At 36.6% G+C, this 551735-nt stretch overlaps 1 protein-coding gene and 1 pseudogene across 4 annotated transcripts; one reads left to right on the plus strand and one right to left on the minus strand.

Annotated features, from left to right (window-relative positions):
* The first annotated feature begins 65933 nt into the window (after positions 1 to 65933).
* Positions 65934 to 468388, plus strand: NOL4 (nucleolar protein 4). 4 transcript variants are annotated; one of them, XM_044243197.1, is made up of 11 exons: positions 65934 to 66245; positions 160407 to 160556; positions 180701 to 180812; positions 181678 to 181790; positions 187714 to 187846; positions 273112 to 273395; positions 356187 to 356366; positions 357108 to 357299; positions 374935 to 375048; positions 412895 to 413075; positions 467750 to 468388. In XM_044243197.1, the coding sequence occupies exons 1-11, from the start codon at positions 65982 to 65984 to the stop codon at positions 467941 to 467943; spliced, it is 1917 nt and encodes a 638-aa protein (XP_044099132.1). In that variant the 5' UTR covers positions 65934 to 65981; the 3' UTR covers positions 467944 to 468388. The 4 variants fall into 4 exon arrangements, with proteins under 4 accessions (XP_044099132.1, XP_044099133.1, XP_044099134.1 ...); XM_044243199.1 differs by lacking the exon at positions 65934 to 66245 and adding an exon at positions 67123 to 67226; XM_044243201.1 differs by lacking the exon at positions 65934 to 66245 and adding an exon at positions 67386 to 67433.
* On the minus strand, positions 214124 to 214281 carry LOC122903739 (annotated as a pseudogene).
* Positions 468389 to 551735: the final 83347 nt, after the last annotated feature.

Raw genomic sequence — 551735 nt, forward strand, 5'->3', positions numbered from 1 at the left:
AGATATTAGCACACTTTACACAAAAGCAGAAACAACAGTATTATTGCTGCCTTAATCTCCTTATGAGAGGGGAAAAAAATCATTTCACTGAGGTGTCAAGTGGGTCTCAGGTCCTTTTTGAGTATTTTCCTGATGTTTCCCATTGAAGTAGGAGGAAACTGAGACTTAAGCAATGTGTATTAAAAATTAAACAAACAGAAATGTCCTTGGGTTAGAAAATGCCCCTCAGATATTGTATCTTTTCTGGGGGACTTCTAATCAAGTGGCAGGCAACCTCAGTGACTTTGATGATGGAACGTAACTGGGGAAGCCACACGGGCAGATGTCCATTGACCAGAAGACTTAAGACAGATCAGAAGGAGCTCTGGATCATTCAGCAGTGATCTCAGTCCATAGACGCTGGACCTTGTGCCCCATGTGCCACACCTTACGTCCAGTGAGGGACTAGCCCTTGGAATGGCACAAAACATGTTTGTCGTCTGCTGGTTTTCTGCCTGTTCCCTTGCTATAATGAGACCAGTTTTCCTTTTGGGAGCTGCTTCTTCATTGCATATAGTCTTGATGAGACTGTAAGTCAGGATTCCTGGATAAAGCTGATCAGAATATCAAGCAAAGCTAATTAAACTCTCTCTTTCAGAATTTAAATTTAGGGCAGAGGGTTATGAGGACACAGAATAACTGGAACTGGTCATTCAAATCGGAGCAGGTGATATATTTTTCTACCTGCTCAACAACAACAAGACTGCAATCAGACAACTAATATTAAAATTTACCAACCCCACCGTCATCGGCAAATTCCAGTATTCCTGATAGCCATGATGAATTTGCATAAAGGCGATCATACGTGAGCCAGAACAAATGTGGTTCAGTCCTGTGATGGACACTAACGCTTGTCTCACTTTCTTTTAGAAAATAAGGCAACAAAATAAAAAATAACTTAACTTTGAAATCACATCGATGATAACTTCGTATTGTTAACTAAGAGAGTCCTTGTCACACCTTCCGGGAATATGATGGTTTAAAAAAAATAATAAATCAAGCCTATTGCCCAGTTTTCGAAGACATGCGTGATCTTTAGCGTTCGGAGTTCTGGCTTTTATCCCAACGTGTAAACCCATTCTTAACAAGTTTTCTTCTCGGGCCATATGGCCTCAGCCTGCAAACCCCGCGCAAGACCGCGTCGGTTCCGAAAGGCTCTGCCACATGGTGGCGCTCTGGTTGTGCCTTTCGTGAAATCGCGGGCGTTTTCTTCTTCAGGGAAAGGTCTGATCAAAACATGAAGCAAAACAAAACAAAACAAATAAAGCCTATTCACGCCTCAACTTTCGATTGTCTTAGTAAAAAGTGTTCTTTTTAAAGTGTTTTCTCGACAGCCTCCCTGGGTCCTCCTCCTGTTCCTGAAGACGGCAGGTGCCCTTGACTCCGCGCTCAGGCAATTGTAGCCCGGGGCAACCCCAAGTGGAAGACTTGGCGGAAGCTGCCTGATTGGAAACAATGGGAGGCTGGTTTAAAGATACTCCTGATCCCTTCCTGTGACTGTTCCTCTCTTTGCCCAGGCAGAGCCCCTGCCATCCTCTCCATAAATGAATCACCGGGAGATTTCCAGCACACCGCTTCCTGACCAACGGCTTGCTCACTCATTCCCGCCAACCTGAAATAGAATGTACTAACGCTGGAAAGGAAAACAAGGTCTAATGGATGGAGTCCTGGGATGAAATCATTCAAATTTAAACTCTGAATGTACACAAAGCGCATTGTCTCAGGGTAGGGGACACTGGGGAATAGCAGTGCCTTTGCCACCTCCCCTACCCCCTCCAGGGAGCCTGTGTTTTCTCTCTCTCTCTTTTTTGTAGGTCCTTCACATTAGACATTTATTGAATATCTAGTTTGCATCCATGGGAGATGCTGGCCTATGTGCCAAAATATGTTTTTGTAAACCCAAAGATGGTTTGTTGAAGTGATTAGTTGTTATTCAAAGGAGCTGTGTTTTGACGAGGATGAATGCCATGAATGTTTTCAAATATATACTGCAATTAACACTATAGTAAGATAGTAGACATCATTATTATTTTTATTAGATTTATGCATTTATAGCTAGTTCATGGCAGAGCCAGGAGTAGATAGACTTCAAGACTTCCTACTGTGTTTTCTCTTGAGGGAAAGTGGCCTTAAGGCAGAGGAAGGTTTAGTTCTGCATAACTGGAGGAAGCCTGATGTTAGTGATTTCTAATAGAAAATTCACAGGAAGCAGAATAAAATTTTAGCTGAGCAATATGAAAAGAAAATTATAAGTTCGTTGTTAAAGAAGGATTTTTTTTTTTTGCTAAAAGAGAAAGCTCAATTTTAAGTTATTTTCTATTGCTGTCTAACAAACGTCTATGAACCAAGCGGCATAACAGTTCACCGTTCTGTAGGTAAAAAATCTGGCCATGGCATGGCTGGGTTCTGTGTTCAAGAGTAGCAAAATTTGAAATCAATATGCTGAGTGGATTGGGTTATCTTCTGGAGACTCGGTGGGGAAGAAACCTCTTTCCAAGCTCAGCGGTTGCTGGCTGGATCCATTTCCTTGTGGTCGATCGTCTGATTGACGTCCGCATTCTCCTGTTAGCTCTCAGTCAGAGGCTACTCATAGCTCCTCACTGCGCGGCCCCCATTGGAAATTCACAACATGTTTTTTGCTTCTTCTAGGCCAGGAAGAAATGTCTTTCTGACTTCTTCTAAGACTAGCCAGAGGGCGGGGTGGGGGGTGGGGGGGATAAAATCTCTCTACTTATAAGGGCTCATGTGATTGATTAGGTCAAACCCATCCAAATTATCTTCCTTTCTTAAGATTGACCGATAACGGGTTCTTAATGACATCTGCAAAATATTTTCAAGGCAAGGTCTAGATTAGTGTTTGAATATCTGGGAACTATGTGTATACCAGGGGTTGGCATACTATCTCCAAAGATCTCACAACTCCACTCCCTTGTCTCTGCTCTGATCTCAGCATATAGGAGGCTTGCGGAAGTCTCCCCAGTGTCCTCTGCCTTAGGAAGAGTTGTTTTTAATCCTAGGTACCTTCCTGGGCTGAGTCAGAGATACAAAAATTAGATCTGGAAAAAGGTCTTAGAGATGCAGCCGGATCTACCTGAAACCAGGAGAGAGAGGGTCCGGAACCACTCAGGGTCAAACAGAGGGTGGCCAGTCTGGCTCTGCCCAATGTCCTCTGATCTCCAGTCCTAACCGCCAGCTACTTCCCATCAGACAGTGCAGCTCCACAGTGGGGCTTCCCCCAGGCAGAGAGGAGAAGAGAATAACAATTTCGTAAGCTTTTAGTAATACTAAGTATTTAAAAAATAAAACTAAATATTTTTTTACCTAAATAACTATCCTTTATTATGAGATTATGCTGCCCCTTTTTATTTTCCTTTTTCTTTTTATAGTGGCGGCGAGAGATAAGCTAGTTGGAGTGCAGAGAAATGATTGGTATGGTTATTCCATAATTCACTTTTTAGCCATGAGTACAATGCAGGTCTTTCAGTTCCCAGATCAGGATATAAGAATGGCATCAGGCTCTTCAGAGTATCAGATAGATCCTTTAAAAGAAGAAAGAAGAAAACCACATAAATAATGAACATACTATGATCCAACCGTTTCAAGTACTTCATCTGCTTTTCAGTTATTATTTGCTATTGTTTAGAAAGTTCATTGCCTTTCAAATCTTCAAATTATATTATAACCACTGCCCCTGGCCCCCGCATCCTACATATGCTGTAGTGGCGAAGAAATTTAGACCTAGAGGAATCAATTATCATTATTATGATCATTGACATTCCAGTGACCATCAGGAGGAAGCCCCAAAGTCCCTGAATTTCTAATCTATTCCATCACCTTAGTTTCTGACGTGTTTGCAATACGCTCTAGGCATGATAATTATGTTTCCTGCCAGATTGGTAAGTGTATCTATAGGGATTATTAAGAATTAGCAATAGGATAAAGAAAATGGCTAAATACTTACAAGCTACTATCATTTAGTGACTGCTGGTATGTAGTCCTCTTCACTCCACATGCAAATGACAACTCAAAGGGATGGCGTAACTTGGGCACCGTTAGAATTTTAGGAAATGGCCGAGCTGTCGACGATTCTCGGACTCCATAGCCCAGGTTCATGCTGCTCCCACACGTGACCATCAGCCACCTCCGAGCATGGGCATACCCTTTTACCACCACTTAAGAATAATGATTATTTTCATAGCTGAGTGACTAGACTGAAGCCTTGAAGCCCTAGCCCTGAAACCAGGAGTGGGGTCTAGACATGGCCTGCTTGCAAGCTCTGATGGACTCAGTTGAATTGCTTTGTTCAGTTCTCAAAGCTTCAGTTTCCTTGTCTACAGAACAAAGTGATAGGTTAAAGGGATTCCCACGGATGGCTGCCTTCCTGAATGGCGGACCTCCATTTGGGTGACCTGGTCTTAGTTTATTTGCTTATTCAATCGCTTCCTCCCTTCCCTCCATCCCTCCTTCGCGCTAGCCTTCTGCTCTTTACTTCAGTGTCTGTTTCAACTGCCCCTGCTAATATCAGCATCACTGGGACTATTAGAAGCATTACTACATCTCGGCTGTCATATTTCTTCGTATGGCTTCTGCCTCCAATGTCATTATTCACTTCCATTGGATACATCCTCTTACTTGAGTTTCAAAATCTCTGTGAGACAGTTATTATGACCTCCATTTTATAGCCAAGAACTAAGATATTCGGAGAAGTAGGAAAAATTTATTAGAGGTCACATTACTAATCTGTGGGAAGTATAGGATTTAAAACCATCTTTAAAACACAAGATCTTTATCATAATGACCAAAATGACATTTATTAGATTCTCTTTATCTGATGTTTGCTTTCATAGAAAAATAATCTTTTAAATACAACCCATTAAACATAAAATGGACTTTCCAGGAAGATGTACTAGGTTTATCCTGGGACCTCTGGTGCTGCCTGGCTCCCGGGCACACACACACACACACTCCTGTGCATATATATTTCAGGGTTTGAGAAACTCCTGGAAAAGGATCTAATACTGGGGTTCATTTGTTTAGATCTTTACTGGATTCTGTTTTGTGACAGGCACTGTGTTAGGCACTGCAGATAGATGAGTAAGGCAGGGTCTCTGCTCAGGCGCACTGAGGAAATCAGCCTTGTTTTGCAGTAGCCACTCCACAGGCTTTTGGGGTGGGAGAAGTGGGGGTGAAGATTCCCACTTAGCCAGCTTCTGGAAAGGAAGGCTGTGAGAACTCTGGGTCCTATCCTTATATCTCAGTGAAAGATTTGCAAAATGCAGTCCTCAGACGGGGCTACCTGTAGATGCTGCCCAGTTTAGGGGCAGTGATTTTTCTTTGAAATAAAAGGATTTGGCTCTGGGGCCCAATGTGGGAAGGGGATATAGAGGAAGCAATAGGAAAGAACTTTCCCTGAGGCCCTGAGGAGAATTTGGCTGCAGATGATTATTTTCAGCGATAAAATGAGCATGAGCTCAGAAAGCCAGAGGCCTGAAACAGAGCAGGGCAAGACAGATGCTGTTTCTCAGTGACCAGCCAGGGGCGTGTGTGTGTGCACGTGCGCGTGTGTGAGTGTGTCCCCATGGCTGCTTGTCTGTGCACGTGTGCACCTGGTCACACAAGTGTGACAGATGCGTATGTTTGCATATGTGAGAGTGCATGTATGTCTGTGTGCATTCTCTATGCATATCTGCGTGCTGTGTTCGTGTTGTGTGTGCATGTCTGTGAATGTGTGTTTGGGAGTGTGCACACATGCACCCTGGTAGGAAATCGAGCAGGGTTTATTTCCACTGATGCTGTAGTCAGATGCCTCTTTGCTCTTAGTCCAGAATGGATAGATACTGGAAAATCTATGAACGGATGCGGCTAGAACCCATATGGTTAGAAGCGATGCAAATTTTTTAGACTCACAATATTTTTGATGTTTAACAATTCCCCAAACAACTTACAAAGGATCGACCCCAAGATCGACAAGGTACATGAGGGAGCCCGGCAGAGATTCGCAGGCGTTTACTTTCTGTTATAACAGACGCATCTCTATAATGCTGTCCTCTGCATCTCTCCTCGTGCCCCCTACTTGCTGGAGAAATCGCTTCCTTTGTCTGAACTTGTTTACAGCAGATGCCTTATTACAGCCAGGGTTTTAATTCTCATGAATACTGAAAACAAAACGAAGGGAGGAAAAAAAACAACAATAAACAGCATCTATCTACAGACCTTTTTAAGCAGAGCTGGAGGAGATGACAAATATATTTCAAAATGATTTTCATTTGGTAAGGAGGCTGGAAGCCTGGCCTTCCCCCGAAGGAGTTAAGTCCCTGGGGCAGGGATAATTATGACTATTTGTGTTTGTTACACACATAGAGCTGTAAGGATCTGTTGTCTTTCTCTGTGGCATAGAATTTCTATTCAGTGGGCTTCTGCGAAAACACAGATTTTATATTTACTTCTGAAGCTGATTTTTGTCCTTTTTCTTTCATCCAAAACTGAAATATTGTATTTCAGTGACTGGCTAGATAATAGTGAAATTCCAGACCTAGAATGCAACCTATTTGTTTGTTAAGATTAAGAGTTTATTTCCCTCTGCGTGGATGAATGTGATGTTGTATTAAGAAGGCAAGCAGTACCTTTCTTCCCTCATTGACAACTGATTAAAAACAAAAATGCCGAATGTAAATCTAAAATAGGAAATGATCAAGCTCTGATGTCTAATTATTGAAAAAGCCTCTGGTTCTCAGAAGGCTGTCTTTGTATACAGCTGCGACAGGCCCTCTCCAAGCCCCACGGCAACAGTGCGTAGGCCCTGGCCAGCCGAGGTGTGTGATCCAGCTTTGGGGGCAGAAGTGCCTCTCTTAGCTCATTAATCAGTAAGTTGGAGAACCCACTCATCAGAAAGAGCCCCAAACCCTGCCCGCATTCCCTTCACCTTTGCGGTGGAGTGGTCTAATGTAGCTTGGAATCACGGAGCATCTAGCATTTGGTAAACAAAACATTGTTTGCCTGGGAAACTGGGGAAAGGGAGAGATGCTGTCTATCTAGGCACCCCTGGCTACTCAGAGCCACACCTTGTCCCTTGGGAAATCCATAAGACATTGGAATTAGCGGTGAACTTCATGTACAGCACACAAGTGTCCTGGCCGACTGGGACAGCGCTGGAGAGTGACAGCGTGTGCTTGAGGACCAGGAGCTCAGAGAATAGGACGTTTGAATCCCATTGAGTGCCTCCCTGAGAGGGAGGGAGTGGGAAGAATTGAGGTTAAGAAGGCTCTGATGGAGGCCAAAAGACTGCTTTTTCAGAACATGGTGCAGGGAAATTTTGTGTAGACAAGCATGAAGAGAGGAACAAGTTAAATTTCAAAAAGGTAACCGAAGGACAACAAGCTGGGGTGACTTCCACAGTAAGGAAGCTAGCACAAAGACAGGGGTGGGAATGAGTCACTGAAAATTATCGACCATCAGCAAAACCATGGGCAATTCATGGCAGTCCAGGCTGGATGAAATATTCCCTAAAAGGGTGTTGATTTATAGTTACAGGTGAATTATAAATAGGGAGCATGGGAGGGAATAGAACATTCAGGGAAAATAGGAAGAAGACAGTGGTCTGGTTCAAGCAAGCAGGAAAGAGCCTTTCAAATGGGAGACAGGACCCAGGTTTTCCTTTGGATCCCCCTATCAGAGTAACGGTTGCCCTGAATTGTTTGGGGTCCTGAGTCACATGGTTAATCTCTCCAACTACATTCCTGGTGGGCGCGCATGAGGTTATATGAGCATGAGGTAGGGAGTTGCCGTGTTCCTGAAGCTGGAATGTGTTGGGGCTAGAGGGAACTTTGTATGTCATCTCACTGAACGCTTCAGTCACAGATGTGGAAACTGAGTCTTGGCAAGATGAAAAGACATGGCTACAATACACTCAACTGGGTGGAGTTGGTGTGGTAGCAGATCTCTTGGAGCTTTTTCCATTCTGTCTCCTTTCAAGTTTGCTCTGTTCCCTTGGGACAAAGTCTACATCTCTTTTATTGATCTAAAAGACTGATTCCTTTAGGAAAAAGAGTTAACACACCTGTGTAAACACCAAAAGAAAATGCCTGACCCCGTTTTGTTCTGTTCGTAGGTCCCACACATCACACCATCCGCCAGTGGGAGGCAGCGTTTTCAATCCCTACACTATGGTTTTTATACAATGCCAAACAAATGGCAGTCAAGTTGAAGCAAACCTGATCCAACAGGGGCTCATCCTATCTCCAAACTTATTTACTTAAGCCTTACTTTAAGGCATGAAACCATGACTTCTCATCAGTGAATTTATTTGTTCATTACTCATTTGAGAACATCTGAGCAGCCACCATATGCCAAGCAGTGTGTCTGAGCAAACCACAGAGATGCAGTTCCCATCCGGGACATGGGATGTGGAGCACGTGGTGTCTCAGGGAGAAAGCCCTTCACCTAAACCACTAGCACGCAGCAGGCACACATGGAGGTCAGTGCTATGGGCTGATCATTTGTGTCTGCTGTAGTAGTTTTATTCGTCTTAACCTATTCATCGTATTCATCTATGATTCAGTCTTAACCTATTCACAAGCCTAGGGCTTGTTGAAAACCAGCGAGAAGCCCTTGGTCCAAATAAGCAAGCTACCCATAGCACAGGTAGAAGAAAGATCTCATTTATAGCCTCTGGTTTATTGTCTCTACTTATTTAGTGGTTTGACTTGAGTCTGCCATATATGTTTTCCCCCAAAGGCTCTCAAAGCACTTACAGAAGCCAGTCAACTCCACAGTCCTTATAGTCACCATTGTCCTTGTTTTGTTCAAGCACCCCCACTGTTCCAAAAGCTAGTGATTCCTCTTCCTTTCACTCAACCCAGTCTACCACCCAGGGAAATCTTGGTAATTCTGACAGTGCTTCAGGTCCAGGCCTGACACCACAAAGTTACAGATCTTAGCCATCTATCCAAGGTGGAGGCAGGGTCCTCTTGAAGTAGAACTCTGCAATGCTACTGCAAAGATATTCAACGCTCATCCCCAGTCTTCCCCAAAGGGACCTTCAGCCTTTACTTGGGGAAGAGGAAATACTTAGAAATTTGAGTGGTTTTAGACACCAAGTCTGAGCTGAAATTCAGAAACTCAACAGTCCAATATGATTCCGTGGTTAGAGTAATTAGAAACCAGGAGTTTAAAGGCCTGCCCTGAGTTCCTCTGGTATTGGATTTGTTGGGTTCATGGATCCACTCTGTGGTTATTTTACTCATTCCCTGAGTTCATAATTGGTGTGGACGCACGTAGCAGCTGGAAGAGCCCTCATACTGGTCCCTTGACCTATAAGGGAATAGCCATTATCATAGGAAAGACTAAGTGGAAATCCCTGGAACTGTTCTACTGCTCCCTATTTCTGACCCCAACCAAGATTCCTCCTAGTTCCACCCTAGGAGGAACTGCAGGACTTAGAGCCAATATTAAATACTTAAGGGGTGGTAGTTCCTATTGTGTTCTTATACAATTTACTTGTAAGGCCGCCATGAGACCTCCATGAGTGCAGTGCATAAGTGGGTCATAAACTTAATCAAATGGCAGTCTCAGCTGCAGCTGTTGTGCTGGATGTGGAATCTTCACTAGAACAGTCTCTCGCCAAACATACGTGATTACTGAACTGGCATCTTCCCTAGTCCCATTAGTAAAGAAGAACCAGTGCAATGTTGTTATGTGGGGAGACCGTCAACTCTCCAGCCCTGGAACTCCATTAACTCCCTTGTTTTGTGTCACAGATCATTCTCATGGACCCTGATCAACTGGTGGGCTATATTGGTCAACTCTACTGATGACAGTATGCTACATGATCAGGTGGTGGCAAGTATTGTGTATTCCCTAGTGAGACACGTGGGCCAGAAAGGGGGAGAATAACACCATGGAGATTTGGGGACCTGCAACACTGGTGAAGGTGTTAGGGGTTTAATGGTCTGGGGAACGTTGCCATTTCGTCTGAGGTGAAGGACAGCTTGCTGCCCATGCACTCCTACCAAAGAAGAGACACAGCTCTTGGTGAGTTTTATTTTGTTTTGTTCGGATCTTGGAGACCACATATACTGCACTTAGGATTACTGCTGTAATGGACTTATTGAGTATCTTGCGAGGTTGGTGGTTTGAGGTCCAGAGGAAGAGAGGACGTTGCAATTGGCTCATGTGACTAACAGATCTCATGTTGTCTCTGTGTGATCTGAAGAACAGAATCAAAGCACAGGTGCCTGGTATCCTTAGGCCACACCATATAGGCCACACCTTGTGGGTCAGAGAAATACTTACCATTTGCAAGAGCAGCTTCTGGCTGGGCTGTAGTATCAAGTGAGTACCTGGTTGTGGGACATCAAGTTATTGTGTGACCAAGGCTTCCTGTCATAAGCTAGGTATTATCACACCACTAAGCATAAAGTTTGAACGAGTGCCATAGCAATCAGCTCAGTAAGTCCAGAGAGATACCAGAAACCTGAACAAGTAGGTCAGATTCTTGTATCACTTACTTCTGTTGCACTACCTCCTTTCTCTTTCAAATTACATTTAGGACCTCATGCAAAGGGTGGAGGTTCTCCATCACCAGCTAGCAGAGAAGGAAAAGCCAAACATGCTCAGAAATGGATTGGCTCTATATGGGACTGCTAGCTGAAAATGGGCTGCCACCACACCACTACCCCTCGGGAAAGCACAAGAATCTCTGCACTTTATACAATTTACTTGTAAGGCCGCCATGAGACCTAGAACGCATCCATGGTAAAGAAGACACTAACCTCAGACACACAATAACTTGTCCAGTGACTATCAACTAGCCTCCGTCCATGGCCATCCCAGGGTTTTGTCAATATCATACACTTGGCATCACCCAAGTGGCAGGGGTGGGGTCTAAGCACAGGTTACAGAGTTGGGCCCCTCACTAAGACTGATCTTGTTGTAGCCACTGCGGATTGCTCAAGCAACCAAAGGCAGAGACTGACACTGGACCCTAGTAAGGCACCATTCCTTGATCACAAGTTGATTACATCAAAATCCTTCAACTCCAAGGAGCAACAATATCCTTTTTAAGTTGAAAGTATGTGTTTGCTTTTACCAGCATCATCCTCTGAATATTCACATGGGATACAGCAAAACATCTTAGACAAAGGGACACCTGTCACAATTAATGAAGGTAACAATGAATGGATAACCATAAGTTCCACCAGTCCTAACAGACGCTGCATGACCTGGAAGTAGACAGCCTACTAGAATGATGGAATGGTTTATTAAATATTACTAAAGATTCCACAAAAGTATCAATTTGGGGCCAATGCCTACAGGGCTAGAGCACTAATCTCTAGGATGTGGTGTAGACAGTGAACCACCAACTAGGCATTGTGTTCCCAATACCAAGCATGGACAGATCTGAGAACCAAGGTGTGGAGGGAAGCTTGGCCTCTCTCCCATCTTCCAGCTATGCACCTATGAAATTTGTGCTTTCTATCCTAGCTGCTTTAAGCCCTGTTGAAAAAGAAATCTTGTTTCTCTGACAGAGGAAGATGCTTTAGGGGACACAATAAAGATTCCACTCAGCCTTAAATCTCTGTCTATCCTTGGACCATTTTTGGACCCTCATGCCAGTGGGTCATTAGGCAAAGAAAGGAGTTACCATATTGATAAGGGTACTTGAACCTGATTACTATGGAAAGGCAGGATTATTGCTAGGCAATTGTTGCTAGGATGACTTTTGAAACCCAGAGAATTCCCTGAGGTGTATCCTGGTTCTTCCAAACTGGTAATAAAAATAAATGGCCAGTGTCAATAACCATGGTCCAATAGGGGTAAAGCAACTAAGGATTTGGGTCCCCTGGGAATAAAGTTCTGAGTATTTCCATCAGTCAGCAATCCAATCTCAAGGAAAATTCCAAATGGGGGTGGAGGGGAAAGATATAAATATCTTAACAGCATTGGGATCAATCACAGCAGTTGGGGCTGTCGTTTGTTCCATTATCATTGTGTAGTAAGGATTCTGTAGAATCGCAGGCGACCACCATCTAGAAGGTTTCATGACAGACTGGACTTCCTGTAAGGAGCAAGTGAGTTTTAACAGTGCAAGGAATGAATGACTCTCCTGGACACCTCTCGTGTCCTGCCCCAGGTCCCCTCTGCCCATCCTTTTATTCCAGTTGTTATCATGATGCCTCTTAGGCACAAGTGTAACCTTACTGCGCCCTCCTTTAGCTGAACGGTCTCTCACTTTCGGCCATGGGGTTCTTTACTGCTGCTACCTGGCTGTCAGTGGAACCCACTCAGCCATTCCGTTGCCTGTGCGAGCCTGAGTGTGCAATGGGCAACCTTGAGCCATGGATGCAGGAGACAGTGAACAAACATTTCTTTTTTCCCTTGAGCAGAAAATGCTGACTCTCGCTCTGTCGTTCTTTGGAAGGTTCCTGACAGGATCCAGCCCAGGTGCCCACAACAGGGAGCAGGTAGATACAGTCGCTTGGGCTGTCTGTCCTTCTTTCCTCCCTCACGTCACCCTTGTCCCCGCTGTACTGTTGTTCCTTGGGACTGGCTTTTAATGTAACTACCCAAATGTAGACTTTTGCTCAGGCTTAACACTGGGGAGAGACTCCAGCCAGGACAGCAGATGTCCACTAATTTAAATTTTTTCCTGTCTGAAAATGTGGGAGTATCCAGAATGTGGGAGTGGGCGTGTGTTTTCAGGATTGTATCCACTTGTCATTACTGTGTTCACAATCTCCTGCTCTGGCTATACTCTGTAGTTTATTCCTGGGTTTTACTTTGCCTTGTGTGCTGTTTCCTTCCCTTATTCTAGATATTTCCCCTCTGAGAATGTATTCTCTTTTTCACTTCCCCAAATACTCAGCTCTCAGATCTGTGTAAAAAGGACCATTTGTGAAGGTATATATGAGATGAAATTCTTATCCTTTTCCACCACTAAAAGTGACTAGAAATCATGTACCATTTGAAAGGGAAAAATTATTTGTGGTATATCCAGAGGATTTTAGGATTTATTAATGTACAATATTCACATAGACTTTGTGGCAATCCTAATTTAAATAACCAGCTTACCCATGCTGTAGTATGATTACTTAAGTTTTAGAGACACAGCCTGATTCTTTATAAATAATTGTGCTGAATTGATTATTCAGGAAGGTTTTATTTTATTCTAGAAGGATTTGCATCTGTTCTAAATCAGTGAGCATCAATGCAAAAGGACTACTACTTGATTTTCAGTATCAATCAGAATTCAGGAAACCAAAGCCCTGCATTCCACATAGCTCCTGTACTGATTAGTAAGTTAATAGTGTTATTTAAATAGTATGGTGAAGAGAGGAAGGCATGTCCCCATTTCTCCATTAGCTGTAAACACATATCTATAGCTTGTGTAATGGTGTGTGTGGGGGGGAATCCATCTCATTCAATTAAGTTTCCCTTCAATAGTATCTTCCAAGTGAGGAACACCAGAGTGTGTTATGAGTGCCTGATAAAACTAATGCTGAAAAAATTCTACAAGAACGTAAGTCAAATAGAGTAACTCAAGATCAGATTTGGAATATAAAATTGAAAAATGTAGCACAAAAAGAGCCCCAAAGAGACAGCTCCAAGAGGAAGGTGAGTGCAAAGATCCTATCTCAGATATGTTTTTGCTATTACAATCAAAGTTGCAACCATTATCAGTAGACTTCAAGATATGTTGTAGAATAGAAAACTTGAGAGAGACTCAGCGTTTTTTCCAGTATGTCAATTTTAGAGCAAAATATAAAAATGTTTATTAAAATATTTTAACCTTCTAAGATACTTATAGGGTACCAAAACCTTGCTCCTTCAAGGTATCTGCTAAATATTAATCTATTTTCCAAAGAGAATGATAATGCAAACTAGACCTAAGATATATAGTCCATGTTTTTACTTGTTTGTTAAATTTCATGTTCTGTCAGGTATTTGAAATATCCATTTTTTTCATCTCCCTCATAGACACACATACACACAAGCCCTACACACACATAAACACACACACACACGCACACACACACACCCATAGTATTTTATAAAAAACAATTATGGCTTCATATTCATCCCAGTATTAGATTGCTGTTTTCCATGATTTATACCTTTAGACAAAGGCAGAGTTTTTTATAAGCAGTGTAAAAAAAAAATCAATGAAAATAAATTAAACTTTTCTATCACAATGTAAAACATTTCCTACCACTTAGTAATGTTGTCAAAAGACTAAAACATTCTCCACTGATCTCAAATGTCATTTTGATTCTTTTTATGAGTGACAGTAATTGTAAATATCCTATATTATTTACATATTAAATAATACTTAAAAGACACCTAAGTAATGTCTATTTGTTAAAGGGATGGTGTTAATTCGGACATATCTGAAGTTTCTGTTAAAATCAAAGCTTTTAAAATTTGAGTTTCTCAAGTGAAGAGAGACTTGAGAAAATCAAATCTCAGTTGTCTGTAGGTCTGGCATGCAGGTGAGCTTGATGTTTCATTGAGAACTTCAACCACAGCCTTTCATCTTGGCGTTCCTAACATCCAACCCACTGCCTGACAGAAAACCATGTTTCAGAAACGCACGTGGAAGAAAAGAAAACCTAAGAGGGATCATCTGCAAGGGAGCCTCACTATGCCCCCTGTTATTTCTGCCTATGGATCAGTATTTATTTTTGGAGTCTTCGCCCAAAATAGAGAACTTTTTCCTTGGCTCAGACAGGCAGTTCATTGTCTAGATGCCAAACTTCGTAGAACTTGAGAGCATATGGAAAGCCTGAGCCAGAAAAACAGACACTGGCTGCAAGAGGTGACTCCTGCGGAAACAGCGTCGAAGAGCGAAGAGCGTGTGGGCGCTCCAGAGCTTTTGTCGGTCCTCAAGTGTCTGACCGGTCAGTTCACCGACCAGAGGGAAAACATGTTTGCTTTTAAAGGCAAGATGCTGGGGTACAAGGAAAGACAGTATAGGAAATGGAAGGGAAAGGAAGGAAAAAGAAACAAGATACAGAAGGGGAACTGATCAGCCCAGAGCAGAAGCAATGAGCAGTGAGACGCGTGGTAAGGTGCACGAGGTAGGAGGCGGGCTCTAAGGCCCTAATGGCGTTCCCGGGCTCCCTCCTGTTGTTCTCTGGGGTCTCCCTGGACTACAGCAAAGGCGGTGAGCTGAGAGTCATGGAGGTATGCAGCTGGCTTTATAGATAACCTCAGTGGAAAACATTTAGAGAAAGGTACACTAAATTCCATTCATTTGGATTGTGTCAAAGGACATCAATATTCAATGTCATGCTTAAGGCCACCTAACAGCTGTCTGGGACCCAGGGGCTATTATTCAGAGGAGAGCTGACCTTTACAGGGTAGGGAGTGGAGGGTACCTGAGCTGGGATCAGGTGTTGCATAGAAGCTGTCCTAACACGACGATTCAAAAACTTTCCCCTGTTGCCAGCAAACTGGGACTCAGTGCAAACCGAAAAAGCAGATGATTTTATATAAGCAAATGCTGCTGACTGAGTTGTGTGAGACAAGACATTAGAAGGCTAGGTGTAGCTAGTTACAAACAAAGTAAAAACAGAAAGCCGTGAAGTTACGGAACAGTTTTGCAGCTTCCCCTCCCCCCAAAAAGAGCTTATCCCCTTAAATAGCACCCCCCCCCAGTGCTGATGAAATTGGCCTATTTTGGCAATGCTTGCTAAATTCTAGCCTACCAGGGACCAGTGAATCAAGTGCCTGAGGGTATAAGAAGAATAAGAAACGGCTGACTGCTGTTATATGTGCAAATATTTCAGGCTTCAACAAAATAAAACCCCTGATGATGGAAAAATTCCACTCTTCTTGAGTTTTCATAGGTGTCACCATTCCTGTACTGTTTATGGACTGTAAACTCTTGCATTAAAGGGACATAAAATTGTTAATCCCCTTTACAAATTTGTTCACTTTATTTCTTGATCCCAGACCCCATGGAGTGGACCTGAGTAAGCCGTCCTCCCGGAGAAAGGGCAGAAGAGAGTGTTCTGGTAGGGTTTTAATTTTGGAAATCTCACATCCTGGGAAGCTGCCAGTTCCCGGCAAACCAGGATTTTGCTCACCCTAATTTCTGATTTATGTGTGCACCCTCCCCACCATTTTTTCCAGGAACTATTTGCAGATTTCATAAGAAACCTGAGAAATGGGGACATGCATTTGATCCAACCTAAAGAGCATATCCAAAGGAAGGACTAGGTAGCATCTTGGATGATAGAGGGAGGTGGTTCTCAACCTTGGCTGTGGGCTAGAATCACCCAAGACCTTGAAAACCACTAATCCCTATGTCCCTCCCCCAGGAGTCTCAATACCATTGCTCTGGGGGGTGGCCCAAGTTGTACCCCAGGTCAGTTTAAATGTTCTCCTCGCATACTATGTTAAACTTCAACATGAATATATTTTAAGTTCATGAGCGTGATTCCTATTTAACATGAATTACTGGTAAAGGAATATTTAAAATTCACCTTATATGATACCAGCCATCACACAAAATAACCTGTAAGAAAGACAATATGAACTAATTGAACAAACTTCCATTCTATCTTTAACAAATGAAAACATAATCTATTCAGTTAGTAATCTGATTCATCACAACTGATAGTTTCAATTATGCATTTTCATGATTAAGCCTTTTAAGCATATGACTTTTACATTTCACATCTAATAGTTACCTTAATTTTTTGATGGATAGCTTCTGTTCCAACTGACTAATTACTCCCTTCAGAATGAATTTTAATCTCGACTTAGCCCACTTATGACTTAATAGTTATTAGGTAGGGTGATACTCACAATATTTAGCAACCAGGAAGATAGACGCACAGACCAATTGTAACTACTTGGGGATTGTCTGAGGAATCCCTAATGGGGAAGAATGAACCCTTTAATTGCTGAATCAAAATGCAGTCTTGGAGGTCCTCAACCATGTCTAAAAGGGATAGTTTAGTTGGTGGGGATAAGGGAAGGAAGCTTTGTTTAAGGTTATTTACCAAACGGAACAAAAGTTTTAATTTAGCAATATTTTGCCAATTGACATTTGCCAAATCCTGGCCCTAATCAAGAGTTAATTGAAGCTGCTAATTTAAAATGTTTATAATCTAAGAATCTTGGTGAAGCCGATGTAAGAGGATATCAATCCAACACCTCACTTTGAATGGACTTTAAATGGACTAGGATATAAATTCCAACTTTGTAACTAACTGCTGTTTAATCCTGGGTAAAGTGCATCTCTGAGCCATAGTTTTCATCATTGCTTAGGTTTTTTGTTTTTTTAAATATTTATTTATTTATTTGACAGAGAGAGATACAGCAAGAGAGGGAACACAAGCAGGGGGAGTGGGGGAGGGAGAAGCAGGATTTCCGCTGGGTAGGGAGCCCAATGTGGGGCTCGATCCCAGGACCCTGGGATCATGACCTGAGCCGAAGGCAGACGCTTAACGACTGAGCCACCCAGGCATCCCAGCTTAGGTTTTATGAAGAGTAAATGGAAGCAGGGGTCTAGGATATTATTACCTACTTTATAAATGATAGCTATATTAATCATGATGGTACAGATTTTTCAGCTTCTGTTCAGAAGCTAATTGCTCAGCTCGCTGATACTCAGCTCTAATTGCTGGAAGTTACACCTTATTATAGTTGACTGTATTTTTGGTTAAAAACATTCAATGTCCATGGAAGGAACATTTATTTCCAACCAACTGACATCAAGCTTAACCATGGGACTTGCCTATGAAGTATGAACAAAGTGCCATGTGTGACTTTCAGAGAATAGCTTACCACAAGGTTATCAGCATTTGCCACAGGGACTTCTCAACGGTCTCCATACCAGAATGAGGAACACATAGAGAAAACTGACTCACAGTAGACATATACCATAAGATGCATAATTTTGTTGTCTGTTTTTTAAACCACTAAGATTTAGAGTTTAAGGTTAGTACAACATAACATCCATACTCTCCTATGAAAAAATTGTTACCTAAAAGTGAGGGGCTGCCAAAATAAAACACCAAAATTTTGTGATTTTGGTTGTAGGATCTGGCAGTGGGTGGTGAGGTAATTGTGTTTAGAGAATACAAAGATGTCAACTCACACTATTTTTTGTCAAACAATCCACTGGTGTAACTTCGAAAACAGATACCAAAGGAGTTTGTGACTTTAGGTGTGAGAGGAAAAGACTATTGATATTCATAGTGTGTTTTGTTTGCTATTTGCTAGAACCTATAAGACAGAAATGATCTGTAAAATGAATTTGCTGCATTGAATGTGAGGAAGAAGGGCATAAGAAGAGGCCCTAAATTCTGGGACATCACTTTGTTAGAAGAGTAAACTTTTGGGAGCACCTGGGTGGCTCAGTTCTTAAGTGTCTGCCTTCTGTTCAGGTCATGATCCCAGGCTCTGGGATGGAGTCCCTCATCGAGCTCCCTGCTCAGCAGGAGGTCTGTTTCTCTCTTTTTCACTCCCCCTGCTGTGTTCCCTCTCTAGCTATCTCTCTCTCTATCATATAAATAAATAAAGTCTTTTTTAAAAAAAAGTAAACATTTTTTCATCTTTAACAGGTGAACTAAAACCATGGGTATGGCTGCCGTGCCCTTTGTGAGAATCTTTAAAGTGATGAAGGTAACAATCGGTTAATCCTTTCAGTTGGACAAGATGTCTCAGGGCAAAGAGACAAAGGAATTAGCTCCCCCAGGAGCTACTAAACTTATAATTAAGCCTAGAGCCATGTATTAAAAAGACTGTGGGTGCCGCTATTGGTTTATGGAAGGAAATCAAATAGATTAAAAAGTATGTATTTGAAAGAACTTTCCTGCCAAAGAAACACCAGGACAAATATTGACATGACCATTTGAATCATAAACTACCCTCAGACCCCAGATTTTTGAGAATCATCAGGCTTAGAAAACTGCTTCTAACTGTGGCCAAGGAGGAAGAGGCAAGGGAGCATCATGGAAAACTACGGAAAACGGTGCACTGGGGAGCTACCAAACCCAAACTAGTCTAATCAAAGACTATTCCCCACCCTTAGATAATAAGGGTGGAGACACCGCATCCCAGGATTTCAGAATTACTCTTTTTTTTTTTTTTTTTTTACCATGGCACATACCCTCCCCAATGTCCATTACCCAGCCACCCCATCTTCCCCCCTCCCCCCACCCGTGGCACTTCCGCAAGTCTCAGTTTGTTTCTTGACCTTAAGAGTCTCTTATGATTTGTCTCTCTCCTGGTTTCATCTTGTTTCATTTTTCCCTCCCTTCCCCTATGATCCTCTGTCTTGTTTCTCAAATTCCTCATATCAATGAGATCATATGATAATTGTCTTTCTCTGATTGATTTATTTTGCTTAGAATAATACCCTCTAGTTTCATTCATGTTGTTGCAAATTACTCTTAACCAGACTCCTGTGCGCCTTCCATTTTCCTGCTTTCAAAAAGGAGTGCTGACTGTGGTATAATCCCATCCTTTGCTGCATGGCAGAGGAAGAAGAGGAAAATGGGGCAGATGATATATGTCTTGCTAGTTACAGACTGTTAGCTTAAATAGAATGGTTAAAGAGAATACAACATAAGTTGTAGTACATTTATTAAAAGGGATCTTTTACAGCAATGGAAAAGAACTATTGCTAAACCTAACCACATAGGTAACTCTCGTGGAAATATTGTTGTGGCTAGCAAAACCCTGAAACTAGATGCTATATGATTTAATTTATCTGAAATTTCAAAAACAGGTAAAACTGACACACAGCAATTGAATTCAAAATGTTTGGAGGACTGTTGACTTGTGGAGGAAGCACGGGAGAGTCACCTGGGTATTAGGAACATTCCATATATTGATTTGGGTGTGATTACTAAATATAGTCATATGTATAGTTTATCAAGCTGTATATTTAATCTGTCTCCATTTTACCATATGCAAAGCAAACTCAAAGTTTTTTTTAAGACATGTACATTTTTCTTGTCTTTCTCTCCCCTAAGTCTCATGTCATTTTGGGCTTTAACCTTTCTAAAACTCTTCTTGTAAGTTCTTAAAAATTCTGGTTTTACTTTAGCTTTTTTGGTGACATTTCCATGTTATGTTCTTGTCTTTCGAGTATAAGAGTTTATCTTAATGTTCCCAATGCAGTCGCTCAGGTTTCCTTTACCACGTGAGGCTTATTTTTTGTCTACTGGCACCGGTCCTTCAGTCAGTTTCATCTTAGAGATTCTCTTCCTTCTTGAGCCTTTGAGTCTTTCTCTGTGGTTATGAGATATTGTTTTTATTGTTTCAAATTTTGAACTCTACTTTCCCAAAACCAGTTTCAGTGAACCCACAGCCAATGTTGTTTCTCTATATCCTCATAAATTCCAATGTGATACTGGAATTTTCCCCAAGAATCTTCCTCTTTCCCATTAACAGTTAATCCACTCCCATTGGCTTAACTGTAGTTCAGTTAACTGGGGTCTGTTCTAACAGGGCATCCTCACAGGTGGTAGGCTTATGCCCTGGGGAAACCCTTTGTGGGTGAATAGAAGGAACTGTGATACAGGGCATCATACCCAATTTTGCACTGATCACCACATGCTTGAATGAGCATAGTACAGAAATGAGGATCCTCCTTGATCTCACCTTAAAGAAACAATTGGCTTTGCCCCACCCTGATATCTGAGGTCAAAAGGAGTCATGATATTCCAACAGGGGGGTGGTGGCAGCAACCTTGTAACACAGGACTCTGTCCTACCTTTGGTAGTAGAGAAAGCAGGTTTGTGGGACCATGTTCTGGGGTAACCAGATCCTGGCAGTGATTAAGGAACTCCCCTTCCCCCACTGACCTGCTGAAGGGTTAGATTTGAGTTTCATTTCCAGGAATGAAGTGAGAGCAAATTGAATTGATCTTTTGAGTAGAAGTAAGAGTCCCGAGGGGATTCTGGACATACATGGAGAATTTTAAGCAAAGGGCATAAAAAAGGTGAGGCTGCAATTTTCTGCTAAACTTTTAAATTGAACCATCTGAGTGACTTAAATGATTTGGGGTATATAAGTCTTATTTCAGATACTCTTACTTGTTACTTCTCCATTGAATTATGAATACCACTCTTCACAATGAAAGTAGTGTGTAATGGTTATAAACCCATACGTTGGTATTAAACAGACCTAGAATCCACCCTTGGTTCTATTACAAGCTGGATAATCTTAGATGGATTGTCTAATTATCTAATTATCTAATCTTAGATGGAATATCTAATTATCTAATGTCTCAGATTCTCAGTGCTCTCAATTATAAAATAAGATGAATATAGTAAATGAGATAATTTATGTGAAGTGTTTAGAAGAGTGCCTGGTATATAGTAAGTGATCATTATCAGTGAGTGATCATTATTATTCTTATTATTCCATGAAATATCTGTTGTCTTCACTATATTTTTTCTTGACTTTTACATGTACATCTCTATTTTCTCGCCCTCAAATTTCAATTTTCACATATCTTAATAATATTGATAAATGTCTTTCCAGTTTTTGTGGAATACTTGTTGGCTCTTGACATAAAATAGTCTTAACATTTCATACATTATATGTAGAACATACTTAATTTAAAAAAAACTTGAAGTCAGAGAAAATTACTTAGATTTAAGTTATGTTAAAAGCTATTTGATAATAAAAAAAATTACTCCTAATAAAAAATAAGACGAGTTCACCAAACCAATTTAAATTGTTTAAAGTGGCAATAAAAATGAGGCAGACCCACTTTCTAAAGAAAGTGGCATGCTTTTTATACTTTTTCATATATTTAAACAAATATCCTTAGAAAATTTTGGTGCAATTTGATTTTTAATAATGTTTTAAAATAAAATATATTCTTAAAATATTTTATTTATTTATTTGACAGAGATCACAAGTAGGCAGAGAAGCAGGCAGAGAGAGAGGGGAGGAAGCAGGCTCCCTACTGAGCAGGGAGACCGAAGCAGGGCTCAATCCCAGGTCCCTAGGATCATGACCTGAGCCGAAGGCAGAGGCTTTAAACCACTGAGCCACCAAGGCGCCCCTGTTTTAAAATAAAATATTTGTAAGTGAAATGAAAAGGAGCCATTGTCTCAATGTAGTAGATATTTAACACATTGATAAATTAATAAATAAGAGAGTTCATAAATACACAAGTTTTTGTTTAGTAGGTGAAACTTACAGATATGAAATAAAAAAGCCCATAAATCAATGTATGTAACCAAGTACTAATAATGAAACTTGGCAGTTGTTTAAAATTTATAAATACCACTCTTTTAAAGGACAAACCATATCTGTAAAATGAAGTTGCCTTTCTGATTTTAGTTAAAAGCGATAACAAACCCATGCTAATCCATGATTTGAGTAACACTCAGGACCATGTATCTCAAGAAATCTATTTGCTAAGTTTACTGAGATTCGGTAAGATTCAGGTACCATCTCGAGAACTAAAATCTGAGTGAAAAATTAGAAAACAAAGATAATAATGAGTGGCAATGTTTCCAGTTAAGGTGTGATGGCTGGTGGTATGAGTTTTGTGCCCTACCTTATATAACAGCTGTCTTAATTATGGAGGGAGCAGCCAGCATGTTAAATTTGAGGACGAGTCTAAAATAGGAGATACTACAAATACCACTGGAACCAAGAAGTAATGTTCAAATAAAAGGAATTCATGAACAAAACTACCATCAAGTAATACTGAAGGATAATAAATCAGTAAAGTGAAGATTTCAGCTCCGTTGCTTTTACTGTCTGATTTTCTGAGGCAAAAACTAGGTATAGGTCTTAAGTATAAAAATAGTTTTGGAGCTTTTTTTTTTCATTTAACAGAATCTCACAAATTGTTTTATGTTTTAGAGCTCATCACTGTCAAGTGGGTAAAGTTTTTTTTTTTTTTTTTTAAGATTTTATTTATTTATTTGACAGACAGAGAACACAAGTAGGCAGAGAGTCAGGCAGAGAGGGAGAGGGGGAAGCAGGCTCCCAGCTGAGTACAGAGCCTGATGGGGACTTGATCCCAGGACTCTGGGATCATGGCTGGAGCCGAAGGCAGAGGCTTAACCCACTGAGCCACCCAGGGGCCCCAAGGTAAACTATGTTTTGAGGAGAAGTCAGATTAGTGAATTTCACTGTGTTTGATTGGGGAGGATACTAATTTGGATCTTTCTGCTAATTCTGTAACTCTACACACAAGTCCAAGTCCTTATTTGCTGTCTAGATAGTTACTCTAAATTCTCCTAAGTGATGAAACTCTGGTTCTGAACTGCATGCAGTCTTTGGGGACTGGGTTTCTACTAATTTTATCTTCTTAAGCCAACCTGTCTGTCTGAACCTTTGCCTATCTATTGCTTAAGCTCTGACTTGCCTGGTGCTCAAATTATCTTCCTCTCTCCAGCTGGCAGTTGGGCAATTTTTGGCCCTCTCATCCTGCCCCTGGAGGCTCAGTGTAGTCTCAGCATCTTAAAAATAAATAAATAAATAAATAAATAGGAAAAAAAAGTTCTCAAATGGACTAAGGTTTCATTTGATAGCTTACAACTGACCTTGGACACATCTATTTGGAAATTCTATTGTCATTTCACCCTCACTGAATTCTAAAGAGAATTCTCTAAAGAGAATCCATTATCTTTCTTTTTCACCTCTAAAAAGAATCCTCTCTTGATTTTTCTTTCAATATCAGTAGTGACAGATTTCACCCAGGCCAATGGGAATGGAAACTAGAGTTGTCCTTGACTTTTTCATATTCATGATACTCTGTATTCTATTGTTCACCTGATCTCCTTGAGTTCTTTTTCCAAATTCATATTAATATTTCCCCTTTCATTCTCCTTGTCCAGGCCCTGTATCATTTATATTTCTATGATTATAATAGCCTTTTTGGAGGGAGTAAAATAAAAATAATACAAATAGGTTTGATTCTCCTATAATAGTAAGCACACATAATTAAGGAAAACAGATTTGCAGCATATTATCCTTACAAAAAAGAATACTCAAATATTCAATGGCAGGAAGAAAACAGAGCAAATGTAACCAGGTCAGTTTAACACTACTGATACAAGATACAACTGGTTATCTGTAAGCTGTAACTGGAAGTGTAGGTCTGGGTCTTGCATGGGTTTGATGATGCATCATTGTACATTCTTCAGAAAGACAACCAGCATTAAAGTCATCACCAAAGCACAGGGCTGTTTCCACATAGACATATTGTAAAGACATGGCAGTACTAATAGTCCATCTTAGCTAACACCACAGTGGTAATCATCTTATAATAAATGTTAACAAATCAATACATTGTATACCTTAAACTTACGCAGTGTTATATAATTGTCAGTTATATCTCAGTAAAGCTGGGTGGGGAGAGGAGAGGTGAAAACACTGAGAGCCCCCCCCAGGCAATGTGAATGGAGATGAAAGCAGAAACAGGAGAAGCAGTATTTTTATTTTATTTTATTTTCATCATTTAAATAAATAAATAAGTTTAAATAAATAAGTATTTATTTTATTTTCATCATTTAATTTAATTTTAATTTATTTTATTTTCATCATTTAAAATTTCAGTCAACATGTACTGAACATTTATAATATGTTGAATAAAGTTGCAAACTAATTATATACATTCTGTTGCCACAACAACTCCATGACATAGATGTTATCATTAATTCCATTTTCATAGCTGATGGAGTTGAGGATCAAAATATGTCCCAAATATGGCACCTTTCCTCTGTCTACATCTGCTGTACCATCATCTCTCCCATCAAATTCCCATCATCTCTCTTTGCAACATTCTCCTAATGTCTCCCACCCCTACTTTTGCCCTCACCATCCTTCTCTCCAAAGCATCTAGAATGATCTAACAACTTCTGTCAGATCACATTATTCCTCTATTTAAAATCTTTTAGTGATTTCTACTGCAGTTATCAGAAACTCTAAACTCTCAAGTAGCTGGTATAAGACCCTGTATGATTTGGTGCTGTCTCTTTCTCTCACCACATTACACTTCATACTTCCCTTCACCACACTGACCTCAGGTTACTTTCTCTACTATCCAAATTCTCCCTCCCTCCTTAGCAATTTTGTCCAAATGATTCCCTTTGCCTCAAGCATTTTTGCCCCAACCAGTTGGCTCATTTCTACTCACCCTTCATCCCCAGCTTAAACTTTACTTCCTCTGATCATCTTTTTTTGTTTTCTTTTTATAAAATGTCTTCCTTATCTGATTTTCTAAGTCTGTTTTTTTTAAGGTATAATTTAAAATCATGAAAATTCATTCTTGATGAAATTTGACAAATGTAAACAGTCATATAGCTACCAACAATCTGATTAGAGAATATTTCATTTGATTTCAAAATGTTCCCTTGTGCCCCTTTGACATCAGTCCCCTTTCCCTAGATCAGTGGCAACCACTGATTTCTTTCCCTTTAGTTCTGACTTTTCTGGAATGTTATAGAAATGGAATCATTCAGAATATAGCCACTTGAATCTGGCTTCTTTCACTGACACAATTATTTTAAGATTCATCTATGTTGTCACATATGGGTATCATGATTTATTTATCCATTCATCAAGAGGTGTACTTTTAAGGTTCTTTCCAGTTTTCAATGATTATGAATGAAACTTCTATAAATAGTTGGTACAGGTTTTTGTGTGGATGTTCATTTTATTTCTTTTGCATAGATACCTAGAAGCGAAATTATTTGGTGATACGGTAAATATATATTTACCTTTATAAGAACTGCTAAAGTGTTTCCCAAAGACCTATACCACTATTTTTTTTGCATTTACACTAGAAATATATGAGATCCACTTTCTCTTCATATTCACTAGCACCTGATATTGTCAGTCTTAAAATTTTAGTAATTTTAATAGATGTGTGATATGTATATATTTTTGTTTTTTATTTCTTGATGACTAATGTTGAGCATATTTGTATGTACATATTTACTCTTAGTAACTGTTCTTTGGTGATCTGTCTGTTCTAATCGTTTGCCCATTTTTACTGAGTTGTGAAAGTTTTTATATATTCTGAATAAAAGTCCTTTGTCAGATTTATGTTTTGCATATATTTCTTCCCAGGCAGTAACTTGTCTTTTTATTTTCTTAAAAGTGTATTTTGAAGAGCAGAAGTTTTTAATTTTGATAAATGCAATTTATCAATCTTTTGGATTTTTTTTTTTAACCTGTACTCTTGTATCCTTACCTCATCCAAGGTCACAAGCATTTTCTGTTCTGTTTTGTTTTCTGAAGTTTTATGGTCTTGAGATACCTGGCTGGCTCAGTCAGTAGAACATGCGACTCTTGATCTCAAGATCATGAGTTTAAGCCCCATGTTGGGCCTGGAGCTTACTTTAAAAAACTAATAAAAATAAATAAAATGTATTCCGTTAAAAGAAAGTAAAATAAAATAAAAACTTATAGTCTTCAGTTTATTGTCCATTTCTGGTTGATCTTGTATTTTGAGCTATCAGTGTAGATTAATTTTTTTTTGTATATGAATGCTTATGTTTGGCATTTGAGTAACAATATAACATGCGAATTGCCTGTTCAGCAAAGTCTTCACTGAACAACAACCTACGTATTGTTTTTCCACAGCCAGAAAACATCCAGTTACAGCTATACTCTCTGATGCATCTCTTTTTGTCTACCTAAAATGTGACTTTGCCACTTCCTTGCTTGAACCCATTTAGTGAAGTAAATATTCAATAAATGGTATTGGCACAATTAGAGCTTCATTTGATAAGAAAGTTTATACTTCTGCATCTTATCACAAATACATGCACAATTATAGATGGTTTAATGAATATAAAATATGAAACAGAAAAATTAAATTTATTCAAAATTTGTAGGAGAATATTTTGATATTCTTGAAATAGAAAGTATTTTTAAGCAAAATATGAAACTCAGAGACAATGAAATGAAAACGTCAATAATTTGCATAGTGTGAAAAGAACTAGTTTATGAATGACAAAATAAAATTAAGGAGAGAATGAAATATTAAAATGAAATATTAAGAAAGATATTTGCAATATGTATCAGGAATACAGAGTTCTTATCCCATGAAAAAAATGGCTTCTTCTAAATCAGTAAAAAATAAATAAATAAATAAACAAACAAACAAAGGGAGCAGCTATACCTCTGAAGAAAAATGGGCAAAGAGCATACACTGTAATTCACAATAAACAAACATTTAATAGAAATGAAAAGATACATAGCATAATAACCAAAGGATTGTGAATTAAAACAGCAGTTAGATGCTTTAAATCATTAGATGAATGAAGATTAAAATATTTTATAATGTTTGATTTTAGTAAATGTTTTAGGGAAGCAAAAATCTTACACATAATTGGAATGCACATCATTATGTCATTTCTGGAAAGCTATCTGAAAAAATACATCAAAATCTTTAACTATGTCTAGACTGTTCATATCATAAATATGTTCATATAAATTTAATATAGGAAAATCATTGAACAAGCGTGAAATGGTGTGTTTATTACAGACAAAAAGTTGAAAATAGCCTAATCATTTACTAAAAATAAAGGAGGGTGCATCCATTTCAATGAAATAATTAGTAGCTGTTAAAATAGGGTAAGGAATATTTATTTACCTGGTATATATCATACACAACATACAAAAATACATACATACATATATACATATGTACATTTATACACATGCACACCATATCATTGAATGAAAAATCTGGTTACAATATGGTTTATGCAGTATGATTGTGCTATTTTCTAAATTATTTGTGTGTGTCCATATCAAAGAGTTAATAATATTTAGCTTTGGGGAGTAGGATTTGGGATGAAAACAAAATTTATGTTTAAATAACTTTGGTATTATTTAAATTCTTCTTATCATGACTATAGTGATTTTGGTAATATAAATTAAAGTTATCCATATTAATTTCAGAAAAAATCAAAATAAGAAAATTACGCAACACAGGGATAACCACTGTTCCTGTCCTGCTGCATTCCCTGCTACCGTGTTTTTTATGCTTCCATATGTGTCTTTAGACACATTTGAGATCGTATCATACAGGTATTTTATAACTGGTGTTACTGGGTCTCTTATTTATCAACCCATCCATTTGATACTCACCAGCTTTGTATGGAAATCTGTGGTTCATATTGTGGAGAATGCAGGAAAAAGAAAAGAAAATATTGAAAAGAGAAGAAATCTGCTCTTCAAATACTTTTTGTATACCTAATTTATTCATTCAGCAAGTACTTGTTGAGGGCCTTTTATGTGTCAGGCACTGTTCTAGATATTACAGCACATAACAGGCAATCTTCTGTTGTTAATGGAAATAGAAATTGTCAAAATCTGTTTGACATGTGTTAGACTTAGAGTGGATAAAGATATGACTGGTCTTTGGATAATATAACAGACACTTAGCAGACTCTGTTAAAATTCTTTAAATGACTAGGGTTTTTGTTCTCTTGAGTTTAAGGTTACAATCATTTAAATTTCTTCCAGTGAACACATGCTTGCAAATCCACACCAGCTGAATTAATGAGTGGGAGATAAATATGTCCTCTGATGGAAGAGAAGGGACCAATGAAACACCATGTGTAGCCAAGAAATGAACTCCATGATCACTTTTGTCCCAAGCACCAGGAATCAGGATGAAGGCAAAGACCATGTGGAAGAAAATTCAGAAATAAGCATCAGCAATAATATGGTATGATAGGGACGCCTGGGTGGCTCAGTTGGTTGGACGACTGCCTTCGGCTCAGGGCGTGATCCTGGAGTCCCGGGATCGAGTCCCACATCGGGCTCCCAGCTCCATGGGCAGTCTGCTTCGCTCTCTGACCTTCTCCTCGCTCATGCTCTCTCTCACTGTTTCTCTCTCAAATAAATAAATAAAATCTTTAAAAAAAAAAAAAAATAATATGGTATGATAGTCTTTTTCCTGCTCCTTGCTTTGATATTCTCAATTCTTCCTCTTACTTGTGTTGAGGAATTGGCTTCCTTGTGACATCTGCAGGTGCTGACAAGGTAGATGGAATCAGAGATCATGGTGACCAGAGAGAGGACACTGTCCAGAAACCTGGCAGTTCCTAGCAGGGGACTAGGGCCAGGCAATGAGCAAAGTAAGAATCCTGAATTTCAAGGGAGGACCTGAGACATCAAAAAATAGATAGTAGGCAGTCACTGTAGATGAGATACCACTGGATGGGAACTATGTATCCAGAACAAAGCTAGAGTTTAGTCATTAGAACAGAGTATGAGGCTAAGAAGACACTGAGTTCCTGGCTTGACTCCTTTGTTGTTCCTGTTGGCAGTTTAGTTCCAAAGCTACGTATGCTGCTTTACTCTGCAAGTAAAGTTTTAGCTTACTAGGCTTTGGAACTGAGCTTTGGGAGAGACCCATTAAACAGGGTGATCACACCTCTCAATGGTATGATATCCAAGAAATTATAAGAAATTGGAAAATAATAGTCCTTATTATATAAAATAATAGTCTGTATAAAATAATAGTCCTTTCTAGATACTCTGTTTACTTGGGCCAATTGGGCCAATTACCTTAGCTTTTTTTTTCCCTTTTTTTTTTTTTTCAGATTTTATTTATTTATTTGTCAGAGAGAGAGAGCATAATCACGGAGAGCTGCAGACAGAACAGGCAGAGGCAGAGGGAGAAGCAGGCTCCCCACTGAGCAAGGAGCCCAATTCGGGACTTCATTCCAAGACTCTGGGATCATGACCTGAACAGAAGGCAGATGCTTAATCGACAGCCACCCAGGTTTCCCTACCTTAGCTTTTTTTTTTTTTTTTAAAGATTTTATTTATTTATTTGACACAGAGAGAGAGATCACAAGTAGGGAGAGAGGCAGGCAGAGAGAGGGGGAAGCAGGCTCCCCGCTGAGCAGAGAGCCCGATGCGGGGCTTGATCCCAGGACCCTGAGATCATGACCTGAGCCGAGGGCAGGGGCTTACCCCCACTGAGCCACCCAGGCGCCCCAAGTTTAGATGATCTTATGACTATTTACAGGCTTAGGCAGGGTCGATTAACTGGATACATTGGACTTCATAGGAAAGGCATTTTTTCCCTCCCCACTGGGTGTCCCAGTGTCGTACTGTGTGCTACCTGCATGGCTGTGGGGCATGATCTTGCACACCTTCATCATATTATTGGTCAGATTTAATTTCCTAAAGGTCAGAGATGCTTACATTATTCCATGGGTCCCTACCTTATTCTTGAAAAGAGAAGATGGCAGTCGATCTTTTTTTCCATTTACTCAATTTATCCTTTGGAATTTCTCAATGGACAATGAAGAACACTGCATTTGTGATAAGTGGAAGGAGCTTAATTGAGTGTGTTGGTTTTGCTGGAGATGGCTGTTTGTAGGTATGCAGAAGCCAGATGCCACCTGGGAAGCAGACTTCCTTTTTCCAGGGCAGTATTTTTAATTACGTCTTTTCACCTGAGCTCCAGGGCAAAAGTTCCATTTTTCTCCCTGCTCATTATTAACAAAGCCCACAAGGACAGAGGTTTCTAATTTCCTATTTTTAAGTGAATTTAGCTTGCAAAGTATTCTGAAATGACATTAGATATGTAGTTAAGATAATACCTAGGCTCTGGAGTTTCTTCGCTTTATACACATCTATACATCCTACCCACACCGACTGCCCTCTGTTCACAAAGCAGTATTTACTCACACAGTCCACATGTTCCTGAAAGCGTGTTCAGTGGCTTGTTGTGGTTGTTGTTTGTAGGCTACATACATTCGACAGACACATTAGGGAACTATCTTATGGGAACTGTACACATATATCACTTTCTGTGTTTAATTTGTATCGAGGGTGATTTTGTGCAGCAATGCAGACCTGCACCCATTTTGAAATTAATTAACCTGAACAAAATTGGATCCACCAGTCTAGGTTCCTTAATAATATCCTGGCTCACACATTAAATAATACATGAGAGGGAATGGAAGGTGGGGGAAATTCCAAGGAGAGACAATGAGGATTCAGGCCTCTAGAGTTTTTAATCCCCCTCCTGCCAGTGTTTTCCCCTGTGAAGGGGAGTCTTCCTTTCCTTGTTTTTGTTTTCCTGGCTGCAGAAGGAGAGCATGAGCAAAGCCACGCAGAGGTGTAGGGGGAGTGAATAAATGCCGAAAATGTGCTTTGAGAGCCTCAAGTAAAACCCACTATGCTGTGTGTGGAAATTGTTATGGGTTCATTCTTCATGCACTTTTAGTCCTTGCCCTCTAGGCTCAGACTGCCAGCCAAGGCACCAATTACTGGCGATGGGGCTGTTGGTTCTTGTGATGTGAACACCTGTCCTCCAGCAAATGAACTGAGATAATACATCCCCATTTACTATGTGTGTCATATACCCTACAAATTGAATCTCTAAAATACACTCTGAGTTGAATAATAAATGGCACTGGGTTTAAATGACAGGAAATAGACTCCATACAATTGCTTGGGCATCTGTGTCCACCCAAGCCTTTGTCCACCCAGTTTGCTGCTGAAACGCCAAGCCAGACTTCCCTCTGCGTTCTCAGAGCTGACTAAGGGGCCATCTGTATGGGGAAAGTCACCACAGAATTGCTGGCTTCCCTGGGAGAGCCTCGGGCTGATGAATTCAGTCAAGCCAGGGCTTGGGAGACCCAGCCCCAAGTTGCTCAGCAGATAAGACAGAATTGCAACCAGATACAATTCCAGGAGGGAGCCTTCAAATTCATATTTAAAGAAACATTCATTAGGTAGCTGGATGGACCGCCCAATACAATTTGTTGCCCTGAAATTTATAAGAAGGACAATTAAGAAAAATTACCAAATGAAAGAGGGAAAGAGGGCAGTGGGCAGTAGCCAAGGATCCAGGTTGAGGGAATGAGGTTTAAAGGACGTACCAAAGCTGCGGAGAATCTTGGCTCCCCTTCCACTAGCTGTGGGACTTCTGGCAAGTGATGAACTCTGATTTCTCTAAATGTCAGTCTCCTCCCCGGTCTCTAGGCTAGGAGCACACCTCACGCGCCCACCTGTCCACCCTGAGCCCCCCACACTCTTTGGCAGACGCAGGTGCTGAAAATCAGCTGCAGGCAGGAGGGTTTTTCTGACTGGTTCTTGCTGCTCATCCCAGCCACTGCTGTAAGGGCTGTCTGTGTCCACTCACTCCTGGGCTGCCCTTCATTCTTCAGGGCGACAGTCTCTGGGTGAGGGAGAAAAGAGGTTCTTCAGCATTTGGCCTGCTCTACCCAAGCGTCCCGCCAGGAGGTTAAATGTGATGCGTAAGCTGGTTGTGTGCACATGAACCCTCATCCCTCAAAGTAAGAGTGCACGGTCCTAGCTTCCTATCAAGAGATGGTTCACTGATTCATGTTTTGAGACGTTTATGGAACAGGAGTGTTCTCCAGGGCTTCCTTTCAGTTTAATACCACGACCCTCCCATGAATGCAGGCCCTTGTTCCTCTCATGGATGCCTTTTATGTAGGTATTAAGTATGAACAATTTTCCTCCCTTTCCTGTTTTGATGATATGTTAATCAGCTGGAAGGGCACTGATCCAGAAACTACCTATTTTCTACGGCCTTCCCCATGTTTAACATCCTGGTCAAGGGAAAGGGCAGACAGGGGAACAAATGCCCAGGAAAATAGAAGAAAGGCCATGGGAACGGATGGAGTGCTCTGAATCATGCCAGTATTGTGTAAACAGATGTGTACTTATAATTCTATTTTTCTATGATTCTCTTCCTCAACCAATAATGCCTCTGTAACCTAAAGAGACAAAGACTCAGTGGTCTAGTTGCCGTTTCTGTGTAGCCCCACATGGTGCCTTTGCTTTCTTTGGCAAGCTCACCGCCGGTAGTGAGGACCCCTGACACATGTGATGCCAGGGAAAAGTGCCTGTCCTGTAACCAGTGGCCACCACTGAGCTGGTGGAAAGCAGGAAGCCATGAAAGGAGGCTTTTGTAGATCTGCTCCAAAGGTCTCTCCCTGGGACATGAAGCTGGTAGGTCCCCCATCCCAGGAAGACCCCTTGTGAGCATCTGTACAATGCTCCTGTTTCTTGCTTTCTTCTTTAAAAAAAAATTTTTTTTTAATTTTTAAATTAAAAAAATTTTTTTAAGTTTTTAAAGAAATTATTTGAGAGAGTGAGATCTGAGAGCATAGGAGCATGACCCGGGGGAGGGGAAGGGGCAGAGGGAGAAAAAAACCTCCCCTGAGCAAGGAGCCTGATGCAGCGCTGGATCCCAGCACTCCGGGATCATGACCTGAGTCAAACGGAGCAGCTTAACCGACTGAGCCACCCAGGCACCCTTCCTTCTTCTCCTATCTGTCTTCCAGTCCTCTTACCTGTTTCCACCCAGGCTAAGAAGGAAGAAACTTCTGTTTGCCACTTCCTTCTAACTTAGCCATCTTTCCCATTGCTGTCCCTACCTGAATTCCCCTCTTCTTCTTATTCTTTGACTGCCTTTGGACACTGCACAGGAAATCTCATATAGACTTCTTCTCTCTTGCTTCCCACATGTTCTAGGATCTTCTCTATGTCTAGAAATCTCTTTAGAACCTATCTGTCATCTCTCCCTGTTCCACTTCCTCCCAGCTCTGTTAAGTGGCAATGGGTCGTATTAGATTTCTGTGTTCAATATGGGATATTAGGAAAGAGGGCTCTTTATTGTTTAATCCAGGTTTGGAATTCCATGTCTGCCACCTAGTAACTGTGGTATCTTAGCAAGTTATTAATTCTCCATGCCTCAGTTTTCATTTAATTGTTTCATCTGTTTTATGTGCTCCCGATTCTCTAACCTGCACCTCCCTTGGGCTGGATCTAGCAGAGAGCCAGCTAATGGAGCATTCAGACATCTTGCTGGTGGCCCCCTCATTACAGAAGACAGAGAGAGTGGGGCAAGGCTGAGGCAGGTATCAGAAGGCCGACCAGCCCTGGATCAGCACAGCAGCACAGCTCGTGTTCATTTAGGTAAGTGTCTGCCCTCTAAGGTTGTGAGCTACCCAGGGTGGGAAGTGAGTTTTCTTTTACTTTGTATTCCCTAATCCTTGCCTACTGCCTCCAATGGAATGCAAGCTTCATGAATGTCTGTTGGGTGGACTTGCTAGTGGAGGGGAAGCAGTATCCTTCTCAAGAAACATGCTAGCGTTTTTAGTTAGACAGGTCTGGATCTGTAGGGGTCCGTGCTGAGTACAGATGAGTGTGTAGCATGGTGAAGAGGGGATTGGAGAAAGAACCTACTAAGAATGATTCGCAATTCTTCAAAAAGCCCTACTAACCTGGACAAAGGACAGGTTGGTTCTCACAGCAAAAAGAGGCCTGAGATATTGGCTAGCACAGGATGCCAGCGATAAAGGATGATGTACGGTGAGGCTGAGCCGTAGGCCTGGGAAGACAGACAGGGCGTACCATGAGTTCCTGACATTCGAGATTAGTTGGAGGGACTAGTAGGGGCCCCTGCCAGGAAAATTAATATGCAGACCATGAAACTATTTTCAGAGGTAAAACTGCATTTAATTTACTCTGCAACATTACCTTAGATCAACCTCGTGTGCTCCCCTACCCTTTGCTTCATTCTGCTCTGGAGTGAAATGCTTCCATCTCCAGTGTTTAGAACAGTGCCCCACATGTGAGTATGTATTGAGCGAAAATAATGTAGAGGGGAAGAAAGCTGTAAGTCTTTCCATGTCATGTAGGTTTACCTTCATCCTGAAGCTGAAGATGGAAAAAGGTATGGAGCTATGCTTCCATAATGTTTTTGCCTTTGAGAACAGCCAGACTCTTTGAGCAACCATGGAGAACAGTCATCAGAACACCTTATTTTAACCTCACCAGCAGTGGTTAATTTAGCTTAGGAAAAGGTGAACAGGAAAAATCTAGCATCTCCTTGTCTAAATACATTATAATTCATATCCGTGACACACTGTATTATACATGTGTCAATGCCACTTCCCTTTCCTTTCTGCCAAATAAGCCATATGCTTCTCATTCCATTATTTTTAGTTTGGTCATGTGATTGGCTTTGGCCAGTGAATGTGAGCAGGTGTGACATATTCTACATCTGAACGAAATCTTTGAATATGCTTACGTAGTTTTGGTTTTATATATTGTGTGCCCACCCCTACTTGAGAAGAACATGACCCAGATAGTAGTTACGTTCTTGGACTGGGTTCCAAAATGAGAAAAGTCACAGAGTAGAACCAAGTAGAACTTGTGGGAGCTACAGCTGACTTGCTCATCTCAAGTAACTTAAATGATGTTTGTCAGTGTAGGCTAGGAAAGTAGTAAAGTATAAGTTCTCTACTGCTGCTAGAACAAATTACCATCAACAGCAGCTTACACAGATACATAAATGTATCTTATAGTTCAATGTGTGTCCCACTGGGCTAAAATCAAGGTGTTGGCAAGGGTGTGGTCACTTCTGGAGATTCTAGGGTATAATGTGTTTCTTTGCTTTTTCCACCTTCCAGAAGTTGCCCACATTCCTTGGTTTGTGCTCCCTTCCATCCTCTTCAAAGTCAGCAATATTTCATCTCTCCCCATTCTTCCCCAGTTACCTCTCCCTTTGACTGTCTTTGTCTGTCTTCCTCTTCCATCTTTAAGGATCCCTGGGATTTCCCTGGGCTCATCCAGATAATTCAAGATGACCTCCCTGTCTCAATATCCGCTGACTAGCAACCTTACATTCTCTTTGTCATGTATCCTTGACATCTTCAAAAGGTCTAGGGATTAAGACCAGGACATCTTTTATTCTGTAGTATGGGTATTGTAATCAAGGATGATGCTGCTTAAAAGGCAGAGAATTAGCTGCTCCTCTGTAAATGAACATAAAACAGAAACTCTCTGTGGTCATTTGAAGTCACAAGATAAAATAAATACATAGCAGAGTGACATTGCATGTGACAGCCTGGCTCCGTGCCTCCTACTGCCTCTACGTATAGGACTTTGGGCAAATCATTTGGTTCATTTCTCTCTGAGTTTCTTCACCAGTGACATGGAACACTCAAATCTAGTGCAATTTATCTTTCAGGACTATGGAATGGCTATATCATAACTATATCAATAGCTGTTTATCACCATATCTCTACTACTTCATTCTTTTTATCTTTTGGGTCATTAAATGGATCAAGTCAAAACAATGGAGTGTAAGGGCATCTATAGGTATATCTATCTTCATTCTTTTTCTTTGTAAAGGTCTATGCACAATAGGGTGTATGGGTTGATAATAGGGCCACCAGATTTAACTTTGTCCCAAATTTCTCTTTTAAATGAATTGTGCCTTCTCCATCTGTGTATGTATATTTGTGACCTTGTAACAATCCTGCGAATACAGATTAGCTAATGAACTTTTCCATTGAAAAATTAATACAGCGTTGAAAGACAAACGCTTTCTCATTTCTTCAGCCATGGTAACAATGAACCATTATTCAGGAAGAAATGGGTAAAATTAAGATACAGATTTCCATTAGTTTTAAGTCCAGTGTTTGCAGACAGTTATGCATATGCCCACATGCATTTCTGTTCTTCATTGTACAAATTTTCCTCAATTCCCTCTTCCATATCATAGCACAGCATGGATTGAGAACTCAAACTTTTCATTTATGTACATATTTCAGTAAGAAACTCTCTACTGGAATGACACATAAATTGGTTTTTCCTTTTGTTAGAGGTTCACCTTGGTGCTCATTGCCTGACCATTTTGGCCACCTCCTGAGTCATCCCTGGCCAGGTAGTCAGCTGTGTCTCCCAGAAGCATCTGGAAGCTCTTCCTCTTTCAGCCTCTCTGAAATAAAGATTTCATTTTATCCTTCCACATAGGCTTATAAGACATCAGAATATTATAGGTCCCCAAAGAATTAGTATCTTCTTACATCTTTTATTCTTTTTGCCTGCTGTTATGTATATTTTATGATTTCAATGTGGCTAATTAAATGATGCAGTGTGTATGTAATTGGAGTATGTACACACAAATATTGTGCTGTTTTAGATTAAAATATGACTCCTGCACAGTGACAGATCCAAACTGTTAATACGTTATTTTTAAGAGATCACAAATTTGTGGGTTAATTGCTAAACTTCTTTAGCAAAACAATAAAATCAGAGAAAAAAATATCATTTTTAAAGAATGTTTTCCACATTCAAGATAGAAGCCTATGATCATTCTGTGGACTTTGAAATTAGGCTATGCTTTGTTGAAAACAAACAAGAATTCATCTGAAATATGATACAAATTAGGCACAAAATATGATCAAATGTGAAACCAAAAGTCTTATAATACTCAAATTAAAGTGTTAGCAGTGGAATAATAGCTAAACATGTATTACATACAATGTGTCACATTGGTACCCCGTGCCCCACCAAAGTAGAATACCTCTTTGGGAGAGAAGTCATCTTGAAACTTAATGTCTCATAAAATGAAATATCTCTATTTCCTTGACTGGTTTTTTTTCTTTAAAATATTTTAAAATAGTTTTTGTTTTGTAGTTCATTTTGGTGTTAAACATTGTATTAATACTTTTTTGTATTATTATTTTAGCTCTTGATTTATCATATTGAAGAGTAGGTGTCTCAAGTCACAGAATAAGATATCAAACAAAATACCTTTTAAATCATTTAAAATTACAAGCACACACAACAATTTATATTTGATGAAAAACATATAAACAAAAGGATATGCACCCAACACAGTGGAATGGTTGTCTGGTAAAGAATGGAGAGTAAGAGTAGGAGGTGACAATACAGGAATGCATCAATTAAAAAATGAATAAAACAAGGGGGTTTTTTAATAGACTATGAATTAAGGAGCATGATTAACTTAATTTTCTCTGTCAGGGGTTCACAAGATATTAATTTGTTTGCATTTCAGCTTTTGGGGGCAGTGGTTCCCTTTTGCATGCAAATTGTAATGACCAAAGGAGCTTTTAAAAAATGCTCACACTTGGACTCAACCCCTTGATTCTCTGGTTTAGTAAGTTTGGGGTGGAAAATAGGCCTATGTATTTTTTGTGATTAAATATTGCAAAGTGAACACATCCGTGTACTTTACAATCCAAGAAATAGAGTATTACCAGTCTCCCAGATGATCTTCTCATTTGGACAGAGCTCCAGGTGTGGTTGCAGACCATCCTTCTAGTTCATACTCAGGCTGATGCCTTCTTGTCTTATGGTATTATTTCTTTCACATCTTTTTCTTATTTTTTAATATTCCAAGCATCCTTTATTCGTAGTGGGTAGGGATTATTTGTAAACCTTCTTTGTCCTTGTATCTTTAAAATATATTTATTTTGTCAAATTTGATTGATAGTTTAATTATGTATAAAATTATTATTTAAAATCATTTTCCCACTCAAATTTGACAGCATTTTCCACTGTCTTTGAGCATCCAAATTTGCTGTAAAGGTTTGGTTTCATTTGCTGTATATATCTTTTTTATTGTTATCTCTTCCCTGAAAGATTTCTTGATTTCTTCTTTATCCTTGAAGCCCTGAAATTTCACTAGAATTATCAATATGCAGGTTTCTGCTATTATACCCAGCTGAACACCTGATAGACCCTTTTAATTGAAAAGTTTTCTATTATTTTTTTGGTTATAGTTGACCTTTGAACAATATGGGTTTGGACTATGCAGGTCCAAATTTTTTTTTTAAGATTTTATTTATTTATTTGACAGAGAGATCACAAGTAAGCGGAGAGGCAGGCAGAGAGAGAGAGAGGAGGAAGCAGTCTCTCCCCACAGCAGAGAGCCTGATGCGGGGCTTGATCCCAGGACTCTGGGATCATGACCTGAGCTGAAGGCAGAGGCTTTAACCCACCAAGCCACACAGGTATCCCTGCAGGTCCACTTTTATGTGGATTTCTTTCCATAAATACAGTACAATATTATAAATGTTATTTTCTTTTCTTTATGATTTTCTTAATGACATTTTCTAGCTTACTTTAGAAATACAGAATATAATACATATAACATACAAAATATGTGTTCATCAACTATTTAAGTTATCAGTAATGTAGGCAGTAGCCTACAGTAATGTAGGCTATTAGTAGTTAAATTTTTCAGGAGTCAAAAGTTATACACAGATTTTTTTTTTCTTTGAAAAAGCACAGGGTTTATTAAAATAAGGAGCTATTTGAGCGACCTCAAATGATGAACATTGTCAGCAAACAAAACAAAAAATGTCACTGACCCCTTTCTCTCTATACCCTTTTCCAGAAAAATCTGCCTCTTTTCACAGCTGCTAGTGAAGAGGCAGAACATCAGTGTTCAACACGCAGAAGCTGCGGCTTACATTCTGGCTGTATACACAGATTTTTGACCACATAGGGTGTTGGTACCCCTAGCCCCCACATTGTTCAAGGGTCAACAGTATTTCCTTCCCTTCATTAATCATGAACTCTTCCTGGAATGCTTATTATGTTAACACTGGCATTCTGGAATTGAATCTCCATGTTGTTTAAAAAAAAATGTATATATATATGTGTGTGTGTGTGCGTGCGCGTGCATGTGTGTGTGTATAAAACACATACATATATAACATGGTTATTTTTATATAAATTTATATTTAATATTAGTTAAATGTGTGTGTGTGTGTGTATATTTATATTCTACATTATGAAACATTTCTTAAAATAATCTTTCCAGTACTAAGCTTGGTCTTGCTTGATTATTCTCTTATTCAGTGCATTGACTGATTTCTTTTGTAACCACAATTAAAATTGTAATTTCATAAACTCTTAGTCTCTGGTGGTTCCTGTTTTAATAATAGTCTCTTTTTGTTTTACGGATGTAATATCCTCTTAAACTTCTTTGGGGAAACTAATTGAGATAGTTTACCTTTTAGTTCCTCGATTATTTGTTTCCTATAAGGTTAATTATATTCCAATAATAATTGGTTTATTCATTTTGGTTTTTGCCATGGAGGCTATTGGTTTTCCTCCAATATGTGGTGATCTTAGACATTAGTTTGTACTTATTGAATGATTAGAATGATTTATAGAGGTAGGTGTGTTGTGTTTTCCTGACAGACCCTCTATGTTTAGAGGTGTTTTTATGGGGAGCAGGGCAATGTTTCCCTGGGTAGGATGTGTCATTTACATACAGCTCTGCAGGTTACTGAGGGCGGAACAATTTAGCTGTCTGGGGACTTGTGTAATTAGACAAAGTAAAGAAGGCTTTATCATGGGATTAAAACTCTTTAGGGCATATGGCTCCTAGGTGGAGCTGCTTCTCCTCCCCACCCCTCCCCCCCAACCCCCCTCCCCCCTTTTTTAACCTCAGTATCTGCTATGGTTACCTAAATGTCCTCTCTCTGCTTCTTCCTTAGGTTCCTATATGAACCGTAGGTTTCCTCCCGAGGCAGGTCAACTCCCACTTTTAGAAAGTGTCATCTTTAGAAGAACAGAACTTTTATTACTGTTAAGAGCTGGGTCTTTCTCATCCTGTTTTTAACTTCAGTCTGATCCTGTTTATTACCTAGAACCCCTTCAAGCTTTCCAGTATACTGATCACTTTCTTTTTTTAATTTTCAAATGCTGTTGTTTTTCACAGGTATATTATTTGTTGTTGTTTGTGTGTTTTGTTTCGTTTTGTTTTCAGGTCAACTGAAGAGGGAGTAGAGGGAGTTGTTTGCGTGAAATTTAACATCTTCTCCTGAGTGTTTGTTGACTAGGGGTTTAGATCGTTCTCTGTACCTGTGGCTTATTAAAGCCCAAGCTATATGTCAACTTTATGTGTCTAGACACCTTCAAAACACCCATGTATATCATGCTTAGTGAAATAAGTCAATTGGAGAAAGACAACTATCATATGATCTCCCTGATATGAGGAAGTGGAGATGCAATGTGGGGGGTTAGGGGGGTAGGGTAAGAATAAATGATACAAGATGGGATTGGGAGGGAGACAAACCATAAGTGACTCTTAATCTCACAAAACAAACTGAGGGTTGCTGGAGGAAGGGGGGTCGGGAGAGGGGGTGGGGTTATGGACATTGGGGAGGGTATGTGCTATGGTGAGTGCTGTGAAGGGTGTTAACCTGGCGATTCACAGACCTGTACCCCTGGGAATAAAAATACATTATATGTTTATAAAAAAATAAAAAATAAAAAAATAAAGATGAAAAAACAAACAAACAAAAAAACCCCCAAAACACCCATGTATATGTCAGCTCAGCCATGCATTTAAACCTGGTTTAAAAATATCCAGTGAGCACACCTATGACCAGATTGTGGTTTCATATTATTTTGGAAAAATGGCTTCTCAAGGGCTGGCTTAGGGAAAGTACACAGTGAGCCTGATGCAGCCTGTTGTGTCAGAAAACAAGCAAGCTCCCAAAGAATGGGGACACGTCACAAGGACCCAGGAATCAGTTTCAGAACAGTTTGAGCATCAAAAGAAATAATGAATGTAATTGACTGTAACCACGGAATAGATAAAAATCCATTAATTCATTGTTGTGTCAGTGAGCGATAGGTTACCGATGAAGAGATTGTTATACCCCTTATCCTCAAAATTAGTAATTAAAGGGAAAGTTAAGCACTGAGCATAACTCTTAGAGGAAGTATGTTCAGCCCATGGTAATGAGATGAAATTCTCTCTCTCATTTTTTTAAAAAGAAGTTGAAAACCACCAGTTAAAAAGGAAGAGGGAATGATGGAGTTAGAAAATGCCCGTTGTAACCCTGAACAAAATAATTCAGAAAGGCATCATCACTAGAGGATAAAAGCATTAGAGGAAATGTTGAAGAACAAGATATGCACTGAGACCAAATATCACCCCCTCCCCTCACTGGGCAGGGAAAAAAAAAATACCTTTAGCAGGGAGAGATCTGGGAGTTACCATGTGATCAAGTCTCACTAATAGTGGATCATGTGACATTATATGCCTCCGGAGGAAGTACTGCAGGACCTATGAAGTGTTCTTGCCCAAAGTGCTAAATAAAGTGAGTCAAATAAAGCCTAATAGTTAACCTCCTGACTGCAGGTGATCCATGGGGTTAGAAAAACAAGAACAATGCACAGCAAAAAAAATGTAGATCCCAGAAGGTGCGGCCGCATTAGGTTGGCTAAGTCTCTTCAAAATGTCAGATGTCATTGGAAAAAAGCAAAGTAGGGAGCATGACCTTTGAATCAAAGTTAAAAAACAAGAAAGCTAAAGATATATTTTGGAGAAAATTGAGGGAATCTTGACAATTTGAAAATGTGACATTTTTAAAATATAAAAACGAGGTTTGTATTAGAATTCTACAGAGAAAAAGAACTAATAGGATGTGTACACATAGGGAAAGATATTTGTTTTAAGAAATTGGTTCATGTTGGGGTGCTTGGGAAGCTCAGTGGGTTAAGCGTTTGACTCATGATATTGACTCAGGTCATGATCTTAAGGTTGTGGGGTCAAAACCAATACAGTGTGTTGGGTCCACACTGGGCATGGAGCCTGCTTGGGATTCTCTCTTTCCCTCTCTCTGCCTCTCCTCACCCTATGAAAGAGAGAGAGAGAGTTCATGCCTTTTTGAGTACCTCGTAACCATAAAAGCAGACTGGAGACTCAGAAAAGAGTTGCAGCTTGAGTCCAAGGGCAGTCTGCTGGCAAACAGGAAAGAGCTGGGGTTACAGTTCAAGTTCAAAGACCACCTGCTGGTAGAATTCTCTTTGTTCAGGGAGGCCCCCTTTTGGTCTGTTTAGGCCTTCTACTGACTGGGTGAGGCCCACTCACATTATGGAGGGTAATCTTTTTTGAAATCTGATCTTTCTTTCTTTCTTTTAAATGATAGTAGGATGGGAGAAACTTTGGAGATGATTTGGGTCATAAACCGCAGGGGGAGCCTCATGAATGGGATTAGTGTCCTTATAAAAAGATCCCCAGAGAGCTCTCTTATTTTCTTTCCCTCATGTCACACAGTCAGAAGACAGCAATCTGTGACACAGAAGAGGGCCCTCACCCAACCATGCTGGCATCCTGATCTCAGACTTTCAGCCTCCAAAACTGTGAGAAATACATTTCTGCTGTTTATACGTTACCCAGGCTTTGGTACTTGGTGCTAGCAGTCCAGGCAGATTAAGACATTATAATTATCATTGGAAGACAGACTGTGGGATGTAGGAAACTGATTCCAAATATACGCCTCGCGGGCATCAAGTGCATACGTGCCCACAAGCAGACATGCACACCCACACACAGACAGGCAAGGCCATGCGTGGACACGCAGATCCACACATGGATATGCACGCCTGTGGGCACTGAGCACCAACAAGACATGCAGAAAATGCATGGGTATCAGAGAAAGACACATTGGTGGTGCTTTTTGGTTTGGGTTTTGTTTTTGTGTTTTTTTTGTTTTTGTTTTTTAATTTTTACTGACACTGAAAGCACAAATGTGAGAGAAGCCTTAAGGATAAGGAGACAGTAATCACACTTACCGCCAAATTTAAAGTGCCGCATTTTTGAAGAGTAAAAATTCAACTTGCTTATTTTGGTATTCTTGCTGGCATAATTTTTAGCAAATTGAAGCACTGATAAATTTGCAAGACACAAACATAGTTTCCCCTATTTTGTAGACATGATTAAAAAGATTACTACTGTTGGTTCATTCTCAGTAATGTATTCCCCAGAAGAAGGACAGAGAATATGGAAGGAAGATGGGAGACAGCTAGTTGAACCCCTCAGCTCAAGGTTGGCTTAGCAGGGCTATTTCAGCTCGGGGAGACACTGCCTTCACATCGGGACACTCATCCTATTAACATCACTTAAAAATCATCCAGCAAGGAATGCCTGTCCACACAGTTGGACAGTTGGTTAAGCCTCTGCCTTCGGCTCATTCATGATCCCAGGGTCCTGGGATCGAGTCCCACATTGGGCTCCTTGCTCAATGGGGAGCCTGTTTCTCCCTCTGCCTGCTCTGCCTGTAGCTCTCCATACTTCTGCTCTCCCTGACAAATAAATAAATAAAAATCTTTTAAAAAAAAGCATCCAGAAAATTTTGTCTTCTATTTTATTATGTGACTTTTTCGAATCTTACGTTGTTTAATCCAATCTATGCTTCATCTCTATTGCTCTTAGAACTTGTACTTTTTTTTCTTTTTCCCTTTGACCCCCTTCACCCATTTCACCATCAAAGTTTCCTGATTTAAATGTAAATCTCATCCAAAACCACCCTCATAGAAACATCCAGAATATTTGACCAAATATCTGGATATTGTGGCCCAGTCAAATAGACACTTAAAATGAACCAACACAGTGTTATAGAAACGTAGAAGCAACTTCTTCTTTTTAGCAGATGCATGCATAAATATTTAATGATAAAATGTCATGATGCTTGCAGCTTACTTTCAAATGCTTCAGAATATATGCATATATATGTTTGTATGTATATATATATATATGTATATATACACATATATATAGCTACAAATACAAATACACACATGGTAAATTTAAACAATTGTATATTCTAAACATTGATCATAGCAAGTTAAAGCTTTGGGAATTTTTTTTTTTTTTAAAGATTTTATTTATTTATTTGACAGACAGAGATCACAAGTAGGCAGAGAGGCAGGCAGAGAGAGAGAGAGGAGGAAGCAGGCTCCCTGCTGAGCGGAGAGCCTGATGTGGGACTCGATCCCGGGACCCCAGGATCATAACCTGAGCCGAAGGCAGCGGCTTAACCCACTGAGCCACCCAGGCGCCCGGGAATTTTTTTTTAAGCCCAGAATTTTTATTTGTTCAGTTCTATGAAAGGTTTTTCTGTTTACTTTAAGATATACTCACAGCACATTATAGATTAAATATAATTTTATTTTTAATTATTATCAATAAGTAGTCCATGGTTTTATAATTCATGGAATTATTTTAAGTAATTTGCTGTGTTCTTCAGAAAATAAATTGTCAAACCTCGTGTATGAACTTATCTTTTAAAAAAATCGAGTTAATGCTTCCATAATTTAGGCTCTAGTTTGTTGAAATATGTTATAACTATATTATGGAGTACATGATATATGTCAAAGCATGTGTTTATGATTAATTAACATCAATCTTTCAATCATTATGTTTCCATTTATTTGTTACATTTCATTTGTTAGTATGTATGTTATTTTTTTTACATTTTATTTAAAATTACATAATGTTTAATGTACTTATATTTATGTAGCCAGAGATTTAACTCCTTTTATTATAAACAAATAATATTTTATTCCACTTTGGAATATTTTTTCACATAAAAGCCTTTGCCTTCTTTTTCTTTTCTCAATTCCCTACAAAGAGGGATGTGTAATTATTAAAAATGCAGCAATTAATGGGAGAATAATGAGAAAGATTAATTAAGAGTTATACTTAGAGATTTTCCTAATAATCTGTGTCTTTAGGTATTACTCTACTATGTGCTTACAGCTGTCGTTACATGAAAATACTAAGTTCTCTGCTAAAAGTGGAAGATTCAAGTATTTTAAATTCCAAGTACATGATCATTTCAGAAATATGCGAATGACTTTAATGATAATTGAAAAGCTTAGTTAAGACAAACACATTGAGGTTTAATAATAAAGGACCTAAAATAATGAATTTCTGGGTATTTCTACTTCAAATCTTGCCTGACAATTGGTTTTTGACTCTTAGAGATATTTAATTAAAGTCATATTTAATTTGTGAGAGATTGACTTCCTTAAAACAATCAATTTTACTCTCAGAGTGACTAATGGAGCACAAGACATCTAAACAATATATTTCATGTGTCTCATTACTCTTTTTTTTTCTTTTTCGGTAATTTAGCAGATTATACAACATGTTTGAAACCTTCGAAGGAAAGGCATTAAAATACCAGTGAAGTCCTCTCTTTTCTCTAGGAATACCTGGAAAGCAGATTTCGAAATACACTATTCAAATATATCCTGTGTTTCCACTGAAGAAGAATCACTTTGAGGTGAAAGAATGCTTTGGTTTCACCCCCATATTAAATTTCTTATTGAAACAATGACCAGCTGTAAGAGCTCTTATTTATTAAGAGGTGAAATTTTATTATAATTCACATAATCATAAGACAGTCAACATTCTTAGACAAAAAATAATTTCACAAATAATTTTAGATTAAACAAAACCAGCTTCCAGTCTTGTTTACCTAGGAATTTTTAAAAGCTCAATGTTGAGGCAATTTCAGGCACTATTTTAAATTCAACTCCTAAAGGCTTATTCAGTAAGCCTTTAGGAGCAACAAGGTGTTTTAGGTAGTGAGAAAAAGCTTGGATTCTGGAGTCAGATTAGCTGCGTGACATCAGCGAAGCCCTCATCTCCGCTTCCTCATCTCTTAACGAAGAGACGAAACAGTCAACATTCCCCACAGGTTGCTTCACTGTTCATCTTGGCAATGACTTAACTTCAAATCATCTTTGCAGAATCCACATCTTAATACCATCCCCGTGGCCTCAGCAGCATCTGCTTTTCCTGCTACACATCTCTGTCCATTGCTACTGAAGGCAAAGCTCTTGGAAGCCCAATTCATTTTTTTCTTTCTAACAGAGCTACTACTCCTAAAATGCTCATTCTGTTATCACAGATGGGCACTTAGTAGGTTTCAGCTGATTGAATGCTATTTTTACAGATTTTCATAAGTCAAGTGATGTGTATTCAATAGTGACATCTCCACGTTTCCTCTCATGGGCCAACTTGGAACATTTGTTCTTTAGTTAAGGTATAAATGTTATATACTGTCACCTAGTGGTGATTGTTTGTCCACTGACAGCCTAACTTTGGCAGAATTCCCATTGTTGTATAAATGTTTGTATAACGATTGTGAATTCTCTAGTCAACGAATTTTTAACGAGTGGTTAGTATATGTCAAGTTGTGTTCCAGACACTAGGGCTACTGTAGAAAAAGAAAAAGAAAATCCCTGCACTTAAAAAAAAAATATATATATATATATATATATGTATATATATATATAACTGCAAATATATATATATATATGTATATATATATATATATATATAACATTTATTTAACACAGAGAGATATGACGAGAAAGGACACAAGCAGGGGAGTGGGAGAGGGAGAAGCAGGCTTCCCACTACCAAGTAAGGAGCCCAATGCGGGGCTCGATCCCAGGAACCCGAGATCATGACCTGAGCCGAAGGCAGACGCCCAAAGACTGAGCTGCCCAGGCGTCCCAATCCCTGCGTTTTTTGAATTTACTACATACTATTATGACTTGTTCCCTTTTCTAAATAAATATGAGAGGAAAAAATAGAAAAATAAAAAAGATATTTAATAATATGAAATATGGAAGAAATGTAATTTTATAGAATTGAAATTTTATATAATTTTGTATAACTAAGTGCTAAAAGTGGAAAATTTTAGATCTGGATGGGGGCTCACGGGGCTGAAGATGTTCCCCTATAGGCTAAACAACAATACAAAAGTCCAGAATATATAACTAAGTGAAAACCAGTAAGGACTTCACAATACTTTTGTCTTAATGCAATCCACACACATACTCTAGACTAAATTATTGTCGACGGAGGCAAGTGTTAGTAATTCTATGTGTATTCTAGAACTGAGAAAGATAAATATAATGTGGACAATGTGAGCCAGGTTTCTTTTTTTTTTCCACAAGCAATAATTATAAATCAGGAAAGGGTTATGGCTAGAATGAACCCTGTAGTGTTGGGCTGGGAGTGGAGATATGAGTATTAACTATGATTTCATATGTACATATATATAGCTGGATATGCAAACAGACAGAGGTGCGTGTCTTTCTTACCTCTCTCCATGGAGAGGGCCTGGGAGCAAGAACAACTTAGTGGCAACAAGTACATCTCATGCCTAAGTCTTGGCTTCTAAACATTCATCTTTTTAAAAAATGATGGTGATAAGTGTACTTTTTATCGTGATAAGTATACTTTTTAATCCTCAGCCTCCTAAATATTATCCTTTAGTAAAATGTACTAGTGCTTTTTGGAGAAATGCGTGATAACAGGGCTGGGATGGAGAAAGTATGGAATGAACCTAGAATAAGGAGTGGTGTCAGAAAGTGAGCAAGTGCTCAAAAAGTAACGACAGCATTTTAGAAGGACACTGGAGCCAACTTGGAGTTCCCAGTGGCTGCAACAACAAAATAAATAATGATAGTGGTGAAGTATAACCCAAGGAGAAAATAAAACTCCATGAGCTTATACTAGGATAAGTATAGAACTGAATACAAAATTAAAGGAGGTAAGGGATAGCTCTTCATTATAGTAGAGTTGCAATTAATAAATGAAGAAAAAGTGGAATTTAAAAAAATGACTATTTGGTGACTACTTTGGTAATAATTGTTGCAAGCAAGAATCACCAGTGGATCCTAAAATTAACAGGAAAATTATCATGAGAAACAAAATATTTCTATAATTGCAAAGTACTTGTCCCATTAGATACTTAGAAATTTTTAAGGGAAAAAAATAGTGACTTTACATGGATAAACCTGGGAAACATCCTCTTAACCAAGTAATTGAGATAACAGCACCAAGAAGGACATTGATAGGATATACTGCGAACGCATGATACCGTTTCAGTAGTAGTCTCGTCAAAAATGCATAACTCGAGTTTAATCCCAAGAAAATATCAGACAAACCTTATACTGAAGGGGTACTACAAAATATCTGGCTGGCTTTCACACTTCTAAAGTTTCAGGGGTATGAAAAACAAAGAACTGGCCAAAATTAGATGAGATAAGGGGAGATAGAAGAGACAAGGCAACTAAATGCAGTGTATAATCCTGGTTAGATCTTGGATTTGGAAAAGGACATTGACGTAATAATAATTGAAACTTGAATAAGGTTTGCATAATAGTTTTTTCAATTTTTCAGCTTTCTGGTTATGATTATTGCATTATGCATTATGTTTATGTGAAGTGTTAACTAGTGGGCGGCTGGAGGAAGGGTATATGTTGAAATTGTACTATACCAAGTATGAAATTATTTCAAGGTGCAAAGTGTAAAAATTAGAAATGCATCTTGAATGTTTTAATGAATAAATATTTTTATATTATAAAACAAAATTTTCCCTTTCAGTTTTAATAAGATGTAAAACTTATAAATTTGCCACTCGATTTTCACACATTCAAACCTTGTATGATTTAGGAACTAATTTTATGACTGCTTGAGATAACCTCCAGGGTAACAGAATCATTAATAATGACTAACTGAGTAACTTTTTTTTTTTTTACAACAGGTATGAAGCTAACAGACGATTTAATTAGAAAATTGTAACTGTATTCCGATTACAACTGCAGTTATAATTTACTGTTGATCTGTAGTTTTCAAACTTGAGCTAGCACCAGGAGCACCTAGAGGGCTTGTTAAAATGAAGATATTTGGATCCACCTTCTTGAATTTCTGATTCTGTAGGTCTCTCAGGTGGGGGTGAAGAATTTGCAATTTTTTTTTCGAGATTTATGTATCTGTTTGAGAGAGAGAGTGAGGGAGCACAGAGGGGGACGGGCAGAAGGCGAGGGAGAGAGAGAATTCGTTAAGAAGGCTCCCCGCCCTGAGTGTAGCTTGAAACCTGGCTCAAACCACAGGCCCTGAAATCACGACCTGAGCAGAAACCAAGAGTCTGATGCTCAACCCACTTAGCCACCCAGGTCCCCCCCAAATTTGCATTTCTAACAAGTTTTCAAGTGAGGTTGATTTCACAAGTCCTGGAACCAGACTTTGACAAGCAGTGGTCTCCATAATAATTCCAAGTGTAGAATTAATGCATTGCCACATCTCTATTATTTCTAGTGTATATAGTTAAATATAAAAAGGCTCATTTTAGCTTCATGCGAACCCAGTTGCATATAAATATTATAGAATTACAAATGTGATATAAATATTATAGAACTACATACTGTTGTAATATAAATACTGTAGAACTACAAACTATGTTTTTATGGTGTCCTAGAATCTTAATGCCCAATATCATGGTTTCAGTAGGTGGGGCTTTTGGTGTTTCAGTCATAAGAGTGGAACCTTCATGAATGGGGTTAGTGCCATATAAAGCAGGCTCCAGAGAGATCCCTAGCCTCTTCTACCATATAAGGACACTGCAAGAAGGTACCCGCTGTGGACCAGAACTAGGACCCTCATGAGAGGTTGTCTATGCTGGCCCTTTGATCTTGGACTTCTCAGCCTCCAAAACTGTAAGAAATAAAGGTTTATTGTTTCTAAGCCTCTATAGTATTCTGTTATAGTATATAGTCTATAATATTCTGTTATAGCTGCTCATATGGACTGGGACAAGTCTGATATATAAAGAATCTTCCTCCTGTCCTTACAGCAAGAAAAAGCTGGACAAACTGAAAATCAGTAACTTCTTGGACCCATCGGGGAATTGAGGCTGCAGGACAAATTGCCAGCCTAAATCTGGAGAGGCAGTTTGATTCTGACTTAGGCATTGACCTTGTATCATGGTGCTTTAGAAAAACCTTCCTTTATCCTGAAGAGAGCTATTTTAGAATAGGTCATAGGTGTAGAATATTGGTTTTTATGTTCAGTTTGGCTAAGTTTTTTTTTTCTTTTTCTTTTTTTGCTAAATGGTTTTCATTTTTTTTTCACTTTTATATGTTTACAGTGTTCTCAGGTCTCTGTGTGAGTCTAAGATTCTTATGGTGTCCAAAGACAATATAAACAGCATTTATTTTTGAATAACTGTATTGTAATGATGGTGAGCACTGGGAAGAAAGTTATGTTGTTCTATCCCTAGGAGAGCTGCAATTTATTGACAAGTAGAGTGATGGAGGTAATCTAGATTATGCCCTTAGTTTATTAATTCATTCAGAAGGTGCAGAGCATTTTACTCGCCAAAGCACTTTACTGGTCAAATTTTTGCAGTTAGCTGTCATATTCCTTGATATGCTCATCTTTGTTTTATTTTGTTTTGTTTTTCACTTACTTTTTGGCATTACAAAATATTCTAGGCTTATTTTTATATTTCCTGACCCAGTCTAATAGCCATTTCTCCAAGGAGCTCTGGTTCCTTATTTTTAAAAAAGGTATTAAAAATTAGCATGTGGACGTTAGGTATACTCATTGCTACTGAGGTGTTGTTATTCTAGGCCTTATTAGATAATAAAGCAAGGAAATTTATATGTATATATACTAACTTGTATATATACATATGTATAAATATTTCCCTATTGCAGACATATGTATCTATATTAGGTTAAACATGAGTTCATATTGATGTCTTCAACTCTAATTCAACTAATCTTTATAGGTCATTCTAACCCTCTCCCCTCATTTATATGTGAACTCCCACTCCAGCAGTGAGAAATTTGGCTCCAACTACCTGACTTAATAGTTAATGTAATTGGAATTACTTGTTTACTTACTTGTTCAGTTCAAGCATACAGGTACAGAGGTATCAGAATGTTTAGCCCTTGCCCTCAATATGGTTATCAACTGGATAAATGTTTTTTGCCTTTAATTTCATAGAGTCCACTCATTTCCAAGTTTACGTAAGTCAGTATCTCTTTCTCCTTCAGTGAGATTGTACTCATACTTTAGTGGTACAGTTAGATTGTTTTGTGGTCCTCCACAGTTCATCCTGGGATCCCTGGACTTCCGAAATGATTTAAAATTTACCGACACTAAGGTTCGGTCTTTGTTTGGTCTATGAGTTTGAGCAAATGTATAGTGTCTCATATCCACTATTATACTATCCTAGTGAATGGTTTTACCATTCTAAAACAATTCCCTGTTCTTTACTTGTTCAAACCCACCCCACCCCAGATGCCAGGAAACCACTGATCTTTTTCACTGTCTCTATAGTTTTGCCAGTTCTAGAATGTCATATAATTAGGAAGAAACAGCACGTTTTTTAGGCTTTCACTTAGCAATATGCGTTTAGGATTTATGCCTTCCATCTTTATTTCTGAGCAATATTCAATTGTACAGATGTTCATTTGTAAATTAAAAGTTCATCTGTTTTATTTTTTTTTATTTTTATTTTTTTTTAAAGCTTTTATTTATTTATTTGACAGAGAGAGATCACAAGCAGGCAGAGAGGCAGGCAGAGAGAGAGGAAGAAGCAGGCTCCCTGCTGAGCAGAGAGCCCGATGCGGGCCTCGATCCCAGGACCCTGAGATCATGACCTGAGCCCAAGGCAGCGGCTTAACCCACTGAGCCACCCAGGCGCCCCTGTTTTATTTTTGAGTCAAATTCCATTATATGGATGTACCACAGTTTGTTTACAGTCAGGTATATCACCTGTTGACGGGGTTCTTGGTTGTTGCCCGTTTTTGGTGATAAAGCTGGTATAAACTTTTACAAATAGGTTGTGGTGTGGTGTTTTTTTTGTTTTTGTTTTTGGGGTTTTGTTTTTGTTTTTGTTTTTGCATAGACCTAGATTTCCAGATCAGTTGAGTAGAAACCTAAGGGTGTAATAGCTGAATTTTATGGCAAACCTATGCTTTGCTTTGTAAGAAACTGTCAAACTGTCTTTCAAAGTGATTGTGCCATTTTGCAGTCCCACCAGTAATCAATGACCGTTCCTGTTGCTCTACATCTTCCCCAGCAATTCGTGTTGTCAGATTTTTTTTATTTAGCCATTCTAATAGGTGTGTCGTGATCTCTTACTGTAAGTCAATTTACAATGCACTTATGACAAATGATGTTTCATATGCGTATTACTTTCTTGGGTGAGCTATATGGTTAGATTTTTGGTCCATTTTTAATTGGATTGTTTGCAAGTCCTTTATCAAGGACTTGTTTGTAAGTCCTTTATCAGATATGTGTTTTGCAAATCTTTTCTCCTGGTCTGTGGCTACAGTCTCTTAACAGTGTTTTTCATAGAGTTTTTATTTTTAATAAAGTCCAAATTACATTTTTCTTTCATGGATTGTGCTTTTGTGGTTATATCTAAAAACTCATTGCCAAAATGAAGCTCCCATTGATTTCTTCCTATGTTTTTTTTTTCCCCCTAGAGGTTATATGGTTTTAGATTTTACATAAAGTTCTATGATATTTTTTGAGTTAATTTTTAAATGTAAATTTTGTGTCTAGGTTCTTTTTTCCCCCTTGTGTATGAATTTTCAGCTATTCCAGCACCATTTGTTGATAAGAGTATCTTCTTTTCCATTAAATTGCTTTTTAAAAAAAAAAAAGATTTTGTTTATTTATTTGACAGAGAGAGACTCAGTGAGAGAGGGAACACAAGCAGGAAGAGTGGGAGAGGGAGAAGCAGGCCTCCCGCTGAGCAGAGAGCCCAACACAAGGCCCCATCCCAGGTTCCTGGGACCAGGACCCAGACAAGGCAGATGCTCAATGACTGAGCCACCCAGGTGCCCCCTAAATTGTTCTTTCTGTCAGTATATTTTCCTGGGTACGTTTCAAGGGTCTGTATACTGCTTAATTATCTATGTGTCTATTTTTCAGCCAATATAATGCTGTCTTGAATACTGTGGCTTTAAAATGAGAATTGAGATTGTGTCTTGTGTTTCCTACATCTTTTCCTTCTTTTTCCTTTTTACCATACTGTTGGCGGTTCTAGGCCTTTCATCTTTCTACATAAATTTTACAATCAATTTGCTAATTTCTTCAAAATAAACTCAGAGTATTGTGCTTTTCTGTAGATATATCCTGTGTATATTCTGTAAGATTTATACCTACGTATTTAATAGATTTTGGGTGCTATTATAAATGGTACTTTTACATTTTCTAATTAAAAGTGTTCATTGCCACTTTGTAGGAGCAATTGGCTTTTGTGTCTTTCAACCTGTATCTTTGCAGTCTTTTCATAATTGCTTATTTGTTCCAGGATTTTGGACTTGTAGATAACTTAATTTTCAACATAGACAATCTGTTATCTGTGGAAAAGATAGTTTTATTTCTTTTTTCCCAATCTGTGTGCCTTATATTTTTTTCCTTTGAAAAAAAAAATCTTATTGCATTAGATGAGACTTATAATACAATGTCAAATAGGAGTAGTGAGACAGGGCATCTTGCCTTATCTTAAAACTTAGGAGAAAAGTGTCTAATTTTTCACCATTAAATATGATGTTAGCCTTAAGGGGTTTGCAGGTGTGCTTTATCAAGCAGAGAAAGTTCTATTTATTCCAAATTACCTGAGAGTTTTTATTATGAATGGGAGGTGGGTTTTGTTTTATCTCTGTCAATTAATATAGTGATATGATTTTTCTTCTTCAACTTCTTGAAGTGGTGGATAGCCATAACTGATTTTCAAATGTAGGAACAGCCTTCCGTATATGGAATAAATTCTACTTGGTCGCAGTGTATAATTCTTTTACATATTGTTGTATGTAATTTGCTAACATTTCATTAGAGACATTTATATATCTATGTCCACAGATATTATATCTAGTTTTTCATTTCTGAGATGCTTTTATCTAGCTTTGGTACTGAGGTAGTAATAGCCTCCTAGAATGAATTAGGAACAGTTTCTTGTGCTTCTAGTTTTAAAAAGAGACTGTAGAGTTGGGATCATCTCTTCCCCAAATAGAATTCAGTAGAATCCACCAGTGAAACCATCTGGGGCTGATGCTTTCTCTTTTGGAAGATTATTAATTATTGATTCAATTTCTTTAATAGATAATAATAAGATATAAAGGTCAGATGATGATGGTTATAATATTAATTGGTTTACTTAACAGAAATCAGAGTAAAAACTGGAAATCTGGAAAAGGATAATGAGAATTAGGCATTTTTTACATTTACATTGGTCTATTTAGATTATCTATTTTTCTTTGAGTGAGTTTTGGTAGTTTTTATCTTTCAAGGAAGTGATCCATTTTAATTAGGTTATCAAATGTGTGGGCATATCGTTGTTTATAGTATTCCTTTATTATCCTATTAATGCCCATGTGGTAAATATAATGACTTTTCCTTCATATCTGAATTTGGTGATTTGTTTCTTGTATTTTTCCTGATTAGTCTTCTAGAGATTTACTGCTTTTATTCCATTTTTTAAAGAACCAGTGTTTGGTTTTGTTGATTTTCTCTACTGTTTTCCTATTTTCAATTTCAATGATCTTTGCTCTAATTTTGTATTATGTCATTTCCTCTTGTTTTTGTTAAATTTGTTCTTCTTTCTTTGTTTTCTAAGGTGAAAGTGTTACTGGTTTTAGATTTTCCTTCTTTTCTAGCATATGTATTCAATGCTATAAATTTCCCTCTATGCACTGCTTTTGCTGCAGCCCACAAAGTTATAAGACAGAATTTTATTTTCATTTAGTTCAAAATACTTTTAAAATTTTTCTTAGAAATTTTTAACTCACGTATTACTTATGTATTTCATTCAATCTCTAAAACTTGGTTTTCTAGCTATCTTTTCTGTTACTTATTTCTAATTTAATTTCATGTGATTTGAGGAGACATACATTGTATAATTTCTATTCTTATAAATTTGTAAGCTTTGTTATCTGGTCCATAATGTGGTACACCTTGATAACTATTCCATGTGAGCTTAGGAAGAATGTGCATTCTGCTGTTGTTGGATAGAGCATTCTATAAATCTCACTTAGGTCAAGCTGATTGATAATACTATTCAGGCCATCTATATCTTCACTGATTTTATGCTTCTTTTATCTACCAATACTGGCAAAGAGATGTTGAAGTCTCAATGACAACAGCAGTTTTCTTTATTTCTCTCTACAATTCTATCAGTTTTTGCCTGACATATTCTGAGGTTGAGTGTATGTGCATTAAATGTTGTTATGTGTAATTGAAGAACTGATCACTTTATCATTCTATATGCTCTTCTTTATCCCTGATTTTTATTGTTCTGAAGTCTAACATAGTAGATCAGCTTTCTTTTGATTGTGTTAATATGTTATATCTATCTCCATCCCTTTACTTTTAATCAATGTAAATTCTTTACTTAAACTCTGTTTCTTATAGATAACATACAGTTAGGTTTTATTTTGTGATCTACTCTTACAATCTCTATCTTTCAGTTGGCATATCTAGACCATTCACATTTAAAGTGATTATATTGATACCATTGAATTAATATCTATTGTGTTTATATCTTTCTTTTCAAATTTTGTTGTTAGTTTTTGTTTCTTTTTCTCTCTTGTTCTGTCATCTCTGGTTTTAATAAAGCATTTTCTATGGTTCCGTTTTACTTCCTCTCTTAAAATATCAATTGTACTTTAAGAAATATTGTTAGCTATTGCTCTACAAAGTTTGCATGTTTATTTTTTTTTAAAGTACAGTTTTGGGGCACCTCGGTGGCTCAGACGGTTAAGACTCTGCCTTTGGCTCAGGTCATTATCCCAAAGTCCTGGGATTGAGTCCCCCATGGGGCTCCCTGCTTGGCGGGGAGCCTGCTTCTCCCTCTACCTCTGCTGCTCCCCCTGCTTGTGCTCTTTCTCTCTCTGTCAAACAAATAAATAAAATCTTCTTTTAAAAAAAGTACAGTTTTTAATTGAAGTTAACATACATGGGGAAAAGTCCACTAATAACAAGTTCATAATTCAATGGATTTTCATGAAGTGGGCCATCTGTGTAATTAGCACAAAGATTGGGATACAATGTTACTAGCATTTTAAAAGACCTCTTAGTGTCTCTCACCAGACACTAAAATCAAAGTAACTACTATCCTGACTTCTACTGTCATAGATTAATTTTGTTTTTGGATAAAATCTTTGGAACTTTAGTTTTGTTCTTGTTACTTATGCCGCTTTTACTTAATCTGCTTTTTTGAATAATTTATTTATTTGCGAGAGAGATAGGAAGAGTGCAGGGGTAGAGGCAGAGGCAGAGAATCTTTAAGCAGACTCCCCACTGAGTGTGGAGCCAGATTCGGGGCTCAATCCCATGACCCATGAGATCATGATCTGAGCCAAACCAGGTAGGTGTTAGTCATTTAACTGACTAAGCCACTCAAGCCTCCCTATGCTGGCTTTTGAAGATGAAATTTGCTCTTCTTTTATGTGGACATTTCCAATTATATGCTCATATCTGGTTGATCTTAATCTGAGATAAACCTGATTACTCGAATTGTGAATGGTTTTTTCTGCAGAGAATTTATATTTACCTTTACTATGAGCTAGGTGGCAAGGTACCCTTTAGGTGTCTCTGGCTTAATACAGAAGTTTTAGACACAGCTCCAGCACTGTACTGCTGATTTCATGATCAGTCTTCCCACTATAACGTTGCATTTTAGTTTGCTCATAAGGCAATCTAGTCTCTTTGTTGTGTTAACTGGTTTTCAGTGGACCCTTTTTGTGGGAGTGGGGGAGAGTGAGATATTTTCCACACATCCTGTGAATCAAGTCATGCAATCAAAGGTCCCATTATGCACCCTTGAGTTGCTTTCTTGAAGAAGGTTCTCTCAAAGTTTCTAGTTAGCTATAGCACCAGAAGCGGAAATCCACATCAATTTTATTCTTAAAAAAAAAAAAAATATATATATATATATATATATATTTTTTTTAAGAATAAAGGTAAATAATATATATATAATATATATATATTATATATATATATATATATGATGCCTTTACCTTGATGAGTATTAATAGGAAAGTGAGCCAATATGATCACTACATATTTCTTAATTAACAGATCTTACAAATACATAATTTCCTGCTATTTTAGAAAATAATGGTCATATATTTTGAAACAATTTTAAAAAGTATAAGACACGACATCATTTCATTTTACTTGGGATTAGTAAATTTCATACTCTACCAAAATGGGCTGCTCAGATGATTTTACTTGAATCAAAGAAAATAAGATTTCAAAGACTATCACTGTTTCAAAATTCGTGTATATTTGTTCTACAGAACATATGTGCACATAAATATATTCAGTAACATAGCTCTCTTTGTAATCCATTCTCTACTATTGATCCCCATAGAACTGCTCTATCTTCTCCTTGTATGTGAGGGTTTGTTCCAATCACCCATTCAATCAGATTGAATTTATAATTCAATCACTGAATTATAAATTAACAGCTAAAATGACCCTTAAAGGTTTGATTGGCTAATGGCTTTATTATACCTACTGAGGCTGTTCTTAATAAATTATGCTGTATGATATGTTAAGCAATTTGGATGTCATGCACACATGTTTAAAACTGTGCCCTGAAGATGAATTCAAGCTAAAAATCACAATTCACTAATAGATGGCATTGTGTCACCCCCATGCTGGTGCTCTGTTTTTCCAGGCTAGCAGGATGACCAAAGTGGACGATTTTAAATTAAATTACCAAAGAGGTATTTTTGCATATAAGTTGAACACTTCATTTTTTAAAAATTGACTTTCATTTCTAAACTTAATATAAACTATAAAAAGAACTTAAAATTTTAGAAACTCTACATGGTTGCACTGCTTTTTGATCAAGAAACCTAATTAAAGAGTTTTCTAAAAACTTGGGAGATGTTCATTTGAAAAGATAAAAGAAAAGGGAAGCCCAAAACTCTTTTTCTGCCTTGCTTTTTCAGCACCTATTAGTATCGTTCCAGGGAAACTAAAGGTAGCTATTTCTTCAGCTTCTCCTTTTCCAAAGGACAGTATTTTAACATTGTTACAACTCTTTTACAGATTCTGATGTTTGAACTCAGATGTCTCCCCTGTGAGAACTATTTATAGAGTCTGTGGTTTTAGCCAAGAAATCTTTGTGTCTTTTCTTGTCACTTTTATTCTTCAGGTTAAACAAGTGTCCTAGAATGGTTAATAATGTATTATAAATAAGATATAAAGGTCAGATGATGATGGTTATGATATTAATTGGTTTACTTAACAGAAATCAGAGTAAAAACTGGAAATCTGGAAAAGGATAATGGGAATTGGGCAGAAGTGGATTGCTCCCTCTTTCCAAAGGAGTTTTTATTTCCTATGACAAAATAACTATTCTAAAAATAATGTAGAAATTCTACAATAGTACTGTCCACTGAGTTGACGATGAATATGTGGATTACTGTTTTAAGACATATATTTTGGAAGAAAAGATAAGCCATATGGCTAGTGGGAAATAAAGCAATATTTGGGGCCAGGAAAAAAAATGTATTTTCTTCTCTCATACAAGGGACATGAACACCAGACTGTTAACTTTGGACTTTACCATAGTTATAACAGCTAGGTGAAAATGTTGGGTGGATGAATGTTGAATGAATCCATATGTGGCTGTCAAAATGTAAGAACTGGCTGTGCTTGGACTTGTTGGTACAGAGAGGTAAAAGGTAAGAATTAAAGAGAAATTCAGCAAATCCATTAAATTGTCAAATCTAACTTGCTTTTAGTTTGCACTTATAATTCATAGAAATTAACTTCTGCCCAATGCATCATATTTAATGATGATCATATCAGACATAAATATCAGTCAACTTAGAGCTGAACAACAAACATAAAATTTCTAATCTTTTTTCTTTAAGTTATAAAATGTAATAAAGATACTGATACTAACTTACAAATAGAAAGAAAGAAATGTTTTTCAGTATCTTAGTAATTAATGACCACTATGAAGCTCAGGACAGTATTTTAACTCTCTCAAAAACATTTCTTTTCTGAATCAAAGGATAGTTATAGCATTATTAAAAATAGTCTCTTTTCAAAATGATTTGGGAGAAGAGCCAATAGATGGAGATCAACTAATAAAATCAGATTTGTGACACTTTTTGTGTGTAGTCCCAAATTCCTCTATCCACACGAGCTGTACATTTCTGCTTTAACTTTGTTTTTCTGTTTTATTTTGAAAAGTTACCATGCTATATGCTAATCAAGTTGCTGATTGAGTTGTCCATTTGCTTCCTCTACAAATTTCTGTTCCTTGGAAGAGTTATTAATAGACTGTTAAGCATCTGAATGCATAATGATGTTCAGAACTTTCAGGTTTCAAAGTGACAAGTACCATCTATTACAGTCTCTAGTACAGCTAAAGGCCTCACATTGTCTTACTGACACAACTCAGTGGCCATAATCCCTATTCTTATCCCTTCCATGACAGATGTGTTCATGGGCCATCTTCAAATTTTAGTTTCCTCTTTTAGCACACTTTCCTGTCCTGATCTAATCTAGGAGAGATCTAACCCAATGTTTTCAATCTTTTTTTTTTTAATTTTAGAGGATTTTAAAGCCCCATCAAGTGTGGAGCTAATGATTTAGATATAGTCAAGGATTGAGCCAAATGACTTTGCTGTGTTTCTCAGACCTTTCTATAATGTGTTATACCAAAAGAAGCCAGATTCTGTTGTGTAGTGTCTGACATTCTATTTTAGTCATGGGGTATTAGTTTATATCAAATCAATATCTAAAGATGAAGTTTTTTCCTTTTGGGGGATGGAGGAATGTGGGTAGAGGTGATGTCATTCATTCTTATGGCTTTAAAATTCCTGTATTTATATCTTCAGCCCAGACTTTTCTCTGTAGTTCAAGCTTCTATATTCAAATGCCTACATGAACAACTCTCCTGGTATTTCAAATTTAACTTCTCTGAAATTAAATTCTTCCTGCCTCTCCACATCAACCTACTTCTGCTCCTACCTCAGCCTCCAACTCCAATCTGTTCCTCCTCAAACACCCCTCTCTAAGTCAATGGCCTCACAAACAGTACTACAAAAGCCAGAAGGCATATGGTCATCCTTGACTCAATCTTTTCCTTCACCTGCCACATGTAATCCATCAGAGAGCCCTCTTCTACCTTTAAAACATATCTCTCATCCATCAATTTTATCTCCCTCAACCATCACCTTCCTAATCTATAACCATGATATCTCACCTAAACTACTAGAGCTACTGCAAGTTTCCTAACTCATCTTCTTCCTTCTATGTTTGTTCCTTTCCAGTCCTTTCTCCTCAGAATGGCCAGTGAAACATAAAAATGCATATCACATCACATAATTCTCCTGATTTAAATCCTTTATTAATTTTCTGCTGGATCAATATAGTATGTAAACTATTTATCATGGCAAGCACTGTCCTACAAGATCTGGCCACAGAAGACTACTCAGACCTCCATCCCATTCTCTACCTTCCAAGCTCAGTAAGTTCCAGTTGCTCTGGCCTTCCTTCTATTCCTCAAACGTCCCAATAACTCTTGCTGTAGGCCCTTTGCACTGTGCCTGTAGCTTCCCTTCCTGGCTCTTCAGATGGTTGATTCCTTTGCATCCTTCAGATCTTGTGATGAATGTCACGTACTCAGAGAACTTCCTGCATTACCAAGACCATCCACTCTGCCACTGTTTTCTGTTATAGCACCATTTTTTCCCTCCTAGCATTCACTTCAAGTGCTATTTGCTTCCTTGTTTCTTGTGTTTTCCTGAGAAAAATTTAAGCTCCTTTAGATGAGTATAATATATATATACATGTCTTGTTGACTGCTTGAAACTTAAAGCCTATCCAAGTAATTGGTGCTCAGTAAATATTTGTTGAATAAAAGTATAATTATATGATGAAGGCTTTTTTATTCTTTGAACATTTATTTTATGATTACAGATTATATGTTTGGACTATAACATTTTGCTGATGAATATGTGGTGTTGCATAAATATTTGTGATTGATATTAAAATATGTGTTTCCAGGGGCACCTGGGTGGCTCAGTGGGTTAAGCCTCTGCCTGTGGCTCAGGTCAGGATCTCAGGGTCCTGGGATCAGCCCCCCACCCCCCAAGTCAGGCTCTCTGCTCAGCAGGCAGCCTGCTTCCCCCTCCCCCATCGCCTGCCTCTCTGCCTACTTGTGAACTCTGTCTGTCAAATAAACAAATAAAATCTTAAAAAAAATATGTTTCCAGATTTTTCAAAATGTCGTACATAAGCTTACCCTGAGATTAGCAAAGTTTTACTTTCATAACAAAATCATGGTGATTACAGCTGAGAATTTGGATTATCTTTAATTAGAATATTATTTTCTGATCAAACACTTTCTGATTTCCTCTCCCTGTAAATAGCAGGCAGGACCCTGGGCAGGGATTAGGAATTGGTGCTCACATATGAAGGTGAAGAGTCACTTTTTGGGGAGATATGCTCTTAGAGAGGCAAATCTGAAAAAGTGTCTTGGGGGAAATGCCAACTTAAATTCCAGGAAGCCTGTCAAATGAATCATATAGCTGAAGGACAGGGTCGATGTGACCCTCTAGTAGAGTGGGAAGACCTGGCTCTAGAAAAGTAAAAAGGAGAGAAATGAGTCTAGAGTGAGTTGCTGAAGCAGATTTTAGATTTTTATCATGTATTTATAGTTTTAAATAGGAAAGATACGGTTAAAAAAAAGTTGATTTAGATTGCACAGTTAATAAAGACTACAGAGAAGAGAGCACACTTTAGGTTCCATTGGAGGCAAGAGAATGGCTCTAAGAAGCCTGACTGCCAAAGTCCTGGCAATCTATTTGTTTAGTCCAGTGTGAATATTCTTTCAACAGTGAATTATTTACCTTTTCCTTCTAAGAAAATACATCTTTATAATCGCTTAATTTGTGTGTGTGTTTTGTTTTGTTTTGCTTGTATATCAAATCTAGTTAATGCAGCTGGGGGTTGGTGACATATTTGCTTGTATTCTATGAGTTCTTTATGTCTACAATATTTTAATTTCTATATATTAAAATCCCACATATAATCATAACTATAATTAACACAGTAAGGCCTTGGTATGTCCTCAAATGGGAACCACCTTCATTCAAATACCATCCAACAAAAGCCAACAGGAATTGCCAAGGATTGTGCCTCCTGCTTATTTCTTCCCTTCCTCTCTTTCCTTTATTAACTAATTCAGTGTCTATTTACTAAGCCCCTACTGTGGGCATTGTTCATTGTGGCAGAGTTACTTAGAAAACAAGAAAATATAAATTCTCAAGGGTCTTCCAATCAAGATTCTGTTTGAACAAGCGTACTCAAGTGAAACTATAAATACAGTACAAGTAGTGGTATAGTTCATTTAATCTAAAACAATGTTTTCCAGACTATAGGTTGCCAGGCATCCTGTGCGGCTTCATAAATTTACTTTACCAAAGAGTAATGAGAATAATAGGAGAAGATCAGGTAACTACCTGTGTGTATTCCATGTAAGAAAATGTATTTTCCCATGAACATTTTTGGAGGACAGATTTTGAATGCGCTGTGTGTCCATGTAATGTAGATGTCTTACTATGAGACAAGGTTTTAAAAAATGGTTGAAAGACACATATCAAGAGTTTAGAGACAGAGACTATTTTAACTTGAGTAGACAAGGAAAGAAGGCTTTATGGGTCTAAAGTACTTGAATGAGTTTTAGAGGAGATGAGAGGACTCTTCAGATGAAAGAGCGACCAAAAAGAATTCAGAAATCGTAAATTAACTTATAACCGTAAGAGAAAGTGAACTCTATAGAACCAGCTTACTCTCGAAAGAACTGAACTCTCTAGGATCAACTATTCTTCCAGGATCCTCTAGGAAACATTTAACTCATATACAACATGATCTGGATCTCCCAGCTTGGAATTATCCTCTCTCTCTGATGCCACAACGTAAACTTTTAAGTGTTCCTGTGAGGTGTACCACACTAGGGTGATTCAAAATATGCTTCTGTCCAATTCCTTATTCCACATACAGTTCAAGATATTGACATCTTTTTTAAAAATGTGAAAGGCCTAAACAAAAATACCTAATTTAACACATTTAAGGTGTTTTTTGTTTGTTTGTTTGTTTTCCTCTCCTTGCCTCTCCCCATCATCTTTACATTAGATCCACCTGTGACTTCTATTAGCAGACTCTCTGAACTCCACTGGTTTAATATTTACTTGGCAAAAAATTCAAGGACTCAGGACAACTGATTTATTTCAGCACTTTTTTTTTTTCCATACAAAAAGAAATAAAAAGAATAAAAGAAGTCCGGGTGGCCTCTAGAGAAGGGTGGCTGTTGTTGCAGGAATCTTGGAAGTTAATGAGAATTCACCCGGGACTCAAGAGCGACCGAGAGGGGAAAAAGGAGGAGACGGGGTGGGGGTGGGGGGGAGGATAAAAACTCTTCCTTTGCAGCTGGCCCTCTCCCTCATTTGTTGCTCCAATAAGCAGTAATTAGGTCCTGAGCTAATGGTGTCAGCTGATCTGCTGTTTTTAGGCTAGACCCAGAGGAATCTCCATGGAAACCCTGCTGGAGTCGTCCCCCCACCTGGATGCTGAGTGCTCCTTTCCGCCACCTGGCTGCCGCCGCGCCCGCTGCTACCTCCTCCTGCCTCTAACCTGCAGCCTGCAGCATGCGCACTGCCCCCGGGATCCCTAAATGGGACAATTCTGCCCGTGACGTCAGCGCCCAGCCGTCTCCACAGAAACTTTTGTCCCATTGGCCAATCAGAGAGCTTGGAAGGGGCCGGGGAGGGGGGGGGGTGGGAGGAGAGGGGAGTGGGAGGGGTGGGGGTGAGGGGAGAGGCGAGAGGTTTAGTGTGTGGAGCTGCTCGCGCTCCGCCCGGGCTGTCAGTCCCGGCTCCAGCCGCCGCGAGACCTTCCCGGAGACGCGCGCACACACAGCGCACCCCCCGCATACCGAACACCCTCGCTCCCTTGCTCGCACACACGCACACACTCAGCCTGGCCGAGCAGGAGCCACTGACCATTTTGCAAGTGCCGGGACCGGCTGCGGCGCAGAGGGTACAAACACTCCGCGTCCCCATTCGGGGCTTTCGTCTTGGAGACGACGACGAGGGGCGAAGGTGGGCCAGGACGCGGACCAGGCGCGGGCCACTGGTCGGGCCGCCTTCCTGGCACGGCCGCCTCCCGGGACGGGCGCGGGCCTCCGCAGAGAGTAGAATAAAGAGGAGCGGCGGCAATCGCAGCGCGAAGAGGATGGGAACTCCCCTGTTTCCAGCTCTGTAACAAACGGGTGGAAATCCTGAATGGAGGAGCTGCTGATTTCATTTGCTTGAGAAAATCGTCCAGAGGAACTCATATTTGGCTACTCTGAGCAGTGGAGGGGTGTCCATGACGTGGCAGGGGGAAAATAGACATACGAAACCTCCTGTGTGTACTGCAAACTGTAACCAAGCAAGGGGAAAATAATCTCTATTTTAATTTCATGCAAAGGGTTTTAAGCATCTGTATTATAAACTTACTTCTATGCCTTGTACCCAGTTCAGCAGAAACCAGAGGAGTCCTGTCTGGGGACCCCATCATTATCCGGGAGACCCGCTGCCAGCGGCCTGCCTTCGTTTACCCACATCTCCCTGGAACGGATATCTGTTTGGGGTACCACAGTCTCTCCTGTAGAACTATGGCCAAATATCCATGAATGTTTTGCTAATTCTGGGACTTAACTCCTGGAACCTACCTGCAGGGCTGGAATTTAGCCTAAATGCATATGAAGAAATGACATTTTAAACCATTTTAAGAATACCTTAAAAATTTCCCGTGTAGCAGGATTTGATAGACTTAACAACATGACAGGTAAGAACTTTCTCTCTTTCTAGTCCCTGAACGCCCCACGCAGGGAAAGCCGAAGCGGAACGGGACCCTGGAGGAAGGAGAGCCAGGGGACCCGAGTGCCCTTCGGGGCTCGCAGGCACTCGGCCTGGCGGCTGCTTTCGAGACAAGCTCAACCCTCGCTTCCTGGACGGTGGGGCCAGCGGCCGGGAAAGCTTCTGGGGCGCGCGCGCGGGGAGGCGGCGCAGCGCTGCACCTGCCCTGCCCAGGACATAGCCCTGGGGCGAGGCGTCCAGGGACCACCCTCAAGTCAATATTGGGATTTTTAATAAACCAAGGAATGGGATTTTAATTATTTAAAACCCAGCTCCTCTGGGCCAGATGCTGTTGGGATGGTCCTAGTCACACAATATTAAAGAGACCCATCACTAAGAGGACGAGACAAGCGTCCGAGACAAGCGTTGCAATTACGAATGAACCAGAGACTTGGTAGCACAGGGCATTGATTGCTGGTGCCCAGCCGGACCCTCCTCCCCTCTCCAACCCCCCCCCTCCAACCCCCCCCCCCCGCACCCGAGGCAGGCTCCGGCGGCGGCCGGGACCTCGCGTCCCTACATCGTGGCCGGAGCTGCATTTTTCATGAGCCCGGGGTGAACAGGTGCGAAGTGCGCTGGGAGCATCCGGCCGACGGCCGGGAGCGGGGAACATGGAGAGCGAGCGCGACATGTACCGTCAGTTCCAGGACTGGTGCCTCAGGACTTACGGGGACTCAGGCAAGACCAAGACGGTGACCCGTAAAAAATACGAGCGGATCGTCCAGCTCCTCAACGGCTCCGAGTCGAGCTCCACGGACAACGCCAAATTTAAATTCTGGGTCAAATCGAAGGGCTTCCAGCTGGGCCAGCCGGACGAGGTCCGCGGGGGCGGCGGCTGCGCCAAGCAAGTGCTTTACGTGCCGGTCAAGACCACGGTGAGTGACTCGCCTTCCTCAGTTATTTGTCTGCGGGAGCAGCCGGCGGGGAGGGGAGAGAGAGGGGGGAGAAAGGGGGAGCCGTGAGCCACCGTTGGCTCGTGTGCCCCCCCCCACCTTTCTCAACCCCCTCCCCAAGTTGTCCCCACTCGCACTAGCCAGGCGCGTTTCCCCCGCGGTGGAGTCTTTGTGGTCCTTTATTTTAAAGCGGCAGCGCACCTCCAGAGCTCGCCGCCCTCCTAGCCTCCGGGCTCCTGAACCCGCTCCTGGAGCTTCCATCCCCGCGTCGGGCGGCCTCCCGCGTCCTCGGGTTGGGCCATTGTCCCATGTCCTTCGCTGGGCGCCTGGCGCGTGTCCCGCTTTCGCCACCAAGCATAAAGGCCACGCTGGAACCCCAGACGCACGCTCTGATAATAGACGATTCTGATCGATCGTCTACAGTGTCTCCTAATTGGCACAAAGCCCGATTGTGGCGCTAGTCGGAGATGTGGGGTCCCCCCCCCTCCCCCCGCCCCGACACTATCAGGTTTTATTGTTAGACTGCCGCCTGTGAGACACCGGGCTATCCCATCGCCTTGATCACTCCCAGAGATCTTGCCACGACTGTTTAGATTGTAGATAAGGTCCTGGAGATTCCTCCTCCCCGCCCCCCATCCCCTTCCTCACTTCCCCCTTACACAAATAAAGCCGCAGCTACATGATGAACAACAAAGAGACATGGGTTCGGACGCAATCAAATGGTGTATATATTTGTTCCTCGTTCTGGGATAGCTCTAAGTCTCATGGCCACAAAGCTCCAAGCCCAGGCGCAGCAAGGTACTGGGCACTGAGAACCTAGCCTATCTCAGCCTCTCAGGGCAGAAGCCTGTGAGGTTGGGAGGCGGCGGCAGCATCAATTCCCTTTTTAAGAAGATGGGAACTGTGGGCTACAAGTAGGATTGCAGATCAGATCCATAAGACCTCTTTCTTCGTCATGCTACGGTGGGTACTCGCCTGGAGTAGGGGTGGGGGAGGGCATTTGGCATCCTTTGCATTTTCGCCTGGCTTTGGGGTTTCTTGAGCATTTGCTCGTTTTCCTAACCTCCTCCCACACCAACCCCTTACTGACAACTGTTTGCCCGTGCAGTATTCCTGGAGGATGCTAGAAAAGGAGATATCTTGCAAGCTATTATTCTCTCTCCAACGGAGGTATATTAAATTGGAAATATGTGCATGAAAGGTTTTTCAGAGGACTATTTGGAGGACTCTTTCAGGTTTGGAAAATAGTTAATGGTTTCCCAAGATTAATTAGGGATATCTCTTGAAATATATATATATATATATATATATATATCTCTTGATATATATATATATATATATATATCTCTTGAAATATATATATATATATATATATGTATATATATGTCTATATGTATATATGTATGGAATTTATTTGGAAAATGGGAAAAGGAAATAAAGTTGAAATAGAAACACACATAAAAGTTCTGCTTTTTTTTTTTTAAGTACAATTGTTGGAATTTTCTAGGAGGCAGATCTATAAACACAGTCTTCTCTTTTAATGTGGCATTGCTAAAGACAATGGTGAGATTACTGTCTTGCTTTACTAAATAATGAGGACTAGATGCCTAGATGTGTTTGGATTAAAACTGAGGTTTATTTACATCTGGATGAGTCAGAAGTCTGTCGTGGGGAATGAAGTGCTTTGATTCATTTGTACGGGAAGTAACTTATCCTGATTTTTAAAAATGACTTATTGTTAGACAAAGTAGATTTAGATTTCAGAACATAAGGATGTATTTTCCTTTGGGCACCAGTGGGCTAACTGATTAAATAAAAAATTATTTAAGGTTTATTGACCTAAGTAGTATTAGATAATATTTTATATGTTTTTCAAAGCAATTGCTAGGTGGGAAGTTTGTTTTTCATTCCTTTTATATGAAAATCACGTTTCCTCTGTTTATCTGTCAGATAGCTTCACTTGTGTATTGGTCCAGTTTATGCTTACATGGGTTTGGTTACCTCCACTATGTGTATAAACAGATGTGCCCCTTTAAAACATTAATTAAAAATTCTTAACATAAATTGTGTAACAGCCATAGAGACACTAAAAGAAATATGAATGCCTAGTAATTCAAACCAGAGTTCACATGTTCAGATACTCCTACTATTTTCATTGAAAAATTTATGCAGAGTTGTTAAAGAATTATTGCTAAGACATCTAATGTAGAATAACAACTACAGTGTTAATAATAAAGTAACACGTTTCCCTTTTCAATTCAATAAAGATTCCATATTTTTATGGGAGAAAATGTAATTCATCGGGTGATATTCTTAGACAGTGGTTTCCATGTAGTATTTAAGAGATTTGCTCTTCATTCAAGCCTGTTTGGAAATGTTGAAGAGGTTTTTAATTCATGAACTCCTCTATTTCTCTTTATGAAAATTTTATGCTGCTCCTTACATAGAATTATAGGCTCCGCCTTCCCTGAAGGACAGCCAATCATCATTTGAACAAGTTAAAAAATAAATAAAAGTTTCCCCTTTTATCATGTGTTTCTCCGCATCTCAAATTATTTCTTCCTTATAAATAAATTTTTCCTTGTAATAGTGGGAGTACAATCGGCAGAAAGACAAAAAAAATACATTTTTAATTCCAAGGCATATCTTGGTTGAAATAAAGGACAGTGTTTGGTCTTTTCAGGTGGACTGAGAATCTGTTCTCGCTCTCAGAGGTTTGAGGGTTTGCGGCTGGCTCTGCTCTCAGGGAGAGAGATTTGTGCCTGGTGTTGCAGTAACCCGCTGCTGCTGGTCATTAGACATCATTACTACCTTGAAAAAGGACAGAGAGAAGGGAAGAGGACAGGCTGAGGCTAATTAACTGCTGGTGTTTAATGAAAGAAAGGGAGACTGATAGCAGCTGGGAGGTCGTAGCAGAAGAGAGTGGACACAGCACACAGACTTAACTGAAACAGGACTATCTTTCAGTTTGAAAGAAGCTTGTTTCTACCTCTTATTCCTAAAACGATAGCTGTAGCTTTGCAAATACTTTCCCCTAAAATCTAAATTGGTCATAAAATCAAGCAAGTGACCACTGACTTAAAATGTAGAATACTAGAAAAGATAAACATGCCCTTTACTATTTGTCCTGGCCATGCCTAAAGCTGAGGGGACAGACCTGTCACTGTTTAAATTACTCCGTGGCTGAGGAGATACTGTTTGGTCACCAAGCAACAACATCCTGCAACTCAGCCATTTTAGGTCTAGAGTGGGATCGGCGTTGTGTGCCTGCACACACACGCACGCACGTGTATACACACGCACGTGCAGCTTGGCGAGCATCGAATCTAAGTTTTGTTCACACTGCCACCATTGTTTTTAGGTGTTCTCTCATTAGAGATGTCAAAACCTTAAAGGGTGAAGTAATGGATGACTTACAGCAGTTCTGAAAAAGATAACGGCGAATGTCTGACATGGATTATAAGAAATGTTTCATCAGTGGTCATTTTAAATTAACGTCACTATGGTGACTCTATTTTACGTTTTTGGTAGTCCCCATTGAGTTTGTTTTTAGAAGCTTTTTATCCCGATTGTCATTTTGCTTTTGACCACGATTAGTTGACCCGTCACACTTACAATTCAAACCACCCAAACACATTAGATATACCATTTGATATTATGAAAGGTAAACTTAGGAAATAACCAGAAAAATCGTTAAACCTTTTTAGTAGTATTAGATTATTGCATTATTGTGTATTTTTTAAAGGCCCACTGCACTGTAAAAAACATTAGGAAATTTGGCAAACTCCCATTTGTATTTGTTTTTCAGTCTTAAGCAAACAAGGCAATGAATATCCAATTATGTCAGTAAGGCTTTTCTTGACCTGTATATGTAGGAACAGACATTTAGGTCCAATTTTCGCCTTTTGTGTATTTCTTATTTATATGTATTCCACCAGGGAATATAAAATGAATTTTCATCCAGAAAGGAAAATATATTATCTTTAGTTATGTCATTTAAAAATGATGATTTATTCAGTTCTGCAATCTGTAGCTTCAGATTTCATATTGTTCTTGCTGTGTATACTAATTGATTACTATATAGTGATTAGAATGAATATTCATGGACTGGTTTATAAACAGTTACTGTTTTTTTAGTTCTCTGACTATGGTTTTGGTTACAAATTCTCTATGCTATATCAAGAGGGGAGGAAATAATGCCTCATGAAGAGTCTGTATACGTTTCTACCAGGCTGAACTTATGCTTGAGCCACATTCCATGTATATTAGGCCTTGATCTGAAATTTGCTGCAGAAATTCCAGAAAAACAAAACAGGAACATGCTAGCTACACATTAGGATACTTTATATCTCTGACACAGGCAAATCATGATAACATTAGGATACTTTATATCTCTGACACAGGCAAATCATGATAATAGTAATTAAGATGTAAGCACAGTTTTGCTTACCTCCTATACTTAGAAGACAGGCATTGCTATAGATAATGAGTGCATTTTTTCCTCTTTGTTAGGTATTTTGGAGGGCTCTGTAATATAGGTCTTGCGGGGGGGCGTTAAATAGATCCCAAGTATGAGTCTCAGCAACGTGGCTTTATAAGTGGACTTTAGTGGTTCCGAGAGAATTGTGTGGACTGCTTCTTATGGCAAAACCCTAGTACAATGGCAATTATGGCTGTCAAGAATAGCAGGTATACCCTTATAAGAGGCTGGTAAGGCATGAGTATTTAGGGGCAAAGGGCTTGTAGAGATAACTTCCCTGAATTTATGGAAGAAATCAGACCCTGTTAATATATGAAGACTAGCCCACACATATTTCCCAAGACACCAGTTCTTGACTTTTCCATTGATTCTTCCTTTTCTTGTTAATAAGCATAGTTGGGGGCAGGCAAGGAAAGATTCAGCACTCATTTATATTACCTCAATATACCTCCTGAACCAGCTGAGTTCCTGCTTCTCAAGGTCTTACACTCTAGGCTTTGGGCCTAGGACCGAGGAAAGAAGCCGTGACAGAGGATGTAGCAGCAGAACTTCTGAGAGTTTCAATCCCATGTCAGGACTATAAAGATCTTTCATTAATTGTTGTATTTGCTAAGACTTCTTATATCTAACTGCAATGATCAAAGTGAATCTACTCTGTTTTAGGTTACATTCGTTTTGATAATCCTGGTATAACAGGATAAAATAAACTTTGTGTATAGCGTAGATGGCAGGAAACATGGCATAGTGGGCAGGGTATAGATTCTAGAGCAAGATTTAAGTCCTGGATTGGACATTAATGATAACTCTAAGTAAGGGGAAATTTCTTAAAGACACGGTTTCCTTTTCGTAAATGCCATGAGTAATACTTGCCTAACTAGTTTTGGATGAGAATAATAATTCATAAGCATATAGTGTATGTAATATCTGTCTGACATGTAGTAAATGCTAACAAACAATAGAAGCTCTTTTAAGTATTATTAAGAAAGCAAGGACACCGTGATGTAATTAATTAGGTATATCTTATAAATTAGGTATATGTTATAAACTCAAGATCACACTGCCACAAAGAATTAAAATGTATCTTTCTGAATGTGTGTGTTATTCAGATACTTATATTTTTAGAAAATAAAAATGATTTTATTTTGTAAAAGTGATACATTTTCACTATTTAAAAAAATCTAAGAGAAAAGGAAAGAAATTTTAAGTTATATTAAATCCACCATTCAGATTTAATGATCATTAGTTAGTTATGAGCATAATTATAGTTGTCTGTCAAAACATACATACCAAAAGGAAATTAAGTATAGTGATTGATTGATATAATGATTGATATGGACAGGGAGAAATAATTTTCCAGAACTGGGATGGTAATTATATGCTAATTTAAGAAGCATAAAACATAATATCAAAATGAAACAAAAGAAACAAAAAACATGCAATTCAAAAAATTGCTAATAGACAAATACTTCTTCTTGGAGGTTTTTATTCCTGAAGTTAATAGAAAAGATTAAGAAAAACATGAAAAGTTGGAATTTTATTCATTTTTCTTTTCAACTATAGATTTCAATGTCATTCTTATCATTGACTTTCTCCAATGGTAGAAGAGGAGTAAGCCTATTTCACTTCTTCTCACTGTTTTGTTACTCCATGCTTATGTCATATTTATTATAATTATATATTTTATTGTGTTATGTTCATTATATATGCTATAATTGTTTTTATTTTCAAGGTTTCATGATGATATATAATTTGGTGCTCACGACTGTTGTTCTTTTGGCATATTTAAATGCTTATCCATTCCTCTGCTTTTTTTTTGGTTTTGTTTTTTGTTTTTGTTTCTCCCTGAATTCTTTGATTTGATTCATCCCTGGGCTACAATTCCTGGTTATTTCTTTTTCTAAAGAAAGCATTATGTGTTCCATTCTTTGAGGTTTGCATACAATTAAAAATATTTGTCCTCAGCTTTTATAACTAAAGAACAACTTAACTAGGTGTAATTTCTTTAATTCCCTCTTTCTACCAGAACATTGTTGATGATGTGTTTGCCCTGTAAAATTTCAAGGCAAACCTGTTTTTCCAAATTTCATGGATTGTTTGCTCCTTTATCCTTGAAATTAAATAATTTCACTGAGCTATGTTTTGAATTCCTCTTCTCATTGAGTAATTACATTTATGGCCATAGCTTCAGTTGTGTCTATGTTACGGAGACTTGATACATATCTTGTGAGGTTCACAACTATATTTTACAATTTCTGCTGGATATTTCTACCAAGATATCTCAAAGCATCTCAAACTGAACATAATCCCAAATGACTATTTCTTCTCTCCATTTCTTCATCCTGGGTCTTCCCAGCTGACACCTTTTTTCCCTTTGTATTGTCATTTTTAGTAATTATACTGAACTATATCCTAGTATGAGAATGAATCTAGCTAAGCACTAAAACAGTGAGCCAAATGAAATATTTGGTTCTCAGAATAAAAGACAGTTCACAGATCATTCATTATAACTTCAGGGTGGCAAACAGAAATTAAAATGATTTGAAATTATGTAATACTTTGAAAGACTTGGAGGAAGTTATTAACATTATATATTGGAAGAGAAGCAGGAAAAAAAAGTAAATTCAATACAGTTTTATAAGTAGAATTTCCGTAAGCTAATACAGTAAAGTTTTATGAAAAAGGGACATTTACTGATTTACCTATTTTTTTATTGAGTGTAACATTTAACGTTACATTGTGAATTTAGAGGAGAACAGCAGAAAATGACAAATTGTACATTTTCTCCACTTAAAACGATTACCTGTATTTCTCTCCTTTGTTTAGAAATGGAAAGCACTAAAATAATAGCTTGGCCATGAATCATTCAATGGGCACTCTGAAAAATTTAGAGGCTCTTCTTTACAATAATAGGGAATGTATGACTTTGTTTTCCTGTTCCTTTCTACATTTCACAATAGTCATTCTGCCATTTATGTCCATTATTTGGTGTACAGCAAATGCTACTTTACAAAAATAGTATTGAATTTGTAATTCCTATCCTTTAACAATTATCTTTTTTAAAAATTGAATTATAATTGACAGACAATATGATATTAGTTTTGGTACACAATAAAATGATTTGATATTTATATACATTGTAAAATGATTACACCATGTCTAGTTACCATCTGTCAACATACTAAGTTGTTACAATATTGTTGACTGTATCTTCTATGCTATATGTTATATTTCCATGTAGTATTTATTTTATAATTGGAAAATTGTACCTCTTAATCCCCTTGCCCTTTTTGTCCATCTCCCATCTCCCTCTCCTCTGCCTACCATCAGTTTTCTGTATTTGAGTCTATTTCTGTTTTGTTTCTTCACTTGTTTCTTGGGTTCCATACATAAGTAAAGTCATATAGGATTTCTTTTTCTGTCTGATGTATTTCACTTAGCATAATATCTTCTAGGTCCATCCATATAGATGTAAAAGGCAAGATTTATTTTCTGTATATGAGTTTGTTATATTACGCATGTGTGTAGTATATATGCTGCAATGAACATAGTGGGGCATATATCTATTCAAATTCATGTTTGGGTTTTGTTTTGTTTTGATAAAGTGGAATTACTATATTCTATGGTATTTCTATTTTTAACTTTTTGAGGCACCTCCATTCTCTTTTCCATAGTGGTTCTACCAATTGACATTTCTACCAACAGCACATGAGGGTTCCCATTTCTCCGCATCCTTGCCAGTACTTGTTATTTCTCATCTTGTTGATACTAGCCATTCCAACAGGTGATTTGATTTATATTTCCCTGATGATTTTTTTAAAGGATTTTATTTATTTGAGAGACAGAAAGAGAGACAGACTCCAAGTTGGGGGAAGGGCAGAGGGGGAGAGAGAGAGAGAGAGAGAGAGAAATAGATCCTTGCTGACAAGGGAGCCCAAATGCGGGGCTCAATCCCAGGACCCTGAGATCATGATCTTAGCCTAAGACAGATGCTTAATCAATCACCCAGACACCCCTCCCTGATGATTTTTAATTGGATTTTTAAAAAATAATTTAGTTTTGTGAACTTTTTGTCTATTTTAGATGTCAACTCCTTATCAGATATGTCATTTGCAAATATTTTCTCCCATTCAGTAGATTGCTTTTCTGTTTTGTTGTTGGTTTCCTTTAGTATTGAAGGGCTTTTTAGTTTGATATAGTCCCATTTGTTTATTTTTCCATTGTAAAAAATAAATGTCAAAGAGCTTACTGCCTTTGTTTTTCTCCTAGGAGTTTCCTCGTTTCAAGTCTTATATTTAAGTCTTTAATCCATTTTGAGTTTATTTCTGTGTATGGTGTAAGAAAGTGGTCCACTTCCATTCTTTTGCATGTGGCTGTCCAGTTTTTCCAGCACCATTTGTTGAAGAGACTCTTTTTCCCATTGTATATTCTTGTCTCCTTTGTTGTAGATTAACTGACCATATAAGCATGGTCTTATTTCTGGGCTTTCTATCGTGTTCCAATGATCTGTGTGTCTTGTTTTTTGTACCAGTGTCATCTGTTTGGATGACTGTAGTTTTGCAGTAGAGTTTGAAATCCAGGAGAGCGATACCTCCAGCTTGTTTTCTTTTTCTTAAGATCACTTTAGTTCTTCAGTCTTTTCTTGGTTCTGTACAAATTTTAGGGTTATTTATTTGAGTTCTTTGAAAAAGGCCATTGGTATTTTGATAAGGATTGTTTTGAATCTGTGGATTGCTTTGGGCAGTATGGACATCTCAATAATATTGTTTCAATCCACGAGCATGAAATATCCTTTCATTTGTCTGTGTCATCTTCAATTCATTTTACCAATATCCTGTAGTTTTCAGAATACAGATCTTTCACCATCTTGGTTAAATTTATTTGTAGGTATTTTCTTCTTTTTGGTGCAGTTGTAAATGGGTTTTTTTTTTTAAGATTTTATTCGTTTATTTGACACAGGGAGAGAGATCACAAGTAAGCAGAGAGGCAGGCAGAGAGAGAGAGGGGGAAGCAGGCTCCCTGCTGAGCAGAGAGCCCGATGTGGGGCTCGATGTGGGGCTCAATCCCAGGACCCTGGGATCATGACCTGAGCCAAAGGCAGAGGCTTAACCCACTGAGCCACCCGGGAGCCCCTGTAAATGGGATTTTTTATCTTAATCTCTATCCAATAGTTTGTTATTAGTGTATAGAAGCACAACAGATTTCTGTATATGGATTTTTTATCCTGCACTATTCTGAATTCATTTATTAGTCATAAGATTTGGGGCAGAAGCTTTAGGGTTTCTAGTATATAGTATCATGTCATCTGCAAATGTTGACAGTGTTATTTCTTCTTCTTTTTTTTTTTTTTCTCATTTGGATAACTTTTATATTTCTCACCTAATTGCCGTGGCTAGGATTTCCCGTACTATGTTGAATAAAAGTGGTGAGAGTGGACAGTCTTTACTTGCTCCTTACCTGAGAGGAAAAGCTTTTAGTTTTTTACCATTGAGTGTGTTATTAGTTGCATTTGTCAAATATGGGCATTATTATGTTGAGATATATTCCCACCTTACCTACTTTGTTGAGAATTTTTATCATAAATGGATGTTGAATTTTGACAAATGCTTTTTCTGCATCTTTCCGATAATCGAATGATTTTTATCTTTAATTTTGTTCATATAGTGTGAAGCTGTTTGGTCCTGGATTTCTGTTCATTGGGAGTTTTGTGATTACTGATTCAATTTCATTACCAGTAATGAGTCTGTTGAGATTTTCTGTTTCTATTTCTTCTGATTCATCTTGAAGGAGTGTATGTTTCTAGAAATTTATTAATTTCTTCTGGGTTTTCCAACTTTTTGTTGTATAATTATTCATAGTAGTCATTTATAATTCTTTGCATCTCTGTGGTATTTGTTGTAACTTTTCCCTTTTCATTTCTGATTTTATTTGGCTTATTTTCTTGATGACTTTTACTGTAGGTTTATTAGTTTTGTTTATCTTATTTTTTTTTTAATTTCCTTTCTCTATGGATGGCAACACAATTTGCCCAACTATCCAAGGCAAATATCTTTATGACATTTTTTATTTTCCCCTTTTATAGTCAGTACTCTAGGGAATACTGTTGATTCTATGAACTTAGTATGTCTTGAATCCATCATATTCTTACCATACCATACTAAGCAATATGACCATTTTGGGACAATTTTGTAGTTTTCCTGAAAGCTTTGAAGGAGGGGATTTGATTTCCTCTGCTTGAATAATGCGTGATGCATCCTTGGTGCTCAGTATTAATGCCATAAATGAAAAACTTCCCAGCCTGACACCACATGATGGGCCCTTCTTTGTCAGCATACAATAGCTATAACATAATACATAATATTATATTATGTAATATATAATATATACCTAAAATACTTATAACTATAATATAATATAATACCATAGCTATATTGGGAACTGTTTTTCCATAAAATATAGTTAATTCAATTCTTATAAAAAGCATATAATACAAGGTTAACCATCTTAACCATTTAAAATTTATTTTTTAATTTTTTTTAACATATAATGGATTATTAGCCCCAGGGGTACAGGTCTGTGAATCACCATGTTTACACACTTCACAGCACTCACCACAGCACATACCTTCCCCAGCGTCCATAACCCAACCACCCTCTCCCTACTCCCCCCACCCCCCAACCCTCCATTTGTTTTATGAGATCAAGAGTCTCTTATGGTTTGTCTCCCTCCCGATCCCATTTTGCTTCATTTATTCCTTTCCTACCCCCCAAATCCCCCCACTTTGCCTCTCAACTTCCTCATATCAGGGAGATCATATGACAATTGTCTTTCTCCGATTGACTTATTCCGCTAAGCATAATACCCTCTAGCTCCATCCAAGTCGTCGCAATCTCTTAACCGTTTTTCTTAAAAGATTTTATTTATTTATTTGACAGAGAGAGATCACAAGTAGGGAGAGAGGCAGGCAGTAGGGGTGGTGGGAAACAAGCTCCCTGCTGAGTAGAGAGCCCAATGCAGGGCTCGATCCTAGGACCCTGAGATCATGACCTGAGCTGAAGAGAGAGGCTTAACCCACTGAGCCACCCAGGTGCCCCCTCTTAACCATTTTTAAAGGTACAGTTTAATAGTATTAAGTATAAACATCTTGTTATACAATAGATGTCCAGAACCTTTTTATATTGCAAAACTGAAGCTCTGTATCCATTAAAAAACAAATTTCACCCTGTCTCCTTTTCTTCCAGTCTCTAGTAACCACCATTGTACTTTCTGTTTCTATGTATATGACTACGTTAGATATCTCCTATAACTGGAGTCTTATAGTATTTGACTTCTTGTGATTGACTATTTCATTAGCATGATGTCTTCAAGATTCATCCACGGTGTAAGGTATGGTAGAATTTCCCTCCTTTTTAAGGCTAAATAATATGCCATTATATGTATGTACCATATTTTGTTTATCTACTCATCTGTTGATGGATCTTTGGGTTCCTTCAGCCTCCTGTCTATTGTCAATAGTGCTGCTATGAACATGGGTGTGCAAATATTCCTCAAGATCCTTCTTCAATTCTTTGGAGATATCTATCTATACCTATATCTATAACTATATCTCCCCACAAGTAGGATTGCTGGATTCATTCTATTTTTAGTTTTTTTGAGGACCTGCCATGCTATTCTCCATAGAAGTTGCACCATTTTATAGTGCCACCAACTGTACACAAGATTAAGCACTCTTTAAGACTAAGAAACTAGTGATTTTGCTCCTCATCTGGACCTCTTCAATGAACATACTTCTTTCTAAGGCAATTGCAAGTATTGAATATAACATGATTAGTAACAATACTAATGCCTTACATTTATCAAGTTCTTCCTAGAGGTTAAAGATTGGGTTAATCATTTAAAGAAGGCACACGCTTTAATATTTGCAACAGCCTTATGGTTATTAATGCTTTTTATTACACACTTGGGAAAACTATGGTTTAAGTTAAGGTGACTTTCTGAAGTCACAGAGATTCAAAGTGTTAGTGTTCAGAAGGAAATCATTTCAGTTGGATTCTAAAGTCCTTGATTTGATCTCCAGACTTTTAAAATAACATACTCTGATTGTTAAAAAAGTGAACATGAAATTACATATGTAATATATATAGTAAATTAATACACTACTGTATTAATAATTAAGATATTTTAAAAATACTCAAAAATATAAACATACAGAACTGAGATTAAAATACATATAAATTCAAATATTTTCTTCTTCACCTCAGTAGGTCATCTCATACATTCTCTGGGATGTGCATATAGCAGTTGGAGATAATTACTCTAATCCAGTTTTGCCTCACATTGTGTTTAGCTTACACTTCAGCTAAAATAGCACCTTTTTTTTAATTAAGGAGGGTGTACTCTGTACACAACCAACACAACATTAAAATATCTTAGCTTTACAAATCCTTGACATCCATAAAACAATTACATAGGTTTGATGTTGGTATGACAATAGAGGTGGTTTTATCAAAGGCATGTTCAGGGAGTGGTACACAGTCAAGGAAAGCTAAAGTATAGGGTATGGTGAAAGGTGAAGTTGGAAAAGCAGGCTGGGCCGAAAGTATGGGAAGCCTCCACTGCCATGTTAAAATGTTCGGACTTCATTCCATAGGAAAGGACAGCTACCAAAAGTGTTTGAGCAGAAATGTTATAATTTAGGGCTTACAGGTGGAGACTTGATGTCTCATAGTGGTTTATGTTGCAGAATATAAATCAAATGAGTAAAATAGAAGCTAAATAGTTCCTTTGATTCAATAGATTGTTTGAAATTTTATAATTACAGATATTACCCAAGAATTAGATTCAAATTTTCAGGCAGTCAGTCAGTAAAATTCAGCAGCTTGATGTTTTCATTGAGTTATGTATAAATGAATCATATTGTACAAATCTCAAACTTCAAGTCCAGTAAAGTGTTAAAAATAGAATTTATGAAACTTAATAAATGTAAAGTCTCTTAAAAAAGAATAAGAATTTAGTCATCTTATAGTAAACAGCTTTTTTTATTTGTTGTTTTTGGAGTTGAGGAGAAACAATTGTCGATCTTTTAGTTGTTGCTATATCCGCAATGACAGAGACTTGCCAGAGAAATCTTTCTAAAAACCCAAGTGGAGAATTCTATATAGAACACTGATTCAGGGGGCACCTGGTTGGCTCAGTGGATGAAGAGTGTGTTCAAGCCTGATGTTGGATGAGAGGTTACTTAAAAATCTTAAAAAAAAAAAAATACTTATTCAGGTACACGTCTTTTCAAAGTCACGTTAGAGTTTCAAATATTTATTGAAATATGAAGTTTATGTTTTAAAGCAGTATTTTACATCTTGCTCGTACTTCTTTGTTTTATACCCACACATCTCTCTCTACAGTGAGAGTCTTCCCTGTGATCCCTCAATTTTTGAGCACTGTAGTAGGCAGGATTCTAAGATGACTTCCAAATGTCCTTCATACTTGTTTACCCCCCTTCCCCCGTTTTTGAGTGGGACAGAACCTGTGAATATGATGAGTTACCATTCCACAATTTTGTTATGTTATATGGTACTGTTGACTTTAAGAAAGAGGGGATGCCTGGGTGGCTCAGTTGGTTAAGCGGCTGCCTTCAGCTCAGGTCATGATCCCAGCTTCCTGGGATTGAGTCCCACATCGGGCTCCTTCCTCAGCAGGGAGCCTGCTTCTCTCTCTGTCTCTTCCTGCCATTCTGTCTGCATGTGCTTGCGCTCTCTCTCTTTCTCTCTGAGAAATAAATAAATAAAATATTTTTTAAAAAAAAAAGAAAAAAAAAAAAGAAAGAGGCTCTTTCGGCCCTCTTTAATCACATTAGCCTGTTAAAAGCAGAGAGTTTTTTCACTGGCTCATAGCAGAAGACATGAAGAATTTCAAAGCCTTGATGGAGGATGCCCTGTGGTTAAGAACTGACAGCAACTTTGTAGAAGCTGAGAGCATGCTTTGCCAATAGCTAGGAAAACAACAGGGATATAAATCCTATAACCATAAAGGAATGAATTCTGCCAACAACCAAAGAAAGCTTGGAAGTGGATCTTTCCCTGTTGAGCTTCCAAGTGAGATTGTAGCTGGCTGATCCTTGTTTCAGCTTTATGAGGACTTGAGCGGAGGAACCAGTTAAAATGTGTTGAGCTTCTGACCCACAGGAATTGTGAGACAGTAAGTTTGAAGGTTTTAAGCCACCCAATATGCAGTTACACGGCCAAAGAAAACTCATACATAGCTCTTTGGTACAAATTTTTTCAAAAGCATATGCACAATCAAAACAAGTCAATTTTTAATTTTTTAAAATTTATTTATTTGACACAGAGAGAGATCACAAGTTGGCAGAGAAGCAGGCAGCGGGGGGTGGGGGGTGGGGTGGGGGTGTGGGGTGGGAAGCAGGCTCCCTGCCAAGCAGAGAGCCCGATGTGGGGCTCAATCCCAGGACCCTGAGACCATGACCTGAGCTGAAGGCAGAGGCTTAACCCACTGAGCCACCCAGGCGCCCCGTCAATTTTTTAAAAAGCATATTTGACTATTTGTGGTTTAAGATACAGGGAGACATAATGTAAATATCCTTTCCACTAATGCCTAATGTGCTGACTTTTTAGAAGTTTTTGATGGAATGGTCCATAACTTAGTAATTTAGTAAAATACAAAATTTCTAACAGATCATTTGAAATATTTCATGATGGCTTGTATTGGGAATATATATATATATCGCTTCGATTTTTCTCTTAATGTATTTTTAAGTGATTTTTATTTCATTATCTTTCTTCTATTTCCTAAGTAGAATACAAGGTAGCTTACTGTTTTAGGCTTTTTGTGGGAAGATGAAGGCAGAAGAATATACATATCAAGAGATTATTATGATTTACATAATTGTATTAAGGTATGTAGAAGTGTTTTTGAAAACCATATACAGAAGATACAACAAAATACATCATCATCATTTATTAGAAATAATAATTCTATAATTTTATTATTTATTTATTTATTTATTTAAAGATTTTATTTATTTATTTGACAGACAGAGATCACAAGTAGGCAGAGAGGCAGGCAGAAACAGAGAGGGGGAAGCAGGCTCCCTGCTGAGCAGAGAGCCCGATGTGGGGCTTGATGTCGGGCTCAATCCCAGGACCCTGGGATCATGACCTGAGCCAAAGGCAGAGGCTTAACCCACTGAGCCACCCAGGTTCCCCTATAATTTTATTTTTGAATAATTATTTTAATATAATACTCATTTTAAAGAAGACCTGCCTAAACTTTAGGGGCTAGGATATAGAAAATAACATTTATAAGTAGATCTTTTTCTGTTAAAATCTTAGCAGGTGCTGGGAATCATTTTCCCCTCTCTATGTTGAGATGGAAAAATCTTTGTTTTGATTTTCTTCTTGTCTATCTATCTGGCAAATTTATTCAATGGGCTCTTATATTCCACTTTTCCTAATTTTAATCAAGTGCTCATTTGTGGTACTTTTTCTCACAGTTACAGATTTTCCCACTGTTTGGAGCTGTTAGAAAACTGGGAGGTTGAGAAAGAGATTCAGAAGATAAGTTCAGTAACTTGGAAACTTAATTTTGGTAATAAAAAGGAATAACCTGTCTTATAGGCAGAGAGCTGGTCTTATTGTTATGCGTGGCTTTCTTCCTTTTTAAAGGTTATAATGTGTTTTCAGGGAATGTTACTTGAATATTTATGTGTCATCATTATGTAGAAAGGGAGCAGTCATTGAAAGAAGATTGGCAAATATATTTGAAGTTTTCTTCTCTGTGGGGTGCCAAGATAGGGGGCAGTTCAGGGAAGGATGCTTGTATTTGGATCTAACTTCACTTGCCAGATGGCTAGAAAGCTCTAGGGGTTTAATCTAGAGACCTGGGGCAAAGCTAGGTGGCATATATGAGGATCCAGTGTTTAGCTTGGCCATATTAGTATCCTGCTCTAACCAATTGACCTAATTAGATGAGATTTTCAAATCTAATATCGCAGGTTTGTTTGAATTTTAGATGTGGGTCATCGTTCTCTTAGTAGTCTCTCTTTACATGTTCTTTGGTGTTTACCTGAGGTCAAGAAGGAGTTTGCTATATTTGTTTTAATTAATCTTTCTCCATAAAAGCTACCATTATAAAATAATTCATTTGATGATTTGTTTGGTCTCACTAATTTGGAATATGTTAATTTAAAATTAGCATTAATTTGAACAGAAGTAGGATGACATTTACCTTGAACTACCTATTAAAGGAGGATTTATCTACAAATTCATAATTAATAAGATAGCTGAGGGGGTATGATTATCTACTATAATGAGTAAAAACTTTTTCTTAAACCATCTCTATCCTCATATAAACAATTCATAGGTCCATGCCATTATAAATGGATCTCTACTTAATAAAGAAGGTATTACGAATAAGTACCCGTTAGCTAATTTGCATTACTCTGTTGTTGATATATACAGTATAATAGTAATATGTCTCCTAGAATTTTCAAATAAGAGAAATAAGATCACTCTCTAGAATTTAAACTTTAAAATCAACACAGTTAATTAATATGTGAAATTCAAAGTCACTTTAAAGTGACATAATGTCCTCTATACTATGAGTGGATGGAATTTTGCTTCAAAATATAGTAAAACCTTTCTTAATAGAGCCTCACTAACAGTGAATTAACCTAAAAACTCTCTCTTCCCTCTAATACATATTGACTTCCATGATGTGAACAAACTTGTTTATGTAGCTTATCTTGTAGTTATTTGTACTTTGTGCCCATAAAATTGAGTTGTATGCATATTATTGGTTATGTTTTTCTCACATTCTTTTTTGCTGGTTTCATTTTTTTTCCCCAATTTATTTATTTTCAGAAAAACAGTATTCATTATTTTTTCACCACACCCAGTGCTCCATGCAAGCTGTGCCCTCTATAATACCCACCACCTGGTACCCCAACCTCCCACCCCCCCGCCACTTCAAACCCCTCAGATTGTTTTTCAGAGTCCATAGTCTCTCATGGTTCACCTCCCCTTCCAATTTACCCAAAAGCACATACCCTCCCCAATGTCCATAACCCTACCCCCCTTCTCCCAACCCCCCTCCCCCCCAGCAACCCACAGTTTGTTTCGTGAGATTCAGAGTCACTTATGGTTTGTCTCCCTCCCTATCCCATCTTGTTTCATGGATTCTTCTCCTACCCACTTAAGCTCCCATGTTGCATCACCACTTCCTCATATCAGGGAGATCATATGATAGTTGTCTTTCTCCGCTTGACTTATTTCGCTAAGCATGATACGCATTTGTTTTAATTATCCTATTTGAATATTTTGTAAACTGGTAGAGTACAATAACTTAAGTTTGGTGCTGTATAAAGTCTCAAAATATATGTGAACTGCTAAAAACAAGTGGGAAAATAAAAAAATAAGAAAATTTAGGTTTCCATACTGCCTAAATTATAAGTAATGACTAACTTCTCATTCTACTTTAACTGAAACTGAAATCATATTAATTTTTGAGGGCTTATACACTTGGAATGTCAATTAGTAGTCCCATTCTTAAAGAAAAGATCATTGTTCTATCACTAAATCTTAGCAAATAATGAGCATGTATTAAATGAGAAAAAATGATATTTAGGAGTGTATATATCATCTTCTATGTATTTCAAATTTAACATTTTTTGTATACTGAACTTCACAATGGCTAAAGAGCTTTATGTATTATAGAAAGAAAGTTATAAGTTATGTTTGTTTAACCATAGAAATATGATTTAAAGATATACATCTTGGTGGTGCTAATAATATCCTGTAAAGACAGAAGAACTCTGTTTCCTGAAGACATATCCTTATCATGTACAAAAACGTTTCCATCCAGATGAGCCTACTGCCATAACTTAATCACTTGGTATTATATTCTCATTCAGTCCAAGTTTAACAAGCCACTTTTTAATAATTTGGGTTTCCATTGGCTTGACTAAAGGGAGAGAACACAGTGGTCAACTGTTGCCAATGTCAGGAATATTGAAGTTATGTTTCTCAGTATAAGTTATATAGTTTTAGGTTTTATACTAAAATCTCTTGTGAGTTTGGCTTGAATTCAGAGTCTCGATGTCTAATCAGTTTATATACACCAATGAGATCTCCAAAAAAATAATAGAGAGCTTGAGGATGGAAGGGGATAACAGATGCTAGAAAGTCAACAAAATGTTATCCACCATAATCTGACTTGCTTAGAGCGAGTCCTTCTAAGCAGTCATTCCTCTTTGTTCCCAGTTTGCTTGACTTTCTGGTGTTTCTCTTCTGAACTGATTATTTTTCTAAAATTCATTTTAGGAATTATTTTTCTAAAATTTATTAATTTTCTAAAATTTTTTAGAGTTATAACATCAGTCTAATATAACTAGAATCATGGTTTTTCATTTAAAATTACCATCATTAACATTTTCCCAAAGTTACTAGTCTTGCTGATTATTTTTTTTTTAAAGATTTTTATTTATTTATTTGATAGACAGAGATCACAACGAGGCAGAGAGGCAGGCAGAGAGAGAGGGGGAAGCAGGCTCCCCGCCGAGCAGAGAGCCCGATGTGGGGCTCAATCCCAGGACCCTGAGATCATGACCTGAGCCGAAGGCAGAGGCTTAAACCACTGAGCCACCCAGGCGCCCCTTTGCTGATTATTTTTATGGCTTACAGATACATGCTCTAACATCTCTACCATGATTTTCTTTACCATTTCCATATGATATGTCATCTTATTTTATTTTTCTGTTTAAAGCTTCCCTTCCCACTGGATTATGATAATTTTTTATTTTAAAAATATGTTTATGTGTGTGAGGTGTTTGTGTATTAGAATTTATTTTTTGGACCTCACTGAAGGACTTTACATGGATTTCCTTAGATTCTGAGAGCTTTTTGAATCTTATTTCTGTGATCTAGCTCAGACATCTCTTATTTTAATGGGCTTACTAGCTACCTGGGGAGTTTGTTTAAACAAATCAGGTATCTAGGTCAGGGCAGGACTTATGATTTTTTGTTTCTAAAAAGCTACCATATGGGTTTCCAGTGCTGGCCAAAATAATACAAATATTATCATGGACTGTCCCTGCCACAGATTAAACTAAAAACTCTGGAGACAATATGAAGCACAACTACTTGAGAACTCTGAGAAACAAACAGTAAAGCAGATGGAAGTCAACAATAAGCACAGTAGTATAAGGGGTGGGTGTGCTGGTTATTAGTTTTTTCCTGCTGTTTTGGCTCCTGGATTTAAGTGAAGGTTAGTCTCAGTCATGGAACTGCATGATGAGAGCAGACAAATACAAATACAAATTGTGAGGGTAACTTCTGTCCAGAGGATCAGGAAAAAAGGGCCCCTGTCTACTGAAGAATATGGGCGAATCCTTTTTTTTCCCCCTTCTCATTGTCACTGAAAGCCCTACCATTGAGGCAGTGCAATAAGAGAGGGACCTAAAACTCTGAGTGCAAAACTTGTCTCTTTGGCCAGAGGAACAAGGTAAAATGGCCCCTGTGGTATATGAGGGTATATGAGGTCCCCTTACTACTTTCTCTTTCCCGGTTTTCCTGATACATTTTTGTGAAGGTGGCCTGAGTCTCATGGAATTGTGTGAAGTGCAAAAGGCTAGAGGAATCAGAAAAAAAAAAAAAAAAAAGTTGGAGGGGGGTATTTTGGGAAATACAAGAATGTGAGCAAAATACCACAGTGGAGATACCCTACATCTTTGTGTGAGCTGAATTCATTGCCAAGCTGTGAATGTGAAGAACCTATGCAAAGAACCATGACCAAGTCTTTGAAAACTGAGGTATAATATAAACCACTGTCCAAGGCCCAGATGAATCCCCAAGCTGCCCATATTTAGAGAAGACCCAAAGAAGCAGAGCAAAATTTGAAAAATGAACTAATTTTGGCATCACTGTTACAAAGGCAAGACAGAATTTGTGGTCCAAATCTAATGGGGTTTATGCATGCCATAAATATAGAACACTTTCCAGAAGATTTTAATGGGATCTAGTCTCACAACATAATCCTCAAAATGTTCAGGATATAACTTGAACTTATTTGGCATATAAAAAGACTGCAAATGGGATAAATTTTATTTTTAACCTTTTTTGTGTGTAGTTGGCATGCAGTGTTATGTTAGTTTCAGGTGTATAGCATAGTGATTCAACTTTTCTATACATTAGGCATACTTACCACAAGTATAGATACCATCTGTTACCATACAATGCTATTACAGTATTATGACTATATTTTCTATGCTGTACTCCATGACTTATTTCATACTGGAAGCATGGATCTCCCACTCCCCTTCATCTATTTGGCCCATACCCTCATCCTCTTCCCTCTGGCAACCATGAGATTATTTTCTGTATTTATAGGTCTCATTCTGTTTTTTGTATATTCATTTGTTTTGGTGTTCAGATTCTGCACATGAGTGAGATCATATGGTATTTATCTTTTTAGTCTGACTTACTTTACTTGGCATGATACCCTCTAGGTCCATTCATGTTGCTGCAAATGACAAGATCCTATTTTTTTTTAATGTCTGCATAATATTCCTGTGTATGTGTGTGATAACTTCCTTCCTTATCCATTTATCTATCAATGAATGCTTAGGTTGCTTCCTTATTATTATTTTTTAAAGATTTTATTTGACAGAGAGACATACAGTGAGAGAGGGAACACAAGCAGGGGGCATGGGAGAGGGAGAGGCGGGCTTCCTGCTGAGCATGGAGCCAGATGTGGGGCTGGATCCTAGGACCCTGGGATCATGACCTGAGCCAAAGGCAGATGCTGAACAACTGAGCCACCCACGCGCCCCACCCGATCTTCACTATTATAAATAATGCTACAGTAAACATAGGGGTACTTTTATCTTTTCAAATTTGTGTTTTCTTTGGGTAAATACCCAGTGGTAGGATTATTGGATCATATGGTAATTCTATTTTTAATTTTTTGAGGAACCTCCATATTGTTTTCCATAGTGGCTGCACCAATTTACATTCTCAGCAACAGTGCACAAGAGTTCCTTTTTCTCCACATCCTTGCCAACACATGTTACTTTTTGTCTTTTTAACTTCAGCTGTTCTAACAGGTATAAGGTGATATCTTATTGTGGCTTTGATTTACATTTCCCTGGTGGTCAGGGATGTTGAGCATCTTTACATGTGTCTGTTGGCCATCTGTATTTCTTCTTTGGAAAAATGTCTCTTTAGTTCCTTTGTCATTTTAATTGGATTTTTTGGTGTTACACTTTATAAATTATATATATATATATATATATATATAGAGAGAGAGAGAGAGAGAGAGATATTGGATATTAACCCCTATAGGTTTAATCATTTGCAATTATCTCCTCTTACTCAGTAGGTTACTTTCTTGTTTTATTGATGTTTCCTTCACTGTGCAAAGGTTTTTGTTTTGATGTAGTCCCAAGAGTTCATTTTTTCTTTTTTTCAAAAATTCATTTGAGTGAGAGAGAGCAAGTGAGTAAGAGCACAAGCAGGGTACAGGGTCTGAGGGAGAAGGAGAAGTAGACTCCCCACTGAGTGGGGAGCCTGACACAAGGCTGGATCCCAGAACACTAGGATCATAACCTGAGTCCAAGGCAGATGATTGATTGAGCCACCCAGGTGCCCAGCTCATTTTTGCTTTTGATTGTCTTTCCTTAGGAGACCTGTCTGGAAAAATGTTACAATTGACGTCATAGAAATTGCCTGTGCTCTCTTCAAGAATTTTTAAGGTCTCATATTTAGGTGTTTCATCCATTTTGAGTTTATATTTATGTATGGTGTAAGAAAGTGGTTGGTTCATTCTTTTGCATGTAGCTGTCAGTTTTCCCAACACCATTTACCGAAGAGCCTGTCTTTCCCCTGTTGTGTATTCTTGCCTCCTGGACAAATTTTAATAGGAAAAAATAAACAGATGCCAACTCTGAGTTGAGCTAGATGTTGGAATTAAATGTAAAGAACTTTAAAGCAGCTATTCCAACTCTGCTCTGTGCAGGAAATGCAAACAGTCTTGAAATGAATAGAAAAATAGACATTCTGAGCAGAGGAAGAAAAACTACAAAAAATAGAACAAAATACCAAGCTTTGAACTGAAAAAAACTACAATAAGTGATAAAAATTCACTGAGTGGACTCAAGAGTAGAATGAGGAGGGCACATGAAAGAGTCAGTGAATTTAAAGATAGACAAACAGAAATTATCTTGTCTGAAAAACAAAGTAGAAAAAGTTTGAAAAAATAAACACAGCCCTTGAGGGATCTCTGGAACAATGGAAAAAAAAAAAAAAGCTAACATTTGTGCTAATGAAATCATAGAAGAAGAAAAGAAAGAAATTGGTGTAGAGAAAAAAGTTGGAAAAGTATGGCTGAAATTTTCCCAGGTTTGGTGACAGACCAATTCAAGATGCTTTAGTGAAACCCAAACAAGGTAAGCTCAAAAAATTATCATGGAACACATAATAATGCCACTGCTGAGAGTAGACAGTCTTGAAGGCAAGAACAACACATTATATATAGGTAAACTAATTTGAGTGGCTGCAGACTTCTCATCAGAAACCATGAAGGGTTTGAGACAACAATATAAATTTTTAAGTGTTGAGAGAAAAAGATTGTATATCCAGTGAAAATATCCTTCAGAAAAGGTGAAGAGAAGACATTCTCAGATGAAGAAAACTATGAATTATTTTACAGTAGACTTGCTCTAAAATAAATGCTAGCAGATATTCTTGAGGATGAAGAGGATACTAGAAGGAAATTTAAAGTTTCAGGAATAAGGGAAGAATCCCAGGCATAGTAAACACCTATTTTTCATCATATAAATTCTTTAAAATATGTATGACTATTTAAAGCAAAAATTATAGCACTGTCTGATGGGGATTTAAGTCTATGTAGATACAATGCATATAACTATATATAACATACAAAAGATGCTCTCTGACCACAAAGGATTTAAAGTACAAATCACTATGACAACTTCATGTGGTAATTCCTCAAGTATTTAAAGATTAAACAACATACCTTAAATCACCTATGAGTGAAGAAGAAATTCCAAAGGAAATTAGACAATATTTTGAACTGAAGGAAAATGATAATGTAAAATGAAAATTTGTGGGATGGCCCTAAAACAAGGTTTTGGGAAGATTTATGATGGCAAATACTTATATTACAAAAGATGAAATGTCTCAAATCAATAATCTCAGCTTGCACCTGTAGAACTAGAAAAAGAAGAGCTAATGAAACCGGGTGAAGGAGAGGCTTAATTTTAGTCAATTCCTGATGATCTCAGTAGGTCTAAAGTATCCTTTACCAGAGGTTCTAAGGATTAAGGATAATTCATATAGTGTCACAATCTCAGAGAGCAGAGGTAACTCAGCTGGGTCTTGGTCATCAGTTGACAGCAGTGGCCTCTACTGAGATGTACATTTTCTCGTACAATTTGCTCCTACCATTTCTATTGTTAAGTGATACACCTAGCTTCTGAATACATGGGATATGCAAGTATGGGACCCTCCTAACATAGTTGGGTGTCTTTCTTGATGTCATGGCATTCATCCCATGCATTCCCACTAGTATATGTTCAAGGCTACTTCTCAGGAGCTCATGAATATATAGATTATATTTTATTCCTTCCATGTCTTTCTCCACCCAGAGAGAATTTTTATCTCATTGGGAGTGTGAAAACTGTTTATTACTTTATCGGGGTTCATTCAGATCATTCACTTTATATTATGAGCTCTGCAGGCTTTATTTAGGTTCATGAAGCTCAAAAGCTCAAGCTTGTACAACTCCAAGTAAATCTCTGAAACTTAAAATCCAGGGCTTAAATGTTTGTAAACAATATGTGCTATCATAACAGCCTTTCCCTAGGGCAGTGATAATGGAATTTCCTGACAACCTGGTTTGGAAACAAGGACAGAATATACATAGAAATACAAATGAAAGAAATCTGTTAGCACTTCAAAAACTCTCCTAACAGGGGCAACTGGGTGGCTCAGTGGGTTAAAGTCTCTGCCTTAGGTCATGATCTCAGGGTCCTGGGATGGAGCCCCGCATCAGGCTCTCTGCTCAGTGGGGAGTCTGCTTTGTCCTCACTCTGCCTGCCTCTCTGCCTATTTGTGATCTCTGTCTGTCAAATAAATAAATAAAATCTTAAAAAAAAGTTCTCCCAACATACGTGAAATGAGGTGAACAAGTGATATTTATTTTACCTGGGGATTGGAATGATTAAATGAGTCAATACATATGATTCATGTGTCAACTAAGAATTAGTTGGACGACTAAGAATTTAAATATAAATTCCTCCCTTTTTTTAGTCATTGTTGTTTCTTCCTTTTCCTCAATAAATATAACTGGTATAAATGTGTGAATTCTGAAGTATCCTCTATGTGTACAGAGGATGTGAAGCTATCTTAGAATTTATTCAATTATTTATAAAACAATTCAGAAATATAATATGCTTGGAGAGCGACTCAGGCCCACAGTACTAGAGTAGAACACAACTGGCCAAGGGAAAGGTAGGGACTTAATTTTCCTTCACCCATTGTTTTCTTACCCTTATCCAGCATAAGTTTCAACCAAAGCCCATTTTAAAAGTCTCTTCATATAAACCAAATGATTACTTTGAAATACAGTATATTTAAAATTATAAAACTTAAGAATTTTGAAATAAGAAGGAAGGATTTAAGACAAGTATTGTAGAAAGCTTTATTTATTATAAAGATTGTCTTAGGGGCCAGTGGATTAAAAAAAATTGCTTGCAAACTAATTACTGGCTGAGACTATTTGTGATGAACGGTCTAGAACTCACTATCAAAATGTACAGATTCTTCTCTTATTGAAGAGACTAGAACAGTTAGATGGTGGGAGGAATATCATGTGTGCAGTCATGGATCAGTAGGGTGGTGTTGCTGTGTATTTTGTAGGCACATATTCAGGTTTTGTTGAGAACTGTTTTAAAGGCAAATAGCACTTTTAATGAACAGAACTGCACAGGAGACTCAGATGAGTACGTATGGCATGCGTGTGTAGGAGTGTGTGTGTATGAGAGAGAGAGAGAGAAGACAGACTGCTCCAACTCTCTAATCACCCTTTGTTGAGTTGAAATTTTTATTGAGATAATTGTGGATTCACATGCAGTTTATGAAATATCACAGAGTGAGCCTTTGTACCCACCACTTCCTGCCAATGATTTAACATTTGCAGAATTATAGTATAATATCACAGCCAAGGTGACCATATTGATACAATCCTCATTAGATTTCTCCAGTTTTTTCTTGTATTTATTTGTATGTGTGTATTAAGTTCTACACAATTTAATTATGTGTGTGGGTTTGTGTATCCAGTACCATACTCAAGATACTAGAACATTTTAACAACAGGAGAATCCCTCAAACTACCCTTTTATAACTACACCCACCTCTCTTTAATCCTGATCCCCATGACCCCAAATTAACCCTTTTCATTCACTGATCTAAGTTACATTTCTAAAACTTGTAATTTCATGGTGAAATTATATAGTATGGAATGTTTTGGGACTGGCTTTTTTTCCTTGAATGAAATTCCCTGGAGACTTATTCAAGTATATGTATCAATAGTTTGTATTTTTTGTTGTTGAGTAGTACTCTGTGGTATAGATATTCTAATATTTGTTTAATCCTTAATCTCTTGATTAAGGATTAAGGATTAAGGATGTTTGGTCATATTTCACTTTGAAGCTGTTACACATAAGCTGCTATAAGTATTTGTGTACAGGTTTTTGTGTGGACCTAGATTTTCATTTTTCTGGGATAAATATCCAAGTGTGCAACTGATATGTTACAGAGTAATTGCATGTTTGGTTTGTTAAACTGTCAAACTATGTTCCAGGATGTTCCAGGATATCATTTTACTTTCCTACCAGTTGTGTATGTATGACTTTTCTATCCTATCCAACTTCTACTGTTATGGTAATAATAACTCATGTCAATTACAACATAAAGAAAGTCGTACTTTCTCTTTGAACAATTCGTTGGTGTTTGAAAGTAACTGTCACTGATACAACCATAGAGAGGTATCGTTGTGATATTTTCTCAGACAGTTTTTATTTTGGAAAAGTCACTGACATTTTCTTAGTTTATTCCTCTAGAGCATCACTATCTAATACCTGGAAGGCTATAATTCACTTTCTTTGAAAAGTTTCCCAATAGTGCTCTCCTGTGTAGTCAAGGTTCAAGAAATTGACATGTGTGAATAGCCAGAACTATTGTCCTATAGTGGAAGTTGTAGTTTTTAGTGCTAATGTTTATAGACAATGAAAGGAAGGATGCAGTTTTTAAATTAAGAACAAAGATACCGAGGTGATTAATCCATATTGTAATAAATTATGCAGCCATGAAATTTGAGTAAGTGGGATTTACCAAAACTTGACTCTCAAATATATCTTAACAGCACCAACCTTACATTAATCTTAGTATCCCTAGAATTCTGCATGGTATCAACCTCACAGTGGCAACATGATAAATATTTAATTAAATAATAAAATGGTGGATTATTCCTCCATCAGAAAGGACGGATACCCAGCTTTTGTATCAACATGGATGGGACTGGAAGAGATTATGCTGAGTGAAATAAGTCAAATAGAGAGAGTCAATTATCATATGGTTTTACTTACTTGTAGAGCATAAGGAATAACACAGAGGGCATTGGGAGATGGAGAGGAAAAGTGAGTTGAGGGAAATTGGAGGGGGAAACAAACCATGAGAGACTGTGGACTCTGAAAAACAAACTGAGGGTTTTGGAGGGGAGGGGAGTGAGAGGTTGGGTGAGCCTGGTGGTGGGTATTAAGGAGGGCACATATTGCATGGAGCACTGGCTGTGGTGCATAAACAATGAACACTGAGAAAAAAAATTACAATATTAAAAAAAGTAACAAAGCTATTTTTAATAAGTAAAATATGTAAAGATGGGAGAAAATAAAGAATAAAATGGTGGCAAAGGTAGGGTTTCAACTGTTTTTTTAGATCAATACAAGTTGAAATAAACTTTGTTAGTCCTAAATCTCCAATTGATGATTAGATTCAGGAAAAATAGAATTTAATAATATTTTTTACTTTTCTTTTTAATAATTTAATAATATTGTTTACTTTTCTTTTTTTAATGTTCCAAAAAAGTAAGATAAGCAAATATATTTATTGGTAATAAAAAGATATTTGTACAAATTCAGGAAATGAGAAATGTTTTCATGTGGATCAGGTGGAGAACTAGTTGAGAGGAGAGGTAGTTTATTTTTTGACTAGAACAACATTAGTATAGAATGTTGGTATTCTTATGGCACTGAATATAAGATTTGCATTTATGATATAGATATATTTAAATTATAGGTTTAAATTAAAATTTTGCAAGTATTTTTAAAATGTAATTCTGGCCTTGAAAGAATTTTGAAAAATTCCAAAAGACTGTTATTGAACTAAAAACTTAGAAGAAAGTTTTTAAATTCAGAAATTTATTGGACGTGGCCCAATGTTCCCTTGGGGGAGCCAACAGGTACCACTGTGAAAGAAAGGCACAGTATTTTATGTCTGATGGACAAAGGATGCTAAGGAAAATATTAATGCTTTATAATCCTTAGATGTGATTATTTTGCTCTTCTGGTTTTTGGGATATATAATTCCCACCATTAACTCATGGTGACAGTGATGGTAGTGGTTAAGAGCATGAACTCTACAAGTAGGTGACTGCCTGGGTCTGATGTCCAGCTCTTCACAAATTAGCTGTGTGACACTTGGCCAGTTACTTAATGTCTCTGTGTCTCATGTTATTCATCTATAAACTGAAGGTAATACTTACCTCATCGAATTTTTCTGAAGAATAAAGGAGTTAATATTTGTAAAACAGAAATGCCTTATATCCAGTGCGTGTTATCAAATAATGGCTAGGTAAAATTTTGTGGTTAGAAATGATACTGAAAAAGCTGATAGAGTATCATTTTCTTCTGTGTGTGTGTCTATTTCTCTTGTCCTTTCTCTTCCGTCTCTAATCATACAAACATTAACCCTTTAAACTGAAACTTAGAAAGGAAGTGTATTATTAAAGTTAATTTGTTTAAGATAAAATCAACTTTTGTTTTTTATTAAAAACTGATCTGCAGTTCGGAAATTCCCTCAACACCATAAGGAACTCTTCTGTTGATAAAGAACATTCTAGGGGAAAAAAAATTCTCCTATGGAACTTTTCTTGTCACATAGAATTCTCGTATTGAATACTTTCACTGAATTAGTTTATATATTCTCACATTTTAAAAAAAAATTTTCTTCAACAGGTCATTCTCTCCCATTGACAGCTGACTTTTTGTACTGTGGTGGCCTGGCCTAATATCTCACCTGAATGGATTAAGATCCATTGTGTGTAACACATCAATATTTTTCCTTCTCAAAGATGTTCCTAGAGACTTTTTCCTTTCATAGATTAGAAAAATTTTAAACATGACAAACATGTCATGACCATGACAAACTTACCAAATGTTTGTTTTTCCATAAAAGGATATAAGAAGACTAAAACAAACCCTCTGTCACCTATTATACTAACATTTTATAAAATAATAGACATTTTAATCTACAAAACAACACAACAGCAACAAAAAGGAGGCAAGAAGAGATTTAATCTGAGAATCAAAAACATCTTATTAAATTGAATAAATTTAACTTGCTGAAAAACTCACTCAATTTTTTACTTTACTATTTCTCATTGAAGAATGGGAACTATATCACAGATTAGCACCAGAACTGAGACAAGTCCATCTCCTTCTGGACACATATTTTGTTTGATTTGTTTCCAAGGATCTATTATTCATAGAAGGAACGGCAATGAAATGCTATCAAATCAACATGGCTGTATGCTCCAATTTATAAAATGGTGGAAGTCATGACTCAAAATGAAGTTTCTAGAGAGCTCTTCTTCACAGTAGTATTTTTCCCTTTTGTGATGAAAAGTAACAGACTAATTTTCCTGTCAACTCTTATTTTGCTTACTGCTGTGATGACACGTAGTAGATGATGCCAAGGGATGAAAGACAACAATTACTAAAATTGTTAAAAACTGGAGAAAAAAGCAGAGATTATATAAGAAAAGGTAAATATATAACCTTTCCCCCAATTTAAGATGCTGCTTTTCTTATCGCTGGTATCCAGTTATGAGAACAGGCTGGAAGGCGTTAGCTGATACCAGCCACCATTTATGTTTTGTATTTACAGCTGTCTCCCTCCTCCCTCTCCAGCTGGTACCAGTCTGATGTGAAACTATTTTTAAATGCATAGTTAAATGAAAGTTTATTTTTATTTATTGGGGTTTTGGTTGTAGGAAAACTTCTCACCTCCTAGAGTTAACTGGTTTTTTTTTTTTTAACCTTATGACATATTAAAGAATTTTCCAGGGTTGCCTGGGTGGCTTAATCAAGCGTCCAACATTTGATTTTGGCTCAGGTCATGATATCAGGGTCTTGGGATTGAGCCCTGCATTGAGCTCCGTTCTCAGCAGGGAGTCTGCTTAAGGATTCTCTGTCACCCTCTGCCCCTCCCCCTCCACTCTTTCTCTTGCTCTCTCTTTTCCAGAATATTAGAAGACTATAATAGAAGAATATATAAAAGAAGATAATATTAGAATATTAGAAGATTCTCATCCTTCAAATGAAATTTGAAGCTTTCATTTTATTTTAACCAGATTTCATCTACTTAAAGGTAGCTACAGTTAAGCTACAGGTTAGTGACTTGATCAGCTGTCTGTGGGCCAAAAGATAAGAACCTGGGTCCATGTAAGGTTGGAAGTTGGAATCAAAGACCACTCATAAAGCTGAAATCACCAAAGAATTTCATTTTCAGTGAAGGATGTATAAAGATATAACAAGGGAACTTCCTTGTCTTAGGTGTGGCTCTGGAAAGGAAAGAAAGTTTCTCCTGAAATTTTATAACCATAGACCCCCACGTGTGTGTTGTGGGTTCACATCTCCCACAACAATGTGGTCTTGGAGATCCCAAGCAAAGAGGTTATTATAAGTGAATCAGGGTTGCTTGTACCAGGGACTGGCAGAAGACTGGCAGAAGCTTTCTCTGAATGGTGTACTTCCAACTCAGGCTTCCCAGGATTCCAACTGAGAAAACTCAACTGCACCTGAATGGGCCAAAACCGTAGTGTGAAACAAACACCCATAACTTCGAGTCAGCAGAAATCCTAAAGAATGAGACCTCCAAGAACTTAGGATATTAGAATTACTATGTACAGCATAATTGAGGAGTATGTTTTAAATGCCTTTCAAAACACTGAATTGCAATCTAGGAAAGAAATGAGAGATTTATATAAAAGACAGGAGATGTCCAAAAGAAACAGACACTTCTAAAAGAGGGGGAAAAAAAAAAGGTCATCAAAATCTGTACTAGTTTCTGGAGGCTAGATGTCCCAAGCAAAGGTCTCAGGCTAGAAGGGAGACTCTCCCCTCACCCCTGCTGGTTTGCAGAGGACCATTAATCCCTTAGCTCAGCCACTTCACAGAATGGCGGTCTCCCCCTGCCAACAGAGAAGTTAAGCAGCGCATGAGATAGAATTTAATAGTGAATTTATGAATTGAAAGATAAGTTTGGGTAAATTTCTTCAGATTTAAGAGATGACCATAGTGATAAAACATAGGAAAGGCAGGTTAGGACACAGAAGAGAATGGGAAGGTAAAAAATACATTCTATTGGGTTCCATAAGCACAGCATAGAAAATAAGGGAAAGCAGCTTTTCAAATATATATTTGATTAGAAGTACCAAGAGTGTTTGAAAGAGATGAAGCCACAACTCAGAAAGATAGGAAATATCAAATAGGATAAATATAAAAGAAATCCATAACTGGACCTATAATAATGATATATGAAACCGGAGACAAGAAGAAAAACTTTGAAAGCAGATAGAACAAAAATGATTTAAGAACAATTTATCTAGGATTGATTAGATAAACAGATAGCTTTCTTTTCAAAATCAGTGGAAACCCAAATGACTTCAAAATACTGAGAAGAAAAAGGTGTAACAAGACATTTTCATATAAGAGACTTTGCCATTAATAGACCCTCACCCAAGAAATTTTGATATATATTTAAAGACAAAGCAGTACAGAGATCACAAAAGGAATAATCACAATGTCAAAGGAAATGGTGAACATAAAAATGAGAAAACATGAAGGTATAGTAAATATTATTATGAAATGATATTAATAGGTGATTATAGGAAAATAAAAAGTGATAGTAAAATTCTGGACAAAAATAACATTTTAAATGAAACATGACAGAGATTTAAAGCAATTTAAGTTTGTATTGAATAAAAGGAGGGCTGAAATATTACCTAGTTTGGGCTTAATTAGATATGCATATAAAATTATAAATTTAATCACTACAAGAATAGAAATTAATGTTCAATTCATTAGAGAAAAAAGGTGAAATGAAAAATATGAAAAATAACTCCAGTGCATTATAAAAATCATATAAAGGGTGAAAAAGTGTGAAGGAGAAAGAATAGCACAGAATGAACTCATTGAATTAAAATCAAATATATCACTAAATACAGTAAAATAAATGAACTAAACTTTTTGGTTAAAAAATTGGCATGTAAGATTAAAAAAACCTATGCTCATGTAATATCATTTTTACAAGAAGTACATCAAATTATAAAGCTATAGGTTAAAATGAAAAGATGGCAACAAACATTAACATAGCAGGTGGATGTTTATGTATACCAGACTACATGGAATTTCATTATTTATAACAAGGTTACTATGGATAAGAAGGGTCATTAACCATAATTCTAAACTCACATGTTACTGATAGTGAAATCTTTATTATATATAAAGCCAGATTGACAGAATTACATGGAGTAATTGACAAAGCCAAAAGTTGGAAGTTCATCATGTATCTCCCATTTAATTTTTGTCTGGTTTGACTGTCCTTTACTAAAGAATACAGATTTAATTCAACAGTGGACAGACTTGTTCTAATGGAAATATATTCAGCTTCTACCTAGGAGTTACAGCATTCACATCATCCCCAAGAATATACAAATGATTTGTAAAAATTGGTTTTGCTTTATAGTGTAGGGAGAGGTATTAGTAAATTTCTAAAACTCTGATTCATATGTACCATTTTGACAAAAATTAAGCTAAAGATTAAAAGTGAATTACTGTAGAATACAGTTGGAGATTTTAAAACTCCCTTTTAAATAAATCAAAGTTGAAATTAGAAAGTATTTCAAACTAAATGATAAAAAAATTATGTCAGAGATTTTGTGATGCCCCCAAATTGCTGTTTGTCCTCATTAACATTTATCTTTATATAGAATGCAGAAGGTGGAAAATCAATGAGATATCATGTTCAATTTAAGATGTTAAAATGATTTATGGGAAGCAATGAGAGAACAGAAATCTTTTCAGAAATTTTAGAAGATAATTTTCTGCTGACTTTTGGCCTGCATGTTTTTTTTTTTTTAATTTTTAAAGATTTATTTATTTATTTACTATTTATTTGCAAGAGAGAGTGGGAGAGGGGCAGAAGGAGAGGGAGAGAGTGAATCTGGAGCCCACTCCTTGCCAGTGCAGAGCCCCACATGGCGCTCAGTCTCAGGACCCTGAGATCACTGCCTGCGCCAAAACCATGAGTCTGAGGCTTAATATACTCTGCCACCCAGACACCCCTGGCTTGCATGCTTTCTGATGAGAAATTCACAATCATCCAAGTTGTTACTGTTCTGTATGGAATATGCTGTTGCTGTTTTCTGTTTAATTTCTTTGAAGGTGACCTTCCCCCCAACCCCCACCAGAGATTTTATTTATTTGAGAGAGAGAGAGCGCGCTCGCACGCGAACAAGAAGGGGGAGGGTCAGAGGAGAAGCAGAAGCCCTGATAAACAGGGCACACCATTCAGAACTTGATCCCAGTACTTCTGAATTGTGACCTGAGCTGAAGGCAGATGCTTCTAGCCAGACCTGAGCCACCCAGGCAACCAAAGATGACATTTTAATCTTTGTCTTTCAGCAGTTCCACTATGTTATGTCTATGTGGGGCTTTCTTTGTATTTATTCTCTTTGGGGTTTGATAGGCTCTTGACTCTTATAAAAAAAATTTTTTTTAAGATTTTATTTATTTATTTGACAGAGATCACAAGTAGGTAGAGAGGCAGGCAGAGAGAGAGGAGGAAGCAGGCTCCCTGCTGAGCAGAGAGCCTGATGTTGGGCTCCATCCCAGGACCCTGAGATCATGACCTGAGCTGAAGGCAGAGGCTTTAACCCACTGAGCCACCCAGGTGCCCCTTAAAATTTTTTTAAAAATTAATTTAATTTTATTTATTTGAAAAAAATTAATTTTATTTATTACTTTATTTATTTAATTTTATAGAACTATACAGGGAGCACTGGTGGAGGGAGGAACAGAGGGAGAGGGAGAAGAAGGATCCCTGCTGAGCAGAGATCCTGGGGTGGGGCATGATCTCAGGATCCCAAGATCACAAATTGAGCTAAAATCAGACACTTAACTGACTCAGCCATGCAGGCATCCCTTAATTTTTTTTTTTTTTTTTGTGTGTGTGTGTGTGTGTAAGTTTGACTTTCACCAAATATGAGAAGGTTTTGCCCATGATCTCTTCAAATGCTCCAACTTCCTTCTGAGACTCCAATTACCCATATAATAGAACTTTTGCTGTTTCTCCATGAATCTTTGAAGCTGTGTTCATTCTTTTTTTCAATTTTTTCCTGTCTGTCCAGATTAGGTGATACCTGATATTCTGTCTTTATTCATGTCCTTAAACTCCTGATACTCTCTCATCCAGAAAGGCCTTTGCATATGCTGTTCCCCCTGCCAGGAACTCAAACCACCCTCCCATAACCACGTTCACATCTATTCATCCTTCAGGTCTCATCTCCAACAATGCTCTTTTCAGGATTCTGTCTCATTCGTATTCCTTCCTAGCACTAATTTCACTTTAAGATAATACATGTGCTAGTGTGATTAATTAAAGCTTGCTATTCCCATGAGATAAGTTTTATGAAACAGGCAGATTGTAAGTTTCCTCCCACTATCGCATAGCCCCTGGCGCAAAGCAGGCACACAATAAATGTTGAGTGAAAACTTAGGGCTTTGGTCTTTTATAGAATTATCAGCTCCCACACATGTGTGTGTTGTAGACAGGTCAAATACTAATTTGCCTCTTTCAGATCTCACCTTGCTGAACCATAAAACGAGAGGATTGGATTAGATATACCCATGAATCTGTTCAACTCTGAAATGCCATTTGTCAATTACTCTTGGTGAAAGGATAAACTTACAAGAAAAAGGATAAAGATCATAGTTTTCAGGTTTCTTTCCATTTTCTTCATTGTTAAGGTACAATGAAATGGAATAGTATATTGCCTATCCCTGAAATTTGCTCAGTTCCCATGTTATATACTGAAATTTTATATAAGTTTGTACTCTGTCGTATTGTTTTCTCCATCCAAGTAATGGATCTGCACAAATCCATTATTACATTCTCCACTCAAAAAGCCAACAGAACTCAAAACCTTATTAGTTAGTCTCCAAGGACATTTGAGAGACTGCAGGAATCAGAAATCCATCTCCAAAAGCTAAAATATCTGCCTATCAATGTAAAGAATGTTATCAGAAATGTCTGAAGAGTTATAAAATGTTTGTACCATATATAACTAAACTACAGTCATTCAATATAGAGGAAATATCCATTTGTTAAGTATGATTTTCTCTCTTAAACTTTTAAGTGTGGCTTCTCTACATGGAGGAAGGCAAAAGTTAATGGAAAATAAGTTAAACTGTTGAAAGGGAAAAGTCCCTTCCTCTCAGAATCTGGAAATGCCAAATAATCTCTCCATTGCCTGAAAATTTGCTGCAAATTCATACATTTTGCAGTTAACAAAGTGTGAATAAATCTCCTCTGAAATGTTTGCTTGAGGGCCCTCAAATCCCTGCTGTGAGCATCTAATCAAAATTCATGTTCTACAGATCTTCTTCAACTTATATCCTGATAACCCATCGTAAATTGAAAATATCATAAGTCAAAAATGCATTTAATACGCCTAACCTACCCAACATCATAGCTTAGCCTAGCCGACTTGAAATGTGCTGAGAACATTTACATGAGCCTACAGTTGGGCAGAATCATCTAACACAAAGCCTATTTTACAATAAAGGTGTTGAATATCTCATGTCATTTTTTGAACACTGAAAGTGAAAAACAGAATGGTTGTCTGGAAACAGAAGGGTTGTAGAGGTATTGGTTGTTTACCTGGTGATGGCTTGGCTGACTGGGAACCAGAGCTCACTGCCACTGCCCAACCTCACAAGAGAGATCTGAGGGCATGTTGCTAGGCCAGGAAAGGCTTAAAATTCAAAATTTAAAGTCTAGGGATGCCTGGGTGGCGCAGTTGGTTGGACGACTGCCTTCGGCTCAGGGCGTGATCCTGGAGCCCCGGGATCGAGTCCCACATCAGGCTCCCAGCTCCATGGGGAGTCTGCTTCGCTCTCTGACCTTCTCCTCGCTCATGCTCTCTCTCACACTCTCTCTCAAATAAATAAATAAAATCTTTAAAAAAAAAAAAATTTAAAGTCTAGTGTCTACTGATTTTAGATTTTGCACCATTGTGAAGCTGAAAAATTGTAAGTTGAATCTTTGTCAGCTGGGAACCTTCTGTCCTAACCATAGTTCTGTAATGTCAATTTTACTTCTCAGGCCATTTACTTTATTTTTGACAGAATGGTATTGTGGGAGAAAACCACTTTGTGACTGTGATGCTGTACAGCTTAAAATATTGTGAACATGTGTGGTCTTCCAGTCCCAAATGGCTTTGATCAGCAATTTCTGTAAGCTACGGTGATGTCTTCATACTTGGATTAAAATAAGATAATACAGTCTTTGTAATCTAGTTGACTATCCTCAGAACTGCCATGAGGGAAACTGTGTGCACACATTTTAGCAGCCACCTCCTCCTAGCTCAAAGTTTCATAAACCAGATACAATAGTACGGATACCTTTCTCTGTATCCTCAGAGGATATGATGGAAACCGTATCTTCAGCATGGACGTTTCTGAAAAGAGTCTGTTATTTAAAAATTAATTTTTTTTCAAATGTATCAAGAGAAGTACATGCACCTAATGATCTCTCTCTCACTCTCTCTCTCTCTTTTGGTCAGAAAATAAGAATTACCTTTTTCTTAAAAATATATTTTATTACCTTTATTGCATTTTCATGAATGTATCTATTTTCCTGCATGGCCTTCTATAGTTATCTATTTTTTTTTTTTTTCAATGACAAGCTGGGTCAAGTTTAGTTTGGAGAGTGGAATAATGAATTCTTTCTGTACTGGGAGGGATTTTTTTTTTTTTTTTTAATAAAAGATTGACCCACTTGTGCATTGGATGCCGACATTGTGATATTTCTCACCTTATTGAAACAATGCTAGTAAAGACTTCCAGACAAGATGACACTTACTAAGGTCTCAGGTATCATGACCACGACTAGTGGAAGACAAAATGCATATAATCATGTGTGAAACTGGCATAATTGGCCTCAGGGCAAAGGCAAGATGAAAGCAAATGGAGGTGCGGGCTTTATTAGAGTAAAATAGCATTCTTTTTGAGAAAACTAACATTTGTTTTACAAACACTGAGAGTTAAAGAAAAACATGGCAGAATGAATTTAAAAGGTCACCCGCCATCAATATGTACATACAATTCACCCAAACTGAGCTTGGCTTTTTCATTATTTTGCACTGATGGAATCATCAAGATTTGCAACTTCTGTTTAACTTAGCTATTTGGGTTTCTATGTTGAGAAATATTCATTCTGCTATTTGAGACTCATCCTTAGATTATCTTTTATTACTTCCAATTTTGAGAAAGTGATTAGAAAAAGCAAATATAGGTGATGCCACTTGTCAGTAATAAAATCTGTAAAATGCACATTTGAGAAAAATGATGTGGTGGTCATGCTTCAGTGTTTCATGAAAACTATTTCAATAATTTCTGATAAAGTGTCATTTTCAATTTTATTTGTAAATGATTTAACACAAGACTGTAATTACAAGATTCTGGTAAGCCATTTGAAAATCCCTTTTCACTGGAACTTTCATCAATTTGAATTAATTGGGTTGGAGTCCATTAAAGATCTCTATGTTAAATCTTACCTCTTTAAAAGATATTTGCATTTAGGTGAGTAGTTTCTCTATTAATTACATGCAAAAATGCTCTACAATCCCATCATTAAAAACCTGCTGAAGATGAGAAAGCTAACATAGTAGCTCTTGGAAAATAAGGTGAAACAAAATGTGTGACATGTTTTAATGTTTGAACAAAGGGATTTAGGGGTGCTGGAAATGGTTACATTCTTTGACCAACTAACTTATAAGAGAAATACATAAGTCCAATGAAATATATTTGCTGCTTTTTTCTCTTTCCTTTTTTTTTTTTTTTTTACTAAAAACATTTATTTTCAAAGAGCTGCAAACCTGGGGCAGCTCTTTGTTTTTGTAAATGCCAACAAAGACTTCTGAATCCGTTTAGGTAAAAATGTAGCCAAGAGTTAAAAGGTTTAATGTATAATCTAGGTATAGTGGAAAGATGTACATGTGATCCCTTGGCACAATAAAATAAGCAGTATTTCCCTCACACAAGCTAGTAATTGCAGGAGAAAAGTACATATATGGGGGTTGTGTGTGTGTGTGTGTGTGTGTGACTGTGCAAGAAAGGGGGGAATAGGTTGGTAGGTAGATGAATTTTGAACAATATAGGGCAAATCAGACATATCTAGAGATGTGGCAGACTTACTGATAATCTCCCTTACTCCTGTCTCTCCCCACCCCTTCTCTGCCTCCCCATGTGAAGGTTGAATATGCTTAAATCCTTGCTTTCCCAGTTTCCCCTGCGGCTAGGGCACTGGAATATAAACTCTTCTGGCTGGTGGAACCTCAAGGAAAGTCTTTTGGAAGACTTCAAGAAAGTTAATTCTCCATAAATAAGGGATATGAAAAGCATAATACACCCTTCTTTGCTGGATGTGGTGGTGCACACACATGAAGCCTGGAGTTTGTGAGGTCTTCTTGCCGTCACAAGAAAGAGGGAGCTGACATGGGGAGGATGACAGGAGACCAAAGGAAAGTACTTACTTAGGTCACTATGACACTGCTGGCTTAGAACCAAATCTAAAACAACACTGCTTCTGGAAATTTTTGCGTACAAAATATAAAATATATAAGTATTTTTAAGATGGCCATTCCATTGATTTTAGCAAAATCATTTTCATGGACACAAGTGATCCATTATCTCATATGCATGTACATACATATATATGATGTATGTGTGTATGATGTGTGTGTGCATATGTGTATATGTGTGTGTGTGTATGTGTGCGTATTTTTTTTCAGTATCACGTAATTCACTTTTCTAATCACTTGGACAAATCAGGACAAGTAGAGTGAACTTGGCTCCCATTTTTCAACTGACAATATGTTCTGAAACAATGAGGTTACTAGAAGTGGGTGGAGATACCCTTATTTTTGTGGGATTTTCCTACTTTATCATGTATGTCCAGGGCCTTCTGTGGCCTGTGCCACAACTATAGAGCCATCTCATTAAGAGATCAAAGCAAAATTGGGGTCCTGTTTCTTTTTTTTTTTTTTTTTACGATTTTATTTATTTATTTGACAGAAATCACAAGTAGGCAGAGAGGCAGGCAGAGAGAGAGAGGGAAGCAGGCTCCCTGCCGAGCAGAGAGCCCGATGCGGGACTCGATCCCAGGACCCTGAGATCATGACCCGAGCCGAAGGCAGCGGCTTAACCCACTGAGCCACCCAGGCGCCCTGGGGTCCTGTTTCTGTGCTGTGATTTCAAGCTAAAGTTTATTAATATCTTCAGAGATTTTTGAGCATTATCTTTGTAACTTTTAATAACATGGGGGTTCAGGGACCCCAGTGGATTTCTTTGGCTCAGAATAGTTTTGTAATTTCACGTGAAACTGTTTTGAATTGTATACCAGACCTATGGATAGAATACCATTTATAATGGCTTTAAAAGACCAAGTAATTCCTCTAATGTATTGGTCTTAATGATACAAGAGTACTTTTTTTGAGTGAGAAGTATACAATTGTAATACTGTATGAAATAAGCTTAAAATCATTGTCAAATGTAACTTTTTTGTGGGTATTTAAATAAAAATATTCCTTAAATTTTAAGCTATCAGGGCGCCTGGGTGGCTCAGTGGGTTAAGCCTCTGCCTTCGGCTCAGGTCATGATCTCAGGGTCCTGGGATCAAGTCCCGCATCGGGCTCCCTGCTCAGCAGGGAGCCTGCTTCCTCCTCTCTCTCTCTCTGCCTGCCTCTCTGCCTATTTGTGATCTCTCTCTGTCAAATAAATAAATAAGAAATATTTTAAAAAATATTTAAAAAAATTTTAAGCTATCACAACTAAAATTCCATTCAGTACTTTTGTATATTAACACTGTCTTCAGATTTTTTCCTTGACTGTTCCACTCAGTTCCACAAGAAGGATTAAAAGACTGTGATCTCACTATAAACTGATAAATACTAAAATCTTACCAATATTTTGGGATGCCTGGGTGGCTCAGTAGATTAAGCTTCTGCCTTCAGCTCAGGTCACGATCCCAGGGGCCTGGGATGGGTCCCTGCATAGGTCTCTTTGCTCAGCGGGGAGCCTGTTGCTTCTCCTGCTTGTGCTTTCTCTCTCTGATAAATAAATAAAATATTTAAAAAACAAAAAATCTTCCCAGCAATTCAAAGCACACATTTTACTCAAAGTGATTGGGCAATTCTATCTTCATTTACAAAGGACAGAACATTCATTCATATAAATATTGAAGATAGAAACATAATAGAATTTTACTGAATTTATAGTTGACAATTATTTATAGAAAAACATTTGGGAGATACATAAAATCATATATATATAAATCATTTGTCCAGTTTTATTACATATTAAGAAACTATTTTAATTTATTTTGCAAGCTATTATTTGCATATGATCTGTTACAGATGGCCTTTAGCCATCCATATCAAGAGATAAGCATTCTCAGCTCTTGTAAATTATGGTGAATGAATATCAATCAATCTGTTTTGCCTCTTTATATAGACTCTAATTCCAGACGGAAGCTTGCTGCTTATAAATCTGAATTCTTGCCAAAACAGAAATGTTGAAATTCAAATTCATTTGGATATTGTCTGTATGTAATGGATCATATATACATATATATTTTTTCTCTATTTCTTAAATTGTAACTAAAAAACTCCACTCTTGTCCAGTGTGTAGTCAAGACAGGAAAACTGATGAGGTCATAGCAACAAGCAAAAACATGCTTAAAAATGTATCTCTAAGTCCAAATGTGAACACGAGTATTCTGGATTCAAATATCTCACAGCCATTTGAAAATTAAAATATGTATTTATTTTACAAATGAGGAATGGAAAGAAAGTAACTTGAACTTGGTTTAAAGGATTTTTAGCCTTCCTCTCAAGACTGATTTATTTCTAAACTAGAATAACATTAATTTAAAATCTACCAAGTGACATATGATCCAGAAATATTGTATTAGATGTGGGGGGAAAACTTAAATGTTTATATTAAAATTCAAGAACTTTATCATTATTAAAGAACTGATTCTACTCACCAACATATTGTTTTGGAATAGTGCCTAGTATGTCATAAACACTCTAAATATTTGATGAATGAATTAACTTTGAAAGTCAAATTGTCTTTTTTTTTTTTTTAAGATTTTAAATAGAAGAAGGAGAGGGGATTCCATCCCAAGACCCTGGGATCATGACGTGAGACAAAGGCAGATGCTTAAGCATTTGAGCCACACAGGTGCCCCTCAAATTGTCATTATTTAAGATTTTGGGAGATTGTGGATAGGAGTTAGCATATTGGAAATATTGTTCATTTTCTCTTTAATCTTTCTCAGGCTATGCAAGCAAGCAAACAAAGCATCAGTAGTAACACAGCAAGGCCATGTATCCTGGGCTTCCAAACCTATTTTATTATAAGAAAGAATATGATCCGTGAACAAATATACCAATAAATATTCACAAATATACAAAATTACTGCAATTCCAGCAATGACTGATTCTGGCATTATATCTTAGACACCTCTGAGGCTGAATTCATCTTTCCAATCAACTGAGACAATTGTTTTTCATTTCTTTTATTTTCCCTCTGATCCTAGCATTTTATTCAATAATTATTTCAAGGCTTTATATTATGTTCAGTGGATGACAAAAAGATGAATAACTTTGGCTACCCTTAAGAAATCTATAATTAAAATGAAAATGTAGTGTGTACAAAAATAGTTATAATACTCAATATCATATGTTATTCAGGAATTGCAAATTAAAACAATGAGATATCATTATACACTATTAGAATGACAAAAATCCAAAACACTGCCTTTTTTTTTTTTTTTTTCTTTTTAATAGAGAGTGAGAAAGCGCATGAACAGAGCAGGGGAGGGGAGGGGAGAAGGAGAGAGACAATCTCAAGCAGAGAGAGAATCTCAAGAAGCACAGAGTCTGATGCAGAGCTCAATCTCAGGACCCTAAGATCATGACCTGAGGTGAAATCAAGAGTCAGAAGTTTAATCAACTGAGCCACCCAGATGCCCCAAGGAACTTTCATTCATTGTTGGTGGGAATGGAAAGTGATACAATTACTCTGGAAGATAGTCTGGCAGCTTTTTTTTTTTTTTTTAATAAAACTAAACATACTCTTATGTTATGGTCCCAGCAATTGTGCTCCTTGGTGTTTGCCCAAAGGAACTGAAAATTTATGTCTACACAAAAACCTGCATGTAGCTGTTTATAGCAGCTTTTTCAGAATTGCCAAAACTTGGAAGTAACCAAGATGTCATTCAGTAGGCAAATGGTAAATAAACTCTTGTACACCCAAGATGTAGTATTATTCAGTCTGTAAAGAAATGACCTATCAAGCTATGAGATGACCTGAAGCAACCTTAAATAAGGCACATGACTTAAGTGAACGAAGCCTATCTGAAAAGGCTACATAATGTGTAATTCTGACAATCTGGTATTCTGGAAAATGTAAGATTATGGAGATGATGAAGGATCAGTGATTTCTATGGCTTTTAGAATAGGAAGGGGTGAATAGGTAAAGCATAAGGAGTTTTTAAGGCAGCAAAACTATCTATATGATATTACAACGATTTATATATGTCATTATGTATCTGTCAAAACCAATAGAGTATATATTTGTCCAGATCTAAGAGTGAACCCTGATGTAAACTCTGGACTCTGAGTGACAGTATAGTTTCATCAATTGTAACAAATGTACTACTCAGGTGTGGGGTGTTGATAGTGGGTAAAAACTATGTTTTTGTGGGGGCAGGGAGCATAAGGCAAGTAACTCTAACTTCCACTCAATTTTGCTGTGAACCTAAAATGGCTCTAAAATATGAAGATTTGGGGCACCTGGGTGGCTCAGTGGTTTAAGCCTCTGCTTTTGGCTCAGGTCAGGATCTCAGGGTCATGGGATTGAGCCCCACATCGGGCTCTCTGCTCGGTGGGGAGCCTGCTTCCCTTCCTCTCTCTGCCTGCCTCTCTGCCTGCTTGTGATCTCTGTCTGTCAAATAAATAAATAAAATCTTTTTTAAAAATGAAGATTTTTTAAAAAGCTATATTATAAAGACTGGCAGAGTTCCAAACAAAACAAAACAAAACAAAAACAAAAACCCACAAAATCTACATGCTTTGGGGATTTATAGAAAATAATTATTCTGGTTTATAAAAAATTCACGAAAGACTAACCATTATGTATGAATATTATTTTATTAGGAATAAGAGTCAAACATTGCTTGCAGAGAGGAATGGCAAAGGCAAAAACTTTGGCAGGTGTAGTACTTACAAAGTCCTTTCTGTGGAACGACACATAGTTTCATTGTATGGAATATTCTACTTAGTGAAGCAATGGAAGCAAAGATTCAGAAGACTTGCCAGAGTGGTTTTTTGTTTATTTGGTGTACTTTTTTCTCATTATACAGATAAGAGGGCTTAGAGGCATGATTGCACAGTTAGTAATAAGTTCGTTCTAATTCCTAGTCCAAATTTTCATTTTTTATGCTTTAGCAACTAGAAGAGATCCTTAAATGTTACAAGTAGTTTAGACTTCATTCAATTGGCCACTGGTGATTTTATTATTTTTTTTGGTGGTGAGTGGAAAAATAGGACATGATTTTAAGAACAATAGAATAGCCATGAGCAGAATGAATTATGGACAAAGCAGAGAGACTCCAACATAGGAAATACCATCATTTTGGTAGGGTGGAAATGGACAAGCAGGCTTGGCATGATTTGGGGCGTGAAGAAGCAATTTGCAATCACAGTTGTTGTGCCATAGACCAATCTTGAAACACTTGCACAGAAGGAACAGGACAGCGAAGTTGGGGTTTAGAAATATTTAGAGAAGCCAAACTGGGTTGGCAAGTCACACTTCTAGAAGTTGTCTCCTCGGTGTCAAAAGGAAGGTAAAGTGAGCAAAGAAAAGAGAAATATACACATTTAAAGACTGCGAAATTTTACTGGGCATGTATTAGTTCTTAGATGGTCTAGGTAGGTGATGGTCAATGGGTGCACATCTTTGCCTTCAGGGAGGTAAGACTGGTAGGTGTATCTCAAAGCAAAATCTTTGGCCTACTTTATAAACTGTCTGAACATCAGATGGTCTACAAGCAGGTTAACTGTTCCAGAGGAAAAGGGATGAAACATTTGTTGAAATACATTTAATATATATGAAATGCAAGATGAATTGTGATTAATTACCATCAGATTACATTCTCAATACGTTCTCAATGATGGTTCATGACTATTACATACTTGGTTGTTCAGGTGCTACAAAGGAGATATTGGTCACTAGCCTTGGCTAACATTTAGTTAATAGGGAGCAGGTCAGGTTGGCTACAGTGCGTTCATGCTATTGTTTATATTTGTGAAACTTGCATATTTTTCTGTTGTATTATATCCCAAATTCACAGAAGTGGACCAGTAAATAAAATGATTTGTTGACATGTAGAAGTAATATTATTCATAATAAAGTAGACAATAAAGAATACAAGTGTACATATATCAGGGTAAATGGATTTGTAAGTGTAACTTTTCCACGAAGCAGCCCAAGAAGAAAAATTATGTAGAAAATATGATGATGAATATCTGAAAATTAGATTTTGACTGTGTATCTATTTGCCTTCTTGTACATTGGCAATGATGAAACTTTCTAAGTATGAATAATATTCCATTGTATTTATGTAACAAATTTTGTTTACTCAGCCATTAGTTGATGGATACTTTGAGAAATTTTGAGAAGTTTCTACATTTTGTTTATTATGAATGATGTTGCTGTGGACAAAATTTTCATATGTACATTTTTTTTTTTTTTTTGTGGACACATACTTTTAGTTCTCTTGGCTATATACTCAGGGACAGAATTGCTGGGTTATATGGCCACTTTTTAAAAACTATTTTAGTAACTGCCAAACTGTTTCCAAAGTAGCTTACTATTTAAATGCCCACAGCAATGTGTGAGGGTTCCAAATTCTCCCTGTCCTTAACAACAATTTTTTTTTTAGGGTGGGGGGAGGGGCAGAGGAAGCGGGAGAGAGAGAGAATCTTTAAGCAGCCTCTATACTGGGCATGGAGCCCAAGGCAGGGTTCTATCTCATGACCCTGAGATCCATGACCTGAGCTGATGTCAAGAGTTAGATGCTTAACTGACCAAGCCACCTAGGCACCACCGAACATTTTTTATGTTCCATTTTTTATTTTTTTATTGTAGCCATCCTAGGGGATATGGCTTGCATTTCCCTAATGACTAATCTTGTTGAACATCATTTCATGTGCTTATTGGGCATATGTATATGTCTATTCACATTCTTCACACCTTTTTTAAAATTGGGTTGTCTTTTATTGCCGAGCTGAGCTGTAAGATTTCTTTATGTATTCTGGAACTGTACCTTTATCTGATATATTATGAGAAAATATTTTCTTTCACTCTTTGGGTTGGCTTTTCACTTCTTTTCAAAGTGTTCTTTGATGTGTAAATATTTTTAGTTTTGATAAAGTCCAACTTGGTTATTTTTTCTTTGGTTGCTTGTGCTATAGGTGTCATAGGTAAGACACTGTTGCCTAAAGCAAGACCATGAAGTTTTGCACTAACAGTGTAACAGTCTTCGTACCTACATTTAGGTTATTGATCTATTTTGAGTTAAATTTTGGATACTTAATGAGATAAGTATCTAATTCGTTTCTTTTGCATATGCATGTCCAGTTGTCCTTGCACCATTTGTGCATGACTGTTTTTTCCCCAAATGGGCTGGCTTGGCATTCTTGTCAAAAATTATTTGACTATAGATACATGCTTTACTTATGGATATTCAATCCTACACCATTGATGTATGTCAATCTCTAAGCTAGTGCTACACTGTCTTGATTTTTGTACCTTTAGTACGTTTTGACATTGAGAAGTGGGACTTGTTTTCATTTAACTTTCTTTTTTAGATTTGTTTGGCTTTTTGGAGTCCTTTGCATTGCCATATGAAATTTAAGATCAACTTGCCAATTTCTCAAAGAAAAAGGTAGTTGGAATTTCAATATAAATTTTGAACAAGTAGATTAATTTGGGGAGTATTACCACCTTAACAATAATAAGTCTTCCAGTCTAGGAACCCAGAATGACTTTACCAATTATTTATCTCTTTTTTTTTCCTAAAAAGTATTTTAGCTCTATTGAGGTAAATTAACATATACAATTGTAAGATATTTAAAATGTACATCTGGTAATTTGATATATGTGTACATTGTGATAGGATCCTTCCCATCTAATTAGTTAACACATGCATCAGCTCACGTATTTATCTATGTGTGTGTGTAAACATTTAAGTCCTATTCTCTAAGCAAATTCCAAATTATATGCCACAGTATTATCAACTATAGTTACCATGTTTTACATGGGATCCTCTGTCTTTATTCATCTTATACCTGGAAATTTCTACCCGTTAACCAACTTCTTCATTTTCCCTACATCATACCACCTTTATATTTTTCTCTCTGTTTCTATGAATTTGACTTTTTTTTTTTAAAGATTCTGCCTGTAAGTGAAACCTATAGTATTTGTCTTTCTCTCTTTGCCTTATTTCATCAGCTTAATGCCCTCCAGGTATACCTATATAATATAGGTGAAAAATATTCTCGTGTGTGTGTGTGTGTGTGTGTGTGTGTGTGTGTGTGTGTCTTTATGCATTCATCTGTTGATGAACGGTTGTTTCTATTTCTTGGCTATTGTGACTAATGCTGCAGTAAACATGGGATTGCAGATACCTTATTTCATTTCTCTCACGTACATGGAAATGGGATTGCTGGATCATATGGTAGTTCTATTTTTAATTCTGGAGGAATGTCTATTATTTTCCATAGTAGCTGCATCAATTTACATTTCTACTAACAGTGAACAAGGGTTCCCTTTTATCCACATCCTTGTCAACACTTATTTCTTTTCTCTTTGATGGTAGCCATTCTAACGGGTATGAAGTGATTTCTCACTCTAGTTTTGATTTGCATTTTACTCATAACCAGTGATGTTGAGCATCTTTTCATCCACGTCCTGGCCATTTGGAGGTCTTCTTTGGGAAAATGTCTATTCCAATACTTTGCCCCTCTTTAAATTGGACTGTTTGGTTTTTGCTGTTTAGTTGTATGAGTTCTTTATATCTTTTGAGTATTAACACCTTTTGAATTCTTTATGTCTTTTGAGTATTGGGTACAGAATCTACCGTTCTATTGGTTGCCTTCCATTTTGTGGGTAGTTTCCTTTGCTGTTCAGAAACTTTACAGTTTGATGTAGTCACACTTGTTTATTTTTGCTTTATTTGCTTTTACTTTTGGTGTCAAATCCAAAAGATCATTGCAAGGATTAATGTCAGAGATTTTTTTTATTTTGTTTTCTTTTAGGAGTTTTATGGTTTCATGTCTTACGTTAAAGTTTTTAATCCATTTTGAGTTGATATTTGTTTATGGTATAAGACAGAAGTTAAAGTCTTTTTTATTTCAACAATATTTTGGGGGCACCTGGGTGGCTCAGTTGGTTAAGTGTTTGTTTTCAGATTGAGCCCTGTGTCAGGCTCACTGCTCAGTAGGTGTCTGCTTCTCCCTCTCCCTCTGCCTGCCACCCCACCCGCCCCGACTCATGTGTGCTTTCTCTCTCTTAAATAAATAAATCAAATCTTTAAAAAAAAAAATCCAGTGTTTTGAAGTTGATAGTGTACAATAATTTCTTCTGTTTAGTCCTGATTATTTTATTCTTTTTGATAGTATAAAAAGAATTTTTTCTCAATATTTTCATATTTTTCATTGCTATTGTGTAAAAACTCAGCTGACTTTCATATATTGATCTTGTATCCTGCAACCTTGCAAACTCTTTTTTACTCAATAGAGATGATTTTTATTACCTCTATTTTTTTCCCCTCTTAATTTCCTTGGCTAGAGCTTCCACAGCAATATTGAATGGAGTGACAGAAGCATACACCCTTATCCTCCTGAGCATAAGAGAAAATTAACGAAAATCTTAACTTGTTTTTTCATAGATGTCCTTTATCAGCTAAGGAAACTTTCTTCTATCCCTAGTTTATTGAGCTTTTCATTTTTTATAAAAAAAAACTTTTGTCATGAAAGTGTGTTGAACTTCTGTCAAATGTTTTTCCTGCATCTATTTACATGATCATATGTTCTTCCCTTATTTTATTAATATGACGCTTCACATCAATTAGTTTGTATATATGGAATCTGGTTTATATTCCTCTGATAAAGCCCATATGATAATGGCATTTAATTTTTTTTTTTATGCTGTGGTTTGGTTTGCCGATACCACACACAGCTCTTTATTTCTTCATGTGGATGAGAGTTACTGTCTAGTTTCCTCTCATTTCATACAAAAGAATGTGCTTCAGTTTTTCTTTTAGGTTAGATATGCTAGGAACAAAATCTTTGAGTTTTGGTTTATCTAAGAATGTTTTAATGTCTTTGCTTGTTGAAGGATAATTTTGCTGGGTATAGATTCTTTAGCCCTTTTTGGCCTTCATGCTTTGTCTGCTTCATGTTCTTATCTGCTTCTGGACCTGCCTGGTTTCTGATTAGAAATCAATTCCTTGTCTCACAGAGGATCTCTGTGTATGTTGAGTTGCTTCTTATTGCTTTCAATATTCTTTCTTTGTCTTTGCTGCCAGTAGTTTGATGAGGTACCTTGGGGTCTTAGTCTGCTTGGGCTGTTGTGACTATATACCATAGACTTTCTGGCTTAAACTAAAAAAAAAAAAAAAAAAAAAAAAAAAGAATCATTTTCTCGGTACTATGGAAACTAAAATACCAAGATCAAGGTACAAGTATGTCAGTTTCTGGTTAGAATTCCCTTCCTAGCTTGTAGACGGCCACCTTCTTGCATGGTGGGAAAAGGGAGCACAAGCTCTCTGATGTCTCTTCTTACGAAAGCACTAATCTCATAAAGTTCCCACCCTCATGACCACATTTTATTCTTTTTTTTTTCCAATTTATTTATTTTCAGAAAAACAGTATTCATTATTTTTTCACCACACCCAGTGCTCCATGCAAGCCGTGCCCTCTATAATACCCACCACCTGGTACCCCAACCTCCCACCCCCCCCCGCCACTTCAAACCCCTCAATCGGTTAGCGCGCGGTACTTATACGACCACATTTTATTCTAATTGCCTTTTAACCCACTGAGCCACCCAGGCGCCCTTCTAATTGCCTTTTAAAGGCCCCATTTCCAAATACCATCACATGGGTATTAGAGTTTTAGCATATTAATTTTGGGTGGCAGATACAGTTCAGATCCATGAGGTGTGGATCTATCTGAATTTAACCTATTTGGAGTTCAGTAAAATCTCTAAATATATATATATTCATTTTCTTCATCAAATTTGCAAAGCTTTTCCCCCATTATTTCTTCAAATATTCTTTGTGCCCTTTTCTCACTTCTCTTAGTCTGGGATTCCCATTATGATTTTGTTTGCCTGATGATGTCCCACAGGTCTCTAAGGTTTTGTTTATTTTTCTTATTTTTTTTTTACTCAGCTCCTCAGAATGAATAATTTCACAAACTTTATGTTCATATTCATGGATTTTTTTTCTCTGCCTGCTCATATAGCTTCTGTCTTTTCTTCTTTCTTCTGTTGAAATCCTCTACTTATTGTTCATTTCAGTGATTCTGCTTTTCAAATCCAAAATTTCTTTTTACTTTCTAAAAAAAACTTTCTGTCTCATTATTGATATTTCCACCTGATGTGACATTGTTCTAATATTTTCTTTGGTTCTCCATACATGATTTTCTTTGTCTAGCTCTTTGTAATATTTTAAAAAACTAATGTAAAGTTTTATTATTTTTCTAGTTTTCTAGTTTTCTGAGTTTCATCTGAGATAGTTTTTGCTGATTGCTTTATTCTTGTGTATGGACAATACTTTCTTGTTTCTTTGAATGTCAATTTCAATTTCTTACTGAAAAATGAACATATAAAATATGTTGTAATAATATAAAATAATATTGTATGGGAATTCTGGAAATGAGATTCTGTTCTCTTTCTGGGGCTTGTTGTTGATGCTTATTGTAATTATAGATGTTTTTTGTTTAGTGGAATTTTAAAATTAATTCTGTAAAGTCTATATAGTTTGTCTTCTGCAGCCACTACAGTCTTTGCTCAGCCTAATAATCTAATGATAAAACAATGATTCCCTTAAATTCCTAGAACCAATATTTGCTAAGGGGATCTCTGTGTTAGGTCAAACCTTTGACTCTCAGCCAGTCTGCTTACAACTCTTCCATAGCTTTATTTCCTGCTTGTGTAGAGTCTCAAGGTCACTTAGAGGTGAGACCTGAGGGCCTTCTTAGACCTTCTTTGAGTGTGCATATGTGTGCATATGCCTCTATGCAAGAGTATGTTGTTTTGGATTCCAAGGTAATATGCTAGCACCTTTCAAAACCATATGGACGTCGTATTCCCTAGTTTTTACTTTTAGGCTTTTGTTTAGTCTATTGTTTGACTCAAAAGTTATTCACTGTTATAGGCAGCTGTGAAGATAAAAGGTGTTCCTATAATTGTTTTCCATCAACGTTCCTGAGGTGAAGGTTTTTCACAGTGGGTGGGTTCCAAGTCAGGTCAACTTCAGACAGCTTGTTAAGTGGGGTCTTCCAGGGAACCACCTGACGGGTAACATAATGTGACTGTTCTTTGGGACTGAAGCTTTGAAAAAGCCCAGGCTCCATTCTCTTACTTCTGGTGACTAACAGGCTGCTCTAATAATGTGGGCTGTTACTTTTCTAGGCTACAGCAGAGTACCACATTAGGAGATGGAACTACAGCAAGTTAAAACACCATAAATTTCCCTATTGTTTTCAGTATTTAGCCCTTTTCCTTTAATAAACACTTGCTGGGTTTTGTAAGGCTTTGATGAGTTTCCAGTGTTTTGGAAAAGTAGATTCTGACAGTTTTGCCCATTTTTTCATGACTTTTAGGAAGAATAGATTTTCAGAGGTTCTTACTCTGCCATTATAGTTTTGATGTCACTTCTGTACACTGAATTTAAATAGTAAAGTTTAAGCTCCCTGCTGAAATTTTTGGGTATTGGGCTGAAACTTTAGTTCAGGATCACTCTAAAGAGGCAAGCAAGCTGGCAGAACACTATTCACTGAATAATGCAAGGAATTTTCCAAGCATCACTCACTCTCCTCCTTGCTACATGGTGTCGTACCATTCAGTTGCTCACGTGCACTCTGTGAAGTCATGTGTTCCTCAAAGGATTTTTAAACATTGGTTAATAAAAGTATTAATTGACATTAAATTCTGAGATAAGGAAAGAGTGAACAAGTATTATGATTGAAGTTAAAATAAATATTAGCATTCACATTGGGATGTTACATATCAACATGTCATCCATGTTGAGAGGGATACTTTTCCTTAGTAAAAGCACATTCAGACAACACATGGCACTGTTATTATTTGATTTTGATTCATATGCAACATCTGCTGGCACGACAATGATTTGCCATTCAAGAATTCATAAAATACTTTAAAGAGAATAAAGATATATACAGTCCCAGAGCAGGTTTGTAGTATGGTGTCTCTTAAACAGATATCCTTTAAATATTTTTTCAGCATTCATTTGGTGGATATGGAGAGAAACTACATTTACAAAATGTTTACTTCTTTATTTTCACAACAAAGGCTTCTTAAAACAATGTTTTAACTGCTTTTGAAGTAGGATGATTTTTTATTTTAATTAGCTTTTTAAAACTGGATAAATCAAAATTAGATTAACATTTACTATTATATTGATGTCATTATCCAAAAATATCTTGTTCATTTTTAGTTAAAATGCTGGGTGGTGACACAGAACAGATATGTCTTAGTAATTTCAGATATATATAAAAGAACCTCACTTAGGTTATCAAAAGTATACTTTGTAATAACTTGATTATATATGTATATATGTTTGTATAAATCTGTATAAAGAGTGTGTATGTACATATACAAAACAGACACATACAAATTTGTTTTCATAAATGTAAAATTCTAGGTTAGAAATTATTAGAGTTTTACATAAAACATTTGTCTCAAGAAGTGCCTTACCCAGATTGAAACAAAACATGTGTACTTGAATTAACATCAGAACAATAGTAAAGTAATGCATTAATTAAAGAAGTGACAGGTGATACTATATTCTTAAACCCATCAACAGATTGAGGTCTTTGATTCTAAAAGGAAGGTCAGGGTTGAGAGAATCATGATAAACTAATAACTCGAGCATTTTCTAACTAAAAGTTAAAATGCAATGAAACTTCATTCTCTCTCTTTTTTTTTTTTAAGATTTTTTATTTTTATTTATTTGAGAGAGAATGAGTGAGAAAGAGCATGAGAGAAGAGAAGGTCAGAGGGAGAAGCAGACTCCTCAAGGAGCTGGGAGCCTGAGGTGGGACTCGATCCTGGAAGTCCGGGATCAAAACCTGAGCCCAGGCGCCCCCCCTTCATTCTCTTTTTAAGTCCTACCTAAATTGTATTGGCGGCACAATGACTGACAGAGAAAACCTATATGGTTTTGATATGACATGTTTATGATAATTTGCTTCATGGTATTGATATTTCCTCTTAATGGCTTACCCATTTCCTGCATCAGTAACCTGTTTGAATGTTTAAAACTAGTTAAATAGAGGGATGCCTGGGTGGCTCAATGGGTTAAGCATCTGCCTTCAGCCCAGGTCATGATCCCAGAGTCTTAGGATCAAGTCCTGCAGTGGGCTCCTTGCTCAGTGGGGAGCCTGCTTCTCCCCAGGCCTGCTGCTCCCCCTGCTTATGCTCTCTCACTCTTTCTCTGTCTGACAAATAAATAAATTTGGAAAAAAATCTAAAATTAGATAAATAGAATAAGGCATTAGCTGAAAATGTAGCAAGAATAATAACCATTTTCACTGCTACAGAGATGACAGGCTTTATCTCCAGTGGTTATTGACAGTTAATGGGCTCTCAATAATTTTGGAATTTTTCTTTTAATTTTTAGTATGTAGATAACACATTTTTTCATGAAGTTTGTAATGAACAAAAGTTAATTTTACTCTGGTATTTTCCTAGTGAAGTTATTTGATCCCTGAGCCTTAAAAATAGCTTGGAAGGTTAGAAAAATACAAAACCTATCTTCTTTTATTCAACAAAAATATTTGAGCACAGTGGTAGAATAATGGCTTCCAAAAGATGTCCATATCCGGATCTCCAGAACCTGTGAATATGTTACCATGGCAAAAGGAACTTTGAAGATGTGATTAAAGATCACAAGACAGGAAGATTATTGTGGAATTTCCAGGTGGGCCCAATGAATCCCCAGCATTTATAAGAGGGAGAGAGAAGGGCTAGAGGTCAAGAAGGAGATGGGAGGCCTAAAGCAGGGCTTGGAGGGATGCACTTTGAGGATGGAAGAAGAGCCATGCGCTGGGAGAGCAGGTGTCCTCTAAAAGCTGGAAGAGGCAAAGAAATGATTCTCCCTTAGAGATGCCAGATGGGATCTGAAGAAATGGGTGGGGTGGTGGGCGGGGAGTGAAAGAAGCAGCACCTACAAAGGCTAAGAAGCAAAGAAGAAAATTGATAAGAATTGAAAAAGAATGGCATGTCTAGAGAGTAGAATAAGACAGGGAGATGGGTGAAAGACAATGTTCAAGAATTCCTAGGGCCAAACCATGAATGTTTTGGCAGTTTGTATTAATGACCATAGATGTTTGTTAGGTGTGTCTTAAGTATAAAGTGTAGTTAAATGTTGTCCTTTGCTATGGAGTATTATGCCTCCATCAGAAAGGATGAATACCCAACTTTTGTAGCAACATGGACAGGACTGGAAGAGATTATGCTGAGTGAAATAAGTCAAGCAGAGAGAGTCAATTATCATATGGTTTCACTTATTTGTGGAGCATAGCAAATAGCATGGAGGACAAGGGGCGTTAGAGAGTAGTAGGGAATTTGGGTAAATTGGAAGGGGAGGTGAACCATGAGAGACTATGGACTCTGAAAAACAGTCTGAGGGGTTTGAAGTGGCGGGGGGGTGGGAGGTTGGGGTACCAGGTGGTGGGTATTATAGAGGGCACGGCTTGCATGGAGCACTGGGTGTGGTGAAAAAATAATGAATAATGTTTTTCTGAAAATAAATAAATTGGGAAAAAAAATGTTGTCCTTTGTCCTGTTGCAGAAGTTTCCTTTAATTCCTACTTTTCTGAGAATTTTTATTAGGAATGAATGTTGGATTTTTCAGGTACCTTTATTGTGTTATTGGGCTGAACATATGGTTTTTTAGTTTGTCGATATCATGGATGACATTGGTTTTGAAATGTTAAACCAACCTTGCAGTCTTGTCTCCCACAGTGTTGACATGGTATATCTTTCTTCATCCTTTACTTGAAAACTATTTGTGCCTTTAAATATAAAGTGCTTTTCTTATAAGTAGCATATAATTGGGTCTTGTTTTTTAATCCATATCTGCCTTTGAATTAGGTATTCACTAGAACACTTATATTTAATTTGCTTAGAATCATCATGCTATTTATTTTCTATTTATCCAATCTCTTCTTTGTTCTCTTTACCCTTTTCCTGCATTTTTGAAGTAATTACATATTAGCAGTTGCTTTTAGAGTTTATAGTGTACATCTTTAATTTATCAAAGCCAGCCTTCAAGAATTATACCACTTGTATAGTTTGAGATGCTAATAATAGTATATTTTCAATTTCCCCTCCTGACTTTCATGCTATTGTTATATATTTTCCTATAGATATATGATAAATCCAATGATACATTATTATGTATTTGGTTCAGATATCAGTGATCTGTAAAGATACTGACATAGTAAGAAAAATATTCTAATATGTTTACCCATGTGGTTACCATTTGTGGTGATCTTTATTCCTTTTCATAGATCCATAATTCCATCTGGTATTTCCATCTGTCTGAAAGACATTTCTGCCTGGAGGATAGTAACATTTCTTGTAGTATATGTCTGTTAGTATTGAATTCTTTTGGCTTTGTATGTCAGATAATATACTTTGCCTTCATTTAAAAAGATATTATGATTATTCATACAGGTCTATAGATTTCAACATCTCATTAAAAAAAAAAAAGATTTATTTTTGTATTTTAGAGAGAGAAAGCATGAGCCAGGGGGAGGAGTAGAAAGGGAGGGAGAGGGAGAGAGAATCTCAAGCAGTCTCCCTGCTGAACACAGAGCCCAATGTTGGGCTGGATGCCAGGACCCTGAGATCATGACCTTAGCCACAATCAAGAGGCAGACCCTTAACCGACTGAGCCACCTAGGTGCCTCAAAATCTCATTTTTTTGTTTTCTATTTAACTTGCTCTTTAAAAATTTTTATTTTTATTTTTTCATTAACATATAATGTATTATTTGTTTTCAGGGGTACATGTCTGTGAATCCTCAGTCTTACACAATTCACAGCACTCACCATAGCATATACCCTCCCCCATGCCCATCACCCCGCCACGCCATCCCTCCCATCCCGCTCCACTCCAGCCAACACTCAGTTTGTTTCCTGAGACCAAGAGTCTCTTACACTGCTCTTTTGTAATGTTCTCTTTCCTACTGACCTTGACATTTTAAATTATTTTTTTTACACCTTTCCCCTTTAGTGACTCGGAATTTATGCACTAGATTTATCCTAGTTACTGCCATTTACATTTGATCATGCATAATTATTAAATTCTACTTCTGGACCTTCCTGCCTTCCATCTTGGACATGAATTACAATCTTTTGTTATCAAGGGTTTGGTTTATAGTCTTTTTTCTCTTGAACCCTAGAATGTAGACAGTATTATTGTTCTTCTTTTATAAAATTATTTCTTTCATTTATATATTACATATACTGTGTCTTTATTTCATAAATCATTTTGCTTTTACACTCATCTTCAAATTCACTAGTTTCTTTACATGTTTCTTATTCCAGTCTGTTAGGCTTTTACTCTGGACACGTTTTCTTCCTTGAAATTAGTGCTTTAGAAGTTCCTTTAGTTAAAGTTCTGTGAGTGGTTAAGTTTCTTAATTTACCAATTGAAAATATTTTTATTTAGACCTGTTATTTTAACTTGTTAAATTCTTTTTTTTTTTTTTTTTAAGATTTAATTTATTTATTTGACAGAGATCACAAGTAGGCAGAGAGGCAGTTAGAGAGAGGAGGAAGCAGGCTCCCCTCTGAGCAGAGAGCCAGATGCGGGGCTAGATCCCAGGATTCTGGGATCATGACCTGAGCCAAGAGCAGAGGCTTTAGCCCACTGAGCCACCCAGGTGTCCATGTTAAATCCTTTTTAAAAAAGTCTGTTTATTTTCCATGTTACATCATACCATCCTGTTGAGAATTGTGCTGTCACTCCTATTGTCCTTTCTTTGTAGATATCTCTTTTTTGAAGGTGTTTAAATCTTTCTCTTCTGATGGTGTTGTACAGATCCACTATAATGTATCTAAGTGGAGATTTAAAAATAATTAGGCTTGGGCACCTGGGTGGCTTAGTCAGTTAAGCATCTGCCTTCCACTTAGGTCCTGGGATTGAGTCCAGCATGTGGCTCCCTGCTCAGCAGGAAGCCTACTTCTCCCTCTTCCCCTCCCCTGCTAATGCTTGCTCACTTTCTCTTTCTCTCTCACAAAAATAAATAAATAAAATATTTTAAAAATAGGAAAACTAATTAGGGTTTCTAATACACAGTCTTGGATTTCTGAATTAATGACTTTTACCAGTTCTGGATGTGAAGATATTAACCCCACATCGGTATTTTGTTTTGTTTTCTCTATCATTCCTTTCCCTCTAGTTCCTTGCACTCACGAATCAGCTTTATTTACCCTACTTTGCCAGAATCCAAGGTTTAGTTTCTTCCTCTGGCTCCCTTCAATCCCTGGAAGCTGTAGGTTCCAGGTATAGGCAATTGCCTCCAGATAAGCCCAAGCTTACTTTTCTGTTATAACTCACTTCTCTGTTTCTGTTTGCTCTTTCTTTTAAATTTTAATTTTTGGGTCCTTGGGGGTTTCTCATACTTATGTATATGCTCAATAATATATTTATAATGTGTATACATATGAGGGAGAGAAAGAGAATAAGTTGGCTCAGATTTTCATTTTATAAAGATACTTTAGGATACTCTGAGAATAAACCGTAGGTGTCAAAAATGAAACCAGTAGAACAAGTAGTAAATTGAATAGGTAATCCAAGCAAGAGATACAGGTGTCAGCAGATTTAAGAATGGTTTAATAGTTACGCTAAGTAATTGGATATGTGGGAGGTGTAAGAAATCCAAGATGACTTAAAGTGTAGCAGCACTTTATATACAACTGTTCCATAGGTGTTCTATAACAGCTTGCTTGTACAAATGTATAAGCTTTAGTTAATATTGTTCGGTTTCTTTAGTGGATATTATTATACATCTAGATTTTCTCATAGTCCAATTTAGATGAGGTACCTCCAATATTGGGACTGTGGGGAAATGAACATAGACAAAATTTTTGTGTAATCTACTTTCTATTAAAAGACAAACATCTTTCAATGCCTCCTGGCTTGCTTATGACAGACTCTGTTTACTTCAAATCTAGGTATAAGATCCATCTTCTCAACTGTCATGCCCTATTGTAGTGGGAATTATAGGGTGGCTATTTTTATGTTTTTTTATTGTTTTATTAATATCTTTCTGTCAAACACTTTAACTACAACTTGTGAATTAGTTGGTATCTACTGGCCCAGTAAGGTATAATGTAGTTATATTCTGATAGATCAGTGGATAAAAACTGTCAGCTTTCTATCATACGAAGCATTGGAAGTTTGACAGTCTTATAATGAGGTTAATGAATATTTTAAATGTAACAATCTCTTCTAATATAACATTGTTTAGTGAGTAAGCTAGAGATGCACATACAAGTTTCTCTGGCTCTGTATTCTGTGTTAAGAATCTCTGAAACAGGGCGCCTGGGTGGCTCAGTGGGTTAAGCCGCTGCCTTCAGCTCAGGTCATGATCTCAGGGTCCTGGGATCGAGTCCCACATCGGGCTCTCTGCTCAGCAGGGAGCCTGCTTCCTCCTCTCTCTCTCTCTGCTTGCCTCTCTGCCTACTTGTGATCTCTCTCTCTGTCAAATAAATAAATTTAAAAAAAAAAAAAAGAATCTCTGAAACATTCCCAACCCTTGGAAAGACATATTTTGAAAATTTTCATTCAGTCGGCTTCTTTTTTTCCTAGAAAGATTTTAGACGTTGAAAAGATATAGCATTGTTTGTCACAACTAATAGATTTAAAAAAAACTTATGTTTTTAAAAGTGCAGACATTTATCAATTTAAAAATATTTAATGTTTATTATTATTCAATTAATACCTACTTATTATAGATTTCCTTGAAAAGTAAAGCAAAAGAAAGAAAAAATAACCTCGGGTTCTATTATCTTGAGACATCTATTAACAAAAATTACATAGTGAGTATATGATACATGTTTCTTTCAAATCATTTCTTTATATACTTTTTTCCCCAGTTTCCTCAATTCTAATGTACACTAATATTAAATGGTCAGATAAGTATTCATTTTGAAAGCTTTAGTTAGCAGCTCTGTGTTATATTCTATATTTAAATGCCCCAGTATATACTGTACCTTGAGAAAAATGGAACAATACTTGAATATGCAAAGATTGAGACCTAGCTGAAAGCATGCCAGACTTGCTGAGGGCTAATCATGCCATGTGAAATAATAGAGTGAGCAGCTAGGCCTTTTCAGATGACAAAAGCAGCAGTCTACCAGGCCAAAATCTTTTCTATTTGCTTCCTATTCCTTTAAAACTCTACCACTGGACTATGGGATACTCTGATCATGAGCCTTCTTCTGTGAGATCCAGATGACATAAAGTGAGATATTAAACTTTAGTCCATATACATTCTGTGACTTATATAGAACTATATCTCCCAATTGACATATGCATTTGTCATCAATCAATGTGGATAAAAAAGGAGCTAGCACTTGAGAGCATGGATAAAATCCTCAGGGAGATAGAAACATCTCTGCCATTATAGAAATAGCTTTACAGTTTGGAAGATGATTAAAGCTACATTGTCTATATTAACCTCTTACTGTATCACAGTTAAGGTGAACCCTTTTTTAAAAAGATTTTATTTATTCGACAGAGAGAGAGATTACAAGTAGGCAGAGAGAGAGGGGAAAGTAGGCTCCCTGCTGAGCAGAGAGCCTGATACAGGGCTTGATCCCAGGACCCTGAGATCATGACCTGAGCCCAAGGCAGAGGCTTAATTCACTGATACACCCAGGTGCCCCTGAAGTGAACTTCTTTATTAAAAAAAAAAAAACAAAACAACAAAACATTTAAAAAATCATCTTTGGAAATAACTGCTCTATAAAATTGAGTATTTCAGTGCAAATATACCAGTACACACCTGAATTAACAATCAGATAACACTTCAGTTTGCATTGTAAGGTATATATCTAATCTCAAAACCCTAATAAAAAGATCTTCTATGTTTTAGTACTGAATTTATTTAGTATTCAAATATGTATGCATATATACATATCACTTAAAAATTTCTTAAGCAAATTATTAAATCTAATTGACAAATGCTGTTCATTTCCCTATGAATTTACTCCAGTTGCAGATTATCTCTGCCCTAAGTGCTAAGTAACCAACAATTACTGAACAATACACTGATATATCAAGCATCTCCAAAATCAGTGCTACAATGCATATTCAGCGACACATATATTGCTTACAAATTCATTTTTCAAAATTTGTGGATCTTATTTAAAAAGTAATACTAAAGGCTTCTATTATGAAAAGTCCTGGTTATAGCAATAAAATACTATTTTATAGTATTTTATAGCTCAAGAAGAGAACAGGTCCTATTGCAAACTATAGAAAACTATCCTGAAATTTTCAACTAGAAATAAAAATAGCTTCTTTTTTCTACACCTAAGCAATAACTATTTTTCCTTTAAAAATCGTGGCGCCTTTTGAAATCAAGGCAACAGTCCCATTGATTTAGCTACCAGAAAAGCACCCTTCTCCACCTGTGATCGCTTTGCTCCAGTTAATAAACACATGATTTCAGTTCTCTTAGGCTCTGGACAAAAATCAGTTTCTGCATGTAATTTTGAATCATTGGTCACAGGTCCCTCTAATGGACAGTTTACCCAGCAGGAGGTGGCAGCACTCTGCCTGCTGACAGCACCCCTCCCCGGAACCCCTCTCCCATGGGAGGCCCCAGCAAGCGGAGCTGCTGACCTGGGAGAAGGCTGGGGTCCCCTAGGGTCCCTGGCTGCACTAGCCACCTTTTACTGAGTAGCTCCGAAGGAGCCTACCCTTCGCTCCTCCAAAGCCAAGGAAGGGCAGGAGAAAAAGAACGAGGACTCGGTGTCCTAGTCCGTGGGCGTAAAGGGTGGGCGCCGGGTGCTGGGGGTGGGGGCTGGGAAGCAGAGGGAACTGGGGCGGGGGGGGGGGCGACGGCCCACAGCCCGCGGGAGCTCCCCCCGGAGGGCAGCTGGACTCTAGCGTGGGGTGGGGTAAGCTTCTATGGGGCTCTCTCGGACCTTTGGAAGGTGGCCCGCAATCCTAGCGTCTCAGGCTGGGAGGAGAAAGCAGACGCCTCTCCAAAGTGCCGGGAGGGTGGGGGGGGCTAAGCCTCCTCCCCGGCGGTGGTCGGTCCCGGCCGGGTCTCCAGCCCCCCTCGTCTGCTTCACGGGAGCACCCCTGGGCCCAGCCGGCTAGTCGAGATCTCGGATCTCATCCAGTCCTCACGCTCCCAAATTCCGGGGCGGAGAACGCCGGAGGGACACGGGCCATGGCCGTTACCCGGGCAACAGTGCTGCGGGCGGCGGACGCAGTGGAGGCTGGAGCTCGGAGTGAGTGTGGTTGCAGGACCCGCCGGGAGCCGGAGCTAGGTCGGGGGAGGCGCGGCAGGCGCAGGGCGGCTGCGGGGCGCCCCTCTCACCACCACCCCTCCTTGTTGCCATGGAGACTGCCCTGGCCGCCTCACCTGTACCGCGCCGCCTTGGAACAGCAGCTCCCGGAACCCTCCTTTGCCCCAGCGCTCTCTTCCAGGAACTCTGATCCGGCACCTGCCTCTCTGCTCGCCTCCCACAAACAGGAAAGAAGAGGGCTGACTTCCAAAATTCACCCAGGGTTGCTCCACAACGTCTTTCTTTATTCAGTTTTCCACCCAGACTTTTCTGTATCTTGCTGTTAACGGTCTGGAGGATGAAAAGTGATTCCCTTTAAATACCTTATTAGGCAGAACAATGGACAAAATCTAATTATCAACAGAAGGAGATTAAAAAAAAATTTTTTTTTAATTTTTAAATTGCAGTGGCTGTGTAAAATTCCTACTTCTCATTTATAGTATATGGATAATATAAGAACATCCTTTTGTTGAAGTTAACCACTTTTTGACAAATGAGTCCAGTAATTATGTGGGATATCTGGGGACATAATAGAGAAAGAATGAGCTGTTCAGAAGCCCCTTCCCTGTTTTTTCTTTTTTCCCCCAGTCTGTATGCCAATCCAGTGCTAAAATGTCTCAGTTCTGGGCTCCATTCCATCCATGTTTGAGATCAGTTTTTGGGTTTGCACAGGGGGTGGGGTTGGTTATTTTAGCATGGATCTGCCTTTGAACTGGGGTGGGAGGGTAATTAAATACTCTAGAATATTTACACTTAGTTCAGGTTCAAGATTTAGTGCATGGATGCGTCTCTGCTGATGACTGACGTGAATGCACTTAGCAAGAAGGACTTTCCCTGATTAGAGCAAGTTGAGGCATCTGTGATCTTGAATTGCCAACCATACCCTGGCAGGCTCTGTGAACTGCTGTTGGTCTCAACCCCTTGCTTCTCAAATTTCTTTTCTGTTTAATGTGTATATGGTACAGCTTTCATTCTCTGAAAGCACCCTGGTAGCTTTTGCTACTGATAATCATGAGTTTCCTTACATAGTTCTGCAATTTTGAATAGACTAGCCTTTTCAACTGACTTTAATACTACCTCTTTAGAAAATTCCAACAATGCAGGATAACTATTTCTCCCCTAAAGCTGATAGTTGAAGTACTTAATAATTTAGTTTTGTCATACTTTCTGTGTCATGGGGTTTTCAAAGCCACTAGAAAAGATTTTTATATAGCCCAAGCCCTAGGTAAAGCTATTAATTTGAAACACATTTTCTTCAGTTTCCTAATCTACTTGGTTGCATCTTCTCCCAGAGGTCACCAGGATTTCCTAAACACCAACCATGAATTCCCCCTTTCATTTGTCATCCTAATTAACTTCTCCTAAGAATCTGACCCTCTTGATTTAACCTCTCATCTTTCTGGAAAATCTAACCCCATCTTCTCCTGGTATTCTCTGATCTCCTTAAAGGCTTTTTCTCATGCTTTACGTTTGTCCTCCTTTTTTTTTTTTTTTTTTTTTTTTAAGATTTTATTATTTATTTGAGAGAAAGTGAGAGAGCAAAAGCATGAGAGGAGGAGATGGCAGAGGGGAAGAGAGAAGAGGAGAGGGGGAGGGTCAGAGGGAGAAGCAGACTCCCTGCTCAGCAGGAAGCCTGATGGGGGCAGGGCTCCATCCTTGGACACCAGGATCATGACCGGAGCAGAAAGCACAGGCTTAGCCCACTGGGCCACCCAGGTGCCCCGTCTGTCCTCTTTCTTCTTTCATATTGCCTGTCAGTTTTCTGCTTTATCCACTTGGCTTATTTTCTTGGGCCTTCTCTTTCACACCCATAGCTCCATCTGCCTTGTTATTCTCTTGTTTTCCAAATCTACATTATCTTGTCCAGATTGTTCTCTGAATGCCAGACCTACCTACCTCATGGACATTTCCACTGTTCTTTCCTTCAGGCATCTCAAATTCTACCTCTCCCTCATTGAACTATGTTCCTTTTCAAAAGTTGCTTCTCCTTCTGTATTTCATATCTCCATTAGTGACCTTACTGTCCCCCCAGTTTCCCAAGATAAGAAACATGGAGTCATTTATTGGTCTTGCATTCATCTCATCAAATTTCTTATTGGTATCTAGCGTGTACCAGGCACCCTGTCATGAAGGTTCATTCTAGTAGGAAAGATAGATTACTACTTTTATGACTAAGTATCAAATTTCAGCTCTTTAGAAAGTCTGCTACAGAAGTAACCAGGCTGCTCTATGATCTGTATGATAAAGAAAAGTTCTTGTGTTGAGATGAGGATGATAAGAAGCCAAATATTGAAGTTAATGGAGAAAGAACAGGTCAGGCAGAGAGACTAGCAGTCATCAAGATCCTGCAGTATAGAAGGGCTTCTTGTATTCAGGGAATTGACATAAAAAGCAATGTGCATGGGGAGAAGGAAAGTGAGGAGCAGGGTTAGGGTAGAAAGGGAAGGAGGGGTCAAACTTTGTAGGATTTGATGAGCCCTAATAAGGAGTTTTATCCTGTGTCCAGTGGGAAGCCATGAAATGTTTGTAAGAAGAGTGATATGAGCTGTTTTATAATTTAAAAAGATTATTCTGGCTGTGGGATGGAGAATGAATTAGAGGAGGTGACAGTTTAGAGATGGAAAGCAAATTAAAGATAATATAAGTGTTAGTGATGATAGGGAGCTAGGTAGAAGTGGAGAGGGAGATAAGTGAACTGACATGAGGTATTTTCAATAGTCTTTGTCACTCAGATTGGGTCTCAATTTCATGTCTGTCCTTAGAGTGCATCATGCCCTATGGGACTTTCCACATCTAGGTACTCCCTACTAGATCCTAATTGTTATGATTCTTATTCTTTTATGACCTTAACTGTCAATGATTCATGAAGGCTGGCAAGGAGAATGTAGAAAACAAAGAAAGAAGCCCTAGAATCAGGCTGCCCTGGTTTATGTCCAAGGTCCATGACTTATTAGCTCTGTCACTTTGAGCAAACTGCTTAAGCTTTCTGCTATAGAATAGTAATAATAGTGTAATATTTATTTTCAGAACTTACAGGGATCAAATAATGCATACAATATATAGTGTAAGTCAGTGTTCAGTAGATGTTAGATGATGATGTTGGCCCTGATGATAATGACAGAGGACTTGAAGTCTCATTCAAATAAGGGTTTTTTTTAAAAGATTTTATTTATTCCTTTGACAGACAGAGATCACAAGCAGGCAGAGAGGCAGGCAGAGAGAGAGGAAGGGAAGCAGGCTCCCAGCTGAGCAGAGAGCCCCATGCAGGCCTGGATACCAGGACTCTGAGATCATGACTCTAGCCAAAGGCAGAGGCTTTAACCCACTGAGCCACCCAGGCACCCCGAGAATAAGGATTTTAATGAAACCACTTGAGGAAGGTTCCGCAACCTTTACATCTAACTTCTTTATAAGTGGGTTAAGAACCAAGAAAGGAAGGGCATTGTGGCTAATCTTGAGGGTAGGAGGAAATGGGGAATGTTTCAACAATCTTAGAGTTACTGCTCCTCAAATATCCCTTCTGGGGAAGATTCTCCTTGAAGGGTTTTCTGTTCCTTTCTGATTTAAAAAAAAAAAAATATATATATATATATATATATATATATATATAACTTTCCTTAAGCCTGTGTTTTGTCCTAAAAAATTTTTATTTATTTGACAGCGAAAGAGACAGCAAGAGAGGGAATGCAAGCAGGGGGAATGGGAGAGGGACAAGCAGGGAGCCTGATGCAGGACTCAATCCCAGGACTCTGGAATCATGGGATCATGACCTATGCCTAAGGAAGACTCTTAACTGACTGAGCCACCCAGGTGCCCCTGTTTTGTCATTTTATTTTTTCTGGAGTGATCTGAAAAGAAAATGAATATGGAGTTGTTAATCATGGCAAGAATGAAAAAAGCCTCTAAGTTGGGAGAAATTGGGCCTTGCTGCTACTTGATATGGTCATTATAGTAAAAATGAATTCCAAAGTAAACATTCTTCAGTAATTCAAAACTTTCATTTTCCTAAGTTTCCATCTGTCAATATTGACTGCATTTTATCACATATTCATTGTCCTTCATAAATGGCCCGTATCCCATATTTTTCTTAATCTGTTTTCAAGTCTTCTCAGTAGTGAATAGATGAATCAAACCTTTATAAAGTATCTCTCTCATCTTTCTCCTTTTCTTTTTATTATTATTGCCCTCTGTCTAAACTCAGATCTCATTGTATATATACATACATTATCAGGAAATATATACATTATCCTTTTAACATTTCTCTGCTTGACTCTTTCATATTCATGGCAGATGAATTTTCTCAAAGCACGGAACTGTTCTTGCCACTCTCTCATTCAAAAAATTCAAAAGCTGTTCACTGAGAAGAAAGTTACAAACTAGCAAAGGATTCATATTCAGGCAATCTATAGAAGACCTGTAAGTTAAAAAGACCACCCAAGAGAAAGATGATAGGCAGTTAAGAGAGATACTCAACAAGAATAGTTCTCCAAATGACTAATAAATTTAAGAAAGGGTCCTCTACCTGAGTAGTCATCGGAGGAATGAAAATTAAAACTACTAAGTAGTCAGCAGACAAATGAAATTCACAACAGCCGGAACAGCTACAATGAAAAAGAATGATATTCCCATGTGTTGGTGAGAATGTAGCTTGATTGGAATGCTCCTGTACTGCCAGGGGAACAGTAAATGATACAGCTACTTGGGAAGAACTATTTAGCATGAGCTACAGAAGTCAAACATAAGTATATTCTATGAAGAAATTCTACTCCTCTGGTATATAGCCAAAACAAATGAATAATGGATGTACCAAAAAACACAAGGAAGCTGTTATAGCAGAGTTATTTTTAATAGCCAAAAACTGGAAACAACTCTAATGTTTATCTTGAAGACAATGGTTAAATTACGGCATTTTCCCAAGAAAGGGGAACCCTGTCTGTTGGTAGGAATGCAAGGAATGTACAGGCTCTCTGAAGAACTGTATGGAGGCTCCTCAAAAAGTTGAAAATAGAGCTACTCTATGACCAGCAATTGCACTACTAGGTATTTACTCCAAAGATACAAATGTAATGATCCAAAGGGGCACCTGCGCCACAATGTTTACGGCAGCAGTGTCCGCAATTAGCTGAACTATGCAAAGAGTCCAGATGTCCATCACCAGATGAATGGATAAAGAGGGTGTGATATGTGTATACAGTAGAGTATTATGCAGCCATCAAAAAATGAAAGCTTGCCTTTTGCAACGCTGTGGATGGAACTAGAAGGTATTATTCTAGGCGACATAAGTCAATCAGAGAAAGACAATAATCATGTGATTTCATCCATATGTGGAATTTAAGAAACAAAACAGAGGAGCATAGGGGAAGGGAGGAAAAATTAAACAAGATGAAAACAGAGAGGGAGACAAACCATGAGAGACTCTGTTGTAGAACACAAAATGAGGGTTGCTGGAAGGGAGGGAGATGTAGGAATAGGGGACCCGGGTAATGAGCATTAAGGAGAATGTGGGATGTAATTAGCACTGACTGTTATGTAAGACTGATGGATCACTGAACTCTATCTCTAAAACTAATAATATTCTATATATTAATTAGTTAAATTTAAATAAAAAATTATGGCATGTTCTGTAATGGAATACTGTGCAGCAGTAAAACATTAAAAAATCCTGCCACATACCACATATTTGAATCCCACAAACGTAATGGCGTGACAAGATAGGTAACATGGATCTACATAGAAAAGTTAGGTCATGGTTATCTTCAGGGAGGTGACCAAGGTTGGTGATTGGGAAGGGCATGAAAATGCTGGTGGGAGAGCTGAAACTTAAATTTGAGCTGAGTGATTCTGACATGGGTACATTTATACAAATTTAGCAGGCTGTATATTTATGATACGTGCATTTTTATTCTATGCTCTATTTTAAAAAAATATTTATTTTTAAAAAGGCTTCTCATTAGCTACCATATGAGGTCACTCTCCCCAGATGGGTATTCGAGCGTCCCCCAACTGGACTTTACACCACTGCTTTTCTGGCTGTTTCCTTGTTTCATCTTGGTATCTGTCCTGTTTCTGTCAAATTTGACTAGTAAATGAGGCAGAGGTTTCCATTTTTTCATATTCCTTGTTTTTTTTTTCTTTTTCTTTTTAAAAATGGAACCATCTGAATTTCAGCAGGATACCTGACTGTATTTGACCAATTTGCTGACTACATATTCTAGTTTTCTTTGTTGGTGTGGTCCTATGGTGAAGTTTGGACCAATGCTACAGAGGGCAACTTGTTTCTTAGACTGCCTTTCACTTTTACTTCTGGCTGGCAAAGAGAAGTTTAGAGAATCCTTGTCACCTGTTTCTGATGGCAAAACTATTGCGCTGGCCAAACCACTGACTGTTAGGTGGGAGGGAAATGCATTTCTATTTATTTAAGTTACACTATTTTGAGAGCTCTTTATTAGAATATAATGTCTGTCTTAGCACACTTGATATTTTATACACATTGTGATTCATATGTGCCTCTGTGTTTAGTGAGACTAGTTTTTCCAGAGATGCCCTGATCCTAGACTTCTTCTACTGAAAGGATCGCCATTCTGCACGATATTCATTATTTATTCCCTTGCAGTGCATTCCGTGGTCTCTCTACGTGACCTTGGAGAATGTAATAATTTATCTGAGTCCCAAATGCCCCCCTGTGAAATGAGAATGATAGATGACTCTTAAGAAGATTAAAAGGTGTAATACATGTGAAGCATTTAGCACAGTCTGGGATACAATAGGAAGCACTCAACAAATAAAAGCTTATTTTCACATAATGGGTTCAATATACATCATGACATTATAGAATTAAGTAAAGGCATAGCATCAAAGATTAGTGTGTGTTGGAGGTAGATATGCAAGTTAAGGGTCTTTTAAAAATGAGCTCATCTTGCTTTATGATTCCAGGCCTTCTAGAAATTTGTGATGATTTCTTAACTATTGGAAGTCATGCAATGTGAACATAAATATACTCTGTAACTACACATTTCTACTCTTAGTCATATGTCCAAAAGAAATAAATAAATGCATGGATATACTAAAAATATGAAGAGAATATTCACAGCAGCCTTATTTTCATAGACAAATGGAATTATTTTTAATAGACAAAATATCTATGTTCCTAGATACAGAAGCAAAATTCTTAATTTTGGCGTTTATCTTTTAACTATTCCATACTTCTCTTTCCTCTTAAATATTAGGGGTAAAAACTCCTTAGTATTGACACCTTAAGGATCTGACTTATCTATTAGGAAGTGCTAAATTATGCTTATAATTTTAGTATTTCCTTTCTAAAAATCATCTAATAATTTTCTTGAATTTAAAGTACTTCCTTTAAGTTTCCTTAATAAGAGTAGTAAATGCTTTCGGTTTTTGTTCCAAAATTCATTCTTGAATGATAATTTACCTGAGTATACAGTCCTACATTAATATGCATTTACAGTTAAGGCATGAAACTATTATTCTACTGTCTTCTGGTTTTGTGATTACTGAGAACTTTGCAGTTGGACAAATAGCTGGTATTTAAAAATAATCTATTCTGTTTTTCTGGCTACTTGTTAAGGTGGTCAGTCTGTGGATATCAGCAGTTTAACAGAGATGTATTCCAGAGTGGATTTTTAAAAAAGCAAAATTATCCTGTTTGGAATTCATCATATTTATTATTATTATTATTATTTTATTTTATTTTCAGCCATAACAGTATTCTTTGTTTTTGCACCACACCCAGTGCTCCATGCAATCCATGCCCTCTCTAATACCCACCACCTGGGTCCCCTAACCTCCCACCCCCCACCCCTACATAACCCTCAGATTGTTTTTCAGAGTCCATAGTCTCTCATGGCACCTCCTCTTCCAACTTCCCCCAACTCCCTTCTCCTCTCTAACTCCCCTTGTCCTCCATGTTATTTCTTATGCTCCACAAATAAGTGAAACCACATGATAACTGACTCATCTAAATCTATATAGCTTTATCTAAATAGCTCTATCAGTTTTTCTTCTTTGTTTTCTCAAAGGTGAGCCTTTTTTTTCTTTCTCAATAAAGATAAATGAAAATAAGACAAGTCACTTTGTCATCCCTGTTTTCAAATGGGCAGATATTTTCCTATTCCTTTTTTTTTTTTTTTTTGTTTTGAGGTGCTTATTTATTTATTTGACACAGAGATCACAAGTAGGCAGAGAGGCAGGCAGAGAGAGAGGGGAAGCAGGCTCCCTGGGGAGCAGAGAGCCCGATGCGGGGCTCTATTCCAGGACCCTGGGATCATGACCTGAGCTGAAGGCAGAGGCTTAACCCACTGAGCCACCCAGGTGCCCCTAGGGTTTTGTTTTTATGTAAAGTTTTCTGTTTCAAGTCTTAATGGCCCATGGCTCACAGGACCCTAGAAAGTTGCCTTATTTTGAGAGATGTGTATTTATTTTATTTTTATTTTTATTCATTTATAAAGTTTTTACTTTAATTCCAGGTAGTTAACATACAGTGTAATACTAGTTTCAGGTGTACAAGATAGTATTGAGCACTTCCGTACATCATCCACTGCTCATTGTAGCAAGTGACCTCTTTAACCCCATCACCCATCTCACCCATCAGCACACCTGCCTCCCCTCTGGTAACCATCTGTTTGTTCTCTATAGTTAAGAGTCTGTTTTTTGTTTGTCTCTCTCTTTTTCTTTCTTTGTTCATTTGTTTTGCTTCTTAAGTTATACATATGGGTGAACTCATATGGTATTTGTCTTTCTCTGACTGGCTTATTTCTCTTCCCATTATACTCTCTAGTTCCATCCATGTCATTTCAAATGGTAAGATTTCATTCTTTTTTATGGTTAAATAATATTCCTTTGTACGTGAATTTCTGCCACATCTTTATCTATTCAACTATCTATGGATACTTGCACTGCTTCCATATCTTGGCTATTATAAATAATGAAGAAAACATAGTGCATGTATCCTTTTGAATTAGTGTTTTCTTTTCTTTTTTTAAAGATTTTATTTATTTATTTGACAGAGAGAGATCACAAGTAGGCAGAGAGGCAGGCAGAGAGAGAGAGAGGGAAGCAGGCTCCCTGCTGAGCAGAGAGCCCGATGCAGGACTCGATCCCAGAACCCTGAGATCATGACCTGAGGCGAAGGCAGCGGCTTAACCCGCTGAGCCACCCAGGTGCCCCTGAATTAGTGTTTTCATCTTCTATAGTTAAATACCCAGTAGTGCAATTAGTGAATTGTACGGTAGTGCCATCTTTAATTTTCTGAGGAACCTACATTCTGCTTTTCACATTAGCTGCCTCAGTTTGCATTTTAAGAGCTGTGCATTTTTACACTGTGGTTCTTTTAATCCTTTGTAATCCTTTGTAATTGTTTTATGGTGGAAAGTCTTTGTTTTTTAAAAAAAGATTAGTAGATGTGAATGATTTATAGCCTTGGCAAGTTTTTGTTTTCAATGTGAGTTCTAAAATACAAAGAAGTATTTTTAGAAATACACACAATTAAAAGAGACATAAGAGATTTTTTAAATTCTAATTTTTTTGTGTGAACTTTCATTTTTTTTTTTTTTAATTGACCTAGGTTACCTTACAATAAAATGTCTTGAGCTGGTTTTTGGTCCACTTAAATGATTTTCCATAGTGGTTATGCAAGGAAACAAGGCTTTCACTCACTTTAAATTTTTTTTTTTCCTTTTAAATAAACTTTATTTTTAAGATGAATTTTAGGTTTGTGGCGCTATGGAGCAAAAGTACAGATTTTCCATACAGGCCCTGCCCTCACACATGTATAAACCTCCCCCATGATCAAAATCCCACACCAGCTGGTGCGTTTGTTACAACTGGTGAACCTACACTGACATACCATTATCATCCAAAGCCCGTAATTTACATTAAGATTCACTCTTTGTGTACATTCTGTGGGTTTTGACAAATGTATAATGACACATATTACCATTACAATATTATGAAGAATAGTTTTGCTGCTCTAAAAATTCTCTGTATTTCACCTATTCATCCCTCCTCCCTGCCTCCCACCCCTTCTCTCTCCCCCCCTCCTCACCCCTGGCAACTGATCTTCATGACAGTGACTGTCTCCATGATTTTGTCTTTTCTAGAATATTCATATGTCTGTAATCACACAGTGTGTGCCCTTTTCAGATTGTCTTATTTAATCTAATAATATGCACTCAAGGTTCCTCCAGGTCTTTTCATGGCTTGATAGCTCATTCATTTGAACACTGGGTTTACCGCAATTTATGATCCACTCACCTACTGAAGGATATCTTGGTTGCTTCCAAGGTTTGGCTATTTTGAATAAAGCTGCTATAAACTTCCGTGTGCAGGTTTTTGTGTAGACATAAGTTTTCACCTCCTCTGGATAAATACCAAGGATCACAACTGCTGGATCATATGGGAAGAGAATGTTTAGTTTTGTAAGGAACTGCCAAACTGTCTTCCTAAGAAGCTGTACCACTTTGCATTCCTGCCAGCAGTGTGAGAGTTCCTGTTGTTCCACATCCTTGCTAGCATTTGGTGTTGTCAGCATCCTGAATTTCTGCCACTCTACTATGTGTGTAGCGGTATCTTCTTATTTCAATTTGCATTTTCCTAATTGCATATGATATGGAACATTTTTTCATATGCTTGCTTTCTTTCTGTATGTCTTCTTTGATAAGGCATCTGTTTGTAGCTTTTGCCCATTTTTTAATCAGTTTTTTCCTTTTCTTGTTGTTGAGCTTTTAGAGTTCTTTGTATATTTTGGATAATAATATTTTATCAGCTAGGTCTTTTGCAGATATTTTCTTCCCATCTGTGACTTGTCTTCTTAATCTCTCGACAGTATCTCTCACAGGGCAGAAGTTTTTAATTTTAATGAAGTCCAGCTTATCAATTATTTCTTTCATCCATAGTACCTTTGGTTTTATACCAAAAAAATCATCATCATGCCTAAGGTCATCTAGATTTCTTCTTGTATTATCTTCTAAGAGTTTTTATAGTTTTGAGATTTAGGTCTATGATCATAGGTCTTTGATCTATTTTGAGTTAATTTCTGTGAAGAGGGTCTAGTGTCTGTCTAAATTAATTTTTTTTTTTTTTTTGCATTTGGATGTCTAGTTGCTCCAGCAGTATTTGTTGCAAAGATTGTCTTTTCTTTTTTTTCCACTGAGATTTCTTTCTTTCTTTCTTTCTTTTTTTTTAAAGATTTACTTGACAGAGGGTGCACAAGCAGGGGGAGTGGGAGAGGGAGAAGCAGGCTCCCCACTGAGCAGAGAGCCCGATGCAGGGCTCCATCCCAGGACCCTGGGATCATGACCTGAGCCGAAGGCAGATGCTTAACCAACTGAGCCACCCAGGTGCCCCTCCACTGAGATTTCTAAGATTTTATTTATTTATTTGAGAGAGAGCATGTGTGCATGATCTGGGGGAGGGGCAGAGGCTGAGGGAGAGAGAATTTCAAGCAGACTCTGCACTGAATGTACAGTCTGACCTGTGGCTGTATCTCACATCCCTGAGATCCTGACCTTGAGGTGATACCAAGAGTCGGAGGCTCAGCCAACTGAGCTACCCACATACCCTGGCTGTCTTTTCTTTGTTGTATTGCCTTTGGATCTTTGTCAAAGATCAGTTGACTATATTTATGTGAGTCTGTTTCTACACTTCATCTTCTGTTTCACTGATCTATTTATCAATTCTTTAGACATTGTGTCTTGATTACTGTAGCTTCATATTAAGTCTTAAAGTTGGATACTGTCAGTCCTTTGACTTTGTTCTTCATTAAATTGTGTTGGCTCTTCTGGGTGCTTTTTACTCTTTTCCCTTTATTTCTTAGGGAGCCATCTCCAAATTCCAACTTTTAATGAAAGAGACTTAGTCAGATATTTGAAGGATACACATTAGAATAAATTTGCAACTAACCTTTGTTGAGTCTCAGCTTATTAAATTCCATACAAAGTTCAAGGAATACTCACATCAAGCCAAACAGATCAGTACAATAATTATCTTCATGCTATAGATGAGGAAACCAAGTCTTGGAGAAAATGTATGGGAATTGCTCAAGAAACCATAGGAAGTAAATGGAATATAGTAGTTTGCCACAAAGAGGTATAATTTATCATTTCCTGATACCTATATCAGGAGCCAACTGGCAGAGATTCTACAAACGTCCAGGTTGGAGAGACACAAATTATACTCCAATTGGATGATTCCTGATCAAGTATTAAATACCAAGGACTACTCTACATATACAATTTCAAAATAATCATCACCAAGCATCTTCTCTTGATGAGTTCATTGTGCAAAGTAAGGATCTTATAGTGGAGAGATCATTTAAAATACAACACAGTAGCTATCTTCATAAGAGTGCCAAACTAGAATCTACCTAAATCCCCATCAACTGGAAATGGATGCATTATGGCTTAGCCATGCAATAGAATATTACTCAGTAATTTAAAAAAGGGACAATTGCTGCAGACAAAAGCATGAATAAATCTTTAATATAATGCTAAATGAAAGAAATGAGACACAAGTACACGAGTATACATGTGTAATCCCACTCATATAAACATTTGGGACAGGCAAATAGTAACCTCTACTGTCTGAAATCATCAGTCATTTCTTTGAAGGGGTTGACAAAGAAGGAGTATGAAAAAACTATCTAGGGTGATGGAAATATTTGTTGTTTGATGCATTTGCCCAAACTGGCTGAACAGTATACTTAAGATCTGAGCATTTCACAGTATTTAAATTATAAAAAAAGTGAACAAAAGATAGCATATTAAATGCTAAAAACAGGAATGAACAAAGGGATACAGAAGCCAGGGGAATAAGTGGGTAACTTAGCTTTGAGGGGTCAAGGAAATCTTCCTGGAAAGCAGGACATGTGAGATGGGTTTTGAAGTGTGCACAGGACCTTGCCAGTTGAAGAAAGACATTCTAAGGAGAAAGCAGAAAATGTTAATTTATTCATTTCTTAATGTATTTATTTTCTGCTCACAATTATAGCCCAATTATTCTCTGCTTGGTACAAATTTGGGTCTTTATAAAAAGGTAAGTACAGACTTTGCCCACAGAAAGCTTAGGTTCTAATGGAGAAATCATGAGTCATGAGTTTTACAAAATTTTCAGGAAAAGTTGAGAAGTTCAATATCATTAGAATGTGTTGGAATGACAGGAAATAGGTGAGTAGTTTTAAGTCAATTGGAACCAAATGAAGAAATTTAAGTGCCTAATAAAATAAGGAGTTTGAATTTTATCTTATAGGCATGAGAGTCAAGTAGAAATTTATAAATCACAAGTTGATATAGTTAGAGTTTTAAAAGAAAGATATTTAAGCAATTTGAGGACAGATTGGAACAGGGAGAAATTAATGGAAAAATGATAAAAAGAATACTGTTTTTGTAGTTTATGCCAGGGTTGGCAGAAGCTCAGGACATGTGCCGTATCAGATTTTTTGAGCCTGCAGTAGACAATACTGACCCATAAAATCACTCTTTCCCCCAAGCCAAAACAAGGCTTTACATATTAGTAGCCACTAGCAACAATAGATTTGGCACATGTAATGAAACCTATTTGCAATTCCTGGTCTAGGCTCCCGAAGTCATTTCCTGGGCTAGTAGAGCAGGAGTCCAGTCCAGCAGTGGGGGAAGGAGTAGACTGGAGAGCCAAGGTAGAATTATCTGATTACTGGATTAAGAGAATGATTCAGAATATTAGATTGTGAATCTAGGTAACAAGAGCAGTAAGCAAAATCATCGTCATCCTAATAATATTAACGCAGGATATAAAATGTGTTTGGATTCTTGGGGAAGTGTGATACCAACGTTTTGACAAAACATCTCACTTACACATCTCACTAGCTAAATCTTCACATTGACATCTCAGTGGAACTCTTTTGTCACAGTTCTGACCAAGTTAGAAGGGAAGAATCTTTCTTTCTAGGCTCTAATTCCTTTCCTTGCAATTAGGTCAAAACATCTTACTTTCTGTCCATACGTACCTAACTCAGTTACTATTCTTGGAATTTTCCCCAAATGAAGTCTTTCTCTTTTTTCTGAAATTATGACTCACAGGTTCGGCTGCTTCAACTTAAAAGCTTAAATTAATTTTTTGTCATGTTAATATCTCTTTTTTAAAAAAAATATTTATTTTTAAAGATTTTATTTATTTATTTATTTATTTATTTGACACAGAGAGAGACCACAAGTAGGCAGAGAGGCAGGCAGAGAGAGAGAGGAGGAAACAGGCTCCCTGCCAAGCAGAGAGCCCGATGCGGGACTTGATCCCAGGACCTTGAGATTATGACCTGAGCCAAAGGCAGAGGCTTAACCCACTGGGCCACCCAGGCACCCCAACATCTTTTTCTTGAAGTTACTTCTGTATTAGAGGCTACTGGCCATGAACACCATGTATCTTAGATTTATTTATTTTTTTTTATCAAGTTTGTAATGAATATTAGTATCTCTAAAACTCATTTTTATTTGCCATGCTCTGGTTGTTAGTACTAAAGGAACCAAAGGGATTTACCAGTGTTAGGTAAAGATTATGCCTGCTAGTCAAGGGAAAATGTAAGAAGGAGCCGTTGCATTTCCCATTCATGACCAAGTCCTGAATCATCCATGTTGATGACCAGAAAGGCACAAGCGATTCAGCTTTTAGATGAATTCTAAATTTATATGAACAAATTGGTTTTCAAGGGGAGAAATTTAGTTTTTAAGCTTTGTCTTGGTTACTGCATGAACCATTAATGATGTTAGTGCAGTGAAATATTTAAAAGCAGGGAAACGTGCAGCCTAAATAATACTGTTGGTACTGGTTCATCAGTATAGCAGAATCAAAAGTTATTTGTAACAGTGTGTCAGGGAAGTGCTGAAAAGTCACTACTGTAAGACAGTATCTGACAAGGAAAGTTCATTTTGCCAGCATCTGAACATATGGCAAAGAAGTGTTTTTCCAGACTTCTGTGTGCTGGCAGGGATTGGCCTCCTAGTAACTTGGACTTTTGTTTGTGCCGAAGACAGGATGAATATTCTCCATAAATAATTGTAATTATCTTCTCATTGAAGAAACATAAACTTGGAATTCAATACTGTTTTCTTGAATAAATCATCAATTTTGGAAAGAAGTGGAATTACATTTTCTCTGTTTTTGCAAATGAATTGCTTGCCCCAAATTAATAAATTTTGTGTGGATTTGCCTGTCACAAAAACATATTTTTTGGGTGAAGTGCTTTGCGTTGAAATACTACATCTTTCTCTTTATGCTACTTTTACTTTGTGCTATTTCTTCTTCTCTCCCAAACATTATCTGTATGAAATTCTACAAGTTGTCTTTTTTTTCTTTTGAAAAATATGGTCAGTAATATAAACACTTTAGAAGATGTTAAAGAATGCTGCAGGTTAGGGGCACCTGGGTGGCTCAGTGGGTCAAAGCCTCTGCCTTTGGCTCAGGTCATGATCCCAGGATCCTGGGATCAGCTCCACATTGGGCTCTCTGCTCGGCAGGGAGCCTGCTTCCTCCTGCCTCTCTGCCTACTTGTGATCGCTCTGTCAAATAAATAAATAAATTCTTAAAAAAAAAAAAAAGAATGCTGCAGGTTAAGAATTACAATTTGGTTTCCAAGCATATGATTTTACAGTAAATTAGAGTGCTTTTCTTCAATAATAACATAGGATTGAAGATTTTTTTTCCAGCTTAAGATTTCTTCCAAATTATTTACTTTACCAGATATTTGTTGTTGTTTGTTTTTAAATTTATGTGGGAACTGAAGCACTGAGGGCCAAACAGCAAGATCTTCCCTCAAAGGTGAAAAAGGGAGTTTAGAGAGCTGCAGATGGCCACTTTGAAAATTAGCACATTCTACTTGAATGAAAGCGGAAATGTGTATTTTCATGTCTGTTTCTTATTCATAGGGAATACCTGCTTGCACTCTGGAGCCCTGGGTTTGTATCTTGGCACAACCTACCAATGGGAGAAAGTTACAATATCCAGGGCTGGTTTCCACAGGTAAACTGGGAATAGTTACAGTGTCTGGACCTGGAGAAGAGTTGCTAGGAGGGTGAAGGGCTGTTCTTGCACACTAGCGGGGACTGCGTGAGCACAGAGAGAGCCTCATCGGCGGCACCAGCTCATTCCACGCCTGCCTCCCACACCGACTTCAGCCTTGTAGCTTTTCCTTCATACTTCACCTACCCATGATTTTTCCCTTTCATTTTACTTTTTACTTTTCCCTCTTTTGGGGGCGGGGGGTTGGGAGTCTGTGTGTGGAGTCACGTTCATTTGAATTCTCATGTTGAAAAACCCTAGAATGGTTTCCAACTGTGCGTTAAAGAACGCGTTAACTGAGTCTGACACGGACGACCACATTTGGCTACCCCATCATTCTGTATCATTCTTCTCCGTAACTAACCCCTCTCCTGGTTCCTCTACCTTGGCTCAGTATCACTGGGGGAGAGCGAAAAACTCCCATGCCCTATTGCACCCCTGACCTATCCCATCACATTCTCTGGAGAAAGGACCTCAGTATTGAAAATTTGAAGTTCACTGGAAGATTTCAATGTGCAGCCAAGACTGAGAACCATTATTAAGGCATGTTGAAGTTACCGTGCTCTACTTATAACAAGCTCTTTTGCATACTCATCTAAACTCATGGTAGACTACAAGCTCCTTCAGGAAGGGAAACATAAGTTTTTCTTTGTAATTAGCCGAAGTAACCTATTACGGCATCTTGCACATAGTAGAGGTAATTTCTTAAGCTTTGCCATCACCTTATATTTCTTTTTTTTTTTTTTTTAAAGATTTTATTTTATTTATTTGAGAGAGAGAGACAGTGAGAGAGAATGAGCGAGGAGAAGGTCAGAGAGCGAAGCAGACTCCCCATGGAGCTGGGAGCCTGATGTGGGACTCGATCCCGGGACTCCAGGATCACGCCCTGAGCCGGAGGCAGTCGTCCAACCAACTGCGCCACCCAAGCGTCCCACCTTATATTTCTTTATACTGTCTCACTCCTGGGCTTTCTGATTAAATTTCTCTTGCAGAATTATATTCCAAGGCATTGCCCTTAGGTAGTTACAGTAAGATAAACTGGGTTTGGGGTACATTTCCTTCTTCACAGACTGAATCTTCCTCTTCTTCCATCCCCCATTGCTGAATCTCAGCACAAAACAAAGGACTTGCCAATGCCAAGTGAGCTTATGGAGACAAGTGAATAGAGTAGGAGCAAGGGTACCTTTCAGTTTAGGTAGCGCATTGAAAGTATTAGCAAGATTTGATTATTTATAGGTGGGCTCTATAAATTCTTGAGTTTAGGACTCTTGAATATTGAACATTGGAAGTTTATATTTATTTCACTATCCCTTTTTTATTATGTTATTTGTTGTTTATAGGTTGGCAGTCCTTCACACTGCTTTTAATTCTAGATATTTCACTGAAATTGCTATACATCAACTAGTTTATCATGATAATTTTGCCAGTTATCTGTTTGATAACAACTATACTGAGGAAAGAAAGGTGATAACAGTTTTGACTCATTGATTCCTTGAGAGTAAATGTGTCCTATTGGCCTTAGTTTGACTTGTGTAATATAATTCAATTAAAGATTATTTCAGAAGATGTTATATTTGATCAAAAATTTGACTTTCAAATTGCTTTTAATTGAGTAGAAAATTCTCACAGATTATATGACTTTGCTTGAGTAACATTCTAGTGTCAATGACTATCTGTAACTTAGCTTAGTAATGCTGCAAGCAGATACAATCTCCTGGAGAGAATGGGAGTCAGGAAGGATTGCAAGAGAGAGATCTACCCCTCAATGGTTCTGTTTTCATCATTTCTTATTTAGCTTCATAATATAATTGGAAATGAGGAATTTCAGAAGAAGTTGAATTTGAAACTTAGGAATAGTGTATTTTATATAGGTCCTGTATGGCCAAGAAGAAAGATGTAAAACTTTATGATCGTCTTTTAACATAATGACATTTTGATTTCACTATAATAATGTTAGTATCTCTAAGCTTTGTGTCTCTCATTTATCAATTTCACATGTTTGCCTTCAATTTTTATGTGTGTATGTATTGTCTCACCAATAAGCAATTAGTAAGACAGCAGGAAGTGAAGTAAGGGTGATTCATTTTTGAGCTTAATTATTATCTTCCTTCAATATCATTTTAGTGTGTTAATATAATACAGTGAGGGCATTAAATTAACCAATTTTTTTGAGCACGGACTTGTCATCCCATACTCAATTTACAAATTTGATTAGTTTTGCTATCATATTAGCTTTAATATGAAATTTTTCTAATAGTAGCTATGCTTTTTAGCACTCTGAAGTGTTATATGAGGTCAGTTAGTCTTGTGAATTCCTGTTATCTAACACTTTTTATGTCAATGATTGACTACAGGAACAGGAACTACACTATAAAATATTCACTTAATTCATTAAATATGTCATTCACTCATCCGGAATGACATTAAAACAGTAGTATTCTAGGGCTTGTTTTGTAGTAGCTTGAGAGAGCTCACTGTTAAATTTTCAGGAATTTTATAAGCTGTTTGTGAAACAAGTATTATGAAAAATCAAATGATAGAGACTTATTAAGTTATTTATTTAAGGGGTTGTAGATACTCGAAATGTATCACTGCCAAACTATTTTCTTATTATTCATATTCTTGAGATGGTTTTTCTGGTCTATAATATCAATATGGTGAAAATAATCACGTACTGGTACACTGTTGTGCATCTCTTCCTAATTCTGGGCTCAGTGACCTCTCATTGTATCTTGCAGTATGCCTTGATGGGAGAACTTACACCACAAAAATCAGCAGATACCCCAGATCAGACCTGGGTTTATTGTTTTGTTTATTGTCATAGTGCTGAAACTGAATGAAAGTTCAGTTTAATAAAAATATACAAGGGAGAAATAGAACAACAGTAAAATACATACCATATTAAGTTACAAGAAAACTTATTAGGAAGAAGTCTGCAATGAAATTCCATTTGACTTATGCTAGTTCAATTAAAATAAGAGGTTTGTTTGTGGAACAAGAATTCAACACAAGTCAATGAAAGCATTCTGTGAGAATTAGTTGTCTGTATGGAATTTACAATAAAAATATTACCTATTTTATTATTGTTCCTAAGTTGTATGCTACACAACTTTCTAATATTAAAATTTATAAATATCTTATGTCTTTTGGGGGAGACAATTGGTAAACATCCACCAACACATCACTATAAGTCTTGCTGACGGAGCCCCTCCCATTTCCACTTCACGTTTATGAGTTTGTGGACTGTTAGAACTGTATTGTATGAACCCCTTTTTTGTTTTTTGTTTTTTTCATCTTTGACATTAAAATCTCTGTTGTCACGAGTGGTAATAGTTGGTATTATATTAAGTGAAATAAATCAGACTGAGGACAGATATCATATAATTTCACTCATGTGAAATCCATAAAACAAAACAAACGAATCTGAAAACAAAAAGCAGAATCAGACCTATAAATATGGAGAACATACTGGTGGTTGACAAAAGAAAGGGGGTTAGAGAGATGGGAAAAATGGGTAAAGAGTAGGAGATACGCACTTCCAGTTATGGAATGAATAAATCACAGGAATAAAAGGTCCAGCACAGGGAATATTGTGAGGGATACTGTAATAGCATTGTATGGTGACGTGGGAGCTACACTTGTGGTGAGCACAGTGTAATGTGGAGGAGTTGAATCACCATGTTGTCTACCTGAAACTAATGTCATATTGTGTCAGCCATACTCAAAAAATGTTTAACCCTCAACTCTAGGGCCAACTAATCTTTGACAAAGCAGGAAAGAATGTCCAATGGAAAAAAGACAGTCTCTTCAACAAATGGTGTTGGGAAAATTGGACAGCCACATGCACAAGAATGAAACTAGACCATTTCCTCATACCACACACAAAAATAGACTAAAAAATGGATGAGGGACCTCAATGTGAGAAAGGAATCCATCAAAATCCTTGAGGAGAACACAGGTAGCAACCTCTTCGACCCCAGCTGCAGCAAATTCTTCCTAGAAACATCTCCAAAGGCAAGGGAAGCAAGGGCAAAAATGAACTACTGGGACTTCATCAAGATCAAAAGTTTCTGACCAGCAAAGGAAATAGTCAACAAAACCAAAAGACAACTAACAGAATGGGAGAAGATATTTTCAAATGACATATCAGATAAAGGGTTTGAATCAAAAATCTATAAAGAACTTATCAAATTCAACACCCAAAGAACAAATAATCCAATCAAGAAATGGGCAGAGGACATGAACAGACTTTTTTTTTGCAAAGAAGACATCCGGATGGCCAACAGACACATGAAAAAGTGTTCCACATCACTCAGCATCAGGGAAGTACAAATCAAATCAAAACCACAATGATTCTGGAACACTGGAAAGAAATTAAAAAAACAACAACAACTCAATGAGATACCACCTCACACCAATCAGAATGGGTAAAATTAACAAGTCAGGAAATGACAGATGCTGGCGAGGATGCAGAGAAAGGGGAGCCCTTCTGCACTGTTGGTGGGAATGCAAGCTGGTGCAACCACTTTGGAAGACAGTTTGGAGGTTCCTCAAAAAGTTGAAAACAGAGCTACCCTATGGCCCAGCAATTGCACTACTGGGTATTTACCCTAAAGATACAAACGTAGTGATCTGAAGAGGCACATGCACCCGAATGTTTATAGCAGCAATGTCCACAATAGCCGAACTATGGAAAGAACCTAGATGTCCATCAACAGATGAGTAAATAAAGAAGATGTGGTATATATATAAAATGGAATCCTATGCAGCCATCAAAAGAAATGAAATCTTGCCATTTGCAACCACATGGATGGAACTAGAGGGTATTAGCTTAGCGAAATAAGTCAGTCAGAGGAAGACAATTATCATATGATATCCCTGATATGAGAAAGTTGAGAGGCAACATGAGGGGTTTGGGGGGTAAGAAAGGAATAAATGAAACAAGATGTGACCAGGAGGGAGACAAACCATAAGAGACTCAGTCTTACAAAAGAAACCATGGGTTGCTGGGGGGAGGGGGGTAGGGAGAGGGTGGTTGGGTTATGGACATTGGGGAAGGTATGTGCTATGGTGAGTGCTGTGAAGTGTGTAAACCTTGAGATTCACAGATCTGTACCCCTGGGGCTAATAATACATTATATGGTAATAAAAATAAAAAATTATTTAAAAAGTTTAAAAATTCAAAACATGTATATTTAAAAATAATAAAATAAAATGAAAAATAAATTAAAATCCCAAACTATTGGAGACCACTTATTTTAATGGCTTTTTAGAGGTATAACACACATCATGCAATTCATCCCATGTAAAGAGCACAATGTAATGTTTTAGTGTATATACAGGATTTAAAACCATCCCCATCATCTAAGTTTAGAACATTTTTGTCCCTTCTAAAAGCCACTTTGTGTCCATTAGCAGTCAATCACCATACAGCTGTCTCTCTAGTCCAAAACATTCAGTGATGTACTTTACATTCATAAATTTGCCTTTTCTGGACATTTCAAGTAAGAAGAAAGAGTCTGTGGCTTTTTATGTGTTTGACTTCTTTCACTTAGCTTTATGTATTGAAGTTTCATCCATGCAATAGCATGAATCAATACTTTATCCCTTTTTTATGACAGCATAATATTCCTTTGCATGTTATACCATTTTATTTGCATATTCAGCAGGGGCATTTTAATTGTTTTTACTTTTTTGGCTCTAATGATTATGTTGCTGTATTTTGTAAAATTTATTTTATGTAGTTGTATGTTTTAATTTCTCTTGAATATATACATCCTTAGGGCTTATTAAGTCATTTGCTAAGTCTAAGTTGAAATTTCAAGTTACAGTCAAAATTTCCAAAGCCCTTGCGTAATTTTGTATTTCCACCAGCCATGCGTGAATGTTCTAAGTTTTCTATATTTTTGCCCATATTTATTTTTGGTTATAGCAATCCTAGTCAATGTGAAGTAGTATCTCATAGAAATTTAGATTTACATTTCCCTGATTACTAATGATGTTGATCATCTTTCCTTGTTCTTATTTGCCATTTGAAAATTTTCTTCAGAGAAATGTTTACTCAAAATATTTATAATTTCTTTGTTTTAAGTATACAGCATAATGATTACAATGTAGATATGCAATGGTTTTATGATTATAATGATTATGTGTAATGATATATATATATGTTTATATGTATATAAATGATCATCACAATATGTCTAGTTAACATGCACAACCACAGTTACAAATCTTTTTTAGGTTTGTACTTAGACCTTCTAAGATCTTAGCAATTTCAAATATGTAATACAGTATTTTTACCTACAATAGCTATGCCATTTATTACATCCCCAGGATTTATTTATTTTATAACTAGAAGTTTCTAGCTTCACACTTTTGCCAACATTTATCCATTTTATCCTCTCCCTACCTCTTGATTGGCAACCACCAATCTCTTTTCTCTGTGAGTTTTTTCTTTTTATTTGTATACTTGCTTTTTAAGATTCCACGTATAAGTGAAATCTTATCATATTTGTCTTTCTCTGTCTTATTTCTCTTAGCATAATGTCCTCAAGTCCATCCACACTGTTGCAAGTGGGAGGATTTCCTTCCTTTTTGTGGCTGAGTAATATTCCAGTATGTATATGTGTGTGTGTGGACATGTGCACATAATAACACAATTACATGATAACACAAAATGTGACCACATTTTCTTTATCCATCCATTCATCAATAGATACTTAAGTTTCTCTTATGTTTTAGCTATTGTACATAAAGCCACAATGAAAATGGGGGTGCATGTATCTTTTCAAATTACTGTTTTTATTTCCTTTGTATGAGTCCAGGAGTGAAATTGCTGGATCATAAGGTAGTTCTATTTTTAGTTTTTTCAGGAATATCAGTACTGTTTTTCATAATTGTGCACCAGTTTATATTCCCCCCAGCAGTATGCAAGGAACTGTTCCCTTTTCTCCATGTGCTTACCGATGCTTATAATTTCTTGTCCTTTTGATAATAGCCATTCTGACAGGTATGAAGTGATATCTCATTGTGGGTTTTTTTTTTTTTTTCCAATTTATTTATTTTCAGAAAAACAGTATTCATTATTTTTTCACCACACCCAGTGCTCCATGCAAGCCGTGCCCTCTATGATACCCACCACCTGGTACCCCAACCTCCCAACCCCCCGCCACTTCAAACCCCTCAGACTGTTTTTCAGAGTCCATAGTCTCTCATGGTTCAACTCCCCATCCAATTTACCCAAATTCCCTACTCCTCTCTAACGCCCCTTGTCCTCCATGCTATTTGTTATGCTCCACAAATAAGTGAAACCATATGATAATTGACTCTCTCTGCTTGACTTTTTTCACTCAGCATAATCTCTTCCAGTCCCGTCCATGTTGCTACAAAAGTTGGGTATTCATCCTTTCTGATGGAGGCATAATACTCCATAGTGTATATGGACCACATCTTCCTTATCCATTCATCCATTGAAGGGCATCTTGGTTCTTTCCATAGTTTGGCGACTGTGGTCATTGCTGCTATAAACATTGGGGTACAGATGGCCCTTCTTTTCACGACAACTTTATCTTTGTGGTAAATACCCAGGAGTGCAATTTTAGGGTCATAGGGAAGCTCTATTTTTAATTTCTTGAGGAATTTCCCACTGTTCTCCAAAGAGGCTGCACCAACTTGCATTCCCACCAACAGTGTAAGAGGGTTCCCCTTTCTCCACATCCTCTCCAACACATGTTGTTTCCTATTTTGTTCATTTTGGCCATTCTAACTGGTGTAAGGTGATATCTCAATGTGTTTTTTTTTTTCCCAATTTATTTATTTTCAGAAAAACAGTATTCATTATTTTTTCACCACACCCAGTGCTCCATGTAAGCTGTGCCCTCTATAATACCCACCACCTGGTACCCCAACCTCCCAACCCCCCGCCACTTCAAACCCCTCAGACTGTTTTTCAGAGTCCATAGCATTGTGGTTTTGATTTGTATTTACCTGATGGTTAGTGATGTTGAGCACATTTTCATGGGGGTCTCCTTTGGGAAAATACAGATTCAGATCTTTTACCTATTTTTAATTGGATAATTTTTTTTTTTTTTTTTTTTTAGCTATTGAGTAGAGTGTTTCTTTATATATTTTGGATATTAGCCCCTATAATGCATTTTGATGTAATTTATATGTATGGTGGGAGTTAAGGAGTCTGCTTCATTCTTTTGCATGTGGGTATCCAGTTGTCCCAGTACCATTTATTGAAAAGATTGTTTTTTCCCCACTGCATTGTCTTACACTCATGTTGAAAATAAGTGTAAGGGTTTATCTCTGGAATCTCAGTTCTTTGCCATTGATCTATATATCTATTCTCATGCCCAGTACCATGCTGCCTATTATGTAAAATTTATAGTAAGTTTTGAAATCAAGACATATAAGACCTCCAAATTTCTTCTTTTAAAAGATTATTTTGGCTGTTCTGAGCACCTTGCATTTACATATGAATTTTAATTTGTCAATTTCTGCAAAAAAGCTCGCTAGAATTTTTAAATAGGGATTACATTGATTTTGCAAATACGTTTTTGGAATATTACCATCTTAATATTAATCCTCTGGTCTATGAACATAGGGTATCTTTCCATTTATTTAGATCATTAAAAATGTTTTTTTAACAATGTTTTGTAGCTTTCATGTACAAGCCTTGTACTTCTTTTGTTAACTTTATATCTAAATTCATACCTTGTATTCTAATTTATTATATATATGGGGGTGGGGAAGAAAGAGAGCTTGAACAGGGTAAGGAGAGGCAGAGGAAAAGGGAGAGAGAGACTCTTAAGCAGGCTACATGCCCAGCGTGAAGCCCCAAGTGGGGCTTGATTAGATGACCCTGAGATCATGACCTGAGATGAAATCAAGAGTCAGATACTTACCTGACTGACCCACTAGGCGCCCTTGTATTATTGTAAGTGAAATTAATTTTCTAAATTCATTTTTGAATTTTTTTGTTGCTAATGAAAAGAAATACAATTGTTTTTTGTTACTGATTTTGGGCCTTAACTTTGCTGACCGCACTTGTTAGTTCTAATAGTTGTTTGGAGTATTTTAATAGAATTTTCTACATATAAGATCATGTCTTCTACAGAGGTAGTTTTTCTTCCTCCTTTTCAATCTAGGTGTCTTTTCTTCCCTTTTTTTTTTTTTTTTTTTAAATACCCTGACTCCCTTGGCTAGTACTTCCAGTAAAATGTTAAATAGAAGTGGCTAGAGCAGATATTCTTGTTTTGCTCCTGTCCTTAGGGGGAAAGCATTCAGTCTTCCATCATTAAATACTTATTAGTTATGAAGCTTTTGTAGATGCCCTTGATTACATTGATAACATTCTATTTCTAGTTCACTAAGAATTTTCTAAGGAAAGTATGCTGGATTTTGTCTAATGCTTTTTCTGCGACTATTGAGATGATTATATGCTTTCTGTCCATTCTTTAATATGCTGTATTACACAAATTAATTTTTATATTTTAAATCAACCTTGCATACCTGGGATTATGCAATGGTACATAATAATTTGCATATATATATTATTAGATTTGTTTTGCTAGTATATTGTTGAAGTTTTTTACATCTATATTCATAAAATATATTGGTCCATAGTTTTCTTTCTTGTAATATATTTGGTTTTGGTATATGGGTAATTCTGGCTTTATAGAATGATTTGAAAAATGTGTCATTTTTTTTTTTTTTCCTGAAGAGTTAGTGATAAATTGGCCTTCATACTTGCATGTCGGTCCAGTGAAACCCTTTGAGCCCAGACTTTTCTTTGTAAGAATTTTTTTTAAGTTACTAATTTTGTCTCTTTTACTTGTGGTAGACATATTCAAACTTTCCACTTTTTTTCAGTCAATTTCAATAATTTGTATCTTTCTAGAAATTGTTCACTTTATATACTTTTCTAATTTTTTTTATACTTTTCTAATTTATCATAGAGTTGTTTATACTATTTCTTATAACCCTTTTTTTTTATATATAAGATCAGTAGTGATGTTCCTTCTTTCATTCCTGGTTTTAGTAATTTATGTCTTCTCTCTTTTATTTTTCATCAATACATCTGAAGTTTTGTCTTTTAAAAATATATTTTCAAAAATTGCCTTTTGGTTTTGCTGATTTTTGTCCATTATTTCCTATTCTCTCTTTAATTTATTTCTCCTCTTTAAAAATATTTCCCCCCTTCCACTTGGTTTTTGTTTACTTTTTTTCCTACTCATTTAAGGTAGAAAGATAGTTATCTTCTTTTTATAAAAACACATTTGCAGTTATAAATTTTCTTGAAATACTGCTATTGACATTTTGTGCTTCTGTTTCTGTTCATCTCAAAGTATATTTTAATTTTCCTTTTGACTCCTCTGACACATTGGTTTTAAGAAATGTGTTGTTTAATTTCTTCATCTTTGTGATTTCCTATTTTCCTTCTGTCATTGATTTGTAATTTAATTCCATTTTGATCAGAAAACATATAAAACATATTTCAATCCTTTACATTTTATTGAGAACTCTTTTATACTGAGATATGGTCTGTCATGGAGAATGTTCTGTTTCTGTTGTGTAGGATGTCCTATGTATGTCTATTAGGTTTATTTTTTATAGTGTTGTTCAGTCTTCTTTTTCTTGATCATGTTCTCCCTTGTTATCCTATTTTTGAAAATAGAGTTTTGAAATCTCTATTATTCTGATTTCTCCTGTTAATTTTATCAGTATTTGCTTAAACAATATGTGTGTGTGTGCACATGTTACTTAGAATTTTGGTTTTTGGTGCATACATAATTATTATATCTTGCTGGAAAATTAACCTTTTTATTATTATGAAATTTTCCTCCTTGTTTTTAGTAACATTTGTTGTTGGTTTGTGTAAACTCTGCTCTCTAATACTAATATAGCTATTCCAGTTCTTTTTGTTGTTGTTGTTCTTAATTGCATAATGTAGCTTTTCACCTTCATCCTATCTGCATCTTTTTAAAGATTTTAAAAATTAATTAATTAATTAATTAAAGAGTGTGTGAGCCAAGGGAGGTGTGTGGAGGGGAGAGACAGAGCAAGAGGGAGAGAGGAAATCTCAAGCAGACTCATTTCCCATCTCACAACCCTGAGATCATGACCTGAGCCAAAATCAAGAGGTGAACCATGAGAGACTATGGACTCTGTAAAACAATCTGAGGGGTTTGAAGTGGCGGGGGGGTGGGAGGTTGGGGTACCAGGTGGTGGGTATTATAGAGGACATGGCTTGCATGGAGCACTGGGTGTGGTGAAAAAATAATGAATGCTGTTATGCTGAAAATAAATTAAAAAAAAAAAAGAGTTAGATACTTAACTGACTGAGCCACCCTAGCACCCCCTATCTGCATCTTTGAACCACGATTGTGGCTCCTCTAGATAATTTACAGTAGGATGTCTTTTTTAACCAATTCTCTTTGTTTGGATTCCTTAGTCCATTTGTGTTTAGTGTTATTGATGTGATTGGGTTTATATTGGTGATTTTGCTTTATTATCTATATATGTCATGTCTTTTTTCCTTTAATTTTCCTTTATTGGCTTTTTTCCTATTAAGTGCATATTTTCCCTTATAAAATCTTAACTCCTTTAATGATTTAAAATTGTATACTTTTTAATTTGGGGGATTACTTTAGGAATTACAATGTATGTTTTAACTTACCAGAATCTACTTCAGATATATACGGATTTAGTTATAATCCAATATAAAACTTTACTTTTAAGGAGCTCAGTTTTCTCACTTTTTAATTCTATGATTTATACATGTAATATCCAGATAGGTCAATCATCTAACAATATTATAGTGTGATAATTACTTATATAATATTATGTCTTTCAAAGAGCTAAGAGAAGAAAATAGGAAAGCATATATTTATTGAGTTTTTAATGTTAACCTCTTATTTGGTTCTCTCTTTTTCTACCTGTGGATTTGAGTTATCATTCTGTTATTTCATTACTCCAAACTCCAGTATAGCTTTGTTACTGCCTCTTTTGTGCTGTCATTGTCAAATATATTACATTTGTGTATGTTATTATACCAGTAATAGTTATTTAATATTATTTTAGTCAGTTGCCTTTTAAATCAGTCAGTTCCCAAAGAAGCAGTATTCAAGGTGGACATTTAAATAATCTTCAATCTTTCTCGTTCTCTAGTATTATAATTACATATCTTGCTATGTTTCATTGGAAATGTAGATTATTACAGCACCCACTGTGGGTTAGAAAGGATTTTGTGGAATCCTTGGTAAAATAACTGCCAGTTTTATCTGTGTGGGATATGTTCAAGTGTATTCTTAGGATAAATAGGATTTTCTTTCTTTTGAAAAAACTCTATGTTACTCAGCTTTAGTAATCACTGTGAGTCTTTGGGAAGGTTACATAACTTCTGAGTATTTGTGTTCTCACCTCAAAAGATGATGATGGAGATTTAAAGAAAACATTTGAAAATCCCTTAAAGTGTTGCTTGGCAAAAATGACAAACCCATGTTTGAGACGGTTAAATTAATCTTATATAAGTAATAGTAATAGGATATAACTTCTACCATGTATATTTTCTCTTATGGCAGTGTACCTGTTATATGTTCATTTTCTGCCTTCATGATATGGCTCTGGCCCACCTCTTGCAACTCATAGTCTACTATTTTTTGTAACTGAGGAAGGTTCGTTGATTAATAAAGAAAACAGTAAATAAAAATGACTCAATTATTATCTTTAAAAAATAAGCAAATAATTATCTTGTATTTGGCTTGCTTTTCTTTACCTTTTTAGTTGTTTGTTTATTTATTTATTTATCTTTACCTGCCTTTATTGAAGTTCTAAGTATTTGCGTTTGGATTTGGATTACTACTTGATGTCACTTGCCACTTACTTTTATCCTGGAAAACTTCTTTTTACCCTTTATTATAAGGCATTTCTACAAGCATGGAATTGTTATTGGGGTTTCCTCAAAGGTTGATAAGTTATTTATCTCTTGTTGCTTTTGAGATTTTGTCTTTGGCATTCAACAATTCCACTATAATGTGTCTGTTTGTGAATGTCTTTGTTTTTTGGTACCAGAAGTATGTTTTTTAAAGTTTTGTTTTGTTTTCTTTTCTTTTTTTTGAGAGAGAGAGAGAGAGAGAGAGGCATGAGCAGAAGGGGAGAGGCAGGGGGAAAGGGAGGAGAAGCAGACTCCTGCTGAGCAGGGAGTTCCAAGTGGGCCCATCTCAGAACGCTGAGATCATGACCTGATCCAAAGGTAGAGGCTTAACCCGCTGAGCCACCTGGGTGCCCCCATGGTATGTGAAGTTATGTCAAGCTCCAAGCTCATTGAATATATTTCTCCCATGTCTGAAGGGCGTCATTACTCCTTATTATCTTACTACAAATACTTAGCTCACTTACATTGAAGGCCCAACCCCTGAAGGCACTTTGGAGTTTCAATAAGAGTGTGGATGTGAATTGAACTTAATTACAATTGCAAGTAAGCAATTCTATAGGACAGAAGGATAATAGATGAGTTCCCTTCCCCAATGTATATGATTTCAATATTATCTTGATTAACTCTGAACTTATGATTTCTTGAAAGTATATTGACTGTTAACCACCTATAGTGAAGCACTTCCAATGTATGTTCTCATCGCACAATTTGTACCTTCTTTACATAATTCATTACTACGTGTAGTTAAATAATGCCCATCTAACAATGGATTTCAAGTTCTGGGGTGTCTGGGTGGCTTAGTTGTTAAAGAGTCTGACTCTTGATTTCAGCTCGGATCGTGATCTGGATTGTGAGATCGAGCAGTGGTTTGGGCTTTGCTCTGGGTGAGGAGCCTAAGATTCTCTCTCTCTCAAATCCTCCTCTCCTTCCTCAAACCCCACCCCACTTGTGTGCATCTCTCTCTCCCTCCAAGGGGGGAAAAAAAAGATTTCAAGTCCTAATCCCTGGAATTTGTAAATGTTACTTTGTTTAGAAACAGTCTTTGTAGATCTAATTAAGTTAAGGATATTGAGTGAAGAGGTTAGTTTAGATTATCTGGTTGGGGTTTAAATGCTTTCAGAAGGGACGCCTGGGTGGCTCCAGTTGGTTAAGCAGCTGCCTTCGGCTCAGGTCATGATCCCAGCATCCTGGGATCGAGTCCCACATCGGGCTCCTTGCTCGGCAGGGAGCCTGCTTCTTCCTCTGCCTCTGCCTGCCATTCTGTCTGCCTGTGCTCACTCTCTCCCCCACTCTCTCTCTGATAAATAAATAAAATCTTAAAAAAAAAAAAATGCTTTCAGAAAAGATGTGTAGAGAGAGAGAGAGCACATGCATAGGTGTGAGACAGACAGACCCACACACAGAGGAGACACACCCAAGAGGAGAAGGCAGCAGGAGATGGCCTCAAGCTATGCAGTGCTAGCAACCTCCAGAACTGGAAGAGGCAAAGGATGGATTCTCCCTTACAGCTTCCAGGAGTGCGGCTCTGCTCACATCTCTGAATTTCAGCTTCTGGCTTCCAGGGCTATGAGGGAATAAATTTCTCTTGTCTACAATCATTGAATTCTCTATTTTATTTATCTGGGAATGTCTTTACCTCACCTTAATTTTGGAAAAGTCGTTTTTCTGGATATAAAATTCTTTTTTAGCAGTTTTTGTTGTTGTTATTGTTTTTGGTTCTGGGTTTTTTTCTTTTTCTTTTTCTTTTTTTTTTTAGGTTCAACACTTTGAATATATTGTCCTATTTTTTTTCTTTTTCTTTTTTTTTTTTAAGATTTTATTTATTTATTTGACAGAGAGAAATCACAAGTAGATGGAGAGGCAGGCAGAGAGAGAGAGAGGAAAGCAGGCACCCTGCTGAGCAGAGAGCCCGATGCGGGACTCGATCCCAGGACCCTGAGATCATGACCTGAGCCAAAGGCAGCGACCCAACCCACTGAGCCACCCAGGCGCCCCCTATTTTTTTTCTTTTGAGAAGTCAGCTGACCTTGGTAACTTGAGCACCTCAGCTACTAGGGCTTGGCTGTGCTTGGTCTTTCTGGTATACTTGTTGAAGGAATGAATAAATGGGCTGTGATTCCCCCATCACTCATAGTTTATTAACTGTAGGACATTACTATATTTCTGGTTGCCCAGCAAAGGAACTGAGAGGGAACTGTAGAAGTTTTATGAATAGGAAAAAAGAAGCCACAATTTTGTGGGTGATTTTTGCCTGTGGGTCGAGTTAGAATTTGGATTTCTAGGCTAGAGACAGTGGGTACTCTCTGAGGAGTAGGGGGTAGCCGGGATAATGGAGGGGTAGGCATCTGAAATGGTGTTTAATTACTGTACAATAAGATAGAACAGTTTTTCGGGCTAGTCATAGCCATGCTTGATGCAGCTTCTCTGTGGTTTCGCTCCATATTGGTCTTGCATCACAAGGCAATAAGGGATTATCCACGGGGCCCAGTATAGAAGCGATGCTGCAAAATGTTAAAGGAGAGATGTGAGAAAGGTCTAAAATCCAATGATGAAACACATGCATCATAGGTAATTGAGAGGAAGTGCTTCAGATTTAACAGAGGTGAGATACCATATGGTTTGACCTTACGGGCAACTCATAAATATTTGACTATATATATTTATCTGAATATATATGTAGTTATTTAAATATGGATATACATATATATATATGTATATATGGCTATTTGAATATACAGCCTCAGACATTGCTGCTTCTGAGTCCTATTCTACATCAGAAAAGCAAAACAGAACAAAACAAAACAAAACAAAAAAAACAAAGTCAAACTAAGAAAAAGGACCAAGTGATTTGTTTTGAGTTTTGCAGTGAGCTCAGTCGGCTGGAACTACTGTTCAAAGAGGCTTTCGCCATTTGACTCATTGACTGCATAATGATTTTGCTCAGATTAATCACCCTCTTATGCGGTCTGCCAACATTGATGGCTATGTCACGTTACTTCAGCTTGTGCTTCAGGGTCCAAATAAGAACACTGTGTGTGTGTATGCACGTGCGTGCAGGTCTGTGTTTGCAAACAGGAAACCCGTTCCCGAAAGAGTAAATTTCTTTTTCATCCGATTTCCAATTTCCTATTCTTTTCTTATACATTTCTTATTTTCTGTCATCTATGGGAGTGTTTGTTTCTTTGCTACACTTCCCCTCAGCCCACCGTGGCTTAGACCTAGTGTGTATCGCCACCCATGTCAAATTCTATTTCTTCCAAGAAGCTACTTCAGCCGGAGGTGATATCTTTATTCTTTGAACGCCTGTAGTATGTTGCTTTTATGCTTACATTTTTATCATGATGGTCAGAATGACAAGAGTCACCATTCTTCAAGTGTTCACTATATGCCAGCCGTTGGGTCACATCCTTTACCTAAGTTACCGCATTTAATTCTTAAAATTCTGTGAAGTGAGCTCTACTATCTCTGCCAATTGAGAAAACTGAAATTTGAGAAGACTGAAATTTAGGGAAGTTTAAATGACTTGCACAAGACATAGAATTTCTGAGTGGAGAATCCAAGTTCACACCTAGAAAATTTCTATAGCTTTCATTTTTAACCTTGAACAATTATCGTCTCTTAGTCCAACCTGATAGCATAGTAGATGTATTTTCTTTCCCAGATTATATGATGTTTAAGGATAAACATCCTATATTATTTCTTTTCTTTCTCTAATAATGGCTTCGAGTACCTAGCAACTCAATAAATAATGATTGGATGAATCAATAAATATCTAGAATGAAATTATTGTAATAAAAATTACTGAGCCTTAAAATATATTTTGGAATAATTTAAGGAAGTTATGCTGATGGCTACAAATGAGTCATTATAAAACTTAAAAGAGGTTATTTATGGGTAAGCATGATCATTATGCCAAATATCTTTTTTTCATGTTTCTTAAAGTTCTATATGCAAACAGTGTATGAAATAATGCAATACAATATTCACTCACAGTTTTTGTAAGTTTCCTAGCTGGATGATTTGGTTTGGTTTATCAAAATGTTTTCGTTTTATTTTCACTTTATGTGTTAACTTTCTGTCCTTTTTTTTTTTTTTTTGGTTTTGTTTCCAGGATGGTGTAGGGGTGGATGAGAAGCTGTCTTTGCGGCGGGTAGCTGTGGTTGAAGATTTCTTTGACATTATCTATTCGATGCATGTGGAAACAGGGCCAAATGGAGAACAAATTCGGAAACATGCTGGACAAAAGAGAACTTACAAAGCAGTAAGTTAAAAAAAACAAAAAAACAAGAAGCAAAAGGCATGCATTTTGAAATTTGGTATTATATATGTTGATTTTGGGTTAAATATTTATAAATATTCTATCTTCAGTATAAATTAGACTATATCATGGTTACACCCAACATTTAAACTATTATGATTAACTGATTCTGTTTTGGTCAAATATTCGTGAAGTCTATTGCATATAATTGAAATCTGTCTCTTGCACTCTCATTTTGTTTTCTTTAAATATACATAAAATGTGGTAGTCCCAGTCAAATGGCCACAAATGGGAAGATGTATTTGTGTTATACATTCAATATGTATTCAAATCATGATATGTGGATTATGGACTGGGATATATGAGCTTCATACTACCACTTTAATCTTAACCTTTCTTCCCCTTCAAATCATATCAGTATGTTCAGGTATTTCCTATTTAATCTTATATTCCCATGAATAAGGAAATTTGATGTTTTTTTCTTGTGTCATCTTGTATTAAATACATTTATCCTAAAGAGTATGCATTTCTTAATTTTCCAGAATAGAGAATTAAAATATATGTGTTGTTTTCATAGATCCGATGCCCTTGAACATTTTAAAATGAAAATATACAATGTTTTTATCATAAATTATATGGAAAACATTTAATTAACTGTTAAATATTGAAAAATATATATATTCTCAGAATGGAGTTATATATTATTTCTAAAGTTTCTAATTATATTTACAGTTTGACCTAGACACTTTATTCTAGCTTTTATTTAATCAAACATTTTATGAAATCATCTTATAGATCTTTCATCCTTTCTAGGAAAATTGAACAGTAAGTTATTCTTTTCCAGTATGAGCAAAGTATACATCAGAAGTGTTTTATCAGCAACCAGAATAATATCCTTTTTTAGAATTCTTATTGAACTTTGCTTTTGGCTACCTTTTTATTGACTGTTTTCAGCTATATTGATACACAATATCAGTCTGGATCCATTTTTTTTTCAGATACAGAAAAATGTGTGAAATGCTCAAAGTTTCAAATACAGGTACATATGTTTGAAAATTAGCTACTGAGCATAAGAAATAGCTTCTTTTCCATAACTATTTTTTGCTATATTTCCAGGGTCATATTGAACCTTTGTAGTTGCATAATAACCCCTAATACATGTTGTATTTATCTCTCCTCTATGGTTTTGTTTCTTGGCTGTTTCCAAATTGCATGGTTTGTGGGCAGGCACTATTGTAAGTTTCCTTACATAATTCTGCCACATAAACTTTCTTTTGACTTGCATATCCTAGGAGACATTCTTATCATGACTAATGACAATGGCCTAGCTTCTTAAAATAATCTTATATAGACTAATATTACTGAACATACTCATTTTGCTTGTCTCCTGAGCTAAGGTTGTTATATCTTTGGGTATTAACAGGAAACAAATATACATTGATCTACTAATATCACTAACTGTGTACTCTGATAATCATGCATTTTCATGAGCTAGCTGCCTGAACTGGATAGAACTTTGTAAGGTAGGACTGCATAAGTTCAGCTGTGAAATGAGAGCAAACAAACAAACAAACAAACAAAAAGGCTTCACTGTCAGTAGGAGTGTGGCAGCCAAATCTGTTTCAGGGCCAAAAGCAATTTAAAATGATTTAATCTTTGGAGTGCATTTATTGGAGACCTTTAATTCATACCATGACACAGACCCAGGTCTCTCACCCTATTTTCTTAGGTGAAATGTAGGGAATGTGATCCATTGCCATTATGCATGCTAGACACATCCAAGAAATTGGTAAACATGTTCCCGACATACATCATTTTGCATTCACATTATGAAGACATTTTCTGCATTTTGGGGTGGAAATACCAACTGTGGACGTACAAGCAGCACCGAAGCATTCTCCATTCCCTCTTGAGAACATCCTATTTAAAGATCTTTTCCCCAGTTTATTTTTAATTTCCACATCAAAAGTACTTTTCACCTTTTTCTAATATCACGAAGGTTCTTTTTGGCATGATCTTTTTTTGCCTTCCAGTATCTCTTAATTGAATCCCAATTAAGAATGATTTCCATTTTATAGAGTCATAATACATCATAGAAAAAAAAAAAAGAACTGCTCAGTGCCAGGGAAACCATACATACCACTCTACAATAGAGTAAATCTAATGTTAGCATTTCACATAAATATTCAAGTAAATGGGGCATAAGATGAAACGCAATTTGAAATGGAATTGGGTTAGTGGTAATAGGGCCCTAGACTGTTGGATCAATGTTGAGTTCTCAATACTAACACTAGAACTGGCTAGTCTTTGGTAGAATTAGCTCGATACCTACCGCAATTAGAGTGGTTTCAATGAAGTTTAAGATTTTTTTTTCTACTTCTAACACATTAGTCATAGCGCATGCATCATTCTCTTTATTGACCTTTTTCTCCCTTTTCCAACATGGCCAAGAACCCATACTTATACAACTAATCATTAAAGCGTTTCATATTGTTTTAATAATATTATCAATAGATTTAGTGGTCATTTTATTTACTTTGCCTTTTTTTGCAAATCTTTCTATGTTTTCACTCTGCAGGAAATGGTGGTCCTTTAATAATGGATTAACTTTTGAATGCTATTTGTTTTTACCTATCTGCAGTATGTCATTCCTTGAAATATCTAGGCATTATACGACTTAACTATTATTGCAATCTGATCTGACTATAGATAAAATTGGAGGGTATGTATTCTACTACTGATGAGCTCTTTTTAAAAATCCACATAAAATGACACATTTTAGGAATATGTAAAGGCTATCATAATTGTTTTGTTCAGTGATTGGAGGAATTCTAGTGTCTTTTGGGTCATTTTTTCCCCCTGCATTTGTCCTTGTGTATATATGAACTATTACTGCTGCACTGCCTGTGTTTTCTTCAATATATTTGACTACGGTCAACTTTGGATTATGTACATTAACACAGCAGAGAGGAGCGATGGCCCATTCGAATATCACTTATATTTGAATTTAAAATACGTCTTTGTACTGAAAATAGAATGCAAGCAGTCTTAGCCATTTGGAAGGTTACACCAAAATTAATGATGTAGTATTGTACAAAATAACTGTGAGATGTTGTCTGCCAGTACTTAATTCTCAACTTCTGCCTGAGCTCCACCTTTGGGAATATATCACTCTTCTCCAGTTGTCTTTTTTCACGTGTATTTTATCCCAGCCTTAGCACAGTTGCCCTTCCAGTAGCATAAATTAGGGTCCGATTAGAGGATTAAGTTTCAGAGCTTTTTCTTCTACATGTAAAATTAGAGTGACTGGGGGAAATCCAGGAGCTAAGGGGGAAAGTCAGTGTTTTTCATAGTGAGAAGAGTCTGCATATAAATGTATATATGTACACACACGCGCGCGCATGCACACACACAACTTGTAGTGTGGTACCGTAAACCTACATGTATTATTCACATACATTGCTGCCAATAATTACATTCATTTAATTCAGAGTGGAGAACATATGCTAGGGCTAAAAGAAAATAGGCCAGAAGCCAGACAAATTCAGTTTCAGATTTCAAATCTAGCACTTCCTATCTGTGTCAGTTTTGGCAAATTATTTACTTTTTCCTCCTCCTGTTTAGAGGGAGGTAATGAAGTGCACGGTGTGGGGATATAAGTGAGTTCATATACATAAAGTGCTTGGTGTATGGTCAACTTTGGAATGATGTTATGTTGCTTTTATCCAGTCACTGCTCATGTTCCAAGCAGAGGGACAAGCAGGACCATTAACACAGCTCTGCCATCACCCTAGCTCCAGTTATGGATACAATTTCTTCTGCCCACCCTGATGTCTCTGTGTTGGGAGAGAGGAATAATAAACGCCTCATGCGTTCTTTTATGTCAGACTTTAGACGTCAGCCTCCCTGCGAGGTCCACTGTATAAGTTTGATCAGAGGTTTCACCAGGCACTCTGCTTTTTCCCAAGTTTAAGTCTATTAAATTAATTTCAAGTGAACTTTTTGAAAAATTTTAGAATTGTCTCTCTTTGAAGAATGTGTTTTCAATATGAATTGAACACCCCTCTCTAGGGACGTACTCTAGAAAAACAGCTTATCATGTAAAATATCCACATTCCTAATCTGAAAATTTAAAAATGTACGTCTTGTCTTTATCTTATCAGATCTAGAACACTTAACCTCAAGACTTTAGTTAGCATAATTTTTAAAAAAAGATTTTATTTATTTATTTGACAGACAGAGATCACAAGTAGGCAGAGAGGCAGGCAGTGGGGGGGAAGCAGGCTCCCCAGCGAGCAGAGAGCCCGATGCAGGGCTCCATCCCAGGACCCTGAGATCATGACCTGAGCTGAAGGCAGAGGCTTTAACCCACTGAGCCAGTTAGCATAATTTTTGTTCTCTTCTTTTCTTAAATGCTTTATTGGCTTAGTGTTTCCACTGCTAAATAGGATATTTTAACTTGCACTGGTTTCTGCTGATTTGTTACATAAAATTTTCTAGAGTTCTTGTCAACTTGTAATGAGACTAATGAACAAAATTTGTAGCCATTGTGGTGTGAAAAAGTTACACTATATTAAAATTCAAGAGTTCCAAACAATTAATTTAACTTCTTTTTGGCTAGGCTACCTTTCAGTTTTCTTTAAACTCTGAAGGAACAACACCAAAAAAATAAATAAATAAATAAAATAAAAAAGGAGGTGTGTCTGGGTGGCCCAACTCTTGATTTTGGCTGAGGTCATGATCTCATGATCCTGAGATCAAGCCCCACATCAGGCTCCATGCTCAGTGGGGAGTCTGCTCCAGAGTCTCTCTCTTCCTCTTCCTCTGCCCTTCCCCCCACTTGTTCTCCCTCTGTAAAATAAATAAACCTTTAAAAAAAGAAAAAACTCTGAAGGAATAACACCAAAAGTAATGGTGTACATGGGCCATTACTGTGCTGGTGAAACAATGGAGGTAGTAACCAAAGTGCATAAATTAGTTGGCACCAGATATATGGAAACATAGGGAATTATCCTGCTGTTATAGAGGTGCTGAGAAACATAGTGTAGAGATAGAACATTTTGGTTCCACCATTATCTAAAAAATTCTTCCGTAAATAATTATAATGATGATGATAAGAACAATAATGAAAAGGATATGTAGTCATTGGACTTTGTATTTCCAGGAATTTAAAAGAGCCATCAAAGGGAAAGCCCACAAAATACCACCAAGTGTCAGCAGATCTTCACTGCTCTGCTTTTTTGTTAAAAATTTTTTTTGTAATCTGAACCATGTTATGAATAGGCAGCTTCTTAGTTACGATTTTAAGCTGCAGCACAACACATGTGGCTGTCCCACATGTGTTTGTTCTCATCTGGAACCTGATGGCTTTGCTATATATCTCATTTGTTTATTTATGGCTTTTCTTTTGCATCTTGGTTGTAAACAAATATGATCGTGTGACCATCAGCATTGCCTGTCTTGTGGTCCTAGAGTCCGAGACAGCATTTAATAGGATTTGCTAGATCTTACTGTTGAAACAGATCTACCTATCTAGTTCTGTGATTAGTGCCAGGAGGCTTTGCTCTCCAAATATATTCCCTTCCCTATCACAGTGCCTCAAGTTTTACAGTTAGGATTTAATTTATTTGTGTGAAACCATTGACCCCTATATCTTTATTTGGACTTCAGATATCCTTGGGCAGAAAAAGTTGGAGAATAAATTAGGCTGCTAGCTGTCATGGACATTTTGTATGATCATTTCATAAACTTGCTTCTGTCTCCCGTGTTTAGCTGGGTTTAACTCGACCATAAAGGAGTTGACAGAAAGGGAATGGGGAATGAGCTAAGTCAACATTCCTACATCTCACACCCCAGTAGTGTGGGATCTGCCTGGTTTTTGTGTGAATCCCAGTGCAGCATTACATATTATGAAAGGTGTATGGTGTTTGGAAGTTGAGAACTCAGGTCATCAAGACAAGGATAAACAGCGTTTACACACCTCATTTGAAAATCTTCTCCAAAAAGAGGGAACCATTTTTTTTTAATGAAATATTTTTAAAAGATGAGAGTACTGTTCAAAATAGATAGGAGAGCCCTTGTTGCATGAGCTTGCATGAGCACTGGGTAAGTAAGTATGTATGTGATGTAAGTATGTAAGTGATAAATCTCTAAATTCTACACCTAAAACTAATATTGCACTGTATGTTAATTAACTGGAATGTAAATTAAAATTGGGAGGAGAAATAAATAATAAAAGTAGAATGGAAGAATTAGATTTAAAACTATAAAATTTAAATAAGATTTCCTAGTAAAATTTCTATTTAGTCATGATTTACTAAAAGAATATAATGATGCCCTTCCTATTTCCTTTTGCCAATTTGAATTCTTCCTTTCCTGCCACAGATCCAAGTGCATGGATAGGGTGTTACTGAAGATAAGTGTTGGGGAAATATTCTGTGGGACTTAGAAATTAATATTATGTCTGTAAGCCATCTTCTTTGACTTAATGTGCGGAAATATCAATGCAAATTAATATAGAAAATAAATATAGGTTCCTGTCTTTTTATATAGATGACATTTTTATTTCATTATTATGCAAACTACAGTGTCTTAAATAAACAACTGTTCTGGATATCCAAGAAGAGATAAAAAGAAACCTTAAAATTATTCTAAATTCAAATATTTTTGTAGACACTCTTTAATATTGAATTCAGTGATAATATTATACAATAATTCAGTGATTTAGAAGTATGTTTTACAATGAGTTTATCTTTGAGAGTTTATGAGTACAAAATATTACTCAATTATAGATATTTTATGCTACTTTTATGAGGTTCCTTTTGTTCATTTGTTTTTGTATTTTATGACAAGAGTAGATGTTTAAAAAAAAAAATCACACAATTACTGCTGATGGGGGGACCATGTCTCCACTGTATAAGCACAGTTAGCCAAAGGCCTGTCCCACAGGAGGTATTCAATAAGTACTTGTTGAAGGAATAAATTCTTCTGGTCTTTGTGGAAATCCTTGCCTTTTTAATACCAACTAAATAGTATAGAGATGTTACTATAAATAGAAATAATGAAATAAGATTAGTTAACTTGTAAGGTTGTAAGGCTGTAAATCATGGTTGTAAGGAGTGAGCATTGCCCAATCCATGTTTACACTTAACAAAACCCCAGATTTATGCAGTTGGTTCTCAATAAGGTTAAAAAAAGTTATCAAACACGAGGTTTCTCATTTGCTTTTCAGGGAAAACTTCAATGCTCCATTAAATAACGCCACCTTTTTGAGGTAGGATGTAAACACTTTACTTACTTTTCCAGAGATTGGTTTATTTTTATCAGATACACATTCAAACCTACATATTCTGCACATACACATATAGGTTTTATAGAAGTGATTTCTAAATATTGGAAACAGCCATTAAATTCAACATGGTACATATTATATTAGATCCACTTTTATGTTAGAGCAGCCCTATTGTTTTTGATAACTAAAAATAATACTCAGCCTAATAAGTCAGATGTGTAAAACATCTCAGAAGGGGAAAAAAAAATCAATGGCCTGGCAATTAGAGTTATTAAACAACCATTCTGAAATAGAAGACTGGTATACCACCATTCATCAAAATTGATTTATTTCTCATATAGGTATAGTCAGAATTATCACAGGTGGGCAGATTAATAGTGCAAATCCATTATACTCAGGAACTGTCTTTTCGGTAGTGGAGATCATCCAAAGACATAAGAGCTCACTGAAACCGGTTAATCATCAACTTATGTCACAAACCTTGTCATTAATAATTTTTGCATTAAACGATAAGGTCCCAGTGAATAGATACAATCCTGGAAAGGGAATTAACCTTTGAAGAAACCATTAACTCTTTGGGTCCAGCCTAGTAAATTGCTCCTTCGGTGCACCCTTGTGGTGAAAGTGAGCCAATGCAGCTTTCCGACTAGGGATGATTCAGGCCTCCTAGCGGTTGATTCTCACTCAGATCCAGAGGTTTAGGTATTCCTGGGTATGGTCATCGTATGATAAATAAAATCTCCTGAATTTCTTCAAGCATATGCATGTGCATACCTGTATAAATACCTCTGTAGGTATTTAGTTGGGATAAAATATAGTAAGAAAAAGGTATAGGATGTCAATGACTAGTATGAGGTAGTAGAGAGAAAATGGTGCCAGTTTTGATGTCAGCCAGACCTGGTATAAATCCCAGATTAGGTGACTTCTGTAGGTCTGAGTCGGGCATGTATTATTTGAGGGATTTATTTGAGGCTCAGAAATAATATATGTCAAGGTTTTAACAGTAATTGCTTCAAATGTGATTGTAGTGGATGGAAACTTGTTTTTCTTTAAAAAGTGGAGTTGTATGTGGGGTGACAGATGCTATAAACAGCTTCCTATTAACTAGAGTTTGAAAGATCTATGTCTTTCTTTTGTCATCTGCACTCCTCATTGGCCTAGGGATAACATCCAGCCATGTCTTCATTCTCGACTTTCTCAGAATTGAGATTATTAGTCACTAGCTTTATCGGCAGCAGTTTTCATTCATGATGGGTAACAAGAAACAGCCTTTGTCTATTCCTTATCTGTTTACCTGTTCTACTTCTCCCCCCCCCCCCCCCCATTTTTCTGGCAATGTCCTCTTCGGGTCAGCACATAGCACAACAGAGCCCTGACTCTGCAACTTGGTCCCAGTAATGGGAAAAGAGGTGAATCCCAAAAGAAACTGACCTAGCTGCTACTTCTGAGAATTTGGAATGCCCACCGAGAAATTTCTATCTTGGTATGCTTTTTCTCTTTAGTAAAGAACATATAAGCCTGGTATTTTTTGTCCTATGTACCCACTAGTTGTATAATTATTTGTGTAACCTAAGGCGATATTTCTCAGCTGGGCACTGTAGGCTTCTGGGCAAGCAGTTGGCTTTGTTCAAAAGCTCCAAGCCATTTAACATCCTTTGTACCTAATGTGAAGTTCCAGCCACACCAGCCCCGCTTCCTGTGAAAATCAGAACGCAGCCCTGCTCTTGACGTCAGGTCACCCTGACAGCACAGTCAACACCCCAAGTAGAGAGACATTTTCCAAAGGAAACCCGTGGCCAGTTTTCTACTTAGTATCTCGGAATATTGTTTTCATTATCTACCGGTTGTTGAGCAAGTCAAGAATTCACAATGATTTCTGCATCCTGGCACGTGGGTAGCCTCTCCTGATTCTTCGGTTTTCCTGCACAGATCTTTGAGGGTTGTGCAACTTCTCAGACTCCCTCAGAGTGAAGTCTAACCTTCTCCAATTCCTTCCATTTCCCCTCAAATGCCTAATTATTGCCTGCTTTGGGTAACTGCAGTAGCAGTATTTTTAGGTACCTGTTTGAAAAGAAGCTCTGTGTCCTTGCTGACCAGTAGGAAGTAGTCAAGGTAAACTTTAACAGAGGGGGTTAGAGTCGGAGGCAAGGAGAGCTTGAACGTGCTGATGAATTCTACACCAGGAAGGCTGGCCTTCCCTCAGCCCCGGGAAAAAACACTAGTATATCATCTTATACACACACTTCAAAAGAAATTAAGAGAGGAAGTAAATTCCCCCCACCTCCCATGTGTGTAATTGTGTACTTTAATGTAGTTTGTCATGCTGCAAGTAATTGTATAAGCATTTGCTTTGCTGAGTCATTTTATTTACATGCAATATTTAGGGATTCTCTTTATTTTACTATTAGGAAACATGCATGAAGTAAAACTTTTCACTGCCCATCTGCTCATTTTTTTTCATCTAATATAAGAATTCTCTGATGACAATCTGTTCCTTAACAGACAAATATTCTAACATAAGAAGCAACAAAAATAGCATTCACAACTTTAGAGATCTAGTGCCAGTTGATTTGATTATCTCTTTTGATGTCTCATTTGCTCAATTGATGACTATTTTAATTATTCTAAAATACAGCTCCAAATTAAAGATGCACATCATTATAAAAGAGATAAAGTCCTTTTTTGCAAAGCAACACAGCTAAGTTTGAACTGTAGTCAATGAAGCAAAACTGTTTGCAGGAAAATTTAATTAATTATAATTAAATTAACTCTCGTGCTCTTTCTTGTTTGCTTATGCCTTCATCTAGTCATGTATAATGGTATAGGGCTCCATTCATCTATTTTGCCCTGGAATGCTGTTACCTCTCTGCTTACCTCCTCAAATTTCATCACGTGGTAGATTTCTGTGCTTCTGCCCAAGCTGAGTGTCTTTGCCTTCTTCCTCCCACTCTAGCATTTGCCAGTACCCGGAGGACACCAACTTACACCACTGCGCTGCTTTCCAAATCATTCCTTCTTCTCACACTGCGTAGTATTTGATGCCTTTGCTTCACATTTTCAGATTGCTTTGAGCTATCTACAAATTGACCTGAACTGTCTAAAAATATCCCTGCATGCCTTAGACCTTCCTTAGGCCTTCATTTTAAATTTGACCACATACCCAGCATCTCTCAACATCACAACAAAGATCTTTGGATTATAGATAACAGACCATTAGTGAGTTATCAAGTCAATTTTGTGGGTTGTGAACACTTTAAAAAAATGAAATAGAGGGGAACCTGGGTGCCTGGGTGGGTCAGCCAGTTAAGCCTCTGTCTTCTGCTCGTGTCATGATCCCAGGATTCTGGGATGGAGTCCTGTATGAGGCTCCCTGTTCAGTGGGGAGTCTGCTTCTCCCTCTCCCTCTACCTGCCTCTCCTTCTGCTTGTGCTTTCTCTCTCTCTCTCTCTCTCTCTCCCTCTCTCTGACAAGTAAATAAATAAAAATCTTTTAAAAAAAAAAAGAATGGAAGGCAAAAGAAATGATCAGTTTTATTTCATAAATGTGTGTATGTGCTAGCTTATGATGGGAAATCTATTTACACTTGTACTGTTGATCTAAAAAGCTGGAAAACACTGCTTTAAATGGGGACTGTGATTTCAAATTGCCTGCATACTTTCCAATGATAACTTTCATCTACCCTACTTCTCACTCCAGTTTTTGGTACATTCTTAGATTTTCCTGAAAGCTATTTGTTTCAAGTTTAAAATTATGGGGCCCCTGGGTGGTGTAGTTGGTTAAACATTCCACTCTTGGTTTTGGCTCAGGTCATGATCTCACATCTCGAGATCAAGCCCTGCCGGGAGCCCTTCTTCAGGCTCCATGCTCGGTGGAGTCTGCTAGAGTTTCTTTTTCTCCTCCTCCTTCTTCTCACCCCCCTCCCCGTCTCATAAATAAATAAATCTTTAAAAAAATAAAATTATTTTCAGGCTCGAACTCATATGTAGATATTTTTAAAAGATTTTATTTTTTATTTGACAGAGAGACATGTAAGTGAGAGAGGGAACACAAGCAAGGGGAGTAGGAGAGGGAGAAGCAGGCCTCCTGCTGAGTGGGGATCCTGATATGGGACTCGATCCCAGGACTCTAGGATCATGACCTGAGCTAAAGGCAGATGCTTAACAACTGAGCCACCCAGGCACCCATCTAACTCATATTTTCGTTCATCTTAGATAAATGTATTCTGTGAGATTGCCAGATTTAATAAATAAGACACAGGATGCCCAGTTATATTTGAATATCAGATAAACAATAATTTTTAATATGTTTGCCCCAATATTGCGTGTTTATCTGAAATTCATATTTAATTGCCCATGCTGTGTTTTGTCTACTACCATTAATCCTATTTAAAAATCAGCACTAGACCCTCAGGATAGAAAAAACTGTGTGCAAAGTAAACACTGTACTAAGTCTCAAAATAAGTGTAAGGATGATCTGATTTTGCCATGTTATACCCAGTTGCTTTTTTAAAAATTAGAAATCAAATTCCTCCAGTTGTGACAAATAGTACAACGCAGCACTAGATATTCAACCAGGGCAGGTCATCCTCTTAACTAAGTGAGAAAAGCAAGGGGAACTGATGAATAATCCAAGAAGAAGGAAAATGATCAGAAAAGAAAAGGAAAAGTGGACAGTAGTATGGACTGGAAGTAGCAAATGAGAATAGTACCAGAATCCTAGCAGATCAAGCAATAATGCAGGATTCTTAGGAACTCACCCCAAACCTGAGAATCCTAACAGGGAGCAGTGGTGACTTTGGGGTTGAGGTGCAAATGGAGCAGCATCCTGGTTTTGATATTGGTGAGATTATTAAGGTCCAGGAATTCACTTGTTCATATCACAGATGTTTAGAGGTCAGACCGACACAACAGAACACCAGATCTTTCTGAAACAGTAGCTAGGGTTTGAAGCAAAAATTTTCGTGGTCCAGAAGGAATGCAGACTTGATATAGGCAGACCAAATGTCTGACTTTTTGTCTATTGATTATTACTATGCATGGACTTTTTACCTAAGAATATTTATGTTGAGTTCTGATGAAACCAGTTTTCAGATTCACTTTCAGACTCATTTTTCAGATTCACTTACCAATAGGTGATTCCAATAATTTGATGTATCCAGGCACATTTGTGGTGTAGAACCATATCTAGCTGTATTCAGGGATAATTATACTGTCCGTGCATTCAGTAGGTATTTATTGAAGATGTAAATGTTTAGGTGAAAAATGTCTTCATCTTTGAAAGATGGTTTCCATATGCACCTCTGCAAATTAATAATTACCTCTGTAGAAGTACAATGATGCTTACTATGCATCTTTTTCATGCCTGAGATGGGTAAAAGTGAACTTATATAAATACAAGGCAAATCATTGGCTAGACATTTCAATTTTGTAATACACCTAGAAAAATGTCTGAGCAAGGTGTTATAACATTTGCAAACTTTTTTTTTTTTTTTTAGTAGTCCAAATTCCCTCCTTTCAAATATATTCAAAGACATACAATGACTAGAGTAGATAAAGTCAGGGTAGCCCTTGTTGAATAAGAGATGTTACTCTGAACCAAGACTTCCATTCCCCAGATAGAGGTTTCTCTGGACCATGGTGTTGCTATTTCTTTATGAATCTGGACATATAAGGTCTTTAATAGTATTTAGACTTATAGGTTTTTTCAGTGATAGTTAAATTTTATTAGTTTTTAAAAATACGTTTTCTAGAGTTACACAGTAATGTACATTGCAGTAGCACAATGTTAAATATCACAATACTAAATATAACAAGATAAACAAATTTCACTAGGACATTATTTCTAATTTGTTTTTTGTTCAGAATCTCAAGAGTATACGTAAGTGAAAATATCATAAGTTCGGCGTCAAGGGCAAATTCTTCCATAAGTGTACTGCTTAGTGTTCAGCAACAAACATGTTTTTAATGTTATTATTCCAGTAAAATAAAAGTATTATTTTTATTTTCTAAATTCATTTTATAAAGTAAAGGCAAGAATAATTTTAAAATAGTATGATTAGACCAGTTTTATCTGCTCTGAGGCTCAGTATCTGAAACGAAGCCTACTATATCAAGGCAGCAAGGTGAGGAGTATTTTAATTTATAATGAAATTCAGCATTGCCTCCTACTTTTCCAAATTAATGATATTTTGTAACATTGTTTGTTTTTGTTTTGTTTTTGCTAAAATCTTAGTGAACTTAGGACAAAATGGTGCGATAATTTGGTGGGTAAATCTTTTCACTTTAGACATTCTGTTTTGCTTTAAAAAGTGATTTTCAATGCTTATGACTCACCAGTGTCATGTAATATCTCTATTCCAGCTCACGGGTTAGGCTTGCCTCTTAAGCCGAGAATGACTTCTCTACTGGTGAATTTCCTTCAATAATTGGAATTCTTATTCCTTCAGAAATAGGTTACTCATACTCCTTCTTGTACTTTCTATTCAAAGTGGAAGTCCTGGGGCTCCTGGGTGGCTCAGTGGGTTAAAGTCTCTGCCTTTGGCTCAGGTCATGATCCCAGCGTCCTGGAATCGAGTCCCACTTTGGGCGCTCTGCTCAGCAGGGAGCCCGCTTCCCTCTCTCTCTGCCTGTCTCTTTGCCTACTTGTGATCTCTCTCTCTCTCTGTCTGTCAAATAAATAAATAAATAAATAAAATCTTAAAAAAAAAAAAGTGGAAGTCCTCTGCATTGAGTTTCTGGCTGTTAAATATTACAACATTGTTGCAGAGCTCACCACTTCAGCCATCAGTTCTGCGGAACAGCCTCTTGTTAATTTCCTCCAGGTGGCGCTCTCCATTGTTACTGTGGCGTCTGAGGTGTTTCTTGTTGAACTTTGTCACACAAGTGCATATACTGAGAATTTGACTGCCCCTTGTATTCAGAATGTATTCAAACTTGTCAGAGCATCTTAAACTTACAAAGAACCACACACTGGGGAACTTTATAAACATTTCAGGATATTAACTTATGCTGTGAGGTTAATATTCCTACTCTTTATGGATGAGACCGTCTCTCTCTTTTTTAATGTTGATAAACAGGAAAGGCTATGAAATATAGTGATTAAGGTGATAGTCTCTGAAACCAGATTATTACCCAAGTCCTTTCTCTTTACATGTTTGACGAGTCATACAACCTCTCTGAAGCAGAGTTTCCTCACCGGCTAAACCGCGATGAGAGCGGTGATACTAGTAATCTAACCCTGGGATTGTTGGGAGGATCAGAGGATAAAATCCATGTCAAGTCCTTGCTTAGTATAATCCAGTTACTAAGGACTCCATTAATGGAAAACTTAAAGACATATTTATTATGTAGGCAGTATTTCCTTTTGTCTAAAACAGCAACAGTGAGTAATAGTTGTCATATACTAAGTGAGAATTTTGATTTTTGAACAGTCCAGTCTCTACCATATCAGAAACCAGAGTCCTGGAGGTATGTGTGACCGTTGAATACCTTTAGAGCACCTTTCCACAGAAAATGATCAGAAATTAAGCAGTTAAAATTAGAGAAAAGGCTTGGCACTGAGGAAGAAAGATGTAGGGCAAATAGGCCCGTTTTAAAATTCTTCTCTGTTAGCAACATTGCTATCAAAATTTTATGGCTTCAGTGAATGAGATAAACTTCCATCTTGTAACTGAAACACACAGTCTGAGAAAATGCAACAAAGCAATGGTTTATTGTTATATTCTTTTGATTAACTAAGTTCTTCAATTTTTCTAACTTATATTTATTTCATGTATTCAGCTCCAGGTAGGAATGATTTACTTCTTAAGAGAATGCTCTGCTATTCAAAAATAAATGTAAGAAAATTTTAGGAATTATATATTATTGAGTTTACAAGATAAGATTTACAAGAATTTACAAGATAAGATTAACTGTGGTTAAATCAATTTAACCACAGTTGCTCTTTTATTTCATTATTTTATTTCATTTTTATTTTTATTTTTTATTTATTATTTTATTTATTTATTAATTTTTATTTTATTTATTTTATTTTTTATTTCATTATTTATTCATTATTTATTTATTATTTTATTTCATTATTTCATTTTTTACTTTTTATTTTTTTTAGGTCTCTTGCCATTTTTACCCTAACTGAACTGTGTTGAGAGGAAGTTAGAATATGGCTTTATATTTGTAAGGTTTTGAAAAAATACTGTTTCTCCTTTCTTCAGAGTAGCAGGGACATTGGCAGGGTAAACTGCTCATCTTCTTTTCAATCAAAATATGTGCCAGTAACCTTTTCAAAAATGTGTCCCCAATAGTTTGTTGTTGTTGTGTTAACCCACAAGTGGAAGATCAATAACAGTGCCCCTTGTAGGACTTGATCATGAGGCCTTCCTCAGGTGGGTCTGTTTATCATGAGATTACTAATGTTGTACTGTCTTGCTATCGAGACCAATTTCATTGTTTAATCTATCGAAAGATGCCACAGCTCAGTTATTTTTATGTAGACGTATTACCATATTTTTTGATGGGAGAAATTGTTTCTACTTTGAATTTATGATAATAATCTGATTCATGATATTTGGTATTATTGATGAACTCCAGTTTTAATGGATTTAGGATGTAATAGTTTAATTGAAAACAGTTTTAATGATGTCCAAAACAGAGGATTAAAGGTCTTTCAAAATGGTAAGTAATGAAGATATATGTTGTGTGACAACATATATAGCCCTTAACCAGAGCTATTTCAAAGTTAAAAGCAACCCCAACAGATCTTCTGAGGTAGCTCAATTTTCACGTGTGCTGACTTTGTTCTGTGAGGATACTTTGATACATCAGGTGTTTTTGAAATACATAGTTTTTAAAAATCTAGTTTGACATTTCTATTTTCCTTGGACACTACACATTTCTCTCTCTGTTGGATAAGCCCACCATGGTCCATTCAATTTATAGAAATTGACAAGGATTTGGGAGATCCAGGCTTGAGTTCCAGCCCTTTGCTTACCCACTGTTGTGTAACAATGGCAGTTCCTTTCATTTCTTCATACTGGTCACTCCACTTATCAGAAAATTACTAAATCTGTTTAGATACTGTCTAAAATAATGAATGCCAAAAGTCAATGAAAAATAGAAAGCATGGTATGAATCTAAGAAAACAAGTCTAGAGTCACAGAAAAATAAAGCATTTCTATGAAAGAGATACCTCATAATTATTTACATGATAAACAGTGATCATTAGTTTGTAAATTTCAATATGGCTAGGTTCTTGTCCTTCCTTTGGATGTTAAATTTCAATTATAAGCAATATTTGTGGCTTGGCATAAGGCAGTTGTCATTTTAGTGTTTGGCTCAGAGAGACCAAGACTAATATCCATTCGTGTTTTGCTTTGCTTATTACTAACAGGAGGCAGTGTTTCTGCATGGACAAATTCTAAGTAAAAACCCTATCCTTTCAAAATATAAAGATATTTCTAAGAATACATTTTCTAGTGAAGTATTAATCTCATCGTTTTCCAGAAAATGTCCTGTACTCTATATTCAAAGCTCAATTTTTATCCCAAAAACAAATCATTAGATTTGAAGAATGGGTCAAGGAAATAGACATTTATGAATGATTAGAACATTTTATGTAATTAATTATAGTATTAGTGGAATAGGATTTCAAATATCCGAGTCAAAATATTTTTCAATTTTGATTCCTTCTAGGTTTTATTTGCTACTGCTATTACATATGGCATAAAGAATGTCAGGACTTTGATGAATGGACAGCCTAGAAGTGCGCATCCCTGAGTTTTATCATCGTTTATGAATATCTATTTAAAGTTGACTTAGCATTTCAAATGTTCACTCCCAGCAGATGGAAACGGACCTTTCATTAGAGGAGGAACCATAAGGGCATTTAGCCCCTGCCTCAATTTCTAAAGACGCTTCACGTACAGGCTTTCAATGTTATCTCTAAATGGGGTTACCAGAGGATACTGACAGGATCAAAAGACAGGGCTTTAATTATGGAATATACTTATTCAAATGTAGCATAATTTAAGAACTTTTTAAGACTATTTCTTCACTTTTAAAAATACTCTAAGAACTTCAGCAATGAAGGTTGCCTAGGATTCTTAATTTCAAAGAAGACTAGGAGGAAGAATTCTAGATAAGGAAAAAGAAATTATTTTCCGTCTTCACCTGCATGGCAAGAGACACATTATTTCAGGAATGAGTGTGAGATGTGAAGAGGCTGTTCTCGGGGTCTTTCGTCCTTGTGCTTAAGGAGACTCCATGGTCTGTGGGCCCCCGTGAGCACGAGGTGCGAAAGAAAGGATTTAAGGAGAGTGGAATGCCTTGGCAGGTCTCCCTATAAAATGGATTTTGAACACCGAGAAAAGTCCCCCCAAATAAGTGCTTTTATCCACTTACGTAACATGTAGTGACATGCCAAGTGTTGTGCCAGAATAACATTGAGAGAGTAATGTGATAAAATACTTGCTGAAATTTTTTTCTAAGATACCAAGTGGGACTTTTTATTTTTTCCATGTGCACACGAACATGAACATATTTGTGACCATTACAGGTACTCTGTTTTTCAGAGTTAAGCTATAAAAGAAATGTAATGTGATTAATAACAATTATCCAAGCAATAGATTTGGAGCGACATGACGCTAGGACAAGTAATACAGTTGAGTCGGGTCCATGATAAACCTGTCTAGGGGGGATTCCTACACAAGTGCCTTCTTAGCATCGGGCAAAGGGCAGGGTGTCTTCAAGTTCACCGTTTGCCCATCATTTTTCAATGGAAGGTTTCTCTTACATAAGGAGAGAAGGATGTAATAGAAATCCCTTATGAAAATCAATAGGATGTTCTTCTCAAATCCTATTTGTTAAATTTACTGTTTGGCCTCCTAGTTCCAGTGAACTATGACTCTGTGTGAGATAAAATACCATGACCAGGCATGTCTCATGGATTTTTTTTTTTTTTAACTTCTGAATTGTTTTAATATAGGTTTTTAGAGAGTCAGGGGAAAAAAAAAGATCTCCAGTTAGATAAACAAATCAGGCAAAGGTGTGAGTTCCCTCAGTAAAATACATGAATAGGAATCAAATTGTGTGTGTGTGTGTGTGTGTGTGTGTGTGTGTAGTTAGGGGAAATAACATAAGAGAAAGTGAGAATTTAAATTATGTATATATTTCCTTATTCAACAACTAATATAAAATAGTTTGATGAAATACTTCCAAATTGTTCTGTTTATTTTTCTCTCATGATTCTTTGTACAGTATGAGGAGGGATATTTTAAAACTGGACATCAAATTTATTTTACAAATGATAGTTATATTAAAACCTTAGTAGAGGGGCGCCTGGTGGCTCTGTCATTAAGCCTCTGCCTTCGGTTCAGGTCATGATCCTAGGGTCCTGGGATCGAGCCTCGAATCAGGCTTCCTGCATAGTGGGACGCCTACTTCTCCCTCTCCCACTCCTTCTTGCTTGTATTCCCTCTCTCGCTTGCATCTCTCTCTGTCACATAAATAAATAAAATCTTAAAACAAAACCCTAGTAGAGTTGAATTTTAATACCTGTGTAAGGATAATCCATGGGAGATTTTAACTGTGGACTTGTATCTTCTCTTTGGTGTTCTTAAGGCTTTTTTGTCCTGATCTGGGATAAGTGATGCAAACTGATTTTATTATGAAATTCAAGACAAAGTGTGCTTTACAATTTTAGATTTTAGTGTGTGGGGTTTCTTCAGTGTTGCGGTCTTTCTACAGCATAAATAAATAAAAGTTGACCCCATCACTATTAATGGAACTGGTGCAGACTTGTACTTAATTATACACAAGGTGCATCTTTTCTTCCCTTTCTATAAACTTAAAATACAGTAGTGTTCATAACAGCTGTGCATGTACCTGAGAAATTGTCTGTAGCATTTATGTCTAATTCCCAACTTATTTCTTCTTCTTTATCTTGTATTTTGCATACCAACGTTAGTGTTATGGTGGAAGACTAATGCCCAGTATCGTACTTCTTAGTAGCATTGTCCAGGTCTGTGTTCGCTTTATTTAGAGATATTTAACCATCTGTCAGCTTTATTTTTGAAGTTATTTGCTTTGATGACAGAAATACCTTGGTTTTCGAAAAGTTAGTATTTTAAAAATTACTGATGGCAGTATTGATTTCTAATGTGATTCTAGATCATGATTCTGAAAATTGAAACTGTATAGGATATAAGAAGGCTTGCTCTGACAATCAGTGTGAGCTTTGTGGACATAAATTATGAAAGACTGACATAAGATAACAAACGGAAGGAGTGGCCAAAATGCATTTCCAATGTGTCATTTTCTGTGGAAGGGATGATTCACTGCAGTAAATATATATACGAGTTCTCTTAGAATTACCTGTTATTTTCAACTACAATGTTTTGAAAAAGCCGTAATGAAGAAATGTTCGTTAATTCAAATCCAAAGTTTCTTGTTTCGAGTTGGGGCTAAATTATTTAAAAAAATATGTAAAATTGGATCAAGCTATGATGGTGCTAGCAGTAAGTTTAAAGACAACGTTGACAATTTTTAATCAGGAAAATTCACTAGACTCTCTGCACACCGTGATTACTTTTCCTAAAAGAAATGCAGAAATACAAACAGATCTCCACCCAGATGTGGTTGGTTTTTTTTCTCCTCCACATCACATTATTAGCTATTATTAAGAGACACGCAGTCAAGTTGGATAGATATTTCTTGAAATGATGCATGATATGCGGTGCATGCTTTCATTGTGCTTTCTGCCATTATGAAACAATGAGTCTTATTTGGAAATACAGTGATCATTTCTGTTGACTCATGCTCAGTCAGCTTATATAATAACACCTCTATTTTGTGAATCATTTCAGATTTCAGAGAGCTATGCCTTCCTACCAAGAGAAGCGGTGACACGGTTTCTAATGAGCTGCTCAGAGTGCCAGAAAAGAATGCATTTAAACCCAGATGGAACAGATCACAAAGGTAGCCACAGTGTCAAATAGTGAGATTTAAAGTAATTTTATTCATAATGGCAATTTATATCCCACATTTTTATAAGAATGTGGTAGACTGAAACAGTTCAACAAGTCAGATCATCTCATTTATTGGAGTAGGAGGCAGTGAATTTTGAATACCCACTTACAGAGGAAGTCTGTGCCCTTTCTCTGAAGAAAGGCAGTTTGGGCTGTGGCAAATAATTTTTTTCCTATAATAATATTTTAACTTTCACATATTGTGTGTATTGCATGGTATGTTAAATATATTTAGCGAGGAAATTGATGTTCCATCGGTGTCCTTTTAAACCTACCAATTCCTTATTTCTGAAAGTGATGAGTAGCACAGAGCTCCTCCACTGAGTTTTTACGTGCAGGTTATAATTTGTCTTTAGTGCTCTTTAAAAAATGATGTAGATGTTTTTCCTAATCTATCAGTTTCTCTCAGAGTTTAAATTAGTCTCAAAAATAGTCCATTCCCATGTGTTGGGGATGAATAAACAAAAAGAAAAAGATAAAAGAAAAAATACACAAATCTCCTTTTTCACTCAAGTATCACATAGAGAAAGTAGTTATGCAGCTAAGGAGAAAACAACGAAAAAAACAGGTAATTGTGTTTAATCACTATATTGGCTTCGCCCACAGTTACTGGGGTATCAAAAAGCTCTTCTGCAGTTAGAAATAACTAAATCTGTAATGTTAATTTGTCTCATGTACCTTTGTATAGTTATTTTTTCCTACAACTCATTCTTGGTATCTAGAATCCTGTTTCAATGTGAACAAATTGGATCATTCTAAAATTACAGGTAGAATGCGATATCACTTTCATACCCATTAAAAATGCTTTATTACAGATAATGGAAAACCTCCCACTTTGGTGACCAGCATGATTGACTACAACATGCCGATTACCATGGCCTATATGAAGCACATGAAACTGCAGCTGCTAAACTCACAGCAAGATGAGGTAAAATGGAAATATCTACTTCCGAGTCAGAATGAAGTTTGATAACCATGACTATCGTATTAAGCATGACAGCATTTTGAAGACGGTAATTTATTTTTTAATGAAAGGAATGTCACTGGGATTGCACAGATGGAGAAATGAACAAAAACTTCTGGTCCTTGAGAGAGTCCCTGTCTCAACACAGTTACCTTTGTGTTCTGTGGGAATGTGCTCGTTCCCAAGAGAGATTCATTTTTCCTTAATTGACTGCCATCAAGCTGGCCTCTGTAAAGGGCTAGAAAGTTCAGGGGAAGGTATCCCAAATGAGTGAGTATCCAAGGAAAGTATCCAAGCCTTTAGTACGAAGGTGATTTTGCCTGGAATTCAAAAAAAGTCATTTTAATAAGAATTTCAAGTATAATAAATTTTCTACCATTTAACTCTTTCATGTGTTTTAATGCTTTTTTTTTCATTATTCTCTATATTAGTTTATCTACTTCTATGCATTTTCTAGAGATAAGTTATGGTGATCCTTCCTAATTAGAAATATTTTGATGTTTCCAGTTATTCTGTTTGATTTGTACCGTAAAAATCTAGAAATGTGCTTGCTGGCATGTATTAGACACAAGTGCACATTTGTTTACTCTTCTCTAAGATACTAATTAACTGATCAGTTTGGTGGAAATATCTCAAAGGCAGGGGCCAGGTTATATATATATTACCCCCAAAACCTGTAGCAATGGGGGCTTAGGAAATCCCCTTAAACTGGTTAGTGGCCATTAATCAATGGGCACATTCGGATTATCAATATTAGGAATAGTTTCTCAGGCTAATACATACACTCCTTCTTAAAATTTCTCCATAACAGGAAATGTGGTTAAATACCTTTCAAAGATAGCATTATTTGGTATAGTATAAAATTCTTTCAATTTTACTTTGTTGAGCTTACTTTGTTTAATAAAACTCATTCTTTTTTGTTTTCCTCTGTATTTGAATAGGTTTAATCTTAAAACTATATTTGTAAAATTATTTTATCTCAAAAAGAAAGGGTATACTCTATGAGATGATCTGTATCTGTACAGTGGCAGTTCAGATTTTATATTACCAGATGGCTACATATAAATGATTAAACAAATAGTAATAAAATCACTGGGTTAAAGATGTGAGAGACAACTAAAAAAACATTAATGTTCATCCATCCTGGAGAATGGAATAATTATTCCCATCGTTTATTATATAATTGGAAAAAAATTTAAAACCTCATAAACTGGTTAGAGCTGTCAAATTATTTGTAGGAAGCTCATTTAGATGTTGGTACATTTATTTCTAGGCTAAAAAGTAAGAAGATCAACTTTGTGCCAACAGTACAGCCCACATATGCTGAATCCTTCTGGCTTCTAAAACATCATAACTATTTCACACAAAGGAAGTAGATTCTTTTAATTTATAACTGGATTAGGAAAATAACTCTCAATCTTACATTTTGAAGATACCAATTGGTTGTACACTGCCTCAAGAATATTCAGATAAGTGACTAGATCATTTGTAAAATTTTAGAAGTTATGATTATTGAAAGATAGGAAGGTGATTGAGTAAATCACATTAAAAAGGAATTCAAGTGAGATATTTCTTTGTGCTCAGTTATATTTAAAATTTATTGTGTTAATTAATTCAACAATTATTTATTGAGTACCTTTTATGTAACTGGCCCGCTTGTAGATAATGGAGGTAAACAGAGAGTAAATTGACAAAAATTTTTCCTTTATTAAACTTAATTTTAATGAGGGGGAGAAAAGAAAGGAAGTAAGTAATGAAAGTATGTTTATGAGAAGATATGATACGATTAAGAGAAATAAAGACAGGACTGGGAATTCCTTTAGGATTACAAAATGCCTTATCTATGCTGATGTAAGATCAGTTGACCTTCTTATGAATTGTTGATGGAGTTTAAGCCAGAACAAACTTACAGGGAGAGAGTTAGATAATAATTATTAAAGACTTTTAAAAGTTATTCATAGGCTTTGATTAGAAATTCGTACTAAGGGATGTGATGAATGCAATAATTTGTATATTAGGATGTTTGTTGCATTGCTGATCATGAATAATTAGAAGTATCTTCAAGATCCAATGATGAGGAATTGTCAGATCATCACTGCCTGATATGATAGCCACCAGCCCTATGTGGATATTTAAATTTAATTGAAAATTAGTTAAATTAACTAAAGTTGAATTTTCAGTTCTCCAGTTGCACTAACCATGTTTCAAGTGCTCAATAGCCAAGTGTGGCTCGTAGTCACCTGAGTAGGGAATATTCTAGAACCAATTCTATCAGCACAGAATGGTTTTCTGAACATTACTGGCTAAATAACCAGCATTTGAGGCGCCCCCTGGAGCTTATCAGACTTCATGTTGCAGGACCCCTACCCCAAAATTCTGATTCTAGACATAGTGTGTGACACGTGGTGATCTGAATTTTTATCAATATCTACCCTTGTGCTCACTAAGGTCTGAGGTGGTGCATTTCATGGAAAGGCCAGTAACATACGCTTTATGTTGATTTGAGCATAAGGTAACTGACAGACAGAACAAAGTTGAGATTGGTGAGAGTGGTTTTCAAACAATCTTATGGAAACCCCTTAATGGTTGACAGAGCAGCTTCCACATTACGTGGTAGATTTAGATGGCCTTGAATATAGCTGCAAATTTATGAGCATAGAAGAGGACCTCTCTGGAAAGATTAATAGTAGTCAATGAACAGGAATGGTGGGGATAGAAATGGGAGGTGAGTAGATAACTAGGAGACCATTATTAATCATTTGGGAAATGGGAACATGAGATCAGAACAGTAACAATGGAAACCAAGAGTTACATGCTACAGATCCTTTAGAGGTAAAATCTGGAAACTGAAAACTAAAATAGGGTATGGAATAGATCAGGGATCTGAATTTCACACAACAGTTTTAAAAGGACCAGGGATGAAATTATTTATTACAGGAAAATATTTATTCTGATTTTTAAAACTTAAGTTTTAGGGAAGCAAATGCTATGATAATTGGCCATGGTTTTCATTATGATAAGATTTTAGTAACATAAGGAATTAGGCCACACTGTGGGATGTGAAGACTCTTTTTCTGGTTATCATTCAGAGCAAAATACTCACAGAGGAAAGAATTTAGATGAATGGCCTACAGATGATCATGAATAAAATAAAACACTTAACGTCATATCAATCAAGTTTTCTGATTCTTCACTCAGAAATCTTCAGTAATTTCTTTCCAGAGTGATTAACATTGCCTCTATTTGATAATAGAAAAGCTCCACAACATTATATTTTATACACTTTGCCACTTCTTATTAAAAGATAGTAATTTAATCTTTTTTTATCATTTAATAATTATAATAGAACTTACAGGATGAATTCATGCACTTAGTTTCATTAAAGGTCTTTATAAATTAAGCAATTGGATAATTTATATTCTAATAAGCAGTAGAATTGTGAAAAGTGAATTTCATAGAAAATCAAGGAAGAAAATATTTAAGAGAGTCACAGTCATTAAGCCACTCATGATAAATAGAATAGTGATTTTTAAAAAAACTAAAATAACAAGCCCATTTGGTTATATAACCATTTAATTTATTGTCCACATTTTTTAAAAAGCATGCTGATATGAGTGTTATTTATTGCTGGTAAAATGTGTGTTGATTATTCATAATGCCTAATAGCAGTTTATAAAATGATTCTGTAGATCAGAGGTTTTGATCTCTTTGTGTCTAGCTTTTCTTTAAACACACATACATTCTCATAGACACATACATTTTGCACACACACTTATTCACGTGCACACATAATATATATCAGTCGGTATATATTGGAAATGCTATTTTACTGTATTACACATAGTTAGCTATTTGTAGTCTATATAATAAGTGCTGATTCTAAAGACTATGTTTTTATAGAATACACAGCTATTTTATAAACACGTTGGTCATATTTACTATTACATTTAAATTTATTTTTTGTATGTCTTCATAATATATAACCAACATGAATCCTGTTTTATGCTGTAGAATTTCCTATATATTCTACATAAAAATATTAAACAGTTAACACTTATTATATATCTGACCTTGTTCTAACTACTCTAAGTATTATTATATTTCCTTTATATCTTTATATAGCCCTATGAGATTGATGCTATAATTCCCATTTTATAGATGAAGAAATTGAGGCACAGAAAGGTTAGGTAACTTGCTTAAGGTAACACATCTAAGTGTCAGAGCATGGATCTAAATCATTTCTGTCTTGCTCTAGAGAATGTGCTCCAAAATACTATCATATTGTAGACACTATAGTAGTGAATATCTATCACTTACTTATGTGTGCATATATATGCATGTATATGTATATGGTACACACTGATGACATTGATGTGCACATTGAATTCTGTTATTTTTTTCTCTTTTAACATATATATTTATTTCAGATGCTTTGGATTTTCTTAGAATTTAGAATTGGAGAAAACATAATGTACCAAGAGAGAGGGCATGCCGCCGGGAGAAGTCTATGTGGCTGATTGCCCAGAGGCCTCGCAGGGTGGCATTTCCTTGCTGCATTAATGAAGAGCTAGTGCTACTCAGTAGACCCAGACATGATCAGACCTTTCGTAAAGGAAGGACACCAAAATCACCTTGACCTGACCTATGGATCAGAATGCCAATTTGTTAGTCTACTAGAACGTTCCTGCCCCCTAACCATAGCAACTTCTTTGCTGATACCAAGATGTCATTTATGAAGCCAAGGTAACTCTTCCTATTCAAAGAAGCTATTTTCTCAAGCCTGAGTGACTTCATATAAACCCCGGTTCTGGTGTATAATAGTGGGATACATTCTTTAACTGCTCTGTGCCTCGATTTCTCAGTCTATAAAATGGGATGAATCCTGGGACCTGACTCCCAGGTAGTGATGAAACTGAAACGAGTGAACGAATAGAAAGAACAGTTATCTGTAGCATAAATGACATGATCACCACAGCTGTTGTTAATTATTAGATTAACGCTAACCTTTCAGATCAGACACTTACAAATGAAAGTCAAACCTGGTGATTTCGATTCAGTTCTTCCAGTATGTCACCACAGATTTTTCAGGCCCCTCTGCCTACATAAACCCACCATTGGCCAAAAATCAGTTCTCTAGCAGGAGTTTGCTTCAGTGAAATAGCTACAGCAAAATACCTTGAATTGGATTTAGGTTAATTTTTGGCAGGTTTTGATGAATTGGGTGTCTGGAAAACTGGCCTTTTGATAATTTCGCCACTTGGTGAACTTGCTTTTGGGAAATGGAACTTGCACACTTCTACCCAGAATTTCTTTTGGGGGTTGCTGTACAGTGTATGTTCGCTTATAAGGAAAGAAGGGATGTGTTAAAACCTTGCTATCAGTAAATGTAGATTTTCAGTCTATCCGTGTTAAGTTTGTCCATCCTGTTTGCCAATGACAATTTTTTGGTTAAGGTTTACTTAGTGCATCCTAAGATTTTTTACTTATACAATTTTATTGCCCTTTATCTTTGGACTCAAAACATAGACTTCTCTATATGTTATATTTTGTGATTTGTTTCTTCCAGGACTTTTTTTGCTAATTAAAAAAAATTTTTTCATTATTTAGGATCATTCCCCAACTACATCCTTCCCAAACACATTATTTTACTTTTGAAATCTGCCTGTGTGTAGAAACATTGTTTGACTTTTCACAAGTTTTGAAATTCCTTAAAGGGAGACATTATTCCATTATTTGTTATTTTAAGTATCTATTAATAGGTTACATGTTTACGAGTTCTGTAAAAGCTTACTTACTGGCTAAACTCTAATTGACCCTGTAGATAATACGGTCACTATTTGAACGTTATATTTTATGATGTTTGATGATATTTTAAAACCATTTTCAGGATGAAAGTTCCATAGAAAGTGATGAGTTTGATATGAGTGATTCAACACGGATGTCAGCTGTGAACTCTGACCTTAGCTCCAATCTGGAGGAAAGAATGCAAAGTCCTCAAGCTCTTCATGGCCAGCAAGATGGTAAGCCTTTCAAACCGAATAAATACAACAGCAAAAAGCCAAGTTAGAATGTATGAAAACATCTCGTTCTCTTGTGCCAATTTTTTATCTGTTCCTACAGGGACTTTGTCTACATACTCAAGTTCCATTATCCACTTTCATTATTTTTAAATTCAAGTGCTTTGTTCAAAACTAGGGTGATAGACTGATTTATAAACAGATGTTAGTTATAAAAATCCAAGCTTGCCCACATTTTGCTCCACGTTCATATCAGTAGTAGTTTTGGTTTCTGTGATGTTTCCTAGCTTTGGTTTCTTGAGCCATAATAATTAAGAGTTTAAAAATGATCAGAAGAATAATTTGGATGTTTTAATTTTCCTAAATGACAAAATTGTAATTAAAAACAATTTATGTAAAAGGCCAGTTTTACCAAAGTGTTTTTACTGGGTTAGGGGATTTTTGTGGGATTTTGATCTACTTTATTCAGTAGTAAAGGGAAAGAAAAGATCATGATCTTTTATTCCTGGGTCCGCTGGCAATCCCTGAATTATCCATTTGTTCCTGATGGGAAGACAACTGGGAATGTAGAGAAAGTAGCCTAGGCAGTTAACGTTTTAGGTCTCCTATTTGCAGAGATCTTTGTAAATATAGAATAATGTGTGATAGTAAACGTTACCTTGCTAGGGTAATGGTGAATGAAAATGAAGGGGTGTAGATGGCAAATGACCAATTTTATTCAACATTACTTTATGATTCCTGTAATTAACAAGTTTACATGAATTTTTTGGACTGTATAGTTTTGTGCCTACCTCTGTAGATAGGGAAATGGAACATTTTTATTGCTTTCTCTGACAGTTGCTATGAAAATCTTGTTGTAAAAGACTGCTGCATTTCTAGCCGCTACTAGTGATCTGCTTTTGTTGTCAAGGTTTAAGAAATCCCTAGTTTTAAGTACACCAAAGGTTCAAGGAAAAAAAAATTTGGCAAGGGTGTTTCTTTTTCACGGTTTAGATGAGTCCAGAAGATGTTGGTGTCCTTGGCACAAATTACAAGGAAGGAGGAGCATGTTGATCAGTGGCTTTAAAATCACATCTAAGCCACTACAGAGTAGCATAGCTATTGGTATAGAAAGGAAATTTTCTTGGGAAATTTGTAAGAATAAAGTTTTTTGGTTTAGATATAAATTATCTTTTTCCTCTTCTTTTTTTATTTTTCGTTTATTTATTTGAGGGAGAATACAGAGGGTGAGTGAGAGGGAGAAGCAGACTCCCTGCTGAGCAGGGAGCCTGATGCAGGGCTCAATTCCTGGACTCTGGGATCATAACCTCAGCCAAAGGCAGACGCTTAACTGACTGAGCCACCCAGGCACCCCAGTCTTTTTTCTTTTAAAATATGAGTAGACATCTTCAGATTTTGATTTTTTATTGGAAATTGTCTAGCACTGGGATTGTCATATAACAAAACTATGTATCAGTGATATATAACTCTACTAATATTTGTTCATGCATTTCGCCTGTTTACACTATCGTCTTTTTAGTCTATAATTCTAGAGAATGTAAATAATAAGAGGGTGTGTCCCATGATGCAAAATCATGATTTTCTTGTTTGAAGTTGTCAGTTGTGGATCTTTGGCTAGGAAATAGCTGATGTGATATAAATTTATATTGATTTTAATAAAATCCAGTGGAATAACTTCAAATATTATATACTCCGAGGGGAAAGTACTTTCTCATCATATACCAATTTTTGCCTCAAGGATAAAGACATATGTAGTCGTTCCTTCTCCTCCCTAAGCCTAATTCTTCCTTTATATAAGGGCCTTCACACTTCTCACTGAGTTTTCTCTTGCAAGAACTTCCTTGCTTTTCCTACATACAAGACTGGTGTCATAAATGTCCTCTGTAGAAGCCTCCACTGATCCCATTGGGCCCTTCCATTCCATGCCCCGTTCCTCTGTACCATGCCCACAACACTCTTACCAGCAAAACTCATTTAAGGACTTGTCCCATCATCTCCGCTTTCTCCCTTCCACTCTTTCTACTCATCTCAGGTAAACTTTCATCCCTGTCACTCCACATTGGAGAGCCCTCGGGTGCAGCCCTTAACTCTCTCTCCCCCCATGTTCACTCTCTAGATGATCACATTGAATCGTGTAGTTTTAATACCAACTGCACCCTGATAAATCCTAAATTTGCTTCTCCAAGCCCTCATATCTATCCAGAGCACAGGACTGTCTCCCCCAGATGGCTACATTTTAATGTTCTTCAGAAGACTTATCATTGTAGGAAATGATATTTTTTATTTATTAGCTGTTTCACTTCTAAAATGCAAATGCCATATTAAGGAATAGACCTTATGCTTTTGATTTTCCTTTCAGTTGCTCCATTTGAGGTAGTCTTGAATGCCCCATTATTTACAATGAAACTATAACTTTTTACCATTATCATGATTTGCATAAGTTCTACTTTTTTTTTTTTCACCTTTCCCCTTATGGTAGCATTCTCCTAGGGAATCTGTATTGGCCAACTACTGTTATCATTTCATTTTTCTCTGTACTTATACACACGTACACACACATGAACACACCCAGACACACATGCAAACATATGTACATACTCAGAATATTTTCTCACCATTCTTTTATAAAAATAAGTTCATATCATTTACAGTATTCCATATCTTGTTTTTCTCATCCAGTATTACTTTTCTTTTAGAACTTCCTATATATGAATGCCTATGTTATGAAATGCATATTTATATGATGGTGGGCAAAGCATGGTCCCTACCTTCGTGTAACACACAACCTAAAGGAATCAAAGTGTACATGACATCACTCACATTTGATTACTGCTCATCTACCCAGTGTGGGGAAATTCCAGGCTCTATAAAAAGAAGAGTTCATGGTAGTAAAACTTTTGTAGTTCACGTCTATCTTTCTTAAGTTAGTGGGGACTCTGAGTGCTAGACATACATTGGATCTGGGTTGTATTACTTTCTCGTAGATGGTGTACACTGATCTTTGAGAGCAGTCAGAAGCTGGGGATTTGTGATATAACAAATCCAGTTTTGGGTGGGCAGTCCACAGGCGGCTTCAACGTCGAGTAGTCTAGTCCAGAATTTCTCCATTTGGGCACTACTGACATAACCTTCCTTGTTGTGGGGATGTCCTGTGAATTGCGGGGTGTTCAGCTATGTCTCTGGCCTCCACTCGCCATACGTCAGCGTTAAATCCTGTCTCCCAAATTGTGACAACCAGAAATGTCTCAGACATTGTGAATGTCTCATGGGGGGGCATGGTCTCCCCAAGCTGAGAACAACTGGTGGAGGCAGAGAAGGAGGGTCTGAGTAAGAATCAGTAAGATGGAGACTGAAGAGACCTAATGCAGAGCAGTTGAGAAGCAGAGGTTTGAAAAGACTCTAGGAATCGCCTTCAGTCTACTTTCTGAGATCATGGAAGTGTTCTGTATTTGTGCTGCTCATAAGATAGTCACTAGCCATGCTGTGGCCACCGAATGCTTGAAATATTGCTAGTGCAACTGAAGCGCTAATGCTAATTTTAATCTGATTTAACTTTAATCAGTGTTAATTGAAATTTAAATGGTCACATGTGGCTGAGAGCTACTATATTAGATGGGGTAGTCTAGAATATTGTTTTATTCTGACTGGCCGTTAAATGTCTTTCTCTGCAGCCATGGGTTTGATGTTTCTGAAGTCTTTAGAGAAATAATAGTGAAACTCACATTTTAATAGTCAGCTGGAACCCCAGTTTAATATTTGTAGAATATGAATAACATAGCATTTAAAATTTTAAATTAAAAGGTTCTGTTTTCTTTAATACTAAATGATAAATTTATTATTGTAAAGAAATTGAAATATTGTCATTTTTAGACATCTTTCCCTATAATTATAACAGGTAGGTATAGGTATAACAAAGTCCTTATTAGACACCATATAAAATGGAGAATTGAAAATTCTTTTTTTTTTTCCTCACCATGGTTATGAAAGATTTGCAACCTAATCAGTACAAAGGGAGATAATACAAATTTGTTTGGGGGATATATGTATATTATGTGTGTTGGAGAAAGAAAAAGAAGAGAAATGTCTTGCTACTAGGTCAGATACTTAGGTAAAGGTCTAGAGGAGGTAAACTAGAACAAAAATTTAGAAAAAGGAAAATTTATGTATAATATTATTTTTGTTTATTTATTTACTTAAGACTTTATTTACTTATTTGAGAGAGAGAGAGACGCAGCAAGAGAGGGAACACAGCAGGGGGAGTGGGAGAGGGAGAAGCAGGCTTCCCACCAAGCAGGGAGCTCAATGCGGGGGCTTGATCCCGGGACCCTGGGATCATGACCTGAGCAGAAGGCAAATACTTAACAACTGAGCCACCCAGATGCCCCTCTTTTGTTTATTTGAAGCTTATAATGCTTCCCTAAGTCAACAACAACAACAAAAAAGGTAAAAAATGTGTAAAACCCTTAAATCTTATATAATAATTATTCTACCTTTAAGATATTGCAAGATAATTGACATGTAACGTTATATTAGTTTCTGGTTTACAACATAATGGTTCAATATAGGTATTTATTATGAAATGGTTACCACAATAAGTCTCGTTAACATCCATCACCTTATATACTTATAATTTTTTTCTTGTTATGGGAACTTTTAGAATCTCCTCTTTTAGCAACAATGCAGAAATTGGAAATATGCAATACAGAATTATTAACTATAGTGACTAATCCATACATTACATCCCCAGGACTTATTTATTTTATAACTGGAAGCTTGTATTCTTTGGCCTCCTTTACCCAATTTTGAGTAAAACATATTAAGCTATGTAAAACCTTTTTACAGACTTCAAGTAATACCTGGAGGCTAAAATCATTTAGCGATTACCTAATCACTCGAGTTAATCATAAAAGCAGGAGGTCTTTGGAGCTATCATGAAATCTAAGTGGCTGATTATGAAAGAGGTTCCCCTATGCAGTGCAATGGCCATGGTCTACAGAATTCCAAAAGGTTCTATGGATCAAAAAGCTTAAAGATGGGGGCACCTGGGTGGCTCAGTTGACTAAGTAAGCCATGATCCCGGGATTCCAGGATCAGGTCCCACACTGGGCTCCCTGCTCAGCGGGGAGTCTGCTTCTCTCTCTGACCTTCTCCCCTCTCATCCTCTCTCTCTCTCAAATAAACAAATAAAATCTTAAAAATTTTTAAAAAGCTTAAAAATGTTCTGTATTCAATTGTTCATCAATTAGTGTTTTGTTCTACCATCCATTTAAATGGATTATAAATAGAAATGTGCTCATATAGGCTTTTCTCTTTGAATCCTGAGTCTAGAAATTTGTGGGAACATCCCATAGCTCAAAAAACATCCTTTTCCCCTATTTATTTTATTCTTAATTTGTACATTCTGAAAAGAGATGATTTATTTGTTGTTACTATTGTTATCTAAAGTTATTTATTAAAGGATGTCTGGCAAAATAAGAGATTTAGAGACAGACTTAAATGTTTCAGTTCAAAATAAACATTCAACTTCATTTGATAGAAATATACTTTTCTAAGAACCATTTTAATTGTTTTTCTGAGTTAATATTGTATACTATTGATAGTTTTGCAAGGGATTATTTGTATTTTATTAATCTCAAAAACATTATTAGATAATCGGCAAAGGATTTCTATTTTTTAAAATCACAACAAATTGTATTTTTCCCTTTTGCCCTTTTTTTAAGATTATAGGAGTTGAGACACGCCTTTAACTCTGCATATTAGTTCAATCAGCTTTTAAATTTTAAGGGATTGCAGTAGAAAGAATATACATATATTTCCCTTAAGCCCTCCGTTTTTAATGATTTTGGTCATGACATCACAGAACATACTGCTTTCAGGAGAGTGTGTTCCATGTCCCCAGATTGTCTCTCAACTCAGTGGAGTATAATAATAGATATTTTTGTATCATAGTTTTTGTTTTGTTTTGGTTTTTTGGGTAGTATTTGGTACTTCATTCATGTATCAAACATTGACTTCTTTATGCGATGAAGCCTTAACAACCAGCATTCTTTGTGCCAAGTAAAGCATTGTGATATTGTTTAGAAACAAAAAAGAGGGAGAAGGACTTGAGAATTAAGAATTCTCTTAAAGAGTTCACTAATGCTTTAGTGTCTACCCATGATGAATGAAAAAAATATTCAAGGCAACTTTTCATTCAAAGATGTGTTTGATAATTCTATTAGATTGTAGAAATGTATAGTTCATTTGCTAGAATTTAAAAATCTCCCCCTTTCCAAGATGCCTGGATGTCTCAGTAGGTTGGGTGTCTGCCTTCAGCTCAGGTCATGATCCTGGAGTTCTGGGATGGACTCCTGCATTGGGCTCCCTGCTCAGCAGGGAACCTGCTTCTCCCTCTGACCCTCACTGCACTTCTGCTCTCACTCTTTCTCAAATAAATAAATACTACCTTTAAAAAAATTTTTTTAAATGAAAATCTCCCCCTTTCTACATAATATTTGTATCCTAGAAATGTTTTGATATGCTTCAATTTATCAGATCATTTTTGAGAAACAGGAAAAAAATTGAATTAGAACTCAGTGTTTGACCTGCATACAAATATTAAACTAAAACATATATATTATGTATATTACATAGAGTATATACACATACATACACACAATCATGCTTAATTATAAGAAACTTTGAAGAATTCTAGGTTTTATTTCACTGCTAAAAAACAGGGAAACTGTTTACCATAAATATCAGTTTAGTGAAAATAAAATAATTTATTTTATAAATATCTTATAGATTAATTAAGTAACAGGTAAATATTCTGCATTCTAATAATTTGAATTGCATACCTTTGAGTAAAATCTTAATTTTCCTTTGAAAGTGTTATGGCTTTCAGTATCAAAGTTCAGAAGATGGTTTCTAAAAGTCAGAAAAATATCTTGTTTTGAATCTTGTTAGAAAAAAAAAAAATCCCATTGATGTCCACTTAGTTTTTCAAAGCTTAGTTTGATTAAAACAGATGACTAGAACAAATATCCCTCTCTAGAATCTAGGGTTAAATTCCTTTTCCAGGAATGCATAAATGTTTTGTTTGGTAACATAGTAGTCTAGAATACCTTCCTGTTTAATAATCTATAGTGGGGGCGCCTGGGTGGCTCAGAGGGTTAAGTCTCTGCCTTTGACTCAGGTCATAATCTCAGGATCCTGGGATGGAGCCCCGCATTGGGCTCTCTGCTCAGCTGGGAGCCTGCTTCCCCCTCTCTCTCTGCCTGCCTCCCTGCCTACTTGTGATCTTTCTCTCTGTGTGTCAAGTAAATGAATAAAATCTTTAAAAAAAATAATCCATAGTGTACTGACTTCCAAGAGTGTTAGTAAGAAACCCCTCAAAATCACATTTCTATGTGAAATATTTTTCCAAGATTCTTTGAGCCCCTTTGGCTTCTGTAATGGGGATCTTTGTTCTTACTAAGATATATTATATAGCATTATATCCCCACCCACCCACCCACCCAAGGAAGCATATTTAGGATCTAGGTGGCCGAAAAGGAAGCATATGTCCCATTCAGACATAGAATTTTAGTAAGTATCTTACTTGGAACTTTGAGCATACTTAGGCAAGGGTAAGTGTTGAGAGACTCAGTATTTCGTTTACTTAAACAACTATTTACTGAACCCAAGAATGAGCTACATAGTGGCATTAGAAACACAGACATGACATGTAATTTTAACCACATGAAATTGTCATATTGGTTCAGCCTGATCTTCATGTTCTAAACTAACTTACAGTAGAACATGAAGAATAGGAAAAACAAATTGTTTTTAAAATGAGATTTCTGTTTCAGAACAATGTGCAAAGTGTATATATTGATTTCAACATTTGTAAAATGACCATCAATAGCCCTGTTTTGAGTGAAAACAGAGGGAGTAAATTTTTGAAAATAGCAAATTAGCTGTGAGATAAAAAATTTGGGAAAGAGATATGGCAGTGGAAGTTTTTATTTTTCTTCTGTCCTAATTTAGATTATATACTGAATTCCTCCCTGGAATTCATTATATGCAGATTCTCCCCTGGAGAACTTACCTAAAAAACCCTAAAAAACAAAACAAAACAAAACAAAACATCCCACAACAGATTCATGGGACCACCTCAAATGGGATGACTAAGACCATCACATGGGAAAAGTGTGGAGCTGGTGTTCCAGACCATACTTTTATACTCCCCACATTTCTACTGGCAGTGTCGAGACAGCAACAGTCTAAAGGATATTGAGTCCTGTGGGTATGGTCCTCTTCCAGTGCTGGTTTTGGCCAGTGTTATCTTCTGAATTACCTTCTGAGTAAGGATTGATATGCATGGGTTTCAATTAACACCGTTTTCTTAGTTACGACTGAAGTTTTCTAATACTTCTGAAAATGCTCCTCATCTACTAAATTTTACAATCTGTTTGCAGTCTTTTTTATCTGGATATTGCACACATTTGGATCTAATTTTAGAACATACACACACACAAACATACACATAACATTCTTTAACTGCTGTGTATATGTGAATAAAATTTTATTAGAAGTAGGTTTGTGACTAAAATTGCATCTAATTTAGCCAAATGGGATAGTTTCAAGTAATTATTAAAACATATAAACCAATAATAAAAGCAATTACTATTCACCATTTAATTTAGTTGGAAAATCTAATAAAACATGTTTTTAATAAAAATGATGTAAAACAGTATACTTAGTATGAAATTAAATTTAGTGGTTAAATTTTTTATGATGGTAAGTTTTAATTAGAAAATGTATTAAAATTTTTTTAGGCAGAACACCAAATTCCCTACTGACATTATGTTGTCTTATGTAAGTCACTTTCTTTGTTCCAAAACTTTGTTTTCCTTTAATGGCTTCTAATTGTTTAGAAAATGTTGCATAGAGAAAAAAATAATTAGAAAGATTTTTTTTCTACATAAATGTAATAAAATATTTGACTTCCCAAATTGAATCTGTTCTTACGGTGTTAATTCCCAATTTTTAAGTTGCATGCACTTCTGGACTTAAAATACCTAAGAGTGATACAATGATGGCATTTATTCTTAATTCAGATTGTTTTAATGCCAAATTTAAAAACAATTTACGTGATAAACTAATTAATTATTCTGGGTTGAGGCAGTTATGCCAATCAAGTTTTTAGAAAGTTTTCTCTTCATGGCAATTGCTCTATAAGTAATTGTCTCATAATTGTCAGAAATAGAAAGCATCTTTATAAGTGCTATAAAGAAGATAGATAATTAGATGGACTATGTCTATGAACTGGAGGAAATTTTGATTGCTGGATTCTTTTGTAATATTATGTATGCTTGTGTGTGTGTATTTGATCATTTTAAATTGCTTTTAGGCAGTTACTCTGTTTCTAAAAGCAGAAGAAGAAATAGCAATTTGGCTTACATGTCAAACATTAATTATGGCAAAAAGATGCTTAGTTATGCATCTACTTTAAATACTTTCGTAGGGAATATTTTCTTGTCCTCAGGGTGACAATATCTGAAAGTTTACTTTTCTCTTGAATTAAAATTCTGCTTCTTGATATTTTACTCATACACATGGCTTTTCAAATAAGTGAGTGCTTGTTTAGAAATTTAACTTATTGATTTCAGCCTAAAGTTTGCTAACTGCAGACACCAATCCAATCGTAGCTGCCAAGTTCCTGGACCTCTGGAAAATTAAGGGAAATTGGCTAGGTTCCAGTCTTGACTTGGAGAGTCTAACCTGATCAATGTAGGATATCAGATTGATTTGGAATTTTTCTTCTGGGTTAGTTCTTTGTCTTGAAGTATTTGACTTGTGCTTTGTCATGACCTTTAGGACAGTGTTCACTGGTCTGTGAATGATTACATGGATCCAACATGCAATTTTTTTAGTATCTCCAGGAGATGCCAAAATTCATTAGGATGAAGTAGCAAAGACTAGACCTTTTAGTTCTTAAATATTGAGTTTTGTTTGTCTTATAATGAATGCATAAATAAGGTAAGAATACACATGACACCAAAGAGATGTTAGAAAATATATATCTTTTGAGCATTTATTCAAATCAACTTTGAACCTATAAATGTATGTATCCAGCTCTATTATAGAATCAGAACCACTTGAATTTTACCAATTTGAAAGCCTAAGAAGGGTTTTTTTCTAAATTTTTGTTTGTTTTTACTGTCACCTGGCTAACCTTTATAAACCATCACTGTAAAGTCAACACCATGCTGTGTTTCTTTACAACTTTCTTGTGGCTCCTGTGGGTCAGCCAGCTATTACTTAAAAAAACAAAACAAAAGAAACAGCTTTAGTCTTTGGTTAAAAATAATTTCAGGGTTGAATAATTTGGGGGCTTTGAAGCTGGTGTTTCATAAGAGTTGTACAGAGAGAAAAAGCAGTTACAGAATAGTGCTAAATTGACCATAAAAATCATTATTTACTAGGTTTACAAAGGTCATAATTAGATGATAGGTTCATAAAGGGAAAGAATAATCAGAGGATTTTGAAGAAAACAGTTGAAAGGATATTTCCATTGTATCCATTATTTATTTATAGTTTAATTGTTTTCTTATCACTCTCACTTCTTTATTTGACTGAGAAGGCTACAAAACAGGAAACAGTGTATCACCTGCATCCTTGCTCCTGGCCTTTGGAGCCAAGAAAGGGGTTTGACATATCACAGAATGTAGTCTTTGAATTAAAGATGTGTTTGAAATTTCCTCCCCATCTGCTTGCCTCTGAGATGGAAGTGCCCTCAACTCTTGAACTCAGTCTTTCTTGCCAAACATTAGATGGCAGTTGATTTCCTTGCCCATGAATGAATCTTCTGTCCTTTTCACATCTCACTTTGGGGTTTCTGAGGCCTATAGCTGTCTCTGTCATCTACCTCTCAATCCACTGAGGAGCAATGGAACAATAAAGTAGCTTTGAGATCCTAAAGTGAATTCATTAACTGGGGACACCTGATTTCTTTTTTTTTAAATTTTTTAAATTTTTTTTTAAAGATTTTTATTTATTTATTTGATAGACAGAGATCACAAGTAGGCAGAAGGCAGGCAGAGAGAGAGGGGGAGAAGCAGGGTCCCCGCTGAGCAGAGAGCCCGATGTGGGGCTTGATCCCAGGACCCTGAGATCATGACTTGAGCCGAAGGCAGAGGCTTAAACCACTGAGCCACCCAGGCGCCCCTCTTTTTTTTTTTTTTTTTTAAGATTTTTATTTATTTATTTGACAGACAAAGATCATTTGTAGGCAGAGAGGCAGGCAGAAAGAGAGAGGGGGAAGCAGGCTCCCTGCTGAGCAGAGAGCCTGATGTGGGGCTCGATCCCAGGACCCTGGGATCATGACCTGAGCTGAAGACAGAGGCTCAACCCACTGAGCCACCCAGGCGCTCCTTGACACCTGACTTCTTATCCCAGCTCTCCCAGTGACTACTTAAAATTAAAATCTTTGAGCAACCTTTCTATATCTGTAAGTGGGAACCTCAGATAACCTCTAAGATTTACTCTAGCTCTAGAACACTCTGAGTGTTCCCCCTTTGAGATTCCCTTTCTCATCTATAACATTTTCTTTTGTTTTCATCCTGAACCATTTTCTTTCTTTTATTTTTTCTTAAATATTTATTTATTTTAGAGCTAGAGTGTATGAGTGTGTGGTGGGGGCAGAGGAAGAGGGAGAGAGACAATCTCAAGAAGATTCCCCATTAAACACAGAACCTGACTTGGCTCAATCGCACCACCCTGAGATCATGATCTGAAATCCAGAGTCAGATGCTTAACTGACTGAGCCACCCAAGTGCCCCTTCACCATTTTCTTTATGTCCTTAAACTGTTTTAAGTGTTTTCTCAGGCTAGAGGAAGGGATTGAAGAATGATGGAGAAACCCCTGTCCTTCTTCCAGCTGGCCCTTCCTATCTTTAAAGAGCCGTTTCATTTATTGCTTTTTAGTTTTTATTTAAATTCCAGTTAGTTGACATACAGTGTAATATTAGTTTCAGCCATTTTAATTCCAAGGTAGGTAGGTATATATATATATATAGAGAGAGAGAGTGAGAACTTAGGAAACCAGGGTGATTACTGAAGGAGCATACTTCCCACTTCCCCTCCAATCTTGATTGCAAGAATCTTCCAGAGTCATTTTCTGTTTTGTTTTTGCTGCCAATCTTCCATGCTTTTGGTAAGAAACTGCAGTCAACACAAAGGCTGGTCAGTATTACCAATATGTGATATTATTTCTCCCCTTTTTTCTCCCTCTTCTTTATGAACATCATGCTTAAGAACTCTTAGCCCTTATTCCTTCCTGAATATATGTATATAGTATGTACATATGTATGTATGAGTGGCTGTGTGTGTATGTAGAGAGAGAAAGAAGAGGGTGGGGGAAATGTGTGTGTGTGTGTGTGTGTGTGTGGAAAGGAGACAGAGAGGGAGAGATGGAGAGAGGGAAAAGGAGTTCGTTTTAGTACTTTTGACAATTACGATTATCATCTTCCTTCAAGCACTTTTCACAAAATTTATCCTGAGCTCCTGAGGTACTGGAGGGTTTCTTAGGATTTCCTTTAACAGCAACATCATTGAAGCTTTGACAACCTTAAATGTCTATATACATTTCAGAAACGTTGAGATTTTTGGCAGTCAAGGATCAATCAGCACATCTCTCAGTCTGGGGATTTATTTCACTAACATATCATTATTGCTACTGCATAATAACATCTTGGAGAATCCATTCTATCATCATACAGAGTAAAAAATATAACTCATCACTGCTTAGCTCTGTCTTGATTCAAATCTGTGATAAAGCAATCAGGAAAAATCAGATTAGTCTTATAGGTGCAGGGAGGTTAGTGCACTGAACAGTGATGCCATGGTTCTAAATTGGGCTCAGTGAGAACATACTTACTTAATGCATCAGCAGTTTGTTTATCTAAAATGTGATGTGCATAATTCTATTTTTGAATCTGCCCTAAGAATTAACTTTATAGATTTTCACAACAGTCCTATGAGGTACAAACTGTTACTCTTCTTGTCGCATAGATGAGTTCAATGAGGCTAAATAACTAGTCTGTCATCACCCAGCTGCAGAGTGGTGGAAACAGGATTGAAACACAGATGTTCTAGACCTGGAGCCCATGTCTTTAAAGATGAGTTTCTAAGTGGCCACAAGCCCACCACTCCCCCTCCTCCTCCTCCTCCCCCTTCTTCCCCCTCCAAGATTTTATTTATTTATTTGACAGAGATCACATGTAGGCAGAGAGGCAGACAGAGAGAGAGGGGGAAGCAGGCTCTCCGCTGAGCAGAGAGCTCAATGCGGGGCTTGAACCCAGGACCCTGGGATCATGACCCGAGCCTAAGGCAGAACACAAGCCCACTTCTGTAACCTTTGCATTTATTATGTTCTGTAACCTATGCTTGCTTACACACATTATTTTATGTCATACATGCTCAACTATCCCATCAGGTTCTTATTTTCTGAACAGGGAATTAATATTCTGGTTTATATTTTAGTCTCGCCTATGCTTTTTTTCACTGCCTACAATAGCTACTTGTAGGTGTTTTCCCCATACTTTCCTATTTTCATGATGTATCTTGTTTCTGGATTGTATTAAAGAAATTAAAACATTATTTCTAGCCATTGAAATTTCTTGGTTTCATCTAGCTTTCTAAAAGAGAAGTAGCAAACTTAAAATCTGTTTATTTTAATAATACCTCTTGGCAATAATTGCTCTGTGTTTAAAATTCATATTTTCTTTTATCTGTTAAATATGTAACTGACTTTTGACAATTTCTTTCATTTCCCCCTATTCTTCCCTTGTTGGAAATACAATAAGAGATTATGATTGACCTCCTTTACTGCATTCATTATTTCAGAGTTTCTCATTTTACTTTACTGTTCTTTATTCTAAATAATAAGACCTAACTTTGGCAGAAGGGGAAAAAAAACATTACTCATTCATGACCATCCACTCATGCCAATAATGATTTATCTTATAAGCTTTTGGGGGGGTAACATTTCAGTTATGCTTTGTCTGAGCAACAATAAGGTATACACTGTTTAATGAAGAGTACCATTTTCCTACATAAAGCATCTACATGAATAGGCTATTTTGAAATATCAGTCATACAAGGCACATGTCTTAAAATAACACACTTTATAGCAATAATACTAATGTTAATCTAATAAAGACTTAAAAAAAAAAGATTTTATTTATTTATTTATTTGACACAGAGACACAGCGAGAGAGGGAACACAAGGAGGGGGGTGGGAGAGGGAGAAGCAGGATTCCCACTGAACAAGGAGCCTCATGTGGGGCTCAATCCCAGGACCCTGGGATCATGACCTGAGCCAAAGGCAGATGCTTAATGACGAGCCACCTAGGAGCCCCTAATAAAGACATTTTTGAAAGAATGTTAAAGGGTACAAAATGTGGAAATTATCCAGATTCAGTTAGGTAAATTTATATAATGATGGTATATTCAACGGTACCCAAATGTGAATAAACTTTAAAAATAAAACATCAAACTGCAAAAGACCTTTAATATTATAAATTGAAATCACTTGCGTTTGTGAAAATGACACAACTAGACCCATAAAGGTTACTAAATTCTCATGAAATATTGTGGCTTCGAGGACTTATATTGAGTGCACTGAAGGTTAATAATAAAACCAGTTACCACTTGGGTGTATTTTTATAAAGATTTTATTTATTTATTTGACAGAGAGATAGAGATCATAAGCAGGCAGAGAGGCAGGTAGAGAGAGAGGGGGAAGCAGGCCGTCCACTGAGCGGAGAGCCCGATGTGGGACTTGATTCTAGGACCTCAAGACCATGACCTGAGCCAAAGGCAGCAGCCCCACCAACTGAGCCACCCAGGCGCCCCACTTTGGTGTATTTTTTGTCTCGTGATTGTAAATGTCCCTGCATGTTCACAGGGCTTGTCTGCTGGCCAATCTGTAAATGGTCCAGCTTTTGCATTTGTATCTATAGTTAAGGGCCACTTCATATTTTCTTAAAAGGGAGACTATAAAATGTTATTCTGGAAATGAAACTTATATAAATAAGCTCCAGATACACTAGGTATTTTGACTTTCTTTTGAAAATGTTTCTTATCCCATCATAGTGATATTATAATAATGTCATTCAGTTTAATAATCACAGTGGTCTCTTAGGTCATATTTTATTCTCATCAAAATCGAACCCTGTCTTTTGTTTTCTTTCCATTAAATCATGCTGCTTTTTTTTTTTTGTTACTAAAAACAATGTTTTACCTTGTTAAACAAGTGTTTACTAAGAATTCTTTATAAAGCAGATTCCAAGCCATTATGAAAGATGATGGTGGATAAGGGAGTGGTACAATGGGCAGTGGTGGGCCAAGGTTCACAGGACCAAAGCGTAGATCCCAGTTCTATGAGATAATGTGTCTGGATGCATTCTATTTCACATATGTTAACCTAAGGGTCCTCCATTTTAAGGTAGTATTTGCCTTATTATCCTCACGGAATCTATGACAGGAACCAGTAACATAAGATGGCCATTTACAATGAATATTTATTGACTACCTACTATATGCCAGAACTATATATAGTGCCTGGAATTCAGCAGTGTGCAAAACATAAAAAAAGGTCTACGCTATTAACATTGACATATAGTCTAGTAGGGTGGAGACGGAAGACCAAATTTGTGATTACAAATTGTGACTAACGCTATGAATGGAAGGAGACTCATGAGAGAGGATAGCAGTGGCATTTATTTAATCTGGCCGTGGGAGAGCTGGGAATGTCTCTAGGAAAGAGTGATGTAGATCCAGAAGGTGAAAACCTGTTCTAGGTGAAGAAAAGCCCAAGAGCACCTCAGACAGAAGCACTTGTATGTACAAAAGCCATGTGCTTTATAAACTGTTAGGTATAATGGGGCCATATTTTGATGTTAAACTACATGTACTTGGTTTTTCAAATCCTTTTACTTCTGCTCATCACATCTCCTTTCAAGCAGAGTCCAGGTCTTTTCAAATGAACTCCCCTTAGGCTAAGCATGTTATAGAAAGAATAAAGAATCAATTGTTTGGCTTCTGAGTACTTAAGTAGATATTTTAAAACTAATAGCATAGATGTGCCTTTTTAAAACCAGGGCTTTCACTGGCAAGATCCAAGCATGGAATAGAATTCTAAGAAATTGATTTTAAATAGGAGCAAAAGCCTAGAGGTCTGGATGAATAAATTACAGAAAGGACAAGAATGCATAATAAGAACTTTTTTCCTCCCCAAAGAAGTTAGCCTTCCTACTCTATGTGGGGAAGTGCACTTTAGAGAGATGAGCCACATGGTTCTCTGGGAAAAGTCTACTGGCCATGGCCAGGGCTGCAGAGTAATTGGAATATGCTTGAAGGATAAGAGAACTGGGTTCTGTACCCAGGGTATGGTTAGGAAGACCGCAAACCTCAGAGAGAGAGATGCCCTGTGTCCAACATGGCATCTGGAGAGCACAGTAGCCGTAACATGAGGGCTAAGGAAAATCTCACAGACACACTGGCTAGCATAAGGTAAGGTGTCAGACAGGAGCAAGTGTGAGGTCTGATGATCCTGAAAAATCTCCAAGGTTGAGAGGACCAGCCCCGAATCTTCCATTTGGAAGCTGGCAGACTCATGGTCATCATCAGCAGATTCCACAAGGATAGGCATCTGATGAGAAGGTTACTCTTCCATGGAGAACAGTGAAGACACAAGACATTGGTCTCCTTTTCTTTCTCACACTTCCTGAGCTTCCTTCAGGGTCATGTCACTGAGACATGGTCATGATCTCATGATCACTGAGCTCCCTAGGGAGAAGGGGAAGGAGTGCTGATGGTTAGAATCCTGACAAATTTACAAGAGAGGGTAGTTCCACAAGCAAGACTGAGGTTGTTTTTTGTTTTTTGTTTTTAAGATTTTATTTATTTATTTGACAGAGATTGCAAGGAGGCTGAGTGGCAGGCAGAGAGAGAGAGGGGGAAGCAGGCTCCCCGCTGAGCAGAGAGCCCGACGTGGGGCTCGATCCCAGGACTCCGGGATCATGACCTGAGCTGAAGGCAGAGGCTTTAACCCACTGAGCCACCCAGGCGCCCCGCAAGACTGAGGTTTTTTTTTTTTTTTTCCCAATTTATTTATTTTCAGAAAAACAGTATTCATTATTTTTTCACCACACCCAGTGCTCCATGCAAGCTGTGCCCTCTATAATACCCACCACCTGGTACCCCAACCTCCCACCCCCCCGCCACTTCAAACCCCTCAGACTGTTTTTCAGAGTCCATAGTCTCTCATGGTTCACCTCCCCTTCCAATTTACCCAAATTCCCTACTCCTCTCTAACGCCCCTTGTCCTCCATGCTATTGGTTATGCTCCACAAATGAGTGAAACCATATGATAATTGACTCTCTCTGCTTGACTGATTTCACTCAGCATAATCTCTTCCAGTCCCGTCCATGTTGCTACAAAAGTTGGATATTCGTCCTTTCTGATGAAGGCATAATACTCCATAGTGTATATGGACCACATCTTCCTTATCCATTCATCCGTTGAAGGGCATCTTGGTTCTTTCCATAGTTTGGCGACTGTGGCCATTGCTGCTATAAACATTGGGGTACAGATGGCCCTTCTTTTCACGACATCTGTATCTTTGGGGTAAATACCCAGGAGTGTAATTGCAGGGTCGTAGGGAAGCTCTATTTTTAATTTCTTGAGGAATCTCCACACTGTTCTCCAAAGAGGCTGCATCAACTTGCATTCCCACCAACAGTGTAAGAGGGTTCCCCTTTCTCCACATCCTCTCCAACACATGTTGTTTCCTGTTTTGTTAATTTTGGCCATTCTAACTGGTGTAAGGTGATATCTCAATGTGGTTTTAATTTGAATCTCCCTGAGGGCTAATGATGATGAGCATTTTTTCATGTGTCTGATAGCCATTTGTATTTCTTGATTGGAGAAGTGTCTGTTCATATCTTCTGCCCATTTTTTGATGTGTTTGTCTGTTTCGTGTGGGTTGAGTTTGAGGAGTTCATTATAGATCCTGGATATCAACCTTTTGTCTGTACTGTCATTTGCAAATATCTTCTCCCATTCCGTGGGTTGCCTCTTTGTTTTTTTGACTGTTTCCTTTGCTGTGCAGAAGCTTTTGATTTTGATGAAGTCCCAGAAGTCTATTTTCGCTTTTGTTTCCTTTGCCTTTGGAGACGTATCTTGAAAGAAGACTGAGTTTTTAACCGGAAAGGACTGAACATCCTTCGTGTGGCATAAATTTCCCTTCCTGACCAGGAATGGGACAAATAAAGTTAATTCAGTTAAAAAGGAAAATGCCCACTTTTTGTACATTTGAATTGGTGACCATGTTGATTTAAACCAGTTCTCCATAGAATACAGATATCAACAGTAATCATCGTTAAATTTGAGGCAGGGCTTAGAAGTGAACATTTCTAAGGTATTTTCATTTACCTTAAATTTATCATCCTGAGCAACGTCCTTCCTTTTCTAATGCCTTGTAGGAAATTAGAAAGCACGTCTATTTTTACCTACATTCTTTTGTAAGTGATCACTAGGCATTTCAGAAATTCTCCTCCAGATCAAAAGATGCTATCTATTTTGATCCCGTGTGAGTAATTGCTTTCATACTGGCTTGTTATTATGTATGCGTATTTTGCTTGACCACGACTTACTAAATGGTTTATTCTCTCCTACACTTACCTATTTGAAATGAGTTATTTGATAATATGTAGTGAAGGAGCACATTCTTGTGGGAAGTAATTTTTTTGTTAAAGTGATGTCATTGCAGGTGTGTGTCATTGGCTCCTGGGAGTCTTTCTAAAGTTACAACATCTAGTGTCACCTAAAGAATGCTGCTGCTTGAAGACAACCTTTGCATTTTACCAATTGTCCATTAATCAGGGACACACCATTATTAACAAGAATGGCATAATTTGAGAGAAGGAAATTAACTTCACCTGAGACTTTTCAGTTTCGACTAGGATACAGTTTACATCCACCTAATGCGATTTTCTGTGGCCTGACCAATGCTGAGAGGTTTATGTCCACCATCGTTCAAAACTGACACTGATTTCATTTTAAGATAAAGAAAAATCACGTTATTTATTGTCTTCCTTGCAAGTAAAATCATGTGTTCATAGCTCACAGATTTAAATGTAGACTAAAGCACCTTGACTCAAGAAAATGGTAACATTTCAATTATCTGAGATGAAAAGAAATAACACATAGGTGCATTGAATTTCCCTTTTCTTGGAAATTATTTTATAATCAGAAAGGCAAACCTCTGGATTTAAAAACCTATAAAGGCATTTTTCAAGTGTAAAAATAACTATTTTTATGTGATAGTTTGTGGCCAACCTACTTTAGAAGTTAGTTTTTTTTTTTTTTAATTATTTTGCTTTTCTGGAGATATGAACAGACATTTGTTACTGTTTACCATGTTGCCATTAAAGGTAATATCCTGGAACACTTGAACACTCTCTTATGCTGAAAGAGGCAGTAATGGAAAATAGTAAAATCACCAGTTACTCCATTAACCACTAGAGGTCTACTGATATCAAATTTCTGCCAACATCCTTCATTTCTGTAAATAAATTTGATACGAAGTAAAATCAATTTCCTCTTTTTTGTTAAGTATCTTTTTTCTATGGACTTTAATTCCACTTAAAATTGAGGGTATTTGGCAGTTTAGGGGGGTTGTTTTTGTTTGGGTGTTTATTTTTTGTTTTCTGTTTGTTTTCGTATTTAAATACTGTATCATGACTGTTAACTTTTGTGCATTTATCTGTTTATAGATTCCACATGTGTATATATGATAACATTAGCTTAAAAATATATGGCTTGCCTTTCATTCAGTAGATTATATGAACTCCATTTGATTCCAAAGCAAGAATTTACTGCCTGGTGTTCCACATTTTCACATTGACTTGTGGGTACACCTTCAGGGACTTTGCAGCATGCATATACATGAAACGTAAGTGGAGTTCACCTTTCAGGGACTCATGCTGTAGTCAGTCATGTTGCTAAAAATAGATGACTTCTATTTTGTTAGAAACAAATGAGAGTTACTAGCCACCATTTTGTAGAAAATTTGTTCCTAAGAACCCCACGAAGTATTACATGTCATTGTACTCTTCAAATACAGTGCCATTTCACATTCTTTTACATAAAAGAAGGTAGCAATTGAAATCTGTGTGAAAGAACTGAGGAGCTCATCTTTGAGCCCTGGTGCTTAGGAGGAGTTTGGTGGATGCTGTTCAAGTGATTGTGTCTTCCTGCCATGGACCACAGGGGACCTCTGAGGAACTAAGAAACACCCAGTAGCTGGAAAGTCTCCTGGGTCTGCAGTACTTTTAAGAGTCTCAGCTCTCAAAGCTCAGGAGAAAAGTCACTTTCATTATTGACTCATCCAAACCATCGAGCTCCAGCCCCATTCTTTTGCCCAGATGAACAGTGAAATTAGACATGTGGTGTCACCCTGTTGGAACTAGGAGGAAGGACAGTGTGCAAGTTCTGGAATTCCCTTCCTGTTAGTCAAAATAATTATGAATACATCTGCAATAAAGAGAAAACTTCAACTTAGGGAAACATTGCATCTACATTTTTTGGAGCATTTAATGAACTGCTGCTGATTTTATTTTTAGACAGCATTCTATCGTGGAGGCAGGAGCAAGGTTATAAATGCAGCAAAGGGATGACTTCTCTTTAGCCTGATTAGCCGCACTACTTATGTTTTTGCCCTGTGTTGCTGGGAAGTTGTGTTTTACACTATCCAGGATGACGTTTTTTTTTTGAGTACAGAATAGGCGGCTGTTCTGGGAATTGGAAGATGACAGAAATGGCTCCCCTTGCTGCTGTGTGTAGGTATGAAGTGATGAAGTTTGTGCACTCTACAAAGGCTACTGTTGGCTTTGGGGTGAGTGAAAGCTGATCATTGGTCATGTTCTGTTCTGCCAAGCCAAAGGTGCAAGGCTGTATTCACCCAGAGGATTGGGATTCATTGTATAATTCATCTGAGAAGAGAAATCACCTCTTGCAAGTAGCTAGCATTAGTGTAGTTTGCTCAGGGCATCCATATGTGTGCTACCGTCTGCCCCCTACTAATGTATCACCCTCATCCACCTATCAGGAGATATAAAACTTCATCATTATATCATTGGTATCTGAAGTTTCTCATATTTTCTCCCTCATTATAGTTAAAATAATATATACTTTTCAAAAATCTAACCTTTGCAACTATAAATGAACACCTAAGTTTAAATTACCAACTACTTACTGGGAAGACTCAGCAGGAACTTAAATTTTTTTTTAATTTATAGAATATAGATATTATATATAATTATGAAATATATACAAAAATTTCAAACATAAACAAATAGAGGAAAAAATAAAGTGCATATGTACTTTATATGTATATATGTATATGTATTATATATAAATATATGTATTAAATATGTATATTTGTGTACAATAAAGTGCATATGTATTTATAGTACAACATTCTCATCCCTCAGCTTTAAAATTATTTGCTTGTAAATTATTTAAGTTGGGGAATGAAGAGCCCTGAAAGAACGTGCTTTTGACTTTTCAGGATTCTGCCTCCACTTCGGCCATGTTTTTCATGTCAAGATCATAGTGAAACTCCCATGGAGATTAATTCTGTCTCTCCTTTTGTTCAGCTGTGATCTGATAAATGAAAAAAAAAATGTTTCCATTACTAATTCTGGAAGCATTTCAAAGATGATTGAAAAGACATGATGGCTAATATACTGGGTTTAAGAATAATTTGTTCACTCTTCAGTATTAAGCCCTTACTGTGAGGCAGAAATATTTTTATTGTTAGGACCATAGCAGTAAACAAGGCAGAGAAGATATCTGTTATCTTAGAATTATATTCTAATAAAAGAAAGTCCTAATTATATAATATAAACTAAAGCACTGAATCCTGTATACCATGCTTCCATGAGGAAGCATGGACCACTGGGGGAAAAATATATATATATTATATATATATTACATAATATAAACTAAAGCACTGAACCCTGTATACCATGCTTCCATGAGGAAGCATGAACCACTGAAACAGCCTCTTTTTTTTTTTTTTTTTAAGATTTATTTGAGAGAGAGAGAGAGAGAGTGAGCAAGCCTGATGTAGGGAGGGGCAAAGAAAGATGGAGAGAGAGACTTTAGCTGACTTGGTGCTTAGCACTGAGCCGCACAGGGCTCTATCTCATGATGTGGAGATCACGACCTGATCTGAAACCAAGAGTCTGACACTTCTCCAACTGTGCCACCCAGGTACCCCAAAATAGCTTTTTTTAAAAAAAGAAAATTAGAAACTACAAGTTAGTCTTTTAAGAAAAGAGAATTTTGGGGCGCCTAGGTGGCTCAGTCAGTTGAGCATCTGCCTTCGACTCAGGTCGTGATCCTAGGGTCCTGGGATCAAGTCCCACATTGCTTCTCCCTCTCCCTCTGCTTGCTGCTCCCCTTGCTTTCTCTCTCTCTCTCTCTTTGTTAAATGAATAAATAAAAGAATTTTTCAAAAATACTCTTAATGACTTCTTGAATTAGTTTATTAATTTATGAAATATTGCTTATAAAATTAGATAAGCAATGAATGAATGAGCACTGTAAAAACTTGTCATTCAAAATGTTACCAGCTGAGGTAAGTAAAACTATATAAGAACTTGGATTTCTTATGGTTTTGTAGGCTACTTTATTTTCAAAGCTATGAAAAACACCGCACACTTGTGATCAGCAAAAAGAACATGACTACTTGGTATTTTCCTGCTGCAAAAATTAAAATATAAAATGATTTTGCCAGTATTTTTCCTAAAAACTAAATATGAGGCTTTATTTTTTGTTACTTATTTTTTAAAGCTATTTTTTGGAGCAGTTTTAGTTTTACAACAAATTAAGAGGGAGGTACAGTGATTTTTCATAATATCTTGCTCCCACACATACATAGTCTCCACAGTATCAAACCTTCTCACCAGAATGGTACATTTTCTTACCAAGGAAGAGTCTACATTAACTCATCATAACCACCCACAGTCCTTGGGCTCCATTTTTGGTGTTATACATTCTTTGGTTTTGGATAAATGTAAGATGATATCATCATTATAATATCATAGAGTATTTTCAGTCTCCTAAAAGTCCTCTGTGTCGTGCTTTTTTATCTTTCTTCCTACCCATACTGACATCCAGTGATCTTTTTATTGTCTATACAGTTTTGTCTTTTCCAGAACATTATATAGTTAGAATACTACATTAGGGAGCCTTTACAGATTGGCTTCTTTCACTTAGTAATGTCCATTTAAGTTTCCTGCATATCTTTTCCCGACTTGATAGCTCATTGGTTTTTGACAATGAATAATATTTCACTGTTTGAATGTACCACAGTTTATTTATCTATCCACATATTGAAGGTCATCTTGGTTGCTTCCATGTTTTGACAATTATGAACAAAGCTGTTCATAAGTATGTGCATGTTTTGTGTGGACATAAATCTTTAGCTCCTTTGGAGAAATGCTAGGGAGTGTGATGGATGGAATGTATCATAAGGGTATATTTAGCTTTCAAAAAACCACCAAACTGTCTTCCAAAATGGCTATGTTATTTTGCACTCCCACCAGCAATGAATGAGAGTTCGTGTTGCTCCATATCCTTATTAGCACTTGATGTTGTTTGTGTTCTAGATTTTGGCCATTCTAATTGGTATGTAGTTGTATATCATTACTGTTTCAATTTGCATGTTCCTAATGATGTATGATTTGGAGCATCTTTTTATGTACTTATTGCCATCTGTGTATCTTCTTTCCTGAGACAATCAAGTGAAGTGTTTGGCCTGTTTTTTAAAACAGTTTTTTTCATTTTGTTGAGTTTTAAGTGTTCATTGTGTATTTTGAATAACAATCCTCTATCGTTTGTGTCTTTTGCAAATTTTTTCTTCTAGTGTGTGGCTTGTCTTCTCATTACCTCGATATTGTCTTTTGTAGAGAAGATTTTTAGTTTAACAAAGTACAGCTTATCAGTTATTGATCATTTATATAAAAAGTCATTCCCATGGGGTGCCTGGGTGGCTCAGTCAGTTAAGTGTCCAACTGTTGATTTCAGCTCAGGTCATGATCTCAGGGTCATGAAATCAAGCCCTGCATTGGGCTCCACTCACAGCAGAGAGTCTGCTTGAGATTCTCTCTCCCTTACCCTCTGCTTCTGCCCCTCTCCCAGGTCTTTCTCTCTCTAAAATAAATAAATAAATAAATAAATATTCAAATAAATGCTTATCACCAAGCTCAAGGGCATCTAGGTTTTATCCTTGGTTATCTTCTATGAATTTTCTAGTTTTCATTTTATGTTTAGATATATGATCCATTTTGAGTTAATTTTTGTGAAGGATCGGGGCCTAGATTAATATTTTTTTTATATGCAGACATCAGTTGTTCCAGCACCATTTGTTGAAGAAACTGTCTTTGCCTCCTTTTATTGCCTTTGCTCCTTTGTAAAGATCAGATGATTCTATTCATAGGGGTCTATTTCTGGATTCTCTCTTCTCTTCCATTGATCTGTTTATCTGATTGTTGGCCAATACCATATTCTCTAGACTACTGTAAATTTAGCGTAAGTGTTTAAGTCGGGTAATGTTAATCCTCCAACTCTATTCTTCTCCTTCAATACTGTATTGACTATTCTGTGTCTTTTAAGTCTTTATGTAAACCTTAGAATAGTTTTTCAATATCCAAGAAATAACTTGGTGGGATTTTGACTGACATTACATTGAATCTATAGATCAGTTTTAGAAAACTGGCATCTCGACAATAATGTTTCTCTGCCTATTAATGTGGGATATCTCTCCATTTATGTAGTTCTTTTTGATTTTGTTGATCAGAATTTTGCTGTTTTCCTCATATAGATATTCTGCATATTTTATTAGATTTATACCTAAGTATTTCATTTTGGGGGATAGATATTATGTTTTTAATTTCAAATTCCATTTGTTCATTATTGATATGTAGGAAAGCAATTGACTTTTGTACATTAATTTTGTTCTACAACCTTCCTCTAATCACATTATTTCAGGAGGCTTTTGTGGTTCTTCAGATTTTGTACATACACAATCATGTCATTTGTAAACAAAGACAGTTTATGTTTTCCTTCCCAATACACATATAATTTACTTGCTTTTCTTGACTTATTGCATTAACTAGAATTTCCAGTATGATGCTAGGAGGAACTGGTGAGAGTGGACATTCTTGCCTTGTATGTGATCTTACAGGAGAGCTTTGAGTTTCACACCATTAATTATGTTAGCTGTGGGTTTTTTGTAGACAGATTTTATCAAGTTGAGAAAGTGCCCCTCTATTTCTAGTTTACTGAGAGGTTTTTTTTTTTTTTATCATGAATAGCTTTTGGATTTTATCAAGTGCTTTTTCTGCTTCTATTGATATGATCATGTGATTTTTCAGAATCTTTTGATGTGTTGAATTACATTAATTCACTTTGGAATGTAGTATTGGTCTTGCATGCCAGAGATAAATCCCACTCAGTCATGGTATATAATTAATATTATGCTTTTTTAGATTCTATTTGCTAATAATTTTGTTGCATCTGTTTCTTAGAGGTACTGGTAGGTAGTTTTCTTTTCATGTAATGCATTTTTCTGGTTTTGGTGTAAGAATAATGCTGACTTCATAGAATGAATTAAGAAATATCCTCTTTGTTTCTGTCCTCTGAGAGAGATTGTCAAGAATTGGTATAATGTCTTCATTAAATGTTTGGTCAAATTTACCAGTAAACCCACGTGGTCCTCGTGCTTTCTGTTTTAGAATGTTATTAATTACTGATTCAATTTCAATGATAAGTATTGGCCTATTTAGATAGTTTATTTCTTGTTGTATGAGTTTGGGAGCTTGTCTCCTTCTAGGAATTGGTTTATTTTATCTAGATTATCTTATTTGTGGGCAAAGAGTTGTTCATACTATTCCTTTGGTGTCTTTTTTAATGTCAGGATCTGTGGTGATAATATCCTTTTTCATTTCTGTTATTAGTAATATGTGCCCCCCCCCCCACTTTTGGTTAGCCTGCTTAGAGATTCATTGATCTTTACAAAAGCTATTTTCTGTTTTCTCTGATTTTCTCTTTTCAATTTCATTGATCTCTGCTCTAATTTTTATTCTGTTGTTGAATATGGGTTGAATTTTCATTTCTTTTTCTGGTTACATAAAGTGGAAATATTGATTTTAGATCTTTCATCTTTTCTAATACATACATTAAATACTGTAAGTTTCACTCTAAGCTCTGCTTTCATTGTGTTCCACAAATTTTGATGAATTGTGCTTTTTCATTTAGTTCAAAATATTTTAATTAGCAATAATCGCACCTCGGATAAACCTCATTGGCTATGATACTGCCACTGCGCAAAGCTAGTTCAAAATATTTTAAAATTTCTCCTGAAATATCTTCTTTGACCCATGTGTTATTTGGATGTGTATTATTTTGTTTTTTAAGTTTTTATTTAAATTCCAGTTAACATACAGTATAATATTAGTTTCAGGTATACAATTTACTGATTTAACACTTTCGTACAACACCTGGTGCTCATCACAAGTGTACTCCTTAATCCCCATCACATATTTAACCCATCCTCCCACCCACCTGTCTTCTGGTAACCCTCAGTTTATTCTCTATAGTTAAGACCCATAAGTTTGGCTGCAGATTTCCTAACAGAATGTTGGCAAGCCTGAAGAGAGTAGCATGATATATTCAAAGTGCTGAATGGGAAAAATCTGCAGCCAAGAATACTCTATCCAGTATGGCTATCATTCAGAATAGAAGAAAAGACTTTAGAAATAAAAAAAGAAAAGAAAAGATAAAGAGTTTCCCAGAAAAACAAAAGTAAAAGACTTTGTGACCATTAAACCAGCCTGGCAAGAAATATTAAAGGGGACTCTTTGAGTGGAAAGGATAGAAGTATATTGTTTAAACACCACATATTTGGGGACTTTTCCATTGCTCTTTCTGTTATTGATTTCTAGTTTAATTTCATTGTGGTCTAAGAACATACATTGTATAATTTCTATTCCTTCAAATGTGTTAAGGTGTGATTTATGGCAGAATGTAGTGTAACCTGTTGAATGTTCCATGGAAGCTTGAGAAGAGTGTATATTCAGCTGTTGTTGGATCAAATACTCTATAAATGTGAATTAAGTCCAGTTGATTGATGGTGTTGTTGAGGTTAACTATGTCCATACTGATTTTCTGGCTGCTGAATCTCTTCATTCCTGAGAGAGGGATGTTGAAATTTCCAACTATGATAGTAGATTTATCTATTGTCCTTTGTGGTTCTATATGTTTTTGCTTCGCATACTTCGACACTCTGTCCTTAAACACACACCTGTTAAGAATTTTCATGTTTTCAGGCGCCTGGGTGGCTCAGTGGGTTAAGCCGCTGCCTTCGGCTCAGGTCATGATCTCAGGGTCCTGGGATCGAGTCCCGCATCGGGCTCTCTGCTCGGCAGGGAGCCTGCTTCCCTCTCTCTCTCTGCCTGCCTCTCCATCTACTTGTGATTTCTCTCTGTCAAATAAATAAATAAAATCTTTAAAAAAAAAAAAAGAATTTTCATGTTTTCTTGGAGGAGAATTGGACTCTTTATCATTATATAATGCCCTTCTTTATTCCTGATAAATTTCCTTAATTTGAAGTCTACTATGTCTGAAATTAATATAGTCACTCTGCTTGCTTTTGTTTATTATTAGCATGGTAAGTTTTTCTCCATCCATTGACTTTTAATCTATATGTGGTTTCATATTCATGTTTAAAGTAGATTTCTTATAGGCAACATACAGTTGGAATGTGTTTTTTTTTTAAAGATTTTATTTATTTATTTGACAGACAGAGATCACAAGTAGGCAGAGAGGCAGGCAGAGAGAGAGGAGGAAGCAGACTCCCTGCTGAGCAGAGAGCCTGGTGCGGGGCTCGATCCCAGGACCCTGGGATCATGACCTGAGCCGAAGGCAGAGATTTTAACCCACTGAACCACCCAGGAACCCCAGTTTTTTAATTTATTCTTACAACCTCTGTCTTTTAATTGGTGCATTTGTATCACTGACATCCACAGTGATTACTGATACGGTTGGATTAATATCTACCACATTTGTCACTATTTGTTCCCCTCGTTCTTTTTCTCTTTTTGTCTTCCACTCTTTTTCTGCCTTTTCAGCATTGATGGAGCATTTTAAGATTTCATTTTCCTTCCCTTCTTAGTACATCAGTTATACTTGCTTTTTTACATTTTTAAGTAGTTTCATTTGGGTGTGAACATATATTTATAGATAATCTAAGTCCACTTTCAAGTAACACTGTTTACCACCTCACAGGTAGTGTGAATACCTTATGATAAAATCATCCTAATTCTCCCTCCTGCCCCTTGTATCAATTGCACATATGTATGTGTGTGTGTGTGTGTGCGCGTATAATAGATACAAAACCAGACATAAGGTGCGCGTATAATAGATACAAAACCAGACATAATTGATATATTATAGGAATTATTATTGTATAACTAATTGTGTATCTAATTGTATAGACTAATATATGTTGGATCAATTAGGAATAAGAAAATAATTTTTAAAATTTTACCTTTCCTTATTCCTTCTTTGATGTTCTTTCTTTATGTAAATCCTAGTTTCTGACCTATATTATTTACCTTCTCTCCAAAGTACTTTTTTTATATATATATAGCTTTTTTGTAAGGTTAGTCTACTGACAGCATATTCCTTCAATTTTTGTTCATCTGAGAAAATCTTTGTTTCCCCTTCATTTTGAAGGATGTTTACAGGGTACAAAATTCCAGATTGGTAGGTTTTCCCTCTTAATACTTTAAATATTTTACTCCTCTCTCTTCATGCTCTCATGGTTTCTGAGAAGTAGGAGTAATTCTTATTTTAGTTGCTATATAGGTAAGGTGTTTTTTCTCTCTGGCTTCTTTCAAAATTTTATCTTTGAATTTCTATTATTTGAAATTTTGATATTTTGATATATTTTAATATGCCTTGGTGTAGTTTTTCTTTGCCCCTTTAACATTCATCTTACCTGCTTCCTAGCTTTGTGGTTTAGTGTCTGACATAAATTGGGGGAAATTCTCAGGGATTCTTCTTTCAAATATATCTTCTCTTCCTTTCTCTCTCTTCTGCTTCTGGTATTCTCATAATGTGTATATTTTACCTTTTCTAGTTGTCCCACAATGCTGTCTTTTTTTTTTGGTTTTCTCTTTGCCTTTTGGTGTTTGAGGATTCTATTGATATATCTTCTAGCGCAGAGATTCTTTCATCAGCCGTGTCATCTACTAATAAGCCAATGTAATGCATTCTTCATTTCTGTTACTTTTTTTGTTTTAATATGTAACCTGAATTCTTGGTCCTTTCTTAGTATTTCCATCTCTCTGCTTACACTTCTCATCTGTTTTTATACCTGTCTACTTTATTTATTAGAGCCCTTGGCATATTAATCCTCATTGTTTTCCATTCTGGTCTCATATTTCCAACATCCCTACTATGTCTGATTCTCATGTCTGTTCTGTCTCTTAAAATTGTGGGGTTTTTTTGCCTTTTGGTATGCCTTGTAATTTTTTCTTGATAGCTAGATGTGACATAATAAGTAAAAGGAATTGTTGTAAAAGGCCTTTAGTGGTGTGCTGTGAGATGTGGTAGGTGAGAAAAGCCTTCCATAGTCCTATAATTCACTCTCAGTCTTTTACTGGCCTTGTGCTCAAATGTTTCTCAGTTTTGTTCTCCCTGCCCTTGGTAGGACAGGATAGCAAGACTGGACTGGATTTGGGTATTTCCTTTTCTTAGGTCACATAAGCTGCAGAAGATTTTACTCTGGTTCACTTATTTTCCTTGAGTACAGGCTTTGATTAGAAGAGTCCTCGTTTTACTTCAGAATAGTTCCTTTCCCCTCCCAGTGCTAGATACCCAGGGTTTTTCCTCGGTTATTTACTGTAGAATCTGGTTGAGCTCTATGAGGTAAATCTCGCAATATTATGTGGGGGCCTCCCTAGGACTGGATCCAACTGGAGTTATTCACTCTCAGAGTTGTTCACACTGAACCTCCAGCAATTCATCATTCACAGTTCATGCATTCCTACTCAGGCACTGGCTCCCATGGCAGTTGCCTTTTATGTGTCTGTGTTCTGGTAAGCTAAGGCTTCCTGAACTCACCTGACTGTTCAGTCTTGGTGGCTGCTATCTACCCTGTGTCCTTTCCCCTCTAGGGACCCAAAAGATTTGTTGATTTTCAGTCTTTTGACTTTTTACTCATTAAGATACAGTGGTGACTTCCAAACTCCTTCCAGAACTGGAAACCGGAAATGATTTTATTTTGTTTTATTCCCTTACCTAAAAACCAAAAACAAACAAACAAAAAAAAACCCCAAAAAACAAAGCAAAAAACCCCAAATCACCAAATCCCCAAATCCTTCCCAAAAAGTAGTTGTGATATAAAAAGACATAAAGTCAACCCTGCAAAGAATAAAAACAACAGAGGAGATAACTAATATGGGAAAACTTTGCAATCTAATAGATAATTAAAAGAATGGAAACAATAAAAGAATTACTCTCCATCAAACTGAAAAATACTTTTAGAAGATAATGGAACTTTTATTGTGTGATATGATTTTGTAAAGCAAAGAGTACTGATAAAAATGTAAATTGGTACATTTTTCTAGAGACAATTTGCAAGTATGTTTCAAGAAACTGTAAATTATTAATGTCTGAAGTATAATTAAACTTCCAAGAATTACTCTTAGAAATATATACTAAAGAATAATTATAGGTGTAAATAGGTATATATTATCTGGCAACAGAAATGTTTACTGAAGCATTATCATAACAACAATAACAAATAAGTAAACCTAAATGCTCCACAGTAATGGAGTAGTAACAGGCAGCTAATACCTGTTTTTAGACTGCTGTTTCTCAAGTGCCTAGGAAAGTGTCTGGTAATATTAAGTATTCATAAGTGTTTAATGAATATTATTAATAGAAAATTATATCATCATTAAAAATATTAGCTTTGAAGAACAGTCAATAATATGGGAAAATATCTGTGATATAATTTTAATTCACAAAATATCCACGATATAATTTTAATTGACAAAATTTCCAAATTTCATATACAGCACGTTTCCAACGTAGTGAAATATTTATTTTTCTGTTTATGTGTTTATTACATGATACTATACAATACCAAAACAATACGAAGAATGGCTAGTTTTAAGTTATATTACATGTGATTTTTCTTTAGACTTTTTAATGTCTTTTAAGTATAATGAGGTTACATTATTTTAATTTTAATAAATTTAATGTCTTGCATCATAAAGGTAATTGCTTTAAAATATTTTAACTGTTTCTTTTTCATTTCTAACATATTTCTAAATAACTGCTGCTTCTTTCTACTTCTTGATTTTTTTGGTTTATAGTTTGGACATTTTGTATTGGTTTTCTGTAGCACCCACTCATCCTCTCTTACCTGTCTTCCCAATTTTGTTGTATCACACTTTTTAGTTAAAATATATTTAATTATCATGTAAATGGTATTCATGGATTACTGTGTCTCCTTCTTTATAAAACTTTTTCTATTCTTTCTTTCCTGAAGAAAATAGGTGCCTAATTTTGTATTTGATTATATTTCTATATTTCTGTTATTTTGTAGATCCATTATCTAACACATACAGGGATATTTTGATTTATTATTTCTTTCTGTTACATTTGTGGTTTAAAGAAATTTATTTCATCTAATTCACATAATTTTTTGGCTTAACTGTTTAGAATATCATTTTACTGCCCTTTTAATGTTTGTAGAATCTTCATTTGATACCATTTCTCATTTCTGATATTGGTAATTTATGTATTTTGATTTTACTTTCATAAACAGTTATTCCTAGGGTTTATGAATTTTATTATTATTGTCAAAGAACCAACTTCGACTGTGTTGCTTGTTCTCTATATTTTTTCTATTTTCTACTTAAATGATTACCACTCCTAATTTTTAATGCTTTACTTTATTCTTTGTAGTTTTCATTTGTTTTTCTTTTTCTAGCTGCCTAAGTAGTTCTAGCATCCTCACTTGTACATTTTGTTTTCATATTAATTAAAATGAATATATTTTTAAAATTTCCTTGTGATATTCAACTCATGGATTATTTAGAAGTAAGTGTTCATTTCTTTGGGGGTTTCTTAGTGGGTTTTTAAAAAAGATTTTTAATTGTCTTCTAATGATTTACATACATCTAAATTTACTGAGGTTTGTTCCATGGTGCAGGATATGATATGACTTAATGGAAGTTTTGTGTACACCTGAAAATAAGAATATTCTGTAGTTGTGTTGTGAATACTCTATATATGTCAATTAAGTCAATTTGATTGATAGTGTCATTCAACTCTATATCCTTACTGGTTTTTATGTATTTGTTTTATTAATTACTCAGAAATATATATTAAAATCTGCAGCACAATTGTACATTTTTCTGTTTCTCTTTTTAATTCTGTCCATTTTTGCTTCATGTATTTTCAAGCTCTGTTATTAGATGTACACACATTTAGAGCATGTCTTCTTGACAAATTGAACCTTTTGTCTTTATAAAATGTACTTTTATATCTCTTCATTTTTATCTTAAGATCTGTTTTGTCTAATGCTAATATAGTCTCATCATATTTCATACGAATGGTGTGCTCTTTTCTGTCATTTTTCTTTTCACCTGCCTGTTTCTTTACACTTAAAATATAGCTCTGTATGATATATATAGCTGGGTGCCTTTCACCACCTCTCTCTAGAACCACAGATAAATAGATAGATAGGTAGATATATAAGTTAGGTGGATAGATAGACCTAGATCTAGATCTAGGTATATATCTCCAGTCTGACAAACTCTTGTAGGAATATTTTTAGTTCTGACTTATTTCATGGTTATCTAAGAGCTTCAATATGTATCTAACTTACTATAGCACACTTTTTAAAAAAAGTATTTTATTTATTTGACAGCGAGCGAGAGAGAGAGCACAAGCAGGGGGAGCAGCAGAGTGAGAAGGAGAAGCAGGCTCACCCCTGAGCAGAGATTCCAATGAGGGGCTTGATCCCAGGACTCTGGGATCATGAGATGAAGCAGATGCTTAACTGACTGAGCCACCCAGATGCCCCTATGAGACACTTTGAATTAATATTTTACATTGTATTTTTAATGTAAGAATCTTAACATTATAGATTTCCAATTGCTCCCCTTTTTGTACTTTTGTTTTCATGTTTCACTTCAAAATTTATGAACTCCACATTTATAATACCATTTTTGCTTTTAACAACCTTTTAAAGAAAGTAAGAAACATTAAAAAATAGGCTTTCATATTTTTGTATATATTTATAATTTCTTTCACTTTTAAGCTGAGTTTCCATCTGGAATTATTTACTTTTGTACTGAAGGATTTACTTTACCATTTTTGTTGTATGGATTCTGCTAGTGACAGATTCTTTCACTCAGCTGTTGCTTAGTGGATGTATCTTTATTTTGCATTCGTTTCTCAAGGACTTTTTCACTGATTGTGGAATTCTAGGTTATATCACGCTTTAAAGATTGTGTTTTTTTATGTTCTGCGTTGAATTGTTTATTATGTATAGTCAAGCAATCATTGTTGTTCAGTATATTATGTGGAAATAAATGAAGACCAACCAAATGAGAACAGGCAAAGGCTATTTATGTGGAGCTTTCTATAGCAAGAGTCAGCCGCCATTACTTAGGTTTGGCAGGAATTCAAAGACAGGCCGAGGAGTAGGAAAGCTTCATAATGAAAAAAAAGGAAAGTCTTCAAGAATGTCCAGATTGGAAGCTGGTGGCCTGGGGAAGCTGCAAGTGGGCTAATTAGAAGTGATACATTCTATGCCGTTAGGGGCGCATAGGGCTTTCTTTGGTTAGTCATAAGCTGGATGTGGGACAAATTAGCAAAGCTGTCAGTTATTAATCAGGTCCTGGCCATTTTGGACCAATTTTGTGGGGGTTTTTGGTTGGTATTTTTAGGGTGGTTGCTAGAGATAGTCATCTGATTTCCTACATCTGACTTAGAATAAATAGTGTGACTTCCTCGGCTAGTTACCTTAGAAAATGGGTTGGTTTCCTGGGATGGTTGCTGAAGACCGTGGGTCACAGTTCCCTTTTTGAATGTAGTCTGGTTATTATCCATCTGTATATTCATTCTTTCAGCTGTTTGTATTTTGTCTGTCTTCTCAAGATTTTCTTTTATTTTTGGTTTAAGGAGTTTGCTCAGGGGTGTGTGTGTATGTGTGTGTGTGTAAATTCTGATTAGGGTTTGTTGAGCTTTTTAAATCTGTGTGTTGAGATTTCTCATCAGTTTCTTCAATTTTTCAGACTTTTCTTTTCCAAAAACATTTTCAGTCTCATTTCCCCTCTTATCTCCTTTTATTCAGTTGTATAATTAGTTATCTATTATTGATATGTCACAGATTACTAACAATTTTACTGTCATATTTTAAACAATGTTTTTCTTTCTATGCTTTCAGTTTAGGTAATTTCTTTTCACTTGATTTCAAATTCACTTATCCTTTCTTTACCTATATCAAGTCTTCTGTTAAACTCATCTAATAAACTTTAATTTCAGGGGCTATGTTCTCTAACTCCATCATTTCCATTTGCTACTTCTTTTATTTCTTCTAATTTTCTGCTGAAATATGCTATCACTTCACCCAATATATTAATCTTTTGCTGTAAATTATTCAACTTATTAATAATGATTATTGTAAAGCCCAGGCATGCTAACTTCAATAATTGAATTATCTATGGATCTTCTATTTACTTTGTTTTATCTTTATTATGGGTAATACATTCTTTCATGTAACTTGTAAAGTTTGTTTTTCTGAACATTGTTAGAAAGGTTAAAGTATAGTTAATGTTTTGATTTCTTTCCCAGGTAATAGAGCCCTTTCACTTATCTGGTTATTGGGGTAACGAGCTAATCATTCCAAATTCCTCTTATAGCTGGGCCACAGTTTTAATTACATTGAGTTAATCTTTGGTTTTTCAAGCTACTACCCCCTTTTTCATGGTGTTTGTATTTGGATAGAGGGAGTGTTGAATTGCAGTTTTAAGTACGTTTGTTCACTCATTCAAAATGGAAAGTGTTTTGAAATACACTTACTGCAGGAATGCTTAGGAATAAGATAATTTTCCAGGGGATTTGTCTTGCCATCTTTAACTTTGTTATTATTACTATATTATTTTCACAATGGCTTTTATTTTGTATTTTATTTATTTTAATTCAAGTATAATTAACACATAGTATTATATTAGTTGCAGGTATACAGTACAGTGATTCAACAATTCTGTACATTACCCAGTGCTCATCATGATAAGTGTCCTCTTAGTTCCCTTCACCTGTTTCACCTGTCCTTCCACCCACCTCCTCTCTGTCAACTCTCAGTTAGTTTATGATGGCTATTTTTTAAATATCCAAAAAGAAGGTTTAAAATAATAACATAACAGCCTAGTGAATTGGCAGTGTGTTTTTACTCACCAAGGACAACTTTTATGCTTGGAAGGGAACATTTAGAGTTAATTTTTCTTGTTTAATTATTACTCAGTTTATTAAAATATAGTATTCTTAAACCTTTATCTCAACTTGTAGATATTAATTTTTTATAGTACTTTTTATGTTAAAATAATGCTTAGTACTTTTTATGTTAAAATAATGCTTAGGAATAAACAATTTCTCTTTGTGTTGTTTCTTTGCCATGGTTTCTTCCTGTTAACATTTGAGGGGGGGAGGAAGAAGAATTCACAACCTAAGATACTAGCTTTTACATTTGGGGCTGTTTTCAGTTTTTAAGCCATTCTTTTTTTTTTTTTTTTTTTTTTAAGATTTTATTTACTTATTTGACAGTCAGAGATCACAAGTAGGCAGAGAGGCAGGCAGAGAGAGGAAGGGAAGCAGGCTCCCCGCTGAGCAGAGAGCCCTATGCGGGGCTTGATCCCAGGACCCTTGGATCATGACCTGTGGCAAAGGCAGAGGCTTTAACCCACTGAGCCACCCAGGCACCCCAGTTTTTAAGCCATTCTGCAAGACCATACTGTCGTCTAGTCTTGCCTGACTTTTCCTCATCCCTCTGAAGCCTCTCCTGTTGTTGTGAGTCTGTGCCTCTATTGTCCATACGCATTCGTGCCCACTACCAGATGTGGAAGCTGCAGCAACACTTTCCTCACCTCCTGTTTCCTCTTATCTCACTGGCTTTTGCTTCTCATGTTGTTTCTTAACTTTTCATCATGTGTCATATCCCTTAACTTTACAGCACCTTGTGACTCAGTCTTTGAATACTTTCTCTTTTCTATGTACAGCGTTGTGGTGATATCAGACTTGTGTATTTACAGTTCATCTACACAATGATGATTCATAGTGTCATCTCCAAACTAGATTTTTATTATTAACACCAGACTAGTATTCCCAACTGCCCATTTGACATTTCCACTTGGACATAGACATCATTTTAATATTTATTTATTCTAGAGAGAGACCACATAAGTGGGATGGTCACGGGGAGAGGGAGAGAGAGCCTCTCAAGCAGATTCCATGCTGAGCATGGAGCACAACACAGGGCTCGATCCCAGGACCCTGAGATCATGACCTGAGCAGAAACCAAGAGTCAGATGCTTAACTTCCTGTATCATCCAGGCACCCCTATAAACATCTTGATACATCCAAAATTTAACTCTTTACAAAATAATCAATCAGCCTCACTCCACATGCACTTTTGTCCAGCTCATGGCAACTCCCATCCTCTTAGTTACTCAGACCAAAATACCTGGAGTTATCTACGACTTTCTTCTTTCTAATACTCAGCATTCTCTCAATCAGATAATTTTCTGGTTCTTATATCTACAGAGTGTTTCCAGAATCTGGATGTTTATCTCCATTGCCAAACCTATTCTCCTAGTCCAAACTCCCAACATCATTTGCCTAGCTTATTCAAGTGGCCTCATATCTAGTCTTCCTGCTTCCTCTTTGTCTTCTTTTCTGTCTTACAGTCCATTCTCAACCTGGTGATCCTTTGAAGCCTGAGTCAGATCATGTTACTCTTTTGCTCAAAACTAGTCACATGCTTCCCCATCTGTCAGTATAAAGCTTGAAGCCCTTTATATGGGCTGGCTACAGTGAGCTTCTGGCTGCTCTGCAAACATGCCAGGTATACACTGGCCTCCGGGTTCTTTGTGCTTATTGTTAATTGTGCCTGGAATTTTCTTAACTACTACATTTCCTGCCTCGTTGCCTCCATCGAGGGTTTGCTCAAATCTCTTATTCTCAGTGAGTTAAGTGACCAGTTTATTTAAATTGCAAACTTTATACACTTCCCCCACCTTATTTTTCCCTATAACACTATTTTCTTCAACTGCCTCTGTAACTGACTTTAGTATTTTATTTTCTCCCTGCCCCCATGGGAATATAAGTGGGGTGAAAGAGGTGTTCTTTTTTTTTTCCTATTTTGTTCATGCTGTACCCATAGAATAATTCCTGACACATAGAAGCTATTTCAATAATGTTTCTATATATCAGCAGCTGTGCTTTTGTCCCTTGGTTTGTTCCTATTTGTTCATATTCCCACTTTGTGTCCTTTACATTATGGCAATCTAAAGGTGAAGAGGTTTTGTTGTTTTACTGTGACCTCCTGGCCCCTTTTATATATTGTTATATTGATTATATTGAGTTTCGGGATTATTTTTATAGTCAAAAGGAAAAGCAAACACAGATTTCTTGAACAAAGGTTAAATGTTATATTAGAGAAAGGAACATATATTTGTACTCTATCTTTCAAACACTGCTTTGTAAATATTAAAACACTTTTCAAATATAAGGAATTAAAATATTTTGCATAGTAGACAGTTTTGGAATAATTTAGTACTGATTTGACATGCAAGCTCTCTACTACAACTACATGTTGCTTTTAAATATTGTGGAGACTACAGTGTAAGTAAACTTCAAATATTCAAATTCTATGTAAATAATTTAATATTTTTATAAGAGTTCCAAAATACTTTTCCCTTTATAGCATATTGAAGGCTATTTAAATTCATAGCTATAACCTATGTTCAGGTACCATATTTTAATCAGGTAAAAGGACTCTTAAGTAATTGAAAACAATAGAAAATTAAGAGTAGCTGCTCCTGTTAAAGAACAGAATTAAAGAGTGGAGGTGGGTCATGGGGGATGGACAAAATAGGTGAAGGGAATTTGAGTACACTTGTGTATGAACGCTGAGTAATTACAGAATTGTTGAATCACCATATTGTACACCTGAAATAAATATAACACTCTATATTAACTGTACTAGAATTAAAATAAAACATAATTTAAAAAAAGAATGGAACTAAAGAACTTTGTATTTTAATGTAACAAAATGATAAAATCTCTTGAGATTTTGATAATTTTCAAAAGTGAATGAGCCATCCAAAGCTAAGAGATATTCTACCATTATAATTTTGCTGTGACTAAAAAGTATAACCCAAATTTACCTTCTTTTTTTAGATTAATTATTCATGGCCACTATTTTAAAAATTTATACAGACATTACTTTGAATCTCCGTGTAAATATCCCAAGCAAATTTCAAATTGTTATTTTTTTGTTGGAATATATACTGGAGATCAGTTCTTCCTAAGAGATTGTTTATAATTTTTAGAGATTGATAATCCCCAAGTCAAACTCTTTAGAGTTGTGTTTTGAAAGTTGTTAGATACTTAAAACCACTCAAAGTGTTATATATCATTTAATGGAAAAATATTAGAACTTTTTGATTGGAAATTTCTCAAACATTCAAGCAGAGTCCTCAATTAAATCAAAGAAAGCAATGTTCTAAAAATTCCTACAAATTAATTACTTAACATTTTTATATCTCCTAATTTTTTATATCTCCTGTCAGAAATTCTTAGCCCTTAATCCCTATCATCACACTATTTTTTTAAAAAAATTTATTTATTTATTTGACACAGAGAGAGACCACAAGTAGGCAGAGAGGCAGGCAGAGAGAGAGGGAGAAGCAGCCTCCCTGCTGAGCAGAGAGCCTGATGTGGGGCTCGATCCCAGGACCCTGAGATCATGACCTGAGCCAAAGGCAGAAGCTAAACCCACTGAGCCACTCAGATGCCCCTATCATCAAATAGATTTAATAATCTAATTTATATAATTTAATAATCTAAAATTACCTAATTTAATAATCTAATTTAAAAATCTAATTAATAGATTTTTAAGGTTATAAAATAGTTATTGTACTATGTAATAGTCAGGAAACATAGATGTGTATACATCTTCTAATTAAAATATAAAATGAAGAATCATAATTTTAGTGCATTTCATAGTATAATAGTATACCAATCCATTACAGAATATTTTTTAAGGGAAAAACTCATTTGCATGCTGAAATCCTTGTTAGTATCACAAATAAGAAAAATCATGCATTTTAGTCTTTATTTACTTATAATTTTTTGCATTTCAGTCTTTAAAAAAAGAGAAAACTCATTTTTTTAAAAGATTTATTTATTTATTTATTTGACAGACATCACAAATAGAGAGGCAGGCAGAGAGAGAGAGGAGGATCCCAGGACCCTAGGATCATGACCTGAGCTGAAGGGAGAGGCTTTAACCCACTGAGCCACCCAGGCACCCCTGAAAACTCATTTCTTTGATGAAACTATTGGGTATTCAATTTTAGAATGTTTGATATTTAAAATTTGAGCTCTGAATCTTAAAATGCATTGTGACATCATTTTAACATTAGTGGATGTAGGGAAAATGCATTTAACTGAAAGAGTAATAGAAGCCAGCTTATATGAAGATTACTAAATTACTGTTGGCTTTTAGCTGATGATTTAACTTTCAAATAAAATTAATAAATACCAAGTGTCAAGACACATAGTCAAATGGAATTATGAGATATTGGTGATATTTAAGAAAATGAATTAAATTATGTGTGTGTGTTCTCTTTTAAGCACCTGACCTCCCTTCTAACACTTCTTACAACTGCACTAAAGTCAATTTATGAACTAATTTCTTTTTTTTTATTTTGTTACCTTAGTCACCATAAAATCATCATTAGTGTTTGATGCAGTGTTCCAAGACTCATTGTTCATGTACAACACTCACTGCTCCATGCAATACTTGCCCTCCTTAATACCTACCACCAAGCTCACCCATCCCTCCACCCCCTCCCCTCTAAAATCCTCAGATTGTTTCTCAGAGTCCACAGTCTCTCATGGTTCTTTTCCCCCTCCGTTTTGCCCCAGTTCATTTTTCCTTTCCTCCTCCTAATGTCCTCCATGCTCTTTCTTATGTTCCACAAGTAACTGAAACCATGTGATAATTGACTTTATCTGCTTGACTTATGTCACTCAGCATAGTCTCCTCTGGTCCCATCCATGTTGGTGCAGAAGTTGGGTATTCATCCTTTCTGATGGTTGAGTAATATTCCATTGTACATGTGGACCACATCTTTTTTATCCATTCATCTGTTGAAGGGCATCTCGGCTCTTTCCCCAGTTTGGTTATTGTGGCCATTGCTGCCATGAACATTGGGGTACATATAGCCCTTCTTTTCACTACATCGGTATCTTTGGGGCTAATACCCAGTAGTGCAATTGCTGGGTCATAGGATGTCTCTACTTTTAATTTTCTGAGGAATCTCCACACTGTTTTCCAAAGTGGCTGCACCAATTTGCATTCCCATCAACAGTGTAAGAGGGTTCCTCTTTCTCCACATCCCATCAGCTCCAACATTTGTTGTTTCCTGCCTCATTAATCTTTGCCTTCTAACTGGTATAAGGTGGTATCTCAATGTGGTTTGACTTGAAATTTCCTGATGGTCAAAAATGATGAACATTTTTTCATGTGTCTGCTAGCCATTTGTAGGTCTTCATTGGAAAAGTGTCTGTTCTTGTCTTCTACCCATTTTCTGACGTGATTATCAGTTTTTTGGGTGTTGAATTTGAGAAGTTCTTTATAGATCTTGGATATTAGCCCTTTGTCTGTAGTGTCATTTGTGACACAGGATTGCAGACCGAATAAAAAGACTGGACCCATCCATATGCTGTCTACAAGAGGTGCATTTTGAATCTAAAGATACACCCAGACTGAAAGTGAAAGGATGAAGAGCCATCTTTCATGCCAGCAGGCCTCAAAGAAAAGCTGGGGTAGTGATTCTCATATCAGATAAATTAGATTTTAAGTTAAAGACTGTAGTCAAAGATACAGAAGGGCATTACCTCATTCTTAAAAGGTCTATCCACCAAGAAGATCTAACAATTATAAATATTTATGCCCTCAACATAGGAACAACCAACTACATAACACAATTGTTAGCAAAATAAAGTGCTTGTATAAATAAACAAGTCACTCTCAACAGACATCTGTCTATCAACAGAGATCTGTCTCAACAGACAGATCATCTGAGCAGAAAATCAACAAAGAAACAAGAGCTTTGAATGACACATTGGACCAGATGGACCTCATAGATATATACAGAACATTCCACCCTAAAACAACAGAATACTCATTCTTCTCGGGGGCACATGGAACTTTGTCCAGAATCGACCACATCCTAGGTCACAAATCAGGACTCAACCAATACCAAAAGACTGAGATTATTCCCTATGTATTCTCAGGCCACAGTGTTTTGAAACTGGAACTCAATCACAGAAAAAAATTTAGAAGGAATTCCAATACTTGGAAGCTAAAGACCATTCTGCTCAATAATGTTTGGATCAACCAGGAAATCAAAGAACTTAAACAATTCATGGAAACCAATGAGAATGAAGACATAAAACCTATGGGATATGGCAGTGGCGGCCCTGAGGGGGAAATATGTTGCCATCCAAGACTTGTTCAAAAAAATTGAAAAATCCTGAATACACAAACTTTTTACACCTTAAAAAACTGGAGAATCAACAACAAATTAAGTCAACACCACGCACAAGAAGGGAAAATATTAAAAATAGAGCAGAAATCAATGAGTCAGAAACTAGAGATATGGTAGAACACATCTGAGCCAATTTCTACTAAGATTGTACTCCTTTCTGTTGAGAATGTAATTATATCCTTATTTGAATAACTCTTATTATTCAAGTTAATTGCCTGTTTTACTGAGTTGGTTCAATAAAACCAAATAACTTTCCACATAAATTGTGTTATCTAGTACATGAGTAAATATTGTATATTTTAATTTTTTTAGCATAAAACAAGATGTTTATAAATTAAATACATAGTAAGAATGTCATAGGGAATAAAAGTTATAACTTTAGAAAATTTTATGCATTAGGATAATCATAGTAGGATGCTTTGGGCAAACCATCTAGAATATGGTTGGAAGATTTTTAAGACTTGAATGATCATTTTCAGTTGTAGGGAAATCAATGATACATAATGACAAACTACAGAAATTTATATATAATACATTATATCATGATTGATAATACTATTGAATTATATTTCACATTTCACAAGTAAAATATTTATATTACATCTATTATTAATAACACCTATTTGTTTTGCATTTTATAATTTCAAAGACCAATTTTCATAATAATGATCTGGGAATATGGATATTTCATAATTTGGAATGCATGCATGCTAATACACCAGAATAAAATATACCCTAGCACGTGATCCTCAAGAACAGTTCTTCTTATGAGTGATTAGATGTCAGACCCTGACACTGACACTGACTTTCACTGACACTACTTCAGATGAACTTATGAATGGAGGTTATAAGGCTTTTTATGATATTTTTTAATATTTATTTTAAGTGGAAAGAGGGAAATGACATGTGTTGTGGGGCTGTATATAGTCTCTGTAATACAATGAGCCTAACTATAATAATATTTATGTAAGGTGTTGATGACAATTCTATGTTGTAGCCTTTGTTTCTCTTTATCCCTTGACCTTCCTTATTAAAATTTCAATGAATAAGAGAAGCTGGCAAAGGAAACTCTTTAGTCCAATAGTCCCTGCTTTACTTTTCTTGGACTCATTTGATCCTTTATTAATGCTCATCTTGCACCAGTGAAAGAGTAAATATATTGCTGATGGTACTCTGTAAGTTGAACTTCATATGAAGGTCTTTATATCATAATAATTCCTTATAAACACAAGAACCATTCAGCCATGCCAGTCACTATATGGCAAGGAAGAAAAAAAATAGCAGTTTCCAACTATGTAAATAGAATTTATTATTTTCTGTACATTAGTTTAATCCTGATAAAAGCTCTTTTGTAGAATTGCTACAATATTGCTATGTAGCTTTTAAGTAGCAAGGCAATCTCACCTTGAGAGAAAATAATTGAGCTTTAGTGTAACATTCAGTGATATACTATTGATATAACTATGTATTAATTAATTATAACACATAATAATAAAGTAGTATCTAATGTCTGGAAACAATAATATTTCTTTACATTTTTTTTTTGTCTTGGTTTATAGGCTGGTTTTCTGACGTGGCTCACTTAAAATATGTGAAAGCTCAGACTTGAAAGAGATGACTTTTCTAGTGTCCAATAACACTACACATGTAAGAATGAAGGTCTCCATTCAGTTCTTTATTTTAACAGCCAATCTTATTTTCTTTTAAAGCACAATTTTTTTAAAGGTTTTATTTATTTGTTTGTTTGTTTGTTTGACAGAGAGAGAGAGAGTAAGCACAAGCAGGGTGAGTGGTAGAGGGAGAGGAAGAAGGTTTCTGACTCAGCCCCAATATGGGTTGATCCCAGGACCCTGGGATCATGACCTGAGCCCGTGGCAGACACTTATTAAACAACTGAGCCACCCAGGTGCCTCTAAAGCATAATTTCTGTTTTCAATTAGAGATCACCAAATTTTGATATACATAGTTCCACGTGTGGTATCATAAAACATACATTTTTGGGGTAAGGTATACTGCCAATGGGAGAAAAATATGTAAGATAGTTAATTGGTAAAGTTGAGGGCACTGAGTAACAGGATGATAAAGATCGAAAATGCCATTTAACTTATTTTGGGAGAGCAAGCTATTTGCTCAGTGCTTACCCCTGTGAGGGAGGCATTGCACTGAAACTTTGGTATATGGTTTTACACTGCTGATAACGTCAAGGCTGCTGTCTTTTCAGATTGATTTCTCTAAGGTCTGATCATCTCTGTTGGGTCAAATCAAGATACAACTATGGCTTTTCTTCTCTGTTTATTTATTTGGGTTCAATTATTCATCTTTTGCCTGTGTTTTACCCAGCAATACAGTGTTTGAGGAATGAGTGAGAAGGTAAAAACTTACCAAACGTGGATGACCTCTTCAGGGGTAGGGATCGATTACTGATATAAAAGACAATATAGCATCAACAATTAACTTCTCTTTGTAATTTCATGATGTTGGTTGAATGATGAGTGGTGTTTTGCATGACAAATTTTGTGATGACGACTAACCAGTTCTGTAAATTGGCAGTCTCTTTGGCTTGTGATTTACATTCACTTCACATAGTCCGAACATTTCATACTGGATACAGTTAATTTTTCATATGAGTTTGCACTGTTGTTTTCTACTTGCTGCTAACCAAGTCAAAATGACTTCTTTCTATGATAGTTTGTTGATAGATTTTCCATCCACCTGCCTCTTTTAATTTTGATATGTAAAAATGTATGTACCTATATATTGCATGGATATATAAAAATGAATATTTGAATATATTATGACCCTTTTTTAAAACATTAGATCTTCCCTTTGACACATTCTCAAACTTAATTAAACTTGTCTCTTGGACATTTTGAGTATTTCAAATGAGGAACAGAATGGAATAACAGGTATTACTACTCCAGCATATTACATATATCTGAAGAGAGGATACTCTTTATATTTCTAGTTAATTTCTAATATTCTAGCAGAACTTTACTAGAAGGCTTCTTTAGGAAAGAACTCATGCTTGTTGAGTTTCTGCAATGTCTCTTTCTTGCCCCTCAGGTGAGGCACATGTATTTAACTGGGAATTAAGGTCCATCACACAGTGCCGTATTTTTATACCTCTCTAAAGTATTTGGCTCTTATCTTTCATTGTCTATCTTTTAGGAGACTTCTACAGCTGTTTATCTTTTGTTCCTTCAAATGAATCTTCATGTTACTTACTATCATTCTAGGCTTCTATAATGCTATTTCTTATTTTAATTCTTCATTTTCTTCTTTTGACCAGTATCCTTACTTCCCTTTATCCATGTCCCTGCTTTATTTTTTGTCCTATTCTGATAAATCAAATGTCCTTTCTGGTATATATCATTCTAAATAATACATAATTGGTTCTTTGGTAATTGAAGCAAGAGTTAATTTCTAATAATGTAGCTAGAGGAGTTGTAGCAACTATGATAAGCAATATTAACTCTCTAGTAATTGTTCACTCTTTCTAAATACTGTAAGATACAACAGTTTAAATATTTAAGGCCTGGTCCCTTTACCTAATGAATTTATAATATTGCTGGTTAAAAGTAGCACGTTATATATAAATAAAATAAACCATTGATGTTAAAACAAACTGACTATACTTTTTTCCCCTTCATTTATGCATAGTTTTTATGAGTTACTATTCCACCAATGTAGAGCTGATGAAAACAACAAATCTGTCCTCCCTCAACCAACCCAATAGTGTGACTCCAGCAGACCAAGGATATGTGCTTTGAAAGAATACATTTAGCCAGACTGTGGTTGACCTTCTTGAGGGAACATTTTAATATCCTGGTCACCGTTCCATAAGGTCACCTTGTACATATGGCATTCTTCCGAAGAACACTTGAGCTGTCTCTGCTTAAAATCACTGCAATAAACAGTATAAGAGACTGATATGCTCTTCTTTCTCCATACAGCTAGGTCTGTAGGATTAGAATGTTAGTGATAACACCTCATTAAATTTTTCTTATTCACCATATCTTGAAGAGCGCCATTAAGATAATTTATTATCTTAATAATAATGTTATTACTAAAATTGTGTGTAAGATTAATGTTTATTTATTCAACACTAATTCAACACAAACATCTTTTAAACATTTATTATGGGTTACTGACTAAGGTAAACACATGTGAATACTCCTAGTTCTTAATTATATTCTCTCTGAAATTTTTACATCTTATTGTTGACTGCTGCATGATAGTTTAAAACTGTTTTTGTCTTATAACACACCACAGGATTTCTTTCTGTATGAAACTCAGACCACTTAAGCATGTCAGCCTTGTATATTCCTTTAAGTTAACTTGCCATTCTATTTTCTGAAGAAAAAGTACCGACTGAGAAATAGATATTTTTGCAACTTGGAATAGTCATACTGCAAGGCGGAATATGATGTCTTTCCATCTACATAGCACCTTTATTCTGAGGAGGTCAAGGTGTTTCATACACATTTATCTCATTTCCACTCAGATTTTCTTTTTGCACTAATTGCTAAAATCCAGAGAAGTAAAATTTCTTGCCTTGGGTCATGTAGTCGTCTTCCTTAGCCACTGACTATGTACCTTCTTTATGTCCTGGTTGTGTCTACGGTGTGGCTCATGAGTATGCCCAGTTTCCTCCTAAAATAATGAATCAGGCCAACCAGCAAATATTGTGTATCTGCTATTGTTAGGTATTATTCTAGGTACTTGTGATAAATCAACAAACCAAACAGAAAAGAGAAAAGACCTTCCCTTGTCCTCCTGGCACTTATATTTTAATGGGAGGAGCGGGACAGAGTGGGGGACATAGACAATAAATACCATGATGAGAGGAAAAAGCAAAGGCAAAATAAAGTAGGAAAAAGTTAGACAGTGAGGTAGGAACATATAAATCGGTTAATACAATTCTTGCAGAAATAACTTATGTTCCCAGTTATGTACAACAATGTCAATAAAAATTGGTTCAGAACTGAAAATTAAAAGCAGGGTTGTTTGGGAGGTTTTTGCATTTTCAGATTGAGGAGACTTGAATTTGTTAACTCAATTTAGTAAACATTTCTTAGAACCGTTCTGTACAAAGTACTGTTCTAGTTGTTTTGAGTACAAGGGTTGATCTAGTGTGGATTCTGCTCTCAAGCTGCTCAGAGTCTGAAGGACAAGATATGCTGGTTGTCTATCTCTGTATAAAAATACCACCTCAGAGTGTAGCTGTTTGAAATAGTAAACACTCTATTATCTTGTGATTTATTGGGTTGACAGCTTAGCTGGTTGTGCTTCTGCTTCTCCTGATGTTGGCCAGGAATGCAGTGGTCTGAGGGCTTGATTGTCCTGGAGCATCAGAGGGGGCTCATTTCCGTGGTTGATGCTGTGGTGGGGGAGGCTGGAAGGCCCATTTCAGGTAGGACATTGGGTCACCGGGACAGCTGACCCTGCTTCTCTTACTCTGTCAGGACCCTTCACCTCTCAAATAGTTCTGCACAGGGTTTCTCCACATGGTTCTTCCAACAGTTACAAGACTTCTTCTCTGTTGGCTCAAGAATCCATAAGGAGCAAAGGGAGAAGGTGACAGACCTTCTTAAGTGTTCGGTCCAAAACGTATACAAGGTTCCTTTCTCTGCCTACTAATGGTTAAAGTGATTCAGGGAGAGTCTTTCATGAGGGCGAAACTGTGGGATTCACAGATCATCTGGGACCATTTTTGGAGACAAACAGTTTCAGGAGACAGTGCTTACGATATGTGCAGGGTACTGTGGAAACACTGACAAGGGCATTTGCCAATCTAGAGACATTCAAGCAAGGCTTCCAAGAACAAGAGAATGCTGAGCTGGATCTTACAGGAAAATTCCGAATTAGCCAGTGATTGAAGAACAGGATATGCCAGCCAGAGAGAGAGAGTGTGTGTGTGTGAGAAAGTGAGCAAGAGAGAGAGCCTGAGATATTACAAGACATGGTGTCAGAGGAGAGGATGATGTGTTCTGAGAACTTCCAGTTATTCAATATGAGAATAGAGTACAGCCTTTTTTGGTAAATACTGAAGAAGATAGCAAAAGAGGAAGACAGCTTTGACCCAGGGGTATTCATAAAATAAGGACAGCACTGAATCTCAGAAAGTTACTGTGAAGATTAAATTATATCAAATACCCTATATATATAGTCACTATATTAGATAACACTTTTTTAAAGATTTATAATTATTATTTTTTATTGTGTTATGTTAGTCACCATCCAGTGCATCATTTTTTTTTTAAATTTTATTTATTTATTTGACAGAGAGAGAGATCACAAGTAGGCAGAGAGGCAGGTAGAGAGAGAGGAGGAAGCAGGTTCCCTGCTGAGCAGAGAGCCTGATGCGGGGCTTGATCCCAGGACCCTGAGTTCATCACCTGAGCCAAAGGCAGAGGTTTAACCCACTGAGCCACCCAGGCACCCCCATCATTAGTTTTTGATGTAGTGTTTCATGATTCCTTCTTTGCATATAACAACTTCTTTTGGCATGATGAGGGTTTGAAATTCACCCGGAAGCCAAGTATTCTGAAAGAATCATTTCGCTATATGCAATTTACAACAGGCAATATCATATGTTTCATTATTCTTATTATTTATAAAATGTGTGCTAGATATCCTTTATAACAGTGAAATTTAAAATATATGCTCACATTTTTGGAGAACTGGTTGTTAAATATTTACCAGCACATCACAAGTATTAAATAGTTTTTCCATTTCATATATGTTCTGAACACCCTTGCTCTACATTTCATGCATTTAACTCAATGTTTCCACCTGGGTATTTTCTACTCCTCTATATTCCATTTCACTAATCCTCTCTGCTTTTCTCTCCAACTATTATCAACAATAAAGGTTTTCTTAAATGCCTAATTTTAGTGTTCTCATATTTAAAATTCTTGAATTTTCTTTTGATTCTCTTTTGTAAATTCCAGCTCTGGTGAAATTCCCCCCTCTTGTTCCACTTAATGTAATAGTCCCAGTAATTTTAAAATTTACTCTGATAACTCCAGTTACAGCTTGTCTCTTTCTATTGTCTATCTTTCTATAAAATGTCTTTCCTCTCAATCCTGTAGCTGGGTAGGCCTTATAATTTTTTTTTATTATTATAATATAGTCTCTGAAAAATAATGGATGGTCTTGGGATTGTTGTCTGTCTCAGGGAGTTTCCCTTATCTCCTTGTAATCAGATAAGACGGTACAGATCATTTCAATCAAATCAAGGATTGAATTGATTTGATGCTGAGTCTCAGGTCTTATAATAAGCTTCCTTAACCCCATCTGTTTTTCATCAGCTGAAGGCTGTAACCTTCCAGAAGTTCTAAGGATAGCCTGGATTGTTTAAAAAAAACTCTGCCCACTGCGTGGTCCTTGGCCTTTCAGTCCAGAGCGGGACTAAAGCAAACACTGCTATATTTTTTTGTCTGTTTGCTTGTTTAGAGGTTTTTTGCATATCTTCTTGGCCTTTTGCTCTGTACAACTTATAGATAGGCAAAAGTCTCAAGACCAAAACCACAAGTTGTGATCTCATTTCCATGCTGCTACCCTTTCTCCGGAATCTTGACTACCCACAATCTGGCTACCTTTTTCAGTGTGAAATCCATTTTATTTTCTTTACAGCATTAAGAGATTTCCAAAAGTTCTGCTGTCTTCTCTGCCTCTTAACAATGTATGCTCATAGTCTTGGTCTGTCTCTTCACATGAACACCAGCATTCGCCTGGAGTAAAAAAAGCTGCTTAGAGAACGTTGTTGGTTCACAGTTCTCTGATTTCCTTCTCTTAGGGATCTTGGGCTCTCAATCCTGGTTGCCTGCTAGCTGTCTGATATCTTCAAACGGATTTCAGGCATATATTTTTTTAAAATTAGCTTTTCTGGCTATTCTCAGTGATAGCATTGGCGTGCTCAAATCTCTTCCATTCTGGCTGCAGGTACATGCTCTTTTGATGATTTCATATGCCTGTAACAGGACAGAATTCTCTCCTACATCCTCTCATAACATCCTGTGCATAATTTTATGATAATTATCACTCTGTTTTGGTAAAGACTTGTGTATTTGTCTGTCTCTACTGGGCTGGACCATAAACTTATAGAAGGCAGACTGTCTCACTTTTCTTTGAATTCCTAGTGTCTGATATATCATTGCACTGAATAAGTGATCATTTAATAAATAATTTAAAAGTGGGTATGGGTATATATCTGTAGATTTCTGGACTGATCAGGATGTCAATTATCTAACAGAATATTTCAGAATTTGTTTTCCTCCCTCTGTGTGTGTGTGTGTGTTTGTGTGTGTAAATATTTTAAATATTTATTTATTTGACACAGAGAGAAAGAGCAAAAGCAGGGGAGCTGCAGACAGAGGGAGAGGGAGAAGCAGATCCCCAGCTAAACAGGGGAGCCCAATATGGGGCTCATTCCCAGAACCCTAAGATCATGACCCCCGCAGAAGGAAGATGCTTAACTGAATGAGCCACCCAGGCACTCCTATATTTATCTCTCTTCAGTTATGTTTTACCTTAGGAACATAAGTAAGAAGAAAATTACTTTTTCAAAGTAAGGGATAATTACTTTTGTAGATCAATGATATGTTATTTCAGTTGCTAGAATGACATATTTTTAATTGACCATGAAATTTTTGAACATTGTAAATAGTTAATAAATGTATATTTCTCTTTTGTCATATTTTAGTATTTTTAGATGTTATTTATTCACTTTGTTGTGGTAGGTATTAAAATCAAACAGATGATGTGAAAATACTCCTGAATACACAAATAAGAACTTTTCTGTATAGATTTTTGAATGTCTTAGTTGGAATTTGACCGCTCCTTCTATGACGTCTTCCCAGATTACTTAGGGAAGAGTTAGTCCATCCCTTCTGTAGCTGCCCATGGTCCTTTGTTGCTCTTTTATGGCTTTTACCAATTTACATTATGTATATCTGTTTACCATTAGAATTTCGACCCTGTTTCTACCAACCTTCCTATTTCTCAAGCTTGTCTCATTTTCCTCACAAGCAATTACAATCTATTTATATACTCACATTTTCCACCCTAACACACACACATACACACACACACAGCGTGAGTAACTTTGAGAGTAGACATTTCTCTCTGTTTGGTTTACTGTTGTATCTCCAGTACCTAGAACAGTGCCTGGGACACAGAGTATGTGTTGAATTGTGAACTCAGAGAGAACAGAGACCATGATCTAAGTCTTAGTACCCTGGCGTCTAGCATAATATTTACTAAAGCTGGTTTTAAATACTTTTGTAATAAGTGATAACTCATTCTCTTGTAAAACTAAAGGGATTATAGTGCTTGTGTTCAGATAATTCTACTTACTGAATCTGTAGCTATTGTTCAGCAAATAGTTCTTACATAATTAGTATGCAAGAGGGCTACGTATTAAAAACCTACTCCGTTCCTTGAATATGTATTTATTTACTTAATGAAATTTATAAACCCATAATAATTATATATACAGATTTCCTATTTCTCTTCTGTTATATTTTAGAATCCTCAGATATGATTCACTTTGCTTTATAAGATATTAAAATCATATAAGTGATGTGAAAAATACTTTTGCACATTTAATGAGTACATGTCCTATAGCAGATATTATGTTGGGAATAGGAGGAACAAAATGAACAATATTTAGTGTCTGTCTTCAAAATCCTAAATAATACCTAATATTTACATCATATTTTATGTATGCTAGACAGTTATGAGAACGTTATATATGTTTATTCTTTGAATTCTTATGGGAATTCCATGATAGAAGTACTATTATTTTCCCCATTTTGAAAGTGAGAAACTGAGGCACAGACAGATTAGCAATGCACTTTGTCATTAGAATCTGTGCTCAGTGTCCAGCGAAAGTCTAGAGACTGTACCTAAGCCTTTCTACCAAAGGTAGCCTCTTAGAAAAAATGATTCTTGACCCATGCTTTTCTCTCCTTGCCAAGGACTCCAGTATCTCAGTCTCTTTCCTCAGAACTGCTTTGGGGTTCATCTTTGAAGCTGGTTTTGAGAAAAATACTCTTTCTGCTACTCTCCTATCTCTGTTTCCCTAAGACAAACTTATTACGGTGGTTTAACAGACATACTGATTATTACGTTGAAAAATAGAAGCTCAAAAGTAATACAGAGGAGACAATAAAAAAGCTTATAATTTCTAACAGGAGGGATTTCTGGCATTCATATTATTTTAGTTGGTTGTATAACTTGCTTGCAAAATTCGAATTTAAGTTGTGACACTCTAGCATGACCCACTTGAATGCTTTTTAAAAAAATACTAATATCAGTTTTTAATAATACTAATTTAAAAATACTAATATTTAAAAAAATACTAATATCAGTTTTTTTAGAGGGAAGGGGAAGTAGAAAATATATAATATGATTGATCTCCAGGTAGTTAGTCTAAAGGAATAGCAGATGGTAAACATTAGCTATTAGAGCAGGAAATTATTTCTTCAACATATTTTTTTAGCTAAGAGATTCTTTGAAAATGAGTAATTCTGGTTGGTTGATTTTGAAAGTAAACCATATGTTGTTTACATGTTTTGGCATTTATCCAGTTTCCCTGAAGATGAAAGTGAAAATGGGGGGAAAAAAAGCCTTTTACTAATTAGATAATAATGAACATAATGAAAACAGGTGCCATAACTTTTTGAATTATGAGAATGTATCTTCAGAACATGCTCTGGGAATAGGATCATGAGGGAAAAGTGTTCTGTATGTGCCCACGATGTAAGCACATATGAGTCTGGAGGTATAGACCAAGGCACACATTAAACAAATTTAACTGCTAGTTTTTACTATGATAGATATAAAAAAACACAAATCAAAAGGAGTTTCAAAATGCCCTGCTCATTTTACGTGAGTCACTCAATGTAAACGCTTGTATAATTTGCGATCTTGACATTCTAGTTAATATCTTAAAGCTTTTCACACACATTTGAGGGAGAAACAAGAAGTAAATCAAGAAAGCCTGATGATTATCCTAGAAGGCCAGTAGGATACTGAATCCCTCTAACCTATAGAACCCCTTGCTCCTGAGCCCCAGCAATACCCAGGAAGTCATATTCTCCTCCACAATTGGAGATGCAGATGATACTGCTTCAGCCACAAAGGACAGCAATTGCAGCCTAGGATGGGGGAAGGGTGCCGTGGTAAGAGCGGCTCCTGACAGAAAGGATTGAGAAATGGAAGAGGTACTGGGGAAATCAAGAGGAGCAGAAAAGACAGTTTGGATGAGTCCATGGGTAAAAGCCTCTCTCATGGTGGGAAAAGAAACTGAACGTCTCATCTGCTGCTGAGAAGGGAAAACTTTCCCTGCTCTGTGTCTTTCCCTTCTAACGGACAAGATGGACATGTTTTGAATTCACAGGAATGCCTTCTGAAGAAAAATGAATATCCCCAATAGTACAAAGTTAGGACTATTAAAATGGTTGATCAACTTTTAAAAATACGTGATAACGTACGTGTTAATTATTTTCTAAAATATATAACTGCCGTGTTTGAAAATAATATGAGAAATCTGCTCCTATACAATATGACCCATCACTAGCTCTCTTCTGTGGTTGCGAAGGCACTTAAATTCTACTGGTGATTATTTTTCTAAATGATTAACGCTTATTGTGATTATTCTCCAGCTAATATATGTATGCAAAATGTAGCTGCAGGGATTTGCTTTTGTTAGCATATCCCCTCCCCCACCCTGAAACCTCAAGGCTCCAGACGTTGATGCTGGAGAGAGAAAATGGATGTGTGTGTGTGTGTGTGTGTGTGTGTGTGTGTGTCTGTATCCAACCTTCAAGTTGATACATTGGTGATGATATACAAACAAACGAAAAAAGATAAAGCTTTCGCCTTGATAATGCCCTTCTCAACACATCAATATCATTTTCAAAAAACTTCACAGTAAGCAGAATGCTTTACATTTAAGTGAGGCTGTGTTTTAAAACAGCTATACAAAGCAGTTACAACTGGAAATTTAATATAACTGAGAATGGCACTTTTATTAAATAACTCTGTGATCTTCCAGCCATGTTCTTAATCAGTGATCTCCCTGTAGCAAAATGCATAGATAATCAACAACTCAGTCTGTCAGTAAACTTGTTGGGGGATTAAATCCTAAAGGAAGGAGCCCATAGCCCTGGAGGAAAACTGAGTACACGTTTCCCTGAGTCTTTGAAGGCTCATCTCGGTAGTCCCACTGCTAGAATGTGCTCTGTTGTCATAGCAACACCATCTCCTGCTTCATACAGGAAAGATTAGCTCTTACTGTGCAGAGGAGAGAATTTAGGGGAAGTCAGACTAATCCCTGGGTGCACTTGGAGAGAAAGGTTGGACCTCGCCTGAGGGATGCTGCCTCTGCAATGATAGAATTGGCTGCCACAGACACTGGTATTTAAGTTGAAGAGCAGAATTCACAGTAAGTGTCAGCTTCTCCAGAGTAGAATATTGATGAATGAGGTTTGTCTAAGTCTTGTTGAAGACTGTCCCGTGCAGCAGTGGAATGACAGCAGGAGACTCTGATAAGACTGCCAGTGTTTTCCTACTTTAGGTGCTGTTTGAAGGGTTGACCACATCAGAAACTTGAGGGAAAATGTTAGGTACTTTTGAAACATCCATCTAAAATCCTGGGAGCATGTCTAAATTAGATAAGAAAAAAAAATGTATTCTATGTTTTTGGCATTTAATTTATTTACCCTAGATTTTTGTGTACTTAAATTGAAAATTCCATAGAGAGAAAGAAAAGAAAAAACACATGAAAATATTTTTTCTTTCTAAGCAAGTGTGTTTCTTTAACACCAAAAGTAATATGTTTTCATTTTAGGTTTACAAATGTTTGTTTTCAATTATGTATACAGTTTTTGAAAATCCTTTTAGAAGCATAAAAGTGGTATAGTTCTTTTAAGGTAGTTAGAATATGATGGGAAAAAAAGGTATTCTTTGGGGAAGATTAATTTATTTAGGTCTTCTCTTTGGTGCTATTGCTTCAACTTGTCAGCATAAAGTATGTTCAATGTGTAAATCTTTCAGGATTTTCTGTTGCTTGTCTAAAATGGATTTTAATCTAGGCGGCTATGTGGGTTTATTTTGTTTTTTTCCCCATTTGTTTGTATGGGCACAGTTCTTTCTATAATTACTCAGTAGTGCATGGATTTTACTTTAAGAACTGGGAAACCTTGTTATGGGTTTGAAATGTTTGATATTGGTATCTTTTGTTGAGATATCTACTCACTGAAAAACTTAATTACTTCAAAGTACACTTTAGTCCATATCCAAAAATAAAAAGAATATTCCAAGAATATGTAGATTTTATGTACTGTATTACTTATGTGTAAACTGGGGTTTTGAAGATCAGTGTATATTACCCTGAAAGGGTGTATATGTATGTATACATATATACATATATATATTTTTTGAAGTATTCCTGGTGAAAATTATATCATGCTGCATTCATCTTTTTTTTTTATTGCTTTGATCACAGCCATATATTTACAATGTGTATTTGAAAACTGGGTTTTAGTTCCTATGTACAAAATCTCAGGTTACTAATATACTACTACACTACAACGAACATTGCAGTCTATGCTAAATATAGCCAATATCATAGAAAATAGTTGTTATTTGAAGATTACTCCTTTAATTTACCAAAATGAAAGAGATTTGGGTGTGAATGCAGATTACACATAGACTTCTTTTCTCTAAAACTTAATGTTAGAAGAGACCGTAGGTCTTAGACCTGAAGGAGCGATTATATTAAATGGCTACATGAAATGATTCTCTTTATATGTCAGGAAATATACACAAAACCATAAGGGTCACAACTGGCTGAATAGCATTCAAGTTATAACTATGCAGAAGCCTGATGCTCTTAAGAAAATGGAGACAAAGCAGAAAGTCAGGGAGCCTCTTTCAGTAAATGATTGCAAATTATTACAACAACCTCTTTTCTATCAGTAGTTCAGGATAGAGCCCTTAGAAATCACAAACATAAAGAGGCAAATCTGCTATTTCTCCCCAGACTTACCCCCTTCCCCTCTGAAAACAAACAGGAGTAACTTATTTCTCTTCATTTATTGACTTTGGGCAAAAATGGGGAAGCCAATGACTCTATTCCAAAAGGAGAGAAACTTCAAGTCCACTATATGATGCCAGGCTCAAAATTAGTACAACAGAATTGGGGAAAGAGAAGGATGGCTAGGTAAAAATCAGCCACACTGATTGAGATCACAGAATAAAGTATATACACAGATAACTGAATAATAATTGAAAGCTAAGGCAGAAAGGATTTAGCCCATTCACTACCCTAACCAAAGTTTCTCAAGAGGTGGTCCTAACCAGTTTTTTAAAAAAACAATCATATCATATTACTAAGAGTTTTCCATTTCCTGTCTTCTGGGCTCATTTCTTTTGTAAAACAGTAATGATTGAACTGGAGCCAAATGCTGTGAGCTGATGACTTGTGTGGATTTATAAGGTCCCTGAGGCAATTTGATTTGGGCTCCCGCTATTTCAGGGTCTTGCTTGGTGAGGAACAGGTCATACTCCAAAGCCCAATTATCCCTTGAAAGGCATTGCTTCAGGAACCTTCGAAGGGGCAAGCTGTTCTATTCATGAACTGGCCTTAGAGGTTTGGAATATCTTTTGGAAAGTCCAGAATTCAGTTTAAGAATTAAAATCTTTGGGTTGCCAAGGTCTTGGGTTTGGTAAGTGATCTGGAAATGGTCTGAGCTTTTACAAGGGAAGCCAGAGTACAGAAAAGAGAAGGAGGAAGCAGTGGCACAGGAAGATCACAATAGAAGCTTCTGCTAGGGAATAATACTCACAAACACAATACATGGGAGGCATTAATGCGTGATTTTATAATAGTCAGTTATCATGTGCACTAAGGATTGCTTCTAAGACAACCCAGTATGGTTGATGGTTGACATATATGTTAGAGTACATATTGAAGATAAAAATATTTAGCACAAAAGATAATACTGTGATATGAATGCTTTTTGCTTTTAAAAATCAAATTAAGATTCAGTTTTGCCTATATTAGTTTTGATTCTATGACATGTTGTTGGGTTAGAGAACAGTAATACAGCAAGGATTCCTCCTCTCTCTTTTAGATTTTGGGACTTATGTTCATGTTAAAACCTCCTTATATTCTTTAAGTTTGACTTTATTCTATTTCAGGACAAATATGTAAGATGCTAAATTTATCTATCTTCTTAGGATTACATGTAAGCAAATGTGTAGCATCATGTATGGGAAGATGGCTGGAACAGTTCTTGAAACTGGGTTATGTGTAGAAAGGCCAGAATGTTAGTTGGGGCTATGTACTTTTGGTGAGAGACACTTTCGAAGGCAGATGGGGGGCAGTGGGCATTTCTGAGCCGGGCATGAGAAACAGAGCAGGGTTTTGAGAAAATGTATCCTACAAATGTGAAGAGGATAAACAGATGGTATGGGAAGGGTTAAGAGGAGGCTATTAGGACTGAGAACCTAAACTAACATAGGAAAACTGAGAATTAAAGGTAGGGAATAGACTCAAAAGCAATCATAGCCATATACTCTAAGGAATTTCCCTTGTTAATTTATTCAACCAAGGTTTTATTCGGCCACTGCCAAGATGGTTGCTAAGAATTACAAAGCAAAATGCATATGTTCAGACATTAATAAAAATACTGGTGGGAAAGACCAAGAGATAGAAAATCAATATATTTTGTGGGGGCGCCTAGGTGGCTCAGTTGGTTGGAGCCTCTGCCTTCGGCTTGGGTCATGGTCCCGGGGTCCAGGATCAAGCCCTGCATGGGACTCTGCTCGGCGGGGAGCCTGCCTCCTCCTCTCTCTCTGCCTGCCTTTCTGCCTATTTGTGATCTGTGTCTGTCAAATAAATGAATAAAATAGTTCAAAAAATATTTTGTGGTAAGAAATGTGCTAAAACAAGCACAGGGGATAGACTTGGCCCATGACTGGAAAGTGTTAAAGAACTTCCAGACTTGGAAACCCATTGGAAACCCACTGGGTGCCATTACTAGACAGAAGGAAAGTCTATTGGAAGAGGGCGTTTGTGAGCAGATGTGAGGAGAGAATTGACAGTAATGGAGACGGCGATGAATTTGATTTTGGGCATCCTGTTTGATCTTTAAGCCTTAAAAAACAAATACTGCATTTAATTATAAGACTTAACTTACCCATAATTTGTTTATTTGAGTAAGAGAGAGAGAGCAAGCAAGTGAGCAGGGGCAGTGGCAGAGAGAGAAGGGGAGAGAGAATCTTTTTTTTAAGATTTTTATTTATTTGACAGACAGAGATCACAAGTAGGCAAAGAGGCAAGCAGAAAGAAGAGGAAGCAGGCTCCCTGCTGAGCAGAGAGCCCTATTCGGGGCTCAATCCCAGGACCCTGGGATCATGACCTGAGCTGAAGGCAGAGGCTTTAACACGCTGAGCCATCCAGGTGCCCCGGGGAGAGAGAATCTCAAGCATGCTCCACACCCAGTACAGCAAAGTCAGATACAGGGCTTGATCTCATGACCCTGATTTAGGTTCATGATCTGAACCTAAATCAAGAGTTGGATCCTTAACTGACTGAGCTAGCCAGGAACCCCATGATGTATTATATTTTAGAAGGTCATGTTAGTACACAGAATTTCATAGCATCTTATGCAGTTATTTTACTACTCTATTCTATTTCCTCTTTAATATTTGTATATAGCAATTAGAGTATGCAAATCCTGGGTATGTGTTTCATTTTGAAGTTCAACCATTTACTATGACCCCCCAAATTTTATCTTTCATTACTGGGGTCTGACAGTCTAAAATTTAATAATTTTTATCTTTGCATTCTTCTCTTGGCATTAAAATAAAATAAAAATAAGTTCGATAAAAAGAAAAAAAGAATATATTCAGCTGAACTTTTAAGAAAACCACTTTTGGTAGAATTTACCCAATGAGCTAGGGTCAGGAGTATTTTATCATCTTCTTTATCTGGATAATGGCATAATTTTCCATCACCAGAGTTATGAAGTGATGATAATTATAGTAATTACAGGAACAACCTCAACAATTAAGAATTTTTGTCACTTTACAGTTTATAATTGTTGGGGAAATAAAAACAACCCTGCCCCCCAAAAGACCCTTCTGTACCTGTATAGAAGAAAGAGAGAAAACACAGTTCATCTAGTGTAGGGACGTATGGTGACATCAAAGTGACTACAAGGTCTGTACAGAATCGCACACATATTTATACAGTAAAGTAGAATGAAGAACAATGACAACTCCTTATATTCTTGAAAGAAAAATAGATGCACCTGATTGTCTCCTATTTCTCTTCTGAGAGAAAGCTATTTCTGAACTAATTCTGGAGGCTTGCATTTACTGTTTGAAGAGCCAGAAGTCCTAAACTTGCACTAGAAAATCAAAATGGTGATCCTGCTATACCTGACTATTTTCAAGGAGACCCCATAAACGGGATGGTAGGGAAGCAGCTGCCTGTCCCCTCAAAGAAAATCCATCCACTTATCCTTACACGATGAACCCTTTTCTACACATTATCCCATTTAATTATCACAATACTGTCAGACACATATAATTACCATTGGGTCCCAATTTTATGAATAAGGAAACTGATGCTTGGAAAGGTCAGGGAATATTTTTAAAGTCATAGAACTAACAGCAGGAGATTATCCACCTCTCTTTATCTCTCATTCTCATTTCTTAAATGAGGCATTGGAGAAACTCATTTTTGGATGTTACACGGAGAGGTAATGATAAAGAAACAATCATTTTTATTGTTCTTGCCTTAGGTATGTAAGAACACCTATGCCCTATGTTACAAATATGCAGGCCATTGGATACAGTCTGGTCTAATTTTTCTGTGTAATAACCATTTCATGAAATTGTTTGGGGAATTAAAAGAGATAAGTAATGCAAAGGAACTTGCACTGTACCAGGTGCTTAACAACTGAGAACAGTCACAGAAGCTTATTCCACTCCAGGAAGAGGAAAATAATGAAGGCAATTGGAGCTTTATTTATTTTTTATTTTTTTTTAAGATTTTATTTATTTATTTTAGAGAGATAGCAAGAGTGAGAGAGAGAAGAGAGAGAGCAGGGGGAGGAACAGGGGGAGGAACAGACTGATGATGTGGGGGAGCCTGATGTGGGGTTCAGTCTCACAACTCTGACATCATGACCTGAGCTGAAATCAAAGAGTTGGGTACTGAATCGACTGACCACACGGGCGCCCCTGCCATTGGAACTTTAGTAAAAAGAATGCTGTCCTAGGGGTGCCTGGATGGCTCAGTGGGTTAAGCCTCTGTTTTCAGCTCAGGTCATGATCTCAGGGTCCTGGGATGGAGGCAGCTCTCTGCTCAGCAGGGAGCCTACTTCACCCTCCCCCTCTGCCTGTGTCTCTGCCTATTTGTGATCTCTTTCTCTCTGTGAAATAAATAAATAAATAAATAAATAAATAAATCTTTTTTAAAAAAAATGCTGTCCTGATATTCAGAAAATTATTCATCCATCCATCTGTTCATTTCTTTATTCATCATTCATTCAACAAGCATTTAAAACCCTTAGGTGAAATCAGAGAGGGAGACAAACCATAAGAGACTCCAGGGAACAAACTGAGGGTTACTGGAGGGGAGGGGGAGGGGTGGTCGGGGTAGCTGGGTGACAGGCATTCAGGAGGGCACGTGATGTAATGAGCGACAGGTGCTACATGCAACTGATGAGTCCCTGAACTCTACTTCTGAAACCAGTAATAAACGACATGTTAATTAATTGAATTTAAATAAAATCAAATACCTAATAAACCCTTTCCCTGGGCCTCCTTCTGCATAAACACATTGCAGGAAAATGAAGAAAACCAGAAGCTACCCCTCCCTTCAAAGATAATGCTAAACTCATCCTTGTTACGGACCGCGTATGGAGTTAAATACTTTGCAGTCATTAACTCACTTGATCATATCAGTCATCCTGTGATGTAAATGCTACCCCTGCCCCTATTGTTGCTAGGGGGAAGCTACAGTTCAGAGAGAGTGTCCAAACCACCTGACTTACAAGTGACAGACCTGGGTTTGAATCTATGTTTCTCTAGCCACAACACCCATTCTCTCAACCACACTGTTACTCCCTCGGTTGCACACGTGTGAAAGTGCTTTGAGGAGCGTTAGCATGGGATCCAGAGCGGTCACAAAGGAAAGGGGTGACAGGGTGGGGTGGATGGGTGGGAAAGCCTTAGCAGTTACGATTTTCCTTTCTGTATAATAACTATTTCATAGAACTGTTTTGGGGATTAAGGGAGGTAACCAGAAAAAATTTACAGGGCACCAGGTTGCTAATACGTGTTAGCAACCACTTCCTGTCACTCAACTAGCAGGTTAAGTCTCAGTCCCTACTTAGACTTCTTCTCCCTTTCTCTTTCTCTTTCTTATGTCTTTGATGGTCTGTTTCATAGACAATCTGCGACTATAGATGCTACCTCTCCTTCACTTCGCCTAACAGTCTGGGAGGTGATTAGATGTTCACACACTTTCCCGGCATTTTACCTCCCGTGTGTCTCCATTAGGGTTCATAAAAACTGGGATAGGCCATGGTGGACCCGTTCCTCTAAACACCATCATGTTTTCTGTCTGAATGATTTCTTTTGTTGTTGTTGTTGTTGCTTTGTGTTTTGGGTTTTTTTGTTTGTTTAGAGAAAGGGGCTTGGTGGGAGGAATGTCTTAAGAGTTTTTCATGTTTGCAAGTAAGGCTACCATTGCTGGCGATGGAGCTTGTCTCTTTCTGCTTGCGGTCTTCACTCACAGGTGTTACTGAATGTGTAGTAGAGAAGGGTAAGATAATTAGCACCAGAAGAAGGAAAGGAAAGCGTTTATAACCAGGTCTTCAGAGGAGCAAATGGCTCAATATCTGAGTCAACCATCAAAATATACTAAAGGATATTGCAGCTTTGTAACATGTAGAAAAAAGGTTTTCACACATGGGTCCTGAATGCATGCATATGTATTATATGGTCAGCCTTTTAAATCACATGTAGAAATTCATGCACTGGAAAACTCTCTGAAGGCTATTACTTTATCTGTGACGGAATCACTTATATCTCATACTTTTTTGTAAAAACTAACAATATGGTTATAAAGTTTAGCCTGGTATAATAAATATTAAGAACAGCAATTACATAACAATATGGTGACTACAATGATTTGTGGAACAAACCTAAGGTAGATTTTAAAAAGAAAATGAGAAATTAACTTTTTCACTGCTTGTACCTTCCAACCTTATCTAATAATGACCATACCAATTAGTTAAAAAAAAAGGGAAGGAAGAAAGAAAAAAAAAAAAGAAAGAAAGAAAAATCACATATAACACTTCTCTAATGCTTGAAAGGAAGCTTAGAAATTTAGAAAATCCCAGAAGCCATGACTTTATTAGAGAATGCTACACGTGTGTATCTTTGCTCTAGAAATTGCTTTAAGCGAATAGGGAATTTAAGGGTGATAACCAAGTTTTCTTTCTTTTTTTTTCTTCTGTAGCTAATAAGGTCCCGAGGGATGACTCTACCCATATCAGGAAGGAGACATGTGCTTCTCTTAACTCCTGCCAAATAGAGGATATCAGGGATCTTCTTAACCTTTACGTCTTTCCTCTGGTTGCCATTCTACACAGTGGAGAGTAGGGGGCAAGAAAAGGCCCAAGAATGTGATTTTTCTTTTCTGCTCACTTTTTTTGTTACAAATTTTCACAGCATTTTTCTCAAGTTCTTTTGAGATTTCTTTAGAGCTTAAAATTATAACCTGTTAATTTAGCATTGTTTCTTCTCAACATCAAGGCTTGGTTTTTCTCTAGTGGCTTATCCTCTCTTAAATAGTTTTGAGCTGGTCAAGAGGAAAAGCTGTAAGGGGACTAACACGATATTGTTAGTAACTTTCTCATTTTAAATACCTTAAGCATTCTTTCTTTTTTTTTTTTTTTTTTAAGAAATAGTCTGTTGTAAGCAAATTATGTGTTATTGGACCTGTGGTGTAAAATTTAGTTTATAATCTGGCAAATATTTACTTTATGCTTTTTCCCTTCGAAAATGTGTTTGGTTATCAGAAAAAATTATCTTCAGTGTGGTGTGTGACCTTTGTCAACTTAACGTGTTCTTTGTGCTCATCGCCAACCTTGTAGAGACTAAGTGAATTTCTTACTGGTTTTACCAGACCAGGGGAAAAGTTTAGTAGGGTAATTAAAATATAAAATATACTCTGACCAAATGTACAAGTTTGGCTCAGAACTACCTCAAAATTCTGGGTTATTTCACTGTCACAGTGTATGTTTCACATGGGTCTTGTTTGTTGTTTATCTACCCCAGGAGACCCAAGTTAGAAATACAAGGAGATTCCATTAACTGATACAATGTGCTCATTTGTCTTTTCCCTGCAGCATAAGGAAGTGGGAAGCTCACAAATTTGGCATAACACATATTTCCCTTGGAATCTCAGCCCTGGACCAAAGGGCTAAGAACCAGCCTTGCGTATTACTTTATTTCAAAGTTCAGTGGATAAAGTAATAAAATATTACACATTTGTTTTAAATATATATTCATGTTTAAAACATTTAGACTTCCTAGAATCACTTCCATCACCAATATATTATTAATAAAGTATTACATATTCATTTAAATACATATTCATGAGAAAGATTTCTAAAAGTACAGAAATGTACAAAGAAGGAAGGATCCCCTATTTCCTTCCGTCAGTCTGCTGTACTCTCAATAGATCATGACTGTTAACAGTTTGTTTTGTACTTTTGTCCAGAAAAGATAAATAAATAATAGCTTGTTCAACAGATATCTTTTTAAAAAATGGTCCCCAAGATTTTGAATATAGGTTTCATTTTTATCATTTTGAATCAGTTGGTGGAAAGGACATTTTACCAATGATTTGCTGAAGTTGTCATAGTTATTATGTTTTTTTTTTTCTTACTCGTTGTTTTCTCCTAGCCAATACCACAAAAAGGCATAACAATTTACAGACTAAAAGAAAAGTAGAATGTGATTGACCACACACTTATCTTTTGGGAACCATTGATTATTTGTGGCAGGGTCTCTTCTGGAATGACAATTAAATATATATCTTAACATAAAAATACAGTAATGGATGCTAAGCCAAATTAAAGACTAGCTCTCAGAATATTGGTCTGTAAATGTCTGCAGAGCTGAAATGTGTAAATTAGAGATTCACTGGAATCTGCTAGCCAAAAGTGAAAACGAAAAGTGCTTACAGCTCGCTAATTAATGCTGCATGTCCAATTTGATTGCAGGAAAAAAAAAGAGCCACTGAGGCCTATGGGAAAAAGCAGTGGCCTGGGAGTGGAGTGAACCGAGTCCCTTTCTGTTCTGCTGCTCAGTAAGGGACCATCCCCCAACAAGTCTGTCTTTTGTCCTTAGTGTAGCCATTGAAAAATAGGGGTCGGATTCACCACCCTGTTAACTTCTCAGAATTGGCAATAAAATCGGGGGAAAACCCAGAGAGATCAAGTTCCAGGAAAATCATAATCTAATTTATTGCTGAACTGTTAATGTTCTGATGGCTGGATTAGACAGCCTACAAATTTTTAATGAGTTTCTACCAGGTCAGGGTTTTCAAGGAATGGTTAATGGATGGCACAACGGTTACTGGTCCATGACAAGATAAGTGCACAATAACAGCAATTTTATGTCAGAAGAATTTAATAATAAATAAATGGGCTTGTATATTGTATGTTCTGTTACCAGCAGTATTTGTTTTCACAAACTATTTATCCATGACAGAGTGGAAATGAAAAGATCGATTCTTCTTCACAGATTCTTTGAAAAGCACCGTCCTTGGGAATTGGAGCTGTGCTGGATTAATCAAAGAGCAAAAATTGACCTAATCCCTATTCTCTCTGAGCTAAAGGTCCTGGGAGGGACCCAGATATTAATCAAGTAACCATATCTAAGTGATTAAAGTGCTTCTTCTCAACCAGTTTCTTCCTCGCTCCTGTTTTCCCCTCCCCTCTCCTCCTTCCCCTCTCCACACCTGTACCCTGCATCCCCCTCTCCCTTCCCCTGCTATGACTCCCTCTTCCTCCTGTTCCCCTTAATCTTTCATTTGTTTTTACCTACTCTGCCTTATTTATCTGAGAAATTTTATCAGTCTACACAATAGAATAAATAATTACCTTTATTTTATTTTATTTTTTATTTTAATTTTAAAGATTTGATTTATTTATTTGACGGAGAGAAAGGGAATACAAGCAAGGGGTGTGGGGGAGGGAGAAGCAGGCTCTCTGCTGAGCAGGAAGCCCAGGGCGGGACTCAATCCCAAGACCCTGGGACCATGACCTGACCCAAGGCAGGTTCAGTTAGCAGGTGAGCAGCTGAGCAGTGAACCCAGGTGCCCTAATAACCTTGATTTTAATCATAGTCAACAAACAGAAGTCTCAGATACTCCAATTCAGGGGTAGTATGTATATTTTCTTTGATTGCTAAACAGTATGTGTCTCCATCCCTGTGTGTTTCTTTCTCTCTCCTTTTCTTCCTAACTTCCTTCCTTTCATTTTGATTTCGATTATTTAGATTTATTTAGAATTTGTTAAGCCTCTTGTATGTGGCAAGCCTTGTGCTATGCTCCCCATATATCCCTGCCTCCCATTCCCTGTTCCTACCCCTAAAATGAAAAATAAGCAAAAGTAATTAGAACTGGAATTAGGAATCTGTGAATATTTAACCCAAACATGTGCAGTCTTAGGATGCATTCTTGCATGTACCCTTTAAAAAAACAGAGATAAAAAAACCAAAAAAACAAAACAGAGATAACATTAAGACGAAGCATATAGAAGTTGAAATTCTAAGCTTTTATTATTAAGAATATAAAGGGGCACCTGAGTGGCTCAGTTGTTTAAGCCTCTGACTCTTGTCTTCAGCTAAGGTCATGATCTTGTGGGTCCTGAGATCTTCGAGCCCTGATTTGGGCTCCCTACTTGGGGCGGGGGAGTCTCCTTGAAGATTCTCTCTCTCTGCCACACCCCCATGTGTGTGCACACACGTTCTCTCTCTCCCTTTCTCAAGTAAATAAACCTTTAAACAAAAAGATTATAAATACAATTAGAATGATTCCTTTCCAAATGCCGGAATATGTGGGCAAACTAGAATCTCACTTAAGCCATTTCTTTCCTTTGCCTTTAAGATAGGATTCTTACTAAAAAAGGAGAAATAGTTTTGTGTGTGTGTGTGTGTGTGTGTGTGTGTGTGTTTTTCTGAGACATTAAATCACTCGCACTACTTAATAACAGTTGTGAATAATAGCTGAGGTGATTTGTATGTGAATAAATGTGAAATTCTGTCCTGGTTTCATCCATTAACTTATTTTCAGTTATTTTGTCACTATTTACTACAGCAAATTGGTTAGTATACCTTGGTGGTTATAGGAAGAAGGCACATTTTGAGTAAAAATATATTTAAATAGAGTATGATAAAAAATTTCCATGTCTTCAGTATAGTCTAGAAAATAATGCTCAGCCTGTATCTGCAAAGCATCTACGCATTTTGTCAGAAAAATGGAGGACAGTATCTTACAAAAAGTACTTATATGCTTCCAGAGACAATACCTACCATTTTTTTTTCCATAACTGGTGTTTTCAGCATCACCCAAAGAACTGGATGACATGAGACACGTGGGTGAGGGGAAAAGACAGGGGCTCTGGAGTCCACTGCCCTGATCGTGAATTGGGCCCTGGCACCTGTGGTGTTTTAATGGAAGTCATTTGCTCGAGATTCCAGAATATGCCTCTGCGATTTTAGATTAGCTGGGTCTGCTGTGAGGATTAGATATAATGAAATAAGCACCCGGCGTATAATATTAAATTATTTTTAATGGTGAACAGTCAGTACTAATTAAGCAGTATACTTTTTTGCATCAGTTACTTCAAATAATGAGGGCAGGAGGGAGGGGTCTGTGTCTATAAGAATGATGTCATAATAAGGGAGACAGTGACTTAAGGCACCCAAGAATAGGAAGAGTAGAGCAGCCAGCCCACGAATTAGCCTTGGTCTCACTGAATTATACACAGGGTTATCATACAATTTATTGTCCATTTGCAGTCAGAGGGGGCACAGTTAATACTTATGCTGTCACCAGGACTGTGTGAAGCCAGCCTACCACGTATATACCGTCCGTTGTAAACCTTTTCTCTGTCCATCTGTCTCCCAACTCTGGATTTCTCTGATGAATTTAGCTTGTTCATGGTCCCTGGAACCCTTTCTGTCCAAAGGTTCTTATTTTAGCTGCAGTTACTAAGCAAGGTAGGAGTTTGATCTGAGATTTTTATTATGCTAAATAATAACATAGCTGAGGTGATTTGTATGTGATTATGTTATTCAAAGTGAAATAAGTTCTTCTCCTCAACCACTTTCCTCCTGTCTTCTGCTGTCCCCTTCCCTCCCCCACCCCCACCTATCATACAATTATCTGGAAGTCATGTTAAAATGCAAGTTGTGATTCAGTCCGTCTGCAGTAAAGCCTGAAATTTGATATTTTTAACAAGTTCACAGGTGATTTTGATGCTGCTCATCATTAGCCCACACGTTGAAGAGAAAGGTGTTAGTTTAAATTCCAAGAGGTAGAATCTTTTTGAGCAATTTGCTTTTCTGATTTGACCACAGTGATTATGGCTTTGACTTCTTACGGTTTGATGGTCCTTTGGTCAGGTGCCTACCTTGGCAGTTTGGGTCTGGGGAGGTCATATGGCTACAGCAAGGCAGTAGGCAGGTTAATTTGTTCTACAAGAGAGTACGGAGAGGAGATCCATACCCTAGAATGATATGTCAATGTAAATTAGTTGTCCTCTTTCTTTTCCTGGAGAGCCACTGGAGAAGGAGCTTGACAAGGTGCCATTGGCACTGGACACCACCTCTAAACTAGCCAGTCACAACTCAGTAAATGTTTCCTCTCTGCTAAAGCCAAGAAACAGTGTCTTTCAAACCAGAATCTGCTGCGCTTTATCCAAAGAAAGATTTTATGGATGGCCACGGTTGTATAACATTAGTACAGGGGAGGGAGTGTATTTTGAGCAGCTCTTGGCTAATTAGAAATAATCACACTGTAAGAGCTCTTATCTTGGTATTATTCAGAGAGTTTAAGTTGATATAGTCAGGATAGAAACCTTGAGAAATTAGTTTTTTAATGGTCAACCAAGACAGATTTGGTAATTTTGTTTTGAGGGCAATTCAATGATTTATGATAGAAACAGTGTTAATGAAAATGAACATCTATATCACTAACATAAAAAGAATATTCATTACCTGGGAATCCTTTCTTTTTTTTTAAAGATTTTATATTGTTTATTTATTTAGAACAAGAACGAGAGCACGAGTTGGGGTGGGGGACCAAGGGGTAGGGACAGGGAGGGAGAAAGAATCTCAAGCAGATTCCCTGCTGAGCACAGAACCTGCCTCAGAGGTCCATCTCATGACCCTGAGAACATGGCCTGAGCCAAAATCAAGAGTCAGGCGCTCAACCAACTGAGCCACCCAGGTGCCCTTTGTTACCTGGGAATCCTTTCAATTCTTAAGCTTTTTATCTCTCTGTCTCTCTCTTTTTTTTTTTTCTTTTAACCCATGCTGACATTACCTCTTGCCAGTCTTTTCACTACAAAAAATAAAACATCAGCAAAAACCAAAATGTTTTCTCTTCTTCCATTGACTTTTTAAGAAACATATTTCTACTTGTGACTTACTTAAACACTACTTTATACAAAGGAGTACTAAAGTAATGTCCATGTCTCTACAAATATTTGGAAAAAGATGACAAAATGTGTGAAAAGTTAATGTATAATATAAAAAATTTTGAACTGTGAAAAGTAAGACTTTAGCAAATAAGATCAGTGTAAATAGTGTTCCTTGAATGGTGGAAGAGATGGATCTGTGAGAGCCTATTTTGGGGCAAGATGGCTGCCCTGACGTTGCCCAGGTTGCTTGGTTAGAGTCTACCTCATTCCTCAGCCATCCATGATTTAAAAGTTTGCTTGGCTTCAAACTGGATGATAGCTTTGAGAACTTTCATGGTTCTCTTGAACCATAATCCTCCTTTTCCCCCAAATCAGTGCTAGGCCTAATTATTGGTCATTTAATATGGGATTAACAAAATTAAATATTTATATGGACTTAAATGTACCGAATTTGAGAAATGTAAAATGTGGAAACAACTCTTCTATATTTACTGTTTACAATTAATACAACAAAAGCAAGTACTGTTTCTGTTATTGAAAATGTTTCAGCATTTTATCTCAGGCAATAACAAACATCTGAGTGCTATGTGGACTCATGATATGTAATCTAGGATTCTCTTCCCACTTTTTTTTAGGATTCTGCTATTATATTTTTTTAAAGATTTTATTCATTTATTTGACAGAGAGAGAGATCACAAGTAGGCGGGGGGGGGGGGGGAAGCAGGCTCCCCACTGAGCAGAGAGGCTGATGCGGGGCTCAATCCCAAGACCCTGAGATCATGACCTAAGCTAAAGGCAGAGGCCCATCCCACTGTGCCATCCAGGTGCCCATAGGATTCTGCTATTATTAAGACATTTTATTATAAAAGTACCTCTTTATGTTGCAAGCACAGAGCTTGCTATTTTTTATAGAGCACTTTATTTTAGATTTGGGCAAGTAGTTCTTTCTTTCCTTCTGCCCATTTCTTTTGTATTTACTTATAGTCCCTTCAACCTGGCACCTAGAAGTGTATACACACCTTGTGCACTTACTGAATACTCATACATAGAGAAGAAGCCACCCACAGTCATTCAGATTTCATATCCTCTTCCATGAATGTGGAAGTTGGTCTTTGTCTACCTCTCACCTAGGCTCTGGTGATCTGGTGTGATGGGAGAGGAGGAGGTGGGAATGAAAGTGGTATTAGAGTTTTATCCTCTTGGGATGACCATAGGACCACTGGCTTCTTTGTAGTTTGAATCAATTTTAACTCTGCCCTGTACGTAAGCCCTTTTTGATTTTTTTAATATTGAGGTATAATTGATACTTAACGTTGTGCTAATTTCAGGTGTAAACCCAATGATTTGATATACGTGTACATGGTAAAATGGTCACTATGATAAATCCAGTTAATATTCTTTGCCACATGTAGTTACAAATTATTTTTCCTTGTGATGAGATGAAATCATTTTTCAAATAGAAAGTAGCATATGTGTTACTATTCCCTTTCAAGAGTAAAATTAATTTTCTGTATCCTCCAAATACTGATGTTAATGTTGGCTTTCTATCTCATATTTCATAAATTATGTCATATTTTCCTTCTATTTATTTAAAGCTTTAATAAGTTTCTTAAAATGATATCATTTGATGTCATTCAGCCCTGAATGTCAAATATAGTTGTCTTTGGTTATAAATATCATGTAATTGGTCAGCCTGTACTTATAATCATGGTGATATTGAAAGTTCATTTATATTTATAAAAACATCATAGCTACTCAGTTTATGCAAATTGCATGAAGGTTAGGCAAAAGGCCTTTGTTACAATTAGTGGAAGGTGGTAGTAGGCCATTCATTGTGATCCCTGATTTTATGAAGTATTGCAAAAATGGGTAACCTCAGATAAAATCTTTCAATTTGGTGTCTCTAAGAGTTTTCTCCAAAGTTAACTTGGTTCCCCACCCCCCACATAGCACATTATCTGTCTTTTTCAGGCTCTTCTCTTCATAATACCTGGACAAGTGTTTCCTGCTGAGGTATAACTATACAATTTAGACAGAAATTTGATTTAGAATTAAAGGACCAGTTCTTAATCTTATTTTTGTCATTATCAGTGTGTCTTGAGCAAGTTCTTCATTTTATCTTTATCAAGCCCTTTAAATTAGGAAAACTGGTGGTATTTTATTCCTAGATCTGTTGTAAATTTTGTAAAGGTACAATAACTGCCAAAATGATTTGTATAATTACAATGTGTAATGATTCAAATCAATGATATTATTCAGATGAATCTAGAATCATATAGTCTTTGTTAGAAAGATATTAGTACTGTGACAAGTGTCTAAATAATAATGCTTTATAAATTGTCACCAAAACTCTTACTGGCTTAGAATACCACCGTTACTGACAGTGATGGGTTTTTAACACCAGAGGCAGAAATAGTAAAGAAAGTTTGGTGGAGAGCTCCTGGATATCAAATAATGAATTGACATTAACAAGGGAAAAAAATCACAAACTATTGGCTCTAATACCATCAAAGATGACAGAAAACTGAAGTCTTGAAGCCAGAATAAGGTGAATTGTATCAGTTGAGATCAAATCTAGAAAATGGAGCCCATTCCATGTTATTCATTAGAAAAACTCAATATCAGGAACTATTAACAATGGTGTTAGAAGAGCTGAAATGCTAAACAGAAGATGGTAAAGCAATACAGAGATTGATAACAGAAGGAAGCCCCTGCTACAGCTGGAGGTGGAAAAACCAGGGAGCAGTTGCTGTTACTAGAACCCAAGAACCCAAGAGCCAGAGCTGCCCATCTGGTTGTGTGAGATTCATGGAAGATGCTTTCTGGCACGGGCTGGGAATATGGGGAGGAAGAATCTGAGCTTGAGCCCTGAATCAGAGAGGGTGTGTGTGTAAAGTAGAAGTAGAGATACCCATCCATTTTCTCTTTTTCCCATCCTTGGTCTTTGCCAGCATCTCCCATCATTTGAACTAAGCCATAAGAGAGTAGGCAAAGAAATCTGGGAAATGGTTTGCAAAGAATAGATCAAACCAGCAAATGACCAAAGTGTAAGATGGAATGTGTATGGAAGCCTTTCAGAATCCTATTTTAGGATTTGTTTGTTTTTTAGGTCTACAAAGTTTGTAGTGGCTCAGGTTCCTTGCTATCTAAGAATGTTGAGGATGAGATCTTCAGCTTCCTTGTTGAGTAGTTCTGGCTCACTCACTGCGGTAAGGAGAGGAATTTCTGGCAGATGAAGGGCTTAAGAGAAAACATCATAGAGCATGCACTCTAATAATTAACCTCTAAATTACTCTAAATACAGGGGCATTAAATAGGTCTAGTGTGATTACAAGATTTCTCCTTCTACACACATCCCCAAAATACAATACACTTCTTCACCTAGGCTGGAAATACCAAGAGGAAAAGCCTTTCATTCCACAGTTAGAGATGAGATGTTTAAATTACAAGTGCCTAGCTGAAGTAATATTTTTTTATGGGGAATTTCAGTCAAAGGCCAATCAACCAATCAATCAACCAATCTTTCAGTCTCTTCCTTAAGCAATGATTTACATCTGAGCTAGTGGGCACACAGACAGCTGGAAGATTGACCGTTAAGATGGGTAAGAGAACATGAGGGGCCCAAAGCCAAACTTTGGAGGTTTTGACAATGTTTCCTCTTTACCTACTATATGAGCAAAATCCACAGTAATTTCAGTACATGTGAGCACATAGGTGATATGCAGTTCTGCTTTATGGGCAGAGGGAAGATTCTTGCTTTTGCAAACTTACAGTTGACCTTGGTAAAGATCTTCTTCCCCAAGAGTTTGCTAGTCAAGGTAATCAAGGTAATCTTCTTGCCTGAAATTATGCCTTTAGTTACTTAGTCACACATTTACATTCACTCTACGGGAAAAAAATCCTATTCATTCATGAGTCTTTTAAAAGTGGGGCCACACTGGCAATATGTGCTCTTGTTTATTAGTTTTTGTTAAGAGAATATTTGGCTTGCTGACATCTTTTTCTGAAAATTTCCTGAAGATTGATTAAATGGGACTAAAATATCCTCAGATTCAGTCTTTCTAAACTCAGATTTGATGGCTGTCATTTGTGTTTAGTTCTTTTGGTATCAAGAGTTGCTTCCCACAATCACATGTTCAACCAGTTAGTTATTGGATATCATCCACATTAATTTCTCAAATGTGACCCCAAAACTCTTCTTTGAGAAATACTTCTAGATTACTTGCTCCTCAAGGTGAATTAAACCAAGATTTCTGGGTTTTGTTGGGGGTAGAGATTTTTCATGTTCAAGTAGATCTGCATTTTTAATAGTTTCTCTAGAAAATTCTGAAGCAATTAAAGTTTGAGAATCACTGATATGCACTTATCATATGAAATATAGTTAAATAATTATTTTTAAGAGTTTTTTTTTAAGATTTTATTTATTTATTTGACAGACAGAGATCACAAGTAGGCAGAGAGGCAGGCAGAGAGAGAAGAAGGCTCCCCACTGAGCAGAAAGCCCAGTGTGGGGTTTGGTCCCAGGACCCTGGGATCATGACCTGAGCCAAAGGCAGAGGCTTTAACCCACTGAGCAACCAGATGCCCCTGGTTAAATAATTCTGATTGGTGTTACTTATCCCAAGACAGCATAGAAAATCCTTTATGTTTGTTGCTATATTCATTTCACATTGCTGTGTAACAAATTACTGAACACACAGCAGCTCAAAACAACATCCATATCTCACAGTTAAATAGGTCAGAAATGTAGACAGCCTCTTGTGACTATAGAACTGAACTCCTTGTTTCCTTACTGGCTGTGGCAGAAGTCTCTGTCGGCTCTTTACAATGGCTTGCATTCCTCCTTATGTGACCACCTTCATCATCAAGCCATCAATGGCACACTAAAAAGCAGACATAAAATAGATATGTGACTATCACCTCTTGGTATTATCCAGTTCAACAAATAGTTATTGAATATTTACTATGTGGCAATATAAATTGATAAAGGAGTAAGGACTGGACATTTCCCTTCAATAGTTTACATTTCATAATTAAATTCCTCTAGAGGTAGAGAAACTCTTGATATTTTTATAATTTTGTCAAAAAGATTTCCTGGGGAGTCTGGGTGGCTCAGTGGGTTAAGCCTCTGCCTTCACCTCGGGTCATGATCCCAGAGGTCTGGGATCAGGCCCTGAATCGGGCTCTCTGCTCATTGGAGAAGCCTGCTTCCTCCTCTCTCTGCCTGCCTCTCTGCCTACTTGTGATCTCTGTCAAATAAATAAAATCTTAAAAAAAAATTACCCATATATTGTAGAAAAATACCAATTCTATGTAAATTCTAATCTTTGATTGTCTGACAGGTAACATCTTTAAATTTGATTCAACTGTGTTTCTCTTCATCATCTCTGACAATGTTCTTTTTGAGTTTAGAGTCCTCTAGTTCTTTGACTATATTGCATTGTGATTCTAATTCCTTTCAAAGTATAAATTGTATTCTTAGTAAGATAAAATCAAATCACTTAACATTTCTGTTTTTCAGTTTTCTCAAAAGTAAAACAAATATACATTAGTTAAGTTTGCTTTTTTCAAGTTAAAAAAATCATCTTTGACTAAATTAAATGAAAACAACACAAATAATGGGATTCTAATAGAGACGTACTAGAGTTTCTGACAAAATTCATGAAAGAGTTGGTAATTCACTAATCTGAAGAAGTTAGGAACAAAAGACCACCCCAGTTTTTTAAAAAGTCATGGTACCTTCAGTGATAGTAATTTTGTTGAGATAAAAAGACCTAGTTCCAGTGACTTCTTTTCTCTGTCTCACAGCTTGAAGTTTTTCTCATTCCCTAATATAATATGCCATCTGGAAAATGCTCTAGGAAGGAATCATATGCACTAGGTTTACAACCCAATGGATCCTTAGTGCCTACCATCATTTGGCTGCTAAAATGCACACATGCACACACACCACACCATTGCATATCACACATCACATAACCTCCTCATATTGCCAAAGGTAATCGTACCAAATAGTTACCACCTATTTAACATAAACCTCAACCAATCTCATTCTTCCTCAAATGGAAAGAAATCTAAGTCCTGTATAGCTATTGCATTCAGAGATGGTATTGAGGAGCCCCAATTTCTGAGGCCAGATCACCAAGTGATGTTCATTTCTTCTTTAGTTCTGTAGCAATTGAAATTATGTGATTACTGCACCAGTTAGTATATTTATCTACTACCACCACACCATAGATACAACAGTGGAAATAAAACCTAAAGAAATGAGAAATGTGTTTTAATCTTCCAACACTTGATGGCAAACAAAGAACTCCAGATGAGTATTGCATTCCTTTCTGCATCTGGTTCCAAAGCCATAGCTAACATGCCTAACTAGTTCCACTACTCATTCCACATTTTCTTCTCTTTAGCTAGCAGTTAAACTACTGAGTTTCCAGATGGCAAATCATGTTAGGGAATGAGATTTTTATCTCTGCCTAGAAGGCTTGCCTTGACAATATTTTCCTTAGGCAGAGGGAAATGAAAAATGCTTCAGGTACTCTTATGGGCCCGTGTCCCAATCCATTCTGTTTTTTGGACATCTTTCATTCTCTTAGTGTTCAGGATCAGTGATCATGGCCAACACACAGCTCTTCTTTTTATCTGTTCCCATAGTGGCCTACATGGTGTGAAATGGGCAGTTGTCTATCCCTTTTTTGGAAGTGTCCTTCTTATAGGCCAATGGAACCTATAACTTCAGAGAATTATTGGAAGTGTCATTGCTATCTCAGAAGAGACTTTTTTTCCAGGCTGATATTGGGGCTAAGAGGAAGGCAGCTCCAAGAATCAGTAGCTGTTTACAGCAGCTGTTTACAGCATATATCACATCCTGAAAAGCAGTCCTTCAGGCTCGGATTATATCTTTCAGTGACATCATAGCTGAGTTTTTAGTAGTTTATTCCATTATTTTAGAACGTCCAGAGTTTGTCAATAATGGAGTGGAGAATAAGAGTAATAGCTCCATGGGAAATCCTCTGATTATTTCATTTCTTTTTGTATGATATGATTTCCTTGATTAAAATTCATGAGTGGCGGAAAAGGGAGTATATAAAACATTCTGAGGGTTCTTAGGTGATGGTGGAGGAGGAAGAATGAGTGAGTAAAATACAGGACCAAGTCAACAATAAGTATCCATTCTGCTGAGGATAAATAACTACCCTCTCTAATTACAGGTGTCTAATACAATCGTTTTACCCTGGCCTGTTATGAAAGATCTATCAATATCATCCTTCCTTCAACTTCTATTAAATAGTCCTGAACTTTTCCTTTTCAAGTCTCTACACCATTTGGCTGCTACCAAAGAAATATCATAAAAAATAACCTCTGACTATCTCTGTTCTAAAGAGAATACACAACTAGACCTATCCTCAAGGTTCACTAAATGGATTTCATTGTCCATTTGGGCCTATCCATGAAAGCTACTGTACCATCACAGAGTTTCACAGAATCATGGAAACCTGGCTGACATTTTTTATTCTCAATTTTTCACAAAGAATTTCATTGAAGACCATAGACAGAGATTAAAGAAAGAACTCATGTATGGCAGGTCATGCTCATATACCCCTGGGGCATGACTAGACTCCTTTCTATACATTGTACTTCCACTCAGTGAAGGAGGGCTTCAAAATGTGCATGAATTTGACATTCAGTGAACCAGGTGGTGCTCAGTTCGTGATGGCCAACTGGATAAAGAATCAGGACCTGTTATCAAAAAGCAAAGTTACCCCAGGAAGAATACAGGGCCCTGCACTAAATCTTATTTTTTAATGACAGAATTTCTCTGGTTGGAGATTAGCCCAGGCTTCGTGCCCAATCCTGAGCTGCTACAGATGCCTAGACTGCCATCTGATCTAGTTTGTCTTCACCAAGGTCAAGTGAAAAAGCCACTTTCATTGCAATCAAAAACCAGATGATGCACCCTTTTTTTTTTTTTTTTTTAAAGACTGAGAATTCTTTTATGATCCCTCCTACCCCCTCTCCCCTCCAGCAACCCTCACTTTGTTTCCTGCGCCTGGGTGGCTCGGTGGGTTGAGGCCTCTGCCTTCGGCTCGGGTCATGATCCCGGGGTCCTGGGATCGAGCCCCGCGTCGGGCTCTCTGCTCGGCGGGGAGCCTGCTTCCTCCTCTCTCTCTCTGCCTGCCTCTCTGCCTACTTGTGATCTTTGTCTGTCAAATAAATAAAAAAAAAAAAAAAAAAAAAGAGTCTCTTATGTTTTATCTTCCTATGTGGTTTCATCTTGTTTCATTTTTCCCTCCCTTCCCCTATGATCTCCTGTCTTGTTTCTCAAATTTCTCCTATCAGTGAGATCATATGATAATTGTCTTTCTCTGGAAGACTTATTTCGCTTAGCACAATACCCTCTAGTTCCTTCTTCTTAGCAATAAAGAGGTCAAGTTTTAAGAACTTATCCTTCACTTTGGAGAGGGAAAACTGAATCCCTCTGTACTTTCTTACCCTCAATATTGGTTTTATCATTTTAAAATCAATTCCCTTTAACTTTTTATATATACCTATATACATATATATTTATTTATTTATATTAGTAAATTCCTTAGTGTGAAAGTTTTACTTCAAATTGTAGCATCATTCTTTTGTACATGTTTAAGACAGCATTATTAAATAGTATATAATCTGGATTATAGTTTGCAAATATGTTGATTACTTACTTTTTGAAAGATTTTTGTGGTATTAAGGACATCAATGTGTAAGACTTCTGTAATCAGCAGTTAAAATTTTTGCATGTAAGTATAAGATAAAACATAGCACAGTGCTGTTTACTCAATAACAGTATTATAAAAGTTGAGCAAAGTAGAAATCAAAGAATGGAAAAGTCATCAGAAGGATCTGAAGAAAGGAAATAAGAAAAAGGAAGAAATTGGTAGGTGACAACTACAAATGGACAAAGGCAGGGACGTGTCAGGGTCTTAGACTGGGGAAGGAATGGGGCTGCCCAGCAAAGGATTGATCTATCTAGATCTATCTATCGATCATCTATCATCTGTCTTTGTTTCAAGTTTTTATTTAAATTCTAGTTAGTTAACATATAGTGCAATACCAGTTTCAGGAGTAGAATTTAGTGATTTGTCACTTACATATGACACCCGGTGCTTATCACAGGTGTCCTTCTTCATATTTATGACCCCTTTTGTCCATCCACTGCCCACCTCACCTCCAGCAACCCTCAGTTTGTTCTCTGTAGTTAATAGTCTCCTACGGTTTGCCTCCCCTTCTCTTTTTTTTCCCTTCTTTCCTTGATGTCATCTGTTTTATTTCTTAAATTCCATGTATGAGCATATAGTAGTTGTCCTTGTCTGACCAACTTATTTCTCTTAGCATAATACAGTCCAGCTCTATCCATGTCATTGGAAATGGCAAAATTTCATACTTTTTGATGGCTGAGTAATATTCCAATGTAGGTATATTCTGTATACATACATACCATTTTTCTTTACATGTTCATTAGTTGATGGACATGTGGGCTCTTTCCATACTTTGGCTATTGCTGACAATGCTGCTATAAACATTGGGTGCATGTGCCCCTTGGAATCAGTATTTTTGTATCCTTTGGGTAAGTACCTATGAGTGAAATTGCTGGAACATAGGATAGTTCTATTTTTAACTTTTTGAGGAATCTCCATACTGTTTTCCAGAGTGGTTCCACTAATATGCATTTCCACCAACAGTGGAAGAAGGTTTCCTTTTCTCTGGGTCTTTGCCAACACCTGTTGTTTCCTGTGTTGTTAATTTTAGCCATTCTGACAGGTGGAAACTCATCATAGTTTTGATTTGTATTTTTCTGATGATGAGTGACATTGAGCTGTCTTTTAGTTGTTAGTTGTTGGTCTGTTAGCTATTTGTATATCTTGTTTGGAAAAAAATGTCTCTTCATGTCTTCTGCCCATTTAACTGGATTATTTGTTTTTTGGGTATTGAGTTTGATTAAGTCCTTTACAGCTTTTGGATACTAACTCTTTACCAGATATGTCATTTGCAAATATCTTCTCCCATGTGTAGGTTGTCTTTCAGTTTTATTGTTTGTTTCCTTCACTGTGAGGAAATTTTTATCTTGACAAAGTCCCAGTAGTTCATTTTTGCTTTTGTTTCCCTTGCCTTTGGAGATATGTCTAGTAATAATTTGCTACAGATGATGTCAGGTTGCTGCTTGTGTTCTCACGAAGGATTTCTTTAGACTGGATTGCCTGCTTCATGTTGCAGAGTAGAGGGAGCTATGGTGTAAGATATAGAGTATGGGCATATAGTCTCACTCATATGTGGAATTTAAGAAACAAAATAGTCGAACATAGCGGGGATAAAAGAGAGAAGCAAACCATAAACAGACTCTTAACTATAAAGACCAAACTGAGGGTTGCTGGAGAGGATGGGGGAGGGGAGGGGTTAAATGGGTGATGGGTATTAAGGAGGGCACTTATACCGATCCCTGGGTGTTGTACCTAAGCAATGAAGGAATTAGTGAATTCCTACACCTGAGCCTAATATTACAATGTATGTTAACTAACTGGAATTTAAATAAAAACTTGAAAGGAGAGAAAAAATGAAGGGTATAGTATAGCAATGGATATACTTCAATTTTTTTTATAGGGGACCCTAGACTAGAAGAAAACTTAGAGCAGAGGGTAGGAGTGATAAAGTGATGAAGGGGCTGGCCCCTAAACTCCATTTTGTTAAATAGACTTTGAAGGATTTAAAATTTTTTTTTTCTATTTTTTTTGCATATTAAGGTACCAATCTTTTGACATAGGGTTATTTATGTCTGTATTTTGGATTTAAAATTAGCTTTATGTTCATATATTAAAGGGTGGTTTAATAAGGAGGCACCAAAGGATGGGGGCAGAGGACTGTGGTGCATTTCGGGGGAACACCATAAAAGCTTTCTGGACCCTATAAGCATCTGACCTGGATTTTTGGACTAAATTTCCAAGTATTAATCTTAAAATGAGGATTATATATAAATTTTTTCCTATTCATTTTGCCTAAGGCACTTGGCCTAAAGACCCTAATGAAGAACTACTGAAAGTGGCTGAATGAGAATGTAGGTCAGGTGCTTTGGGAGATTTCAAATATATATACATCACATTATGTTTATATATGGAGAGAACACATATATACATATTTATATACTTAAATATATAAATATATATAAATATATCATACTTGATGTTATAGGTTAACTCTCTTTATATAGAGAGAGCTAACCATTGACTCTTGTGACAACATTAGACATAATATAAACAAATAGTATTTCTAGGGTCTGTGCTAATTGGTGAAGGGAGTGGGGAGTAGGGAAGGAGAAAGAAGAAAATGAATAGCTGGTTAGTGTTACAGCAACTTACAGGTAAGAGCCACAGCTGAGCTCATTTGCATGGTCCTCTGCGCAGCCCCAAATCCATCCCAGCAAAACCAGCCTAAGAGCAACGCAACCTAAACATCCAACGGCCTTCCTGATGTCACTGGATGCCACGTTTCCTGTCATCACATTCCACATTCTCTTCTGTTGCTAGGTACCCTGGGCACTCTTAATTTCCAGAGCTCCAGGTGCCGTTTTCTTCTTGGTCCTCAAACACAGAGTTCTTAGTTCCAGTGCTATGTGGTACCCAGGCTGAAACTTGAGAGAAGCACCAGCGTTCTGGGCGTGCGAACCTAAAGGCCATACCTACAGATCTCAACACTGTACCCTTTGTATAGCAGCTCGCTACCCACACACCAGCAGCCACTTAGGATGGAGCAAATGATCTTGGGTAAGGAAGCAGATTTCCCCTTTGAAGCAATAAGTGGGTATGAGTTGGTTATCATAAACAGGAGTCTGAGATGAGTGGTTTCAAATTCTGAAATAGTATCTCTAAGGAAGAGGAAATAAAAATCGTTAACAGGGTTGCAAGAAACCAGACAATAAAAAGCAGTTCATTTAGCTTCAGTTTAATGTCTGCTCACTCTTGATTTCTGTATTTTTCTAATATAGACATCAAAAACTCTGTTTTAAATTTTGATTTATAAAATAGTGGCATGTGACATTACTGGTTCTTTTACCATTTAAATGATAAAATGAGTGAATATATAAATTTCATACAAATAAGTAAATCATTCATTTGTTCTTGAGAAAACATATTGATTTACTCACGAATGAAATATGGAAAGCTGTAGAATTTAGTTACCTTGGTAACATCTGGAGTGAACTACTCTGTCTAAAAATACTTTCTCCTTTATTGTTTATACTTTATATCAAGATTATAAATACATGACTTTTATTAAATATTCTCCTGATAGATCATAATGTTTATCTTATTTAAAATGTGAGTAAATGGTACAATAGTTACTAAATATGCATGACGATTTCAGGTTAAAGACACAGTGTACTATTTTAAATTTTTAACTATGATAGACATTGGCTTTGTTTCATGCTAGCATAGATTTATTTATTTATTTTTTAAGATGACTTATTTATTTATTTATTTATGTATTAGAGAGAGAGAATGAGCAAGAGAGCACAAACAGGGAGGAACAGAGGGAGAGGGAGAAGCAGGTTTCTGGCTGAGCAGGGAGCCTGACAGAGACCTGGGGCCCCATCTCACAACCCTGAGATCATGACCTGAGCCAAAGGTAGATGCTTAACTAACTGAACCAGGCAGGCAACTCCTAAATTAGGTTTTAAAATGTAATATACCTTCAGAGTTATTCACTCTTTTAACATATTGATAACATTTTCTTACATAAAATGTTAAGCATTTTTTAAGGGATTCTAGTACAACAAATGTTAAATCACACTTTTCTTCATGAATTTGATAATTGGCCTAGAATATGTCCATTGTGCTTCTCTTTGGATTTCTGTGGAAAGAAATAGCTTAAATAATCAGAAATGACCTTGCATACTTTAGCATTGGATCTGACTTCACAAAAGGACATGCACAATTTTCTGAATTACTTAGGTATATTATTCCCTGAATTCTTTATTTCAAAAACCTTATATATTTCATGATTAAAAGAATGTTTTTGATTTCTCAGTAACTATGGGAAGTGCCATGTCATATTCTTTATGACTGAGTTTCTCTAAATTCTCTTATGTTTGTTTTCTTTCTACATGAAGTCTTTTGTTGAATGGGGATGTAAAAGGAGTAATTTATGAATAGAATCTTGCCATTTGTGTTATGCCCCAATAATGGGTCTATGATTAAAGGAGCGAGACTGATACAAAGCGAAGGTCAAGCAAAGCTTTATTTCGCACCAAGCATCAAGAATCAAGCTGACCGGCCAGGACCAGGCCTCTTACAAAGAAGGTGACCCTTCTCTGTTTCCCAGATTAGCTTTTAAGGGCAAAGGCCATGCGGTCGGGCCTGGCCATGCACAGGTGGCCAATGAGATTGTAACACACACAGGAAACTCCACAGTGATACTGGGTGACCAATTGAATTACAATTTACCCTAGTAGACGTTTGAACCAGTCTATTACACCTTGGTTAGGATTGGCGCCAAAAAGGCTTTCAAGGGGCAGGGGCCCATACTCCTTGGTAGCTAGGGAGACAGTATGCGTCCCTCAACCACTGATCAGACGTCTCCACCTGGCCTGACCCACCCTTGTATCTGGGCTTTGTTACCTTGAGCTGGTTTCCAGGACTTGTTTTTAAGTAAATCCCCTGGGTGGAAGGGAAGCCGGGACAGTTTAAGGGTTAAACAAGGTTTTTGTTTAACTTTAATGAAAACGTCTTCCTAAATAGGTCCTTACAATTTGAATACATTTTAACTTTTCCACAAAATAGTTTTAAAATATTAAATTTTTAAAATTTAAATTTTTAAAATATTATTTTACTGAAAATTAAGCTTAATGTCCTTTGTTCTCATTTTCCCTTGGAGCTGGAGATCTGGGCTTCCTCTTGGGCCGGTGTCTGTCCTACTGTCAGTCTTACCTGTTCTTTTCTTATGATGATTAGATCCCTTCCTGTTCTACACTACTGCTGTTTTTTTTTTTGTTTGTTTATTGTTTTTTTTTTTTTTAAAGATTTTATTTATTTATTTGAGAGAGAGAGACAGTGAGAGAGAGCATGAGCGAGGAGAAGGCCAGAGAGCAAAGCAGACTCCCCATGGAGCTGGGAGCCTGATGTGGGACTAGATCCAGGGACTCCAGGATCACGCCCTGAGCCGGAGGCAGTCGTCCAACCAACTGAGCCACCCAGGCGTCCCTACACTACTGCTGTTTTGATTAAGGCTTTAAACAATGCAGATTCAGATGGCTTCTAGAGCTCTTAATGGTTTCCCATTTTGTCACCTTTATCCCATTCTCCTCAATCAGTCAGAGTAATCTCTTTAAAAAAATTTTTTTTCCCATATCATTTTGGACAATAAAATTGATCCTATTCACACTCAAGGTCCAAGCCAAGCTCTTCATCCTCTGCCTCCCTCTCTAGGTTTCCCTTTCTGACTCTATTTACAGTCAGCACCCCAACCTTGTGTCTCATCTGCCCTGTACTTCCCTTCTTCCTCTTCGAAGATGCTGCACCTGCTGATACCTAAGTGGGGAACTCTCTCCCCTAGCTGCTTCACTGGTTAAGTCTTACTCATCTTTTGAAATTCGGCTCATATACCACCTTCTTTAGAAAAACTTCTGTGATGCCTTTACTGACCTTGTTTTGAATCAAAGCCTTTTTTCCTCTGCATTTTAGTTGCATGTTTTTGTTTTTGTTTTTTTCATCTCTTTTAGTTATTTGTGAACTCGCTGAAGGCAGAGGCTCTGTTGGCCAAATTATTTAACCGCCTTTTGGCCTAATGTTGGTATTCAATAAATGAATAAATAAATGAACAGGTGAGTTATACCACTCCTTCAGAATTAAATATAATTTTTGGCATTAACTATTTCATTGCATCCTATAAAAATAAAGCAAACTTGAGAACATTCAGAATCAAAATATTACTTGTGCACACTCATATTTGTATCGTTTCAAGAGCCCTTAACTATAGGAAAAAATTTAACACCTTTGTCCCTCATAATCCTTTGAAATTAATATAAAGATGAAATTAAGAGAAATGGGATTTTTGTTGCATGTAAATTTTGTTTCTTACTCTAATTGTTATTGATGTGTATTTCTAAACAAGCTTATCGTTTATTTTAAAGCCAGAAAATTTTGACTGACTTTGTTTCTTCCCTTTCTTCCCAGTTTTGCTTTTTATTTTTTATTCCAAGTTATTTTATTTTTTATTAGAAAATTATATATGTTGTAAATAATAAAGAGTATTTAAAAATATAGTGCCATTCCAGTAAAAAGAAATTAATATCAATATTTTAGGCTACATTTTTTTACTCATCTTCCTCTATAAGGATATATGTTTTCTTTTCAAAAAATTGGTGTCATTTGTCCATTTTTGAAGCTAGCTTTTTCTATTTAACACTTCACACTTCCCATTAATATTAATGGAAAAAGATTCCACATTTCCCATATTCTAATCATCCCAACATATATTAAGCCAGTTTTTTACTTTTGGTAATTTTTGTCACTTCTGAATATTTGCTATTGTAACTGACACTGGTTTTAAAAAAAGCTTTTTTACCTGCACAGAAATGCATTCAATGATTATACTCTTTAAACTTAGAGGTCCCAGAAGTGTAATGACTGGAGCGGAAGGTGTGATCACTTTTAATGTTTTAGATGCATGTTAAACACTCATAAAGCTTGAACCAACATATGCCCCACTAGCAGAACACACGTTGCTTTTATCAGAGAATTTTCATCAAATCAGGATATTCTCACTAGAAAAACAAAAACTATCTACAAAATAATTAATGAGCTTCTCTTTGTTTTAATTTGCTTTTCTTCACAATTGCTTTTGAGATTGAACCATTTTCCCTATTTTATCTTCTTCTTTTTTTTCTTTTTTTTTTCCTATTTATTTATTTTCAGAAAAACAGTATTCATTATTTTTTCAACACACCCAGTGCTCCATGCAAGCTGTGCCCTCTATAATACCCACCACCTGGTACCCCAACATCCCACCCCCCGCCACTTCAAACTCCTCAGATTGTTTTTCAGAGTCCATAGTCTCTCATGGTTCATCTCCCCTTCCAATTTACCCAAAAGCACATACCCTCCCCAATGTCCATAACCCTACCCTCCTTCTCCCAACCCCCCTCCCCCCAGCAACCCACAGTTTGTTTCGTGAGATTAAGAGTCACTTATGGTTTGTCTCCCTCCCAATCCCATCTTGTTTCATGGATTCTTCTCCTATGATCTCCCTGATATGAGGAAGTGGTGATGCAATTTGGGGGCTTAAGTGGGTAGGAGAAGAATCTATTTTATCTTCTTCTTATTTCACTTCACTTCTTTTGCCTAAATGTGCCTACTAGATTACAAATAAACTGGCGAAGCAGCCATTGTCATGTGTAAAGATAAATTACACAGGATATGTATTGTTACCTCGATGCCAAGCACATAACAGGAGCTCGGTGATTGTTGAAATAGTAACTGAATGGCACATTAATTAAAATCGAACTCTTCTTTCCAACAGATGATTCTGCTGCAGAGAGTTTTAACGGCAATGAGACTCTGGGGCACAGTTCAGTTGCTTCAGGGGGAACACACGGCAGGGAGATAGGCGACTCCAATGGTGATGGCAAACCTGGGCTGGAGCAGGAGGAGCAGCCACTGAACTTGAGTGACAGCCCCCTCTCAGCACAGCTGACTTCGGAATACAGAATAGATGACCACAGCAGTAATGGAAAAAACAAATATAAGAATCTTCTAATCTCTGACCTCAAGATGGAACGAGAGGCGAGAGAAAATGGAAGCAAGGTAAGGTCATGTGACAGTTTTCAGAGTTTCTGAGTTTGTCATGAAGGTCATAAAGAAATACGTATTTATATGAAAGATGAAGATTATTTTTGCTAAAAATATTTTAAGCAAATCCCAATGATATGTTGCCAACTATAGATATCCTATGTCCAAATAAGCAATAATTTTCAGAAATAGTAGTGAGCAAAATGGATAGTTTTTCCATTGTGTGTTGGTATGTGTGTGTGTGTGTGTGTGTGTTTAATTTTAAATTAAATTAGCCAACATATAGTACATCATTAGTTTCGGACGTAGAGTTCAATGATTCATCAGTTGCATATAACATCCAGTGTTCATCTCATCACATGCCGTCCTTAATTCCTATCACGTGTGTTTTTATACATGAAATTACTTGATATAATGTTTCTCCTTTATATAATCTTCTTATGGCTGTGTCTCTGGGAGTTTGTTGAGCTCAGATGTCAAAGTTTAGCTCTCAGAACACAATTATGGACTCTAAAAAGATCACTATCTAGTTTTTACTAGATTGGACAGGTGTACGCACAAATAAAGTTTCAATTAGACTCTCAAGTTTGCTTTAGAGACCCAGGGAGTTTGGTCAGTAATTTACTCCCCATACCTGGGAGAAATGTGTTGGTGTTCTAGATGAAGCATGTAGATTAAATAACTACTGCGACAAGTAATTTATCACAAACTGTATTCTACAGAAGACAGAACCATGTTTCAGACATATCTAAATTTCTAGTTCTTTATATTAGAATAAATTTCAATCCTTCCCATTCCCAATTGATTCATTTTTTAAAATTTTTTGATCCTTCTCTTTGATCTCTATCTTCACACCCATTTTCAGAAATACTGACAATTCTTCTTTGGTTTTCATTTAAAGTCTAGTTAACATACAGTGTAATATAGTTCCAGGTATAGTGCAGTGATTCAATAGGTCAGTGCAACACCTGGTGCTCATCACAAGTGTACTCCTTCTTTTATCACCATCGCCTGTGTAACCCATTCCCCACTCACCTCCCTTCTGGCAACCATCAGTTTGTCCCAAATGACTTATTAAACAAACAAACAAACTTCACATTTCTATTGGTTTGAAGTAATGCATGCTGTGATTTTTGTTCCGTAATTTTTGAAGGTATACTTTTGAATACAGGAAGATTTGTATGGAATATACATTTTTACTTCCTCCCCCCCACCCCCCACCCCCCACCCCACTTCTAAATTAGAATCGAAGAACTGATCTTTTGATAAAGCTCTTAAAGCAAAATGTCTTAATTTGAATTAATTTCTGAATTTGCTGAGGCACTGTACTTCCTAAATTGGCTCTATTTAAATCCTCTTGCTTGCCTGAGGGTATGTTGTTTTATCCTCTTTTAAGCAAGTCACTGACATCGTCAGACACTTAAGCACTTCTGCCTGAGGGAAGCTGCTACAACTTTTGCTGGGGTAAATGCACAAATATTCTCTCCAGTGGGTTAAAGCCAAATCACAAACGATTTGTATTCACTAACATGATCTGAATCGAGGTTACATTTTATGGAACGAAATAACTTTTAAGTGCTCTGGCCATCCACATTGTCCGTCTGGTCTTTATAAACGTCCTTTTTATGTTATGTATCTGCTGAGTATTTTTCTAAAACTATGCACTGGTTTGCTCTTCTCTATCCCCGTATTCATTATAATGATAGGAGCTATGCTCGTTTGAAACACAGTGTTGCACAGAGTGAAGTTACTTTTCTGCTCTATTTAAGATGAGGTTGTAAAAAGTTCAGATTGGGCTGTATGTGAGGAATAAGATGAGAAATGGGCTTAGGGAAGAAACATCCCCAAGGAACCAAACATTTAAAGGTTTGGTAAAGGAAGAATAGCTTCCAGAGCTGACTGGGGAGTAGCCAGAGACACAGAAGATCAGAAGGGTATAGTGTATGGAAGTTAAGTGTAGTCTACCTTTCACGAAAGAAAGTGGTCAGCTGTGAGGCACAATGCTGATGTACCAAGTAAGATAAAGATAGAAAGTAGTTGAGTCAGTGAGAACAGATTTAGAGCACTTTCGGAGCAGATTCCAGAGTGATTCTTTATTCCTTCCTTCAAGGATAATATAATAAAAGAATATATTGAATACCTGTCAATATATGACGTATGATGGTACTAATTTGTACTAATGAAGTAGCAGAAACAACTCAGGAGTCTTTATTCATAAGAACTTTGGTAAATCGTTTTGGTAGAAAGGGGGACATATACACAGAAAACATTCTTAGTTATAAGTATAGGTAAATATCCATTCCTGTGTTAAAATATTGGGAGTTCAAAGTAAGAAAACACTATTTCTATTGGAGTAATGAATAGGGCTTCCTGGAGGAATTGAGTCTTGAACATTGAAGGACATGTAAGATTACCATTTTTTCAGAAGGGGTCTCCTTTTGGATATTGTGAAAGGCCTGGAATGCACAGGGAAGATGAGTTGGTCTTATATATTAGGGAAGCATTGTCTATTTGGAACTAGGTAGGACTTCATAACACGGTATTTGAGGAAGAACCCAATATTGTTATGTAATATAGAATATTTGCCACCCATTAATTTACTCACTAAATATTTACTTACAGACTCCTACATGAAGGCATGGTTATAGAAAGCAAAAACATGGAAAGAAGCAAACTGGGGGCCCAGCCCCTCAAAAGCTCAACAAGCAGGAGAGAAAGGCAAACCTATGATTATAATCTGATTCCATAAGTAAAATGATGGGCAAATGACAAGGTGAAATGAGAAAAGAAAGGTGGGGCACCCATGGGACTATAATGATTCTTAAGGAAGACTTTATAGAGCGATTAATGCCAGCATGAATCTGAAGTGTAAGTCAAGTTTATTCAGATGGAGGAGATTATTTATGGGAGAGCATGTGTGGAGCCATAGAGCCAGGAGAGAGCACACTGGGCATGGCAATTTGCAAGAAGCTTAGTATGGCCATAGCAGAGAATATGGTGGAGAAATGGAGTATGGAGAGTTTCCATCAGCAAAGACTTCATGGGTCAGTTCAAGGACTTTGGATTGCATCCCATAGACAAGTTTACCATGATAAGGTTATAGTCAGCTTGCAATTTTAAAGAAAGATTATTTTGGCTACATTGGAGCAGATAGATAGGAACTAGGGACAGATAAATAGGGACTAGGAAATTAAAAAAAAAAAAAGACATAAAACTGGTTAGACAGCTGCTGTGGCATTCCAGGAAGAAAATAATGCAGGAATACAAAAAAAAAAAAAAAAAAGAACCTATTACTTTTGTTCTTTTGATATTGTATTTGTGGAATAGATAGCTTGATAGATTTTATATAGCCAGACTCTTAGGAATGTTTTTCACATACAGTACAGTACAAAAGCCTCTTTATACATTCCTATTGGGATGTAAATTCTATAAGAACGATATCTGCCTTGATTACTGAGGTATGTCTACACCTGGCTTAATATGGGTACATAGTAGGTTCTCAAATATTTTGAAATAAAATTTTAACAAATGTGGGAAGTGAAGCAGAAAGCATTCTGGAATGACTCCAGCCTTAATGGCTGGAATTTGACTCTAGATTGACTAGGTGGATGGTGACACCATTTTCCAATATTCAGAATGAGAAATATTTGAAGAAGCAGTTTTTTGATATATAAGGCTTACCATGCCTGTGCAGTACCCATGAGATACATTTCATAGACATCAGGGATATATGTTTCAGCTCAGAATAAATATTTATACTGAAGAAGAAAACCTGTGAAAGATTTAGACGTGCGGCTTAAAGCTGTTGTGGTTGTTAAGATCACTTCAGAAGATCATAGACTGAGGAGACAAGAGTCAAAATATACCACTCTGTAGAAAAATATTGGCCCATCAAGAATGAGTGGCATAAAAGGAGTTTGCAGAAGAAAAAAAAAAAAAAGAAAAAAAAAAGGAGAAAGTTAAGGCAACCATATAAGGAGATGTTTTAGAAGCCAAAGTGTGGGGCATTTCCAAACTGACGTGTAGTTAAATAGAGTAATTCTTAGGTGAAGTGACACAGGTCTAAACCCAGACAATGGTTAGGAGAGTTAATTCTGGGAGTTGGAATTAGAACGCATGGCAGAAGAAGAAGGAGCAAAATTAGTGGGGAAGTGGACTGGAGATAGGTATAGGGCTAGATGGGGAAGCTGAATCATTTTAATTGTAAAGGAGACTATGTCTGGAATTTTGTTTTAGGGATTCTTCTTGCAATGTGAGTTTGTATGCAGAGAGCTCTGGGGTTTCCTGGCTTTGGATCGATTCTTGCTTACCCGAGGCTATCAGGTGAACTTCATACCAAAGGTTTAGCACTCGTCTGTTCAGTTAGCACTACCTTTTGTTGTCCTTAGAAATGTTCCAACACTTTCGTACACATTTATCAAGTGACACTACCAATTTCTCCTTCCGGTATTGTTCAGGCTAGCCCCTGTCATAACTTGGAGGAACATAAAAGCTTAATTATGTAGTATCTTTGAAAAACTTAGATTTCTGTGAATTTCATATTGACCTATTTCACGATTTTATTGTGAATAATATCAGACAAAATGATTATAAAGCATTTAAATCTGAACAGTGAATAGAAATGCTTAAAAAGAATAGCTGAGCTGAGCTATGCCATTTACCGATGGCTTATTATCTTGCAAATTCACTCACTAGACCGGTGAGTCATATTCGCCAATCTAAAGAATAAATAAATTGCATTGAAAACACTTAGGTGATATTTATTTTCTACTAGAAGATGGCCACATTTTTAGAGGATGACTATTAATATTAGAAATCAGAAGAAAGTAGAAATATTAATTAAAAGCTTAGAAAAGGAGACTCCTGAGGAAGTGTTAAGGAACAAGTTATATAGGAAAAGAAGGGCTAAGAAGACACAAATTTGGATATAAGCATGTTTAAAATTATTAAGTGAGAATAAAAACAAAACTACATCTAAAAGAGGGAAATATGTAACTTAGAAACATTATCATTGATTTTTTTCCTCTTTGGCTTTCTTTTTTTTCTTTTAGTATTTGTGACCAGGCTGCATTATACTTAAATATGGTAAAATATTCTGAATCATTCTCCCAAAAGAATCATGTTTCAAGTAATAACTGTAGTAAGAGGGTGATTATTGTTTGAGGGTTAATGTGTCACTGTGGTTATTGCATATTTGGTTTGGTTTTTGGCTCAGTTCCCCAGACTCTCCAGTCTTCACTTTATTAAAATAACGTTTCTCCCCAAAGTGGTCCTTGTGACATCTTGTCAATGAATCTTTCCTTTAAATTCTTACCAAAATGGGTATTAACACTCAAATTAAAGTTTATAAAATACTTATCTAATTACCATTAATGATTGCTATGCCATTTTATTTAGACATGATGAATGGAAGCAGCACAATTTTTCTAAATATCTCTGTACTATTTAGGTGTAAGGAGATTGCCTTTGAAAACATGAGAGCCACGGATTTACTTTTGGAACAATATTATCTTGGTCTTTGTTGTGTGGTTATTCTAGCTTATTCTTGTTTTAATTTGATGATTTTCAATATTTAGCTTCTTGGTGTTAAATAAAGATTTGGACATCGATCTTCTTCAGGGTAGAAACAATATATATTCAACAAATATGCCTCATATGCTAGACACTGTCCTGGGTATTAAAAAAAAAAGTTTCATTATGAACTCACATTTTGGCGAGAAAGATAGACACAAAGGTAAATAACTGTGTTATAATATGGAAATTAATTTGTATATGGGTGTGCCTTCTAACCATGTCCTGGAAAGTTCCCAAGTTAATTTTTCATGGTTAAGTAGGAGATAGCCACTTGGTGAAAGGAAGTAGGAAATTCTCTAAGAACACAGCATTGAACTAAGGCCTAGAAATGCTGAAGATGGAAGTGGTGAGGGTAAATCTAGAGCAGTAGTTCAGGGTGTCAGACTAGGGTAGGCTATGGATGCACTTTTAAAGCTTTGAACTTCACTCTGTCAACAGGTAATTGCTTAGAATGAAGGATGGGAAAACAGCATGGTCAGATTGTGTTTCAGGGTAGATCATTGTGGCATCTTTGTCACAAGATGGCTTTAAGTGGCATAAAAAGGGAGGAAGCTGCTAACAGGATGAGGTCTTGCCTTAGTGAGGTGGTGGTAGGGATGGAAAGGAGAGCAAAGAATTAAGGAATATTTAGAATGTTAAATGGACAGAATTGGGAGTTTGATTAGGTAATGATGGAGGGTGTGAAAGAAACTTAGAGCCAGAAGATAAAGGATATATTAGTTCCGATACTAGGATGTTATGTCAACTCTAACAATGATGAACACTTACTTGGGTATACTTTCATATTCACAACTCAAACCACCTCTACATGGTAAGGAGAATAAGTGTAATTAGCAGGCCTATTTAAACCTAAGTGCGTAAAATCTAATGGATGCTAAGCTATTATCTAATATTAATTATACATGAATTAAGTGATAGAGCCTGGCATTGAACGCAGGTCTTCTGATTTTGCAGCCTATCAGCTTTTCACCATACCCACATACTGGTTGATGTTGTGTAGGACTAGATATCACTGTGGACCATACGGGGACTATGATGAGCATACTCTCCAGAGAGGCAGAGATTTAAAACAATTAGTGAACAATTAAATTGAGATTTAAAACAATTAGTGAATAAGGAACAATTAGTTCCTTAATAAATGGCACATATTTGGAGTGGCATTTATTATATGTATATTTGTTTTGCTCTCCTATATGAATTATTGTACATAAAAATACTATACTAGTGCCTCTATTGGAAAACTAAGCATATACCCATTGTTACTTTTGTGCCTAAGTGTAAATAAATGGGTAGTTGAGTTAGAGTGGGTGCTTGAAAAGCCCCAAGGTAAATTTTAGCCTTATATTTTGCTAACTACTAATTTAAAATGACATCTTCATGTATTTTACATACATACATATATATTTGCATATGTATTATATATAGATACATATAGAAAGAGTGTGTATGTGTTTTATATTTTATACTCATGAGTTACATGGATTTCAGTTGTGCTCATTATTGGACATATTTTTTTCCTTCTGTCCTTAGAAGATCTTTTTTTAATCAAAAGATATATAAGAAGGATATAGCATCATGTGATTTTTTTGGTAGTGTCTATAATATTTGCAACCTAAATTTAAATGTGTATTATGCTTAGGAGAAAAATATGTGCCTTATTCAGGGACCGTTAAATTAACTACTCTGTAGAATAATATAATTTTTTTATTCAAAGATTTTATTTATTTATTTGACAGAGATCACAAGTAGACAGAGAGGCAGAGAAGAGACAGAGAGACAGAGAAGCAGGCTCCCAGCTGAGCAGAGAGCCCAATGTGGGGCTTGATCCCAGGACCCTGGGATCATGACCTGAGCTGAAGGCAGAGGCTTTAACCCACTGAGCCACCCAGGTGCCCCAATAATATAATTTTAAAAACTGCCTCATTTTCCAGATGAAGAAATTAAGACCCATTTAAGTGACTCCTAACACCCAGATCAGTGTCCTCCTGAGTCATTATGCTGTCATAGTTAGCACCTGCCTATGCTTATATTCTTGATATGTTATTATAGGAAGAGAAGGGGTAAAGTCAACACTTTTGAGTGCCTACTATGCATGATCTAGTCTATGTTTGCTCATTTCACATTTGTTATCTTGGGAGAATGGTGAAGACAAGGAGCTTCTAAAATTTATACCCTGAAATGTGCAAAGTGAAATTGATTTTAATTCTCTATATGCAGCAAAATACACATTTTGAGTTCCCTTTTAAACATATGAATTCAATCAGTTCAATACAAAATCTCAACTGATCCTCCAGCCGTCAGTGCTATGCATTGGTAGGTAATCTGGTTAGAGTAATATATATTTTTGGCCAAATACAAAATAAAGAAAACTGACCAGTTATCTTTGTCTTTATTTGGATGGTTAATCAGTAGCTCAAAAAAATAATAGGGTTATATTTTGGATGCTTTATGTAACTTTTTTGGAGGGGTTGGGTGGGTTTTTTGTTTTGTTTTGTCTGCATATGTGTATTTGTCTGTTTTACATTTGTATTCTGTCATTAGGGATAAGGTAAAATTTTAAAAATGTGATTTGATTTATGGGTATCTTGAGAATGGTAGAGGAACCCTAAGAGAGAGAACTATAATTAATATACCCAGAAGTAATTCATACACATCTCAAAATAATTGGTATTACCAGGACTCACTGTGAAACACTCTGATATTGACCCAAATTTGGGGAAAGAATAAAAGAAATAGGCAGAGATCAAGAGTAATATATTCTAATTTATCTCAATATAATAAATTTATATTGTTTTCATTAGCATTAAATATTTGATGAGTCTTAAAGTATATTCCTGAAAGCAATTATCTGTAACATTGTTATTAGTGTGATTTAAAAAAAATTTTTTTTGAATTGAAGATCTTGGGGTTATTTGGAATCAAGATAATAACATGGATGAGAGTTTAAAGAAAAGGATTAAGTAATAAAAAGTCATAAACTTTCATCTCAAGGAATAATAATAATAGGTAACATTATTGAGTTCTTACCATGTGTCAGGCCTTATTCTAAAAACTAACTCATGTAATCCGCACATAACCCAAGGCAAGTAGGTTCTGTTATTATTCCATTTTTACAGATGGAAAAACTGAGACCCAATGACATTATAAATATGGTTACACTAAGAATTTCTAGAATTTTGATTTAAGCCCCCAATCATTTGGCCCACCTTTCAGTGATACAATTTGAGTTGAGATCATGGAGCAGGATCTGAAAATGAGCAGCAAATTTAACTTGGTGCTGAGACCCCCCCACCCAGCTGCCCTTTTATTACCTGATAATACCTGATCAGGAAGCCACATGATCAACTCTGTGATTTGGAGCAAGTCTTTACCGTTTAAGCCTTGATATTTCGTTAGTTACATGGCAATAATAATACTTAACCTGTAGGCAATTGTGACAATTAATACAACTATATGCATTGTTTATATAAGCACATAATAAATGGAATTGCTGTGGTGGTTATTACTGGCTCCAGAGCTTGGGGCTTGGCTAAATCTTGCAAAAATATTCCCGACTCATAAATATTTATTTGGAAAATTGAAAATCCATTTTTTATAGCCTACCAAGTACATATTGAGATTGGCAATTTGGAGAAACATTTTACTTTATTTTATCTTATCTAGTAAATACTATCTTTTCTTCCCACATCCCTTCTTCCTTCCTTATTTCCTTTTAGTTACACCTATTTTCCAGGCATCTGAAATATTTAATACATTCCCAGAGGTATTTTATAGGCATTTATTCTAGGACCTATTTCTGTGGATATATAACAGGCACTAATGGAAAGAGATCCTAGGATATCTTGCAATTTCTGCTTGTTAAAATCTTCCTGAACCTGTTGGAATCTGTCCAAGTCAAATGCTACCTCCTTTATAGTACCTATCTTGATTATCTCAGCGGGGGGAAAAAATTTCTTTTCTGAACTTTTAGGGAGAAAGATCCATGAAGAATAAGGACAAGGAGGCAGGATGGTAAATTGTATAGATGGTGGATTGTATGGTTATGCCTTGAAGTGATTTACATGCATAAAACTTACTCCTTACAAAATGTTTGTTGAACAAAAATGATGTAGTGATGTGGGAATCAATTGTATTGATCTTATCCCACCCACTTTCTTATACCAGCAGTTTCCTCACATTGTCACCTGGCTTCCCTAAACTTCCTACTATGCTGCTGACTCTGACCTTAATCTGGAATATGAGTGTGTCCTATTCTAGGTCATATGTGTACAATCTTATTTCTCTGGGCCATAGATTCTCATTATATTTTACCATAAATAGTGACTCAACTGAATATGACACCAAAGACAACAAAATCAAAAACCAACAAATAGGGTTACAGCAAATTTAAAAGCTTCTACACAGCAAAGGAAACAATCAAAATGAATAGGCAACCTAGTGAATGGGAGAAAATTTTTGCAAACCATATATCAGATAAAGAGCTGATTAATATCCAAAATATATAAAGAATGCATATCAACTCAGTAACAAAAAAAAAATCAGATTTAAAAAGAGGCAGAGGAACTAAATATACATTTTTCCAAAGAAGTCATCCAAATTGGCAAAAAGACATGGAAAGATGCTCAAGATCACTTATCATCAGGAAAACGGAAATCAAAACCACACTGAGATATCATCTCATACCTGTTAGAATGCCTTTCATCAAGAAGACAAAAGAATATAAGTATTGGAGAACATGTAGATGAAAGGGAACCTTTGTACAATGCTATAGGACTGTAAATTTGTTCAGCCACTATGGAAAACAATATGGGGTTTTTTCAAAAAGTTAAAAAATAGATCTCTTGTATGATGCAGAATTCCACTTCTAGATATATGTCTAAAAGGAATGAATACAAGATATCAAAAAGATATAGATACATATACATCATATCTTCTATATCTTAATTATGTTTATATATATAAAATATGTGTTATATAAATAAAATATATATAATATATATAGCTATTTTTATATATATATATATATATATATATATATATATATATATGAAATTCAGCCATGAGAAAGAAGGACATATTGCTACTTGCAACAACATGGATGCTAAGTGAGATAAGGTAGAGAAAGACAGATACTATGGTATCACTTATATGTGAAATCTAGAAAAAAGAAAAGCCAAACTTGTAAAAACAGAGAGTAAGATAGTGTTTATTAATGGGTGGTGGGGGATGGGAAAACAGGACAGATGTTGTTTCAGGATACAAATTTGCAAGAAATAGTAAATAAGTCTTGGAGATCTAATGCACAGTATAGTGAATATAGACAACAGTATTGTATTATAAACTTGCTGGAGACTTGATCTTAATTATTGCTATCACTAAAAAGAAATTATAATTATTTGGTGTTATAGAGGTGTTAATTATTGCCATAATGCCAATCATATAACTATATATGAATGTATCAAATTAACATGTTATACACCTTAAATTTACACAATGTTATATGTCAAATACATTTCAATTAATTAAAAAACTGACTCAAATGAATTGAATTTCTAATATGGTGACTGAAGAGCATAGCATCATTGTAGGCTGCTAAAGAAGATATTTGGGAGTTTATGAGGTCTTTTGTTGTGATTCTCAAATGTGCACACTAACTATAAAGAGAATTGATTGGTTTTTCAGACAAAATTTTTTAAATTTTGGTATTTCAGACAAAATTTTTTAAAACTTAATCTTTTTAGAGTAGTTTCCCATCCATAGAAAAATTAAGAGGAAGGTACAGAGACTTCCCATATCCCCCTTGCTCCCACACATGCATAGCCTCTCCCATTAACATCTCCTACTGGACTTGTACATTTGTAGAAATTGATGGACCTGCACTGATACATCATAATAACCCAAAGTCCATAACTGACCTTAGTGTTCACTCTTGGTGTTGTACATTATATGGGTTTGGACGTATTATATGGGTTTCTATGTATTCCTCAGTTCTTGTATAGGCAAGGTACCATGCCAGAGATTGTGGGTGCTATTGAACTGCTTCTGAGCTACCACATACCAAAAACAAAAGGCAAAAATTTATGAAAGTCAATCATTACATGCAAAAATGTTCTGTGAAAACACAAGGCAGACAATTGAAGAAGGGTTCATAGAGGAAAAACTGTGTGTATGAACTCAATAAGGATAGTTGTGACAAGAGAAGATTAAGGAGGCGAGAAGAGGAGAGTTAAGTCACAAAAGCAAGAAGGGACCAGAGTGACATGGAAGCAAATAACCATGAGTTTGGATGGATTCAAGGGTGCCTAAAAACAAGTCAAGGGGCATGTTTTCCAGGGCCGATCCTGATATGCTATTTGGTTTGTATCTCTGAGCATGGGGAACTGCGGAAAGATGTGAGCACGAGAATGATACAGTGAGCATGATCTTGGGCAGGAGGATGGATGATTCAGCACTTCACAGGATGGTTTGAGGATGCTAGAGATAGAAGGTACAGAGAACCTTTCCAGCGGAGGGGTACAAGAGACCTTGCCAGGCAGGAGCAGTGTCTGTTTGTTTTGAGTTTATGGAGTTTCAGGTGCTAGAGGGTTGGTTGGGCATGGCTGATGACAGGTGGAAATGAGAGTCAACAGAGAACAGAAAGACTAGGAGGAAAGAAGTGTAGGGGTCATGTGTCAACAGGAAGCCGGATAGGAAGTGGCCAACCATCAAACCCAAGCCTTTCTGGATGAAAGAGAACAGTGAGGAGGGACAGAGATGAAACTGACAGAGCCAGGAAACAGAGAACCTAGCAGGTGCAGGCCCAGAGTAAAAGAAAGAGAGGCAATGGATCATTTGGGGAATGGAGGTGAAGGAAAAGTGAAAGGAACCTTTGCCCTGTATGTCCCTGGAAATTATCCAGAAGGAAGTGAGAACAAAGGCAGATCTCAAATAATTGAGGCACGAGCCAACATATGGTTTCCTCAGAAAAAGACAGTATAGTAAAAGGGTTTGATGGATTTGTATGCTCTTAAAAATTATAAATGGTTAGAGTAATAGTGTTATGCAAATGTAATATAAGTTAAAATTAATATTTTAACACAATGTCTTAAAACTGACTTTTCAACTGAATTCAGCAAATACCTTTGGGCACCAATTACACAGCAAGCACTGGGAATGAAGAAATAGAAAAGACAGAGGCTGGTGCTCCAGGGGCATCAAGAAAAGAAGGCAGACATTAAACATGTTACAATGTGACAGTCTGGTAAATGCAGTCAATAAAGATAGTAAATAAGACACACGTGTAATAGAATGACTCATTTTATTGAGAGGAATGCTGGGGATGAAGGTTTAGGAGAATCAGAAAAGATTTTTTTTCCCTGAAAATATCCCACCTTACATGGGTCTTAAAGGAAATATAGAGTCCAGCCAGAAAAGGAAGAAAGATGATTCAAATCTCTGGAATTGACTAAACCGTATGAGCTCAGACAAATTACTTCATCTCTCTTTAAATCAATTTACTTACCCGTGAAGTGAGGGAATAATTTTTATTGCTAAGGATTCTTCATTTAGTCATCAACATATATTTGCTATTTACTATGTGCCAAGCCCTGAGTTAAATGCTAGGCACTTGGTAAATGCAATAAGAAACAAATGAAAAAAAAAAGATATAAAATGTTTAATGTGGACTCAGTACAAAATGAAAAGGATCTATCATTTTTTGATGAATGTAAATGAATAAAACAATGAAGTAAGTTAAGGAAATAAGCAGCCAGTCGTGCTGAAGAATAGGATGTGTGTGTAGTATGTCTAGAATGATGGATACTGGGGTGTGCTCAGGACCAGCGGAGAGGCAGGAGTGGGGAGATGAGGCAGGAGCCAGATCATGAAGGATCTCATAGGCATGCTGAAGGGATTGGACTTTATCTTGCAGGGCAAAGGGAACCAGAAAAGGATTTTTCAGCAGGGGGAAAATGCGATTCCACTTTTATTTTAGAAGACCAAATAGTATGCTCTTCTAATTCACTAAGGTGTTTAATATGATCAAAGTACTAGATTTGCAAAATTGGTAAAGTAAATGTCATCTATTGACAAGAATGTACTGGGGACCCACTATTTGTCAGGTATCATGCTGGGCTCTGAGGAGGAGGAGATGAATAAAATGCAGTCTGTTCTAAAAAACCCAGTCCGTTGAGTGAGACAGTTCCATAAATAGATAATGGCCTGTAATAAAACACATACAATAATAAAAATATGCACTGGGCAGCATACTTGTATGAAAGTTTTGGGGGGCGCCTGGGTGGCTCAGTGGGTTAAGCCGCTGCCTTCGGCTCGGGTCATGGTCTCGGGGTCCTGGGATTGAGTCCCGCATCGGGCTCTCTGCTCAGCGGGGAGCCTGCTTCCCCCTCTCTCTCTCTACCTGCCTCTCCATCTACTTGTGATTTCTCTCTGTCAAATAAATAAATAAAATCTTAAAAAAAAAAAAAGAAGAGAAAAGAGAAAGTTTTGGAATACTGGAAAACGATAAAAGCCAAATGATAATCATTCACTTTAGGACTTGTTCATGAGCAGTTCACAGATTGGGTAGATTTCAAAATATGCCAAGAGCAAAATGTAAAATAAAATTTCTGCACCTCCTGCAAAAATATTATTATTCAGAGAACTCAGAATGAGTATGAATGAGTTTTCTTGGCACTCCTCTTTTTGAAAAATAGGGATAATGTTTATTCCCATAATATTTCACACAGGTTTGATAAATATAATTAAAGGATATCTATATTAGGAAGGACTGATTCCAGGTTTGGACCTTAAATGACCTTAAATGATCATTTTCAACATTAACTTTAGTAAAGTGGCAGTGACTTCTTAATGAAACTTTCATTAATCTATAATGTTCCCAAGTTACATAGTTTTTAATGGGTGAGAAAATAAATTGGGATTTAATACTATTTAAATGTTTGTTTTAGAAGTTCCTATTTAACACTTACATTGGAGCTTATATTTAATATCACATATTTTATGCTCTTTTACATTTTACCCATCATTCAACATTTATGGACCCATCCTCTGAGCTAAGTATTGTGTTGGCAGCTGGAAGTACTAGTGTAAAGAAGACAGAGGTGGTCCCTGTTTCTCAGAGGCTGGTTGGGTCCTGCTAGGGGGATATGCTGAGGGAGGAGCACTAGGAAAGGCATTAACTGGTATTTGGGAAGTCGGGACCTCCTCTGCAGAAGAAATAACCTCTAAGTAGTAAGTAGGAGTTACACAAGAGAAAGGCCTTGTGTTCTGTGGTGAAAAACTGGTTACAGGCAGAGAAAAAACTCGGACAAAGACAGTACATGGAATGTTTGAGGAATTAAAAGAACTTCTGTATGGCAGGATTTTTGAGTCTGAGGGACCTAAGGTCAAAAATGAGTCTGGAAAAGTAAACAGAGCCACATCTCAAAAGTCTTTGTAAATTATGTTTATGAATTTGGACACTATCACTATCAAAGTTATTAATTGGGCCAAGATTTATGTTTTTTGGATATCTTAGATTATTCAGTCTGAAACTGGATGAACCAAGGTGGAAGGAATCAAGATAATCTCAAATGCCTTTGAGATTATAATAATCTAAGCAATTATAATAAGATTATTATAATCTAAGCAAGTTATTTTGGTGACTTATTATCTAACATGGGGACCTGGGTGGATAATAGTGCCCATCACGGAAGTAGGTCTCAGTGTAGATGTCACTGTCCCCCACAAAGCTATTTGGACACCCATTTTGAGGTTACTTGCCTCTTCTAGTCCATCATCCCCTAGCATTCTCTGCTCCTCTTACTCCAGTACCTAAATATTATGTTTAAATGTCAGCATTAGTAATGCTTAACACTCCCTATGATGAAATCTGAGTTCTTCCCTTTTAGAAATACTATATTTGGGGTGCTGGGTGAGTCAGTCCATTAAGTGTCTGCCTTTGGCTCAGGTCATGATCCCAGGGTCCGGGGACTGAGTCCCACATCGGCTTGCTGCTCATCGGGGAGCCAACTTCTCTCTTTCCCCCAACCTGGTGCTCTTTCTCACTCTTTCTCTCTCAAAATAAATAAATTCTTTAGGAAAAAAAAATACCATATTTGAACATGCACATTTTTTAGCCAGAATATTTACTGTGTCTGCTTTCCTCATCCTACCATTTCCACCCTCCCACCCCCATTTTCCCTACACACATACTTCTTTGACCTCGTGTGCCATCTCCCCTGATGATAAATGACTGTAACTACCTTCTTTTGTCTCTTAGAACTGGAAAATCATTCTATGTCATTCACATTAGATTCTGACTATATAGGTTTATATATGTTTCTCCTATGTTGGACCAAAGATGAAATATATATCAACCATTTCTGAGGCATTAGCATTTAGTGCAATTTCTAACAGGTATTTATTGAATCAGACAGGCTTAAAGATGGTACAATATCTGTTGTTCTTAGCTAATGTTGTATGTATGAGAAGGAAAAAAAGGATGAGGGCAATTAAATAGTCTGAGAGTCTCTGGTAGAAAGAGTTTATAGTCTGAGATTAGAGAATTTAGCTATTGTCATCTGCAGTGCTAACGAAACTTAGAAACATTAATTCTTTGAAGTATATTTATGAAGAATTCAAGTTAAAAAAAAAGTTGTATTGAAGTGTACCCTACTACACGAAAAATGATTAAGCTTCCTGAACCATTTTCCTTATAATCGCTAGGAATAACTGAATAAAAATAATTCTAATTTGTGCTGAGATTCCTGACCTACCTACATTCTTGTCCTAATTTTCAAAATCTAAAAATGTATCTTTGTCCTTAAAATTTAGTTTACTATTTTTTCAGTGAGGGCTCCCATTTCAGAATACATTCAGCTGTATTTCAGCTACATTTTTCATTTCAGGTTTATAGTTCTTTACTTTTAGGAAATAAATTCAGTATCAAATCACATTCTTAAAGTCATTGTTGAATTTTAAGAACTTCTTTGTTATGACAGCATTGTCACTATTTCTGAGTAGAGAAAATAGAAATTAGCATTCTGTCATGTCTGCAGCAGAGTTTCCGGGCACTGAGAACGATATAGATGTTTCTCCCCCAAAAAAGGAGCACACAGTGTCAAGTGCTCACACTGTCTTGAATTTCAACCCGCTGGGATTCTATGATTTGATTTGGACATCATGCTAGATCAAGAGTGTTCTGAGGACTTTCAGATTTTGATCCAATTATGTTAATAATTCTCTCCTTATTTTCTCTTATCAAGACAGAGACATGCTGACATATTCAACAAAAGTTTTTCCAGAGATTAATGGAGAATAAAGAAATAGTAATGGGAAAAAAGGGCTAGTATAAAAACCAGTATCTTTAATGTCTTTACTCCTTGGTAGCTGTAGTATACATATCTATTGGGCAAGTATCATACTGTTTTGTTCGTAGTTGAAGCCTAAGTACCCAACACAGTATTGAGATCAAGGTAAAATATGTTCTTTAAACAAATTCTGGAATTGAATTAATCTACAGTAATTGCCGAAGAGCTGGTTGCATTTTATAGGCACTTTTGCCTGGTCTTGGTCTTATAGCAATTGGCCAACTATTGAGCAGGTTGGCTGTAGGGGCCATATTATATTTTTAAAATCGTATTATTTGTGGACAGTCAGATTAAATACCAAATGCTTGATCATGTCTCCAAAACAATTTATCTACCTAATTTCCACCTCATTTACATTTCTTGGCTGAGACATGTTCCAGTTAATATCACAATTGAATGATCTTTATCCTAGAAATGGAAATTAGATTTCAATTCTGTTTCAGTCACTTGGTAGTGACTGTGCTTATTTGGAGATACATTTTGCTCTGGCTAAAAATGATTAATCGCAAGGTATGTCTTGAACATGGGTTAGGAGAGTAGTGGCATCCAAATAAGAAAGGAAGAAGTAAACTTGTCTTTGTTTATAGGTGATGCGATCTTAGATATAGGAATGCTATATACTCCACCAAAAACTGTTAGAGGTAATCAGTGAATTCAACAAAGATGAAGACACCAAGTCTACATAGAGAAATTATTGCATTTCTATATACCAACAACAAAAGAATTAAAAATAATAAATAATCTCATGTACAATAGCATCAAAAACAATAAGACACAAATATATTTAAATATCTAGGTAAAGTATCTATACACTGAAAACTCTAAGACAATGAAAGAAATTAAAGAAGACACAAAATAGGTGGAACTATATTTGATGTTCACAGAAGAGAAAAATCAGTGTTATTAAAGTGACCAAACCACCTACAACCATGTATAGTTTCAGTGCAATACCTATTAAAATCCCAATGTCATTTTTCATAGAAATAGAAAAAAACTATCTTAAAATGTGTATGGAATACAAAAACATGAATAGCTAAAACAATCCTGAGAAAGAACAAAGCTGGAGGCATCATACTTCCTTATTTCAAACTATACTACAAAGTTATAATAAACAGTATGGCACTGGAATAAAAATATATCTAGATCAATAGAACAGAATCAAAAGGCCAAAAATAAACTCCATATATATGGTCAAGTAATATTTTATAAGAAATCTAATACTCAATGGGAAAATACCTCTTTAATAAATGATGCTGGGAAAACTGGACAACCCCATGCAGAGGAATAAGATTGGATTCCTAAATTATACAACTCATAAAAATTAACTGCAGATGATTAAAGACTTAAACATAAGATCTGAATCTGTATAACTCCTAAATGAAAACATGGGGAAAAGCTACTTGACATTGGTCTTGCAACAATTTTTTGGATATGACACAAAAAAGCACAAGTAACAAAACCAAAAAATCAATCTAAAATTATTCTTATAAACATATAAAGTATATAAATATATAAAATAGGAGAAACTATTTGCCAGTCATGTATCTGATAGGGGTTTAATATCCAAGATATAGTAGAAACTCATACAACTCAATAGTAAAAAACAAAACAAAAAATGTGGCTAATAAATGAGCAGAAAAACTGAAGTGACAATATCACAATTGAATGATCTTTATCCTTTATTTCTTATTCCCAAAGAAAATATATATGAATGGCCAATGGATTCACAAAAAGATGTTCAGCATCACTAATCATTAGGGAAATGCAAATCAAAACTACAATGAGGGACGCCTGAGTGGCGCAGTTGGTTGGACGACTGCCTCCGGCTCAGGGCGTGATCCTGGAGTCCCGGGATCGAGTCCCACATCAGGCTCCAAGCTCCATGGGGAGTCTGCTTCGCTCTCTGACCTTCTCCTCGCTCATGCTCTCTCTCACTGTCTCTCTCTCTCAAATAAATAAAATAAAAAATCTTTTAAAAAAAAAAACTACAATGAGATATTAACTCATATCTATTAGAATTGGTATTATCAAAAGGACAAAAGATAACAAGTGTTGGTAAAGATGTGGAGCAAAGGAAACAGTTGTGCACTTTTGGTAGGACTGTAAATTGGTAAAACCATTATGGGAAACAGTATGGAATTTTCTCGAAAAGTTAAAAATAGAACTATCATGTGATCCACTTCTAGATACATATTGAAAGGAAATAAAATCAGGATCTTGAAGAGGTATACCTGCCCTCCCATGTTCATTCAGCATTATTCACAATAGCAAAGATAAGAAAAGAACTTAAGTGTCTGTCAGCATATAAATGGATGAAGAATGTGGTAGGTGTGTATATAATTACATATATATAATTTACTCATGAGAAAGAAGGAAATCCTGCCACTTGTAGGAAATGTATTTTGATTCACTTATGTGATTTTGATCACTTATGTATGGAATCCAAAAAGCCAAACTCATAGAAACAGGGAGTAAAAATGATAGTTAATAGGGGCTGGAGTTGAGGGAAATGGAGGGTTCTTGCTTTAAAAGAACAAACTTCCAGTTATAAGTTGAATAAGTTCTAGATAGCATGGTGATTATAGTTAACATCACTGTATTATATACTTGAAAGTTACTGAAGAGTAGATCTTAAATGTTCTCATCACAAAGAAGAATGATGGAGATGTTAACTAACTCTACTGTGGCAATCATATTGCAGTATATAAGGGTAAGAAATCATAACTGAACATCTTAAACATATACAATGTTATGTGTCAATTATGTCAATATAGCAAGGAAAAAGGAGAAGCCCTGTCCCCTTTAACTATGACTCTTATCTCTCCATTCCTCTCAGCCCCCTCACCAACTATTAAACTACTTTTACAGCTCAGTCGATTTCTGTATTCTGGACTTTTCATATAAATTGAATTCAGACCAGGGTAATATTGGCCTCATAGAAAGAGTTGGGAAGTGAACCATATGAGCACAGGCTTTCCTTTATGGTAGTTTTGATTGCTAATTCAATATGTTTACCTCTTATAGTTCTATTCAGATTGCTTATCTTTGAGACAATTTAAGTAGTTTGTGTATTTCTAGGAATTTGTCCATCTCACCTATGTAATTTGTAGCATATAATTATTCAGAGTATTCATTTTAATCTTTTGTATTTCTATAAGGTCAGTAGTGGTGACCCCTGCTGCATTCATGTCTATCACTTGAGCCTTCTATTTTTCTTTATCAATCTAGGTAATGCTTTGTCAATTATGTTCTTTTTCAAAGAACCTTTTAGTTTCATTCATTTTGTCTATTGTTTGACTATACTCTGTTTCATCAGTCTCCACTCTAATTTTTGTTATTCACTTCCTTTTCCTTGCATTAGGTTTTGTCTTTTTTTCCAGTTTCTTAAGGTAGAAGATTAGGTTATTGGTTAAAGATTTTTGTTCTTTTTAAAAATGTAAGTGTTAACAGCTGTAAATTTCTCTCTAAACACTGTTGCTTTCGCTGCATATCATACGTTTGGGTATGTTGTATCTTCATTTTAATTCACCTAAAAATATTTTCTATTTTCCCATTGTTGATTACTTCTTTTACCAGTTGGTTATTTAGAAGCATATTGTTTAATTTCAGTATATTTGTGAGTTTGCCAAATTTCTTTCTTTTATTGATTTCTAATTTCATTCCATTAAGGTCAGAGAACACACATTTTTACTATTTCAGTCTTTTTGCATTTATGGATATTTGTTTTATGGACTAGCATATGGTCTGTTTTTGGAGTATGAGCCATGTGCACTTGAGAAGAATATATACTGCCATAGTTTGGTGAAATATTCTTTTGATCTCTATTAGAGCTAGTTGGCTTATAGTGTTGTTTAATTCTTCTATTTCCTTGTTGATCTTCCGCTTAGCTGTTCTATCTATTTTACTGGAAGTGAGGTATTGAAATCTCCAAGAATTATCGAACTATTGTTATTGAATTGCCTTTATTTCCCTTCGTTGTTGTCACTTTTTCCTTCATGTACATTGTGCTCTTTTAGGCTCACATTTTTTATGATCGTTGTATCTTCCTGATAGATTGACCCTTTTATCATTATAAAATGCCTCTTATTTACACTGGTAGCATTTTTAAAAATCTATTTTGTCTGTTGTTAGTATAATCACTCCAGCTTTTTTATGGTAGTTGTGTACATGATATGTCATTTTCTATTCTTGCAATCTCTTTCTATCTTTGAATTTAAAATGTGTCTTTTTTAATAAAAATTAAAATGAAATGTGTGTCTTTTAAATAGCATATAGTTGTATCTTATTTTTTTGTTGTTTTTATCCAGTCTGATAACCTGTCTTTTAATTGGGTTATTTAATGCATTTATATTTAATGTTGTTATTGATATTGTTGGATCTATATCTGTTATTTTGCTTTTTGTTTTCTACATGTCTCATGTCTTTTTTGTTCTGCTATTTCTTCTTTACTCTTTTCTTTTGCATTGAATAAATATTTTTAATATAGCATTTTAATTTCCTAATGATTTTTTAAAATTATTTCCTTAGTGGTTGTTTCAGTCCTATCATGTATCTTAAATTCCTGTGAGAAATAGAAATAGTACTTTTATATAGCTCTATTCTCTTTTCCTCTTTTTTATAATATTATTGTTACATTATATCTATAAATATTCTAATACATTGTTGTAATTATTATCTTACATAATCTTGTCTCTTTTAAAGAATATGAGAAAGGAAAGGAGAGCCAGTATATATTGTTTTCTCTATATTTATTTTATTTATCATTTCTGGCTCTCAATTTGTTCCTCTGGACCCAAGTCTGGTGTCAAGCCTGGTGTCATTTTCCTTAGCCTAGTGGAGCTTTGCTGCCATCCATCTCCTCTGTGCTAGTACAGGTGTTCCGTCCTTCCTGAAAGATTGCATTAGACCACTTCCTTTTTATGAAAGATCTACATTGGTATCTGTTTCCACTAACTGAAAGAAATCTAAAAAGAATTTTCCCTTTTGTACAAAAATGTAAAAAGTGAAAATAGCATTCAGTATTTGTTTACTGCAAGCTGTGATAGAGGGAGCACACACCCTGAGTAGCAAGAGTACACTACCATTCTCCTTCCCTGGGACCTGCGCTCAACATCTCAGCATCACACGATCAGAGCTTTGAACTATGTCCGTGAACATGTGTGCTTTATCTCAATGTAGAATTCATTTTGAAATAAATTATTTTTAATTCCTATGAGCTCTCATCTTTTATGTTAAGTATGTATATACGACCAAGATGCAGTACAGATTAGGACAGGAGAGGTAGGTCAAAACTGAACTTCATAGAAAGTCAGCATTTCTCCTCATTACCTCTGTGAATCACATTTTATATAGAAAGAGCATTGCTTTTATCAGGAATATTTTGTATGGCTAATCATTTATGAAAAAAGGAAAACTAGAAAACTAAACAAATATGAGGTTAAGTGGAATTATTAAATTGTTAAATGAATTTTTAGAGCAATATTCTCAATTTATCATACATCATCCCAGATTTTGAACTACTAAAGAAAAATAGACATGGGGTTAAGACATTAAAAAGATATTTTATTTAATTAAAAGTAAGAAATTAAAATTATGTAAATGCTAAGTATAATTTCCAGTTAAATAGGTCCAAATGAAGAGAAAATAGATTTTCGTAGTGAAGTAACTATTCTCATGTCGATTTTAGAGTTTTTTTCATTAACATTCTCCTATTAACATTTATAAAAGATTTATGCATGCACTGATGGGAGAATTAACCTCTGAATCTGTAATGTCAAGTGTTTTCCATAAAAAGCTTACAAATAACTGCTTGAAGAATTTGGCTGTTTACAATTAGAGATGACACTACTAACTTTGAGAAAATGATTTTATTAATTTTACTTGCAGATATATTAAGTAGCAAAAACCTAGGATTTAATTTTGTCTCAATTTATGTCTCCATAGATAACTGTCCATTATGATATAGAATTCAGTTTAGCTGGAGCAGCACTGTCAAGTAGAAATTTCTGTGATGACAGCAATGTCCTGCACAGTAAAGTAGGGCAACCACTGGCCACAGGTAGTTATTGAGCCTGGGAAATATGGCTAGTATGTCTGAAGAACTGGATTTTTAATTTTAGTTCATTTAAAATTAAGTTGACTCATGTGGCTAAAAGCTATTGTATTAAACATCACAGAGCTAAAATCATTAGTTAACGGTAATTCTGTTCTATTGATTCACTTATCCTGTCCCTATTTACCTTGCTCCCTCCCTGACATACAGACTAACATTGACTGCCACCCACAAGTGTTTAAAAAAAAAAAGCTATGTTATTATTTTAATTTAAAAAGAATAAGATAGGATGAATAGTTGTATTCTAGAGAAGCCAAGTACCTAAGATCATTTAATGGCTGGCAAACAGTTGTTATTAAAGAATAGTGATAAGTGCTCTAGATTAGTTTATTTTCACCATTATCTTTTAATATTTTTTTAAAAGATTTTATTTATTTGACAGAGAGAGAGATCAGAAGTAGGCAGAGAGAGTGGGGGAAGCAGGCTCCCCGCTGAGCAGCGAGCCCAATGTGGGGCTCAATCCCAGGACCCTGAGACCATGACCTGAGCAAAAGGCAGAAGCTTAACCCACTGAGCCACCCAGGCACCCCTCACCATTATTTTTTTAGCAAAGTGAAATTTGAAACGAAAATATGCATTAACTTATAAATAAAGTTTTCCTCAGGTAGGTTTTAACATGAAAGTTCCAAAAATGTGGAGCAATATAAAGTAATAAGATCACACATTTTATCTAAATAAACAGGTGAAAAAGTTTTGTTCCTATGAAAATTGTCAGAAGTAGTTGTTAAATAATCATTTTTTTTTCCACACTGTAGTAGGTCATGGAGACTCACACATGAAATGGATTTTCCTCAGAAGGTACTTCATGTAGAAGGAAGGAAGAGAAGTAGAGATTATTAAGAGAAAATGGGTTAAGGTTTGTGATGTGAAATACACACAAAAAAGATGCCTAACCTGTCTGAAAAGGGCAGATATGGATCAGTTAAGACTTCCTTGTGGAGAATCTTGATGATGAATAGGCTAGGATAGAATAGATAGATGATAGATAGATAGATAGATAGATAGATAGATAGATAGATAGAATAGAATAGAATAGAATAGAATAGAAAGATGAATAGTTTACCAGTTGACAAAGCTGAGGGAGTAGTGTGTATGAAGAAGGGAAAATTAAGAGGACATGATAGGAACAGGATAATGCAACCATGCCAGTACAGCTGGACCACAGGCTTCTTAGACCAAGTTGGGGGAAGGTGAGTATAGAGGCAAAAAATGAGGCTTGACAGGAGGGAGGGTTCATCATTGCAGGGCTATTGAACTTCAACGTAAAGGTAGCGAGTAACTGCAGGATTCAAAACAGGGGTATCTCTTTATACTGTGACATGTAGTCATAGCCTCGCGGATGTATGGAAACTGGGTTGGAGTTGAGCAAAACTAGGGAAGTCAGTGAGTTGAATGAAAAGATTAAGAAGTCCGTGAGAAAACCTGAACAAGGATAAGAGGAAGATGCATGCAGGGGAAATAAGTTCTCTTTGTAGAAGGGAGGCAGGGTGTTGAAGGGTTTTAACTGTGAAGGTAGGGGGAATGAAAGTAGGTAATGGGCTTGGGAACTTAAAGAGGCAGGGAGGTTTTGACTCGAATGATACAGGAACTGGAACAGATACACAGATACAGGCATATCAGATCAACATGAGACCTCGGTAGGGTTGGCAACCACAATATTGAGAGACACCATCTCTCACAGCTGTGTAGCTTTTCTAGATTGTGTGGCAGGCTCAATTAGTGATGTAAGGTAGGTGTTTTCTCTAATGAATTCAGCTAAGGATCAAGGGATAAATTAGTTGTGGACATGGGTAAAGGGATACTTAATGTTATGATAATCTTTTCAGGTTGAATGAAAAGATAATGAAAATAGGCAGGGATTGATAAATTGGGAGAAATTTTTATTAAAGAATTAGAAAACTTCATGAAGACAGCAACAAGACAGTGGGTGGGAGATAGTGACAAAATTGTGAAGACAGTAAGTTATAAGCAGGGAATTGAAAATTGAAGCTTTGTATTCCAAAGGAACAATCATTTCTTGTGATAATGAGGCCTAGAATATGATCTTATTTGTATGTGCCTGAAATGGCACGTCATTTGAAATGAAATGAATGTCATTTGAGTTGAGGAGTACACAGTGTTATATGAGGCTGGGATGATGAATACATCATCTTTAAGGACATTGAAGTCATTCAGGAAAATGGTGTCATTTGGTGTAGAAAGGAAGACTGTGGGCCAGGTGATAAATAAGTCTTTAAATACAGGGAACTGAACTGTAAGTAAAATAACAAATGAGGAAGCATCAGAGGTTATAAAACTGGACAAGATAGACTTCAAAGAAAATTGTTTTTACATAATGGTAGAAAACTAAATGTTAGGAAAGGGCAATGTGGATCTAGGCATATAACAACCTGTTCTGTGTCTCCCTAGGTGAAGGTCAGTCATATGCAGCCCCCAGAGGAGACAAAGGAGAGGCTCAAAAGACCAAAGTGTATTATACTCACAAGTCCTAGAAACTGGAGACTTGTGTCCCCAGACAGAGCCACATGAGGAAGCATCCGTGTGGTCAGGAAGTGGTCAGGAAGAGGAAGGGGCAACAACGAGGGGCCTACTCCATGGCCTTAATTGGAGTTTCTGTAAGAAAAGAAGGCAGGGCAGAGTAGACAATTTAGGATTGGTTAATTTGAGTAATTTCAGCAGACTGCAAGCTGTCCTAGCAGTCCTTAGTTGCCTGGCACCTGGCTCTGAGATGACTAAGGCAGAATAATATTGCCTCCTGGAGGACATGAGCCAGATAGAGGAGCTATGGTTCCGGGTGGTCTAGTTTGCTGATTAAAGGCACGATTCAGACTAAGCTCCGTGCTGTCACTAGGAACTGACTAGGCTGGGGAGCAGCAGTTTTTTCCCTACTCAGACAAAGTAATGGTCTCAGCAATGGGTATATTTAACATAGGCAAAGGAAGGGAGGAAGCATGTTCTCTTCTACTAAAGTTAAAGTGACAGGGTGTGCTTGCCATGCTATGGGCAGTTTCAGAGATGGGGGAGAGTAAACTATGTGAAAGGTGCATAGTACGGTAGGATGTTCAAGAGAATGAATGAAATTTTTATTTTTGCTGTGACCAAGAGTGATTAGAGGGGTGCCTGGTTGGCTCAGTGGGTTAAGCCTCTGCCTTCAGCTCAGGTCATGATCTCAGGGTTTGGGATCAAGCCTGACATCGGGCTCCCTGCTCAGCTGGGAGCCTGCTTTCCCCTCTCTCTCTGCCTGCCTCTCCACCTACTTGTGATCTCTCTCTAATAATAAATAAATAAATAAAATCAATCTAAAAAAAAAAAAGAATGATTAGAAGTAAAACATGAAAAATTAGCTGGCTTCTATTTTACAAAAGAAATTATTCTATAAATTTGTTTTGATGTTAGTAAACCATTAGCTTCAGGGTCCCATTACTATTACAATACTTTATTTGATTTTTTTCATGATTCTTGTCAATGTCTGAAATTACCCTGGTAAATTGTCTCCTGATGATATTCCTCCCCTAGTTGAAGATTCCCTCCCTAGAAGGGTAGGATCTTGTGTTTTATCTTGTTACTACATCTCTAGTCCTCAGAACAATACCTGGTATGTAATAACTGCTTAATAAATATTTGTAAAATAAAATAATTAACTCAGTTACATTCTGCTATGTTGCTATAAGTGGGAGAAAAAAAGGCTAAAAATATTATACCTAACTTTTTAGACATTGTGATATATCATACATCATAATTATGCCACAGCCATAGTGGGATGTCAATATAGAAGTATCCCGAACATAGTTATTTTGATTTTGTCAAACACTTGTATAGTGTTTTTATAGATCAGAATTGTTCAAATTATTTTTACTAATATTAATTAATTAATTATTATTAACAAATTGTTATACTACCTTCATGGTTTCCTAAGGAATTTGCTTTGTGTTTTATAAACATTTGACGATAACAACTGAAATATACTGAGCATAAGAATGTCATTTACCGCCCCCCCCCAAAAAAGAATGTCATTTACCATCTGTGTCTGTACAGAAAATAAACATTATAATAAGGTTAGGTGAATATCCTTCGCAGCTCTTCGCTGGGCTTGGTACTGTTCATGAAAACACATTCCTTTTGTCCAATGCCATACAATAACCATTTAAAGTCCTATTAATAGATCCTGTATTAAAAGTCATTTATCTATTGATTCAGCATCTAGCAAAATATCTCCATTGTGTTGCTTAAAGATATTGTGTGTTATGGATTTCTATTATTTCTCCTACCCAGCTGGTTCATAATTATTAACAGATGCTATCATTCATCTCACTAAGATGCAGTGTTGAATTACAGATAATCCCTTTACACTAATCAGTCTGTATTTTAGGCTTTGATTCAGGATGACATTTGCCATTGATTTTATACCTCTATTTCAAATAACTCTGATGGAGTTTTCAAATTGTACTTGGTGCCATTATCCACAGAAAGGGAAGATGGTATATATAGTATAGGGGTTTTCTTTTCATTCTTTAGCCTTTGGCAGAATTCCAATGAATAATAAATAAATAAAATAAATTCTCCAGGGGATCCCGCAGCCTGGGACTGACTGGAACATTCTGAAGGCCAGCCTCTGGCTGTCACTCATGCTTCCAGCGATGCTGGCCAGCAGAAATGAAATGAGGGCCGCATATCTCATTTTAAATTTTTCAGTGGTTACACTTTAAAAAGTTAACAGAATAAAGAGTCCAGAAATGGACCCATACAGATACAGTCAATTAATTTTTGGCAAGGCAATGCAATAGATAAGGGGAAGTCTTTTGAACTAATGATCTTGGTACAACTGGCCTCCCATAAGCTAAAAAGAAAAATACAATGAACCACAACCTCAGTGTCATGTCCAAGGGAAATGTATATACCATTGGTATAGGTGTTTTCTTTTCTTTTCCCATAGGTTGCATGTGTAGCTACCTTAGTTGGAAATAAGTATGTAAATCTGAATAATCAATCATACACTTTGGCTGGGTCATAAGCTACATCATCTATACTGGTGGTTCCTCATGGCCCCAAATCTGTGGTTATCTTTGGGTGGATGCTTCTTGTATTTCAGTGGTCCACAATGAATGTGATGCCCATGATCACAATGACCATAAAAGAAGACTTCCTTCTACCAGTTCCCAGTAGCACCTATTTTGACTTTTCTTAAGTGAACAGGGCTTCCCTGCATGGGACATTTCCTGGGAGGAGTTATCTTTCCCTAAAGAAATGATCAAGATTCAAGTACATTCTTATGCCTAAGCATTTCATATGTCTGGCATCCTCTGAAACTTTTCACCTCTATCTAGTTTTTTGGGTACTTCAAAAGAGGAGAGAATTCCAAAGGAGGAGAGGAGACAGGTCTAGTGACAGCCTGTGTAGTATAGGGAAGGTGGGAAGAATAATATTGGTAGTATATTTACTTCTTTAGCTAAGGTTTTATTTTCCTTAGAAATATAAGGTGAATCATACCATGCTCCATGATCTTATCCTTTCAAGTCCACCTTATGGTCAATATGAAAATTTTATATTTCATTAACAACATTTGGATCTTATTTTTTGATCTGGAAACCTAAGTCTTGATACTTAAGTGAGCATTGTATTGCCTGTCCTCCTCCAAGAAAGGGCAAGAAAATAAATTTTTTCTTGTTTCTTGAGAAAGTGAGAAAAGCACTGTAGCTGTACTCTGATTTATTGATAAAAGCAGAAATATTCTGGCTTTTGTATGCCTTGGGGCATTAGGGCAGCTCCAAGTCTTTCCAACTCAGCCTGTTCATTTTTGCCCACACATTACATACCCTTTCCTTGAGGTGGCCCCTGGTGCACAGATGGCTGGAGATCTCTAGTGTGTAATCTGAAAACTTGGTATAATCATCTGTTAGGTCAAGGGTTTTATTGTCCATTCTTTCAGATTTTTACATAGATGATTATGTAATTTGCAAACAATGGCAGCTTTATATCTTCCTTCCCAATATGTACAGTTTTGTTTGCTTTCTTTTGCCTTATTGCATTAGCAAGTATTTCTAATAGAATATTGAAAAGGAGTGGTGAAAGGGGACATTCTTGCCTTGTAACTGATCTTAGTGGAAAACTTCCAAGTTTCTCATGATCAGATAAGATGTCAGCTGTAGGTTTTTATAGATTGTCTTATCAAGTTGAGAAAGTTTCCCTCTTCCTGTAGTTTACAGAGAACTTATCTTGAATATTCAGTGTTGATTTTGTCAAATGTTTTTTCTTGATTGATATGATTGGTGATTTTTTTTTATTCTGCCGATGTTGTAGATTACATTAATGGATATTTGAATATTGAACCCACTTTGCAACCTGGGTAACTCTCGCTTTGTTTTGGTGTGTCATTTCTTTATACTTAAAAAAAAATATTTATTTATTTGAGAGAGAGAGAGAGAGAAGCATGAACTGGGGTGGAGAGGGTGGTAGGGCCAGAAAGAGAGAGAGAAAGTCCTCAAACCAACTCCTTGCTGAACGCAAAGCCTAATGTGGGGCTTGATCTAGGACCCTGAGACCCTGGCCTGAGCCGAAACCAAGGTTTAGATACTTAACTGACTGAAACACTCTGGTGCTCCTTATAACTTTTTAAAGTAAATTTACTAATGTTTTGTTGAGAATTTTTTTTCACCATGTTCATAAAAGATACTGGTTTATAGTTTTAATGCTTTTGGTTTTGATATTTGCATAATGTGGACCTCATAGAATGAGTTAGAGAATATTTTCTCTCTGCTTCTATTCTGTGAAAATGAGTATAGAGAATTTTTTTAAAAGATTTTATTTATTTATTTGTCAGAAAGAAAGACAGAGAGCATCAGGCAGAGGGAAAAGCAGGGAGCCTAATGCAGGACTTGATTGCAAGACCCTGGGAGCATGACCTGGGCTGAAGGCAGATGCCTAACCAACTGAGCCACGCAGGGACCCCAAAGTGTAGAGAATTGATAAAATTTCTTCCTTAATGTTTAGCAGAATTTACCAGTGAACATATTTGGACATCATTTCTTCTTCTGTGAGTTTTTCCACTGTTTTTTAAGGAATTGGTCCATCTCATCTATGTTTTTGAATCTGTGGGCACAGAGTTGTTCATAGTATCCCTTTATTATCCTTTTGGGGGCTTGAATTCATGACCCTGAGATCAACACCTGAGCTGAGATTAAGAGTTGGATGCTTAACTGACTGAGCCACCCATACCCACTCTTTATTACCCTTTTAATGTCCATGAGATCTGTAGCAATGCCCTGTCCTTCATGTCTGATTTTAGTAATTAGTGCCTTCTCTTTTTTTTAGCTTGGCCAGAGGCTTGTTGATTTTATTGATCTTTTCAAAGAATCATCTTTTGGTTTTGTTGATTTTCTGTATTGTTTTCCCGTTTTCAGTTTTGTTGCTTTCTGCTCTAATTTTCATTATTTCTTTTCTTCTGGTGACTTTGTATTTAATATTCATTTCTTTTTCTAGTTTCTAAGGTGGAAACATTATTAATTGTAGATCTTTTGTCTTTTCTTATATATATGTTCAATGCTATAACATTCCTTCTAAGTACTGCTTTAACTTCATCTTACAGATGTTAGTAAGTTGTGCTTTCATCTGCAAAATATTTTTAAAGTTTTCTGGAAATATCTTCTTTGACTCATCTGTTATTTAGATGTGTGTTGTTTGAGTGCCGTGTTTTAGGGAATTTTCTAGTTAGCTTATGTTATTGATTTCCAGTTGAATTACATTGTTATTGGAAACAGACATTGTATGATTTCTATTATTTTAAATATGTTTAGATGTGTCTAATGGCCCAGAATGTGAATATTCCATGTGAGCTTAAGAAAAGTGTGTGTTCTGCTATTGTTATATGAAGTAGTCTGTGGATGTCAATTATATCCATTTGATTGATGGTGGTGTTTCTGCTTGCTGAATCTGCTTCTGAGAGAGGGGTATTGAAACATTCAATTATGATAGTGGATTCCTCTACTTTTCTTTGTAATTCTATCAGTTTTTACCTCATGTAGATCAACTATTAAGTGCATACATGTTAAGAATTGTTATGTCTTCTTGGGGAAACCTCTTATCATTATGTAATCCTTCTTTATACTTGATTACTCTCCTTACTTTGAAGTCTACTTTATCTAAAAATAAGATAGCTATTTTCTTTTGAGTACTGCTATTTTTTTTCTCAATCCATTTACTTTTAATTTCTGTGTCTTTATATTTAAAGTGGGTTTCTGGTAAATAAGACATTAGTTAGGTTATATTTTTCTTATCTTTTGACAGTCTATGTCTTTTAATCAGTACATTTAGACCACATTCAATAAGAGTATTGATTTAGTTGGATGAGAGTCTACCATGTGTTATTGTTGTACTATTATTGTGTACTATTATTGTCCTTGTTCTTTGTTTCTGTTTTCCGTTTTCCATTCTTTTCTACCTATTGTGGTTTTAACTGAACATTTTATATGATTCTGTTTTCTATCTTAGTATATCAATTATACTTTTTTAAAAACTTTTTTCAATACTTGCCTTAGAGTTTGCAATATACATTACAACTAATTCAAGTCCACTTTTAAATAACACTATACCATTTCACAAGTAGTGTGTATACCTTATAATAACAAAATATCCTAAGTCCCTCCTCCCACCCTTTTATTTTTACTGTCAAATATATATATGTATCTGTCATATATATGTCAAATATTTCATTTACTTGATTACTGTCATACATAGATATACATATATGTATAATATCTATATAGATATATATTTTTAAAAGATTTTATTTATTTATTTGACAGACAGAGATCACAAGTAGGCAGAGAGAGATGCAGAGAGAGAAGAGGATGCAGGGTCCCGGCTGAGCAGAGAGCTGGATGTGGGGCTCGATCCCAGCACCCTGAGATCATGACCCGAGCCTAAGGCAGCCGCTTAACCCACTGAGCCACCCAGGTGCCCTCCGCAGACTAACTTTTATAGAACAAAGGCCATGTGGTTGAGCCTGGCCGCACACAGGTGGCGAGTGAGATTGTAACACACAGAGAAAGTTGCATAGTCATGCTAGGTCACACATGGGTGGCCAATTGAATTGCAATTCACCCTATAGTAGCTATTTGAACTAGCCTGCCACTTTGGTCAGAATTGGCGCCCAAAAGGTGGGGCCCACGTTCTTTAGGGAGGTGGTGATTGGATGTCTCCACCTGACCTGACCCGCCCTTGCATTTGGGCTCTGTTATCAGGGACTGTTCCACGGTATTTTACTGGTTTCTAAGACTTGCTTCTAAGTAAGTTCCTCTTGTTGGGGGGTGGGGGGGTGGGCAGGGTCAGTTTAAGTTTTACTGCATGAACAACAAAATCACTGTTTAACCGAGATAAAATCGCTCTGGCTAATTAGGCCCTTACACTCTGCATCTTCAAATTGTTTGTTTGGCTTTTTGGTATGAGCTATAATTTTTTTCTCTGTAGCTGTTTCCCGTGTACTTGGTAAAAGACACTGCTGTAAACAGGCCTGTAGTGATGTAGTGATGGGGGAGGGGGAGCATGTTCTATAGTCCTATAATTAGGTCTCTGTCTTTCAGTGATCCTGTACTTTGGACTGTGAACTTTATGAATGTCTTTTAGCTTTTCCCTCCCTACTTAGGTGAGACAGGGGACTTAGCATTTTAAGTGTGCTAGAGCTGGGTATTTCCCTTCCCCATGTCAGTTAGGCTCTGATAAAACTCCAGCAAATCAGGCTGTGGTTAATTAGTTTCTCCTGATGGCTGGCCTATTTAAGAACAGAGTGTCGTGGCACATTTCAAAATGGTTCCTTTGCCCCTCCATCTGCCAGGAGTAGGAGAGGACTTTTCTCCGATATTTATTGTGGGAATCTTCGGCAAACTTTTGGACATAATGCTCATAATATTGCTGGCTCCTATCCTATAACTGAGTCCCCCGAGAGTTTTTAACTCAGACTCAGCACTGAGACTCCAGCAATTCATTACACTTCAGGTTTTCCTAACCTAGCACTGGTTCCTGCAGTGTTTCTGCTTGTGGGCGTCTGCTCAGGTAAGCTGTGAGTCCCAGTCTTTACCTCTCTGCCTACCTAATACCTGGGGTCGCATTTAATCTGTCACATTTAATCGGTCGCATTTCCTCTTATGAACTCAGAGTAGTGGTATATGTAGCAAGTATATGAACTTATAAATAACGAGTCCATTAAAATGATTTTCTAAACCACAAAATGTATTTACTTTGCCCTCAAACATCAGATACTCTCTCATTATGTTTTTTGTTTATTTTCTGTAGTCAAAAACCATAAAACTGTGTGACTATTTACTTCTTTAAGACATACAGTAGATTGGATGCTAATGCTATGCTAAAATCCTTTAAGTGGGTCAGAATATCCATATCACGTTATCTCTAATACAGTCAAGGCTTGAGAATAATTTGAAGATTTATACTAGGTTTTATGAATTAAGGATTGGCTAGCCTGCAAAACGTTAAGTAACAGCCAACAATTTGTAGACGTTATAATCCTTATTAAACTCAGTGTAATGGTCAATATCTTTTTCTGGTTCAACAAATTATTCCACATCTGCCTAAAAAGAAAAAAAAAAAAAAGAGCCTAGCTTTTAATTTCTAGATAAAAATGGTCAGTATTTTTAAAAAATATTTTATTTATTTATTTGCAGAGAGAGACAGAGAGGGAAAACAAGTAGGGGGAATGGGAGAGGGGGAAGGAGGGAACCCAATGCAGGGCTTGATCCTAGGGCCCGGGATCATGACCTGAGCCAAAGGCAGCCACTTAATGACCAAGCCACCCAGGCACCCCAGATGGTCAGTATGCTTACATAGTTCATGACTCATAAAATACTTTGTAAACTAGAAACTTTGGGGGGGAAAGCATTAACTATTTCAGAGCAATGCATTGTATTTTAGTGATCAACTGCCTTAGAACAAAAACTTTACCAAGAGTTTCCTTTTGAATTTCTCTTTTGTAACAGGCAGAGTCAAAGAGGAGAAATTTGGGCCCTTCATTTAAACCTATAAGGAACACATCTAAGTAATAAAAATAATAAATACAGTTGGTGGTTCTGCATTTGAAACAATTTTACTTTAAAAAATAGTTGTTTTCAGGGGTGCGTGGGTGGCTCAGCTTTGTTGGGCATTGGATTCTTGATTTCTCTTCAGGTCACAAGATGGAGCCCAGTATGGGGCCCTGTGCTGGGCAGGGAGCCTGCTTGGGATTCACTTTTCCTCTCCCTGTCTCCCTCCCACCCTGCCCCTCCTTTCACCCCCTCTCACCCTTTCTGTCTAGAGCACATTTTTTTTCCTCTCTCTCTTACTAAACTTTTATAAAAAATTAAATTCATGACTTAGTTCTTTATTTAGCAGAATATTGTTTGGACCACCCTGTTTCATGTAAATTGACACTGTTGCATTATACATAGGTTGTATTATTTGGTCTTATCCTGAAGTTATTGGAAGAACATTAATAGACTTTAAATCAGTATATCAAATAGCTACAATTATTATTATTAACAAATACCTCTTCTAGACTGATAAATATAAGGGAATAAAGCATAGTTCATGCTATAAAGTACTTAGAGTACAATATAAGTAGAAAGATGTTTATATCAAGCACACCTGTTTTTCTTAATTGGTTTCTTTCATTTTGGCTTAAGAATAATGCAGTAAAAAGAGGGAGATTTGATCAAAGATAATCAGTTTCAGAGGTTATTTACCGACATCCCTATATCCCAATTTCTTTATCTGTAAAATCCAAGTGAGTATAACTTTAGGTTGTTTGCTGCATCACTGTAGACTTGAGCAGATAATCAATTAAGAGAGATTAAGGAACTGAGAACATCATTTAAAATCTTTCCATATATTTCATACCTTCCCCAGCACACACCAAAGATGGATTATGGTTAGAATTCTACCTAAAATGTATTGAATGTACAGCCTTTGCTGCAAAACTAAAATGGTTGATTGCATTTTATTTCACTCAATATTGTGTTATTCAGTGTGTTTCTCTATAATAAAATAGGAAGAGTAGGACACGAGGGTTTTAAAAATATTGGTTTGGAGGAAAACAAATTAAAGTGTCTAAAAGGAGATTTTTGAGGATTGGGCATAACTGAGTAGTAAACCATTCAGAAACTATAGTGATGGCCATGAAAGTTTTTCCCTCAGTAGAAGACATTTTTATAGCATTTTAAAATACAAAAAAAAAAAAATACTAAAATGTTGGAAGGTACAATATTTAGGCACTCATAATTAAGTGCCTGTGAAGGTTTTATTCTCCCCATCTGTCAGAGGGTTCGTGCTGTCTCAGTAAACACTTTCAAATACCCGAATTTCCCAGCTGTCAAAAACAGCTCTCAGAATGATCTCATGTGAGGTTTTACAACTGGTGTAACCATTTAGGGTTAATTAGTTTAAAAATTTCTCTTAAAAATTAAAAGCCTTCAAACTATTTAATCATATTATAGCCTATACTTTAGTCACTAATTGGTATTATAGCATTTTTCTCTTTGGGAAATAATTTTCAATCTGTTTTTTGTTCTTAAACACATCTCATTTATTTCTCATTTCAATCCTCTGAGGTGTAGGTACTAGTAATTTCCTGTTTTTAATGAGAAGCCCGAGATTTAGAGAGGTGAAATAAATCCTTCAAGGTCACGTAGATAGCAAATGGGGGAGGGAGAATTGAGTTGGTTAAATTAACGATAGCCCTTGGACAAAGGCTGACAATTTGTAAAACATTTGGGTGAATTACATTTCTCCAGAGTTGATAAGGCAATAGAAATCACTAGGTTTTATGTTGTATTTTTTTTTTTAATTGCAAAACCGACCAGTATTGTGAAGATTGCAAATTCACATTTGCCAACCCAGTAAGATATTTCTACATAAGTGTGATGTGGTGTCTATCTGGAGGTATATTTTCCTGTATATTTGGATGGAGGGTAGGATAAAAGTGAAAACTGGATCAAGATTGAGCTTGAATTACACTTCATCATAATCCATTGTGTCTTATAAATTTACTGTGACTTGTTGTTGGAAAAAACAGTATATTCTTTGTTTCCCTGTTGTTGAACAAATATAGTCCTATGGCAAGAAAAAAGTTGGTCTGTCTTCTATGTAAGGTGTGAGCATCCAGTTTCCTATGAACTGAGAACATATTTTTCATAGGCTATATATTATTGGTTAATGTCAAGATTTTATTCTGACTCAAATCATGTGCAATCAAGAAAGAAATCTTTAAATTTATTTTTATAAGTTAAACACTAGCTTTTATTCTATAGTTAACTCTTTTAACTTTGTTGACATTGTTAATGTTTGACTTTTTACTGATAAGAAATGGCAAATTCATATGATTTTGTCTAATATAAATGAGAACAGGAAACTAAACTATTGGCTTAGCTGAGTGTTAACAAAACATTGAAGAAAGGAAGTAAAAAAGAAAGCCAAAGACTCCATGAATAATTTGAACCAACAATGGTTTATATCAAAAACAAAATTATTTTTTGTTGTTGTTGTCTGTAATGTACCTTAGTTTTAGAGGAATTTTAGGTTCACAGAAAATTCCTGTAGACCCCCTGTAGATCGCCCCCCCCATAAATATCACTCACCAGAGTAGTATATTTGTTACAATTGATGAAACTACATCATTACCATCCCCAAATCCATAGTGTACATTAGGGATAAATCTTGGTGTGATACATTCTGTGGGTTTGGACAAAAGTATGATGACATGTATCCACTATTATAGTATCATTGAGAGTAGTTTCATTACCTTAAAAATCTTCTGTTCATTCCTGCTACCGCCAGGATCCGTGACTATTCTTTTTACTGCTTTCGTAGTTTTGCCTTTTTCAGAAAGTCCTACAGTTGAAATAAAAAGCTTAGCCTTTCAGACTGTCTTCCTTCATTTAGTAGGATGCCTTTAAGGCTCCTTCATGACTTTTAGTGGTTTGGTAGCTCATTAATATTTTGTACTGAATAATATCCCACGGCCTGGATGTGCCGCAGTTTACCGTTTTACCTACTGAAGCTCTTGAGGGTTGCCTCCAGTTTTGGCAATGATGAATACAGCTGCTATCATAATTGGTGTACAGGTTTTTGTGTCGACCTGTTTTCACCTCATTTGGGTAAGGGCCAAGGAGTATGATTGCTGGATTATTTGGCAAGAGTATGTTTACTTTTGTAAGAGGCTGCAAACTGTCTTCCAAAGCAACTGAAGCATTTTGTATTCCCACCAATGATCAATGAGTTTCTTTTGCTGCACATCCTTGCTAGTATATGGTGTTGTCAGTGTTTTGGACTTTCACCATTCTAATAGAGGTTTAGTGGTGTCTCATTTTTGTTTTAATTTTTAATTCCCTAATAACGTGAGTTTGAACATCTTCTCATTTGCTTATTTCCTCTCTGTTTTGTTTGTTGTTTTTTTGGGTGGGGGGTTTGGTGAGGTGTCTCTTTAGATCCTTTGCCCATTTTTTAACTGTGTTGCTAGGTTTCATATTGCTGAATTTTTAGAGTTCTTCATATATTTTGAATAACTGTCTTCATCATTTCTGTCTTTTGCAAATATTTTCTTCCTGTCTGTGGTTTTTCTTCTCATTTTCTTGACCGTATCATTCAGAGAGAAGACATTTTTTGTTTTAATGAAGTCTTGTTTATCAGTTATTTTTTCATAGTTTATGTCTTTGTTCCATCTAAGAAGTTAGAGCTATGACCAAAGTCCTCTAGATTTTCTCTTTTATTGTCTTCTAGGACTTTTTTGTATTGAAATATAAGCAGAATACAGTGTTTTATTAGTTTCATGTGTGCAACATATCTGAATTCAACAATTTTATAGATTACTCAGTGTGCCCCCCACAATATGTGTAGTCCCATCTGTCAATCATACAGTATTACAATAATACTGACTGTATTCCCTCAACTGTACTTTTAAAAACTTCTATGACTTATTTATTTTATATTATTTTACTTTATAACTGGAACTTTTGTACCTCTTAATCCCCTTTCTCTATTTCACCTATCCTCTACCCACCTGTCTTCTGGGAACCACCACTTTGTTCTTTGTATGTAAGAGACTAATTATTTGGGTTTTTTGTCTTTTTCTGTCTTATTTCACTTAACATAATACCCTCTAGGTCCATCTTGTTATTACAAATAGCAAGTTCCCATTCCTTTTTTATGGTTGATTAATATTCCATTATATATTTGTGTGGGGTTTTTTTGTTTGTTTTGTGTTTGCACTCATTTTTATTCCCATGACTGATTCCATAACTGGAAGCCTGTATTGTCCTCTCCCCTTTATTCATTTTGCCTGACTCTCTCCTGGCAACCAACAGTTTATTATCCTTTTATTTTATTTTATTTTATTTTATTTGACAGAGAGGGAGCACAACAGGGGGAGGAGCAGGCAGAGGGAGAGGGAGAAGCAGACTCCTGCTGAGCAGGGAGCCCAATGTGGGGCTCGATCTCTGGACCCTGGGATCAGGACCTGGGCCATAGACAGCCATTTAACTGACTGAGCCACCCAGGTACCCCAGTAGTTTATTATTCTTTTATAGTTTTGACTCTACTTTTGTTTATTTTTAAAGATTCCATTAATTATTGGAATTATACAGTATTTGTTTTTCTCAGTTTGACTTATTTTTCTTAGCCTAATACCCTTTAGGTCCATCCACAAGGTCTCAAATGGCAGGACCTCATCCTTTATTATGGCTGTATAATATTCCTCTGTGTGTGTGTGTGTGTGTGTGTGTGTTCACCACACTTGCCTTATCCATTCATCTACTAACGGACATTTAGGCTACTTCCATGTCTTGGCTATTATAAATAATGCTATAATTTATAAATAATGCTGTAATAAATCTTTTAGAGTTAGTGTTTCTATTTTCCTTGGTTAAGTAGCCAGTAGGGGAATTTCTGGATCATTTGGTATTTCTCTTTTTAATTTTTTAAGTAAACACCATACTGTTTTCTGCAGTGGCTGTACCAATTTAAATCTCCACTAATGGCATATGAGTGTTCCTTTTTCTCCACATCCTTGCCATGATTGTTTATTGTCTTCTTGATTTGAGTCATTCTACTAGGTGCGAGGTGGCGGCATATTGCGGTTTTGATTTGTATTTCCCTAATGAATGATATTTAGCATCTTTTCTTGTGTCTCTTGGCCACTTGTATGTCTTCTTTGGATAAGAATCTATTTAGGTCTTCTGCCCATCTTTAATTGGATTTCCATTTTTGGGAGTCTTGACTTTTAGAAGTCCTTTACATATTTCAGATACTAACCATTGATCAGATGTGCCCTTTGTAAAATATCTTCTCCCATTCAGTAGATTGCTTTTTAGTTTTATTGATTGTTGCCTTCACCGTGCAGTAAGTTTTTATTTTGATGAAGTCCCAGTAGTTTATTTTTTGATTTGGTGTCCCTTGCCTAAGGAGACCTATCTCTAGAAAAATGTTACTATGGCCAATGTGACAGTAACTATAGCTTGTGTTCTCTTCTAGTATTTCTATGGTTTTGGGTCTCACATATAGGTTTGTACTCCATTTTAAGTTTATTTTTGTGTATGGTGTTAGAAAGCAATACAGTTTTGTTCTTTTACATATAGCTGTCTAGTTTTCTCAGCACCATTTACTGAAGAGATTTTCTATTCCCCATTGTGTATTCTTGCCTCCTTTGTCATAGATTAATTGACCATATAAATGCAGATTTATTTCTGGGTTCTCTATCCTGTTTCACTGATCTATGTGTCTGTTTTTGTGCCAGTACCATACTGTTTTGATGATGACAGTTTGGTAGTGTTCTTGAAATCTGGAATTTATATCTCTAGCTTTGTTCTTTTTCAAGATTGCTTTGCCTATTCAGGGTCTTCTGTGGTTTCAAATAGGTTTTTGGATTATTCTAATTTTGAGAAAAATGCTACTGATATTTTCAAAGGGATTGCATTGAATCTATAGGTTGCTTTGAGTAATATGGACATTTTGGCCGTATTAATTCTCCCAATTCTTGAGCATGTAATAACTTTCCATTTGTTTGTGTCATCCTCCGTTTCTTTCATGAGTATTTTATAGTTTTAAGAGTAAGGTTTATTCCTAGGTATTTGGGGGATGGTGTCCATCATAAATGGCATTTTTAAAAATTTCTTTTTCTGTGACGTTGTTAGTGTACAGAAATGCTGCCTATTTCTGGGTAATACTTATAGAGCTTCTTGGTAGAGTCCTTAAGATTCCTATGTTTAGTATCACATCTGCAAACAGTGCCAGTGTAAATTCTCTACCAATATGGATGCCTCTTATTTATTTTTCTTGTTTGATTGCTACTGCATACCGTATCTTCCTTATGCATTTATCTGTTGATGGACACTTGGACTGCTGCCACATCTTGGCTCTTATAAATAATGCTGCAATAAACATAGGGGTGCATGCATCTTTTTGAGTTAATGTTTTTGTTTTCTTTGGGTAAATAACCATTAGTAGAATTACTGGATCATATGGTATTTACATTTTTAATTTTTTGAGGACTCCCATACTGTTTTTCACAGTGATTGCACCAATTCACAGTCCTAGCAGCAGTGTATAAGGGTTCCCTTTTCTTTACGTTCTTGCCAACAATTGTTATTTTTGTCTCTTTTTGATTCTAGCCATTCTGATTGATGTGGGCTGTTATCTCATTGTGGTTTTAATTTGTATTTCCCTGATGATTAGTGATGTTGAACATCTTTTCATGTGTCTGTTGGCCGTTTGTAGGTCTTCAGAAAAAATGTCTATTTGGATCTTCTGCCCATTTTTGGAAAAGTGTCTGTTTAGATCCTCTGCCCATATTTTTACCGGAATGTTTTCTCATTGTTGAGTTTTAAGTTCTTTAAATTATTATCTCCTTATTGGATGTATCATTTGCAAATATCTTCTCCCAATTAATAGGTTCTCCTCTTTTATTTCACTGATGCTTTCTTTGCTGTGCAAAAGCTTTCTATTTTGGTATATTTATTATAGTTTATTTTTGTTTCCCTTGCGTGAGGGGACATTTTCATAAGTATGTTGCTAAGGGCAGTGTCCAAGAGAGGTACTACCTATGTTTTCTTCTGAAAATTTTATGGCTTCAGGTCTCTAATCCATTTTGAGTTTATTTTTTGAGTTTATTTGTTTGTATTGTGTGAATTGTCCACTTTCATTCTGTCCAGTTTTCTCAGCACCATTTATCAAAGATTGTATTTTCCCCATTGTATATTCTAGCCTCCAATGTCCTAGATTAATTGACCATGTAAGTGCAGTTTTATTTCTGTACTTTCTGCCCTGTTTCATTGATCTGTCTGTCTTTGGGCCAGTATCTTACTGTTTGGATTACTACAACTTTGTAGTATATCACAAATCTGGAGTTGTGATAACTTCAGCTTTGTTCTTCTTTCTTAAGATTGCTTTGGCTATTCAAGATCTTTTAGGTTTCATACAAATTTTAGGATTATTTCTTCAAGTTTTGTGTGAAATGCTGTCGGTATTTTAATAGAGATTGCATTCAATCTACGGACTGCTTTGGGCAGTATGGATATTTTAACAATATTCTTCAGTCCAGGACTGTAATGTACCTTTCCATGTATCTGTGTCATCTTCAATTTATTCCATCAGTGTCTACTTTTCAGAGTATAGATTTTTCACCTCCTTGTTAAAATGCTTTCCTATTTTTTGGTACAATTGTAAATGGAAATATTTTCTTAATTTATTTCTATTACTTGATTATTTTAGTGTATAGAAATGCATTTGATTTCTGTATATCAGTTTTTATCCTGCAACTTCACTGAATTGATTTATCAGTTCTAATACTTTTTTTAGTGGGGTCTTTTGGGTTTTCTATATATAGTATCAGGGAAGTTGCAAATAGTGAGAGTTTTACTTCCTCCTTACCAATTTGGATAGATTTTATTTCTTTTCCTTATTCAATTTCTGCAACTGGGACTTCCAGTACTATGTCGAATAACAGTGGTGAGAGTGAGTGTCCTTGTTTTGCTTCTGATCGTAGAAGAAAAGCTTTCAATTTTGGGGTATGATGTTAGCTGTGGGTTTTCATATATGGCCTTTATTATGTTGAGGTATGTTCCCTGTAAACCCACTTAGTTGAGAATTTTTATTATGAGTGAATGTTCTATTTTCTCAAATGATTTTTCTGCATCTATTGGTGATGATCCTGTGGTATTTATCTTTCATTTTGCTAATGTGATGTATTGTATTGATGTTGAACCACTCTTGAATAAATAAATTCCACTTGATCATGGTGAATGATTCTTTTGATGCATTGTTGAATTCAGTTTGATAATATTTTGTTGAGGATTTTTTCAGCTCTGTTCATAAGAATTATTGGCTTGTAGTTTTCTTTAGTGTCTTTAGCTTTGGTATCAGGGTAATTAATGCTGATCTTATAGAATGAATTTGGAAGTTTTTCTTCCTCCTTTATTTTTTGGGATAGTTTGAGAAGAATAGGTATTAACTCTTTAAATGTTGAATAGAATCCACTTGTGACTTGTTTTGTGGCCTAACAAGTGATCTATCCTGGAGAATGTTCTATGTGCACTTGAAAGTGTATTCTGCTTTTGGAGGGTATGTTCTGTATATATCTGTAAAATCCATCTAGTTTAATGTATCACTCAAAGGCACTCTTTCCTTTTTTATTTCTGTGTGGATGATTTATCCATTGTGGTAAAAAGGATGTTAGAGTTCCTACTATTATTGTATTACTGTCAATTTCTCCCTTTATATCTGAATATTTGTCTTATGTATATAGGTACTCTTCTTTTGGGTGCATAGGTAATTATAAATGTTATATCCTCTTGTTGAATTGATCACTTTATCATATATTGCCCTTCTTTGTTTTTTGTTATTGTCTTTGTTTTAAAGTCCATTTTGTGTGATATAAATATTGCTACCTCAGTTCTTCTCTTTCTTTCTTTTTTGCTTTGATTTGCATTGTATGTTTTTCCATCCCTTTACTCTCAACCATATGTGTCTTTAGGTTTGAAGTGAATGTCTTGTAGGTAGCATACAGATAGGTCTTTTGTTTGTTATTCAGTCACCGTACTTTTTATTAGTGCATTTAATACACTTATAGTTAAAGGAATTATTGATAGGTATGTACTTAATACCATTTTCTTGGTTGTTTCCTGGTTGTTTTTTGTAGTTCTTCTGTGTTCCTTTCTTCTGTTGCTTTCATTCCTTGTGTTTTGATGGCTTCCTTTAGTGTTATGCTTGGATTCCTTTCTCTTTGTTTTTGGGGTACCTATTATAAATTTTTGACTGGTGGTTACCATCAGGTTCATCTATAATGTTCTATGTGTTAACATCTATTAAATTGGTGATTGCTTAAAGTTTGAACAGATTCTAAAAGCACTACATTTTTACTTCCTCCTACAAGTTTAATGTATGTTTTATCATATTGTACATCTTTTTTGGGTGTGTATCCCTTAATTTTTGTAGCATAATTGACTTTACTAATTGGTGTTTTATCCTCCTTTATAAGGGATCAATCTACTACCTTTACTGTATGTTTGCTTTTACCTGTGAATTTTTTTCTTTTAAAATTTTATTCAGATTAAAGCCCTTTTTCCACTCAAAGAAACCCCTTTAATTTTTCTTATAATACTGGCTTAGTGGTTATGAATTCCTTTAACTTATGTTTGTTTTGGAAGTTTTTTATCTTTCTTTCATTTTTGAATGGTCAACTTTCTGGGTAGAGTATTCTTCATTGAAGGTTTTTCTTGAATATATTATACCACTCTCTTCTGGCCTGCCAAGTTTCTGCTGAAAAATCAGCTGATAACATTATGGTGTTTTCCTTGTGTGTAACCCTTTTGTCTTGCTGCTCTTAAAATCTTTATCATTACTTTTGCTATTCTAATGATGTGTCTTGGTGTGTACCTTCTTAGGTTAATCTTATTAAGATCTGTCTTGCTTTCTGGACCTGAATGTCTCTTTTCTTCTCTATATTAGAGAAATTTTCAGCCATTATTTCTTTAAGTATGTGTTCTGCCCTCTTCTCTTTCTTTTGGGATTCCTATAATGTGAATGTTGTTATGCTTAATGTTGTTGAGTTTCCTCAACCATTCTCCTTTTTTTTTTCGTTCTTTTTGCTGTTTAGCTTGGTTGCTTTCCATTACCCTATTTCCCATATCACTGATCCATTCTTTTTCATTCTCTAAACTGTTGATCTCGAAGTTGTTTAGTTTGTTTTATTTTTAGGTTCATGCACCACTGAAGTATATAATGTTTGTGTATAATTTTTTAAAATTTTGCATGTAGATATCTAATTGTTCCAGCACCATTTGTTGAAAAATCTCTGTTTTCTCTATCGTATTGCCTTACTCCTTTGTCAGAGATCAGTTGACTGTATTTATTAAAGTCTATTTCTGGACTCAGTCTGTTCAATTGACCTATTTATTCTTTCACCAATACCAGGCTGTCTTGACTACTGTAGCTCTAGAGTAAATATTGAGTTCAGGGAGTTGAAGTCCATTGACTTTTTTCTTCTTCAATATTGAATTGTCTTTCTGGGTTGTTTGCCTTTCAATATAAACTTTAAATCAGCTTGTTGATATTCATGAAATAACTTGCGATTTTGATTGGGACTGCACTGAATTTGATCAAATTGGGAAAGCTGACTTTTTGACAATATTGAATCTTAGCAAGGATGAAATATCTCTTTTATTCAGTCTTTCCTATTTTTTTTTTAGTTTTTTATTTTTCCCTATATACATCTTAAACATATTGTTACATTTGTACTTAAGTATTTCATTTGAGTGTGAATATAAATGATATTGTGATTTTAATTTTGAATTCCACCTGTTCATTACTTGTATGTAGAAACAAAGGACTTTTATATATTAATCTTGTAATCTATAGCCTTGCTTTAATCATTAATTAGTTCCAGGAGTTTTTTGGTTGATTCTTCACAACTTTCTGTGTATACAGTCATTTCATCTATAAAGAGATTGTTTTCTTTCTACTTTCCCAGTGAGTTTACATTTTATTTTTTTTCTTGCCTCATTGCATTAGTTAGGACATCCACTGTGATACTGAAAATATGGGATGAGAGGAATATCTTAGTCTTATTCCTGATCTTATCAGAAGAGCATCTAGCTTCTCACCGTTTGACTATGATGATATTTGCTATAGGTTTTTTAGTAGATGTCCTTTATCCGGTTGAAAAAGGATCCCTTTGTTCTTAGTGTGCTGAAAGTTTTATCATGAATAAGTGCTGAATTTTTTCAAATGATTTTTCTACATCCATTATAATAGATATGATTGTTCAGTTGGTCTGTTCATGTGATGGATTACCTTAATTGTGAATATTGAACCCACCTTGCATATCTAAGATAAGTCCAGCTTGGCCATGGTTTATAATTACTTTTATACATTGTTAGATTTATTTTGGTAATATCTTGTTGAGTATTTTTACATCTGTTTATGAGTTACTGATTTATAGTTTTGTCTTTTTTTTAAGTTTGTATTTAGACTCCAGTTAGTTAACATATAGTGTAATATTAGTTTTAGGTGCACAATATGGCTATTCAACACTTTCTCACCTAGTGCTTATCATATAAGTGCATTCCTTAATCCCCATCACCAATTTACCCTATCTCCTTTCCTACTTCCCTTCTGTTAACTGGAGAAATGGGAACTCTCTTGCCCTGTTGGTGGGAGTGCAAACTGGAGCAGTCACTCTGCTGTGGAGGTTTCTCAGAAAGTTAAAAGTAGAATTGCCCTACAATCTAGCAATTACTCTGTTAGGTATTTACCCAAAGAATACAAAAATACTAATCAAAGGGATACATGCATGCCAATGTTTATAGCAGCATTATCTACAACAGCCAAATTATGGAAACAGCCCAAGTGCCACTGATTAATGAATGGATAAAGAAGATGTGAATATATATGTGTGTGTGTATGTATACACACACACATATATATATATTCACACACAACACATATAAATGTATTACTCATATTATATATATATATTCAGCCATACAAAAGAATGAAATTTTGGCATTTGTAGTGACGTGGATGGAACTAGAGAGTATTATGCTAAGTGTAGTTTTGTCAATAAAATTTTGTTGTTGTTGTTGTTTAATTTTTATTAAGTAGGCTCCATATCCATTATGAAGCTTGAACTCATGATCCCAATATCAAAAGTTACATACTCTACGAACCAAGCCATCCAGGCACTCTAGTTTTGTCATTTCTTTTTAAATCTAGCTTTGGTATTAGAATAACGTTGACCTCATAAAATGAGTTAGGGAATATTTCCGGTCTTCCATAGTCTGGAAGTGATTATAGCGATACAATTTATTCCTTAAATGTTTGATAGAATTTACCAGTGAACAGGTCTGGTCATCATGTTTTCTGTTTTGGAAAGTTATTACTGATTCAATTTTTAAAATAGAAATAGTTTATTGAAATTTTCTACTACTTCTTGTGTGAGTTTCAACAGATCATTTCTTTGAAGAAATTAGTCCATTTCATCTTGGTTATTGAAAACTATGGCCATGAAATTGTCCTTTAGAATTGTTTTGTAGTATTTCTTAATTATCCTTTATTGATAATGGATGCCCATGGGCTCTGTAGCGATTTTTCTTGCTTCATTCATATTAGTGACTTGTGTCTTTTCTCCCTTTTTTACTTTATTAACTTGACTAGAGGCTTACACATTTTACTAATCTTTTCAGAGAACCAGCTTTTGGTTTCATTGGTTTTTCTGTTCTCGTGTTTTCAACATCATTGCTTTCTGCTCTAATTTTTCTTTCTTCTGATTAGTTTGGATATAATTTGCTCTTCCATGTTGTTTTCTTCAGGTGGAAGCTTAGGTTATTGACTTTAGATCTTTGTTCTTTTCTCATATATATAGTCAATGCAATAAATATAGTCTATATACCTTTTTGCTGCATCACACTAATTTGGCTAAATTGTATTCTTCCTTTCATTTAGTTCAAAGTATTTTTTAATTTATTTTGAAATTTATTCTTTGACCCATGTGCTCTTTATAAATGTGTTTTTAATCTCCAAGTATCTTTTAGCTATTTTTTAGGTATTTTAGGTATTTTTTAGGTATTTTAGGTATTTTAGGTATTTATGACTTCTAGTTTTATTCCTTTGTGATCTGAGAACATAGCCTGTATTTTTATCCTTTTACATTCAAGATACTTTTTATGGCCTAGAATGTGGTCTGTCACAATTGTTTTTTATTTTGTCTCAGAAATCATCTGTCTATGCTTATGTTGTCTGTCTCTTCCTGCATGTTGTCTAGTTTTTACATGACAGTCCTTAGTATATTATGCATAGTTGTTGTACACTTAAGGTGTGATTAACCACTCCTGGCATATTTGGGTCTGGTTATAATACTTACTTTGTCTTTTTAAATTGTTTTTTATCTGTTCTTATGACTTATAATTTTTAATTGAAATGTGGACATGTTGTACTAGGTTAAAGAAACTGTAGTAAATAGGTCTTTAATAATGGTAAAGTGTCTGAAAATGTACTATAGTCTTATGATTATGTCTCAGTAATTTAGTAGACCTATGTCCCTCAGCTGTGAACTCCACGAATGCTTCTCAGGTTTTTTTTCTTTTTTTCCTTTTTCCCTCCTTTAAATAGTATCGGATGGCTTGGCGGGGGGATGGCAGTGGGGATGGTGTGCATTACATTTGGGTATTTCCTCTCAGAGTAGGGTATTTTTCTTCCCCCAAGTAAACTAGGCCCTGATAAAACCCCAGTAGTTTAGGCTTTGATAAAACAATTTCTCTTGAGACCAGGACTTGTGAAGAAGATCTGAATTCTCTGGCTTATTTGAAAATACTAGTTTCTCCTTCTCCCTGGAAACCTCAGGTTTTGTTTTGTTTTGTTTTGTTTTTTCTGATCTTCACTGTAATAACCTGGTAGAGCTCCTGGAAGAATAAATGTAAATTGAGGAGTACCCCCTCACTCCAACTGCCATGACTTGGTCACTCTAGAGGTTTTATCTCTCAGATTTGTCTACTTTCAGAATTTCATCTGTTACAGTCAAAATTTTCCTAAACTAATACCAGTTCCTGTGGAGGTGAGTTTCTGCTCCAGTAAATCATGATTTTTTCTACCCACCTGTTTGTCTTTCTGTTTTAGGGGTAGTGTTTGGCTTGTGACCTCACCTCTGTGAGAGATAAAAGAAAAATTGCTGATTTTTTTGTGTGTGTGTTCAATTTTTTTTGTTAGCTTCTTACATGCTGGACCAACAACCACCAGAAACATTTTTATTTGACCATACAATAGTTGTTGAAATTTTTGAGGTATTTACATATTTATAATAAAACTGCTTCATGAACAGGCAGCTTAAGAAATAATATCTAATTTAAACACTGATTATTTAATTGTATTATGAACCCATCTTTCATTTTTCATGATTCTAAAATCTAAAAGGCTCTCAAAAATAAAAAAAATTTACATAAATTTGTGACAAACATTTAAGCAAAATTTGATCTGATTTGTCATGAAGCTACTTATGGTCTCCATCTATTTCTGTATATTTATGTTTTCTAGAGAAATACTAATATATGTTATAGTATTCTTAGATATTTCAAACTATGTTTATGCACCATACATTATATGTATATAAAAAGTTTTAAGTCTGAAACCTATCTAGAACCAAATGTTTCCAATAAAAGATTATAAACATGTAATAATATTGTTCTTCATCTCAGATTTCAAGATCTTTCTTTAATAGATGGTATGTTATTGTATAATTAACTAGACAAGGAGTCAAACAATATAGTTAGGGCATTTAAATAGATGGGTAAAGAAGGAGTACAAAATTTTATTTATAATTTTAAATGATAAGATTGTGTCTGGCATATTGTTTGAACATGAATAAACCTCAAATGCCAATAGGATAACTAACAGAAAAGTACTTATTTGTCATAGTATTTTTGCCCTTTTATTCAGATTTTTGCATCTAAGGGGAAATATCGGATGGATTTTTGTTTTTAATTTTGTTCCAGAGACCTAAGAACAAGCATGCTTTAATGTCTTTTGAGTCTTGCTTTTCAGATTTTACATTTATAGTCTAAAAGTTCATGTGTTTAACATATCAGAAAGCATTGCTCTATAATCAGCCATTTCCTACACACATACCTTTAAAAGTAAATATGAAAGGAAAATAGTCTAATCCTTCTGTCAACATTTAATTTAGATTTATAGTTTGGATTCTCTCTCTTTACTCACAATTAAAAACCAATATTGTCCAAGCAATAATCCACAAACTTGTATTAAGCACTTGCTGTGTTGCTAGCACTAAGTATTTACAGAACACATTTAAATTAATAATTAACAGACCCAGAATATCTTGGATACATAATATATATCAATAACTTGTCCAGTCAGAATTTCTGAAGGAATTCCATAAGTTCTCAAGGGAACTAATATCTTGTAGGAGGGACAGATAAGAAGAAACCATAGAGGGACAAAACACGAGAGACAATCTCCCAGAACAAACTGAGGGTTGCTGGAGGGGAGGGTGGTAGGAGGGATGGGGTAGCTGAGTGATGGACATTGGGGAGGGTATGTGCTACGGTGAGTGCTGTGAATTGTGTAAGACTGATGAATCACAGACCTGTACCCTGAAACATACATGTTAATACATAATACATACATGTTAATTTTTTTAAAAATGGCCCCCTAAAAGCCCCCTAAATAAATAAATAACTAAATAAATACAACAACAAAGAAGAAAGAAAGAAAAGAAAACATGGATTTAGCAGATAAATTTTCCTTACAGGAGAGAAAGAAAAAATCTTCATTAAGGACCTGATTGAATACTACATGTCTAACATTTTTTTCCCTTGACACCCAATATCTCTTCATTGGCCACAATATGGTCGTTTTTTTAAATCCTATGCTACCTTCATAACATAACCCTACCTTTGTATATACTTGTATCATTCACTTTGATATATGTAATGGAGTGTCTAGTAAAGATAGATATAGTGGAATAAATATTAGTTTTAGAGTCAGGAAGTATGAGTGGCACATTACTAAGCTAGGCAAATACTGATGTGGGAGATATTGGCCGGCTACTCATGGATCCTTTTCTTTTTTTTTCTTCCTGGGCATGCACACACCTAAACAGCATTTCTAAGTGTCCCTTGCCCCTGTAATTGAGTTCTGGGCAATGGTAAGAGTAGAAATGAAATGCACCATTTCCAGGACTGGCCCATAGTAATTTCCCAAGCATGATCCTCCTTTTCTTCTCTACTGATTGACAGGACTCCCAAGTTCCTAGATCTCCACACATGGAAGAAACGTAGGACCCTGAGGTACCACATGTGAAATCTCCACCAGTCACAGAAACCACTTTGGACCTGATTTGAATGAGAAATGAATTGTTTGGTCACTAAGATTTAGAGGGTTTGTTTTTTATAGCCACTAGCGATGTATATATATATATATATACACACACACACACACATATATACATATGTATATATGTGTATACATATATGTGTGTGTACATATATATATTATTTGTCAGAGAGAGAGAGAGAGCAAGCAAGAGAGCAAGCAGAGGCAGACAGAGTGGCAGGCAGAGGCAGAGGGAGAAGCAGGCAGAGCAAGGAGCCTGATGTGGGACTCGATCCCAGAATGCTGGAATCATGACCTGAGCCGAAGGCAGCCGCTTAACCAATTGAGCCACCCAGGCATCCCAGCATTATACTGACCAATACAGTTATGAGTATAAATTTAAGGACCGATTATGTCTGTCACATAGTATCAAAATAATCTCAAACCAGAAGTTACATCAGGTAAATCTTGTGTACTGTAATACAGCACAAGTGGGTAGACAGCATTGAAGCCAGATTGCAAGGGTTCAAATCACAACTCCACCATTCACTTTCATTTTTCTCACCAGTAAAACAAGCATAATAGTATTTACCTCATGGGGTCCTTGTGAGAATGAATTAATATGTATAATGTATTAAGTAGGTGGAACACAACTAACATTTATATTCTGATTATCATTGTCATTATTGATGGTCTTGCTGTTATTTACAACTAGACTTAAGTTAAAAAAATGAAACCAGCTTAAATATGTAATCTACAAGTTAAAAGTTTATTTTTTAAATTTTTTAATTTTTGTAAAGATTTTATTTATTTATTTGACAGACAAAGATTACAAGTAAGCAGAGAGGCAGGCAGAGATGGGGGGTGGGGAAAGCAGGCTCCCTGCTAAGCAGAGAGCCAGTTGTGGGGCTCCATCCCATGACCCTGGGATCATGACCTGAGCTGAAGACAGAGGCTCTAACCCACTGAGACACCCAGGCACCTTAAAAGTACTTTAATAATAGATATCACATTTGGAAATTCTACTTTTCAAACCTTCAGTTTTTAGTTTGTAAAGCTTAGGCTATGAAATTTTTACCAAATGAGGAAAATTGGTTCGTGATTACCTCAAAACCCATTTGGGAGCCAGTTTAACTTTCACCAGTGATTTCCAGAAACATAGGTAAAAAAATGAGCCAGATTTAAGTTAATCTTGCAAAATAAACTAAATTAAGCTTTGCTTGTATTACTGACCTGGTTTTGTCTGCTCCAAATTTTTAGGCCTGGTCTCTTACTTATTTTTTTTTTTTTCATTTACTTTTTTTTTTTCCAATTTATTTATTTTCAGAAAAACAGTATTCATTATTTTTTCACCACACCGAGTGCTCCATGCAAGCCGTGCCCTCTATAATACCCACCACCTGGTACCCCAACCTCCCACCCCCCCGCCACTTCAAACCCCTCAGACTGTTTTTCAGAGTCCATAGTCTCTCATGGTTCACCTCCCCTTCCAATTTACCCAAATTCCCTACTCCTCTCTAACGCCCCTTGTCCTCCATGCTATTGGTTATGCTCCACAAATAAGTGAAACCATATGATAATTGACTCTCTCTGCTTGACTTATTTCACTCAGCATAATCTCTTCCAGTCCCGTCCATGTTGCTACAAAAGTTGGATATTCATCCTTTCTGATGGAGGCATAATACTCCATAGTGTATATGGACCACATCTTCCTTATCCATTCATCCGTTGAAGGGCATCTTGGTTCTTTCCATAGTTTGGCGACTGTGGCCATTGCTGCTATAAACATTGGGGTACAGATGGCCCTTCTTTTCACGACATCTGTATCTTTGGGGTAAATACCCAGGAGTGCAATTGCAGGGTCGTAGGGAAGCTCTATTTTTAATTTCTTGAGGAATCTCCACACTGTTCTCCAAAGAGGCTGCACCAACTTGCATTCCCACCAACAGTGGAAGAGGGTTCCCCTTTCTCCACATCCTCTCCAACACATGTTGTTTCCTGTTTTGTTAATTTTGGCCATGCTAACTGGTGTAATGTGATATCTCAATGTGGTTTTAATTTGAATCTCCCTGAGGGCTAATGATGATGAGCATTTTTTCATGTGTCTGATAGCCATTTGTATTTCTTGATTGGAGAAGTGTCTGTTCATATCTTCTGCCCATTTTTTGATGTGTTTGTCTGTTTCGTGTGGGTTGAGTTTGAGGAGTTCATTATAGATCCTGGGTATCAACGTTTTGTCTGTACTGTCATTTGCAAATATCTTCTCCCATTCCGTGGGTTGCCTCTTTGTTTTTTTGACTGTTTCCTTTGCTGTGCAGAAGCTTTTGATTTTGATGAAGTCCCAGAAGTTTATTTTCGCTTTTGTTTCCTTTGCCTTTGGAGACGTATCTTGAAAGAAGTTGCTGTGGCTGATATCAAAGAGATTACTGCCTATGTTCTCCTCTAAGATTCTGATAGATTCCTGTCTCACGTTGAGGTCTTTTATCCATTTTGAGTTGATCTTTGTGTATGGTGTAAGAGAATGGTCGAGTTTCATTCTTCTACATATAGCTGTCCAGTTTTCCCAGCACCATTTATTGAAGAGACTGTCTTTTTTCCACTGTATATTTTTTCCTGTTTTGTCGAAGATTAATTGACCATAGAGTTGAGGGTCCATATCAGGGCTCTCTACTCTGTTCCACTGGTCTATGTGTCTGGTTTTATGCCAGTACCATGCTGTCTTGGTGATCACAGCTTTGTAATAAAGCTTGAAATCAGGTAAGGTGATGCCGCTAGCTTTATTTTTGTTTTTCAACATTTCCTTAGCGATTCGGGGTCTCTTCTGATTCCATACAAATTTTAGGATTATTTGCTCCAGCTCTTTGAAGAATGCCGGTGGTTATTTTTTATTTGAACACTATGAGGTTATCCCACCTAAAACACCCTCTATAAAACAATGGAGGGAAAGAAGACATTCACCGTCAGTTGCTTCTGGGTGCACTTGAGTTACTGTAGCTATGCCAGCATAGGGAGAACTTCTGGGAATTCCCCTAACACCAACTGTCTTAACATTAATCCACAAGGTGTTTACAACCACAGATTTGGACATGTACTGTTGTTCTTGGTACCAGAACTATATGAGAAATGAAGACAGGAGAAACAAGGATTGAATTAGTTTAAATAGTTGAGCATTCTTCTAATCATCATATTTAGAATCTAATCATATTTAACAAAAGATTTGCTTCTTAGAATTAGTAATAATTAAAGGTCTGTCTTTTGAAGAATGCACTCAATAAGCCTACTATACATATATAGTATATATATAATTAGTGTATATATATATAGTATATATATAATATATAATTAGAATTCTTTTGTATGACATAAATATATAGCAGAAGTGAGAAGAGTTAATGCATCCATAGGCAAAGGTACTTGCATGCATCTCACTTATCAAATTGGACCTTAGCATACTGCTACAAGCATATAATCTGTCCAGATGTGACCTGGAAGTTCCAGAAGAAATGGTATAAAAAAAGAAAGAAAAAGAAATGGCATGGAAATTTGTCATTGACAAGCTGAAATAGCTTGAAGAGCTATGTTTTCCCATAACAAAACTCTATATGGATTCATCAAGACCTTCAATGTATATGGTAGGACAATGTGATAATACAGTATGTAGCTCAATATAACATGGAAGTGGCTTAATGCAGATGTTGTAATTGTAGATTGTTATATATTCAGTATTCTTCATCATTCTGCAACTCATATAAAGGAAAGGAAGTCTTCTATTAAAAAATCCAAAAGAGAGAGATTGGAAGGATCTCTAAAATGTCAACATGTCAAGAACTATTGTTAAAAATGTTTGATGGTCAAGATTATAAAAATCGGAAAGCTTGACAAAAAATAAAGATGAAAATAGCAGAGATAAAGATAATGAGATTCAAGACCCTTTCTAACAGGATGACATAATAAAGGAAAGATTAAAATAATAAAAACACAATTTGTTAGGGTAACAACACATAAATGTCAGCAGCAGTTTCATTTTGACTTTGATAAATACTGTGATATTTCATTATGGCATTTTAAGATTAATTGTTTCCATTCAATACAGTTTAATTTTTAAAACGGTTCTTTTTTCTCTTAAATTTTGATCAAATATTATGTAAAGAGATTCAACAGTACTTTGACAAAAATAAATTCTTTACAAACACTTTATGGGAAAAAAAAAGTGTCAAAGTGATAAGAGATGCTGATCAGTTTATTTGAAAACCAAAGGTCACATATACTATTTTGCTTGTAAATTGTTATGAACAAGAAAGCTATTATGTTTGGGGTCTGAGATTTATGAAATGGATAAATAGCTTTAAATTTTTTTAAAAAATCTTAAAGGTTATGAATATTTCATGGAGCTTATTATGGTAATGGTTATTTCGATTACACATGAAGAAAATAAAAATGCACTAGCTTCTCAAAGTGTGCTCCCCAGGTTTGCAGTGTTCTGAAAAGAATGTTTGTGTTCCTTCTGAAATTCCTGTGTTGAAATCAGAGCCTTCATTGTGATACTAAGAGGTGGAACTTGGGAGAGCTAATTAGGTCCTGAATGTGGAACTCTTGTGAATGGAACTAGTGCCCTTCTTAAAAACAAAACCAAACAAAACCAAACCCAGGGAATGTTTTTTTACTCCTTCTGCTATGTGAGAACCTAGGGAAAAGTTTACTGTCTCTGAACCAGGAAGCAGGCCTCATTAGACGTCAAATCTGCTGGCGCCTTGATCTTGGACTTCCCAATGTCCGGCACTGTGAAAAATTAATGTTTGTTGTTTAAGTCCGTCATATGTACTAGTTTTGTTAAAGCAGCCCAAACAAAGTAACATTAGCTGTATCTCCAATACCTGGGTACATATTAGAAATTCTAATTTTGGGCGTCACTCTGTATAAGGTACAGCAATCTGATTTAACCATCTCTTGGGTTGATTGCTTTTTTTTTAACTTGAAGCATAATTGATATAAAGTAATATTTTCAAGTGTACAACACAGTGATTTGACAGTTCTATACATTATGAAATTTTCACCACAATATGTATAGTTATGTTACCATATGTTATTACAATATTATTGCTTACACTCCTTATGCTGTACTCTGCATCCCTGACTTACTCATTTTATAACTGTAAGTTTGTGCCTCATCCCTTTTACCTATTTTGCCTATCTCTCCACCTACCGCCTTCTGACAAAGACAGATTCTTTGAATTTAACTCTGTTTGGGATTTTTTTGTTTGTTTGTATGTTCATTTGTTCTTTTTAGATCACATATATAAGTGAAATTGTATTTGTCTTTCTCAGTCCTATTTCACTTAAATAATACCTTCTAGATGTGTCTGTGCCATAAGGAAAGACAAGATTTTATTTTTTATTATGGAGGGGTAATCTTCCATATTTATATATTTCATATATATTCTCCCATATATTCTTCCATATTTATATATTATTTATATATTTATATATGGACGATTACCCCTCCATAAGAAAAATTTAAAAATCTATATATGTATATACAGACAGACAGATACACAGACACACACACACACACACCCTACATCCTTTTTGTCCTTTCATCTATTAGTGGATACTCATATTGCTTCCATATCTTGGCTATTATAAATAATTCTGTGATAAATATAAGGGTGCATAAATCTTTTTGAATTAGTGTCTTCATTTTTTTTTCATGAATATCTTTACATAAAGATGTAAAGATTGTAAAGATGTAACGATTGGTCATCTGTGTTTCCTCCTTGGAAAAATGTCTATTCAGGTCCTCTTCCCACTTATAATAGAATTGTTTGTTTGGTGTTGAGTTGCATAAGTTCTTTATATACTTTGGATATTAGTTCTTTATTGGACATATCATTTGCAAATACGTTCTTCAGTAGGCTGCCTTTTTGTTTTGTTGATAGTTTCTTTCACAGTGAAAGAGCTTTTTAGTTTCATAATCTAAATTGTTTATTTTTGCTTTTGTTTTCCTTGCCTGAGGAGACATGCAGAAAATATTGCCAAGACCAATGTCTAAGAGTTTACTGCCTACATTTTCTTTTAGACGTTTTGAGGTTTCTGGTATTACATGAAAGAGCGGTGCAAATAAAACTGAGACACTGACAAAAGAATTTGAAGCTGAAATAAATGGAAAGATATACCATGTTTATGGACTGGAAGAATATTGTTAAAATCCCCATATCTCCCAAAGCAATCTAAAGGTTAAATGCAATCCCTATAAGATACCAATGGCATTTTTCACAGAACTAAAACAAATAATCCCAAAATTGTGTGGATCCATTAAAGACCCTGAAATAGCCAAAGAAATCTTGAAAGAACAAAGCTGGAAGTAACACAATCCCAGATTTAAAATGATACTATGAAGCTAAAGTAAACAAAACAGTACAGGCACAAAAATAGACACATAGTCACTTAAACAATAAAAGTACATTCTTTTATGGCAAATTTATGACAAAGTAAAAAGTAGATGACAGGGATAAGACAGTCTCTTCAATATATGGTGCTGGGAAAACTGCACAGCTACATTAAAAAGAAAAAGAAAAACTTCACCATTTTCTTACACCAGATTTTTTATCTCGTTCGTTAAATTTGTTCCAAAGTGTTTCTTTTTGATGTAATTGTAAATGGGATTGTTTTCATAATTTTTCTTTCTGATAGTTCATTATTAGTGTGTGGAAATGCAATAGATTGCTGTATATTAATTTTGTATCCTTTAGATTTACTGAATTCAATTACAGTACTATATCTAGGACTCCCACTATTACGTTGAATAAAAGAGCTGAGAGTGGACATCTGTGCTTTGTTCCTGATCTTAGAGGAAAAGCTTTTAGCTTTTCACCACTGAGTGGGATATTGGCTGTAAGGTTTTCATATATGGTCTTTATTATGTTGATGAATGTTTCCTCCAAATGTACTTTGTTGAGAGTTTTTAGAATGAATGGATGCTGAATTTTGTCACATGTTTTTTCTGCATCTATTCAGATGATCTCACGATTTTTATCCTTTACTAATGTGGTGTATCACATTGATTGCTTTGCAGATATTGATCCATTCTTTCATCCCTGGAATAAATCTCACTTGATCATTGTGAACAATCCTTTTAAAGTATCATAGAATTCAATTTGCTAATATTTTTTGAGGATTTTTTTATCTATGTACCTCAGGGTTATTGACCTATAACTATTTTTTCATAGTCTATATCAGGTTTTGGTATCAGGGTATCAGCGTAATGCTTGTTAGAAAGAATTTGGAAGCGTTGTTTCCTCTTCTATTTCTGTGGAATAGTTTAAGAAAGGTCAGTATTTATTTTTTGCTTTTTTCATAGGATTTTTTGGGTTGTAGTTTCAAGTTCTTCTTTAAATTCCAATTAGTTAACATATAGGGTAATATTAGTTTTACAAGTAGAATTTAGTTATTTATCACTTACATGTGACACCCAGTGCTCATCACAAGTGCCCTCCTTAATACTCACCACCCATTTAAACCATATCCCCACCTATATCCCTTTCAGCAACCCTCAGTTTGTTCTCTTATAGTTAAGAGTCTATTGTATGGTTTGCTTCTTTTTCCCCCTTTAAATTCCACATATGATTAAATCATATGGTATTTGTCTTTCTCTGACTTATTTCACTTAACATAATGCACTCTAGCTCTATCCACATCATTGCGAATAGCAAGATTTCATTCTTTTTGACATCCAGGTAATATTCCATCTCGCACAAATTCTCTCTCTCTCTCACTTTTTAATCTATTCTTCAGTTGATGGATGTTTGGGCTCTTTCCATAATTTGGGCATTGTTGATAATACTGCTGTAAACCTCAGGGTGCAGGTATTCCTTCAAGTCAGTATTTTTTAACCCTTTGGGTAAAAATGACCTTTTAGGTCATAGGGTAGTTAGTTCTATGTTTAACTTTTGAGGAACTCCATAGTGTTTTCCAGAGCAGCTGAACCAGTCTGCATTCCCATCAAGAGTGTAAGAGGATTTCCTTTATTTTCATCCTCACAACTTTTGTTATTTCCTATTGTTAATTTTAGCTATTCTGACAGGTGTGGAGTTATATCTCATTGTATGTTTGATTTGTATTTCCCTAGTGTTGAGTGATTTCAAGCATCTTTTCATGTGTCTGTTAATATTCTGGTTGTCTTCTGTGGAAGAAAGTCTATTCATGCCTTCTGCATATTTTTTAACTGGATTTGGAATGTTTGATAAGTTCCTTATAGATTTTGGGTACTAACCCTTTATCAGATACATAATTTTCAAATATCTTCTCCTATTCCAAAGGTTGCATTTTAGTTGTGTCGATTGTTTTCTTTGCTGTGCAGAAGCTTTTTATCTTAACGAAGTTCCAATCATTTATTTTCACTTTTGTTTCCCTTGCCTCAGAGGATGAATCTAAGAAAAAGTTGCTATGGCTGATATTAAATAGGTTACTGCCTGTGTTCTCTAGAATTTTGATGGTTTCCTATCTCATATTTAGATCTTTGATCTATTTTAAATTTATTTTTGTATATGGTGTAAGAAAATGGTCCAGTTTTGTTCTTTTGCCTGTTCCTGTCCAGTTTTCCCAGCACCATTTGTTGAAGGGACTTTCTTTTTTTCCATTGGATATTCTTTCCTGCATTGTTGAAGATTAGTTTACCATATAGTTGTGGGTCTATTTCTGGGATTCTATTTCTGGGATTTCTGTTCTGTTCTTTTGATCTACATGTTTATTTTTGTGTCAGTACCATACAGTCTTGATCACTACAGCTTTGTAATGTAACTTGAAGTCCAGGATTGTGATGCTTCCAGCTTTGCTTTTCTATTTCAAGATTGCTTTGGATTCAGGGTCTTTTGTAGTTTCATATACATAGGAGGCTTGTTTGTTCTAGCTCTGTGAAGAATGCTGGTGGGTTTTGATAGGAATTGCATTAAATGTGTAGAATGCTTTCAGTAGTATAGACATCTTAACATATTTGTTTTTCCAGTTCATAAGCATGGAATTTTTTTTTCATTTCTTTGTGTCATCTTAAATTTCTTTCATACGTGTTCTATAGTTTTCAGAGCAATTTTACCTCTTTAGGTTTACTCCTAAGTATCGTATAGTTCTGGGTGCAATTGTAAATAGGATCAATTCCTTGATTTCTCCTTCTGCTGTTTCATTTTTGATGTATAGAAACACAACAGATTCTATATATTGATTTTGTATCCTGCAACTTTATTGAAATTGTGTATCAATTCTAGCAATTTTTTGGTGGAATCTTTCAGTTTTTCTACAGAGAGTGTCATGTATTCAAGTGGTGAATGTTTGACTTCCTGCTGATTTGGATGCCTTTTATTTTATCATTTTCTTGTTCTGTTTTGTGATTGGTGAGACTAGGACTTCCAATATTACGTTAAATAGCAGTGGTGAGAGTGGATACCTGTCTTGTTCTTCACCATAGAGGAAAAGCTCTCAGTTTTTCCCCACTGAGGATTATAATAGCTGTGAGGGCTTTTTAGTGAATGGGCTTTATGATGTTGAGGTACATTGTTTTTATCCCTACTTTGTTGAGGGTTTTTTAATCAAGAATTAGTGCTATATTTTATCAAAAGCTTTTTCCACATCTATTGAGAGGATTATATGATTCTTACTCTTTGTTTTACTGATGTGGTTTACCACATTGATTGATTTGTGAATATTGAATCACCCTTGAAACCCAGGAAGAAATCCCACTTGATCATGGTGAATGATTCTTTTAATATGCTGTTGGATTTGGCTTCGTAGTGTTTTCTTGGGAATTTTTATATCCATGTTCATCCTGGATATTGGCCCATAGTTCTCTTTTTTAGTGACATCTTTGTCTGGTTTTGGAATCGGGGTAATTCTGGCCTTGTAGAATGAGTAAGGAAGTTTTCCTTCCACTTCTATTTTTTGGAATAGTTTGAGAAGAATACATACTAACTTTTCTTTAAATGTTTGGCATGATTCCCCTGTGAAACTATCTGGCTGGCCCTAGACTTTTGTTTATCGTGACTTTTATTTGCTTGTTTTGTGTTTAATTAAGCAGCAACTTTATTTCAAAGCTCATCAAAGAATATTACAAATACAAATAAAATATCCTTTTAGAAGTGTCCCAAATTAGGGGTGCCTGGGTGGCTAAGTCAGTTAAGCATCTGACTCTTGAATTTGGCTGGATCATGATCTCAGGATTCTCTTTCAATTTACAATTCTTTCTCCCTCTCCCTCTGCTCCTCCCCTCTGTGCTCTCACAAATTCTCACTCTTTAAAAAAAAAAAAAGTGTCCAAATTAAATCAAAGGGACATCAAAGTAAAACACTTGTGACATAAAGAATTCACTTAGGTTGTAGTATTTCCACATTATTTTGTTTTTAATCATTTACAATGTTCTGAAGATGACATTTAAACATTTTTTTAAAAGACATGAAATAGGGGCGCCTGTGTGACTCAGTCAGGTGTCAAACTCTTGATTTCAGCTCAGATGGTGATCTCAGGGCTGTGAGAGAGAGCCCTGCATGGGGCTCTGTGCTCAGCTCAGAATCTGCTCAAGATTCTTTCTCTTTCCCTCTTCTCCCACCCCCACTTGCTTGCATGCTCGCTCTCTAAAATAAGTACATATTTTTATTTTTAAAGACATGAAGTAATGCAGTTTTTTTTGTTGTTGTTGTTCTTTTGTTGTGCTTTGTTTTTTAAGTACAACCACAACTACTAAGTAGAGCAACTTAACAAGACAAAAACCAAACCTGCTTCATACACATGAAGGGGCAATCAAATACACAACACAACATCAGTCTTTACAAACAAGTTTGCTAAGAAAGATCTCCCATGTTTTTAGCTGCAAATGAAACAGTCTTCTCATTTAGGAAAATGAAGACATCCTTTGATTGATAAAGTCTATTCTTCCCCCGATTTTTTTTTAAAGATTTTATTTATTTGACGAAGAGAGAGAGATCACAAGTAGGCAGAGCAGCAGGCAGAGAGAGGGGAAAGCAGGCTCCTTCCTGAGCAGAGAGCCCAATGTGGGGCTCGATCCCAGGATCTTGAGATCATGACCCCAGCCAAAGGCAAATGCTTAACTGACTGAACCACCCAGGCACCCCTATTCTTCTCCCAATTTTATACTTGCTTATCTTCATTTAGAAACTATATTGGTGAGAGGCTAACAAGTTTTGTGGTGTTATAAAAACCTTCGAAACAACAAACTAAAAATATTCAGTTTTTTAACAAGCAAAATATTTTCATTCTCAAATGTAAACAGCCAGTAAAAAAAATAATATATATATGCATACATATATATATATATATATGCACGTGTGTGTGTATGTGTGTGTGTATAATATATAAAATTTTTTCCAGGTATAGTAATACCAGTAATTTGCTTATGAAAAAGGTGTATTTGGAGGTAACATTTTTGTTTGTCTTAAATGTAAAATTACTTTATGAAGAGTCAGGCTGTTATTATTTAAAATCTACTGGTTCACCCAGTTTCCTTATCTAAGTAGAAGCCTAACAATTTCTATAGAATTTTGGCTGTATGAGCAGACCACAGAAAAGGTCTGTCATTGGGCTGGAGAGGAGTGTTTTGTTGTGATCTGGAGGCAGTTATTCATCACGTTACACTTAAAACATTCCTTAGTGAACTTCTTCCCTATAGCCTTTAGGATAAAGCACAGAATCTGGGCTTCCTGGAAATGGTTGCTTCTAGCTGGAATACCTATCAGCAGGGTATCACTGCAGACATTCTTCATGAAATACTCCTGAAGCTCTGCAGCTGCCTAAAAGACCTTGACCTTCTCCATGTTGACCTCCTGCTTGAGCTGCTCCACCAAGTGCTGCATACATTCATCCTGGCCCTGGAAAACATGGCAGCAGTAGCACTTGGCTCTAGGATGAAGGAGCTGGGTTGCAGGAGCCATGGAGTTGTTGGGAGATTTTTTTCTTACTCCTTCAATTTCTTTGCTGGTTATGAGTCTGTTCAGGTTTTCTATTTCTTTATGTTTCAGTTTTGGTATTATGTTTCTAGGAATTTATCCATTTCTTCCAGATTGCCCAACGTGTTGGCATAAAATTTTTTGTAATATTCTCTTATGATTATATTTCTGTTGTGTTGGTTGTGATTTCTCCTCTTTCATCCATGATTTAATGTATTTGAGTCCTTTCTCTTACCTAGTTGATAAGTCTGTGTAAGGATTTATCGATTTTATTAATTTTTTCAAAGAACCAGCTCCTGGTCTTATTGATATGTTCTACTGAGTTTTTTCTTGTTTGTTTCTATATAATTCTGCTCTGATTTTTATTATTTCCCTTTTTATTTTGGTTTTCATCTTCATTTGTTGTTCTTTTTCTAGCTTCTTTAGGTATCAAGTTGGTTTGTGTATTGAGATTGTTCTTGCTGCTTGAGGTAGGCCTGAATTGCTTTATGACCCCTTCTTACAATTTTTTCTGTCTCCCAAAGTTTTCGAGCCATTGTGTTTCCATTTTCATTTGTTTCCATACCTTTTTTTTCTTTAATTTCTTGGTTGTGACCCATTCATTTTTTAGTAGGATCTTCTTTAATCTCCGTGTATTTGTGGTCTTTCCAAATTTTTTCTGTGGCTGACTTCAATTTTCATATGACTGCGGTCAGAATATATGTATGGTGTGGTATGACCTCAATCTTTCTGAACTTGTTGAGGCCTGATCTGTGACCTGTATGTGATCTATTCTGGAAAATGTTCCATGTGTACTTGAAAAGAATGTATATTTTGCTTTAGAATGAAATGTTTGAATATATCTGTGAAATTCATCTGGTCCAGTGTATCCTACAAAGCCACTATTTCCTGATTGATTTTCTGCTTAGATGATTGATTGATGTAAGTGGGGTGTTAAAGTCCCCTACTATTATTTTATTATTATCAATGAGTTCTTTTATGTCTTATTGTTTTATATATTTGGGTACTCCCAAGTTGGAGACATAAATATTTATAATTGATATATCTTCTTGTTGCATAGACCTCTCTATTATGATATAGTACCATTTTCATTTCTTGTTATAATATTTGGTTTAAAGTATATTTGGCCTAATCTAACTTTTGCTGTTCCAGCTTTCTTTTGATGTCCATTCGCATGGTAAATATTTCTCCATCCCCTCACTTTCAACCTGCAAATGTCTTTTGATCTAGAATTAGTCTCTTGGAGGCAGCATATAGATGGATCTTGGGTTTTTTTTGTTTGTTTGCTTGCTTTTTTTGTTTTTTATCCATTCTGATACCCCATGTCTTGATTGGAGCATTTAGTCCATTTACATTTAGAGTAACTATATAGTATTTAGTGCCATTTTATTCCTTGTTTTGTCATTGTTTTTGGAGATTTACTCTGTTCCTTTCTAAAGTCTTTATTGCTTTTGGTGTTTCTTTCCCACTGCAAGAGTCTCCTTTAATATTTCTTGAAGGGTTAGTTCAGTAGTCATGAACTCCATTAGTTTTAGTCTGGAAAACTCTTTATCTTTCTTTCTATTTTGAATGATAGCCTTGCTGGATAGAATGTGTTGGGTGCATATTTTCTCCATTCAACATGTTGTCAATATATCATGCCACTCTCTTCTGGCCTGCAAAATTTCTGTGGGTAGATCTACTGCTAACCTTATTTGTCTTCCCTTGTAAATTAGGGACTTCTTTTGTCTTGTAGATTTTAGGATTTTTTAAAAAATATTTTATTTATTAATTTGACCGACAGAGATCACAAGTAGACAGAGCAGGCAGAGAGAGAGGAAGGGAAGCAGGATCCCTCCTGAGCAGAGAGCCCAGTGTGGGACTCAATCCCAGGACCCTGGGATCATGACTTGAGCCAAAGGCAGAGGCTTTAACCCACTGAGCCACCCAGGCACCCTAGGACTTTTTTTCTTTATCCCTATGTCTTGCAAATTAATATTATGTCTTTGTGTTGGCCTGCTTTCTTGATTTTTGATGGGAGTTCTCTGTGCCTCCTGGATTTGGATGTCTGTTTCCTTTCCAAGATTAGGAAAGTTTTCAGCTATAATTTTCTCAAATAGACCTTTTGCCCCCTCTTCCTCTCTTCTTCTGGGACTCATGCTATGAAGGTTATTATGTTTTATGGAGTTACTTAGTTCCCTAAGTCTACATTCATATTCCAAGATTTTTCTTAACCTCTTTTGTATACCCTCATTTTTTTCCCAAAAATTCTATCTTCTATATCACTCTTTCACTCCTCTGCTTCTTCCATCCTTGTGATCATTATATCCAGTCAGTTTTGAATCTCAGTTATAGAATCTTTCTTTTCAGCCTGGGTAGTTTTTAGCTCTGTCATCTCTATGATAAGGGACTCCCTCATGTTTTCTATGCTTTTGTCAAGCCCAGCTAATATCCTTAGGATTGTTGCTTTGAATTTTGGATCAGGCATATTACTTAAATACATTTTGATTAGATCCCTGGCTGTGACCTTTTCTTTTTTGGGGAGGCGGGGGGGGGGATGAATTCCTCCATCTTTGCATTTTGTCTAGGTCTGTCTTCTTCTCTGTGCCAGAAAGGCCTGTTCCTTTAGTGCTACTGAAAGTAATGGTTTTATGAATAAGCATTCACATATTGTCCAGGGTCTGCCACTTCAGGAAGTGCATCTGGTGTTGCACGTATTCTGCTCCTGTGTTTTGACAGTTCTACCCCTCAGGTCTGTCCCTTGCAGAATTTCTTCTTGCTTGTAGTGGGGAGTGTTTGGACCTTAGCCAGAGTATGGATATTTTTAACTAAGTGTGCTCTGGTCTGCTTATTAAAAGAGACCTCATGCTATTTCATCTAGACCTGAAGCTCTGCAGTACTCTATGGTGGTACCTGAAGGTTTGTGTTCTTCTTCTGGGGTAGGGGTCCAGTGATCTGGTTCTTGGGCACATTTGCCTGAGAAAAGTAACAACTGCAGAGTGTAAGGCTGTGGGTCTCGGTGTAAATGGTTTAAGCTGCTACTGTTGGTGCTTTGTTGCTTACTAAAGTTAGGTTATGCTGAGGGGAAATGGAGGGAAAGCCAGATTCTTCATCCCTGGAGAGGGGAGTTCACACCACTATCAGGGAAGCCCTTCCATAAGAGTGAACGATTTTCCCTCACCATTGTTGTATGATGTCCCAGACATCCTTCAGATCACTGCCTTCACACTGTTCAGGTTGCTTGCCTGCCTGGAGCAATGGAATGCACTTTGGTGTCTATCCCAGCCAGGCCTGCTGAGTTTTAAAACTCCAGACTTTAAGGACCTGATGTGGTGAGACCTATGCTGGTCTTCTGGAGGACAGTCTTATCACATTGGGACCAATGCAAGTTTGACCCAGAAGTGTGCTCACACAAGAGTGCATGATCATCATGGGTTTTACAGTAAAGCACAGTAAAGAGCCAGTGTCCATGTTAGCCAACCTCAGCAGGTGTCTCTGCACCTGTGTTAAGGGGTGGGGGTAGGAAATGGCACATGCCAGTTCCCTTTTCACTGAAGAGGCAATGTCTTCTCTCTCAGATGCTCTCCACAAAGGGGGAACCATCTCTCCCGGTGTGTCTTAGGTGAGCCTCAGATCACTGTAGTCCCCTTAGAGCTCTATACCAGCCATGCTCCAGACCTCTAAAACTACAGTCTTTGAGCCCTGCTGGTTACAAAAACTCAAAATAGTCAGCACCTCTTGTTTCTCTAGTGTTTTCCCTGGTGATCTCCTGTGTGCTCCTCTCTCTCCCCCACTCTCTCTCCCTATCCAGGGCTCTCTTCCCTCTACAGTACCTATGCTTGAGCCATTTCTCCCCCAAACCATGTCTCCACACCTTCCACAGTGTGGCCTCCTCTCCTCCTCTTGTGCAGTTTGCCCTGTCCATCCTCAGATCGATTTCTTGAGTATTCAGAATGATTTGGTATTTATCTAGCTGTGTTTGAGGGATGAAGCAAGCCTAGAGTCCTCCTACTATACCATCTTAGAACCTCCCACCTGAGGGAGGTCATTATTAACTTTTCCTTAAATGTTTGGTAGAATTCCCCTATAAAGACATCTTGGTTTTAAGTTTGTTGGGAGTTTTCCTTTTACTAGTAACAAAAGTGAATCAGTAATCAGTCTGTTTAGATTTTCTATTTTTTCCTGGTCCAATTTAGGAAGATTGAATATTTTTAAAAATTTATCTATTTCTTCTACGTTGTATAATTTGTTGGCACATAATTTTTTGAAGTAGTTTTATGTAACCCTTTGTATTTCTGTGGTGTTGGTTGTAACTTCTCTTTCATTTGTGATTTTGAGTCCTCTCTTTTCTTAATAAATCTGGTTAAATATTTGTGCATTTAATCTTTCCAAAGAACCATTGATCATTTCTATTCTTTTAATCTCCATTTTACTTAATTCTGCTTCATTCTCTCATCTTTTTTTCCTTCTCCTAACTTTGGGTTTTGGCCTTCTTTTTCCTTTAGGTTAAGGTTAAATTGAGATTTTTTTGTTGTTTCTTGAGGTGGGCTTTAAGAAAAAAAACTTAGAACTGTTTTTGCTGCATCCCAAAGATTTTGTTGTGTTATGTTTCCATTTGCTTTTGTCTCAAGATATTTTTTGATATTTATTCTTTGATTTCTCCATTGACTTATTGGTTATTTAGTAGCATACTGTTTAGCCTCTATGTATTTTTGTTTTTTCCTTGTGATTTATTTCTGGTTTCGTGTCATTTGGGTAAAAAAGGTGCTCGATTTGATTTCAGACTTTTAAAATTTATTAAGACTTGTTTTGTGGCTTAACATGATCTATCCTGGAGAATGTTTAATGTGCACTTGAGACAAATGTATGTTCTATTCATTTTGGATAAAATGATCTGTAATCTTTTAAGTCCATCTGGTCTAATTGGTCATTTAAAATCACTATTGCCTTATTGATTTTCTGTCTGGATGATCTATCCATTGATGTAAGTGGGCTGTTAAAATCCCTACTATAATTGTATTAGTGTGAGTTTCTCCCTTTATATCTCTAATATTTGCTTTATATATGTAGGTTCTCCTACATGGGTGCACAAATACCTAAAAAGTTATGTCCTTCTTTGGATCAATCCCTTTGTGATTATGTAATGCCCTTCTTTGCCTCTTATTGTAATCTTTGTTTTAAAGTCTGGTTTGCCTAACATAAGTATTGCTACCCTAACTCTATTATTATTTTTTTTCTGTCTAGTCAGTCACCTATATTTTTGCTTGAAATATTTAGTCCACTTATGTTTAAAGTAATTGTTGATAGGTATGTCCTTATTGTCATTTTCTTAGTTGTTTTCTGGTTGTTTTTGTAATTCTGCTCTGTTCATTTCTTCTCTTACTTTCTTCCCTTGTGATTTGATGACTCTCTTTAGTCTTATGCTTGAATTACTATTTTTTTTGTGTGTGTGTATCTTTTATAGGTTTTTGGTTTATGGTTACTGTTAGGTTCATATAAAACAACATGTATATAGCAGTAGGCTCATATATAGCAATATATGTATATAGCCATCTATATTATGTTGATGGTCATTTACATTCAAAAACATTCTAAATACACTATATTCTTACTTTCTCCCCTTTCTACATTTATATATATATATATATATATATATACATTATGTCATATTTGACATCTTTTTATTTTGTGTATCCCTTAACTAATTTTTGTAGACAAAATTGAGCTTACTACTTTTGTCTTTTAACCTTTATACTAACTTTATAAGTGATTAATCTACTACCTTTACTATATATTTGCTTTTACAAGTGAAATATTTTCCTTTCATATTTTTTTACTTGCATGTATGGTCTTTTCCATTGAAGGAAGACTCTTTAACCTTTCTTTTAAGGCCCAGTTAGTGATAATGGACTGCTTCAGTGTTTTTTGTTTGTTTTGTTTTTGTTCTTTTTGTCTGGGAATATCTTTAACCCTCTTTTGATTCTTAATGATAACCACTAGGTAAAGTATTCTTGATTTTATCTTTTGTTTGTTCTTTCCTTAAGCACCTTGAGCTTATCCTGCATTTCCTGTCTGGCCTGTAAAATTTTTGCTGAAAAATCAGCAGTAATAGTTATATAAGGTTTCCCTAGTTATGTAACTATTTGATTTTTCTCTTACTGCTTTTGAGATTCTCTATTTTCAGTTTTTGAATTTTGGTTATCATGTGCCTTAATATGGATCTCTTTGTGTCAGTCTTTTTTGGGGCTCCCTTTGCTTCCTGAACCAGGACATCTGTTTCATTTCTGAGGTTAGGAAAGTTTTCAACTATTATTTCTTCAAGTTTTCTGCTCCCTTCTCTCTTCTCCTTATGCAACCCCTATACTGTGAATGTTAGTATACTTGATATTGTCCTAGACACCTCTTACTCTGTCCTCATATTTATTTATTTATTTCTTTTTTCAGTCTGTTCAGTTTGAATGATTTCCACTACCCTATCTTCCAGATTGCTTCCTCTAATCTGCTGTGGACTTCCTCTAGTATATTTTTAATTTTGTTTTTTGTAATCTTCAGCTCTGATTGGTTTTCATATTCTCTATCTTTTTGATGTTTTCACTGAATTCATCCATTATTAAGTCTGATGAGCATCTTTAAGACCATTACTTTAAACTCATTATGAGTCAGACTGCTTATCTCCATTTCAGTTAGTTGTTTGTTTCTAAGATTTCATCTTGGTTTTGTTTGTTTGGAACACGTGTTCTGTCTTCTAATTTTGTCTGACTTTCTGTATTTGTTTTTATGTATTAAGTCATCTAGATCTATATCTCTTGGTCTTGAAAGTAATGGACTTATGTAGAAGGTATCCTACAGGACCCATAATGCAATCTCATCTGGTCACCAGAACTGGGTGTTCTAGGGCTGTCCTTTATGTGGGCCGTGAGCACCATCCTGTTCTGGCTATGCTGATGAATGGGGTCCCTCTCAGTGTGGCAGGTTGTAATGCCTAACTGCAACTACTGTGGGCACACTGCTTGGCAGAACTGGCCCCTGTATGGCTGGCTGAGAAACCCAGCTATAGCTGATGTGGGCATGCTGGTGGGTGGAGTTAGCCCCTAGTGTAGTGGCTTGGTTTCAGTTGCAGGTGTGCTAATGGTCAGGACTGCCTACCCCCCACCCATCTCTGGGGCAGGAGTTACTTTGGAGGTGCTTGAGGCTGACCAGGGCTACCTGCTTGGTGTGACGTGACAGTAGTGGCTTTGGGAGGATTCTGGTCCTCACTGAGATTGCCTGCCAGGTATGGTGGGGCAGGAGCTGCTTTGGAGGGGTACTTGCCAGGTGGACATGTTGGTTGGAGTGGGCTCACAGAACACAGGGCAAGCAGTACTAGCCAAGTAAATAGAAAGTGTTCAATCTACTTTCCACTAGCATCTGCCAGTTAGGATAAAAAGGACAAGGAAAACAGTATCTGCCAGTACTTCCATTCCTGGAGAAAGTTCCTAAAGTTCCTTACCTTTCCAACAAATGCCTAAATTTCATCAATAAATCTTCATGTACAATCCAGGCACTTTTCAGACTGCTGCCACCATGCTGTGTCTAGGAATGAGTGAAATAGCATGCTGAACCTTTAAAAGCAGAGTAGCAGAATCTTAGTTTCTTATAGTTCTCCAGTTCTCCTAGATTTAAGCCCACATGATTTTAATAATGTCCAGAGTTTAGCTCCACTGATTTTCAAAGCCAGACATTACAGGGGTTTATTAACCTGGTAGAGATCCCCAGTGCTAGGTATGACCAATATAGGGATTAATTTCCTTGCTCCTCCAGGGGGACCTCTTGTCTGTGATATTCCTCCTTGCTAAGCTGTCCTCATGATACTAGGGCCTGTCAAGTGAGAGAACCACTGTGATAACCAACATACATCTTGAAGAACAGGCTTGAAAAACTGGTATTATTTTGAAGTGCCGAAAAAGTAGTTTTAGTTTTAAGATTAAGTGAGGTCACCCTTCAGAGGTTATGATGAAAAGGAATGATATTGAAATAACTAAAATTTCATGAGAATTTTCAAAGTAATTTTTAAATTTGGTTCATTATTGGACAATGTCAAGATGAAATGTCAACTGTGACTTATTTATCCAGAAACTGTTTAAGATTAACCTCAATCATTGGAAAGCATTTACACAATGGCAAACCAGTAAACCAAATAACAAACACCAATCCATGGTTATATGAATGGATAATTGCAGAAGTGCATGCAGTTGTAAGTAATAATACAAAGATGTCTTGTGGAATATGACATTTCAACTATCATGTGGAAAAACCTTTTTGACAAAACAAGTGAGAAATTACAAATGCCTAATTTGGAATATATGAAGACTATATCATTTGTCTTTATATTTAATAAATGATTGAAAAAAACTCAAAATATTAACAGAATATGAAAAACAATAAAAGAGAAGGGACATCAGTAGATACTCTGACACTGAGAAGTAACTGAATTGTAATAAGAATTTTCAGATCTTACTAAAGGCAGTATTTGGGTGTAAGAAAAATACAATTAACGATGAGGAATGAATTATATTAACCCACTGGGAGAATATTTAAATTTCATATTGAATTTGACAGAATATACCAATATTAAGAAAACATAATCTCATAAAATGCCACTGTAATGAAGACAATCAGTCACTTCATATGAAAACTTGAAATGCCCTAAAAACTCATGGGTTAGACATGAAAAGAACTTGATTAAGGGTTTCCTCAACAGAAAACAATGTAACAATTTGCATGATATTAGCAATAATTAATTTGAAGAGCAAAAGAAAATTTCTTAACTATCAACAGTAAAAGACACATTTCCATCAGACAGGCTAAAGACTGAATCATTTATCTATTCTCAATAGATGATAATACAAAATAATTGTCATATGAAGAAGCAATCAAAGAGCATGCAGCCAAGAAATGTGAAAAGAAAACAGTATTATAAGGATGTGCCAGAGAGCTACATGATTTTTAAAATATTATTTTTCTGTATTTTGTGATGATTATAGCATTTATAAGCTTTTTAAAATCTCATAATTTGTGATCTTTCTCTTAATCTTTTGTAAGATTTTTCAAGTAAGTGAGCCCTATCTCCAAATTTTATAACTTTAAGGCCTCAAAAGATGTGGATCAAATCTATCCTATGAGCCTAGAATGCTGCTTTAAATATGGATTAATGGTTCTTTAAATGTTGAATAAATTATTGTTATGTAAAGTATCTGAAATGGACGAAACTCACCAAACTAATCATAAATCTTATAAATTTTAAAATTTATTTTGTAAGTTCAGTATGTATTGAAAAATAGAGAAAATAATACACAGTTACTAATATCTATCAGCCAAATTCAACAGTGATTAAGACTTTCCACAGTGTTTCACATTTTTCTTTTTTTTCTGCAGTATTTTTAAGCAAATCCCAGATATCCATGTCATTTCATCTCTTAAACCTCAATATGTGTCCCTAACAAATGTGAACATTTTCCTACATAAATATTTACTTAACTAAATGTTAGTTAGGTCTTACATCTAGCAAAATTAATAAGAATTTGATGTTATCATGTAATACCCCCATCTATAGTTAAATATTCCCAATGTTTTTTCAAAATTGACATTTTGTATTAAGTTCATTTGAATCATGATACAAACAAGGTCAATATTTAACTTTATCACCAACAAACATATTGTGGGTTTAGTTCCAGGAAATCACAATAACGTGAATATCACAATAAAACTGGTCAAATGAATTTTTTGGTTTCCTGATGTATAAAAGTTTTATTTACCATATACCTTAGTCTCTGAAGTGTGCAATAACATTACTTCTTAAAAACTGTGCATATTTTAATGAAAGATCATTTCATTGCTAAAAGATGCTAACCATCATCTGAGCTTTTAGTGAGTCATATTTTTTTGATGTTGTTGTTATTTATTATTATTTTTTTTTTTGCTGGTAAATGTCTTGCCTTGATGTCGGTGGCTTCTGATGGATCAGGGTAGTGGATGCTGAAGGTTGGGATGGCTGTGGCAATTTCTGAAAATAGGAACAGTCAAGTTTGCAGATTGATGGACTCTTTCTTTTTTTTTTTTTTTTTTTTTGATGGACTCTTTCTTTTACGAACAATTTATCTCACATTCAGTGCTGTTTGATAGCATTTGACCCACAGAACTTCTTTCAAAATTAGAGTCCATCCTCAAACTCCGCAGTGCTTTATCAACTGGGTTTTTGTAACAATCTAAATCCTTTGTTGTCATGTCAACAATGTTCACAGTGTCTTCACCAGAAGTAGATTTCCTCTCAAGAATCTACTTTCTTTGCTTCTCCCTAAGAAGCAACTCTTCATCCATTCAAGTTTTGTGAGATTACAGCAATTCGGTTACATCTTCAGTTTCCACTTCTAATTCTAGTTCTCTTGTTATTTCTACCACATCTGGAGTTATTTCTTCCACTGAAGTCTGGAACCCCTCAAAGTCCTTTATGAGGGCTGGAATAAACTTTTTTTAAAATAGATTTTATTTATTAGAGAGAGAGAACATAAAAGAGAGGTGGGGTTTGGGCAGGGGCAGAAGGAGAGGGACTCTCAAGCAGACTCTGCATAGAGGCTGGAGCCCAATGTGGGACTTGATCTCCCAACCCTGAGATCATGACCTGAGCTAAAATCAAGATTTGGACAGTTAACTGACTAAGCAACCCAGGCAACCCTGGAATCAACTTCTTATAAACCCCTGTTAATGTTGATATTTTAACATTTTCCTATGGATCCTAAATGTTCTGAACAGATTCTGGAATGTTGAATCTTTTACAGAAGGTTTTCAATTTTCTTTGCTCAGATCCATCAGAAGAATTGTTATATATGAAAATTGTAACTTTATGAAATGTATCTCTTAAATAAGACTTGAAATTCAAAAGGACTCCTTGATTTGAGCTCCAGGATGGATGTTGTGTTAGCAGGCATAAAACCATTGATCTCATTGTACGCCTCCATGAGAGATGGGGTGACTAGGTGTATTGTCAATGAAAGGAATCTTTTGTTTTTTTTCTGAGCAGATCTCAGCAGTGGGTTTAAAATGTTTAGTCAGTCATGTTATAAACAAATGTGTTGTCATCAAGGTTCTGTTTTTCCATTTATATAGCCATGTAGAATGGATTTGACCTAATTCTTAAGAACCCTAGGATTTTCCCAATGGTCAATGAGCATTAGCTTCAACTTTAAGTCACTAGCTGCATTGACTCCTAACAAGAGAGTCAGCCTGTCCTTTGAAGTTTTGAAGCCAGACATTGACTTCTCTCTAGCTATGAAAATCCTAGATAGCATCTTCTTCCAATATAAGGCTGTTACTTCTTACACTAAAAGTTTATTTTTTAGGATAGCCACTTTTATTATCTTAGCTAGATCTTCTGGATAATTTCTTGCTACATTAACACTTGCTATTTCACCTTGCACTTTGAAGTTAGGGAGACAGCTTCTTTCCTTAACCTCATGAATGACTCTTTGCTAGTTTCAATGCCATTGGAATTTTCATGTGTCTAAATTAATTTTATTTAGAGTTAGGGCCTTGTTATGGATTAAGCTTTGGTTTAAGAGAAAGTTGTGGCTGGTTTGATCTTCTCTACAGACCACTGAAACTATCTCCATATCAATATGATTGTTTCACTCTTATTATTTGTGTGTTCGCTGGAATAGCACTTTTAATTTCCTTCAAGAACTTTTTGTTTGCATTCACAATTTGGTGGCACAAGAGGCCTTGATTTGGCCTGTCTCTACTTTTGATATGCTTTCCTCACTAAGCTTAATCATTTCTAGCTTTGATTTAAAGTGAGAGACATGTGACTCTTTCACTTGACATTTAGAGGCCATTATGATTATTAATTGGCCTGATTTCGATTTTGTTGTTATCTTAGGTAATAGGAAGGCCTGAGGAGAAGGTCAGAGATGGGGGAGCTGCTGGTCAGTGGAGCAGTCAGAACATACTTTCTTAATTAAGTTCACTGTCTTTTATGGGCATGGTTTGTGATGTCCCAAAACCATTACAATGGTAACATTAGAGATCACTAATCACAAGTCACCATAACAATTGCAATAATGAAGAAAAAAGTTGAATTAGTGTAAGCATTACCAAGTGTGACACAGAGACACAAAGTGAGCTTAATGCCGTTGGAAAAATGGTGCTGATAGGTTTGCTTGACACAGGGTTGACACAAACCTTCAGTTTGAACCCTCCCCTCCATAAAACAACCCCACAATTTCTGTAAAATCCCATAAAACTAGGTGTGCCTGTATACCTCTTAAATCCCTTCTAACGTGTCCTTCATTTTTCTTGTGTCACTTATTGCAGAACCAAAGTCAGTTACCCTATATGATGTCTCATATTTTGAATTTGTCTCTTTGCTTTCTCTGGTGTCATTTAACTTGTTACTCTGTCTGCCTTATTTCTTATAAATGGAAGTTCGCTCTGGGCCAATGTTTTTCAAACTCGAGAGAGTATTAGAATACCCTGGAGGGCATATGGAAACATAAATTGCTGGGTCTAGCCCCAAGGTGTCTGATTCAGGTGGTCTTGGATGGGGGCCATAATTTGAATTCATAATAAGTTCCCAGGAGATGCAGTTACTGCTAACATAGCAGGCATTCTGTGAAAACCATTGCTTCTAGACTGCTCTTAATGATTCTAAGATTGTCCAATATATTCAGTAATGATAACTAATATATTTTTAAAAGTTACTGAATTCAGTAAAGTTACAAAATACCAAATCAATATACAGAAATCTGTTTGCTTCAACTATACTTCAATGAAAAAACCTGTTGTTTCTATACACTAAGAACAATGATCAGAAAAAGAAATTCAGAAAACTATCTCATTAAAAATTACATTAAAAAGAATAAAATACCTAGGAATAAGCTTAACCAAGCACATGAAGGGCCTCTGCACTGAAAAGTATTAAGACACTGATGAAAGAAATTAAAACTGACACAAACAAATGGAAAGATACTCCATGCTGATTAACTAGAATAATATTACTACCCAAAGTAATCTAGAGATTCAGCACAGTCTTATCAAATTAAATTTATTTAGACACATGAAAATGGCATTTTTCACAGAAGTAAAACAGATAATACTAAAATTTGTATGGAACCGCAAAAAACCCCAAATAGCCAGTGCAGTCTTGACAAAGAAAAACAAAACAGGAGGCATCATGCTCTCTGATTTCAGTATGTATTGCAAATCTATATGTATATATATATATATATATATATATACACACACACACACACAAAGCTATATGTATTAATATGTTATATATTATATATGTATATATATATATGTGTGTATTATATATGTATTAAAACTATATAGTATTGACATAAAAAAATGAAACAAGATGGGACTGGGGAGGGAAACAAACCATAAGAGACTCTTAATCTCCCAAAACAAACTGAGGATTGAAGGGGGTGAGGGGGAGGGATAGAGTGGCTGGGTCATGGGCACTGGGGAGAGTATCTTCTATAGTGCTATGAATTGTATAAGACTGATGATTCACAGACCTGTATGCCTGAAGCAAATAATACATTATATATATATTTTTAAAAAAGAATAAAAGGATTCAAAAAAACCCTTTCACATTAAAAAAACACAAAAAACAAAAAACAAAAAAAAGACACAGAGTTCAGTGGAAAGGAATACAAGAACCAGAAATAAACCCATGCATATATGGTCAATTAATTTATGACAAAACCAAGAATAGACCATAGGGAAAGACAGTGTCTTCAATAAACAATGTTGGGAAGATTGGACACCTGCATGCAAAAGACTAAAACTAAACCACTATCTAACACCATGTACCAATACAAACTTAAATGGATAAGAGACTTGAATGTAAGACCTGAAACCAGGAAACTCTGAAAGAAAATATAGGCGGTAATTTCCTTGATGTCTATGTTGATGATGATTTTTGGATTTGACATCAAAAGCAAAAGCAACAAAAGCAAAAGTTAACAAGTGGGACAATATCAAACTAAAGAGCTTTTGCACTGTGAAGGAAACCAACAAACAGGAGAACACACTTTCAAATGCTATATTCAATAGGAAGTTAAGATCTAAAATATATAAGAACTACAACTCAACACCAAAAACCCAACCAATCCAATTTAAACATGGACAAGGGATCTGAACAGACATTTTTCCAAAGAAGATATACATATGACAAATAGACACCTGAAAAGATGCTCGATATCACTAATTATCAGGGAAATGCAAATCAAAACTACAGCTAGGTATCACCTCATCCCTGTTAGAATGGCTACTGTCAAAAAGGGAAGGTATAACAAGTGTTGGCTAGGATGTGGAGAAAAGAGAACACTTGTGCGCTGTTAGGGGAAGTGTGAACTGGTGTAACCATGATGGAAAACAGTATGGATGTTCCTCAAAAAATGAAAAATAGAACTTTCATTATGGGAACACCTCATTGTGGGTGCTCACATAAATAAATAAATACTTAAATAAAATATTTTTTTAAAAGATTTATTTGACAGAGAGATCACAAGAAGGCAGAGAGGCAGGCAGCGGTTGGGGGGAAGCAGGCTCCCTGCCCAGCAGAGAGCCCGATTCAGCGCTTGATCCCAGGACCCTGAGATCATGACCTGAGCTGAAGGCAGAGGCTTTAACCCACTGAGCCACCCCAGTGCCCCACACCCCTAAAATCTTTAAAAAAACATAATTTAAAAAGTTTCATATAATCCACCAAAGCTACTTCTGGGTATTTGTGAAAACACTAACTGGAAAGGTATATTCATTCCCATGTTCATTGTATTATTTACTCATAACACCCAAAACATGGAATGAACCTAAGTGTCCATTGATGGATGAGTGAATCAAGAAAATGTAGTGTATATATACAGTAGGTTATTATTCAACTATAAGAAGAAGGAACTCTTGCCAATTGTGACAACATGGGTGCTGTGGGTGGACCTTGAAGACATTCTGCTAAGTGAAAAGAGAGAAATGCAAATATCAAATGATCTCACTTGTATGTGGAATCTTGAAAAACAAAACAAAAAACCAAATCAGAGATATAGAAAACAAGTTGGTGCTGCCAGAATTGGAGGAGCTGGTTGTCAGTGGATAGAGAATAGATGAAGGGAGTCAAAAGGGACAAACTTTGAGTTATAAAGTAAGTCATGGAGGTATAATGTACAGCATAGTAACTATGGTTAATAATATTACATTGCTTATTTGAAATTTAATCTTAAAGGTTCTCATCACAATTTTATATATAGTGACAGAGGTTAACTAGAATTATTTGGATCATTCTGTAATATATCCAAATATCAAATCCTTATTATATACCTGAAACTAATACAATATTGATTATCAATTATAACTCAATTTATTTTATTTTATTTTTATTTTTATTTATTCATTTATTTATTTTAAGATTTTATTTATTTATTTGACAGATGGAGATCACAAGTAGGCAGAGAAGAGAGGAGGAAGCAGGCTCCCTGCTGAGCAGAGAGCCCGATGCAGGGCTCGATCACAGGACCCTGGGATAATGACCTGAGCCGAAGGCAGAGGCTTTAACCCACTGAGCCACCCAGGCGCCGCTTATTTTTATTTTTTTAAAGATTTTATTTACTTATTTGACAGAGATCACAAGTAGGCAGAGAGGCAGGCAGAGAGAGAGAGTGGAGGAAGCAGGTCATGATCCCAGGGTCCTGGGACCAAGCCCCGCTTTAAGCTCTCTGCTCAGCAAGGAACCTGCTTCCTCCTCTCTCTGCCTGCCTCTCTGCATACTTTATTAATTTAAAAATTAATTCAGATTATCTTCTATACAGCTCTAACATGTAAGCAATCACATATTCAGAAGATATTTGGCATCTTATTCTCACTGTGTGCTTGACGTTGTGCATGGTTTTTAGGATGGAAAAGGCATGGTCTTTGAGTGACCCCAACATCAAATAACTCTTGGTCTTTGTGGAAGATAGACATATAAGCCAACTTCTATAATACTTCATGATCAGTGCTGTGATAGAGCTATGTACAGGCTACTATGAAAGCATTCCTGCCACTAGATTCATCCCCTTATTTAGGGCATGATAAAGAAATGAAAAGTTTATCTTTATTTCCCTTGGCTGTGTATATCACATATTTCCCCCTTTAGCCTCAACTCTGTCTCCTATCAAGCACTGTGACCTTGCTTTCTGAGCCATTCTATGCTCTGACCACAGAGTAAGATTATGCTTCCATTTTCTAGGTGTGGGGAAGGGAGTTTTCCCAGGTCCAGAGCTGGAAGTTCTATTAGGGTGGTAAAAATGTGAGAAAATAGAAGTGCAAATGTATTTTTCAAGGAGCCTTTTCTAAGGAGAGAGCCACAGGTTATCTCAAGAGGAAAAAAATGGAATATGTAATTAAGGCAAAAATAAACTATCGGCCCTATGAACTAACACCTGTGTTATGAGGATAAGCAACTTTGCATCTTCTATAGGGCCTAAGGGGTGATTCCTTAGCATTTAAAAAAAAAAGATTTTATTCATTTATTTGATAGAGCATAAGCTGAAGGAGCAGCAGACCGAGAGGGAAAAGCAGACTCCGTGCTGAGAAAGGAGCCCAGAAATGGGACTCAATCCCAGGACACTGAGATCACGAATGGAGTGTAAGACAGATGCTTAACTGACTGAACCACCCAGGCACTCCAACGTTTGGTTTTTCTTTAAGATTTGATTTAGGGGCACCTTGGTGACTTAGTTAAGCATCTGCCTTCAGGTCAGGGTCCTGGGATAGAGCCCCACATCAGGATCCCTGCTTGGTGGGGAGCTTTCTTCTCCTTCTCCCTCTCCCCCTGCTTGTACACTCTCTTTGTCAAATAAATAAGTAAGATCTTTAAAAAAAAGAGAGATATTTGGGGTGTCTGGGTGGCCCAGTGGATTAAAGCCTCTGCCTTCAGCTCAGGTCATGATCCCAGGGTCCTGGGATAGAGCCCCGCATTGGGCTCTGTGCTCAGCAGGGAGCCTGCTCCCCCACTCCTCTGCCTGCCCCTCTGCCTATTTGTGATCTCTCTCGCTGTCAAATAAATAAATAATTTTTTAAAAAAGAGATTTAATTTGGATTTTTTCAATTTATACCTGGAATATGAAAATAATTGCACCCAAAATGAAGACTTCTTAGAGTATGGTCATCCAAAGTTCTTTATAAAGTAAGGTAGATTTATGGTGTAGAGACTGCAGTATTTTATGTGGGTTGTTAAAAGGCTGTAGTGATTTTTATGACTTCATTCTGTGTTATCATCCCAATACCCTTATTCCCCATTTTTTTAAAAAGGTCTTTATTTTTTAGAGCAGTTTTAAGATCACAACACAATTGAGAAGCAGATGCAGAGATTTCCACATACCCCCTGCCCCTGTGCAAATATAGCCTCCCTCATCAGTATCACTTACCTGAGTGGTACGTTTGTTCTAACTGATGAACCTATATTGACAAACTATAAATACCCAAAGTCTGTGGTTTATATTGGGAGTCATGATGCTGTACATTCTATGGATGACATGTATCTACCATTACAGCAACATACAGAGTATTCTCAGGGCCCTAGAAATTCTCTGTGCTGCCCCTCTTTACCCCCCACTCCCCACAACCCCTGGTCTTTGAACTGTTCATCCTTCTGCTTTTTCCAGAATGTTTTAGAGCTCAAATCATATAATATGTAGTCTTTTAAGATTGACTTCTTTCACCTAGTGACAGGTATTTGGTCTCCCTTCATGTCTCCATTAGCTCATATCTTATTAGTATTGAGTAATATTCCATTACTGGACGTACCACAGTTTACGCATCCATTCACTTACCGAAACACATCTTGATAGCTTTTGTTTTAGCAATTCTGCATAAAGCTGTTATAAATATCCCTGTGCAGTTGATCTGTGTAGACGTAAGTTTTTAACTCCTTGGGTAAATACCAAGAAGCATGACTATGAGTTCATATGATAAGATAATGTTTAGTTTTGTAAGAAAAGGTCAAACTGTCTTCCAAAGCGGTTGTACCACTTTGCGTTCCCTTCATCAGTGAATGAGTTCCTGCTACTCCAAATCCTTACCAGCATTTGATGTTGATGTTGATGTTCCAGATTTTGTCTGTTCTAATAGGTGTATAGTAGTATCTCCTGGTTTTAATTTGCATTTCCCTGATGACGGATGACGCGGAGCTTCTTTTGATATGTCTGTGTGTGATCTGTGTGTCTCCTTTGCTGAGTTATCACTTCAGGTTTGGGGCTCATATTTTAATCAGGTTGTTTGCTTTCTTATGTTTAGTTTTTCGTGTTCTTTGTGTATTTTGGCTAACAATCCTTTATCAGATGTGCCTTTTGTAAATATTTTCTCCCAATCTGTTACTTGGCTTCATTCCCCCATTTTTTAAGACCACATACTTTTGTAGAAAATGCGACTGCTAACAGTCTTAAATGCTATTTCTGTAAAGAACATTTCTTTGTTGCTGTGAGAGAAGATGTAGAGGTCAAGTGTTGATTCCTATCTCAGTCTAGCTTGAAAGAAAATGCAAATTAACATGAGAAGTAGAGAGCAATGATAGTGTTTAAATCTGTGTCAAATGCCATAGTATATTAAAAGTTCACAGTTTAGAGAACGTTAAAGTAGAGTGAGATAGAAGAGGGGATCTTGGTGGAAATTGAATTTACTAGGATTGGCCTTGAAAGCTAGTTGTATCTTCAACATTGAGAGAGACAGGAAATGGCACTCCAGCTGAGAAAATTTCAGTTTATATAATAGAAGGAAAAAATGATTATGTTTTAGATTTAGATTCTGAATATTCTCAGGTCTGTAAAACTGGGTCTTCTTTACCTAGAGGGACTAGAGGTATAAATCTGACATCATTCTAACCGGTTCTGTTTCAAGCAGACGGTGGGTTGTATATTTCTCATGGAATGCAGAAAGAATATATTATCCCAGCATATTTGCATTCAGTTAAGTGTACTGTAACATTTTTTAAATGTTGCACATTGGCATTAAAAATATATACACAGTCTATTTTTCAAACCTATGGAATATTTGCCTTATATTTTATTAGGTAAATATACCTTGTTAATAATTTGAAATATTATAATATTACAATACTATATTATAAAATGTGTTTTTTAAATTTTAACTTTATTTTTTATGTCAGGGACCTATTCTAGTTTTATTATTCTTCCTCTGATTATGAAGTCATAATATATTAGCATGATCCTTACAACATATCGCACATATGTTATTCCACACAGGCATTTTTGAATCACTGCTGATTTTAAAATTTCCCATTGTGAGGTTCTTTCAAAAGCATTTTACATTTTGGATTTGAGAGTGCTGTTGATGTTTAGAGATAATCTCCATTTCATTGAAGTAATCTATGTATCTAAGTTTCCATATGTGAAACTTGGGTTGTTAATCTGGCCTTACCATGATTGATTTCCATACCACCTCAGATGCCATTGCAAAGGACTAAAACTCAGATTTAAGCAAAGAAGAAAATGAAGAAGGATGGGGTGTAGAAGATGTACAGTATCACAGAGCTGATGGGTTAATTTCAGGCATAGTTGAATCTGGAATCTCAGATGATGTTATTAGGAGTCTATTCTGCTTAACCTTGCGGGATTCAACTTGATTTCAGCTACCCAGGGATAAAGTCGGGGCACAGCTGGGGTAGAGACATTTGCTACCCTGGGGTTGGCACTCTCATTTGGCGGAGCAGAGGCTATTTATGAAAGGAAAAGGTGATATGTAGACAAAGGAATAGGAGATACTACAGCAGGACCCATGGTTGGTCTTGAACACAATTATCGAAGCTTTTGAGATCTGTGTTGGTTGACATTCATCTTTTAAAGCATTAGGAGGCATTAAGCTTCACATGATTCAGAGGAAACCTGGTTCTTTATCTCTAGACCAAAATTTGATTCCATCCTAAGACTCACGGACAATTTAAAAACTGATTTTCAAGATTTTGTCTTATAAGTAGCACCCCTAGTATCAATATGTATAGTCCTTGTTGGGCAAATCAGTTAAATATATCCTCCCCCCTCAGTTTCCTTATCTGTTTAAGAAAATACTGATATGGTTAGACTGACTAAGCTTTGAGGTCATTTCTGTTTCTAAGAATATGTGATTCAATGACTCTCTCGCAAAGGTGCTTACAGGTTGGTTTTCTCTCTCTTTCTTTTTGAAAGTATGTATATTGGGTGGAAACTATCTTTGCTCTTGAAAACCTAAAGTCTATAGAACTTTCTGCAGTGATAGAAATGCTCCGTGCAGCTACCCAGCCCTTGTAATGTAACTGGCATGACTGCGGAGATGGATTTTCCATCTAAACTCCACTAATTTTGATTCCAATTAAAATAACCACAACTCTGGGATTAACCTCTTTCAGCAAGATTTTTCAGAAACCATTGAAATTAAAAATGGAATTCATCTGCTCTGCGATGAATTTAAAAGCAGCAATTCACCCCTTTCTTTTCAGTCTCCTGCGCATAGCTACTCAAGCTATGACTCCGGCAAAAATGAGAGTGTAGACCGAGGTGCCGAGGACCTGTCTCTAAACAGGGGAGATGAGGATGAAGATGACCACGAGGAGCAGGACGATTCTGAGAAAGTGAACGAGACGGATGGCGTTGAGGCGGAGCGGCTGAAAGCCTTTAATGTGAGTCCGGCCGCGCTTCCCCGCTGTGGCTTACTTTTTACCACTTCACTTTCATGTTGTTGCTTGGTGGTAAATGTGGATATTCTAGAGACATGTCTGTTTAATTTACAGAAGGATTTAAAAAGTACATGAAACACTCTTTGCCAACCAGACACCAGAATTGCTGTGTTTTGTTTAGAATTTTAAAGCCAAATGTGAGCTGAAAACTGGATTTGTGTTGTGTGAGTATGCATGTTTACCTAGTGGATGAGGGGGCCTCAGCTTATTCCTCGGAAGAGTATGGCTGTCATCAGTTATTTCTCTCGCCTTCCTGGCTTAGCTAATTATGCATGACGAAAGAGTCGGTTGTTTTCAGAGATTAGCGTACTGTGCAGCCTAGCAATGTAGCAGTCGCATTTATCATTAATGGAGAATTTTATGGGGTGCCTAATTGTCACAGTCTACTGTTATTTCCTGCTTTTTTTTTCCTACATGATAGTCTATACTTTTCTGTCTGTCTGTCTGTCTGTCTGCCTCTCTCTCTCTTTTTTCTCTCTGTTTCTTTTTTTTTTTTTTTTTTAATCCAGCCATTTAGAAAGCCTTTAAAGGGTGTTTGCTTAAAATTTCTGGCTTTCCATTGCAAAGTTCTCCAGTGCATAAAGCAGAAAAGAGTATTTTCCTATCGGTAATCAAGACAGGAAGCTAGGAATAGCAGAGAGCAGTCCTCCAAACCCTTCTCCTCTGTCTCCCTCTTGCCAACAGATGTTTGTCAGGCTGTTTGTAGATGAAAACTTGGACCGAATGGTCCCAATCTCTAAGCAGCCCAAAGAAAAGATCCAGGCTATCATTGACTCATGCAGGCGACAATTCCCTGAGTATCAAGAGCGTGCCAGAAAACGTATACGTACTTACCTCAAGTCCTGCAGGCGGATGAAAAGAAGTGGTTTTGAGATGGTGAGTTTTGAATTAAAACACAGCCCTAGATTCCATCCAAATCCCACATGTAAACCATGACACTATTTCTTTTTTCATCTTAGTGTCTTTTTTTATTTTTTCCATAATGTCAGGTCCAAGGGGTTTTTGTTTGCTTGTTTGTTTTTTTCCCCCTTCTCCTTTTCATCTTCCTGAAGTATTTATCCCCGTTGTTATTCAATAAGGAGTATCTGGTGAGACCAGCGCTCACAGGCACACATGATACCATGTCACAGGAAATGAGGGGGATCTGAGTTAAAAACCGATGAGAACCAGCATCTCATTCACGTTTGTTCTCTGTCACTACTGAAGTGGATATAAGCCTAACCAAGTCTTCAACCGAAGCACAGGTTTTTGCTTTAGATGGCTTGTGAGAATGGCTTTCTCTGGAACCAAAGGAAATGGATAGAACCAACTAAATAATACTGTTTTCATACCAGTAGTTAATAAGTAGCAAGCCTTAAGAGTAAAGATCAGGGTAGGGACGCCTGGGTGGCTCAGTTGGTTGGACGACTGCCTTCGGCTCAGGTCATGATCCTGGAGTCCCGGGATCGAGTCCCGCATCGGGCTCCCAGCTCCACGGGGAGTCTGCTTCTCTCTCTGACCTTCTCCTCGTTCATGCTCTCTCTCACTGTCTCTCTCTCAAATAAATAAATAAAATCTTTAAAAAAAAAAAAAAGAGTAAAGATCAGGGAATGAAAATCCTCACGTGGAAAAGAAGGCTTTGTTGTCCTCTGTATTTGTGTGCTTGTGGATGGTAACATGAGCTTTTCTATTCATCTGGGCTTTACAGATGGATGAGATTATGTTGACGTTAGGTTATTTATGGGTGGAAATCAGATATCCTTGGTTTTTGAACTTTATTCTATTTCATCTTACTCTAATTGCTATTCTTAGAAATAGTGAGCATGTTTGCAATGTGTTTTTTTGAATTTTTGTATTTTATGTATAGGAGCAGAAATGTATTATTAGAAATTTTCTGAAGCCATTATTTTTTGTCTCCTTTCTTGGCTTCATGAAAGCCAAGATTGCTGGTGTTTGTGATCAGTGCCTGTCATGTGTTAGTTGTAAAGGGACAGTGTCGGTGAAGCTAGGAGAGGTTTCAGAGATGTCATTTAAGACAAGTAGGTTCTTAGATCTAAATGAAACGACAAAAGCCAAACATCCACTGTCTATTATCAATTTTTCTTCACTGGATTCTAGAAATACTTTCAATATATTTTTTTTCTTTTTGAAAGAGAGAGCAAGAGAGAGAGAGAGTGTGTGAGAGAGAGGGTCAGGAGCAGAGGGAGAACGAGAGAGAGAATTTTAAGCGGGCTCCACACCCAGTATGGAGCCCAACACAGGGCATGATCTCATGACCCTGAGATCATGATCTGAGCCTAAATCAGGAGTCTGATCCTTAGCCGATTGAGCCACCAAGGTGTCTGCCTTTGATATTCTTTAAAACAGTATGACCTTATAAATAGGCCGTCTGCCTAGATAGTACCAAGCACAAGGTTCAGTCCTCCGAGAGTTTGGTTTGCAGGTCTGAATCCACCACCGTGTAGCTGTGTGAGTGGCAAGTTACTTCAATGATCTGTACTCAGATGCCTCTTCTAGAGGTGGTAACTAATTTATAACTTGTGAGAATTATAAAAGTTGTCACTTATCAAACCCTGCACACCATTTCTGACACATAGTAACCACTCAATAAATCTTAACTGTGAAAATATCTTCAAATCATATTTAATCCGTCATCTGATAAAAGCTTCCCGAAGTGTGTGTTTGAAACAATCATAGACTACTCCACTTAAGTACTTGTTTACTTCTCAGAATACTAACTATATTGAAGTCAGAGTTTGTAGGGCATAAGTCATTTTAGAATCAAATGGCATTGCTGTGCCTGAGCAAATGAAATGGTGACAGTAGAGGTATCAGAGAAGAGAGTTTGCTTGAAGAAAATAAAGCGATTTCTCCCATTACCAAATTATTTAAAAATTATTATTACCTACTCAATAGAAGAGAGATGACAGAGAGAAAGGGTATCTAAACAGGTATAAAAGCCTAGGGTCCTGGCACTGACCTTTGGTTCGGAACCCCTCGACAGCTAATGTAAAATTGGAATCCAACCTAAATATGTCTCATTCAGAATACAATGTACAATGTATACTTTTCCTTTTCAGTAACAATTAAGGCGATATCATATTATCAGGGTTTTTATTTTACTAGCATCAGGTATTTCTATTTTTTTCCTAATCTTGTAATATTATTTAAAGATTCTTTGGTGAAATTTCTTATTTTCCATTAATTATTCTTTATGAGAAAAATCGTTGTCATGTGAGATTCTTAATTTCTCTAAGGCATATTTGAAACTTTCACAGGTTTCTTTTTTTTTTTTTTAAGATTTTATTTATTTATTTGACAGAGATGACAAGCAGGCAGAGAGGCAGGCAGAGAGAGAGGGAAGCAGGCTCCCTGCTGAGCAGAGAGCCTGATGTGGGGCTCGATCCCAGGACCCTGAGATCATAACATGAGCTGAAGGCAGAGGTTTAACCTACTGAGCCACCCAGGAACCCCAGATTTTCTTTTGATCATATTTATTTACTTCAAAATTGGCATCTATTTGTTATACACCCTGTGCTATGCATAGAGAGGAACAGAAGTTGACTAATTCAAAGTCAAGGAGTTTTACAAACTAATCACAAAGAAAAATAATTTATAGAAATACTATTTTACTGAGTTTTTGTTTTGTATTTATTCATTTTTCACTTATTCAATAATGTACATACCATTACACAAAGTAATAAGCAGAAATATTAGAGATTTCTAACCAGCTATTTAGGAGAATATAACATGTTCCTTCACATTATGATTCATTGAGGTGACAAGTTGTGGGAAGTGAAATACTTAAGTAATATAAGGCCTATTGAAATTAAATGTTAAGTGAACAACATGAACGAAAATTTTTATCACAGGTTGAGTTCTTTTTATACAGTTATTCAGGAATATTCTGTAAATAACAAATCTACCATTCAGTTGACACTTGGAGTCTTGATTTTGTTTTTTTGGTTTTTTAAGTGTATTACTTCATTGTCATGGGACCTGGGGAGGTTTATGTGTCATTTTGAATACTTATCCCTATCTAGAACAGATAGGAAAATGTATAACTAGGGCAGACAGTAATTACAAGTAATTATTGTGAGTATTTTTTGCTCTCACTTTTAAAAATTTGATATAATATCCATAGTTTTTTTAATTGAGACAGCATTAAATAAATAATCTTCTATTGTGTTTTGTGTAGGTAGACATGGAAAAAAGCCTTGTTTTCAGCATGTAGTTGTTTTTATGTATAAATTATTCTGCAATACTTAACAGGTCAAACAATCAACAAGATTTTTTTTATATATTTGTAAAATGAAATTCTTATGTGTAGAATTGTTTTATTTTCATTTTTATATTTATTTGATAGCATAAACAGGGGGAGAGGGAGGCAGAAAGAGAAGCAGGCTCTCTGCTGAGCAAGGAACCAGATGTGGGGCTCAATCCCAAGACCCTGGAATTATGACCCAAGCCAAAGGCAGATGCTTAACTGATTGAGCACCCACGTGCCCCATTATAGGTTTGCAGAAGTGTAGAATTATTTGGTAGGAGATTCCATCTTATAAAATGAAAGTGGCATTCAACAAATTTATCTCTTCCAGTTACTTGGGGTGTCTCAGCCAGAAGACTCCTTAAGTAGAGTGAAACACAAAATATTGAATTATGTTTTGTGCTGACTTTAAGAAATTCAAAAAATTCGAAGAGGTAATCCCATAGAAGTATTTTATCACAACATATATTAGTTGAGAATGTTGGCATTCACTTTTATTAATTTCCCACTGTCATTTATAAAATCTATGCATGGTAAAAAATAATTCTCCCTTAAGAATTTCCATGTTAACATAAATACTCACTTACAATATAAATACTGACTTCACTGAATGCATACAAATATTAGAGTAGGTATTTAAGCATTTTTATTTCACTAGAATTATCAAGACTACACAGATCTTGATAGCCTAAGTGGCCAAAATTTCATGCCTTCACTCCATATAGTCTCTGTAATGGGCTAAGTCAATAACTATATTACTATATTTATATAAATGTAACTATTCTGTATTATGATTCTTTTCTATACACTTTTACCAACTCACTGTTACAATCCTTTCAAATCATAAAATTCTCAGCATTGAATATCAAAGGGTATGTTTTCTGAAAAATCTCTGTAAGTTTGATCCAGAGTACTGTTTAAGGTTTCATTAGATTTTTGGAACTCAATGAATGAGTTAAGCAGCCTTTAAATTAATCCTTTAACAAATACATCTAATTGTTACTGATTCAGTTGTGCAGTTTTGACTCTCAAATTACTTAACGAGTTTTCTAAAGAACATCTGTTGATGGTTCTAGGAAAAAAATGTGTTTCTTCAAGATGTCCTGATCTTAAATTAAAGAGCACATGTAACGGGTAAGATCATAAAAGCAAAACTTTATGAACAAGGGGGGATTGGGCCATACCAAAGTGTAGTCTGTGTTATGTGGTGTGATTTCTCCTTTTGTGTTCTGAGCTTATATTGTTAGAGACTGTTAAACCATGCTGCATACGTTTGCATGTATTTTTTTTAATAAAATTCAAAGGATTATTTAGGGGAGCAATTGTAAGACACTGGCAGCCCATAATTCCTACTGTATCTCAAATTGTGCCACTCTGCCATGACTGATCAGATAGCCTAGATACTTTAATTCAGTAAATTCAGCATCTTGAAAATTACCTGTTTATTTACTTTTTTTTTTTAAGATTTTATGTATTTATTTGACAGAGAGAAATCACAAGTAGATGGAGAGGCAGGCAGAGAGAGAGAGAGGGAAGCAGGCTCCCTGCTGAGCAGAGAGCCCGATGCGGGACTCAATCCCAGGACCCTGAGATCATGACCTGAGCCGAAGGCAGTGGCTTAACCCACTGAGCCACCCAGGCGCCCCTGTTTATTTACTTTTTTAATATCATGTGATAAACTGTGTTTGAAGAAATAGGTGTGTGACATTTTGTAATATTTTACTAAGGATGTTGTCCATGAGGCTGCTAACTATCCAGAGTAAATTACCTTATTTCAGAAACTTTTTTAGAATGTCATACAAGCAAAAAAGTGCTTCTCCTCTGGAAAGAGAACACTTTTGTTTTCTCTTTACTAGGATAATTTGCAGTTAAACTGCCTTCCTGCCAGCAAGTTCAGAGCCAAAGTTTATCTGAAGTCATAGTTATCTTTTTTGTTTAATTGATCACAGAGTATATATTTCTTTGGTGGCTCTGATATGTATTTTAGGGGAAAAATGAGATATAAATTAAAATTAATAAGTCTAATTATTGGTACACTATATTTTAATACTGTAATAAAAGTTCTTTATTATATTATTTCTTTTTAATTACCTCTTGTAGTACCCTCCTCAGCTATTTTGATATCTGGTCTTCTGAGCCTATGACTCTTACATCAGAAAAGAAGTAATGTTTAGGAAATAGCACATTTTTTTAGGGAATTTCACTAATTACATCATTTGCCTGTAGTTGTCTAATGCAGATGGAAGTAGAGAGCTCAGAATTCATTTTCAATTTTAAACTTCCCTAATATGAGCATTGCAGAAGCTACAGTGACCCTTGCTATTCATTCTTTAACAAATGGATATATTATAAAAAATGTATTAAATTTTTTCTTTAAACTTAAACTTTGATTAGAGATCTACCAACCCCTTCATACAACCCCTTCATACATGATTAAAAACTCTATAATAACTTGTGCAGTCATTATTCACATTATTATTTATATAACTGTGTAGGCTTCTGTCACTGTGACCAATTAACTTAATTGATGCTAATTAGCCAACACATTTTGTTTGAATTCCCCACGTGCTACTTGTACCAACTTTTAGTCTCTTTTTTATAAATATCATCTGCCATCCGCCAGGATACTTTCATGCCATCTTCTGAGTTCTTTTTTTTTTTTTTTTTTTTTTTTTTAAGATTTTATTTTATTTATTTGAGAGAGAGAGAGACAGTGAGAGAGAGCACGAGCGAGGAGAAGGTCAGAGAGCGAAGCAGACTCCCCATGGAGCTGGGAGCCTGATGTGGGACTCGATCCCGGGCACCAGGATCACGCCCTGAGCCGGAGGCAGTCGTTTAACCAACTGCGCCACCCAGGCGTCCCTATCTTCTGAGTTCTTTATTCATAGTATTTCTTTTTAATTACATCCTCAGACTAGCCCTTAATAATTTTGCTATCTGACCTTTTGAATTCACTATTCTTTCACTTTTTCAGTTTCAAGATCTGCATCTTTATTTCATTTTGGCCATTGTTCACATGGATATACCTTAGTCTTAGTTATCAAAGAGTCTGTATGAGCAATATTAAAAAACTTTGACAATCATCTAAAATTTTTAAAATATCTGCCATTGTCTTTTCAGAGGAAATATCCTCATTGTATGTGTCCCTGGAGGACTCCAAAGCCTCTGTTCTCCCATCATTCAGCCTCCTTCAGGATGTTGCTTCATCAACCATCCCAACACACATATTTCCTGTTTTCCCTTTTCACTGAGAAACTTCTGACTTTAAAAAATAAATAAATAAATAAATAAATAAATAAATAAAAATAAAAAGTTCCCAGACTCCAAGATGATAATTCATCTCGTCTATGAGACTACACTTCTTTGCCAGGTTTCCTGAAAGATTATTTTATACTCACAGATCACCAATTCCCCAGTGGTCCCTCACACCCAGACTCTGGTTCTCACAACCCTATTGAATTGGTTCTTTGAAAGATCGCATAATTGTCTTTGTACCAAACCCAAACATTGCATCCTCAATGAAGTCACCCCCATTTTCTTGAGGATCTTGTTGGTCTCCTTTTCTTGCTTTTGAGCTATTTGCTAAGATCCAGGCTTGGCCATCTACAGCGTCTTCCCCTATATGCAGCTCTGGAGGGTCTGTTCTATGTAAGCAGCACTCAACATAGAATCCCAGTCATCTGCAATGCTTTTGTATTTCATTCCAAATGTCAGCCAGATGCTGGACAAATGTATTGTTCTATCCACAGGGAAATTTTTGTATTCCCTATCATTCATCCTCTCCACTGGTCTTTCACTTCATCTACCAAATCACCAGTAAATTCCTCTCGTTTTGCCTCTTTCTGGTAATAGCGCCACTAATTGTCATTTACGGCAGTGCTCATCAACCTGGAATGAGACTGGACTGTTTCTTCCACTTATGGCTTACATCCTACCACTCACTGAATTTCATTTATTCTTTCTTTGCTATGATTCCCGCATCAGTCCAATAATTTTTACTTTTTTTGGCTACCATTTTAGTTCTAGCCATTCTTATACCTATTATACCTATACTCTTAGAGAATCCTAACTCACCTCTCTATTTTCATCATACACTCCTTCCCTACTCTATTCCTAGGCAAGGACAGAACTAGGATTTGTGCATGAAAGTTATAGAAGTTATGCCTTTCATTAAAAGAAAAGTAATACAAAATAATGAGCAAAAAATTAAGGAGAAGGCTGAATATTTATTTCTAATTAGAAAAGATATCACACAGGGCGCCTGGGTGGCTCAGTGGGTTAAGCTTCTGCTTTCGGCTCAGGTCATGATCTCAGGATCCTGGGATCAAGCCCCGCATCAGGCTCTCTGCTCAGCAGGGAGCCTGCTTCCTCCCCTCTCTCTGTGCCTGCCTCTCTGACTGCTTATGATCTCTGTCTGTCAAATAAATAAATAAAATATTTTTAAAAAAAGAAAAGAAAAGATATCACACAAAAAAATTTTTCAAAAACAGAAGTCATGAAGATTCAAACCCTTTTCCTCTGACATCTCTTGAGACAATTTTCAGACACATTTACGTATAAATACTTCCTGATTTTTGGCTTTCCCTCCATACCCAGAATCCTTATAATACCCAGAAACTCCAGGAGTCCCATCAAGTTGAGAGACACTGGTGTCTAAACTTCACTGGCTATGTAAGAAATCTGCCTTTGCTCCTGGAGTAGTCTTCCTTGATTCTGGCTTTGATAATGTCAAACTTTTGCCATCTCAGAACAAATTCTAAATTTCTTACAATAATAGAGTGTGGCCTTTTGAAACTTAGGTCTCTTAAGTCCAATTCCTGTACAATTTAGTGTGATGTTTCTGAATCTCCAGTTTTCTAAAGTGGGCTGTTGGGGTATTACATAGAATAATGCACATGAAATGATTAGCATATGACCTGGCCTCTTTCTACTCTTTCTTCTAATATGCTCAATTATTTCATTTATCACTAAGCTGTCTCATGGGATTTCTGATACTTTTCTCAGTGCGTGCTCTTGTGGTAACTGGTTGTTCCTCACTCAGGGATCACAGGTATTGTTTACTAAATATATTAAGGTTGAAGAGTAACTAGAGTGTAAAGAATATAGCCAACATAGTTGTCAGAGTTACTATCACTTGATCTTTTAGTTTTAGCAAAATGTTGACCTGAGTTTGATGGAGTGCCCCTCCCGCCCACCCTCCTTCCCTCTACAAATACACAAATACTGAGTAGAATACAACAGCTATTTAAATACCTAGCCAAGATCAAAAGAAAGAAAATGAAATTTCCAGGCTATGGATTTGATAAGTTGATGATTGTAAACTCATAACCAGAGTTTATAATAACCCCTTAATGTAATAGGATAACAGAGTGGCAAGGTAGAAAAACTGAGTGTAGGTCAAAACAGGTCAGGGTTGCAATCTGAATGCCCACTTAAATTCGGGATGTGGATTTTGTAACTGGAGAGGAACATGAACTGCAAACAGTATAAATAGCTGGGACTCAGGAAGAGCTACTGCCCTACGAAAGGAGAATTAGAAATATAGCTACAACTTTGAGAAATAAAATGGCAAGCATTATAAATATTAAAATTAAAATTAAAACTTCCTGCATGAGTTACATAGTGGGTAAGGTTCAGCCAGAGAAAATCAATAATCTGGAACACTGAACTACAGAAATTACTTCTGGAAAGAAAAAGAGAAATGGGGAAAAAAAAAGAAGTGAACATGGAAAATAGAATGATCAAGATGGACCTAAAAGGCATTCCAGACGAGAAAGTAGAATAAGGACAACATTCAAACAGATGAGAGGAGAGTTTTTTAGAATTGAGTAGAACATTGAATCCTAAGAACAAGAACTAGACCAGCAATGAACAATGTAAATAAAAATAAATCTTTATCTGTGTAAATTATAGTGAAACCACAGCAGACTCAAGAAATTCTTAAATGTTACTATGAAGAAACAAGAGATTATCTTAAAATGGAAAAACTGAATGAGCACTCCCCTTGTCCTCAAAATAGATGCCAGAAGACTATCTACAGGGACTAAGGAAAAATAGTCTTGCTTTTTAATTTTTTTCAGAAAAACTACTTTTAATTCACAGATCAGTAACCTCTGCTTCCAGAGTAACAAAGAATGACCTTAGAGACAATGACCAAGGTTACCATTCACAGGCTGTCTGTGGAAGAGCTGAAATGTCCTCCAAGCAGAGGGACCCTGAGCCCTGAAAGAAACAACAGAAAATTTGTGAGATTGCTGAGAAAATCTGAAGAAAAGCACCTTGATTTCATAGTCCGTGGATCTTGGTTCTTAGACCTGCTTTGGCAGTTGTGACTCATAGAGTTTGTATCCCTAAGCTTCAGTTTCCTCCTGGGGAAAACAGGAAACGAATAGTATTTATTTCATACATGAAAACCAATGTCACTTGAAGTAACAAATGTAAAAAGTCCTACATAGTCTAGTACCTAGTATCTGAGGAACATGATAAAATGCAATCAAATTTGAAATTGGGTTCCATGGCTCCCTTTACTGGAAAACCCTCATTGTCTCAATCTCTTGAACTAGTTGGAGGACTAAATCAAATATATCTTTATTTTGTCCTCACTTCTCGCTACAAACAACCTTAAATCTCTCTCTCTTCTGTGTGCAAATTGTACTTTGTGGTACATCTTTTGTAGTTTTATCTTGTCTTCTATTGCTGTCATTTATATATGGGCCTTAGTTTCCTTACAGGAAGTTCTTTTCCTTGAATACAATGCTGCTTACCTTGTTCATGTCCGTATCCCGTAGAGTGTTTTACATAGAGCGCAGTTAATTCCTCATGAAAGCTGCTCAATATATGTTCAATTCAACTGAACTGACATTGTTGAATGAAAGACGAATGAATGAATGGACATTTACTAATGTGTTACTTTGTGGTAGAAATTAGCTGGGAGAGATAAGCTAATTTTTATCATGTGCTGTGTTTTTCACAGTATTCAGCATTTGGTGTTTCAATTTTAAAAGTGACTACTAACTAAAAATCTCATCGGGGGGAGAAAATCTCCCTAAAGAAAAAAGTTACATTGCATTTAATTTTAATTCTTGTTCACTCTTTAAGTACTATTTTGTAAAATATTTTCATCTATTTGGCAGTTTGTGTGAATAGGTAGTGATGTTAACTAAATGGCTAGAATTTGTATATGGTGTTGTGTTTCACAAATAAGCTACTTGGGCAAAGAGCCCATGATTGGCAATAATCATAAGCATATCTAGTCAGTTATTTTCAGAATCAAAAGATGTTTCTTAGTGGAGATTTAAATAAGTAGCCATTTTGTTAAACATGACATGTCATTTCAGTAGATAATTCAGTTTTTCTTGTCTTGATCAAAGGCATTTTCAGATGGGATTAACCAAACTGGACTTCAAAGTATTAAATATAAGACATTAAAGCCTCATGTATTTGTGATATATCATTATTAAAGGCCAATAATGTTCTAAAATTAAGGCCAATGTGCTACCATCAACTCATAATTATTAAAGCTAGGAAGAAAGTTAATTAGCAATTCTGTTGAAAACATATCTTCAGTCTCCTTTTAAATAGGTCCAGAGAATTTTCTCAAGAAACTGTAAAGTCCAGAGATTCACACATATCTGGATTCATGTCAGATGTCAAGGTTTCTTTGCTTTCCTATTTCTTAACTATGCTTCTCTTGTGTGTTGGCTTACTTCTCAGACATATCCTGTTATCTGTTGTGAAATGCTGCCATCAGCAGCTCTGAGCTTCTCTTCTTAAAACATAGAGTCCAAAAACTGTCTTCCAGCTCCAGATCCCCCTTCCCATGAATGGACTTTGCTCCTCTTTGGATCATATGTCTATCCTTAGATCAGCCACTAAGAACAAAGGGATGAACTCTCATGATCGTCCACGCCTAAGTCATGGCCAGGGTCAGGTAACTGAGAATCTTTGCTCATTATTTCTATCAAAACCATAGAGGATGGGGGAAGAACAATTGAGCTATGATATTAGTCCACATCCACAAGACTTCTCTAACCTTGGATCCTATGTGGTCCAGAATTCAGAACTTCTCGAATTTGGGGCACATGATAGAGTATATATTCTAGTTATTGCATAACACTCATGACAGGGTCTGGGAAAGCATCTCACAAACAAATATATTAGTCTTTCTGCCATAAAAGTTATGAATATTCACAGAAAGTAGGAAAAAAAGATTTTAGATATACTCATGTCAATTTTTTTCTGCCAAATTTCCCCAAATTTGTTGGAATAAAAAAAAACTTTTAATTTATACAATATAAACATGACAGAATTATAATAAAAGGTTGTGAGTCTATAATTAACATACTTTATTGAATGTGTATTACACTTTACATGCTAAGCATGTATTAACTTGTAAACTATGATAGCAGAGACAGTATTGACACTGTTCATATATTTGAACTTGGCACATTTCCTAACATATAGAATGTGCTCATTAAATACTTATATTGAATAGATAAGTGAAGATACCAGTGACCTTATGTACATTACCTCATCATGGAATTGCAACAATTATCCCATGAGATGGAGATTATATTGCCTATTTAGAACTTACTGAATGAACCTTAGTTTCGCTATTTGTAAAAGTAGAAATAATGGCATCTGGCAGATGAGTGAGACTCCAAGAGAGTAAATAGCAAAAGTAGACAGACCAATTGTAAGTAACTGATTTCATGATAATATCCAAGTCAGTCACTTCATTGCTAAGCTACTGCTTTTTTTTTTTTTTAAGATTTCATTTATTTATTTGATAGAGATCACAAGATTTGATAGAGATCACAAGGCAGAGAGGCAGGAAGAGAGAGGGGGACACAGGCTCCCTGCCGGGCAGAGAGCCTAATGTGAGGCTCAATCTCAGGACACTGGGACCATGATCCAAGCCGAAGGCAGGGGCTTAACCCACTGAGCCACCCAGGCGCCCCTAAACTACTGCTTTATTCCACTGATGTATACAAATAAAGTTACTTGGTTAGTAGAAGGAATCCCTTAGGAGCTACAATTTTCTACGCAGCCTGTAACAATTATCCCTTAGGTATATATATACCATTTGGGGGAGATAAAATATACATTTCATCTAAGCTGCAGAATTTTTAAATTATGTATTTCATGAAGTAACAGGATTAGGAAAAATAATCTCAGTGTAGGGCCCTATCCAAATGGACTACTGTATCATTTGCTTTAGTTATTTTGAAAGAGCTCATTCTATTCTGATACAGTCTTGGGTGGGTATGCAGTTGCTCTCAATCTGACCTCATTTAATACTTGATCTGGTAATGCTGATACCCTGGGGTCTAGTGAGCCTTGCCACTAATAAGTACTGTTAACCCATGAATAGAGTCTCACAGTCATGGTTTCTTTTTACTTTTTTAAAATTGGAAAAAAAACCTGGAGCACCCTAAATGTATGGCAGAAGTTCAGAGGACTTTAACATTGTACAGTTTATATTTTTATGACTAAAAAAAAGAGTCGTTTGTTGGTGTGGGGTAAGTTCTACATGTATATATATGGAAAATTTATGTTGTGCTAACAGCAATCACTCTTACATCCCCAATTAAAATGTGACTTTTCAACTCCAGAAGTTGCCTGCGACAATTTAGCCATCTGTTTAATGAAACAACCACCACTGATTTGGTCATAGATAATTATTACAATAAGAGCAGTGCTCAGGAAAGATCAGCTCATCCCAGTTGAGGATGACAGTTAATTACGAAGAGATAATGAGTGAAGATGGTTCACATTGCCTCATCTCCAGGGTAAGAAGTAGGTAACAAATCTCACTCTAGGTATCGATCATGTGGAGTGTATGATTATCACATCTTTGAGTCATTATTTTTAAGTCTTATAAGATATATACCAAGTAGTGTATTTACTGGGCTGTGTTCAACCAGAAGGAGAAGTGTCATTTTTCATAAATTATCTATTGAGTTCCATGCACTTGAGATTTTGGGGGTGGAAATATTCTTAGATTATTATATGGAGGCTTTTGTATTCTCTGGCCACCCTTAATTGATGTGAGAGGGAATTTTCAGCGCTTGTCTCTGGTGGAATCGTGATGAGAGCCCGTAACATGCTCTGCTAATTACCTGCCAGGAAGACCCTAGTGTGGTAATATTAGAATAAGCTCTATGCTATGAGATGTGATGAAGGAAAGGAGAGTTTTGGCCAAGATGGTTCTCAAAACTCAAAACTAAACAATAGCTTTAAATTCCTCTATGATAACATGACTTTGATAAGGAGCAAAATTGATTAATTTCCTTCTCACTATCTTGGCTTAAGTACTCCTGAACTGAAAAATAGATAAAAGCCAAATTATGGAGGAAAAATAAACAAAAGGCTCTCATTTTTAGTATCTCAGAGCCAGGCGAAAGCATAATGGAGCCCTCTGTGTAGTGAGGAGCATTGGCACTTGTTATTGGCTCCTCAATATTAGAACCAAGGGGATTTTTAACAGATTGCCTCGCAGGAAAGCAAGAACTCTGCCTGGCTCCTCATTCTCATTTTGGGCATGAAACTCTGCTTTTCTTATGTTTCTTATACAGTCATTTCTTGGCACTCCTGGTTTCTCCAACATGATACTCTTGCGAATTTATATTGCATCCATTTAGAACATGTGACAGAACTGGACTGAGACACATTTATTTTTGTGCTATTAATGAAGAAAGGTTTTTTAAGTGTCAATAGGAAAATATATTAGGAGAATCTCAGTCCCTTTAAGAGGAGAATTTTTGTGAGATCCTAATATATTCTTTGCTTAAAGGCAAAATAGAGTTAGCTGTAAATGGATTCCTCTGTAGGGTGTGTAGTATTTAAGGTCTCTAGTTTTGTTTAAGCTTACTGAGACTTTAGTTGCAAACTGAGAATAATTCTTTACTGGAATTATTCCCAGTTTATCATCAGACTTAGATATAAATCCAGGTGTTTCCACATACATAGCTGTGTGATCTCAGGCAACTTGTATAATCTCTCAGAACTTAAATTTATTTTTCATCTAAAATATGAATATTATAGGTACTTTTCTCAAGGGTTGTTTGGAAATTAGATGATGAATCTAAGCTGCTTGTTTTAATAACCTGGCCATCCCAACATTCAATATGCATTAGGTATTATTAATATTTATCTAAAAATTAAATTAAGATGGTACTGGTTTTCTACTTAGAGGTACATATTTCATTATGTACTTAAGATTTAGTAAATTCTTTGAAAAATACATGTTTGTTTCTTCAACTGTAGTATAGATTTATTCATTCTGCCTTTCTTTCCAATGAGCATGTATTCATTTTAATACATACATGGAAAGGATTAGCTTTGGTCTGCTTATTGTTTAGTTGAGTGCCACAAGCTGTGTGTGTAAGGATTTTTTTTCTATAGTATTTTATATTAATGACAAATTATGTAAAAGCACTAAGTATGAAACAGAATTTAGAGAGTAGAAGGGTTGAGAATTGAAAGACATGAACCCTGGATTCTATGTCTAGTCAGTTTGTCCTTTGGTAAATCACTTAACTTCTCTGGGTTTCAGTTTCTTTAAACTTTAGTGAAGAATCTTATATATTGAATGATTTCTGTGACTGTTATAGTTATCAAGTTATAATTCTACCATAAACTCAGAACAACTCTATTTTCAAAATTATACTATTTAACTACAGGGTCTGGTCTGTCACCTATCTTTGCTTCTACTTATTTTTTTCCATTTAATAGGAAAGGAGACATGATTGCTTTACCTTGAAGTTGATTTTTTCCCCAAAATATTGAAATATTAGGTTATCCAGTGACCTTAAAAGTGATCTAGCCCCACTCAGCTAGGACATTATTCTAGTTTCTTAGAAGACCAATTTCCTATATCTGGAAAAGGCACAACTCTCTCCGTCATTTTCTTTGAAAAGGAAATCATATAAATTATCATGCCTCACAACTTTTAGTGTTCTAGTGAAAGTTGTTTCCCATTTTGTTTTTAAAAAATTTTTAGAAAATTTGAAAGAAAATGCTAATTTTAATTACAGGGATATTTTACCTTTTGTTCTCTGGTTCAACAGACTGTTATGACACATTTAAGAAGGTGTGTGTTTATTACCTTAATTAAATCAGCTTAATAAAGTTCCATAGCTTTATATATTTCTAATTTTGAATGAAGATACCTGATGGAGAAAAATAAAGATAATGAAGAGCAGAAATACGTCGCTCTGATTTTCATGTGACAGTCAGTAACTGGATCAAGAAAAGAGAGTTTACTGATGTTTTATTTAGATTGTGTTAATTCAGTCCCTAGAACCAGATGAAAGTCCTAATAACATAGTTTATAATAATGTGAATTGTCACTTCTATTTGAATAATGTTAGCTACAATCAAATAATTTTTTTTTCATAATAAAAAGTTCTTACTCTCCTTCTTTCTATAACACCTTTGTCTCCAAACATAATTCACTTGAGAAAAACAACACTGTCTGCCTAATTCCCATGTGGTTTAGATTATCATTAGGAGCCTAGCTATGGCCAAAGCTTTACCTTTTAATGAGACACTGATTTCGTGACTTAATATATTTTTGGTTCTGAGCAAGAATATCTTATCCATACTCAGGAAGGTACAGAAGGAAATGAAGAAGCCATATGAATTTTTAAATTGTATTTACATCTTTATGGCAATTTTTAAAAAATTTTTAATTATTTATCAGATTTGATCCTCCTCTCTGTTCCCAGCACACACATCTGCCTTTCTATTTCCTTCTCAAAATGCTGCTGCTGCATTTATGTGCCCCTTCAGGGGCCTCTCTCTTTTCTTTCTGTTGCAAAAATAGCATTTCCACTATCTTAATGCTTTTTTGTCAGGGTTGTCTAGACATCAGCCCAGGCGTCTCATGGGGTTAGCAGTGGAGACAGTACCCTATACCTTTCCCACCTTTTGTCTTCAGCGGTTACTTTGGAGGTGCAAGCATGAGGAGGTCAGCTGAGGCAGCTACAGAAATTGCTTCCTAGTTCAAGCAAGGTCAGAGCCTGGTCTCTTTATATACTATACAAATTCCACCGAGGAGTGTCTGTGAAAGCTCTCTCCAAAGTTAGCTGTTTTTCAGTATTGAGATATAAACCCTATGGTTCAACTTGCTAAAGCACATTTTAAAATGTGCTAAAGCACATTTTAGCAAAAATGAATCAAGTGCCATAAAGGTGCTCCTATTCACTTAAAAAAATTAGAAAAAGGTCTCTGTTAGGTTAGAGGCTTCTAATAAATGGCATCCATACATATGTGAGATTGAGGCTTTGAAAACTCTAAGGTGGCATGTCACTATATAGGCTAGCTTCCAAAAGAACATTTTTTATTTTGTAATTTCATATTTTGCTATCTTATCTGGCTTAATTGTCATGTTATTTCTTATCTATCATTTGCTTATCTTCATTAAAAAACTGTTCAATATCATTAAGCATTTCATCTTTCAGTTAGATGATTTTGCATGTAATTATGGGAAAAGAAAATGGAAAACTTTTCTGATTATCACAAATGATATGGAGAGTTGCAACCAATTTGAAGTTAATTATGAGCTTAGTTGGGGGGTTAATTAATTTCTATGTGAGTTACATAGAAAATGGATTTCCAACATGTATCTATTAAGTTAATAACATTAACTCCTGTTTTATAAATAAAACATGTAGATACACATACAGCCCACATCAAAACATCAAACTTTTATGATATTGAAATTGTTCCAGGACTGACTTTTTAGTTTGTATCCAAACTAAAGTATTTTTAGAGGATTTTAATCATACCAACTGGGTCCCAACTTTGACTGTAAATATTCACATTTCATATTAAAATTGTTTGACATGGTCTGAGTGTCTGTCAATTTTTCCAACTGTGTTTCAGCCTTGTCACTTGATTTTGTTTTGTTGTGCATTGTCATGTGTTATGAAAGAATTAAAGCACTTCTTTTATTTGCAAAACCCAGCCAGCATTTTGTCACTGCCTAGTCAAACTCCAGCTCAGTGGCCCAGACTAACTGTGACAGTGGAGCTGTGGGAATGAGTGATGGATCTGGGTAGCAGCTCTAGCTTTAACCTCTAACTAGCTTTCATTTCTCATCTTTGCAATTTCCATTTCCTCCTCTTATTGAAATAAGTTCAGTTGAAATAAATGGATACTCCTGCATATCCTGTGAGCTCTTCTGAGAGTTGCATTGGTCTGTTAATAATTTTTCATGTTTCCCTCTCTCTCTCTCTTTCTCTCTTTCTTTTTTTTCAGTCTCGACCTATTCCTTCCCACCTTACTTCAGCAGTTGCAGAGAGTATCTTGGCCTCCGCCTGTGAGAGTGAGAGCAGAAATGCCGCCAAGAGGATGCGTCTGGATAGACAACAGGTACTGAGGAGGCTTGGGGACTGGCATTTACCCATGACCGCAAACAAAGACGGTTCATTGAGCCCGATTTATGTAGAAGGGGAAAGACTCTTGAATGGATTTTGAAGTATACCAAGATGCAGTTTTTGTGTCTTTATGATAGAAATTTGAACTTGAAAATGCATGTTCCTGAGATGAATAGGCATCTGTCGAATTTTCTGTGGTGAAAAATGGCCAACTGTAAAGTTAACGAGTCGGAATTCTGCTTAGTATCCAATTGGAGGGCCAATTGCTTATTTAAATAAGTGGTTCTAACTGATCGTTGATAATAGTTTTGTAACCTTACCTGATTGTTTATGATACAGACGTGATCGTGTTCATTCTGAATGAAAGCAAACCTCTTTTTAATTGCCTCTTGCCCGCTGCTAAATGGCAGTCAATTGTTCTGGGAATGGTGAAAAAGCACAGATTTTAGAAGCCTAGAAATCTATAAAATGGCTTCCTCATTAATGAACTATTTACTATATACCCATTAAGTATCATCTTTCTCTGTCTCTTTTCTAAGGATGTACCCTCATGTGGTGTGGACATGTGCATTTTTTGTGTCTTATGGGCTTATGTTTCTCTTGGTTTATCTGCGCCCGTCTATTGCCCCTTGTCAGGTCTGGAATGTCTTTCTCTGTTTTCTTTATCTCTCTGACCTTCTTAATTATCCATAATTAATTACTAAATTGTAATATATAACATTAAATGCTACACATATAAGTATGCTGTGTTCTGACTTTGAAGTTACTTTTACAACAAGTGATCTGGTGCTTCATATCTTTTTAAAGTTTGGAACGAGAAGACTAAATCGTTAGTCTAATTTTGTTTTTCCTGTGAGCCAATGAGCTTCAAAGAAAATCAGAAAAAAAGTTTTTTTGTTCCAGGACTATGATATGTAGAAATGTTTCAGAATGGTATTATTTAAAAGTTTTATGTGTTTATTATGTACATGACATGTGCTAATAATTCTAGACAATGCAAAAGATGAAGGCTTTAATTTTTTCAGATGTAGTACTCACCTCAGATAAAATGTATATTTTGAGTTTGTTTGTTTTTTTTTTTTGAAAGATTTTATTTATTTATTTGTGAGAGAGAGAGGGAGAGAGAGCGAGCACAGGCAGACAGAGAGGCAGGCAGAGGCAGAGGGAGAAGCAGGCTCCCCGCCGAGCAAGGAGCCCGATGGGGGACTCGATCCCAAGACGCCGGGATCAGGACCCGAGCCGAAGGTAGCTGCCCAACCAACTGAGAATTGTTCTTGGCCAACAATATTTATTCACATAAACAGGCCCTCAGTGAGACTTTTATCATTATCGTAGGTCTAGAATGTATCTTGTTTGAAACAAGTCAGGCCTCTCTGTACAAGACGACGTAGCAGAGTGATTAAGATGGCACATTCTGGAGTTAAAGACATCTGGTTTTGAGTCTCAGCGCTACCCTTACTAGTCCTGTGCCCTTCAGAAAGCTGTTCCATTCTCTGTGCCTTGGTTTCTTCATGAGCAAGCCAACAGTTAACAGTTCTCATCCTATAGGGTTGTTGTGAGAATGACAGATTTATGTTAATTACTTAGCCAGGCATAGAGTCAGCATCAATAATTTCAGCCTAGAAAAGAAGATTCTAACTGATATTCTTTCTGTCAGTGCCTTGGCATCAGTAAAACTAGAAAGAAACACTAATAGGAATATCTTAGATATAGGAGCTTTGAAGTCAGACTAAGTATATTTGAGAAAAGATCTTAATTCTAGAAACTGGAATGGTAGAATTCTGGGGCTGAAGGGGTTCTTCTTGGTGTTGTCTTGCCTTATATTCGACCTAGTCTCTACTCTAGAATGGTATGAGTCATATAAATAGCTATTATGAAAAATAAAGGACTGATTCACATTATTTTACTACCTATGATATCACTCTACAGTATCCCCAAAAGCTGGGTATCCACCAATATTTGGCCCAATTTTTTTCCAATTTTTTTTTTACTTAAACCACTATTGGTGTAATCTATAAAATGGAAGTTATAAATATTAAATTCATAGAATTATTTTGATGATTTAATAAGACAAGGCACATGAAAGCATAGGTTATTTGATTAACTTACATATTGCCAGAGTTCTTCTATAATAACCATTTGCTTGAATCCCTAAAGTTGTAGGAAAATCCCACCTCTAGAGCTGGAGATCTACCATTTACTAACACATGTAGTCTGTTATCAGAGAGGTGTAATCATTTTGACAATCATTGAAGTGAGATCAAATTTGCTTCCTAGAGCTTTCACCCATTGAAGAAAAACTGCTAGGAATCATGAGGAGAGTGACTTCTTACTGCCCAGGGAGTAGGGACTGGAAAGGGTAGGGACCAAACTACCTGTTTCCCCTTTTCTGTCCTCCTGCAAAGTGGTCATTTATGGCAAGACTCCATCACATGAGAATGGGGGATGTCCAATATCTCCTCCAGGTAAGAATGTTCTTTCCAGGCCTTAAAAGTGAGTGCACTGAGTTTGGGATTTATGGGAGATATGGAAGAAATTATTGAAAAAATACATTCTATGATTTATTGGAAACCTAATAGGCCCTTTGTAGACTTTTTTTTTTTTCATGTAGTAATTTCAACAACCCCATGAGAAGCAGGTATTCTTGTTGTCATGTACCTATAAGGAACTTGAGGTTCAGGGAAGGGGGATTATTTGTACAGGATCACCCAGCTGCATGAGCAAATCAGAATTCTGGGGCTGAAGGGGTTCTTCTTGGTGTTGTCTTGCCATATATTCGACCTAGTCTCTACTCTAGAATGGTATCAGTCATAAGGTATAAGTTTCTATTATGTGAGGCTGACACTTGAGATCTCTATATAATCCTATAACTTTTACTGAGGGGAAACCTGTGTCCTGGAAGAAACTCTTAGAACACGTTATCATTTGTGCCTCTGCTCACAGTGTTTTTGACAGGGCACTTTTATGTCAGAAAACAATCTGTTTTTATCACAAAGATATGTGCATTCTTTCATAACTGACAAACCAGCCTTCCCCAGGAAGCAGGTTATCCCAAGCAGGACATTTTTGTCTCAATATCAGCTTGAAAAACTGCCTCACTTCATCTGGGAAATGAGTTATGCACTGCCAACGCTGGTTTCGTGTTTATTTAGTATTTTAAAATAAATAATATATATGACACATAGATACACCCATTCACATAGACATAAAAATCTCTAAATTATTTCTGCCTAACGTGAATTCTGTCGATGTCATTTGGCAAAGGCTTCTACCACATGATTTTGCACTTCCAACCCAAGCATGCAGATGGGAGAGCCCTCTCCCAATTAGATCTAAACGCTCTTTACCCAAGTAGGGATAGCAAGGACTCTTTTGGGTGTTGGCAATGAGATCATTCTTTCCGCACCCAGCGCCCATTCTTTTTTTTTTTTTTTTAAAGTTTTTTTTTTTTTTTTTAATTTGACAGACAGAGATCACAAGTAGGCAGAGAAGCAGGCAGAGAGAGGGGAAGGGAAGCAGGCCCCCCGCTGAGCAGAGAGCCCGATGCGGGACTCGATCCCAGGACCCTGAGATCATGACCTGAGCCACCCAGGTGCCCCCCAGCGCCCATTCTTAACCCAACTCACAATTTGTAGAATCTGCTGGTGACTCAGATTCTTCATCAGGCCCCTGCTGTTCTGCAGGTGCATGAAAGTTCAAGAACTGGGCAGTTAAACCTGGATTCTGTTAAGCCCCATGTCTGAGTGCGTGCTGGCCATGGATGGCCAGATATAGAGCGATAATTATGTATGTCCTTCAGACTTTATGAAGCTTGATGAATTAATTGGATTTTATAAAGCTGTTTGAGCTAGGAACATGAAAGGTATTATGGATGTGTTAAATACTTTATTTCATGTGCCCACCTTGCACCACAGTCCAGACGAGCCTTGTTATTATGCAGCCCGAGCCCTAGAGCAAGCCGGGGGCAAGGACAGGAGTTTGATCAGGAATCAGAATTCACAGAACTGAGGTCAACCCTCCATGTGTTATCGAACACAGCCAGCATTTCTTTTTTTTTTAACATGAAAATCTGGAATTTTTATGCTGTTCAGGAAATTCTTCCTCACTCTGACAATTAAAAAAGGGGAGGGGGGCAAAGTCATACTTCACTTCCCTATGACATAGCTTGAATCAAAAGATTATCTTTTTCTCTATCTTTATTTCATTCCTCCTTCCTTAAAAAGATTCTTCAGTGCTTTTGGTTATGATTCATCTAAATGAAGAGACAAAAGCAGAAAGTAAGAGAGGAGAATCAGCTTCTTGCTGGTGATTGGTTTCCCATTAGATGTATTTTTGCTGTTTTTTCCAGGATGACCTTTTTTTTTTTTTTTTAAAGATTTTATTTATTTATTTGACAGAGATCACAAGCAGGCAGACAGGCAGGCAGAGAGAGGGAGAGGAGGAAGCAGGCTCCCTGCAGAGCAGAGAGCCCGATGCGGGACTCGATCCCAGGACCCTGAGATCATGACCTGAGCCGAAGGCAGCGGCTTAACCCACTGTTCCAGGATGACCTTTTATTCCTGGCCTGCTGACTGATAAACTTAGGGAGTGTCTCACTGATACGAGTTTCTTTGGTTTCTTTTCTCTCTCCGCAGTTCTTTGAGTTAAATTGGTTTGTGGTGCTATAGTGGGGATCACATAGAGCCAAGGGGTCAACGGCTTCCCCTGCATCAGTGGAATAGATAGAGCCCTCGTGAAGGACAGTGTGGTACCAGTGCAAGATGATGGTTTTTGTGGTGACTGGGACAGTTGGGAGTTCGATGGTAGGCAGCGATGTGACCTCTTTGACTCTATCGAAAAGAACACCGGGAAGGGGGAACAAGAAATGGCTTATTAGTTCCTTGTGACATAATGAAAGGTGAGAAATCAAGGGAAAAAATACTGAAAACTGGTGTATTGCAGAGTTAAAGAAAATTGCTACTAGGAAACGAGCATGAAACCCCCAGCTAGGACCAAAAAATATTCAGAAAGCCCAGAGTTCCCAGTACTGTTTTCGTTAGCAGTGGGGCATGTCCTGCAACCTGCATCTTCCAGTGTCCTGTTAGGGTACTAATGAGTGGGTATATTATTCAACATAAATGCAGATACGAAGGTTGAAAATAGAGCCATGTAAGCATGGTGGCAGTTTTCATACAGACTTTGTATTTTGTCAAGGACATTTTTGAAAACTAACGAAAACACTCTGGTCAAGTCACAGCTTTCCAGACAGGTGACTTTTCTATCCTATTTCATTCCGTACAGTCCTATGTCCTTTTGATACCTCTTAGAAGCTTTAACAGCTGCACAACTGAAAGCAGCATTTTTCAGTTGGATTTTATGCTTAAATTGAAAAGCTGTGCTACTCACTGACATGTGGCTTGAAACCTCTTTCTGTGCCCTTCCAGCCCACACCCCCGGGCTCCCATTCTCAATCACCCTCAACTCTGTTCCATTCCCAGAATTTTTCTTTCTTTTATGCAATATTTTAGGGAAAATGTGACATCTTTGAATCTTTCAGCCTATGTTTCAGCATGGCCCTTTCATTCAAAGGAGAAAATATGCTATATAAGAACAACAAAGTAGGAGAGAGGGTAGTTCTTGGATGACATCGTATTTCCGTTGTAACGTGTAACTTAAAACTACTTAGAATAAATTTCCCAGGCCATCTCACTATTTGGGGACTTATTCTCCTCATTGATAATAGTATTAATATTAATAACAGCATCAGAAGTGTTTATGGATGCAGTAGTATGTAAGTTGTTTTGAAAGCCCATTTTATGTCACTATCATGGCTTTTAATGAAGTGGGGAAGCGGAGGATACAGCAAAGTGACTTCTCCCAAGAGTGCAAAGTTGCTCAGGAGGGAGCCCTGCTTTGGCCCAATTCTTATGCTTGTAAAAATCATTTGGTCCATGTAAAATCACAAAAGCAGCAGCAGGTACAACTGTCTTCTGATTGATATGTGTCTGTCATGGTAGCTTACAGCATTCAGTGACATGTACTTTCCCAATTAGTAAAGTTCCAAATGATATGTAGTACAATATTGCTTTAATTTACATAGTAGCTCTATGCCTGAAATAATTAAATATATATTTAAAGTCATGCATAAAAATTTGTGTTTATACCTAAAGTAAACTTTTAGGCTCTGATAACTGTATATAAACTTTCACCTAAAAAAAATCCAGCAGGACTTTTTAAAATTAACATGGGAACAGAAAGAGTTCTTAGTCATTTGAAACTGCCTGGAGCATGTCAGAGCTTCCGGTGGACTCGTCCCTCACCCACTTCATGCCTATATCACCTGCTATGTATTTTCCAAATGTTGTCTGTGAGTGGTTGGTAGCACTCTCTTTAAGAAGCATGCTAGCGACAGAGTAGGATTTGAATAGGAATGGGAATCATAAATTCTCAGAGCCATTCCTTGGTCATAAACTCATAACTCTGTTTCTCCCACCTGAAGAGACTGACCTTGAGCTTCGAAACCCACAAATTTCCCATAGGCTTTGCATATAACATATTAAATGAATTTTCCCTCCATCCTTTCCTTCTTCCTTTTACTTTTTTTTTTAATATTCACTAGAATCTAGAAATAAAAATTGTGTGGTATCAGATAAAAATAACTTAACCAGGTCCTTTGATTTAATTTTATGTCTTGGCAAGGAAGAGGCAATTAAGTATCAATGGCCATATCAATTATGCCCTCAGTCAAGAAACTAAGTCGCATGTGATTACTAATTCCAGTTTTATTCTTGAAGTACAGTTCCATTTTGTGTTCATCATTCAGCTATTTGAAAATCTCTCCCAAAATTTCATTTATATTCTTTCTAATTTTGAAGCCACCATTATGTTAGATATTTATAACAGGGATGCCACAACATCCCAACACTTTGCTACAAATAGAATGCCACAAAAAGATAAGGCTCCGTGGTCTTAAGAAATGCACATTTCATCAGTTTTCATCATCCATAAATACGCCGTTTGTGTGCCCCCCATTGGAGGGCATGACTTGGCAGCTCTTCTCTTTCTCTGATGGGTATACACTGAAGTGTCTGCTTACTCACATCATCTCTAAAATGCCTGGCAATGTGTAGTAAGTTCTCGTATTCTAAAGGAATAGGGTTTTTCCTGTATGGGAAATAGCTAACATAGTCAGTGGGTATCAACCATGACCTTAAATTCATGAGCACCAAAGAATGGACTGATCAGTAAGCCAATCCAGAGAAACTTGATTACAATTAACAAGAATCACACCTTGGAAAAATCTAATTGGCTACAATACTGCCACTGGGCGAAGCTGAGAAACTTGTTACAAACATTCTCACTACTGCACACCTACCATCATACTTCCATCAGACCAGACCAGACACTGGGAATAGGTATAATCACATTTTTAAGTAATTATAATATGGAAACATTTTATGTTCCATTGTATTTTTGTAATTTAAAAATGCAGAAGTTTTAGATGTATAAAAACTAAGAAAAGCAAAGATACATACCAAAATAAAATGTTTTAGTTACATAAAAAAATGTATTTTTACCATTCTAATTTAAAAATTTGAGCTTATTGGGCGCCTGGGTGGCTCAGTGGGTTAAGCCACTGCCTTCGGCTCAGGTCACGATCACAGGGTCCTGGGATCGAGTCCTGCATCGGGCTCTCTGCTCAGCAGGGAGCCTGCTTCCTCCTCTCTCTCTGCCTTCTTGTGATCTCTCTCTGTCAAATAAATAAATAAAATCTTTAAAAAATAAATAAAATAAAAATTTGAGCTTATTGTATACTTTCTATAATATTTGAGAAACAGGGTTAAAATACTTTTCCTGGAATTTTTATTTGCTTTGTGGGGAAGAACACTTAGCCTGAATTCTGTTGATATTTTGTGAGCAAAATAATTGCTTTATGAGTTTGTATTCTTTCAGCATTAGTTAATGTTGCTGGGCTTTGAATATGAATTAATTCCAACTTGAGTTTTTGTGGGGTATTTTTTTAATAGATATTAAAATTTTAAAACTTTTTACCTGATTTTTTTTTAACTTCTCTGTGTAGTTCATTAAATATTTCATTTATCTCTATCAGTAAAGGACATGATTAGTAGAAGAGAATTACTTGTAAATTAGCCCTAGAATAGTTTGCTTATTTAACAGACACTCATATGGAAGATATTTTGTTTCATACAGAGGCCATGAAACAAGAAAGGAGATGGGGAACCTCTGTTTACTAAGTGCTGGATTTACTTGGTTCTTTGCCGATATGAATTTCTTTGTTTCTGGTAATATCTCTACTGAGCGGGTATCATTATTCTCACTTGACAGATGGATAAGACATAATATTTTTCCTCAAGAACCTTATATTCCATTAAAGATAGGTGAAATTAGCATGGTAAATGAAATTAAAAGGGTGCAGTGAGATTGTTGTGAGAGTCAGGGGACAGTGGTCCTAATTTTGCCTAGGGAACCCAGGAGGGCTTCCCAGAGGAGGCACTATTAGATTTGGACCTTGGGAAATAAAGGAGTTTTTGACAGACAAAAAAGCTAGAGGATGATATTCCAGATACATGGAGCATTTCCACACATGGAATTTTCCTGAGGATTAAAAACCACTGTCTCCCATGAGGGAAACAAGATTCTTAGAAAGAAATAAAAGGAGAGGGGATTGGACCTGAAGGTTTAAACTAGATTGTGTAGGTGCTTTCTGGTGTTATTTGGACTTTAAATACATACGTGAGAGGAGTGAGAAGGAGAGTGAAATGTCTTATTTTTAGGAGGCTTCAGAAGCCTATGGACAAGGAAGTGTTGATGAGACACTGGGGCAGAGGTGAGGTCCTGATTCAGCAAGGAAGTACGCTTTTTACCATCTGTCATTTTTAACTTGCTATTTAAATAGAGACTATGTAAAGCTGAGCACATGCCACAAAGTGATTGTGAAGATGAATCTGTTGCCAAAGAATCGTATGGTTCCAGGGCATGTCTTAAGTTAAACACGAGAGTCTTGGGAATGCCTACTCTTCTTTGCCACATTAGCTCAGCTAAGTAGGAATCAAAGCTTAATGTTTTCCTATAGATTCAGCTTATGGAATTATATACAAAGATTATTATTTTGTCTTAAAGCTCTTTTAATCTTTTTTCTATATTTTTATGATGTCTCAGAAAACTGACATTACAGTTTTCATCAATCAATTATTTTTTAATTTTTTTTCTTAAATTGAGAATGATTACTTCTATATAAAATTGTCCTTGGTGTATGTGTTTTCCTATATAATGGTGTATCAGTTTCTATCTGTGTAGATGCATAGAACATGATTTTGTTGGTCCCACATAATAGTGTGAAGCTTGTAGATCAAATGGTTTCCTTCTTCTGTGGTTAGGGAATATGAAACTCAAAAACCTTTCTTCTTCTTGGATATCTATGGGGTTGTCTTTTTTAAAAATTCATTCTACTTTACTATTGGATTTCTGGCTTCATTGAGAATTCTCCCACATTCTTAGAGAAATAATTTCTTTTTAAATTTTTAGGTACATCTTTGGCTTAGGATGTTATTAGTTTCTGGATAAACGTCAAGATATGAGTAGGTGGTTTGAATTCAGACAGAGAAATTCACATAATATGTTTATACACTTTTTGATGCCAAGATCAGGGGAACATATGGTTTACTGAGCTCTCCATGCATACAGCATTTATGTTAATATTTGTTTTAAAATGGATTATTTTCAGGCTTAGTAGATAAATGAAAATTCTGACATACTCGGCTTAGGCCAAACGTATTCATTTTTATAAATTTTTCCTCATAATCTATTCAGTCTTTGTCTTGTCTTTTCTCTTTAGCCACTTTAAAACAAACTAGTTACACTGAAACAACAATATGGTGTGTATCGATGAACTTTAGCCATCGTCACAAATTTATTATAAAATTAGATAATGTAATAACTTGACAAAATGGACTATGCTTCCTAAAGAAATTTATGATATTTGACATGACTCACGGCGTAGATACAGTGAGACCAATGGCCTCAAGGACCACATTTTTCTCTCAATAACTCAGCACTTCGGGAAAGTGGGGTTTCTGCAGAGCTGAGTATTTGGGTAGCTGTAAATATTACCCTTCATTAAAAATGATTTTACTTTTGTTTCTCATTTCACTTATTTATTTTACTTTCATTTCATTTCGTTCTAAACTTTTGGTGCATCTTCATTTCATGACAAAAGCCTTCCGATTGTAAACTTAAACATGAATTTAGTTATTAATCTTTCCTAAGAATTGGGCAGCTCTGATGCTAGAGCCTCAACTACAAGCATAGGGACTGCAGAACAGGTGATGTAACAGGTGATCCTATAAAGTCTCTCTTAGAGAACCCCCCCCAAGGCAGGTCAACCTGCTTTCTTGGTAATTTACCTCTTTCTCATAATGGTGAAAGGAGCCTGGGTTTCTGATAGGCTTGCCAGCTAAGTTGATCTCTATTGATCAGTTTTGCTCAAATGGATCAAGGTCATACATTTCTCACCCTCAGGGAAGAACCCCATCTTTCCTGTGTTACCAGTGTTCTTTGCCTTGTCAATATTACTGTTTTTTTAATTATTATCATTATCATTTGCTTCAACAACTCAACAGCTTCTAGATTTCTCTAGGACGTGTCCATATTTGTTCTCATTTACACCCGGTTGATGGCTATATGAAGGACTACCTCTCATTGTTTTAGGAGTTTATGCAAACTTGTTTTCTAAGAGCCACGATCTTTCACCAGGAGGAAAATGATGTTGATATAGATCAAAACCCAAGTCCCATTTCTTTCTTAGTTCTTTTTAATGTTTTGCCTTGAACACAAAAAAGATCACAGTAACACTTTAAATGATACAATTAGGTTAAAAGCCTAGTGATGTTCTCACATTAAGATCAAACTTCTCCTTAAATCACTTCTGTAGTAACATTCCATGCTTTTATTTTTCTTGGTTTTGGTGCTCATTTTGATACATAAGGAAACATAATAGCACAGCCTGGTCCTGATACTGAAGGACAGGCAGAGAACTCCAACCCCTGGGGGTGCCTGGGTGGCTCAGTCAGTTAAGTGTCTGCCTTCTGCTCAGATCATGATCTCAGGGTCCTGGGATGGAGCCCCTTATGATAGGGCTCAGAGCTTCTGCCTTCCCTGTGCCTGCTGCTCTCCCTGCTTATTCTTATTCTGTCAGATAAATGAATGAAAATCTTAAAAAAAGAACTCCTCCACACTACAAGAATGGTCACCTTTTTCATATCTGAAGTTTGTGTTTTGTGTCCTGCTCCCCAATCCTCTAGGAACATATAAGTGAGATTTAATAGAAGTCCTTGTTCTGAGTTCTGGAAAGAGGGCAGAGAGCAAAGGTACAAAAAGATCATAGCTGTAACTATAAACTTAAGTAATAAAATAGGTAGATGTAAGTGAAAAGTTTATTTGAATCCCAAAGACATTGTGATTTGCATCAAAAAAACAGCAATTAAAATAAAGATTTTTCCTATGCCAGTGTCTTGCCAATTGGTTATTTATGCTACACGATTACTTTCAGGTGAGGGAACCTGAGAAATTAGAGGCTGACGGTGGGCTTTTATTCAAGCTTTAGAAAACAAAGAGGAGTCCGGAGAATGAGAAGCAGTGGGATATTTTAAATACATGTGCAGCATCTACACAGTCACTATACTTGGGGATTGCTAATATACAACTTTACAGAAGAAGAGCCTCTTTTTCAAGTTAATAAATTTTCATTTTTACTATGGGATACATTAGACTCATTTTAAAAGTTAGAGCTCCAGAGAACCTTCCAGACCACTTAGTTCAATAAATTTATTTTATGAAAGAAGCAGGCCTGGAGAAATTAATTTTATTTTAGATTTTCTTTTCTTCCTTTATTCCATCTTTCTTCCTTTCTTCAGTGATTTTTCCCTATTTCTCTAGAAGTGGAATTTCTCTTTAAAAAGGAAAAAAGACCAATCCAGTACAAAGAGTTTAGTTCCTTTTTTATTTCAGGGTAATATTCTGAGTAATGAAAATCAGAATGCTTCATAAATTTCAGCTCTTAATGCCATCATACATTCATAACATGCAAGAATTTGAATACTACTTTAGGTGGGGAACTCAGAAGGTCACATTAGTTTAATTCAATTGCATTTTTCTCTCCTTTTGATTGCCTATGGAGCAAGTTTGAGAGGTCCAATGAAGCTGTCAAGCCTTTTATGTCTCCACGTGTGTGAGGAACATTTCTTTTCAAGGGAACTGCCCAGTTATTAGTGTATTTTCTTTAATTCTTTATAAAGGATCTGCATGCAAGGTTTTTAAAATACGGAATCTTTTCTGTAGCTTTTTAGATTAATTTCTTAAACTACTCTTTGATAATTCTTCTAAAAACAGCATTTGTTGAAACCATTTCAAATACCAAGATTAGCTTTTTTTAAAAAAAATTTTAATTTAATTTTATTTCTTTTCAGTGTTCCAATATTCATCGTTTATGCTCCACGCCGAGTGCTCTATGCAATACGTGTTTCCTTAATACTCATCACAAGGCTCTCCCCACCCCCCAAAACCCTCAGTTTGTTTCCCAGAGTCCGCAGTTTCTCATGGTTTGTCTCCCCCTCTGATTTCCCCAACTCCCTTCTCCTCTCCATCTCCCAATGTCCTCTGTGTTATTCCTTATGCTCCACAACTAAGTGAAACCATATGATAATTGACTCTCTGTGCTCTGCCAGATTCAGGTTTTAGTTCTAAGTTCTTTAACATGCCAACTATCCTCCCTACTCTATTTGGGAAATAAACCAGGACCTGTATGGGAACAACATTACACATAATTGTACTCATGTTTGTGTATTCTCTTATACCTTCATATTGAATTCACATAAATTTTCTCATTTAATTTTCCCCCACACCTCAGTGAGGTACATACATCATTACTATTTTTCATGACTCAAAATCACGCAAAGTGCATACCCGGGCTGCTTGTCCTCTCCGGTTCTCTCCTGTGCTTATTTGTCCCCGTCTCAAAGGGCGTCCATTTAAGGAGCGCATCCTGGATCAAATCAGCCCACAGAACGAAGTCCTTTTCTCTTTGTAGTAATAGCTGTCAGCCCGACATATTGTACCACTTGATTTTATACCCAGCCAACACTGCAATGACCTCCAGATGATGTCTTTTGGAATACCGACTGTAGGATTAAGACAGCTTTGGCTTTTCATCATTTTGAGCCTCAAAATATACCTAGTGATATACTAGGATGAGGTTATATGCTAAATAAATATCCATATGTGGCATGGCAAAAAGTTGGGTTTTAGGGAAGAAAAGAGCCTTTTAATGAGATGCCTTTTAACACAGTAGGGAGGCTCAAGCCCGAGAGCGGTACTAGGTAGTCAGAGCTGTAATCATTGGCATTAATACTACAATTTAAAAGGTTGACTGACTGCCTGGGACACATAGTTTTAGCACCAAATGGGGAAAATGAAAAATGCTTTTTGAAATTTTTTACCAAGCATATAAGTTGGGGAGGGGATAAAGAATGTCTCAAAGTTTAGTCTATGGGCACTGTTGCTTTTACGTGTTCAGTGAGAAAAAGAAGGCAGCGAGTAGGTTTCTGACAAAGCAATTATAGCAAGACACAGAACCTGGGAGCTGACCTGACACTTGCCCCCGATAGTTGTCATAGCAGCAGGCTGAATAGAGCAGCTTGCTAGGAGTCCTGCTGTAGGCTCTGGAGGAAGTCTTGTCCTAAGTGGACCACATTAAAACAATATACAAGGATGTAGCTCCTTAGCAGAGGCCATCCTTCTCTTTATTTGGTGTTTATCCGATTTTTAAGTATTCATTTCATAAAAAAGTTCATGTGTAAAGGCAATGACAACCACAGGCCTTGGGGTGATTTGCAGCACCAAACCACCATAAGTAGATCCTATGTATCTAGGGCATTGTTCCTTGGGGAGAAGGTATTTTAAAGTGTTGTTAACAAAAGAAAGGTTTAGATGCTAAACTGGATGTAGTCTTTTTTTTTTTTTTATAAAGCTCTGTAGACTGTATTCATACTCAGCAAATTTTTGTCCTCATTTACTCTTTGATGAGTCACAAATATATGCATGCATCCCTTTATCTTATACAAATGATAACCACTTAAAGTTATATATAAAAGATGTAAGCATATATAAATATATCTACATAAAGGAGAGGGTATCTGTCAATATGTTAAAAAGAAGGCTTTGGGATTGTTTAGTGGGGTCCTCATTTGAGTTTTGAAAGCATGACTTTTGGTTCAGTAGACTCAAGTTGGCATTAATGTGGACATGTCTTTCTAAAACTGAAGTCTTATAACGTTAAGTTGTGTATCATTAGACAGTCGTAAATAGTTATAATTGTTAATGCGTGCATAACCTCAAAACACTCAGATAAACTATTGATAACTATGTAATTTTCAGGAAAAAAAAGGATTTCCATTCCAACAATAAGATCTATGATAATCTTGGAAGATCCCTTATAAATAAAAAATAAAAATCCTATGTATGATCAATAGAGAAACTGTATGTTCTAAACCATGACCTAAAAAATGTCTAAATATTTTCTAAATCATGGCTTTAAGCAATTATGGACTAGGAGGGCGCCTGGGTGGCTCAGTGGCTTAAGCCGCTGCCTTCAGCTCATGTCATGATCTCAGGGTCCTGGGATCGAGTCCTGCATTGGGCTCTCTGCTCAGCAGGGGGCCTGCTTCCCTTCCCCTCTCTCTGCCTGCCTCTCTGCCTACTGTGATCTCTCTCTGTCAAATAAATAAATATAATCTTTAAAAAAAAATTATGGACTAGGAATCACAAAATGATCATAAAAATTTAGTATAACCACAACTATGAAGGTGCTTTTTTGTTTCTTTCTCAGTCAATGTATATTTCCACCTTTAGGAGGATTTGAAAAATTGCATTTTTTTCACTCAGTTTTTTGACCCAATAAAAATATAAGCAATGCTATTGGCAAACGAAAAATAGAAATGTAATTTGAGCAGCAGTATTTTGGTTTTGCCTAAATCTTGAAAAAAATGAACATAATATATTGGCTTTATAGTAATTTCAAACCAGAATTTCAGAAATTACAAAAGAATGCATGCATAAGAAGCTAAAAAGAATAAACTAAATTGAAGAGTTAGAATCAAAATTGCATTTTATCTCTGTTATGAATCAAGTTGGAAATTGGGAGAATTTTCCAAAAAAGCTTGGAAGCACAATTTGTTTGGACACACAATATGTAGATCTTAAAATATAGTTTATTATAATGAATGGATCTTTAAGAATGTATTAAATATATATTGTGCATAAAATATATTTTTATATTTTTTATTTTTTTTAAGATTTTATTTATTTACTTGTCAGAGAGAGAGAGAGCAAGCACAGGCAGACAGAATGGCAGGCAGAGGCAGAGGGAGAAGCAGGCTCCCTGCCGAGCAAGGAGCCCAGTGTGGGACTCGATCCCAGGACACTGGGATCATGACCTGAGCCAAAGGCAGCCGCTTAACCAGCTGAGCCACCCAGGCGTCCCTTTATATATTTTTAACATATATTCACATATGTATATATATTCACATATTATGCATCATATATATTCAATGGCACAAAAATTGAAGATATATCTAATTCAAATTTATATTTGAAGAGAGACTCTTCGTATCATTCCCCTGGCCCCTGGGGAAAAGTTAAGTGACATTTGTCTGTTCTCTCAGGCCTCTGAGGTACAAGTGACAGAAGATCTCCGCAGGGCAGCCTGCAAAACTGGGTACTAGGTATGAAAATATCCAAGGAATCCAAATTCAGAGACGAGGAAACCCGATGAGCTTTTTTCTCCTCAGAGCTTGGATTAGGAATTGGCAAAGCATTTAATTCATTAAGTACTTGGTGAAACACCAGAGAAAAAGCTTAACTTTATTTTTAAGTTTAGAAGTGACCCAGGAGAGAGAGATCTGGCATTCAGTGACTGTTGAAAGCAAATGAGAATTGGGCAATTGAGCACCAAATAAGAAATCTCTTATTTGAAAGTGTTAGAAAATGTCTTCAGAGATGGTTTGAGCTAAAGGGAATTGATAAACTCAGGCAATTCAAAATTCTAACAATAGGATCAGTTTTATATGGGGTTGACTATCTTATAGATAATTAGGATCTCCCTGGGATCTCTGCTCCATCTTTGTTGTTTCTATTCTCAGACAGGTTATTCCTCATGGTAGCAATGTGGCTGCAGCAGCTCCAGTTTTCCATCTTCCCAAGGACTGTGATTGGGTTACACATACATCTCTGAAGCACATGCTGAGGCCTGGAGAACAGAATAATGCATAAGTTGCCTCTTCAGTTTTGGATCCATGGGCACAGTCAGCTCTCCAAAAGCACATGGAATAAGAGTGGGAGAGCAATCATCAGAAGCAGTTACTAAAAGGGGGAGGGGAGAAGATAAATGCTGAAAAGCCAAAGGAAAACAATATTCACTAGAGTGAACTATGTTTGTTTCCCAAGACTGCCATCCCAAAGTACTACTAACTCAGTGGCTTAAATCAAGAGAAACTTATTTTCTCACATCTCTGGAGGCTGGAAGTCCAAAATCAAGGTATTGCAAGGGCCACTTTCCCTCCAAAGCAGCTAGAGGAGGATCCTTCAGGCATCCCTTGGCTTCTGGTAGCAATCACTGTCTCCTTCTTCTTAGGGCATCTTCCCTCTGTGTGTGCATCTCTTCTTTTCTCATAAACACATCAGCCATATTCAATCAGGTCCCGTCCTACTTTAGTCTACTCTCAACTACATTATACCTGCAAAGAGCTGACTTCCAAATAAGGTCACATTTGCAGGTATCGGGGTTAGGATTCAACAAGTTTTGTTTAAGGATTTTATTTATTTGACAGAGAGAGACCACAAGCAGGGGGAGTGGAAGGCAGAGGGAGAGGGAGAAGCAGGCTTTCAGCTGAGTGGGGAGCCTCATGTGGTTCTCAGTCCCAGGACCCTGGGATCATGAACCTGAGCTGAATGCAGTGGCTTAACCAACTGAGCCACCCAGGTACCCCTCAACCTATGTTTTTGAGGGGCACAGTTCAATCTGTAACAGTCCACCCTCTGCCTTCCTCACCAAATTCAGGTCTTTTCCACTTGAAAAATGCAGTCACCCATCCCAACTTCATCAGATGTCTTACCCCATTCCAGGATCAATCCTAAATCCAAAATCTCCCCTAAATGTAATGAACTCAACCGGTCTCAAATCATCTAAATCATCTAAATCTGGAATGGGTAAAACTCTGAGTATGGTTCATCCTGGGGCAAAATTTATCCCCTCCTGTGGACCTGGGAAACCTGGAAAACAAGTTAGATGCTCCCAAAATACAATGATGGGACAGGCATAGAATAGGCATTCCCATCCCAAGAGGGTGGGATGGGAAAGGGAAAAGGGGTCACAGACCTGAATGAGTCCAAAACCCAGCAGGCTAAATTCCACTATATTTTGAGGCCTAAGAATAGCCATCTGTGGTGAGATGCTCTGTCCTCCCTGCCCAGCCCAGAAGCAGCCCCAGACTCCCGGCCCCTGTAGCCCTGGAACGTCTGGTAGGCTGGATTTGTCAGCTCGGACTTTTTCCCTGGTCTCTGCCACTGTCCTTTACCCTACAAATCCTTCTCTCTTCTATCCCATTTCAAGCTTGCAGTTTCTCTGCCAGCATAACATTCTCAAAACATCTGTCAGCCTTCTGTGGACGTTGAGGTGATCCACATTATTTTATGTGAGAGCTCTTCACACACCTTTCCTGGATAACCTCGTGTCTATCCCTAGCCTCTGCTGAGATGGTTGATAGAACTTAGAAGTCACACTTAAAATCTTTAGCATATGGTGGTCCAGCCATACCCCTTCTTCAAAGCATGCTGTCTAGAAAATTTTCCAAATCAACTGTTCATTCCTTTGTGTTAGCAAATTCAACCTGCAACATGGGTGAACTCTAATTTTTGCATTTTTTGGAATAATATGTGTATGGCTTTCTGTCCGTTAGGTGATATTATACCTAAGAAGAATTTGCCAACAGAACTATTGAAGGCATAGAATTTAAAGTAGATCTATAAATGGAAAATATATTACTGCCTCCAGTGTTATTTAAATGGGAAAAATTTATAAATCATCCTTGAGTTTTACTTATTTAAAGATGTAAGGTAGGGCTAATATTTCCATATATTTTTTAAAATTACATGAATTTTATTTTCAGAGATGGCACTGATTCCTTCTCTCTCCTACATAGTATAAATATAGATAAATTCATATACAAAGTAAAATTATATGTCAAAACATAAAGAAATGCTAATAATCTTAAATCAGTGGTCAGTATGGAGAGTATAAACACTTGAAATAAAATTCAGGAGAAAGGCGAATATAGTCCTATTGCCTATTAATCTATGCTTTGCTCTTTCATGAATGTAGCAAATATATATACTCCATGAAGTTGCTACTGTCAAACCGATAAAAGTAATTTCTATACCTCATGCCCCCACATCCAGAAAATCTGTTAATTTTGTATTTTTCCTAAGTATTTTTTAAATGCTGCAACTCAGTGCTTTGTATTAATTTATTCATTTTCAGTTCAGATTATAGCCAGAGGAAGGGGTTTTCAGCCTCAAAAGAATAAGAGTAAAAAGTAACCCTTCTTACTGCCCACTGATATAAATACATTTTGCTTAGTTGTAATAATTGTTAAGCATAAGATGGGAACACTCTGTAGATTTACATTGTTTTTATGCTTTGGAGACAAAGCTGTTAGAGACCCCAGTGATTCATGCATACATACCGTGTACATTTCCCCTAATCAAGGCCATCTATAATTAGACTAGTAATAAGTGCTTCTTAATGAGGAGGAGGAAACCAATTATTAATGAGCTGTCTCTTTAAAAGTACTGTCCATTCATTAGCTGTAAAGTGCTGACCAAGCTTTAAATGTATACATTCTTCTCTAAAATATCAAACTAAAATTAACATAATATATATTGTTATTTATTGCTATTTTGTTTCTTGTTTACCTTGTTGTTCTTCTCTTAATATTGAAAGCACCATAGAAAATTTGGCAGTGATTTATTAAGTATAGCGATGCCCACTCAAGGCAGGTTCTGAAAAGTTGAGGTATCTTCATACGAAGGCAAGCACCCCATAGCCCACATTCACCCCTGCCAGCACTGAGGGGCTAAACATGAGGGCTGCCTGGCCTCAAATTCTTTCCCCTAATCTCTTCCTGAGCAACTGCCTCAGGAGGAGGAAAGGATCTGTTCTCTGTCTTTGTGACACATCAGACCCCCATGTTCTTCGGACCTCAGACGTGAAGTAAATGCCGTGAAGGCTGTTGTATCAGGAGCTCAAAAACCTCAGTCCATGAAGCACAGAGGGGGAGCCTGGGGCTGAGCTCTGGCTGTGGCCCCAGGGACCGTTTCATCTTGACATACTCATTAGGTTTTATAGGTATTTCCAGGAATAATTCAGTAGAGCCCTGCATCGTTAACTCATGGCTTGCTTTAATGGGTCAGGAATACACTGCCTCAGTATTCTGAAAAGAAAGAAAAATTAAAGTGAAATGAATCATTTCTCAATGATTCTCAATTCTTTTTCAGAATATATATATATATTCTGAAAATATTATATATATATATATATATGTAATCTCAAAAAGTATATGGGGGATGACAAATGGGAGCAGACCACGGAAGTGCTTATTTGGCTTAAAGGCTGCTGGAAATGTTTGGATTTGAACCCTTTTTTGGAGGGGGGTGGCATGAGTTCTGGAATTTAGCACTGTCCCCACAACTTTTCATTGTCCTATAGTCTGGATCCTTCTCTCATTTACATACTTCGCTGGATACCTAGAAGCATTTGATTGTGCCACCTATAACATATCAGGACTTTTTTTTTTTTTTAAACATTGATTGATTGATTGCTTTGACAGAGAGAAACACAGAGAGGGAACACAAGCAGGGGGAGTAGGAGAAGGAGAAACAGGCTTCCCACAGAGCAGGGACCCTGATACAGGGCTCCATCCCAGGACCCTGAGCAGAAAGCAGACGCTTAACGACTGAGCCACTCGGAGAGGCACCCCAGGACATTTGACTTACTTCATATTAGCTAAGTCTTTTATCACCCAAATGTACATGCCAACATTTTTGCTTTAAAAATTAAAGCTTTGCTAATCCTCTGAAGAAAAGAATTGGGATGAGAAGTAAGAGAGTCTTTAGATCTTCTATCCATTCCAACTTCTACAAATATGCATATACTGTCTCCTTTCCCCATTTTGACAGTAGAATAGAAAATATTGTTAAAAGAATAGGAATAAGAAACCTATTTAGATTTGATTCTTTTCTTTTTCTGTATTTTAACATGAAAGAATGTGTGGTTTTTGCCCTTGAGAGGATAGTTGCTGTGTTAAAAATAACATATATATCAGTGAGAACACATGAAGGACATATGAATATATATCAGCCAGAATATACGAATATAAATCAAACTCAAGCTGAATTATGAACCTTGTTCCTAACCACTGAATTAAGGTTTACTTCCTTTTTAAAATTCTACCTTTCTCTGTGATTTCTGTGAGCTATTTGGAACCAACAGCCTTGCTTGCTGCAGAACATAAAGGGGGAACAACTGGGCAGATTTTTTTTTTCCCCCACTCAAAATGTATCTATCAATATTCATTTTGAACTGAGTTGCCTGTTGTTCCAGCTAAGTTTAGAGAGAAAATAAGCCTCTGGGTCCCCAAATAAGTAAACACATTATTTATGTTTGGTCATAGCAAAGGCATGTTTAGTTTAAAAAAAAAAAAAAAATGGGGCCAGAGTCTTTAAGCTAGAATTAAAAGACATTTATAAGGTAAACAACTAAACAACTTAAACAACTAAATTAATTCATTTAAAATGAAGGATTCCTGGCATAAAGCATCTCAAAAGCCCACAGCTCAGGAAGCATTTTAAAACCATGGCAGGAGCAAGAGAGGTAGCCTTCGTTAAGCAAGCCCCAAAAGACACAGGTTAGAACGAAGCCCCCATTTTTAACTAGCCCTTCTACAGAGTTTCAGATGATCATATTTTCTTTTAAGTGGTGGTGGTGTTAAATACCTGTACGGCATTTAATTCTGCATTACTCAAAAAGCTGTACAAAGACTAACACGGCCCTATTTAGATGGCTTCCACAGGGCTGATAGAACTGTGTGCCTTTGTTATCCAAACACACCCGGAGACAAGCAGGCTTGAGGGCTGGGCCAGCCTTGGACAGCAGCTCCAGATGAACGGCTGACCGGCAACGGAGCGTTATTCCCAGCTCTTTGGATTGATCGTTTACACACTGGACTCTATCCTATCTTCCCTTTGCAAGGGAAGGCCCACAAAGGAGGGAGAAGGAAGAGGAAAGAAAGTTGTAGTTCATTTGCATAATTTAGACTTCTGGAAATAAATAGTATTAATCACCTTGCTGATTTTGCACTGAAATGAAAAAACTGCTTATCAGCAAATCCAGCCTCCTGCACGGTGCCTGGGTTCAAACAAACAGCAAATCCCATCAAAGGGAAATTTTGAATTGAAGATCATGCTGAATTCATGATGAAGTGGCCTTACGTGATTCCGTTATTTTTCACTTTGCTTAATTTTATTTTAAAGGCTATTTTAGAATTTAAACACCCCTTCCTTCATAATGGAATGTCATTTGTCCTTGAAGCTAGAGTTGAGGACAGTTACACATTTTAAAAGATGAAAAAAAAAAGTTTGAATTTTTGCCTATAAACATATGAAGGTATACCTAAAAATGTATTTAGTACAAGGCATACCAAAAAAAAATTCTTCATATTTAGTGTTCATTGGAGTATTTTTTATTAAATAAACAGATGAAAATAGAACTTTTTTTATTTGAAAAATTTATCAATTCTACTATCACATTGTTTCACATTTATATAGATAAGCATGGAATATTAAAATGATATCACTAGCCATGTTTCTTTTTTGCCTTTTGTGTCTTAATTGCCTGACAACATTAACTTATACTGCGCTACACTGAGTGGGTGAGATCTGCTTTGGACACCACTTTTCCGCCAGCTGTGAAAGAGCTCCCAGCAGTCTTTGACAGCTTAAGCCTGATACAGATCATTCCCTGTGAATGAACAAATGAATATTACTCTTTGTCTCCTCTAGTGAAACATCCCCAGTTCCTTTAACTTTGTTCTAAAGTTTTGAGATCTTCCAGCAACCTGGCTTTTCTTGCCTGGACAGGTTTAGGTTATCTGTGGCCCTCAGGAGGCTCTGACCTGCTCTGCATAGCATGTTGGGTAAGCCCACAAACTCTAGCATCAGGAGTGCCTAGGTTTCAATACTAACAGCTGTGTGAACTTGGATAAGTAACCTAGAAACCTTTGTCCCTCTGTTATTCCAATATGTAAAATGAGAGTTTAATAATATATAATTCATTGGGACGTCCTGTGGATTAAGATAATATGACAATTAACACAGTTCCTGGCATGTAGTCAATACTAAGTATTATCTGGTAATATATTTAGCTCTCCTTCTCTCTCTCTGTCTCTTTAGTGTCATTAATTATTCAAGGAATAATTAAATGCAGGCAGTTCAACATTCTAGGATTTATAGAGTTTTATCAATGCAACTTAAGATAGCATTAGATAATTTTTGTCTAATTTGTCTATACATTAATTTCCCTATCATATGCATTTTAATATCAATTGCCCTCTTTTGTTATACTTCAGTCAATTATAATCAATAATTCTAAAGTATTATTTCCCGTGCTCCTGTGTGAGTTCATGGGAAACAGGCATTCATTCTGTAATCACTCATTACAACTGCCGTGTCTTGCCCATTGGGTGCGCTCATTAAATATTTTCAGAAATGATTGAAGGTACTTATAACTGTACATCGTTTCAGAGATGCTAATATTACAAATTTCCTCCCCAGTTTGTGTGGGTAGATAATATTTTGGATTTAAGTTTAAGGCTCTACTTTCAGCTCTGTTGAGTGCGTTGTATAAAATATCAGCCCGTAATGAAGTTGTTCAAATCCTGTTGCTGTTGACTTTGCATATTGTTACTCTTCGCCCTCCTTCTTCCCATCCTTAATCCTGTTTCTTGTTATCACCCAAGTTGTTCAATATCATTAATACACCGACGTGTCTCGGTTTACACGCTGAATGGCACAGGCTTAGAGCACAACTCTGTGACATGCCTTCTAAAAACCTCTCTTCTAGCTTCTCTAATCCATCCACCTGGCTTTGGATGTGGTCATTCTGTTAGTGTAAACCATCCTCATGCTGCTCTCTTTCAGCACACCCTGCTTTATTTCATCATGTGCTTTGTTCTGTGTCTAGAAAATCACCATGATCTGCATTTTTAAGTTTTGTTTTTTCCACGAAGAAAATGAGGTAAGTTTAGCAAGAGTTGTTTCTTACCACTTTTTAACCAGTTTCAAAATAATTTGTCAACTTCAATGACTTATATTGCCCTTATGATAGCAGCAATGTGATCTTTCTATTCACATGTTTAAAAATTTCCATTCCTTTTTTTTTTTTAAAGATTTTATTTATTTATTTGACAGCTATCACAAGTAGGCAGAGAAGCAGGCAGAGAGAGAGGGGGAAGCAGGCTCCCTGCTGAGCAGAGAACCAGATGTGGGGCTCCATCCCAGGACACTGAGATCATGACCTGAGCCAAAGGCAGAGGCTTAACCCACTGAGCCACCCAGGCGCCCCTAAAGTTTTCCTTTTCTATCAAACAAAATTTTAAGGTGGTTTGCCATCTGATGTATTCAAACCATTCCAAATGACAAGAATCTGAGACTAAAAGATCCTAATCCTAAACATAGTGCATTACATCCTGAAGTTTTCTTACCTGTCATGTTAGGTATATAAAGTTTGAAATTCTACATGTCTTTTGACATGGCAAAGTAAATCCTTCTCTTTATCTCTGCTTCCTTCCAAAACCCCACTAAAATAATTGCAAGTGAATGTAAAGAGGTTAGTCCTACGAAAGGATACAGAATGGGGAGGATTCAGGAAAGGAAAATGGAAATCTGACATGCAAATGATAGTAGGGAGATACCAGTAAGAAACCATTCAGTCCATGTAGACCATGAAAGTCTGAGAACTAAGAGCACCAGGTATTCCAGAAAGTGGAGAAGTGTGAATATGAAAACAGAAGAATTGGCTCAGTAGATCTGAAAAGTTATTAGACCCTTGGTCCCCTCCCCAATACTGTGTTACCACAGGATCTCTTCCTCTGACCCCCCAAGAAGGAGATGAGAGCCTTATCCTGCAGAGAAATAAAGGCAAAAAGCTCTAAGCCCTGTCAAGTCAGGTATAATATCAGGAACCATATACTGAAAATGGGCAGAATAAATTCTTCAAACTGAAATCTCTCTATCTCTACTAAAGCCCTTTTCACATTTTAGCTCTAAAAAGGGAGATAGCCTAAGAATTTCTTCCATTCAGAAAATGGCAAATCTTCTTTAGAAATTGAGGATCCAGAGAGGAAGATAACTGTGAATCCTAGCGCTCCAGATTTCAGAAGCAAAGCAAAGAACAGAAGGAAATTCTGAGGCAAAACATAATCCATATTTCAGATTTTTTAAAAAGGTTTTTCTGTGAAATAAGAAATGAATACATGGAAAAGAACAATAAACAAAATCAAACTCTTGGAATATAAAAAAATATATAGTCAAAATTGTTTTAAGGATTGGAAGATCATTTGGGAAATTATGCAGATATGCAGAAACTTTAAAAATTAGACACAGAATGGAAAATTAAAGAGAAAGTTTTTTAAAAAGGAGGATCAATCTAGGAGGGACAACATCTGGCTAATTAGAGTCAAGAGAAAGAGAAAATATGAAGAAATTATAAAAAACAAAAAAACTTTCAGAACTAAATAACGTGCACTGCCAGATTGAATGCCCATATAGTTGTCAGGACAGTAAATGCAAAGATCTGAGTTAGTCACATTACCATGAAATTTTCAGAACACACAAGATGGAAAGAAAATCTTAAATACTCACGGAGGAAAAAAAAAAAGTCACATAAAAAGTTAGAAAGCCAAACGACATCACTGAACAAAAACTGTCCTCCACACTAAAATACATGGGAGTAAAAACCTAGAAAATTCTAAAGACAATTCTATATCCAGCAAAATTATCAAATATAAGGGTAAAAGTAGTTTAAGATCATTTTCTGGTATATATCTTCTAATAATCTTTCTCAGAAAGTTACTGGAAAATATTCTCCACCAAAACAAGAACATAAACCAAGGAAGCAGTCACTGAATCCAAGAAGAGGAGACCCGAAGTAGAAATGGGAGTGGAGGCTAGGAGAGTATCTGGAGTGACGCTATGACGCGGAGGCCTTTGGAGAAGAATCTTTGCAGATGAGAAGAAGAAGGTAGAGTTCCAGGAGAGGAGTGTCCAGGAGGAATACACAACTGATGGGACAATGGATGGATTTGATGATATGGAAGAAGTTCCAAGGGGTTTTGTCTATGTATGCGAGAATCTGGGGAAAATTACTGTTAGTGGCTTAGAATACTAGCCAGTTAGAAACAGTGGCTTGGAGTACAAACAACAGGAAAGAAAAACACATTTTAATACCAAGGGAATATAAATTTAGTTAAGAAAGAATATTCACTTTCCCTGGTTGGTTCAGTAGGGAACACTGTGTCATTCTGGGATGCAGCAGGGCAGGCAGAGCAGATGCCAAAGAGTATTGAAGACTATTTAACAATGGGACTATTTACATAGGTGTGGGGTGGCCTAAGGAAATGCAGACAAGGAGGGGAAGCAAGACTAGCAAGGGGAGAAGCCTGGAGGAGCAACTGCAAGGGAACTGTTAGAACCAGAGCGAAACCCAAGCCCTGACGGAGGAACTGGTTGGTAGGATCCAGGTTCAAGGGAGGGGAGGACAACAAAGCTGCACCAGAGCATAGCAGGGCAGGAGAGGCTGCCCGGGGGGTTAAAAACTGCCCACACTCCCATCTCTCCACCTCTGAATCCTTCCTGGGCTTCCCGTTGACTGAATTCAGCAACCAGAGAGCAAGGGAGCTAACTTCATAGTGATTCAACTCCCAGGGAGCTCTCTTAGCACTTCTGAAGGGGGTGGGGGAATGAGAATATTCAGTTCAGTAGCAAAAATGTGTGTTTAAATGTTTTGTTGTAAGGCAAATTCTAGTGTAAGCTATGTGAATACTTAATGTGACATTATGTAACAAAATCTGAGGAATCGTAGAGATCTTTGGGGATGAAGAATGTTTTGTATCCAGTGCAGGATGGATTTCTGTGCAATGGTCACACACATACTTCCCCCGTATGTTCATATGACTGCCTCTTTTTTTTTTAAATTATCATTTTTGGCTTATTGGCTTATATACTTTTCTCAGAAAGGCCTTCCATCTTGGGCACCCACCTCCATTTTTTTTTTTTTTAACATTACTCTATTTTCTTTCGTTTTTAATGGTTAACACTGTCTGGACTTATTATATCTTACAGCCTTCTTGTGTTCCTCTTGCCTAGTTTCTCCTCCTCCCATACCTCAGTAGGTCCCCGTGAGGGCAGGGATCTAATCTATTTTATCTGATGTCGCCCCAGCACCTAGCTGGATGTGTAGCACAGTAAATAGGATATTCAATAGAACATTGTTTAAAGAATCATGTAAGATTTCGTCCTGTTTTGTACATATGAGGTCATCAAAAACAGGCTTGTTCAATATGGCCTTGGTCTCTAGCTCAGGAGACTGGATGGAGGTGTCATTAATAGAAGTCAGGACTTCAGGAGGCAGAGCAAATTATGGCTACAGAAGGGAGAGTATGAGAAGAAAGCGTACAGTTTTGACATACTGATTGGGAAGCACCTATGGGGTACGCAGGTATTTATGTCCAGTAGGTGATTGAAAATTTGGACTCGGGGAAAGGTCTTAATTACAGATTGAGATTTAGAGGTCTTTGGTGTAGTAGGGATAGATGAGTCATAAACACAGTTGAGATTTTGCAGGAAAATTCAACATAGAAAGTAGCAGACACAAAGAGAAGCTTTGCATATATAACTATATTATTTTTACCAAGATTTATTATGGAGTAGGATAACATAATCCAGCATCTTAAGGAAGATAATACCACTACTTCAAATACATGCAGTGTTCAAGAACATTAATGGGGTTACTTGTGTATATTTTTGAAAAGTTAGAGAACTCCTAAAAATTAGTGACTTCTTGAACAACAAATTAATTTTTCATCATAGATGGAAATAAGATTGTATATTTTATATGTGATATATGAAGAAATACACTAATGGTGCTATTTCTTTTCTTACTATAAACCCTACACTACAGCCAACATGGTAGATCAGAACACTTTACATAACTGAGTTATAAGTAACAGAAACAGTACTATTCAGGAGAGGAATATTAACAAAAAACATTGTATATTGTTTATGCATATATATACCCATATATAGTCAGGCTTAACCAATGTGTATTAAATTCATCACTAGATTATTTTCAGTTCATTTCATGTTGTCTCATGCATGTTCCTTTTAAAAGTTAATTTCGCATTATTATAAAAGCATTATGACTCAGTGACTCCAGCATCACCATTTTGATGGCTTTTCTAATTACTTTAGCTTGACTATTTCATAATTGATATACTTGAAATACCAAAATGGATGGGTAATTTTTACACCCAGATTATATTAAATTATAATAACTGGTAAGCTTTTATTCCAATGTGTAGGAATTAAGATCTCAATTATGTGGTTCCTTCAAGATACACAATTCAGATGGAATTATGTTTACTATATGATTGAACATAATGTTCATCAAAAGTAGCCATTAAGGAATCTATTATGTAGAGTGACATTAGGAAGGGATTGTTCTTCATTTTGCTCATTCAACCATGCTGACACACCTGTTTCTAATTTTGAAATCATCTGTGATTACCTCCCAACATCAGTGTTGAAATAGCATCATTAGTCAAGTTTCTCTCTTTGCTCAGAAAGAAATGTGAAAAGATGAAAATTGTGTTCTGTGGCCAGTACCCCCCGCCAAACTTTAATTGTATTTTCAAATCTCTGTTTTCCAGTTGAGCCTAATTTTTTTAAGCCAGTTATGAAAGCTCCCAGGATCATACTGAGAAGATTTGGGGTGACTGCCATCAGGGATAAATGCATAGTATTTGAGGGGTTTCTTTTAAAGTACTCAGCCTGAGTTTTGTTGCTCTATGCTTATGTAGCTGTTTGTGACAAGGAATTTAATCACAGTTTTAACATAAATTGTAGCTTAACCTTGTACTTGAGGAAATCTGTGTGTTTTCCTGAAATGAAATGAAAAAGAATGAAAAGAAAGTTCGTTACTCTTCATGTATCTTTTAAAGTAGCATGTGTTTTGTATGTGATTTGAACTAAAATGTTAGTCACAACAGCATTAATATCTCTTAGTTTATTTTAGCATTAGCCAGTAATAAATAGATGTTCTATGTGGACAAAATAAAATAAGTATCAGGCTAGAATTGATAACTGCCAATAACTTTGTGTATCCCAGACTTTATTACACTGTAGGTAGAACAGTGCACCTCTTCAGGCTGTCCAACATTATACTCTAGATGGCTGCTGCACAAAGTTAACCTCACTCTTCTGACATCATCATGTTAATGGGATTCCTATATAGTAGTTAATGGTTAACGATAATATTTATTTGTTCTATAATATAACTTAATTTTTATTAATATATTTATTTGCAACTATAATATTTATTTGTTCTGAATTACTATAGCTGTAATATTTTTATAGCTAAAGATTCTAACATAGCTATCGTGTAGGTTCTTGCCTTGAGGGAAATTTCTAATTGTTAGTCTATAATTGTCTTGACATTTTTTTTGGACTTCCCATCTTCTGTATTTAGTTCAAGGTCTTTCTGTCTATAACAATCTGAGAACTGAACAACCCATTTGCACACAGTTGAGGTCTTTGTTCTCTCTCCTATAATATCTTTTAGTCTCTATTTGCTTTTCTTGCATTTTTCCCATAAACATAATTGTATATTGGAGAAGTACAAGAATTTTAGATAAATAAGACCTGTTTCTTTTGTTTAAGGGTGGTTGGCAGATGTATTAGAGATTTAGGGAGAAAAAATATTTTGTTATCCTGGAATTTAGGTTAGTAAGGGTGTGAAAAGGGAAGATATTTTTTAGTTCTTAGTTTGATGAAAGCCATATCTAAACTTGCTTTATTTATATAACACTTTTTGATTTCACACAAAAGTAAAAAAAAAAAAAAACTAAAAACTTTTAAGAAACTTTAAAAAAATCCTTTAAGAAAAAAATTTAATTTGTTATTCAACATTAGATACATATGTTAAAAATGTTGGAAAAAAGATTAAAAATTAAATGACAAACCATCATCAGATATAACATATACAAACAAAATCTAAAACCAGCTGAAGTAAATAATAAAGATTAGAGCAGAAATAAATGATATAGAAACTGAACCATAGAACAGATCAATGAAACCAGGAGCTGATTTTTTTTGATAAAAAAAAATATGAGAAATTTTCTATATATTGATGCCCTTTTGGGACATTTAGATGGCTCAGAATACTACACTGCTCAGATTTTTTTTTTTCCCCAGTGTAAGTTATGACCAGAGGATAGAGTGTTATAAGAGGAAGTGACAGAAAATGTGACTGCCAAGATTATTCTCCAACTCTGAAGAGCTTTGGAAGCCAGGAACTTTTAAGTTTTATTCTCCAAGAAAAAAAGAAATCTCAAAGTTTTCAAAGAGAAAGCAACATGATAATGATTTTAAAAGATAGGTATTATGCTAAGCAAAATAAATCAATCTGAGAAAGACAATTATGTGATTGCACTGATATGCGGAATTTAAGAAACAGGACAGAGAATCGTAGGGAAGAGGAAAAAATGAAACAAGATAAAACCAGAGAAGGAGACAAAACCATGAGACTCTTAATCTCAGGAAACAGAGGACTGCTGGAGCTGAGGGAGAGTGGGGGATGGGATGGTTGGGTGATGGACATTGGGGAGGGTATGTGTTGTGGTGAGTGTTGGGAGTTGTGTAAGACTGATGAATCACAGACATGTACCCCTGAAACAAATCACCTATTATATGTTAATTAAATTAAATTTAAAAATATATATAGTCTTCAGAAGATGTGGACAAGATTTGAAGGGAGAAACACTGGCCAGAGGGTTATCACATTAGCCCAAAGGAGGGATTATGGGGCTCTGAATTATGTATTCTCAGTGGGGGCTTCACAGATGTATGCCATTGAGGATCATTGCCGAGATGATGCTTAGAGGACTTCTGTGTTGTTTGACTGAGAGAAGTCTAGTATAGGAGAAGAAAAATTCTTGGTGTAATGCATTAGCCAGAGCAAGATACACTGGTGATAGAACAGCTATTGGTTTTTTTTGTTTTGTTTTGTTTTGTTAATTAAAAATGTTTGCAAGAGGTATCTGGAAGAAAGAAAACATAAATTTAATTTCAAGATATTAAATGTGACATACCTGAATTTCCTGTTACTCAGGCATGAGCCTCAGAGGGAAGGTTGATATTAGGAGTAAGAATTTGAAGGTGACAGTTATATAGGTAATATCTAACACTAGGCCTGTCACGGAATCCCCAGGAAGAACAATGCAACTGTGTTACCCAAACAGAATATTATGTGAAAGGGGACGAAGAAAAAAATAATCTAAGAAAGTTCCTTTCTTTTTTCTTACTCAATAGAGCCCAAATTGCAAATAAAGGTATGGTTTTAAAGATGTTTTGAATTGCTATAAATGTAAATTTTTATTTATTTTTTTGGAAAGATTTTATTTACTTGAGAGAGAGAGTGAGAGATCCCATTTGTGGGGGAAGGGGACAAAAGAGAGGGGGAGGCAAAGTCCCTGCTGAGCAGGAAGCCCAAAGTGGGGCTGGATCCCAGGATCATGACCTGAGCTGGAGCCAGCTGCTTAACCAACTGAGCCACCCAGGTGCCCCTAGATTTAAAAAATATTAAAACAACAACAAAAAAAACCTCAGGAGAAGCAAAAATATCATGATTAGGAAAAAATAGTTTTTATCTCCAAAATGCATTACAATTTAGTGTTTAATATACCAATTTGGTATTGGTTTGTTAAAATTGATTTTTTCTGAGGTCAAGAATATTACATATCATATAAAATCACTAACCAAAAAGTTTATAACTGCCATCCAATTTTAGAGCCTCAAAAGGATGTTGCCCTTAAATTTTCATTTTGGTCCTATTAACAAAGGAACTCAAAATTGTGTGTTAGAAATCTGTAGAAAATTACATTTATTTTTTTAAATTCAATTTTTTTGGTCAATAAGTAAATAGCGTGTTACCCTTAATGTTGAAATTTTTAAATGCTAAGTCTGTATTTTCATTTTTGATAATAAACCTTTAAGGACATCAGGAAGGATTTTAGAGGAGCTGACTTTGCAATATAACTTGGTTACTTTTTTCCAACCATGTATCTGTACTTACCAGGTCAGGGACCATATTTACTTTATAGTTTTATTTAAGCCAGTAGTTCTCAAATCTATATTGTTTACAAAATCATAGGAGTATGTATAAAATTATGTTACAAGGGAGTTAATGTAATAATCTAGGCTTCTGAGAGTTTGACAGACATATAGGTAACAGCTATCTCCTGGTTTCAGTTTCTCAAGTCAGAAACACAATCTAGCTTCTCTGTTATTTCACTTCTTATCACTAGGTGACTTGTATTTGATCAAGAGATGTTTTCCTTATTATCTTAGTGGATTTGGGATCATCTTTGCATAAAATTGTCTTCTGTGTTGATTATCTTAATTATTTGTATGGCCAACAAGGGAGGAGACAATATGGAATATTCCTAACTGAAAGAAAGAGAAGACTTCCTGAATATTACTCTGTGTGTGTGTGTGTGTGTGTGTGTGTGAGAGAGAGAGAGAGAGAGAGAGAGAAAGTGTTGACAGCATCATCAATCACTTCTCATCATCTCAAGTGATGAGTGCATTTACTTTAAGTGCAGACTGTGTTGTTTTGTTCTCAGCAGTAAAGCAGTTTAAATGGAAGTTCCGGTTCTCTCAGATCTTTTATGAATTTCCATGGAAACTCTTAGCAATGTACTTAGTTCTAGAACACTTGCTATCAAGTGGAAGAAGAGAAGCTTTTAGAAAGTAGGCATCTTATCCAGTAGTTACATGTGAAATAAATTGTACTCCCTCACCCCATCTATACTAATAAAGCAAAGGAGACATTTATGAGCAGTCACTTAAGTAAAAATACTTCTGTCATATAGACTGCAGAGAACATGTAAAGATAGGAGACATCTTGTAACAATTGTCTAGAAAGCTCAGCAAACTTACACCTAAATTATCCCTGTGTTTGCTATTTCGCAGTGAGAAGCTTCTTTGAGGTCTGTGGCAAAAGGTGAATCACTCGTTCCCTGACCACCTCGATGATAAGCTAAAAATATAACTCACTGTTGATGCAACATTGCCTTGCAAACTCCAGTTGCTCTAACAGTGTAAGGTAAAAGACAAAAAGAATGAAGGTATCTGGATTATTGAATACAGCAGTAAATTTTATTGGAGTTTTCTAATTATAGAGAAAACTTTATGAAAGCACAACGTATACTTAATAGATGGCAGAAGCTATAGTCCAAGAAAAACTGTAATTCTTGGGAGATATAATAAAGGCAATGAAACATTTTCCATGCAAAAAAAATTTTTGAAATCTATTGTCAAAAATTTGAGTGGAATCAATCAAATTTCATTTTTACAGAGAAAGTGTCTAAGGCTCTTGAGTTAAGGATTCCTTAGGCATCTGCACTTAGGAATTCAATGTATATAGCCCAAGTACCAGATCAGGTTCCGCAAATTCAAGTTCAACCCTGTCCAGTTTCTGAGGTTAAGGTACAAAAGTATACAAACCAGTCTTCTCAAAGACTGTGACAATGTCAACTCTTTAAAATGATTCTTAATCTTGCCCTCCATCCATAAGTAATCACACATCCTACTACAAGCCTAAATATTACTACAGTATTCTGTAGTATATGTTACAAGCTAAATATTAAATACATATTTATATACATCAAGGCTATATTTATTGATAAGGCCAGAGCCTACCTACAGAAGTAACTGAGTATTTCTTTAATTCGTAGTATATTTTTAATCAAAGAAATCTGAATCAAAACAACAGTGCATTATCTAGTGCACAGCTGGTGGTCATTAAATTGCTGATGTGATCTTATTTTTATGGAATTTTTTAAAGAAAATTTGAACTATGTCTCATAAAAGCCAGGATAGGATTTTGTATGATTGTTGATGAGTAAAATTTATTTCATTGCCTAGCTATGCAGTCTTGTAACCTATTAATATTATCTTCTTTTAAAAATAAGCTTTATAGCAACCCAGCGGGCATGCTGTCAGTCTTGAGAAGTTTGGGAAATAATGATTATTAAAAGTTGCTTACAGAGATAAAATGTGACTCTAGGGAATATTTATTTTTTATATTATTAAAATCTATGCCTCTTCGAAACCAATAACAGTGATCATTCAAAAGAAAAATGTGAATTAACTTATATTAAAGTTTTGCCCCCAAAATACTACAGATCAGATTTTATTGGGACTTCATATGTTTTCTTTCTCAATATATAGTGGCCTGCCAAGAACATTAATAATGCAAATCTGTGTTTGAACACAAATGACTCCCTACAAGGCCTGTTTTGATTATTAATGGAATTAATTATCTGCCTGTTCCATGCAGTTACTGTGGTTTGGAATAACAGTTAATAATGAAAGACTAAGGCAAATTTTAAAAATAGCATGTTTAGTAATACAAATTAATTCTAGCATACAAAGAATCAATAAGCAAATATTGTGGAGACAATGCCTTCTCTCTTTTTATTCATCATTAAGAAACTCCTCTCCTGTGAGTGTATCTTATTTTCATTTTCCAAACACAGAAAAATAGACTGGGATGTTCAGAAGAGCCACCCATTTTGCCAAACTAGAAATTCAAATTTTATCACGTTGCCTAAATTATTTTCAGTCAAGGAATCTGAGAAGTTACGCTAGCAGTGGAATTGTTTGAGGCCAGCCCCTTCCCGCGGTCCTTAAATTTGCTTTGAAGTATTGAATATTATGCCTTCTTTCAGAGTTTCAGTGGCTACATGTCTTTACAGAAAGAATACTTCATAGCCCAGTGGTTTTATTATAAAAATGCACTTTAGATGGGGTGATTTTATGAATTAGACTAAGGCAAAGAAGGTCCACTAGTCTGTGTAAAGAGGTAGAACGTGGCAGGACAGGGTATCCATATTTCCTTATTCCATAATCTCAGGAAGACTCTAAGACATTTCCCCCAAGAGGCCTTATAGTCCCATGAATGTAGTTTGAAATCTATTTCTTTAGAGAAAATAGAAGTCATTAACATAAAAAAAATCCATGGTAAACATCATGGATTCACCTATCTGATAAGCCTTCCTAATTTAATAAGTTTAAATTGAATGATTATGTAAGACATGTCTTTGTTCTGCTATGGAGGATTTTGTGTGTGTGTGTGTGTGTGTGTATAAATATAGTATATAATTCACATGCATGTATATATGTATGTGTATGTGTGTATATATATGTATATGTTTGTGTGTATATATATGTATGTGTGTGTATATATGTGTGTGTGTATATATACATATATATGTGTATATATATATATATATATATACACACATATATGTGTGTATATATATATATATATATATAAATGATAACCTCTGTCTCCAGGAAGGGAGGAGATTGGCACTCCTAGATGGGAGACCATTTCACTGCACTTTTATAAAAGACTTTTGGACACTGCATGAGGTGCTGTCATCATTGATTTGACCATTTTCCACTTAATCTGTCATTGTAACATGTCATTTAATAGGCTGTTGGTTATAGTTTCTAAGATTGTAATAGTTGCTATGCTCCTGTACCATTAATATTGCTTTATTAACAATTCTTGTTCACAGTAGCACCATAATTAGTATAATTATTTACCTCAGACCTACTTATTATGGCACATACTTGCAGTAACAAAAGATTCCTGGAAATATCCTCTTCAATATCTTAGATTATTTAGACTCATATTATCTGAGGTGCTTGGGTGGCTTAGTCAGTTAAGCATTTGCCTTCAGCTCAGGTCATGATCCGAGAGTTCAGGCTCCCTGCTCAGTGGGGAGTCTATTTCTCTCTCTCCCTCTGTTCCCCACCTCCCCCTACCCCCCAGCTCATGCTCGCTCACTCTCTTCCTCAAGTAAATAAATAAAATCTTTGAAAAAAATAAACTCTCATATTATCCGTAATATTATATTATATCGTAGTACCAGGAAAAAAACCTACCTCTATTGGCATGTTTCTAGGATAAGTCCCTACTTTGAGGGCTAAATATGGTGAAAGCCCAATATCTCCATTCTAAAACCCACTGTATTTGGGTACTTTCAACTAGCAAAAAGTAACTTTCTAATTAAAAAAAAAAAAAAAAGCCTGGAACTTTGTGACTTCCTAGTCTAAATAGTAGAGCAGTGATACAAAAATAAAATATTGGATTCTATCTCGGTCTCTTCTTTAGTGAAGTTTCTCCAGGAAAGTGTTATTCTGAAGTAATTCGCCCCCCCCCCCCCAGGGATTACCAGGGTTTAAATGGCAAGAGAGAATTACAATGAGATATTCCAGTTCATATACCAATTTCAGTCAGTTTGCATTTGTTTTTTGTTTTTAAAGGTAATGCTGGGCAAATTCTTATTTTTAGTTCAGTTTATACAGAGGACTTTTTTCCATTTATTATGAAATCTTTCTTACCTAGAAATGAAAGGATGAAATGCTCACAGATTATATGTCTAAGTGTAATGGTCAGAGTTGATAGATCAGAGATGAAAAGATTTTTAAAAAGAACAAAATCATAGTTTCGCAATTCTGATAGCTGTGGTGATGCTTTTTTATTCTATTTTTATTTTTTATTTATTTATTTTATTTTTCTTTATTCCATGTGTCCTCTTTTTCTAGTACTTGGTGCCTTTTAAAAATGTATTTGGGGTGCCTGGGTGGCTCAGTTGGTTGAGCGACTGCCTTCAGCTCAGGTCATGATCCCAGACTTCTGGGATCTCGTCCCGCCTCGGGCTCCCAGCTCCTTGGGGAGTCTGCTTCTCCTTCTGACCTTCTCCTCTCTCGTGCTCTCTCTCACCCATTCTCTCTCAAATAAATAAATAAAATCTTTAAAAAAATGTATTTGAAAGTTACTCTATTTCTCTAAACTTAAATTTAAAAGTTGTGAAATACTTCTGATTATGACAAAAAACACTCCTAGGCATTCACTATGGATCTGTTTATAATTCTTTCTTATTTAAAAAAAGAAAAGAAAATACGAAGAATACAGTGGGCAAGTAAAGTCATATATACTGTATATATTTTAGACTTTATAAACTCACAGCTGAAGAGCAAGTCAACCTGTTTTACTAGTGAAAATACATACAATTTATTACAGATTTTAATTTCATTGTTCTTTACGACTTGACATGGTAAGAAGTTTTGATTCACAGTTTGCAGACACTAGAGTAGCTTAAGAAAGGAAAAACAAGTGTAAAGGCTCTGGTTTATTCAGGTTTTTTAGGCTGTTATATGAAATGGGTCTAGTGTGGAGTCAGCATGCAATCAGTTTTGCTATAATCACGAAATAAAGAGGGAGGGAGGGAAGGGGAGCAGGGGTGGAGGGCAGGCAGTCACAGGCTGAAAAAAAAAAGATTTTAAGAAAGTCAGCTTTGCAAAGGTTTTTCTACAAATTGTGATTTCTCTTCATGTGTTTTTTAAGCCTAGTTTTTTTTTTCTATTTTTTAACATAAAATTCACCCTCCCAATGATTTCCTAGTGTACAGTACAATATTGTCAACCATACGCATGTTGCTGTGCACAGACTCCCTAGAAACACCACCTCCCCCCCACACCCTCCGCCATTCCTGCAAGACTGAAACTACACCCATTGAACCATTCCCTGGCTCCCACTGCGCCCTCCCCTGGCCCCTTGCCTCCACCCTCCAACTTTCTGTTCTGTGCGTTTGACTGCTTCAGTACAATCATGCAAAATTTCTCTTTTTTTGTGATGGACTCATTTCGCTTAGCATTATGTCCTCAAGATTCATCCACGCTGTAGAATGTCAGGATTTGGGGCACCTGGGTGGCTCACTGGGTTAAGCCTTTGCCTTTGGCTCAGGTCATGATCTGGTGTCCTGGGCTCAAGCCTCACATCGGGCTCTCCGCTTAGCAGAGAGCCTGCCTCCCCATCTCTCTCTGCCTGCTTGTAAGATCTCTGTTTCTCTCTGTGTCAAATAAATAAATAAAACTTGGGGAAAAGAAAAAAAGAATGTCAGGATTTCCTTCCTCTGTTACGGCTGAATAATATTCCGCTGTCGTTCTATACCGTATTTTCTTTCTTTGTTCATCTGTCTGTGGACATCTAGGTCGCTCTCCCCACCAGCTCTCTCCATGTCATTTTCAGTTCAGTTGGAAAGTGCAAATTGTTCCACCTCCAGTCTGTCTCCCATTGTCACTTTGCTTTCCTTGTTTGTTGGTTTAGCCAAGTTGTGGAAAATGTGCCTATGTGCTGACTTAATAATGTTGACCATAGACGTTTCTTTCCTGTTAGTGCAGACTTGTAGATAACGCTGAACGCGCCCTGGTGCAGGTGGACTAGCGCTGTGACGTAAGACGTCACGATAACGCTGAGCGCGCCCTGGTGCAGGTGGACTAGCGTTGTGACGTAAGACGTCATGTAAATGCTGATGTCCTTGCAGGACGAATCCGCGGCGGCCGACAAGCAGTGTAAGCCGGAGGCGGCCCAGGCCACATACTCCTCCTCGGCGGTGTCCGGCTCGCAGGAGGTGCTGTACATCAACGGAAACGGAACCTACAGTTACCATAGCTACCGAGGGCTCGGCGGGGGCCTGCTCAATCTCAATGACGCATCCAGTAGTGGTGAGTCTTTACTATTTACCGTGCTTTTTCTGTCCGTTTGGGGCTAGCAGATTCTCTAAATTCGAGAGGAAAATATGAACTTAGTGGGATGAGCAAGAGTAAGTGCCCATCGGCGAAACCCGTGGCCGTTTCATGTGTCACCCTGGTATCCCCGCAGGGATAGCTCTGTGTTCTGTTGGGGGTCTCCGAAAGGAGGGGCGCGATTATGCAGCTGAATAATGGATGTTTCACACTCAAAAAGGCTCAGCTGGAGAAATAGCTGATTTTTTCTAACCAGATAGTTAGACATTCTCCTCTCCCCCCCAGCTGTAATGTGCTATTCCTCAAGAATAATGACCCATTTTCTCAACGTTCAAAGAGGTTTTTAATTTGGAAAATCTGAGGCAGCAGGAACCTTACTGACTTGATAAAACTCAACTAGTCATTATACCTAAGAACAGACGAACGGAAACGACTCAAAGAAACAACTGCGGCTCTCCAGCCTCCACCTGCCGTGAGTGGGGTGCTGAAGCCGGCTCAGACGGGCTCACGCTTGGTAAAACTTTTAGGAATTTCTTGAGTTTATATTCCAAAGGGATTTCCAAATGTGTCATATAAAAGGAATAAAATATGTGGGTGAATTTCATATAACTGGGTTGTAGGAAAGTTTTTGTAAAGTCTACTTAAAATCCAGGGGAAAAAATAAGCTCCATTTCACACACACACTTTTGTATGACAAAAAAAAACAAAAAAACAAAAACAAACAAAAAAAACAAAACAAAACAAAACAAAAAAAACCAAAACAGTATACACAAAGCAAAAAATAAATGATAAACTGGGAAAATTATTAGCCATCTACACTACAGAAGGTTAATAAGCCAGTGCCTGAAGTTCTTCTAAGAAGAAAGAAATTCCCAAACTATATATTAAAAAATAAGGCTAGTAAATGAATACATAGTTCTCAAAGAAAACAATGCAAATATCCCTTAAATATGGGTAAAGTTACTTAACCCCACTCCTAATAAGAGAAATACAGATAAGCAACAATTGAAATATTAACACAATACTCTTTTGACAAGGCTGTGAGGGAAATGAGGAGTCTCATGCATAGCTTATAGAAATGCAAAAAGTTGGGGTGGAAATTGGAAGTATCTAGAAAAATTAAATACACATTTATCACTCAGTCCAGCAATCTCTTGCGGAATCTCTTGTTAGGAATTTATCTTAAAGACATATGGACAAACATACAAAGAGACATATATGCAAAAGGCTATTTATTGTAGTGTTATTTATAAATGCAAGAAAAAGGATTACTAATAAAAATGTCTATCAACTGAAGGTTAGTTGATTCATCTCAAGTGCATCCAAACAAGATAGTAACATGGTGATATAAAAAGTGATAAAAAAAATCTCTTTATGCATTCCAAATGCTGAAAAGTACCTATAGTATGCTAAGATTCATTAAAGGAGGATTTATATAATTAAAAAAAGTTTACATAGAGGCAGGAATGGGGGAGAATGTCTGGGGAAAGGAATGTAAGCTGGAATTGTAAGTATACTTGGTTTTTACATTTTGTTTTATAAATTTAACTTTGAACAATTTAAATACATAATTATAAATGAAACTGACTTTACGGATTCCTGATAGTGACAGAAAAATGATGCAAATGAACTTTATCTGTTTAATGAGTGGTTGGCATAGCCCCCACACAGAGGAAATTTTCCAAGTGATTTCAGAAACCATAATTTGACTCCACAGCATGTAAGTCTGTCATAAAACCTTAAACTATTTCCAGTAATCATATTATTATTTTGGGACTGTTTGTGCATTGTGGTTTAAAGCAAATTTATAATTATGTTGATGTCAGTGAAAGTTGGAATTTTTAGCAGGAGGCAAAGCAGATCTAGATGTAAAAGCAATGCGTTCTAACAAAAACTCTTTAATCTCGTATTTGAATTGGTAGTATCAGTGAGATATTTTCTACTAAAAAATGCCTAGAAATAAAGACAAATTTTAATTTGAATATTTGAAATAACCTTCGTGGGCTTTGAATATATTGGGGAAGGAATTGCTTTATTAATGTCAAAGGAGTATATACTCTAGAAAATCACTTACCTGTGTAATATTGGAAATATGCTCTGAGTGTGTTCAGGGGTGACTCTGGAAAGCTGGGGCTGGATCTTTGGTCTGCTTTGAAATTAAAAGTGCCCTAAGGACAGGATCACTGGCTTTAGTCTGAATTAGTTGCCTCCAAATCAAAAGAGGGGAGCCTCAAGTAGAAGGGAGAAAAAAAGAAAGTCTCTTATTTTGAGAAGAAACAAATTTTCAAGTGTATAATCAGTTTTTCCAAAGCTAATGAGCCTTCTCAGTTGTTTTCAAGTGTTATTTGTATTTAGACAGCAAATCAGCAGGAATGAGAAAGTTCAATGCCAGAAAGGGACAACATAAAAGCTGAGCATTCCTTTAGCCAATAAAGCTGTAAACTAACAATTCTTTAAAAATATTTGACATGGGGAATAAGAACTGATAGGTAGTTCAGAACTCAACCACCAAATCAAAACATTTAGGGGAAAAGTATTGACTGTAGATTTAATTGACAGAAACTGTTTTTTAGACTTAAATAGTCATTTGTTTATTTATTAAAGTAACTTATTTAACATCAAGTAATAGTAATACTGATCACTTTACTGAATCCTTGTGGTGCATCATGTAATTTCCATTTATTCCTTACACAGTCCTCTGAGATCTGTTTGCAATTTTATGGAAAAATTTTATAAAATTGAACTTGCCCCAACTTAAAAAAAAAAATACTTAGGCACTACTTTCTTTTTTCCCTAATGTGATTGAAACCCATTTTGTGAGGCTCAGACAGTGAGTAACTTTCCTAAGGTCCCTCCTCAATAGAGGGAGGAGCCAGGATTTGAGCACAGGCCTTCTGACACGCTGTAAACCACTAAGCTAACTGTGGAAGGGAGCAAATGCTGAACTATGCAAGAGCCTCTGGTAAGAACTAATCAAGTTCTCTCCAGAGACACTCCTATTCTGGACATTTTGTTTAATGGGTGAATCATACAATAAATGGTTTTTATGTTGGGTATATTCCATTTAGCAAGTTCTTTTATTTTTATTTTTTTTAAGATTTTATTTATTTATTTGACAGACAGAGATCACAAGTAGGCAGAGAGGCAGGCAGAGATAGAGGAGAAAGCAGTTTCCCCGCTGAGCAGAGAGCCCAATGTGGGGCTCGATTCCAGGACCCTGGGATCATGACCTGGGCCGAAGGCAGAGGCTTTAACTCACTGAGCCACCCAGGTGCCTCTAGCAAGCTCTTCTAAAGGTTCATCTATATTACAGTATGAATCAATACTTCATTCTTTTTTATTGTCAAATAATGTTCTATGCTGTGGCTATGCCATGTTTTGTTTAGCCATTCAATTGATGGGAACTTGGATTTTTCTCACTTTGGGGTTACTATGAAAAATGCTATAAACATTTATGTACAAGTTTGTGTTATATATGTTATGATTCTTTTGGGTATATACGTAGAAGTGGAATTGCTGGTTTATTGGTTCATTCACATGGTAACTCCATGATTAACATTTTGAGAAAATAACAGACTGAATATGAGATGTCTTTTCATTTGTTATCAGTCTTTAAACATTTTTCTTAACTATGACTTGTAATATTTATAGTACAAGCTTTGTACTTCTTTTATGGCTGTTTCCTTCTGTGATGCTATTGTAGATAGAATGTTTTCCTTAAAATAGTATTCTATATTTTTCTATGTTTGGAGGAGTTGTAAAGTAATGCTATTAATTCTTTAAATGTTTGGTAGAATTCAGGAGTGGTGATATCTGTATCTGGGTTTTTCTGAGGGGTTTTTGATCACTAACCCAGTCTCTTGTTATAGGTCTGCTTATATTGTCAGTTTCTTCTTAAGTCAGTTTAGGTAGTTGTGTATATCCAGAAATGTGTCCATTTCAACTTAGTCATCTAATTTATTGACAAAGTTCTTAGGATTCCTTTATAATCCTTTGTTTTCATAAGGTTGGTAGTGATGCTCCCTTTGTAATTTCTTTTTTTAAAATTTTAATTCCAGTTTACTTAACATACAGTGGCATGTTACTTTCAGATGTACAATAGAGTAATTTTATGTATTACTCAATGCTCATCAAGAAATGCATATTCTTAATCCCCTTCATCTATTTCTCCTATCCCTCCATCCACCTCCCCTTTAGTAACCACCAGTTTGTTCTCTATTTTTGTTTTGTTTTTGTTTATTGATTTTTGTTATGTTATGTTAGTTACCATACATTACATCATTAGTTTTTGATGTGGTGTTCCATGATCACTGGAACACTGGGTGTTACAGTATAACACCCAGTGCTCCGTGCAATATGTGCCTTCCTTAAGACCCACAACCAGGCTCATGGATCCCCCCACCCACCATGTCCACAGTCTCTCACAATTCGTCTTCCCCTCCAGTTTCCTCCAATTCACATTTCCTTACCTTCTCCTAATGTCTTCCCTGTTATTCCTTACATTCCACAAGTAAGTGAAACCATATGATAGTTGACTGTCTCTTCTTACATTTCACTCAGCATAATCTCTTCCAGTCCCATCCATGTTGATGCAGAAGTTGGGTATCCATCTGCATAATATTCCATTGTATTTATGGACCACATCTTCTTTATCCATTTATCTGTTGAAGGGCATCTCAGCTCTTTCCACAGTTTGGTTATTATGGACATTGCTGCTTTGAACATTAGGGTACATATGGACCTGCTTTTCTCTACATCTGTATCTTTGTGGTAAATACCCAGTGGTGCAATTGCAAGGTCATAGTGTAGCTCTATTTTTAATTTTTGAGGAATCTCCACACTGTTTGCCAAAGTGGCTGCACCACCTTATATTCCCACCAACATCCTCTCCAACATCGGTTGTTTCTTGTTTTGTCAATTTTTGCCATTCTAACTGGCATAAGGTGGTACCTTAATGTAGTTTTGATTTTAATTTCCTTGATGGATAATGGCAATGAACATTTTTTCATGTGTCTGTTAGCTATTTGTATGTCTTCATTGGAGAAGTGTCTGTTCCTGTCTTCTGTCTGTTTTTTGACTTGATTATATTTTTTGGGCGTTGAGTTTGAAAAGTTCTTTATAGATCTCGGATATCAGTCCTTTGTCTGTAGTGTCATTTGCGACTATCTTCTCCCATTTCATGGGTTGCCTCTTTGTTTTGTTGACCATTTTCTTTGCTGTACAGAAGCTCTTTATCTTGATGAAGTCCCAAAAGTTCATTTTCACTTTTGTTTCCCTTGCCTTTGGAGACATGTCTTAAAAGAAGTTGCTGTGGCCGATGTCGAAGAGGTTACTGCCTCTGTTCTTCTCTAGGATTTTGATGGATTGCTGCCTCACATTGGGGTCTTTCATCCATTTTGAGTTTATCTTTGTGTATGGTGCAAGAGAATGATCGAGTTTCATTCTTCTGTATATAGCTGTCTAATTTTTCCAGCACCATTTATTGAAGAGACTGTCTTTTTTCCACTGGATATTTTTTGCTGCTTTGTTGAAGATTATTTAACCATAGAGTTGAGGGTCCATCTTTGGGCTCTCCCCTCTGTTCCATTGGTCTATGTGTCTGTTTTTGTGCCAGTACCATGCTGTCCTGGTGATCACAGCTTTGTAATACAACGTGATGCCCCCAGATTTGTTTTTCTTTTTCAACATTTCCTTGGTGATTCGGGTCTTCTCTTGTTCCATACAGATTTTGGGATTGTTTGTTCCAGCACCATGAAAAATGATGATGATATTTTGATTGAGATGACATTGAAAGTATAGACTTCTCTGGGCAGCATAGGCATTTTAACTATGTTTATTCTTCTGAGCCATAAGCATGGAATGTTTTTCCATCTTTTTGTGTCTTCTGTTTCTTTCGTGAGTGTTCTATAGTTCCTCGAGTATGGATCCTTTACCTCTTTGGCTAGGTTTATTCCAAGGTATCCCTTGGTTTTGGGTATTATTGTAAATGGAATTGATTCTCTAATTTCCCTTTTACAGTTTCATTGTTATTGTATAAGAAAGCAACTGATTTCTGTGCATTGATTTGTATCCTGTCACATTTCTGAATTGCTGTATGCGTTCTAGTAATTTAGGGTGGAGTCTCATGGGTTTTCCACATAAAGTATCAAGTTATCATGAAGGGAGAGAGTTTGACTTCTTTGGCAATTTGAATACCTTTTACTTGTAATTTCTGATTCTAGTCATGGTTCTCCCCGTTCTTGGTGACTCTCACTAAAGACTTGTCATTTTGCTTCATCTTTTCAAAGGAAGACCTTTGGCTTCTTTTATTTTCTGTATTTTTCTATTTTCTATTTCATTAATTGTTACTCCCACATTTATTATTCCCTTCATTTTGCTTACATTAAGTTCAATTGGTCCTTTTTTTCCAGTCTTAAGCTGAAAAGTTAAGACAATTGTTTGAAGCCCTTTTTTTTCATATGTAGTTATTTACAGCTATAAATTCCCTTCTAAGCATTGTTTTATCTACATCACATAGGTTTTGGTATATTGTTTCTGTTTTCCTTCACCTTAAAGTGTGTTTTCTAATTTCCTTTGTCACTTCTTATTTGACCCACAGGTTATTTAGGATTATGTTGTTTAATTGTGAATTCTCCTCATATTTGTGAATTTCTCAAATTTATGTAATTTCTAATTTTATTCCATTGTGATTGGAAAACACACTTTATATATTTCAATCCTTTCAAATTAATTGAAGCTTTTTTATGACCTAGAGTGTGATCCACCCTAGAGAATGTCCCATGTGTTCCTAAAAAGGATGTGTATTCTGAAGTTGATGGTTGGGTATTTGTAATTCTGTGTTAGGTCTAGTTGGTTTATAATGTTGTCCATGTTTTCTATGATCTTGTTGATCATCTGCCTAATTATTATATCCATTATTAAAAGAAGGTTATTGAAATCTCCAACTACTATTATTGAATTATTTATTTTGCCCTTGTTTCTAATAGTTTTGATTCATTTTTTGGGGGACTTTGCCAGTAGTCATATTTACTATTTATATTGTTATATTTTATTGATGGATTGACTAATTATTGTAAAACACCTCTTTATCTCTAGTAATGTCCTACGTCTATTTTGCCCAATACTATTTATTTCTGTGATGTCATGTTGTTACTAAAAATGAAGAGAAATGGGCAAAATTTTAGACATGGAAGAGATGTATAAAAGAATATAGGGCAACCGAATATTGCTCACCTCTACTCAAGGACAACCAAAATAATTTATCTTTGCTCCATAAATGGCTGTGTAATTTGGGAACCCAGTGCTAAGTGAAAATGTAGCATTTCTTATTTAAAAGGTAAGAATATCAAGATGGTGATAACAGAGCATTACACAAAGCAGGGGAGTCTTCTGAGCTCCGGATCCAACGGGCTACACGTGTTTTATGCTCCACTTTGCTCTTTTGACTTTATTGAACAAATTGGAAGAAGCACCATGTTTCCATAAAAAATGCAGACAGTTACTGGTGGGAAGAAAGATAATATATACAAAGAAGGATAAGACTGAAGACACAAGTGAGAATATTTCGAGGTTTTTGAGGAGAGAGGAGAGAACTTCGGGCAACTGCCAATCATTTAAGAAATTTTAGGAAATTTAAATTTAAAGGAAAATTTTGCTGTGAATTATTAACGAGCAGGGCACCAAAATTTTTCTTGCCCTTCAACCCATTCTCCACATAGGAACCAAAATAATTTTTTATTAATTATTTTTATTAACATATAATGTATTATTTGCCCCAGGGGTACAGGTTTGTGAATTGTCAGGCTTACACACTTCACAGCACTCACCATATCACATACCATCCCCAATGTCCATAACCCAACCACCCTCTCCACAAAACCCCCCCACAGCAACCCTCAGTTTGTTTTGTGAGATTAAGAGTGTCTTATGGTTTGTCTCCCTCCTGATCCCATTTTGTGTCATTAACATAATTTTTAAGAAAAGAAAAATCTGATTGCATCACTTCATTATCGAAAACACTTCTATGGCTAAACCCACATGAACTTTTCTTTGATGTGCCCTTTTCACCCCATGTCCCTCATTTATCACTCATCTTTTAAATCCTTACTTCCAAGTCTAGATAAAATATAGTCATAATTTTCATAGCATTGTGAGTTTGTCCTTTGAAACGGGTACCACAATGTGTGGACACACACACACTACACACCCCTACACACATGTACATACATATGTAATCACAATACATTGGTATCCATTCTTCAATTTTATTGCTCATTTCTACTCAGAAGCCACATAGGAAATCTGGTATAGGTTCTAAGTATGCAGCCATATACATGATTAGAAAGCAGGTATTATAAATTGGCAGTTTAATGAAGGTACTGTGGTAGTATCATGAGGTTTACCTGTCTGGAAGTTAACCCCCAGTAAACCTATCATAGAATGATAGGCCTAAAGGGACTTGAGAAAATAATTTGATAGCAACCTCTTAATTTTTAAAAGCCTATGACTAAAGAAACAGACCAGGAAAGTAAGGTGACTTGCTCAAGGTCACGCAGGCTGACTTTCTGGTTATTGGATTAATATGTCTTTTGGTTTTTGTACAGCAATTTCTTAAGAACCCAGTAAAGAACAACTTTGAACAATTCAGCCTGTGTTCCAAAGCAAAGAAACAATAGTAGCAGAATAACTAGTATGACATGCAACAAATTTAAAATGGGTGGCTTTCTTTGAGCGTTGGCTTTGGGATGTGTGTAATGGTGTTTAAGGGGAAAAAAGAGGGTGGGGGAAGAAGAAGCAAAAGATGAGTCTTGGCAAATAACAGCTTCAGGCTTAAACCAAAGAGAATTTCTCTACCTCACATTAGAAAAATAACTTTGGCTACAGCAATGGTAGCTAGGCAAATGGTTAATTTCAGGTTGTGAAGGAGCTCTAAATAACATTTTTTTTTTTTTTCGCAAAAACACATCCTACCTATAATACTGGTAATGGCTACTGCTATTTTGATAGTGTCTAGTCTTTGCTTGTTTTAATCACAGAAAGGCAGCTTGATTGGATCAGGCCCACGATTTCCTTTATTTGGGGACTTTCTTCATAAAATCTGGAAACCCCAAACATTCTGACTTTTAAAAATGGCATTATCTTTAGCTTATTTCTTCACTTTGAAGACCTCAGAATAGTCATTCCCTGTAACAGATTTGGAGTTGTGGGGAAAGAAACTGTATACATATACATAAATCTTGAGAGCTAAAAAGGACATAGCAAAAGATTTAGCATTATATGAGATGCCATTTTCTCTGATGGCTGACAACTCCAGTTACTCTCAGTTGGAGAATTCTTGATTTTAGGATTTGTAGAGATCTTCTGAAAAGTGCAGAACAGAGCAGCAACTTTCAAGAGAACAAGGTAGGTTAGCTACACACGTGAACTTGTAAGCAGATAAAGACAATAAGAATTTAAATCATTAAGTAATTTAAGGAGAATCGATGGTCATAAAACCTTTTACAAGAACATGAACCCTGTAGATTGTGCTATGTTCCAAAAAGAACAGGAGGGCTGAAGAATGAGAAAGGATACCTTAATGGCATTTGGACTTAAAGAGTCCAAAGACTTAGGAGTTTGGGGTCTCATTTTCAAATCACTTTAATTTCTTTTGTAATTTATTTGGGCTGTCATAACAAAAATACCATATAGTGGGGGGCTTAAACAACAAACCTTTATTACTCAGCATTCTGGAGGTTATGGAGTCCAAGATCATGGAGCTGGCAGATTTGGTATCTGGTGAGAACCTGCTTCCTGGCTGCCTTTTCCCTGGGTCCCTGCACAGGGAAAGGAATGGGGCTTCTCTGATAAAGGCACTCCTCCCATTTCTGACGGTTCCTCCCTGACAACTAACTACCTTCCAAGGGTCCTACCGCCACATACAATCACACTGGAGATTAGATTTTCATATATGAATTTTGAGAGGTAGGCAGACATTCAGTCCATAGCAGTCACCTTGAGAGAAACAAAGTTGAGTAAGGCAGAATCACTGACTTCAAGAAATTTAGAGATCAAAATGAGATAAAATATTCTCCCTCTTCTTGTCTAAATATCAGAATCTTTTAAGATTTTGATTAAATAATACATCCACAGGGAAACCTTACTGTACCTCACCACCCTTCCATCCTTTAGAAGAGTAATTATTCTCCCGCTTATGTCTCTATTCTAACACTTGTCCCATTGAATCATGAGATAGGTTTTCAGATACTTTCCCTAAATAGATATATACTCCTTGAAAGCAGAATCTCTGTCATGAGCACTATTATATCTCCCGTATAAATAGAAGTACTCAACCATACTGGCTTAATGAATAATAAATGTTTTAAAAAATAGAACACTTGGCGCCAAAAGAGGAAAAGGTGCAAAGAGAATTACTTACGTATATTGAATGGCAGGGGTAAGGATTGATTTTAAATAAAGCAAAAGAATCAGAAGAAGAAAGACTAAACAGTTTGAAGATTCTGTGGGTGAAAGAAGAGTCTAAGAAGCTTTACCCTCTGCTTAATTTTGAATACAGTAGCAGTAGGAAAAGCTTGCTGCTGTTGCAGACTTGTTAGCAAGGAAAGGGTGCCCTTCAGATCCTTTGTTAGCCAACCTCCATTTGTTTAGCACTGGCAAGGGTCTGCACCCAACAATCCAAATTCTCAAGTTGGAGTGTTATCAAAATGACAGCAGTTACAATTTGTATAAAGAATTTATTCAAATTATCAAACTGAAATGAGAAGCAAGCAAGCAGCCAATCCTCCCGTTATTATCACATCCAATTACACAGGACTTTGGAATGCTTTCTTTCTATCAGGAAGTTCACACTGAGCTGTCTAAAGAGGGCAATTGTAGTTTGCTGCAGTTATCCATTGGATCTCTTGAGTCTAAATTATATGCATAATGCATAAGTTAACTACTGATGTTTCCTCTCCACAAACTCCATTGGGCAGACTTTTCAATTTGTTTTTCAACTCTGATATAAACTGGGCTGATTTACAGATCGAAATTTAACAAGACCAAATTGTAGTAATAATGACCATAATAACTAACATTTGTATGGCAATTTCTAGTTTGCCTGAATCTTTACATCTATTATCTTCTTTGCTCCTCACTCACATTCAGAGTTGTTGGCCATAAAGATGCTTTGGATCAGAAGCTATAATTATGAGTCTAAGAAAGCTTGGCCGTAAGTTTCACTACCATTCTAGAGCTCATTGATCGTGATGTGACTGACTTTGTGTATGGATAGTGCTGCCCTCAGCATCAACATTCTGAAGCATCACTTGTCCCCTGAAATTTTCAGAGGAGTGCTTCTATTCATGCACGGTCTTCACTTCTCATCTGCCCTTCACTCTTCAATCCACTATAGCTGGCTTCTCTCCCATTATTTTGCTGAAACTGGTCAGGACAAGTTTACTCATGAGTCCATGTATTGTCAAACTACAGATGATTTTTGCTCTTTACATACCAGACTTCTTGAGTATATTCATATCTGTTGATTAGTAGACCCTTGAAACATCCACTCTCTTGGCTTCCCTGATAATACACTCACCTTTCACTTTGCACCTCCGATAATTCTTCTCTTTCTGCATTCCTGGGCTTTCTTTTTTCTACTCGTGCCCTCCATACTGGGGTTTTCCTACCGTATCCCACCATTGTCCCTTTAATCCTCTTGTTCTGCACACTGCTCAGTGGTGAGCCCAAAATACACCAAAAATGGCATACCTCACCCTGGCTTTACCCCAAGCTTCAGATTTTATATCCAGTTGTCTACCAAATAGTTTGATCTAGACATCCCAAGAAAATTCACATTCGAAATTATATAACAACAAATTCTTCATCTTGACCCCTCCTGTTGCCTGCCTCTCATGCAGGAATACCCTCCCCAGCACCTGACTTATATCAGCTATTACATTCTCTATGATAATTTTCTGGATGCCTCCCCCATTAAGTTTTCTCTATCCCGATACCCTAGGGATACCTCTTAATTAACCTGTTACATGGACTTCTCTATACTGGACTATGCTCGGTTTGAGGACAGGCAAGGTGATTTTTTTTTTTTTTTACTATCATAACACCAGGGTCAATAAATAACCAACTTCTATTCATGCTCAATGAATATTAAGTGGATAAATAAATGTCTCAGAAAGAAATTTTTCCAGTAAAATACTGTACCTGTTTAGAGAACTTAATCCAATTGAGCAGAGTAATCATCAGTTGGGGATGTCTTCTTAAAGTTTCTTCCCCTTGTCTCTTAATACCCTGAAGAGCACAGTACTGAACAGGATAAGTGTTTCATATCAGACATTTCAGACAAATGTTTTGAAATACACAAATTCCATTTTAAAATGTGTTCAGCTTTAAGTTTCCTTATTCAAGAGAGAAATGTTTACATCGTTAGGTACCTGGCAAGGTGCTCTTTTTACCTTTACCTTATCCTCTTAGTAACTTGTTCTGGTTCACTAGCCATGTGCAAAGTAGTGCAGAGGCATGGGGGAGGGATTCAGCATCATCCTGCTCCAGAAGAGCAGCTGGGTGTTTGTGTGGTGTGAAAAATGCATACACTCTATTACATAAAATTGAGTGAAGAATGATTTTACAAAGTAGAGTCTAAAAGTGATACATGGAAGTTAAGCAATCCCCTATGGATAATTTCTATGTCATTTACACAATGGAAAGATCTACATGATGATAATATATGTGAAAAAATATGACCATGTGATGTAACTGAATTCAGTGTAATTGGGATTATGTAGTTATTATATCTCGGTAGAGTTCCAATAAACCTGAGTGAGTTTTCAAAGCACATTCTGTGGCACAAAGTAGGACTTCTTTGTGCCATCATGGTGTCCAAATTGTAACTATTCTTAGAAAGCCCATTTTTTCCATGTGAATGAATCCCTTTGATGACCTATCTTAATTAGCATATTTCCCTACTTTAAACCCTACTCATTTGTATCCTTATTTTAATTTTAAGTATAAGTTTCTCAACAACTGTACTATCCAGTACAATAGCCACTAAGTACATGTGGCTATTGAAATTGGAATTAACTAAATTTATAATTCAGTTTCTCAGTCACACTGGGACACATTTCAAGGTCTTATTTGCCAAAATGGTGAGTGGCTAGCACAGAATTCACCATCAAAGAAGATTTCCATCACCACAGAAATTTCTGTTGGACAGTGTTGATTCCAGACACTAACTACTCTTCTCACCTTACACTACTATATTGGCTTCTGGAGGGTTCTGTTATTATAGAAAACTTTTTCTACATTTATTCCATCAAGCTCCATGCATTTAATTATATATGTATTTTTCACTCCTCCACACTCCTCCATAAAATAAGTGTGGTCAATGAATAACGTTATGGAAACTTAAATGGTGATTTTTAAATAACAATGCTTTTAATTCAAACTGCCCATCTTTTAAATAACTTGCAGTCTTTTAGGATTCTGAGAAAAGCTAATAATTTGTAACAGAGGCATTGAAAACATCTTTGGTAGAAGTTGGCATGACTTTAAAATTAGAAACAAGACAAATTTTTAAAAAGATTTTTAAAGGCAAACACTTAACTGACGGAGCCACCTAGGCACCCCAAAACAAATTCTGCAAGAGTTTCATTGTGACAGAAGTTCAAAGTATGTGACATTTAGAGAAAGCAAGCCCAAACTGAAAATGTTTGAAATGTAACCACAGTTTTGCCACTGAATCCATTCTGTTTTTCCAGGTTTTCCCACATTTACCAGGATGATAACCTAGAACTGGGGTGAGACTGGATGATTTATATACCTATGTCTTGAGATACACAGAGTTTCAGGGAGATGCTTATTGGTAAATTTTAATGATTGGAAATTATGTTAATCAGTTGCTGGAAAATTGAAAGGAAAACAACACAAAATACCTGCAGAATAAACTGAAGCATCTTTATCTGATTGAGCCCCCAAATCTTTCAGCAGGTTTTTGTTCAGTCAGGGAGCCTCAGAGAAAGGGCTCTGAATAAAAGGAGTGGCCTGGTGTTTTCCATGACGGCCAAGCACAAGTAACTGGTTTTACAGCTCTGTATGGATCAGGCCTGTTGGCAGCAGCTTCCTAACAGCCCTTCACTACAGTAAAATGGATCTTTCCTAACTATTAAGATCCTCCTTTTGTTTTGTATTTTTTGTGTTTGTGCCTACTCACTGAAGGAAGGAATGAAAAGATGACTCCATTAGTATTCTGGGACCTTTGTTTTTGAGGCTGCTGGATCCACTTCAGGGCCTCTCCAGGTGGGAACAGTTCTTAATGGTTGGCTGGGCTTGTTTTCCTCATACAACCTCCTTTGAACTTTGGCATGTCCTCTGAGAATCTGTCTGAACAAACAAGTTAAATTTGACTGGCCTCACCAGCCCACTGCTGCTCAGGAAGGAGCTCTTTGGGGAGTTCAGAATGTTCTACTTTTCTAGGAAGTCAGAAATATCACTCTCTGTATGAAAATTGAATTAGCCATTTTCTACATTCCTCTTTCCTGGGTTCAGGTACTGATGCACCTTCCTGAAATAGGCACCAGGTTGCTCCCCGGCCTCACTAGAGATCTTGGGTCTGTCTGCCTGAATCACTCCAAGAGGGTAGGAAGGCCAGAGTTGCCTTATTTTTTTCTCTTTCATGTTAACACTTTTCAAATGCCAACTATGATTATAGTAACAGTGCTAATATTTCCTTTTGTGGTTTCAAGGCATCCAGTCATTTTAAATGACATTGGCCCTTGACTAACATACAGATGCTTTTTCTGAGAGTCCTTCCATCCACATCCCATTGCTGGAACTAGTGGAAGCAAGTCCACAGGGTACGCACTGCCTCCTGGGTTGCTATTTGGTCCACTCAGGCAAATTCAGAATTCACAAATGATTCATGTGTGGTGACTAACATTCTGGCCAATATCTCAGTAGTCTCAGGGAAAAATAAATTATCTCTTGGTGATTAAACTCATAAGGGAGTATAATCTTCTTGAGTACAGTAGTCCCTCCTTATCCACAGGGGATATTTCCAAGAACCCCAGTAGATGACTGAAACTGTGGGTAGTACTGAACCATGTATATACTATGTTTTCTCCTATATTACATACCAATGATAAAGTTTAATTTATAAATTATATTTCACATATTTGTAAATTTAGTAATTTATAAATTAGGCATAGTAAGAAGCTAACAATAATAAAATAGAACAGTTATACAATATACTGTAATAAATGTAACATGGTGAATGTGGTCGCTCTCTCTCGATATCTCAAGATCTCTCAACATACCATAGTCACCTTTTTTGTAATGTTGTGAGATGATAAAATGCCTATGCGATGACATGAAGTGAGGTGAGTGATATAGGCACTGTCCCATTAGCAATAAGTTGCTATTGAACTTCAGTTAATACTTCAGATAATACTTCAAAAGGAGGATCATCTACTTCCAGATGAAGTTGACCAGAAGTAACTGAAACCCTGGAAAGGGATAAAGAAGGACTGTTGTACTCTAAATGTAGCCAAAAGTAATTTTTACACTAAATTTAGAAATTTTTTTCTGGTTACTATTTCTGGAAATATAACTTACTCCACTGTTCCTTGGGGCAATATTGTAAGAATAAATGTTTGTTTTATTTTAATTCTGGTATGATATACAGTATTATATTAGTTTCAGGTATACAGTATAGTGAGTCAATAATGCTATACTCTGTGCTTATCAAGACAAGTGTACTCTTAAAGCCCTCCTCCTGTTTCACCCACCCTTCTAGCCACCTCCCCTCTGGTAACCATTAGTTCTCTATATTTGAGAGTTTTGGGGTTTTGTTTTGTGTTTTTTTGTGTTTTGTTTTTTTTTGTTTATTTGTCTCTTAGTTTTGTTTCTTAAATTCACATATGAGTGAAATCATGTGGTATTGTAGTTCACAGACTTATTTCAGTTAGCATTATACCCTCTGGATCCATCCTTAGAATTGCAAATGCCGAGATTTCATTCTTTTCTATGGCTGGGTACATTCCACTGTACAGATATACCACTTCTTTATGGATCCATCTATTGCTGGACACTTGGGCTGCTTCCATATTTTGGCTATTGTAAATAATGTGGCAGTAAACACAGGGGTACACGTATCCCTTTGAATTAGTGTTTTTGTATGTTTTTAGTAAATACCCAGTAATGAGATTACTGGATCAGAGGGCAATTCTATTTTTATCTTTTTGAGTAACCTCCATACTGTTTTCCATAGTGGCCATACCAGTTTGCCTTTCCACTAACAGTGCAAGAGGATTCCTTTTTGTCTACATCCTCACCAATACTCATTGCTTGTGTCTTTATTTTAGCTGTTCTGACAGGTGTGAGGTGATCTCACATTTTATTTTAGATTTTCATTTCCCTGATGATGAGTGATGTTAAGCATCTTTTCGTGTGTCTGTTGGCCATCTGTTTGTTTTCTTTGGAGGAATATCTCTTCATGTCTTCAGCACATTTTTTAGATTTGTTGTTGTTGAGTTGTATAAGTTCTTCATGTATTTTGGATACTAACCCTTTATTGGATATGTAAAGAAGATATTGCAAATATCTTCTCCCATTCAGTACGTTGTCTTTTAGTTTTGTTGACTATTTCCTTCACTGTATGGAAGTTTTTTGTTCTGATGTATTACCAAGAGTTTATATTTGCTTTTGTTTCCATAGGAGACCTATCTAGAAAAACACTGCTATGGCTAATGTCAAGAGACATTACTGCCTATGCTCTCTTCTATAATTTTTATGGTTTCAGGACTCACATTTATGTGTTTAATCTATTTTGCGTTTATTTTTTTATATGTTGTAAGAAGGTGGTCCATTTTTCCCAACACCATTTGTTAAAGAGAATTTCCCCATGGTATATTCTTGCCTCTTTTGTCAAAGATTAACTGACCATATAATCATGGGTTTGTCTGGGCTCTCTATCTGTCCCATTGATTTGTTTGTCTTTTTTTGTGCCAGTACCATACTATTTTGATTACTATGGTTCTGTAGTATATCTTGATAACTAGTATTGTGATAACTCCAGTTTTGTGCTTTTCAAGATTGCTTTGACAATCATGCCTTTTTGTGGTTCCATAAAAATTCTAGGAATAGTTGTTCTAGTCTGTGAAAAATGTTACTGGTATTTTGATAAGGATTGTATTAAAACTGTAGATTGCTTTGAGTAGTATGGACAGTCTAACAATATTTTTTCTCCCAATTCATGAGCATGGAATATCTTTCCATTTGTTTGTGTCATCTTCAATTTATTTCATCAGTGTTTTAAAAGATTTCGAAGTATGGGTCTTTCACCTCCTTGGTTAAGTTTATTCTTAAGTATTTCACTTTTTTGGTGTAGTTGTAACTGGGACTGTTTTCTTAATTCATTATTAAGCTACTTCATTATTAGTATCTAGAAATGCAGCAAATTCCTCTATATTGATTTTTTATCCTGCGACCTTACTGAATTCATTTGTCACTTCTAGCAGTTTTTTGATGGAGTCTCTAGGGTTTTCTGTATATACTGTCAGGTCATCTGCAAATAGTGATAATTCCTTCCTTACCAAATTGGATGTTTTTAATTTATTTTCCTTATTTGGTTTCTGCAGCCAAGACAGCCATTACTATGTTGAATAAAAGTGAAAGTGGGCACCCTTGTCTTGTTCCTGACCTTAGGGGGGAGAAAAACCTCTCGTTTTTTCACCATTGAGTATAATGTTAGTTGTGGGTTTTTCATATATGGCCTTTATTATGTTGAGGTATGTTCCCCTTAGACTACTTTTTTGAGGGTTTTTATCATAAATGGGTGTTGTACTTTGTCAAATGCTTTCCACGCCTATTAAAATGATCATATGGTTTTTATCCTTACTCTTCTTGATGTGATGTACCATGACGGATTTGTGAATATTGAACCACACTCACAACCCTGCAATAAATCCCACCTGATTGTGGTGAACGATTTTTTTTAATGTATTGTTGAATACATTTTGCTAATATTTTGTGGAGGAGTTTTACATCTGTGTTCATCAGAAATACTGGCTTGTAGTTTCTTTATCTGGTTTTGGTGTCAGAGTAATGCTAGCTTGGAGGGTTTCCTTTCTCTTACATTTTTTGAAATAGTTTGAGAAGAATAGGTATTAACTCTTCTTTAAATGTTTGGCAGAATTCACTTATGAAGCTGTATGGTCCTAGACTTTGGTTTATGAGAAGTTTTATGATTACTGATTCAATTTCATTGTTGGTAGTTGGTGTGTTCATATTTCTGTTTCTTCCTGGTTGAGTTTAAAAATTTATTCATTCTTTCTAGGTTGTCAAATTTGTTGGCATGTAATTTTTCATAATATCCTCTTACTATTCTTTGTCTTCTGTGGTGTCAGTTATTTCTCCTGCTTCACTTCTGATTTTGAGTCCTCTCTTTTGATGAATCTGCCTAAAGTTTATCAGTTTTGTTGATCCTTTCAAAGAACCAGCTCCTGTTTTCATTAATTTATCCTATTGTTTTTTCAATTTCTATTTTGTTTATTTCTGTTCTATAATTTATTATTTTCTTCCTTCTAGTGGTATGGGTTTTGTTCTTCTTTTCTAGCTCCTGTAGGTGTAAGTTTAGATTTTTGTCTGTGATGTTTCTTCCTTCACGAAGTAGGCCTGTGTTGCTATACACCTCCCCCCGAACAGCTTTTGCTGCATCTCAATGATTTTGGACTGTTGTGTGTTCATTTTCATTATCTTGTTGTACTTTTGAATTTCTTCTTTGAGTTCTTAGTTGATTGATTCATTGTTTAGTAGCATAGGTATTTATGTTTTTCCCAGATTTTTTTCTTGTAGTTGATTTCTAGTTTCATGGCATTGTGTTAGAAAACATACATGATATAACTTTGGTCCTTCTGAATTTGTTGAGACTTGTTCTGTAGCCTAAAATGTGATCTATTCTGGAGAATGTTCTGTGTGTGCTGTTTTAGGATGGAGTGCCTTATTTATATTTGTCAGATACATTTGGTCCAATGTGTCACTTAAAGTCACTCTTGCCTTGTTGAATTTCTTTTTAGATGATCTAACCATTGATGTAAGAAGGGTGTTAAAAACCTCTTACTATTTTTGTGTTATGAATGATCACTTTCTTTATGTTTGTTATTAGCTGCTTTATATATTTGGATGCTTCTACATTTGGTACATAAATATTTATAATTGTATCTTCCTAGATATTCCCTTTATGATTATATAATGTCCTTCTTTGTATCTTTTTATAATCTTTGTTTCTATTTTCTATGATATGTTTTCCTACACCAGCTTTCCTATCACTTCCACTTGCATGATAAATGCTTTTCCATCCCTTCACTTCCAGTGCTCCATGCAATACATGCCCTCCTTAAAACCCACCACCAGGCTAACCCATCCCCTCCAACCCCCTCCCCTCTAAAACCCTCAGTCTGTCTCTTGGAGTCCACAGTGTCTCATTGTTCATCTCCCACTCTGATTTCCTCCCCTTCACTTTTCCTTACCTTCTCCTAATGTCCTTCATGTTATTCCTTATGTTCCATAAGTAAGTGAAACCATATGATAGTTGACTGTCTCTGCTTGACTTATTTCACTCAGCATAATATCCTCCAGTTCCATCCATATTGATGCAGAAGTTGGGTATTCATCTTTTCTGATGGCTGCATAATATTCCATTGTATATATGGATCACATCTTCTTTATCCATTTGTATGTTGAAGGGCATCTCATTTCTTTCCACAGTTTGGCTATTGTGGACATTGCTGCTATGAACATTGGGATACATATGGCCCTTCTTTTCACTACATCTATATCTTTGGGGTAAATACCCGGTAGTACAATTGCTGGGTCATAGAGTAGCTCTATTTTTAATTTCCTGAGGAATCTCCACACTGTTATCCAAAGTGGCTGCACCATCTTGTATTCCCACCAACAGTGTAAGAAGGTTTCCCTTTCTCCACATCCTCTCCAACATTTGTTGTTTCCTGCCTTGTTAATTTTTGCCATTCTGGTGGTATCTCAATGTGCTTTTGATTTTAATTTCCCTGATGGCTAGTAATGGTAAACATTTTTTCATGTGTCTGCTAGCCACTTGTTTATCTTCATTGGAGACGTGTCTGTTTACACCTTCTGCCTGTTTTTTGACTTGATTATCTGGTTTTTTTTCTGGGGTGGGGGATGTTGAGTTTGCGAAGTTCTGTATACATCCTGGATATCAGTCTTTGGCTGTATTGTCACTTGCAAATTTCTTCTCCTATTCTGTGGGCTACCTCTTTGTTTTGTTGACCATTTCCTTTGCTGTACAGAAGCTTTTTATCTTGATGAAGTCCCAAAAGTTCATTTTCACTTTTGTTTCCCTTGCCTTTGGAGAGGTGTCTTGACAGAAGTTGCTGTGGCCGATGTCAGAGAGGTTACTGCCTCTGTTCTCCTCTAGGGTTTTGATGGAGTCCTGTCTCACATTGAGGTCTCTCATCCATTTTGAGTTTATCTTTGTGTATGGTGTAAGAGGATGGTCGAGTTTCATTCTTCTGTATATAGCTGTCCAATTTTCCCAGCACCATTTATTGAGGAGACTGTCTTTTTTCCAATGGATATTTTTTGCTGCTTTGTCGAAGATTATTTGACCATAGAGTTGAGGGTCCATCTCTGGCTCTCCCCTCTGTTCCATTGCTCTGTGTGTCTGTTTTTGTGACAGTATCATGCTGTATTGGTATTAACAGCTTTGCAATAAAGCTTGAAATCAGGCAACGTGATGCCTCAGCTTTTTCTTTTTCAACATTTCCTTGGTGATTCAGGGTCTCCTCTGCTTCCTTACAAATTTCGGGATTGTTTGTTTAGCACTTTGAAAAATGTCGATGATATTTTGATCAGGATGGTGTTGAAAGTATAGATTGCTCTGGGCAGCATAGACATTTTAACAATGTTTATTCTTCTGATTCATGAGCATGGAATGTTTTTCTGTCTTTTTGTGTCTTCTTCAATTTCTTTCATGAGTGTTCTATAGTTCCTCAAGCATAGATCGTTTACTATGGTTAGGTTTATTCCAAGGTATCCCATGGTTTTGGGTGCTATTATAAATGGAATTGATTCTCTAATTTTCCTTTCTATAGTTTCATTGTTAGTGTATAAGAAAGCAACTGATCTCCATGCATTGATTCTGTATCCTGCCATATTACTGAATAGCTGTATGAGTTCTAGTAATTTGGGGGTGGAGTCTTTTGGGTTTTCCACATAAAGTACCATGTCATCCGCAAAGAGAGAGAGTTTGACTTCTTCTTTGCCAATTTGAATACCTTTCATTTCTTTTTGTTGTCTGATTGCTGTTGCTAGGACTTCTAGTGCTATGTTGAATGATAGTGGCAAGAGTGGGCATCCTTGTCATGTTCCTGATCTCCATGAGAAAGCTCTCAGCTTTTCTCAGTGAGAATGATATTCACTGTTTATTTTTCATAGGTGGAGTTTATGAAGTTAAGGAATGTTGCCTCTGTCCCTATACTTTGAAGAGTTTTAATCAGAAAAGGATGCTGTATTTTGTCAAATGCTTTTTCTGCATCAATTGAGAGGATCATGTGGTTCTTCTCTCTTCTTTTATTGATTTGTTCTATCACATTGATTGATTTGCAAATGTTGAACCAGCCTTGCATCCCAGGGATAAATCCCACCTGGTCATGGTGGAAAATCTTTTTAATGTATTGTTGGATCCTATTAGCTAGGATTGTGTTGAGAATCTTGACATCCATATTTATTCCCAATTCTCCTTTTTGATGGGGTCTTTGCCTGGTTTAGAGATCAAGGTAATGCTGGCTTCATAGAAAAAGTCTGGAAGCTTTCTTTCTGTTTCTATTTTTTGAAACTGCTCTAGGAGTATAGGTAATGTTTCTTCTTTGAATGTTTGGTAGAATTCCCCAGGGCATTTGTCAGGTCCTGGACTCTTGTTTTTTGGGAAGTTTTTGATCACTGCTTCAATCTCATTACTAGATATTGGTCTATTCAGGTTCTCAATTTCTTCCTATTTCAGTCTGGGAAGTTTATAGGTTTCCAGGAATACATCCATTTCTTCTAGTTTGCTTAAATTATTAACATCTAGCTGTTGATAATAATTTCTGATGATTGTTTCTATTTCCTTGGTATTAGTCGTGATCTCTCCCCTTACATCATAGTTTTGTTTATTTGGATCCTTTCTCTTTTCTCTTGGATTAGTCTGGCCTGTGGTTTATTGATCTTAATTAATTCTTTCTAAGAACCAGCTTCTAGTTTTGTTGATGTGTTCTACTATATCTCTGCTCATGCGTGGGGTTGGCTTAATTTGTTGTTGATTCTCCAGTTCTTTAAAGTGTAAAGAGAGCTGGTGTATTCTGGACTTTTCAGATTTTTTTTGAGGGAGGCTTGGATGGCTATGTATTTCCCTCTTAAGACCGCCTTTGCTGTATCCCATAGGTTTTGGACCCATGTGTCTTCATTCTCATTGGTTCCCATGAATTGTTTAAGATTTTCTTTTATTTCCTGGTTGATCCAAACATTCTTGAGCAGGATTGTCTTTAGCTTCCAAATGTTTGAACTCCTTCCAAACTTTTTCTTGTGGTTGAGTTCTAGTTTCAAAGCATTGTGGTCTGAGAATATGCAGGGAATATTCTCAATCTTTTGGTGTCAGTTGAGACCTTATTTGTGAACTAGTATGTGGTCTATTCTGGAGGAAGTTCCATGTGCACTTGAGAAGAATGAGTATTCTGTTGTTGTTTTTTTTTAAGATTTTATTTATTTGTCAGAGAGAGAGCGAGCACAGGTAGACAGAATGGCAGGCAGAGGCAGAGGGAGAAGCAGGCTCCCTGCCGAGCAAGGAGCCCGATGTGGGACTCGATCTCAGGACGCTAAGATGACCTAAGCCGAAGGCAGCTGCTCGACCAACTGAGCCACCCAGGCGTCCCAAGTATTCTGTTGTTTTAGGGTAGAATGTTCTATATATGAGGTCCATCTGGTCCAATTGTCACTCAAAACTCTTCTTTGTTGATGTTCTGCTTAGATGATCTTTCTATTGCTGAAAGTGGCATGTCAGGATCCCCTACAATTAGCATATTCTTATCAATATGTTTATTTCTTATATAAATTGTCTTATGTAATTGGTTGCTCCCATGTTGGGAGCATAAATATTTACAACTGTTAGACCTTCTTGTTGGATATACCCTTTAAGAATGATGTTGAGTTCTTCTGTATCTCTGACTACAGTCTTTAGCTTAAAATCTAATTTGTCTGATAGGAGAATCACTACTCCAGCTTTCTTTAGAGGCCCGTAGGCATGAAAGATGGTTCTCCATCGCTTCACTTTCAGTCTGAGTGTATCTTTAGGTTCAAAATGCATGTCCTCTAGACAACATATGGATGGGTCCTGTCTTTTTATCCATTCTGCAAGCCTGTGCCATTGAATGGGAGCATTTAGACCATTCACATTGAGAGTGATTATTGAAAGATATGTTTTTATTGTCATCATGTTGCCTGTGAAGTCCTGGTTTCTATAGATTGTCTCTTTAAATTCCTGTTCTATATCCACTCTTGGGGTCTATCTTCTTTTATAGAATGCCCCTTTAATATTTCTTGTATTGCCGGCTTGGTGGTCACATAATCTTTTAGTCTTTTCCAGTCTTATAAGCTCTTTATCTTTCCATCCATTCTGAATGTCAGCCTTGCCAGATACAATTTTCTTGGCTGCATGTTCTTCTCATTTAGTGCCCTGAATATGTCTTGCCAGCCCTTTCTGGCTTGCCAGGTTTCTGTGGACAGGTTTGACATTATTGTGATGTTCCTCCTTGTGTACATAAGGAATCTCTTCCCCCTAGCTTCCCTTAAGATATTTTCTCGGAATTTAAGATTTGTGCACAGTTACATCTCTGGAGGTTTTCCTACCCTCAGTCTTTGGGGGGGTGTCCTCTCTGCCTCTAGGACGTTAACACTTGTTCCATTCCCCAGATTAGGGAAATTCTCATCTAGGATTTGCTCAACTGTATCTTCTAGTCCTTTCTCTCTCTCCACCCCCCTCAGGGAACCCAATAATTCTGACATTGGAACATTTCATGGCATCATTTATTTTCTCTAATTCTGTTTTCATGACTTCTAAGGTGTTTGTTCCATGCCTCCTCCTGATCCTTCTTTTCTGTCAGTTTGTTTTCTAGATCACTAATTCAGTCTTCTGTCTCATTTACTCTGGCTGTTAGAGTATTTAGATTAAATTGGATCTCATTGACAGCATTTTTAAGTTCTGCCAAATCAGCTCTCGCTTCTTCCCTTAGAGAGTCTATGTTGCTACTAATGGTTTTCTCCAACCTAGCCATTGTCTTGATAACTGTTACTCTGAATTCTATTTCCAGCATCTGGCTTATGTCCATATCCAATAGTTCTGTGGCAGAGGTCACATTCTCTGAATTTTTTCCTCTGTTGAGGGTTCCTTCTAGTATTTCTGGTGAGAGGTGGTTGAGGAGAAGTATAGCTGAAAATATTAACCACAATTCAGACAAGGTGCACCCTGGAAAGTTTCGGAGTAATTGGGAGTCACCACCAAAAAGAAAGAAAAAAGAAAAGAAAGAGGAAAAAGAAAAGAAAAAAAAATAGCCAAAATGAGCTGATTTATAAATATAAAGAGTAAGATTTATAAAGTACAAAAGTACTTTATAAATAAGATTTATAAAGTAAAAAACCAAAAATGATCAAATAAAAAGACCGACAAGAGAAAAAAAAAGAAAAAAACCCAGCAAGGATGAACCCCAAAAATAAGATTTATAAAGTACAAAAACAAACACACACAGAAACACTGACATAAGAATAAGAAAAAATAAGAAAACACAAAATAAAGAGAGAGGGTAGTGATGGGAAGGTGGTTATAATCCCTCGATGTGGGTGAGGAAGGGTATTTCAGTTCTTCATGGGTATTATCTTGGAAGAGGACTCAACTTTCCAGAGATATAGGGAAATTAAAATGGGTATATATGTAGAGGTAGTACTGAATAGGGAAAAAGGACTACTTATATCTGTGTGTGTGTGTGTGTGTGTGTGTATAAAGAAAAACAAAAATACATGTATGAAAAATGTTCAAATTAAAAAGTTCCTATCGAGTATGTTGTACTAAACATCTAGTTGAAATGGTAAGTAGGTAAAAAAAATTTTTTTTAAAAGAACAGGAATCAGAACAAATTTTGAAGAGAGAGAGAAAAGTTGTATCTAAGAATATACAGGCTGTGGGGCAATACTGGGAGGTTAATATGTTGTTTTCCCCTGATGTTGGGGTTTTACAGTTTTAAGGGGACCCTGTGGTTGTTGTCCTTTTGTTCTTTAGGCTTGTCTTCTGTGGGAGGGGCCTGCAGGATTGTTTTTCAGTTAGTTTTGCTTGGGCAGAGTTGCCCTGCCTGCTATCAAGGGGCTGGGCTCCATGGAAGCTGGTTTTTCAGGCTTTTATTCTCTGTAGGTTTTTGTTCTTTGGTAGCTTTTTGCAGCTTTTCAGAGTGTTAGAGCAAAGAAAGAATCTGTCTGCACCCAGACCTCCTCCTCAGAGAATCCTCAGACTATTCTTTTCTGGGTGGTCCAGTACACTCAGACTCCTCCCTGCAAGCTCCGCTGAACACTGCAACATCCCACAGGTTGTATGCACCTCCACCCACCATTTCAGTTGTGCCCGAGGCCCCCACTTGTCTTTGTTCCTCCAGGCCTACAAAACTTCAGGCAATACTGTACTGGGTGAGCCCTGCCCCTGGGGCTGCCATTCCCAGGACCACTGTCTGGGGCCCATGCCCACACCCACACCAGGTGTGCTCAGCCCCAGCAATGGGGGAGGCAGCAGAGGTGGCTGTGGTGTCCATAGTAGCTGCTAGCCCCAGGGACCACCGACTGGAGCCCACTCCAAGCCGCTCAGGTGTGGGCAGGCACCAGCTCTGGATAGGCACTGACTGTAGCCGTCCTGGGACCATGGGCTTAGGTCTGTGCCTGTGACCACCTGGTCCCAGCAATTTTCCCTTAATTCCCTTGTACTGTTTGAGTGCTGTTATCAATACCTTCTCATCTTGCAGCCACCAGTCTCCCAAGCTAATGTTTGTCTCCAAGCACAGGGCACTTTCGAATTGGGGTATTACTTAACATATGGCTCACTTCTGGTGGCTTCTTCCCCTTTCTATTTATCTTCTAATATCAGTCCACACACTCCCAACTCCTTTGTACCTCTCCACTGATGATCCTCTGCCTCTGTAGAGATTTGGAAGTGTATAATCTTACATCTCAGGCTGACTTCATGGGTGTTCAGAGTGCTCTAGTAGATACCTAGCTCAATTCAGGGGACTGTTTGAAATAGGATCTCCTACTACTCTGCCATCTTGCCCCTCCTCTCTCTGTATCCTTATTTCTGTTTTCTTATTATTACTTAAAGTTCTTCCCCTGACTTTGGTTTCTAAAGACAGAGCACTAAAAATCTTTGTCAGTGACTCTGAGTTGCCCATTCTTTCACTTTTAATTGCAGGTCTGAAATGAGTCTCTTGTAAGCAGCATATAGTTTTATATTTTTAATCCACTCTATGATCCTGTGTCTTTTGATTGGAGAACTTAGTACATTTACATTCTAAGTTATTATTGATACATATACACTGCCATTTTATTACTTGTTTTATGGTTGTTTTTGTAGTTCTCTGTTCCTTTCTTTTCTTGTACTCTCATGGTTTGCTGGCTGCTTTAGTGATATGATTGGATTCCTTTCTCTTTTCGTTTTTTATCTATTATTGGTTTTTGACTTGTCATTACTATTAGGTTTATAAATAACATCTTATGCATATAGCAGTCTGTATTAGGTTGATGGTCACTTAAGTTTGAGCCCATTCTGAGAGCACTAAATTTATACTCCTCTCCCCTCCAAACATTTTAGATATATGTTATCATACTTTATATCTTTTTATTTTGTAAATGTCTTGACTGATTTTTTGGATATGCTTAACTTTACTGCTTTTGTGCTTTCTATTTTCCTTACTCCTACTTAAGATCTTTCCTTGCCACTCAGATTCCTCCTTAACATTTCTTGTAGGACTGGTTTGGTGTTCATGAATTCTTTTAATTTTTGTCCTGAAAATGCTCTCTTTCCTTCTATTGTCATTGGTAGAGTTTCAGGATAGAGTATTTTTTCCCCCCTTTCAGTTCTTTGAGTATATCATGTCACTCCTTTCTGGCCAGCAATGTTTCTGTTGAAAAATAAGCTGATGGCCTTAAGGGTTTTTCCTTGAATGTAACTTTTTATTGCTGCTTTTAGAATTCTCTCTTTATCATTACCATTTGCCATTTTAATTACTATGTGGCTTAGTGTGGACCTCCTTGGATTGATTTTATTGAGGGCTCTCTGTGTCTTCTGGATCTGGATTTCTGTTTTCCTTTCCCAGATTCAGGATGTTTTCAGCTATTATTTCTTCAAATACATTTTCTTTCCCCTTTTAACTCTATTTCAGGGAAACCTATAATGTGAATGTTGCTACACTTGATGGTGTTTCTGAGTGCCCCTAATCATTTTCATTTTCTATTATTATTTTTTCTCTCTCCTGTTTAGCCTGATTTCTTTCTATTACTCTCTCCCCCACTGTCACTGATCTGTTCTTATTTTTCTAGTCTATGTATTCTACCCAGTGTGTTTAATTCAGTTAATTGAGTTCTTCATCTCTGATTGGTTCTTCAACGAACCCCCCCCCACTTTTGATAGCCACTTATTCTCTGTGTCTTTGAGTTTAGTTTGATTTTTTTTTTAAGACTCCGTGTATAAGAAAGATCATACAGTATTTATTTTTCTTGGCACAACTTTCTTGGTATTTATTTTTATTTTCACTTAGTGTAAAGCCTTTGGGGACCATCCATATTATTGCAAATGGCAAGATTTCTTTGTTATCTAAAAAAAATGTATATTATGTTTTCTTTATCCATTTACCCATCAGAAGACACTTAGATTGTTTCCACAGTTTGGCTTTTATAAATAATGCAGCAATGAACATGAGGGTGCATAAACTTTTGAGTTAATGTTTTAATTTTTTTTGTATAAATACCCAGAAGTAAAATTACTGGGTCATGTGGTAATTCTATTCTTAATTTCTTGAGGACCCCCATACTGTTTTCCACAGTGACAGCACCAATTTGTCTTACCACAAGTGGTATGCCTGGGGGTCTTTTCTCCACATCCTTACCAAAACTTGTTACTTCTAGTCTTTAAGATAGTAGCCATCCTAACACATGTAACATGGTATCTCTTTGTGGTTTTGATTTGCATTTCACTGATGATTATTGTTGTTGAGAATCTTTTCATGTGTCTGTTGGCTATCTACAGGTCTTCTTTAGAAAAACCTTGATTCAGATCCTCTGCTTATTTGTTTTTTGGGGTGTTGAGTTATAGGATTTCTTTATATGTTTTTGGTATTTACCCTCATCAGATATATAACTTGCAAATATTTTCTCCAGTAGGTTGACATTTATTTTTGTGGGCAGTTTCCTTTGCTGTGCAGAAGCTCTTTAGTTTTAAGTTACATTTGTTTATTTTTCCATTTTTAGCTTTTGTTTTTTTGTGACAGATTTAAAATTCATCATCAAGATGGTAATGTCTAAGGAGATTATGGCCAGTCATTTTTTCTATGAATTTTATCATTTCAGGTCTTAGATTCAAGTCTTTAATTCATTTTGAGTTCATTTTTATCTGTGGTGAAAGATAGTGTCCAATTTTTCCATCATAATTTATTGAAGAGAAAGTCTTTCTCCATTGCATATTTTTGGCACTTTTTTCATAAAATAGTGAACCATATATGCATGGATTTATTTCTAGGCTCTCAATTCTGTTCCATTAATCTATGCATCTGCTTTTATGTCAATATTTTGTTTTTATTATCACTGTGTAACATAGTTTGAAATCAGAGAGTGTGAGGTCTCCAGCTTTGTTCTTCTTTCTCAAGATTGCCCTGCCTATTCGGGGTCTTTTCGTTGTACCATACAAATTTTAGAGTTATATGCTCCATTTCTATAAAAATGTCATTGTATTGAATCTGTAGATTGCTTTCAGCAGAATGGAAAATTTTTTCCAATCCGTGGAAATATAATATAAAATAAAATATAAAAGCTATAGAATAGCTTTTTAATTAGTGTTGGCTTTAATTTCTTTCATCAATGACTTAATATTTTCAGAGTGCAGGTCTTTCACCTCCTTGGTTAACTTTATTCCCAAGTAGTTTATTCTTTTTGATACAACTATAAGTGGAATTGTGTTCTTAATTTTCTGATAATTTATTAATGTACAGAATCACAAATTTTTATATATTGATTTTGTATGCTGCAACTTTACTAAATTTCTTTAAAAATTCCATCAAAAAACTACTATAATAGAGTTTATATATAATATGTCATCAATGAATAATGGAAACTTTACTTTTTTCTAATTTGGATGGCTTTTCTTTTTCTTATCTAGAAGAAAGAAATATTTTTTAAAAACCTGCTTTTGCTGAATCCCTTAAGTTTTGATAGGTTGATTTTCTATTTACTTATGTCTCAAGGTATTTTGTAATATTTTCTTTGACCCACTGGTTGTTTGGTAGTATTGGTTGTTTCAGCTCCATGATTTGTGGAATTTTCTACTTTTCTTGTACTTGATTTCTAATTTGTACCATTGTGTTCAGAAAAGATGCTTGATAGGGTTTAAATCTTCTTAAACTTATTTTGCAACCTAAAATGAACTGTCCTGGAGAATGTTTCATGTATACTTGAGAAGAATGTGTAGTCTGTTGTTTGATAGAATATTCCATGTACATCTGTTGAGACAGTCTGGTCTAATGTGTTAAGAATGTTGTTTCCTTTTAATACTCTGTCTTGAGTCTGTATTTTACCCCCAAGGTTTATTGATTAAAAGGATACTAAGGAGAAGTTTTTATCATTTCAGATGTATCACTGTTTCCTTAATGTTTTTTTTTTCCTTTATGGTTTTGAATAATTGTACACTGAATGTGGGCATTTAAAAAATATTTTATGAGATATAATTGACATAACATTGTTTAAGGTATACTATGTATTTATTTATATATTGCAGTATGATTACCACTGTAGTGTTAGTTAACACTTCTATCATAGATAATTTTTTTTGTGGTGGTGGCAATATTTAAGATCTAGTCTCAGCAACTTTGAAGTTTCAATAGGATATTCTTATCTATAATAATCTTATATATAATATGCTTTAGGTCTCCAGGACTTATTTATCTACTTGTTCTAAGTTTGTACCCTTAACATATCCCTGATCTCTTCACCCCTCACCCCATACTGCTGATAACCACCATTATACAAAATGTTTTTTAAGTTTGGTTTTTGTAGACTCCATACAGATAAGGGATATCCTAGAGTATTTGTCTTTTTCTGACATGTCACTTAGCGTAATATTTTTAAGGTCCATCTGTTTAATTGGAAATGCCATGATCTCCTTCTTTTACATGGCTAAATATTCTCTTGTATGTATGTATACGTTATATACATTTTGTATACATATATGTATTTATGTATGTATGCATTTTTAATATATATATCTTTTACATGGCTAAATATTCCCTTTTGTGTATCTATGAGTGGGTAAAGAAGTTGTGATATAAATATATATAAATATATCACAACTTCTTTATCCACTTACCCATTAAGAGACATTTAACATTGTATCTATATTTTGTCTATCATGTATAGTCCTTCAGTAAACATGGAATGCATATATATCTCTTCAACATCCTATTTTATTTCCTTTGACTATATACTCAGAAGTGGATTGCTGGATCACTTGGTAATTTTAATTTTTTGAGAAACCTCCATATTGTTCTCCATTACGGCTACACTAATTTATATTCCACATCCTCGCCAACACTTTTTATTTCTTTTCTTCTTGATGATAACCATTCTTACAGCTATGAGTTGATATCCCATTGTGGTTTTGATTGCCATTTCCCTAATGGTGATGTTGAATATCCTTTCACATATCTGTTGGTCATTTGGAAATCTTCTTTGGAAAAACATCTATTTGGTTCTGTCATTTTGTAATTGGATTGTTTTGAGTTGCATTATTTCCTTATATGTTTTGGATATTAATCCATTATCAAATGTGTTCTGCAAATATTTTCTGTCATTCCATACTTTGTCTTTTTATTTTTCTGATTTTTTTTTCTGTGCAGAAATTTTCTAATTTGCTGTGGTCTCACATATTCATTTTTACTGTTGTTGCTTATGCTTTTTGTGTTATATCCCAAAAAATCATTACATAGAGCAATGTCAAAAACTTCTTCCCTGTGTCTTTTTCTAGGAAATCAGGTCTTATGTTTAAGTTTTTAATCTATTTCAAGTTAATTTTTCAGAGTGGAGTAATGTAGGGGTTCAATCTGATTCTTCTGCATGTGGGTATCCAGTTTTCCCAGACTATTTGTTGGGGAGCTAATCATTTTCCTATTGAATGTTCTTGACTCTGCTGTTAAATATTATTTAACTCTATAGGGAAGAGTTTAGTTTTGAATTCTCAATTTTGTTTTATTTGTATATGTATCTGTTTTAATGCCAGTACCATACTTTTTTTTGAGAGAGAGAGAGAGAATGCATATGTGCACAAGTGGGTAGGGAGCGGCAGAGGGAGAGAGAGAGAGAGTGAAAATCTTAAGCAGGCTTCATGCCCAGCATGGAGCCTGATGTGGGGTTCAGTATCACAACCCTGAGATCATGACCTGAGCTGAAATCAAGAATCAGTTGCTTAACGAACTAAGCCACCCAGGTGTCCTCAGTACCATACAATTTTAATTACTGTAGCTTTGTAGTATAGTTTCAAATAAAGACATGCAATGTCTACAGCTTTATTCTTCTTTCTCAAGATTACTTTATTGGGAGTCTTTTTATGGTTCTATGCAAGTTTTAATATTGCTTACTAGTTCTGTAAAAATGCCATTGGAATTTGGATGGAAATTGCAATGAATCTATAGATGGCTTCGGGTAACATGGATAGTAATAATGTTAATTCTTCTGATCTGTGCACATGGATATCTTTACATGTTTGCACCTTCAATTTTTTCATCAAAGTCTTGTTTTCATTGTATAGATATTTTATGCTATTATTAATGGGGTAGTTTTATTTATTGTCAGATGTTGCATTGTTAGTGTATGGAAACAACTGATTTCTTGATTTTATTTCTTGCAGCTTTACTGAATTTGTTGATTAGTTCAACAGCTCTTTGAGTCTTCAAGATTTTCTATATATAAGGTCGTATCATCTGCAAGTGATGATAGTTTTATATCTTCCTTTCTCATTTGTATACATTTTATTTTTTTGCCTTGCCTAATGGCTCTGACTAGGAGCCAACAATATGTTGGATAAGAATAGAGTGGGCAACCTTGTCTTGAACTTAGTGAAAAATCTTCCTTATATCATTGAGTATGATGTTAAGTGGGGGGTTTGTCCAAGAAGGACTTTATAATGTTATTCCTTCTATACCCTATTGGAGGAGACTTTAACATGGAAGGATGTTGTATTTTGTCAAATGCTTTTTCTGTATCTTGAGATAATGTGATTTTTTTGTCTTTTATTCTATGAATGTGATGTATCATATTTATTGATTTGTCTATGTTGAACCATCATTGCATCCCCAGGATAAATCTCATGTGGAAATGGTATATAATCTTTTTAATGGGTTGCCAGAGAATTTTGAATTTTCATTAATACTTTTGCTCTCTAGTTCTCTGGAAGTGTCTGGCTGTGGTATCAAGGTAATTCTTGACTTATAAAATGAGTTTGGAGATGTTCCCTCCTATTTTGGGAAGAGGTGCATTAATTCTTTAAATGTGTGGTTGAACTTGTCTGTGAGGCCATCTGGTCCTGGGGTTTTATGTCTTGTAGGTTTTTGATTACTGATACAATCTCCTTACTCATTAGTTTATTTAAGTTTTCTAGTTTGCCTATTTCAGTCTTAGTAGGTTTTATGTTTTCAGGGATTTATTCATTTCTTATGGACAGTTTTTTGGCATATAATTGTTTATAGCAGTCTCTTACTCTGTTTTTCTGCATATAAGTTTTAATTTTCTCTTCCATTTCTGATTTTGATTTCTCTTTTTCCCTTGAGTCTAGCCAAAGGTTTGTCATTTTTGTAATGCACCCCCTCAAAAAAAAAAAAATTCATGGCTTTTGTTTTTTTTCCCCCTTCTAACTTTGGCTTAGTTTTTCTTTTTCTAGTTCCTTGATTTATAAATTTTGGTGGTTTGTGATCTACTTTTATAATATGCACATATCATTATAAACTTCCCATACTTCACATTTGAAGTAGCTGATACCTCCTTAAATCTATATGAGTTGCCTTCATGTGGGGTACACTATTCATTGGTGCTTTTATATTTAGGGTTTTCTCTGCTTTTTGGGTTTAACAAAGTGGTGCTATATAGTTCACATTTGTCATTTCTTCCTTGCCCACAGCCCCTGATCTGCTTTTCTGATAGCACTCCATTTACCAGAACTGGTCTCAGAGCTCCACTCAGGAATGCACACCAGGAGCCAACTGCAGAGTGGGGGAAGGTGTGGGTTCAGCACTGGAGGCATTGAGGGTGTCTATGGACCCAGGGAGGGAGATTCTTGGGTGAGCTTCTCCCATGTACCATGGGCAGATTTCTTGCTGAAGTCTATAGTTTAATTAGCAAGAACCCTGTCACTTTCATGTCATTTGATATTCTTATCTGCCTCTTCCCCAGTCTTCCTCTCCAGTTACAGCTGCTGGACAGAAATGGGTATTTCAAGCAACATCCCACACAACTAGGGTAGCCATACATTTTCTCACCTCTCTCCAGTTTTTCTGCTAGAGCAGTTACTGCTGCTGGATAATTCAGTCCTTTGTTGTGTAGTGGGGAGTGGAGTACATAGTGCAAATTCCTCTTACTGTCTCCACTGCAGCCAAACTTTTTTTTGCTCCAGTGACATGCTGGAATCTCTCCTTGGGATGGCTGACTCATCTGTGGGTATTTGTCCAGGTCTATGCTCTCCACAAGTTTTTTCATAAGAGGAATTGGTCCAGGTCTGCTGGCTTTGCTGTTTCCACAGCCCAGACCAACGTCTGTTTGCTTATTACTGGTTGCACAGGTGGGTGACATTCCTTCTGGGTCTTCGGATATATATTCTAGATACTACACTTCTCACAAAGGACTTCACTTCTTGTATGTATATCCAATTCATTTGTTCAAAAGGAATAAAATGGAGGAACTTCTTATACTGCCATAATGTTGATGTCAGTTCTGGACATTTTTAGACATACAGAATAGCTTCAATTTAATGATTCAATAAAGTCACTTTACTATTTGCTAGACTTCTAGCATTAATTCTTTTACAAAGTTGGTTTTTTTTCTCTTCTTAACCTTTATTTACTAGACTGTATAAATGAATACTCAGGAGGTAGCAGGATCTTCCCATCCCATTTCACCCACACTTCCAAGAAAAAAAATATATAAAGTTACCTTTGATATATACAATTTAAACATCTTAAAATATATGGATGAAATTTGTTAAGATTTGGGCAAATAATTAAATATAAGAAACTCAAATTTTACAAACAAATGGATCAGACTAAAGCATCTCACTTATACTTTGTCTCATAACTATATAACCAAAGGTAACATTTGTAGGTTTCCATATACAGCTATTTCTATAATTATGTTTATAGTGAATTTTGAGGTATTTAAAATATGTGAATAGAAATGATGTCATAGACATTGCACTTTTTGATTATTGATAGTGATGAGAATATTGGAAAATTTCTAAAGAAAAATAATTGTTTTTTTAAAACAGAAAAACTTTTCTACCATACATTGAAGAATTAGTAACCAAGCTGAGTCAGTGGTATATTTTTGTTGTAATATTGCATTTTTTAGCTATAAATGTTATTAATTATTGGTAATCCTAACTCTAGAGGGGTCATTATTTCACATATGTCTTTCCTCATGAACCATCAGAATTTCTGCTATGGTTGTTGCTATCCTAAATTTTTTGTTCACTGTGGTATTAACATTTTGTGGGGGTGTGTGTTTAATATCCTAAATTCAAAGTAATTTGACACATGATATTAATTAGTTTCAGGTGTACAACATAGTGATTCAGTAACTGTTGTGTTCACCATAATTGCAGCTACCGTCTGTCACAATACTCAAATTTTAAAAATCATTGAAAACAAAACAAACACAGAAGAGAATCCAAATGAATAAAACGCCAGGCTGAATTTCATTTCCCTTGACAGAAATGATTTTACCATTGAGCATATAGAACAAAAAGCAATTCTTATTAAATCTTTATTTATATAGTAGGCATTTACTTTGTAGTAAATATGTCTTATATAATTATTTCAAAACATTAAAATGATTTAGAATACTTTCCATTTGGAATATCAAAGTTGAAATTATCTTTACATGAGGGTTATAGGGAAGATGGTGGAATTAGGAGGACGCTAAACCCACTCTGTCCCACCAATGCAACTAGATAACACTCACATCAATGTAAATAACCTAAAAAATGACCCCATGACTGGTATAACAAACTGCACAACTAGATGTAGAGAAGAGGCCACATTGAAGACATTAGAAAAGGTAGAGATGTGGTGGAGAGCACAACCTTCTAGGTGTGGCCAACAGAGCGGGGCAAGAACCTCAAGTGTTGAGAAGGGTGAGAAACAGCTCATCACACTGGGAAGCCTGCACAGTGAAGACAAATTCCCATAGCATTTTGCTTTAAAAATTAGAAAGACCAAATTTCATGAGTTCTTACAGCTGGCAGGATATGAAGCCTGGCACTCTAAAAATCACTGGGCTTAGCTCAGAGAGCTTAGAGGGTACAAGGAAGCTGAGTCCTTGCCCTTTAAGAGCTGGCACAACAAAGAGACTGAGGCGATACAGCTTAGAAGCGCAGTTTGAAAAAAAAAAAAAAAAAATCTGGGGCACAGTAGAAGGAGAGGTAGTTAATAATCTCACAGGTCCCTGAGGGACATTTCTAGGAACAAGTGAGCTGGCAGGCACCATTTCCCTTCCTTGCTCTCCAGCATAATCACAGTCACCCACAGGCACCAGTGATGCACAGACATTCACTACCTAAATTGCTTACACTGTGCCCCATCCTCTCCAGCTGTTCCTGACTCAGTCCTGGCCTCGCAGGCCTTTCCCCCCAGAATACCACAGCAAACCTGGCCAACATTGCCTCTCCCAACCTCCTGGAAAGGTCATAGGCACCTTGTTAAAACTGCACCCCCTGCCTATGTTTTGCAGAACAGCCACAGCCAGCCCAGTCTCAGCAGTGGTTCTGTGTCCCCTATGGGAGAAGACAGGTGTCACCTTGTTAAAAGTGTGTGCCTCTCCCATTACTTTCAAGAACAAGAGACATAGCTGACTTTCCTAACACATGGGAATAGACACAGAGTTAGGAAAAAAAAAAAAAGGAATATGCCCCAAATGAACAGGACAGAATCACACCAAGAGACCTAAGTGAATATGAGAAAATTAATATACCTGATTAGAGAATTTAGAGTAGTGATCAAAAAGATACTCTCTGTACTTGAGAAGAGAGTGGATAACATCAATGAGAACACAAGAAATAAAATTAATATACATAATTAAATAAATAGCAGCTAGAGGAAGCAGAAGAATGAATACCTGGGAGACTGTAACGGGAGTCATCAAGCTCAGCAAGTGAGAGAAAAAAGGGCTATGCAAAATGAGAATAGACTTAGAGAACTCAGTGACTCCATCAAGCATAGTAACCTTCATATTACAGGTTTCCCCGAAGTAGAATGAGAAAAGGGGACAGAAAATGTATTTGAAGAAATAATAGCTGAGAACTTCCCTAATGTGGGAAAGGAAACAGATCCCCCAACAAAATCAGCCAAATGAAGTTGCAAATGGCAAGATTTCATTCTTTTTATGAATGGATAATATCTATTGTATATCTTCTTTATCCATTCATCAGTAATGGGCACTTGGGCTGCTTCTATACATTGGTAGTTGTAAATACAACTATAAACCTACTGTGTAGGTATCCCTTTGAAACAGTGTTCTTTATTCTTTGGGTAAACACCTAGTAGTATGATTGCTAGATCATAAGTTGTATTTTTAACTTTTTAAGGGTCCTCCATACTGTTTTCCACAGTGGCTGTACAGTGTGCCTTCCCACTAACAGTGCAAGAAGCTTCCTTATTTCCATATCCTTGCCAACAGCTATTGTATCTTGTGTTGTTGATTTTAGCCATTCTGACATTTTGATTTGCATAGGAAAGAGTGGCTTTGAATAACGCATTGGATTTAATGTGTTATTCAATGGATTTAAGGTGGATTTAAAGAGTATATTCAGAACACTATATCCTAGAACTGCAGAATACATATGATTTTCAAGTGCACATGGAACAGTTCTCCAGAGTAGATCACATATTAGGCCACAAAAGAAGTTTCAATAAAATGAAGATTGAAGTCATACTGTGCATCTTTTTTGACCACAAGATTGTGAAACTAGACATTAATCACCAGAAAAAAATCTAGGAAGACCACCAATTCATGTAGGTTGAGTAACATGCTACCTAAAAATGAATGCGTCAACCAAGAAATGAAAGAAGAAATAATTACATGGAGACAAAGAAAATGAAAACACTCTATTATTAAATCTTTGAGATGTAGCAAAGTATTTCTGACAGGGGGGCATTTCTAGCAATACAGGCCTACCTTAAGAAGGAAGAATAATCTCAGACAACCTAACCTTACACCAAAAGTAACTACAAAAAGACCAAACTTAATACCAGCAGAAGGAAGGAAATAATAAAGATAAGTGATATGGAAACTAGAAAAGCAGTACAGCTGATCAAAAAAAAAAAAAAACCCCAAGCTGGTTCTTTGAAAAATCAACAAAATTGATAAGCCTCTAGGCAGCCTCATAAATTTAAAAAGTGGTCTCAAAATCACAAATGAAAGAGGAGAAATAACAACCAACACCATAGAAATACAAACATTGTATAAGAAAATTATGAAAAATGATATGCCAATAATTTAGACAATCTAGAAGAAATGGATACATTTCTATAAACATATAAACTTATGGAGGAAGAAATGGAAAATTTGAACAGGCCAATTATTATCAATAGAATTGAACCAGTAGTCAAAAAACTCCCAGCCAATGAAAGTCCAAGACCAACGGGCTTCACAGGTAAATTGTGCCAGTCATTTAAAGACACTTTAATGCCTAGTCTTCTCAGGCTATTACCAAAAGAGAAAAAAGAAAAAAAACCTTCCAAATTAATTCAACGAAGGTAGCATTATTAGGATACCAAAACCAGAAAAAGACATTACAAAAAGAGACCATCAAGCCAGTATCTCTGATGAAGATAGAGGCAAAAATCTTCAACCACATATTAGCAACTGAAATCCAACAATATATTAAAAAATCATTCACCACCATCAAGTAAGACTTATTCTTCAGATACAAAGCTGTTTCAATATTTGCGATTCAATCAACATATGAATAAGAAAAATGATAAAAACCTTGTGTTCATTTCATAGATGCAGAAAAAGCATTTGACAAAGTACATCCATTTAGGATAAAAACACTTAATAAGGTAAGTTTAGAGGGGCCACACCCCAATCATAAAGGCTATAAATGAAAAATCCTCAGTTAACATTATACTTAATGCTGAAAAACTGAATCCTAGCCATGGCAATCAAACAAAAAGAAAGAAAAGGCATCTCACCTGGTGAGAAAAAAGTAAAACTTTCACTGTTAATAGATATCACAATATAGTATATAGAAAATGCTAAAGGTTCTACAAAAAATCTGCTAGAAATGATAACTGAATTCAGTAAATTCATAGGATACAAAATCAATGCACAGAAATATGTTGCCTTTCTATAATAAAGCAGTGGAAAGAGAAATTAAGAGAATAATGCATTTACAATTGCACCAAAATTAATAAAGTACCTTAGGAATAAACTTCACCAACGAGGTGAAAGACCTGTACTCTAAAACTATAAAACATTGATGAAAGAAATTGAAGACAACACAAATGGAAAGACATTCCATGCTCATGGATTAGAAAAACAAATATTGTTAAATGTCTGTGCTACCTAAAACAATCTGCAGAGTCAATGCAATCCTTATCAAAAAACCTATAGCCATTTTCACAGACCTAACTGTACAGAAATAACTAACATTTATTTGGAAACACAAGATCCCAAAAGCCAAAGCAATCTTGAAAAAGAAAAACAGAATTGGAGGCATCACAGTTCCAGACTTCAAGTTATATTACAAAGCTATAGTAATCACAATAGTAGGTGCTGGCACAAAAATAGACACGTAAATCAATGGAACCATGTAGAAAACCCAGAAATAAACTTGCAGTTATATGGTCAGTTACTCTTCAACAAAGGAAGCAAGAATATACAATGGGAAAATTCTCTTCTACAAAGGGTATTGGGAAAACTGGATGGCAACATTAAAAAGAATGAAACTGGACCACAGACTTACACTATATACAAAAATAAACTCAAATGAATTAAAGACATAAATGTGAGACCTGAAACCATAAAAGCCTAGAAGAGAGCACAGGCAGTAATTTCACTGACATTGGCCATAACGATGTTTATCTAGATAAGTCTCCTGAGCCAAGGGAAAGAAAGACAAACCAGGAAACAGACTCTTAAGTATAGAGAACAAACTGATGGTTACCAGAGGAGAGGTGGGTGGAGGGTTGGGTGAAGAAGGCAAAGGGAATTCAAGAATACATTTATCTTGATGAGCCTGAGTGATGTGTAGAAAACTGAGTCATTGTATTATACACCTGAAATTAATAGAACACTGTATGTTAACTACGCTGGAATTAAAATCTAGAGAACCTGGAATTAAAATCTAGAGCCACCTGGGGGGCTCAGTAGGTTAAAGCCTCTGCCTTTGGCTCAGGTCATGATCCCAGGGTCCTGGAATCAAGCCCCGCATCGGGCTCTCTGCTCAGCAGGGAGCCTGCTTCCCCCTCTCTCTCTGTCTGCCTCTCTGCCTACTTGTGATCTGTCAAATAAATAAATTTAAAAAAAAATCTAGAGAACCTAATTTTAAAAAAACGCATGAATATGATGGCTAATTTTAAGTGTCAGCTTCACTGGTCGTAGGGTACCCAGACATTCAGCCTAGCATTATTCTGGATTTGTCTGAATGACATAAACTTTTGAATTGGTAAACTCAGTAGAGGAGGAGGTTCTAATATGGGTGGGTGTCCTCCAATGAAATTGAGACCTGACCAGAGCAAAAAAAAGCTAAGTCAGAGAGAAATCCATCTGCTTGTTTGAGCTGGATAGTGGTCACCTCTTGCTTTTGGACTTGAACTGAAAAACCAGCAATTTGGGGGTCTTGAGCCTACAAACTTTCACACTAGAATTTACACAGTCACTTATCCTAGTTCTTGGGCCTTGGGACTTTGACTGAAACTACCCCGCAGCTTCCTTAATATCTAGCCTGTCAAGTGTAGATCTTGGGACTTCCCTGCCTCCATAATAATGTGAGCTAATTCTTTATATATTATACACATGTATCTTGTACACTGTTGGTTTGGTTTTTTTGGAGAACCTTGACTAATACAATGAGTTACATCAACTTGAATAAATCCTTAGTCTTTAACCTAAATAATCCATGAATCCTCTATTTTTACTGAGAAGTTAAGGCAAGGGTAGGATTCCAGTTAAGAATCAGCTCTCACAGGATGCCTGGGTTACACCTCTGCCTTCGGCTCAGGTCATGATCCCAGGGTCCCGGGATTGAGCCCTGCATTGGGCTCTCTGCTCACCAGGGAGCCTGCTTCCCCCATGCTCCCTCTGCCTGCCACTCTGCCTGCCACTCTGCCTACTTGTGATCTCTCTCTCTGTCAAATAAATCAGCTTTCACATTCCTTAAACCATTTAACATGCATAATTTCATTTCCCCTGCTCCAACAATCTGGCAAATGGACAAAAGTAGTAGCAGTATTCACATTTTACTTGTGAATCTCAGAGGATACATGATTTGCCTAGATTTACAGTTCACATATCTAGAGAGTTTACATATTAAGACTTGAACCCAGATTTTTCACATACTAGTTTTATTATAACTATATATGTATAAAATGAGATTATCATTTGAAGATGAAACCTGTGTCCAAGTCCAAATTCTTTAGTAGAGTTTTACTATTTACTTGGGTTTCTAGTACTTTATCATAGGTACAGTTTCCATTTAATTTACCTCCTTAAAATGTCTTCAAATATTTCTGAAAATAGATTGAATACACATAAACAGATATATTTTACAGCTGATGTTTTAAAATCTTAGCTTATTGGGGTTTCCTGTTAATTTTAAAATAAGATAAAAAGTATACAAAAGAATAAAACATATCTAGTTTTTCCTGAGGATATTCTGGAGATTTTTCTCATCTTTCCCCTTGTTTACTAAACTTCCAGCTAGTCCTTGGAAAAAGATGAAAGTTAAGGGGCACCAGCTGTGCTGGTTAAGTATCCCACTCAGATCATGATTTCAGGGTTGTGGGATAGAGCCCTATGTGGGACTCCCTGCTCAGCATGGACCCTGCTGGAGACCCACCCCCCACCCAAGCCCCTAAGCCCTCCCCCTCATGCTCTCACTAAATGGGAAATACATACATACAATACATACATACATAACACACACACTTTTAAAATAAGAAAAGGTAAAATTTTAATCATGGGGTTATGGTAGAGGCAGAACCCAGTAATCTAAGCAATTTAGATATTTTTGGCCTCAGCTCTGAAAAATAATAAATGGATGTTCTGGGCTTATTATTTGGGGGGGGGACATTACTTCCTGTTACTTGAAATAAGTAGACATGTATGAAAATGCAAAAACTCAAGTAGTATTGAAATGCATTTTACCCTCATGTAGGGTAACTCTTAACTCATCTGAGTTAAGAAAACAACTCCTCTTCTACTACAGTGTTTGTGTCCTTTCTCACAAGCCCAAACTAGGCACAAAACAGGCATGCTGAGTTGTTGCCCTCATAAATTTCTAGGATTCTGCTGGAGAGTGACTGACACTGCGAAGCTCAAGTGGAAGGGCCACACAATGAAAAAACCAAGGCTGTTTACAGAGCGGAGTGCCCTCAGGTAGCAAATCTAACCTAGAGGAAAGATTGGCCTTCTTAATGGGGGAAACAATGGAGTCTTTTCAAATCATGTCGAAAAGGTCTTCAACTGCAATTTTACTTTTCTTTTGTTTAACAAGGCACATTAAGTGAGAAAAATGAAATAAAACAAATGGATTAAGACAACGAAAAGAAGATTAAATACAGCAAAAACTCACTAAAAAATTTAATAAATGAATTTTTAAAAGATCTAAAATGCATTTTGAAATAAAAAGTCAGCTAGTTTGTTTCAGGACAGTCATGTATGCTTTTTTGTATTGTATGGGATATCAACAATTACAGTGTAAATAATCAAAATTGCTATCAAATCAACATGGAAGTATATTATGGAAGATTTAATTCAACCTGTAATTCCTTGTCAGTGCTTGATCCTTAGTTTTGGTAGAAAGTGGACTTATAATTTGGGGGGAGGATAGGGGTAATTCATATACTCCTCTCTTCTCCCTTGCATAATGCCTTAAACAGCTACTTGACAGTGATAAATATCTTGCTTTTTGTGTTTTCTTAGTTGTCTGTAGAATATGTATCTCAGCAATTTGGTACATACTTCATGGATAAATACCCTGTTTCTTGGTAACCTAATGTTGATTAATCAGTGTTTATTAAGTAGAAAGGGATAAATTTGATGAGGTCAAGAGGAGTTAAGTACTTGACAGCACAATCTGTTAGGCTTATATTAGACCTGAATGGGTTGAAAATGGCTTGAGTTTGACAAAGACTTTAGAAGAGTCAAACAGTTCTCACTGAACTGTGGCATCTGACATTCTCTACTAATCAAAGTGGTAAGCCCCCTGAAGATGGAGTGATCCAGACCTTATATTAACACATATCTTGTGTTGTAATCCAGTATTTGTTAAAGGACAGATTCTTAGGTAGATGCATAAATTAAAAGTGGTTTCATTTTGATAGAAAAGACCTGTACGAAACAAAATCTTGCAGAAGTATTTAGAGGAAATGTGTGTGTGTGTACACACACTCACACATGTAATAAGTAAAAAATAGGCTTTAAGGCAAAAGCTTTAAATTTCTTACCTAATAATGCAGGGAACAGTTCATAGTCACAATTGTCTAGAAACTATATGCCCCAACAGCATAACCTTAAAATTAATAAAAAATTAACAAAATTGCAAGAAGAAATGGGCATATCCATAGACATTTAAAACACTTCTTTCAGAGACTGATAGAAATGAAAATCACTTAGAATTGAAAATACAACAAAAATTTAATCTGGCTATATCTAGAACCTGCCCAACACACATTCTTTCATATTGACTAAGCAAATGGTGACAAAGGATTATTAATATACTGATAGCATTGTATTTAGAAATATTCATAATGAAGATGAAAGCACTACACATTAAATTTGTGAGATGGAACTGAAGTGGCATTTTGGCACAAACATTAGACAAAGAAAGTTAATGAGCTGTTCATTTAATCCAAGAAGTTAGAAACAGAACAGAGAAAATAAATGGAGAAATTAAACAGAAAATAAAGAAGCAATAGAGATGACCAATAAAATCAAAATCTTTGAAAGGACTTAAAGCAAGACTAGCCAAGAAAGTAAGTATAAAATCATAAGAATGAAAGAACAAAATATTTAAAATATTAAAATAATACCTTTATGCTAGTATATTTGAAAATTTAGTTAGCTGGTTTTACAAAAATGTAATTGGCAAATACTGACTCAAAGATATTCCCCACGAATTTACAATGATTAATACATTGAATCAGTATTGTAAAAACCTAGGAATTTAAAAAATATATAACCAGATAGTTTTTTTTTAAAGATCTTATTTATTTATTTGACAGAGAAAGATTACAAGTAGGCAGAGAGGCAGGCAGAGAGAGAGAGGAGGAAGCAGGCTCCCTGCCGAGCAGAGAGCCCGATGCGGGACTCGATCCCAGGACCCTGAGATCATGACCTGAGCCGAAGGCAGCAGCTTAACCCACTGAGCCACCCAGGCGTCCCAATACAACCAGATAGTTTAACAGATGAATTTTACCAAAACCTTAAGGATGAAATACTCATTTTAGACAAACAGACTGAAAAGCGGGGAAAAGAAATGGAAAGCAGCCCAGCACATTTTGTGGTACAATTATAATCCTGTCATCAAAAGCAGTATTAAAAGGGCAAGTTCTATTATGATCACTTGTAACTGCAACTGTATGTTGAATTTAGTCATGTGTATCTGCTATTAGCCAAGCACTGCCCTGGATGCTTTGTATGTATTAGCTAATTTAGCCAAGCTGCTAAAGAATAATAGTTAATTTTTTTCACCCTTTGTCAGAAAAGTATGAATTATCAATAAAATCCTTCTGTTAAACATATGATCAAAACATAAAATGAAAGTGTGCAACCAAAGTAAGTTTCTAAGTGGCTCATGTATTAGTCAAGCAGGGAAAGTGACTTCACTTACTGTAAGATAATGAGTTTATTAAATAGTGTTTGGTTGCAGCAATTGAAGAACTGTTTCTAAAGAAACTTGCTTGACTAGTAGCATTATGGCAAAAACACTGCTTGAAGGGCTGAAATTAAGATATTGGGGATAATAACCAATTAAAAACCAAGTCAAGTGATTAAAAGTGGTTTTCTTTGTCTCTGTATAAGTGGAGATGTTACTAATACTGCTAGGTTTTTTTTTTTTTTTTAATAATCAGTGATGAGTTTGAAGTGATAAAAGACTTTGTGTTTATGAATAGTATAAAGTGAAACACCTTTCACTGAGAATATTTTCATTGTAAAGAACAAAATAATTCAGTAAAACCTAAAGTGGAATCTGCTAAGATGTATGAAGCAGAAAGGCTTATTTGGGCAAATTTACAAAGTTTATTAAAATATAAGTCATATGGTTACTTCCTGAACTATTCATTTTTTGAATTAGGTACATTGTGGAAAACCTTTGAATTGATCATGTGATGTTGTACAGCAGTGTCAGCATTAAACCTTGTTTTCTTCAATTTAATTATCCTAAGTTCTGTGAGATATTGTCAAAAATAAAATCCAAATACCCTTACTTAAGACACAGCAGCTTGATGACATTGTGGGAAACTTTTTCAGGTCAGAGCCAAGATTGAAATTTTTCTGAACACTAACTGGCTTTGGAAATTAGCTTGTGCTACAGAATGAACAATGATTCTTGATGAATTCAATATGAAATTACAAGATGAAACAGTTCTTATATGTGAAGTTTATGCTGTGATAAAGCCATTTTGCTGATAACATTGTTTGACTTACATGTAGTGGCTAGGCTGCTTTATAAATTCATACTGTCCAAGTTAAAACAAGAAGTTAAATCTACATTTCCACACACATTTCCTGTGGATATATTTGCTGAGCACATACTACAGCTTCAGCAATGTTTTTTTGGACTTTATACACGTGGAAAATAAATTCCCATATCTCAAAATAGTTTTTACTGTTCAATTGAAGAACTGCCAGTTTAATCTTCAATTGGAAGTAATTAAGCTGCAATGCATTGACAAGTTATTAGGTAAGTTTTTAGAAAATCCAGAAGGCGGCTATAAATGTTTTACAAATGATGAATATACTCAATTTGGAAACTATCTATAAAATTCATAAAATCTCTATATTGTTCCACATTAACAGATGGACATTTACAGTTGATTTTGATAACAGGGAAAATGAACCTGAAACCCCAGTTAAGAAAAATGTTATCCCCCTCCAAGGAATTTCATTCTTAGTAGTAGACCTGTAATACATATTTTGTAATATATTTATCAATTGCTGAATTTTGAGTTTTGTCCACTGGAGTTTTATGAAATCTTGTAACAGCAATTTTAACTTAGGTGAAGTGATATATCATTGTGGCTTTGACTTGCATTTCCCCGATGATTATGAAATACCTTTTCAGGTATTTCAGGCCACCAGTATATTATCTTTGATATAGTCCCAGATGTTTATTTTTGCCTTTGTTGATTTTGCTTTAATGTCAGATCCAAAATATCATAGCCACATTGATGTCTTGGAGTTTGCCATCTATTTTCTCTTCTAGGAGTTTATGGTTTCAGGTCTTAAAGTATTTGATCAACTTTGGGTTAATTTTTATGTATAGTTTTAGAGGTTCAGTTTCATTTTTTTGCCTATGGCTATCTGGTTTTCCCAGCACCGTTTATAAAAGAGACTGTTCTTTCCCCATTATGTATTCCTAGCTCTTTTGTCCTAAATTAATTAACCACATACATGTAAGTATAGTACTGGGCTATCTCTGCCAATTGGTTTGTGTGTTTATGCCTATACTACACTATTTTGATTACTAAAGCTTTGGTAACATTTTTTGAAATCAGGGAGGACGTTGCCTCCAGCTTTGGTCCTATTTCAAGATTACTTTCTCTATTTGAGGTCCTGTGTGGTTCCATACAAATTTTAGGATTGACAGTTTTAGGTGTTCCTTCCTAGTTTGGAATGCATCTATGGAGAAGACTGTATGCTTTGTATCTGTTTTTGTTCTGATTGATTTGCAGATATTGAACCATTCTTGAATCCTTGGAATAAACCCACCTGATCATGCTGTGTGATCCTATCAATATATTATTGAATTTGGCTTGCTATGTTTTGTTAAGGATTTTTGTCTATATATACATTAGGGATACTATCTTTTAATTATCTTTTCTTATTTTATCCTTCTTTAAATTTGGTATTTAAACATATAACTGTGGAAAATCAAAACATAAAGACAGCAAGAAGAAAGGAACAGATGATTTGCAAAAAGCCAGAAAACAATTGACAAAATGGCAGTAAGTACATACCTGTGGACAATTACTTTAAATACAAATGCCTAAATTATCCAATCAAAAGACACAGAGGGACTGAATGGATAAAAAATTAGACCCATCTTGATACTCCCTACAAGAGACTAGCTATCAGACCTAAAGATACATACAACCTGAAAAAGAAGGGATGGAAAAATATATTTCATGCTAATAAATGAAAGCAAAAACAAAGCTGGGTAGCAATACTTAGACAAAATAGACCTTAAAACAAAGACTCTAATAAGAAACAAAGAAGGGCATTACACAGTGTTAAAATAGTAGGGAATTTTAACACCCTACTTGTATCAACAATACATGATCCAGACAGATAATCATTTTTTAAAGTGGCTTTAAATGATATGTTAGACCAGATGTGCTTGACAGATATATAGAATATTCTGTCTAAAAACAGATTCACATTGTTTTTCAAGCACATGGGACATTTTCCAGAATAGATCATATTAGGCCATGAAGTCGTCTCAATAAGTTTAAGAAGATTGAAACGGTACCAACCATCTTTTCTGACCACAACACTATGAAACTGGAAACCAAGTAGAAAAAAAAAAAAAAACTGTGGAAAAAAAATATGGAAGCTAAACTATATGCTACTGAACAACAAATGTCTCAACAAATAGAGGAAACTGAAAAATACCTTGAGACAATAAAAGTAGAAATTTTTTGAATGAAGCACAAACAGTGCTAAAAGACTATTGTAATCATACAGGCTTACCTAAAAAAAAAAAATTCAAATAAACAAACTTTGTGCATAAATGATTTAGAAAAAGAACAACAAAGCTCAAAGATAGTAGAGAGAAGGAAATAATTAAGATCAGAGCAGAAGTAAAAAGAATCTAGGAATAAATTTAATCAGGATGTTAAAGAACTATACTCTGAAAACATTAAATACTGATGAAAGAAATTGAAGACAATACAAATGGAAAGGTATCCCATGCTCATGGAGTGGAAGAATTAGTGTTAAAACATCTGCACTATCCAAAGCAATCCATAGATTGAATACAATCCCTATCAAAATACCAATATCATTTTCCACAAAACTAGAACAAATGTACTAAGATCTATAGGAAACCACAAGACCTCAAATACCTAAAGTAATCTCAAGAAAGAAGAACAAAGCCAGAGGTATCACAGTCCTAGATTTCAAGATATACCACAAAGCTGTAGTAATCAAAACAGAATGCAACTGACACAAAAACACATGTAAATCAATGGACCAGGATAGAGAGGCCAGGAATAAATCCATACTTATATGGTCAATTAATCCATGACAAAGGAGACAAAAATATACAGTGGGGGAAAGATAGTCCCTTTAATAAATGGTGCTAAGAAAACTAGATAGCTCCATTTTGTGCCAAAACCAAAAACCAAACAAACAAACTCACTCTCTCATAACATACAGAAAAATAAACTCAAAATGGGTTCAAGACCTAAATGTGAGACCTGAAACCATAAAACTCCTAGAAGAAAACATAGGCAACAATCTCTTTGATATTGGCCTCAGCAACATTTTTTGGGGGGGCAGGTCTCCTCAGGCAAGGAAAACAAAAGTAAAAAAACTATTGGGAATATACCAAAATAAAAGACTTTTGTGCAGCAAAGGAAACTATCAAACAAATTCAAAAGGCAGACTACTGATTAGGAGAAGATATTTGCAAATAATATATCCAATAAGCAGTTAATCTCCAAAATATGTAAAGAACTCAACACCAAAAAGTCCCCCAAACAATCCCATTAAATAATAGGCAGAGGACCCGAATAGACATTTCTCCAAATATCTGACATACATTCTCTGACATACAGATGGCCAGCAGATGCATGGGAAGATGCTCGATGGCAGGAATCATTAGGGAAATGCAAATAAAAACCACAAGGAGGTTATCACCTCATACCTGTCAATGTCTAGACTCAAAGTAACAAGAAATAACAAGTGTTGGTGAAGATATGTAGAAAAAGAAACCCTCGTGCACTGCTGGTGGGAATGTAATTTTATGTAGCCACTATGGAATATGGTATGCAGGTTCCCCAAAAAATCAAAACTAGAAATCCCATGTGATCTAGCACTTCACTACTGGCTAACTACCCAAAGAAAATAGAAACACTCCTTTGAAAAGATATATGTACCTCTATGTTTATGCAGCATTTTTAACAATAGCCAAGATACAGAAGCAACCAAGTGTCCATCAGTAGATGAATGGGCTGTGTGTGTTTGTGTGTGTGTGTAATGGCCTATTACTCAGCCATTAAAAAAATGAGATACTGCCATTTGATACCATATGGATGGATCTAAAGAGTATTATGCTAAGTGAAATAAGTCAGAAAGTCAAACACCATATGATTTCACTTATTTGTGGAACCTAAAAAATGAAACAAATAAAAGCAGAAACAGACCCATAAATACAGAGAACAAACTAATGGTAGCTAGGGGGATAGGGGATGGCAAAATGGTTGAAGGAAAGGAGAAGATACAGGCTTCCAGTTATGGAATGACTGTCACAGGAACGAAAGGTACGGCTTACAGAATATAGTTTCTGAATTTAAAATTGGTTTGTACGGTGGCAGGTGATAGCTATACTTTAGTGAAATGGCAACCTTCAGAATGGGAGAAGATTCTTGCAAAGGCCCTAGATGATAAACTGTTAGTATCTGGAATCTAAAGAATTTAATAAATTCAACACCCCCCCAAAATAATCCAGTTAAAAAATGGGAAGACATGAGTAGACTTTTTTCCAAAGATTGCATACAGATGTCCAACAGATGCATGAAAAGTTGCTTAACCTCACTCATTGTGAGGTAAACACAAAATCATGATGAGCTACTACCTCACACCTGTCAGAATTGTTAAAATTTATACCACAGGAAACAACAGATGTTGGCAAGTATGCCAAGAAAGGGGAACCCTCTTACTCTGTTGGTGGGAATGGAAACTGGTGCAGCTGCTCTAGAAAACAGTATGGAGGTTCCTCAGAAACTTAAAAATAGCACTACTCTATGATCCAACACTGCTAGATATTTATCAAAGATTACAAGAATACTGATCCAAAGGGGCACATGTATCCCAATGTTTATAGCAGCATTATCAACAACAGTCAAATTATGGAAAGAGTCCAAATGTCCATTGGCTGATGAATGGATAAAGAAGAGGTAGTGTGTGTATATATATATATATATACACACACACACACACACACACACACACACAATGGAATATTACTTTGCCATTAAAAACAATGAAAACTTCCTTTCTGATGGAGGCATAATACTCCATAGTTTTATGTAGCAACATGGACGGGACTGGAAGAGATTATGCTGAGTGAAGTAAGTCAAGCAGAGAGAGTGAATTATCATATGGTTTCACTTATTTGTGGAGCATAACAAATATCATGGAGGACAAGGGGTGTTAGAGAGGAGAAGGGAGTTGGGGTAAATTGGAAGGGGAGGTGAATCATGAGAGACTATGGACTCTGAAAAACAATCTGAGGGGTTTGAAGTGGCGGGAGGGGGTGGGAAGTTGGGGTACCGGTGGTGGGTATTATAGAAGACACGGATTGCATGGAGCACTGGGTGTGGTAAAAAAATAATGAATACTGTTTTTCTGAAAATAAATAAATTGAAAAAAAAAAAGAATAAAACATTCTAAGAACACACACACACACACACACAAACCCCAAAACTAAACTAAGTTTGTTGGTTTAATTAAGATAAACCTGTCTAAGTTATCAGCAGTAAGTATGAAACTTTTTTATTCTGTGGAGGTTTACTGAAGGTCAGATAAACCATGTTATGTCTGTTGCAGTTTGTTAGCAATAAACACATGTAATGGTTAAAAAAGAAAACAAAAAAAAACCACAATGAAATCTTGCCATTTGAATGATGTGGGTAGAGCTAGAGGGTGTTATGCTAATAAGCAAAATAAGTCAAAGAAATACCATACAGTTTCACTCATTTGTGCAATTTGAGGAACAACACAGATAAACATAGGGAAAGAAAAAAAGACAAACCATAAAATAGACTCTTTTTTTTTTTTTTTTAAAGATTTTATTATTTATTTGACAGAGAGAGATTACAAGCAGGCAGAGAGGCAGGCAGAGAGAGAGGAGGAAGCAGGCTCCCCGCTGAGCAGAGAGCCCGATGTGGGACTCGATCCCAGGACCCTGAGATCATGACCTGAGCCGAAGGCAGCGGCTTAACCCACTGAGCCACCCAGGCGCCCCCATAAAATAGACTCTTAACAATAGAGGACAAATGAGGGGTTGCTGGAGGGGAAGTGGGAGGGGATGGACTAAATGGGTGATGGGCTTTAAGGAGGGCACTTGTGATGAGCACTGGGTGTGACATGTATATAATGAATCAAATTCTTCTAATATTACACCAAATGTTAAGTAGAATTTTAATAAAAACTTGAAACAAAAGTAAGCTAGCATAGTGTTGAATCACAGTGTTATACACCTGAAACAAATATAACATTGTATGTGAACTATATTTTGATTTAAGAAATACATCAAAAAATAAAGTGAATTATGGATATACATCTTCATTTAATTAGAATTTACTTATAACTTATAAATAACTTATAAATCTTCCCCCAAACCTTTAAAAAAAAATCAAATATTGGTTTTGGTGGAGTTTAATTTTTCTAACATTTTCTGTTACCATGAAATACCTCTTATTCAAATTTTCAGAATGACTATAAAGTCTGCATAATTATGGTTTTTAAAACTAGTCAAGTTTTCTGATTTGCTTTAACACTTGATATTCAAATCATTTTCTCTTGAAACATCTATTGTGTCATTCTTTTTGCTTGTTTTATTAACTGGCCCCTCCTCCAGAACGCATACTTTTTAATGGCTTTGTTATTTGAGCAAATCTCCAAGAATATTTTCCTTGACTTCATTAAATTTAACATCTTCATAAAATTTGACATTTTGCTTTACATTGATTGTTCAGGTTAAGCTAAGCCAGTCAGGTATGACATTGTCTGAATGAGGCAGATAAGAATCTTAGTAACAGGGGTGTCTGGGTAGCTCAGTCAGCTAAGAGTCTGCTTTCTGGTCAGGTCATGATCCTGGGGTCCTGGGATTGAGCCCTATGTGAGTCTTCCTGCTTAGCAGGAAGTCTGCTTCTCCTTCTCCCATTTCCGCTTCCTCTCCTCCTCCCTGATCCTCGTCCTCTCTCTTGCACACACACTCTCAAATAGATAAATAAAATCTTAAAAAAAAAAAAAATACTGGGGCACCTGGGTGGCTCAGTGGGTTAAGCCGCTGCCTTCGGCTCAGGTCATGATCTCAGGGTCCTGGGATCGAGTCCCGCGTCCGGCTCTCTACTCAGCGGGGAGCCTGCTTCCCTCTCTCTCTGCCTACTTGTGATCTCTCTCTGTCAAATAAATAAATAAAATCTTAAAAAAAAATACTAGCAACAAACAAAAAAAAGGGCTGTTTAGGTAGTCACTAATTTTGTTCATTTTTGGCTTAATTTTTTTGCTTCCCTACTCGACCTCTTAACTTGGAAGATTTGAGTAATATTCAGCAAAAAGAATTCCTTATACTTTTAATTATACTTAATCCTGATCCTGTAGATCTAAAAGACTCCAAGATAATGGAAGTCAACTTTCTTCCAGAAAAATAACAAAGGTGTGAATGGCTTCTGAGCTATCTAGAATTTGCCTGTGTTAATAATTAGAAAGAAAGTGAAAACTATATATTAGTTTGGAAGCCTTTATCTCTGAGCCAGAGGTAGAGAATAATCTGTGAACCATGGTGTTAGAATGAAATCATAATCTTTTTATCCCAAAAAGAACTTGAGCCCTAGCCTCACCCTTTCTTAATTCCACCTAAAGACATTAACCAGCCACTTGGCTTGTCAGTAAAAACATCATAAAATGTTACAACTTCTAATAAAATAATGATCAACTAGACATGACATATCTACATAATTGAGGCAAGTCCTTTCTACTTTGTTTTATAAAGATTTGTACTGGTCCTGGGATACTTGAATATAAAGGGTAAAAAATCCAAATTTAAAGTTGGTTCATCCATAAACCAGAACCCATTATGTCATGATATTTTCTTAATCCATTCAGAACTTTCCAAATGCACTAGTTGCTATTGATTTGCTTCCATGCTTTTTCATTAATTCCTGTCTATGCACGCAACATCCCCGTATCTCTCCCTTTCAGCTTGCTATATCAGCCTTGGGATTTTGTAAACAGCAGAATAAATGGAAACTAACTCCCGCTAGGAAATCAAGGCTTTAAGGCTGTGGCAGAAGTGGAAATAAGTCCCTCTCAAATGTCCGAGTTCTTGTGTGCTAGTCTTGTCTCTGTCCTACTTAGATTACAAGTGAAGCTGTTCCCATTTCCTGAGACATGCCTCCTCGCTGGCAGGAGTCCCCTTCTCCCTTCGGGTACAGGGTGAAAGGGGTTGGGTCTTGACCTGTTTCCACAGGCCTCAAGAAGGAGGAACAGGATAAAATAACATCCCTTGTTTCAGTTCAGGAATTGAATACTATTATATGAAAAGTTCTCTAAGAAAAATCTGTTTAAATCATTTCAAGTAAGAATTGCTACAATTCTTGAGCATGCCTTCAGCTAATGTCCCCAGTAATGTTTATTCAAGGATTTTAAATGTATTACTCATTGCAAATTTAATAGTTATGGTTCTTACCTTTCATTAAGTAGTTGCTATAACAATGAACACTTAAAACCTTTATAACACCTTAAAAAAAGCTTAATAATCCAAGAATTGATGGAAAGTATTTTAAAAATCTTTAAGACATTTCTGTTAAGTAAATTATTTTAAAGTAAAAATGTACAAAGAAATAAAAACTTACAATATGTTGTCAAAAAGCAGACCTATCTGATTTGGTTTAATTATATGTAATATAATTGGTTTAAATTATATGTAATAAACGTTTGGACACCTGAATGTTTTAGGCAAATAAATACAGAAGCAGCTTTAACAATACCTAAAGCACTATCCCAGGTCTGGTTTCTTTGTGGAATTGTTTGTACTGATCATTTACTTACTGCATCCTCCTAAAACTAACTGCTGTCTAATATTTTTAAATACTAATTTTTACTAACTTAACACATATTTTAAAATACTAACCAACATGATAGAAGAAAAGCATTCCCCTGAAATAAAAAAATATGCAATTCACATCCTTACTATGCCACTTAAAAGCTGTTGAATTGCAACCATGTCATTGAACTCTTCTGTCCCAAATTTCCTTTGTTCTAAATGGAGGAGTTTGTAATCTGGAGTCCTTAGCATCACAATCTAGAACGTTTCCACGTCTGAGTAGGTGGGACCTAAAATTATTTGTTAACCAAGGGTGCAAACACAAAGTATTTGCAAGTCCCAACATTTTACACTGCTGCAATAGCTGTAGAGTAGACTTAAAATCGAGTTTGCCGAAAAGCACACATTAGGAGTAGGTCTTCTTCAGGGTCTTTCCACAGAAAGAGGTGATCGTCTGGACAAGGAGTCTGAGAAAACTCAGCCACTCATTTCATATCATGTTGCTCTTTGGTATTTCAGAGAGCTGATGTATTTGATTAAAGGTATCAGTAGCTTTTCACAAAAGAGTAAGTGAATTAAGTCAACAATTTAATGGTCATGTTCAAAGTACCAGAACAAAGATTGTTCACATTAATTTTGGGATTATTTTTTCTAGGACCAACGGATCTCAGCATGAAGAGGCAGTTGGCAACTAGCTCAGGATCCTCCAGCAGTTCAAGCTCCAGACCCCAGCTGAGTCCAACTGAAATCAATGCTGTGAGACAGCTCGTTGCAGGATACCGAGAATCAGCTGCATTTTTATTGCGTTCTGCAGATGAACTGGAAAATCTTATTTTACAACAGAACTGAGTCAAATGACGATCCTATTCACTGAGGTCTAAATTTGCAGTTTCCACTAATGACATTTAGATTTCCCAGCAGAGACGCTTCTGGTCTTACTGCACAGTCTTAAGAGAAATACTTCCATTATGCCCCATTGTCCTTGATCCATAAAGTGATGTGTTAAGGTGCTTCAAAGGAACTCTGACCTCTGAAGTACTTGAGATACTGTAATGTGTCCAGCCTACTGCTTTATGTTTTAGTTTCTCAGCATAAATATCTGGGGCAAAAAAAAGAAAAAAAAAAAAGCTGTATATTCTTAATTCAAGGATAAAACAGAAGAAGTTTGTGGTATAAAAAATAGTTCAAGATCCAACTGAAATATTAGTGGAATTTACTACTGACTTACTGGACAGAAAGCTACAGTATCTGGCAAAAAAAAAAAAAAAAAGCCAAATTTCTTGTTGCTACAGGATATAACATCATTGAGAAGGAGCTTGTATTTTAAAAAAATATATATATGTAATTTTTATAAAAAGACAAAAACTTGTTTTTCATTCAAAATTGTCATTTTTACTTTGGTAACTTTTTCATAGGTCCTAAAAGAAAACTGTTTTGAGAAACTACTGTAAGTACCTTTTCCACATCCCTTTGCCTTCTCCTCTTTCCAAATCCTTTCTACAAAAAATAACAATGCTGGAAAACAAACCCTTGCTACGTTCTTTAAATCATCACATCGGGAACTACTTCCACGAGAAGCCCGCGTTTCTGCACTCGCGCTCGTCATGCCTCTCAACGTCGCAGTTTCGCAATAGAGGTTTTCATCACAGAATGTTTTAATATTAAAAAAGACATATCATTGAAAAAAAAAAAAAATCACACCTTGGTTCCTTACAGCTGCTCACCGTGGATTGACGCTGCTGTGTTCCGGGCACGCCTCCAGCAGCAGTTGGATGTAGATGGCTGAATGTTAAGAGGTTGCAAGTGACAATCTGAAAATTTGCACTCGTGTGTAGTTTTTCTTTCTCTCTTTCAGAAATAGTTTCCAAAAAGACCATTACCTCTCCTGATAGGATTTGTATAATTTGCAGTTCTAGGTAATGAATTACAGTGATGTAAAGAACTCTCAGTGGACGCAGCTGCAGCTTTTCCATGAACTTTCCCTTCCTCTCCCTCTCCCCTGACTGTTTGCCCTTTCTTATTTTATAGTGTTGGATACACATGAATGGTGTTTTCTTTGTGCACTGAGGCAAGCCTATTTTTTAAATATTTAGGGAGAAGTACATCAGTTTATGCTTCTTGTACAATTATCTTTCTGTTCTGCTTTGGTTGGATTACAAATTCTTTGTGCATTCCTGAATTTGCCTTATTTTATGTAAAACTTATGTCATTCAGTTTTTGATAATGAGTTTAAGGCATCAGTGATATTTCTTATGTACTTGTTACATATAGTTTTTCAAGTAATGACTGTGATTGTGACCAAGTAATGTGCACTTTTTCTTGTAACTGTGGACATTGCTATGCTTTTTCTTCTAGTGTTTCTAGAATTACTGTTCCTGACAGTTACGTAAAACAAAAAAACACAAAAAAAGAACTTTTGTGATACTGTTGGTGAATATAATGTGAAAAACTTATTGAAATATGAGTATTTTGGAAATACATAGATGCACAAACATCTTTTAAGGTGTGGATTTAGAGTTTGCTTATTTAAATGAAAATTCAAAAAAATCGAGGGCTGGTATAATTTTATCTGTTTTGTTTGGTTTAATAAACAGATTTCTGTGTAAAAATAATGATTGTGAAAACTTCCAAACTTTCTGAAGGATACTATGCTTTTAGCAGTTGGCTTTGAAAATATGCAGTGCCATTTTGTACCCAGCATTTAGTATAAGGACGGTTAACCTTTTATCTGAGGATTATCCCAAGATCCCCTAGGGTCTCAACATTGTCTAATAAAGAATTTTTCCAAGACAGGGTAAGGGAAATTAGCAAACCAAGGATATTTCGTTTGATTATTTAAATCTGAGTTAAGAATTTCTTTTACTCCTCATTTTTATATAAGTAATTTGGGTCTTTTAGTCACTCCTGATTTAACATTTTAGGAGAAGCATTTCTCTGTTCGTAGTGCCTCTTTCCTGCTTTGATTTTTGCTGCAGTCATCTTTGAAGACTTGGACATGGTTGCCATTTCAAAAAGTAACCAGTTTGAGTTCAGCATATACATAAAAATCCTTAAGAGTGATCATGAAGCAAACAGAGTAGAAAAGGGAAGTTCCAGCAAAGTGCTCTTGTTTTCATTACATTCCTACCTTCAACTAGAACTCCCAGGCCCTCCTACCAAGAACAAAATTCCCTCAAAGTTTCTGCTTTTTGAACTTTTATAGCAAAGAGAAAGGGTACTAGGACTCCCACTGTTTCCCTGGGAGAGCTCAGAGGCCATGAAGCCACATAAGCTTTTGTTTCTCTTTTTGCTTTAGGACTTGTGCCTAAAAACACCAGGGTCCTCTTTTACACTGGAAGAATCCACGCCCCTTTATAAAGCGTTTCGGAGAAACTAGGTGCAGGTTCGTATTCTCATTCTACTGAGGGGATAGGAAACATTCATAAACACAGAGATCAAACAGAAGTTCCTGCTACTTCTGCCGGTTGGCTTCTCATACAACAGCAGTGTCTTGTCAGATGTGTGTGACTTTATCACACCTAATAAGAAAACATGACTTGAAATGACCACAGAGAATACAAACATAAGCAGTTACTGAATTTTCTTAAATTGTGTAGGTCAAGTAACAATACTCAGTAGAAAGGTCATTCAGCTACAATGATAGCCACGAATTACTGATTATTGATACAGGAAGAGCCATTTTATTTCCTTTTCACAATAACTGTGGGCAATGAGGACAGCCACAGTCCCTTTTACAAAGGAAAGCAAGAAGTTGAAATCACTTGCCAGGAGCCCGGGACAAAGGCTGCAGCCACCCTTTGAACCCAGACACATCTGATGCCTGAGCTCCCCTCCTGGTCCCTGCAGTCTGCTGCCTCCCAGATGCTTAATAATGGTCTTCTACCCTGTGACTCAGAACCAGATCTTTATAGTAAAGTTGAGCAGTTTTGCACGGTAGATAATAGCTATTGAAAATGCTCTTAACATCAAAGCATTTGACTTAACGTGCCCAATTTTATCCTGCTTCTAGAGGTTTAATTTCCTTTAAATTACATTCTCTACAAATATCTAGAGCATCAATAAAACTACCACTGATGAAAATCAAACACATAAGGCAGCAAGGGAAGGCAGTGACTTTTTAACAATGAAGGGGGCCAGTAGTGTATCTGGTAAGGAAAGGTGAAAGTCAGTTACCAGCTGAATCCAGAAAAGTTAAGTCCATTCACTTTAGATTTTAGTCTCAGATATTATACCTATGTACTTAGCTATGCTGCTATTATAATCTTTACACCATTAATACAAATATTCAGAAATTAATCTTTGTATGCCAAAAATATTTTCTCATTTTGTACAGCTCAAGTTTCAAACTTCATAAAAAAAAATAAAATAGAGCAGGTATTAACAATGTGTTAATTAACAATAAACTGTGTAACATGTTAATTAACAATAAAAAAAATAGAGCAGGTAGATATTACCAATGTGTTTCAATGTGTTTGAGATGCAGTGTGGCAAAGTAAGGACTGAGCACAAGATAACCTACAGGAGCTTACTATATTCACTGGAGCTCATCTCCTCCAAGATTGTGAGGGAGATAAGGTCAATCATGTTCAACATTTAATTTTATTTTTTGATTTAAAAATAAACTTGGGAAGTACAGAAAGAGGACAGAAAAATAATCATCCCAGCACCAGCTGAGAACCATCATTTTATAGCCTATCTTTCAAATTTTCCCTAAACAGATATGTATTTATTTGGTTTCACTGTCCTACGGTGTTTCCTCATCTACTTTTCTAGTCTAACAATATAGCGTGAGTATTTTCCACACTATGGGTTATTATTTTTAATGACTGCCTAGCATCACATTGTCTGAATGTATTAGTGTTCTACTGCTGCTGTAACAAAGGACAGCAGACACAGAAATTTATTACAGTCTCAGGTTGGAAGTCTCACTGGACTAAAATCTAGATTTTGGTAACAATGTTCCTCTCTGGAGGCCCTTGGGGAGAATGTTGCCTTGCTTGCTCTGCTTCTCAGACACTCCTCAACTGGTATCCCCTGCTTCCATCTTTAAGTCCAACTGACTTCTTCTGCCCCCCTTCCACATTTAAGGACCATTGTGAGTAGCCTGGGACCACATAGATCAAACAAGATCACCCCTTTATATTAAGGTCAGCTAATTAGTAACTGTAATATCCTCTCCAAACATAATTCCTTAACTTGACATGTAACAAAACTAAAGTACCTTAATTTCTTTTTAAAAATAACTCTTTGTGCCCAGATACTACAGGTGCATTTTCCAGTAACCTATAGTAAAGATATTAAATCAGCAGCACAAACTTTTTTCAAATAATTGTCAGCTGCCATACCACACTTATTATTTTTTTCCTGTATAAAGTATATTATCTTGGAAATTTTAATGGAATTTTCCTCAAATGTCTCACATTCAAATTAAGTGTAAAGAACAAATAAATATGGTAAAAGTACAGCTCAATCATCCAAGGGATATTAAACAAAAATACCTCTGAACATTTTCCTCTGATTTCTTAGTAGGTGGTTCTGCCTAAGAAATTCCCTGATCCATGTTTGAGAGGTCTCTAACTCATTAGCCTGGAGGGGGTACATGAGAATCCAAAGCCTAACTAAATTATTTAAGTAAACCAACTGCATTTATAAAACTTTTAGTGCCAATTACTAGTGGTGTTTTATTTGCCTGAACAAGTGATATATTTAACATTAAATGTTATTAGGTGACACATTTTAAAAAGGAGGGTTTGGCACTAAACATATTGAATTCAAGATAGCAGAATTAAAACATTTGCTAGGACACTATTTTCATCTACATGTCAGAATTTTTATTTTCCCTTATTTACTGTTTTGTTTTTTTCCTTTAAAGACTATCCACTGAATGAAAGAAGATCCAGATAATTCAAGGCCATTTTTAATGCCAGAAGAGAAAAAAAAAATAAAAGCACATAAAAGCATAGACCACAGAAAGCAAATGCTATTACTAACAGTGTGGGATTGGTGCTGGTTTTTTTCCCTTGAAAGTCCTGATTTCTTTTTTTTGTTTATTGTAGAATGAATTAGTCTGCCCATGATAAAGGTCTTCTACTTATTGAAGTATTCTGTTATGGTAACAGAACAAGTGGCCAGAGATTCCAAACAGATTCTTCTTAGTTCCTTTGCTGACAGGATTCTAAAGTCTGCCATGAACTACTCTCTTTGAAGTAGCATGCCTCTTAGCTCATTTTATTGTCTTTCATTTTAATGAATATATATTCTTTGACCTACTATATGCTAGACATTACACTGTCATCCAGAAAGAAACTTTCTGCTTCAAGGAGTCCCATCTAGTGGAGGAGAGGGACAGAGGTACAGGTAATTACAATACAAAGAGATAAAGATTAACAGCATAACATGTAATGATAGAAACATGTGAGACTGGTCAGAGGAGAGCACAGACCCTGTAGCGGAAGTAGAGAAGTAGGCTGGGTCTGGCTGGTCACCAAGACTGGAGCTTGCGGCAATACCTGGCAAAATTGTTGGGCATGTTTGGGGAGGAAAGAAGAAGAAAGAGGTGTCAGAGATGGGCGTTTCAACTACAGGGCACAACACCAGAAGAGGAGAGAGGAGGTAGGGAGTTACATGTTATGCACAGTAACCCAAGCAGCTTGGTGTTTCTGGATGGTAGGGTTCAAGAATGGAGACAGACTCCTAGGTAAGAATAAAGGAGTCCTATCCTGCAGAGCCTAGCCTGCCATGCCAAAGCTCTGGGCTGTGTCCTGCAGAGGCTGAAGAGGCACTGGTGGATTAGAGGAGTGGTAAGGACTGTGTTGGTTCTGCTTTTGATTGTTTGACTGAAATTCTGGGGAAGGAGATGGACTAATGCTGGATCATGGGACCTCCCTTCCCAAGAGAATTAAGTAAAACACCACTAGTTTAAAAAATAGCAAAAACAAACAAAACAAAAACATGTTACAAGCACGCTAACAAGGAAGGAATGGCTTTTTCCTATAACCACGGAGAAGTGGGAACCAGGAAAATGCAGCAAATGTCACAAATTAATGTGGCTTGTTCCTCAGGAGACAGATCCAAGGAAAAACAGATAAATAGGAATTTTGAAAAAAAAAAAAAAACAAAAAACACTCCACTATGAACTCCCTAATTTGGAAAAAGTGAGAACGAGGGGTGGGTGGACCGTTCAGGCAAAGTATGTACACAACCCTTCAAGAATGCAAATCCCTCCCTGTCCTAACCAGTCTCCCAAAGTAGAAGCATTGGGAGAACTCGCCATCTTGAGTGTCTTTCAGCAGACAGAGAAAGGCTGAAGAGCAACAGCAGGGAAATGCTGATAACCTGGGCAAATTTTCTATAAGAATAAGATATCAACCAACACCCTATCTTCCTGTCCTGTCTTGTTTTTTCCTTTACCTCCTCCCCACCCCTAACTAACAACTTGGTGGCCAAAACTCATGAGCTCCATTTCTTGCAGGATTTTTTCTGAGATGGAAACAAGCAAAGCTGTCAGGGAAAGGATAAGGCATCAGGAGAAATGAATGAAAGACTCTCACTGCCTCTGTCAAAAGTGAGGTTTTTAAAGACCCATCCTGAACTTGGGGAATTTAGAAATCTTTAGACTAATTCTCCATTCTCAAATCTTGATTGCATAAAGTCCTATCCAAGTAGAGTTATAAATCAAGGATATTGGAGAAGAAAATGACAGACTGAGGCTTACATTTCAATGGTGACACCTATTAGGACAGACAGTGAAACAATGAGCATATCCCATAAATAATAAAATGTAAAGAAACAGCATGACATCTAGATATCCGGCCAATATCCATGAGTGGAAGACAGCCAGGCAGACAGGAAAAAGAGTTCATAAAAGTTAAACATGCATTTGAAATAAAATATCTCCCAATATATAATTTTTTCTACAAAAAAATGCTTTATTTACAACAAATTATGAGACCAGGGAAATAATTTTTTACTTCATTTGACAATTATAACAATAACAATGGCACCTATGACCAACCTTTCATTGTAAGGAATCTTTCCTCAATAGCACCGAAGTACAGAAATGTCTACTACTGTGCACATTGTTGCTCTATTAAGAAACAGGAGGGATGACTTCTACACCACACCAGACCAAGGAGAACCATGTAGTGTCTCTGGAGTTTGGATAAGAGAGCCTCAAAGTTGCTCTAGAGAGCTTGGCATTGGAGAAGGGCTGATTTGGCATGGATATTGCAACCTTGTAACATAATGTACATGGTAGAGTTTTGATTTGTTTTACTGGTGAAATGAAAATTACTCATGAGTTTTGTTTCCTTTGGAAGCTGTGACAATGTGACAGTTCATGTATCACATGGGTTCTATACTTCCCATGCCAAGAGTGGAGTGTGCTGGACTTCAGACCAGCAGGAATGGGATGCCATGCTTGTTTCACTCCTAAATCAATTACTCTCTTTCTCTACATTATTATGTAGCTTGGCTGCAGCTACTGTCAATGCCAAAGATCAAATTCCGTTTTCTACCTAAGATCTTTCAATTAAATAGGAACTCATACTTTTGAGTAGTGCCTTCGATGTCATATTTGCATAGGATTTTGGTCTCTCTCGGAACTCCCCCACCCACCCAGGATTTAACAGTAGGTCCTTTGCAAAGCCACTTGTGGTCTGGGAATCTTCGCTCTTGTTCTACACTTATGGGCAGACAAGGATGGGTTTGCTTTTGCTACTTCTCAGTGCTCAGACTCCCAGCAGCCCACTGTCTCCTGCTCTTGGGACCTGGGTGAGTAACTGCAGAAGGCTTAGCCACAGCAACCTCATGTCTAGACTGGGTGAGGCTGAAGCCTGCTGCATGAGGAGGAACAGCCGGAAATGGAAAAGACCTTTGTGAATTGTGGATCTGCCTGCATATACCCCGGGGAACCTTGCTCAGCGGCCAGTGCTTCAGGCCAGCAGCACAGTCTCCTCGTTCATCTCACCATTGCTGCTGGTGCGGTGGTCGAAAAGTCCAGCTCAGCTGACATTTGAAAGGAGTCCCAAATATAGAGACAGTCACGGATGCTCAGAAAAGGGAGCCCAGCTCAGCTTGGCGAACCAACGCCGCCCATCTTTTCTCTCCCTCTGTGCTACCTCATCTAAGTCCCCTCAGTACCTCACTGAATATTTAGCAGAATAGAATAAACTGTGCAATATTCTTAATAAATTACCCAAGTATTGGCACTTAATGTTTAAAAATGTTTAATGGACAGTTTTGGGAGTTTTTAGAAAGAACCCCCATATATATTGATTTATTTGATCCATAGTATAGGGAAGACAGAAGATTTTCAAATCAATTTCTGAAACTGAAGCACAGAGTGTTGTGAGACTTCTCGTTATTACAGCCAGAAAGAGAAGCCAGGCCTTCTGATTCATCCGTGCTTTCCCTGGCCCCCACCCCAGGACTTTGCATTGCATTTTAAAGAGTGGTTGCTCTCATGTGTTACAAACCTACACTATCTAGGTTTTCCTGCTCATTCACGATACCCATCCTTTGACACGTCCCTAACCTCAGAGACATTCAGACTGGAATATCTTTTGATTTTCTCTCCTTTGCCTGTAGGTTTGTCTTTTTCTTAATGAAAATTCATTAGGAGAGTCATTCAAGCAGAATATATGAACCACAGAACCCCCACGCTCTTCTGGCGTCAGAGGGGGGAGATTTAGATGGAAGATTTAGATGGAAAAGAAATATATGTGTACGAAGAGTCCGCGAGCCAGCAGGACGATTTTAGCATCAGGCCCTGGGCTGGCAGCCCCTGGGCTGGATCCGTTTGTCCATGTGTAAAATGAGAATAAGCTCTTTTACAATATCAACATGGCAGTCAATAGGAAGATAGAGCAGGTTTTGAGGTACAACTAAATAAAACTTAGAATCTCAGAGTGCTATGCCTTCTGGCATTTCCATTTGAAGCCTTGGCAGTGTTAATTGTAAAAGAATAGAACAACTCCTGCCAGACCAGTATAACCAAATGAAAACGAAAACCTAAGAGCCTGTCCCCATGTTTGACAGGAAATGTGCTGCTCAGCACTCCCTGACACTCCTAGGCAGAGAGTAATAGACCCGAACATTCCAGAGGTAGCCTGTACCAGGGCTCCGCTGGGTCTCCACGTGCATTAAAAAGCAACAGGAGTCAGAAAAATGAGGCATATTTGAGCCAGACCTAATTTTCAATCTGTGTGCTCGCTCTATTTTAGAAAGTTATTTAGCAATTGAACGCTTGAAGAAAAACAGCATCATACAGAGTTTCAATTCATATTTAAATCCTGGGAGGTTTGCTTTTCTAATTCTTTAACACTATAATCCAGACAAACCCTAAACCCACTTTTTTTTTTTTTTTTTAACCTAGAACCACATTTGTTATGAGGAGTCCTCTCCCTCTTCTTCTCGCTGGGCTAGAGGATGCTCTTCAGGCCCCATCCCTTCCTCTGTCAGTCACCTCCACCCTTAGCATTAAAACAATGCCACTAATACTTTCAGAGTACTTACTTACTATGAGGCAGGAGCTAAGGGTTTGCCATGCATTAGTTCTCAAGCTCACTGTGAACTTAGTCAAGCATGTATTACCCCCATTTCGTTCCTGGGGAAAAGGAGGCATCAGCAGCTTAACAACGTGGTCAGTGCAATACACTGCTAAGTGTTGACGACGTGGTTTGAGCCACTACCATCCCGCTCCAGAGCCCATGATTTTGGCCATTCTGTCGAAATGCCAGTGCCACGTAGTCCGTATTTCTAGAAGAGCTCCCTACCCAACAATAAAACTTCAGCTCTTGTCCACTCTTTTTTTTTTTTAAATGAGAAAGTAGAATTGGTGCAGGATTGGCTACATTGTCTGTGGTATCAAACCAAGAGCAGGTGCCCTAGTCCATAACAGCCAGTGTGCCTTGAACGGTTCTGTGTCAGCTTTACTCTAGCAGATGTAACTTCTTACCCTTTTATCGCATATAACAGAGGGTAGCATTGCCTCATTTTACAGATGAGAAACTTATAGTGTAGATAGGAAAAATAAGTTTTTCTGACGCTGTTAGGCTAGAAAGTGGCAGAATCTACCACGCTACCTCACCTCTCTTAATTTAGTTCCATTAATGAAAAATTTAAGATTTGCATAAAACCCTATGATCAGAAAATTAAATGAGCTCTCTATAAATACAAACACATGTCAAATTCCTAGTCCCTTTAATTCTTTAAGTCCCCCAATTACACTTTTTTTTTTTTGCCATGAACACCATCTTTATGCCATTCCACATCTGATTCTAGACAATTCTTTACCCTAGAGAAGTATTTCTGAGAACAGAGTCAAATGAGTTTTGACTAATCTTTTATCTTTTTGTGGGGCAAGGACAGAGGGAAGTACACAAGGGATCTATGTTCAGTTGTGAAAATGCTTAGGCTTTCTCTCATGATTGGTATAGGACACCTGCTTGTTCTCCAGTCACAAAGAATGGTGGCTTCTAACAGCTGGCAGGTGTCTGTCAGCGGGGCCAACCCCCCCAGGACAGGTGTCTGTGGGCGGAGCCAAGCCCTGAGGGCAAATGAAGGACAAGCTGCACACTTCCTCCCCTGTGACTCCTCCCCTCCCCCAGCCCTCCCATACTTCCAATTCCCTCCTTTGCAGCTCCTTCTCCTGACCCTCAGTTCCCCATGCCCTTCCCCGTGCCCTTCCCTGGGTGTCAAACTTACTAGGTAAGGCGATAAGAGGTAGTTCTGTGGTAGCAGAATGGCCTGGCCAGAAGAGAAAGAAGAGGCTCTTTCTCTGTCACAGAAAGAGCCCAAGCTTTATGCCAGTCCCTAGCTCTCCAATGGCGAACAAGTATTTGAGGTAAGGTCTGTTCACTTCATTCTGGGGTGGGGGAGGAGGGCGCGCATCGGACCTAGGGACTCTGATGCTGCAGCGGTCTACATAAGCAACCCCACATCTCAGCCTGTAATGCCTCATGGTTATAGAATCAAAACTCAAAGGACAACCATTCACCAGCAGCTAACTAGGCTTTAAGCGATCCTCAAATAATTGCTTTGCTCTGCTTCTATATTTTCTCCACGAAAGTCTTTCCCCTCACTCCTGTTGGTGGAGCGCACCTAACCGCCTCTGGCTTGGTGCTGCCCTATCAAATCAAGTCTTGTTCAATAAACTCAAAATGTTTCCTAGGCCTCAATTTATTTTTAGCAATTTATATGTGTTACAAGTCTGGGCTCCTGAGCACCACCACAGCTGCATCTGAATCAGAACACAGCCCTGCAGGGGCGGGTGGGCGGACAGTGTATTTGGGGCAGAGCAATTGGCCACAAGTGATTCTGAGGCAGCTTCATCATTTCAGAACTAGCCAGACCAGGACAAGGGGGGAGGTGGGCTAGTAGGGGGGCATGTTTGAAGGAAAATTAAGTGACACCCTGAGAGCCCAGGCTTATAGTATTCCTAAGAAGTTGAGAAGCTTTGAACCCCATGACTATTTTCCTCACAAATAAATCGCTCTCTCATCCCCAAAATTCCACTTTATCCCTGAGCAGCTCTGCTCTGACAGAAGGACAGCCCTGAACCATGCACTACTTCTGACTTCTAACAAGAAAAACCTGGGGGTGTGGGGGGGGGGAGGAGAGTCCCTATCTCTCCAACAAGCTAGAGGAAAGTTTCTGGCACAGGGACATAACCGAGTGCTTTTTATCACAGAAAAAGTGCTAACATGAGGGCACCTGGGTGGCTCAGTCAGTTAAGCGTCCAATTGATGATTTCAACTCCGGTCATGATTTCCAGGTTGTGAGATCGAGCCCTGTGTGGGGTTCCCCAGTCAGCAGGGGAGTCTGCTTGAGATTCTGTCTCCCTCTACCCCTCCCCCCACTTGCACATGTTCTCTAGAATGAATGAATGAATTAGTGCTACATTTGAGCAGTTATAATATATCCCAATTACTGTACTTTTATCAATACAGTGATATGTATATTTGTTCCAGGACAGGGTCATAAATTTTGGCCAGCTGGCCAAATCCAGCCTGCTCACTGTTTTTATAAATCAAGTTTCATTGGAACACAGTTGTGTTTATTCACTTACATCGGATCTATGGCTGTTTTCACATGACAGTAGTCAAGCAAATACAGCAGAGACTGGATTCCCCACAAAATCACCAATATTTACTATCTATTTATAGAAATTCTGGTCAACTACTTGTCTAGATTATATTATGGGCCAGAACTATCCCCTCCTGTATATGCCAAGCTCTCTAGTAGGCTCCTTTAATCATTTATCTATAATGTTCCCAATAGCCATTGCTAGTTATATTATGATCATGATCTTATAGGTGAGGAAAGAATCTTCGGTCAACTGATGTGTCTAAAACAGACTACTGGTATCACAACCAGAACTCAAACACTGTTTTGTTTTTGTTTCCCAAGTCTTTTATGAGCTCTTTTAGGAAAATAATCACCATGTTATATTTTCAGTGGGAAAAGCAGTTCTCAGTAACAAAGCAGGCACCTAAAAATGAGCTATGAGAAAGCAGCCCATATAGAATTTGGGGATGGCCTCCTAGTCTAGAGAGGCCTTCCTGAGCACCTAACGCTCTCCAACCTATTTCATTTTCTAACGGTCATGAGTGCCTACAAGCATTTTATTCCATCAGCAATTTCTGTGTGTATCTTCTGTGTCCTTTCAGGGGAAGGCAAGCTGCTTGCTCAGAGCTTTTGTACCATTCACTTCTGCATCCTACGGTCCGGAAGAAGGCCAGGCTCAAGGACAACTGCAAAACCCTTCCTATCGGCTCCCCCTGACTTAGTAGTAATCATCTATAATGTCTTCTTTTTTTTTTTTTCTTTTTTTTAAAGATTTTATTTATTTATTTGACAGAGAGAGATTACAAGTAGGCAGAGAGGCAGGCAGAGAGAGAGAGGAGGAAGCAGGCTCCCTGCCAAGCAGAGAGCCCGATGCGGGACTCGATCCCAGGACCCTGAGATCATGACCAGAGCCAAAGGCAGCGGCTTAACCCACTGAGCCACCTTGTCCTAAAATACAACACCTGAGCTTGAAGTATATAGTAAATTTCCATTTGCTTATCTACGATGGAAAATCCTTCCTTGAAATCTGTGCAAGCATATAGGTATCCTGGAAGAGAACTGGGCTACGTGTTAATTTGTTACACTACAGTATTTTGCAAATGATCACAATCTCACTTTGTGGGACTTAATTAATCAGAACATATATATCAGAAGAAAAAATAACAGCTTTTTAATTAAACAGTAATTCCAAAGGAAGGGGAGACTGCTCCTCATTTAACCCCTAAGAAGTTAGTTTACAGATTGCTACATCCTGCCCCCTACTGGGAGACTAACAAACAGTAACTAGCCAAAAGGCACTTGAAGCTTTTTTATCTGGAAAAAAGATTTTTTCCCCTTTGCTTAAATAAACTACACGTTCAATTGCTTTTTACCCTTCTATTCCTTTCTATTTCCAAAATAAGCAGTGAAGCAAAAGGAACAGATAGCCACCAGTGAAATATAGACAAAAATATATATGACATGATTTGAAAACAAGATACTCTTTTATTTCTGTAGAATTATTTAAAGTGGGAGCAGTTTGATAATTAGCTCTACACAAACGCACCATATGACATTACTTCAAGGAATGTAGTTGTAAGGATGAAGTTAAACGTCTAAAAATCAAACTGAATATTAAAAGGCAACACATATTCATATTTATTTAGTATTAACACATTTCAATTTCTCTCTTTACTAATTTAGTAAATTTCACATATAATATGATAGTATATAGCTACAATCCTTGATTTAAAAAATGTATAGCTTGGGATACCTGGCTGGCTCAGTCGGTTAAGTGGCTGCCTTTGGCTCAAGTCATGATCCCAGAGTCCTAGGATCAAGTCACGTGTCCATCTCCTTGCACAGAGGGAAACCTGCTTCCCCTCTTCCTACGCTCCCCTGCTTGTGCTGTCTCTGACAAATAAAATTAAAATAAAAAAAAAACTTTTTTAAATTAAAAAAGTGCATATCTTGTAGGATACCTTCTTTTATAGACAAGAATATTTAACCTTTCTTTTTTGCCTGGCTAAATTGGTCCTTTCCCAAGTCCATAGCTCACCCTCCCAAACCCCATCTCTATGTGGAGATAAAGCAAGGCATCCCTAAACATTACTCAGTGCTCTTCCAGATAATACCACCCTACAAACCAGCATTCTGACCTCTCTAAGTATAGGAATTTACTCCATAATCTACAATATATATTTTTAAGCATTGGCTCACCTGTGCTAAGTTATGGCATTATAAAGCAAAGTGTGTACACCTTTAAGTTATAGGTTAAAATGGTATTCCCATAATTTTGAAGGTAGTGACACAAGAAGTTGCCATGTGGAGAATGTGTTATTTCTTTTGTAAAACTGGGACCAAGTTATTGATTTTCATTTTTCTATTACATTACCCATCCAAGGCTAAACTAACTACATTTTTCTGAAACTCAGGGCAAGAAAAACTTATCTCTTGGTGTTCCCTTACTGAAGAGTAAGAAGACTCATTGTGGTTAAGAGCATAAACTCAAGTCAGATTGCCTACTTCGGTTTCCAAGTGTCATGTACTAGCCACGTTACCTTGGGCAAGTTACTCACCTTCCTTTGCCTCAGTTTACTCATCTATAAAACGTGGTATCAACACTACATACCTCAGGGTAGTTATGTAAGTAAAAGAAATTCATACATAAAAAGGCTCTTGGGATTGGGCCTGATGCAGAGTAAGCACTCAAAAAGACGTCAGCGGCAATTCATATCTTTTCTGCAGGGGACCCTGTGGACAGGAGCCTCAGAGCTGAATGCTCCACACTTTCGTTGTAACTAACTCATCCCAGACACCTGCTTTGTCTGTCTCCTTCTCTGATTTACTTATAATTGTTCTGTGTCACTTGTATTAATCTAAGCTGACTTTAAATATTTTAAGGAAATAAAGATTCAAATTATCAGTAGATTAAATTGAACCTGGCTTCTTTGACCAATTATTTCAGACCAGGTTACTTAATTTTCTGCTTTGTAAAATACTCTCAAATTAGGTCATATAAATTTCAGAAGGCACATCTTAGAATATGGTTATCTTCCATAGGCAGGAAAATCCAGAATTTAAAATATCTTGCTTTCATATGAACCTTCTTCGATGGCACACATGGCTGTTAATGGTTTAATAAATTCATGTAAATAAGTCTTAAAACGTTAAATGTGCTGATGAATTTTCATGCTTATTGACACATGGATAAGGAATAGAACAGAGAACGGTTATAGTCCATTGGCCCGGAGCTTGGAATAAATTGAAATCAAGCTTCCAGCAGAGTCCAATTCCAGTAAAGAGTATATGAGGGAACCCAGTATGGAGTTCAAGTTCCTCAGAACAGATTGATCTGGCTTGCATGAAACTCTTAGAGCCCTCCTGGGAGACATATGCATAACACTTTTTCAAATGGATAGCTGTCCTCGGAACTTAAGTTCTCAAACACAAGTGGGAAACAAAGGCTGTCTTTACCACCCGGAGAGAACCCCTCCAGATGAATGAGGATTATTCCTCCAGGGTTCTATTCTGGGTACCTAATTGTTGAGGATGGAACGTTTGGGTTGCATAACAAGAAGCATTAGTTTCATTGTTCTGCGATCAGTGTTAAGGAAGTATCCCAAAACGTCTGAAAATAAATTTGAAAGAGTTGAAGCACAGAGGAAACTGATGGGACACAGCTGTCCCATCAGGAATACTGGGAGTGGGGATGTCAACAGGGTTACTAGCCAAAGAAGAAAACAACAAGGAATATGCATTATCACTGTTGACGATCAGCCAGCTGAGCTGGCGAAGGGAATCACTCGGGAATGCTCACAGGTAATGGTTAAGGCATTTTGTGAGAGGAGTATAAAAAGAAAGTGTTGGGATTCCAGTGGTTTCACTTGGGGGAGTTCAAAGACAAATACTAACATCCTTCCTGTCCTGGTTATTATTCTTAGACAGTGAAAGCTGGAAAGTTATTTGCAGTAATAAAGAAGATACAGGTACTACCTTCCTCCACCAATTGTTAAAAGACACATACTTGCAATTTGAAGTCAGCTGTCCCCACAAATGGTATCTGTGCCCCACAGTACACTGAAACAGATCTCTGTATCTGTTCTCGCAACACAGAAGGAATCCTGTGGCACCAAACATGTTATTCATAAAGTGCATTTACTGATCTCATATGGCAGATGGGCATAGGGAAAGGTTACAACACAGAATTATTAGAAATTTATTTAAAATGGGCCTGTTTTGTATAACTCACTCTTTATAGTACAATGTTATTTCTTTCCTTCTCAGCCTCATTAACTTTTCTCTTTTCCCTCCTAGAGTCCCCCTACTACTCAACCAACCCAACTCCAGTCTCTTTTCAATACCCTCAATTCTGCATATCATCACCAGCATGGAATGACTCAAGATAGACTAATTTAATCCTTGCAAAGACCCAGTGGGTTAGGTTTAACTACCACCATTTGCATCTTTATACTTGAGGAAATGCACAGAGGTGAGAAAAGTTGACCAAAAACTACATAGATGGTAGAGTCAGACATAGAGCAGGGCTGTCAGTTGCAGACAGCTGAAACTACTCTGTGCTTTTAGCCATGGACACTGCTTCTCACACTCTAGGTCCCATACTACTCAATGAACAAAGGCTAGCTGCTCAACAGGATAAACCTGCCCCTAGGAAGCAATACAATTTTATAAATTTCATTTTTATGCTACAAGATATTAAATAAAGTGAAAGACTCCGCATATAGACACCCCCCCCCCCAGCCATTGATTAACTAACTGCTTCTTGGCTTTTCTGTAATCGCTCGCCCTTCCCCTGTTAGACCCCTCCCCCAGTTAATTGTTTAACCACTCCCTTGCCTTTCTGTAACCACTTGGCTTTTAGGGGGTGATACTGGTCTCCTGTTTCAACAGGATACCTTATGCGCATAGTCACATAGGCAAGGGGGTCGCCTAGGTACGTGGGCCTAGTCACGTAGGCAGGATGTTTCTCTGCTGAGTAATAAGGTCCAACTCCCCCTCCTCACTCCCCCTCCCCACCTTTCTCTTCGCTCGCCGGGGTCCTTCAAAGCCAATCTACAAACACCGAGTATGCCTTACATTCAAACCAGCCAATAAGAACCTTGTAACTATGTTTCTGCTTCTGTACGTATGCTTTCGCTTCCCCAAACCCCATAAAAAGGCCCTGAACAAAGGGCTGGTGCGCGAGTCTTCCTAAGACTTGACCGCCCGCAGGTACCTGTGTCAACTCAATAAACCTCGTGCTGTTTGCATCTGATCAGTGGACTCGGCTTGGTTTTTGGGTCCGGGGGTCTCCTCCTGAGAAGGGGTCCATTCCGGGGTGCTTGGAGCCCCGGGGGATCTTTCAAAAGAAGTACACAGAGCAACTGTAACTTCCTGAAGGAGGGACTCTTCAGTAAAGTCTACAGAGGAAGTAAGCTTGTTGGTTATGAATGCTTTCTGATAAGCTCACTGTTCCAGAACACAAGAGGTAAATTGGGAAGAAAAAAAAAAAAAGTCTAAAAAAAATGGTTTTTGCAGTCATTTGTCTTTAACAAAAAAAGAAATGCAGGTACCTTTGGGCCTTTGGAACTGAGAATGATGTTAAGACTAGTTTTAATAAGCATGTAATCCAACTAGTATCTTTGCATCTAGTCCTAACCCCATATGCACACACTTGACCCCCTCCAATCTGTCCTCCATTGAGCACTCAGATTTTTCCAGAATATGAATTCAATTATATCATTTCCATGCTGAAGATGTCTGAATGCCTACAACTTAAAATTAGTCACATATTTACTGTTGTTCTTCAAAGCCAATTTATTATCTTGCCTTGAACTTCCTCTTTTTCCTAACTGTATCTCTTGCCTCATCCTCAATGTGTCCTCCAACCAAGTCTGACCAATTCCAACATAAATGATGCATTTCCACCTGACCTTATAGCTACAATGCTTTATTTTGCTTGTTGAACTTCTATGAGTTTATCTTATGCAATAAAAATCAAGGACAAGAAATTTCCAGTTTTAGATCTGCTGTACAAGGAGCTTAAAAATTTGTTTCCATTCCAATAACAAGAAACACTGGACTGATGACCACTTTTCTTGGACCTTGAGGACTGAAGGTTCGGGGCCAACTGCTACTCAGTAATATGGAAAGAGACACAAATAGAAGGCCTTAGGAAAAATCTACTTATCTGAACAGCAGTCATTAGCATAAATTGGTAGGAATACTTCAGTGGTAATTGACAAGTTTCTGGAGGCTGAGTGGAGACTAGTGTGACAGTGAGGAACTCCTGGGGGTTGCAGTCTCATGAGAGGGCCAACAATCAGGGACTTTATCTGCAGGAGCTCCATTTGGCTGTCTCCATGAAGATCTAAGTGGAATCCCCTGGAGACTTAGGAAGAAGAGAAATTATTGTGAAATAAGGAGCATTTGCTGTAGTAGTAGTAGTCTCCTTTCCACGAGGAAAGACTTTATTGGAACCTTAAACAAACTATGGGACATTCCTTCCATTCTCTCCCTACCCCCAATCTTTCTGGTTCAGCTTGGGTGTGCAGGTGCTAACGCTACTGTAGAAACCTTGTGAACCTTGTGGAGATCAACCAGGACACAAAGGCCCACCTTAAGACGGAGATTTAAACATAACATTATAGAAAGCTCCCACTCCCACACCCTACGACTATACCAACAAGGTTTCAGTCTACACTGGGTTATAGCTAAACAAACAACAGGATGCATACTCTCTGAGAAGGAGAATTTAAGAAAGCCAAAATCAAAAGGAAATAGATACAAAGGTGCTAGAGGAATCTGAAGCCCCCAATACCCACTGCTATAGCCAGAATAAAACACAGCCTCATACCTACAACACATGAACATAAACCCCCATATTAAGAGCCTATTTCAGTTTCCATTACCCAATAAAATATGTCTGGCCTTCAACAACTAATCACAAGGTATGCAAAACAGCAAGAAAAATCACAATTTGAGGAAACAAAGCAAGCATGAGAAGCAGACTCTGATATGGCATGAATATTAAAGTATGAGATGCAGAATTTAAAATGACTATGATCAATATGTTAAAGGCTCCTGTGGGTACAGAAGAAAACATAAAAGAATAGATAGGTAATGTAAACAGAAATGGAAACTCTAAGAAAGCATAACAATTAATGCTATAAATCAAAACACAGAAATGAAACAGTTTTGCTGCACCCATCAGTAGAGTGGATGCAGAGGAGGGAAAAATGGAGTTTGAAGACAGGACAATAGAACCTTCTCAAACTGAAATGCAAAAAAGAAAAATATTAAAATGTAGAGAAATATAAAACATGGGACCATTTAAAAAGATGTAACATATGCATAGCAAATGTCAGAAGAAAAAGAACGAAACTGAAAAAATATTTGTACTAATAATGGCTTCAAACTCTCTAGAATTAATGACAGAAACAAAACCACAGGTACAGGTAGCTCAGGAACAAGAAGCTCAATATGGGAATACATAAGTTGCAGTTTTATCAAGCTGATAAACATAAAAAAACAAAACATCCACTATTATAGTCAGAGACTTCAACACTACTTGATCACAAATGGATAGAGTCAGTAGCCAGAAAATCAGTAAGGACATAGTTGAGCTCTAGCACCATCAATCAATTAGATTGACATAATTGACATGTGTAGACTATTTCACCCAACAGTAGCAGAATATACATTCTTCCAAGTTCATAAGAAGCATTCACCCAGATAGAACACATTGTGTACCATTAGACATTCCTTAACAAATTTTTAAATACTGAAGTTATACAATGTATGTTCTCAGACCACAAAACAATTAGTAACAAAGATAGTTATAAAAAATCCACAAATGGAGATTAAACAGAGTTTTAAGTAATGTATGAGTCAAAGAAATCAACAAATTAAATACTTTGAACTAAATGAAAACAAAGTTATCAAAATGTGTGGGATGCAGTGAAAGCAGACTTTAGAGTGAAATTTATAGCATTAAATATTAAAAAGAAGTTCTAAAATTTACAATATGGGATTCCATTTTAGGAAACTAGATAAAAGACAAATTAAATCTAAAGTGGGTAAAAACAAAAATTAGAGCAGAATAAATGAAATTGAAATAATAAATCAAAAGAAAAATTAACAAAACAAAAGGTGTTTCTTTGAAAGATCAGTAAAATTGATAAGCCTTTAGACAAGGTAATTAAGAAAAAAGATACAAATTATTAATATCCCAAATGAAGAAATATTACTACATATCCCAAAGATAACAAAAGGATAAATAGTATTAATAATTTTATACCCACAAATTTTGATAACCTTGATGAATTAGATCAATTCCTTGAAAGATAAAATCTGCCAAGACTCACACAAGAAGATACAGATGATCAGAAAAGGTCTTTATCTATTAAAGAAATTCAATTCATGGGGTGCCTGGGTGGCTCAGTGGGTTAAAGCCTCTGCCTTCAGCTCAGGTCATGATCCTAGGGTCCTAGGATCAAGCCTCACATCGGGCTCTCTGCTCAGCAGGGAGCCTGCTTCCCCTCCTCTCTCTCTGCCTGCCTCTCTCTCTACTTGTGATGTCTGTCAAATAAATAAAATCTTTTAAAAAATTCAATTCATAATCAATAACCTTATTTATAGCAGAAAGCATAGGTCTATGGGAGTTCACTGGCAAATTCTAACAAACATTTAAGGAATAAATTATACCAGTTCTCTAAACCTCTTTAAGATAGCAGTAGGGGTACCTGGATGGCTTGGTAGGTTAGGCATCCAATTCTTTTTTTTTTTTTTTTTAATTTTTTTTTTTTTTTTTTTAGGCATCCAATTCTTGATCAGGTCTTGATCTCAGGGTCTTAAGTTTAAGCCCTGTGTTGGGCTCCACATTGGGCACGGAGATTACATTAAAAAACAAAAATAAAAACAAAAACAAAAAATGAAATACAAGGAATACTTCCTAACACTTTATGAGGCCAGAATTATCCTAATACAAAACCAGACAATGATATTACAAGAAAAATACAGACCAATATTTCTTATGGTTATAAGTGCAAAGACATTCAGTAATAACAAGCAGCAAATCAAATTCAACAATTACAAAAGCTATACAGCACTACTCAGTGGGACGTAGTCCAGGTATGCAAGTCTGGTTCAACCCCTGAAAAATCAATTAATATAAACCATCATCAATAGGTCACAGGAAAACTACATGATCATATGAATAAATGAGGGAAAATAATTAAACAAAAGTCAACACCCACTTATTAAAAATTCGCAGTACACTAGTAATAGAGTGATAAAGATAAAGACTATCTACAAAAACCCTCTAGCTAAGAGCATACTTATTGGTGAGTAACTTGTAGTCTTCCCACAAGATAAGGTACAAGGCGAGGATGTCCTCTCTCACCACTCCTTTTCAATATCATATTGGAAATCTTTGCTAATGTGATAAAGTGAGGAAAGAAAACAAATTATGTACAAATTGGGAGGAAGACATAAAACTGTCTTTGTTTGCAGATGACATTACCTTCTATATAGAAAATCTAAAAGAATCAACCAAAATACTCCTGGATCTAGTAAGTGATTATGGCAATGTTTCAGAACATGAAGTTAATAATACACAAAAGTCAGTTGCTTGCCTTATACTAGCAGTGAACAAGTAGAATCTGAAAATCAAAACAATACCATTTATGCTGGTAGCTCCAAAACTCAAATACAGAGGCATAAGTCTAACAAAATAGGTTCAAGTTCTACATGAGGAAACCTATAAAATTCTGGTGAAAGAAATAAAAAAAATTAATAAATGGAAAGATATTTCTTGTTCATGGAGAAGACTCAAGTTCTTCCTAGCTTGATCTATAGATTGATCTCAATCAAAATCCCAGCAAGTTATTGTATAGATTACAAGAAATTGATTCTAAAGTTACTATGGGAAAACAAAAGACCCAGAATAGCTAATATAATATTGAAGAACAATGTTGGAAGAATAACACTATCTTGGGGCACCTGAGTGGCTCAATCAGTTAAGTGTCTGCCTTTGGCTTAGGTCATGGTCCCAGGGTCCTTGTCCTGGGACTAAGTCTCATCCCCCAACCCCCCGTGTGCACACTTGTGCTCTCTCTCAAATAAATAAAAAAAATCTTAATTTTTTTTTTCGTAAAAAGGAGCACCACTATCTGACTCTAAGACTTATTTCAAGACTGCATTATTGAAGGGTGTTTAATTGAAAAAAGAGTAAACAGATAAATCAGTATAATAGAGTCCAGAAACAGACTCCCATAAATATAGCCAACAATCTTTGACAAAGAAGTAAAAGGAATGCAATGGCAAAAGAGTCTCTCCAACAAGCTGTCCTGGAAAAACTGGAATCCACATATTTTTTTTTTAAAGATTTTATTTGTTTATTTGACAGACAGAGATCACAAGTAGACAGAGAGGCAGGCAGAGAGAGAGAGAGAGGGAAGCAGGCTCCCTGCTGAACAGAGAGCCCGATGCGGGACTCGATCCCAGGACCCTGAGATCATGACCTGAGCCGAAGGCAGCGGCTTAACCCACTGAGCCACCCAGGTGCCCTGGAATCCACATATTTTTAAAACATGAACCTAGACACAGATATTATAATTTTCACAAATATTAATTTAAAATGGATCACAGGGCACCTGCGTGGCTCAGTTGGTAGAGTCTATGACTCTTGATCTCAGGGTAGTGAGTTCAATCTCCACATTGGGCATGGAGTCTACTTAAATTTAAAAATCCAACAAAAATAAAATGGACCACAGACTTAAATGTAAAACACAAAGCTATATAATTCCTAGAAGGAAACAGAGGAGAAAATCTGGATGCCTTTGGGCAAGACGATGACATTTTAGATACAAAACCAAAGACAATACATGAAAGGAATAATTGATAAACTAGACTTCATTAAAAATTAAGAACTTTAGTTCTGTGAAAGAAACTATCAAGAGACTGAAAAGTCAAGTTAAAAACTGGAAGAAAATATTTGCAAATGACGCATCTTAAACAACTCATCCAAAATATACAAGAACTCTTAAAACTCAACATAAGAAAAGAGACAACTTGGTTTAAAAAACAGACAAAAGACCCTAAGAGACACTGCAAAGAAAATATGCAGATAGAAAATAAGCACGTGAAAATATGCTCTGTATCATGTGATCAGGAAAGGGCAAATTAAATCAGTAAGCAAATACTACTACACATATATTAGAATAGCTGAAATCTGAAACATTGGCAAGACCAAATGCTAGTGAGGATATGAAGTAAGTGGAACTCTCTCATTCATGGTTGGTGAGAATGCAAAATGGTATAATCACTTGGGAAGACTATATTTCTAACAAAAATAAACATACTCTTACCAGAAGATGCAGCATTCACGTTCACTGTATTCACCCAAAGAAGATGAAAATAGAGGTTCACCCAAAATCCTGCTTACAGATATTTATAGCAACTCTATTCACAATTGCCAAAACTTGGTAGCAACTATGATTGTTCTGTAGGTGAATAGATAAATGAAGTGTGGTACATCCAAATGATAGAATATTATTCAATGATTGAAGAAAATGAGCTTTCAAGCCATGAAAAGCCATGGAGGAAACAGATACATATTAAAGAAGTAAACCTAAAGACTATTTAGTGTATGATTACAACCATATGACAGTCTAGATAAGACAAAATGGTGGAGATTGTGAAAAATCAGTGGTTGCCAAGAATTAGATAGAAGAGAGGGATGCATGGATAGAACCATGCTTTTGGGGGATTTTTTTAGCAAGAAAACTACTCTAATACTAGAATTGTAAATACAGGCCATTACAAATTTGTCTAAGCCCATAGAGTATACAACACCAAGTGTGACCTCAAATGTAAATTATGGACTCAGAGATAATGTTGTGTCATTATAGGTTTATCCAAAATTTAAGAATGTTAAAATAAGTTCAAGAGAAAAATTACAGAGATCAGAAATCTGGATCTAGATAAAGAAGAGTACTGGAGAAAGTATACATGAAAGTCTACATCAACATAAAATAACAAAATAATTTCTTAATCTAGATGACAATTTTTTTAAATGGTGGTGATAAAATCATCCCCATGTATGGATAAGTGAAATGAATGACAAAGTCATAAGATCTAAAATGTCTAGAAGGTCTAGGTGGAATTAAGAATACTCTAAGATACTTGCACTGCGAGAAAGGTGAGAGAGAGTGTTATTTATGGCATGCCCATCGGACACTAAATCGCAGTATCCTGAATTCATCTTCTATAAATTCCTTTTATCCTTTCTTTGGTTTCTTTTTCCACTTATTTTTACCATGCTATCCTCTGTAGATCTTTGTAAGATACCTTAAAACCATTCAAAATAACATAAATAGATGAATCCCTATCTTTCTAAATGCACTCCTGAGGACTATTAGGACAAATTACAGCTATCACTTAGAGTGAACCAAATGGCATTTATCCTCTTAATCACTGATCAAGTTATTTTTTAGTTGCCTCATTGTCTTGGAGTCACACTAAGGGGGCAATAATGTCACTATGGTTTTATCATCCTTTGATATAGTTTTCTTATGTCACATAGTCATTATAGTACTTGTCACTCTGAGAAGCATTAATTAATTGCCAGCAAAAAAAAATAGGTTGTAATTGTGATGCAGTTTATACTCCTCATTTCACAGAAACATATAATCCTAGAGCTGGAATCTATTTTGAAGGATCAATTGTTCTAGTCCTTGCACTCAGCTGATGATTATTTGTAAAGCTCCCAATTACACAAATCTTGCAGGTTCTCTCAGGGTTTTTGCAGTATCTTTATGTTTTCTTCTTCCAATAAACTCAGACTGAACATTGAATAAAATAATTTACACACACACAAATCTGTCCTTATCTACAGTAAACATTTTAGTGTTCCTCAAAAACATTTAATTCCATAATGGGTAAACATTTATTTCTGCGAAATGGCTATTAGAACTCTTAGTTGAGGGAAAAGAGGAAAAAAAGAACCACCCCACATTTTAAAGACTTATAAAAATTGAAGTCCGATTACCTTTGGCTACCTGGGTTTACTAAAAGGCAGCCTCAGAAGGTTCTGGAACCACTGTGTCAGTATGCCCTCTGCCACAAACCTGAGAGGAGCTATCAGAAAAAAATAAGGATATTTATAAGGATGTCTTAGTTCATACCTGGGTGCCCCCTCAAACAATTTTTAAAGAAATTAAAAAAAAAAAAAGACTGAAGATTACTACAAGAAGGGGAGAATGAAATCTCATTCCCTGTTTGGACGCGTGCTTAAGAAACTGTCAGTTTTATCAGCTCAAATTAATGGCAACTCCTGAGTTGCCCCTGTGCGTCATCCTAGCTTTCTGAGATAATAGTATCAGCTCATTTTTGTTTTTATCTCTTCTGCCCCCTCAAAAGAATTTTTAAAAACTATGCAGTACAAAATCCTTTTCCTGTTAAACATATGTTATAGAAGGCTTTTGAAGAGATTCAAGAGACCGAGCTGCTTATTTCAAAGAGGGGCAGTATAATTAATGTGTTTCCCCAATGATGAATTCCTTGTATTTCATTGATCATATTGTGGGACTGTTGTTCCATGGAGTAAATATTGGGGAACATTGCACCAGACTTATTAAAATCAGCAACAAGAATGCTTATCTATTTTTCACCATTACTATTTAATATTCTTTTAAAATTTAATCAATGAAATAAAGCCAATGGAACAAATTTAAAAAGCTTAACTATTGGAAAGGATATAAAATAACCATAATTTGCTAATGGTGTGATATCAGAATTCATGATAATAAATTATAAAACTTAGATAATTAAATACAATAGACTATATAAGAAAAATGCTCAACTATACATAACTATTTTTAATAAGAACTAAAGGATATAGGAAAATATTCATTTAGCATCAATAGAAAAATATAAAATCATTTAGGCTATCTTGAAGAATCTAAAGAAAACCTAGTAAGATTGAACAGCTTTCTTCCTAAGATTTTTTTAAGTGAGCAGAAGGTAAAATATCCCACATTACTGCACAGAAAGATTATAAAATAAGACTTTCCAGGGCTCTTGGCAGTCAGTTAAGACTCTGACTCTTGGTTTAGCTTAGGTTGGAAACTCAGGGTCGTTAGATGGAGCCCCGGGTCAGGTTCCATGTTCCGTGTGGAATCTGCTTGAGATTCTCTCTCCCTCTGCCCATCCCCCATGGTCACTCGTCTCTCTAAAATAAATGAATCTTAAGTCTTTCCAATGTGCAATGTAATTAAAATAAATATTTATTGGGAATATTTTGGTAACTTGATGAAATTATTTTAAAGCTGCCATAACTAAATAAACGAGAGAAAATAAGAAATTTCTGAAAATAATGAATTTTACTCTCAAATATAAATACAGATCATGGTCTTTAATTGTATTATGGTATTGGCAAAAGAGTCAACAGGAAGATTAATGGGATAAAGTATATAAAGCTCTGAAATATTAATAAGTGTAATAACTTCATAAATAAAGGTATCATCACAAAGTAAATGGGAAACAGTTGTTCAATACAGGATATTGAGAGAATTGACTAAATATATGAAATAGTGGACATCTCGCCTATTATAATGCAACAAGAAAATTCAATAAGATTTAAAGAAAGTACTTTAAAAAGCAAAAAAAAATATATATATATATAGAGAGAGAGAGAGAGAGATTTTAGGAGAACATACTGACACTGGAACTGGTACTTTCCCACATAAGACTCTTATACAAGTGAAGAATCTATTTAGCTCTTCTATCTATATGTAGATATAGATATCCATAAATAGGAAATGAAATATAAGCTGATCCCCACAAGGAGGATAATATGGAACTAAAACAATTGGGCTCTGTCTCTAACTTCTCTGCTTTTAAGGGTAACAAATTCTCCCCCCAGTGCTCTCTCTGTATCTGCTGTTTTTTTCTCTCTAGCTTAGGTAGACCTGCAAGGTTGTGTTTCCTATGGGTTTTAAAGGGATAATATGATTTAGCTCATATTTTTTGAGCCTTTCTAATCCAGAGGGTGACTCAGTTTCTCATGTAAAACAGGACACTTTTGAGAGTATATCTTTGCCAACCCAGCATGGTTACATGTGACAGGGTAATTCAGGTTGCTGCCAGCCAGGCTGCAGGCTAGAACAGGGTCTATGAGAAGTGTAGGCAGAACAAGATATAGAACAAGCCCATTCTAAAAAGAACCTTTTTGTTGTTGTTGTTCTTGTATCTTTTAATATCAATTTAAAGAAGCTCAGAGAACTTCCACTGGTAGTAAATTGGTAGTAAAACATTTATTAAAATGTAGTAGGTCAGCATTCTTTGCAGAGGATTTCTTTAAATAGTAAGATAAACTTCAATAGTATTCCAGTTGTAAACAAATGTTTTCTAGATTTGCCCTCCATTTTCAACCCAATATATCTTTTTTACTTAAGTTAAATTTAATTTTTTCCAGTGAACCACAATTGTTTATGTACCACACCCAGTGCTCCAGAGAACTTTTTAAGAATGAAAAAGTGAAGACAGAAACACCAAAAAATCCTGAACTCACTTCCTGCCACTGGAACACTGAATCTATAGCTTCATAGGAAATCATTTAATCTGGAAAAAACCTTAAAAACTGATGATTACACATTGGGCACACAAGAAAAAAAAACCCCTATTGAAGCAGGCAGGAGAGGCTGAAATAGAAGTTCTCTATAAACTCCTCTCTTAATGTGGCCATTCACAATCAGGAGACAATTCAAAACCTGAACTCCCCATGGAACAAAAGGTCTGAACCCTGTATCAGGCAACTTCTGAGAGATGCACCTTGGAGACCAGCCTCCAAAACATCTAGCTTTGAAAACCAACGGGGTTCACATTCATGAGACCCAAAAGGCTGTAATATTCTGAGAAATGGCTGTTGAAGAACTCATGATCTTGGACTCACTTGACCCAAGACCTAGTGCAGAAACAGCTGAGAACATTGCAACTTTATGTGAAAGAGGCACATTTACGAATAGTAAAGCATCAGCCTGAAAGCAGGCATCTGCCTCATATATCAGGGATCCTTTCAGCTGGGTTACTTTCTGGGGACAAGCCCACAGCTAATATCATCTTCAGTGGTGAAAAGCTGAAAGCTTTTTCTAATACCAAGAACAAGACAAGTATGTCCACTCTGGCCACTTTTATTCAAGATAGTCCTAGAAGTTCCTGCCAGAGCTATTAGGCAAAAATTAAAAGGTATCTTAATTAGAAAGAAGTAAAACTCACTATTTGCAGATGACATAATATTATATGTAGAAAGCCCTCGAGAGTCTACCAAAAAACTGTTAGAATGATAAATAAATTCAGTAAACTTTCAGGATACAAAAAAAAAAAACCATATAAAATTTTGTTTCATTTCTATACACTAATAATGAACTCTAAGAGAAATTAAGAAAGTTCTCCCATTTATAGTTGCATCAAAAATGATAAAATACCTAGGAATAAACTTAACCAAGGAATTGAAAAACTTTTACACTGAAAATCCTAAAACACTGATGAAAGAAACTGAAGACGACACAAATAAATGGAAAGATATTCTGTGTTCATGGATTGGAAGAGTATTGTTAAAATGTTCATATTACCCAAAGCAATCAAAAGATTCAGTACAATCTCTATGAACAGTTGAATGGCCTTTTATCACAGAAAGAGCAAACAATTCTAAAACTTATATGGAACCATAAAATACCCCAAACCACAAAGCAGTTGTGAGAAAGAAGAATAAAGCTGGAAGCATCATGCCTCCTGATTTCAAACTACATAGCAATGCTTTTCCCTCCCTCTCTCCCTTACCTTCCTTCCTTACTCCCTTCTTTCCTTCTTCCCTGACTCAGGTTCAGGTATTAGCTCTACAGGTGATCTGGAGAATGGTAACAATGAGCTAACAATTGGGAGCCTATCTCCAGATATCTTTTCAATAACAAGAATAAATGATCTTAGTTAAGCCACAATTAATGTCAGACTCTGATAGAAGTAGCTCGATGCAATTCATAATAGACATATCCACACACATCCAAGCATCATTTGAGCTAATGGAAAAATGATCTCCCTTTTCATTAAAGATTTAATACCTTCTCCTATGCTTTGGATCCTATCCATTCCTTTCATTCTGGAAAAATTATACAATCTATCCCATTCCATTTCGGCACATACAACATTTCTTCCCACCATGCTCAAGTCACTCTTGCTTTGTTTTTTTGTTGTCGTGTTGTTGTTTAAGAGGAAAATTTAAAAAAAAAAAAAACACACTTTCTATCTTAGCCCCTACAACACTTCAAGACTTCACTACTTATTTCACTCTTTGTACATTAAAAAAAAAAAAAAAAATCATTTAAAAATAATTAACTATCACCATTTTTTCCATTTTCTGCTCCATTTTCTCACTTCCAGCTCAATTATTAACTTAATTTTCATTTGGTCTCCACTCTTATCATCTTCACCAAACTGGCAGTTGCTAAAACACAAATGACTTCTAGTATATAAATTTCAATAATTTTTTTTTTCAGTTTTCATCTGATTTGACATTTGCGTGGTATTAGGCACTTGAGATTATTCCTTCCTCCCTTTTTTGACCCCTTAGTTCTTTCAGCCTCTCAGACATCACATTCTTCTTATTCCCCTGGCCATTTCTTTCCCTTTCGGCCTCCTCGGCAAAATATTTATCCTTTATCTGGCTTTTAGTGAAATCCTTCAATGCCAGGTCCTAACCCCTCCTTGTCTCATTCTAGGCTCTATCCTGAGCAATTTCATTTACCCCTAGAGTGTCCATTACCTCTCTGGACAGATAACATGCAACTCATGTTCTGTTTCAAGACCCCAGACCAAGCTTTGCATCTCCATTGTCTTACACAAAACTCTTCCCTCACTGTGGTGAGTGCTGTGGAGTGTGTAAGCCTGACAGATTCACAGATCTGTACCCCTGGGGCAAATACATTATATGTTAATTTTAAAAAATTAAAAAAAAAAATACTTTTCCCTCAATCTCAAATTTGAGGTCTTAACTACCATCTTAAAAATTATGATGTTCAAAACAAAACCCAAAATATATGCCCAAATCTTCTCTTTTCCCAATATTTTATTTAGTAGTGACTGGTACCACCATTCTAGTTACACAATCCTGGTAGCTAGAAGTCATCCTTGACATTTCTTACATCTTTATCCTCATATCCAGTCTATTACCAGGCTCCACCAGATTTTACTCCTAAATTATCTTTCAGAGTCTTCAACTCTAATACGTTCATAGAATGCACATATACTTCACTTTCATTGGATTTGCTGTAGTTATAAATTATAAATGACAGGAATATATTATATGTAATGTCCATACAAATTATATTATAAATTATATGGGTATTTCTGTGGGAAGATTTTATTTATTCATTTATAGAGCATGATTTGGGGGAGGGGCCAGGGAGGAGGGAAAGTATCCCAAGTAGACTCCATGCATGAGCTTGTTCTCATGACCCTGAGATCATGACTGAAGCCAAAAATCAAGAGTCAGATTCTTTACTGAGTGACCCAGACACCCCTCTGTGGGAAGTTTTAATAAAAATCTGATTGGACTGTACATGAGGACACATCCATACCCGCTTACACTCTATTTCCTAACTGTTGTAAGACCTGACAACAGTAGACACTCCAAAAATGTGTGTTGATAAAAGTCACCTACAACTCTGTATACACTTAGGTCTGTTTCAAAATAGCCTTAAATATGGTTTAAGAACTGGGCTGCAATTCAACTCTGTATTATGTCTAGTAGGATTCCCCTTCTTTTGACTTCTGTTCTAAATAGTCACTGCCTTCATGTAGCTTTTGATTGTCTGTTTTCATTTTTTTCTTTGTAATGAGAAAATATCAGGAAACACATTTTCTACTTCAATTAAACTCTCTATCATACCATTTTTGACAATTTATACAGGTCGTGCACTGTGCTAGTTGCTGGGAAGTTGCTCAAGATGGATGTAATATAAGACATAAAACCCATGCCCCAGGTCACCCAGTCTGGTGGGAGAGACCTACTTTTACAAAGGTCTGATTGTTAGAATTCACTTTCAAATGCAAGTGACAGAAAACCTTGAATAACAGAAGCTCTAATAAGACCAAAATGTAACCTCCTCATTAAACAAAGGTAGCACAATAGAACAATGGGAGTCCCATGATAATTAGGATCACAGGCTCTTACAAAGAAGATAAGAAATAACAAGTGTTGGCAAGGACGCGGAGAAAAAGGAACCCCCATGTACCATTGGTGTAAATGTAAATTGGCACAGCCACTATATAAAAAAAAACACAACAGTATAAGTGTTCCTCAAAAAACTAAAGGAGCTCCCAAACAATGCAATAATTCTACTTCTTAGTATTTACCCAAGGAAAACAAAAGCACTAATTTGAAAAGAGATATTCACCCCATGTTTATTGCAGGATCATTTTTAATAGCCAGGATATAGAAGCAACCTAAGTGTTCATCAACAGAGGAATGGATAAAAATGTGGTATAAGTACACAATGGAATATTATACAGCTATAAAAAATAATGAAATCTTGTCATTCGTGACAACCTGGATGGGCCAAGATGGTATTATGCTAAGTGAAACAAGACAAAAAGACAAACACCATATGATTTTGCTTATATGTGGAATCTAAGAAACAAAACAGTAACAAAAAAGAGAAATTGATGAATAAATATAAAGAACAAAGTAGTAGTTGCCAGAGAAAGAAAGAGAGTGGTGGGAGTTAGGTGAAGGGAATTAAGAGGTACAAATTTCCAGTTATAAAATAAGTAAGTCATGGGGTTGAGAAGGACAATGTAGGGAATATGGTCAATACTGTAAAAACGTTGTGTGGCACTACGTGGTAACTACTCTCATGGTGAACCTTTTGTAATGGAATTACTGAATTAGTATTATGTTGTACACCTGGTCCTAATAGAATATTAAATATTGGCTATACTCTAAAAAGAGCCACAGATTATTTTCATCTCCTAGACCAGCATGGTGTTCCAACCATTTTATCTACATGCTGAACAGCAACAAGATTGAAAGGGAAGAAAAAGGACACGTGTCCTTCCTTTCATGACATTTTCTGAATCTTTCACATGCCAATTCGACTTGTTGCTCTTTGATAAATTGTAGCCATGAATCTGCTCTTAGCTGAAATGGTGCTTGGGAAACCATCTGCTAAAAAAAATAAGTTCTAATATTGAAGAAGAATGTGAGAATGGATGCTGGGAAGCATTCTCTACCAAAGAAAAACTCTAATATAAAGCAGGAAATGATAAATAACCTAGAAGAATAAACAAAATGAAATGAGTGAACATAGGAGAGAGAAAGTACTTCTGACTTGGAAAACATGTTCACCATGAGAAGCAGTTCTTGATCTAGGAGAAAAATTTTAACAAACAGATAAAAAAAAGAGAAAGGCAAGGACAGTATTAAATCCAGAAACTACTAAGTGAGGAGAGTGGTAATTCAGAAAGGCCAGACCCCTGGAGATGGTGTTTACAGCCAGGGGAGTAGAACGCCATTGTGATGGAGACTTAGGGATAAAAAGATACGTTGAATTTAAGATATTGACAACGGCTAATGACAGAGTGAATACATTTGTGGCATTGATTAACAATCAAGAAAATTTGACCATTCTATTATTTTTGTTGATGTTTACTATTTTTTTTCTAATTTTTTTATCATCCTTCTTCCGTTATTTCTGGACACTTATAACCAGTACTTCCAATGTTCATCGCCGCAGATCATGGAAATTTTGGGTTCCCTGCTTTCCCAGTTACTACACCTTGAAACACCATTGTTACCTTATAACAGAGAGGAAGTCACAGAAAGGAAACAGTTATCAATGCCCTGGTTCAATCCTATTTGGTTGAAATCGTATTCCTCAGAGCACAATCACCAAAGAGAATGCCTATACCCTATGTGAAATGTACTCTTAGGATGAACCAACTTTTCAAAGTCAAGCAACTGATTCCTTCTTTCCATTCAGACCCAAGAGCCTTCTGCTTCTCCAGCCAGATAAGGGGTATTGGTAGGGGGAGAATGGGGAAGACAAGATCTACAGCTGCTTCTTGCCACCCTCCAGCACCAGCTTGTGCAAGCAGCCATCTGAAAAGGACTCAGGCTAAATGGCATCACTGGCTACTGACACACATTATGAAGAGAGCAGCGGGGAAGGAGTTTTTCTTCCTGATGCATGAATACTTGGATCGGAGTCTTTTGTTTTAGCTCTCTCGCTGGGAGGAGCTCAGACTGGTAGAGTGAAAACAAAACATTCCTGCCTCTGATATTTATGTTGCCAGTTATTTTTCTGCTTCCTGTAATTACACAAGACATGACTAATACCAGTTTTACTTTCTGACTCATTCTGCGGTAAAGACATTTGACCGTATTTTCTTCTGGCCCATGGAAACTGTGAGGTCCTATGACCTACAGAACTTGACTACAATAGCCTAGAGAGAAAGACAGGGCTGTTCTAGAGAGAGCAAAAAGCTTTGCTTGTAATAATCACAAGTACAGAAACCTATCCACCCTGGAAAGTGGAAGACTGTTGAGAAGAGGTCTGTGAATGAAGAAGTTGTATTTTTCTCATTTTTCACTTTGCTATGTAAGGTATCTACTCTCAAACAGTTCCTCTGACAATTACTGAGTCTGACTTTTAAAATTCACTTCAACACACACATCTTTAATCAAGCTCCCTATTAAGAAGGTAATTCAGTGGAGAATAATTCAGGGGGAACTCAGCTTTCATCAGGTCTCATCAGCTCATAGATCTCATCTCTATTTCAGAGATCCTGTTAGGACAACACTGAGCTCATAACTGCCTCACCATAGGAGGTCACGGACAACTCCGAGACCCCTCACTTGTTTCTGGGAGCCACAGGAGATACCCCTCTCCTCCAGGAGTGGACAGGTCCCCACTGTGCAGCTCAAGTCACGTGGTGAAAGAGGCCCTCTCTCTCTGTCTCTGAGACAGTAGCACGCCCAGGCTCAGCGGTAGGTCCTGCTGGCTCAAGGCTGCAGAATACCCCAGGTGTGCATTGCTTTCCTTTCACTCTTCATTGTTCCAAAGCTGTACTACATTCACATGGAGAGTTTAGGTCTCTCGGCAACTCCTGTTGCACGGTTATCTCCTAGGATCTGAAGCGGCACAATTTATGCCAAGTGTCCTTAATAAAAACAGTCTCTTAACATTTTCTTTATTGAGTTTGTTTAGTTGGTTTTGACCGCCTCTCCCTCTCAGAGCCCAGGCCCTGTCCCTATGGGCTCAGCTGGCAGAGAAATCCCAGAGGTCTCAGATTCCCCCAGCTTTCCCATTCCTGCCTCCAGGCACTGAGCATAATGGTCCTCAGATCCAGCTGTGCTTATACTTACTGGGAGGGCTGGGAGCTGCAAGACAGGGTCAGTTAAGATCAGACTTCCCAGGGGCGCCTGGGTGGCTCAGTGGGTTAAAGCCTCCCAGGGTCCTGGGATGGAGCCCCGCATTTGGCTCTCTGCTAGGCAGGGAACCTGCTTCCTTCTCTCTGTCTGCCTCTCTGCCCACTTGTGATCTCTGTCAAATAAATAAATAAAACCTTAAAAAATAATTCACACTTCCCATACTAATCAGTGCAGTATTTCCAAAAGCACTCACGGCCTTAGAGAAATATTTATAAAATTTAATGCCTCTCTTTCAGGGCTTAAAAGTTTACCTTTTTAATTTCACTTATCACAAGAAAATAATCAAATAGTGACAATCACCCTGAATTGTTCACCCAGACTCCCGCAACTGAGGGAGGTCTTGTATGGTAACCTCTAAAACTGGACTCTGGATGCAGCTTCCCAATGACTCCAGTGTTCCCACCTCTTCCATGTCACGGTTTTGTGTGAGGGTTGGAGGAAATATCTACCCTTGGTTATCTGGGCTGTAAACCGACATTGTTTAATCTAGTATTTCATGCCTCCCCCCTCACACACGTACAAAAGATCCCTCAGCTTCTCCCCACCGTGCCCCAGCTCTCTCGGCGACCTCTCAAATGCTCCCTCCACTTACCAACAAGCTCAAAACGCAATTTAAGAAAAAGTCACACAAGAACTCCACAGCATTAGCCATTAAGAGAATGCAAATTAAAACTACAACAGAATACCACTGTGCCAATTCTAATTTCAAAATGGTTAAAATTACAGGGGAAAAAAGGTTAAAATATCAAGTGCTGAGGAGGATGCAAAATAACCAGAGCCCTTATATACTGCTGGTGGGAAAGCAGAGCGGTCCGGCTACTCAGGAAAGCAGTTCAATGGTTTCCGATAAAGCGAACAGACATTTACCATGTAATTCACAACCCAACTTCTGGGTATTTTACCAAAAAGAATGAAAACTTAGGTTCACCCCAAAAAACTTAAGTTTTTTGCAGCTTTATTCGTAATTGTCAAAATATGGAAATAATTCAGAATCCTTTAACCCAAGAATGGATAAACAAAGTGTGGTACGTCAATGACATGCTACTCAGCAGCAAAAAAGCAAATTATTGGTTCATAAAACAACACGGATGATCCCAACATGCATTTTGCTAAGTAAAAAAAGCCACATCCAAAAGTCTTTGTATGCTTTGATTCCCTTTATATGACAAGGCAGAACTTTAAGGATGGGAGCAAATCATTAGTTACAAGGGATAGAGGGTTTGGGTTGACTGAATGAGAAGCACAGGGAATTTTCGGGGGTTGATGGAACGGTTTTGTATTATATATTTGTCAAAGCCAAAGAACGGTGCTCCACAAAGAACTTTTTTTTTTTTTTTTAAATCAGTTTCGGTTACCAGTTTTTCATGTAAGGAACTTAGAAGTTTCTACTCCATCCTAACAAGTAAAAAGCTGAACAGCCTCAAACAAACAAAAAACTCAGCAACTGTTCTTGGATCCCTCAGAGAGGGATATACACAGGGCAAATCACTGGCTTCAAGATTAGAAAGAACACAGAGAATAACAACTTACCAGAGCAGGGAATGGTGAGAAAATCCGCTGTAAGAACCTTCAGGAGAACCTGAACTCTGATGAATTATTGGAGGTTCCGTGTGGCTAGTCTGAGAGTTCCAAAATCCAGGAGATTCAGTCTTGGTGAGGACCTCACAATATGTGAGATTTACCTCTAGGAGCTCAACTAGATTCCCACAGTAAATATCAGAGAAAAATCCCCTTGAACCTCAGGCAGACGGAAAGGGAGAGGAACCATTTTGAAATATGCCAGATCACTTTGTACTCCTTAAATAGGCCTGCCCTCAAGAAAAACTAATTTAAGGAAAGCCTAACCTGCTGGGGTTTTATCAAGCTTAACTGACACAGGGAAGGTTAAATACCTAATTTCAACCCACTCAAGCCAACCTGTCATCTGGTGGGGGAGGGTAATGAGAAACACGTGTGAATTTCACAGTCTAAAGACACAGGCTTAGGCTCAGTAGAAGACTGAGACTTATCATAGGATCATAGAATGTGCCCCTCCCTAACACCTCACCACCTCATTACTAAAGGCTAATCTACAGCAAGTCATGTCTATCTACCAAGAAAAGATTATAAGGCATTCCAAAAGGCCAAAAGCACAATTTGGAGAAACAGAGCAGCATCAGAATCGACATGGCAGGGATGTTGGAATTACCAGACTGGGAATTTTTTAAACTACGTTCAATATGCTAAGAACTCTCCTGGATAAAGTAGACAGAATGCAAGAATGCATGGACAATATAAGCAGAAAGATAGAAATCCTTAGGCAAAAACAAAAAGAAATGATGAGAATAAAAAAGCTGTAGCAGAAATAAAGAATGCATTTGGAGACACCTGCGTGGCTCAGTTAGTTAAGCATCTGCTTTTGGCCTCAGGTCATAGTCCCAGGGTCCTGGATCAAGCCCCGCATTTGAACAGGAAGCCTGCTTCTCCCTCTCCCCCTGCCTGCTGCTCCCCCTGCTTGTTCTCTCTCTCTCTCTCTCTCTTTTTTTTTCTATTAAGTAAATAAATAAAATCTTTTAAAAAATGCACTTGATAGGCTTAGTAGTAGACCGGACACAGCCTAGAAATGAAAAGAATCTATACACTAGAATTTTCAAAAACAGAAAAGCAAAGAAAAACTTTGGCCCTGGGGCTCTTTAAGGTTGGCTCATGTGCCTGTTCAATATGCCCCATTCTATCTGAGAACTACTTTACTTTCTGGCACTAAAAGATACCCCAGTCTCGTCTTACTTACCCTGCCCTAGCCTTAGAATCAACCATTCCTGCAAGGAGACCCGGGCTTCTTTTACTGGAGAACAATATTTACAAACTTAAATCTGGGCTCCTAGGTGTGCTCATTGCTACTGACATGTCATTACTTCTAGACCTGTCATCAAACAGAGGTTGAAATATATGTATGTACTGTAACCCATGTATATGAACACATCTATATTTATTTCTGCATTTATCTGTAAATATTTTTTTTTAATCCCAGATGTCTTCCATTCCAATCTAGCACCATGATGTTCATTCCAAGCGTTCCCTTTTTCCTACTTGCAACTTCTTTCTACCACAGTGAGAAGCCTGGCTCTCATTATTTTGCAACTTTTCTTTAAGTTTAGAATTATTTCAAAATATACATTTAAAAATATCTCTTTAGAAACATGTGAGAGTTCAGGGAAAATGTGGTCTGAATTAATAAACCCTGAAAACATTTTATCCCCAGCTCAGCCTCAGAGATATATAAATATTATATTACCAAAATAAACACTTTACAACTGTATTAAGGTTGTGCAGGAAATGGCATTCTGCCTCACGACACGTTGATGTATGTTTTATATTTGTGTAACTGAAGGGTTAATTCCCTGGAGTATCCTTAACATAAAAGACAAGTCTGTCCCAAATCTGAGTCCAAGGCCCTATTTCTAGAGAAGAACCACTGGAAACTTGTAAATGACAGTTTTTCCCATTTTGTCTCATCAAGATTCCAAATCTTTATGTCTGGATTCCTCCAGGGAAACCTGTTAACAATAATATAATTTGGGACTTCACTATATGCTATATATGCTGTAACCAAAAAAAAAAAAAAGAAAGAAAGAAAACTACTTTCTGTGTGGGTAATTATAGAGCCTTATGATATCTCTGCAATGAAAACAAGGTTTTATGACAAATGCCAAAGCCTCCATTTCAAGAACTGAGCAAATTTTAGCTGGCTAAATTTAGGGAAATAAAATAAGAGTCCAATCAAGAGTATTCTTTGGCTCTGGGCCCACCTCATTCATTTGATTGTGAATAGAATACATTTCCACTCAATAATCACTTGCCTCCTAGCACTTGGTTATTCTGAGAGAGGCAACAAGTATTAAGAAGCATATTTGGTCCGGGAGAGATGCTTTTTTACATGATGGATCTATTGATGTTTATTATTGCCTGCTCAAGCTGGCCACATGCTTGTTGACGGTTTACTTGAAGAATCAGTCAAGACATGTTTCCCTTTCTTGGTTGGCAGGTCATGCAATTTATATCCAACAACCCCTTCCCTTCTTTTTGAAATATTGTTTCTTCTGGTCGCAGAGCCCTACTAGAGACAGAATCCAAGATTCAGCATGCATCATACATTATTGTTGTAATAGAATTAAATATGTATAGAATATATATATGTATAGAAGAATATATATATTTATGAAAAAAACATCGATATATTTATATATTGAAATATATATTTATATATTTTGTGTTTACATCTATATATTTATATATTCATATTTCTATTATTTATATAGAGTTATATATTTAATATATATTTTATGTTTAATACATTTATATATATTTAAAGAGTATAATGTCATCCTTGACCTTGAACCATTTTATGGCAAAAGAAGCTTGGCACTGTAATCACCCCAAATTTTACTTTTTTTTTTTTTTTTTTTTTTACCTTGGATCCTATCATCCAGAAGCAGGTAGAGTTTGAGGTTTTGGGGAAATGTTCCTAATCAAGTTGAGGAAGTTCTCTTTTTTTCTTAGTTTGCTAATTATTTTCATCATGAATGAATGTTGAATTTTGTGAGATTTTTTCTTGACAAGTTTGACATTGTTGGATTTGATTTACTAATACTTTGCTGAGGAATTTGGCATCTACATCCATGAGAAAACATGTAATTTCCCTTTCTTATCCTTGAATTTGCAAATACATTTGCAAGTAATAAATCCTCTTTCAAGTCACACTATAACATTTCACAGGTAGTGTGAGTCCTTTACAACAAAATAGTCCTGATACCCCTCTCCTATTCCTACAGTATTGCTGTCACTACTTTCACTTAAGCCATACATTATTGTTATTATTATTTGAAACAAACTCTTATCTGTCAGATCACTTATTAATAAGAAAAATTGATTTTATTTTTATTTCTTCTCTAATACTTTTCCTTTCTTTATGTAGATCTGAATTTCTGAACTAAATCATTCTTCTCTCTGAAAAATTTCTTTCAATGTTTCTTGCAAGGCAGGCCTATCAGCAATAAATTTCCTCTCTCTATATATATATATATTTTTTTTTTCTTTTAAGATTTTATTTATTTATCTGACAGAGAGAGGGATCACAAGTAGGCAGAGAGGCAGGCGGTGGGGGGGAAGCAAGCTCCCTGCTGAGCAGAGAGCCTGACACAGGACTCAATCCCAGGACCCTGAGATCATGACCTGAACGGAAGGCAGAGGCTTAACCCACTGAGCCACCCAAGTGTCCTCTCCTCAATTCATATTTGTCCAAGAAAGTCCTTTTTTGAAGGATAAATTCCAGGCTGGTGGTTTTTTTCTTTCAACACCTTAAACGTTATTCCATTCTCTTCTTGCTAGCATGGTTTCTCAAGAGAAAAGTCATGTAATTCTTATCCCTGCTCACTGTATGTTATGTGTCTCTCCTCCTTAGTTTCAAGACTTTCTTGTTGTCTTTGCTTTTCTAAAATCTGAATATGATATGCCTATGTGTGGGCTTATTTTGTTTTGTTTTGTTCTGACATTTACCCTGCCTGTTGTTCTTTAGAGCTTCCTGGAACTGTGGTTTGTCATCTATCATTAGTTTTGAAAATATTCAAACATTGTTGCTTCAGATATTTTTCTTCCTTTCTCTCTTTCTTCCCCTGTTGCTTGTATTATGTGTATTACATCATTTGTAATTATCCCACAGTTCTTGGATATTATGTTCTGTCCTTTCATTCTTTTTTCTCTCTGTGTGTCAGTTCTGAAAGTTTCTATTGTCATATCTTCAAGCTCAGAGAATTTTTCCTTGGCCATATTAAGTCTATTAATGAGTCCATTAAAGTCCGTTATTCATTTCTATTATGATGGGGTTTTTTTCCCCCCAGCATTTCCTTTTGATTCACTGAGTTCCCCTTTCTCTGCTCACATTACTCATCAGTTCTTACATGTCATCCAGTTTTCTATTACAGCCCTCATTGTATTATTGGTGGTAGTTTTAAATTCCTGTTCTGTTAATTCCGACATCTCGGCCATATCTGAGGCTGGTTCCAATGCTTGCTTTCTCTGTTTTTTGCCTTTTGGTATGCCTTAAAGTTTTTGCTGAAATTCAGATATGATGTTTCTAGTAAAAGGAACTCAGTTAAATAGCTTTCAGTGTGAGGTTTTATATTTGTCTGCCTAGGAGTTAGTCTGTGTACTGTTTGCTATAGCTGTGGGTGTCAGAGGCTAAAATTTCCTCTGGTGTCCTTATTTCTGTTTTTGTTGCTGTCTTTGGATTTTCCTAAAGACCACGTCTGACATAAAATCTAAGACTTGCAATAATTTTGTTGTATTTTCCTCTTATTACCCAAGAATGCTACTGATGCAGTATACATAAGGAGATGAGAAGCATTCTATAGCCATATAATTAGGTCTCTGGCTTTTGGTAAAACTGTGTCTCTGATCTATGACTTTGACCAGTGTTTCTCAGGATTTTTCCCCCCTTGTGTGAATCAGGAAGGCTAGCAGGGGCTGGAGTTGGATACTTTCCTTGTCTCAGGTCAGTTAGGCTCTGATAAAATATCAGTTACACTCTAGTAAAACAGTTTCCCTTAATGACAGGCTTTATTAAGAAAAGAACACTTGGGGCGCCTGAGTGGCTCAGTTGAAAAGGATCTGCCTGTGGTTTAGGTCATGATCTCAGGGTCCTGGGACCAAGCCCTGCCTTAGGCTCCCTGTTCAGCGGGCTGTGTTTCTCCCTCTTGCTCTGCCACTCCCCAGTCCCCTGGTCCCCCACTTCTGAGAGCAAGTTCTTTCTCAAATAAATACATAAATCTATCTTTTTTTGTCGTTTTTAAACAGAATACATTGGGTATATTTCAGTATGGTTATTTCTCCCTTCTTCCTGCTATAAACACAAGGGAATTTTTTCTTATCTTTCCTATGAGAACCTGGTAGGGCTTCTAAAGGTAAGGTTCACCAAAGAGTAAGGCCTCTCTGAGCCTGGGCCCCTAGAGTTTTTAACTTTCAGATTTGTCTATTCCGAGCCTCCAGCCAATTTTCAATTACACTTTAGGTTTTTATATTTATTTTTTAGAATGTTTCTACCCTTGGGCTTCTGCTCCCGTAAGCTGTGATACTCTGTATACACCTGTGTCTCTTTAGTTTTGCTGCCAGCAGTTTGTCTTCTGACCCCAGTTCTCTGACGAACCTAAGAAGAGGTCTTGATTTTCAATGTGTTCACCTTTTGTGAGGACAGGAGCAATGACTTTCAAGCTCTTTACGAGTTGGATTGGAATCCAGAAGTTCTCAACAGGTGTTATTAGTTATGAATAATTGAAAACACATAAATCCCATTACTGGGAGAGTGAATAAATACATTGTGTTACATTTATATAATAAACTATTCATATCTATAAAAATTAAAAATTAATGAACTAGAACTTTCTATCTCAATACTGATGACCATCATAAGCATTTTGCTAAGGAAAGGATAATATATATTTTGGTAGTATTTATATAAGTTTAGAAACATGCAGAAAAAAATACATTTAGGCATATATAAATATATAATAAAAAGTATAAAGAAAGTACAAAGAAATGCAAAGGAATGGTAAAGTCCAAATTCAGGTTTTGAGTTATTGGAAGAGGGGAGGGGTATGATAGAATCAGAGACAGTTACATGGGGAATTTCCATAATGTTGGTAATATGTGACTTCTTAAACTGGACAATGGTTTCATGAGCAGTAATATTTATATCCATTTCCAAGAAATAGATATCTATTCTTTGCAATACTATAGAGCTATTAAAATGAATTAAGTAGAATTATATATGCAGACTCGGAAAGATCCCTTCCAAAAAATCAAATCATCCAACCACATGAATGAAATGAACGTGTTTGATTATGAGTCTATGTAGATACACATGAAAGTTTACATATCAAATTATTAATCGTGGTTACCTCTGAGGAGGACAACTTCAGGTTCAAGAAGAAACGAAGAAAAAAAATACATGTTAGACTTTGTCTATTTGTGTATTATTTGATTCTTTTACAAAAAAGAATATATTTACTATAAAGAACAAAATGGCGTTGTTTCTCTCTCCTAAAATGCTTAGATACTGTGTATATTTTAATCATATAAGTGAGAGGAAGAAAATAATGAGAAGCAAAGACATGACAAGGGGAGAAAGTGGGAGGAGAAGGTGAGAGTTAGCAGGAAAACAAAGACTCAAAATTCCAAACTGAAACACTTAAGATGAAGAATTCCCTCTCTGTTAAAATTTATTACAGTAGACTAATCAAGGCACAAGAATACTCAAGAATCTGTCAGCGGTAAATACAGCATTGGATGAAATGAAGGTTTAACAACCCAGGGGCTGAAATTCTTTGGAAAAGAAATTCTGGACACCATTATGGTGGCCTATTAAAAGCTTAGTGGTTTTTGGGGTGCCTGGGTGACTCAGTGGGTTAAAGCCTCTGCCTTTGGCTTGGGTCATGAACCTAGGGTCCTGGGATCGAGCCCTGCATCGAGCCCTGCATCGGGCTCTCTGCTCAGCAGGGAGCCTGCTTCCTCCTCTTTCTCTCTGTCTGCTTCTCTGCCTACTTGTGATCTCTGTCTGTCAGATAAATAAATAAAACATTAAAAAAAAAAAAAGCTTAGTGGTTTTCTTTGCTATGTATATTTACATAGTATAACCATGAATATCACCCATTCAAAGAGACTCAAAGAGGGAATCTGCTATCTGAAAAAGGTTAGCTTTCCTTGTAGTTGGTTGATAAATTTCAAAGAGGCCCTGATTCCATATTTTGGATTTGCCAAAAGGACAAAGATGTTATTGGATAGTTGGTTATTCTCTTGAGTGATTGCTTAACATGTGAAGTTTTACCAGAGTGTAATATTCACATTTTGGACACACAAATTGTAACCTTAAAATTTTGATCCAGCATTGTTAAAATTAAACTACAGATCACAAAAATATTTTATAAACTTAAGAAAGAATATTCTCTGTCCATAGTTTGGCATTTCAAAGTTATGACGACAGAGGTAGAATATTTATGTTCAGTGACCACAGACTCCCAGTAAACCAAGTGCATGGTGAAAGACAAGTGGTAAGGGAGGAAAGTTTTTGCTTACATTTATGAAGGCTCTGTCTCTTGCTATGTCTTTGCTATGGTACCAAAAATGGAACAGTAATCTTTAGAAGAAATTCAGTGGGAATTACAAGTTCGTTTGGTGTTTGTTTTTCCTGGGGCATTAAATAGTCTCATCTTCCAGGAACAGAACACTAGACCTTCATGAGGCATGCAAAACATTGTATTTACATTCTTCCCATAGAATATATTTGTGACTGAAAGTGGAGTATTTTCGCTTAAATTGAAAATGAACTTACCAGGCTTATGGATCAACAAATTACATGGGCTCTTCTAATGGTCAGAAAAACATTCAGACTTCTGGGTCTAGTTTTCTCCTATAGAATACAAATAAAATATAACAGGACCTCTAGAAGACCACAATCCAATTTCAACACAAAGTTCTTTGCAATCATATCCAGAATCACCCTCTCTATATATTTTGGTATAATTTTATTCCTTTATTTTTTTCTACAAATCAAAACTACTTAAGCTAGTTTGGATGGTAACTTCTTTATGACGAGGTAATATGTCTGTTCTAATTGGCTGTTCCATTTCACTCATTTGTAAATGTAACCTTAGGAGTTTTCTAAGTGTACCTTTTTATACTTTTTCTCTGATATATGTGTTCTGTATCTTCTTTACAATCATTTTTGTTCACCACCCAGTTCATTATTCCTTTTCCTTCTGACTCCCTACCTAGAAATTGACTTTTACTCTTTTATGTTGTTTCCTATAAAAACACCACTCTGCTTTTCTTTTAAGATCAACTGTCCCATATCTCTGTTTGATAACATTAACTTCTTAGAATATCCATGATAGAGTATATCTTTGGACTATCATGGGAAAGGATTTTATTTTCCTGTGTGAATTCTATCTGCTTCTACTCCACATCCTTTTATCCTTCTTTTCCTGTGTTCAGCAATGGCAAAAGGTCAGTTCTATTTTATATAAAATGTATATTTGCCACCTGGTGCTTTTCCTGATTTAAAAAAATCAGCTTTTCAACATGGTTTAAAAGAATTTTTTATGGAGGCAATGTAGACTCTTAGCAGAAACTTGGAAATGGTGGCATATTTTTTCTCAGGTATAATAACCTCTAGATTATTCTGTGACAGTTTTTAAATGCTACCTTAATCACAATGGTGAACATTAATGAAGGTTTTTGCCAGATGAAATGGGAAGTTGAAGGTCACATGAAGCTTGATATACTTAATAAAACTAACTTTGAGTTTCACAAGCATTAAATCAGACGATTATGAACTATTTCCTTGAAAGATGGGGAGGAGATCATCAAAGACTCACATTTCACACAGCGGTCTTTCCCACAGAAGGTAATAAATCCTATACTGAGCGGTCCCCTATAACCATAAATGCCAAGATGTGGCCAGTTTCCACCTCAGTGAGTGTGAACCAGCAAGGGTGCTCTTAGAATGAACTTTATCTACTGAAGAAACTTCAACCAGATTTGAATTTAAGCAAAGGAAGGAAACTGCAATTTCTCTCATTTCACCTACGCCTGGTCCTGTCTTAGGTGGTATCATACATTGTCATTTCATTGAAATCCCTTCACAAGCTTCTGTTGAAGGTGCTGGTATTGTTGTCTCCCTTTACAAAGATGACAGAAGAGAGGCTTATGATGGTCAGCTTAGTAGGAATATAGCAGGACTAGGATTCAAATCACTGGAATCTTAAAAAACAGAACAAATGAGTAAGCAAACAAAAAGCAGAATCAGACTATAAATACAGAGAACAAATTCAGAAGAGGGAGGAGGAGGGATGGGCAAAATGGGTGAAAGTGTAGTGGGAGATTCAGGCTTCCAATTACAAAACGAATTAAGTCACGGGGATAAAAGGTCCACCATAGGGAATATAGCCAATGCTACTGTAATAGCATTGTATGGTGACAGACGGTAGCCACACTTATGATGAACACAGCAAAACTTATAGAGATGTCAAATCACTGTGTTGTACACCTGAAACCAATGTGTTAACTACACTAAAAAAAAAAAAAAAAGTAAAAACAAACAAAAACCAAGCCACTGCTCTATTCAACATTCAGCTGTCCCTAAGGAAAGACACAGAGTGGCCATCCATTAAGTATGCGCATTAAACCGGAAATGTCTTTGCTTCCCTAATGCCAAATCTCTTTCTCTTTGCTGCTCCTTGATATTGGAGAATTAGGTAGTTCGGTGTTGTTGTTTTATCCTTGACGTACTATTCATTATTTTCTCCTAAAATGTACATGTTGTAGAAACTAACAGAATATTCTATGTTAGTCGTTGATACCTTAGTATGAATAAGTTTGAAACTTCTTTCTGGAAAGCAACATTGAATAGAGGAAAGTAAATGGAAAAAGGGGTGCATGAGAAGTAGAGTAAAGATATACTTCAAATACCATGAGCTCTTCGCTCTATGTGACTACTTTGCCTGTGGAGAGCCTATCAGGCATTTTTTCAATGGAGATTTAGAAATGCAAAGAATACAGTTCTAAGATAGCAACATTTAGTCTTCTTTATTGAATTGAAATTGATTGAGTTTTCCACAGCTCTAAAAGTGATAGAAGAAAATTTTCTAGGTAGATGGCTAACACTTGTCAGGTATGTTTTAAAAGAAGTCTATATGTGTCTCCTGAGTTCACCTGGGATTATTTTACCAAAGAGAAAATAGTCGTGATCTAATCTTTTAAAAAAATCTCTAGATTTCTATTTCTTCTCCAAGGAGCTCTCCACTGTTCGTGAAAAGGAAAACTAAAGCATCCAAGTCACATGTGTGTTTCAAAAATTTTTGAAAAACTTAAAAAGTCCCAAAACTATAGTGATTCTTTTCACTTATTTATTTCTAGTGTGAGTATTAAGGTATTTTCCCATGCTAACTATTCTAAGAAGGAAATTATTCACCGAAGGGAAAGACGGTGAGGAGCTTTTCAGCACTGGGAGAAAATTGTTTCAAAGTATTTATTTTTCATAAGTCAGTTTGGTAACCACAATTAATAATTAACATGCTGTATCTCTAGACAATATTTTTTTTTCTATTTGGGGTGCTCTCTGTACTCTTCAAACACAGCTGAAAAACGGAATGCTCTGAAATCTTAACATCTAAAATACGCTTGTCTACAGTTGCAAGCACAAAAGTGCTTACATACCCTATCTGTTCAGGGCTGGTGGAAGGTGTTGTAGCTGTGCTTCCTGCTCGGTCAGCTAAACCCACAAAAGATTAAATGCTATGTACATAATAACCAGTTAGCACAGGTCTGTCTCAGTCGCTGGCAGGTGTTTTCATGAAATTTTGCCCCACCTGTCATAGCACATAGGGACGCCAGCACCTGGCAACCTAATAAACAACACACTCTTTAATTGCTTTGAGAAAGCACAAGCAGCAGCTGCTGCCACCAACATTTTTAAGTAAACAACAGGTTTTGCACCTGCTGGAGCAAAATCCTGACCTTACTATTGGCCAATCATGTGACACCAGGTAACTCAGGTAGCCGATCCTGATGCACGTGGCCTAGGAGATTAGTAGCGGCCCATCCATATTGATTCCTTCCCTGGTTATCTGACATTTGTCCCCTGGTTGCCTCTTGAGGGCATTTAACTCAGCCCCTTCATGCGAAAATCACAATAATTAAATTTGGATTATGGACAGTTCCTTTTATTCTCCTTCCTTCCCTCCTCTGCCTTCTTTTGAGGATGATAATGAGAAAAAATGGCTTAGGTTTAATTTGCCATTTTCCACGTTATCCACGATACCAATGTACAGGGCCAGAATGGAGGATGTGAGTCAGGCAAATGAACATTCTGCTACTGACCATTCAAAGCTTTCAACCCATGAGCAGGAAAAATAAGGCTGCAACAAAATATATTTGCATACAAATGGGCCAGCTGCCTCTTGCAAAAAGAGATGATTTTCGGTGTTCTATGACGTTGTATAGGTATTCCTTTACTATGAAGTGAGACGGCACAGCTCAGTTTCTATCTGCAGACAAGAGTGAAGTCATGTTTAATTCTCCCTCCTACTGGATAGGCCCCCTCCCCCTCCACATACACACAGATACTATTCTGAGGTTTTTATCAGATCTATCCCAAGACTCATTGAAAACACAGCTCAGGCATTAGGGAATCCAGGACAGAAAATGGAACACCAAGAGGTAACGGAGACACCCAGCCCCAAGGCGTTTCTGAGAATTTCCCTCCTGGTTCACAACTTGTGTAAGCGGTAAAAGTCTCTCTTCATGGATGGAGCACTGAAGTTGACTGAAACACGCTTGCACTTGCAGGGGCAAAAAACTTACATAAGCCTAAATCCCAGGGAAAATCAATTGATTTTCTCACACTCAACCCACGGGGATGAATTGAGCTTTGGAAAGTATTTGCTGGCACACAGTTTTATCCTTTATCACTTTACGACTTGACCGCTTTCATGAAACAGTAAAGGAAAAGGCTTCAGTTTATCGGAGAGGTAGTACATTTCCAACAGGCGAAACACCACAGAGGCTGAGCCTTGAGAAGGAGAGAGGGAAGAAGAGGGTTGTGAAGCATGGGTGAAAATACAGGAGAACAGGCAGTGTGGTCGATTCATTTTCATCACAAGTGCGCAGAAAATTCAACCTCGTAGAACAAAGATCAGATGGGCCCCAAGGCAAATGATCAAAAGTCTGTTTCAGAGCCTAAAGCCAACCAAGTGTTCGCCTATAGCTTGTTTATGCATTTTAATCAAAAAGAAAAATGCGGTTGTTAACTGGTCTGAGGTGGAAGACTATTTCCAATGAGATTAATTATTTACGACGATTGATTTGGGAGAACATTGCTACAAAATCAAAGTATATTTCTCCTTCCACTTTAACACTCCTAAGAATCTTATAACAACTCACAGAGTTGTTATTAAACCAAACAGTAATTTTTTAATAGTATGCTTAAAGCAGCTGGTCCAATTGCTATATTGAATACATACATTCATATATTTTAAATAAAATAACATACAGGTTATGTTCCTCATATATAATAAATGAAGCAAAATGATAAGAATGTAAATTTTCATGCTTGGTCTATCTGTTGGGTCATACTAAGTACTAGAACACTAATAGTGTACAGTGGAGAGAAATACACCCAGAAATTACGGGGAAAGCTCTAGGGGCTTGTTGAATCCACTTATTGAAGTTCCAAAGAACAATTAGATGATTTTATCCAATTTATAGGTGATAAAAATGAAATGGTAAGAAAACAGTGAAAAAAAATCACTCCAACTTTTTTTCTTATTTTATCTCTTAACATCTGCAGCAACATAAAAAGGAAAAAAGATATTTAAGATGCAAAGGAGGGGCCAGTGTCATGATATGGATTATAGTAGGATAAGAGTAACACTGTTTATTCCTGAAATATACAGACAATGTTTGAAGTATATAGTAAATAAAATCATACAATGAAAACTAATTTTTTAAAAAAATTATTTATTTATTTATTTGACAGAGAGAGAGATCACAAGTAGGCAGAGAGGCAGGCAGAGAGAGAGAGAGAGGGAAGCAAACTCCCTGCTGAGCAGAGAGCCCGATGCAGGACTCGATCCTTGGACCCTGAGGCCATGACCTGAGCTGAAGGTAGAGGCTTAACCCACTGAGCCACCCAGGCGCCCTGAAAACTAATTTTTCATAAATATGAAAGGAAGGTGTTATGGCACCGTATTCTAGTGTTTTTGTGTCTTGGGATGAACCTGAGAACATTATTTGGCCTGTGATTTGGAGTTTTCATCTGTACAAAGGCAGTATCAAACATTCAAGTAAACTAAAATAACTGGTTGGTTAGGGGGTGCCCTGCATGGTGAGGTCAGTTAAGCCTCTGACTCTTGGTTTCTCCTCAGGTCGTGATTTCGGGGCCCTGATCATCTTAGGGTCTTGAGATCGAGCCCTGCATCTTGCTCTGTGCTCAGCCTTTCTGCTTAAGATTCTCTTTCTCCCTTTCCCTCTGCCCCTTGCCCCAACATGCATGCTCGCATGTGTGTGCTTTCAGTCTCAAATAAGTTAATTTTTTAAAAAGAAGAAATAACTGGCAGGAATGACAATGAAAGCTGGATGCTTACCTGTTCATCTCCATAGGATGTCGGTTTTTTAAACATAGATGCGACTCTATCTTCTCTATCTTCTTGAGAAGACTAGCAAAACAGATAAAATAAAAATAAAAATTTCCTTATATAAACTAGTTTCAACCAAATTAAAATAAAACATGGATCACCTGGCTGTGTCAGTCAGAAGTGCATGTGACTCTTGATCTTGGGATTGTTAATTTAAGCCCCACATTGAGGGTAGAGCTTACTTAAAAATAAAATCTTGAAAATAAAATAAATAAAACAACAACAAAGGTAAGTGAAACTCCATGTGGGTGAAAAAGGACAGGAAGGAGGGATCACTAAACAGTTTTAGGAGAAGCTAATATCTACGCAGAAAAGAAAGATCACCTCTCGTAAGTAACATGAAATGGTATATTAAGGTTTTATACCCAGAATTTTGCCTTATGCATACTAGAATCTAAATAATTATTCAATTATGAATTTTATCAGTTTTGATGGTTTGTCTACTTGGTTTTGTTGTTGTTATTGTTTACTTTTGTTTCGTAATGGACGAACCGGAGTTTATACATCTAAGCCATTTACTCTAGTTAAGGTTATCAAAGGATTTTCAAATAACAGAAGGCTATTTTTTTTTAAATTTCTTTTCAGCGTAACAGAATTCATTGTTTTTGCACCACACCCAGTGCTCCATGCAATCCGTGCCCTCCATAATACCCACCACCTGGTTCCCCCAACCTCCCACCCCCTGCCCCTTCAAACCCCTCAGATTGTTTTTCAGAGTCCATAGTCTCTCATGGTTCACCTCCCCTTCCAATTTCTCCCAACTCCCTTCTCCTCTCTAACACCCCTTGTCCTCCATGCTATTTGTTATGCTCCACAAATAAGTGAAACCATATGATAATTGATTCTCTCTGCTTGACTTATTTCACTCAGCATAATCTCTTCCAGTCCCGTCCATGTTGCTACAAAAGTTGGGTATTCGTCCTTTCTGATGTAGGCATAATACTCCATAGTGTATATGGACCACATCTTCCTTGTCCATTGAAGGGCATCTTGGTTCTTTCCACAGTTTGGCGACTGTGGCCATTGCTGCTATAAACATTGGGGTACAGATGGCCCTTCTTTTCACTACATCTGTATCTTTGGGGTAAATACCCAGGAGTGCAATTGCAGGGTCATAGGGAAGCTCTATTTTTAATTTCTTGAGGAATCTCCACACTGTTCTCCAAAGAGGCTGCACCAACTTGCATTCCCACCAACAGTGTAAGAGGGTTCCCGTTTCTCCACATCCTCTCCAACACATGTTGTTTCCTGTCTTGCTAATTTTGGCCATTCTAACTGGTGTAAGGTGGTAAACAGAAGGCTAATTTTGTGAGGCACTCGAGGGGGAAACTACCACAAACCACTATTTCATGTACAAAATGAGTATTTTCATTTCCTCCTGTGCCAATTATCAATGTGCTGTCTTGCTTCCTAGCCCATCCTCCTTCTCCTGCTCTATGATAATAAAGCTGAACTATAAATATTTTTCTTTTATGAACTGATGCCATGTTTAGTTTTGTCACAGGAAGGGACTGGAGAGACCCTGGAAGTGAAGGTCTCTCTCCTTGGTTCTGCTGTATTTTTCCCTCTAGACTCCCACCCACTAGGGCTTCCCCTTCCCCTGACCCTCCACAGCAGGCTCTGTGTGAGTTCAATAGTCAGTCCTCTGAGGGCAGGTTACCCCATCATACCAGAGGGAAGAGTACCAACAAGTCCCACCAGCGCAACACCTTGGTGACTTCTCTGTCCTCCAATGAGCTACAGCCAGGCCATGCACCACGAGTTTGAAGCCGGGTTCCAGGAGTGGATATCTCTTCCTTGGGCACTCTATCTTAGCTCTAGATGTAATGGAATAAGTAAAAAGTGTTCATTTTACTTCTCCCTAGTCCACCCTCCTGAGTCCATTTTCTGTTAAAGTAATAATATAGACTTAGCATCAGAAAAACTCTAGGTCAGGGAGGTAGAAATATGACTTGGTTTATTCTCCTGTCAAGTCCAGGGTCTAGACCTGAGCTAATTCACAGACCCAGAGCCCCTTGACTGATAAAAATTCTGGTCCCCATGAAGAAGGACCATTGTCACAGCTATATACTCTGAATCTTTACTGAAGGCTTTCCACTGGGACCTCTGCTCATTTACTAGAGGTATTATGCATTAGTGAAGTAGAAATGCCCAAACCTTTAGAGAATTACTGGACATCAGCTCTGAATTGAAGCTAATTCCTGGGGACCCAAAACGCCAATGTAGTCAGGTGATAGATGGAGTATTAGCTCAAGTCCAATTTAAAAAGAGCCACGTTAGTCCCTAGACCCACCTTGTGGTTATGCGTTCACGTCCGAAATGTATAATTAGAATATAGATTTGGCAGGGGTCAGAATGCCTATATTGGCTCTTTGAGTCATAGGGTTTGGACTATTACTATATAAAAGGCCAAGAGAAAGCCCCTGGAACTTCTCCCTCCTTAAAAGATAGGATACCACCACAGGAGGAATTTCAGATATTAATGCCATCATCAAATATTTGAATGAAGCAAAAGCAGTAAAACCTATAATAGTCATACACTACTCAACGATTCAACCTGTGGAGAAATCAGGCAGATAGTGGAGAGTGAACATGGATTACTATAAGATTAATAAAATGGTAATTTCAAGGGAAGTTTCTATCCCAGATGTAATGTCTTCACTGGAACAACATGGGCCTTGCCATTTCATAAGCTGCTCTTCTCGGCTGAGCCAAAAAACAAAAAACAAAAAGCCTTCAGAGATCTCTTTTAGGTCTCCTGCTCTCTGCAGAAGTATAATCTACAAAGACCTTGATCTTTCTGATATTCAGTAAAATAATTATTTTGGTCTACTATATTGATGACTATAGCTAACTGAGAGTAGCAAGGATTTTAAATGCCTTCGTAAGACATATGTGAGCTAGAAGGTGCCAGATATACAGAAATGTAGAGGGCCTCCTCAGTGAAATGTCTGAGGGATCAGTGGTTTGGAGCATGTAGCCATATCTCCTTCCAGGTGAAGGATAAATTGTGGTACCTTACATCCCTTGCCAAGAAAAAAGATGCTCTGTTGGCCCTTTTAGATTTTGTAGGTAACTTCTATCACATTTGAGCACAGACTTCAACCATTCAAAAGAGCTATATGTAAGACTGCCAGTGTTTAGTAAAGACCAGAGTAAGAGAAGGCTCTGGAACGAGTCCCATCTGTAGCACAAACTCCTCTATCACTTTGGCTTTATGATCACACTTGTCTGATGATACTCAGTAGCAAATAAGGATGCTGCATGGAGATCCTGGCAGGCAGCACGGGGAAATCTTTAAGGCAGGCAGCACATGCGTATCTTTAAGATTCTGGAATCTCTCCATCTCCATCTCTTCATATACTTATGTACATCTATATACACTTGTGTCTATATCCAATACAGATAACTACTCTCTTCTTAAGAAACCGCCTCTTGTTCTGGTTTTCTACTGGCCCTTGGCAGAAACTGAACACCTAACAACAGACCAGAAGGTGGTCATCAGGTGACCGTGTGGGTTGAGTGTACTTCATGAACTACGTTGTCTGTGCCACACAGCCCTCAGATGGGAAGCAGCAGCCACAGCAAACGATCATCATATGGAGATGACATAAAAATTGTGTATGAGAGACAATGTCTGGGTAGGTCTACAAGGTAGGAGTAAGTGCAGGAACCAGACTCCTTCAACATCAAGAATTGTTGCTCTGCCTCTCAGATTCATACCTATGGCCTCCTGGGGTATATCCAATGACCAGTTGTCTTAGGAAAATAGAACCTTCAAGTCTGGTTTCCAAAGGGGTCTTCACAACATGACAGTTCTAATTGAAAGTGGAGAACTATGGTACCAGAGTCCCACAGGGTAGCCCTGATCACCATCAGTGAAAGACATCTTCACAATGGGCATGAACTTAAGCAATTCATCAGGTTGTACTCTGTTTGGAGTGGGAGAGCAAGAGGTACACGCTTCTGTGATTCCTGGAAAGCTGCTAAATGATTTGGCTAAGGATCAGGAACTTGGAAAGAACAGAATTAGAAAATTGGTGACAAGGAGTCTGGGGCAAAAATTGTGACAGGGATCAAAAGCTATTTATGAGCAATAAAGGGATGACATTCCACCCTGGTCCTTCTCTCCCTGTCTTCCCTGCTGAACCAAAGCTTTAAATGAGGTTGGATAAAGAGCAGTCAATGCGGACACACTTAGTGCACTAAAAAGGAACTTGTAGCTGGGGAAGGAAATCAGACTTACCTCTCTTCTTTAGCTGGACAATGCTGGGCCCAGAATTACAGCTTAAAGGGAGACGGGTGCCCTGGGAGTGCCACACCTGTGACACCCAAGGTCAGTGTCTGCCTAAGACTGAGGCATAACATGAACCATCTCTGTAGGCTTTTTTTTCTTTAGTTATCAATAAGCTAACTCTAAAATGTACATAGAAAGCTGAAGGAACTAGAACAGCTGAAACAATTCTGGAAAGAAAGAGAAGGATTGGGGACATTTTGTCCTTTTTCTTTGGCCTTTTTCTCTATATCATTGACAGTTTAACTAGGATGTAACTCAATGTGGTTTCCTTCAATTTATCCTGAATACTTGAGTTGCTATATTCCTTTTAAATAAAATCTGGTCATTTTTATCCCATATTTGTTCAAATATTCTTTTCTCTTTCACTCTCTCTTCTCTTTTTCTCCTATTCAGGTTACATGAATATTAACCTCTTTGATACTATCCTACTGGATTCTGTTCTCGTGTTTTTAATCTTTTTCTCTCTTTGCTCCTATTTCAATGATTTCTGTTGACTTGTTTACAATTTCAATGGTCCTTTATTTTGTTTGGTTTGCTGTTAATCCCCCTGCCCATCCCCACCCCAGTAGATCTTGTTATTCCAAATATTATATTCATCAGTTCTTGGTTTTCCATTTGGTCTTTTTTGAAAGGCTTCAAATTATTTCTTAAAATTCTCCACCTCATCACTCATTGTATTTGTGCTTTTCTAAGGATTTTTTAACATGTTTATTCCAGTTATTTGAAAATTTTGTTTGATCCTTCCTACATCTTCATTATCTATATGTTTGTATTTTATGATACATGGTTGCCTTTAACTGTGAGTTGTCTGGCTTTCTTGTGTACATTTTTATTATTTTTTATTATACATTGGACATTGTATCTGAAGACCATGTGTGTATTTTATTTGTTCCTTTTTAAACATAAAGAACATGACTTTCTTCTGTTAAAGTTAGGTAGCTAAGGTGAAATGGGGTAAGAACCTGTTCAACTTGATTTGGTCAAAAGCTAAATTAAGGTAACTTTAATTCCTCTAGCAGAGCTTTGGAATTAGAACACCAGGAGTTTAATAGATCTCTCTTTTTGTCAGCCCCATGCATGTACTGTGAAAGCACTGACACTTTCATTGTCATCAGAATTTGACGTGCGTAGTAGTTGGCTATGACTTTGGTTAGACTTCCTTCATCTCCGGCTTCCACCAGCTTGATATTGAGTTAGTTTTCTCCCTACAGTAAGGACACACACATCATAAGACCGTAGGACCATGAAGACTACATATTTGTGAGACTGTAAGACCATGGGACTTCAAGACAGTAAGAAAACAGATCATAAGGCTATGGAGATTTTCCACCTTCTGGCTACCATCCTCCCTACCCACACCCACCCACCCAGCTTCTCCTGACCCAGAATTGCTGTGTAACATCATTACTTGCCAAAAAGAATTGTCTCTGCTTTTGAGGCTCCAGTAGTTTCAAATCCAGCATGCCAATTCTTGGGCTTGTTAAAAGGTATCTGGTTTCTTCTTTTTCCAGCCAAATAAGCTGCAGGCTTGGTTCTCTACCAGCCCTGCTGCAACCATCAGCAACTCTTCTAAGTATAAAAATATGAGCTGTCCCTTTCTTGTTTAGAAAAGAGTTGCTTCTTTGGACTCTAGTTCTATTAGACTTCTAGGTATCCTAAGATCTTCACTAGTCTTAAAGAAATTTTGATCTTTTTGTTGTTGTTGCCTGGAGATTTATGGTTTCTGGGAGAGTGAGGATTATCCAAAAAGACTATATCTGGCCCATACATATGGAGTGTCTATACCTAAGCATAGGGAAATACCTTTATTAAGGTAAAGGTCAGATGCTGAAATTAGTAAAAGTTAATTTTTTAAAAACTAAAAGCTATAAACATCACCATTAATCTCCTTACTTCCTTTTTAAGTATTTTTACTGAGAGGTAAAATTATCACTGATTTGAAAACCCAAAGGTAACCATTATTGACATTTTGGTGACTATAACTTAAGATATTTCTCCACTGGATTTTGTTTTTGCTATTTCTTATATGGACATAGTCATACGTACATATAATCACATCTCTATTTTTTTTTAAGATTTTATTTATTTATCAGAGAGAGAGAGGGGGAGAGAGCGAGCACAGGCAGACAGAATGGCAGGCAGAGGCAGAGGGAGAAGCAGGCTCCCTGCTGAGCAAGGAGCCCGATGTGGGACTCGATCCCAGGACGCTGGGATCATTACCTGAGCCGAAGGCAGCTGCTTAACCAACTGAGCCACCCAGGCGTCCCCACATCTCTATTTTTATTAAAAAAACAGAATAATATAACACATATAGCTCTTCAACTAGCTCTGCTCACTATCACCCTTCCAAATCAAAATATAAAGATTTTTTTTCTTAATTGTTGCAGAGAATGCCATTGCCCTGGCAAGCCATAATTTATAATAGTCCTCTACTGAAAACCATTTATATTGCTTCCATTTTTCATTGCATTTAATATTCTTATATTTTTAAACATTCTTAAAAGAAGTATTTCTAAGATGTAAAATACAGGTTTTAACAGATAAAAGGGCTGGTTTGTAAGTTCAAGGAAAAAGATGAAACTGTTGCATTTGATAATGTTCTAGCTTTCATGTTTTCTACCTAGTAGTTATTCATATAAATGCCTAAATCATTGTTTATATGCCTGCAGTTAAGCTTTCTGTTTAACCAAAATTTTTAGTTTCTGAAATATTTAAAACATTATCCCAAAATACTTGAATTGTTACAATCAAGTGCAGGAGAAAGAACAGGGCCATTATGAAGTGTTTGTGGCCTTGAATCCTGGGTCGGTCATGCACCAGCTGTGTCTAACTTCTATGAGCATGTGAAGTGGACATAGTGACAACTCTGGGCTTCACAGGTGTTGTGAGGATAAAAGGAAAATGTTCGCAAGGTACTTAGACCTTATGCCCTATATACATAGACTTATACGTACTTAGACTTATACCTATATACAAAGGTATATACTGGGCAATTTGTAGCAACTATCATCTTTCTGGAAATGATGATCCCAATGGAAAGAGAGTGAAGACCCGAAAAAAATTAAATTGAAAAATTAATGATTAACATCTAACATATGACTAGAGATAAAACTCAGTGACATAGGGGCACCCGGGTGGCTCAGTCAGTTAAGTGTCTGCTTTCAGCTCAGGTCATGATCCCAGCATCCCAGGATCCCAGCATCTTGGGATCCAGTCCTACATTGGGCTCCTTGCTCAGCAGAGACCTGCTTCTCCCTCTGCCTGCTGCTCCCCCTGCTTGCACTTGTTCACTCTCTCTCTCTGTCAAATAAATAAATAAAATCTTTAAAGAAAAATCAGTGTCATAATACATAAGAAGGATACATCAAGATAATGAAATGCCAGTTTTACTGAAACATTTCTGAAGTGGTTAAAATCAATACCAAAGAAACTGGTTTGGAATAATGAGTAATCCATTCCCTTCTGGATAGAGAAAACAATTTTTAAAAGACTTAGATAAAGAAAAGAAGTTTTGGGGAAAAAATACACTTTCCAAAGGGGAGAATAAAGCTTTTAGTCTCAGAGAAAGCTGATGGCTGGCAAAACAGTGGACAATTTAAGAAGCAATAATGTCCTAACATACAGGGATAGTTTCGTACACTATATACCAAAGCAAACAAAAGACCAACCTCAGTTTCATACTATTCTGGTCAACTAAGCTACAGAAAACCAAGCCAAACAAACAAATTGCATTCTTCTTCCTTTTTATGACATAGAATCAATCCACATTTAAATCCAATTCAGAGTAATTTTCTGCCAAAATTGATAGTGCTCAGTCTTCCTGTAGAGAGTAGAATCACAATGACTTGAGAACAGGAACTTCCTAAGTAAGGCCGTGTGGGAACACTCCGTTGGGATACATAAGACAGGGAGAGATGGGAAGACACCTCACCTACTGGCCGTCCTCTTTTAGGTAAGAAAAATACCTCTGATTTTCAGCTCTCTGCTTCTGCCCACTGGAGCCCATGCTCAACTTCTCCCACCAAAGCTGGGGAAGGAATCGAGGACTTCCAAGGACATACAGCAACCCTCTTCCCTGCCCCGCACTCTGCTGTCCTCTATGAGGCTGAGCTATGATTCTCATTTCACCAACAGACTAATTAGTTGCAAATGGAGATGACAAATGGAGCTATACAGCAAAGAATACAGAGGTAGTAACTCTACCCAGTTCCCTTTAGTGGGGACAAGAGAAGAGTATCAGAATCTGGCTTTCTACTTTGACCAGCTCTCCCTTGCACACCCAGATACAACGATGCAGAACGGGGAGTGTGGCAAGGATCCAATAACGAGCAGATAGTGCAGACGCAGCCACTGCAGGCAAATGCCATGACCCCTCCCACTCAGCCTCTTTCTCTGCGCGACAAACACAGCAACCACCACCCAGTGACCGTGCTGTTACTGAATTTCTCGGTACATGAAGAATAAATAATAAATTAGCTGTAACCATGGAAATATGGCCTGATACCTTAAAAAAAAGTCTGTTTTCTGCAAGGGTTAGCATGTATGGTCCCTCTTTGTATCACACCCGCTGGCTCCATGGTTTTGATAGCCCAGCAACAGGAGCTTTTAACCAAGCTAGATTTTATTCCAATTTCCTTTAAAGCCCTGTCTTACAGTGTTTAAGAAAGGTTTTTTTTGTTTTTTTGTTTTTTAAGAGATGGGGAGAGAGAGAGAGAGAGAGAGGTGTGTGGGAAAGTCAGAAGAAGAGGGAGGGACAGAATCTCAAGCTGATTCCATGCCCAGTGTGATGCCTGAGGCAAGGATAGATCTCACTACCCTGAGATCAAGACCTGAGCAGAAATTCAAAGTCTGAGGATTAACTGACTGAACCACCCAGGTGCTCCTACAGTGTTTGTAAACTTTTAAAATAAAGCAGGGAATGTCACATTATCTCCGTTTGTGTTGTTTTAGGTCTAATCAGCAAGATAAGGAAGAAAACCCCGTAATGATAAAAATTACACAGAAAACAGATAGACATACATACAGTCAACTGTCATTTCTTTGTTATTCAAGGATACAGGGCACAATGTGTGTGTTGTGCTTTTCTTCTTCATTGTACACTATGCACTAGCTACTATTCCAGAGAATATACTATAATTTATTTTTTTTAAGATTTTATTTATTTATTTGACAGAGAGAGATCACAAGTAGAAAGAGAGGCAGGCAGAGAGAGAGAGAGGGAAGCAAGCTCCCTGCTGAGCAGAGAGCCCGATGAGGGACTCGATCCCAGGACCCTGAGATCATGACCTGAGCCAAAGGCAGTGGCTTAACCCACTGAGCCACCCAGGCGCCCGCGAATATACTATAATTTAAAAAGAAATGAAATGGACAGGGTTATATTTCATTAGCTGTCCAAGGTGTCCTCAGCACAAAGTTACCATATTGAAAAAAAGTGACTCTACACCATTGCATTAGACAGAGAGGGAAGGTCACGAATCTGAAAAGCCTCTGCTTTTGTTAAAAAAAAATTGGTGTGTATTGTTCTCATGAAGATTTTCTTTTTAATTATAAAATAATAAGAGTCGTAGAACATCCTTAATTCATTTATTTGTTCATTCAACCAATCAACCAACATTTATGCAGTATGTGTGTGCGTGCATGTGTGTGTGTGTGTGCACGCGCGCACACCCAGCACTATGCTAAGAACTAGGAATTCAAGATAGGATACTCCTTGCCTTTTGCGGTTCACAGTCTGGGAAAGGAACCCCAGCGGACAACCCTCGTGAGTTCCAAGCCCTGTCAATATTCAGAGATTGTATCTTACAACAAATGTAGGCAGAGGGTTTCTGGACTGTATTTTACAAGTGAGGACAGTGTGGCTCAGAGACATGACGCCATTTACCTGGGGGCATTCAGCTACTAACTGGAAAGGGTAAGATGCAACCCAGTCTCTGTGTCTCCGGGGCACGCTCTTCCCACTCTGTCACACAGCCTCTAGTGGGAGATAGGAAGGCTGACACACCTCATGGTGCAGCCCAGGGGGAGATGGAGAGAAAGTGTTCTGTAGCGTGATGCATTTTGTCTTCCTCCGTCTAAAATGGTATAGGCGGGTTGATCAAAAAGTGAGTCAATATGACTACTTGTTTTTGTATTTCTGTCTGACATTGCAGATAAAAGGCTTTAATTCTGAGTATCTTTGAGAACACAAAGCCTTGGAGCTCTGAAGCATTGATTCAATAAGCACTTCTAATTAAATGGTTTAATAGGCAATCCTTACCTAGTAAGACTCGTGAAAAATTTACATATGCCATCAATGTCCCAATCCCTCACTCCCAGCAGATCCTGTCTTTTCCAAGAGCGAATGGACGGTTCTCCCCAGCAGGCGGGCCTTCCTTGTTTGTGCTCTCTTCGCTTCCTTTCTCCTCACCTAGTCCCTTCAAAGGCCAACATTTCCATCCCATTTCTACTCCACTTTTCTCCACTGGAGGAACAGTTCTTTGTTCCTCTAGTGTCTCCTCGCTTCCCTACATCTTCAACACGTCTACCTGCCTTTTCTGGCCAGCTGCAGGAAATTTGGTCCCTAAACATACCAAAGTATCTTCCATTTAAAAATAAAAAAGATGTAGTGAAAAGAAGGGCCAGATGTACCCCAATGTTCATAGCAGCAATGTCCACAATAGCCAAACTGTGCAAAGAGCTGAGACACCCTTCAACAGATGAATGGATAAAGGAGATGTGGTCCATATACACAATGGAATACTACTCAGCCATCAGAAAGGATGAATACTCAACTTTTCTGTCAACATGCATGAGACTGGAGGAGATTATGCTGAGTGAAACATGTCAAGCACAGAAAGTCGACTGTCATATGGTTTCACTTACTTGTGGAACATAAGGAATAACATGGAAGATATTAGGAGAAGGAAAGAAAAAGTGAAGGGGGAAAATCGGACGGGGAGATGAAAGACCAGAGACTGTGGACTCTGAAAAAAAAAACTGAGGGTTTTAGAGGGGAGAGGTGTGGGGGGCTTGAGCCTGATGGTGGGTATTAAGGAGGGTACATATAGCATGGAGCACTGTGTCTTATACATAAACAACAAATCTTGGAACACTACATCAAAAACTAATGATGTATTGTATGGTGACTAACATAACACAATAAAAAATTTAAAAAATAAATAAATACAAATTAAAAAGATAGCAAAAACAGAAACAGAACAAAACACTCTTTATCTTTCTATCACCCCTTTTCCATTGTTTATTTTCCTTTTTTTTTCTCATTCTGGGATGCTTTACCTGCATATCCTGTGTTCAGTTTCTCATTTTTTTTTTAAAGATTTTATTTATTTTTCAGAGAGAGAGAGGGAGAGAAAGTGAGCACAGGCAGACAGAATGGCAGACAGAGTCAGAGGGAGAAGCAGGCTCCCTGCTGAGCAAGGAGCCCGATGTGGGACTCGATCCCAGGACGCTGGGATCATGACCTGAGCTGAAGGCAGCGGCTTAACCAACTGAGCCACCCAGGCGTCCCCAGTTTCTCATTTTTAATTCACTCCTCACCTACTTGTGTTGTTGCCTCTAGCCCTTAAAAAAAGGGGGGGGGTGCCCTCTGAATCATGGTAGAACTTTTTTTTTTAACTCATTTATTTACTCATCTACTCTTTATGTATATGTATATAAAGTATCACAAAATGCTTTGCAAAGTCTCAAGTCCATGATTTCAAATGCACAAAATATCTTTAGCTCCTAACTTTTACTGGTTCTTGTTGCTGCATATGAGCCTACTGATGCTTGCTTCCATGATATGTCCTTTTGCTCCCTTTTTACTCAGACCATCACTTTGTCATCATATTTCAGAAGGTCTATGTGTCCTGCCCCATTTGCATAGGGCTTCCCTGAGTTTGGTCCTCAAGCCATTGGTATCTTCTCTCTATATACTATCCTTGAACATTCTCATTGATTCTGGAGGTATGAATAATTATAAGTTGATGACACTCCAATACTTAGCTTTTACCAAGCTTCAGAATTATTTGTTCAATTGCCCACTACAATGACAATTTTCATGTCTCATAAGCTCATCAAAGTCAATATGCATCAAGTTGAATTTTATACCATCTCCCTACATGGGCTCCTCCTCTTTGTTTGATTAATTCAGGTGCCCATGTGGTTCTGGACTCAACATTGAAAGGCTTGAGTTATTGTGGTCTCATCCCTCCTTGTCCTTTATCTACCCTCCTCCATTACACTCATCCTCTAAGGAGGTTCCCAAGTCCTGTCTATTCTAGTTCTCAAACATATCCCCAGTCAATCTCCTTTTAGTTCTGTGATCGATCACGTCTTTCCTGAACTACCACAAGTCTCTTCATGAACACCTCTGTCCTTAGTTCTCTGCAGTGACAAGAGAGTGGTTTATCCAAAACATAAAACCAACCATGTCTCAGCACTGCGGACAATCTCTCACCAGCTTCCTCCCACCTATGGAATAAAGCCCAAACTCCTACATGAGGCACAGGAGGCCCTCCATGCCCCACCCCCTTATCCCTCTCCCACCTCCACCCCACCACTATCCTGACTTACACTTTACGCTCCAGCAACAATAAATTACTTAAAATTTCCTGCCTATGCCACACTCTCATCTATCTTTATACTCTTTCTTTACTTGGAATATTTATCTCCATTTTCTTTGCCTGGATAAGCCCTACTCAATATTCAAGATTCAGATTCAACATTGCTTCTTCCAAAAGCCATTTTTCAACCCCAAATCTGACCCAAGTGATAATTCTCTGTGCTTTGATAGCCACCTCTATCATGGTGTCTATCACATTATTTTAAATTTTCTGTTGAGTTGTCATCTTTCTGTCTAAGCTAAAAGATCTGAGTACATTGACTATTTTTAATTAATTACTTATTTTTGCAGCCTACCACAAGGGCTTGTCTGTAATAGGCTCTCTGTGCTGAAATATCCATTAAAGCTTCACTGAAATGTCCATTGTAGCTTTGGACCCGAGAAATTTGCTCTTCTGTGTTTTTGTTGTTAGAAATGAGTCTAGTTCTTCAGTCTAGCTGAACCAGATGGAAGATTCACAACATTCCCAAAACAACATACTGTTCCTTTGATTATTTTTGGATAATCAAAAACATCAGAGCTGGTTTGCTATGAGTTTCCTATTTGGAATCTCTATTATCTCTCCTCCTTAGGATTATTGTATGATGTCCCCAAAGATGCTGATGGTATAGTTCTCCAAGGGGAAAATAAAAACACACACATACAACCACAGAATTTTATCCATTATTAATGCTTTGAGGAAAAAAAGACCTTTATAGTGAGTAATAGGTTAAAACATTATTGGAAAAGCTCTCTAATATTTGCTACTATCCTTTTACTTCATAATTAAGGTAGAGAATTTAAGAATCTCTAGAAATCCAGGGATGCCTGAGTGCTTAGTCTGTTAAGCATCTGCTTTCAGCTCAGGTCATGAGCCCAGGGTCCTGGGATTGAGTCCAGGATCAGGCTCCTTGCTCAGCGGCAAGCCTACTTCTCCCTCTGCCTGCCACTCTCCCTTCTTGAGCTCTCTTTCTCTCATAAATAAATAAAATATTTCAAAAAAGAAGAATCTCTAGACATCCAGATGGTAACTACTTTTTTGCCAAAAGTTTCCCATTCAATGCCCCAGACACACAATATATACTCCTGAATTTTAGTATTAGTATCATTTTACATGGAAGTGATTAGTGATTTAGTCTCATAATAAAACCTTAATTTGTGTAATGATTAGAATTTTATAAATGGTTTGCAAATACATTATCTCGATCTTTAGCAGAGTCCTTAAATAGATATTGATATACCTACTTGATAACTGTCAAGATGAGAATCTATTGAGGATATTAGGCCAATGTACTTTATTCCCTCCTTTTAGTCATATTTCTACATAGTGTTATGCCATTATAATTTCTGAGAAAGAAAAAAGGTTGGATGACCCACTGGGAAGAAAGAGGCCGTGCTGTGGAATGAAGCCACAGCAAAAATGACTGAACAAGAGAAGAGCCCATCCTTCCTGAATGTGGGCAGTTTCTGGGATGAAGGAGGAGATACAGTGCAGAAGTTGACAAAGAGACCAGGTTGTCATGGCATCTCTCCTTTTGAACTAAAATCCCACAAGAAAAAAAATATGAGCTATTGTTGAGAGAAAACTCTGGGGTGGAGAGGCTTTTGGCCTATTAACTATTTGAGACTCTGAAAGAGACTTGTCTCTTGGATGAGCCTCTGCCTTGATATGGAGCTACATGAAGGATGGATATATTCAGGCTCCATAGGCTGTGCAGGTCTGCAGTTCTAGCAAGGCTAACATGGGGCTCAGTCAGCAGAGAGGGCTATCAGAGCCAGAAGAGGGAAGGTCAGGGACTCACCAGGCACAGACCTAACTGCTGACACTTGCCGAGCACATAGTAACCAGGTTTGCAGGTGACCCCTCTGGAATGACTTTGTAAGACACAAAGCAAAACAAAAAGCTAGGAACATATATAAGGAATCCGTTCTACCCCTCCTCCACAGGATCACATATACTCCTTCACGAAGGTGTCCAGAAGCTGTCTTAGAAAAGAGCAGGGGAAGAAGAAAAGAATTCTTTGGTTTGCAGATGAGTTTTCATGTATAATCCTGAAGCACAATTAATAGAAGAAAAAAAGTTGGATTTATTCAAAATAAAAATTCCTTCTCTGCAAAAGACATTATAGGAGAATTAAAACACAAGCCGTGGTTTTGGAGAAAATATTTCCAAACACAAATTTGACAATGTACATGCATTGAAAAATATAGAAACAACTCTTAAACCTCAATAATAAACAAACACTTCAGTTAAAAAATGGACAAAAGATAAGAACCGAGGACTCACCAAAGAACACATGGAGATGGCAAATAACCATTTGAAAATATGAACATCAAATGACATTAGGGCATTGCGAATTAAAATGACAAGATACCTCTATACACCATATTAGAATGGTTAAACTTCAAACCTGACAACATCAAATACTGATGAGAATGCAAGGCAAGAGCAATTCTCCCGTATTATTGGTGGGAATGCAAAATGGTACCAGATTTTGGAAGATAGTTTGGCAGTTTCTTATGAAGCTATACTAGTCTGACCATATAATCTAATAATTATGCTCTTACTTACTACCCAACTGATATTTAAAATTCAGTTTCACACAAAAAAACTGCCTACAATTTTTTTTTAAGATTTTATTTATTTACTTGAGAGAGAGAATAAGAGAGAGAGCATGAGAGGGGAGAGGGTCAGAGAGAGAAGCAGACTCCTGCAGAGCCTGACACAGGACTCGATCCTGGGATTCCAGGATCATGACCTGAACTGAAGGCAGACGCTTAAACAATTGAGCACCCAGGGGCCTACAAGTTGTTTTTTTGTTTTGTTTTTTTGTTTTTTAAGATTTTATTTATTTATTAGAGAGAGAGAGAGAGAGAGCACAAGCACGGGGACTGGTAGGGAGAGGGAGCGGGAGAAGCAGGCTCCCTGCTGAGGAAGGAGGCTGATACAGGACTCAATCCCCAAACCCTGGGATTATGACCTGAGCTGAAGGAAGATGCTTAACCAACTGAGCCATCCAGACATTCCAAATGTTTGTGGCAACTTTATTTCTAACCACCCAAACTGGAAGCAACCAAGATATTCTTTAGTGGATGAATGGATAAACTGACTGTGGTACATCCATACAGCACAATATTATTTGGTGGAAAAACACATGAGCTATCAAGCCAAGAAAAGACATGGATGAAACATAAATGCATCTTGCTAAGTGAAAAGATATTTTGAAAAGACTATATTATATATGATTCCAATTATATGACATTCTAGAAAAGGCATAACTATAGAGGCAGTAAAAACAATCAGTGGTTGCTGAGGGTTTGGGGAAGGAGAAAAAGTTGAATAGGTAAAGTATAGAGTATTTTTAGAGGAGTATAATTATTCTGTATGATACCATAATGGCAGATACATAACAGGCATTTGTAAAAAGTCACAGAACAAAGACTGACATTAATGTAAGCAAATTACAAAATAATAATTTATGAGGCCAGGGAATTTCAGGATATTATAATGTAAGAAACAGGATATGTGTGTCTATGTAATTAATATATTTATATTAATTAATATTTACATAAATTTACATATAACTTTTGTAAGATATTACAAATGTGTGAAACCACTTCACTGATAAGGGTTATAGGAAAAGCTACTGATCTAAGTAACTTTGGAAATGAGTGGTTATATTAAAGGCAAGAGGAACTCCACATAAGGACATCTAATTTTGAAAAGAAAAGTCTTTGCAGATGTGATTACAGTAAGGATGTTAAGATGGTATCATCCTAGATTATCCAGGTGGGTCCTAAATGCAAAAACAAAAATCCTCATGATAAGAGGAGAAGATAGAGAAAGCTCTATGGAGACTACAGCAAAGACTGGTATTATGCTGCTATGAGCCAAGGAATACCTAGAGCTTAAAGATGTAAAAAAACAGAAAAAAAAATTCTTCCCTAGAGTTTTCTGAGGGAGTATGACACTGCTGACACCTTGATTTCAGACTGCTAGCCTCTAGAATTATGAGAAATTTCTATTGTTTTAAGCCACCAACCTAATCATAATTTGTTGTAGCAAGAAACCAACATTGGAAACTAACATAGATGGAGGCTCCTTTCATGTTGCATGTGCATAGTGACCACTTTTCAGAGTACAGCAGGGAAAGGGCAAGCAACTGAGTAACTTTGCAGGAAAGAAACCAGACAGACACTACCTTAGCCACATGATCAAGGTCAGCATCAACAATGATAAATCATGTTGGTAGGGTAAACTCTTGAGATTGTGTAGTGAGAATGGCATTTTATCTCTGTTCTTTCTCCCCAAAACTCATGTCACTAGTCTAAACATGAAAAAGACCCAAGACAAATTCCTGCAATGGGAATCCTATAAAATACTTTGCCAATTCTCCTCAATACTACTATGTCATCAAAACTAGAAAAGTCCAGGAAAACTGTCACAGCCAACAGGAGCCTAAGAAGACATGATGACTAAATGTTTTGGGATAGCCTAGATAGAGTCCTGGAACAGAAAAGACATTAGGTAAAACCGAAAAAATGAGAATAAACTAGTGACTTTAGTTAGTAATAATACATATTGTTTAATTATAATGACTGTAACGTAGTAAAGTAAAATGTTAATAGTAGGGAAAACTGAACACAAGGCATATGCTAACTTTTTCTGTTGTATATTCAATTTTTATGCAACCATGAAAAATTTCTAAAAATTCAAATCAATTACTGGGGTGCCTGGCTGGCTCAGTCAGCAGAGCATGCAACTCTTGATCTTGAGGTCGTGAGCTTGAGCCCCACACTGGGGTGTAGAGATCACTTAATGAATAAGTAAGTAAGTAAGTAAGTAAGTAAATAAATATCTTTTAAAAATTAAATCAATTAATAAAAAAAAACTTCAAATAACTAGATCAGACTAAGATATCATATTTTACTAAAGTTAATTTCTGAATTCTCCTCATGTTGTCTTCAGCTAGAACATAAACATTTTAACATACATTTTAGCCAAAGATAAAACACACTCTTCTTCCAAGCAAGCTATGTCATGCTTATGACAAATCCTCTTGAATATGTAAAATAGTAAATTTCAGATAGTCTGAGAAAGCCAGGTGATATATTTCAGGAAGATGGTACAGAAAACCACAGTGTGGACACAGGACATGTAAGATATATAATGAAGACAGTGAGTCAATTTCATTTCTGTAATGGTTCAAAGAACTATATGCAGGAATGAAATGAGAACAATGTGAACTCAATTATTCACATCAAGAGAATCTTTATTGCTGTGTCTTTTATGAGCTTTGTCCAGGGTCTTCTGGTCACTGTGGATCAAAAGCTTAAAGGTCTCACCTATAATTTAAATTGTTATGGCTTGTTACTATTTTATAATCTAAAGGCTAAGAATAGTGTAATTAGTTGGCTTTACAATAGTAAATTTTTAACACTGTGGCAGTTAATTATCTAGTATGTGAAATATCCTCTTTCTTTCAAATTCTGTCACTATTTATTTCAGGGTATGAATAGAAAAAGGAGAGAAGACAAAATTTAAAATTGTTAAATTGCCAATTAGTATTTACAAAGCAAGAGTTATACAATTAGCCAAAACCATGGTTAGTGAGTAGCTGTGCAAATTCAAGTTAGCTGGAGGATATTATGAATACAATAATATTAACACTATGAATGAAGTGCAATAAAGTTAACTCGATATTAAACTTATAGTATATGGTTCCACATATATGTAAACAAAAATAGTAAAGATAATCAGAATAATACTTATTCAATGATAGAAATTTCCTTTTAGTAAATACACATTCCTGGTTTTTATGAAAATAGATAAATAATTACATAAGTCTAGCTGATTTAGTATAAGGGCTGATTATAAGTTGGAAATAAATTAAAGCTAAGAGACTTGGAATTTAACCATCAGAACACATTTACTTTTCAAGTAAGATGTTCTTGAGTTAAAAGACCAATAGAAAATAATATTAAACCTATGAAAATTCATTCAGTGGTTTTAATTTGTCAAAAACTTACTTGTATTCCCCTACTCAAATAGATTATGGGATGAACAAATAAGTTACAAAGGTAAAATGGAGACACAAAAACCCAAGAGCTGAAACTAAATTAAAAAAATCGGGGAAAAGGAAAAATATCATTTGCCAATGGATACCACTGTGAAATGAACCCATTTCGTATATTTGGAAAGTACCAGCCCATATACTTTTCCCACAAATTCAACAAATTATCCTCTTCAGTGTAAGTTTACCTGTCAAAGGTACTCATATTATGGTTTTCACTGTCCATTTTTCTCCAGGAATTATTAACTTCTAGAAGGGATTATTAGAGTTACACTACATGTCAGGCTATAATAAAAGCAGATGACAATCACATACTTTAAATCTCTAGACTATGTATATCAGAATCACCTGGGTTCCTTATTGCATGTATGCATTCTTGAGTTCCATTCTTGATATACCAATTCTAATGGCAGAGACCCAGAATCTACCTTATCAATGAGCATTCAAGTTGATTCTTGGCACACTAATATTTATGAACTTTGCTTCAAGCTAGTATAATTGATGGTAGTATGAGATAGCTGAATCACCATATTGTATACCTGAAACTAATATTACCAATATTACCTAAACTAATATTAATGTTAAATAATAATGATATGGATCAAATCCCAAATGTTTTCAGACTGGTTGAAGATAGTCTGCATTTGAAAATATCCTTCTTTCTTTCTTCTTTCTTTTTTTTTTTTTCCTTAAGAAAAAGCAAAATGGTTTCACATTTGAACTGGCATTGAGATCAGAAAAATGTAAAAGCACCAAATCTATATTAAACAACAGATTGTTGGGGCACCTGGGTGGCTCAGTGGGTTAAAGCCTCTGCCTTCAGGTCAGGTTATGATCTCAGGGTCCTGGGATCGAGCCCCACATTGGGCTCTCTGCTCAGTGGGGAGCCTGCTTCCCCTCTCTCTCTGCCTGCCTTTCTGCCTACCTGTGATCTCTGTCAAGTAAATAAATAAAATATTTTTTAAAAAGCAGCAACAGGGACGCCTGGGTGGCTCAGTTGGTTAAGCAGCTGCCTTTGACTCAGGTCGTGGTCCCAGCGTCCTGGGATCGAGTCCCGCATCGGGCTCCTTGCTCGGCAGGGAGCCTGCTTCTCCCTCTGCCTCTGCCTGCCTCTTTGTCTGCCTGTGCTCGCTCTCTCTCCCTCTCTCTCTGACAAATAAATAAATAAAATCTTTAAAAAAAAAAAGCAGCAACAACTGATTGCTTTCCTTTTATTCTTATCCTTTCCTTTTATTCCTTTTATTCTCATCTTCAAGCTTTGTCTTTGGTAATGATAATTATTCAGAGGAAAATAAGGCATGGTATGGGGTAGAGAAAGAGGTGAGTGGAGAAATCTATTTTATACAGGTGGTCAGCAAGTATTTAATCTTATAAATGCATAGAAATAAATCCTTTAATTGGTCTTAATGGATTTCCTGTGTTGTTTACTCAACACTAGGAGTTTTATCAGTGTTATAAATGTATATCAACTGTTACCATTCTGAAACTAGTACATTTTGATGAATTGATTTTTAAGTAGTTCAGAAACATAATTTAAACAAATATGTGCTGTCATTTTACATGTTCTTAATTTTAAAATATAAATCACATGTTTCTAAAGTGGTCAGTAGTAGGCATTCAAGAGTTTACCTCTTTCCAATTTGTAAGGAGCTAATTATTCAAGAAGAAAGAAATTAAAAAAAAAAACAGATCTCCATATATCTTTGACATGAGAGTCTTTCAAAATCAATGTCTCTCAGGAGCAAGTCAGACAAAACGGGTGCCGTAGAAACAAGAATCCTAGGACAGACACACACAAATTGAGTGAGAATCATGCCTGTCCTTCTAAACTTAAGTGACAACCTCCTAAAAAGATTTGTTTGGGAGTGAAAGACTTTGAGACCCAAATCTTTACCACTGACCAATCCTTGCTTTCCCCTCTAAATCCTCCAAAGTCCATTTCCCCGCTTTAGAATTAATAACCCATAGACACCAGTCATACGTACGATTTTCACAGTTACTCAAGGGTTTTCCATTCTGTCCTGTTCGGAGCAACCACTGTAGGTCACTGTGCCTCAATCAGAATTTGAAATGCGCCATTATTCCATATGAGTGCTTTTTTATTCATTTCCCTTTAGCTCTTAAATTACTTTTTGACATTGCCCTTTCAAAAGCTTGATTTAATATTGGCTTCAACTGTGGGAGTTGCCTTTCAATCAAGATATTTCCATTTTATGTTTGTTTGACCTGGTTCTACTGGGGCCCCCAATTGCCTAGCTTTGCGTTGAGACATCTCAACCTTTATCTTTTCCTACATTCAAGTCTTCTTTGGGAAAAACAACCCTGTTACAGCCCTGAAAACAATTCCAGTTTGATTTCCTTCCTGCCCAGAGAAATATAAGAAGGAGTCACTAGACCAGTGCTTACTATATTTTCCTTCATTTCACAATATATCTATTTTCTAGGCTTTTAAAAAATCATAATTATTGTTATGTATATTCACTATAACAATTTAAAAATAGGAAGGGAAGAAAGATAATTTTTCTCTTCTTCCAACCCATCATGTAACCAATGGCAATATTTTAGTATCTCTCCATTCTTGCTTCGAGGCTTTAGCCAACATATGCACATACTAATTTATATATTTGACCTTTACTATTATGTGGTTTTCTAGATGTGGCTTGTTTTCTAGAATTTATTTGCAACTGGAATTGGAACTTGTTCACGTATTGTTTTTTCTTATATTTTTTCATGCATTTGCATGTTTTCATTGAGATTGTACCTCGGGGACTTTGCTTCAGCTTTTAGCTGACCTGCCAGCACCTTCCTGTGGAGCTAAGATCCTGCTGAACTGCAGCTGTCTGCCCTCTGGGATATCCAAGTGTGCTTTGGCCTCATCCTCAGCTTTTCTTTTCTCTGAGAGTTTAAAGTGATGGGATCCAATTCAATGAGCAGGTGTTAATGATCGCTGCGGTGGGGCAACTGTCCCTTGTGTAGGACTACTGGAACATTGGCCTAAGAGGGGCTCTGCTATAACGAGAAAGGGATTCTAGAATTTGTGGAACAAGCAAGGTATATTGGCAAATTACTCATGTGGACTCAAAACATCTTAGTGCTTGCTGATCTCTTGGAATGTTTTCTCTGTTAATTCATATGGTTTAACTGGTCACTGCTTAGAGCTAGAAAATCACGACTGGCTGATTTTTCCCCACAAATGACATGTTCTTCAAGAACAGCTTTACTGCTCAATTAGCTAGGTGAATGATATATGTAAAACAGACTGGGCAGCCACTGGGTGGCAGCAGAAATTTGAAAAATATACTGTATGAACATTCTTTTTGTTTTATCCTATCTCTTACTGCTTAGCATACTATAAGACAACATTATTTACAACAAAATGTCTTTTGACAGATAATATTCATAACTTATCTAATGTAAACTATCATATTCAACTATGAGGATAATATTTAAAACATTAAGCCTTATGACCCAATGTTCTATGACTATAATACACATTTTTAATATAACTCAGGATGACTTTAGATGGATATAAATTTTCCTGATAATTAAAAGCTGCCACTACTTTTAATAGTTTTAAAAATATGCTAACAGAGGTCTTACATAGTCAAAGAAGAAATGCTGAGGAATTTAGAAAAGACAAAGAATAATATTACTCAAAATCTGTAAGCCTAAATTAACCATAGTTACTTTCATATATATATGAATAATTTATTCATCCAATTAATTCGTATAATTATATATATATATATATAATTTTTGATGTGTACTTTTTTCAATAATGAAGTCTATTTTTTTTTAAATAATGCTCTAAACTGCTGGATTTTTTAATATAGTGTGAATTATGTGCCCATCTCATTGAGTATCAATTTACAGTGCTATATTTAGAAAATAGAATAATATTCCCTCACATGGATATAAGCAGCAATTCCTTCTGGTTAAGCATTTACCAATTATTTACCAGTTTTTCTAATATTTTTTCTTACAGACAACTGTTAACTAATTTTGAAGTCAAGGTAGCTGATGGTTTTCAGCCTTCCAATGTTGAGTGGTAAACTGATATCTTATATAGTGAGAGATCCTGAACTTTTCTCTGAGAGAGAGTCCGAACCTTCTGATCAGAATTACATGGACTGATCCTAAGTCAGAATGTCAAGTCTGAGGCCCAGACTTCTACATTTAACAGACTGTCTGAGCTAGTTAAAAGTGTGCTCAAGTTCTAGAACCATCGACTCTCGGAATCAAACTACAGTCAGAGGACATCAACAATAATGCTAACAGGGAACGCACAGACTTGGAGAAACATTTCTATTTCACTTGTCTCTGTTTCTTCCTTTATTCGGTGGCAACGACAATGTGTCCTAAGGTGAGGGGATGTCAAGGGAGTACTGGTGTATTCAACCTTAACATGCAGGCTTGGGAGACAACGTGGGCAAGAACATGCTTCTTTGGATACCAGAGATCATTTATTGAGACTGTCATATGCAACAAACTTGATGCTGAACAGTTTACATGTACTGCTATCCCGCAGCCGCAGTCTTGCCAGGTTGCTTTAATTTCATCTTAACAGACAAGCTCAGAGGTTCGGATGGCTTATGTAAATCAGCACAGGAGACTGTTGGTCAAGATCGGAATTCAGTTAACTCTTTCAGGTGCTAGGACCCATGTTCACCAACTCTAGGACCTTGTCGGGCTACACACAGAAAGGTGTATGGATATAAGCGAATGGAGTTTCCCCCTGGCTCAATAAGTTGACAAAAAGTCATGACACCACGACCGGCCTGTCACTTTCCCTTGCCATTTATAAATGGAAGGAGAATACTTCCGAGCGGATATTACGATATATCATGGAGTTCATTGAGAGGCTTTATCTGTTCTTTTATTTTAACTTTTTCATTTTAGATGGTGCCATTATTAACTATAGGTCAGAAAGTGTATATACGTTGTTCAGAGGTTTTGGGAAGCAGTATAATAAAATAGCAGACAAAAACATATCCTTGCTGACAGTTTCTTTAAAATGTGTAGCTACTCCCAAGGACAAGGCGGCTGTGGGGAGAAAAGCTAATTCTGAAGTAGTTCATGCAAATCGACATGTACCTAGAACTGCATGGTTTAAAAAGGGCAGAGACAGAGGACCCTTTCTGCGTGACTTAGTAGGTTTGACTCTTACTTTCCTTATCTGAAAACAGGGATCATACTATTGTCTTTGCTCTCAAAGGTGGCTTAAGTTTGAGCAAGGCACTGGGTGATATTATACATAAGAAACTTTTCAATACCTTGCTTGGTGAATAAACAATCCAACTTTTTATCAGAAACCTAATAACATGGGCCAAGGAAAAAGAACCGATTTTAATAATTTACTAGGGAAGTTGCCCTTTCTTCTCAAGTTGGGCCTTTGGAAATAGGTGATCCCATTCTCATGCAAGAATCTTGGTAAGTGGAAGGCCTAGGAAGTTGATTATTTTGCCTTCTGAATGAACTTCCCCTATGTAGAGGGTTTTTTGGAGAATGAGAGATAATTTTTTTAACAATTTTATTTATTTATTTGACACAGAGATAGAGAGCACAAGCAGGCAGAGCAGCAGGCAGAGGGAGAGGGAGAAGTAGACTTCCCGACAAGCAGGAAGTCTGATGTTGGTCTTGATTCCAGGACCCTGGGATTATGACCTGAGCTGAAGGTAGATGCTTAACCAACTGAGCCACCCAGGTACCCTTGAGAGACATAATTTTATGTAAATTATCTCCCATGGTATGCTGAGACCCAGGGCCCTATGTTTACTCTTACCTGTTACCCAAAGGCCTCTCCATCAGATGTCCACTTGGCATGTTCCTGTCCCCTCACACCTTCTTCTTCGATTCTCAACTTAAAAGCAAACTTCCATGTTTGTCACCTTGGGCAGCCACAAAATAACACCCTGAACTGGATGGTTTAAACATAGAAATTAATTTTCTCATGGTTCTGGAGGCTTAGAAGTCCAAGATCAAGGTGCTGGCTGATTTGGTTTCTGGTGAGACCTCTTCGGACTTGCAGATATCACCATCTTACTGTGTCTACTTATGGTGTGGGGTTGGGTGGGGAAGAGGAAAAACACCCTTTTATCTTTTCTTAAAAGAACACTAATCTTACAGCACCAAGCCCTGCCTTTATGACCTCGTTTGGCTGTAATTACCTCCTTATAGGACCTATCTCTATTACAGTCGCATTTGGGGTTAGGGTTTCAACCTATGAATTTGGGGAGGAGACCCAGGTCAACCCATAGCATTTTCTCAGTGAGCCCTTCCCTGGGAAACCCATCTATGTTTACAACCTCCACACCGCCATACACTCTGTGCCATACCATGATTTATTTTCCTTTATAACATTTTCCATTTTCCAACATACTATATATGTCATCTCCTTATCTCTTGTTACCTGTCTCCTGATGTGAGAATTCAGGAATTTTGACTGTTCATTTCGGGTAATCATAGCACCCATGACGGAGCCTGCACAGAGGAAGCCAACAATGTAAATACTGCCGTGTACATGAATGGACTATCCTCTGTTACACATGATGGAACCTTCTAGAGACACCAAAATAGATGTGATCCTACACCAACTCTTCAGAAGGTCTCGGGCCTGTTACATAGACAAGGTTTGCTCTAAGAGAACAGTACGTTTCTCTATAAAGTCTACCTTAGGAAATGATCGAAAAGGAATGTATAAAGTTGTATTGTGTACAGTCAAGGGACACATTTGCTTCTCCTGAGGAGCTAACATCTTCAGATTTGCATAAATCTATTTGCTGAACCACGGGTCAGGAAATCAGATTTCCCATTATTAAAGTTATCATTCTTTCTTGGTAATGTATGAGTCAACTATAAACCTTAAGAAGGGTCAAATCTATATGCTGAAGTATGTTTTAAATATCCATTCTCATAGGCAAATTATACACAGAAATATCCGTGACAATAGTTTAATAAATGGCCATGTATAAGAATAGCCAATTGTAAAGCCCAGGTTTTCTTTTCTGATAAGATAGTTTGATATTCACTTTAAAAAAAAAAAAAGAGAAAGAAAGAAAGAAATGGTTTATTCGGTCTTGGCCAGAGAGCTTTCTAAGTCATCCAAAATTTTATTAAGCTTGCGAAGATATTTTTTAAACATCCCCTCATTGATTTGGATGTAAAATTATAGGAAAAATAATTTCTAGTTTAGCTACAAAATAGCATTCATTTTCCTGCTAGGGTCTAGTGACAAAGCAATGTTAGTGCACGTTGTTGCCTATTACTGTATTAGTGGAATCCAGACTGAAATGAGGAGATGCTGACTTGCCTTGTCTGGTGAATCATGCAGGGCACGAATCCGCAGTCCTGAAGCAAACGAGACCATCTGTGCTGTTTTCTCCAGATGAGCCGTATTTGGTGACAAACCATTCTTCATACAAAGGAGCTTTTCTTTCTTTTTTTGTATTTTAAGTGAGAAAGTATAATTCCTCCAGTAAAAGATTCAGGAAAGTATTTGGCTTTTTATATTGCCTAAATATCTTGACTCTGAACCTAGATAAAGTAAATTAAATTATGTCTTCAAAAGAGATTTTTCTCTCCAGAACTTCCATTCTCTTAATTCTCCTCCCCATCCATAGCCAAGCTGTTTGGGAAAATAGGATGTTTCCTGGAAAGGTGCATTTAAATGGCATTTTCTACTGAAATTTAAGCTGATTTTTTTTAAATGGAATTTTCTGAGAAAAGTCCTTTCATTTTATGACAGTGTTTTTGTGGTACAATTCTAAAGCACAACACACGATTTTTCGTGAAGAATCAAGTCATCAACAAAATCTTTTGTCCCCTGTAAGGTAGCCTCTAGCATAGATGCGGAACCAGTTTGCCCATTGAAGTTTGGATAAATCTTGGCATCAAAGATGCCCCAGTTTTTGGAAGCTCCTTACAAGTATTGAGGGTCAAGGAGTGAGCTCTGCTTGTATTCAGTGAGATGACATATTCTCCTTCAGTAGAAAAGAAAGTTATGGCATCTCTCACACAATCTAACCTTATAACTGTATTATTACTTTGACATATCATCAGATAATTACTTATTAAAATATTAGCTTGCCAGATGGCTTCCAGAAAAATAGTTATGAGTTGGTAGATGATGATTTTCTCCTCCAGGAAGGTGGTGAGTCAGACATTGAATAGGAATGCTAATAGCCCGAAGTCCTGCTCGTACCCCAGCAGCATGAAGAGACAGGAGGGCAGGGGCCACTGGGTGCTACTGAATAAGCTTTTCTGTGTTTCTCCCACTTGTGTTCCCAGTTACCAGACTAGAAGAAATGAAGCAGTGGATTTACTCACCCAGGAAAGGTTTGCTGGGCAAAGTGTAGGCGATGCAGGTTAAATTGGCCTCTGGCGGTACATGTCCTGGTGTTACCCTGTTGGCTGCCTCATCGATGCTTTCTCATTTTCCCCAGTGACCGAAACATTTCCCTCTTGTGATCACCAGCAAAGTGGGAAGCTTTTATTTCTTAGAAGTATTGAACGAGGCACCGTGAATTCCCCAACTTGTCCAAATCAGTGACTTGTATGTGCGAGACTTGATCTTTGTGTCATCTGAACTCTACTGAATAACAGAAACAGTCAGAAGCAAAGTCTTCTCCCTCAAGAATTGCCCACACTGTAACCTCTGTCAGGACACTGCTGTTTTTTGCTGTAGCCTCTGTTAATATGATTTGACTTTTTAATGTCTAGAAACATGTATCACATTGATCTAAAAAAGTGTTAAGAAGTCTGACCACCAAAGACATCTAGTACCACAAACATCATCTTAATATGCTGTTAACTTTTACAAAATCAACTATTAACATTACTGATACCTTAACAAATTCCTAGGTTCACCTAAGAAGGGCCGGGGGGCAGAGATCTTACATGTCTAAGGGATCATGCACCTTGCCAAGATCATTATCAGGAAGCACCATGTCTTTAGCGATGGGCCCTGTTCAAGGGCAATGACTGGGATGCTGCCAAGGGGAAGCATGCCCACCTCGCCACTATGTCAGAAACCGCTGGAGGTTTCTGCCTCACCGGCCAGCATTCCGAAATGGTTACACCTACTTGGTGTCTCTCTTCCCCACTGCATCTTGTATATATCTTGATTATACTATTGTCATGTAAAAATTATCACCTTTCCACTAACCTGTAACTTTTTACAAGGTTTGGGATCCTCTGATTCTTTCTCAGAATCATAGTACATAGTACTATGTCTACATAATACGTAGTACATAGTCTGCAGAGCAGTCATTGCAATCAGCAAGTAAGAGGATAGGCACTGGTCTCTGAAAAACATTCTTTCATAGTCCAGATTTTTGCCATGTATTCTTTTAAACCCTTTAAGCCTCGGGCTCCTCAATTATTACATGGCTATAATAACAGTGCATAGCTCACAGGATTTTTCTAAGGACAAATGTGATCGTTAATACCCGAGAAATGCTTTGCAGCACTCCGTACTAACATTTCACAAGTATTTTCGACTTCTTTTTTTTTTTTTTTTTACAATACAGTCTGCCTTTTGGGAACAACTCCGGGAAATTGCTGATTTCCTTAGTATACAGTTAAACTCTGAAAGTTTATTTATATGAAGATAGTTTATGAAATCTCTCTCATATTCAGATCATGAAGGCTAATGACTTGAAAATGATTTGTTGAAACATTAAGACTAGGCAACCTGTAATTAAAGTCTTCAAATAAATTTATGGAGTGAGAGACATATTCTAGGACTTCTGTCCAATTGTCTTTTGTAGGGAAAAAAAAATGCCCAGACTGGTGTGTCAACTGCTCTCCAGACTAGGTTCTTCCAAAATAAAATATTTACCTTTGATGACAATGAAGTGTCTGCAGTTTGAACTTAACTTCGTTAAGTTTCACTGGGTTAACTACTTTTTCTCAGTCAAGGTCTATGATGGATACAAATAAATACTTCAGATGCTAAGATCAATTCTCACTCAAATAAGGTCGCAATAATATAGTAAGGATAACTGAATATTTATATAAAAACTGTGTAATTGTTCCTATTTCATGAGAATATAGGAATTAAAACATAAAGCATTCAGATCGGTTTCACACTGGACTGTTCAACTTCCTCTAATAAATTCTAGAATAAAGGATGCCTGTGGAGCAATGCAATGAAAACAATAAATAAGTTCCATGTTAAATAAAATCAAATCATTTTGTAAATATTTTAATAGGAAAAATAGACAAAAAGGGAATGCTATCCTTGTAGCAAAAATAGCTTAATGAAACTTAGAAGTATCAATTTTCCATTGAGTTACTTGGGTAAGTTGAACTTTCATTACCATAAACATTTAATTTGGTTTTTGGAGGAAGCACTGTTATTTTGGTTTTTTCTCTCCCCTCCAAAAGTAAACATCCTCTTTCGCCATCTGGTGGCCAAAGACAGCATTATCCATTTAGATGAAAAGAGTTGAATTATGATTTAACCCTAAATTATGTTTAATGCTTTCCGATTCATTTTAAAGATATGCATATTTTTTAATCAATGTAAATATAACTGAGACAATTTTTTTCTAATGGTTCACAGCATTTTCCTCAAGTAACTCTAGCTGTAATATTTAATGCCAGATTTAAAAAAGATCAACCAGATCTATTCTTTTAAAAGTTAATTCATTTGGAAAGTTAAAATTAAATATGATACTTAACAATTTGACCCAAATGTCTTTTGGTATAGAGGATTAACAAGATCTTTATGAAATCAATTTCCAAATATTTTTAAAATGATAAACACAGTAGATACTATTAATTTCAAAGAGCTTTCAGTTTTGACAGTTTTAACAGTAGTTATAACTGTGTGGCAATTCACCAAACCAGAAAGGGTAGGTAATTTAAAAGTATGTGGGGTTTTTTCCTCCCTATAATTTTTTAAGTAAAATTTTCAATGTATTTATTAACACATTTTGTGTAACTACCTCATTTCATTAAAAAATTAAAAATGACAATTATTTAATGTTTAATTTCTTTATTTTCTCCAGAATATTTTAATATTGAAACCCAAATCGTTACTTTGAGAAAGGGAAAAACAGAGAAACATGAAGAGACAAACATTTCATTTCATTTAACTTATGGTATTGTGAGCACTTTTGTAGGCAACACTTTTTTTTTTCTTTGTAGAAAAGAAATAAAAAACAAACAGCACCATTAAAGAATGCATGATCCCTGAATTCTAAACAAAACACTGTCTAAAAGTTGTTTAAATGCTCCTTGCACTCAGTCACATTTAGTCAGGTATCAAAGCAAGCATAACAATATTAAATTGTAGCAGTCTTACTGAATCAACTGCTCCCCCTTCTGAGGATTTTACACACCTTTTCTGAGTTTTTCCTGTGGGAATAATATATTCTTTGGTAGAGGACTGAAGGAGGGTTTTACTTTTCTGTATGCTGATAGAAAATGTCTGGACGTTCAGGGCCTTCGCCCCCAATCTGTGTTTATCATGCATGTTATGTTTGGGTTGATTTCACATTTTGCTGTTACACTGTAGGAGTAATACCGCCTTTTTTTTTTTTTTTAAAGGCATTAAATGGCTAATGTCAAACAGATGTAAACATTCAGAATACTGACCCAAAAAGAAAAAAATACACACACACATTAAAAAAAAAAAAAAAACTGTACTGAAAATATGAATCAGATTAGGTTTCCAGGAAGCAGGGGGAAAAATACAGCAGTACAAGAAAGTTATGGCAACCAAGTAAAGCACTTTCTTTGAAACATTCATGAACAGTACAAATACAACAAAGTTTTTCTACAGTCTAAATTATTCTGCAACTATCAAATATAGTACAAAGCGAAATAGTATGTGCTATAAAAAAGCAGCTCCTTTAAATTATAGTAAAAATGCTTTTTGTTCGCTTTACAGTGACAAAGCATGAGGACTGAAGACGAGATTTTTATATTCAGTGACATTTTGGCTACGTCGGCCCCTGACAGTCTGACGAGTTCCTTTTCTAGGACTCTTCACATTGTTCTCTAGAAACACAGAAAGACAGTGACTCTGGGCTCTGCACACTCGCTCAGCGGGCTCATTCCCAGCAGGCAGCTAGCGCGGTGCTGGCCTCCACACCGGAGAGAGGAGGCAACCCTAAGCTTGGCTTCCGCCTCTGTGACCTGGAGCCTCACCAGACAGAAGGAACTGGGGACCCAAGGCCACAGCAACTTCCTCTGTGGAAATTGTGCGAGTGTTTAAAATGGGGCTACATCATCATGCATTCTTACTCTCGGCTGCGTGACGAAGTGCCGTACACAGAAGCCCGTTGGGTTTTGTAGGTTTATTCTGAATGACTAAGAACATCCAAGGTCTCAAAGTCATCTAAACCTGCTAGATAGCTCATCCCAGAAACACATATCACCGTGAAGTCTTTATAGCAACCAGGCTCAACCTCAAAGGTTTGTTTTCAAGTTTTTTTCTTCAAACTAGACCTTACCAGAGAAATATTATATATAACTATGGTGCTCAGTTCACCAACATCTCTGCTCTTCTCACTTTGGGGAAGGAAAACTATTTTCATTTTGAAAATGAATTTGCATCAGAAGGTTCTTATTAACATGCCCATTAACTACCTAAATGTCTTTACACACTTCAGGCATATGCATATCATAGAGGAGGAGGATGGGGGAATAGCAGTTTTCTCCCCTCCCCTGCTCCAAAAGTGCTACTTAGGGAAATACATCCTTTGTGATTAAAAAAAAAAAAAAAAATTACATGTTACATGTGCAAGTTCTATTCCTGATAGGGATATCATAGTGTCCAATAATCAGGATAATGCACACACTAACATTTGCACATTACACCACAACAACCATGTAGTAAATAACATACTACATTTGCACATAGGCAGACACCTGTGGAAATCCGGAAACTAAGACCCTACTTACCTAATCCAAATATACTGTCTTCTGTTATAAAACATCTGACCCATATTTTACTACTGAATTTTTCTTTCCATTATTTTTTAGCCCAAAGTTGTTAATTTTTCACTAATATAAACCATATGCAAACACCAGGAATTTGAATTGGGGCAAAAAAGAGAAAGGGCACAGAAAAATTATCTTCTTTGGACTTGGGTGATGGAATCCATGCACGATCAACAATCGGTTCTCCAAAATTATGTGAAAAATCACCTATTTTGTGAAAAATCAAAACATATGGAAGGACACTTTTTTGTTATTCCCAGTAAGTACTTTGCAGGCAGTATTCCATAATGATGGAACTGATAATGAGCTCAGTATCGCTTCAGCCTCAACTGTACCTCATAAACAGAGTACAGAGTCTGGTAAACCAGCATTTCTTCAATATCCTGTGTCAGTTACTGCGGTAGTGATTTTGAATCTGCTGGTGTGGACAGTGCCTGACACTGGTCGAGCAGCAGGTGGATTTGGAGGGAGCTGGCATGTGAGTGTCTACATGTAGGGGTTCCCCTCTGTGAGACTAGAGCATGCTCTTCTGAACCAAGATGGTATTGCAGCCAAGCAGACCACAAAGAGGACACTGCCCCAACACAACCTGGTACAGAGCGAGCCGCGACTTCTGCTGCATTCCTGGGGAGGGGCTGGTGAAGTGCGCTGCTCACTTTCCCCAACACTGTGTTAATTTCACCGTGAAAAACAAAAGTGACCTCACCGAGGCACCAAATCTCAGCCACAGAGGCAGACCCTGCTCTGCTTTTCTTCCTAAGTATCTTTAACTATTAGCAACATATTAAGAAAAGTGACATCTGTATCACCTAATAAAATTTGGCAACATCACAATAATAAATATGGAGGGAAAAAAACATATACCGTGGTTGATTAGTACAAAAAAAATCACAAGTTTTCTTTTCTTTTTTTTTTTTTTTTCTCCAGGAATGTAATCTCTGCTCACTCATTAATTTTTTAAGACATGTTTTAAGGGAATGTCTAAAGTTTATGTTGATGTGAGAATGTCTGTCATTCTTACCCTGGATACAGAGGATTTCTGTCCCCCATCCCATGTTTTGCTTCTTTTTTTAAAAAAATTCTACAGCCACAATCATCAATGGGTTAATGGCACTCCACCTTTTGTGCTCTGTAATCTGAAGTTAAATGGGCGTGGTTTCGGCTGTCTTTCATCTTCCCACTGTGTGCATGTGCTTTTGGAACTTGCTTTAGGGAACAGAGCCTGCTGAACTACAGCTGTTCTCCGGCATGAGGGTGGCCAAAGTATGTGGAATGTAGCTCAAGTCCTCAACACTCAGCCTCTACTGGATAAACACCAACGGTATCTGTAAGATGCAGTATCCCATTTTCAAAAGCAGTTCTACTCCCCCAAATATGAGGAAGAATGTACTGAATTCACCTGAGGGGGGGAGGGGGACAAAACATGCAATACCTAGAATGGTTTTTTAAAATAAGGGCTATTTCGGAGTCAAATATAATTAACTATATAGATTGCGAATCATGAGGGGAAAACCGCTCAGAAGTAGATCCACACATCAGCCTTCTGCAGTTCCTCTTATCTTCAACAATGCTTTCAAAGGGAGGGGCCCAACCTCTGCAGAGTCAGAAGCCAGAATGGACTGGAATCATCAACAAAGGGTACAATTATCCCCCCCCATTTTAATATCTAGTAGTTGTATTAAACAGAATGGACCAATATTTACATTATCAACCCACTTCTATGTGTTTGCATACACAGCATTTTACTTGCTGACTTTTTAAATTTTAGGGCATTTTTTTTTTCATACTTGCTCTTAAAAGCTACACATGATGTTCTGAAATCCCGTGGGCCTGTGGGCCTCTGGCCTTCTCTTGGTCTACTGACCTTACAGTATCAGGTATCAGGTGTCGAAGGGCTCGAACCAGATTACTGGCCTTGAGGCCCACACTGCAATTTCAGGTATAAGACACATTTCACTACAATGTGTGCACAATGTCC

Source organism: Neovison vison, chromosome 3 (genome assembly GCF_020171115.1).
Source record: "Neovison vison isolate M4711 chromosome 3, ASM_NN_V1, whole genome shotgun sequence".
Lineage (NCBI taxonomy): Eukaryota > Metazoa > Chordata > Mammalia > Carnivora > Mustelidae > Neogale > Neogale vison.

Bases quoted from the DNA above. Each gene is read 5' to 3' on its own strand.
- NOL4 (XM_044243197.1), top strand. From the start codon at position 65,982: ATGGAGAGCGAGCGCGACATGTACCGTCAGTTCCAGGACTGGTGCCTC. The intron at 66,246-160,406 runs GTGAGTGACTCG...TTTTGTTTCCAG, and splicing joins ACGTGCCGGTCAAGACCACG to GATGGTGTAGGGGTGGATGA. The intron at 273,396-356,186 runs GTAAGGTCATGT...CTTTCTTTTCAG, and splicing joins CGAGAGAAAATGGAAGCAAG to TCTCCTGCGCATAGCTACTC.